Here is a 523,890-nt window from a genome sequence, read left to right on the forward strand (position 1 = left end):
TTGATATGCTAAATTGCGGCTGGCCCCTTCTCCAACCTCTCCAACCATTCCACCTTCAAATCCCACTCACATCTGAGAGATTCATCTGGCGGGGCAGAATGATGGAGCACCTTTTCGACGAGATGATGGCTTGGCAAGAACTTCGAGTGGTTTTGGTCTGTCCAAAAAGGTATTTTGATATGGAGATTGTATAAGAATAGAATGGAATTCGGTTTTATTTTTATTCTTGGCCATTGTGTGGGTTTTACATTTACTCTAACCCCACAGAGGGGGCATAACATCCTGTTGGGCGTCTGGATTTGTAATAAGAATTAGTGAATGGCTTTAAAGTGAATTAAATGAAAATGCTGGCCGGATTTTGTTGTAAACATTTCAAATAGTATGTCGATTGGGGGTGTTGTTCATTCGTTTATTCATTTGTAAATGGCGCATATAAAATATATATGTGTGTATGTGTGCCCCCCTCTTGGTTGCTCTGTATAGTATTCTGCATATTTAATTTATATCTGGCAATCAGCATCATCATCATCATCATTGCGCAGAGCGGCCTCAGTCCTGCCCCATGTCCCGGTGTCCCCATGTGCCGTGCCCCGTGGCCCAGTTGCGAGTTGCGAGTTGTCGGATGTGGAAAACACGGGGCAACTGAATAAACAAGACTCCTCTCTCCCCCCCTCCTTTCCTTCTCTGTTGGGGGCTTCCTAGGTGGTATATGGTATATGGATAAATAAAAAAAAACGAAACAGAAAAATGCCCAAAAATATATCTCCATATAGATGGGGTCTCCGGGCCAGGCCGGACGACAGTCGGAAACCCCAACCTCAGTCCATTCTCAGGCCAAGAATCGCAACGGGGTGCCAAGGATCGTAACCCGTACGGCATATCCGGCCAGTGCCCACTCCCACTCCCACTCCCAGTCCCAATACCAATACCAATCCCACACCCAGTCCCCCGTGGTCCCCCGACCCCCGCATTTAATCATCCAACTGGCAGAGGCAGGCCGTGCCCCTGTTAATCCAATGCATTTGCGTCCGGGAGCACTTCAGCTGCAGGTACATCACGAAATTGGTGGAATGGCCAGTGGTGGACAGGACGCCGCGCCGTTCGCTGGTCTTGTACACGGGACAGTCGTAGATGGAGTCGCCTCCTGCGTCGGCCCCGCCAGTGGTGCGGGGTATATCCTCCAGGGCCTTGAGCACCGGACGCAGGTAGATGACCGGCAGAGTGTCGAACAGTATCTTGGAGAAGGATTCATCTATCTCCTTGGTCTTGCGATTCCAGCGAGCGCCCTCAATGAAGATGCCCTGTTTCGAAGGGAGGGGAGAACAGAACGCGATATTAATGGAGGCAGAAGGGATACTAAGGAATAGGTGCAGTGCAAATGTATCTAAGGATCTAAGGAGTGTGTGCCCAAAGGTGCTACACCCAGAGAAATATAATAGTTAAGCTTAGATTTAAAAATGTAAACTAAAATAAATATATTATTATATATATTTTAAGTATTTTCTACTTAGATTAATAATTCGATTTATGTTTAATTTCATTGTGTATTTAAAAACCCGAATATTTCCATTAAATATGGGTTTGTGTAGTGCATTATACATATCTATGTACATATATCATAAGAAGTGTGTGCCCAAAAGTGGTAGCAGTAGTCTTTCTAGCCTTACTTGTATAAACTTGGTCTCATCATTGACCTCTTTTTGTTCCTGTTGCACGTTGCGTGTTGGCATGTTTCAAAACTCATTTGTAATCAAGTGTTCAATTCGTAGAATTAGAGAAATTAGAGAATTAAAACTTACCCGAATGTAGGCCCCCACCTCGGGGGTCTGGCTGACTTGCACCTCGAACTTTGTGACCGCAAACTCAATGAATATCATATCGATTTGGAAACGATTCTTGCGCGAATAGTTCTGCAAGACTCCGGTGATGAAGGACTGCGTGAAGTAGAAGCCCGAAATCCAGTACACCGTGGGTTCGCCCTTGTCTATCCAGTCCTGAAAGAACGCCAGTCTGCGGGTCAGACGAGTGGGTCGGTCAGAGATGGAGTTATCTTATTTTTCAATTTATTAATAAATATTAAACATGCGATGACAATAATAAAAGGGAATGCACACACACAAGCAGCACCAGTAGCAGCGGCAGTGGCAGCAGCATTGGCAGAGGAGCGCATACAAACAGCAGGAGCAGCAGCGTCCTTTGATGTCAAAAGCAAATAAGATTTTTGCCATGAATGGCAGAAGCAGCAGAAGCAGGAACCACAGAGGCATGGGGCAGGATGCTTGTGTGTGCCGTATACATTTATTATATTTGCACAATTGAGGCAAAGAACGAAAAGAACCCAAGGAAGTGGAGAGGAGAGGAGAGCTCAGCTCTGCTCAGCGCTCCATACAATGCCATTGATGGCTGCCCAAATGGTCTAGGACCCCATACCACATATCCTTCATATAAGTATATATATATATATAAAGAGAGAGAAGGAAATACTCACCGGGCGAGTAGGTCGCTCACGTAGCTGCCCAATGGCTTGAGCGAGGGGTAGCTCTTCTTAAGCCAATCCGCCGGCAGCTTCCCAATGACCATCGAGGCATGGGTGCGCTCCAGTTCGGGTATCATCGCAATCTGCCCCACCACCGCCTTGCTCACGTTCACCAAACTCTTGCGGATGTACGACAGCAGTCGATTGAAGCGTATCAGCTCCTGCCGTAGCACAGTGTTCATTGAATTGCTGTAGATCACGGGATATGTCTTGGACACCTCATCAATATCGTACTCATCCGGCAGCTGACTCAACAGCTGCTTGCAGATGGCTATGGCTGGATCCTCCTTGGCCCCACCCGCAGAGCTGGCCTTCACGGAGGCCATCAGATCGGTCTGGGTGAGCAGAACGCCGCTGATGAGCTGGTAGAGAGGGATAGCAAGGCATAGAGACAAATTGAAGGCATCCCAGTGGGACTCTGGGAGCGTGTGACCTACCGCATTGGTTTCCTTCACATTTCGATTGATGTCCGCATTCTCATGCAATCCGTAGACCTCCGGCTGGGGACTGAGCGGAAAGCTGGATACATACTCAATGGAGTTGAGACGCGTGGGACTCAAAGGCACACGATAGTTGCCAGACTGGGATAGGGCATAGCTGTGGCAGAGGAAATTAGATTAAGAGCTATGGCAAAAGATAATCATGAGTCCCACGCACTTTTCCTCCGCAATGGTTGTGGGATTGTAGATCATATTCAGCAGCGACAAGATCAGGCGTCGATCCTTATCATCTGTGACTCTGCCGCCGTAGTTGCACTCGCCCGTAAGATAGACATGACCACGGAAAGGAATGCTCTGGCTCTGCATGATGAACATCTTCAATTGCAACAAGGAGATCCTAAAAGAAGGGGAAACATTTGGAGATATGTTGGGGATAATCCAGATTCGATTTTCTTACTTCAAATCGGATTCATTGAACTCGTAGGGAATATTCCATCCGAGAGGACCAAACTCTCGTCGCTCCTGCACGACAGCGTGGAAGAAGACCAATGCAAAGACGCCACGGAGCCAGCACTTGTTGGCGGAGTCCGAGAAGAGGAAGGCATTCGTGAAGAACTTGTCACGCATGAGGGGATCCGAGGTGAAGGAGCGATGCATGTTCGCCCGCAGACCCTTGGGCGGTTCGTTTGTCATCTTCACGGAGTTCTGCAGCACCGAAACGGGAAAGACCGAACTGGGATACGATGTGCACCACAGACGGTAGTCGGTGTGGGCGCCTTCCGTTAGGGTCGTGTCATTGCAGATGCGCTCCAAGTCGCCCATCCAGCTGAAGGCGACGTGACAGTTCTGCAGGACGACCCACTGGCCGTGACGGGCCGCGTCTATAATCATCTTTTCAGCCCGCGGTCCCTGGCCCTGACCCAGCGAGATGGTTTTCAATCTGTGCGGGAGAGCAGAGAGCAGGAGCGGATGTGCTTAGCATAAATTTGTCTTTTAAAGTTGGGAGGAGGGCGGAGGGTGGAGCAACAGCCAGAATGGATACTCTGGGATGAAGGGATGGATGGCCGCAGAGGGGCATCCCACATATCGACAAGGCGCACATGTCGCGCTTAATCGAAAACAAGCCACCTCCCAGGGTGACACCCCCACCCAGGCTGTCCCATGGAATCCCTTTCCATGGAGCACGAACATGGAAATATGAGCCACTCTCCACTCCACACCATCTCGTTAATTAACTTACTTGTCGTACATGTTGCGTTGTTTGGCGAACATGAAGAGGCTGGCCATGGGATCCGATCCGGGCGAGAGCAGAAACACCAGCGGTATTTTCGGCGAGCTATCCGCAAACGAGGCACCCAAATCGAAGGGAGGCGGCTCCACGAACGACTTGTCCAGGTTGCGCGTAATAAAAGCCTGTAATAAAGGTATATCAAGGGCTCTGCCTCGAGAGAGAGAGATAGAGAGAGTAGGCTTGCAACATACCCTCACAGCAGGCACCAGCTTATCCGGCCTTAGGGCCTTGAGGACGATCAGATAAAGCATTTCATTGACCGTATTGTGGGGCGCTGGCAGCGGCAGTTGGTCGGGACTCGCAGCATCGTAATACTCCTTCCAGGCATCCTTGCTGCTTTGCAGTTTATCGGGGAGATTCTTGAGGCTGCACCAGAAAAGATTTTTCAGTTGGGGATGCCTTTTCTGAATACCAAGACTTACTCTGCAAGATCTGTGGCACGAACGACGCCGGCCCATGCCTTGTCCGGGAGCCAAGAGCTGAGAGGATTCGGGGGAATACTCTTGAAGCCAATGCCTCCTGTGAGGAAGAACAGCAGATCGTTCTTCTCCACACGACCCTGCGACACTAGGATGCCCAGGCACATGACGAGCGAGATCACGAGCTTGTCCTTCTCAAAAAGAGAGCGACAGACGTTCGTGTAGATGGACTTGGTGAAGTAATCGTTGAGGTTGTTCAGCCGATCCCCCAGATTGTCCGACTTGGGGGCCTTGAGGATGGTGTTCACAAAGAGATTGAGGAACCAGGAGAGCGAGTACTGGTACATGGGATCCACATTCGCCAGTTCGCTGATGCAGAAGAACAGAATGGCCGAGTGCTTGGCCACGGGTATATATTGCTGACGGGCCGCATCTATTTCTATTTCGGTGGCCACGGCAATAACCTGCTTCTCTTGGATATCCTCGGACAGGATTTTACTGGAGGATAGAATGTTGATGGCATTCTCGTCCTCCAGGACATTTCCCTCCGAGGTGGACAGAACCTAGGAGAAAGGAAGAATGTTGACTAAGTTCTAACCGATTTAAGCTGTGGTTTGCTTTCCAGTTAATTGAATTGTCATTGGACAGGCACAAAAGCATAAATTGCGCTCGCCTCGGCCTGGCTCTAATTGAATCTGGGAGCAGGAGTCTGCAGACTGCAGAGCAAACCAAATGGAAAGCAAGCGAAGCGATGGCTCAAAGGAATGAAAATATTTATTATGCCACGAGCAGAAACAGATGCAGGAGAGGAGCAGCAGCAGAAGCAATAGAAACAGTTGGGGATGGAGCCTTACCTCTAATATCTTCGATTCGATGGTGTACAATGCATCACGATTCCTTGCGGATTCAATAATCAATTGTTCCTTCTTCTCTTGCAAATCGGGACGCTCGTGTGCCACCACAATCGCCAGCAATTGTTCGCGTAATCCTTGTTCCGTTATCATGAAATTTAATACTGTTACCTAAACAGAGAACACAAGAGGACACAGGATCAGTGCTAGTGGAGGGTATGGTGTGGCATGGAGTGGAAGCGGCAGAGGCAGCTTCAGCATCGAGTGTGGCACGTAAAATGGAAAGAAAACTCAAAATAAACACACAATGTGACACAAAAAAAAAAAAGGAAAAAAAGAAAAGGGGAAGAGGAAAAGGAAAAGGAAAAGCAGACATAGAGAGAGAGAGAGAATCAGGAAAAGGTTGAGGGAGTGGGAAAATAGAGATGGTTAAAAAGAAAACTGCTGACAACAGTTGCAGCATAAAAAGCGATGGCAAAACGGCAGCGCAAGAGCGAAATGCTGGAAAAATTTTATAAACACCCTCGACAAGCGAGGAGTCGAAGCAGGACTAGGACTAGGACCAGGGATAGATGTCCTCGCTGCCGCAGAGAGTGTGCTAGTTAAGCAGCCATGTCGCACGTACATCAGCGCCCTGTCCCAGTCCCAGTCCCAGTCCTAGTCCTAGTCCACGGTCCTGCCCCCGACATCATCGTCAATGCCAACGAAAATTTGCATATTCCTTGCCGAGTGCCGCTTGCCGCCTGTCGCCTGCTGCACTGCTGCCTGCTGCCTGCTGCATCACATTTTCCAAATATCAATTTAAGTTGGTCGTTTTATTACACAACTAACGTCATCATTGCCCATGGGGCTTACTCGAGTTGGATCTGAAGCTCCGACGACTTACCATAACCATCACTTCCGGCGGATAATGGGGATTGCGTAGACAGGTCGTTATGTATAGACGAAAGTCGGGATTGTATTCAATCATTGTGTCGCCGCTCTTAATGAACAGCCCGCCCTTGTGCTTGATGATGTTCTTCTCCAATATGGGCGTCAGATTCGAGTCGAGTTTCTGGCCTGTTTGGGCCAAACGAATCAGCAAAAGACCAGGATCCATACAGAATCACCCGCCGAACTTACCCACATTCTCGATGAGCACAGGCTGGCCATAGGAGATGGCCAACTCCAGGACCTGCATGTAGTTGGAGTCGCTCTGCTTGACCACCTTTAAGTTGTTGTTCTTTTCCATATTCTTGATCCATTTGTTGGCTTGAACTGGAAAGAACATTGAAAATTATTACAGAAAAGAAAACGCATCCATAAGTAACCTTCTACGCACCCTGGGGATCGATGAGCAGCGAATAGCGACTGGAGTTGGTCACAATGATGCCATTCTCCACGGAAAAGTTATCCGCCGGCAGTCCAGCCAGCGACCAGGCACGTATCGTCATCGGATGGCCCAGTGTGGTGGCCAGCGAGAAGGTTTCGCTGCACGGTATGTGCCGCTTGAGGCACAGGGCATTCCATTCGTTCAGGATATTCACACGGTACTGCAAAATGGGATTTAATTTGAAGGGAGAAGATTTTAGCTAGATTTTGAGCTAAATTTCAGCATGTCAGCATTTGTGCATACGGAATCGTGTATACACAGAGAATATAGAAGATAATATGGCAGACAGAGTGAGAAGGAAATGTCGCGTCAGACATCTGAGAGCGAGGGAAAATTGAAAAAGCAGCGCAAGAAAAAACGAAACGAAACGAGAGAAAAATCAATGCAACGTGCTCATGCATATTAAAAACCTTTATGGGAAAATCACCCGGACAGCTGAGAAGAGCTGAGAAAATGGCCATTAGCGGGGGCACTAGGATGGGAAAGGGAACGGGAATGGAGATGGGGTCCCACATACTCCTCTCGTACTTACCTCCGTGGTAAAGAATCCCAGGTAAGCGGTGCAGCCGCCAGCGAGTAGGACATCGCCCACAATGTTGCTGATGGATTCGTGGAGATTCTTGGCAGCCTCAGACCAGCGAGTCTTCTCACCGCCCAGGCCACCCAACAGCTTCTCCGCTCTGTGAATGGTTAAGAGAATATAGGGATGAGAAGAGAAGAGGATATATATCCGTGGCAGACCAGACCTGTTCAACTTCTTCTCGCAGTTGTCGATCTCATCCTCGAGACGCTTCTTTTCGCGCGACTTTTCTGCGAAGAAATCGTTGAGCTTCTGCAACTTGTCCAGAATGACCTGCAGCTCCGCTCGCTTGGCATTCAGCTTCTCCATTTGCTGCGAGAGTTCGCCCTCGGCCTCGGCCAAAGCGGCCTTCTTGGGCATCACAATCCGGGCCACTTTGTCGTAGACATCCATGGCTCGGACCCAACGACAGATGCCCTCGCAGGCCATCGAAGCGGCCTTGATCTTCTCTGGCACAAAATCACGATCGGCAATGTATCTGAAAGGAAGAGGTGCAGGGCATAAGCCAGGGTATATATTTGAGGATCTGCAGGGATACAAACTTCTCACGAATCTTCTTGATGATCGCCGGGGGAATGTTGTCCTTATCGAATGTCTTCAGCGAATCCAAGAACTTCATGTCGCTGAGCATGCGCATGGACGGACCCCAGTAATCCTCCGTCATGTGTCCACTAGGGTCAGGCTTGCGATCGGGCTTGATGCCCTTGAGCACACAGACCGCTTCCATGGTAAGCTTCACGCCGTACGGAGGATTCTTCATGGATTTGACAATGAAGACGTCGGCGGGCTTGAGGGTGTTCAGCGCCTCGAGGGCCGCTTCCATGGCGGGTATGGCCTCGGCCAGATCCGTTTCGCAGTCATCTTTGATAGCCTGGGCGGCGGCGGCGGCCTCATTGGCCGCTGCCTCATCGGCGCCCACCACCTCCTTCTTTTTCTCGGCCTCCGCCGTCTCCCGCTCAATGTTGACCATGATGCGGTCCGTCTCCTCGGAAAGAACCTTCAGTTTCGGCTGCAGATCGTAGAGATTGGCCTGCATCTCGCCCACCTGGCCGGCGGCAAAGTCGAGCTTCTCCAGACCGGTCGTGTAGCGGTCCCGCAGTTGTGTGATCTCGTCCAGCTTGCGGGCGTAGAAGATGCGGAAGGCCTTGAGCAGCTCCAGATATGCAGAGGGCGTCACATAGTTGCGGCGCCCGAGCTCCAGGTAGCACTTCTCGCTGGCATCCACCACCGACTGGTGGAAGAACATGACACAGTCGACCAGATCGTTCTCGAGCTGCGTCAGCTCCCGATCCTCCTCGACGGTGTCATGGCGCCCTTCTGCGCCCTGAGCGGACTCGTCCGAGGGACGCGGCGGCTGTGCCTGTGCCTGCTCTGCCTCGACCTCGTCGTGGGGACGATGCAGATTCATGGACATGACAAAGTAGATGCCCACCCGGGACAGCGCCTCCTCCGGCCAGGGCATGTACCAGTCGATGGTGCAGCAGTTGATCAGCGAGGGATAAACCCGAATGCGCTCCTTGAAGGAGTCACCGATGGGCGAGAAGGCCAAAGCAATGTGCAGCTGCTCTCGTATGCGGTCGATATAGAAGGCATACACCTCGCTGGGCAGCGTGTCCAGATTCCTGCCCTAAAAGGGAGTTGTGTTCAAATTTTGGGTTTATTTAACACTCAACTGGGGATGGGAATGGGGACAGTGGCCGGCCAGGGGCATGGATTTAGCCAGAAATGTATTTACCACTCTCGGCCGGTATACAGTTTCCATTCCCTGTCCCTGTCCTTGTGCCTGTTTTATCCTGCACTCACCAGTTGCTTGGCAACATTCGCCATGTTCTCCATGATGGTTGCCTTGTCCTCCAGCTGGTAGAGATTTGGCAAATCACCAGTATTAAGTATGCCATTGATATCCTCCACATAGCCCTCATCCGTTGCCTGAAGAGAGAACAGGATAGACAGGAATTCACAACTGTGCAATGCAAATCGAAGTTTTGCATTAGGGATTGGGGATTAGAAGTGGAATCAGATGGAGTAGAGTGGAGTACTAGGGCTTGAGCTGCATCTATAGATGGTGCTAGTGTGTGTGTGTGTGCTCTGGCCAAATGCATTTTTATGTAACCTGTGCCTCCTTTTGGACCTGATACTGTGCCCGTACAAGCATTTTGCATTCAACTAAGTGCCTCTCGGTTCTACCTCATCCTCATGCTCATGCTCATGCTGTCGGACTGTTGTCCTCTCTGGTTGGTCCTTTCAGGGTATAATTTTTAATTAATATCTGCAGGCGGTGGGCTTTGTTTACCCCAAAAACTGGCCGGAGAACAGATAAATCATTGATATTGCGATACACCCGAAAAACAATCCTAATTCCCTGGAAACGATATCTTGCCCAGAGGCCCGAGGCCGGAGCCAATGAGTGCCTACAGTAGTCTTGATTTCCACTTCTCGATTGGGTATTGAGTATTGTCTTGTGCGGAGGCCTGGCAGTGGAAACCACCCATACACACAGTTAAGGCCGTTTTAATCCGCCCCGCTGGCTATGCTCCTCTACGGCTACATACTGTCGGTCACGCTTCATGGTCAAATGGGGCCGCACAGACAAACATAAACCAAACACAAAGGATCCCGATCTGAATCGGAATTCGGACTGATAAAATGTATAACAATAAATTTGTAAGCACCTGCATATTGTTTGCCATATTGGTAGTCGGCCGGTGGTCGGTAGTCGGTAGTCGGTATTTTTGGCTATGCTAATTTATTGACCCAACATTTAATTTGGATTTAAGCCGCCGCTGCTGCTGCTCTTTGATTGATTTGCCATAATTTGGTTTGTCTGTTGGCTGGTATTTGGTGCTGCTGCCTGCCTGCCCAACTGCCTACTTGCCTGCCTATGCAAATTACTGAGCAATAATCAAGTTAGTTGAACAATTAACCTAATTATAAATGCAAATTCTGCCCAAAACAATGAGTGCTGCTCTGCTCTGCACTGATTTTAGGCTTCCGTATTGAAAACGGATTCGAGGCGACAATCAATTGTTGATTTATTCCAACTGCAAGATAGTCCATCTCCCACTCAAGTCCGTCGTTCTGTGTGTGTGTGTTTTATTTCCAAGAATATTCAAATTAATTTCAATTTAATTTATCAATTTACATACACTCGGAGAAAAAAGCTTTGACAATCAAATATTTACACTTAGATTCAAGAATGTGTACCAAAAGACTTGTACCGAGTGGGGAAATTGTAAAAATGGAAGGACTTTTACTTCTATTTTCACAAATTACTCACAAATAAATTTATTTAATATTTAAATTAAATCTATTTAATATTTAAAATAAATATATTTAATATTTTCCTATCTATATTAATATACATATTTATCCTACAAATTTAATATATTATATTTATTTTTAAGCGCTTTATTTTTTTAGATTAAATATGGCCCTTTTAAAAATTGAGTTAAATCATATTCAATTTCACAATTTCCCATACCAAATATTTCATTAAAAATTGTTTGTTTTCATTGTCACTATGCCCCTTTTCTCTGAGTGTACAGTCGGAGGTAGAGCATAGACAGATACGGTGATGGATACGGAGACAAGGACGGGGACGCGGACGGGCGGGCGGTATAGGGTTTATGGGTTTGTTGTTCCCTCTGCCCTGGAGGTTTTGATTAAAGCTGTCTACGATTTACAGCCGTATTAAATAGCCATTCTGGTGGCGGATTAGCATAACACGACGGCGAACACAGAAACCCAGCGGAGAGGGGAGACGCAGATCTCTATCTGTCACTCACCTGAGCATCGGAGAAGAGGAAAACGGTGTGATTCAGATTGAAGCTGGCCGACATCAGTATCTTCTTGAGATCGTCCCGCCAGTCGGAAATCGTATAGCTCTTGGACACCTGCACTGTCATCAGGCGGCAGTCGGCTATGTAGGCCGCCAAGCGACAGGAGCTACGCCTTCCCGAACCGCCCATACCCACCATCAGGATGTTGCCACGCGGCATTTGCAGCACTCGGGAAACCCTGAAACATGACAAAGAGATTTCAAGTGGAGAACACCTCCATCATGGGGTATATTACCTGCTCACATGCTCAATGGCAAAGCGGAACATGACCAGATCCATTCGCGTACTCGAGAAGGAGTTGTACTCCCTCAGATAGTACTTCATCAGCTTCTCAAGCTTCTCGTAGCTCTCGCCCTCGTCGTAGAACTTTGGCTCGGCATCGGGTTCCATGTAGTTGCCGTAGAACAGATTCCGGATATCATTGTCGCTTAGCTTCTCGCCGGGCTCGACGCGTTCCGCAAAGGCCTGCTCCAGGGGGAATCGCAGACAGGTCTTGCAGGCATCAATGGCCATGATAAGCAGCCGATCCCGATCCCGCTGGTCCACCAAACTGCCAGAAGATACCGATTGGAGATATGAGGAATGACAGCCAGACAGACCCACTCACCGGTCATAAAATACGCGATAAGTTTCGTGGGCCCACAGCCGTCCGAGCTTCTCGGGGTCCGGCATCCGCTTGGCGGGGACCATGACGATGCCTTGGAAGACGCGGGTGATGTCACGCAGGGAGAACGAGTAGTGGGACTTGGCCGGTGTGGGCAGGAGGGTGCGTATTGCCTCGCGATATACGCTGACCATTGCCTCGGCCAAACCCTGCAACATTGCCAGAAAAAAAAAGGGTTACACACATCCTCAATAAAAAGAAAAACAACAGCAACAACAGCCACAGATAGAGATACAGAGTCCAGTCCAGACCAGAGTCGGAGTCAGAGTCCAGTGTCCGTAGAACTTTTTTGGGGGGAAATGAAGCTATAAAATACGCCATTTTAATTTTATTATGCGCCCATCACTTGGCTGCGAGCCAAACACGAACTCCATTGACTCCAGTGACCAAACCAGACAATCATCCTCCCGCTACTGCTCCTGCTCCTGCTCCTCCACCGTTTGTCGTCTCCATTTCTGTGTGTGCGGTTGCTGCTGTTTTTTGTGGGATGTCTGTGGGTGGGAAGGGGGGCTGTACGTACACGGGAGAGCAGAGACACCTTGTCGGGATAACCCTTGGCGAAATGCCAATCACCAATTGCCGTGAATATGCGAACGATGGTCGAGTCCTCAAAGGAATCGACGGCCACCACGAACATGTGGCGATAGAGACGCGGAAAAATGAAGTTACTGCCACCCAGAGTGCCCATGGCGCACATCAGAGTCTGTGGAACGTTTCAGCGATAACTTATGGACAGTTTATGGACAGTTCATGGACAGTGGAACACTGCCACTCACCATGTCCACCAGCTCGATTTTGGTGGTATCCACCAGATCCGACCAATAGCCATGGTCCATCCAAGTGCGCAGCAGCTCCAGAGGCGGCTGTGAGCCGTAGGTATCCTTCGAGGGCATGGCCACATCATCGCAAAAAACAGTGCACTAAACATGGAGATTTCGAGAGTTACTATATTGGGGATTGGGGCTCCCATAAGGTCATAGGGGGAGGGATAAGGATACCTTCTTGCCCAGGGATGGCCCATAGACACCCTTGCGCCGTCTGTCCAGCTTGCTCATGATCGTTTCCTGCACCATCTGTGCCGAAGTGCGGGCCGAGAAGTTGATGATGTTCACGAGATTGGCGAATTTGGGAAGAGCCAGCAGGTTGCTGGTGATGATGGCGCTCTTGCCAGTGCCCGTGGGGCCGATGACCATCATGCCGTAGGACTTGGAGATGCAGAAGTCCTGCCAGTAGGATATATAGCCCGTCTCCTTGGTGGGGACGATCAGCTCGCTGATCTGCGCCTCGTCCGGAAAGTTGGTGATGGCCGAGGAGGGATCGTCCGTGGACTTTTGCCACGTCCACCAGTTCTCGGCCTCGTCGAAACGATAATCGAGGAACAACAGCTTCTCGGGGAACATCTGGCCGCGATTCAGTGAGAAGTATTTCGGCCTGGGATAGTCATCGTTCGAGCCATAGATCACCTTGCGAAGCAGCGTGTCAAAGGTCCTCTGACCGGCGCCCGTCAAGGCCGAACAGTAGGCCCAGGCGTAGCAGAAGAGGAACATCTGCTGGAACCACACCTGGGTGAAGACCTTGTGCTTTTCGAGGAAGTGCAGGAAGAACCGCGAGAACGTCTGGTACTGATACAACGGCGACAGTTCCAGCATCTGCTTGCACTGCGGCAGGAATTCCAGGGCGGCCGGGATCAGCCACTCGACCATGTCCTCGAACAGCGTCATGTAGATCTCGCTGAGGCCCACGTTCTTCACGAGGACATTGGTGAAGCTCTTGTGGAAGGCGCGCCAGCCCAGCTGCGAGGGCTCCATGTAGATCATCCCACAACGGGAGACTGTGGCCGGGGAGGCCTGCTCCAGGTCAGCGGGCTCGAACATCATGTTCATCAGCTTCGTCATCTGCATGATCTCGCCGGACATGAGGCAGAGCTTCTTGTTGTCGTCCAGCACCGTGTTGAGATTCTCAATCCACACCGCATCCACGGGGCCATCGAACATGACCCAGGCCCGTTCGCCGCGCGGTCCCTGGACCTGCTCGCGGAACGTCTTCGCGAGCACGCCGTCGGACCACTCGTGGGAGATGGGATCGAAGCGGCCGTACAGCTGGCCCATGGTGATGGCCTTTGGGTTGATGATGCGAAAAACGACCGGATACTCGCGCAGTGTTGCCTCCTCGTCCGCCGACACATTTTTCAGCGTCAGAGCCAACATCTAGAGGGGGCGACCGAGCGGGGGAGAGAGAGAATGAGGTGCAGTAGCCGAGATTGAGTCGTTTGTTGACTCATTAATTCCAGGCCATTTAATTGGCTGCCCGGCGAAATTAATAAACGTACGGCTGAAATATTTCAGCCGTGGTCCACCCGACTCTTACCTGGTAGGCGGTGGTCTTGCCGCCCATCGAGCCGCCCACTATCATAAGGCCGTGCCGCACCAGCAGCATCTCGTATATCTGCAGAATTTTCTCCAAATACCACGGTGTCGCCTGCAGATTCCTCGCCTCCAGGTTGATGTGCAGCCACTTGAGTATATCGTCGCGTTGCGGCTATCCCGCGGACGGGGGAGGATGGACAAAATGGAACATGAGTGCAAATAAAATATGAAAAAATCCAAAATTAAAGTGTTTTCCTTTTCATAAAGGTAGTACATGAGGGATACATATAGAACTTCACTTTTGGTATAGTATTATTGGTTCATAGAGTAGTAAGTTATTGAAAACTCATTCGATTGAGTAGCAGATTTCAATGATACACGATTTTTTCAGCGTTGAAGTGGCTCAGGGACTAAAATCTTCTTAAGTCTGGAAGGGATTGGAAGGGACTCTACCCATTCGTATACCCTTCTTCAATTCTTAAAATGCTAACATTCAAATTTTCTTATTTCTTTTCAGGATCGTTTATGGGTGATGTTCTTTGCTTGCGACACGGACACTCAGAAAACCTCCCACCAACTCTCTCAAGAGTATTTAACCTTCGTACATCGGTATCCGGCTAGACAGGTAAATAGTGCATGCATAGCTACATATATCATGCCTTTCTCTATATAATTAATTACCGTTTATCGCATTAATTGGCATCGCTTGCAGCTCATTAAACCTGAAAAATTGATTCAAGCTGCGCTTACCATGGGCAGATCGACGCCTGGGAAGAGATCCATGTAGATGCCAATGAAGAGGGAGATGTCCTGCTCGAGGAATTTCGGCAAATTGACATCAACAATGGCTCGCAAAACAATCTCCGGCTCCGGCAGGTCCACGTAGAGGCGTCGCAGCGATGCGGAGGCCAGCAGCACGGACTTGACGGCGCGCATACCTGTGTCGATGGATGGATAGATGGATGGATGGAAGGATGGATGTAAGTACCACTACAGGGTACCGGGAGGTGGGAGGGAGGGTCGTGGGCATTAACTTGGCATTTATGCGAGCGCATAACTCAGCTCCGTCTCGGCTTCAGGTATTTGATGGCGTTGATGGCGCTGATGGCGTCGGAGAGCCCGGCTGGCTCCTGGCTCCTGGTCCCTGGACCCTATGGCTGTGGCTGTGGCCGGGGCTTCATTATAGCGCCAGGGAAATGCTAAACTTTTGCAACGTTGCAAAAACAGCTGGACTGGACAGGACAGGACAGGACGGGACGGGATAGGACAGAGCGGAGGCGACTCCCGGGGTGAGTGTACAAATAGTTTTTATTATTACTTGGAAGGAAGGCCAACAAACATGTGTATGTGTCCGTCTGGCTGTCTATATGTGTGCATGCCACATTTGTCTCTCACACACGATGCACAAAAGCGCAGCAGCAAACTTGCAAGAAAGTTTTTCAATTTAAACTCAAAATAAGATACTGATCAAATGTACTTTGCACATAAACTTGCACACAGCTGCACAGCCAGCCTTCCTGCCCGCCCCGCCCCGCCCCGCCCTGCCGTGCCGAGCCCTGCCGTGCCTGCTGCAATTGCGGCAGCCAGCGGCTGGACAAAGATGCACATAGATACGGATACGGATACGGATACGGACGGAGTCGTAGACTCCAGACACAGAGACACACACACACACACACACACACACACACACACACACACAGAGACATAGACGGAGTGGCAAGCACAGACATGTTGTAATGTCATATGACATGTTACGTCGTAAAAGGAGCAATATCTTTGCCTTGAAACAAGCAAAAAGAAAAGTCCGAACCAGAGCCAGAACCAGAGCCAAGAAAAAACACGCACCCAGCAAGACATGAGACAACCGGAAAGCTGTTATAGTCTCCTCCCACGCCAGCACCCCAACCCCCACCCCCACCCCCAGCCACCCTTCGGGGGAAAGGAAACTTATCTACTATGGAGAGAAAAGAACACGTGTTGTTGACTACCTTTGCGCCTTATTAGCCAGATGCATCCCGGATGCATCTCTCAGTACGCTCAGGGCTCAGTTCTCAGCTCTCAGCTCTCAGCTCTCAGATAATTGCTTAGGGTTCGTACTCACCGTAATCGTAGTGGGACTGCGAGGACAACTGTTCCGAGCAGAGCTTGTAGGCCTGCACGATCTTCTGCGAGAGATTGCGGGCCATGTCGAAGCCGTTGGAGTACAAGGTGATCTCTCCGATCATGGCATAGTCGGGCACCATCATGGCCACTGTGCGGAACAGCACTTTCAGATTGTCGGGCAGCTCCGTGCGACCGGCATAGCTGTAGGCAGGAGGAACAGGACAAGGAAGGATTAGAGCGGGCCATTGGGCCAATCAAATTCATCAAAGTGCAAGTGCTAATGGCATAAATACTAAACACAGGACCCAGGCGAGAGCCCTAGGCACCAGTACCAGTACCAGTAACAGTGCCAGCACCCATTGCTATTCCTATTCTCATTCTCATTCCGAGTCCTGCCAATAACCAATATGAGTGATTGCTCTTAAGAACGTCTGGTTGCGTGACAAATTGGCAGGCAGGGCAGAAAAACCAAACCCCTAAGAGAGACCAGAGAGAGGAGCACAAAAAAAACGGGAGCTTCCTGCCAGGCAGGAAGTCTGCCTGCTGGCAGTGGCAATGGCAATGGCAAAAGCAAAGGCAAAAGCGACGTCCAATCGAAATTAAGACCTTCGCTGAATGGCACAATCAGTTATGGATAGAGAGGAAGACAGCCGGACAGCCGGACAGCAGAAGGAACCTGGAACTGGAGCAGGAGCAGGCGTTGGAGCTGGAGCTGGATCGAGGGCTAATATGCATGTTTGTCGCAGCTGTTCTGCATGCATGCCAAAGCAATAAATATCCCGATGGGAAAATCTCCAATAACGCAATAACTACCAATATCGGAACGCACAGAGACAGCCTTCCACCTTCCCACCACCCGCTCCAGTTTCCACCGGGGGCGTCGGAGGGCGTGCCGAGTGGCGGCTGGCGGCCGGCTAATAGCCCTGTCCACATCAGAGAACTGCTACCAGTCCGGCCCTTGCTCCGCCTCCTCCTTGTCCTCCTTCCCCTCCTTCCGTGTTCTGTGTAGGCCGTATACGGGGGCTTACAAAGTAACTAAATGCATTTTCAAATGCACAAACCCAAAACGAAGGAGAGCGTGTGGAAAAAATGCGATGCGTGAAACCGCAGCTGCTGTTCCCTCGACAGACAACATGCCCCATGCCCCATGCCCCACGCCCCCCCATTCGATGTGGCGTGGCACTCACCCGGGATTCATGGTTATGAATATGGAACAAGTCGGATCCAGTTTGAGCATTGTATCCTCGAAAAAGAATTTCACAACCTTGCGTCCGATGGCCCGCTGTATGGTCAGGATCTGTTGCGCCACCACCGACAGCACTTCCAGCTCGATGCGATTGAACTCGTCGAAGCAGGCCCAGGCGCCCGATTGCGCCAGTCCCTGCAAAGAAACAACGCCATAGATGAGGATACAGACCAGAGCAGAGCAGAGCACAGCACAGCAGAACAGTGCTGGGAAAAAATACAAAACACAAATAGAAACAGAAACAGAAATTCCTGGACAAGGATACGGCCACACACACATACACACACACGTACACACGTACACACGGCACACAGAACACTCGTCGAAACACTCGTGGAAAAGCAAACAGCAGCATAAACATTATTTTCCTTTTCTGATGGCTCTCGGTTTCTGGTTTCTCTGGTTCTCTCCGGGTCCGAGGGCCAGAGGTCGATGTGGGTTGGACTGGAATGGACTGGACTGGACTGGACTGGATCGGACCCTTTGATATGCCTTCCTTTTTGCATGTTGCAATAAATATGCTGTTTTATACCCAGCCCCCCTCCCTTTCTTCCCTCCCCCGTCCAGCTCCAGCTCCAGCTCCAGCTCCGGCAAAGAACTGACCTGACTGCAAGTGCCATATGCTGGACCAGAATCGGAATCGAAAACGGCATCGAGAATCGCAAATCGGGAGGATGAAACGGCATGTGATATGTCCCTTTGAGTTGCCTCCGGCCTGGCCACTGGATATTGCATGGTTAATTGAAGAAAAGGTTTGAGTTTCGCTTAATAAGGGAAATCTATAGAGCCCCCCCTCCAACAAGCGGTGGAAGCCGCTGCAGATGCGGATACGGATAAGCACATGCCGGAGAGCACATCTCGTATCAAATGTCCATATTGTACGAGTAATTATTTGGAATATTCTGCAATTTATTGGAATATTCTGCAATTTATTTCTCTTAAAGTAACCAATAGCTTTGACACATGAAAAGGTTAAAAATTGACCAGAAAGTACAGCAGAAGAAGTCACAATTAACCAATAAATTCATTTAAAAATTGATAACCATTGTCGAAATTGTGTTAAGAAACTCTTTTCACATACATCTGATGTATGTACATCTGTATGTGTGCATATGAAATGGAGCCCCCAGGCATTGTGCTAGTTTCTGCTTGTAATAACAGTGCACAATGCTATCGTGTTTGCCATTTGTGATTATTGTTATTTCCCAAAATACGAGCAAAAAACAAGACTTACATTTTACTATTAATTTGAAAATATTTGATGCAAATAAATACAATATTTCATATTTAAATGAGTATAATTTATTTATATTAAATATGGATCGTTCTAAAAATACTACCATGGCCAGAAGACAGATGCCTACAACCCATATACTAGTAAAGCCCGCCTTCAAATATTGGAACTTTGGAGAAACAATAACCTACTCAAACACCTCTACGGCTGTGTGCCCGGAACGGGGGGGGGGGGGACAGGCCTGCTCTATTGGCCTTCCGCCTGCTTGGTAGCCACACAGCTAGTTTACATTCTATTGCGCGTTCGCACGCTTTTTCCAGTCACTGTGTTGTCCCTCCTGCCACCCGTCGTTCGTTGTTCTGGATGCTTGGCATGCGGCTATTGTACAATTAGCGCCTCTGCATTGGTGGTTCTGGCGCTGGCGATGGCGATGGCGATGGCGACGGCTATGGCGATGGTGTTGGAGGAGCTAGTGTTGTGTTAGGACTTTGTTTGTCCAGAGGAAGCGCGAGTGAATGCCGTGGAATGGAGCCCGGCAAAGAGCAAAGAAAAAAAACAACAACAAAAAAGTGGCACAGAGCACACTTTGAACTCCATCCACAGAGTGGTTTGGCGGCGGCATTGCCAGCTAACCCAACGCCCCGTCCTGGCCCCCGTCCTGGCCCCCGTCCTGGCCCCCGTTCTGGCCCCCGTCCTGGCCCATGTCCTGCTCCTGGCTGTGCTTCTACAGCTGCGATAACTTTTTGCCATCCATTGGATGCGCCTTTTGTTTGGTGCGTGGCATTGTGGATGCCGCATGCCACACAGGCGGACGGGCTCCGGACTCCGGACTCCGGACTACAGTTCTCTGCCATTGTTGTGGCCATTTTATTTGCATTTAATTTATTTACGATTACTTCTCTCTCTCCCTCTCTCTATCTCACTCTCTCTCTCTCTGTGTGGCACAAAGATGCAGAAATTGCTTTGGCATATTTCGAATATTCTGTCAATTGCAAATTATTTTATTGTCGCAACATTGTTACCTCCCCCCCCCCCCCCCCCCCCCCCCCCCCCCCCCCCCCCCCCCCCCCCCTCCCCGTCCCCAGAGACATTCCTCCAGCAACAAAGCAAAAGTCTGTCTGTCTGTCTGTTGGCCGGAGGGTGAAAGGAGGAGAGTGGCAGTAATGGTATACGGATATACGGATACTTCCTAGAGATTATTAGAACAGAATAACGACAGTCATCATCATCCAGTTGGTGACACACACCGCACGCCACACGCCACACGCCACACGGCACAGACGGAGAACGACTTTCTAAAACTAGACCAGATGGGGGGCATCATTATCATCGAATGATCATTCGAGTCGTTGCTTGGATGAGCCGCAAACCAAATTAAGCAATAAAAAAGAATAAACAAATGTTAAACACTCCCCTCCCCTCCACTCCACTCCAAGTGGTCGGCAATCGCATAAATTCATTAATTTAAATTGGGAATTGAGAACTGAGAACCCAATTTATGGACCCCATGCGACAAAAACTACACAAAGCTGCCTGCCTGGCTACAAAAGTAGTCGCTCCTCTTTGCTCTCCACTGCGCTCCTCTCTCCTCTCTCCACTCTCCTCTCGATATTAATAGAAATCCCATGCAAATGAGCTTGAAGTTTGCCTGATCTACGGTGTGTATTCCTTCCCCCCCCCCCCTCCGCCAGAGAACGTGGCTTAAAACTATTATGCAATTAGCCGTGTGAGCGTATTAAGCGATTATAGCCTATACATAAATTTTACGACAAGATTTCAGCACCCACTTAAGATGTGCGTGAGGGCATAGGGAGAGAGTGGAGGGTAGTGAATAGGACTCTGCTCTCGGTTAACGACCTGTAAATAAAAATTTGCATAAACCTTAAGTGGGACCTGCACGAAAGTCCGGCAGCGCAGGGCAGCGCAGGGCGGAGAAGAGCAGGGGGCTGCGCGGCCCATTACTTTCACAAACTGGCTAATTAGTCAACGGTCCGGGCAAATGCGATTATCCCGAATGCTGCATAAATTTCAATAAACACACAGATACACCCACACTCGGACGCCGGCTCTGGTGTGCCGGGGGGAAAGGGAAGCAGGAAGGGAAGCCCCGACTCGGCGGCTCCATTGTGTCTGACATGAAGAACTCAGCGTGTGGCAAATTAACCGACTTGCCCACACTCACACTCGCACTCACATTCACATCTATGAGTGCTCAACGATTGTTGCGTGTGTGCCGCCGCATCCAGACGAGTTCTTTGCCTGATTAATGCTCTTGACTCTTGATTCTCTTTTCGGCCATCAATTAGAAAGCCAAGCCGTCGAGCAATAGAGCAGGCCACATCGCAGACAGTGCGACGCTTTTGATAGAGAACCCTGTTGTTGTTGCTGTTGTTGTGTGGGAGCTTCACTCACCTTGAAGAACTTGCCCAGCGCCTTGTAGTCCAGGCCATCGGAACAGTTGAAGACCACACACTTCTTGGCCACGGCCTTGGCCAGATCCTTGCAGGTCTCCGTCTTGCCAGTGCCGGCGGGTCCTTCGGGCGCCCCGCCCAGGCACAGCTTGAGGGCGCCCATCAAAGTGCTGCACAGAGAAAGCGGGGAATTAGAAAATAGTCGAGGTTCTGCAGCAGCAGGAATAACTACATAAATGGGTCGGTGGGGGCACCGGGAGCAGGGTGGGGGCGGAGGCGGAGAATGCCGTGCTGCATGCTTTTAATATCTATTTTACATTTTTTCACATTTCTCACGGGCAGCAGCTTAAAAAATTGTCATTTATGGCTATTTTCTCTGTGCCCTCCTGCCACCATGGCTTTATCCAGCTCTCGGAATCGCTGGGAATTATGCCCTAAAAGGGGTATATGGACTGGGCCATCATCGGGCATGCCAGCCAGGGGGGGGTGAAGCAGTCTCAAAGGGACACCTCTGCCAAAAGCATGCACTACCGATGGATTGATTACTGATTAAAGAATATATATTTATCTCAAGTTTGGGTGTCTTTTCAGATGTGTATTTGTGCTATCCGAAACCCTCTTACCATTAAGCAATGATAAGGCGATAAGTCGTTTACAAATCCATCCACCATTCATTATTTATTCATATATATTTCGCGCCATAAAAGATCTATCTAGTTATAAATTATTGCCAAACATTTCCACTGAATATCAACACTATTCATTCCAAAAAATGAATACTTTTACTCTTTGTATTCTGAATATTAAACTTGAAACCCCCCCTGCCCACCCCTGCCCCTAAAATCTACAAAATGCCTATCCTTTGACACTTTTTCTAGGGCATTGCCCGCCTCGAGACCCATTCCCATGGATTACTACATATATTTTCATAAATTTCTGCCGCTGCTTGTTTTGCTTTCAGTTCATATTTTTATCATATTGGCAGGGCACCCACTTCGTTGGGTGAAGGGGGGAGGGGGGTAGGTTGGTTCAGTGTTGGCCTGTGCGCATATATTTTTTAGCTTTTCCGTTCATAGCCATACGACGAAATATCTATATACTCGGTTTCAATTTTTTGTTTGTCTGTTTCCTCCCCCCCCCCCTGGCCCCTTCCTATTCGTTTTTTAACTATCGATACATGTGTGTGTGTGTGTGTGTGTGCTGTTGTGTTTGTGTGAAAAACTGTCCAACATTGATTTATTTGTTTAATATAAAAGTTTTATCGGAAACCCCATTAAAATGTCCTTTCTGCCAGCTTGCCAGCGACGGCACGGCACGGCCTGCCTACAGCCTGTGTGTCCTGCCAGCCAGCCTGTGTGTCCTGCCGTTGCCCAGATCCTGCCTGGTCTCTCTTCCAGGTCCAGGCCCAGGCCCAGGCCCAGGTCCAGGTCCCCGCCTGGTTATTGTTGGCATTATTTTGTATGCGTGTGTGTTTGTCGTACGGCACGGTAGCAGCTTAAACATCAAAAAGGTTTTCAGCTCCTTTTTTTTTTGCGTATTTTTACGTTTTGTTTGAAAAATGAAAATAAATTTAAAATGCACCGAAATAAAATAAATATTTTTCCAATAAACGTTCCTGACTTTAGGACTCAGGGGGATGGGGGAATAGAGAGGAGTGAAGCACACACACACACACACACACAGACAGCTGCTTTCGCAACGGTTTGTCAATTAATATTTTTGGATATTTCCATAAAAAGAGAGAGAGAGAGGACTAGGAACAGGGAAAGGGAGTAGAAGTGGAAGAGGAGTACCCACCGGTAGCAGCGATCCGTTAGTGGAGTGACCACCAAGCGGGGCAGATTCCCCAGATATTCCATGCCATATTTAACATCTGTGACCACCATACTGACGCACACCCAATCCTCGCTTTCTGTGGAAACGTTGAAATGTAGAACAATGATGATTTATGCGATGGAATGTGGATGCGAATGTGGACGGCCACTCACTGTCATCGACCTTCCAGTAGTAGCGCAGCTGGGAGATCCAATCAAAGTCCTGTATGTTGGCCACCTTCGTATCCGTGAGATACTTGACCACGTCGCGTGCTGCAACAAAAGATTGGCCAGAGATTAAGCTACTGGCAGAGGGTAATCGGTAATCCCGCCGTTCACTAACCGTGAACATCCAGGACAATCAACGCCTCCACGGCAATCCGTACGCCCGCCTGCAGATCCGTTCGCACCAGCTGCACCAGGTCGGCAATCTGGGTATTGGACTTCGCCAAATAGGCCGGCAGCGCCTTCGTCTCGATGGCCTCCTCCACCTGCAGGAAACAAGGGAAATGAAGAGCATAAAGTCTGTGAGAAACTGCAGCAAAGGCAACGAATATGAAGTAAAATATGATTTGCAATTTCGCTGCCGCAAAGGAGCTGAGAGCGAGAAAACTTCTCTCAAAGTCAAAGCCCAAAAGGGAAATGCTCCACAAAGCAAAGAGAGAGACAGAGAGAGAGAGAGAGAGAGGCAGGGAAGGCGTCTGATGAGCTGGGACCTGGGACCATGAGCTAATCTCACTGTCAGAACCACTGAGAGACGGCTCTCTCGTCTGACAGCCAACTGATGGACATTTGTTGGTCCCAGATATGAGACCCTTGCGGCTATCGCGGTTTTTATTGCAAAAAGGAATCGTCCTGCTCACCTCATAGGTCCAGGCCATGCAGGAAATGCCCTGGACCACCTGTCCGGGCCAGGACACCACCCACGAAATGCGCTCCACCATCGAATAGTCCTCCCAGGCCTCGCGCATTTGCTCCTTCACGCTCTCCAGCATCACCATCTCCACCTCCTTCAGCCAGATCTCGACCAGGCCCTGCAAAAACGGGAAATCATCAACGAAACATCCGGCACAGGAGGCAGGGGGCACGGGGCAGGTGGCAGGCACCAGTGTCTTACATTGGCCGCCTGGGGATTGATTTTGCGCACAAGGGCAACGCGCTCGTCCTCGTCGCTAATCATCTCCGTGATCTCCATTTGGTCGTCAAAGGTGAGAGTGCCAATCTAATCAACAGAAAAGAGACCGTAAGGATGGAAAGGGAATATCCCAGCTGGGGGTAGGGCTCACCCCCTCGAAGCACTTTCTCAAGTGCGGCTGGACCCGCATGGGATCCTTCGTCTCGGACAGGATTTCCAGCAGTTCATCGTTGGACAGGAAGAAGAAGCGAGCGAAGAACAAACGCTTCTGCTCGAGGTACGTGTTGAGGCCCTTCTGGACCGTCTCCAGATCCTCGATGGCCTTGGTGAAGATCTCCAGCATTTCCGGGTACTCGGTGGCCGCCATCACATGGCGGTCCTTGATCGTATTCTTCATGATCCGGCGCCAGGTCTTGTCCACGGCCTTGAAGTTGCGTCCCTCGAGCGGCATCTGTCGCATGATGTCCTCAGAGCTGAATATGGGCTCCAGATACATCCACGTGACCTGCACCTGGGTCCAGGCATCGATGATGTTCTGGATGAGCAGCAGCCGGGCCTCCCAGTCGTCCGCCTTGGAGCCCAGGGCCACAATGAAGGGCGATCGCTTCATGGCCTGCGTCCGCATAATGTGGTCGTCCAGCAGTGTCTGTATGTCGTCGATGCTCGCGAGGATGTGCGTGTCCGAGTCGCGGTACTGCAGCACCTCGAACATCACATCCCGCCAGTCCGCCTGCATGGTCTTCAGCCCCAGGTTCAGGTCGTACTCCTTGCCCGCCGCATTCGCAATCTCCTCCAGCTGCGGCAGTATGCTCATGATTTCCACGTCGATCATGTCCTTGAGCGAGGGAAACAGCTTCGGGTTAACCTTGCGTCCCAGTATCTGTGATATCTGGTCCCAGTGCCGCTTCTCCAGTCCGTGGCGACAAATCGAGTCCAGAACGGGCAAGTAGATGCGGAACTTTTCGATTTTCATGCGCATCTGTTCGGCGGCCCGCTTGGCCACCGGATTGTAGGCCAACTGGCGGGACAGCTTGTACATTATCTGCAGGAGGGGGTACCGGCGACAGAACAGGACGATAAGTGGATAATGGAGGATATGCAGGACATGTTTCTCTAGCCATAAGAAAGATATGCTTTTAAACAGGTTTTCAATGAGGGTATTTGAGGCTTCCTTTCTTGTTGTTGTACTCGTTTTTTTTGTTTTTTTTTTCATTTTTAAGGGGTCTCTTGCGTCCCCACTTTGCCGCTTCAGCTGTGCCGAAAAATTCAATTCAACTGACTTTCCTTTTGCGCCTTTGTGGCAGCTTTTTTTCAGCCCTGCTGACCCCAGAGGGACACAGGGACAGCCCCAGCACCAGCCCCAGCCCCAGCCCCAGCCCCAGCCCCAGCCCCAACCCCAACCATGCCAGTCGAGACTGCTGGGACTTGGCTTCCGAAGCAGCCGCCAAATATGTTGGGCATTTTTTCCTTGCATACTTTTCGGCTGCCAAGTGGAACTTTCTTTTTTTGTGCTGCTGGTGATGGCCCGGCTAGTCCGTAGTAGTATTGCTGCTGCTGCTGCTGCTACTGCCGCCCGAGGTGGCTTGAGGTTTTTAGTTGCATTTTAGTTGCTACATTGGCTTACAGACGGACAGACAGACAGACAGACAGACAGACAAAGAGACACACGAGACAGACAGCTGGATGGACATAGGGAGAGACACAAAGAGAGGAGAGCGACAGGATTGGGAACTAAAGCCGGAGAGCCATGCATGGATGGCCAGTGGAGGAGCTATAGAAATCCGACAACAGCTCAAACTTTGTCGGTCGTTGCTGGTTTTTATTTCCGCCAGCTTCTGGCGATGACTCCCTGCCATGGCCATGGCCATGGCATGGCTCGGCATGACAACTTCCGACTTGCAACTACTTACCTTGTGCATATTCTCCACTTGCTCCCGCACGCCATCCGCATTAAGGCATTCGAAGCGCTCGAACATCCTGCAAGGACACCGAGAAGAGATGTAAATAGAAGTACACAAGCAACACACACAAAAAAAAAGTGGGATACAAATGGAAGCGGGAGGAGCTGCAGCTCTGCTCTCCCTGGAGAAGAGAATAGTGGCAAGCATCATAAGCTGGCCCGGCCCTGGCCCTGGCCCTTTGGGCACTCGTCGTAGCTCAAAATCGGACTATTTTTACGCCGCACTTGAACTCAACTTTGTGCTGGCATTTTCGCATGGGGATAGGAATAGGAATCGGAATAGGAATTGGAATAGGAATTGGAGTCGGAATTGGAGTCGGAATCGGCTCTTGGAATTGGTATTGGGATTTACGTGCAGAGCAATGCCAGTGGAAATGATGGCTCGGATGTGGACAAATATTTTGCGCCACACTTGTGTCCTCTGGCACCTGGCGCAGTCCTCCGTTTTGCAGTCCGAAAGTATAATTGCAATGGGCTCAAATGTCGCCAGTCGCTTACCAAATAAGATAATCCTTTTCGAATTCGTAGGATGTCTTCCACAGCTTCTCGATGGGTTCCATTTTCTCAATGATCTCCGCCAGCAGGGGGAAGGCGGATACATCGATTTGCAGCAGGGTCTCCTCCACATTGATGGCCTTTGCCTCGCGGCTTAGATTCTGTTTTTTTTTTTGTTTTGGGGAACAACGATTAAGACTAGTTTGACGATGGTTTGTCGTCCTTTCTGCTCACCTCAATGGTCGTGAAGAGCATATCGACCGTATCCACCCGCTCCTTGAGCTCCTCCAGGGTGAGCACATCGCGGATTTCGCGAATGCGGAACCCGTCCATCGTCCGCTTCTCTTGGGCCAGCAGCTTCTCGAACTCTGCCCGCCGCTCGCTGTAGGCCAATGGCGCGGAATGGAAGGTCGTGTCAGCTTAGCATCAGGGGATCTGTATATAATCTGCATTTCACTTACCGCAAGGCCAACTCCAGATTGTCACGGACCACCGCCAGTCGGGCGGCACTGAGATCCAGGACCTCCTCCAGTTCACCGGGCAGGGTAAATGTGCGTGTATTCAGATGGATTTCGTCGCCTGTTGGTAGCAGGAGCAGCAGCAGTAGCAGTAGAAGGAGGATACAGATGAGACCATGACTAGACTGAAGGATGACTGGAGGAATCTCTCTCCATCCCTCTCCATCTCGCTCTCGCTCTAGCCCTCTTTCGAATTGTTACACATTGCTAATTAACTGCGCTTAACTCTTAATTAATTGGCTGCGCGAGTGCTTCTTTTTCGGAACAAACTAATTAATTAGATGTACGTCACGAGAGTCCTGTAACTGTATGGGCCCCCGACAAGTCCTATCTGTATCTACATCTGCTTACAGCCGTGTAAGCCACACACACACACACACACACACACGCAGACATTGTGGCAGCTATCCGAAAGATACACACAGGACTCGACACTTGACGATAACTCGCAATTGTCTGAGATGAAGAGAGTTCTGCGGGGGCCTGAGCCTGTCTGCATTTGTCGGTTGTCAAAGCAACTTTCACACATTCATGAATTTGTTAAGCTCATTATGTTGCATTTTCGGGGGTTTTAACGGAGCTCAATGTTTGGTGTGTCTCACCGCAAGTAATTATAAAACCAATTAGTAGACTCCTCTCTGCTTGTTAGTTGAGGTTAATTATGTTAAGCGAGAGACTCCTGCTACTGTACTCTGCCCCACTGCCCACCCATGGGCAAACAGTGTCTAAAGCAAACAAAACCCTAACTGGTGAGATGGAGAGATGGAGTGAGAGGTAGACCAGGACCAGACCATTGCAGGTCTGGGCTTGGGCAGCTGCACAAACAGCAGAACCAGAAGCAGAGCCAGAACCAGAGGCTCCAAGGGTTGGGGTTCGGGTTCGAGTTCGGGCTGCATTCATGCACTCACTGGTCAGGTATGTGTGTGTCAGCAGGAAGACGACGCGCTTCAACACGTTCTTGATTTCATCCTTTATGGCAAATATGCGCATCTCCCGACACTCGTTGATGTAGTTCTGCAGGGCCACCACCTCTGGAGTCTCCTCCGGCCTCTCGCCGGCCTTCATGGACATCTCCTCCAGCTCCTCGCAGATGCTGAAGTGGCAGAAACAAAAATAAAAAAAACGATAAGGTGAACAGGTGAGCGGGTGAGCGGGTGAGCGGATGCACACACATATGGAAAAGTTATCTATTAAGTGGCAGTCAGTGGAGGAGTCAGCATAAAAGTTAAGTGAAAGAGCACTTGCACTTCATTTAGCTGATGCAATCGGCAATCTGCCCCTCTGCACCGATTCCAGGGTATGCCGCACGGTACTTACGCTCGGTTCTCGTTCCAATTGAGGGCTTTATAAAAATCAATTATGAAATCGTAGATACTCTGGACATACATCCGCAGCGTTAGCTTCACATGTCGGTTGTCCAGCATGAACAGGTTCATCGGGATGAAATCGCGCAGATAATAGGTCGTATCGCTCACGGCTCGCAGTTTTTTCAATAGCTCTTGGACAACCTGTTGGGAGACAGGAAGAAAGGGACACCCGGACCCAGGGGCGGTGGAGTGGCCAGTTTGGAGAGGGGTTTTAGTATATACACACACACACACACACACACACATGTAAGAGAGGGAGGGAGAGAGTGCTTAGATTAAAAATACATATGTATGTATAGCCTTTATCCAGTTTTATCTCTGATTTGCAATCAATATTGTTCAATGCGTTTCACGGGGGGTTTCGGGCTCTGCCGAAAACTTGTTAATTTTAATTGTAAATGTTACAGTTCCTAACCCCACGGCACAGTCGAATGTCAGCAATCAGTATGCAGCACATGCAACCGCATACCCAAACCCAAACCCAAACCCAAACCCAAACCCAAACCCCTGTTGATGCGTGCACCACTGATCCACTATCCACTATCCACTCCATTCGTGTGTGGACCGAGACGCACTCGCATTACATGCATGAACGGACATGGAAACGGACACGGGCCGGGCCGGGCCGGGCCCGTTGCTGCTGCATTCGCAGTCGGAAGTAATTTTTATTTTATATAAATTGCACAAAAAACCCAAACGCAAACGCAAACCAGAACCAGAACCAGAACCGACGAATCGAGAGAAGAGGAAATTGTCGGTCGTTTCATAAAACTTAATGAATGCGAACAAGCAAACTGTAGTGGCAGAGTGGTGGAGTGGCGGAGTGGCAGAGTGGCAGTGGCAATGGCTGCCTGGGGGCCATCGAACGGAAGGGGTTAATTGGGCGGATGAAGGACGACCGAGCAGAGCAGAGCGGAGCAGAGCCTGTGAGCCTGTGAACCTGTCACTGGCATCATCGTTAATGCACTGATTGTCTAAGTACAGACAGATGCCCAAATTTGTACAGTCAACAGTCGTCGGGCTGGGAGGCAGAGTCGTAATTAAACAATGCATGGTGCCTGCACCATATCCCAGAGAACAAATCAGGAAATCGAGAAATCACAAATCTGATGGACGGCGGATGGTAGGCGGATGGTAGAAGGCCTGCAGACAAGGTGGAACTCTTGTCAAATTACACAAATTGCCAGGCACTTTTGCCACCATCCCACCAGCCTCCCAGCCTCCGAATCCCCCTGCCGCCTGCCCTGTCCTGTCTGTCAGCAGTCTATTAATATTGCATAATGAAATTTTATGTTAATTCTACGCATCATTGCGTATAATCAAATCGAAATAAATAATTAAATCCATTGCTAGACGACAGAGCCCTAAGGGCACGGACCAGGGAGGGGTGTGGAGTGCAGTGGAGGCCTACTGCTACTCACCAACAAATCGGGCAACACATTATCCGTCCAAGTCTTCTCCACCATGGGCAAGATCAGCTTCTGGAACAGTCCGTAGTAGTACTTGTAGATGGGCTTCAGATAGACGTGGACGCCGCGCCAATTCATCTTGACAATGTCCTCGACCTTCTGGCAAAGATCTATGAAATCATCGTGATCCTCGTCGATGAATTGCAGAAAACCCTTGGCTTCGGAATCTATAGAGCAGGAAATCCGTTGAATGCGAGTGAAATTGGTGGCACCACCGCACCGACTCACCTCCGCCGGACATGATGAACTCGAGGCGTGGTATTTCATAGCCCACGGCCAGTATGGACTTGAAGTTTTCCGTAAAGATGCGCGGCAGCTCGTTCATGTACGGATACACGTACAGCTTGTGGTCGTGGTCCATCTCGAACTGGGCCACGTCGTCCACCTCGGGCGACATGTCCACAAAGACATTGATCAACGGCTGCTGGAAGGGGTCGGCGTCGTCGTCATCGAACACATAGATATTCGCATTCGGACGGACGCCGGGACCCATCTCGATGGGATCGTTGTCGAAGTGAGCGCCCACCACGGACACGATCAGCGTCATCATGGGCGTGCGACGGAGGTTGGGATCGAACATGGAGTACTTATCGATGTTGTTGCCATCCTTGTAGGCGCACAGCACCTTGAACAGGTAGTTGATGCTCTTGGTGATCAGGCCGTTCAGGTGCCGCGACATCAGAGCGTGAATGCAGTGGAAGAGGATGGCCGCCTTGCCGCCGTATTTCCCGAACATGGGCACCATATCCCTCCACGTGACACGCATGTCGTTCATCAGATCCGCACAGCGCGGCAGCCAGTCGGTCAGGAGCAACTAGAAAGGGAACTAGGTCAATGTCAGTCTTCGCAGCAAAGTCTTGGTGGTCCACTTACATCCCTGACCTCGGCACAGCTCTTCTGGACGAAGGCACAGACGGTGTCGGCATCCATCGGCTGTTGGGCCAGCAGCAGCTGGGCCAGATCCACCACCACCAGATCATCGTACAGATCGTACCAGAGTCGATTCAGAGCCTGCACGGTCGGATGGGAGATCATGAGCAGCTCGCATATGCGACTCTTGCCCATCAGCAGATTGGAGCGCCAGGGCACCGGCGGAACGATGATGAGCATGGGATAGTCGGGCGGGTCCATTTCCAGCTGCAGGCGTCGTCGCTCCATCGTCGATCTGTGAATCAGGGGAGCATGTGTAATTGGGGAACCTTAGAGCCGATGCCACTCCACTCACTGCAGCAGGTAGCGGAGGAACGTGCGCTTGACGTGGTAGCGAAAGTCCTCCTGCAGATCGATGAGGCACACGATGATGAGAATGGCCACGTCGGGGCGCACGCCGCGGTCTCCCACGAACAGGTAATCCATTAATATAACTTCTGGCGGCAGTTCGGGCCAATGTTGCTGTAAATGAGTTCATTAGACATGGTTCCTGCCTTTGATTCTTCGGGGAAAGCGACAAGGGAAAGGGAAAGGGAAAGGGAAAGGGAAAGGAGAACTAATTCGAAACTTTCCCCCTGGCGCTTGTGGCGTTTTTCTGGGTTAAGGATTAAGTGTGGAATGGGACGAGATACCTTTCGACAGCTGTGTGCTTGTGTGTGCATGTGTGTATCTGGCTAATGCTCATTAAGCCGCCTCGCACTCGGGCACTGATTTGCCGTCGGAGCAGGCAAGTGCTTGACTGCTGCTGGCTGCTGGCTGCTGGGTGCTTATATCCCTGCCAAACTTTGTTTGGCGCTCACGTCAAAACATCAACACGCGCCCCGTCACTTGTCATCTCATCTCATTCCACTCCCTACTCCTCCCGGTGCTCCTCCTCCTCCTCCTCCGCCTGAGAAGGAGCGTGTTTAATATGCTCTCGCAATGCCAGGATGAAACTTTTTCGGCGCAAAAGTTCTCCCGAGCGAGCACCAGTTAAGTTTTGCTAATAATGTTGACGCTGCCAGAGACACTGCCACTTCCGCATCCACTCCGGAACACTCCGGAACACTCTGGGACTCACAGACATGGACTTACCTCTTCGTGGAGTATGAATTTCCAGGCGTCGCGTAGCAACGGGGACTTGTCATCAATGAATCGCAGGGCCTTGCGTATAAGTCTCGATGGATATGTCTCCACCTGCAGTATAGAAATCTGCAAAAATGAAACGAAAGAGGAGTCAGGTTCAGATTCAGAATGTTTAAGGGCCTCTCCATCAAATTGGGTGTGATTCACGCCCCTCCCACTCCCAGTCCCATTCCCACACACACACACGTTATTATGGTTCTTTCTTTGTTTTTTTTTAACAACTAATCACGTTATTCATAACCTCCGACCACCATAATATTTACGAGGTATGAATTATATAATTTTTATAAGCACGTTCCCAGGAAAAAGTGAGGATGGCGCGACAAGGGGGGGGAGGTGGGGCCAGCTTAATTTACTCGCACGCTCACGCACACATATTTACTTTGTATTAAGTTTATTATTATCATTTTTTATGTACGAGGAGGCGCCTCCTCCTCGGACACGGGCATGGACACGGACATGGACATGGATTCGGCCTCCGAGTCACAGTCAAGAGTGTAGTCCACGGAGTCCACGGAGTCAACGATAAAATTTATTTATATCCATGCCTGGTGCTCACTTTTGATGGGTTTTTTATGGGTCTTATGGTCAGGGAGTCTCATTGCGGGCTGGGTATTTGGGCTTTCAATTTTTGTTGCCTCTTTCTTTCTGTCTTTTTTTTTTGGTTTGTTTTTTCGGATGCCTTGCATAATTCAGAATTTGTTTGTACGACACGTGGACACGTTTACACGTATCCCCGGAACTATCATCTACTCGTAGAACCCCCTTTTTACTCACACTCCTCATTAGGCATTTGTAGCGCTTCTGTATCTTCAAGGTGAACTTGGAGTCGGCCTCGTCCAGAGCCTTCTGATATTTGATCATCATGGAGCGCTTCTGATCCTCGGGATCCACCGGCAGCAGTGGCGACATGTAGGAGAAGCGTCTGCAGGGAGTCGAGGAATACAGTACTGCGAAGGGCAGGAGGCAGGGGGACACTCACGTGGCCTCCATTTTCTTGAGGCAAAAGAGAAACTCCTCATTGGTCATGAAATCCTCGCGACAGATAAGCTTCTTGCCCACTTTGCAGGGATACTTTTTCTACAAAAAGGATTATAAGGATTATAAGCGGAAACGAAACGGAAAACCCACTCTGTCTGGATCTTTTTTATGCTTTTTTGCGCAGCTGAGCGGATCGGGATACTGGAGCTGGCCATGGCCAATGTTGTACTCGGCCTCCTTGATCGCGGGCTCAATCAGCTTGTCTATGACCTTGCCCATCCGGATCAGCTCGTTGCGGCACTCTAAAATGTACGGAAACTGTAGCAAAAAGTGGACTGTGTCACAGTGTGGGACTTGCCCTCTGGGGTGCGCAGTGCGTAATGGTCTCCCGGCTTGAACTTTTCCTTCTTGGGCTTCTCCTGGAGCGTCTTGACCCGCATATGTCTGGCGGCTGGCGACCGGTAGGCGGCAATCAATTCCGAGGGAGAGCCGTGCTGCCGTCTCAGCTGATTCGTCCACAGGGAGGACCTGGTCCCACAATCAAAGTAGAAGATCCTTACACGACGCTGGCAGTACAGGTCCAGCAGTTGGCTGGTCATTTCATAGATTTCCTGCTCACTGGGTCGCACTGGGGGGCAGTCGGTGTATAGGTGGACGGGCAGGGGGGGGGGGGGGGACGGGGATGGTGTCAAATTTGAAATAATGCAGCGTTATGTAAATATGAACGATTATTTATTACCGCCAGTCATCCATTTGTCAATCCAGGGAAATTGATTGCAGGCTGCAGCCAGGGGGGAAAACAAACCAGAAAATATTGAGGGAAAAAAATGCAATAAAATGAAATGAAAATTGAAAATGTCATTTAATATTTGACCATCGACTTGATATGTGTGTGCAATATATACGGGAGGATATATTATGTGTGTGCACATACAGAGGAGTCTGTCTGGACTTTTCAAATTTGATTTTTACTCCGCGCTCCGCTTCTTTTTTGTCCGTCGCGGCCCGCCTCAAAGGCAGTGCAAATAAACTTGTTTGTGCAACATGAAAATTGTTTTAAATAAAAGTCACGGCAGCAAAGTTCAATTTTAAAATGATTAAACTGAAATTAATTTCCATTTCGGACACACACACACACACACACACACACACACACACCCACACGCAAACACACACCTACACAGACAAAGAGAATATGCCCCTCCCCCTCTGGGGAGCGGGAGTGCGAGTGGGACCTGGATCCCTGGACAGAGGATGAGCATCCTCCGCGCTGTGGCGGCTATCGGTGCGGCTGTCACATTTTTATGCTAATGTCCTCTCTATCGAAAACACGCTTTTATGGCATTGTGCAACATGCCCTCCTATTAGTCCCCCCGCCGGCTAGGGGAGCATCCATTCCCGGCATTAAATATTAAAAAACTAGACACAAAAATGAAACATTTTTATTACAAACTAGCGACAAAAGTCGCTCCATGACCCAGGGACCGAGACACCGAGCCGGGGGAGATACGAGCGATACGGTTCGAAGGGGATTCTATGCGACTGGGGTATGCCCCTTGCTGGGGTCCCATGACAGAGATATTGGTGGCTCAGGGGGACAATATAGAGGGTTCTATATTCTTATGGAAAGGTTTCTTAGGAAAGGTTTCCAAATCTCCCCCAAGAGAGTGTTCTTTGGACTGATCACCGAATGCTTCGGCAAATCCTATCAAATTCGATCCCAATCTCAAGTTTTATACCGAAACCCATGTCCCTCCACGTCCTGGAAGGGTATTGTCGAACCAAAAAAAGAGAGAGACATAAAAATTGTCCATGTAAATGCTAAATAAAACACTATGATAAACATGTTGTAGAGTCACTCGACCCCGCGCCCTGCCCTGCTCCCACACCTGGAACCCCCGGCACCCCCTGGCACCCCCTGGCACCCCCTGTCACCCATGACACCCCTGACATCCCCGTGGCACTGCCTCAACCGGATGCCGTCGTCCTGCACTCCCAAAGGATATTCAAATAAATGTCATACGCATTTGTTTTTCGGTTTTACCTTTTTTTTCACATTTCGGTTATAAAATTTTATGTTAAAAGGATAATGTTTGGAATTTTTATGTTTACAGGTGAACAATTTTCCAACGAACAGCAGCAGCGCAGCAGCAGGTGGCGGAAATGAGGAAAACGCGAGCGGGGGGAAATGTGGAAAAAGCAGGGGGATACGAGGATAGGAGGCTAGGAGGATGCTGCTGTTTGCCGCTGTTTGCCGCTGCTGCCTGTCGGGGCATGTTTTTCGCATTTAATAAAGTATTAAGTGTTATGCTTTTGCGGTAAAGTTCTCACTCATTGAATAACGCAAAATGTCTGGCAATTTGTCGGTTAAGCCCCCGCGAGCGTGAGCTCTGCCCCTGCCCATGCCCCTGCCCATGCCCCTGTCCGTGCCCCTGCCCCTGCCACAGAAGCGAACCAAACGCCTGAGATAATGCGCAAATGTTGTTCAATTTAATTGGTCCCCATTCTCATTCTCATACCATCCCATCCCAACCCTATTCTGTTGTGCGTGCCACACTCACCCAGCTGATTGAAGTTGTACGTGTGATCCTTGGCATCGCGCAGCGCCTCGAACTGTTCAGGCATGACGATGTCCTCCAGCTGGAGCTCCTGGAGGCTGTCATCGTCGCATTCGTCGTAGGGATCCTTCACAAATTCGAGGTTGTACGAATGAAAGTCGAACTCGCGATTGCAGCGACCCACAATGTTGTCGTTCTGCATGTGCGCTGTGAAGTCGAGAGTGGAACGCCAATTGGTGTACGGATTGGGGATATTTACGCAGCCGATACCTACATATCTTCTCCTTCAGGAACTCCTTCACCGGATCTAGGGGCAGCTCATCGAAGCCGTAGGTCATGCTGTAGAAGGGGCAGTCGTTGAGGGGACGCTTGGCGGACTTCTTCTGAGCCTGCGAGACGTGCACCAGGTGCATGGTGCGCCGCCTCCTCACCCGGTCATCCTGCAGCCGCTTGTCGCAGTACGGCCGCTGTTCGGGGGCAATCTTCTTCTGCATGATGATGCTGGGTGTATGTGCTCGAGGGATCTCTCAGGCTGTCTCCTTAAATGTGAGTGGTGTGGATCCTGCAGCTGGTATTCAAATCAAACACAACGAAACACGATTTCTAGTCTGGCTGGTATTTGTTTTAATTTATAGGAAAGGCAGCAGCACAGCACGGAACAGCAGAGCACACTTTTCTCTGACATTGTTTCGAAAAATATCAAATAAAAATCATCCTTTTCTCTCTGATAGTAAAAGTTTTCGCTGTAGCTGGAGCTGGAGCTGGTGCTGGTGCTGGTGCTGGAGCAGCAGCGGAATATTTGTGGGAACGGACCAAAGCTGAACGTGAAATGTTTATAAACAAAGTTGGTTCACTCCCCGGAGAACCAGGGACCACAGCTATGGTAACGGTGGGCAGGGCAGGAGAGGAGAGGGCAGGGCGGGGCAGGGTCGGTTGTAGAGAGGTTGCTCTGGCAACCGGCAACCTGCCTGCCCGAGCGCTGTTATTGGAGGCCAGGCAGGCGGGAAGGGATGGGGATGAGGATGGGGATGGGATGGTGTCTCTACACTCCGACACTCCATCAATGGTTCACCTTTCACCGAGCTCCGTGCTCCACTCAATAATATTTGATATTTGTGTCTGGCTTCGGCATCGACTGCTCTGGCGGCAGCCCAGGGCCAGCACCAGCACCGGCACCGGCACCAGCACCAGCACCAACATAGCTGCATTTCTCGAATTGTGCACACATTTTTCAATAAAGAGCCACAACTGCATAAAGGCTGCTACAGCTGCCTCTGCTCCCTGCCCCTGCTCCCTGCCCCTGCCCCGGCTCCAGGCATTCACTGTATTTATTATCCCATCTGTCTGGATGGCCAAAGGAGCAACAGGAGCAGGTGAGCACTCGTCATTGAACCTGATTATATGTCGACAATGATGGAAAATAATAATGATAAGCCTGGCGCATGTTCCCTCCTGACTGGCAGTCTGCCTGCTTCCCTGCTAATAGGGTTTGCCCCCGACTCCAAGCGGCGCAAATCCTTAAAGCTCCATCATATTTACGAGCCAAAATCAAATTGCATTTCGCCAGGCAGGCAGCCAGGCAGGCAGGCAGTATCCAGCCAGTTTCCAGCCGGCATTCAGCCGGTATTCAGCCAGTATCGAGTATCCAAGCAAATAGAGATGATGATTTTAAAAGCGTGGCTGATGCTTGGTGGAGGGTAAAGGTAAAGGGAAACCTCAAATTATCACTACAATTAATTGTGGCAAATTAATTGGAGATTTGATTAATGGCTGCAAAATGTGGCTGCCGCCTGGCTTCCCTTTGTGGTATTGGTATTCCACTCGGGCATTCGGGCATTCAAGAGGCATTCAACTTTGACCAACATACACTCTGAGGGGCCACACACCGACTATTGCGGTTGCTGCATGTCACTTTGAGCGTGCGTGTGTGTGTGTGTGTGTGTGCGAGTGTGCGAGAGGTGACAAGTCGTGGGAATAGTCCACATCCTGGCGACCCCAACGAGGTCACCCGGCTCATGGCTGTCACGTGCCTAAGCTGCTATGCCCTGCCTGCCGTGCACTACCGTGCACTAGCGGGCACTGTTCTGCTCAGCTCTGCTCAGCTCTGTCCGGTTCCAATTCCAACGCAATGCAGGTGCCAGAGACAGGTCCTGCCTGCTGCCTGCTGCCTTCTGCCTTCTGCCTGCCGTCTGCCGCCTGCTTGGCGTGGAAGGAGGAGGCCATGTGTCGCTGCACTGCACCCAAAGCCATGCGTGACAAATATTTATTAACTGCCACAACTGCCACTGGGAGCAGCTTAGAGTGCCGCTCAGCCGGGCTGATCCTTGGGGCTCAGCTCTAATAAAAAAATTGATTTCGTTCATCAATTGTCACAAATAATGATTACCACGCATTTTCACCCCCCCGTTTAGGGGGGTGGGTGTGGTGGCATGACACGCATCAAATTGCATTTAGTTTGTCATTCGCTGGGTAAGGGGTGGCGCGGGCGAGGGGTGTCTGTCAAACAAAGGCCCTGTAATGCGACGGGCGTCAGTCACGTGACCTCATTGCTAAAAATACGCCAAAAGCAGCGCGGTGGAGGAGGGTGTCTGAGGAGTGGGGGGTGCAACAGAAACAGCAACATCATTATTAACAAAGTCAACGAGCAGCAACAAAAGCAACAGCAACAGAGGAAGGAGTCCACGAGTCCAGGAGGCGGCAGAAGCATTCCATTCATTCAGGCATCCAGGCAGGCATCAACTTCCGCCTCCGCCTCCGCCTCCGCCTGAGAGTATGCAACACTTTTCTCTCCAACCGGAAATAAGTCGAATCTGATCATACCCTAAGGCGCTTAGCTCGGTTTATGCGCTGAAAGGGTGGAGATTTACATCTGAAATTGGATATTATTCAATAGAAGAAAATATCGTATGAATAAATCAAGTCTAAGTCGGAGAAAGAGCAGAAAGTGTAGTGTCCATAGTTGCAGGTGTGGGCAGTGCAGTTCTATCTTTGCCCCAAACCATTGATAAGGGCTCTAGTCATTTAGGGCCTAATCTATTCATCTGAATGAAGACTGTGGATCTTTGAAACTTCCCTGCCAACCCAGCTACCTTTCCTTGGGGCAGAGTATAATTAAAGAACTGCCTCGTCAAGGCAAAGTTTGCTCTGCTCTCGCTCTTTTTTCTCTCTCACTTTTCTTTATTTTCTCCCCCATTGTTTATTTGCCTTCTTTATTTCGCTTCTTTTTTCCATTTTTGTTTCCTCATCGCTATGGTAGAATCGCATTTTGTCCGCGTGATTAATGGTCCAAGGCTGGAAGACTGTCGCGACTTGAAAAATTACATTCAAAATAAACGACGGAGGCGTCGTGGTCGGCGTTTTAAAACGGCCTGTCAAATGGGAGAACCGCGGGGTGGGGAGATACATACGACCCCCACCTGGTCGGGGTCGTGGTCGGGGTCGGGGGGGTGAGAGTTCCTCGATATCAAGGCATCAGCAGCAGTGGCGCACAGCAAAACCTGACGCACGTAAAAGATGCAACAGGAGAGTGAGAGAGCAAACACCGTGTGATTTACACACAACAAACGAGGGGAGGAGAGCAGAGTATGGCAGAGGGTTGAGTTGGGTTGGATTGGGCTTTGAACGGGATGGGTCATAGTGCAAATTAGGGGTTGAATCCACGGGCAAGTCCCAGACGCACTCTTCTGTTGTCAATTGAAAACGTGCCAACAATTTGCAACGACGATTAATCGTGCGACCAAACTCGGAGTTACAATTGGCAGTGGAACTGTTCATGCTACTCGTCCTCCTCCTCCTCCTCCTCCTGCTGCTGCTGCAAGGAGATCCTCCGACATCCTGCGACTCCTTCCACTTAAGGCCAGAGCCATGTGCATGTTGGGTGCGCATTTCCAGCTCTGTTTACGACGTCACGCCGGGCTTTAGCCGGGTTTTCGACTAATTTGTGTGTTGGCTCTATTATGCAGTGATGGGATTGGAGTCGGGGTGGGCCCTAAGCTCCTGGCCGACACAGACACGACGCACTGATGAGCACTTAATTCCCAGTCGCTAATTGCTGGTCAGAACTGCCGGAGAGCGGTCGAAGCGGTGGGCAAAACTATTCGGTGAACATTTGAGGAGTTTCTGGCCCAAGATTAAAACACGTCTATATTTATGGCTGGGTTAATTATGGATTCCCATTTTAAATTCGCTTAAATTTAATCATCTTTTATCGTTAATAATTCTTCGCTGGCTCTCGCTTTTTGTTTTTTTGTTGTTATCATTAATAATGAATATAATTATGGACTGTCATAATGCGAAAAGAGGAGGAGGAGAAACACAATCCCAATCACCATGTACATAGATACGAATGCAGATACACAGATACACAGACACACGAATACAGACACACCCACAGCTATTTCTGTAGAGCTCCAGAGAGAACCCATCATTAAAGGCTTTTGTATGCAATTACATGCCGCATTGAGCAATCATAAATTAGCTTTTGAAAAGTGCGATAAAAAATAAAATGCAAAATTCAATTAAATTATAAAATGCACAAAAATTTAATGCCCATAATGAAAAGTACGCCCCCGGCTCCGGTGGCCGGTCACCGGCTCGGGGTCCGGCCCCGGCTCCGGTTCGTATTCAGATGAATCATAAAAATTTTCAACTCGTTTTTTTTCCAGGAATTTCCCTACTCTCCGATTTCTCGTTACATGACAAAAAAAATAAAAAATTGAAAAGTGGAAATTGGAAATTGGAAAATGGAAAATGAAAACTGAAATCTGCAAATTGCAAGCGGTAGGTATTATTCATATTTGTTTCAAATGTCAACAATCATCAATGTAAATACCCTTCAAATACGAGTGCAGTCCCTCACTCATTCGGTCATTCACGCATTCATGGACGAACCACCGGGCCCCCTCGAGTGCGAATGAGTGGCATCTGATGGCGGGAATGTCAACCCCAAATGAAAATGTATGCCGCTGATGTGTCAATGGTGTTTGATGTCTGATAACCTGAACTGCATGTTTTTGTAGGAAATCTAATAAAAAGAAAAGCCCATTTGAACTGTGTTTCTAAGGATCAAAGGACCCTAAAGTTTTTTTTTAGTTTCTCTAACATACATCTAATAATTAAAGTCCTTATCATTTTGCCCTCCTTCAGCTGAAACCGTTCGATTTGCATTCCAGAACTTTTAAAAAATCTTCCTTCCCCGAAATCGTTTCAGTTTTGTCCAAATTTTTGACCATAAATTATGCGCAAAAGATACACTTTTGCTGAAAAATAATTTAAAAATCTAAATGGTAAAAGCAACAAAAAATTAATGGTCTGCAAAAGCCCCCAAAAAATGACATCTTTTATAGAAATTGTTAAAGTTTTGGCCACGGAGCGGGGCGATCATTGGGTGGCAGGTACAGAACTGGGATGCAACATGTTGCGTTTAAACATTTAATTGAATTCATATGCTATGTAATTTGCTTCTCCTGTAACTTTTTCACAAATTTGCGCCCAAGTTTCTGGGCTTGAAAAACTTCTAAGCTATGAAGAAATGAATATGTCTTCTTGGTGTTTCCGATTTTTGGATTTTATTCAGATTTAAGAACAGCAGAAGGACAGCAATGGCCGGAGCAGAGGCAACAACATTTGGCTTAGCTAAGCATATTCTGCATATTCAGATAAAATGTTCGACCCGGGTAAATATTTGTGCGAATATCTGCCAGATACACACCCACACGCACACACACACACACACGCAGGGGACCAACATCCCCATCAAGGAGTGGGGCTGTCTGTATAAATTTTGCAATGCGTATCTCGAAAATTTCCAACACTAAATTGTTATGGTTTTTAGTCTTAAAGATAAATGTACTTATCCAAGGAGCAGCAGCAGCAGCAGCAGCAACAGCAGCATCCCAGAGCCAACTTCATTGTAAAGTTTTGCATCTGCTGGATGGCAAAATATGACCGAAAATATTTACTCATGAGAAGATTGTTTAGTTAAACCATAAAAAGCGATGGCATGTCCGGGTCGACAGAGGCAGGTGGCCGTCTCTGTGTCGTTGCCGTTGCCGTTGTCGTTGCCAGAGACAATGTAACATTTAAGAAAATTTAAGCCGCAAGCGACTTAAAAACCGAGACGAGACTGGTGTGTCCTTTTTGTCTGTCTATGTCGCCCCCTTTTTGTTGTTTCTCGGAGCGGAGGCAAGGCATATGATTTAGCCATCTGTTGTTGCTGTTCCAGCTATTGTTAAGGATTTGGCCTGGCCTGGCCTGGCCTGCCTTTGGATTTTTTACTTATTGTCTTGGGCCTGTACAAAGGGGCTCAAAGCACAACCCGAAAACAGCGAAAGAGACAGACCGACCGACCAAAGTGGATGGCCAACTAAGGCCAAAGCCTAGCATGGATAGATGGATGGACAGCAGGCAAACAATTGCTGTTTGTATCCTGGTTAGCTTTGCCCCGAGATGCTCTTCTGATCCTCCGGCACTCCTCCACTCTCCTACTCTACTGTACTGTACTCTACTGTACTGTCGTTGCGGCTGCTTTGGCTGCTGTACAAATTAGTTTCTAATACCTTCAAGTCAAACAGTGGAGCTCCCGGACTCCCGGACTCCCTGTCTCCCGGAGACCTTTGCCCCGTCAGGGCAAACAGACAGCCAAATAAACAGAGAGAATCTCTCTCTGTCTCAGTTTGGGCTTTGGGCTTTGGTCTCTCGTTTTGGGTTTGGGGGCTTCGGGCTTGATGCCTTCGGGTTAGCAATTGGGGCTTGAGCCTGTGGCTGGAGCCACGGGACTACGGGGCCAATCAGGCATAAGTTTGCCAAATCACTTGAGCGTGTTTATGAAATAACGTTGACTCTGTCTCTATATACAGCGACTATAGAGGGTGTTTGTTAGCTCGTAAGTATGCATGCGGTTGTGGCTGCCCCTCTGCCCCTCTGCCACTTTGCCACACTGCCACTCTGTGCTCTGTTTTGTTGGGATGCCTAATTGCAAAACCCATCCATTGTCGATTGATTTGCACTAAATTGTATTTTAAATAGTTTTCGCTTAGTTTCATTGACTTCAAAGCAGATGCTTGCCCCCACAGATTACATAATGATGCCCAGAGTCCGGGTCTCTGGGACTCTGGCAATCGGAAAGTTGCCCCAGACACAACCGCAAGACCATGTGGCGGGTTTAATGAGCTAACTGGATCTCGATCCTTGGGCTGCTGCCTTTCACTCCTTGGTTCCTCCCTGGGCTCCTTCCCCTCATCCTGCATTTATCTTTGGGCAAAGTTTTAAAATTAATTTTTAATTGTTTATGCAGCCAAAAGTTCAGCAGAAGAAAAAGCAGGAAAACAGCAGAAAAGAGCAGAAAAGTGCAGGAAAAATAAAAACAATTCCTGAAGTGCTAAAAGATAATAAAGATACTTTCGTTTCGTTCTTTGTTTGTTCAGAGTTCAGAGCTGCTGCTGCTGCTGCGGAGCAACGATGCGATGCGAGGCGATGGGATGCTGAAAATTCAACGATTTTCATTAGGATAATGAGAGAAAATCAGCTTGGGGAAATGATACATGGGATCCTTTGTTTTATTATTTATTTAGTATTTATTTAAGTGAGGAATCCGAAAGGGTACTCTGAACGAATGTCAGAGCAGGGGGCACACACATATATGTATCTTTCATGCTACAGTCTTTGCAGATATTTTTTGGTCCAAGAAACGTGTCTCATTCAGTAGAGCCTTCTGCCTGGCCTTACTCGGATCCTGGACATATTTACCCATCAAAATCCAACATTTACCGGCAGCTGCTGCCTCTGCGATCTCGGAGACCTTCGCTTGATTTCTCTACATCTGTCGATTGGCAGCAGCTGTGAATGCAAATTTCGAGATGTATTCAGAGATTCAGTGAACGAGCAGCAAAAACAAGCAACAACAATAATCGGGCCACAAAGTGTAGCATTGATAACGATCGAGCATAACCGTAAACTGGGCAGAACTCATGGATATTACGAGGCGACACATTTGCATAACACTGGACCAAAAGAGTTGACGGACGCGGCGCGATGTCAGCATTAAAAGCGAATGGAGAGCGGAGCGGAGCGGAGCAGAGGGCCCGGAACGCGGAGCACGGAGCACGGAGCCCGGAGAGCAGTGGCAATGCTTTATGAAAGAAAATTATGCAAATTGCTAATAAATTATAGTGAACCAGCGAACGACATGTAAAATAATAACCAGCGGACAGAGCCACAGCCAGAGAACCGCTGTAGCCGTGGAGCTGTAGCTAGAGATGGTGGAGTTTTTCGGGTGGATACGGGGGAAGCGGTTGGTCGCGAATTGAATTACAAATGTAAACACAATGCCACAGGACGTAGAGCAGGGCCAGGCCTGGGATATGGCCGGGACAGGGACAGGGACAGACCCCATAGTGCTGACAGGATGGGCCCTCTCTTTCTCTACTTGCAGAATCATTAAAATAATAAAGCGCTGTATGCTTTCAAGACGACGACGACGAGGACGATGACAACGACAAGGACATTAACTGGCAAGCGGATAATGGCGAAACTTTTTGACATTTATTGTGTTTGTGTCGAATGTTTATTTATGATAGCACGCGGCCAGGGCCAGGGACCACAGGACGGGACAGGACGGGACGGGACGGGACAGCGAGCGAGTGCCGTTTCCATATTTACATTACAATGATCAAGAGCATAACTAACGGCCGCATCATGCCACAGATCCCACATTTCAGTAACCATATACCCACACATGCATACACTTATCATGCCATATACCATACACCCCTCCCACTCGCCTATCAATGTGCTTGTTTGCGTATGCGAATGCGTATTAAATTAATGATACTTTCTAGTTCATAAAATTCGTTATGCGAAGAGGAGAGCAGCTTCGGTCGGGCACTGATTCCACCCAGATCTGGACTGTTTTCTAGTCGGTATTCTGTACGGCTGGGTTTATGCCTGTTCTGTTGTGTTCGTATGAATGTCAACGTCAGAACACAAATCAAATAATCACATAAATGAGAGCACAACACAACACAACATATATGGAACCATACCGAGTGTGTCTATTGAATTGTAACAAATTGATTGTCATGAAACATCGTTTATATATATTATAATGTGTCGTAGGATGTTCATGCTCCGGTTCCTTCTCTCATTCCTACTTCGTAGTTCCTCCTGCCGCCCGGCAGTACCAAAAATATACGCATACTCATCTCTCGGCGGTGGCCTGCCATGATTTCACAAGTGGCGATGTGAATGATTGCGATAAAGATGGTGCTGGTTCTTGGATGGTTCTTGGGCATCGGATGGGGGGACGGGACGCCTGGGCCTCAGCCTGGTCCTGGGCCTGGTTGTGGCCCTCTTTATGATGGCGATAGTTCGGCTGGTTCCCCTGGCAGCAACGAAGGAGCTCGCAAAATTTATGGTTGTTTACAGCAGATTGCACACTCCATTTGTTTTGTTTTGCACTTACTGCCACTTGACACACATTGGGGCACGCAACCTTAAGATGAGATGACTCTTAAAGCCCAGGAAAAACTTACCCAATTTTGTCCTTTAATTAGTCCTTGCGCCAAAGTGAAAGTGCCCAAAAAATCATATGCATGATTTGTGAAAAGTTTTAACTGCGAACTGTGACTCCCTACCCTGCTCCTCCCCCCGGTCCTTGTCTGTGTCTGCCTCTCCTGCTTGCTCCGCTCCTTTCGGATGAACAAGCTGCTTGTTTTGCCAAGTTTATGAATTTCATAGCCAAAGTTTTTCGGCAGCGCATAACATGCCCAGAACTTGTAAGCTGTTGTTGATTTCTGCTCCCATCCCCCTGCCGCCGATGCTTGTGCAGCATATTTTCAGAGAAATCTTTGATATCTTTGCTGCTTGGCAGGGTTAACAGGATATACTTTATTACCCGAGCACCAAGTACCGAGCACCAAGCACCGAGCACCAAGCACCAAGCTCTCCTCTGACTTGGCTGTTGTTTTGTTTGACAATTAGCTGATTAAAAGGACACTGCTCCTCCGCGTGGTGTTTGCTTCGATAACATTATCGAGATGTGGCTGTGATCAGATATCGATGTGGCTCTTTTGTTAAGATCAATCCTGAATAAATTCGAATTAAGATTCACAATATAATCTGGTGGTAAGTACATAAGTACAGAGAAAATAAAAACAAAACTGCTGAACAGCAATTCAACACTTCGATTAAATCATCGGGGGCAACATCGATAACATTGAAAGAAGAAAGCAGTCCACAGCATTTAAAAATACACTAAATAAAACTGGATAGACTCTGCCCCGTAAAATTTACATGTCTGAGCACCAAATGTTTCTTATGGCCGTATGGCACTAGACATGACATGAACGGACTGGATGGTTGCTTAGACCAGAAGCATCTAGGAGCATCCGAATCTGGATCCGGACGACTTAGCCTCTGATGAGGAGAAAGGTCTTTTGCCGAAGCTCTCTTAATCGATATCTCCCCAAAAGGCCCTGGTGGAGCTGCCGCCGGAAATAGGACGCCTTCATCATCTCATATCATCTCAGTCTACGTGCAGTATATTTGGTTCGATTTGGCTTCAGAGTAAAGGGTGCAAGCAGTGCACCGCTGAAACATGGAGGTTTCGTTCCATTGGCTTTGAAATTATAAGCACTTCAACAAGAAAGGAAACAAGCCGTACGGTTCTAGCTGGTCAATTTTTCCCTTTATGCATGAGCAATCGATCAAGAAGTGCGTAGATGGTGCATTTTCCCTTTTAGAAGCAATCGATTAAGCAGTTTATTGGTGAAACGCGAATGAATGGTTCGCTTACTCCTGCAGAAGAAAGAGATCAAGCAGTGCGTTTGGATCTTTTTGCTCATGATAAAAATGTATCAAGCAGTGCGTACATGGAAGCTGCAGTTAAATGTCTAAACTTGAAGATCTGGCTCGATTTGCCTTCACAGCCACAACAGTTACGAATAGAACGTGCTACCCGTGCCAGAGCCAGAGCTACAAACAAGCGTGCGAGCGACCTTTTCTCAGCCGTCAATCTTGAGCAGTTCGTTGAACTGCTTGCTGTGCGAGTAGTACGCAAATTACCGATAGCCACACTTGAGAAATTAATGTTCGGAGCTATTAATAAAAGATGTGTGTGTGTGTGTGTGTATGGCTATGGATCGACGCCAAATACTTACGCCTGTCATTAAAATATTCGAATACTATTATTTGTTGTATATTTTTTGCATTAGATCTTGTTAAGAGTGACCGATGCTCACTGCTCGATGCTCGCACTTGACCGTGAAAACATTCGAAGCAACGAACGACAAAAGGTAACCAAAACAATGTGAACGAAACGAAAATGAAAGCGAAACGTGGAGTGGAGCGGAGCGTTTAGTTCCGCACTGGGCAATCATCGAATAGTGGCCCCTCTGCCCAAGCGGCGGAATGCACGGTTGGGCCGAACCACAGCTCCCAGCTGATGCTGAGGCAGAATCCAAGACGAGACGGAGGCTGTTGGGGGAACGCTTGGGCACTTGAAGGCTTGAGTGGCGCATGTTGGAGCTTGGGCTTGCAAATCCATCGAAGCCACACCAAAGCTCTGCTGGGATTGCTGCTTTTGTTACCGTTTTGGTATCGGTTCCATTCGGAGTCGGAGTCGGAGTCGAAATCGGATTCCGATTCGGTTTCCGTTGCTGTTTGCTGGCAAACAAAGTGCCGGTCATTGTTTGGTTTTATGCGAGCGCCGAGCAGAGCCGAGCAGAGCCGCGCCGCGCCACACCGCTTGGCAAACATTAGAGCGTATAAATATGCCGACAAATTGCGACTATTAATCATTCGACCCATAGATTCCATCGATAAAACAATTAGCTTGGAGATCTATACTCAAAATGGTGAATATCCCAACCCCAGGAGAATCTACCAGGACTACTTCCTACCTATCTCCAACCACACACATTTCAATTCCTTACTCATTGCAGAAACTTTTCATTGCGTGCATCTTCATTGCCGCCGCGACGGCTGCAGTGATTCCTGTCGAACAAACCAGGCACCGTCGCGACGTCTCCGAGATCGTGAACGATTACGTCCCGCCAGCAGAGGAAGTTGCCCTCGATGCTCCCCTCGGAGAAATCGCCCAAGAGTCGGCTGTCGTGGGAGAGGATGGATACCGCTACAAGACCGTGCGTCGCCTGAAGTACCGCCAGCGTCGGGATGTCTCCGAGATCGCCAACGACTACCTGCCCCCATCTGAAGAGGTTGCCACTGAGGCTCCTCTTGAGGAAGCTCCCGTCGAAGAAGCCAGCCAGGATTCCGCTGTTCTCGCTGATGATGGATACCAGTATAAGACCGTGCGCCGCCTGAAGTACCGCCAGCGTCGTGATGTCTCCGAAATCGCCAACGACTACCTGCCCCCATCTGAGGAGGTTGTTGCTGATGCTCCAGTCGAGGAGGTTCCCGTTGAGGAAGCCAGCCAGGATTCCGCTGTTCTCGCTGCTGATGGATACCAGTATAAGACCGTGCGCCGCCTGAAGTACCGCCAGCGTCGTGATGTCTCCGAGATCGCCAACGAATATCTGCCCCCATCCGAGGAGGTTGTCACCGAGGCTCCTCTTGAGGAAGCTCCTATCGAAGAAGCCAGCCAGGATTCCGCTGTTCTCGCTGCTGATGGATACCAGTATAAGACCGTGCGACGCCTGAAGTACCGCCAGCGTCGTGATGTCTCCGAGATCGCCAACGAATATCTGCCCCCATCTGAAGAGGTTGCCACTGAGGCTCCTCTTGCGGACGCTCCCGTCGAGGAAGCCAGCCAGGATTCCGCTGTTCTCGCTGCTGATGGATACCAGTATAAGACCGTGCGCCGCCTGAAGTACCGCCAGCGTCGTGATGTCTCCGAAATCGCCAACGACTACCTGCCCCCATCTGAGGAGGTTGTCACCGAGGCTCCTCTTGAGGAAGCTCCCGTCGAAGAAGCCAGCCAGGATTCCGCTGTTCTCGCTGCTGATGGATACCAGTATAAGACCGTGCGCCGCCTGAAGTACCGCCAGCGTCGTGATGTCTCCGAAATCGCCACCGACTACCTGCCCCCATCTGAGGAGGTTGTTGCTGATGCTCCAGTCGAGGAGGTTCCCGTCGAAGAAGCCAGCCAGGATTCCGCTGTTCTCGCTGCTGATGGATACCAGTATAAGACCGTGCGCCGCCTGAAGTACCGCCAGCGACGTGATGTCTCCGAAATCGCCAACGACTACCTGCCCCCATCTGAGGAGGTTGTCACCGAGGCTCCTCTTGAGGAAGCTCCCGTCGAAGAAGCCAGCCAGGATTCCGCTGTTCTCGCTGATGATGGATACCAGTATAAGACCGTGCGCCGCCTGAAGTACCGCCAGCGTCGTGATGTCTCCGAAATCGCCAACGACTACCTGCCCCCATCTGAGGAGGTTGTTGCTGATGCTCCAGTCGAGGAGGTTCCCGTTGAGGAAGCCAGCCAGGATTCCGCTGTTCTCGCTGCTGATGGATACCAGTATAAGACCGTGCGCCGCCTGAAGTACCGCCAGCGTCGTGATGTCTCCGAGATCGCCAACGAATATCTGCCCCCATCCGAGGAGGTTGTCACCGAGGCTCCTCTTGAGGAAGCTCCTATCGAAGAAGCCAGCCAGGATTCCGCTGTTCTCGCTGCTGATGGATACCAGTATAAGACCGTGCGACGCCTGAAGTACCGCCAGCGTCGTGATGTCTCCGAGATCGCCAACGAATATCTGCCCCCATCTGAAGAGGTTGCCACTGAGGCTCCTCTTGCGGACGCTCCCGTCGAGGAAGCCAGCCAGGATTCCGCTGTTCTCGCTGCTGATGGATACCAGTATAAGACCGTGCGCCGCCTGAAGTACCGCCAGCGTCGTGATGTCTCCGAGATCGCCAACGAATATCTGCCCCCATCCGAGGAGGTTGTCACCGAGGCTCCTCTTGAGGAAGCTCCTATCGAAGAAGCCAGCCAGGATTCCGCTGTTCTCGCTGCTGATGGATACCAGTATAAGACCGTGCGACGCCTGAAGTACCGCCAGCGTCGTGATGTCTCCGAGATCGCCAACGAATATCTGCCCCCATCTGAAGAGGTTGCCACTGAGGCTCCTCTTGCGGACGCTCCCGTCGAGGAAGCCAGCCAGGATTCCGCTGTTCTCGCTGCTGATGGATACCAGTATAAGACCGTGCGCCGCCTGAAGTACCGCCAGCGTCGTGATGTCTCCGAAATCGCCAACGACTACCTGCCCCCATCTGAGGAGGTTGTCACCGAGGCTCCTCTTGAGGAAGCTCCCGTCGAAGAAGCCAGCCAGGATTCCGCTGTTCTCGCTGCTGATGGATACCAGTATAAGACCGTGCGCCGCCTGAAGTACCGCCAGCGTCGTGATGTCTCCGAAATCGCCAACGACTACCTGCCCCCCTCTGAGGAGGTTGTTGCTGATGCTCCAGTCGAAGAGGTTCCCGTTGAGGAAGCCAGCCAGGATTCCGCTGTTCTCGCTGCTGATGGATACCAGTATAAGACCGTGCGCCGCCTGAAGTACCGCCAGCGACGTGATGTCTCCGAAATCGCCAACGACTACCTGCCCCCATCTGAGGAGGTTGTTGCTGATGCTCCAGTCGAAGAGGTTCCCGTTGAGGAAGCCAGCCAGGATTCCGCTGTTCTCGCTGCTGATGGATACCAGTATAAGACCGTGCGCCGCCTGAAGTACCGCCAGCGTCGTGATGTCTCCGAGATCGCCAACGAATATCTGCCCCCATCTCAAGAGGTTGCCACTGAGGCTCCTCCTGCGGACGCTCCCGTCGAGGAAGCCAGCCAGGATTCCGCTGTTCTCGCTGCTGATGGATACCAGTATAAGACCGTGCGCCGCCTGAAGTACCGCCAGCGTCGTGATGTCTCCGAGATCGCCAACGAATATTTGCCCCCATCTGAAGAGGTTGCCACTGAGGCTCCTCTTGCGGACGCTCCTGTCGAGGAAGCCAGCCAGGATTCCGCTGTTCTCGCTGCTGATGGATACCAGTATAAGACCGTGCGCCGCCTGAAGTACCGCCAGCGTCGTGATGTCTCCGAGATCGCCAACGAATATCTGCCCCCATCCGAGGAGGTTGTCACCGAGGCTCCTCTTGAGGAAGCTCCTATTGAAGAAGCCAGCCAGGATTCCGCTGTTCTCGCTGCTGATGGATACCAGTATAAGACCGTGCGCCGCCTGAAGTACCGCCAGCGTCGTGATGTCTCCGAGATCGCCAACGAATATTTGCCCCCATCTGAAGAGGTTGCCACTGAGGCTCCTCTTGCGGACGCTCCTGTCGAGGAAGCCAGCCAGGATTCCGCTGTTCTCGCTGCTGATGGATACCAGTATAAGACCGTGCGCCGCCTGAAGTACCGCCAGCGTCGTGATGTCTCCGAGATCGCCAACGAATATCTGCCCCCATCTGAAGAGGTTGCCACTGAGGCTCCTCTTGCGGACGCTCCCGTCGAGGAAGCCAGCCAGGATTCCGCTGTTCTCGCTGCTGATGGATACCAGTATAAGACCGTGCGCCGCCTGAAGTACCGCCAGCGTCGTGATGTCTCCGAGATCGCCAACGAATATCTGCCCCCATCCGAGGAGGTTGTCACCGAGGCTCCTCTTGAGGAAGCTCATATCGAAGAAGCCAGCCAGGATTCCGCTGTTCTCGCTGCTGATGGATACCAGTATAAGACCGTGCGCCGCCTGAAGTACCGCCAGCGTCGTGATGTCTCCGAAATCGCCAACGACTACCTGCCCCCATCTGAGGAGGTTGTTGCTGATGCTCCAGTCGAAGAGGTTCCCGTTGAGGAAGCCAGCCAGGATTCCGCTGTTCTCGCTGCTGATGGATACCAGTATAAGACCTTGCGCCGCCTGAAGTACCGCCAGCGTCGTGATGTCTCCGAGATCGCCAACGAATATCTGCCCCCATCCGAGGAGGTTGTCACCGAGGCTCCTCTTGAGAAAGCTCCTATCGAAGAAGCCAGCCAGGATTCCGCAGTTCTCGCTGCTGATGGATACCAGTATAAGACCGTGCGCCGCCTGAAGTACCGCCAGCGTCGTGATGTCTCCGAGATCGCCAACGAATATCTGCCCCCATCTGAAGAGGTTGCCACTGAGGCTCCTCTTGCGGACGCTCCCGTCGAGGAAGCCAGCCAGGATTCCGCTGTTCTCGCTGCTGATGGATACCAGTATAAGACCGTGCGCCGCCTGAAGTACCGCCAGCGTCGTGATGTCTCCGAGATCGCCAACGAATATCTGCCCCCATCCGAGGAGGTTGTCACCGAGGCTCCTCTTGAGGAAGCTCCTATCGAAGAAGCCAGCCAGGATTCCGCTGTTCTCGCTGCTGATGGATACCAGTATAAGACCGTGCGCCGCCTGAAGTACCGCCAGCGTCGTGATGTCTCCGAGATCGCCAACGAATATTTGCCCCCATCTGAAGAGGTTGCCACTGAGGCTCCTCTTGCGGACGCTCCTGTCGAGGAAGCCAGCCAGGATTCCGCTGTTCTCGCTGCTGATGGATACCAGTATAAGACCGTGCGCCGCCTGAAGTACCGCCAGCGTCGTGATGTCTCCGAAATCGCCAACGACTACCTGCCCCCATCTGAGGAGGTTGTTGCTGATGCTCCAGTCGAAGAGGTTCCCGTTGAGGACGCCAGCCAGGATTCCGCTGTTCTCGCTGCTGATGGATACCAATATAAGACCGTGCGTCGCCTGAAGCTGCGCCACCGCCGTGCCCTGTAAGCACTGAGAAATGTACCTGCGGCTCGTTCACGACTCGAATCATTCACCCCCCTCGCCCCACCAAGAACAACCACTATTAGGCTTTAAGTAAGAACGACTTCTGTTTGCTATTGTTTAACGATTGAAATCAACGAAATAAATCCAACGAAAATTGTTATAGTATACATAGTACATGTGTCGTGGGGCCCTTTCCTTATTTCGCAGGACGCTCCACGTCCACGCCCACGCACCTGTCGCGGGGTGGAGCTTCTACGAATGGGAGCTGGGAGCGGGGACTCGATTCCATAAATTGTATACCTTTTCGCTTAGTTATGACAGCAACAGTTAAGCCCACGGCTCAGCGCACAAGAACGCAATTATCCAAAAACGACGCCCACAGCGAGGACGGTGTCCCGGATGAAGGAAGGGTGAAGGGTCAGCCCGGATCCTGGTCCTGGTTCTGCCACCTTGTTCGGGCGCAACTTCAATGTGCTCTAACAAATACTTTAAGCTATGCTTTTGAAGATGTTAATCTCATGTCAAGTCCACTTTACACACAACGTTAAGGGTTTGCCTTGGCACTGGTCCTGGGACCTGTTCCTGGTCCGGACCAACACCAGCAGCAGCAGGACAAAGTCACCCATTGATTTTTGTGTGTTTGTGTGCGGGGTGTTGGCAGCCGGGGTGATGGGGCTGGGCAGAAAAAAAGTTGTTAAGTTAAAAGGCATTTGAACCGCAACGCCGAGGAGGATTTCGGTCAGCGCTCCTTTTTGGGGATCTAACAACTTCCTTTGCACGCGCCTCCGAACGATACCAAAACGATGGAGGTCGTCAGGAACGGAGGGTGAGTGTGGAGTGTGGGCGTGGACGAGGACGAGGACGAGGACAAGGACTGTTGGACAGCCCCAACTAATAATAATTTATCGATCCCCTAGCCAAAGTAGTCACATACGTGGGTCGCCCTATGATTTATGGCAGCCAGCAGGGACTTGTGTGTGTGGGCCGTGCCCACGCTGAGGTCCTGGGCTGGCTTAGGCCAGGACGCGGGTCCGTGCCCTGGCCAGAGGAAAACGCTATCCAAGGTGCCAGACAGGCGGCCAGCGCAGTGCCAAATTGGTTTAATGTGTGGTTAGACAACTTATTTAACGTTTTCAAGTGGTTAGCGCCCGCACACACAGTCCCGCGCTCCCGCAGTCCCGCAGATGTGGCTGTGGATATATGGATATGTGGATTGGTGGATTGGTTGGATGTGGAGCAGGGACAGCGGCCGGACCGGACGGACCAGACCGGACCGTACCGGAGCAGAGCAGTCAGTCAGCGATTTGGGCACTCAGGTGGCACAGCTCTCATCGCCCGGGGGGATCCGACAAGGCAACAGTCGTTTTGTTGCGCTTTGTTTGGCCACATAAATCATGCAACGCCGTTATTTACTCGTTTGTCGAGAGCGAGGCGAACTGGTTACGTTACGTATGCTATGCCCCTATCTACAGTATCTACAAGTAGGGCCCCAGGCCCACGGGCCCCGTCCCCATACGCTGATGCATCATCCACTTTTGGGCACGAATCATGGAGAGTTTTTTAGGGGGAAAGGAGTGGATACACTTGGGGAAATAGTGATTGAATCGAGCAACGAAATATGAATTGGCAATGGTATCGTTTAAGCAGCCAAAAGCTTTAAATATTACCAAAGACTATAAAATGCGAAGATACTGTCCATCACATTGTCTGTTCGTCGATGCCTTGGGCTACTGAGTCGGTCCCAGAATCAAACAACAAAGTACATAGTCTATGCTATAGTCTAGGCTATTCTTGGGCATGCTACAAAAAATGTACGCTCGATTCCTGTGTGATGATGTGATATTTAGAACCAATCAAGTTTAATCTATTTAATGCCAATTTTATTCCGATTCGAATTTGTGGAAACAATTTATCACAAATATTTGTTATATTTTCAACAGACTTATGACCCGAAAAGTAAACTGACTTCATACAGTAATCAATGGCGAGGGGTGGACATAAATCAGTTGGAACCATTTCGGTAAGTACGATATCAAATGGCAAAGTTATGACATCATTAAAACAATTATCTACGCCGAGTTATACGATCTGATAACTTGAGACAAGGACTGCCTCACCCTTGGAGGAGAGCTAAACTACTTTTTGAGAGGGAAAATCGCATAAAAATTTTATGAATTATTTGAAATATTTTCAATTACCAAGGGCGCAAACAGCCACGCCGCCAGAGACCGCAGAAGGGAACTAGAGACCACATAAATAGATTTATGCTCCTTTCGGCAATGGTCTGGCAGGGCATTAACAGGACATTCCCAAGCAGAAGACGCAGTAATGAAAGTGAAATTATGGCCAATGCCATGACCCACAAGACCCATGCCAGTGCCTCAAATTCAAAGCTTGATTAAAATTCAAAAGTTCTCCCCCGAAAAAAGAACCAACCCCCGTCCCCCGTCACCAGTCCCCAGTCCACATGCTTGGCCATAATTTATCATTTAATGGTGGGTCATTATCGGGGGCGGTTCGGAGTGTGAGGTGAATGTTCTGTTGATCCAATTGTGGCGCCAAATCAATTCCTGCCGCTGATTAGCTTTGAGTGGGAGTGGGGCCCACGCCTGCTTCACATGCAAATAAACCGAGTCCGGAACCAGGACAAGATTTCGAGATACCAATGCATAGCCCATTATGACATAAGCCAGGGACATGTCTCCTTGTTCCCCTTATCTTTCTGTCGGTCGTTCTGTCCCTCTGTCTGTCTGTATGTCTGTCTGTCTGTGTGTGGGGTAAACATGGTGCTGCAACTTTATGACCACAATATAATTTATTCAATGCCATTTGGCCACAAAGAAGGGGCTGGGAAAGGGGAAGAGGGAGGCGTGTGGCACAAGACAAGCAATTGACATTTTTGTGACTTTTGAAAACTATAAAATGTGCAGCTCCGAACATGGCAAATGGCGAAAGGCAAGCACAAGACTCACAGCCGGGGCTGGGGCTGGGTCAGAGCCGGATCGGGCCAGGCCAAGGCAAAAGCATAATGATGACGGGCATAAAGACCACACAACAGACAGATATACGAGTATATGTATAAAGATATACTCGTAGAGACTCGGGGCTCTGAGCTGGGCATAAAAATAACCCACACACACACACAGAGAGAGAGAGAGAGGGAGAAGAATACTCGTACATATAGTTGTTGGTTGGACAAAATAATAAAGTTGCTCTTGATTATGTGTGTCGCTCTCTGTTGGGTGTCCGTCCCCATTCACCGTCCACCATCCACCGTCCACCGTCCCCAGTCACTGTCCTCGTTCCCAAAAGAAGTCCGGGTAAATACTCGTACTCGTACTCGTACTGGTGCTCGTGCAAATACGCCAACAACTAAACTAAAATTGTCAGCGCGTCATGTGTGGCAGGACTTACAGCACATTACACGTCCTGTCCACCCACGAGGATATGATGGTCGCCAGGACAGGACAGGACAGTACAGGACAGGACAGAACAGGACAGGACCTTCGCCATTTGTCCAGCTCCGTCAGTGGACAGCACAGTTGAAGCAACAAGAGAGCGTAGGGCCGTATGCCGTATGCCGGATATCCTTTTTGACATGTCATTAAATTTTATATACACAATAATTTTTCACAATTTGCTTTATGACCATTTTAAGAGCCTTCTTCTGCTTCCCCTCCCCCCCCATGCTGAATATTCGACTACAGAGACACGAGGCACGGATACAAATAGCAAAACCAAAGGCTAAGACAAACAAAAGCAACAGACACATACCAAATAAGGTTCGAGTGTGGAAAATACCTCTAGTGTCGAGTTACAGTGAAAATAATGATGGATGGACAGAGGGTCAACTGTTGTTGAGGTGTTGTTTTGGGTGGAGACGAAATTGGTACACAATTGAGCTGGAATATTCAATCATTTTGCAGGGCTTTAAACTGTTGGGCGGGGCCTGGTCATGGACCATGGTCATTCCCCTTAATGAAGTGTTGTTGTTGCACCAGCAGGAGGAGGATTAAGACTTCATTTGGCATTCCGTAAGGACTGAATGTATAAAAGCAATTTAGATTATTGCTACTCCTGCCTGAGTTACCGATTGGTAGTAATTAAAGATACAGCAGGTAGTCATTTTGGGAATTAAATATTACTCCACTCCTGTTTTGATTGTTTGAGGCAGGACACTCTCTCTATGTCCCCAGAAACCAAACAAATTGCATCAATTTCAACCTGTCATTCCACACCACAACTGTCGTACACTGTATTATTATTTGCAATCATCTTTTGAGTCCAAACATCAAACCGCAGAATGATTATAGCACCCGAAACGGCTGGTCGTAACACACAAAAGGAGCAATCGAAAGGACACTTGACTTTCACTATATCATTTTACGGTCATTAAGTATTATTTCAAAATCGAACGAACACTCTTCCGCTTCCGTCGTCTCCGTCTCCGTCTCTGTCTCTGTCCCTGTATTTATGTGTCCCTGTAGCTGAGCCTCTACCTAAGCCTTTGTTTGCCTGTGTGTCCTGTCCGGCATTGCTAAATTGCTGAAAATTATACGTTTTATTATGATACTCGTAGTCCGTACGGTGGGATGCATGGGTCAAGTGGCTTAAGGTGGACTTATAGCCAAACCAAACCAAACCAAAACGAATCGAATCGAAGCAAATTGAACCGAACCGAATCGATACGAGTAAGGCAGAGTAGAGTCTCCTTTTACAAGTGCCTGGCAATCAGAATGCAAAGCGAGCGAACTTGAAAAGGATTCTCGGGGAGGATGCTCAGGCGATGTCAGAAGTCAGTCCATGATTTTGGGGGAAGCTTCTGACTGCAGTTCTACTCCCCCCACCCCCACCCACCCAGTTGTCTCGTACTCGTTCTCAGCCATATGTAGTTGTGTCAACCAGAGCCAAGCCACTCTCTCTCTCTGGCTCTGTAAAGGAAATCTTCTTACAAAACATTCGCTTAAGTTTATTCAAACAAACTTAGATAGCACATGAAGGAGCAGCATAAGAGGTGGAGATGCCGGGAGACCACTCGAAGACATCCTGATGTGGGGGAGCAGAGACAAAGGAGCTGCCAATCAGTCAGGCGGAATAAGCATCGCCGCACGAGTCCCAACAGCTGAACGAACATCCAGACCCCAGCCCCCAGCCCCCAGCCCTCAGCCCCCAGTCCCCAGCCTCTCTTCCAATTACAACGTCTTTTGTTCTATATTCTGTATTGGTTGGGTGGGGGCCGGGGCAGACCCTAGACCCTAGACCCTAGCTAGACGCTTACTTTCTCTCTCATTTCGTTGGTCGTCGTCGTTTTTTGGCCATTTTGTGTCTGCTACGTTGGCTCGGATTAAATGTATGACCGAGGAGCAGTTCAAAACCATGATTACACTTCAATCTATTTTCTCCTGTCTTCAGTCTCCATTTTGTTTTATGTCTCTTTGTGTGCCTGTGTGTGCGTGGGTGTGCGTGTGTGTTGGTTGTGTCTCTGTGCGTGTTTTTGTGTGTGGGTGGACCAACAACAAAATGGGGATTCGGCTGAAAATAATGCGTTTCAAAGACATATAAAATGTTCAGACAGAAAAAGGAAAGAGGTCGAGTATTGGATATAAACCATTGAATTTAATCAAAAAGGATTTAGGTCTGTGTTCGGTCGCAGGATCTATCTGTGTCTCTGTCTTCCTGTGTGGGTTACTTTGGCTTGACCTTGCGCCTTGAGAAATCGCGCACTCTGCCACGTGCCACCTAACCGCCTTACCACCAGCCCACCCACACATGGAGCCAAGGGCCCAAAGGCACATGAAGCGAACGAAAGTGGTCATAAAGCATGGGAGTAGTAGTAAAAGTAAGTTTTAGATGCCGGGACATAATGCTCTGATAGAGGAAACGATGCACAATTGCTCACCGAAATAGATGTCGTTATTATTATTATTTAAATAAGAGCAAAAGGTAGCCATCTACAACTCCAGGGGAATTAAGGAAAAGTCCATCATCATTTCCAAGGCAGGGAGGAGTCGTTGTTTCTGAAGGAAATGGTTTGTATTTTATGGCTAATTCGCTTCCTGGAGCTCGCTTTTACCCCCCTGAGGCGGCTGCCTTTCACCATCACTTTTTCACCTTGACTTTCACTCGAAATCCATTGCATGCTTTTAGGCTTACCGAAGAATCCCTCTAGACAGAATGGGGGCTTGCATCAGCATCGGCATCCGCATCAGCATCCTGTCCCCCGTCTCACGTCTCCTGTGTCCTTCCCAGCAGCCCCCTGCGGTGGCGACGCCATCTTAAATGCAGCTTATAAAGCAGACATTTCCACAAATTTACAGGCAAATGCATAATCAAGTTATTAGAGCAAGCAACGAAACAACGAAAACATTAAAAGCTAACAGAATTATCTAAACAGAGAGAGAGAGGGGACGGGACTGGGGGCTGGGGGATGGACGATGGACGCACCGGAAGGCTGCAGGGGTGGGAGGACCCGGGGCGGACGGACTGCACACTCCCATCAAAGCCAGTCCGAGGCAAAGAGTCAACCAACCAGCGGCAAGGTCTGACAGTCTGCAGGTCCTGGCCAACCACCAGAAGGCAAGGACCAGGCAGCAGCCACAGGCCAGAGATCCAGCACCAGAACAGGCCTGAGGGCGGACGGCCGGGGACTGAGGGCAATGCGTGCAGCACCAAATTCGTTAGTCGTTTGGCCACCTTCCCCGCTTTGGCAGGCCTTCAGCCCAGACGACCCCGGCGGCGTCATCGTCATCGTCATCGTCGGCACAAGTTGTGGAATTATATTTCCTATGGGCGGCAACCAAAGTCCGCCCCTTCGAGCGCACACACACACACACACACACACACACACAGACACAGAGTTAGAGGCAGGAACATGGACTGCTCAGACGCTATAATTTGTAATCATGCTGAGTGCAGCGGCGTCCCAGCCAAAGGGGGTTGCCCGTGGTACGGACTACGTACTGCGTACTCCGGACAGAGCCTGATGCCACGGACGGATCCAGCAAGTGGTTGTTGACTGCCGGATGCTTAGGAAGGTCTTAGCTGTTATTACGCTCATGTGTCACTTTTACAGGGCCGCAGACCAAATGCGTGTGTGTGTGTGTCTGCAGGTCGGTGTCGCTCTATTCTAACTCTCAGACTCATATATTATTCACCATCGCCATCTGGTGGTCCATCTCCTGGTGCTGCTCCTGGCGCTGTCCTAGTCGTTATCCTGCCACTGTTGCCATCCCGCTTGCTTGCTTTTTTTGATGTCTGCAGACATTTTGCCAAGTTAATCTCCGGTTTGTTTTCCTGATAATGGGTATGTCAACGGTACTTTCTGATGCTCTCTTTCTCTGGATGTGTCTATCTCTGTCTGTCCGTCTGTATACATATTTGCCTGCATATATGTATTTATGCATCTGTATATGTTTATGTAAATGTATATGTGTATGTATATGTATGTGCATGCAGTTGTAGTTGTCTGGGGCTTCCCTTTTTTTCCCGACTGTCTGTGTTTTTGATGGACTCTCCGCTGGCTGTGGGCTCTCGCTTTTCATATTTACCCTCCTGTCAGGACCCCTGAAACAAGTGAGAGCGAGAGTTTAAATGGGTAATCCCTGGGGGGTGGATGCGACTACTACTAGTACCCTTTGGAAAATATATTTTCCAAATACTTGGCTTATAAAATCAGCACTTCAGAAATAGTAGATTGCATTAGATTTTCAAGAGAAATCAAGCTAGATACCCTTCTAGATCAAAGGACAGTATGGCATCCTAAAGATACAAGATATAACTCCCATACTACTGCTAGTTATGTTTTCTTTCGTTGCCAGACAAACGCTTGCCGCATGTCCAGCACACCCGCCCTCATCGAATACCCTACACTCCGCACACGTTATATTGGGCCTCAAAATGGTGTTGTGTCCCAGACACGCCCACATGTTTAAACACGGGCACGCCCCCAAATTAATCAAGCTTCTGTTGCAATTCTGGACCAACTGTCACCGGGAACGGCTCTGGGATGAGGTCTCCGGTCTCTGGCGAATGCGTGGGCGATTCTTCCTGCGGTTCAATCTGCTGCAATCGCATCAGGATCCGGCCGCCAACTGATGATGTTGACGGGTCCAGAACTGCCACTTGTTCCGCTACGGATGCTGCGTGTCCTGTGCTCCGCTATATGGGTGTCACGAGCGAAGCGGGAGCGGGCACGAGCACCTGGCTGGTGGCTGCCTGATTTTGACAAGCTCAATTAGGGCAGCAGCACTCTAACCGGATTGGAATCGGGATTTGGTGTGCGAGTGGGTGCGCAAGTGGGTGTCTGGGATCCGTTGTTATTCCAATGGTTTCGGCAATAATGGAGAAAAGAAAGCGTTTAAATTAATTGCAATTTTAAGCAGATTGAAACTTGTTAAACAGCGAGCCAACTGGCTTACAGCAAAGTGAACGCTTAATACCCCATGGATGCCACACCCACTCCACTCCACTCCACTCCCACTGCCAGTCCGACTCCGACTCCACTCGACTTCGGCTTCTGTTGCACGCACATCCCACACACATCCCGCACACACATTGCACTTAAGATGATAATCATGTTTACGTGGCGCAAGTTAAATTGCTAACGTAATGGACTAACAGCAGGTGAGGCGGACTCCTGCCTCGAGCAGTTGCCATGGCAGCAGCAGCAGGATCCCCATTTGCTCTGGAGCCTTGAGCCAGGAGCCGAAGCTGCTGTTGCCACTGCTGCTACTGCTGCTGGTGGAGCATCTCCTCATGCGTGCCTGGCTGTCAGCGGCACATTTCGGCTGCTTCCAAGTTGGCCAACGAGGATGGCAGGATGGTTGGAAGGCAGGAGAAGAAAAAACCATTTGTTTGCACGTGAGATGAGGTGGGAATGAATGGAGGAGGATGGAGAGAGTGGGTTGAATTGGATTGGATTTGGAGTACGGTGGAGGGTGTTCTGGAAGGCTCTGTTTCTGTTCCCTCCTGTGTGGTGTGCGCTTCATTGGACAACTGAATATGCAAATTGAATTGAGCGTATTATCGACGAGGGGGGCAGGGGGACGGGAGCGGACAATGCAGGTAAGCAGCCTCCGTTTGCCCATCAACATAATCGCTCAAGCCAAGGGCTTTGCACGGGATTGCCATGACGATGGCGATGGCGATGGCGATGGCATCGGTGATGCTCTCTGCTGATGCTGATGGTGCCCAGTGGGCCAAGATGGCGTCAAATGGTGCACAAAATTAAAATTTTAATGGCCGACAGCTGATGCTTGTTTTGGCTTGGCAGTAGCAGCGGCAGGGATTGCAGATTGGTGGAGCTTAACAAAGGCTAAGAGCCGTTTAAGCCAAGAATTTCGAATCGGTGCTCTAAAGATATTGTGGCCTGCGCGTATGAATATGCCGAAAAGTGGTGCAACAGTCTCTGCCCATGCAATATTCCTGGATGGTTGTACCTAAGGAAAATATGAAAGTTAAGCTCTAATAGCAACAGATACAATGACGATCCCCTCACAAGCATACAAACCGTGAAATATCTTCTGAGGAACTGCCTAGAGTTGCAGGAAGTCTTACGGGAAGTAGAGTAAAAACGGATGTGCTTCAGGTATCAAACAAAAGTCTGTCGAAATCTTGCAGTACACTCCCAACGCTCTTCGACATTGGATCTCAAGAAGCTTACTCTCTCGTAGTCCTAAAATGATAAAAATATAATGTCCAAATTCGAATATTCCCGAGCTTGAGGAGACACATTCAATACTATTCACACTACTAAAGCTTCCCGCCTGTAGAGCTTAGAGCTTTCAGCGTTTTTCACACGATCAAAAATCATATTATACTTTCAGACTGTGCGTGTAAACGGAACCGATGAAAAGCTTTGCCACTAACAAACACAAGGTTCGGTTCTCATTCTTTGTTCTCTCTTCTCTCTCGCTAAATGAAAGAAAGAGAGAGAGAGAGAGAGAGAGAGAAGAGTGTATGACTGATTGACGCACGTAAACAAATTGTCTGTCCGTCAAATGGAGAGGCACCACACAACACAACACACACTGGGAGGGCCGCATTCAACGCCGAGCGCTGGGCCAGAGAGGCCGCGGAAAAGCCCCCAAAGCATCTAGAAAACACTCGAAAATAGAACAAAAGCCGCGACGACGAATAAACCCGAAAACGGAAGAAAAAAATAAAACCAAATTGTGGAACAAAAAGAGTTTGAACAAATTAGCGCTATGTAAAAGCTCTCGGTAAACGAACCAAAAATTTGACAAGTGTCGCCAGTGGTCGCCTCCCCCCGCTCCACTATTAAATATTTAACGGGATCACAACGGCAGCTGCTGCCCGCCGGTCGTCGGCCACCGACACCGCCCACAACGAGATGACGTCGCCAATTAGCACGGCGGTGCAGCGTCGCCGGCAGCTGCTGCACAGCGTTGAAAGTTTGCGCGGTCGTGTACGTCAAGTGCTAAAATGTGTTATTAATTTGCATATTGAGTTTTTGGTAATTGAACACTCTCTATCCCTGTCCCTGTCCCTGTCGCTGTCCCTTTCCCCGTCCCTTTTCCGTGCCTGCTGCATTTTGTCCCAGCTCGGATCTTTGACCCCACACACAAACAAGTGTTGTAATCCGCTCGACCACAGAGTGACACTTGTTTGCATTTAATGCTGCCGAATGTTAGCGGGGAGCAGCTGTAAATGTTACCCCTACCTATGTATGTATTTACAATGCCTCTCTCTGGCTGCATTCCGTTCCAATTTCGTTATCTCTCTCGCTCTCGCTCTCGATCCCCATCTGTTGTGCATACACTTGAGTTCGTAGCAACAGGTACACTACAGTACAAATGTATGAGCTAAGTAGTATGTACTTTAAAGCATTATCGCGCGAATAAAAATATCGAAATATTCTGCCATTGGAACTTTGATTATATTTGAGACTGTAAAGACTTGTAAAGGTGTAGCTATTATTTTCACCGCAAGTGTATCTCTCACACCCGCTGTTATCTAGCGTAACATTCCCTCTAGCAGCCCGCTGTTAACAGTTGCGACACAGTTTTGGGACCTGTTAATGCAATTATAGCCCCTCTATTGGGAACGAAATGTTAGAATGTCTGGGCTATAATGAGGAGGGGGAGGGGGTTGTCGATAGGGGGTGCAGTGATTACTTGGACCGCTAATTAGAGAAAACCGTTAGGGCCATAGGCTAACATGAGGATGGAGGGGCCCTCGAGCCTCCCCCTAACATGCATCGAACATGAGCTTAGTTTCCCGGGTTCAGAGACTTTGCTAATTTGGACCCGACATTGACGCGGCCCGTGACAAGATTTTGTAGCTGAAATCCGAGCCGCAGACAACGCCGAATGCGGCAAAATAACAGACGATGGACGGACAGAATGGGCAGTGGCCCTCGCGAAGCAGCTATCAATGACCGTAACGCCGTCGTAGTTACTGTCAATGTAATCCGACACCACTGCACGGGTACTGCCTTCACGAACCCCACCCCACCACACCACACCCCGCCCGACCCCGTTCATTCACACATTGCTCAAAGCAAATCGAGCAAAATAAGCGATTTTTCAGCTAATCTAATTTCTAGTCACACTCTCCAGGTGCTCGAATCCAATGTGGCCGCTTTGCTGGACGAGGTGAGGGCCCTCAACGATGACCACGAGGAGATGCTGCGGCTGGATAGGCTGATCGAGACACTGCGCGACTATAGCGGTCCCACGATATGCCACGAATGGCCATATCCTTTGATATTCAAAGGCACAATCGACGAGGCGCACGTAGCACAAATACTCAACGGAAGCGAGCTGGAAGTGGCTTCCAGCGGGAAGGACTACATCCAGCTGGAGTCTGGCACGGGTGCGAGCGGGACCACTAGCAAGCGATCCCGGTTTCTACGATTTCCAAGGGGAAGCAGCAGAAAACTGCAGTCAGCTGACTGATTGCCTTCCCTGTAATGAAAACTGAACAAAATACGATTAAATACTAGGCATACTGTATACCTTAAGCTGTACAAAATCGTTTACATCTGCGTCTGGTGTCTGGTATGTTGGGTGACGTTTCCAAATGTTTCAATTACTGCGGTCGTCTGGGTCGGCAGCATTTTGATATTAGCATCACCGCAGACGGAGCAGCACATAGTGCATCGTACATGATAGTGCATTGCTTTTGCGGTGGCGGCTTACATTGATTATTCTGACGCATTGAAGGGAGGAGTGTGGGAGACAGGGGAATCTCCAGAACTTGACCTTTAACCCCTGCCACCGAATCTAATACGTCCGAATGCCTGGGCGCAGTCTTTTCACGTTTCCTTTCTTCATTCTTAAGGGACTTTTTCCATTTCCCACTTTAATGTTTTATCAAAGTTTTCCTTTGCCTGCCGCACTGGTGCTCCTCTGCTGCTCTTGCTGCTCCTCCTGCTGTTGCACTTGCAGCATTGTTGTAGCATTGGCGGTCCGTTTGTCCTGCTGCGATGGATGTAAACTTAACCCAGGAGCCTGGTTAGCGCTATTTACCGTTGTAGCTCTCTCTGTGGTTGTTGCCGCTGCTGTTGACATCCTTGTTGGCCATTAATTTTGCAGGCTTTTGCGTGAGGAGCATGTCCCCGCCGCTGCTCTAGATAACGAGTGCAGCAGAGTCGGAATCAGACGGCAGGCGGATGGGTGGCCGACTGGGTGGACTAAGGGGAGCCACGATAGCGTTCAACCTTTGGTCTTTCCTTTGTCTGCTCTCCAACCTTTTGCAACATTTTCACTTTCGCTTTCCGCTCGAAAGCCCCCCTCCCATCCCCTGTGGTGTGTTGTTCTTGGGCTCATTATCTCGATTGTTGTTGCTGTTGTTATATACTTTTTAATAATTACAGCTCGCTGCTGCAATTGTCCCTGACCACACACTGAATGGGTTGGATCAGAGGAGAGGACAGTAACGGGGACATGCGAGTCGGCCGGAGTTGATAAATAGCGCGCACAGCGGAGAGCACGAGAATGTCAGCTCAAGGTATATTAACCAGAAGGTGGGGCAGATCGCAACAGGGGCAGCTGTATTTCAGGTGCCTTTCAGGCCACAAGGGGGTCGATGGAGGGTGAAGCGTGGGGGCAAAAAAAACGTAGTTACTATACCTCCTGTTTAACATGCCATGAGCTGACACCCCACCCAGAGGTCACACCCAAACACACTTAGTATGTGTGTGTGTGTGTGAGTATCATCATTAGCTTTTGGCGCCCTCTGTCGAAGTGCTTTGCTCCGCTCTCCCCCGTTTTTGCCTTGGCTTGGCCCCCGACGTGCGATGGCCAATTTAATCAGTCTGGCAGCGCGCAGAAAAGCTGATAATACCGTTATGAATAATTTACACATGCACACCCCTCCTCCTCACACCCACACACAAACACAAACACAACAACCCACACAATCATACATTAAGACTGAAACGCGCTTTATTATTGTTAATTTTTGCTGTTGCTGTTGTCTTTTCTGCTGGGTTTATTTATAATTAATCAAGTAGGAAGAGCAGCGAAGAGCGCACGGACCAAAAAACAAATAAGGGAATTAATCAGTTTGACCCCAGTGGTAGCTAGTAGCTACCAGTAGCTGGGGAATTCACAGGTTCCACAGAAGTGGGGAAGGCTAGAGACTATATCGAGGACATCTCCTTCCAATCGTTCCTTGAAATAGATTTGTGAATATATGTAAAGATTTCCCAGAAGCTTCAAGCTCTTGCCACTTGTTGCAACACGAGGCAAGTTCATTGAACGCAGAGACAAGACTGATTGCACCAATCAGGAGCAGTCTGGAAGAGGCGAAAAGTGAGACTTTAATAGGAGACACCGCTCGCACCTGGCCTGCCTGCCAATCAACGGCTTAGTTATTGTCCTGTCTGGCAGGCACAAACGACCCGAAAGGAGCCTCGACAGCTTTCTTTCTCCACGGCCAGAGCGAGCAGCACTGGGGCCTCATAAATGCCAACGCACGCACACTCCTCCGAGCTTTGGCACATTCGATTTTTGTTGCTGTTGCTGTTGCCGTTGCCGTTGCTGTGGCAGTGGCACTGGCATCAATTAAACTCGAATTGTTGCAGTGTCTTCGATGGATCTATCAGGCAACGCCCCCCCCCCCCCCCCCCCATTTCCTTTTGTGGGGCACTCTTCGCTCCCAGCTGTAGACTTGGCTAATTGTTTAGGTGTGTGGCGGACAACACCACCGCTGCGCATTCCCTGCAGGTCTGCAGGTCTGCCGTCGCGTCTCCCTCTCCACCCGCCTGTGGTTGTCGCTTAACTTTTGCATATTTCGCACGAGCGGAGAGGAGCGGAGCGGAGCAGAGCAAAGCAACCAAAAACCACTCACTTGGCTGGCACGTGAACCATTACGATGGCAGGCAATTATGTAGTATATGTATGTGCGTGTTCCCTTCGCTGCTTTCTGGATAGTCGACGGCAGCGACAGAGACAGCGGCAGCGACAGCGGCAGCGGTGGCGGGCCATACGCAAATCAGAAATGTTTCCACAAGCAACAACAACAGCAATGAAAAGCCGCGAAATGGGTTTTTAATGCAAACGACTTTTCCCCTCAAAGTGCACACGGCCAAGGTGAATGAAGAGAACACTACAAAACAAAGAACAAAATCAAATTTTCTGCGAGAGACCACGTACTACACCACAATTGATCAGCGGAGTGGTGGGAAAGTGTGTACACATTGCCGCAGTTTGTCTTTTTCTTTTGTTATTTGGTGTAAAATCAAGATTGAAAAGGAGACTTTTTTGGCTTACAATTGCAACATCCTGATCGTGTTTCCATGCAAATTCAATACTTAAGCTGTAATTCACTTTTCTCGCCGATAGTGTGTACTTCAACCTTCGACTTTTGTTTTCAGAAGAATTTAAGCCAATTCCTCATCTGTATGTAGGTGCAACTGCATTTCTATTGCCTTCATTCCTGGGATGATTTCCCATGGACTCTAGCAATTGCGGTGTACCGCCTGCAGCCCAGTAAATCCAATGTTTTGGTATGTTTAGAAGCGAAAGCAGTGGCACCAGCAACAAGCCCCATAGACATGTGCGCTGGATGTGGATGTGGATGTGGATGTGAATGTGGATGTGAATGTGGATATGTGTGTCTGTCTAGCTGTCAGTCGTCCTGGTGATGCGGTAGTAGGACGCCTTTACCGTGTGCCTCAACCTCAACCTCAACCAGGTACGAGTATATTGCCTCCAAAAGAGCTTTAAATAAACAAACTAATAACAGAAATCACGAAGCAATAGGCAATAGGCAATAGGTAAATGTGAATGCGGAGCAGGAGCGCGATGCGGGACGCGGGAGTCGGGAGGGAGAACGGTGTGTAGAATAAGGACAACGAGGCGACGCGACGCGACTGTCTCCTAACTGCACCAGGTACATAGTACAAGTCTATGGCAACCGCGCCAATATGTATATGTATAACCCGAATAAACAAACTAATAAAACATGCCCAGAGACCCAGGCACAGGCCCAGGCCCAGGCCCAGGGCGAGGGCTTAGGCTTGAGCCCCAGCCAGACCAGACCAGACCAGACCCGTTGCCAGTGCCAGTGCCAGTGGCAGTGCCAGAGCCAGAGACGCGACTCGAAAAAACATTCGAGTAGGAATACCCCAAAAGACTGAAAAAATAAAAACACCAACAACAAAAAAAACAACAAAAAGTCAACTAAAACTGAACCAAAATTTGGGCGGAAGAGAGAAAAACCACGAGCAGAGTGGATAGTAGAGAGAGAGAAGCGCCAGGAAGCAGCCACTGCAACGGAACGGAACGGAACGGAACCAGAGCGCCCGCCTCAAGTGGAGAGTCAAAAGTGGAAAGTGGAGCGAAAAGGAGGAGAGGAGAGCTTCTCCAAAAGTTACAGTATCTATGCACTGTATCTGTGTAATCCATAATCCGAATGCAATCGCAAATTAGATAACCGAACCAGGTGCGCGGCATACATATCTGGGCTCCTCTCCACTGGAATTGGAATTGGACTTGGACGGCACTTGCATCTCTTTTCGGTGAGTACTTGGCTAGAGGCTAGAGGGTCCATGGTTTCGACTTAAGGATTTTGCATCTGCAGTCTCCATACTCCCATATTATGCAACGCTAGGAAGCGCACGCTCGGGAGAGAGGAGGAAATCGGGAAAGCACTTTGAACCATGTCGGAAGCTCTCGCGGAGTCGCTCGCTCGGATAGAACTATTATGAAACTCGAAGGTGGAAGTCGCACGCACGGCAACGGCCCAGGGTGTGGTGCAGGGGCAGAGCCAGGGCCAGGGACAGGCGCTGGTGCAGGTGCAAGGACAAGGGCAGCCAAGGACAACGACGGCGACGGCGGCGGCAACACATGCCAGGCGTCGCACGCTGATCTCCATGGCCAAATGCCGCAGCAGGCAGTACTCCACACTCCATGATGAGGCGCCGGAGTCGCCGTCCCCGTCGCCAGCACCTACACCTACACCTACACCAGCTCCCGTCCCAGCCACAGTTCTCCCCACAACATCCGTTGCAACAACAGCCGCCGTCAATGGTGCAACAACCACGTCGCCACAACTTCAACAACAACAACAACAACAACAGAACTACTTACCTCAAACATCTTTGCTGAAAATCGAACCGTTCGTTCCTAGTTTTAATCAACGACTTCGCCGGCGTCCTATTGGTCGCTCCCATAGCACCCTAAGCCACAATGTCATCCAGAAGCGGCATCCAGTGCCCTCCACCGCCGCCGCCGCAGCAGCCCAATACCAACAGCAGCAGCAGCAGCAGCATCACCATCACCATCATCAACAGCAATCGGAACAGCTCCAAGTGGGTCATCCCCAGCAGCAGCAGCAACAGTTGAAGCGCAGCTATGGGACCGCCGCTCAGCTGCGCAATCATCAGCGGAATCTGCACCGTGGGGTGGGCATCACCCGTCAACGCTCCAAGTCCACCTCCTCCTCGGCGGCCTCGAACAACTGCCGCCCGGCCACTTCCGCTGCCACGCCCAACACGCTGGTGGGCAGCACGGGAGGGACGCTGGTGAGCGGAGCAATTGTCACGCCGCAGCCGAATGGCATCTGTCGGATTCAGCGGCTGGCCAAGGAGCGCGAGGAACTGCCCGATCGCATCAACTACGATCGCCGCGGCCTCACGGCCATTCCCATCTTCGAGCAGGAGCCCAATCTCCGGCTGCTGTCGCTGCAGCACAATCTAATCAACACCTTCCACATACCCAAGGAGCTGCCCCCGCCGCCACCGCCAGTACCTCCTCCTCCACCACCAGCAGTGTCCACGCCAAGGGATGGTAAGTATTCGTCTCTAAACGAATCTTCCTCTAAAGCGCGATCTCCCGTTCCCTCAGAATACAACAGCCACAACCACACCAACGGGAGTACCAAGGAGGGATCCGATCTGGGCGTGCACAAACGCCGCTCTGGCCTGCGGGGACATCAGCAGGGGCCACGATTGACGCGTGCCATGACCAATGCCGGGAATCCGCAGAACCATCATCTGTCGCCCAAGTCCGGCGGGAGTCCGAATTCGGGCAGTCCTCTGACCACCCAAGCTCTGGCCATCAACGGAGGAGGAGCCGGACGCTCGAAGCTGCCCAAGCGAGGCTACAACTATGGGCAGGCGCAGCTCACGCCACCGCCCGCTCTGAGAATGCGCTATGGCATGGAGAAGTCCAAGAGCTTCATGTCCAGCAGCCTGCAGGCGATGAAGCACCAACAGCAGCTCATGCAGCGAAGGGCCTTGTTGAAGGCCACAGGAGGCGGAGGGGGAGCATTGGCTGGGAGCATTCTGCAGAGCTGCGACGAGAGCAGCGCCCTGAATGGCAGCACTCTCTCGCTGTGTGGGGGACTGGGCGAAGAGGAGGAGCCCAGTGCTGCCTCCAGCTGCCCCCTGGAGCAGCTGAGCATCAAGAACAAGCAGCTGAGTCTCAGTGCCAGCTACGGCAGCATCTTCCAGCAGTTGGTCTTCCTCGATCTCTACGACAACCAAATCGAGCGGATAGCCAACCTGGACGGACTCCCAGTGCTCTCAGTGCTGCTGTTGGGCAAGAACCGCATCACGGACATTGGCGGACTGGCCTCCCTGAAGGACTCGCTCCGCGTGCTGGACCTGCACGGCAACAAGCTGACGACGCTGGGCAGCCGCATCAACTGTCTACAGCAGCTGAAGTCCCTTAATCTCGCGGGGAATCAGATCCGTCAGATTAACCAGCAGGACTTCCTGGGCCTCCGCTGCCTGCGGGAGCTGAACCTCAAGCGGAACAAGCTGCGGCGCATCAATGGCTTCCAGCATTTGGTGGCTCTGGAGCGCCTGTGGCTGTGCCACAACGAGCTGCACAAAGTGGACGATATGGCGAGCATAGCACGCGCCTCGCGACTCCTCGAGGTAACGATCGAGAACAATCCCGTGTCCCTGGCCGGCGATTGTGTGTCCTTCCTGGTGTCATATCTGCCCCTGCTGCAGTCCCTCAGCCAGATGCCCATCACAGAGCAGGTGCGTCGCGCGGCGCTCGCCTGGCGCCAGCACAAGGAGCAGGCCCAGTCAACGCACGGCAGCTCGGAGGCGTACCACACCATCCGCAGGGAGGAGGTGATTTCGAATGCGCGCACCAACTGGGAGCTGCTGCGATCCCAGCAGACCATGGGTCGCCCCAAGAGCCGCCTCACCAGCGAGCTGGCCAAGATCAACGAGTCCAACGAGGGCACTGCCAACGAGGAGCCGGAAACAGAGTCCGAGGAGTCACAGCAGCAGCAGCCCAAGGAGCTGTTGGACGAGCTGCAGGCGCTGACCAAACTGCCGCCCATTTCTAAGAAACTGCCAGAGGAGGATGGCGTCTCATCTGAGGCCTCCAGCCTGGGACCCAACGTGGACTCTTGCTCCAGCTGCTACAGCACCGACAACGAGGAGGGAGGAGCAGGCAGGAACAAGCCCACCACACCGCAGATCGATGAGAACTGCAACAGGGTGGTGGGGGGAGGAGTCGATGCCGCCTGCTCTTCGCCTGCCCCTCCGACACAAGACGGAGCAAAGACTGCGACGACTCTTGCAGCTGCCACGCCTTCGCCTTCACCACCAGCTCTCACCCTGACGCCCCCCGCTGCCCATGGCACTTCTGTGCCGTGCTGCACGCCCAATCCGCCGCCACCATCGACCACGGCCACGCTGCCCGTGCCCCCATCCACCGCCACAGGGAGCTCCAGCGGCAGCCGTCCGGCCAGCAGTAAGCAGCGTCCCCGCCACGCGCCCATCACGCAGCTGGGTCTGCAGATAAATCGCGGCGGAGCCTCCAAGCGGTACATGGCAGGGAGTTTGGTGAGGGCTCAGACCGTGAGCAGCAGCACGAGCAACAGCAGCAGCTCCAACAGCACAGGTCGCGCCAAAGTCACTCCCAATGCGCTCTCTGTGGTGCCGTCCCAGAGCAAGGCGTCGACTCCGACAAGCGGGAGTGCTGGAGGGCGGGAGTCAGCGACAGCGGCGGCGACAGGCGGAGGACCCGCAGCTGGAGGAGGAGCCACACCTGCAGCAGCCATCACCGTGTCGAAGCCGAGTGCAGCGGAGCGAGAGAGGGAGCAGGGAGGCGACTACCTGATCGAGATCTGCGGCCGATACCTGAACATTTACGGCCAGGGAGCGCTGCGGTTCATCGACAAGCAGTGGAACCCGGCCAAGGCCAACGACGTGCATACCCTCAACTTCAGCTACATCAACTTCAACAGCATTGTGTCTGTTCTGGGCAGGATCAAGTTGCGCTTCCCCCACGCCGAGCACTTTGTCTTCCGGGAAACGAACATCAGTTGTCTCGGCCAGCTGAACGGGCTGGCGGAGCTGCAGGGACTGGGCAGCCTGCTCATCGATGCGGAGGGCAACAGCATAACCGCGAAGGCGTCCTGGAGAGCGTACGCCATCTACAGACTATCCCACTGGGGCCTGAAGCAACTAAACGGCCAGGAGGTGACCGAAGCAGAGGTGGAGGCAGCCAATGCCATGTATGCAGGACTCTCGGATCTCGTTCTCTGGTCCATGCCCGAGGTGATGCTCCAGCCGCTGCTGGCCCGCCTCCGCCTGGACGAGACGTGCACGGCTAGCAAGCTGTCGCCCAAGGAGTGGCTCCTGCGGCCAGACAATAAATCCCTGCGCCTCGTCGTGGGCAAGGAGGCCCTGCAGTGGAAGAAGAATGCTGCAACTGCGGCCCCTGCTAGTGCCGCACCAACGACAGCGGCAGGGGCCAGTGAGGGTGGCGCGAATGCAATGGCGCCCAGTGCCAGGGATCGGGGAAGGCAGCACTTTGCCCTGCTGCTGGAGAACACCTGCAATGCGGTGGAGAAGCTGCACAAGCTGGAGACGCTCTGGCCGAGCATGCTGCTGGACATTGTGCGCAATACGCTGCTGGACTACGCCCAGCTGGACGTCTACCTGCGGAATCTCATGTGCGAGCTGATGAAGTGATGGAGGACAGGGAGGCAGGAAGGAGAGGCCCCCGAGGGGGCGCGTGGAGTTCGTAGACTTATTTGCTTTTAGTTAGAAGAGCACCCCGCAACATGCGACATGCAAACGTTATATATTCCAATGATCCTAGGCATTTACATCCGATCCGAGACTCGCGAGAGACCAATCTTGTAAAGCGCAGGCATACATCTAGTCCAATTTTTATAAATATTTAACATTAAACATGATTAAAGAGTACCAATCTAACGGAAATGCATTTCCACGGGTCCCAACCGATGCAACCGGTCCAACCAGTTCCGCATAATCCATAACTGCGCCAATCCACTTAATAATATAGTAATCATAGTCTCGGACGCAGCTACTCTGCCAGCACTTTGTCCGTATCGCTGCTGCTTGCCGGTTTCGCCTTCTTCTGCACTTTGTCCACGTAGATGTTGAGGATGGCCTCGATGCCCGGATACAGCACGAAATTGGTGGTCCTTATCTTCTTGTCGATGAGGTACGAGGTCACCGACTCCGTGTTGAAGGCTATGTCCATGGCATCGCTGTGCGTCACCTTGTCCAGGAGCGTGCGCTGTACCTTGATCACACAGTTCTCGAAGCCGTTCACCTTGATGCTCAGGTCCAGGTTGTATGCGGCATCGATGTCCGGCCACCGCTGCGACAGCACATCCTCTCCCCACTGCAGCTCCAGGCTGGCGTCGTTCAGTCGACCCTTAACGGACACAAACTTGGACCACAGCTCGGAGGCAAAGTGAGGCGCCATGGGGGCCAGCATGATGATTTGGGCAGCCAGGGCGCGTTCAAACTGCTTGCCATGGCGCTGAATGTGCTTGGGCGTGCGCTGTGAGAAGACATGATTAGCAATGATTGCTAGCAGGCAGACTGGCGGAGACTCACCCTCAAGGAGTTGGTTAATCCCTGCATCTTGGAGATGGCCACGCTCAGCTGATGCGCATGGCGATAGTTGAATGTGGCGCCCTTGACGTAGAAGTTGCGGGCGTCAAAGAGCTTGGCATCCTCCGCCAGAAACTGCTCGCTACTGACATCCACCTCTGTGGAAGCCTCCTCGCGTGCTGCCTGGAACTCCTGCAGCGTCAGCCAGAGTCGTTTCTGCCAGTTGAGTATACCAGGAAAGGCTGAAAGAAATCGCAATTAAATCCGCCCTAAACATCTAATAATCCTTGGGCCTTACTTGCACTCGACCAATTCCGATGAGAGGTGGGCGCCACATCGGCGAGAATAATCAGGCGAGTGGTGTCCGTGCCGTACTGGTCGAACATTTCGCCTGGCTCCACGCCATTCTGCTTGGACTTGGACATCTTCTCCCAGGTCATCACCACGGGCTCTTTGGTCTCCTTGAGCAGCGCCTGGTTCTTCTTGGCGTTCACTACCTCCACCTCGTCCTCGCGCACGTAGCGTCCGCTGCCCTTGACGCGATAGGAGCGGCCCATGACCATGCCTTGGACCAGCAGGCGGGAGAAGGGTTCGCTGGTGGGCGAGAGGCCGCAGTTGTTCAGGAAGTGGTTCATGAATCGCGCATAGTACAAATGCAGCACGGCATGCTCCTTGCCTCCGATGTACAGGTCCACGGGCATGAACTGGCTCGCGAGGGTGGGATCAAAGATGCGCTCCGAGTTGTGGGCATCCAAAAAGCGCAGGTAGTACCAGGAACTATCGACAAACGTATCCATGGTGTCAGTCTCGCGTTTCGCTTTTGGATCCCCGCACTTTGGACACTCGCAGAGCAGGGCATCCTGCCCAGAGGATGAGGACTCCCGTTTGGGCAGCGTCACTGGCAGCTGTTCCTCGGGCACGGGCACGGCTCCGCACTTTGGGCAGTGCACAATGGGAATGGGAGTGCCCCAGTAGCGCTGTCGTGAGATCAGCCAGTCCTGCAGCTTGGAGGACACTCGATAGCCACCGACATTCAGTCGGGTGGCTGCCTGGAGCACCTCCTTCCTGAGCAGCTCCCAGTTTCCTGGATTGAGGCGTGTCTCTTCCGATCCAGATGCGCAGATAGCCAGACCAAATGAGTCCCACAGCTCCCTGTCCTCGGCTCGAAAGCTGGGAGCCGCCAGATAGACATCGCAGTCTGCTGGAAAGGCGGCCTCGTCGCTGAAGACCACGGGAATGGTGGTGCTAGCAAATGGATTCTCCACACTGAGGCCCCCTGCACCCGACAGTTTAGCGAGATAGTGCTTGCTGCGCAGCACGAGAAAGGCATTCGGATCCTTGAGATGCTCCGGATTGGCAGTCCACACCCTCAACAGGTTGCAGGCGGAGGTGAGCAGCGTGAAGGCGTAGCCATTGCACTCTCCTATCCAGTGCCGCTGCAGATTGATAATGTCCCTCCAGTCGCGCAACGTGGGATCGTCCAAGCCGTCTAGGAGCTGCTTGGCATACGCACTGGTCCGGATGAACCACTGCTTGAGCAGTTTCTTCTCCACCTTGGCGCCCGATCGCCAGGAGCAGCCGTTTGCATCCACCTGCTCATCGGCCAGCACCGTTTTGTCCACCGGATCCCAGTTGACCAGAGCCTCGTTCTGGTAGGCCAGTCCGTGCTTGTGCAGCATCAGAAAGAGGTGCTGCGTCCACCCGTAGTACTGAGGACTGCACGTGGACAGCTCGTGCGCCCAGTCAAAGGAGCAGCCCAGTCGCTGCAGCTGCTGCTTCATCTGTGCTATGTTCTGCTGCGTCCACGCGGCCGGCTCCACTCCCCGCTGGTTGGCGGCATTCTCGGCGGGCAGACCGAAGGAGTCCCAGCCAATGGGCTGAAACACGTTCTTGCCGCACATTCGCTGGAAACGGGCCACGGCATCGCTGATCGTGTAGACGCGCACGTGCCCCATGTGCAGATTGCCCGAGGGATAGGGAAACATGGAGAGCACGTAGTACTTGTCTGCCGGTTGCTTGGCATTAAACTGTCCGCCGCTGAGCTGGTCCCGCCAGTGGGTCTCTATGCGATGCTTTACATCGCTACTCAGCTCCAAATACTGCCGTGAAAAATACATTTTAGTTGTGGCCCCTTTGTATTGGAATTCTCACCTCGTTGCCAGTGCAGCTTTGCGTTAGAAAGCGCTTCCAGCAGCTCCAGTGAAGGCCGCGCAAGGTCCACGCGTGGCGTAGCGCCTGCATTTTGTTTGTTTTAATTGATTGAACTGCACATTTGAGCTGCCAGCCGGACTTATTGAATAACAAAATTAAAAAAACCGAAACGATCAGCTGTTTTGAAAATGGCGTTGCCACTTCGTTCAACGTGCTAATATTTGCCTTGATACATTGTTGGCAATACTAATTCTAACGATGCGGCAGCGCCTCGGCCAGGGTTGCATGTGAAGTTCTCAGATTTTAGCACATTTTTTCAGCAGTCTGGCAGAACCATATCGCCATTTCAGCAGGAAAACAAGGGCACACGTAATTTTCACTGGGCGAGGCAGTTGTGAAAAATTCTTATTGTGCACATTAAATCGTGAATTTTGTATTTAAAACCATTGGTGGACATGGGTGATTCCCTGGAAAACACCGACACATCGGTGGATCCCGGCGTGAATGTGTCAATAGCCAACTACGATGCATTTGCAAACTATCTGCGAAAGGCAGTCACTATCTTGCTGCCCGATGACGAAGTAGTGCCGCAATCTCTGAATAAAGCCCTGGACGACCCGGTCAACCAGGAGACTATCAGAAAGTTTCTCTCGGACCCCCAGGTGCAGGCGCTGTATGTGCAGCGGAACTGCATTAAAGGTGAGCACGCTTTTTTCTGCAGGGCTGGCACCTGGGACGCCCCTGCAAAATAAAATTGCACAATATGGCGTTCCCTGGGCCAGGAGAAAGTCTATAAACTGCATGTAAAGTACTCAGTTCGGAAAGGCCATGTCCAAGAGTCTATTCATTCAACCCAAATGAGTCATTCTTCATGTCTTTTTCAAATGCACGGAGTTTTTGTTAAACATCAATGCAGCTGTTGTTTTTGTTAACCTTTTTTCGTAAAACTGGTTCTGCGCATATCGTCAGCGCATGACGTCATCAGCTGAACAATGCTGCCACCTGTGGCATCGATTGCCGGCCGGCTTTCGGTTGTTTACAAACAGAGAATCAACAAGTTTGTTTGCGGAAGCAACACGAAGCGGAGTGGCGCGACCTTGGGGCTGCGTACGTACCTATTCCCTTGACTTGCGGCATTGAGCGTTGTCATTGACATTGGCACCGGGGCCAACAAATGTGGGAGCAATGACAGCGCCAAGGTCCAGCCTTGGCTGTTCGAATTTTGAAGGTTTTTCCCTTGGCCGCTGAATATTTTGAAGGTGACGCCTTGGTAATGAAATAATGTCAGTGCCACGCCATTGAGCTCATGGCCAGATAGGCGGCGAGGCCGTGCAATGTGGGTGAATGAAACAGTGCGATAGCAGCCACATTAGTGATTTATTTCCTTGATTCTTGCAGAGGACGATAGCGAACAGCCGGCGGAGGGGGAGGAGGAGAAGGAGCAGGTGTCGTACCAAATCAGCAATGACGTACACTTCACCAACAGCCGCATGGCCTCGCTGGCATGCATCAAGCGGGGCGTTGTGGTGGAGGCGGACAAGTCGATTCACTCCCAGCTGCGACTGATCAACTTCTCCGATGGCTCCCCGTACGAGACGCTCCACGCGTTCATCAGCAAGTCCCTGGCCCCCTACTTCAAGTCGTACGTCAAGGAGTCGGGTCGTGCGGACCGGGATGGCGACAAGATGGCCCCGTCGGTGGAGAAGAAGCTGGCGGAGCTGGAGATGGGTCTGCTGCACCTGCAGCAGAACATTGATATACCGGAGATTACCCTGACGGCTCACCAGACCGTCAACGCAGTGATCCGCAAGTGCGCGGATGAGGGACGCAAGGCCAAGGTGGTGGACTTTGGCGACAAGGTGGAGGACTCTTCGTTCCTCAACCAGCTGCAGAACGGCGTCAATCGCTGGATCACCGAAATCAAGAAGGTCACCAAGCTGAACCGTGACCCCGGATCGGGTACAGCGCTGCAGGTGAGAACGATCGGAAACGTTGGCAACTTTTACACCCGGTACTCAATCAGCTTTTCTGATTATACTGATAAGTCTATACAATACATATTATACGTAAGCGCCGGAATCGGTATCGGAGCCGATGACTACCGTATGCTCTCCCTCTCTCTCTCTCGCTGTCTTGTTTATGACTACAAAACAGAGATAGCCATATCGGGAAGTGCGAGCACACACTCTACGATTAAGAGTGAGATAGCGAGAGAAAGGGAGAATGAGTAAGCGCGTGGAAGGGGTAGAGTAGCCAGCCTTTGGAAATGGATTTGTTCATTCTGGCTATGATAATGATTCAAACTGATCGACATCCGGCAGTGAAAGGGGGCGGGCCGAAATTTTAACTCACAGAAGTTTCGACATCAAATTTGGTTGTTCCACCCCTTAGATCAGGGCAGATCATCAATACGAAAGGACAGACAGACAGACCTGGCTTTATGGTGTTACACACAGCTAATATATCCCTAAATTCTGCGAGTTTCGGGTATAAAAATTATTTATGGAAAACAAATTTGTTATTCTTATATCGCATTTTTGTAGGAAATCTCTTTCTGGCTGAATCTGGAGCGTGCCCTGTATCGCATCCAAGAGAAGGGCGAGTCCCCGGAGGTGGCTCTGACTTTGGACATACTGAAGCATGGCAAGCGCTTCCATGCCACCGTCTCGTTCGATACGGACACGGAGCTGAAGCAGGCTCTGGCCACTGTGGCCGACTACAATCCCCTGATGAAGGACTTCCCCATCAACGATCTGCTGTCTGCCACGGAGCTGGAGAAGATCCGTCCGGCTGTGCAGCAGATCTTCTCGCATCTGCGGAAGGTGCGCAACACCAAGTATCCCATCCAGCGCTGCCTCAAGCTGATCGAGGCCATCTCGCGGGATCTGTCGCAGCAGCTGCTTAAGGTGCTGGGCACTCGGCGACTCATGCACATTCCCTTCGACGAGTTCGAGCGCGTGATGAACCAGTGCTTCGAGATCTTCAGCTGCTGGGACGACGAGTACGACAAGCTGCAGGGCCTGCTCCGCGACATTGTGAAGAAGAAGCGGGATGAGCACCTGAAGATGGTGTGGCGCGTGTCGCCCGCCCACAAGAAGCTGCAGACCCGCATGGAGCACATGCGCAAGTTCCGGCGCCAGCACGAACAGCTGCGCACTGTTATCCTGCGCGTCCTGCGTCCCACCAAGCAGGCCGTTGGCGATGACGGCAGCACCGTGGAGACCAAGCAGCCCTACAGCCTGGATGCCGCCGATGCCAATGCCATCGAAGAGGTGAATCTTGCTTACGAAAATGTCAAGGAAGTGGATTGCTTGGACATAACCAAGGAGGGCTCCGAGGCCTGGGAGGCAGCAGTGAAGCGCTACGAGGAGAAGATTGGTAAGTGAACCGTGTTCTGTACGGTTCACTAAACTTGAAAATCACTAAAACTGATTCCTTTCGCTCACAGATCGCGTGGAGACTCGCATCACGGCTCATTTGCGCGACCAACTGGGAACGGCTAAGAACGCCAACGAGATGTTCCGCATCTTCTCGCGCTTCAATGCGCTGTTTGTGCGCCCGCACATACGCGGCGCCATACGGGAGTACCAGACGCAGCTGATACAGCGTGTGAAGGATGACATCGAGGCCCTGCACGAGAAGTTCAAGGTGCAGTATCCGCAGAGCAAGAGCTGCCGCCTCTCCTCGGTGCGAGACCTGCCCCCGGTGGCGGGCTCCATAATTTGGGCCCGTCAGATCGACAACCAGCTGACGATGTACTTGAAGCGCGTGGAGGATGTGCTGGGCAAGGGCTGGGAGACCCACATCGATGGCCAGAGGCTGAAGGAAGACGGCGTTAGCTTCCGCGCCAAGCTCTCCACCGTTGAGGTGTTCAACGAGTGGGCCCGCAAGGTGCAGGAGCGCAACTTTGGCAGCACTGGTCGCATTTTCACAATTGAGTCGACGCGCTCTCGCACTGGACGTGGCAATGTTCTGCGACTGAGGGTCAACTTTCTGCCAGAGATCATCACGCTGGCCAAGGAGGTGCGGAATATCAAGAATCTGGGATTCAGGTATGTAAACGAGCGCTCTATCTTGCATAGAGCTTGGATTTCATGGCTTGTCTTTCTGCAGAGTTCCGCTCACCATTGTGAACAAGGCGCATCAGGCAAACCAGATCTATCCGTATGCTATATCGCTGATTGAGAGTGTTCGCACCTACGAACGCACCCTGGAGAAGGTGAGCTTCCGTTGAGGGGTCTCTTCACTCGAAGAAGGGCTGTAATCAAAAGAATCTCAGGAGAGCATCTAGAGATTCACTTGATATCAGTCAGGCATTTTTCTCAACACTCTTTATACACTCCACTGTGCCACAATCACACCCACACCCACACGATGTCACCGTGCTGGAGTCAACCACTGGCTCCACTTTGTTCTCTTTGCATTGCTTTGTTCCTGGCGTGCAGCTTGAATTTTGTTACCCACCACCAGACACTAGACACCAGACACTAGTACACACGTCACATAGAGACCATAAACCAATAGATCCACCACAAGAACCCCTCTCTCTCTCTCTCTCTCTGAATCTCTACCGAACCTACAACAACCTTTCTTTCATGCAGCTTAATAATAGGAGTCTAGCACAAAATTCCGTATTCAAGGTAGTGTTGTTGCGTTGTTGTACCTCCCCCAAAAGCGTTTGTTAATTCCCCCCAAATATTCCCTGTACCTGTACCTGTACCTGCAACCACCATTTGATTTCCTAGTTCCAGCTCTTTGTTCAACTCCCGCATGCAAATGAAGAATCACTTTCTATACTTTACACGAATCGCACAACTAACCAAATGATTTCCATCTAGATCGAGGATCGGGCCAGCATTGTGCCGCTGGTAGCAGGACTGCGCAAAGATGTCTTGAACTTGGTCTCCGAGGGAATAGGACTCGTTTGGGAATCGTACAAGCTGGATCCTTATGTTCTCCGTCTCTCCGAATGCGTTACGCAGTTCCAGGAGAAGGTAAACCCACATTAAGGGAGTGCAAACCTGAATGAAACTGAATGTTTCCCTCTTTTTATAGGTGGATGACTTGTTGGTGGTTGAGGAGCAACTGGATGTGGATGTGCGCTCGCTGGAGACGTGTCCCTATAGTGCTGCCACCTTTGTGGAGATTCTCTCGAAGATTCAACATGCTGTCGATGACCTTTCGCTGCGTCAGTATTCCAATTTGAGTGTTTGGGTCACGCGTCTGGATGAGGAGGTGGAGAAGAAGCTGGCGCTGCGCCTGCAGGCGGGTATCCAGGCCTGGACCGAGGCCTTGACTGGCAACAAGAAGGAGGTGGACACCTCCATGGACACTGATGCCCCGGCCCAGCCCACGCACAAGCTCGGAGGAGAGCCGCAGATCCCGAACGCCGTGCACGAGATCCGCATCACCAATCAGCAGATGTATCTGTATCCCTCCATTGAGGAGGCCCGCTTCCAGATCATGCAGCAGTTCTTCGCCTGGCAGGCGATCGTCACCTCGCAGATGCGCCTCCAGAGCACCCGCTACCAGGTGGGCCTGGAGAAACCCGTCTCGGAGACGTACCGCAATCTGCTGACGAAGCTGCCCGAGGGCAAGATCCTGGAAAGTGCCTACGGGGCCATCAACAACAAGGTGGGCGAGGTGCGCAACTATGTGGACGAGTGGCTGCGCTACCAGAGCCTGTGGGATCTGCAGGCAGACATGTTGTACGGCCGCCTGGGCGAGGATGTAAACTTGTGGATCAAGTGCCTCAACGACATTAAGCAGTCGCGCACCACCTTCGACACGTCGGACACCCGGCGCGCCTATGGCCCCATCATCATCGATTACGCCAAGGTGCAGGCCAAGGTCACTCTGAAGTACGACTCGTGGCACAAGGAGGCGCTGGGTAAATTTGGAACGCTGCTGGGCACCGAGATGACCAGCTTCCACGGCAAGGTGTCCAAGTCGCGCACTGACCTCGAGATGCAGAGCATTGAGGCGGCCAGCACCTCGGATGCCGTCAGTTTCATCACCTACGTGCAATCGCTGAAGAAGGACATGATATCCTGGGACAAGCAGGTGGAGGTGTTCAGGGAGGCGCAGCGCATACTCGAGCGCCAGCGCTTCCAGTTCCCCAACAACTGGCTGCACGTGGACAACATCGAAGGCGAGTGGTCGGCCTTCAATGAGATCATCAAGCGCAAGGACACGGCCATCCAGACGCAGGTTGCGAGCCTGCAGGCCAAGATCGTGGCCGAGGACAAGGCCGTGGAGACGCGCACCGTCGATTTCCTCAACGACTGGGAGAAGACCAAGCCCACGGGCGGCAAGATCCGTCCGGACGACGCTCTCCAGCAGCTGCAGATCTTCGAGAGCAAGTACTCGCGCCTTAAGGAGGAGCGCGACAATGTGGCCAAGGCCAAGGAAGCCCTGGAGCTGCAGGAGTCGGCGGTGCCCAACAACAGTGCCGAGCGCATGAATGTGGCCCTCGAGGAGCTGCAGGACCTGCGCGGAGTATGGGGAGAGCTCTCGAAGGTGTGGACCCAGATCGACGAGACGCGCGAGAAGCCCTGGCTCTCGGTGCAGCCGCGCAAGCTGCGCCAGCAGCTGGAGGCCATGATGGCACAGCTGAAGGAGCTGCCCGCCCGCCTCCGCATGTACGAGTCGTACGAGTACGTGAAGAAGCTCATCCAGAGCTACATCAAGGTGAACATGCTGATCGTGGAGCTCAAGTCGGACGCCCTCAAGGAGCGCCACTGGAAGCAGCTGACAAAGCAGCTGCGCGTCAACTGGGTCATCTCCGACCTCACGCTCGGACAGGTGTGGGATGTCAATCTGCAGAAGAACGAGGGCATCGTCAAAGACATTATTCTGGTGGCCCAGGGCGAGATGGCCCTCGAGGAGTTCCTCAAGCAGGTGCGCGAGTCGTGGCAGAACTACGAGCTGGATCTGATCAACTACCAGAACAAGTGCCGCATCATCCGCGGCTGGGACGACCTCTTCAACAAGGTCAAGGAGCACATCAACTCGGTGGCCGCCATGAAGCTGTCGCCCTACTACAAGGTCTTCGAGGAGGAGGCCCTCACCTGGGAGGAGAAGCTGAACCGCATCAACGCCCTCTTCGACGTGTGGATCGATGTGCAGCGCCGCTGGGTGTACCTCGAGGGCATCTTCTCGGGCAGTGCCGACATCAAGACCCTGCTCCCAGTGGAGACATCCCGTTTCCAGAGCATCAGCTCCGAGTTCCTCGGTCTGATGAAGAAGGTCACGAAGTCACCGAAAGTGATGGATGTTCTGAACATTCCCGCCGTGCAGCGTTCGCTGGAGCGTCTGGCCGATCTGCTAGGCAAGATCCAGAAGGCCCTGGGCGAGTACCTGGAGAGGGAGCGCACCTCCTTCCCCCGATTCTACTTCGTGGGCGATGAGGATCTGCTGGAGATCATCGGCAACAGCAAGAACATTGCTCGCCTCCAGAAGCACTTCAAGAAGATGTTCGCCGGCGTGGCTGCCATCCTGCTGAACGAGGAGAGCAACGTCATTCTGGGCATATCGTCGCGCGAGGGCGAAGAGGTGCACTTCATCAATCCCGTTTCCACCGTGGAGCACCCCAAGATCAACGAGTGGCTGTCGCTGGTGGAGAAGCAGATGCGCTTCACCCTGGCCTCCCTGTTGGCTCAGGCCGTGCAGGACATCAAGCAGTTCCGCGATGGCAAGATCGATCCCCAGGCCTACATGGAATGGTGCGACAAGTACCAGGCCCAGATTGTGGTCCTCGCGGCCCAAATCCTCTGGTCCGAGGATGTGGAGGCGGCTCTGCAGCAGGCCTCAGAGACAAACAACGCCAAGCCCATGCAGCGCGTCCTGGGCAACGTGGAGAACACCCTGAATGTCCTGGCCGACTCTGTGCTGCAGGAGCAGCCGCCGCTGCGGCGCCGCAAACTGGAGCATCTCATCAACGAGTTCGTGCACAAGCGTACAGTCACCCGGCGCCTCATCACCAACGGCGTGACGTCGCCCAAGTCCTTCCAGTGGCTGTGCGAGATGCGCTTCTACTTCGATCCTCGCCAGACGGAGGTGCTGCAGCAGCTGACCATCCACATGGCCAACGCGCGCTTCTTCTACGGCTTCGAGTATCTGGGAGTGCAGGATCGCCTGGTGCAGACGCCGCTCACGGATCGGTGCTATCTGACAATGACCCAAGCCCTGGAATCGCGCCTCGGAGGCTCTCCGTTCGGGCCCGCTGGCACGGGCAAAACGGAGTCGGTGAAGGCGCTGGGCAATCAGCTGGGTCGCTTCGTGCTGGTCTTTAACTGCGACGAGACGTTCGACTTCCAGGCCATGGGCCGCATCTTTGTGGGCCTGTGCCAGGTGGGGGCCTGGGGCTGCTTCGACGAGTTCAACCGTTTGGAGGAGCGGATGCTGTCCGCCTGCTCGCAGCAGATCCAGACCATCCAGGAGGCGCTCAAGTACGACATGGACAGCAACAAGGAGAGCATCACCGTGGAGCTGGTGGGCAAGCAGGTGCGCGTCTCCGCCGACATGGCCATATTCATCACCATGAATCCGGGCTACGCCGGCCGCTCCAATCTGCCGGACAATCTGAAGAAGCTCTTCCGCTCGCTGGCCATGACCACACCCGATCGCCAGCTCATCGCCGAGGTGATGCTCTTCTCGCAGGGCTTCCGCACTGCCGAGAAGCTGGCCTGCAAGATCGTTCCATTCTTCAAGCTCTGCGACGAGCAGCTCTCCAACCAGAGCCACTACGACTTCGGTCTGCGTGCCCTCAAGTCGGTGCTGATCTCCGCGGGCAACGTAAAGCGCGATCGCATCATGAAGATCAAAGAACAGATGCGCCAGCGCGGCGACGAGAACATCGACGAGGCCTCGGTGGCCGAGAACCTGCCCGAGCAGGAGATCCTCATCCAGTCGGTGTGCGAGACCATGGTCCCCAAACTGGTGGCCGAGGACATTCCCCTGCTCTTCTCGCTGCTCAGCGACGTGTTCCCCAATGTGGGCTACACGCGCGCAGAGATGAAGGGCCTCAAGGAGGAGATTCGCAAGGTGTGCCAGGAGGACTATCTGGTCTGTGGCGAGGGAGACGAGCAGGGCGCTGCCTGGATGGAAAAGGTAAGCATCAGTGGGGATCGGGACTGGGCGTATGGACGGGGGGATTCATTGAATAATCATTCGATTCACACACACATGCTTACTAAATCTTCAGGGACTCGGCTCCACGTGGGTGGACAAAGTAACTAAGAGACCCCTACCTCCCCTCAATCTGTGTCCATGCTAATATTCCGTGTCCTTTCCCAGGTGCTGCAACTCTACCAGATCTCCAACCTCAACCACGGGCTGATGATGGTGGGTCCCTCGGGCTCCGGCAAGTCCACTGCTTGGAGAACTCTGCTGAAGGCCCTGGAACGCTTCGAGGGCGTTGAGGGAGTGGCCCACGTGATCGATCCCAAGGCCATCTCCAAGGAGGCCCTCTACGGCGTCCTCGATCCCAACACCCGCGAGTGGACCGACGGTCTCTTCACCCACATTCTCCGCAAGATCATCGACAATGTGCGCGGCGAGATCAACAAGCGCCAGTGGATCATCTTCGACGGCGACGTGGATCCCGAATGGGTGGAGAACCTCAACTCCGTGCTGGACGACAACAAGCTGCTGACCCTGCCCAACGGCGAGCGTCTCTCGCTGCCTCCGAATGTGCGGGTGATGTTCGAGGTGCAGGACCTGAAGTTTGCCACGCTGGCCACCGTTTCGCGGTGCGGCATGGTCTGGTTCTCGGAGGATGTGCTCTCCACGGAAATGATATTCGAGAACTATCTGTCGCGGCTGCGCAGCATTCCCCTGGAGGATGGCGACGAAGACTTTGTGGGCGTGATGAAGCCCACCAAGGACAAGGAGGAGGAGGTCTCCCCCTCGCTGCAGGTGCAGCGCGACATTGCGCTCCTGCTGCAGCCGTTCTTCTCCGCCGATGGCATCGTGGTGCGCACCCTTGAGTACGCCATGGACCAGGAGCACATCATGGACTTCACACGACTGCGGGCCCTCAGCTCGCTCTTCTCGATGCTCAACCAGGCGGCCCGCAACGTGCTCACTTTCAATTCGCAGCACCCGGACTTCCCCTGCTCCGCTGACCAGCTGGAGCACTACATACCCAAGGCTTTGGTGTACTCAGTCCTGTGGTCCTTTGCCGGCGATGCCAAGCTCAAGGTGCGCACCGATCTGGGTGACTTTGTGCGCAGTGTGACCACCGTTCCGCTGCCAGGAGCCGCTGGGGCTCCCATCATTGACTTCGAGGTGAGCATGAGCGGGGACTGGGTGCCGTGGAGCAACAAGGTGCCGGTCATCGAGGTGGAGACCCACAAGGTGGCCTCTCCGGACATTGTGGTGCCCACTCTGGACACCGTACGTCACGAGTCGCTGCTGTACACTTGGCTGGCGGAGCACAAACCCTTGGGTAAGTGGAATCCTTCTTCATCTTCTTTATACCCGGCACTCGAAGAGTTTAGGGATGCCTTCGTGAGGGTAACACCCAGAAGGAATGAACAAATTAAAGTGCAAGACTTAACATTAGAACATAGCTAGAAGTCGTGGTTCCTCTCTTTCTCTCTATGCTTTTCCCATCTCTAATGAGAATTGCGAGCAAAAATTGAACGTCCCCAAAAAGAGAGAGAAGGAGAAAGAGTGAGAGAATTTACATATGTGCATATGTGTATATTGCCTGAGTACCGGGTGTAAAAGTAGAGCCGTGGCAATGGCCAACGTTCCCGCTCGTTTGAAGTTCAGATTGAGAAAGATCTTTCCTTTCAGTGCTCTGCGGTCCACCTGGATCTGGCAAGACGATGACCCTCTTCTCGGCACTGCGCGCCCTGCCCGACATGGAGGTGGTGGGCCTCAATTTCTCATCGGCCACTACCCCGGAGCTGCTCCTGAAGACGTTCGATCACTACTGCGAGTACCGCAAGACACCCAATGGCGTGGTGCTGTCGCCCGTGCAAATTGGCAAGTGGCTGGTCCTCTTCTGTGACGAGATCAATCTCCCGGACATGGACAGCTATGGCACGCAGCGAGTCATCTCGTTCCTGCGCCAGCTGGTGGAGCACAAGGGCTTCTATCGGGCCAGTGACCAGGCTTGGGTGTCGCTGGAGCGCATACAATTCGTAGGCGCCTGTAATCCACCCACGGATCCGGGTCGCAAGCCGCTGTCGCATCGCTTCCTGCGGCATGTGCCCATCATCTATGTGGACTACCCAGGAGAGACGTCGCTCAAGCAGATCTACGGCACCTTCTCGCGTGCCATGTTGCGCCTGATGCCCGCCCTGCGCGGGTACGCGGAGCCGCTAACCAACGCCATGGTAGAGTTCTACCTGGCCTCGCAGGATCGCTTCACGCAGGACATGCAGCCGCATTACGTCTACTCGCCCCGTGAGATGACGCGTTGGGTGCGGGGCATCTGCGAGGCCATCCGCCCGCTGGACTCCCTCCCAGTGGAGGGTCTGGTGCGACTGTGGGCCCACGAGGCACTGCGTCTGTTCCAGGATCGTCTGGTGGATGACCCCGAGCGGCGCTGGACCAACGAGAACATTGATATTGTGGGACACAAGCATTTCCCCGGCATCAACCAGGAGGAGGCGCTGCAGCGTCCGATCCTATACAGCAACTGGCTGTCCAAGGACTACATGCCCGTGAACCGCGAGGAGCTGCGCGACTATGTGCGCGCCCGCCTCAAGGTCTTCTACGAGGAGGAGCTGGATGTGCCGCTAGTGCTGTTCGATGAGGTGCTGGACCATGTGCTCCGCATCGACCGAATCTTCCGCCAGCCGCAGGGCCATCTGTTGCTCATTGGAGTCTCTGGTGCCGGCAAGACCACGCTCTCGCGCTTCGTTGCTTGGATGAACGGCCTGTCCATCTTCCAGATCAAGGTCCACAACAAGTACACGAGCGAGGACTTTGACGAGGATCTGCGCTGCGTGCTGCGACGCTCCGGCTGCAAGGACGAGAAGATTGCCTTCATTCTGGACGAGTCGAACGTGCTGGACTCTGGCTTTCTGGAGCGCATGAACACGCTGCTGGCCAACGGCGAGGTTCCGGGTCTCTTCGAGGGCGACGAGTACACCACCCTGATGACGCAGTGCAAGGAGGGCGCTCAGCGCGAGGGCCTCATGCTGGACTCCAGCGACGAGCTCTACAAGTGGTTCACGCAGCAGGTGATGCGCAATCTGCACGTGGTCTTCACCATGAACCCATCGACGGATGGCCTCAAGGATCGTGCCGCCACCTCGCCGGCCCTGTTCAATCGCTGCGTCCTGAATTGGTTCGGCGACTGGTCGGACTCGGCCCTGTTCCAGGTGGGCAAGGAGTTCACCACTCGCGTCGATCTGGAGCGTCCCAACTGGCATGCTCCCGACTTCTTCCCCTCCGTGTGTCCCCTGGTGCCGGCCAATCCTACCCATCGGGATGCGGTGATTAACTCATGCGTGTACGTCCACCAGACGCTCCACCAGGCCAACGCTCGTCTGGCCAAGCGTGGAGGCCGCACTATGGCGGTGACTCCGCGCCACTACCTCGACTTTATCCATCATTTCGTGAAGCTGTACAACGAGAAGCGCAGCGACCTCGAGGAGCAGCAGCTCCATCTGAACGTGGGTCTCAACAAGATCGCCGAGACCGTGGAGCAGGTGGAGGAGATGCAGAAGTCGCTGGCTGTCAAGAAGCAGGAGCTGCAGGCCAAGAACGAGGCGGCCAACGCCAAGCTCAAGCAGATGTTCCAGGACCAGCAGGAGGCCGAGAAGAAGAAGATCCAGTCGCAGGAGATCCAGATCCGTCTGGCCGATCAAACGATCAAGATCGAGGAGAAGCGCAAATACGTGATGGCCGATCTGGCCCAGGTGGAGCCGGCAGTGATCGATGCCCAAGCAGGTAGGTCCTTCGGGCGCCACATTCACGCATATGTGTGGGCGGGCGAACCCTAAGTTAGATCTAAGATTATGTCTCTCCCTTTCTGGATATATGATTATGTACGATTATGATTAATTCTGTCGTGTATTCAATTCTGACCCTCACCGAACAATCCGCACACGAACCACCCTGCAATCCGCAATCCGCAATCCGCAATCCGCAAACCCACCATCCACCATCCACAGCCGTTAGCTCTATTAAAAAGAAACACCTGGCCGAGGTCCGGTCGATGGCCAATCCCCCGGCTGTGGTCAAGCTGGCCCTGGAATCGGTCTGCGAGCTGCTCAATGAGAGTGCCACCGATTGGAAGGCCATACGCGGCATCCTCGTGAAAGATAGTTTCATCTCCTCGATCGTTAACTTGGAGACTGACAAGATCACGTACGCAACTCTTTCTCTTTACCACATCACCAAAGACTACTACTACAGCCATCATATACAGCCCACCCAGCACTCACCCCCCCATTGTCTTCTTGTGGCGTCCCCTGTTCACTAATTGGCCCGAAAACCAATAATACCCAAGCGATCATACATATAATCTACATTCTACATTCCACAATCATTTCAACCCATAATTACAACATACACCAACGAACACACACCAAAGCATACGCAATGCACAGGCCAAGCCAAGCCTCTACTCAACTTAAACCCTAAACACACCTCATAACCCTCCTAGAAGTACTCTCTGTCTCTCTGATATCTCCCAGATATCCCTAATGTGTATCCCCAATAGCTGTGTATAATAGTTATGTCCTCTCATTTGTGTGTGTGTGTGTGTGTGTGTGTGTGGGTGTGTGAAACTAAGGATAGAAGAACTCTCCCTAACTTAAGAAGGTTTCAAGTGGGTTCGGCCAACCGAATCCGTTGCACAAGGACATCCAACAGCGGTGGGCAACAGGCCTTACCAGCGCGCCTCTCGACTCGTTTGCCGATGTGTAAATATCAGAGCAGTGGGGCGTGCGGCCCACCGCTGATATAAAATAATCTTACAACAGCCAGTGCTCTATCCAGGTGCAAGGTTCATCCGATCATCCGATCCGTTCATCGATTCGTGCTCGATTCTTATTAGTAATTAACTCTAGATGGTAATCCTATAGCCTAATCTTACGAATAGCATAACCTCTTGGATAAGTGTTATATCTGATCCTTCATGTTAACCAACCAACCAATCAATCAATCAATCAGCCGTCAAATCGATACGCAAGCAACAGCTCGTTGAAGTGCGAACCATGGCCAATCCACCGTCGGTGGTCAAATTGGCCCTCGAGTCGATCTGCCTGCTGCTGGGCGAGAATGCGACCGACTGGAAGTCGATCCGTGCCGTGATAATGCGTGAAAATTTCATTAATTCAATTGTATCTAACTTCGGTACCGAGAACATAACGTAAGCATGAAACAAATTCAATTATTACCCAAAACACACACATTTTGTTCTCAAATTACGAGTGTATTTCTTTAGTTCCTGTTCCTGTTCCTGTTCTTGTTCTTCTGTTGTTCAAGTTTTGTGCTTTGGCTCTTTGGAGCGTAGAAAAACTGAATTGGATTTCATTTGAGTTGACTTTTGATTTTACCCGTTTACGTTGTTTTTTTTGTTTGTTTTTTCGTAGTTTTCTATTGAATTGAATTAAGCGAGCTGTAAATATGTACCCTACATCCTTCTGTAACTGTAACTTTAACTTTCACTTTAACCCAGCCCGTTACCGCTACCGTTACCGTTAACTTAAACTTCTTTCGGTTTATTGGCTTTAGTTATTTTCTGGTTTTGGTCAAATTTATCGTTGATTCCATAAAGAACTTACTGCTTTGCTTGCTTCAAATCATTCAAATAATAATCCCCAAATGACAATTGATCTCCATTCCCGGTGGAAATACTAATCTCGAATCTCTAACCCCCAAAGCGATGATGTGCGCGAGAAGATGAAGTCCAAGTATCTGAGCAACCCCGACTACAACTTCGAGAAGGTGAACCGTGCCAGTATGGCGTGCGGACCCATGGTTAAGTGGGCCATTGCACAGGTAAGAACGACCCAAGCTAGCTAGAAGCACTATGAAGACTAGAGAGAAACTCAACTCATTTGTTCACTTCCCTTCCAGATCGAATACGCCGACATGCTGAAGCGCGTGGAGCCCCTGCGCGAGGAACTGCGCTCGCTGGAGGAGCAGGCCGATGTGAACCTGGCCAGTGCCAAGGAGACCAAGGATCTTGTGGAGCAGCTGGAGCGCAGCATTGCTGCCTACAAGGAGGAGTATGCCCAGCTGATTTCGCAGGCTCAGGCCATCAAGACGGATCTGGAGAACGTGCAGGCCAAGGTGGATCGATCCATTGCTCTGCTCAAGAGCTTGAACATTGAGCGCGAGCGCTGGGAGTCGACCAGCGAGACATTCAAGAGCCAAATGTCCACCATTGTGGGCGACGTGCTGCTGTCTGCGGCCTTCATTGCCTACGGCGGCTACTTCGATCAGCACTATCGGCTGAATCTCTTTACCACCTGGTCGCAGCACCTGCAGTCGGCCAGCATCCAGTACCGCTCGGACATGGCGCGCACCGAGTATCTGTCGAATCCGGACGAGCGGCTGCGCTGGCAGGCGAATGCTCTGCCCACGGACGACCTCTGCACGGAGAACGCCATCATGCTGAAGCGCTTCAACCGCTACCCGCTGATCATCGATCCCTCGGGACAGGCCACCACCTTCCTGCTCAACGAGTATGCGGGCAAGAAGATCACGAAGACCTCCTTCCTGGACGATTCGTTCCGCAAGAACCTGGAGTCGGCTCTGCGCTTCGGTAATCCCCTGCTGGTGCAGGATGTCGAGAACTACGATCCCATTTTGAACCCCGTGCTGAACCGCGAGCTTCGTCGCACTGGCGGGCGAGTTTTGATCACTCTTGGAGACCAGGACATTGATTTGTCGCCATCCTTTGTCATATTCCTGTCCACGCGTGATCCCACCGTGGAGTTCCCGCCAGACATCTGCTCGAGGGTGACGTTCGTGAACTTCACTGTGACCCGCAGTTCGCTGCAGTCGCAGTGCCTCAACCAGGTGCTCAAGGCAGAGCGTCCGGACATCGACGAGAAGCGTTCCGATCTGCTGAAGCTGCAGGGCGAGTTCCGGCTGCGTCTGCGCCAGCTGGAGAAGAGTCTGCTGCAGGCCCTCAACGACGCCAAGGGGAAGATTCTCGACGACGACTCGGTGATCACCACGCTGGAGACCCTCAAGAAGGAGGCATACGACATCAACCAGAAGGTGGACGAGACGGACAAGGTGATAGCCGAGATCGAGACCGTGTCGCAGCAGTATCTGCCGCTGTCCGTGGCCTGCAGCAACATCTACTTCACCATGGACAGCCTCAACCAGGTGCACTTCCTCTACCAGTACTCGCTGAAGATGTTCCTCGACATCTTCTCCACGGTGCTGTACAACAATCCCCGACTCGATGGCCGCACCGATCACTCGGAGCGACTGGGCATCGTGACCAAGGATCTGTTCCAGGTGTGCTACGAGCGCGTTGCGCGCGGCATGATCCACAACGATCGCCTCACGTTCGCCCTGCTCATGTGCAAGATCCACCTGAAGAGCACGTCGGAGTCGAACCTGGACGCGGAGTTCAACTTCTTCCTGCGCAGCCGCGAGGGCCTGCTGGCCAATCCCACTCCCGTGGAGGGACTGAGCGGAGAGCAGATCGAGGGCGTCAATCGCTTGGCCACGCGCCTTCCCATCTTCCGCAAGCTGCTCGAAAAGGTGAAATCCATCCCCGAACTGGGTGCCTGGCTGCAGCAGAGCTCCCCCGAGCAGGTCGTGCCCCAGCTGTGGGACGAGTCGAAGGCTCTCAGTCCCGTGGCCAGTTCCGTGCATCAGTTGCTGCTGATCCAGGCCTTCAGGCCGGATCGCGTCATCGCCGCCGCCCACAATGTGGTGAACACGGTCCTCGGAGAGGACTTTATGCCCAACGCCGAGCAGGAGCTTGACTTTACTGCCGTCGTCGAGAAGCAGCTGAACTGCAATACGCCCGCCCTGCTGTGCTCAGTGCCCGGCTTCGATGCCTCCGGCCGTGTGGATGACTTGGCCGCGGAGCTGAACAAGCAGATCTCCAGCATTGCCATTGGCTCTGCAGAGGGCTTCAATCAGGCGGAGCGCGCCATCAACATGGCCTGCAAAACTGGTCGCTGGGTGCTCCTCAAGAACGTGCACCTGGCGCCCCAGTGGCTAGTGCAGCTTGAAAAGAAGATGCACTCGCTGCAGCCCCACTCCGGCTTCCGCCTCTTCCTCACCATGGAGATCAATCCGAAGGTGCCCGTCAACTTGCTGCGTGCCGGTCGTATATTCGTGTTTGAACCGCCGCCGGGCATCCGGGCCAATCTGCTGCGCACCTTCTCCACGGTGCCGGCGGCCCGCATGATGAAGACGCCCAGCGAGCGGGCGAGACTCTACTTCCTGCTGGCCTGGTTCCACGCCATAGTCCAGGAGCGCCTGCGCTACGTGCCCCTCGGCTGGGCCAAGAAGTACGAGTTCAACGAGTCTGATCTGCGCGTGGCCTGCGACACCCTGGACACCTGGATCGACACCACGGCCATGGGCCGCACCAACCTTCCCCCAGAGAAGGTGCCGTGGGATGCTCTCGTCACGCTGCTCTCCCAGTCCATCTATGGCGGCAAGATCGACAACGACTTTGACCAGCGTCTGCTGCAATCGTTCCTCAAGAAGCTCTTCACCGCCCGCAGCTTTGAGGCTGACTTTGCCCTGGTGGCGAATGTCGACGGAGCTTCAGGCGGATTGCGACACATCACCATGCCGGACGGCACACGTCGTGACCACTTCCTGAAGTGGATTGAGAACTTGACGGATCGCCAGACGCCCTCCTGGCTGGGCCTGCCCAACAATGCCGAGAAGGTGCTGCTGACCACGCGCGGCACAGATCTAGTGAGCAAGCTGCTCAAGATGCAGCAACTGGAGGATGATGACGAGCTGGCTTACAGCGTGGAGGAACAGTCTGCCGAGTCCGCTCTGGCTGTGGGCCGCAGCGAGGATGGCCGTCCGTCATGGATGAAGACGCTTCACAACTCGGCCACCGCCTGGCTGGAGCTGCTGCCCAAGAGTCTGCAGGTGCTCAAGCGCACGGTGGAGAACATCAAGGATCCGCTGTACCGCTACTTCGAGCGCGAGGTGACCAGCGGGGCCCGGCTGCTGCAGACGGTAATCCTGGACCTGCAGGACGTCGTGCTCATCTGCCAGGGTGAGAAGAAGCAGACGAACCACCATCGTTCCATGCTCTCAGAGCTGGTGCGTGGAATCATCCCGAAGGGGTGGAAGCGCTACACAGTCCCTGCCGGCTGCACCGTCATCCAGTGGATCACCGACTTCAGCAATCGCGTGCAGCAGCTGCAGAAGGTGTCGCAGCTGGTCTCGCAGGCGGGCGCCAAGGAGCTGCAGGGCTTCCCCGTCTGGCTGGGCGGCCTTCTCAATCCCGAGGCGTACATCACGGCCACCAGGCAGTGCGTGGCCCAGGCCAACAGCTGGTCGTTGGAGGAGCTGGCCCTGGAGGTGACCATCACTGATGCAGGCCTCAAGACCGACCAGAAGGACTGCTGCTTCGGCGTGACCGGACTCAAGCTCCAGGGCGCTCAGTGCAAGAACAACGAGCTGCTTCTGGCCTCCACCATCATGATGGATCTGCCAGTGACCATCCTGAAGTGGGTCAAGTGAGTATACGACTTGGTTTACCCCTAATTTGCATTCACTAACATTCGATTTCTATCAGGATATCCTCGGAGCCGCGCATCAGCAAGCTCACGCTGCCTGTCTACCTGAATTCCACTCGCACAGAGCTGCTCTTCACCGTGGACTTGGCCGTGGCGGCTGGACAGGATTCGCACAGCTTCTACGAGCGTGGCGTGGCCGTTCTCACGTCGACCGCCTTGAACTAATTATCGTATGCTACCCCCAATATTTAATCACAATTAACACAGTAATCAATCAATGGAATATAATGGAATATCTAACAAACGACTAGGTCTCCCCTTAGTTCTCACAATATTCGTAGACATAACAACCCGTAAGCAACCCAAGGTAGATTTATCAATTTGATGAAAATTATTCACTTACAATGTTTTGGCTCCGCCGGTCAACACATTGGATGGGGCGACACATGCGCATGAGCACCTTCCGCAAGCCTATGGCGGTTCCTAAGCTGGGGGACTACTCGCTGGTGCATGTGGAGGAAGCGCGTCGCTTTATTCGGGACTGCTTGAAGAGGATTGGCGTGCCCGAATTAAAGCTGCGATGCGTCAGCGAATTTCTAGTGGCCGCCGACTATCGTGGCATATATGGCAGCGGCCTCTGCCAGCTCGATATCTACCTAAACGACCTGCGCCATCGTCGTGCCAATATGGACGCGGAGCCGGAGATCATCCGTGAGACAGTGGCCACTGCTCATGTGAATGGGAACGATGCCTTGGGCGTAATTGTGGGCAACTTCTGCATGAGCCTGGCATTGGAAAAGGCGAAAACTGTCGGAGTCGGCTTTGTGGTTGCCAATCGGTCGAATAACCTTGGAATTGCCAGCTGGTATGCCCTACAGGCGCTCGACCACGGCTATGCGGGATTAGTGATGTCCAATGGGGCTCCGACAATGGTGCCGCCGCGTTCTAGCGTGTCCAGCATCGGTGCCAACTGCCTGGCCTTTGGCGTCAAAGGACGGAACTCGTATTTTATGCTGGACATGGTCACCAGTATGAAGGACATTGGTTCAATTGAATGGGCCTTGACCAAACACGAATACATTCCGCACATCTGGGCGGCTGATGAGAGGGGCTATTCCACGTGCTTTCCCATGCTGGCCTTGCGAAATCCGCGCCTATCCTGTGCGGGTGCAAACAAGGGCTATTGCCTCGCCGCCATGATTGATCTGCTGTGTGGGGTCCTGTCTGGGGCAAACTACTCCACGCAGATTCCCCCCTGGAGGTCAAACGTTAAGCGCCTATGTCCCAACCTTGGCCAGATCTTTATCGTTATCGATCCCGACTTCTTCATCCCGGATTTTATGGATCGACTTGATGACTTCACCGAGTGCATCAAGAACAGTTCCCCCGCCAGCTTGGCGAAACCCATCCAAATGCCAGGGGAGCGAGAGATACGCCATATGCAACTCGTGGAGAAGTTGGGGGCTCTGCCCTATCACAACGCCCTGCTGAAAAAGTACAATTCCATTGCGGATCTTTTCTGCATCAAGCCCATTCAGTTGTTCAATAACGACGATTAGCGGAAACCGGAACACTAGACGAAAAATTTTGATTTATTTTGGAAGAAAATAATAAATAAACCGTTTTTTTAGGTATTTTTCTGACATCATGAAAAAGGACTCTTGCTGCAGCAGCATTTGTTTTGTTTTTGTTAAAGGACTTTAACTGTAAAAGGCCTTTTATTACTGGGAACAGTTGGGCTTTTCGTAAAAGGACTTTCACTTCAGCGCCATCTAAATGTTGTGTCTCAAAAAAGGCCTTTTATTACTGGGAACAGTTGGGCTTTTTGTAAAAGGACTTCTACTGCAGCGTCATCTATATGTTGTTTTTCATAAAAAGGACTTTTATTACTGGGAATAGTTGTTTATTTCGTAACAGGAATTTATTCCAGCGCCATCTGTTGACTTTTATCTAAGAAGGACTTTTATTATTGGGAACAGGACACGCAAGTATAAATAAAATAGAGTTGCCATACGGTACATAAGTTAATTTGGCTTAAAATATTATACTGAAATGAATATACAAAATAAAATGAACTTCAAAACTAAATAAATTATATTTTTTTATAGCTATAGCTTACTTTCAGTGGGGTTGGGCAAGGATATATGTTATGGCATACTTTCAGGCTGAGAAATAGCGGAGAAAACTACATGTATGATGTCCTTGGTATCCTTGATCCTTCATAAGGACTCGATAAAATCAAGGATGTTCCCCCGATCACTGGAAGCCATAGCACGCCCAGATAGACTCACAACGAGTGCAGAAAGCTACAAATGTATGGCTGAGGAGGTTAGGGTCCTTACGGAAGGACCAAGGATCTTTTTTCGATCACAGGAAGCCATCGCCCGCCCTGAATGGCCCACAAACAACGGAGAAACAAGATACATATACATATGTATATGACAGGACGAAATATCCTTGATCCTTGAATCTATAAATTCAGGGATATTCCCCTGATTACAGGAAGCCGTTGCACGTCCCTATACGTCTACAAATAACGGAGAAAAGAAGAAAACAAAACTGTTGTCAGTTGTTGTACAACAAAAAACCTCAATGTGTAGTCAAATGATCGAAAACGAGAAAATTTCAGACCGAGGTACCAGGCGAACAGAAATCAGTAGTAAGCAATTCTATCAAATTAAATTTTTTGGTGCATACTTTTGGGGGTGCACTAAACGAAGTTGCTTTCTGCTGATTTCTGTTCGCCTGGTACATCGGTCTGAAATTTGTCAACTTCGGCCATTTGACGTCAAATTTATTTTGGAATTTTTAATTGGCTATATCTCGGCTATTTATGGGCCGATCGGGGCGTGGCATGTCATTTCGTGATCGGGAGAGTCCTGCCAACCGATTGGCACCAGAAAAAAGGACATCCATTCCTTCACGATTTTCGCCAAAAATCGACAGGCTGGGTCCACACGATCCTGGGAGAGTTGGTCCTTCACCAATCGGCCCATAAAAAGCCGAGATATGGCCAACGAAAATTTTAATTGAGTCTGACGTAAACTGGCAGAAAATTAGAAATTCTGAGTTGGGATACCAGGCAAACAGAAATCAGTAGAAAGCAACTTTGCTTTCGTTCAACCCCAAAAGTATGCTATGCTTTAAAATTGACCTTTTCGTTGTAACTAAAAGTATGCAACAAAAATGTAATTTGCGGAAGGTCTAAACCAGACATTGGCAACCACAAACCAGTTTTGTTTTCTTCTTTTCGCCGTTATTTGCAGGCCGATCCTGGCGTGCGACGGCTTTCTGTGATCGGAAGGAACTCCTTGGACCTTAAGCAAGGACCCTTAAATCCCCAGCAGTTGTCTGTTTTCTTTGTGGGCCAATCTGGGCGTGCTCTTGCCTCATGTAATCGGGGAAACATCCTTCATTTTATGGTGTCCTTACAAAGGATGAAGAACATTTTCGCCGGAAAACAGATTAAGCTTTATCCGTTATTTGTGGAATGTCCCCGATCGTGTGGAGACCTTTAAGGACAATAAGACAATAGTCGGTATAACTCCGCTATATCTAGTCTAATTTGGGAGTGCCACGGCTGCTTTTGATCGGGGGAGCACGGATCAAGGATATTTTTCCACTTTCCCCAAAGTCCTCCATCATTTGGCAAAGCCCATTTATTTTATTTTTATTTGTATTTAAGTTAATAAATAATATAATTATGGAGATAATAATATATAATAATAATATAAAGTTATTGCAAATGGGCTATTCCCTCTATCATAGGACATCGCACTGAAAAATAGGGGAATTTTAGTTATTGGCACAGGTAAAAGTAGGCTCGGCGAAGGACTTACTTTTGCAGGATCGTGATGATCAGACTGTCGAGACTACATTCATCCATCAGCACTGAAATTGCCGGTTCCAACCTCGGATACAAAGACAAAAAGCAAAGTGTTTGGTTAATCACAACACAGCATATGAGAGGCGTCAATCTAAGACGAGAATCTTCTCTCCGAGCTCTCAAGCTGGTATTCCCATTGCGGGGACTGACTGCAGATGCCTCCATTGATGGTTCAGCGTTCAAACATGCATAATTGGATCACGCAGAGGCTTTCAGTTTCTTACCGGCTTCGGGTCCGCCGCAATACTCTATCCGGTGCAGCTTCAGCGACCGTAAGATACGCTGCAGCTTGGTGGCCCCCATGTGGCGCTCTGGACTACTTAAGGTAATTGCTGTAAATGGAAATTTTCGTAAATGATGCAAATTATGTGCGAAATGAAGTGGACTATAAATAGGGCCGCCAATCGGTGCAATCGCCCCACAACGCTGCGAGTACCCGTTAACGGCATGTCGCTGGCAGTCCTGGAATTAGTGAGCATCATCCTATTGCTGTGCACGGCTGAAGTGCTACCCGGTCAGCCGCAGAGTAGGGATCCGCCCACCCAGAGCCTGGATGAGTTCCGGCAGAGGTATCTGCTGCCGCTGATCTCCTCCGACACCCGGAACTGCACGCTTAACGCCTGCGAGTCGCTGGGTATTGTCTCCCAGCTGCTGATGCTCATCAACTCCATGCCCAATGGCACCCAATCTCCGGCCAGAGATCAGAAGCCGCCAAAGCCGAAGATGGATGTCCATGGCAATGGGGACGCGAACAGCGACGAGATCAACGCCATGACCCACCTGGCAAACTTTGACCTGGTGAAGCGGGTGCGCCAGATCGAGAGTCGTCTGCGGTCCGTGGAGCAGCCCATCTGGCACCTGTCCAGCGGCAGCCAGATCGAGTGGAACCACTGCACCTCCGGCGTGTGTCGCTGCAATCCGGATACGAAGAGTTTCACCTGCTGGAACACGAACCTGAAGTCGGTGCCCGTCACCCAGGTTATTCCCATGAATATGGTGTCCATGTAGGTAGAATTCGGATACTTTGCGGCTATATTGATTGCTGATTCTCTACTCACCAGTGATCTGTCTCGGAACATCCTCTCCACCCTGCACAAGGACACATTTCGAGGACTGACGTTGCTGAAGGAGTTGGATATATCGAACAACGTGCTGGACTTTTTACCCTTTGACTTGTTCCAGGATCTGGATAGTCTGCTGCATTTGTAAGTGAACTGTGGCTCCTCTCTGTTCCCGTACCCGTACCCGTTGTCTATCCGCTTCATAGGCGCATTCAGAACAACCAACTGGAGGACATTGATCCGCGCACCTTTTGGAAGCTGCGCAATCTGAATATTCTCGATCTGAGCAAGAACGAGATAGGGCTGCTGCCCGAGTCGATCTTCTTCCACGCCCAACGGCTCACCGTGATCAATATGTGCGACAATCAAATCAAGAACTTTCCCCCCAACCTGCTGCGCGACCAACTGGAGCTGGAGGAGCTGGATATGTCGCGGAACAAGATCGAAAGGCTTGGCTCCGGCAGTGTTCGCTCTTTGGACAAGTTGAAAACTCTGGATTTTGGCTGGAATCAAATTGGTAAGACAGCCAAATCAGAGTGGTATCCATTGTCCAATGTGATTTCATCTACAGCCAAGATAGACGATGACTTCTTTGCTGGCTTAAAGAGCCTGCGCATCCTGATGCTGCACAACAATCGCATCTCGTCGATTTCGGGCACCATATTCAATAATCTTGTCAATCTGGTGACCCTGGACCTAACAATGAACCGGATAAGTCATGTAACTCAGATCAGATCCATTCAATGTTCGAGCAGAGAATTATTGCTCAACTGTTCCATAGATCGATGGTCAGGCATTTGTGGGGCTGAAACATCTGAATGAATTGCTCCTGGGCCAGAACTCAATGTCCAGCATCCCCGCAGATCTCTTCCTGCATGTCAGTGCTCTCACCAGGCTGACGCTCTTCTCCAACAACCTCACCACCCTGGAGGAAGACGATTTCCGGGGACTCGGCAGCCTGAAGATTCTCATGCTGAACAATAACATCCTGAAGTACTTCGACGCCAGGGCCTTTGAGCCGCTCACACAGCTGGAAAAGCTGTGAGTTCCTCCATCTCATACATGCTTACATGCATCAAATGTTAACAGACATCCCTCTGCCGTTGTCCCTCCCCCAGGCGCATTGACTCCAACAAGCTGATGTTCCTGCCCTCGGGTGCCCTCCATGGTCTGGACAAGCTGGTGGCCGTCAAATTGGATAAGAATCCGTGGCACTGCGACTGCCGTGCCCTGTACCTGGCCCGCTGGATACGCGAGTTCGTGCTGAAACTCTGGGACGGACAGCAGCCCATGTGTCGCGGCCCCGGCGATTTGGGGGGCCACGAGGTGGGTCTGCTGCGCTACGACGATCTCTGCGACGGACAGTGGGCCAGCATGCTGTCCCTGTCGCCACGTCTGCCGGTCCGCAAGCATCGCATCTCCACTCCGATGAACTATACTGACTATTTCAATCTGTACTTGAAGCACATCTACAACAAGACCACCGACGAGGAGCTCAAAGAGGCAGAGATTACCAGTGTGGCCATCAAAAAGGTGCATCACGACTGATCATTGCCTCAGAGGGGATTCTAAAGTACATAGTTATTGAATGCTAAAGCTTAAAGGATTTTGTGGAGGATTGCTGGTAGAAAGTAGGAGTCGCAAATAAAGGCACGCCGGTTCCTCCTACATATCCGTATCCTACTCAGACGAGACTGAGTACTTCCTCCTTTCCAAAAATGATTTCCTTATAAATTTCGCCCCTCCCACTCTGACAAAACAAATTTAAAGTCAATTATGGATTTGCATTGCCGCCATTTACTATTAATTCCCAACCTCATGCGCAAATAAACCATCCCTAGGCTCCCCGAAGCACCCACCATCCGTTATCTCCTACAGGAACTCCTGTCCTGTCCTTGTCCTGGCTAGTCGTGCACAAATTACGGCCCTGTCTCGGTCTCGCGTGCCGCTTTTTACCGGTGTCTGCGTTTGCGACAAGCTTTTTACCTAACCAATTTATTGCTTCCGCTCAGCCCTAGCCCCAACCCAAGTCGCAGCCCCAGCCCCCGCCCCAGCTCCAAGTCTCGTGCAGTCGTCCCTCCCAGGTCTGGCTGGAATCACTGGAACTCCTCCTGGGGTTCCTCCCGCTGCCTGCCATGTAGTTTTCGTTGGCAATATCATTCCGCTTTTATACGAGTAGTTGTTCCTATTCCCCTCTTTTTGCCGCTGTCCTTGCCATTTCCATGTGTTGACATTGCCATGCTCCATTCACTTTTCCACTTTTCCCCGGCGCTGGCTGCTGGCTGCTTCCTGTTGCCAGTTTTGGGCTCTGTTGCTCCACCCACTCTACTCGTGCTGCTGCTTCTGCCCGATAGTGTGCCTGTCATCGGTGTCGGCTCCCATCCGTGGGAATGAATGGCCATCCCCATCCCCATACCCATAGATAGATAGCCAGGGGGAAAGTGGCGTAGAGGGTGGCATGTAGACTACAACTGCATTTTATAGAAAATTTGCAAGGCAAATATTAAAAATTGAATGCCGCCATTTCAGCGGCTGTTGTTGCTGCCTGCCCCATCGGTTCGGTTGTTTGCCTTGCTTGCCACTGTTGTTGCTTGTTTGTGCGATGTCTGGGGACCGGCGCTGATTGCCTCAAAGTGGTGCGGCTCTGCTTTTGCGGCACACGGCGTCGGCGGCATCGGCGGCATGGGCGGCGCCGGCGACAAAAAGTGTCAACCCTTTTCCATTCCCCATACAATACAGAACAATATGTAATCATATTTTTCTTTATACGCTACGCACGCGTCACCGTTAAATACACAGGGGGTGTGGTGGGGAGCTTTTTTTGGGGGGTCGTGTGAATGGGAATCCAGCTATCAGCCACATCTGTCCTTCCCCTCCCCTCCCCTTCCCACTGCCGCTGCCGCTGCTGTTGCTGCCTAAAGCGGAAGTAAAAGGATTTGAATTGCCTTTCGCCAACAAAACAACAAAACACCCCTAATGTATGCAAATTCCCTTAAGTTTAAAGTCTTTCGCCAGCTAAGCAAACATCTTAGCAGCGTCTCGCTGGAGGCCTAGCAAGGCGTTCTCCAGAATTGAGACAGAGGGCCCAGGAGCCCAGGGGCCAATGACCAATTGCCGCTAAAGTGTCGTTTTTTGGTATGAGAGAAGGTCAGCCTGAACAGCTATATATTTTAATTGAATTAAGATAATTCAGGCCAAAGCAGCTTAAATCAAGCTTCGATAATACAAGCTGTTAGTTTAAGCAGTCTCCCAGAATAGGTTTTAGTTCTTACATCTTTTCCAAATGCTGGATACTCTCCTAACTGAACCTGGCGGCCCGAAACAAGTGATTTTTTTCTCCAAATGGGAATAATGGGATCTTAAGCTGACATCAGCGAATGAACAGTCAAACGCCAGCTCTACGTTTTGTCCCTGCTGTGGCTTTTTTGGGCCTACCGGCCCCTATTATTGTACGGCCGGTTGTAAGGCGATCATAGGTATCCTTGAGCTGCTTTTATATAGCAACTGGTTTCCAGCAAATAAGTATTCAGCTGGGAGTTCTCTGAGTACTGATTGTATTCATAAAATGAACCACCTGATATACTAACAATTTGGTCTCTTAAGGGTAGAAGACCCGAAGACCCCCCCCCATTAATATTCTATGCAAAGGATCATTTTTCTTCGTTAATTTACTAGTTTATGACCTGCGCTCTTTCTGTGATCGCACAGGAATGGGATTTCTACGAGTATGTTTCTATAGAAAGGGCCATCCATCGATGCTCCCCATGTTCATGAGGAGAACTAATCGTACCCCTGTACATGTGTGAATGCACTTGCACGGCAATTCTCTGGCTCTACATTTTGTCATTTCTCCCCGATATCTACATAGCTTTCTCTACATAAAAAGCATTATTTGCTGGTGCTTTGCTCCGCTGTTGAGCTTTTGAATTCACCTCGATGGAGCTTTCCTTTTATCCGCTGCATGTTAGAATGCCGCTGCCGCTGTCACAGCCCACCCACCCACTCGAGCCGGCTTTCCGTGTTCTCTCGAATTCCGCTGAGTGCTTTTCAGTGCTCAAGCGCGCTCTTTACTCAGCAGAATTCTCACTCAAGCGCGCTCTTTAGTCAGCAAAACTCTCTTCACCCAAAACCCGAAGACGCTTGACACACTGAACTCGGTCGTGATTCGGTGATTCGGTTATTCGGGGATTCGGGACACGGTTCGGCAGGATTGCGCGACGGTCACCGGCATCTGCTGCCGTGCCTCGTGTCTTCCCTCTTGCCCATCCACTGCCACATGCTGCAAGTTGGTCAAATTTGTGATTTATTTGAAATTTTTAATAATTCGGCATTGGGGTTTTATTGTGTGCCGGAGTTAAATTGTTTGAATGAGCCGGCCACGCAAATTAATGCAAATTTCATGCAGCTCGCACGCAGCCCCCACCGGCTCGGGCATATTGGGGGGGGTACTATCGCACTTCTGCCCCGGGATCCCGGATGGAGTGGCAGAGTGGGATCCGTGCCTGACCTAAGGCAATGCCAAGGCAGCCGCACCAAAATTTGACTATGGCAAATTCACTTAGACGTTGGCCTTTCCACGGCGTGCGCACAAACTTTCAGCCACACTCTCCTTTTGCTACTTTTGCGCCTTTCATTTTTTTCTTTTTACTTTTCATACATATTTAGCACATGCTGCATGAGGAGCCACCGACGGGGTGTGTGTGCGGGTGTGTGTTTGCTTGCCACTTTCGAGCGGGCTACAACGCATAAAGATGCGACTTGGTGTAAGTGTGTTTATGTGCGGACGGACGGACGGGCAGGATCGGGTGCGGGTGCGGGTGCGGGCGTGTGGCTGTGTGGCTGGTTTTTGCGGCTATGCGTCCACTGCGGACTCTAACACCAGCACCGACTTTGCCAGATTCGGCTATGTTTCTGGATATGCCACTGCTACTGCCACTGCCACTGCCACGGGCTAGCAGTGCTTTTGACTCTGCCGACTGGCTGGCAAATGCGGCGTATACTTAATTCGGTTTATGCTCGAACGTGTCGCACATTATTCTTATGGGCCCATGCTCGCTCGCTGGCTCTCCCTTTCGCTCGGCTACGATGTGTGAAATATGCTGAATGTGTGTGCACAGCAATTTTGATTAGACTCCAACCCACACAGAAGAACCCACCACCCACTGGCACCGACTGGCGCACACACACACGCACACAATTGACACCAAGGACGCGAAACAATTAAAATTTCTTCATTCTTTTTTATTGTATTTTTTGTTGTTTTTTTTTGGTTTTGCTGTACAACAATCTGTTTGATTTGCACTAAACGCGGAATAATGAAAATTATGGAAATGAAATGCCTGCCCATTGACCTCATTGGGCAGTCAGCTGGCGAGGATACCCAACGGGAAGGAGTAGGGGCAGAGGCAAAGGCAGAGGCAGGTGAGCGGCAGAGAGTGGGCCAAGTTTACACAAGACCCCGGCGGAATCAGTGATGCAAAGAGTCGGAGATCTCAAAGGAACTGACTCCGAAATGGATAAGTAAACGGAGATTATGATAAAGAAAACCTTTTGAAATGGTATCATAACTATTTAGAGATGACATAAATAATGTTCAAACAAATTCCCGGCCATTCAGAATCACTTACCCCAATAAGAGACTCAAACGGTGGGTGGGCATCTCTGGCGGCACTGGGAACTGGGAACTGGGTGTCGCTTCGGTGTTGGTTTCGGTGTCCTCAAACTGCGGATTTGCTCATAATTTTAACGACCTATTTCGTGTGAAAACTGTGTCGCCATTTGCCATCCCCCATCCGCTGCCCACCATTGCCATTGCCACCGCCATTGCCACCGCCATCGCCAGAGACATCCGACAGAAGCATTCGCCAGTCGCCAGTCGCCATTCGCCATTCGCGGTGGCCGGCCAAGTGGGCAACTGAAGTGGAACTTTTAATTTCAATTTTTTATTACTTCAAATCTGTTTGCGCTGTTTGGGCCAGGGCGAGCCGTAGCTGGTGCCTGGTGCCTGGTGCCTGGTGCCTCGCGCCTGGAGCCTGGAGTCGCCCCGAGTCAACCTGTGGTGTCACCTGTTTTTCGACTGTTTCCGTTCCTCCATTTTTTGCAGCAAGTTTTGCGGCATTTTAAATACGGCAATGAAAATGCTTTTTCGGTTAGTTTTTCCGCGCTGGGTCGGCAGTGGTGGTGGTGCTGCTGCTTCCGAGATGGCTTCTTGGCTTTGGTAAGCCACTCGGCTACATTTATTGGCCTGGCGACAAATTTTTATTGCCCAGTTGTAGTTTTTGGCCTGGGGCTGCATATGCCGCACTTGTGCTGTCAGTCTCTCACCTCTCAACTCTCAACCCCGCCATCCCCTTGCCCCGGACAGGAGGCACCAGGCAGCATCTTGTCTGTTGGCGGTGCCCTCAGTTTTGTGGGTTTCCTCCCTTGCTGCTGGGTTGCGGGGGTGCTGGTGGGGAGGCGGTGGCGGTGGCGGTGGCGTTGGCGGAAAAGTTTGTGCACTCGCACTCGGCGCTTGGGGTCTAATCACATTGCCAGGAATCAGGCAGCAGACGCCAACCTTCGCAGTACGTGATGCATTTTTTACAAGGCGCTCAGCCATACGGAAGGACCCACGGACCGCAGGACATACGGTCCTCAGATAGTTCGACTCCGACTTAGACTTCGACTTGCTCCACTGCTCACAATTTGACTTTTGATGTGGGTATCTCCATCCATCTGTGTGTGGCTGTGGCTGTGGCTGGGTTTGGGTTTGGGTCTGGGTCTGGCACGCCCTCGAGCACCATGGGTGAAATGCGAAAGTTTCCCTGCGAAAATTGTTCGAGTTGCCTCAAGTTTTCCAATAATATTGATAGTTGTGTGGGTGCCATTTTAATTCGATACCGAAAACTATCGAGAGCGAAACGCCGTAGGCGGATTATGGGTAGCATATGGCTGTTAAGCTCTTAATGACGAAGACCAGCCCAATCATATTGATCATTTATTCAAATTCATATTTTGCAGCCGTAGAGCCGGCACTGCAGGAGAAGAGAGCAGAAAAGGGGTTGGACTCTATGGTGCCCCATGGTGCATGACGCAGCGTACATTCGGCATGTCAGAATTTGTGGATATTCTGTTTAAATACCGTAATGAAGTCTGCTTATACAATATAATGTACCGTGTTTGTGCTACGTGCCTTGGTTATGTTATTGCACGCCGATCCGTACTTCCGCCTCGCTTCCGCCGTTTGCTGCCGCCAACAATGCCACTCTCTGCCACACTGGAGATAGGGGGAAACTGTTTGAGGTGGTGGTAGTGGCAGGGAGACTCCACTTGCCCCCACTCCAGCTACAGCTTCGACTCCTCCTTTGACTCTGTTTTTATTTGCGTCGGCAAATCTTAAGCTTGTTTAACTGCTCGTTAGTGTTAGTCGCTAGCTAGTCGGCTGTAGTCGATGTCGCTCTCCTGGCAGCCATTTCCCAGTCCCAGTCCCAGGCCCAGGCCAGGCCCCACCACCACCGTGACACCCTATTGTTATAACACGTTCACGACCTAGTCAACATCTCCAGCTTGTACTGGGGCTGGGGCTGGAGCTGGAGCAGGGGCTGCTGCTGGGGGCCGGGGCCTCCTCGGATGAGTCTCAGTCTGTGTTTGGCAAGCATCGAAGTATACACCGAAAGTAGTGCCATCAGTACACTACTCGCACACAGAGAGGCAGAGCGAGTAGTCGTGGTGTGTGCCAAGGTGCATGCTAAGTACCGACCTCCAAGCCGTAGCCGAAGCCGAAGCTGAAGCTGAAGCTCCTCCTCATCCTGATGGCAGTATGGTAACTGCTGCCTGACTGGTAAATGTTTGTCCAGCATAATTGCGCTCAGCATGCAGTTTCCTCTTAACGTTGTTGTTGTTGGTGTTGGTGTTGTTTTTGCTATTGCTGTTGCTGTTGATGTTGCCTCTGCCTCTGCCTCGGCTTCAGCCTTCCCTTTGCTACAATATTTTCCTTCGTTTTGTTGCCTTTGCCGGGGGTTTTTCAATTTTCCCTATTTTTGCCTTCTTGCCGCTGCTGCCGCTGCCGCTGCCGCTGCCGCTGCTGCTGCTGCTGCTGCTGCCTCTGTGGCTGGGGCAGCTTTAAAGGATTTGGAACTTGTTTACGTGGCGTATTAGTATAATTTACAACGGAAGCCATCAAAAGCTTTGATGCGCCGCAGGCAAGAAGGAGAATTATTTTCACATTGCCGTAGCCGAACTAATTTCAACCTGTCCGCAATTTTGTTGTTGTTGCTGTTGCTGTTGCTGTTGCTCCCTCGTCCTTTACTCACTCACTCACTCACTCATCCAGGTCTATGTGTGTGTGAAGGATACAGCTGAGAGGCAGTGCACACTCTGTCCATACGAGAGGTAGTATGCCTGAAATTGGATCCAGATAGGCGGCAGTACGAAACCAAATGGAACTCGAATGATGCCCCATAAACTAATAAACAGAAAAGTTAATAGAGAACTCTTTGGCTCTTTGGCTAGCCCCAAAACTATGTGTGTGTGTGGGCCATGAAAATATGTGAAGTCCATTAGCAAAATACTGCCTGGGATTAGATATATGTATGTATGTATGTATAAACTCGATGGAACCACAGTTATGGCCATTGCTTTAAACCAAACAGAAGACCCTTCCTCCAGGGCACTCCTGCTGGGCACTCGATTTTGTTTGTGTGTGTTTTTGCCCATTACAATTGTCGCAGCAATTGCTGGCCATAACAATTACCGTTTCGTGTTTAACCATAATAATCTGCTCAGTTGTTTGTGTAATTAAACAAACAATAAAGCCAAGGGCCTAGGCCCTGGCCCTCTTACCACTTGAGTGTTTTTATTGTTGACCAAATATGAGTTCTGGGGATTTAAAATGGTTTAATCAACTCGTCCAGTCGCACTCACAGACACACACATGTATGTATGTACATATGTATGCATGTATTATATTATATTCCGCAAATATTTACGGCTGGCAAGGCTGGGGACGAGCTCTCCTCCCCTCCTCACCACTCGCAAAAACCGGAGACGTGCGTGCGCGATTCTCCATCTAATTTCCCTTTCGGGTCATAAATCTTGGGGCCAAATTTAAAAATAATACAGCGTCATAAGATTTATTGGTGAATTTCTGAGCCAAAGACTGTTTTCAGGTCTCAGCCTTGGTCCGTGGGCCGTGGGCCGTGGGCCATGGGCCATGTTCCAGGTGAAATCAATGGACAGCCAGAGGTAGGATTTATGGGATAAGCGGGATGGGCTGGCCATCCTTTGGCCATTCAGCCAGCCAGCCAGGCTCTCAATTATTATGCAATTTCAAGTGTTTAATTAATGTATTCTATTTTATTGCATTGTATTTAGGGTATTGGTATTGGTATTGTGTGTGTGTGTATCTGTGTGTGTGTGTATAGGTATAAGTATAAGTATACGTTTACGTATAGCCATAGATATGTAGATATATGTATATGTATGTAGATATAGGTGTAGGCATATGTAGGCATAGGTATTATGTAGACACTAACTAGCGTTATGCGTGCTCGATTCAATTGTTTATCACTTAAAAAATAATTACGAAATTGCTTGTTGGTTAATAGCGCATAAATACATTATTAAATGCATAACCAATTGTTCAGATTTATTGTTATGCCATTGTTATTGTTATTGTTCGTAATCGTAATCGTACTCGTACGTATATGTATGTGTGTGTGTATGTGTATGTGTATGTTATCCATCATCATCTGTCGCACCGGCAGAATGTGGTTTCACTCGTGTGTGCTGTGCTGTGCTGTGCTGCGGTTTGCTGTGGGATGGGTCCTGACCGGACGGGATGGACTCCTGCTAGCTGCGGGCCAGCATTCCGTTGATCATGATGTTGGCCAGGGCGTTTCTTCGCTTGCGCCACGCCCCCATGCCCTGGGCATGGTACTGCATCTGAGTGTACCACTGCTTGGTCCGTACCCCATCCTCGGCCTGTTAAACAAAACAAAAAAAAACAACAACAAAATGAAGAAAGCAGAGAGTGTAAACCCGTTAGGGTAGGCGTATTTGATTGACTGGGCCGCAGAGCGCGCTCCTACTCTGGCTCCTACTCCCAGCTTCCCCCCTACCAGCTTCGTGGTTGTCATTTTGACAGCCCCCGTGTTGAGAAGTGCGTATGTGTCTGTCTGTGTGTGTTTCTGCCTGTCAGCTGTTCAGTTGGCCGGAACTAAACGTTTCAATTTATGCGCCGCCGGGCTCCGGCTTCGGCTCCGGCTCTGGCCCTCTGTGTCCCCCCCCCGGAGTCTTTCGCATCAAACATCTCCTGTATACCGTGTATCCTGGCCTTTCACGCAGCCATTTGGTTGCGCTTCTGTGCGTTGCGTTCCGTTCCGTTCCTTCTTTCATTCTTTATATAACGTATTTCAATAAATGTCATTCATTTTGGCAGCCGCTCTCTACGTGCGCTGCCTGAGCGCGCTTGAAAGGGCCGCAGCGCGCGCCTGCGGGGGCAGCAGCCAGAGAACTCAGGACTCACGGATTCGGATTCGGGACATGGGACACGGGACACGGATCTCAGGACTAGGGCTTAGCCCCGTTTGAATCACGAAAATTTGCATGTCTAAAATCTGGCTGGCTGGCTGGCTGGCTGGCGGAATGGCTGGTTGTCGGGATGGCCTGCCCCATGTCTGCCCCCCAGCCTGCGTCCCCCCTGCCAGCCTGCTACAGGCATTGGACAAGAAGTTATTTGAAATGGATTTTTGCATACGCTTCTGGTGCTTTTGTCTGTTATTAAAATTACTTTGCTTTCCCTAGCAGCCAGCCAGGCGGGCAGGCAGGCAGGTATACACAAAGAAGGTAAACTCTTCATTGTATGGCCAGGACGTCCCCAGCTGCCCGCTCTCCACCTCTCCCCAAGAAAATCTGCATCAGAATTCTGTTCTGCTCGAAGGGAAAAGGTTATGTGTGTGCGTGTGTGTGTGAATGAGTTTTCTGTGAATGATTTTTATTACATTCTAGCAGGATGCTTGCGAGATTTACCCCGCCCCCCCCCCTGCTCGAGATTCCAGCCCAAGTTGGCTGGGCCTGGATTTATGCCAAATTGTTTGTTGGTTAATTGTCCTGTTGCCGCTCTATTAACCGCACTCCTTGTGGGCCCAGCCACAGCCCAGGAGACATGTGCAAGCTCCAATTTTCCCACCAGCACCACTTGAATCAGATATTCAGGTATTCCTCCTCCCAAAGCCGAATCCAATACTGAGCTGGCAAACGGCAGAACGAAACTAACGAAGCCCAAACATTGCCGTTGTGCAGTCAAAAGGCAAACGCTTACTAATTCAAAAGCCAACTCGACTGGCACAGCACACGGAGCAGGCCAGAAGCCAACCGAACAGAACAGAACAGAACATAACAGAAAAGAGCGGAACGGAACAGAACAGAACGGGACACCAGACCAGACCAATCCAATCCACAGCCGCCTGGCCATCCATCTATCTATCTATCTATCTATCTATCTATCCATGGCCAGTTCAAGTGGAAAACAAAGGACTAGCGCCAGGGCCAGAGCCAGAGACAGGATACTAGTAGTGGGGGCATTGCTCGTTCAGATTGGCAGAACAGAAACAGGATCTGGCGATGGGGCCAGGAGCTGGTAACGGGTAACGGCTAACGGGTAACTGGTAACTGGTAACTGGAAACTACTACTCACTTTGAATATGAATGTGTCCTTCGATGAAATTTCCTGCACTTCGAAATAATCATCCCAATCCGCTTCGCTGCACACCACACATCTGTCCAGATAGAGGGGCTCCCGGATCAGCGTGTAGCGTCCGCACTTCTCCTTCACCAGCAGCAGGGAGGCCTCTCGTATGCCCGTGTGCTTCGGGAAATTCAGTTTATCCGACATGGCCTTCTCTGCCCTATAATTGGCACTTGGCTGTTTTTGTTTTCGTTTTTGTTTTTGTAGTAGTTGTCGTCGGTGTGGCACACAAAAAAGAACGGGCACAAACGGGAAGAGGCAGCAGCAGCAGCGGCAGCAACAATGAAAAACGAAAAAAAAAAGGGGAAACAAAAATACGTAAAAAATAGAAAATTGTGTAAAACGAAACTAAACAAAATTACAGCTGAAAAATAAGTGGAGGCAAGCGAGGGGGCTTCGAGGGAGAGGATGGGTCCACAAGTAGGGTCCCCCCGCTAGATAAGGCTGGCAAGCGCACAAAGCGTGTCAGGCCAAGCAACTGCCGCAGGAAGCAGAAGCACAGACAGAGGGAGAGGCAGAGGCAGGGCCTGTGGCAGTGGCAGTACCAGCCAGAAATCTCAAATCAGGAGCGGCACACAAAAAAAAAACGAGAAGGGAATATGGACAAAAACGAACGAAACGTTGACCGTTCTAGAATTGAGCAATTGTCGGAGGCGTAGCGGGAAAACTGGCCAGAAATTTAGAGCAGGATACAGACAGACGGACACACGGACAGAGAGAAAAAAAAAACTAAACAAAACATGTGACATACGCACTGCGTCCATGTCGATTGCGGGCCCTCGATCCCTAACCATAACCATTGGAGCACACACAGGAAGGCCGGCAGGATACTTCTGGTGTCACCTCTTCTCCGGCTATGGCCATGGCTATGGCTATGGCTATGGCTATGGCTATGGCTATGGCTATGGCTATGGCTACGGGTTCTCCTACTCTTGCTCTCTGTCTTGATTTTCTGGTGTTCAAATGGTTTTGTTTTTAGGCAGAACGAAAAAGGCACGAAAGAGATTGTTGCTGGGATAAGCACTTTTCATTAGAAGAAAAAACGAATGAGAACGAGAGACCGAGAGAGGCTAGAAGCCGGCGAGGATGCGGTCTCGGTTCAATGGGCCCCGGCACTGATTTGTTGAAATCTTTTATCGCACGGAAAAGTGTTGCCATGGCAGGCCTGACAGCTCTGCTCCGATTTGCACCGACTGCGAAATGGGACCGGGAAATGGGCTTGGGAATGCCAGAGTCCCATTCTCCTCCGCAAGGCTTTGGGTGCAGATGCCGCTCGCTAATTGCCCCGCCATCCTCATGGCCAGCCATGGACTCATGTCAAACGCCAAACTGCCAGGCAGCCGAGCCATCTCTTCTCGCCTGTCAAACGTGACCCGCCGAAGGAGGGACAGGGGAGAAACGGCCTCCATGGGAGGCGCTAAGCGAAGTGTATATGGGGTTATCCCGGGGGGGTAAGGTCTCTCGAGGGAGGGAAGGGAGTGGGAGGCGGGACGCACCTTGCCATTGGTCACGAGCAGAGCGTTGACCGGCGTGAGCTTGATGGTGCGCGCCTTCTTCCAGTTGCTGTCCGTCGGCTGTGTGTAGAGGAGCTTGCCCTCCATGGCGAAGCGGACCTCATCGTGATTCCACTCGAGCACGTCGATGGCCATTTTGCGCAGCTTGATGTTTATCATATCAATTTCGCAGGAGGCCCGCCGGTTGGGGCTGGAGGAGCTGATGCGGCGCCAGAGCTTGGTGGGCACATCCTTGGCCTCCTGGTTGATGTGGTTCAAGTGCAGCTCGATTTTCTCCTGGGCCTGCTTCAGCAGCTCACGTCCGTCGATTTGCGAGGGCGTCACCTTGTAGAGACGCGCCAGCAGCAGGGGGTACTTGGTCACGCGCTGGACGGGCACCTGTTGGATGGTTGAATGGTTGGATGGTTAGATGGTTAGAGTGAATCGATTAGGGGATTTGCCACCACGGTGGCCATGAATATCAAAAGGGCACACTCACCATCAGGAAGGAGTTGAGATTCATGCGCCGCAGTACGGCGTTCTCCATCTGGGAGACCTTCAGGAAGATGCGCAACAGCTCCTTCTCCTTCTCGAGGTTGGCCAGCAGCAGGCTGGCACCCGCCTGCCGGACGCAGTAGCTCTCGAAGGCGTGCAGCATCTGCGTGAAGTCGAGGAAGATGCGTCCGATGTTGACCGTCAGCAGGTCGTCGTCGCCCTGCTCCAGGGACATGTCCAGGGCGTCGCGCATCCGCTCCGCCAGCGTCTGATTGTTCTCGAGCAAGTCTTCCGTGTTGAGGAAGATTGCGGAGAGCTGCTCCTGGGTGAGCAGGCCGGCCACCAGCATCGGGTGGCAGAACTCCTCGAGGATGATCTGCAGGTCGCGGCCGTACTTCTCCTCCGTCTCCACAATCTCCGTGATGATCTCCTTGCGCTCCACCCGCTTCTTGCCGCACTTGCGGCACACGAGCGGCGCGTACAGCACGCCCGCCTCCCCCACCTGCATCTCCACCGCTCCGTCGCAGTCCTCGCACAGGTGCAGCACGGTGGGCGTGGCCTGGTACTTGCTGCGCGACGATTTGCTCGTCTCCGAGCCGACCCCGGAGTCCTGCCGCTCCACGTCGCTGCCGCACTTGCCTCCGCCGCCCAGGCCGCCGCCGCCGCCGCCGCCGCCGCAGATGAAGCTGTGCGGTGGCGGCGACAGGGAGTTCATGTTGCTCTGGCCACTGTCCCGGTCCTCCACGCGCTTGTCCAGCTCGCTGAGCGTGTCCGTGGCCTCCTCCTCGATGATCTTCGGGTTGTTGCTGTAGTCGAAGCTCTCCTCGCGGGCCAGGCCCCGCTCCTTGGCGTCCACCAGGTACGAGAGGATGTCGTACTTGGAGGCCCCCTCGAAGATGGACCGGGCCGCCTTCTTCTCCAGCTCGGCATCGTTCAGGGGCGGTGCGGAGAGCGGCAGTGGCGGCGGCTTCTCGTTGATCTCCTCGTAGATGGGATCCCCATTGAGCCGGATGGACTCGTAGTGGTGCTCGGCCTCCACCCCCGGCTCCGTGTGCGTCGAGTGCTCGATCTCGGCGAGAGTGGCATCCACCAGCAGCTGATAGAACTTGGCCCTTGTGGCTGCATCCAGCTCGGGCTCGGCCTCCAGCTCGGGTTCCTTTTGAGGCTGAGGCTGAGGCTGCTGCTGCTGCTGCTGCTGCTGCTGCTGCTGCTGCTGCTGCTGCTGCTGCTGCTGCTGCTGCTCCTCCTCGAGGATTCCGGATGCGGTGAGCACGCTGGAGCAGCTCTGGTAGCAGTCGGACTCGTTGCCGCCGGCAAAGTCAAACAGCTCGTAGTTGTGGGCGGAGGCGAAGCTGTTGGCGGAGCTGATGCTGCCCCGATTGGAGAGGCGATCCTCCTCTTTGGTAGTCCGCTCGGAGCGGATCCGCTGCAGCGAGGCGCTGATCAGGCGATTCATGTCGTCGTGGTCTTTGGTGCCGCTCATGTCGATGGCCTGGCGCGCCTGCTGCAGCCGCTGCAGCGAGTTCTCGATCAGCTCGGCCACCGTCTCCGTCTCCAGGCCCTCGGCCACCTGGCCCAGCATCGGGTCCTGCAGCAGCTTGGCTATGAAGCTGCCCTCCTTGGGGCAGCTGCGCGGCACAATCGTCGTCACGGCATCCTGCATCTTCTTGGCGCGACTGGTGTCGCCACCCGCCGAGCGCAGGCCGCACACGTGGGGCACCAGGTTGCGCTTCACTGCCTCCACGGGATTCCGCAGGATCTTCAGCAGCTCCGTCTCGTGCTGCACGAGAGGACTTGGACTCGAGCTGTCGGTCGGCGACGGCGGCGGCGGCGTGGCTGGCGTCGAGCTGATGGCCGGCGGCGTATTGATGGGCGTTGTGCTGGTGCCCGCCCCAGTCCTCTCCCTCTCGTAGTCCAGGCGGATGAGGGTGCGCCCCCTGCCGCTGGAGCTGCCACTGCTGGACGTGGAGCTGTTCGAGGTGGAGGAGATGCACGACACGGATCGCTGCAGGTTGATCTCGCTGCTGCGGATGGGTATGATGGCGATGCCCGTGCCCGTGCCCAGGCCCGTGCCCATCATCTGCTGACTCCGCATCGTATTCAGGTGATTCAGCTGCTGCTCCTCCTCCTCGGCGCTGCTCACGTTGATGCACACCCCGCCGGTGCTCACCGCCTGGCTGTTGACCACCACCGAGGACTGGTACAGAGGCTGGGCCGCGTCCGCACTGAGATTCATTGTCGAGTAGCAGTCATCGCCGCTAATCAGTATCGACGTCTTCTTGGGGGTCGCCTCCTCCTCGGGCGAGAGGTGCAGCCTGGTGCTCGGCCTGCGGCGCAGTTGCACGCCCAGATCCGTGTGCGGATAGGTGTCATCATCCTCCTCGCTGTGGGAGATTTTCAGGCGATGCACTTCGTGGGCTCCCTCCCCGCTCTGGTTAAAGGGCGCCACCCTCACGACAGTCCTCTGCTGCTGCTGCTGCTGCGGCTGCTGTTGCTTCTGCCGAAGCTGTGCCGGAGTCGATGTCAGAATCGGGGCCGGAGCCGGAGTCGGAGTCGGAGTCATAGTCGGTACTGACTTATTGATTCCGTGTGGCGGAAGCTCTAATCCTTTTGCGGTCTCCGTCAGTGGCTCCGTCAGTGCCTTGGGGGGCGATGCTGGTGGCGGCGGAGGCGGCTCTGTCGGACGCCTTTGAAATAAATCTCTCGAGTCGCTGCGGTTGCTTTTTATGCGCAGCGCCATTGTGTCCTTAAAATTTAAAATGACATTCTGTGGCCCACTCGCTGGGGCCGAGGAGCGAGGATGCGGCGATGTTGTCGTCTTCGAAATGGAGCTGGTGCTGGTGCTGGCGCTGGCGATGGAGTTCCTGGCGGCCGTGGCCGTGGCGGTGGCGGTGTTGGTGGCGGCGGTGGAGGCGGTGATGGGCGCGGTCGACAAATGCCGTTCGCTGTGCGCCCGTCTGATGGGATTTCGCGATTGTGTCGTTTGTGCCGCACGCTTTTGACTTGCCGCAGGCCTGGCAGGCGCATCCTTCTGCCTTGCCACCCTCTTCTCTTCGCCCTTGTCCTCCATCCCATGGCCATTCATGTCGTTGTTGTCGTTGCTGTTGCTGTTGTTGCTGTTGCTGTTGCTGTAGCTGCTTCTTCTGGTGCTGCTGCTGCTGCTGTGGCTGTTGTCGTTGCTCTCGTCCTTGTCGTTGTGCTCGTCATCATCGTCATAATCGCGATTTGCTGCTGTCGTCTTTTGGTTTGCCGTTGCTGCTCCTTGGGCCACTCCTGCTGCTTTTGCTGCTTTTGCTGCTGTTGCTGCTGTCGTGGCGGTGCCTGCAAAGGAGTAGATGGTGACACTGGTGAGTGGCGTGTCGCAGCTAGGAAAATGTTGCTTTTGTAAAGTAAATCTAAGACAGGACGAGAGCCAGAGCAGAGCCCCAGCCAGGCAGGAGAGACCTGCCTGATCATGGGAGACCGACCCCCCAGGGGCATTCCAAGGCAGCCATTCAGTGGTGCAGCCATTCTAGCTGTATTTGGCTCTGGCCAGGTCTTTTGGCTACAGCTAGAACTGGTGGTCCAATCCGTTCGGTTTGGTTAAATATTTATGGGGTGTGATTGGGGACGGGGGACGGGGGACGGGACACATCGAGTGTTTAGCTATTTATTCATCCATCTCTTTTGGCAGCACTTGGCACTAAATCGTTTCACTCCATGCAGATTTATGTGCCCCCGAAAATGGTATAGTTGCCCCACCACTATCCCTTGTCTCTCTCTGCCTCTCTCTGGGTCTTTGGTTCCCCCTTCCGCGTGGCATGCCCCACGTTGACAGCCACTTAAAGATGTGCTTTGCCCCGATAAGGTGTTTTGTTTTGCGACTCCTTCGGTTTCTGGCTTTTGGGCTGTGGCTGCGGCTGTGGCCGTGGCTCTGGTTGCGGCTGTGTGGCCACCAATTGCTGCCCCCCCCTCCTCGCCCCACCTCCTTTTGGGCTGACAATATGTACGTATCTTTATTTATGGTAAATTGGGTGATTTACGTTGCGGCCGATAAGCTTTGCTTTTCAGCGGGTGCCGTGGCTCTCGTGGCTCTCGTGGATCCTTGTCCTTGTCTTGGCATTTGAATTGCCAGGCAGCTCAAGTCCTTGACTGGAACTGAAACCGTGCCACAAGTCAGGGCTTGTAAATGGGCTTTTATTTTCGTTAGCCGGGTTAAGCGCACGAGCACGAGCACGAGGACAAGGGCGAAAGCGAGGCACGTGGATGGGGCGCGAGGCGCGAGGACACGGGCGGGGATGTGGCTTTGGTGGACGACGCCGAGAAGAAAAGGAAGACGAAGAAGAACGCGGCTGTGTCTCAGTGCGGCAAACAATTTGTGTTGGAATTAAGATAATAGATTACATTTAAATGTTTTCGGCGGCGGCTGCGAAAAGGGTTTACTGCTGTCGCCGAAATTTGAGTGCCGCTCTGCTGACGTCAGCGCCAGGGTCGACCCAGGAGACAGCTCTCCCTTCTCCCTCCTCCCTACTCCCCAGAGATAAGATTTTTTGGACACCCACAGTCCACAGGGAGAACGGTTGTCCTGTCCTTGGAAAGCCCCTATCATCCTTCTGCTGCGGCAGCCTTTTAATGAGTGTGAAAAGTGAGCTGGTTTTATGGGTTGCGGCCACCTTTGCGTTTTATGTTAATGAGTGTCATCAACGGGTAGATTTGAGCTCCTCAGCCAGTGCACTTTGAACCCCATTGAGGCTCGAATGTCTCTCCATGCCAGGCCCCCAAAGGCACATCGTCATCATCAACGGCAACGACAACGGCAACGGCAACATCATCAGATACGGAACAGAACGGAACCCCAAAAGACTGTGGCAGCAGATGCTTACCCAACAATGAAATTAATTAATTGCTAGAGCCACTTGAATTTCAATCGACAACACTTCGATTTGCTAATCGCATTAGCAAGCCCCTCTGCCCCATGCAAAACAGCGACAATTGGAGAGAGGCAGAGGGAGAGAGGGACAGGGAGGGGGGACGAACAGAATCCGAGAACTGCAGAGATACCCTCGCAGGAGCATTGGATTGGTGCTGCTATGGCAATGACTTCAGCAGCATCTTGAATCTTATGATGGGATTTCTTTATGAACTGAAGAGCTGTTCAGATTTATGGCACTGAACAGCTCAGAGCTCAGAGTACAAATCGGTTTGAATCTGCGTCAAGTTTCCATCGGAAATGCAGACTGTCGGCAGACTGTCGTCGTTCTGGAGGACAGACCTATGTATACAAGCCCGAAGGTAAAGCCCAATACCCTCTGGAAGACTACATTTCTCTCGAGGGACTCTGGGAAAAAGGTAGCTCGCTTTTCATCTAGCACAGAATCCCCTCTCCTATCACCCGCTCTCTTCCTGACGTTGCCGTTGCCGTTGCTGCTGTTTCTCTATTTCCACTTAACGAGATTTTTGTTTTGGGGCCATTGTCGCCGGGCGAATAGTAGTTGCCTCTCCTCTACCCCCCTCTCTATATCTCTTTCGCTCTCTCCATCAACTATTGTAATTGGCTGTCGACTTGTCTTTGTGCGAAAATATTTAATTAACGCCCTTTGTAGTTGCCCCTCCGCTGCTCCCGTTTTCGGGGAAAATAACAACAAATAAACCTGAAATTTGACAAAAGCCTTTGGTTACACTCGCATCTAATTGTCTTGGGCCGCAGATACATATAGTATAGTCGTATCTCGAGAAAATCCCCCAAAACAAAAGCAAACAAATGTAACTCAACTTCAAAAAACAAAGGCAAATACTATATTTTTAAGGCAAAAACTTTGTAAATGGTAAATATTTTGAAGGCAAAAACTTATTGAACAAAGAAAACAGATGGCTATATCCTATGTGCAGGCATATATGCGTATATATCTGCTATATTTTGGTAGGAAAACTGTTTGAACAACGATTTACATGTAATTGCGGAGGCAGAGGCAGGGGCAGAGGCAGGAACAGAACTTGCCACACTGCTGTGGCAAGTTTCAATCAGGAATCTTGTTAAATGCGAAACCAATGCCTCCAAATGTGTGTGGATTCTATTTCTTGGGAAATACTTGTAGTTTTTTGGGTACTTTTTGTTGTTCGATTCGAACAAAGCAAATGGGGAAAATGTAAATAAAATGGAAATAAAGATGAAATGTGCAGGAGGCTGCCTGCTGCCAGCAGAGGTGTGTCCCTCCCCCTCCCCCCCCCCACCTCCTCCTCCTCCTTCTGACACTCCTTTGGCGATTTGCCGCTTTGCTGGCCAAATGCGGCTTTGTTCATTTGAGAAGAAAAAGTAATTAAAAGTGTAACTTGTCGGGATTAGTAAAAACATTTTAATTTAGTTGCGATCCATAGAAGGAGGTGGAGGAGGAGCAGCAGGGCCATGGCCATGACCAGGGTTGTGTGGAGGGGTTACACGAAGTGGCAGCAAAGTCAAACTGAAATGGGTCAATAAATCCGAGCTTAATTTTATTGCTCTGCTAGCCATCTCCTTCTCTGCGTCTGTCTGTGCAGCTCTCTCCCTCTCTCGCTCTCACTCTCTATCTCTCTCCTTTGAGCTATTCTGCTGAGCGAGACGAAGAAATATAAATCGCAATGGTAAACAAATCAAAATAAATGAGTAACAAAAGCAGAGCCATGAAAGGAGGAGCACACCCCCCCCATCCGACAACCAATGTGCTGACAAGCTGACAAACTGACTCGAGACTCCACTCGAAACGGGGGCAGCGACGTGGAGGCGTCTCTGGCACGCTGCCGAGCAAAAGGGCAGGGCGAGCGAAGCAAAGGAGCAAAGCGTCGCAAAGGAAGCAGCGAGAAAGAAATTATAGTGGCTGAGCAGGGATTGAGATACGTAAACGTATACGGGATTCAGATACAGATTGCAATTCGCCCTCTCTCCCCGCTCCGCGCCGCTCCGCTCCCACACGGGACGGAGAGCAAGGGAGAGGGAGTAAAGTCCACTGCTTACATTGTGTACATTCTGGCTCATTTCAATAAGGGCCAACAGAGAACAGAGTACAGCCAACAGCCAACAGCATTTTTACAAGCAGGACATGTCAGAAAGCAGTCGAGGAGTTTGATGGGCATTCCTTTGGGACAAAAAACATATAAATTCGCATTAGAAATGCACGAGTTGATTTGAGTTTCATGTTGGCTGTGAAATAAGCAAACAATGCCCATTGCAACAATTGCAACAGCTGCAACAACTGCAACAACAAGTGCAGCGTAAGGTGGCTGCTGCAACAACAATGCACCAGCTTTTTACTGCCTTTCGGTGGTGTTGTTGTTGTTGTTGTTGTTGTTGCTGTTGCTATTGTGGCACGTTCCGCTAGCCTGCGCAACATTCATTTCCTTGTCTTGGTCCTGGTCCTGGTCCCTTGGCTCCTTTGTCTTGGCCATCGCTTGGCCCTTCCACAGATTTTGCCCCCGCCCCCCCCCACCATCCTACTGGCAGTGTCCTTGCCTTGCCCCACTGCCTCCTCCTGGCAGTGGCCGTTGTTTTTCCTTCATTTTTCGTACTGCTGCAGCTACAGCCTTTCCATCTTTTTAAATGCGCGTAAACTACTTACAGGCGCATCCGCCGACTGCCGACTGCCGACTCCTTCGTCCATAGGTATCTTGTTTATATATATCTTCAGAGAGGGAGAGAGAGAGGGCAGAGCAGAGCAGAGCATATTATATATATTTCTGCGGAGGAGGAGGAGCAGTAGCGAGGTCGGACAGCGTGAACAAAAACAAACTGCCGGCAAACATATTGCAAAAGTGCAAACAGCGGGCATAAGATGCGTTGAAAATCCTTTATCAGTGAAATTATTTGCACAAGGACAACAGGAGGAGCAGTGGCAGGAGGTGGAGGTGGAGGTGGAGGAGCTGCAGGAGCTGCAGGATTGCTTTCCAACAACAGCGAAGGCAAAATGAAAACGAAATGAAAATGACTCTGGCAAAAGGGCGTACTGGAACAGAAACTGGCCAAAACAAACCGTTTCCCCAGCTGCCCCGCGCCCCCGCCGTCCCCGCTCCCCGTGAACCATGCCCCGCAGTGCGGGGCTCTGGCTTGCTTGCCAAATGTGTTGGAAAATTTCTCGCCAAGAAAAAAAAAAGAGAATCTCCGTTAGCCCCCGCACCAGCTCATGCCCATTCCCATTCCCATTCCATTCAGCAGCCATCCTTCGCGGCGCGCCGTTTCACTCCATTCCGGCGCGGAGAAGTATGCTACACTTTTTTCTTTAATGGCAGTCTCGGCGCTTTTATGTCATAAAAATTGAGCAAAAGCGAAGGAATTCGTACGTACGTACATCTACGATGGGGATGCAGCAGCAGCAGCAGCAGCATCAGTGCCGGGAACTCTTTTATGGCCAAGCGTTTTAGAGAGGCGTGGCTCCACCAAATCTCCCAGCGCCCAGCTCCCAGCTCCCGGCTCCAGGTCGTGCTCCGACTGCTGCTCCAGGTCCAGCTCTCCCCACCCCGCACACCTGCTGCAGTGTGCGCAGACAAAGCGCTGCATTATTTAAAGGAACCCAACCGTAGAGAGGCAGAGGGAAACTGTGGAGGCGAGTGAGAGCTCCTGCCGTAAAGGCAACGCGGCAAAATGCAATTAAAGCGCCGCTTCGAAGCTCGCAACCTTTCAAAAATCTACTTGCCAAGTTTTCGCATGCATTGCCAGACAACAGCGAGTGCAACACCAACAAGGGGGCAACAACAAGAGGCAGCAGAGAGCAGAGCAGAGAGCAGAGCAGAGCAGAGCGGAGCACAGCAGAGCACACAACTGGCAGACAAGTTCTAGAAATACTAAAAATACTTAATTTAGCTGAAAATGTCGCTGGCTTTTGTTTTTTCAGTGCTGGCGCGTAGCAAGTTTACAGTTCCTGCCACATCCCCACACACACAGGCGGCCTGGTACGTGCCCCCGTCAAAATACTGGGCCATGTGTGTGTGTGTGTGTGTGTGTGTGTTTGGGGGCCAGGCTAAGTGCAGGACGAGTACGAGTATGTGTGTGTGTGTGTGTGTGGCTGAGCATTAGAAACGCTTATGACAAACGGATATTAAGTTCAGCAGTCACGTACCTCAGGTAAAATTCTTTTACGATAATTTTTGCTTAAAAAAAAAAACAAGCCAAAAACCGAAAAGACCAGAAACAGGAGCAGCATTCGAGAGGAGCAGCAGGATACAAACAACAACAACGAAAAAAGATTGCAGTGCAAAATGCAAGCCGAGGAGTAGCTCCTGAAGGAAATAAAGGGGAATAAAACATTTTTGTGGCAAGCAGGAAACTCAGGAATCACTCAAGTGGGGTGCGGGAGGGGAGGGAAGGGGAGGCTTCATTACGCACTTTAAGGTTGAAAGTGGAGCGGGGGAACGGGGGAGCGGGGGAGGCACATTTCTGTGGCAGATTTAAGCCTTGAATGCACAGAAAATAAGCAATTTTTGGGGCAAAAAATGCAGCAAAGAAAAGAAGGAAAAAAGAAAATGCAGACAAGGAAACATTTTAGTGGTGGAAAAGTACTGCAAGGATTGCCAGAGCATTAGCTGGAAAGTATTCGGAGAGAGAGCGAGCGAGCGAGAGTACATGTACACAATCCTCAATCCTCAATCAATCAATTACCATCAATCATCAGATTAAATCTGCCTTTTTCTTAGCCACAGTTATAGCCGAGAGCGATACATGCCACAGTCCAGTGCTGCGGGAGACCCTCTGGGATTTGGGTTCTGAATCGACAACGATCAGGAGAGATTCTAAGCAAAAGTTAAGGTCGATTTAACTAATTAAATTCGAAGCATAATTTATTCGTTGCACGGCGCTAAATGGTGCTGCAACCAGGCAACGTTTATCGTTTCACGTTTTTCGTTTTTCCAGTTTCGTGTTCATTTGCAATTTGTGGCAGCACAATAGCAACAACAATTAAAGGAGTTCCCCCCCCAAACGTTGCACATCCTCCACTCTGTCTCTCTTCCTGCAGCAGCTAACAATTAAGTTAACAGCTTCGGATCTGGTCTGGTCTGCTGTAGTCTAGTCCTGTATTCTTCTTGAGTGTGATGTTAGTGGGATTTAGCCAGGATAACCCTGGATCTAATCCGTTCCGTACAACTTTCACACCTTGTTGGCTACACAGAACGCACTAGCACTGGCACTTGTACTCCTTCCTGTGCTTAATAAATTCTTACAACAAATAAATATTATTTAATTAATTTTCTAGCTTCCCCCAGAAACGGGGGGAGGGGGCAGACAACTTTTGGTTTTTGCCAACGAGTGGCAGGCGGGCAGCTGCAATGGCTGTTTGAGAGTTTTGCAACTGCATTTTGTTGCTCGGTTTTTGCACTGTTTTGCGGTTCAGCCGCTCCTCCGCTCCGCCGCTCCAGGGGAGTACGCAGTGGTCCGCCGTGAGCCAGCCCCCGGCAGAGAGAGTTCCCTGACCAGTCCCCATTGGGGTTTTTGGTTTTGGTTGGGCTCTGCTCTTCGGCCATGCGGATTTGCCACTAAGGTGGCCCCACTCAAGGGAGGGGGCATGTGTGTGTGTGGTTTCCTCTCGTTGCCCGTTAACTTTATTATGATTATTTCGATGTGTGCGTGTGTGTGTGCGGGCCTGGCTAACACGCTTATTGCTGGCAGTACGCCTCCCCATGCCCCCCATGCTCCTCTCCAACTCTCAATCTATTTATTAAACGAGAGTTGATGTTGCTTTTAAAGTTCTTTGACCACTCCGATGACCGTCTCTCTCCCCACTGCCATGCCCCAAATTGCCTGCAATTAGATGCCTTTAATAAAAAGAAACCAGAGAGCGCAGAACGACGAGGGGGCGGAGGGGGGCGGGCCGGAGCGGCAGAACACACAGAAATGTTGTTGCTTCTTGAATGGCCAGCAATTATTTAATGGTCCTCTAATAGCCAACATCCGAACGGGGCCATAACAACAGGCAGTCAGTCAGTCGACGTTAACTTAACATTAGGGCCGCCTCAGCCGAGAGTCGAGAGTCGAGAGTCGAGAGCCAGAGCCACAGCCACAGCCAAGTGGGTGGCTTTTGCCGGGGGGAGCTGGGAGCCACAACGACTGGGCGATGCTCTACGAAGGAAGGGTGACTGTAAACTGTGAACTGTGACTGTGCCTGTGCCTGTGAACTGTGACTGTTCTCCGTGTAAGACTCTCAAAGTTAAGTGCAAGTTCTTTGTTCCTCCGGCTTGGAGGTGGCTTTCATGGAATGCGGGTGCGGGTGCCTGCTCTTCCAAGAAAAGGAATCAAAAATTCGCTTAAAACAAAAAATAAAACCCCCAAAAGTCGGTAAAGAGTTGGCTTCCTGGAAAGTCACCCACAAGTCAGGGTATTTTTAGGGTATACTTGGGATGTCCAAAGTACAAATAAAAAAGCCCACAAATTATTACGAAACGCCCCTGCCTACGCCCCCCGCCCTCTGACAACGGGGCTGGGGCCCCTCTCCCACCCACTGCCTCGGTACGCCCAGGAGGGGAGAGCTTCCCACCTCCTGCTGGGCCTCCTGCTCCCGCCTCCTGCTGGGCCTCCTGCTCCTCCTCCTGCTGGGCCTACTGCTCCTCCTCCTCCGTCTCTAATTGCCAAGTGCCATAAAAATGCGTTTGTTGTTTGTCTCCGCCTTGGCCTGCTCCTCCGTCCAGGCCAATATGCTTTGTGTGCTTTATGCGGCTTCCCCACCCCTGCCCCCCTGTCCCCCTGCCCCACGCAGTGGCCTTGTCTGTTTATACTTTTTAATTTGCTGGGGGCAACAATAACGCGTGGCAAATACATAAATTCGCGTCAATTAATAAGAAATTGTGGAGCGTGGAGCGTGGCAATGCGAAACAAAATGGCAAAAGCGCAAGGCACTGATTATTACACGTGTGTGTGTGTGTGTGGCAGTCACGGATGGGGCAGGAATGGGGAAGCACTTCGAATCGGTCTGCGTACTTCCCCTTAATTGCACACTAAAGAGCGACGACGACGACGACGACGACGGCTGCCACCGTGCCACCCTGCCTCTCACCGAAAGTGAAGGAGTGGTGTGCTGTGGCATGGGAGAGTAGTCCTGGTCCGGGGCTAAATTACGATGCATTTAATTGCTCGGATTTGGTGCACAGATTTATGTCCGCGCCACTAAGTGGCCTGCTTAAGGCTTAAATGGCCCCGACGACGTGAGGCAGCGCCAGCGCGCCAAGGACACACCACCATATCGGCCAGGATATGAGCCATGTGGCCCGTGGCTCGTGGCCCGTGTCCGTGCCTTGTTCCCTTCCCTCGCGCACCTGTCTACGTGCTTGGGTCGAGGGTCTCGGCTCTCGGCTCTCAGCTCTCAGTTCTCGGATCGCTGTTCTCGTTCCTCGTCTCTAGTCTCTCCGTTCTGGCGGCACCACGCACAAGTCCGCTCTTAACCCGTTCCTGGTTAGTGTCATGAAAACTTGTGCTTCTTGCACAAAGAATCTGTCCCTCCTTCGAGTGGAGTCCTGGATTAAGTGCTATTCACGTTATTCAAATCAAGAAACAAACACTAGTCCCCAATCTCCGGCATCGGCCCGCTCCAGCGATCCATCAAATGGAATCTTTCGGCCACAGAGACGCCACTCCTCCGGGTGCTGCCCCTGGGACTGCCAGTGGGTTAATAGGCAGACCAGAAAGTATGCAATTGCCACGTGGGGGCCAAGGGACTCTCGGGTCTCCGGTCTCCGGTCTCCGGTCTCCGGTCTCGGGCTCTAATTGAAGGAGGAAGCGCTGCGAACGACTGTGTGGGGCGACAACATAATTTTAATTTAATCATTTCCCTGCCACACACGGTGGCACGCTGCCACGCTAGCACGCTGGCATGAGGGCTCTTGGAAATCAGTTTAGGAATGTAAATTGATTTTGCGGTAATATGCAATTTGCTAACCGCCAGACCGTCGTCTGTGCGATGTCCGAAGTCCGATGCCAGTTATGCAGCGGCCAACGATGCGTATGCGCAACACTCCACGGTGGTCAGCAGAAGGGTCCTGCTGCGGACGGAAAGTGTCCGTTTGCGGGTCCCAAAACTTAAACAATTTAAGATGTTGCCCCATCAAAAATAAAATCTTCAACTATGAGAAGATGCGGGAAGGACTGTGGCCGTAAAAACTTGCCCAAAAATAAACAGAAATTACGGGGGGGAAAAAAACATGGAAGGAAAGCTCGGCGAAAGGCCGCAAGTAAATGAAAATAAAAAAAAAATAAAATAAAAAAAAAAATGTTCAAGCAGAAAAGCTGCTCAAAAGCAAGACCCAAAGGAAGAGCCAGAGTGGGAGGGGGGAGTGGCGGGGTGGGCCTGTTAAGAGGTGTGTGGTGCGCAGCTCAAGGACCTCCTGCTCCTGCCACCCTGCAGCAGGATGCCTTGTCGCATTACGCATGAGAAATTTTTGCTTTTTAAATTCTTTAAGTAATGCAAATTAAATTTAAATAGCAAATAGGCGAGAGGCAAACAAAATGGCAGCAGAGGCGCACGGTGGCACGGTGGCACGGTGGCACGGAGGCACACGGAGGAATGGCCAGGACATTCATTCTCTGGGACCGAATCCGGGTCCAGTTTTCGGGCAAACGAAACAAATTTCAAAGACAAATAAGCGCCGAAAACAGCAGCAATTAATTTGCTCTCCCTCCGTGTGAGGGCGGGCAAAGGACTTTGTGCGGAGATCGGAGACGGGCAAGGACAGGCGAGAAAGGACTTTCGCCGGCAAGACAATTGCTGGGGCAGGGCATTGCGTGGAAAGTTTCCCAGGCAGCACCGCAGCAACTTTTCGGCGCAGTTAGCAAACCGCACGGCTAACTGTGAAGCAGAAGCGGCAGCAGCGGCAGCAACAGCCGAAACAAGCGACAGCCACAACAGCTACAAGCAACTTAAGGCCCAACAATTTCAAGTTGTTTCCATAAGCAAACAAACGCACCCACACGGCCACTACAGCTACAACTACGAGAAGGAGCCGAAGGACTAGCAGCAGCTAAGGCAGGACTAGCCGCCATAGAAAGCGGCAACAGCAAACTGGAACACAAGACACAGAGAGGCAGAGACAGAGACAGAGACAGAGACCAAGAGAGAGATGCTGAGGCTGAGGCTGATGCGGGTGGTGTGGCAGAAGCAGAAGCAGAAGCAGAACCAGAACCGTTTCCCTCTGCTTGGCTGCCGCTTACATTTCACACATTTCTCGTATTGCTTTTGGTCCTGTTCCTGCTCCTGCTCCAGCTCCAGCTCTTGGTCCTGTGCTCTTCCCGAGTGCCTTGCCTTGCATGCGGTTTAAATTCAAATTTGTTGGCAACAAACAGACAATTAATTTCGCATATACCATGGGATGTGCTGAAGGCGCTTTTTGTTTTGTCCTGCGACAACGACGACAAGAAGCGCTCCGCCATGGCAGCCAGCACTCTCTTCCACACCCAGTCCCAGGCCTGGTCCTTCTGGTCCTTCCTCTCCGTTTTGCTGTCTGCGGCCTGGAGGCATAATGGGCATCTAAGTGCCGGCACAGACAGACAGACAGACAACGCGGTTGCTTGGCAGCACTCCCTCTCCTCTGCATATGTGCCATGTCTCAAGGTTTTGCCTACGACCACCGCCACGCCCACTTTTATTAGCTCAATTTTTGTGCCCTCTTTGCCACCTCTCTGTCCCGTTCCCGTTCCCATTCCCTTTCCACATTCTGGTTTTGCATTTGAATTTTAAATGTTATTACTTCTTTTAAATTGATCAGCATCTCTGGGAGGAGCAGCTCTCGCCCGCTAAGAGTCCTGCTAATTTATTCATGGCAAATAATTGTTTGCTAAAAGGGCGCAAAAATGTAGGCCCCGCAAATGGTTCCTAATCTGCATATGCTCTGGCTGCGACCAAATTGAAATTGCTTCCCGAGAATCCCAGAATTAGTGTCTTTAATGTTGTGTCGTGGCGTGTTGTGTGTTCGAAGGAGACACATTGGAGGGCAGCGTATCCCCCGGGCAACCTAATTGGATTTGTACTTGAGGCTATCCCGCATTAATCTCAGCTGTTTGCACTCGCCTTCGGGACTGGGACTGGGACTGAGGCTGGGTCTGGGACTGGAACTCAATCTGGGATGGGGGCTCTGGCTCGTCCATTGTTTGACGAGGGAGCAGGATAACTATTTCCCGGTTTCCATGGGTGGATTTCCATTACCAAGTACATAACTTAAAGCCAAATGCTGCTGCAAGTCCCTGATCCTGATCCTGGCCGTGCCCTGTTCTTTGTCCGCCTTCTGTCCGCGTTAAATTCCAGGGTAAACAGACCTAAGGACATGTCAAGCGCAGCACACGAACAAACAAACACATCTACACACACACACGCGTACTCCAAGGATATGCTTGGGAGGGGGGGCGCTAGAATGCTGCATGGAGGTGTCGTTGGCCGTGTCGGAGTCATAGACAATGATTAAATGCTGCTCATCATTCATATGCAAGACATGAGCAAAGTGGGGATTGCTCCTGCTCCCGAGTCCCGAGTCCCGAGTCCTGTAATGTAGTGCCATAATCCTTGGCGCAATTTTTGTGTGCACACAAACCGTACCCGAGCAATATGTCGTAATATCCGCCCGCTGCCACGGCCGCTGCCCGCCTCTCTATTTGCGAGACACACATTTGTATGGCCTACGCACCAGGATATGGCCATGGTCATGGCCAACAGGACATATGAGCTAACTGACAGCAATCTTCCCGGTTGCTCATTCGTTTTGGCGGGGCACAGGGATTCCCAGGCAGTGGCAGAGCCAGTGGCAGTGCCAGGGGCAGGGGCAGTGGCAGGGGCAGTGGCAGGGGCAGTGGCAGTGGCAGGGGCAGAGGCAGGAGCAGTTGAAAGTACTAAGCGTGGCTATGATTTAGCGCTTTATTATTTGCCAGGTCCTGGCTGTGGCTCCACTCTGCCAAGCCGCTTTTCCAACCTGGCCAAGAACTTGCCTCGACGTGACCGTGTGACCCTACCCCCCCCCTCCCCCCTGTTGTAGCTTGTGCCTTGTTTTTGGCGTGTGTTGCTTTCGCCGGGGCACATAACATTCTCTGACGCCGCTTTGCAGCCACTTCATCAATTATTCTTAAGCATAAAATATTTGTCACTTTTACTAAATTTATTGTGACAAGGCTCCTGCACACCTATCACGCACACACACACACACACACACACACACACACCATGGCCCAGCTGAAAGGACACTTTATAAAGAGCTCTGCATATGAATCACGTGCGTAATGGCAAAGGGAAGCAAAGTGAAGCACAAGGGAACGGGCAGAGAGAGAGAGAGAGAGAGAGTCCTGGTTTGCTGCTGCTTTTGCTGCCATTTGCCTCAAGTGGACAACATTTTGTTCTGCACACCCTACGGGAAGAGGTGCTTCTATTTCTTGGACAAAGAAGTGAATTCCTGCAGCAGAAGAAGCGAGAGGATCAGCGGTTAGAGCAGGGTCTGAATTGATGGGGAACCCCCCACGCGAAGGGAGTTCTAGTTTCTGGGAGAAACAAGGCCATGGATCTCCTCTTTGTTCCTTTAAGATTCGATAAGAGAATCGGTTTTAGCGGGGCTTATGGGCTTTGGGAATCGATGAACGAGGATCACCCTCCACCGGCCCTCCGGCACAGCCGATAGATGATCTATAATTTCGCTCAAATGGGGTTTTCTTTTCCTTCAGGGCATAGCCACTTCGTTGGGGGCCACCCCTCGATAGCAGCCGAAATTTTCTTAGTTGTACTTTCATTTCCAGGTTTGTTTTTGCTGGCACTTCCGCCCACGTTTTGTAAGCCATATATTTTAACGTCCTGCGTATTTGCCTTTATTTATGCCTCTGCCCCGGCGATGTGGCGGAGGAGAGTTCTTCGCTTGCTGCCGTTCTTTGGCTCTGATTCTAACCCCCATCCGCACCACCCGCTCCACCCGCTCCACATGGCTGGCGCATGTGTTATTCGAGTGTCGGGCCCAACTCGAAGCGCATTGAATTGAAAGTGCTGGGACGGAAGTCGGTGTCAAGTGTCGCGGAAGCTTTCTGGCACTTCATCAACTTTGAAGTAAGCGTCCGCCCCGAGTCCTGCCCCCAGCACCGCCAGCAGAGGCGGCAAAATCATGGGGGGGGTGGGGGGAGGGGGGACCTCCTGGCCACCTGCCGGAATGGCACCACAAATCAGATAAGCGCGCACGCGATTAATATTTCTCTGCGAGTCCTGCGAGTCCTTTTGTGGACCGGAGAATCAAAGTGACTTCTGCTTGAAGTTGCCGACAACTTTTCTGTAATTTTCGTCAGACTGAAAAGCGAGCGGGGAAAGGGGTGCTGGGGGCATGCCCCCTGAGTCAAAGAGGGGGTCAAAAGCAGCAGCACAAAAAACCCATTTAAAATCCACGCGGAAAATGGGCGCAGAGTAAACTGTTGACATTTCAGCCTCGTCCACATGACACCACCACGTGGTGTGGGGGGTGGGGGGTGAAGGGGCGGTAGGGCGGAAGGAAGAAGGTGCATGCACGTGCTACTGCTGTTGTTGTTGCTGTGGCTGTTGCAAGTGAAGTGCGCTCTTGCCTCTAAACAGCCATGCAGGATGCTCTCTCCTTTCTCCCTCTCCCTCACGGGTCGTGTGTTTGCTAAACACCTACACAAATGGCATCCCAGTCCCTGTCCCCGTCCCCGTCCCCGTCCCTTTCCCTGCCCCTGTCCCCATCCCCCGCATAGAGCTTGACAAATATTGTTGAGCCCTGTGGAAAGCGAGCATCTAAATGAGAATCACAATGGGACAAGCTCCAGTTGAGAGATGGAGGACCACAAACAGGATCGACATTGGAGTCTGGCTCCCACTCTGACTTTTGCGAGAGCAGGTCCAGGGATTAAGAGACAGAGGTTTGGGATTTGGGGCAGGAACAGGAAAACGAGACTGTGGCGGGACAGAGGGACAGGCAGAGGCCGCAATCAGGTGGCAACATGCAGGTGAAATGCAAATAATTTTTGTTTTATCTGTAACGCGGGAGGTTTCCCACTCTGTCCCCCTTTTTTTTCTTACTTTTTGTAGGACCTACCTCCCCCCACCCACTCGCTAGACTGTTTGCAGAGCTTCCCCCCCCCCCCATTTGTTGCTGTTGTTAAGTGTGCAAGCCCCACACACACCCACACACACACACACAGAGAGAGAGAGAGAGAGAGAGAGAGAGGGGGAAAGAGAGCCACTAGAGAACTAGCTAAACAGGCAAATATGAGACAAGTGACTGGAAATGGAATAGAATGTTGCGGATGGGAGAGCAAAAAAGGAAAAGTCACAGTCGCAGGAAAATGTTTTTGGTTGAGTTTTTGCACTGCTGAAAATACATATTTATAAATAGCGGTACATCTGTACATTCCAGAGTATTGTAGGTATTACTCCCAGAACGCCAGAGGATGGTGTTCCAACTAAATAGCCTCCTCTTTGGAGGACACAAGACCGGCAGGGAAAGGAGGTGCAATGCACCGTCGAGTGGGCCATGAGCGGGTCCCAGGCAGAGAGAGAGTCAACCGACCGTGGTGCGCTGCCGCATGACGCGCTACGCGACATGCAGGAAAGTGCCAATCATGGAATCAAAAAACAAAAACTAATACCAATTACGCGAAAGTCTAGCATACATGTGGGGATCCTCATTGGGCTCCCTAGAAGTGAGCAGTAATCCGCTCCAGAAACTCCAGAAATTGCGGGTTGAATATTTATTCTTAGTTTCTTTCCATATCCTCTTACGCCCGTCTTCTCGCTTCTCGCTTCCACATTCGAACTCTTACTCCACTATCGATATATAATCCATAACGATAGATGGATAATCATTAGCTGGTTCAAGGGCTGCCAGCCATGCATTGTACATCTATCTTCATTCCAGAATCTAAATCTTGTACCAATCCTTTTCTGAATGGCAATTTAGCAAAATTGAATTGAAGAGCCAAATGGATTTGAAATTATATCAAAAAACAGAAAATTACGAGGTCTGCCCTTGAAGGCCGTAGCCTTGACTATTTCTGTTATGACCAGGACACAATCGCCAAATCCATTTAAAAGTTTGGCATTTCTTGTGCAGAACTCTTTCTTCTACGGATATATACATTTCCGTGTCTCGATTTTCTACGATTTTCAAGACAAAAATCCTTCGATTAAGTTGAAGTTTTGCTGATGCATTGCCACTGCGAAAGACTGGCTAAACGTGTACATTCCTCGGTGCAGAACGTCCCAAAACGGTTGTTGTATCTGTAAAAATGGATGCTGTGCAGGATTGGCCATTAAAATATTGTCATATGCATACGACATACCACGAGATAAAGGCATCTTTGGGCATTCAAGGGAGCCAAGCTGCATTCAACGTTGGCCGTCAACGGAGTGGTGTGTCTCGTGAGACACTCGTTTCAGAGGAGTGCAAAAATTGCTTTGAAGATGACTTTCAGTCGTTGCAAAAGTGTCTCCCATTTTGAAAAGCAATGAAAATCATTTTCAATGATATTTTGTTGGTCCATAGAATGGGGAAAATTTTGGAAAATTTCTACCTGCCTGCCACATACAGTACGTCCTTATCTGCTACGATTTCCAGTGATCAAAATAAATATTAATACAAACAAAACCACCTCCTCTTCATCGTCAACAGAGATTGTAGAATTTCTTTTGAAAATACTGATTTTTCATTAGTTGCTTGGGCAGGGCCTGTCCGCGTTGTACTCTCTGCTTGTGGTTGCACCTACAGCATGTACAGCCACTCCTTGCAACAGCTACTCCCGACTCCGACTCCGACTCCGACTCCTACGAATAGTTGACATTGAGTGGGAGATGAATGCGGCACAATGAAATCTGTCAAAGGAATTGATTTGATTTGAATTGGAATGGAATGCCTGTTACAGGCTGGCTTTGCCTCCTCCGTTCGTCCTTCCTTCCCTAGCCGTCCCTGCCCACCCTTCGCCCCTTTTGGATCCCATTGAGTGAACGCTAAGCTCGAGCTTTTGTGGATGCCTCCTCTGTTGGCTCTGTTGCAAGTATTGCTCTCCATTTTAGTTCATTTCTTTCTGGCTCTCTCGCTGTTGCATATTTCTGCGGATAGCTGTGTAAAGTAAGGCAAATGAAAATTCATTTTCTTCGTTGTCTCATCGCCGCACAGTGGCTGCCAAAAGTCACCTTCTGAGTGGGCGCTTCTGATGGACAATTTTCCAAAGAAATCGGAAACTTTTCAGCCTTCAAGGTTGAGAATTATTTCAGTGAGTAGAAATGCATCTTTTGGGTCGTATACAAAATAAACTATTTATGGTTTGATTATTATTTTGGTCTCTTTCTTTGGGTGTATTTATTTTTAACATTGTTCAAGGCCAAAAATAAATTTTCTTGTTGGAAAGGCAAGGTATTTTCTACCTCGATTTGACTTTCAAAAATACTATTCTGAGCTTTGAATATTCTTTAAGTATTTCCTTATCTATATATGCGTATTGATAGGTTCCTATTTGCGTCTAAAGCGATATGTGTCGACATCTCCCACAAAAGCCCTGCCGCAGGTGTAAGAAATATGATATAATAGATATAATAAATATAATAGAAATAAAAATAATACACAATTATTATTTATAGTGAAACTAACCATCAAAACTTCTTTAACAACCCCAAAAAAAAAAAACAAAAAATTAAAAAATACAAAAAAAAAATAAATAAAACCAATAAATACAATAAATAAAATAAAATAAAAACCAATAAATAAAAAAATTTTACAAATATAGTTTTACATGGTAAAATATTAATATGAAAAGTTCAATTTTTCACTTTGATTTTGAAGAGCTTCTGGTGGTGCTCCTGCGGGAAAGATTTTCGTCTCGTTTTTGGAAGCATCAAATGGCCGAAAGACCCCACTGTGCGGCGAGGCTTTCCCGTGTACTTTCCTTTACCCCCCAGCCCATTCTCCCTGCCGCCACACCTCCCCAGTTGTTTTCATAACTTTTTCGCTTGTTCGCACGCAATACAAAAAAAAAAAAAAAGGGAAAAGGAAAAAAAAAGGATAGAAAAGGGAAGCCACCTCTAACGCAGGGCCTGGCTTTTGTGGTTGTCTCTCTCCCGCTCTCGCTCTGTGTGTGCTGGCTGCTTCATGTGGAGCATCCACATCCACATCCGCAGGAGGTCCCCCAGAGTCCCAGTGCCACAGCCTCGGCCTCGGCCTCAGTCAGTCAGCCATCTCGTGGACTTTTATGCCGGGAAACTAGTTGCATTTTTATAAACGCACTGCCGCACTCTTTTTTGTCCACATCCCCATCGTCCCCCATCCCTATCCCCCTCTACCACCCCCTGGTTGCATGTCTGCCGCGGTAATATTTACTGACGCCGTCGCTCCTGCCACGCCCATCTGGCCCTCTGGAGTGCCCTGTCAAGTGCACTTGTCTGCGTCATGGCTATTTTGGCCCGCAAAAACAAAAATGAAGGGGGGGTGGAGGTAGAGAGGGGGGCTCCTCTCAGTACAGAGGGTGGGGAGGGGCTTGCTGGAAGCACTCTTTTGCACTGACTATTGACTGAGCCGATTTCACTAAATATTTACCTTGCAGCTGCGTCACAAACCCTGCTCCCCCCACCCCCTCCACCGAAACGCAGCCGGAATTTCAATATTAGTTGCAAAAATATACAATATGCAATATGCAATATATTGTATATACAAACGTAGCTATATGCAGGATATATGCGATATATATATATACGATATATATACGATATATATGTATATATGCAACAGCTTAAAATACCACAAGAGTGTGTGGGCACCGCTCCCCGAGTCACGTAACATTTCAAAGTGTAGTTAATTGATTTTTCAGCACAATGCCAAGCGCAGCATCAGCAGACTGCAGACTGCAGCCCGCCGGCCCCCATCCTCGTGAGGGTGCAGCACCACCCACAGCACTCCCACCCAGCATTTGACGAGGCAAGTTGACAGGAGGTTCCAGGAGGGGCAGCACCAGCACCGCTTTGTATGCAACACAAAAATTGCTTCACTTGTTTGTTCGCTTTTTACATAAATGCCATAAATTGCGTGTTGTTGTCAGTTGATTTTCTGAGGGGTGCGCGGGTGCTGCCACACTGCCGCAGTGCCGCAGTGCAACGAGTGCGAAAAGTGTCACAGAGGGAGCGGGGGCGGCGGCGGGGGCGGGGGTTTCCTCCACTCCACTCGAATCCTCCAAGCGAGGCGCGATAAATAAACAAAAATTGTGTTTGCTCCTATGAATATGAATAAATATTTGTCGCAGCAGCAGCTGCAGCTTGCCACAGGAGGAGTAGGAGGCAGGAGGCAGGCACAGCATGTGCCAGCAAAAATGAAAGTGTCAACATTTAGGCCAGGCCCCTGGACTAGCTAACTGATTGCTTGACTGAATGACTGCATGACTGACTAACTGACTGACTGACTGACTGATGTCGTTGGCAACAACAGAAGTTGCAACAGAAGTATTCCGAGACATTTTCGGGCAAATTGCTGCAACAAAATGTCGTCGTTCCGTTTGCTGGGCCATAAGTTAGTTGTTATTTACAGCTGATTGATTGACTGATTGATTGATTGACTGACTGACTGAACGACAGTTGTGCCGTTGCCAGAACTGAGCAACGAGTGAGTGAGTGACAGCCCCGAGCAGAGTTTTCTTACAGGCAAACGAGGGAAGATGCTTTCCCGATAATAATTACCGTAATGACAGCCTGGGAAATTGCCCAAAAATTGAACGAAAATTCCACAGACAGCAAATCCTACTGGACTGTGGACTGGGAGCTTCCATTCAATTTTCATTTGATTGGCAAATTAAAGTACAACAAAATCAAAAACTATTTGCACTCTCCGGCCGGAAAGTTTCTGCCGCTCGTTGGCCAATGAAAGAAGTTAAGAGTCTGGTTTGGGGTCCAGGGTCCAGGGTCTGGGGTCCAGGGTCTGGGATCTGGGCTATGCCATTGGCCTGGTCAACAATTTTCACAAAATAATAAATACTGGCCTAGGGTCGCTTCCTGTGACCCCCACACGTACCAGGCAGGGGGGGAGGCAGGGGAAGCCAATCAATAGGAAAAATAAACCGCAAAGAGCTGAAGAACTGAAGAGAGAGACAAAGTTGAGGAAAAGATCCCAAAGAAATACAAGTAATATGCAAGCATTTGATATACACTTCGACGGAGTGCCAGACAAACGACCCTCGACGGGGGGTGGGGTGGGGATGGGCAAGGGATGGAGGATGGTGGGTCTCTCTTGTTCATGTATTTTATAATTTCCAATGCAGGAAGCAGAAGAGGTGCCACAGCAGCAGTCAGCAGGCCCTGGACTCGTGGTGGCTCAGCAGAGCCACTCACGTGCCGCATGGCTTTGATTTGTTTCGTTACGTTTCATTACAACAATCATGGCAGCAGCCATAAGCCCCATCTATGTATATCTTTCTCTTTCGTTTAGAGTGGCATTTCATGTTCCACACACACACACACACAAACACGGACAGACAGACAGACAGACAGACACGGACAGATACACCGGACAACGTTACGGTCTTTGATGCGCCTCTGTCGTACTACAATATTCTCAAGAGATCTGGGGGGGGAAAATTTGCAATTTTGTTTAAAACCCCAGAAAACAAAAAGGCAACAACTTGAACTTGCACATCCAGAGTGCCACAGTGCCACATGCCACATCATCATCTGCCAGAGGAACGTAACGTACAGGGGGGTGGAGGGGAGGGAACTGTCCCTTTTGGTAATCGGAAAATTGTAACCTGACCATCGACCATCGACCATCGACCATTGACTATTGTTTGGGGATGCTTCTGCCTCTGGAGCCGTAGCATGCATCATGCACTTTTATTATTATGCCAAATATTTTGTTACCTCAGAGACACACGGCCACACACAGACACATCCCCTGATGGATTTTCCCTTTTGGGTTTCGCCCTCGCATCACATGCACTGTGAGAAATCGATAGTGACACTCGATATATATTTTAACGCCAAAAGGAACAGAGAGGGAGAGAGGGAGAGTGGGCCAGTGGCACCATCAGAGTGGGAGATGGACACGGAGAGAGCATTCTCGATGGCAGTTCATTTGTCTTTTCCTGTCTATGTCTTCGGCTTTGGGAAACTTTGTGGCTTTGCACTTTGTGTGTGCCACACACACACACACATGGGCTACGGGGATACACGATGCGAGGGGAAAATTTAATTTATTTTGCAACTAAATCGATTGCAGACACAACATCAGCATTAGCCATGGCCACGGCCACGGCCACACACACACACACACACACACACCAGGAAGAGACAGGGAGCTCCTCCTCGTGCTACCCCTCCAGAGATCTCCCTCCCTCTCTCTCTCTCGTTCGAGTAAACTTTGGCTCCGGTTATGGCTTTGGCTAATTTCTTATTTAAGTTCGGATCGGGGCCATTCCGCAAATCCGTTTCGCTTAGCAAAAACTTCTTTTGCCACCACGGAATGCGGCTGAAAGTTTGAGCACTTCGGATTTCCGGATTTCATTGCAGATTGCAGCGTGGAAGGTGCTGCAATTATTCGAGTCGATTGAAGGTGAATCAGAGTCAGAGATTCTCAAGCGAGACTGAGAGTGGAGATTGATGGAGAAGGTGGCTTTTATTTCTGATTTCATTAAAGAACTTGTTTGTTCATTCAATTAATTGGGGGAGGGCTTTCTATGTCCCACAGGCCATGAGAGGCACTGCCATGAGGGGCACTGCCTTGTTTCTGGCTATCTCGTTCCGCTTTTCAGGCCTCTCTCCAGAGAGTGCACCCACTGGCTGCCCCTCTCGTCTTCTTCCAGGGTCTGGGTCTGGTCTTCCAGTTTCGTTTTGATCTTGTTTAATGGGTATTCCTCCCATATTTCGTATGGGCCACCCAAGAATTAGTCTCTTATCTATCTGTCCCTATCCCTTGTGATATCTCTCTCTGTATCTCTCTGCCTCTCACTTTCACTCTCCTGTTGAATCCTTCTCGCAATTTCAAAGGTACTATCCCACATAGTGTTGAGGCCTTTTTGGCTTATTGCTTTTTGGCCAAACCAATTCGAAGGGACTTCATTTTTTTGCCAAGTGGAAAGTGAATGTCCCATGTCTCGCACACACACACACACAAGCACACACACGCATACACACACCCTTCGATTCTCCTTGTTGTTTGGTTGCTTCTTCTTCTTCTCCTTTTTTTTCTCTTTCTGCTCTCTTTCTCACTGATTTTGTTGTTCTTTTTGTAATGCAAAAAGCGCATCAGGCATTTGTATGCATTAGCTGGCAAAACGAACATTTTATGGCCAAGAGAGTGGCTAAAACGGAGGGAGTGGGAAATGGTAGGAAGAGTGGTTTAGAGAGAGAGGGAGAGACCGAGGATAGTGGGTAGGATACTGCACCCAGTAGAATGGCTGGGGAATGGCTTTAGCACAAATATGCATGTCGGCACATTCTTGCATAGAATTGCACTTAAATGCAGAAAATGGCACACAGCATAAGCGTCGTTGTCCTTCAAGGGGCAGGGAAGGGAGTGGGGGGGGGGAACAAGCACCAAGAAATTGTGGCCAGAACTGGACAGCAGGGAAAGCGAGAGAGAGAGAGAGAGAGAGCACTTCTAGGGCCATCCCAAAGTACGTCATGAAAATCAGGAAACAGGATATATTAAGTTTGAGGAATGGACGACACTGGACACACACACACACACAGATAAAGCACACACACACACACACACACACACAGACAAATGCAGCAGCACTACTGCTGTTGTCGCAACAATAAAATAGCCGCAGCAGCAATGCTAGCAGGCGGAGGAGGCAGCAACAAGAGCCGTAAAAACTGCCCCATGGCCCACTGGCAGTGGCACTGCCCCTGCCCCTGGCCCCGCCCCCAGAGCCTGCGACACTTTTTATTGCCACACATAAAACAGGAACAGCAGCAGCAACAGCAACAGCAACAGCAACAGCAACAGCAATGGCTGCCCCGTCTCTGTGTGGCAAAAGTTTTGTGTGGCGCTGCGCTGGGGCTCCGTTTTTCAATTGCCTGCCACAATTTCTATTAGTGTAAATATGCAAAGTACATGAAGACATGAGGCTCAACTTCCGCTGAGCATGGGAATATAAAACATGCAAATGCAGAAACTGTAACAATGTTGCTGCCACGAAATGTTGCTGCTCCCATAGATGTTGCCACTCGGCTTCAGACTCTAGCTCTGCCACTGTCTCTCTCTCTGTCTCTCTCTGGTATTGGCATTTCTGGAATTATTCGTACAATTGCTGGTCATATTTAAAAATCTCATTTGAAAGCGGCAAACGCTTTTCTCGTTCACACTTCATTTGAGAGGAGCAGCCAAAGGAATGGACCAGAAGACCAGCGAGAGAGAGTGAAAGAGAGACAGAGAGAGAGAGAGAGAGAGAGAGCTGTAAGAGTAAGAAAGGAATTTAAAGCAGACGCCCATTAAATGAATGGAGAGACGTTTGAAAACAGAGAAGAAACATTAGTGAAGCAAATTGCAATGAGCAATGAGCAATGAGAGCAGAGGGGCCAAAGGAGCCAAAGGAGCCAGCGAAGCCAGCGGGGCCAACGGAGGAAGGAAAGCGAAAATTTCCCTGAATGGACCAAAGAGCACGGCCAACAGAAAGAGAGTGGGTGTAAACAGATAGAGAGAGGGAGAGCGAGAGGGAGAGGGATAGAGTGGGCGAAAAATGCTAATGACTTAATATCCCATACCTCCAGCTACTGGATAGAAGATATTCCTTTGAAATACTACTGCCGGCCAGCAACGTGTTAATTGGAAATGTTTCACTCGCTTTTCCTGGCCCGCCGCCTGCGCTCCCCTACCCCTCCCCACCCCTGTTTTTCCGTTGCTGGCGAAAATTCATGCTAAATTATTTCATTCCACAATTTTCACAATTTAATGTTGCTGCTGCAATTTATTATTAATTTTCCCAAAAAAAGAAAAAGAGGCAGGGAAGAGAGGAGAATCATTGATTATGGGGCATGATTCGAATTTAAAACATATATTAAATATAGTCAAACAAAGTCGAAATAGAAGATTCCAAATTGATTTCACAGCAAATAATAAACCATTTAAACGATACGATGCGATACATATTGTATCGATGTGGGCAACGATGTTTTTTTTTTTACCTTTAAAGCAACAAAGTAATTTTATATTTATAAATAATTTTTTTGGATTAAAAGAGTGTGCATTTCCTCTCCAAAAGAGCCTCAAAGAACTAATATTTGTGATATTTAATTCTATAAGCACCCGACTCAATCGCTCTATGCGATACATATTGTAAGCAAGAAAGTAATTTTGTATTTTTAAATACTTTTTATGGATTAAAAGAGTGTCAATTTCTCCCTGAAAAGAGACGCAAAGGGACGCCAACCCACGGCTCACTCGCTCCCCGAAAGTCACAGAAAATCCAATTATTTAATCGTATAAATATGGGTAGTATATTAAGGCTTGCGGCCCCTGGCGCTCTCCCAATCCCACTTCGTATCCATTTCAGGATTTTCTAAATTTAAATCAACAAAATTCCAAATAATTTCATCGCGTGGGTAAAGGTCTCTCCCCCCCCCCCCCCCGCACACACCCTCCTGCAAAGCTTTCTACATGCCTAATTCCGAACCCAATTCCAATCCCAATCCGAACTGCGAATCGAATCCATTTTCAGCATTTGCCACGACTCTCATTCATGCAACAGAAGTCTGTGTCTGTGTCTGTGTCTGCAGCATGGCTCGTGTGTGTGTGTGTGTGTGTGTGTGTCGCTTGCGCACTTTTCGCTTATCAAAGACAAATATGAAATATTAATAATCCACAAAAACGCGGGCCGGCCCAGGCCATGGCCATGACTCAAAACCCAGGACCTCGGACCCGGGGGCCGTCTGCCATGGTGGGGCGGTGGGGTGGGCTTTGGTGGCATTAAAAATGCAAATTTCACCGTCGACCAGACTCTATCACTTTAATGCCTTTCACTGTGATTTGGCCCGGCTGTCTCTGTCTCTGTCTCTGGCGCTGTCTCTGTCTCTGTCTCTGGCTGTGTCTGGGCCTAACCTGGCGACCCACTCTCTGAAAAGCTTTGGCTGTGCGGCAGCAGCGGTGAATGCAACACGTGCGCCATAAATCATCACGGGAGGCGCATGGGGCGGGGCGGGGAATGCGAGTGGTCTCTGCTGGTGGGTAGGTGGGTAGGTGGGGGCGTCGTCCATGCGCCTGCAACGCCAACTTACGCTAAGCGCCCAAAGCGAGCCAATTTCAAAAATCAAATCAAAAATAGTTTGCCAACTTTCAAGTGCTTAAACCCCTGGCCAGGGCCAGAGCAGGGCCAGAGCAGGGCCAGAGAAGTCGCTGTCGTTGCACCCACCGACAAACAATGCAACAAATTGCAGGCGGCAGGCGGCAGGCGGCAGACACACGAAGCCGCAGAGAGCGAAAGCCACGCAAAGGAGGAACTTTTGTAATTGTCTTCGCGGAGAGCGACACGTGGGCGCCCATTGCCACGACCATGTCACCTTTATGACGCTCCCAATGGGGCCTCCCCCCGCACACTCCACCCCCCCACCCTCTGCAGCTGCAGCTGCAGCTCTAATAGACAGCCATAAGCACTGTCGTTGCCATTGTGGCGGCATGGCGGCATGAATCGTCATTGTCTGGGGCCCCAAAGCAGATAGCAGCCACATTCCAGAAGGCAGTCTTTTGGCTGACGGGCGAAAATTAATCAGAACGGTAGGGCACACATCTTTCTTGATCTTTAATCGAACGGAACTCTCGAACTAAATGTCCTGACGGACCCAAGTTGTTCCACGTAGGAATCCCCCCTCTCTCCCCCCTCCATTTAAAAGGCTTAATTGAATGAAAAGTTTCCCTTATACTCCCGCACTCCCCCTCTACCGCTCTCTCTGTGTGTGTGTGTGTGTGTGTGAGTCTTTGTGTCGACTGTTAATTTGCTTTGAATGAAGTCGAACATGTGCGACACGCCTCCACCCAGTCCCTGTGTCCCCTCCGCCCCTCCGCCCCTCCTGCGCCTGCAGTCCCTGTGTCCCCTCCGCCCCTCCTGCGCCAGCATCCCGTAGAGAAGGGAAAGGAAAGGCCCCATGCATATGAGAAGTACATAGTTCTGGTGGCATATCGCTGTGGGTTTTGCTGCCATTTGTGGGTGCAAATGTCACGTTGACTATCTGCCTCCTAGTCGTCGTCGCAGTCGTCGTAGTCCTCGTAGTCCTCGTTCTGTTTGCCGCGTAACTACGTGCCGTGGGAGGTTGTGGTGCTGGTGGCATGACACCTTTCGATGGATGTGGAAAGCTGGTTTCAGTCGCTTAAAGCATATAGAGAGGTGCCAGCATGTGAGAGGAGACGACTGTGCCTCTGACTGTGTGTCAATAGGGTCTGTGTGGGTCTGAGAGGGTCTCTGATGCTTGATTATGGTGTTAACCCTTCCGTGAACTTGCAGCAGCAGCAGAGGCAAAAGCAGGTGTGACCCCATCGTTCTCATTCAAATGTCACCATTTCAATTGGCTCTGGCAGTGCCACAACCATTTCCTCTGCTATTTTCATTCCACTCCACCCTCCCCCTCTTGTGCTTGTGCGAAAGGGGTAGGCGGGCGGGGGGACATTTTGTATAATGCATAAAGTGTCGTCGTCAACTTTGCGTATACGTAATATAATGCAGTGCGGTGCGGTGCGGTGCGGTGCGGTGCGGCGCGTTGCGGTGATGAGCAATTAGCAAACAATTGCTGCATTTTCACTCAAAAATAAACAGTGTCCATCCATGAATGAATGAATGACAGACAGACTAGTTGTTGCTGGGAGAATGTGGCAAAAGAATAGACCTGGACATGTGGCATGTGGCCTGCCCTCTTTGGACGGGGGTTCGGTTTCCCTTTCGAGTGTTCGTGTGGCACTTGGTAACGGAAAAACTGCTTACTTCGCACATTCATTCTTCTACTCTTTTTGCCGTCATAATTAAAAGCCAACAAAAGGCCATGGCCAAAAGGGCAAACGGGCAAATGGCAACCAGGGGACAGTTTGAATGGTGGTAGAGTGGCAGCTTCTAGATTCTATGGTCTGGTACTTACCGTCTGGCAAAACGCTGCTGACAGCATTTGCAGTCACATGCGGGGACCCCATGCCCGAGTGGCATGCCGCTGTTGCTGCTGGATCCTCCTCCGCTGGCAATAATAATTTTGGCAGCATTTCAGTTGCTGGTTCGCTGCTCCTGTCGCTGTTGCTCTTGTCAAATATTTGATGCCCGGACAGCAGCGGCGGCAGCACATCTTCATAATGCAAACTATCCGGCTTAATGTGCAACGCTGTTGCTGCTGCTGCTGTTGCTGTTGCCACTGTCACTGCTGTTGCTGCTGTTGCTGTTGGTTCAGCGGAAGTTGTAAAGTTATGCTCATCATCAACGTCAGCCGCAAATGTCTCCTGCTGTGCCGCCGCCGCTGCTGCTGCTGCTGCTGCTGCCGCTCTCCCTACTGCCGCTGTCGCCGCCGCTGCTGCTGCTGTTGCATTTCTCTTGCGATTGTAGTACTCATAGTTTGTCCTGGTTGTTGTTGCTTCGTCAGCAGCAGATCCCGCCCCAGTGGCTGGGCCAACAAAGGCATTGCTGGCATTGCTGGCATCGCTGCTGTCATCAGTTGTCGCCGCCGTATCCGTTGTCGTGGCTATGATTTTATCCTCGACCATAAATTGCACTTTTTTGCGTGAACTCGATGTGGATGTTGGCGTCATCGTCGCACCATTCGCTCCTGGTGTGCCACTGGACGTGGGTGTGGGTGTAGGTGTTGATGTTGCCGTTGCCATCGCCATCGCCATCGCTGTTGCTGTTGCAGCTGTGGCCGTGGGCGTGGCAGCTGTCGCCTTCGTTGGCGTCGGAATGTAGAACTGTGACTTGCCCGAAGGCGTCAGCACTGGCGCCACTCCACCGTCGGGCAGGAGGACGGCGGGAGGCGGCGGAGACTGGACTGAAGGCAACTCCAGTGTGGACGGACGGCGCTTCAGTATGGACTTGATGGCCGGCATTGTGGGCGTCACAGTGAGCACTGTAAAGGCCATCGCGGAGCCATCGTTACCATCATCGTTCTCTTCATCATTCTCATCGTCAGTTGGTGTCGCCCTTGAAGGAGTTACAGGCATTATTGCAGTTAAAGGCGCTTCCGGGTGGATGGCTGCCGTCTCATCAGCTTTTTTATTGCGGGGCGGACGTCGCGGCCCCACCACAGGCGGCGGAGTAGACTGCGCCACCGCTTCCGCCGAAGAACAGGAGTAGGAGGTGGCGGTGGCGGAGGCGGAGGCGGAGGCGATAATGATCCGCTCATAGCTGTCACTCGAATCGGACGGATCGATTGCTATGGGCTTCTCCTTGCCCAGGCTAATCCTCTGGCCGGCAATGGCCGCCACATTGTTCCCATAGAACTTCTTGCGCTTCCCCTTCTCCCGCTGCTCGCTCCGCTGGCGCTCCAGCTCGTCGTCGTGCAGCTGGGCGTCGGCCACATCGAAATCATCCGCATAGATGGAGTTGGCCGACTGCTTCTTCTTCTGCTGCTGCTGCTGATGGCTCTGCTGCTGGTTCTGCTGCTGGTTCTGCTTCCCATTTTCAATTGAGATCAGGTCGTAGGGATTGACGTTGCAGCGAAGGATGGAGCGGCGACTGCTGCCGGCGCTGGAGGCTCTGCCTTGGAGACCGCTGCTCTGCAGCAGTGCATCGTTGTCCTCCATTAGCCAGCAGTCGGCGGGCTCTGGTGCCGCAGAGGTTGCTGCTGCTGCTGCTGCTGCCTTTGCCGGGGGCAGCGGTGCCCTGGTCCGGGTGCGACCCCTCGTTGTGGACACCGTGGCCGTTTCGCGGCTACGTGACTTTCCCTCCTTGCTGGGGGAGTCCTTGCTGGTAACACTGGCACTCGGCTCCGGCGATAGGAGTCGCGTGCGTCGCATCAGGTCGTAGGGATCCTTCTGTGGATCCAGAATGGAGGGACGTGATTTCTTTGTGGCACTAACCACACGCATTGTGGCAGCCATGGGGCGGCTGCCCCTGCCGTTGACGTTGCAGCTGCTGCTGCTGCTGCTGACAGCTGGCAGTCTGACAGTGCCCCCGCCAGTGCCGCCCCCGATGGTGGCAAGCGGCAGGCGCGAACCTTTGCACTTCTTGCATACGCTCGCCTTCTTCACGTCACGTTTCGTGCCGTTCAGATACTCGGCGCACGAACAGATCACCACTGCCAGGGCCCCCCTCAGGGGCGAGTCGCCGCCCCCGTCCGTGGCAAAGATGGCCGCCGCATGGGGATGCTGGTGATGGTGATGGTAGCCGTAGGAGGGCCGCGCGGGTATGCCCCGCACAGTGCCATAGATCCAGGGCTCGGCGTACTTCATGGAGCGCGACAGGGCGCTGGGCAGGAACTCGGCGGCAACGGGCGGCGGCAGCTGGTAGGCGGCCAAGTGGTGTACATGGTGTCCATGGTGCTGTTGCATCTGTTGTTGCTGCTGTTGCATCTGTTGTTGTTGCTGCTGCTGCTGGTGCTGCTGGTGCTGCATATGCAACTGCAGCTGCTGCATGGCCTGCATACCGCTGACGGTGCCTAGAGAGGCGTCTCCTCCACTGTGGCTGCTGCCGAGTGTCTTGAGCCGTTGACCCCACGATTTCTTGGTTTTGTCATACATGAGCTAAGGGTCCAAGAGAGAGGGAGAGAGACAGAGAGAGAGAGAGAGGGAGGGGTTAAGGGATCTTCTCATTATTCAAATTTCAGCTCTCTTACCTCTCAGTGGTTGTGGCTTGTGTCGTTCCTGCTGCCGTTGCGCACATAATATCCAATTTAAATTAATGCCTTTGATGCACTTTGACCCTTACTGCTTCCTCTAAGCCTGCTGCCCGCTCTGTTGATCCTTTGTTTCTCTGCGGAACAAAAAAAAAAAAACGAAAGATAAAACAACAGAAATTATTAAAGCGCAACCGTCCAGCGGGAAATCCGTTTAGAAAAGTTTTATTATTGAAAAAGTTCAAAATGCGATTATGTGTTTGTGGGGCAAAGGGGTGTATGTGTATTTGTATGTGTGTGTGTGTGTGTGTGTTTGGGGGGGGAGGGTTGGGGGTTCACTTTCATCAGTGGAGGAGCGGGGAGCAGCTGCTGGCAAAAAGAGTTGATGGAAGAGTTCCGGATTAAACCCCATGAAGCCCCATAGAAAATTGATTAAAATTTGGTTCTTAATTCTGCATGTTTTTCTTAATTAAATAATCTCGGCTTCACTTTAGATAATTGCCAGGCTTCGTCCTACCCACTTTTAGCCCCAAAATTAATTGCTCTCCTCTCTCCTCTCTCCCTCACTCCTCTCTCCCTCTCTCTCTGGGTTTTCCCAGTGAAAATCTCAATCAGCAGACATAATTCAAGCATTCTTTGGGTCCAATCAAAAAAGAATATAAACACCGCATTCATGGTCTCCCTCTCTCTGTGTCGTTCTCCTGCTGGCTTTCACTAGAGCAGAGAATGGAGAGAGTGGAGTGTGGAGTGGATTGGAGAGACTGGTGGCCAGCAGCAACACCTACACTACACTCTCTATGCTCCTCCACTACACTCTATGCTCCTCCACTGACAGGCAAAAGCGTTCCTTCCTTCGTTCGTTTTCATTTCGCCAGTGAATTTGTTGTCATCATCTCGTGACCACTTTTCACAATCAACGGCTCTCGGCTCTCGGCTCTCGGCTCTCGGCTCTCGGCTCTCGAACGGGCGCTCTTGCGTGTGGCAATTGTTGTTGTTGCAACTTTCGAGAGAGCGGCCATGGCTTGACGTTGCGGATATTAATCAAAATGCAGTGCGGTGCAGCACGCTCCCACGCGGCCAAAAAAAAAAAAAAAAAAAGCTAAAAACGAGACCCAGCGCCAGCTTCCCGTTGGCCAGAGGTGTTGGCATACTTTGGACTTGGCTTAGCCTTGGCAACACAGAGAGTTTTCCTTTTGCATTGCCTTTTGTTGCTGTTGATGTAGTTTTCTTGAGGTGCTGCTGCTGCTGGCGCTGTTGCTGCCCCCGTTGAAAAATGTTGATAAATGTTGACAATTTTTCCGGCAACCGCTCGTGATAAATCTAATTTTTCTCTTTCTGAAGCTCTCAAACTCTGGAGGTTTCTGGGTTCTGGTTCCAAGGGTCGTCGGTCGTCGCTCGTCGCTCGTCTGTGGTCTGTCGTCTCTACTGCCTGCCCGCCTGCCCGCCTGGCCCCCATTTTGTCTTGCGTTCTTTCTCCAGTTAGTTGCATTGTTGTCACCTTTCAGTTGTTGCTGTTGCCACCTTCAGTTTTTCTTGTTGCAAGTTGCCACTCCCACCCGCTTATTGTTGCTGTTGTGACTGTTGCTCTCTTGCAGTTTTGATTACAGCTCCTTGTCTCTCTCCCACTCCCTCTGCCACTCCTTGTTGTGGCTGTTGCCTTTTGTGTAGGTGTAAAGTAAAATTAAAAACGTGTCATTTTTTGCTTTATCGCCCTGACGCGGTGGCGCCCCAGCAGCAGCCCATAGCCCTGCAACAACAACAACAACAACAGAGAGAAAAGGCGTTGGGCAGTGAAATTTAAGCCAGTTTTGTGGCTCTGCTGTTGGCCTGACTGATATGGTGGCTGGTAGATTGTTTGTTACAGCAAAAGGTCCTTTCTTCAGACTTCAGGTTTCACTGGTTTTTACATTTCTCAAACGCAGAGTGGGTCCCTGTCCCTTTGCCGACTGATGGATGGAATGTGGCCATATCCTTGCGGGAAATTCAATCAATCTGGTAGCCCGAGGATTAAATTATCAGTTTATGCAGCACATTCAGTGGCTCAAACAATATTTCAAGCCTTTTACTTTATTCCAAACACAAAAATTTAATTATATTTTGTGTGGTATTTTTGTTTTGTGTTTTGTTTGTGGATAAATTTTCTTTGATAATTATTAAATTTCCTTTGTTATACTTGAGGGAAAGTTTTCATTCTTGTTTCATTTCATCTTTCACCTCCACTTGGGAGCATCTATTACACTGTCATTTGAGGGGCATTTCCGCTCTCATTCGAGCCATCTTTTGGCCATCGTTTGGCTTTTATTTCAGTAAATATTTTAGTACTTTTTGTGCCATCTTGTCAGGCCATCTTCTGGCCATCTTTTGGCTTTTATTTAAGTAATTATTTCAGTGTTATTCCTCTTGCTACAGCCTTCATATACCTTTTATTTAAACCATCTTTTACCCCTAACTAAAGCCACCTATTTGGTCTTATGTGAGGCATAGTTTAATCACACTACGGACATCTTTTTGGCCTTCCTTTTATTTTTATTTGATGCATCTTTGCACTGTTTTTGAGAGCCATCTTTTTACACTTTTCTGAGCCATCTTTTTGCTCCTATTTGAGGCATCTTTTGCTCCTATTTGAGGCATCTTTTTGGTCTTTTTCTAGCCATCATTTTACTCTTATTTGAGCAATCCTTTAATTCCAATTCGAGCCAGCTTTTAATTCCCATTCGAGCCATCTTTTAATTCCTATTTGAGCCCTATTTTTAATGCATCTTTGGACTCCTTTTTGAGCCTACTTTTCCCTCTTTTTGGGACATGTGTTGACTCTTTTTTTGGCCCAGCTATCGTTTACGTCTGGATCGAGCCATCCTGCAGTTGACTGGCAACTTGTCTTCTCTGTCAATTCATTATTCACTTGCTTCCGCAATCAACAATCAACAATCAAACCCAATATGCAAAAATCAAATTGGGGCATTTGCATTTAAGCGGATTTAAACTGTAATTAAGCATTCCCCCTCCCCCCTGCCCCTGCCCCTGCCCCTCTCTCTCTTTGTCTCTGTTCGGTTTTCCTGGCTCAAGTTTAATCCATTTTCTTTCTAGCTTCATAATTTTTCACGCTCAATTGGCCGCAACTCCAGGAGAGAGTTCCCGTTCCCCCTCCCCCTCCCCCTCTCCCTCTCCCCCCCTTCGATTTCCCTCTGTCTCTGTGCTTTTTTTCGCCGCATTTGCTCCAAATGCAATTTGTCATTATAAATTTACGTCAGTTTAAGCAAAGGCTAAGGCACAGAGCAGAGCATTCTATGAGGGGGGGGCAGGGGGGAGACAGCAGGACACCGAAAGGGAAGAACTTGCACAAAAGTTTCCACAGAGAGAAATCGCAGGAAAAAAAAAGTAAGAACGGGGCGGGGGCGGGGGTGGGTTCTCTGGTGGGAAAACTACTGCATTTTTCAATATATTTTCAAGTTGACTCTCTCGCGCTCTCTCTCTCGCCCTCTCTCTCGCCCGCTCTCTCTCTCTTTCGTTGCACAAAAGTTCTTCCGTTTCTTTCGTTTCTTTCGCCATTTCCCATTTTTGTTATTGTCTTGGCCCTATTTGGGGCAGTTGCACAGCCACCCACAGGCAACTTGCAACCGCCACAGATTGATGGCCATATGAAAAAGTAGTTAACGCCAAATCGAAATCCAAGCTGAAGTTCCACGAGAGCTAATTAAGTGGCCGAGGGTTAAAGTTTAATATAAATTCAAGCAATCATTTGCCAATTTACGGCCAAACATTTAAATTGCAATTACAGAGGGAACGCGGAGGGACGGAGGGGGAGGGGAGGGGGCACTGGCAGTGAGTCAAAGGCTGGGATCAAATGGTGATACAAAGAGGTAACAGTTGCCGCACTGTGGCACAAAGACTGCAGACGAGGGCACCGTCCACTGGCACACAAAAGCAGAACAAGAATCTCCTCCTGCTCCTCCTCCTCCTCCTCCTCTGGGAAGCACTTCCATTGATGTCCAGCATATGGCTCTGTGCTCACTGGGATTGAGATCATGCCATAAGCGGCTTAGCGGCCAGCAGGTCTCCACAGACCATCCGCAGTTCGTGCAACTCCTCTCAGGTGTAACTCCACTCCACTCCGCTGTGCAGCTTCAAATTAACAATTTCATTTAGCTGTTTGCCTGCAACTTAATTTATTCAACTGATGACGTCGGCGCCGCTCCAGTCAGGAGCAAAAAACAACACAAAAAAAATAATGAAGAAAAATTGGCCAAGAAAATGAGAGAGAGAGAGAGAGAGAGAGAGCAGCAGCAGACGACGACATAATCACTGCTTTGAAGCGCCAAATTTACGCGTTCGCCAACGCCCGACTAAGCGCGGCTCAAGCTGAGAAATAGAGAATATATCTAGAGAATGCACAGGGGGGGAGAGAGTATGCTGGAGCAGGAGATGCTGCAGAAGGAAACACTGAGAGAAATATTTCAGAGGTACGGATTCTCTTCGATTATCATCCTCAAAGTCCAAGGAGGAGGAGAAGGAGTACCCCCACCCCTCTCTCCACTCCCCAGCACATAGAACTATCATCCCATATAGGGTTTACCTTTTAAACTAGAATTATTGATTGCCTTAGCCCGTAATCTGCCCTGAAAATGCCCTAAAAATCTCTCTAAATCTCATTTGTTTCAGTGTATAAGCCCAGACATCCCAGCACACGGCAAGCGTTGTAGTGGAAACAGACCAAGCAGGAAGAAGAGCAGCCCCAGTCTCAGTCCCAGTCTCCGTCTCCATCTCAGGCAGGAGGAGCAGCCAGAGGAGTGACAGGAGGCAGAGTTGCAACAGAAGCAGCAGCAGCAGCAGCAGGAGGAATACTCGTTGCATCATCAGCTGCTCTAAGTCCTCGCTGACGGCGACGTGTGCAACTTTGACGCTTCCTGCAATGCTGCTGCTGCTGCTGCTGCTGCTGCCGCTGCCTCTGTCTGCAGCAACCAAAAAGGGACACAAAAGGAGGAGCCTCAGGGCATTCCACAGGAAGACCCAAGGAGACGAAGATGAAGTGCCTGACTGCTGACTGGCAGACACGAGACGAGACACACGGAAGAGACGGGGGAGACGGGAGGGACGGAAGATGGGAGACTCCACTCTAGCCGGCACTCTATTTATATTGAATTAAATTTATTGAAAAACCTAATGAGGTTTTTTTCTTTCTTCTACCCCTGCTTCTACCCCTGCTGCTCCTACCCCTGCTGTAGTTGCTGCCACTCCCTCCCTGCTGTTGCTGCTGCCACTCCCCCCCCACCCCCCCCCTACCTGCTGCTGCTGTTGCCATCAATTGCAGCCTCGTTTCGGCCGCATGGAAAACAGGAAAACAGTCAACGGATTTATGTTTAGACAAATTAATTTATGTGTGGCAGAGACATTCCACAAAATAGTTGAGTAAATTACGGCCGGAATTAATGTGTGGCAACTTGTGGGGGGCATTAAAGTAATTTGCTAAAATTTTCTCCAAGACGGGGGTGCAGAGAGGGGAGGGGGAGGGGCAGCAGCTGCTGCTGCTGAGAGATGACAACAAACTAATTGAATTTGCTACTTGGTGAAATGTGAAATGTTAACAAGTTTTGTGTTGCATTTGCGGCTGAAGGCTGCTTGTAGGCAGAAGGAAACTTTTCCCTGCCACACGCACACTCACACGCACACGCACACGCACACAGTGCCACATGCACATTAAAGTGAAATGACAGTTGCAGGGACACAGGGAGGACGCCTGCAACAGCAGCAGCAGCAGCAGAAGACATTAAATTTGCGCAATTAACCAGACCAGAAGACGTCGACGACTCCTCGTCCTCCTCCTCCGCCTCCGCCCACGCCTCCTCCGCCGGTGTCTGCGAGTTGCAGTTGCAACTTTGCTAAACTAATTAAAATGCATATTCTTCTCTGGCCCAGCCACACCGTCGCTCTGTCTCTCTGTCCCTCTGTCTCTCTGTCCCTCTGTCTTTTGTCTTTCTCTGTTGCTGCAACATAAATGCGAAAACTTTCGCTTGCTTAGTCGCCAAGTAACCAGGCAACAATGCAACTTGCCGGCAAATGGGATAGGTAAACAAATGGGGGGCGACTCCAGCCCCAGAAAGCCACATGCACGTCCTGCAACTGCCACACCAGTCAGAGAGGGAGGTGGAGAGGGGCAGCGCCAGAGAGGGAGACACGTTGATGACAGTTTTGGTCCAGGGTCCCCCTTGCAATTTGTATAACATGCTGGGCAGTTCCTGCCACACTCCCCACTAGCCCTGCCCCTGCCCCCTGACGCTAAACTCCTGATTCCAGTGCTGCTCCAGCTACTGCCTCTGCTTGGCATTTTGTTAAAGCAAAACTTTTTGTAAACTCATTAGGGCAGTTGGCCAAGCAGGCAGCCAAGCGACTCGGCTCTGGTCTAACCAAACACCGGCCAACAACAGCAACAACAGCAACAACAACAAGCAGGGCAGCAACTTTTTGAAAGAAAACAGCCAGCCAGTGACAGGGAGCAGGCAGGCAGGCAGGCAGGCAGGCCCAAGCATCCAGCATCCAGCGTCCTGGACTGGAAACCCCATTCCCCAAGACCAGGATAAACAAAAGGAGAGCGAGAGAGTGGGAGAGAGATTGAGGACCTCCAAGATAAACAGGCGGCAACTTCTTATGCAGGCCCCCGGCCCCCCTCCCCACCCGTCACCGTCACCGTAACCGTCTCTGGATTACTGTCGCTTTTCATGCGGCTAAACATGCCCCATGGTGCAGTTGGAATTTTATTTATTGCATTAACTCGAGACGTTGGCTCCCCCTTTCTGGGGTGGGGGGCTGCGTGCAGGAGTCCTTAGTTCTATCTGCCATAATAAACATAATGAAAATGATGCACATAATGAAGCTCACTAATCGACTCGACAAGTCGTCCATGTCGTCGTCTGAGAGGCTGCCCAATGTGGCAGCTGCCGCTGCTGCTGTTGTTGTCCTTAAAGGACATTCACATATAAATTTGCATGCAGCAGGAAGTCTGAACGATTAAATGTCGATGCATATATGTACGTAAATAAATCAATTTTATAGAAAATTAACATATGGCTTTCACTCTCTCTCTCCCTCTCCCTCTCTCTGTCTCTGTCTCTCTCTGGTGCACTCCTTTTGGCAAGAAAATTGATTGTGTGGAAAATTTAATGCGTGTATGTTGGACATTTTTCATAGCATACTTTTGAGCGTTGGCAAATTGCAACCACCCACACACAGGCACGCACACACACGCACACACATATATACATCACAAATACATATACATTTTAATTGTTAACACTCACACATGCACTTTGACGTCGCCCCAGCCTGAGGTTTTTGTTTGAACATCGCACAACTCATTTCAATAATAAAATTGACTTACTGGCCGGCATTATGTGCGCCATTTATTTATTATGGCCGAAAAGGGGGCCGGCCAAGGGGAATGGTGGAAACTCCATTTATTAATATTATTTTGAGTGAAAATAATTATGTTCGGTGTTAAGTTAAGTGTAAAGCGCTTTGGGCAAAATGATTTTCCAATTAAACGGACGCTGCCACCGATGCTGCCGCTGCTGCCGCTGCTGCCGCTGCTGCCGTCGCTGGGACGATCGATCGTTCAATCGAACCGAAATGAACCCAAAAACCGAGGCGACTCTCAATGTCTGCGTCTGGCTCTACATGGCATCCATTCATATGTCTAACAAAATCGATGACAAGTTCAAAGTCCTCTTCAAAAGGAGAGCACACACACACAAACACACACACACAGTAATAAATTTCTGATGAATTTGAGGTCAAAGGAAGGGACACGTAATGGAGCAGGAGCCAAAAGATGATTTGTCCTGACACATGTCAAGGCGCTACAAACACACAGAACTCAATTAGTTGATGCCACAAATTGCCCACAGACGATAGTTGGATTTTGGCTTTGCCCCCCCAACCCTCTCCCCACCCCTCTCCCTTTGTCTCTTCGACAAATTATGACAGCGTCTCCATTTAGTTGTAGATTTATTGGTATGTTTTTTCGTAATCTTAAAATAATTAAAGAACTAATGAGATTTAAATATAGATTAATGCAGTGCCCGCCACTTAAGCTATGTTTTGTTTTTTTTTTGACAGGTCATGACCCTGTTCTGTGACCAAGGGAATGATCGTCCTCCTCTGAAAGGGGAGCTCCTCTCACTCCTGGCTAAGCTCAAGTCGTAGCCAGGGCTGCTCTTTCCGCTGATCCTGCTCCTCCTCACAGCTCTGTGCTCTCCATCTGTGGATTGGCGTTCTTAATGCCCAGAAACTGCAGCTTGCGCAGGCGACGGATCTGATGCTTGAGCTTGTGCCGGAACACAATCTGATTGTTGACCGTCTTCAGCTCGTCGACGCTGCAGGCCTTCAGGTTGCGCACCGTCTTGGCCAGCAGGGTGTCCGTGATGCAGTACTTGGCCTTGGACAGGCGCATGTACTCCACGTTGCGGCGCGCCAGCTGCTGCCGATACAGATACAGATGGTAGCCCACGTTCGGGGGCTGTTGCTGGTACTGATGGCGATGCTGCAGCTGGTGCTCCACCTGCGGCTGCTTGGAGTGCTTCTGTTGGGGCAGCGTAGACGTCTCCATGGTGCTGTCCTCGTTGATGAGTTTCTGGTAGCGTGGCATCTTCGATTTTGTCGATCTTTGGTTTGTGGCTTGCTCCTTTTGTTTGCTGCTGTTGCAATGTCACTGCTTCAACGCTCTCGGCTCGTTTGATGTCCTTTCCAGCACTGCCTCTGCTTTTTATACCACTCACCAGCCTCAATATCTACCTGCCACACCCACCCGCACATCCCTAATGTTTTTTCGTGCATCAGCGGTGGGCGATGCTCTACCTGTGGGGCTACCTGTGGCACTTTTGACTTATGCCCTGCCCTGTCCTGCAAGGTCCTGCTCTGCTGGCCGCAATAAAAAACATTCATTCTTAATCTGCCGACCGGACCATAAACTTTTCATATTTTGCAAACATTTTCATTCTTAATCCGTTGCACTAATCCGCCCACGCGGCCACTAAAATCATTTGCCAAATGCACCGAAAATGCAACAAAAAATACACTACACTCCCGGCGACGAGTGCTCCTGTTCTCTAGATTGCGCTCCTGTATAAAAAGATTAAAAGACATTAAACAACGTAATTTCCCACAGCAGCTGGACATATGCTCGACTGCTGGACGAGGACATGCACAATCCTGAGGCACTGTGCCACAGCCACAGCAAAAGGGTGAACGGGAGAGGGGAGGAAGGCGGATTAGGCCAGTCGAAGAGCAGCTGCCGTTTCCTTCCACGATTCATTAATGATCTCCCGAATGGCGACCACAGGACTGCTCTCCGGCGTTCTTCCTGCCAAACGCAATCTTTCGGCATTCCATAATAATAAAATTCTTCGTTTTTTTGTTGCAAACTTAATCCCCCTAATCCTCTACTGATACTTATACTTTTTTTTTTTTCCTCCAGTTAATCTCCAACTTCCAGTCTCTGATGGCCGGATTCTTTTTTTTTAGCCGTAAAATGACTTTCATAACTGCCCCCGGGGAAAAGTGCATTTTCTCTGGGCTGGGAAAAAGGGGGGGGGGGGGGGGGGGGGTAAAAGTGTCGCTGGGCAGATTTCAGTGTCGTAAGTTTTTCTTGGCCTTCTTTTGCATAAGCCAGCCATCATGTCAGATTCCTGATCAAATAAAACAAAGTTCAAGCCACTTTTTGCTCGGGTTAAAATAAATACCAGGAGGCCAGAAGAGAGCAGAAATAAAAGCAATCAAAGCGAGAGAGAGACAGAGAGAGAGAGGGAAAGATGGAGGGCAAGTGGAAGGCGAAGAAAGTGATAGACCTCTTGGCAAAAATTATGGCAAACTTTTCCTTTTATTTTGTGTGTTTTTTTTTATTTTTTAAAAAACGTAACGAGACGCAACGAAACTTTTTCTCAAGTTGAATGTTGAAATAAGCAATTTTCGCGTTGAAACTATAGAACAAAAATACACACGCACACACACACACACACACACACAGACACAGACAGATAGACAGTGTGAAGAGGGGTCGGTCTCGTCGCCGAGTGAGGCATAAGGCAAAAATACAAAAAAAAAAAATAAAAAAAAGATTGAAAAGTAATTGCATTCAAGAGCTTGTTGTAGTTAAAAATTTATGGCCATAGTGCACAAGAATCTAGGCGAGAAAAGGGGACAAAAAAAGGGGTGGGGAAGGGGGTGGGGGGGGGGGCCTCGAACAATGACAAGAAGGGCAAGAGCCTCGCAGCGCCAATGGAGAAGAGAGCGAATAAAAAAATGATGATGCTGCCTGCTGCCTGCTGCTGAGAAAATATTGAAAATGTAATCCCAACTGCTGTTGTCGGTCTCCGCTACATCCATACCCCCCTCCCCCTCCCCCTCCCCTTCCCTCACACAACTCTACGCCACTCCGCTCCTGTTCAGGGGAGCCCAGGGTGTGGGTCCACGTTCCATTCGATGGTAATTGCAAAAACCGGGAGCTGCAGCTCCGGCTCCATCTCTGGCTACGGCTCCACTCTTCTTCATTGCTCGAAATAAAAGTAAGTTAAATTGAAAATGAAATGCAATCAGAGCTTGAGCTCTTTGGCTCTATTCCGGTATCTGTTAGATGGGTTGCTGCCATAGCATTTGTATCTGTATCTGTATCTGTATCTATATCTTCAATTGCAACGGCAACGGCAACGCCTGCTGGTTGCTGGTTGCTGGCTGCTGGCTGCTGCTACCTTCATTTGCATTTCGCATTTGCATTATTAACGAAAGGTGTGAACATTTTAGCCATGTAATTGACACAACAAGCTCCCAGAACGGCATCGGGCATTGGGCATCGATTCCCCAGAGATAAGAGAGTGCCTCGTGCCATCCCTCGTCCTGGCGTGTCCTGTTTCAACAAAATATGATTGGCAAACACACACACACACACACACACACACACACACACACACTCCTCAAATGTACACTTTTTGGCTATCTCTCGTTTAATGGCTTATTTTCGCAAGGAAATTTTGTTTGAAAATCTTCCTTCCGTTTCTATATGCATAGAGAAGCAGCACTTTTGCGAGTAATTGAAACATTTTTAAGGTGTACGTACTCGGGTATCCCCCCTCCCCCCTCGTTTAAATTGCCATCGAAATTGTGGCATATTCATGAGGCAAATGCTTGTCATTTAGCTGGACATGCCCCAACCCAGAGAGAGAGGGAGAGAGAGAGAGATACTAATGCAGCTTTGACACTTATCGCCTAATCAAAATGTCATAAATCTGCACAAGTCCCGGGAAGTTTGATTTGACAGCTTCACTCCCTACCACCACCGACCGCCGACCGCCGACCTCCCAGAGAGACATCGCACCATATCTGAAGCGTTAATTTGCTCGACCAACGGAAGACAAGATAAACCCAGCGAGTGGAGGAGGCCTTGGGTTGGGGTTTGGGTTGGGGTTGGTGTTTGAGCTTAAGTTTGGGGGATAAATCAAATCAAATGACAATTAAAGTGACATTCAAAGTCCAAGGGGAATGCTTCAAAATGCCAGGCACGAAATTCACAGCAGGGAAAAATGCATTCAAAAAGGGGCAACGGAAGGCAGGAAGGGCGGACGGAAGGAAGGAAGTGATGCGGTGTGGAGCTTGAGCTGTGGCAATTAATTAAGGCAAAACCTCAGCGACATCGCGCTCAAAAGTATGCAACACACGAACCGCAAAGGCAATGAAATATTGCAATCACTAAGAGAATGAAAAGCCAGAGGAAGACAGCGACAGAGAAAGAGAGAGAGAGAGAGAGATTGCAGTTGGAGCTGATTCTTTGGTTGTTTTTTTTTTTTTGGGGGGGGGGGGTGCTTCCGTTTCCGCTTCTGTCCCACTCACTCTCCCGTTCGCTTTGGCATCTCGGTTGACTGGTTGACGCCCGCTTGCCAAAATTAGTTTCTGTGTCAAAAGTTTGAAATGAGCAAGCTCTCCTCTCGCCAGCCAGCCAGCGAGCCAAAAGAAAAACTACTCCAAGAGCAGAGCTCCACAGAAAGTGTCAGAAAGACAGAGCGAGAGCGAGAGCGAGAGAGAGCGAGAGCGCACGGAAAGAGGACAAAGTTTGGCTCGGGCGCTGATGTAGTTAAGAATTGGCAGCAAATGCTGCTTAATTTCAAAAGAAACTTTACGTATTTGTCATGCGGCGCACATTCATTGCGGTGTTCATTTGAGCGCTCATTCAGCCACCAGGAACCAGGAGCCAGGAGCCAGGGAGTGGAGTCGAGTCGAAGTCAGAGTCGCCACAGAACCGCGGAAGCCAACGACGTTGACAAACGTTGCCTTGGTCACTTTTTGGCCAACAACAAAGAGATGGCAATGGAAAATGGTGGTGGTGGTGGTGGTGCTGCTGCTGATGCTGATTCCGAGATGCTACTGCATTCGAGTGGCACTCGTTTAATAATTCATCAGAATATCACTATCTCGCTACGGGAATGCCCGGCCTCAGGAATGTTGATGGTGGGCTCTCTCGGTGTGGGATTGGCGTTAATTTGCGGTCGCTGTGTAGTAACCGCACTTCGGCCACCTCTTTCACACTCTTCTTCTCTGTCTTGGCCACTTGTGCGCCTCATTTCCTGTGGCCGACTGCCATTTGACTTGCAGTTTCCGTTTCCGTTTCAATGACGCTTTGATTGGCCTTGCGGTATCCGCTCCACTGTGACCCCTAACCCCTGCCCCGCCCCACCCCGCACCGCACCGCCCTGCCCAACGCCATAGAGTTGCCTATTAAACGATAATTATTATGTGGCCAGAGAAGCCACTTCTTCGCTGACCGCATCGCAAACTTTGGCGGTTCTGCCACACTCAAACGAATCTTCTCCTCATCATGAAAGAGGCACTGCACAGCACTGCACTGCCATGGTTACCGCGCCGACTGTTAATGACTCAACTTTGACTTGAGACTTGAGAAATTAAAGGGGGTATTGATTACATTTCTACATAGTTTCTTTAAGAGATTTCAAGTCAATGCACTGAAGGGCCGGCATATTATTTTCAAATGCCATTGAACTAGTTCTCTTAGTCCGCTTTGACTCTATTTAGCGGAAGATATCAAATGTTTTATGCAAATTACAAAACTCTTTAATGGCCGACCACTAAATCTTGAGATGCCAAAGAGACCAAACTGATTAAATCAGTGCCAAAACAATGAAAATACGTGATTTATTCGTCTCTACTTTAGATTGGGGGGGCACCCGAAAACAGACCATGAAAACCGACAATTCTTAATCGGATCTTAGTTTCGGTACAAGAGATTCTACAAATCATATTTATATTTCGCTGAAATTCATCAAATATGTGGTTTATATGGGATTTTGAATGCTTTGCAAACCATTTCAAAGCCTTCAATCCTTCAATCCGTCTGCCCTTGTGAAATTTTTAATCTACTTTATGCTCAAAGGCTACCGTTTTTCCCCACACACATAATCATGCATGCACAAACGTGTCGAATTTGTATATCAAGCATTCTGTCTTTGTCTTACCTTCTTAATCGCTGACCCTCGCACCTTTTTCGCAGGCAGTTTTTGTTCCCAGATCGATTTGCGCTTGCAGTTTCTGCTCTCTTTCTTGCTTGCAGTTTCCAATCTCTCTCTCTCTCAGCAAATCGTTAAATCTCCCTCTCTCGAGCTTGCAGTTGTTGCTGTACCACCGTTCAACGGCCTGTTACGGTTTTTGCAGTTGCTTTTGCTATCTATCTTGTTGGTGGTGCTGTTGCCGTTGATTTTATTGCTTTTTTTGGCTGGAAGTAAACATAAATAAATTGTTATCTTATTAGTGCTGTTGAGTGCTCTGTATCTCTGTCTCTTCCCCCTCTCTCCTGCTCGACTGAAAGTCGATATTTGAATTTTTGGCGTTATTTAGTGAACATTGAAAATGCAATCTTTACATTTAATTTGGCCGCTGAAAGTTGCACGCAATTAAGCAGCAGCCGATGCACATGCCACGCACAACGCCAGCAACAGCAACAACCAGAAATGAGTGCCGGCCTCGGTGACCGAAGCGTTACATGCCCTTTAAAGGCATCATTTCTATGGTGGTATTTTAGGAGCCGAAAAACACAACTTGATTGCTCTGCCCAGAATGCACGTCTCTTGGCTTCGGTTTTTTTCGGTAGGCATTTGCGCAGCTCGCAAGCAGCGCAGGCGAGACCCTGAGCAAAGCTTGAGAGAGTAAATAATGCGCGCTCTCAGAGAGCGGCTTGTGCGTAAAGCTAGAGGGGAGCTTTAGAGCTGTGAAACCATTGGAGAAAAGTTCTGAAGCCCTTTCCTCTCTCGTGTGGTCAACATCTGATCAAAATCATGGTACCCTGGTTCATAGGATATACTAAATACCGACCAAAATGGATTTATTTTATTTCTATTTGGATTTGAATTTGCTTTTGTTGCAGTTGTTGCTTTGCAGATAAACAAACATGATGGCCATGCCGCGAGAGGGGAGCATCTGCTCTGCGCTGGACTGCACTGCACTGCACTGCGCTTCGTGCTTATCGGCTCAATTGGGCGGGGAAACGGTAAACTGAGCAGTGCCGGCAGAGGTATGCGAAATCGGTGCGGGGTAGGGGGTAGGGCGACATCGCTTACTTCATTATCAGCGTGCTGCGGGTGCGCGGGTGAAGGGCTCTGGCGGGGGAGGGGGGGCGGGTGTGGTTGAAGCGTTGATTTCTTTGGCCAAAAACATTTCCGGCCCTCTCCCCCCACCCCCTGCCCACACGCTCTTTCTCTATCTGCTCTCTCCAGATGCATTCGTGTGTGAAAATGATTTTAAAATTGGCGCTGAATTGTGCAAAGACAATCAAAAGGCATTTCGGGATGGCCATTACGATGTTCATTCGATGTCGATGATGATGACGATGATAATGCCGGAAAACAAAGCAAAAGGTAAAAGGAGCGAGAGGGGAAGGGGCCAGAAGCGAGCCGGGCAGCGGGCAAAGTGAAATTTTGACAGCTTTTAATTGTGCAGCGGCGCGAACAGAAAGCAAAAGAGGATACAGTGAAGCCCCCCTCGAACAGAATCACTTGGTGTGTCCTCAAACGGAAAGTGTTCTACAAGTGTCTCGGAGGCTCTGTTTTTCGGGATAATCCATCAGAAACCCCATGTAATCACGATTTGCGCGCCACGGGAGCTTTCACCGTAGACATTTATCTTTGCGGCACTTGTACGATTATACGAGTGTATGTACATACATATATGATAATATTTAACTAACTTTGGCCACAGTCCCCAGTGCAATTATCAAAACGCATCACGCGTCAGGGCCAGGCCGCCTAGGGCGATAAGCAAAGGTAGGCAGGGACGCAGGGACGCAGGGACGGGGAGGGGGCCAGTGGCAGTGGCAGTTGCAGTGCGGCAGAGCACCTGGCGACTGTCAGTTTAACGCCTCAACGAGCAAAGTGAAGGCAAAATTGCATTTCGCCTTGGAGGCCGCAGCCGCAATTAACGCGGCATCATTTCTATCCAACTTGATGATATTTCAACTTGGGGTTTGGGTCTCAGCCAGGGGCCGGGAAGGGGTACGGGTAACGGGTAACGGGGGCCTGAGCGAATCATCATTAATAGACCAAAGTGAGAGTTTTCTAGCGATGCTGGTGCTGGTGCTGCCTGCCTAATGGCAAAATGAGTGCGCACTTTATGCCACTGCGGCATCAGTGGCAGAGGGCCACGAGAGGGAGCAGCCTCATCCAAGACGGATGAGGAGACGACGACGGGAATCAGAGCCATCATCAAGGCCTTTGAGCTATTTATAACACTCTTTTCTCACACACAAGCACACACACACACACTGACACACACACACACACACACACACACTCAAACACTCACACGACTGTCAGCAATCATTCAGCGGGTTTAATTAAAAATTTGTGAAGCCTTATGCAAATGCTCCTCCTCATCCCAGTGCCAGCGCCAAAGCCATAGCCATAGCCACATCCCGGGCTCCCAGTTTTTCCCTCCCTCTCCCTCTCTCTCTCTGTCTGTCTCTGTCTCTCTCTCTTTTTCGCTACAATTGCACTAAAAAGTTAACGAAGCATAAATCTCTGTGCCTTGGCTCCCTCTCTGATAAGCTACAATCAAATGCAATCAAACTAAATTCAATTTAATGGCCCAAGTCAGCATCAGGAACTAAAGAGCAGCCGCCAAAGCCATGCTTCTCTCCGCTCCTCTCCGCTCTGTTCGGTTCGATTCGGCTCTGCTCTGCTCTGCTCAGGATCTCAATTCAAGTGAAGTGAGCTGGAAAGGAGCGGGGAAGCGGGGGAGCGGGGAAGCGCCAGGGAGCTAAACAGCTAGAGAACGAAGGAGCTAGCAGCTGCGACTAAATACAAATTACAAGCTCCAGCTCGGGCTCAATCTCAATCTCAGCCTCAATCTCGGTTCTCCAGGTGGAGCGCAACGGCTGGCCAAATATTGTTCGAAATTGATTAGATGCGCTCCAAAGTCGATATCGGTGATGGCGGTAACAAAAAGAATCCGTTGACAGGCAAATCTCCCATGAGCGAACATTCACGCTTCAGTGGAACTTAATCCAACGCAAACTTCCTTAAGTGGAATACCCGTACTCGTACTCCCGCTGTCGTATCGAACAAAAGATAGTTTCCAGCAGAACTCGAGTTTCTGTAGATGGTTCTCCTATGGTGTTGTTCGGGAATTACTTCCCGAATTGTATTCTTTGAATAATTTTCCATTGAAAATCTTTGCTTTGCTTTAATTAGAAGGATATTGAGATAAAAAGTTTGTCCTTTTCAGCGACCCTTCACTGTATGCTCAAAGTCTTGGAAATGAAAACAGATAAAATCTCTGTGAAAAATCGCAGAAAAATCACGCAAAATCTAAGCTGCTGGCTGCACGGTCGGGTCGGGCCGTCGTTCTCGTTCCTGGAAGTCACTCAAGGATGTGGAGCATAATCTGCCTTTCAGTTAGCTTTATAAATATTTATAAACGACAGATTCTGGTCCGGGAGTTATGCATGGAGGGATACCTAATGTTGGATGTATTCTGTGCTCCCCCCTACTTCTCCGCCGCTGAGTGGGAGATGCGTTGAAAGCGGTAGAATCGCGAGGCACGGCACACTGCTTGTTGCACTGAGTTTCGGTGGCCTCTCACAGTCGCCCCCATCCACTCTCTTTGCTGACAATTCAAGCGTTGCGAAAGCGTTTGCACTCTCCCTTTCGCTCTATCTTTCGGTGTGTATTTTTTTTTCTCGCGGCAGCTTCCGTAGGGATCCCCCGAACCTCTTCTATTGACAGCACCAATTGCACTCTTCTCCCTCTACTCTGGACAGCGTTTCCTTTACCTTCAGTGCTGCACTCCTCTCCCTCACTCCTAAGCCAAGCAGCGCTTCTGCCTTTCCATCTTCCCACTCTTCGCCCGTTTTTATTGGCTTCGACGGCGGCGTCGACAGGCACGGACCGCAGTACTGAGAAGAGCCGAGACGAGACGAGACGAGCCGAGCCGCCTCTGCCTACGCCGCTCTGCCGCCGCCAGACGTTTCGTCTGTTTGATCTGCCTTCCCTAACACACCCGCTACTCACTGCTCGCTGTTTCTGTTTCTTTTTTTTTTCGCCTTTGCCTTGCACTCTCGCACTCCCACAAACACAAACACACACACACACACAACCTGTCAGTGTGTCTGTTTGAGTGAGTGTTTGCTCAACATTGTTCGATATTTGCTTCCGCGGTTGGCCTCTCTCCTCCTCCTCTCGCCCTTTCCGCCCGGCTGTCTCCTCCTGTTAGCCCATCTTTTGGCTCGCCCTCCCTAGCCCTCTCTAGCCGTACTCCCCTCTTGGCTTCTGTTCATTTCTTGACTTCTGGATGTTTATCTTCAATGATTTGCGATTTTCCGGCAATTTACGCAAAAATATGTGACGAAATTTCAGAGCTCCTCCAGTCCCCCCCCCCAGCCCACCCACACTGTGTCTACTGAACTGCAACAGTTTTGTGCTCTCTTTTTTTGGGTACCCTTGCTTTAAAGAGGGTACCATGATTGCCACAAGACACTTGTCTGAACAGACTTGAAGACTTGCTAAACTGAACAGAAGATTACTGTATCCTCTATTACCATATCCTTGAGATAATAAACATTTGATTTCGAAATATAGTCCTATCTCAATCGAATCACTATATCTCCACTCCATTAATTTCGAAATTTCGATTTCCCCCACGTTTCATCGGCAAGGGTATCTCCTCATTCGATCCCTGTATTCCCTCAAGTCCTTTCTTATTTTTATTACAATTTGAAATATCTATCTTTCTCTCCCCCCATCATTCGCCCCCCCCCTCCACTAATCTTTATGCGTTGCGCGCGTGATGTCAGAGCCCCCGAAAATTTGCCGAGGAAATTAGCGTGCAAAAATGTTGATGGCAAATATTTGCCGTCGCAGCGGGTGGGGAAGGGGGGGGATCAGGGTAACAGCATCTCCCACGCTTTTCAATTTGCTTAACGAATTTTTGTGTTTGGGCAGATTGTCTCTGTGCCATTTGGCGCTGCAGTTAATTGAATCCGAAAGGTGAAAGGAAGCTCGAGCGGAAACCATTTGGATTTCAGGATGGATTGGGGTTGGGGTTGGGGTTGGGGTTGGCGCGCTTCACCGCGATAACAATGAAATACTTTATTGCCTGATTTATCGACCTAAAGGGCTGCCACGATTCGGATTGGAGCCCCAAAAAAAAAACAAAAGTCTTCTGCGGAACAGGAAACAAGAAAAATCATAGAAAATCAATTTGGTAAGAGAAATTGTTGTATCCCTTTCGAGAGGAACAGAAATTAATTTATATTGAATACACTTTTCCCCACAAAATAAAACACACACAAAACTCTAGCAAACAATATGTATTTTCGTACAAAATGAATCACAAACAAGAACAAAAATGCTCTTCACAAAATTGCACTCCTTTAAGAGGCTGCTTTCAATAATAAACAATGGATATTTGGTTGTTTGTATATTTTGTTGTTTACTCTTGTCGAAAAGTCGAGAAATGCTTTGTAAATATGCAAAAATGCGTACAAATAAATTGTGAAATTAAATGGCCCCCAGGAAGCATCATAATAATTATGGCAATGATTGTTCCATTGTCGGCATTGTAATGATCATGTGATGATTTGATAATTAAAAGCAAACATTAGGCCACGCGATGCCATGGGGGAAACCCACCATCAAAATGTACCTAAATGAAGCAGAAACAGAAGAGGGGAAAAAAAACACAAAATAAAAACAGTCTCAAACGCCCCTGGGGACGGGAACGGGGACGGGGACGGGGGGACAACCACTGACCGATAGAGAGACACTTCCCTCCCTCCGCCTCTGTCAACAATTTCTTGAACGTACTGCCCCTGGTCCTACACGGGGGGAAAAGAGGGGGAGAATCCTGATAGTTTTCATTGCCTTGGGTTGGGAAATACTACTTAAACAAAGTTTTTTTTTTCCAAGTGTAGCACAACTCAGTCAGTGGTAACAGTAGCCAGACACGGACTTGTGCCCCTAACTGTGGCAGCGATAACAACTTTCGTGCGTGGCCAAAAGAAGAGTGTACGAGAGGAGTTCAGCGAGGGAGGGGGGGGGAGGAATCTTCTCTCTGGAGTAGACTAGTTCCCCCCCGCCCAGCTGCAGGACTGGAACACGTTTCGTTGTGGCGACAAGGTTTTTCTCCTCAGTTGATGAACTCCGTTGGGGGCTCCGTTGGGGCTCCGTTGGGGCTCCGTTGGGGCTCCGTCGCTGTCTCTTGCAGACTCCTCAAGCCTCTCTCCATGACATGTCTGACACCTCCACCTCCTCCAACTGGTGGCTCTGTTGCTGTCACCGTTTCTGCCTTCGGGCCAACGCATTTTTCATTAACACGCCAGCGCGCAAAAGTAGTTGATCCGCTTTTGGCCGTTACACTTTTGTACGCATGTGTTTGTGCGTTATAAGATACATCCGATTGTAAATGTATCTGTATCTGGCAGATATACGGGCATGCAATAACCGACAAAACCCGAAAAAAAAAAAACGAAAAACCAGACCTTGTGCCACTTTTACGATCTGTGTCCGAGAATATGAAGCAACAACACCAGACGGAGGCAGGGGCAGAAACGCAGACGGAGACGGGGCGATGCGGCGATCCGGCATTGGGGAGACAACGGACTTGGCAAATTGATTAACGCTAATCGACGCCATTTTGTGTGCAAATTTTCATAAAGCTGCAAGGAGGATGAGAAGAAGGAGCGGGCCGTAGGCGGGGCGGGGTGCGGCGGTGCGGCGGTGCGGCGGTGCAGTGAGAGCTGAGCGGTCACTGTGCGTTACCTGAGCCGGCTTTTAGCTTTTAGCTTGTTTTTCTTTTTATTGATTGTTTTTTTTTCTGCTTTTTTTTTGGCCAAGTTATGATGTTGTTGTTTTTGGTAGTTGACGTCGTTCATTGGCTTTCGGCAATCAATGAGTCGGGGTGGGCAGGGGCAGGGCCAGGGGCAGGGGTAATGGATCACGGGGGGGCTGTTGGAGTTGTCGAACAACTGTAAATTGCAGCAGCAACCAGTCCCAAAAAAATCTCGTTTGCCTAATAGCCGAGTTCAAGTTGAATGCCTCTGTCAATCTCTCAATCTATCAATCGGAGGCATCAGGCGGCGGCTGACGGCCGACGGCTGACGACAGGCGTCATCGGGCATCATGATCGTTGATTTTTAATTAACAGCCAAATAAATTAGCAGCGTCTCAAGAAATGACAACAACAAAAGCCACAGCCACACCGAAAAAAAGGAGGAAAAAAAAAACATTAACAACAATGAAGTCGCCAGCCAAAAATAGCAGGAGAACACAGCAGAGGGAGGCAGCCCCCCTCCCCCTCCCCCACCGCTTTATCGATTAAGTACTGTAACTTACGGTTTAAGCCTTAAAATCAAACGGGTTTGGAGAAAACTCACTCGAGCACAGAACCAAAGATGGAATGGAATTTCGGCATTTGGAGATTAAAGATGCACGATAAATTCCCATTGGAAATCGATTTTAATTATGATTTTGATTCAATTTCAGTTATTTTTGCCTTGAAATTGATTTAAATAAAGACCATTCTTGGGGAGAGATAATCAATGCGAAGGAAAAACCTTGTGCGTGTGTGCCTGGAGGGCAGGGCAGTCACGAATTGTCTTATCTGTGGATCTTCATTCAAATGAATTTATCTACTACCAGCTTTACTCCTCCTCCTCCGCCTCCTCCACCTCCTCCTCCACTCACGCACTACGAACACACGCTCTCGCAATTTAAAATTGCATTCCATTGCACTCTCTCGGAGCAATTCCTTTAATGCTTCCTTTTATCGCTCGCTCTCTTTCCCTCTCTCTCTCTGGCAGCAGCAACTTTAATGCCCTCTCGCTCTCACCAAGGGAATAACGAACGCGATGGGACTCTACTTTGCTGCGTAGTTTATGTCTTGATTTGGATTCTTCTTGGCCTACAGATACCCTGTATTCCACTCTATTCTAAAATACTTTCTATAGGCTCTCGATTTTCCAGGATTCAGGATTTCTGCACCTTTCGATTTCAAAATGATATACACCCATCGATTTGCACCGAGAGAGTGGAAATTGAAAAAAGAAAATGCTTTCACTTACATTTTTAGCACTAATATGAAAGTATTTGATCTAAATATATCTCATATTGTAAATAAAATATGACTCCTATTTTTAATCAAATATTTGTTATTTTAAATAACATATTTTTTATTTAAAATAAAATATTTTGTATTTAAATGAAATATATTTCATATTTTAAATAAATACATTACATATTTAAAAAAATATATACTCAATTCTTAAATAAAATATATTTCATATTCAAATGTATTTCATATATAGATTAAACGTATTTCCCACAAGTTTAAGATATTATATTTATTTTTTTGAGTGTTTTAAATTTATATGAATATATAAAAACAAAAACGCATCAATAACGCATGTTTTTAAAACATTCACAAGTCATTTCAAATTTTTCTAAATTTAAAAACCGAATATTTAATTTAAATATGGCTGTGTTTTTATTTTTACCATGCCATTTTATTCCGAGTGTTTTACCAAATTAGAATACCCTCGAATGGGTGTATGAAACACAAAAAGAATTAAGCAAATTTTGATTAAACAAATTCAACAATTAATCAAATGATCTAATCTTTGGAACACTCGTATCACTTATAATTAAAATCCCACCGATTCCTAGTACATATAGAAATACTCGCTCTTCCAGTTTTCGTTCCGTGTATTTTCGTTGCCTAATTAATCTTTAGATCTATGTGGCGTCCCCCCTATTAAAACATAAAATTTAAATCCAAAATAAAAATAAATCTTGATCTTCTTCGGCTTTAATTCACATAAATGTTTTCGGCTACCGAAAAAGAAACACTTAAAGTCGAGCGCACAAAAGTGAGAGAACATTTAAGAACAAAAAAAAATATATATATATAAAAAAAGAGGCAAAGTTCATGAACTCAAGAAAACGAGAGGAAGAACAATTTTCTCACACACAGCCACACAAGAAAAAGAAGATGGAGAAGGAGAAGCGCCTTGGCAACGGTGGCGTCAATTACATGGCAATGGAAACGCTGATGGAAATGGAGATGAAGAGAGATGGTGCCAGAGATGGGGCCATGGCTGCTAAGAAGCGGAGTCGCGGAGTCGGAACCATAGCCGCAGCCGGACAGGGACGGAGACGGGGCTTAACTTTTAACCGCATGGAGCCCCATCCGTCGACCAAAAGTCGACATCGATGTCGATGTGCCACGGATGGTGGCGGCCACTCGAGGCGCCAGACCAGACCAGAGGCCTCTACGCGGGAGATAGAGATAGAGAGAGAGAGAGAGAGAGACCAAGTAATTAAAACGAAGCGAAGTCCGAGTCTTGGCCCCCAAAGAAAATGGAAAAACCTAACACTGAAATCCCAGCAGCAGCAGCAGCGGCAGCGGCAGCGCTCGGACATTGCTCATTTCGTCGTTTCGTAATTAATTAGTCTTAAAAGTTAAATAGCCCAAATGATTTTGGACAGGCTACAAAGAGAGCGCTGGCTAATAGAAAACGTCAGGAATGCCAACGAAGGAGAGCAGAGAACAGAGAACGGAGAACGGAGAACAGCCTGGGATAGAGGAGGCTGGGATGCGGCTGCGGATGCTGCAACAACTGGGAATTCTCTCGGCAAATGAAGATAAGATACGTTCTTTGACAGGGGGCCGCGAGACTGCAACAGCGTCTGGGCCGAAGGAGGAGGGGGAGAGGCCTCGTATTTGTGTAAATTTTTGCTGGGAATTCCACACAGCACACAGCGCAAAAAAAAAAAAGCCAGTTTATCTGTCAGTTTGCGTATCCATTGAAAATAGTTGGAAGAATTTATCTAATGCACAGCGTGTATCTGCTTTTGCTGCTGCAAGCTCTCCTGCTCTCCTCGCCTTCTCTTTCGTGTGCCACTCCTGCCACTCTTGCCACTCTATGCCGTATATTGATTGAGACAGAATTTATTGGCCAAGAGGCAGCAGCAGCAGCAACGTCTGACTTTTTGACATTAAAAATGGTGTGCATACATATGTATCTACGTATCTTACAATATGTATCTATTATGCGAGTACATGAATAGCTGCTGCCCTAAAGGTATTTCTCACACACCTACACATACCTGTCGATATGGGATACCGTTCCCTGACCTCCCCTGCCTCCCCTGCCACCCCTGCAACCCCCTCGTTAGCAGAGAGAAGACTCTTGTCCTTCCCAGTTTTGGCATATTTAAATATTGTGTTGCAACATTCTCAGCTGCCGCACAGCACAGCACACATAGCACACAATTTGGAAAAAATCAACTCCCAAAATTCTACTCAACCCCCACCTGCCTCCAGCTCCCTCTTTGGGCTCTTTTGCTGCTGCCGCCCCCATCAATAGCATATCAATTTCATTTGGCTTTTCATACCCGATATTCCCGCATATATTTGCCAATTTATTTTACACTTTTGGCCGGGTTTTTCATGTTGAAATTACCATCCTGTGCAGCACACTTAAAGTGCTCCTGCTGCTCCTCCTGCACCTGCAATCCACAGAAGGAATTTAAATAGAGTAGGAAACCCCCACCCTCCCCCTAAAAGTAACTCCCAACTTTCACCCGCTTCGAGAATCGAGTGTGGATCGAAAGTGTGGATACCCTTGTGGATGGCCCAAAGCCATTAACTTGTCCAACAAGCTAAAAATCGAATTTAGCAGCAGAATGACCAAAAGTTGCACTTGATTCAAAGTTCATCCTTATACCTCTCTCGCTCTCCCCCCCTCTCTCACTCTCTCTCTCGCTCTCTCTCTCGAGAAGGCCAGAGAATTATTATGGATCCAATGGCCAACTCTTAACGCATTTTCCTGGGCGCCAACTGGGCCAAGTGGCAGGGGCGGTGTCCTGCCTCCGCCACATGCAAATTGCAACTGATTCAACATTCAAGTGGCCCCCAGGAGCAGGATGAGGCACACACACACACACACACACACACACAGAGAGAGAACTTTCAGAGAGGAGAAAAATTGCTGCCTAAGAGCGTTGGCCTGGTCCAGAGAGCAGAGTACAGTGCAAGCTGTTGCTTTTGCTTTTGCTGGCTGGCTGGCTGGCCTGCATAATTTATGGCCAAGTCTAGACCAAAGTGACGGCCAGACCAATTCCTAATTGTTCCGAAAAAAAAAAACCGAGAGCGAAAAGGGAGGCATTTTTAGATGATTTCTTCTGGCATTTCATATATTTTCTGTTTTTCTACAAATATTTTCATCTCTGCCGCGCGTGTGTGTGTGTGTGTGTTGGCTGCAAATATTTGGCCAAGACAAATTGCAGTAAACAATTTGCAACAAAAATTGTATGCGGTTCGTGCAGCATTCGAGTGGGGGGGTCCTGGTCGTGGTCGTGGTCCTTCCCAGAGCAGCAATTACGGGTAAGAGCCAAGCCAAGCCAAGCCAGGGTCCAGGAGAAATTCAAAAGTTTATGATAAAATTATCAACTTAATTGCTGCATTGGGATATGTACCCTTAAGTGCCTTGCCCTCCCCCCCTTGCGCCATCCAACCAGTGGACTCTAACCATATGAGGATCGGTGCCTCTCTCTCTCTCTCTCTCTCTGTGGATGCTGCAATCGGCTCTTAAATGTTAGCAAACTTTTGAACTGGTTTCCTTTCAAGCGAAAGCAAAAGTTGTTGTCGCCGCGCGCTGGCATTGCATTTGCATTTGCATGACGACAGCAGCGTCGTCGTCGTCGTCGTCGTCGTCTCCTGGCCAAATGCTTTCAAATTGGGTTAACGACACTTCAAGCCGAAAGGCGAAAAACTGCTGCACTTTCCACAGCAGCAGCAGCAACAGTAGCAAGTGTCGCGCCGTCATAGAAAGTGAAACTGCAACAAAGTTACAGATACACAGATACAACACACCGCAACACACCGCAACAATTACACCGAGTCTCAGTTTGGTTTTTGGCTTGATTTGGTTTTGGCCAAAAGAAAGTGTAGCCAAATTGGGTCTGGCCTGGGAGTACATCCAGAGATCCATGTCAATTAGAGCTGAAAATGTAACCATTATCATCGTCATTACGTATGCAAGATCCTATAGAGATCGGTTAGATGGATGGCTGGCTGGATGGATGGATGACTGGATGACTGGAACGGATTATGCAAACGTTTGCTGGACACGAATGAATGGATATTTGGAATGAGGAAGATCTCTGACTCCATTTGGCATGCATTTCGATTGAAAAGTGATTGCAAAATCTACAGAAATCAATCAAGATATGGTTGAAAGGAATGGGGAAACCGCTGGCAGATCATTGAGAGTGTTTTTTCTTCTTCAAAGTCTTTGAAAGGCGGCACTCGGCTGTACTTTTACTCTAACCCGCTTTGCGGCTTTGTTCCCCATTTATAAGTGCATTTTTCTCCTTCTTTGGATCCTGCGCCAACTAAACCCGTTCCAAAATCCATGCTTTATCCCCGTTAAAGACACACATCTTTGCCGCCACAGAATTACCTTGAATTTTCCATTTGAAATCCTCTTGGAATCCTCTTAGAATACCTTCCCTGCCTCTTAATACGATTTGCCATTTGGTGAGCCATGCCGCTTGTTTGGCGCTAATTTGAGGCATTAGCAATTACCATTTGCCTTTTGCGCTAAGAAGTTTCATTGGAACCCTCTTTCTCTCTGTTTTTCTTTCCCCGAATCTCTTTGTGTCTCTTAAAAATCGCATAATTAAGCTGCAAAACTGAGAAACGGAATTCAAATGCAAAGATGCGTTCAGTTGAGTTGAAGGAACCATAAAGCACTCCACACAGATACTTTACCGTTCTGTCTATTGCCCCGAGATGATGATTGCATATTTCTTGCAGCAGATACTCGTTAGGGTAGGGGAGGGGGAGGGGGGAGAGGTTACAGAACACACGCCAGTTGCACGCACGTAGGCAACACTGGGAATCACTGGGAAAAGGCAAATGGAAATCAAATGAACTCAAACCGTAAGTTGCAAGGTGACTAAGTCGCGAGTCAAGGAACCCATAAGCGTTGACAATATGCTGCACACACACACACACACACACACCATCAAACGAGAGCTGCTGGAGTCAAGAAGAGAGCTCAAAAGCCAGCGACATGCTAATTATGGTTATATTTATGTAGAAAGCACACAGCCCCGGAACTGTCTTCCACTCCAGTGTCTATGGCTCTGTCTCTATGTCTCTGTGTGCTCCATGTGCAGTGAAGTGGTAGAGAGAGAGATACCCAACTCCGACTCCGGTTGCAGTTTGTGGATGCCGTTGGTTCATGCCTCAGCGTTGCTTTTGCCCCGTTCACGACTTTGACAAGAACGCGGCCATCATAGGCCATTATCATGCGCCTCATCAGGCAGCAGCGGCAGCAGCAGCAGCAGCAGCAGCAGCAACCGATACGATGCGATGGCTCCGACATCGTCTCCGTCTAACGCCAAAGTCATTAAACTCGCGTTGAGCCCCTCTCCAGGCCCCATCTGTGGGCCCCAAACCTCGACTAACGACTAATTTGCGCATATGACAGGGCGACATGCGAGTCGTTCTATGGCCCTGGCCCTGTCGCAATGTCAAACATTGGCTGGCTGGCTGGCAGGCTGGCTCTCTGGCTGGCAGGCAGCTATGGGATCGCTATGTGCCTGTGCTTCCCAGCTCCCAGCTCTTTCTGCACTTTAAGCGGCAATAAACGCTCTCGACTAGGCCCATCACAGCCATCAGAGGAGCAGCCATCGGACGTTTATGGACTTTAGATGATAAGAAATGTGCAATCGCTGCAGGGCCATTCCCGGCCACAACCAGAGACGTTGGCCAGAATAAACAAAATGAAACAAAAAACGAAAACAATTGCACTTTAAAGTTGGCGAAAATGCACAGCCCCCCGGCCCCCAGGGGAGGGCGTATGAGCAACAAACGAGGCGTTTGGCCAAACAAATCGCCCAATTTGTTGTTCAGTTTTCCATTTCCATTTTCCATATTTTCCATATTTAATATATGCACTCCCCCAACAGCCATCTAGCCATCAGCCATCCAGCCATCCAGCCATCCAGCGGTTATGCGCTCTTGTGGGCTGTGTTTCAACTAAATAATAATGCGGCACGCAATGCGCGGGGAAAAATTGTTAAATCATTTAGTGAAGAGGGTAGAACCAGCCGGCAGGCAGGCAGGCAGGCAGGAAAAGGAGGGACTTTAAAGAAGTTTGTGACAGGAGCGGCACTCGTTTAATTGCTAGGTACGAAAAAAAAACATCACGTGTCCAGGGTGCAGGCTATGGGCGGCCCCAAGGATATGTTAATAAATGGTGACCCCGACAGCGAACAGTGGGTGACCCCGATGTGGGCAAGAAGTGGTTAAGAAAGCGTTAGAAAAAGAAGATTTGATGAGTTTACCAAGATATAGAATTTGTGTGATAATTAGCCACTGAATAGAGGCATTCAAGTGGTTGGCAAGATCCAGAAAAGAATTGGAAAGACTAGACATAATCCTCAATTAACTGAGCAGAAGTACAGAGCATATTTTGGAGTACATAATCGTATAATTATCATTTATTTTGGATTGGATAATATTGGATAAGGAAATGAAGAGTACAGCTCATGAAGAAACTCTCAATGAAGCAGAAACGTAAGTATTTAGTCTATAAATATCCATTATTATGGATTATAGTATCCCAAAGAGTGATACTCTGGATTCCAGCCATTTCTGGCATTCGTTCTACAATTGCCATTACTTTTATCTACCAATTCCCTTTACCTGCATAGTATATGGCCACCCATTGATTCCATCTTTCATATGCTTCCCATGAATATTACGCAACATTCAATAGAAACCAATTTTCCTTCCTTAAAGCATTTTCAAAAAGCAAAACCCCATTCCATCCACTTCCATTACAGTCTCCTGTTCCGGAAAACAGTTAAGCTTGAAGCGGACAGCGGACAGCGGACAGCGGACTTCGGGCATTACGATGGTTAGTGAAGGGGTTTCCAAGGGCTAGAATAGATGGGGGAAGAGGTGGGACAGGTGGTTGGAGGGCCGGCAGGCAGGCAGGCAGGACCGGGCCTCCGATGATGACGACGATGCCAATGCACCTTCAGGGCTTCGAGTCTAATTAAACACGACAGTGAAAATGTGCTCGCTCTCCACTGCCATTGACACGTGTGCGGCAACAATGGCAATGGGGCCGCCAACGCGAATGGGGCATGGGAATGGGGCACGAATGGGGAGGGAGAAACGGGAGAAGCAACGGGCGAACAATAACCAGAGCTAGCCCCATGTCCAAGCGGATGCAGTGCAGCCGATAGGCCGTTAACTCATATACGGTAGTACGTGGCAGCAACAACGCGAAAAATAACACCAACAAAAATCTGCTTCTGCTGATTTCCCGTTTGCCGACGAGGCCTTCCACTTTCTCTCCTCTCGTTTTCCCTCCGTTTCACGCACGTGATTTATGTGCGTGGGTGCGCATTTTAACGCCAAGGATCCTGGTGCCTGGTGCCTGCCGCCTGTTCCACACAATGGAGGAGGGGGTGCTGGACAGAGGCTCTTCGTTGGTTGAATGCCACACAGCACCGCACAGCACAGCACAAATTCTGATGGCAACTTTATTGAAAATCGCATATTTTATGTGTGTGCGGGGGAGGCAGGATCCTGGCACTGGGTGCTTGGGCAATTCAATCAGGATATAATTTTATGCGTAACTTAAACACGCAGGATATGTTAATATGGCGGGGCAGCAGGACATGACACACACACACACGCACATGGGACATGGGCAAAAATGGTCGCACTTTACGCTCGAAATAACAAATGTAGTGTATGTGTAAATACCGTTTGGGGGCATATGGTGGGTGTATCTGTGCGTGTGTATCCTGCTTGCTGCATGCATGTGTTTGTTTGCGTGATTAATTAATTGTATTTAAAGGATAATTGCCTCTAGCTTTCATTTGATTAAATTTTCCATGGTAGACAAACAGAGAAAGAGACAGAGAGAGAGTGCTAGAGGGAGAGCGAGAGAGAGAGAGGGAGATAGTGAGCGGCATAATAAACCTCAGGTCAGTGCTCAGGACAGGTGGCTTCCTGGCAGCAGATTAAATGCACAGATCCACGCCCAGCACATGCATTCTCCTCTTAAATATTAAATTGCATTTAAAATTTAACGAGCTGAAAACTGTTTAAGCGCTCAAAAGTAGGCAAACAGCCGATGGAAAACATCTCATGTGCGAATATCCCTCTGAATGTCGATTGTCCATTATCTATCCTTCTATCCATCGTATACTGCGATACTACAAAAATCAAGAGAAATTTCTGAACACTCCCCACATCTTCGGGGAAATCATGCCATCAGGGATCGTACAAACTTAACTTTTTAGAATACAATTTATGAACTAAATTCTGATTTTTATAATCTGAAATAAATACCTTTTTTGATTTTTATAGTACAAACATAAAACAAACTAAAACTATTACTTTTCATTTTAAATTTCAAAAATAATATCACAACTCTTAGTTTTAATTATAAACCAATTAAATCCATTTTTTTAATTGTTATAAAAAAAAATTTTAGTCATAAACAAATTAAAACCCTTTTTAAATTGTTATTATGCAAAAATTAAAACTCTTACTTTAAATTTTAGTCATAAAAATATTAAAAACCCATTTTTTAAATTGTTATTATACAAAAATTAAAACTCTTATTTTAAGTCTCTATTACAAAAAAAAAACTATCATTTTTAATTTTAATTATACAAAAATTAAAACGTATTTTTTAATAAAAAGTCATATTTTTTTATTTTAATTCTATAAAAAATTAAAACTCCTTTTTAATCTTTATTGCTGCCTAAGAAAAATTAAAAATAAGAAATCTAAGAATTTATGATAAAAACTAAAAACTAGATATAAAAAAATTTTAAAAAATAATTTATGTACCAAAAACTCATTGCATTACGTGATACCTGATAAACAAAATAGTGAAGCTCTATTTATGGCACCGCATTTTTCGACATTGATTTTTTTTTTTGTAGCTTTTAAATTTTTATTTGTGATATCGCTATCGCAGTATCGCACTCTTTGACATATGTATAAACGAATGTATGTAATTATGCATACGTGATCCACAATTAATAAACGCTTTCCTTTTTTGTGTGGCACAAAGCAAGGCGTAATCCGTTTGGTTGGCTTTTAACAAGCTTTTTAGCTGTTGTTGATTAATTGCATTCACACACAGTGGATATTCCATCAATTGTTGGCCACAATTCGAGTAGAAGTTTTTTCGTGACGTGTTTGCTTTTTGCTGGTGCTTTTCTTCTTTTTTGAATAATATTAATTTTTGCCACATTAATGCCAACAGGGCTAATAAGCGCAAATTAAATGTTGTTGCTATTTCTGTTACGTGACTGTCGGCTGGGTGACTGTGTGGCATGTGATGCTTTAATTATGGCCAGCTTTTTTCTATGACCACAAGATAGATTTGTTCGTTAACACGCCGAGAAGTTGACGTGTCAACTGTCTACCCCTGCCCCCTGCGCCCTGCCCCCTGCCCCCCTGTTGGCGCTGCGTGCCATTTCCTGTTCCTGCATAATCGATGGCAGACGGGCAAACATTTTTTCCCTCTGGCCAACACGCACAAAAACAGGCAACAGAGCGTTGGAGGATGGAGGATGGGCCAGACCGGGCCGAAAACTTTTATGAAACAATATACGTAAATCTCTTTAGTTGGCTCATAATTATGACATTAAGCGGCGATGTGGCTTGCATTTTAATTGGCATTCCACTGACTTTTGTATTTGTTATGGCAGCCATAATCGTTGTTGTTCCTGTTCCAGATGCTATTTTTATGTATATTAATAAATAATTTACAAATTGTTTTCTGGCAAAGACAATGCCCTCTCCACAGGGGGGTGGGGGGCGGGTGTCTTGGCCGAGTGTTTTTTGGGAGGGTTGATTGTGGGTTGACAGCGGTCTAGCATTCGTCTACAAAAGGTTAAATGTCCAGGTTCTTCGTATCCATCTATCCAAAACGAATGCCCAACGAGAGCTATGAGACTTTCCTGTTCGAATTTCCCATCAAGCCATGCCTTGACCCAAATCGATGGGGTCTTGCTTGCATAAGGTCTGGCCCATTAACCATCTCGAAACGGACATGTGCAAGTGTGTATGTAAATTAAGGTTAACACTAATTCACATTTCGATTTGCACTTTTCAAGTGCCGTAACGCCCATAAAAATTACGATATGGCGATGTCTATGGGTCGCCACAAACACAGCAGAAAAAGCACAAATTGCCCGCAATCTGTTTTTGGCCTAAAACATGTCTCTCCGCTGGATCGCTCTTCGCAACACTTGGGGCTACCCCCCTCCACAACAGATCTCCACGCTGTTTTTTTTTTTATAGCCACATGAAAATTAAATTAAAACTCTGTGAAAATAAAGGTTTTTTTTTTTGTTGGCCATCTTTCCGTCGGTGTCTTAGATAAGCGATACGCTTTGTTTGCCCTTCACACGCATGGGTCCGGCCAGGGGGGGGGAAGAAAGGGTATCTTCAGAGGGCGAAGCCTCAGATACCCTTTCAGATCGATAAAGTTCATTTTTTTTATGGCAAACCCAAAAACCAAATTAATCATGATACCCCCACCCTTAAAGGGTATCCATCTGGCAGTCACAACAATTCAGAGCAGCACTGAAGAAACAACGAAATTGGTAACAACATCATTTGCCATTTCCGTGCCTATTGTCTCTCCGCTACTGCTACTGCTGATAACCATCTAAGCCAAAATGTTGCAATGCCAGCAGTTACAGCAGCAGCAGCAGCAGCAACAACAGGAGGAGCACGAGGAGGAACAGCATTAACAACATTAACAACAAAAGCAACAACTGAATAAAGTTATTAGCGCATTTATCCGAGGCAACGGACGTGGCACACTCCGCAACCCTACCCTACCCCACCCTCCCCCTCCGCCACCCCTTCTCATACCCCTGCTGGTGTCAGGCAACAACAACAGCAACTGCTGTGAATGCAATTTCCATTTTAATTACCTTCAAAAGGCAGCAGCGGCGGCAGCAGCAGCAGCGGCAGCGGCGGCAGGCTAGCGAGGCAGACGCTCGGCAGACATTTGGCCAAATGACAACCCCGCCGCCGCCAGTGGTGGTGGCGCATGCGTCGTGATGCATAGTAACAACGGCAGAGGCAACACCAGCGACAACAGTAGCTGCCTCAGTCAGCCCAACAATGCCAGCAAAACAACAGAAAAAAATCTGCAAAATTAGTCACACATTTCGTGCATCGTTTAAAATACAAATGCACCTGGCGAGGGGCGAAACGTAACTTCTCGACATCTCAGCCATTTCTCGGGAATTTCTTTGTAGCCCAAATTGAAGTATTCAAGGCTAAGAATCATTCAAGCTGGTTCCATTTCCCCCAAGGATGCCATAAAACAGAGGGATCACAAATCAGAGTTGAGTTGAAAAAATCAAAGTCGAAAAAAATGTCTTAGATGTAAAAAAATCAGAAAAAAGTTGTATTAACAATTTAAAAAATAAGCATAAAAATAAAAAACCTTTTTTTTCTGTCGAACAGGATGATCTAAGTGGACCTCTACCGTAGAGACCTGGACAGATAATTGAGCCAAATAATATTTTATAATCAATAATAATACAAGAAAAAAAAAAGTTTCTAGAATATAAATTTTAAAATAATAATCAAAAAATGAACGTTGAGTTTAAATGTCTTCCTTTTTTCTATCGCAAAGTGATGCCTTTTCCCAACAACTGGCTCAACCCACCCTCGCTCGTGCACACACACACACACACGCACACAAGGCATGCTCGCGTACTCGTGAAATCGCACTACAACTTGTCGTCGGTCGTCGTCCGTCGTCGGTCGGCCGTCGTGCTATTAAAAATTCGAATTAAAATTCGACTTTGCTTTTGCTTTCGTTGTCTGTTTTTGTTGTTTTTTGCTTGGCTTATCTCTACTCTCTTTTTGTTGTTTTTGCTTTACTCCACCTCGTTATTTTTGCTGTTGTTGTTGTTGCTATTATTATTACTGGGAGACACTTGTCGTTTGCTACCTTTTGCCGCTGCGTCTCTGTCGCTCACGTGTTTGTTGGTCTGCCAACGTCACTGCTTTACCACTGCTTTACCCCTGCTTTACCTCTGCTTTTGCTCACTTTTTCTGTGCATTTTCTGCATAAATATTTCAACACTTTCGCTTTTGTTTTATGTCACACACACACAAACGGATAAAATTGTTTTAATTATTCCCAACGTGAGTGCTGAGCGAGCGACCTCTTCATCACCGCTCCCCCCCTCCATTCCCCCCCTCCACCATGCACTAGTTGTTGTGCATTTTAATTGCATTTTTATTTAATTTTTGCCCCCATCCATTTTCTGCATCTAATTTGTCGTCATCTTTTGCATTGTCTCTCATTCGCATTGTTGTAAGTTTTGTAATATTTTTTGCACTCACAAATTCCCACGCACATTTTTGCAGATATTGTTGCTATTTTTTTTTCTTTTACGTTTATTTTTGTTATTTTTTTTTCGTTTGTTTGCGTAATTAGCAAAAGAGCACACTAGCAAAGCCAGCAAAAATAAAGCAAAAAAACCAAAACAAATAATAAACATAATTTCGTCATTGTGATTGCAATTGTCTTTGAATTACAGTTACCCATAGACGGAGACTCGTTGTTGTTATCTTTTGTCAGAATGAATTCATGCAAATTATAACAGTTCATTGAACGAACGAGTGACAGAGACAGAGAGAAGTTGCATAATTTGCAGAGAGATACTCGTATTACATCATTACCGTTACGAAGTACATATATACAATATGTAAAATGGAATATGCTCCTAATGATAATTGCATGTCGAGCGGATACCAAGAATTTGGCTTAAATTCCTGGGAAATCATCAGAAAACAAATGGGAATAGAAACTGGGAAAAAAGAATGGTACATAATACAGTAGGAGTCAATCATTTTTTTAATTACTAGATAGATTTGGTATAGGGTTTCTGTGGGTGGACCTAGGGGGAGCATAGTCCCCTGTGAAGGGGCAATACTCGAACCTAAAGAGACTCCAAAGCCTATCCTAGGGAAATAATAGAAATTTAGATGTTATCCAAGACTAAATTGATGGGAAAAGTACAACAAGAAAGCCATATACTCTGCAGGGGGGACTGGAAAAAAGCCTCCTTCAAGATATATTTAGATAAACCTGGAGTTAAAAAAGTATAACTATTTTTTTGTAAGGGCACAAAAACTCGGACTCGAAGAAATTAACTGAACAAAATTAAACAATCTTCAAAAAAATATTCCCTAATCTATTTGAAGTTCTTCTTTGAAACGATAGGTAGAAGCTCTTAAAAAAAACCCCAAAACTACTTGTATCTTCCGCTCCACATGTACATATGTATTTATCTTTATGGAGTACACGCTCATCCGCTCTTCTTCTTCTTGTTCGGTTCCAGCCCGACCTCCGGCCGCCAGTCAAACGGACAAGCAATCGCTATGCGGCTTCCGTTGCGTCTGCGCAATTCTACGAGTAGGTGACCCAATTTCGAATTGATTTCCAAATCCATTCATTGTTCGCCTGTTGCCGATTGTGTCTGCTAATTTATGGACGCCAAACGCCAGACTCCAGACCATACAGTGGGCGGTAGAGCTTTCGATTTACATACAATACCTATATACACCGATTCGTACATATTTCACATTATTTTGATAGGTTTCTTGGTCACCGACTTCTTTTGTGAGGTTTTTTTTTTTTTTTTTTTTTTGGCTCTACCCTGATCTCTAAGCGGCTTAAATTTACATTTTGGCAATTATCGAAAACGTTTAGTTTGCCATTTCAGAGTCCGCGATGAAAGATCAATCGGAGGCACAAACAATTTCATCATAAATATTGACTGACGGCTGACGACACCCACAATGGTGTCTGATTACACAACAATATGCACACACACACACACACACACACACACAAACATGTAATTAATAAGAGATCAAAAAAAAAACCAACAGCAGAAACCGCAACAGAAGCGAGAGAAAAAAAAGGCCAGTGCCAGGCGATATAATAAATTAATTAAGGCGATATCAAAAGGGGAATTCGCCCGAAAGGAACGGAACGAAATGGTGGAGAATCATCAGCGAAATCCCGCGAATGTTCAACAGTCCCAACACTCCCCCTCCCCCTACCCCTCCCTCACACTCTTTAGCATATTTCTGTTCGTCTGCCCCCACGATTCTCTTTTTCCAATGGCCCGCCAAGTAACAGTAACAAATAATTAGCTTGTAAACTAAAAGTCATCATTAATAATGATTACCGCTGGGGATCATTTGGGTTCTAGAGCTAGAGAGGGTCATCGGCAGCGCTGCACAGTTCGTGCGTGACTCGTTTCGTTGGGAGAGCGTTGGGCATTGAGCCTTCGGTTTTGTGGATTCCATCGTGCCTTGGCACGAGCACATCTCTTCGTTAGGTGCTCGCTCTCTCCGCAACAGCCTCTCCTCTCTCATTCTATTCTTCCGCTCTCGTTCACGTTCTCATTCTTCTGTTTTGTTCTTGTTGTGTGTGTGGGTGCCTAGCAGATGCCGGCATAAACGTCAACATAATTAAGTGAGCGACTTCTTCTTCAGCTTCTTCTCCCCCTCCTCACCTCCTTCTTCTAGTATTGCTTTCTCTCAACCGCTCCTCCCACCAATTTTTCCTCAGTCATCGACTTTTTGTACGCTTCTGCGATTTATTTCGCATTAACGTTAAATATTGCTTCCTAATTAACCACAGCCAGCGGGTTCGGGTGCGGGTTCGGGTGCGGGGGCGGGTTCGGTTGCCGGTTCGGTTGCCGGTTCGGGTGCGGGTGTGGGTTTGGAGGAGAACTTCTCTAAACGAGGCGCTATAACGACGACCGATACAGTATATGGGGCGGTATATTGGCGGGGGGGCCCATGCTCTTGCTGATGATGATGATGGTACGACACAGGATGATGATGCGTCAATTTTGCGGCTGCTAATTAGTAGCCGGCGGGGAGAAGAACAACAAAAAAAAACGTACCCCCCGCCAGGCATTTACAGTTACTGTCAAAAGTATTCGACTGTCGAATATTCGGCACATGGCCCTTGAATCTAGAACTGGAACTCCTCTTCTAACTGCGATTTGGCGTGACGCATTACCGTTAAACTGATTTTCGGGTTTGTTTCACTTACAGTTACAGTCTGTTTCCGTGTATAGGTTTTTGTGTGTAGGTTCTGCGGTCATCAGAGGCCGTGGCAGGTGGGCGGGGGAGGGGGGGTTCGGGCCGGAATTGATTGTGGCGTGTCTAGCTGCCTCTTTCCCCGTACGAGTATCTCTGATTAGCTGGTAATGAGTGCAAATGGGATTGCGGTTAATTTAGTTTTTAATAGAGGGCGGATGCCGAATTAACGGGCCGAACGGGCCTACAGTCCCATCAGGATGGGGGATTCGTTAGGTTAGTCACAGGAAAAGATCTGTACTAAACATGGATTTCGTTTGCACCTTTTCGCTCTATCAAGGACAATCAGAGTTCTCCAGGGGTGGTCAAGTCTCCAAGAAGTCGGAATTTCTACGGTTTGGATCACAGGAATTTCTTTTGGGATTTTCAGAGTTCTCAAGGGGTGGTCAAGTCTCAAAGAAGTCGGATTTTCTACGGTTTGGATTACAGGAAATCTCTTAAGATTTCTCTTAAAAAAACCATGATAATAAATTCAAGAATCCATGAGTAATACATGAATATGTTCGAATTTATAATTTGAACTCGTTTTTATTTTATTACTATTTTTGTATTTATTTGTATTATTTTATTTATTTATTATTTATATTAATTTTTACTAATTACTATTTATTAATTTATTATTTATTTTAATTATATTTCATTGCTATTTTTGTATGATTTCTTTTATATTTTATATTTTTGTTTTATTTGTATAATTTTTGTATTTTATTTTAATTTTTTATTTTATAATTTTTGCATTTTATTACTATTTATTCCCTAATCTTTCGAATCGAATCTTTCGTTCAAAGCCATTGAGATCAATCATTCCATTCCTCTTCTAATCCTTATTCCATGCATCTATTTGTAACCTTCCTTCCATGGCAAGAGTACTTCCTACTCTCTACCTGTCCCCCTGTAAGCTATATATATCTCCATTAATCCATACTGAATCAGAATTAAGCTTCTTCCGTGCAGGTTGAATGCAGCGGAAAAACATTATTCTCGCACTTTTCCTTTCGGCCTCTCAAGTGGACCTCCTGTCAAGGCCATAAATGATACCCCGCACGACAAAGCTCTTAGTCCTTTCTCCTTTCTTCGAGTGCGATAAAAATTGATATATAATGGATTATCGTTTATTACACGCACGATTACGTCCCTGAAACACCCACCAGCTCCACTCCACTCCACTCCACTCCACTCCACTCCACACCACACAATGTCCTTGCCAGGGATATGCATATTGTTTTCTTTCGCTTTCTTTGCTCCGTTTTTTTTTTTTCGGTGTGGCATACATTTTAATGAGCCTTGGCATCACCGCCGCGGCGCGACGCCTGCTCGTTCTTTCGCATAATTTTGCATGTGCATGAAGGAGACGGAATGGGGATCGGGGAGGATCGGGTGTAAGAGTCCCTTCGCCTCATATGGATGACAAACAAACGAAACGAAACGAAACGAAAAGAGGGCATAAATAATCGCACAAAGTATTGCTGGCCATAAATATCGTAGCCCAGGGAGTGGAACGGAACGTGGAACGAGCGGGGGGGCTGGTGGAATGTCGGTGGTGTTTGTGGGCGAAGATGCAGCGCGTCCTTACAGTTCACACAATTTCCCTGCAGCATGGGTCGACAATAAAGAGCCATAATAAAGGCAACATCATGGGGCAGGCAGAAAAGCCAGAGAGAGAGAGCCAAGGCAACATCACGGGGCAGCAGGAGGACCATGAGGACCGGGCCAACACCAACAATAAACAAGGCGCGCAATTTCACCGACTACTGAGAACTTTACGTACTGTGACGTGTGGATGCCACACGTAGCAGTACTCCTTCTTCTTTTCCTCCACTCCTTGCACTCCTTCTCCGTCTCCCTTGCAGCCTTAACCTGCTGCACTCCTACACTGAGCGAAAATTGAGACCGACCCCTCTCTGCCCATCGCTAATGGGGCGTATGCGTAATGGAGCAAGCGGCTAGGGGACGGGGGGGGGGGGGGGGAGACGCGCACGCTTATTAAAACTTAAAGAGGCATGGCCCCGGACTCATTAGCAACGGAATGGACTTGCTTACCGGGAAAAGCGGCGGTGGCGGCGACGGCGACGGGGGGGCTGGGGGGAAATTGCCTCCGGGAGTGAGTGCGTGCTGCAATCGTTTTGTTCCACTTTTTTGTGTCTGCAAAAAGAGTGAAAGAGAAAGACCTGAAGGTGAGATTTACGGCGAAAACAGAGACTTTTAAGCGGGGGATTTGCATATTTAAATGGATATTTAATCATTATTTATATACTGCCAGGGCATATTTAATCGGTAAAACAATGTCAGATATATTGTTTTCCCTTCAAATGTAACAAAAACAGAAAGAAATCCCTGAAGAGCCTGAAGTGCCCTTCTATAGCCTTGGATCTTGCGTCTTTTTTCTCTACTCTACTCTTCTCCGTTTCTAGAGTTCTTCCGATTTCCTAGAAAACTATCCCGCTGATAAATTCATTGCCATAAACATCCAATAATAATATTTCTAATTAATGTTGATCTTGTAATCTTCGCATAAAAAAAAAATACTAATAAAAAACACTCCATGCAATTTCCTGTGCGTGGATTTTCTGTTGATAATTTTCCTGTAATAAAATTCCCACTGTCTTTTTGTTAATAATTACCCCTCTTTTGAAGGAGGGATTGGGGGGGCTTTTGGGTTTCTTTCACGTTTCGGTGTGCCCTTGTCTGCCGTCTGCTGTGGCTGCTGCCCGCCTGCCTGCCTGCTGGGTTATTATTGTTGCTGGTGCTCTTTGGGGCTTGCCCCTTGTTGCTTTCATTTATATTACACAGGAGCCACTGCCACCAGCCTGGCAACCCTTCGCTCTCTCCCTCTCTCTTGGTGGTTGGCCTTCTTTCTGGGCGCTTTCATTCATGCCGCATGCTGCGCACTCATTTACCCTTTAACCAAAACGTTCAACTGCCTCTGCCGCCCCCTCTGACTCTTGCCTCATTTTTGCATATCATTTGCGCGCATCTTGTCCCCCCCCGCCCCCCTCCCCTCCATCGTATTTTCTAGGAGCTTCCTACACCGCACCCCAACCCCAACCCGACCCCCACCCCCTTAAGTGCATTACAATGAACTACGTTGGGAGCCATGGACGCAGTCCCGTGCCCCGTCGTGACTCGTAAATAAGTTTTATTGTATTTGTGTGTGTGTGTGCCACACGCCCACGCCTCCAAAACAAAACAAAAACACTAGCCCCAACCCAGGTCCGTTGCAAGTTATCGCTTCCTTTTGCCTTGTTTCGGGATTTTCCTCCCTATTTTTTTTGTATTTTTATTTTCTATTTTATTTTTTGATAATTTAGCCTGCGCTGCTTGCTCGCCAACGAAGTTGTCTAAATTGTTGGCATACATTCTGCTGTGTTGCATGCCACTGTTGCTCCTGCCACTGCCACTGGCACTGGCACTGGGTCCCAGGCAAATGACTACAAGAGTGGAGAGGCTTAGCAGGAGGACTGCGGACTGCGGACTCTGTAGCTCTGTGTGGAGTGCCTCTCTGTCGTCTCAGCTGAATTATGGCATTCCCTAATATGGGGGATAGTAGCTGTTGCTGTTGCTGTTCCCTCCCCTAGTGGCTGCTACTCTTCTCCCCCCCTTTTTGTTGCATATTTAAGACCAAATGGTCGCAATTGTTGCGCGTTTTATTGTTTTGGGCATAAGTGCGGATTTATAGAAATCTTTTTTTTTTCTCTCCCTGTATTTTCACGCTGCCTCCGGAGCTAAGCTTGCCCCCAAGAGGATGATATTCCGCGTTGTTTTGGGGGGGCCGGAGAGGGAGGAGGAGCTTAATGCAACATTATTTTAAGTGCAACGCTCAGCAAAGTTTTCACGGGAGAGTAAAAGAGAGAGAGGGAGGTAGAGCGGCGCCCACCCATCGACAGGCACATGACGTGAACTCAATTACGGAATGACTCCCACAGAATGGGGCACAGCCATGAGGCAGGCAGGCACAAGAGGAGTCCACAAATTACAAATGCCGCTTTGCATGTAAATGTGCAGCATCAGAATTAATATACACAACTGCAAAACGAGGCACAAGTGCCAGAAGAGGGGCAGATGCAGGGGCAGGGGCAGCGGCAGGGGCAGGGGCAGCGGCAGGGGCAGCGGCAGGAAGTGCAAGAAAGATAGCAGTAGCCACAGCAAGAGACAGGGAATGGGGCAAGGAAAGAGATAGAGGGCAAGAGTCAAGGCAGGAGACTGGCAATGGGACAGAGCGAGAGCCAGGGACAGGCGCAATAATAACAATGAAAATGCACAGAATGCGCCTTATATAAACGACAACAAATTGCCCATTTGCCACAGAAGAAGGAGATGATCGGGAGATGGGGGGGAGCAGAAGGAGCTGGGGCAGGGGTAGGGGCTGCCACCGAGGTGCCACAGACTGTGCGGCACCCAGGAAGCACACAACAGTGCAAACCCATGACATGGTCGGACATTAATTGGCTGCCATGTCATTCTGTTTATGCTCTTCGACCAGAGGCATAACGAGGCCTTGGCCCCGTTCCCGTTCCCGTTGCCCCCCCCCCCCCCCCACCCCCTTCTGACAGCGGCAGACCATTAAGATCGCAACATTAGCGTCGCGCCGTGGAGGCGTCCGGCCAGAAGCATATCATTTTGAAAGCAATATTGATTAATCATCCCACAGAATGGAGTGGGTGCGAGAGAGGGGCAGCAGGAGCGGCAAGAAGTGATGACTGGCGCCCAGGACATCATACAAAAACGAATAAAACCTCACTCTCACTCTCTGATTCTGATTCTGTGGGTTAATTATATACAGTAATTCAATGGACTTCCAAATGATACTTTGGACACTTATGATATCCTTATAAAAAATCACTCGATAGATTATACAAACTTTAAAAAAACATGTCTTCCATTAAATTAAATAATAAATAATAATAATAAACAATGCACATAAATAAAAATTCTTCCATAAAATCTAGTTTTTTTAAATAAAATGGAAATTTATCATTAGAAATAATTTTTGCCTTAGCATTAATTGATGTTTACCTTGGCTTGCTATTTTTTGAACAGTTTAATAGTTCGACTAATAGCTATCTACATTTTAATAGGATGAAAATCATCACTTTTTATTATTTAGTAAATATTTTCTATTTTAAATACTTTTGAGGTTTACTCGTCTGAGTCTTCGTGGGACTTGAGCATGCTAATAAATCCCATTTAAATAAAATAATAAAGAAAAATAAATAAATAATAAAAATAATAAATTAAAAAAATCAATAAAAATATTTAAGAAAATAATAATAAATTTAAAAAATCAATAAAAATATTTAAGAAAATAAAAATAGATAATAAAAAAAAAAAAAAAAATAAGTAATAAAAAAAATAAGAAAAATCCCATAAATTCAGAATATATATTCTTTTTCCAAAGATAATCCAAGCCAAAATTCTGAAAATTCTATGTGCCTTCATGTGCCTTGACAAAAAGGACTGGTAAGGCCTAATTACATGTGCACGCCATAAGATACTCTACAAATATACGTGCTATCCATTATTATTTATCCATTCATTATTTTCCGACTTAAAAAAACATATTTCCATCTTTGAAAGCGAAAGAATGCCTGAAAATTCCTCAAACTGAAAGTGAAACTGAAGTGTATCCGAACTTCGTGGCTCAGGCGTTAGTTCTTCCTTATTCCCCAGCCCATCTTCGAGTACACTTTCATAATATTCTCAAAGATCTCCTAAGCTTCGCTTAAGCCCTCTTTGGAAAACATGTCTTTAGCGCCGCCTTTAAAGTCCTCAAAATCCAACTGAAAACTCATTGAAAATATCCCCCCCCCGACACCCGGCACCCACCCATTCTGCACTCAATTCCATGATTGCTTTGCCATCAATCAAAAATCAATGAATGCTCAGGAGAGGGTCCTTTCTGGCTGCGGCCCTGACCCGAAAGAAGAGCTTAATATTCCAGTGGATCTAACAGTAGGGGGGCGCCATGTCACATGTCTGGGCAGCATTACGCATACGCCACATGGGACAGGGGCAGGGACAGAGGCAAGGGCAGGGACAGGGGCAGAGACAGGGCGAAGCTGCAGTCCAGAACAGACAAAAGCCAAGAGCTCTATGGTTCTGGCTCCTACCTCTAGACAGGCGTATTATTAACGCTGCTGCTGCTGCTGTAGCTGCTGCTTCTGGCATTTGCAATTTTAACGCCGCGCATGTGCCACTTACGTGTTTGGCTGCCACTTGGCTGCCGCCGCCATCAGTGACTTCTTGGCCAAGCGCTCCTATCATGTTCAAGTGCCTGGCCCCAAAAAAAAAAAATACAAAATAAAACCAAAGCAAGAAAAGCGAGTGGCACAAAATGCATAGGGCTTCTGCTGTTGCATTTCCACTTGAGCTAGTCCGCTCCACTCTGCTCCGCTGTGCCGCGTGGCGTGGCGTGGCGTGGCATGGTGTGGTGTGGGGTGTCACATTCGTCGCCGCCAGTCAGTCAGAGGAGACTCACAGTCACAGTCAGAGTCACATTCAGTGGCAAGCAGCAGAGCGCTCTCGGTGTTGCAATTCTTGTGGTATTTTTGTGGCATAAAATAAAACGTAAATGAGTAGCAGTAGCAGCAGCAGCAGCAACCGTGGCAGCCGTGGCACGATGCAATCTCATTTTTGCCCGTCTGTCGTATTGAATTCAATGCAGTTGCTGTTGCAGTCGCCGATTTTCCGAAAGAAACACTGCAACACCTTGAGGTGTTCATTTTCATGCCACTGGCAGAAAATGCGCTTAATTATGCGTCGGGCTTTTTGGAGGCCACAAGATGTCTTTGTGCAACTGCGGAGCGTGCAACCAATGCAAACGTTGCCCTGCAAAATGGTTTGGAAAAGTTTTACGAAAAATGCCATCATCGATGATAGCTCGAAAGAGTTATGGCCGGCAGACAGTCGGCAGCAGGGCGACAGGGCGGCAGTGGGCAGGGAATATGAATAAATACTTTATTGAATATTTTTGTGTGTGCAACGTATGCAACTTCTGGTGGTAGTGGTGCCAGTGGTGGTGCCGCTGCTGCTGCTGTTGCCCCGTTTTCTGGTAAACCAAAGACCACAACTGACAGGAAACCATTTAAAACTGACCTCAAATGACAACGACAGCGACAGGCAGAAGCCCCAGAGTCCCCCTACCCAATCCAGGAGCCAGAGCCCTGGAACAGCCAGCAGCAGCATCCCATCCTGTACGAGTGCTCGTACAAAATGCATTGGGCATTGGGCAATGGGCATAAAAAACTGAAACCCCTAGATGGACAGTGCCACAGAATGTGGCAAAGAAACGACCCAAAATGGGTAGCAGCAGCCACAAACAAATTGGCAGCAATTTGAGGACAGACCGGACCGGACCCTTGCCCGGACCCCAACAAAAGGCGACAAAAGCTACAGCGACAGGCGCAGGACTTTCGCGGATTGTTCGGTATGAATCATCATGTGCAGCATGCAACAACAGAAACGGGACAAACGTGGATACGGAGGAACAAACCCATAGACTTTACAAGAAAATGTTGACGGAATGAAATGAAATATAGAATACAATTCCAACATTTTTGCGATTGATTTATATGTACGTGACCCACCCATCTCCATCTGCCGCATGGTGCAACCTTCTGCTGTCTCTTGTCCCTTCCAGTGCCTCTCTATGCAAATTGCATGGCTCCAGTTATAATGGCATTCTCCTACAGCAGCAGAAGGCCAGCCAGCCACACAAAACCGGGGGGTAACTCAATACGAAACCCAGAAAGCAGCAGCCGCCAGCCGCCACTGGAGATGCCACAGAAGCACAGCAAAGCCCCACCTATGGGTAACGTGAAATCTCTGCTCAACGGACACGTACCCCACCAAAGATGCCCCACATACATAGCATATATCCAATATCCAATATCCGATCAACTCTGATCAGTGGGAGATCTTTTATGGGTAGTGTTGCTGCGATTAACGATCATTGATCGGTGGAGAGCTTCCGGGATAAACATTACCCCTATTTAGTGGGTTCTAAAAGTAAAAACTCATTCCTGTGGCTTTCATAATCATTCTTTGAGGGTCTTCTTCATCGTCTGAGCAATTATCCTCCCTTTGGGTGTCCGTCCGCCTGCGGGTGTTTTTACTGTATTCAGAGAGCAGCTTCTTAAGGCTGTCCCCCGTCTCCTCCTTGGCTGCTGCAGTCACAAAATGCAATTTTAGCTTTCAATTGCCCGTGGAAACGGGCAACAACATCTCTTGCTTGCTGCCTGCCGCTTTTTGTTGCACTCTGGCTGTGTTTTCTTGGCTTCGACTTCGGTTTCGACTTCGACTTCGCTGTTTTTTTTTTCTTTTTTTTCGTTGGTCGAGTTTTTTTCCGTTTGGGTCATTTTCGTTTGTTGCACTGCATTCGTTTTGCCTTTGCCGCCGCCACAGCACACAATGGCCACGATAATTTTGCATTACATTAGTATAGAGGTCTGCCCCTGCCACTTGGCGGCAGCCTGGCACCCCCGACCGTTACTGAAAGCCTGGGATCTGCTGCTGTGGCGGACACAAAGGCAAACTGGTTTCAGTTTCGCTCCTTTTAGCTGTGGCATTTGCAACAATTGCAACATTGCATATTGGAGCTGTGCTGCTGCTGCTGCTGCTGTTGTTGTGCAGCTATTTGTGGTACCCTTTTTTGGGGGCAAGGAGGCAGGGTAGATCGTAGATCTAGCCAAAAAGGTAAGAGGATTTCTTCAGACGCTGCAAAAGGTGTTCCCAGGCGTCTGGCCATTGGATATGTCGATGTCGATATCTAGCCTGACAATCGATAAAGACATCGCCATATCCCAGGCTTAGCGATAAACATTGGCATCGCCACCAAAAGCTCTGAAGTTTTTGCTGTATGGATCCCATGATCATTTTTTACCTGAATAAGATCCTCTGGAAGTCCCCCCTGTACATCTTTTTCCTCTTTCAAAGGGTATTTGAATATTCGGTAATAGTTTTCTGGAATCTTTTTATTGTTCAAACCACCCCACCCCCTCCATCTCTGGTAATTTATTATTTTTATGGCCAAAAGACAATATCAATATCTGGGAAAAGCGCACATTGGCATTACGGGGGTCACATATGTGCGGAACGAACCAAAAAGCGTTGCACATTTCGTTTCGTTGTCAGCGAAACGGGAATGCACTCTGAACTAGTGTGTGTGTGGCATTCCAAGGATGTTGCAAGTGCAACAACAGCAGCTTTCATGTTCAGGAAGAGCCCAGAACAGCTGACAGCTTTATTATCAAATTGTCATGAGCCAGACATTTGGCTCAATTTACGTCATGGATCTTTCGGTTGCCACCGAGGGAGGTGGGCGAGCGGGTGGGGTAGGGGTAGGGGTAGGGGTAGGGGAAGGGAGCGAGCGAGGGAGTGAAGGCCAGGCCAGTCTATAAATCACTTTCGCCGCAAGTATCAATCTCTGGCATGTGGCAAAAGTTGAACTGAAAACTGAACGAGAGCGAGCGAGAGAGCGGCAGCAGCGGCGGCAGCAGCGGCAAAAGAGAAAGACAAGACGCGCACAAAAGAAAGGAAAGGCAAAGCGAAAGAAAAGCAAAATGTCGTCGGATGTCGTCGTGTGACACTGAAATGCGGATACAATAAAAGTTTATTTTGTGTGTGTGTGCGGGTGTGTGTGTGGGTGTGCACTTCTGATGCCCTGCGAAAGCTCTTCTGCTCTCATGGTACTCATTCCCGCTCTCGCGCTCGCCTCCACCGCGCTCCTTCGCTCTCCTGCTCTGCGGTACTCCTGCCCAAGGCGGATGTGTGTGTAAGGTGAGGCACTCTCTTTCTGGGTCACCCATAGCCGATCTCTCGCTCGCTCGATCGCAAAAAAAACAAGCGAAAAAGCAACTATCGGCAGAGCAATCCTTTTGAATGCCTCACCTCACCGGCACACACCTTGGCCCCGTCGTCACGTTCTTCTGCTCCGCTGACTCTTTACCACTCACCCACTCCTTTCTCTACTGTTCACTTGATTTTGGTTTCGGGTTTTTTTTTTTGTCATGGCTGGCAACGCCAAAGTGCACCCCATGGAGCAATCACTCGATGCCGAGGCAGCAGTCAGCAGGGCAACAACAATATTGGTTAGGGGCAACAAGGACTCTCGCACACACACACACACACGCATTAACGGCAGCTGCTGCTCCACAGCATCCTTCCCCCTTGCCCCCTGCCCCTCTCCACACACACAAACACATCTATAAAAGTTTATTAAATTTACAAGGAACTTTTATGCAGTTACTTTTTGACATGCTTCCTTGTTCACTTTCTTTTCTCTTCGTTTCGTTTCGTTCTACTCGTTTCTTCCCTTTTTTGTTGTCCTTTTTCCCCCGGTCATAAAATTGACAACGACAATGTAAATATGTGGGTGGAGGAGACCCCCTGCCACCCCTCACTTTTTTTTGGCCTTGCCTTTCTACTGTGGAGGATTTCAATTGAAATGAACCTCCAGATGAGCTTTTTATTCGCCTACACATTCAATAATTTTTGGGCAGGTCATATGGATGGAAAATTACGGTTACAGCAGCAATCTCATGTTGAATGGCATGCAAAAATATGTACGGTGAAACAAAACAACAAAAAGAAGGCTCAACGACATTGAAATACAGCCAACAACTTGTCACATGTCACATTTTGTGGCTGATTTTGAGGGGTAGCAGTGGGGGGGGATTGGGACCAGAGACAGAGGGTAGCGTGGAGTAAGGGCATCGCAGGAGATCCTCAACAGACATACATATGTATGTTTTCCAGGTCTGTGGACTATGCTGTTCGGACGAGTGCAGATGGCCAGAAGGGTATTATTTCATTAAAGGGTATCTCAATGGTCGCCAAGCCTTGCGCTGTTCTAGGTCCCTCCCTTGAACGGATGAACGGCATGAACGGAGATGAAAACAGAGACTGGAGACGTGTCTGAGGCCGTTATCTCGCGAGCTCGCGCTGCTCTGCCAACGACACGTCGTCGTTGCCGTCGTCGTCGCCGTCGCCAGTGAAAGGAAGTTGACCTCTAAAGTTTAATGCATTTAAATAAATCTTAACCAACAACAACAATGACGCCAGAAAACACATTAAGCGAAACAAAGCTGAAAGCGAAAACAACAAATGCAAACACACAGAGACACACGGACACGGGAAGGTGGGAGGGGAGGGGAGGAGGGGTAGAGAGAGCGAGGAGAGGGAAGTGATGGGAAGGGAGTAATGTAAATTTTAAATTTTTTTTTGCATTTTTTGTTGTTTCTTTAGTTGGCGGCAATTAAATTGAGCGACGCGTGCAGCCTAGCCATAAAAATATTTGCCAAAAGCCGGTTGGATGACTCAGAACTGGTTCAAACCGATTCGAACTGAATCGAAAAATGCGAAAAATAACGACACGACTCTGACTCTGACTCTGACTCTGACTCTGATCTTTGAGCAGACGCAGAGAAGGAGGTGGCATAGCCTTGTCCTGCTCACAGTATTCCGCTATGGAGTCCCACTCGAAAGTAGTGCCGGGGGAAAGAGAGTGCGTAGACAAGACTAGAGCTGTCCTACTCCCACATTGGCAAGAGAGTGCGTGGGAGGCAGAGTTCAAGGAAGAATGCTGACAAGAGAATCTAAAAGAGAGCGTAAGCTGATCAGGTGACGTCTTCACTGCAACTGCTCTCCTTCGAGGGTCCATCCGTCTGTCCGTGTAACGCTTGCTATCTCCTTCTAGCGCTTGCCTCTCTGAGGGCCGAGAAGGCGAGTTGTTAGAGTGGATGGACCCTCACCACATCGGACGACGTCGCCTTCCTCTTACTGAAAGCTAATCCATTGGCAAGAGTGAGCCTTGACGGGAGAGTTCCTTGAAGAATGGTGGCATGGAATGAATAGTTACTTTTAGAAGAGCCAGAGAGTGAGAAAGGGACATCCAAAAGAAGAGTTGATCGAATGCAAAGACAGAGAGAGAGAGAGAGAGAGAATTGTATTAAAGTGCATGCATAATTGAGTTCCGGCTGTTAAGCTACTGCCTTGCCTCCTCTCACTTTCCTCCCACTATTTTCCAGTACCCTGAAGCGATTGAGTGACTGGAGTGACTAATCTAATGATTGCCTATGCGCTTATAATTACATTAACCTTATTTCCTGCCTTTACAAATACAGTATTGATTGAGTTCTCTTATTGTCGTGTCTCTCTCTCTCTCGTACGCACCATTTCGAGGCCTGAGCTACATATTTCAAAAACTGAAAGTGATTTGCATTACAAAACTCTATTATAGGCGTCACACATAGCCTTGTCCCCCACTCCACTCCACTCTACTCCACTCGAACGCCCACTCGACACAACACACACACACACACACACAGAAAACTCGCTCAAATGGAGGCTCATTGATCAAATTTGTGATTGACAAGTCGATTGTGGGTCTGGGTCTGGTCTCTTTCTGGGTTATATCTATCGTTTTTTTTTTTTGTCTGCCCGCTCTATTTGGCACTTTATTGATCTCATTGTTGGCTATCTGGAATCCCGTAATTTCATCATTAACGACAATTAGTGCGAAAAAGAGATAGACGGAGGGATAGAGGGGAGTAGGAGCACCAGTGACGTGACGGACAAACACAAATCCATATTGACAGGCAGGCACAGAGTGTACGAGTATTTGTCTCTTTCCCCACTGCTCTGATTCCTGTGGCTGCTATTGAAAATCATCGCTAATTGTGCGCAAAAATGACAGAAACGATTACGATTACGACTGCGACTGCGAGTTTGCATATGGATTGAGAGACAGTCGAACGGATGGATATATGGCATCGATTATGAAATATGATATCAAAAAAAAATTGTAATTCGAGTCGTTTGGCAGGTGTTGGCCGTTCGTCATTCGATAGCTTTGTTTTCGCTGCTGTTTGCTGTTTGCTGTTTGCTGTTTGAGATACGAATATCCGAAACTTTGGCACTTTTTGACAGCGGAGAGGTACAGCAAACGGAAGTGCAAAAACGCTTTTTATGGCCACACAACTCGGATGCTCCCGCCCCGATAAGCGCTTGATATACGAGCATTCGCATTCGTCTTCCTCTGCAGATGTATCTCTGTATCTGTATATGTGTGTGTGTGTGTGTATGAGTGTGTATCTCTGGTTGAGCAGCACAAGGTCACTTGGCAGCTTGTTGGCCCCAAAAGTTTTCCCTTTCTGCACATTTTGACGTGTAACAGGAAGAAGCCTCAAATTGAATTTTAACAATTGCCTCAACATGCTGCTGCCACTGCCGCTGCGGCTGCTGCCGTGTCTAAGTGTGCGTGTGGCTGAAATCTGTTGGCCCACTCTCTGGCTCTTCCTCTGACAGCCGCTTGAGTGGAATAATTCTCGGCTCAAGTGGTTCGAAGGCCCTTCCACAGTTTCATCGTTTCACCGTTTCATCGTTTCGCTGCTTGTTAGGTTTCTCTCTCTTATTATCCTCCGTTATTCTGCCCACATACTCGGCAGGAGACGGGCCCATACAGACAGGCTTTTGCTTGCGGCATTTAACACCAATTGACTTCCAGGGAAAGCACTTTATTGGATGCTTTTCGAGATAGAAAGTCCCCTCTATGATGATGATTTTGTATGCAATTTTAGTCCAAATCCAAAATTCTATTCAAAATTATCCTTATTGCTGATTGGAATTTAAACACATGGAGGGTTCATCTGTTGTGGATTCTAAGCTGTGTATTCCAATCATCTAATAGTACCTCCATATTCTTTCCACCTTTTAATTATTTTTTAGCCAGAAATAGTCCTGATTTACTTTTAAAGTTGTCTCCAGTATAGGCATTGGTGCTTTGCGAGTGATTTGGGGTCCTCAAAGATCGTTTTTGTGGAACTTAAGCTTTTTTGAAAGATTAATTCTGAAGATTCTTTCCCTCTTTTTCTTCTGCTGGAACTATTTAAAAGGTTCCTTTTCGATTAGCTATTTTGTGGACTCATTGGAGGCATTGGTGCTTTGCGAGTGATTTGGGGTCCCTAAAGGTATTTTTTGTGGAACTTAAGCTTTTGTGGCAGATTCTTCTAGAGAGATTCTTTCAGAAATGAGCCCCCTAACCCTCTTTTTCTTCTGCTGAAAATATTTGAAAGGTTCCTCTTCGATTAGCTATTTTGTGGACTCTGAAACTCTCCCCTTTCGCCATTCCCCTCCATATCCTTTTCCCTTTGTTTTTTTAGAGGTCTTAGTGTACTGTGACAATATAATGCCACAATTGTTCTATAAATTTATAACACTTTTAGCAGTTTTTGTTCAATAACCCTGCGGGGCTTAGGCTCCCTTCCACATTTATTATACATTTTTAAAAATCATTTTCCATTGTTTGACCAGCAATTTTGTAAGCCCAAAACGTTTAAAAATTGTTGTTTGGATTTATTTTAACTAGTTTTTTGCCTGCCACTTTGTCATTAGTTTCACGCACACAAAAATAAAACACAAAGTACACAAAAACAAACACAAACACACGCAAAAAAATTGGTGAAAAAAAAGGTGAAAACAACGTAGCTATTGCTAATTTTTCATACACATATTTGCATAAATTAAAATGTAATTATAATAGTGTTTGACGACAAAAAAATGCATCCAGGATATGATTTATGCATGATATAAAGCGCAAAAGCCAGAAGCAGCCCCCGAAAAGATTCGATGCACAATAAACGAAATTTTCGCTTTCTATATATACTACATATACACACACACACACATACATTTAGGGAAAATATGAAATATACGTATATAAATATTTTCACTTGGTTTTTTTGTGTCCGTGCTTGCATTAATAATTGCTACAAATAAATTAACGAGTTATTACAATAAAAAAAAAGTATGATATATATATTCGGGCGAGAGAAAAAAAATGCATAAATTTGTATGGGCAGAGTTTTTTTTACCAGCGTTTGACATTCGCTTTTTAATTTGCAATATTTAACTTTTAATTGTTGGCAATCAATTTTGATAGAGCGGCAGAGATGCCCCTCCCCCTCCCGCTCCCGCATCCCGCTGGGCGGAGACTCCAATGTAAAATATATCAAATGATTGGCAACATTCGGAGTCGACACCAAAAGCACCCAGTACTCGGTTTACACAGATGAAAGCTCGATGCTGTGGCACTCGAAGGCCAGGTGTTCAAGCAGCCAAGCTGTGGGTTTGTTTTGGTCAATTCTGGCCATAATAATGGTCCAATCGGAGCCAGATTCTGGCATCAAGGATATCTAATCATTCCTTATAGTTCTGCATTTTCTTATACCCCAATGTGCTCTTTAGGGGGTATCAAAATGCGTATGTTTGCGCCACAACATCATTTATCAAAAGCCGAAAATATTTTCCATCTGTCAAGCGGCGAAAAAAATTTGTTATTGAACTGAAATTTGTTCATTTTTAGAAAGTGAAGTGAAGCCCGAAGTTGGTCTGCTCTGGCGCACTTTTCAGGGGAGTCATCGATTATGACTTTGAACATAAATATATTTGCATACGCACAGAGATACATATCTGTATCTGTATCTGTATCTCTATCTGTATCTGTATCTGTGGCAGTACTGTTTTCTTTTTTTCTTCTTTTTTTTGTTATTGGGCTACTGTGCAAAATCGACAATTCACTGAATTGAAATTTCAAGAACGCTCTCGAAATGCTCTTAAAATGTTGCCCCCTCTCTGTCTCGGACACTGATTTGTTTATTTATATTTTTAACATTTTTGTTTGCTCGCTGGCTTGCTATTTTTTTTTGCTCAATCATGGCCAATCCATGGAGTGCTCTGCGTGGATTGTGGACTGTGGATTGTGGATTGGGGCCCGTGGAGTGCTCTGCCTTTGTGCCTGGTCATGGCCCCACGCACAGAGACACAACACAATTTTACTTTCATTTCTAATTATCATAATGCGAGTATTTCCCCAAAAAGAAACACACAAAAAAAATGTGATCTCTCAGATAGGGAAGGGAATGCCCCGTGCTGTTGTATCTCAATATTGCATCTTCAAGAGAAAGGGAGACCTTTTTTTGGGGGGGCGATCTTTAAATTATAGTTCAATTATTAAATAAAATATAAACAAGGTGTAAAAAACCAAAGACTGAAGAAATTGTTAAAAATGAGGTTCCTTTTTGGGTAAAAGTCTATAAGGAAATATAGAGCTTTTTGGAGGTTTATTTGTGACCTAAAACCGAACTTATTTTGTCTCCAATCTATGCTCCCAAAGACTTAAGAAAGTGCTTAAAAGGAGGCTCCTTTTTAGGTACAAATCTAGCTCTTTGGAGGTTTATTTGTGACCTAAAACGGAACTAATTTTATCCCCAAACTATACTCCCAAAGGCTTGAAAAACTGCATAAAAAGAAGCTCCCTTTTGGGTCAAAATCTACTGGGAAATATAAAGCTCTTCGGAGGTTTATTTGTGACCTAAAACCGAACTAATTTTATCCCCAAACTATGCTGCCAAAGACTTGAAAAACTGCTTTAAAAAAGGCTCCCTTTTGGCTACAAATCTACTAGGCAAAAGCTCTATTCTTGTTTATTTGTGCCACAAAACCGAACTAGATCTTTTTGAAGTCTTAGTGCCAGCAAATATTTCATATGGGAATCTTTGAAAACATTCCACAAATATCTCATTAATTTTTCAGGCCTAAAACGTGGGCCTTTCGTACGTGGGAATACTCGTGCTACCATTTGAAAGCGTTAAATCTGCTGTAGTTCTTCGGTTGACCTCGCAATCTATAGCCTAGAGCTGAGATCTCAAGCTATTTTGATGGGAAAATGAGGTGGTGGCTGGTGGCTGGTGGCTGGTGGCTGGCTCGACTCGTGGACAGGAACATTGAAAGCGACTCTCATTTAGTTGTTAGTCGGTCTCTAACCGCCACCACCCGTCCCCCGCCCCCGCCTCCCCTTTGTAGCTTGTTTTATGCGCAAAGTTCAAACTACTTAAGACAATTATTTCCGGCACTTTTTCTTTAGACCATAAAAACTAGCACAGCATTTGTCTCGTTCTCGTTCTCGTTGTTGCTGTTGTTGTGCGGTTCTGGTGGTAATTTGCTTGTCTTTTAAACTGAAAAACTGAACTAAATTTCACAGTAAATCGCTCGCTATATAATTCCAATTATAAACAATTACCTCTCAACGTGAACTTAAGTCAAAGTTTGTGTGCCCGTGCCAGAGCCAGAGCCAGAGCCGTGCCAGAGCCGTGCCTGTAGCCTACTAACCTGAAAAGAAACCAAGAGAGAGAAAGAGAGAAATTGTTTATAGATTGAATGCAAAGTCAAAAGTTTTTTTTAGCACTCGGGTGCGAAAAGTAAGTCTGAGTGGTGGGGTGGTGGTGATTCATGGCGGCGACCCACTCACGTGGTGGTTGAATGACACCCAAGTGGAACAGTCAGCATTAAGCGTTAATATATGTATATGTATTAATGATTTGCAATCTGTGTGTGTGGTGTGCAAGACTTTTCTCGTCGTGGTGGACATTGGCCAACTTGGGCGACAATTGGCCGCTTTTAATTGCCAAGCAAGTCTCTCCAATTCCGTTCCCATCCGGTAAGCGGGCACGGCTCGGCACGGCACGGCACACGGCACCCTAATGTGGCCACTTACACCACACATGCCCCACTGCATCGGACTCAAGCTTCAGCTTCTGCTGCCAGAGCTATTGGCTATGGCAATTCATTAACGCTCCACAAATGAAAGAAACGGTTACAAGTCCGGACTCAGAGTCGGACTCAGAGTCCGATCTCGAACTGTGGAGTCAAAGAAAAAGTTGCTGTGCCAGTTTCGGGTTTGTGCAACACACAGCAAAACCACACACTGCTGCAGTGGCATGCCAGCCAGCCAGCCAGCCAGCCAGCCTGTCCGTTGTCCGATGTCCGATGTCCGCTGTCTGCTGGTCGTTTTGTTTGCCCTGGCGTTGGTTTAATTATTTAATTTTGCGCTCATTTGCATGAGGCAAGCCTCCCGCTTATGTCCGCCACCCCACCCCCCCTCGCTCTCTCCCTCTCTCTCTCGTGAGGCCTTTCGCAAGCCATTTGCATCGGAACATGGCTAAAACTGTTTGCAGATCTCTGCTGTGTGCATTGGAGCGCATTCCACCGGTTTGCACTCTCTGGTTATACGATATACCCACACTCACAACCCCCAACCCCAAACCCCAACCCCCACCCCCCACCCACACCCAAGAGCCAGCGATCTATGAGACTGAATGTGGCTGCCACGTTTTGTCTCCCGCGGGGGCTTGGGGGGGTCTAGGGGGATATACAATAAATTCAAGCCAAGAAAAAGCTACAGGGCAAACACTTTAAAAGCGGAAACTGTTGGTTGCTCCCCCAACCGACAACCGCCAACCCCCCCCCCCCCCCCAGCCACCCCGCCCCCCCTGCAAACACTTAAGTAACTGTAAATTGTGGTATATTGCTCGTAAATGCCACACAAAAAGTACAAGAAAAGGGAAATTCAATTGAAAACTTAAGCATAAACCATTGCCCCAACTTTTGGGGAGGATTTTCGAACTACTTTAAAATCGTACATTTATCAGGAATTATTCAAACCAAAAAATAAACCCCATTCTGGCACATTTCAACTATTTTCTTGCCCAAAAGTCACTCCAAAAAATTAATACCTTAATTCTCTGAAAATTCTGTACAGGAAAAGAAGAAACATTAAACCTCTGACATTATCCCGCATTATCCAGAGTTTCAATTTGATTTTTTTCAAAAATGTTTGCCCCCTTGCCACAAATATCGAATTCATTGTCACAACATTTTCAGTAGCCCCCCTGAACAATATGCAAATTTCCATCCAACAGCAAAAGCAAAACACGAGACTTACAAAAAAAAAAAAAACCACAAAACAAAAATGTAAAACCCGAAAATAAATTCAAATTTGTTTTTTTATGAATCAGAGGATAGATGTGTGTGAGAGAGAGAGAGGGGGGGAGACAATTGTGACGTAGACCCACACGCCCCGCCTGGTCATCGTCGGTCCAAAAAGTCTTTCAATATTTAGATGCGTGGGCGCTGTGGGGCAAGGCAAGACGCATCGACACACTGACACACACACAGATAGACAGATGGACAGACAGATGGACAGACAGACGATAGGTAGGTTGAAAAATTAATGAAAATGCTGTACAAAATTGAAAACAATCAAGACACGGAGGCAACGACACACTGGGAGGACAGCAGACAGCAGACAGAGACAGAGGCAGAGGCAGAGACCGATGGTTGCAGAGGCCGAGGCCGAGGAGGAGGTGAAGGAGGAGGAGACACTGCCGCCTGCAGTTGACCAAAGAGTATCCGCAAATGTTGTGGTTTGCTTTGAGAAAAAAAAAAAAAGAAATGAAAAAGAGAAAAAGGGGCAGAGAGAAATAAAGCGTAGCATCCGATGAGGATGATGCCGATGATGGCGATAAAGATGATGATGAACATTGACGGCGAAGAAGCTTCGACTACAAAAAAAGAAAGACGATGAGGAAGAAGAGGACAGCAGCCAGAAGAAGCTAAAGAAGAGACGACAAAACAAGCAGCAACTTGAAAACTTGATGTAGGTCAAATATTTTTTGTATTCCCATTCAGCGCCTGCCAAAGAGGAGGGGCAGAGCGGTTACAGCTCTTCTCACATGTGCTTGATGATGCGTGTGTGTGTGTGTGTGTGTGTGTGTGTGGCGTGGCGATGTGTGCATCATTCTGTTGCATGGAGTGCCTGCTGCTGCTGTTGTTGTTGCAATGTCAGTTGTTTGTCTTACTTTCAGTTTATAGGCCAAAGCGGCAGCGAGAGAGCGTGCCTCCGTCTCCGCCTCCGCCTCCTCCCCCACTTGGTAGAACAACACGTGAAAGGACGCCCCACAGCCATGGATGAAGTTTCAGACATTGATGAGGCTCCAGATGTTGCTTGTTGCTTGTTGCTCCCTTTAAGCCCTTTTAATTGCTGAGGCCAACACACACACACACACACACAAAAGAGTGAGCGAGAGAGAGAGAGAGAGAGAGAGAGACATGAACAAAAGCGGCTGTCAAAGTTCTGCTGGACCGCTCCTTGAGGCCTTCTCGAAAACTTATTTACCCGCAAAAATGTTGCCATTCTGCAACCCTGAAAACAGGCACCCCCTCCCCCTCCCAACCCGGCCACCTACCTCCCCCCCCCCCGCCCCCTGACCCATGCCTGCCCCCTGGCTAAATTGGACCATGAACGTGATCAATTATTTCACATTGTTGCGCATTTCGTTGTTGTTTTTGCTGTTGTTCAAAATCAATAACCAAACAAAAGCCAGAGAGAGACAAAAAACCGACAGCTCCAAGAGTCAAGGCTGAAACCGAGATACAGATACAATTTTGTATCGGAGATCGGTATTATTTGTCTTCTATGGAATATCTACAGCCACAAACAAAGTCCAAGCAAGCACTTCGCTGCGACCAAAGGCTTAAATAATAACTGCCACAAAATACACAATTATGAGGCAAACACAATCCACACAGAAAAATGCATAGAAAATCTCACAGTGGAATATCAATGTCAGATCTTTAATTGTTATGGAGAGACCGACCCCAGAGCTAAGAGCCAAGACCCAATCAAATGGTGGCTATAAAAAGATGACGACGACGACAGCAGCAGCTTGTTGACTTCTCTCATTGTCTCTCCATCGACTGGCCGTTTCGAGTCTCCAGGGGGGGGAGGGGGGACCACTGTGTGACCCCACGAGGTAATTTCGGACAAGAGGTGTTATACGAGTATGTTACGGCTACGGTTACGGCTTTTGCGGGCTTCCTCCTAAATATAGATCGGTTCGTTTCGGTTCGTTTCGGTTCGTTTCGAGTGAGGCGATTGGAAATACTTGAAAAATGAGACATTTTTTGTGTTCCGTTTTCTTGGCATTTCCGCTTTAAGTGTTCCCCCCCTCCCCCTCCACACAGTTGATTTTTTTTCTTTCTCTTTTCATTCAATTATTTTTGTGCAAACTTATTTTTTTATGCTGGTTTTTTATTTCTTTCTTTCTTTCAATTTTGCTGACCTTTAAAAGTGTTTTTATTGTTTCTGTTTTTTTGGTAAGTAAAATGTATCGAATGGGGCCATCGATTACATAAACGATAGTAAAAAACCGATAGGCCCAAGCAACGAAAGAGAGAGGCGGCCGATATTGGCCTAAAGATAGGGAAAAGGCTTAAAAGGTCAGATTAATGGTAAAGACTATAAAATTACACACCACAATGGGCATGGGAATGGGAAGGGGAAGGGGTATTGTTTAAAATTCAATGGAAAGAGGGTTCGAACTTTTAACTTTTTGGTACATCAAAGATTTTTTAATCTTATTGCTTTTGTTGTATTTTCAAACATTACTGTGTACCACCTTCAATACAAATTATTAAACTTAAAAAATAAACAACAAAAATATTAAATTTAAAAAAAAATTGTTAAATTATTAATATATGAAAGTTTTTTCATGAATTTATTGCATAAAATACTGCAAGCCAATGATGAAAAAAAAATTGTTGGTAAATCAAAGATTTTTTAACCTTATTGTTTTTGTTATATTTTCAAACATTATTTTATTCAAAAATTTGAAACTTAAAAAAAAACAAACAAAAAATATAATTATATTATTTTTGTTATATTTTTTCATGCACTTATTTCAACAAATATTGCAAGCAAACCACATCAAAGATTTTTAAATCTAATTTTTTTGTTATATTTTCAAAAATTACTGTACATTCATTAAAAATTTTGAAACTTAAAAAAAAAGAAAAAATATTATATTATAAAAATGTTTTTGTATTATTATATTAGTTTTTTCCCAAGAATTTATTCCAACAAACATTTTAAGCAAACGATAAAAACTATGAAAAATAAATCTTTGGTACATAAAAAATTTTTGAATCTTTTCTTTTTGTTATATTTTCAAAAAATACTATAAAATCAATCAAAATTTTCAAATTAAAAATTAAAAACAAAAAAATATTTTTAAATTTACAAATTTAACAAATATTGCAAGCACTATTTTTAAGGGCGCCGTCACCTCTTCCTCTCCTATATTCTCACTTTCCATTTCCTATCGATGTCCCTCCAACTCTCCCTCTCTTTTAGCAGCTTAAGCCCCCTCTTTGTGGTAATCGATACGTTTTCTGCTCCACCTGTTAATCCCACAAGGAACACAGGCATTATTATTGTAATGTATTCCATTCCTGGCTCCAGGATTAAGTTTTTTTCTTCACCGAGCATTGGAAGGGATTCCCATCCATTCATCCATCCATCCATCCATCCTTTTGTTCTTCTTCCGCTGAGCAGCAGCAGCGTCGCGTATTTGTATTCCATTTTCTGTACGCTTTTCAATTTGTCGCTGGCATTTGTCTAATTTCCTTTTTGCGTAATGCAAAGAATTGCAAATGTCGGGAGCAGCACACGCAAACCCAAACCCAAACCCAAACGCAAATGAAAGCCAATTGCCATGCATTATAACTGGCGGGGGTGGTGGGGGGTCGGAGGGGAATTAAATGTTTTAATATGCTGCGTTTTGTTGAGCCATTTGCAACACATTCTTGTAGGGGCACAGGCAAAGGCCCTGCCCACAGCACACAGCCCACAGCCCACAGCCCACGGCCCACTCTGGCATTCACTCACTCGTTCATTCATTCATTCATTCGTTGGCAGCCAGGCCACGTTCAAACACTCGTGCAACTTTCATTCATACAAAAACGCTATATATGCCGCCCCGCCGCCGCCGCCGCCGCATGCAGCAGTGGCATGAAATGCATGAAGAAAAAAGAGAAGAAAAAAAAGATTGTAAATAAAAAGCGCAAAGGCTGAAAAATAAAACACACTCTTCAGACAGCGCACAGTAGAGGGAGATACGCCTTTGGTAGACACAGACCTCGAACCAGACGCAGATGCAGATACGGCTACACACAGGCCATAGATACAGATACAGATACAGATACAGCAACAGACATTCTTTTGCACTGAAGGAGCGGAGCATTTTTCTGCACAATTTATGTCTTTTAATGAAAATTGTAGAGCACAAATAAAAAAAAAACATACATACTCGTAAAACGAATGTTAAATCAAAAAGAAAACCCATGAGAGGGCAGGGGGGGGGATATAAAAAATGGCGCTCAACACGCTAATAACTTTTCAAAAGGAAATGTGCAATGTGTGTGTGTGTCTGTGTGTGTGCAAGTGTTGGAGGCCCCTCCAACAAATTAGTCTGCAATTTTGCTCACAACATTTATGGTACGGGATGGAGCCCCCTCTGAGCCCTCTTTGGTCATTGGTCAGCCAATTAGGCTTCCCCTCCCCCCCCCCCCCCCCCCCTTCGTGGCTAATTATATATCATTCGATGCCGATGTTGATGCCACACGCGTTGCAAAGAAATAGCCCTCGAATTAGGCCAAGCTTCAAAGACACTTTAGTGGCTCCAACTAGAGTCAACCGCAAATACAAAGAGTTATAAGTACAGTCACGAATATTATTTCTATTATTTAAACGCATTTCACTTTAGAGCCGAACAACAACAACAACAGAGGCAGAGGCAACAAATCCATTAACGAAATTAAAAAGAATGAAGATGGAAGTGGCAGCAGAAGAGGCGGCACAAACCGAACAAAAGCCGATAATGCTTTTGGGCTCTTTTCCAAAGCGGCAGTTGCTCCAGTGCCTCGATGCCTCGATGCCTCAATGCCTCAATGCCTCATTGTCTCGGCATTTTGCTAGATGATGTCTGCCATTTCCTTTAGAAATTAGTTTCTTGTGTTGCTTAAATTCACATTAAATTAATTCAATTGCGTTTGCCTCGGCGAGAAAGGCTGGCATTTTAAGAGCCGGCCAGAGTTTAGCTTCGGATAATTATAAATTTAATTATGGCTCAAATTTGTTGGCAGAACGCAGGCCATTCGACTTTCTATTTGAACTTGTTTTTTTTCCCCTGGTGTTTGCTTCTTCTGTGGGAAATGAAGATTCGATTGTGATTCTTTCTATTTGGGGGGTTATTTCAAAGATCTTTCGACTGCTTTGGCGGTGAAGCTTTTCTCCTCTCTCGATGTCGAAACGAAGCTTTCGTTCTGTTCCGCTCTTTTTTCTATCAGCGGCGCTGCTGCGCTCCTTGTGAGGAACAGAAGAGTCCTCTCTCCCAAAGCTGCTCTCCTCTAAAGCTGCTCTCCTGAGCCTGAGGGAGATAGACGATCCCCTAAGAATACTGTAAAACTTGCACACTTCCCTTCCGAAGCGATTAACGATATTTCCTTAAGATTAAAGCATAAAAATCATGCATGAAAGATTATATAAAAAGAAAGTACAAGTAGAAAAACACTTTACTTTGAAAGTTCTCTGTGTTTCTCTCTCTCTCTCTCTCTCTCTCTCTCTGCCCACTTAAATCCCACACGAAACAACTTTTGAGCGCACCGCTTAAAGAATTCTTTCAAGCCCGCACCCACTTAGGGTTTTCACTTTTTTTTCTTCTGCCATTTCGCTTTTCTATTTCCAAGGTAATAGCAACAACAAAAGCAACAGTGAAACAACTACAATGTGGCAAACAATTGTTGCCATTTTGTTTATTCGCCGTCGCGACGGTCATAAACTTTCATGTGCCGCCGTCGCCGCCGCCGCCGACGATGGGGCCACCTTTGGTGCCAACTTTTTGGTCGTGATCTTTCATTCTTCCACTCACGCACACGCACACGCACACGCACTCGCACGCTCTCCCACACACTCACAGGTAACGCCAATGATGACACCGTCGCCCTCGCCCTAGGAGTGCTTGCTTCTCGCTTGTACGCTCTGCTCTCCGGCTGCCGCACGCTCCTCCATGAGGTGGAGATCTTAAAGTAAGACTACAACTTTTCTGCCGTCACTTTTTTTAGTGTTTTTCGTTTATTTTTCACTGTAAATCGATTTGGTTTTCGCAGAAGAAAAAAACAGAAGAAAGGAAACATCTCTAGAAGGCGTTGATACCCTTGGAAGGGTTTAGGTATCAGAGATTCCGCCATATATATTTGGGAATCGAAGAAACGACTATGGAATATGCAACCCATTGGACCCAGCCCACCCTCTCACGATTCCCTTCTACACAAAAAATAATACTTTTTTTCATTAGAATTCATCGAGTTTTCCAATAAATTTTGTTGGGTTTTTTTTCTTTTCTGAAAAAACTCTTGCAAAAAATTACACAAAAATTATCAAAAAATATTAAAAAATTAGCGATTGAATAGATCTACATAATTCATCGTATTCTTATAGGCCAGGAGCAGTATCTCAAAAAGCGTCGGTGGAAAGCGTCGGTGGAAAGAGCGTCGATTTCGTTGGGTGGCCCGCAAGCCCTCCGCCCCCCACACTCCCCCCCACCATCCCTCTCTCCCTCTCCTGGAGAGTGCCCAGCGATGCGTCGCCCTGTCTGGCCTGATCACACTCACGTCGCGGCGGCATTCAAATTAGTTGCGAGGGAGGGGGGTCGCTGTCTTCGTTGTTGGACATTTCTCTTCTTTTCCTTTTTTTCTAATTGCTGGCAACGCACACGTTTCATAGGGCCCAAGCCCAAGCCCAAACCCAAACCGAAGCCCAAACCCAAACCCATATCCCATAAGCCCCACCCTCACGCCTCCCGTGGCAGGCATTCGCCGTGGAACACGCATAAATCTCGCCACTATGTCAATCGCATCAAAGTCACGTAATCTATGTGACATTTTCACTGAATCGTTAAAATTGGAAAAGCGTTTATACGCTGCTTGCCGGCAGGGAGTACTTACGGACCCAAATCCTCTGCCCCCCCCTGTGGCACCTCTCCTGTGCCTCGGCCGTTGAATAATTCAGGGTGCATTCAGCAAACGCAGTTAGTTGCACATTTGCTGGGTAAATAGTTTTCAAATCTGTTTGCTAGTCGCGGACGGACGCTAATGTCCGTTAGTGGCTGCCTGGCTCATCCATCAGGCGGCCAAGGGGGGGGGGGGGGGGGGGGGGGGGGGGGGGAAGGGCACCCTGCAGAAAGATGATTAATGTCAAAGTCGCTGCCACGACGGACACGCTGATGGGAGTCACAACAACAGCAAAAAAAATAGTAATTAAATTTTTGCTAAATCTGAATCATTATGTAAAAAAAACAAAAAAAAAAAGTATAAGCAGAGAAACAAAAACAAATTGAGGTTCTGCAAGCAAACAGCGAAGGTTTAATCAAATTTTTCACACGAAAAATACAGCGATAAAGGCTAAACACACACAAGCGCCACAAACAGCTGATTGCAACACCCACAAAACGGTTGAGCGGACACCGCGTGAAGCACATGCCACACAATGTTACCAAAATAAAGATGGATAATAATAAAAAGTAGAGATTTCCCAAAATGTACCCTAAGCGAAAGGATACCAGTCACAAAGGGAGGCCCTTCGAGAGATCTGAGACTTCAGAGTCTGCTTGGACTACCCGCAGTCCCTAGTCCTATTTATACTCTCCACTGATTGATCTTTTTCGCTGGGAGGAGGCATGCATCGGCAGACAGAGCACGAAACTGCAACACAAGCAATCGTCATCATCTTGCCGCAAAGGCATCGCTCAAGGTCAACACTTTCCATTCCCAGCTGCCACCCACACTCCACAGTCCACAGTCCACCGTCCATCCGGGACCTCCAACAGACGGAACGTCGTTGTTTATATCATCATCGATAAGATCTGGCAGGGCATATGCTCCACTCCACTCCACTCCACTCCACTCCCAGGCCTCCAGAACGAAACGGGGGCCAAAATGATTTGTGCGCCGAGGCCAAGAGCACCCGCGCACGCCTTTCTCTTTTCGCGCCAAGACGCCTGGCCTGTGCAAACAGAGTTTTCAGAGTTGCGCGAAACTGGAAATTAAAAACGCTTAATGTGCACTTCCGGTAACAGAAAGGGAGAGCGGGTGAGGGGGCAGATAGGGTTAAGAAGAACGACTCCGACTCCAAAGGCAGAGGGAGAGCCAGAGCCAGAGTCAACCACTTATCGGAGCCATCAGAAGAAGGGGCAACAACAACGATAACAACACCCATAGAAGGGGCAACAACATTTCACGTTAATATGTTTGTTTGTTTGTTTGTTGGCCTTTTGTTTTTGGCTTTAACCCTTTTTTGGCACGTTTTCTGTACTGTGTTTTTTCTTTTTCTTTCTTTCACGTTTTTGTTGTTGTTGTGTTCGCTAAATGTTGTTTACTTTTTTTGTCATTGTTCGTGTTTTTTGTTGCCATTTTTCTTTTGTTTTTTCCCCCCCAACGTTGTTGCTGGCCGACTGCTTAACATTCACCTACTTTTCACCTTGTTAGCCGCCGCTGCTGCTGCTGCTGCTGCCACTGCCACTGCTGTTGCCTCTTCGCCTGCTTTTGGCCACGTTTTGAAAAGCTGCATCTGTACGCTTGGCCCTGGCTTCAAAGCACGGACAGCAGACAGCAGACAGGCTTCAAATGAAATTAGAAGTTGACGCAGTGCGAGATGAGAAAGAGGAGCACAAGGAGATGGAATAGAAGGCAGAGGGGGAGGCGAGTAGAGGAAGCAGCAGCAGGAAAATAAGAAGAAACAACAACAGCAGAAGGCAGTAAAGTCAGCAAAGAAAAAGGCCAAGACAATAAGGTAGAACCCCAAGGAACGACCAGAGTGATACCCACAGACCCAAAGTTCATAGACTTTCCCTGTTTCCTGTTCCCCAGGGAACCCGACAATGCTTGGCATCTACAGCATACCCTTCCACCATACGTCTACTACAGGGTATAACAAAACAATGCAAAATGCACACAAGAAGCCCAGAGAAAAAGAAGCTGCTGCTGCTGCTGCTGCTGCTGGAAGCCAAGGCTGAAGCAGGCACTAGACGTAGATCCACTCTCGACAGCGGCAACAGCAACAACAGCAGCAACAAAAGTGGGCTCTAAGTAGAAAGTTAATTAGGCTTAAATGTGCGAGAAGTCGACGATGACGATGACGACGACGGGCGGGCGGGCGGAAGGACGGACGGCATTGAGTAGGAAATACTACAACAACAAAAGCAGCAACAAAAGCCAATTAAAAATTCTTATGCTTTATTTTTTGTTGTTTTTTTTTTTGCTACTGGCTGCTTTAGCTTTTGACTAATAATTATTTCTGGCCAAAAGCTCGGTTCGGCATCTGCTTGTTAATTAATTTTTATGCATTTCTACAAATGTTCAATCCGAAAAAGTTTTCGCGTGCAGCGAAGCGGACCCAATCAATGGCCGGCAGCGAAAACTTTCGTTTCAAGTAAATTTCACTCTTGGCCCAAAGGCAGTGGCAGTGGCAGAGGCGGCAGCATCAGAGGCCATCACCAACTTGGGTTGACATTAATTGGAGCCATTAAACTGTGTTCGCTAATAAGTTGGCGGCGTGCAGCATTCCAGCAAAGTTTCGAAGGGCAGACCCCCCCCAACTCCTGTTTCGCTTGTTCTCGACTTTGTCCTTTCCTGGCATCAGCCTCTGTCGGCCACATCTGGGTGGGAAAATCAAGCCGATTAACACTTGCCGATTGTTTGCGGGGTGATATGTGGCCTTAACGACATCACAATCTGTGCCCCCAGGCCACACACACTGACAGGGCAGACATGGGGCATACCTTTTGGCTGGACGGCAAGACCTACAGAGCGATATTTGTATGGGGCTCGTAGGGCTCCTTCAATGGGGGACCTTAATGGAAAGTTTCATTAGTATTAGACCATCAATAATCCTTGGTCTTCGGCCAAAAATTACACACTATAATAGTGTGAAAGAACTCCCTGGCATGTGTCTTTTTTATGTGTAATTTTATTGTATTTAATTTATATTTTATTTAATATTTTTGGAACCTTCTTTATTACGTATTCGTAATCGTATTATTTGTGGTTTTAAACCCCTCTTAAACCCGGAAAACCATCGTGTTACCAGCCAGATGAGATCACCCATGGAGCCCAGGCCCACTCCCAAATTCAGACCAAACGCGGCCCAAAGGTCGCCAACGAGCCCAGGGCCAACGGCGGCAACTAATTTAGGGCTTAACTCTAATCAAAGTTGAACAGAGACTAAAACACAAGCCGCACACACAGAGATTCGTGTCTGAGCGCCTCAATTGAATTGTGTGGGGGAGGGGGAGTGGGAGGGGGGAGAGGGGGGGGGCTTTGGGTCTGGGGCTGCTGCAGCATCATCAAAGCATCGAGTGGGTGCGGTGTGGTCAGTGCTAATCTACTGTGGAGCCGAGCATAACCACAATAGGGACACACTCTGTGGCTCTGTGAAAGAGAAGCTGCCCTACATGCCACATGCAACTGCAACTGTTGCATAGTTAAAATTTCAAAATTAATTTCATAATTTCTGTGTGCTGCAGCTTTGTATTATTAACAGTTTTCCAAAGAGAAAGAGAGAGAGATAGGAGTTGTCGTCCGAAATACAACAAAAGCTCTTTTATGTTTTTGGCCAACATTTTCCGCCTTCTCCCCAGTTTTCTCAGTTCTGAATTTTCCATTCCACCAACTCGATTCGCTTTTCTCTCTCTCTCTCTCTCTCTCTCTCTCTCTCTGTGTGTGTGTAACCGAGGTTCCTGTTCCATTTATTATTTATGTGCATTTTGATGTGGAAAGCATTTTCATGTTTTTTTCTTTATTTTCCTTTCCCTTTTTTGTTCATTTGTTTTGTTATATATTTGTGCTTCTCTTCTCTTTTTTTTTGTTTTTGTTTTCTGTGGCATGTTGCATGTAGTTTTGCTAGTTGCAAATTTGTCTCTTTTTATACCCCAGTGGCAAGGGGTATATTAGCCGGAATGAAGCGAAATACCAGGCGAACTTCTGTGGCAAAAACCCTCGTCCTTGGGCTGCTTGAACACCTGGCCTCTGAGCACTGGTCAGTGCTAGAGCAATGAGCTTTTGACTGCCGATATGCTGGGTATCCTGCTGTCGATTCACAAGCTCCAAAACGGCTTCAACTGATACTTCTATTTTTGTTTCGTTTTGTTTTGGGGCAAAGAAAAGTTTCATGTAAAAAAGGGGGTGGGGGGGGGGGGGGTAGGGGGAGGGCTGGTAGGGTGTTTTGCGTATTGTCATTTTGGATAACATTGTAATGCAGCTGCAACGAAAAGTTGTTTCTCTTTCTGTGTTTTTTTTTTTTTTGTTAGAGAGCTGCAAAACAGAGTTTCCACTTCACACCATTTTCCATGTGGGTTAATTAGCAACAGTTTTTCCAACCACTTCCACTTGCCCCACCCTCTCTGGCGCTTTCAGCTGAAGGGAAATCACTTGCGTACTTGCAGATACATTTGTATCCACAGCATACGCATATGATGAGAGATACTACGTGTGCAACAGCATTTGAATTTCCGCACTGCCTTGGAAAATCCAGTTCCGATTTAGCCTGCCTTAATGAGAGGCAGTGGCTGGGGCAGGGGCAGGGGCTGGGGCTGGGGCCGGGGGCATAGATATGGCCAGACTCTTGGCCAAATGCTGATGTAATGCCACGCACTGGGCCCCCAGGCATTGCCCCCTTCCTAACGGCCCATTGTGTGTAAATTTGTTACCATTTTTTCGTCTTCTTCTGTTTTTTTTTTTGTTATTTTGTATTGCACATAAAAGTAATTTCTAATTTGCTGGTGTTTTATTGTTTCTTTTTTTTATGGCACCGGCAGGCTTATGCAACATCTGAGTGCGGCCAGCCAGCGGCGCATGCGTACAGATGGCCGGGGCCCCTCGCATCGAATCGTAAAAGCATAACGGCGTTCATTAATCATGCAGGCCAGGCCGGGCCATGAGGCGGATGGAAGAACCAAACACACACACACACACATGAACGCGGAAAATTGAAGCAGGGGCATACATAAGTGGCAGAGTGGCAAAAGAACCCATCGACAACTGTTGCCAATTAGCAGGCAACATGCAAAGCGCATTTGCATCTGCATCTGCAGTACCGGCAGCATGCCACAGCAGGCAGTGTCACAACGGAAGAGAAGCAGCAGCAGCGCAACGCAACGCTGGAAAATTTAATCAGTTCAAGTCGCAATGGGAGATTAGCTACAGGTAGGAGCATCGATCGACCCATCCGGCTAATTGAGCTCTCGAGTTACTTTCACTGAAGCGCCTGCCTTCGGGTTGCGTCAATAAATTCGCCAACGGAGAAGCTCTACCTGGAGACGTGCGTGGATCAATCTGCTACCTGCCACCGTGCCTTGCGCCTTGTGCCTTAAAAGTCCCCTGCACACGCACTGATTGCATCATTTGGCCTCTGACAAGAGACGGAAGACGAGAGAGCATTAGAACAGCGTTTCGATTTGAATAGCAACGAGCAGAGCAACGAGCAGAGCAACCCAGCATCTCAGCATCCAATCCAATCGCACGGCCAGGAGACAATGTCAGAAAATACGAGAAACAACCCAACCCGAAAAGGGGAGGAGACCGTGAGCTATGCCCTGTACTTGCACCGCCAGGAACTGGGGCGCCCCAAGCGGCGTCTGATGCGCATTGCCGGCACCAAGCTGCATCTGACAAACGAGCTCATCCTCCTGCAGCAGCGGCGTCAGTGGGCGGCCGATAGTCCCGCGGAGCTCGTCTACCAGCAGAGGAGTGCCCTCAATCGGGAGAGCATGTACCGCGACCGGCTCTGGCGCAACATGCAGCGGCAGCTCGAGAAGCAGCAGCACCGCCAGCGGGTGAATCTCCAGCAAATGGGAAAGCTATAGAATATATACATATCCGCCAGATATGTGCATAGGTTTAGGGTTAGTCCAAGGGACTTTAAGGCAATTTTAGTGATAAGCAATAAAGCGGCATAAATCATCAAAAGAACTCGTGTCGGAAGGCGAAAGGAAAAACGGATGCAAGGGAAAAGCCTGGCTAAAGTGTTTGACTTTTGACACTCTCTCCCCAAGGAGAGACGGTCTCCACTTTGGCAACAGTCAGGCAGGATGCCCTGCTTGTTTTGACTAAAAGATACCCTGGGAGAGAAAGAGGTTCATATTTGAAAAACCATCAAAATCGGGGACAATCTTGGGGGCGCAGCTTACGAAACCCCCCCCTTCTTGCCCTACACACTACAGGGTATTCAAAGAGTGCCAGCACGCCACAGAACCAGCAAAAGGAAGTGCAACAGCAGCCGTGCAGCGCAGCGCAGCGCAGCGGCAGCGGCAGCCCAAAGGTAAGCGCGCGGCAAGTTTTTTTTTTTTCAATTTCCTGCTGCCATTACGCGTAGCATCTCGCAGCTGTTTCCCCCACTCCACGCTCTTTCACTTGTCCATTGACGTTTTGCGCGCACTGTTCTAGCACCGGGGAGAAGGAGGAGGAGGAGAAGCCGAGAGGAGCTTGTTGTTGTGTGTCTTCGCTCTCGCTTCTCGCTTGATTTGTCACACAGTCCCAACGGGAAAATAAACCTGTCCCCCCTCTGGGCCATGGAAAACCGGTATCACTCGGTGTACGCTTTCTTTTTGTGTCCACTGTGGGTAGAGAGGGGGAGGGGAGGGGGGGGGGGGATGACACAGCGTTGCATCTCTTCTTAGAACAGAGAAGCGCGCTCTCGTATTTAGTTGCAATTCCTTTGCACACACGCATAGACTGGATCACACACAGCATCTAACACACACACACGCAGTTATTCGTCTCCCACACACACATACACTTTGGTTATTTCTCTCCACTCCACCAGAGGTTTCCCTCTCGCTCTCGCACTCTCTCACACTCCTTTGCTGGTTTTTCTTCTTTACTATTCTAAGTGCAGTATCTTGCCGCGTTTCGCTTAGTTTTTTGTTGTTTTTGTTGTGGCATGTCGGTTATTTATGCGCCTTGTTGTCCCAATTCTTGAAAAATGCTACAACAAGCCTCGGTCTCGTTTCTCTCCCTGTCTCGCTCTCTCTCTCTCACTGTCGGCCAGCCTGCCTGTGTGTCCGTGCGGTTTAGTTTCTGCACTTTAAGCGGGCTTGCCAGCTATTTTTAATAAGCACAACAGCAAAAACAAACAAAAATAAAAACAGCCTCCTTTTGCTTTTTGTTGGGACCTACCTTACACTATCCATCAGCCACGAAACGCTCCACTGGAAGAGACAGAGAGGGACAAAAAAAAAACGAAGAGTTTTTTATTATTTGTAAGCAAAATCAATATGGAGCCTCCACTGCACACAACATTTTATAGCCACCGGTGACGGCGGGCGAGAACTGACATCAATTTTATACCTTTTCAAATTGTTTTTCATAACCCATTTTCGTATAAACGTTGCCGCACTCTGTTGGGCACCAGATAGAGCACATTTTGTTTATTGTTCTTTATATTCAACTATTTTTTTTGTACACTTTTTGTTCTCGCCAAAAAAAAAATGATGAAAATGACTGTTCTGCTTCTACGCATCTTTTTTTCTCTACTTGAACGAGGGCTGACACGCTGGCTGATCGTTTTCAGGGCTGCGCAATGAAAGTTTTGAGGGTTTTTAAGCCTGTGACGTCATTAATCTGGGCTAAGAAGTTGATAGGTACGACATGGCTAGTCAGTAGCTAAGGTTGTTCTAGTTAATCTAGAAGAGTAAAAAAAAAAACAGTGCAAGGAGCAAAAGAAGCCCCTCGACACCTCACACCTTGCCAAGTGCCATCGTAGTCCACCCCATCTTCGAACACATCATCCATGGCTGCGCTCTCTATTTTCGATGCTCCGTCTCCTTCACCCACAATTCACTAATAGGATCCCGCTACTTGTGCTCTCCCGCGCTCTTTTGCACTCCGTCTCCTTTACACTCATGCAGTTCCGCCGCTCATTTACTTGCGCTCTCCAACTCTTCTGCTTGCATTCAAGGCAAACTTTGCGCTCTCTATGATTTTTGCTAGAGCTGCCGCTGTCGCTGCCGCTGCTGGCGCTGCTGCTGCTGATGTATTTGCTTTTGTTTTGCACTTGGACAACCGTTAAATTTTGCTCCTGCTTCTGTTTTGTTGCATTGAATTCTGCGTGTCAGCAGCGGGCGGGCGGGCGTACAACAGCAGCTGTGTTGGCCACTAAACAAAAACAACTGTAATAATAGCAACAATAATAGCAAACAAAACACACAAACACAGAGAGAGAGAGAGAGAGGGAGAAACAAACAACATTGTACAAATAACAACACTTTTTATTGCTGCCAATGGTAGATGGAGAGCCCAAGAAGAAGAGCGGTAAAAGGGTGGCAGCCAGGGCATAGAAAATATAGGGTGAGGTCCCCTAAACACCGCCAGTGAGTGACAAAAGCCTTTTAACTGATTAACTGGAGCAACAGAGATAGCATGCAGTGAGAGCGGGAGAGTCCAATTGAGCTGGAAGCAGCGTTGCGGCAGAAATGATCACAAAAAGCGCCTCAGTTCTTCGACTGATGGCCAGAAGACGTGTCTCTCTCTCTCATAGGGCTTTTAGGAGACCTTGGTCCTTTCCTTGTATGGAATATACTTTGGGCAAGTGGTCTAGGGATAGGAAGAAGTGGCAGAGCAGTTAACACAAATAAACAATTGCACTTGTGTGTGTTTGTGTGTGTGTGCGTGTGTGTGCGATGGCTGTTCTACCCGTAATTCTCTGAGCTGCTAAATCGTCTGTAAATACTTTTGTACAAGTTAACAGTTATAAATGGGCTTTTTATGAGTTGTGTTTCTATCAGTGCTTGTGTGTGTGTGTGTGTGTGTGCGACAATATTTGTGCGAGCACTACACAACACTGGCCATGGTCATGGTCGCCAAAGGAGTGGGGGGGGTGCTGGTCTGGTCTGCCCCATATCAAATAAATGGGTATTTGATGCCACTGCCGCTGATAGTGGAATCGAGTTGCTGCTTGTGTTACTGTTACTGTTACTGCCACAGCCACTGCATCACTGCTTGAGCTCCACATTTTTCATGTTGCCAGCATTCAGACAACGCTTAGAAAGTCACTTGAGGGATATGGACAACAGCTACAAACCAACACAAACACTTTGCTTATGTCTGTCTCTCTGTCCGTCAGTCCGTCAGTCAAGTGAAATCGTATGCCGTATGCCGCCTGCTGCAGCCAGCTCTGGCCCCCTGCCACAGCTCCAACTTCCAATCGCAATACCAAACTCCAGCTACAACTCGATGTCTGCTCGTTGTCTGGCCAAGTGGCAAGTAGTTATTGTTACGATTTATGGCATACGCACAACAGATGAACAGACCCGACCAGCCCCAGTCCCAGTCCCAGTCCCCCCCCCCCCCCAACCACAGCACAACGCCATTCCAGAGACAACACAGTGGCGAAGCTCTAAAACTGGTGCCAGATTAGGATTAGAATAAGGATCGAATGGAGAGATTTGAGGCCAGTGAAAGCAGCAAAAAAAGGCGATACTTGTGGAAGGGCTAAAGGCTGAAGAAGATCTACTTCGAGAAAGGGGATGCCTGATGTAGAGCTATTCAAATAATGGCCTTTTCTTTCCTTTTTCCTTTTTCCCATTCAATTCAGTTCAGTTTTTCTTGGGAAAGTACCACTGTGTCCAGCCATTTTCATCCGTTTTCAGTTTGTTCATTGGGGGATTTTCTATTGATTTTCTTGCTGCTGCTGCTGGTGCTGGTGGTGTTTTCTATTTGCTGTTGTTGATTTGCCACACGTCCATAATAATGCTAAGAAATGGAAATCATAAAAGTCAACAATCATCCACGTTGGCCATGACCAGATTACAGCCAACAGCGGGCGGTGGATGGTGATGGGGCGGGGGGGTGCGCACTGAACAGTTAGTTGCAGCTTGAATTTGCACCGGCATCATTAGGAAAATTTGTGCGCTTTCGTCAAAAGAAATCAACCTGCTACGTTGGGGCAACCGACAACAGAAACACCATAATAATGATGTTGATGCTGCATTTTGTGGCAGCGCGCGCGGTATCGTTAGGCCAGGTGAAAGATGTGCCAGGAGTTGCCCCTTGGAGACCATGGGCTGCCCACCTACAGTGTGACATTCGGCTAAATGCTCGACATTAATCTTAGTTGGGGGGGTGGTGCGGGGGGGTTGATTATTCCTCCCATGTTGCACTTTGGTGAGCAATTTTCGCGTTTTGTTGTTGTTTTGTGTTCGACAGTGAAAGTAAAAACTGCCAACACAAAACTCTATGCATGCATAAACATGTTCAGACATGATGACAGCCACACGACGCCACGCCACGCCACGCCATGCCATGACACGCCCTTAGCCCATTTGCATGACAGAAATCAAAGCTGAAACAAAAGTAATGCAAGATTAAATGCCAAAAAACAATCAACAGCAGGGGACACACAGAGAGAGACGGACAGCGAGAGAGAGAGAGAGAGAGACACTGCCCTACAAACAAACAAAAACAAAAGTCAAAACCAATATTTATTATTACACAGCAATGCAATGCGAATTTTCATTTTTGTGTTAATATTCTCTTACGTGTGTGTGTGTGTGTGTGTCTGTGTGCATCCGTATACCCTTACACCATAACGGTTATAAACCGATAAACCCATGAGCTTTGTGCTCAAGTCATAAATATCACATGGTGGGGGGCATTAAACCATAAATTTGGACACGAATGAGGGGAAGGGGGGGGGGGGGGGGGGTATCGAGGCTTTCGAGGACATTCTCGAAGATCATCTAAACATATTTTGGTCAAGAGATGGAGATTTTGCGTCATATTTTGGGCTTCTATTCGTGTTGAGAAAAGCTTCTAAAACTAAGGTTGATTCCCATTTAAAATACATTTTAAATATGCTTTTTGGGGATCCATCGATAGAGCATCAAATGCATTGCTCTGCCCCCAAATGGACCGTTTTTGGGTGGTAAATTTTTGCTCTTATTTTCCAGCGAATTGTTGGCTTTTCAATTTGTTTTAAAATACAATAAAAGTGCATTTTGCATTTTGCATTTACATTTTGTCTGCCATGCATTGATTGAATGCATCGCATAGTGTCGGTTTTTTTTTGTTTTTTATTTTTATTTGTATTTTTGTTGCACCCCAACAATCCAACGCTTTTGCGTATTGACATGAACATTTTTAATTATATTTTACGTCAATTGTACAACACTCGGAGCACAACGGAGCGGTGCAGGAGTAGACAGGACGGGACAGGACAGGACAGGATGGAGAGGAACGAAACGGCAACAGGCGAGAAAACAAGAAAAATATTTTTGGTTTAATTAATTGTTGTGTGTGTGTGTGGAAATGACTCTGCCACACAGTGAAAGAGCATGATTTTGTGCATCGTTAAATGTTAAATCGAATGTGAAAGGGATAATGATTGAGGGGTGGGGGTGGAGTGAGCGACTAACAAAGGCAATTGCCGGGTTTCCCTTTCGTATTTCCACTGTTTGCCAGTTGTTGGTGGTTTTTTTTCTTTTTGCAAAAGGTTCATTAAGCCTATTCGCGGCAGTCACATTAATTGTTTCGTAGACCTTTCAACATTTGGTGGTGCCTGGCGACGCCCACTTTTCTTGATGGCAAAGACAGGAGGGGGGGGGGGGGGGGGGGGGGGGGGGGGGGGGGGGCGCGAGTCATTTGGCGTGGGGATTTCGCAAAAAGATTGCCGCGATGCAAATGAGCCTGAGGCAACACACAGCCAACGATTGTGTGTGCCACCATTGTTGCCACCAGTGGAAAATTTATTGAACTTACATCATAGCCGGCGGCACATCGGGAATGCTCCTACAGAGCACTGCCCAACAGCCACTGACACTTTGGCCACTCTTCCATGACATTCTTGAGTGCATCTCTAGAAGAATGGCTGTGGGGAGGGGAGGGTACGGAACGGAACAAGCGTTACAAGTTAATAAAAGAAGCTTGAACATGGCCCTACTCTGATCGGGGTGGGGGAAGGGGGGGATCGAAGGCGTATGGGAGGGGCACGAAGTGGTCGTTAGCTTTGGAGTCTTCATAAATTTGTACTTGAGCGGCCAAGTGTGACGAACGAGATTACTGAAATCTTCTGGAGCAGATCCATTTTTCATAGCCGACAACTTTGCGAGATGGAAAGAGAGACAGAGAGAGACAGAGAGAGAGAACAGCGCATTGAGTTGTCTCTCACATAGATACAATTCTATCTGCTGGTTATATTATCTGTGTCTGTGTCTGTGTGTGTGTGTCTGTCTGAGTGAGTGCAACAAATTGCTTTTGCCATAGCCACTTGCTGTCATAATAGTTGTTGCTGCCTCTGCCGCTGCCTCTGCCACTGCTGCTGCCTTTGTACCTTTTTCTATTGTTGCTGTGCTCTAGTTATGGCTGCTGCTGCTGCTTTTGCCCCGGTAATCGGACATCAAAATGCGAAAATGATATGCCCCCTCCCCAGGGGCGGGGGCACGGCACTCATTGTTGACCAATAATGAACAGTAGAATCTATTGTATTATGATACCTCCGGTACTAGTGGCATGGAGGGATATATTGTATTCTTGTGGAATGTGTTTTACACATCCAAGGATACAATTTATCATAAAGCAAAGTTCAGCAAAGTTTTCTCTGTTGTAAGCATTCCGATCTAAACGATTCGATCTAGGAGTCAGCTCGGGATAGAGGGGTACCAAATGTACACTAAATATGTAGCTGTGAGGCCTTTATTTGGTAGAATGGTTTCTATAAGTATTATCTTTTTATATACGAAAAATCATCTTGATTGGTCAACTATAACTCTAAGATTTCGATAAATATTTGTTACTCTTTCCTATATATTCCTCTTTCCGAAAACCCAACGAGGGCACACCCAATAAACTTTGTAATTATTATCGCAAAATCAACTTTAGAAGCAACTTTCGCTTAAAGACCCGCGAGAATTAATTCACTCGATGGCGATAGCCTGAAAGGCTTCCCTGAGAGAGGGAACGCTCTTGTTCGCTCGCTCGCTCGCTCGTTCGGTGCCATCGAATGTCTGCACAATTCTTGCACAATCGAAGAAACATAAATTATCAGGCTACAACAAAAAATTATAACAAAAACCAGGAGGGGGGTGGGGAGAAAAAAAAAACAAATAAATATTTATGCCAAAAACCGAACGAACTGTGAAACAAAGAGCAATTGTCGCATGAAACAAAGTCTCACGTAACTGCCATAAATATGGCAGAGAGAGAGAGGGAGACAGAGACAGAGGGAGACAGCAAAGAGCGAGGTGAACATTGCGTATGAGTTATATTTTGTGCTCCCTCCACACCACACAATCGAACTGTTTATCATTTGAGGGCGAAACAATGCAAATGCACGAGCAGGAAAGAGCGAGGTTAAGACTCCTGCTCACACATCAGACATCACACCCTCGCCATTCCAATACTTCAGCACTCCAGCAATCCGCACGCTCTCTCCCTTCGTTTGTTGGTGTGTTGTAATGCAATGCGCGCGAATAAAAGAGCGAGACAGCAACAAGCAGGAGCATCGGCAGCAGCAGCAGCAGCAGCGGCAAACAACCGCAACAATAAATAAACTGTAACATATGCAAATGATGATGAGAAGCATTTCGATATAGTCGCTGGCTGTCTCTGCCGTTGTCGCTGCTTCTGTTTCTGCTTAAGCTCTTTAGCTCTGCCTCTGCCTCTGCCCTACCGCTGCTGCTGCGCCTGCCTCTGTCCTACCGCTGCTGCTGTGCCTGCCTCTGCCCTACCGCTGCTGCTGTGCCTGCCTCTGCCCTACCGCTGCTGCTGCATTTACTCTCTCAGCTCTGCTCTTATCTGCTCTGCTCTCCTCTGCTTTAGCTCTGCTGTTGCTGTCCTCTGCTGCGTCGACTGCTGCTTTAACAATGTTGCTGAGTTTTGCTCTCCTCTGCTGCTGCGGCTGCTGCTCTGCCTCTGCCCAACATGCGATGCGGCTTCTGACTCTGCTGATGACTGCTGTCTTTGGGCGTCAAATGAATATGCAAAAGCGAACAGGTGATACACACCGATACATATGTATGTATGTGTGTACGCATGGATGTGTAAAGGTGAAGTTGGAGTGCTACAAAGAATTGGTAAAAATCCTGGACGGTGGCTGTTGCCGACAGCAGATAACCCACAAAAGCCGCCACAGCAACAGAAGCATCGGGAAAGTGCAAGGAGTAAAGTACATACCCGTATAGTGGCACCTGCCTAAAAGAAACCTTCGGTGATTCTAGAAATTTTCAAAACTCGAATCTCCACCCAAGTGGAACTCAAAGCCTAATCAATGGCACTTTTCAATCCCTATTGATGGTGCCTCTTACACAAATACCACTGTACACGCACACGCACACGCACACGCACACGTAACTGTTACAATTTCAATCTCGTTGGGTTTATCGTGCCGCTGGTCCCCCCCCGCATCCGCCCAACACACAAACACGGCCGCAGCAGCAGCCATAAAACAAAAAGTGTGTGGGGCAGGGGGGGAAGTTCAGGGAACGACAAACAGCAGCTACAAGCACGTCAACAACATGCGGCGACAACAGCGGCGGCAACAGCTTCAACTGCAGCAAACGGCAGAGGCAGCAGGCAGCAGGCGGAAGGCGGCAGGCGGCAAGTCAATTGTACAATTCCCAGGCAGCACCCACACACACACACACACACACACACCGAAAGAGAGAGAGAGGGAGGAAAAGACACATGAAAAGCAAACAAAAAAAAAAGTTTTTTTTAATAAAATTAAATTTAATGCTGGCAAATGCTCGACGCCCGACTCTCGACATTCGTTCAGTTTCATTTTTGCAGCAAATTGCATTACAGACAACCAACCACCCACCCACCCATCCAGCCGATCCACCCAGAGGCCAAAGCGGAGGCAGGGAGCGGGGGAGCGAGGGAGAGATGCAGGCAGCACCAGCAACAAAAACCACAAATGCAAATGAGCCACAAATGCAATGCACATGCATAAAAAATGAAAACGGTTAAATTGCTCCCAGCAATGCACCGAAAGAGAGTCCAGGCAGAGCAGAGGGCAAAGACAGAAGAGGCCAGGCCAAGAAGAGAGGGTGGAGAATATGGGATTCTGTGGACTCTTCCATTTCTGTTCTCAAAAAATACCCTTCAGTCTTCAAGTCTTCAGGCAGCTACGCGAAGGGTATCCCAGGCTTCGGCTATGCCTTCCATTGTATCTTTTTGTTGCGGGGGCACCCCAAAAGTATCCATAAGTTACGCTCGCTCCGAACGACATTTCTCGTTGTTGCGGTCCTCACGAAAAATATGATTAAATATTGTAAATGCCAAAAGTTATAAAAGGCGGCGCACTGGGGCCACTAGCTCCCCCCGCCCCGCCCCACTAGAAACATGCAGACAATTCCAATTCCAGTTTCAGTTCCAGTTCAGGCCACGTCAACGGGCAACGCGGCAAGCGCTTACGCCCACAGCACAGCACAGCACAACACGGAAAAGTGCAATGGCCACACCTTGCCACAGCCACAGCCACACTAGGAGTCACAGGGGGGCATCAGGTTGCAGCCGAGCAGAGTTCGAAAGGAAACAGCAACTAGAGAAGGATAATTGGCAACAGGCACAGGCACAGGCACACATCTCTGGTTCGATAGCCTTCTTTCCGTTTCCCCATGAGGGATCAATAGAGCTTTTCCCACTAAGAACATTGCTATGACAGCTCTATGGTGTTGCGGCCCGTTCCAGGTCGTTCCAGCGCCTGGTCCTGGCCACTTTCCGACGCCTGTTGCACCCACTATTATGATCTACTTTCTAAAAATAGCCCTACTTTTGGTTGGACAACCAATCACTGATTCTGTCACCTGTTTTCCGCGACTGGTGGCGGGCGGGGGGAGGTGGCTAAAAAGAGTGTGCATATTTTAATTATAACAAGTTTCGCGCTATGGAAATTCAAAGGGGGGAGATACAAAGATCCAAACGAACGAGTCATACCAAATATAAGCAACGACGAAAGACACGGCTTAAAAAAAAAAAAGTAATTGTGGCTAAATGTCAAAAGCGACAATTGTTGCTATAGTTGTGGTCGGTTGGTCGTGTTATGGCCGGGCAAAGTGAACGGTACAAGCTGAACACAGCCCCAACAGCCAGTAGATGGAGGAGGAGGCTGGGTCTCAGTGGGTTGGAGGCACAGCCACGGAATGACCACGAGATGGTGTGTGTCATGGGTATCCGAGCAGGTCTAAGCATGCTAATTATGCGTTAATAAGCACTCGCACTGGCACTCGCACTCGTATCTAACGGGGCGTACTCCATGGGGGATTGACTGTGCTTCTGTGCTGCCGTGTTGCTGTATCTGAGATAATTTCTCGGCTACAATTTGCCCCATTCTTAGTCGTTGACGTCGTCTCGTGTCACCTCGAGACTGGCGACGCCAAGAATTATTGCGAAATTCTGTGGGGTGGGCAGGGGGGGGACTGCCTCGGGGTCTCTTTTTGGCTTTAATTATGAACAATCAGACAGACAGTGTTCTTCGGAGCTTTTTGTTGCTCCTTTTTGTGCATGTCAATCAAAAGAGCTCAAAGTCGTGATTTGATGATTTTCCTATGCGCCACATTTGTGTTGTAGTAGGCTTTTGTTGTAGTCTTTTGTTGTTGCTGTGGGTCAGGCCACACACAAAAACCATTTGTCAAGTAGAACAGTAACCTCAGGTCCGTCCGTCTGTCCGTCCGTCCGTCCGTCTGTCTGCTGTCTACGGCTCTAAGCCTGCCTGTCCTTCAAAGCATGGCACGGCGGCAAAAACAATGAATTATTGAAGCCAAAAGATTGAGATTCGACGAGAGAAACAGAATTCCAATCAAAACATCAAGAGTGAGAGAGAGGGTGGCGGCTTTTCCAGGGGTTAAACAAGTTTAAGAGCTTGGATCTTTTATTTTTAGGGGATTTATTGATTTAGAAAATATTGAAAATGTTTGGTTGGAATAGTTTTAAGTGCCTCCTGTATCCAGCACTGCAAAGCCAGGTGTTCAAACAGCCAAACGACAAATGTCAATGATGGGCATAATAATGAAACGATTGGAAACGGATTCAGTACCCAAATAGCTTAGATCTTGCTTTATCCTTCTGCATTTTCGGCTTCCTTTATTTAAGGGGAAGGTGTGGCATAATTCCTGATGAAAACGCCAGTTTTTATAAATAATAAGAACTCTCATTAAATGGAACAAACGATACGATTACCGATTAAACCCAACCCCATAAAGCATATCCCTTTTGTTGTGGGGCTTCATATATGGGCATATGCACATGATATATGTATGGAAGTAAGACTGAAAAACATGAATGATCGTCGGGGCAATTATTTCGACAGCTGGCGCCAAACGACATCCAAAGTGTATCTACGGATATAGGTGGGTGGGTTGGGGTTTGGGGGTGGGCTGTGTTTTATTACAACCTTCTTGGAGTCACATAAATCGAACAGTGTCACGAAATAAATTTCAGACCCAGAGCCAGAGCCGGAGCCCCCCCCCCCCCCTCCCCCCCTCAAGCGGTTTTCAAGCTGTTGGCTGGCTGATTTTTATTTATTTCGTTTGAGTTTTTAGCCAAAGTTGCTAACTTTTTTTTCGCTCCCCCGCACAGAGCCAAACCACCCCTCGCCGCCTCCTCCGTCTGAGCGGAGCTTTTGGATCTGGCCTGGTCTTTGGTTTCTTGGCTCTTTCGACTGGCTTTTTGGCTAATTTATGCAGCGAACCAGTTTCGTTTGGCTTTCAGTGTCAGAGGGAAGCAGTGGCAACAACAACAGCAACAAAATGTATACAACAAATTAAATTTTTATTAAAACATTGGCATTTTGAGTAGCGCTTTTTTCTGTTGTTGTTGCCTTTTGTTAATTGCATTTGCAATTTCTAATTAAGTTGGTGGCCGAAAAAAAAAAAGCCAAACACACAACTGGTTGACGTCCCTGTCCGGGTAGAGGTTCAGAGGTCTCTACGATCGGGTAACCCTCTTTATAGAGCGCTCTGTGTGCCGTTAGCCAATGCAAAAACGACAAGCTCTGGTCTGAATCAGCTACCAGTTTTTGTTTTCGAACAAGTTTCCAAGGCGGTTTCAATGCAAACATAAAACTTATCAAATATATCTTTATTTACACACACACACACATATGTACATACATATATACAATAAATCAATCGAGTGGATGGAATGGCTTCTATTTCTAATGCTGCGCCGCGGACTGTGGCTGCTGCTGTCTCTGCCGCTTGGCCTCTTTGCTCATTTTGGAGACATTGTGGCGCAGTTTCCGCTTGAACAGCAGCTCTCGATTGACCGCCTTCAGGTCATCCATGCTGCAGGTCTTCAGATTGCGGACCGTCTTCGAGATGAGCTCGTCGGTGATCTCGATCTTGGTGCGGGACAGCCTCAGCTGGCGGGCATTGCGACGCGCCAGCTCGGCCCGATACAGGAACAGATGATAGCTGACGGTGGGCCTGTACAGTCTGTCGTGGTCCATTGCGTTCTGGCCGAGTTTGCTGTTTGCTCAGAGTCAAGTGAAAGTGGGGTAACCGCTCGCCTGGGCTGCCCTGGGCCGACTGATGGCTGTGTGGCAGGGGACACGGGCTTATATCTGGGGCAGGGCTACCTGTTATCAAGGGAAGGGGCTGCGGTTTACCTGTGGCACTGTCTCTCTCTCTCTCTCTGTCAATATTTGTGCAAAAATATTTCATGTCCTAATCCCCCGGCCTAATCCCCCATATTGGATGTTTAAAGGCTTAACCTTTGGTTTACCATACCATTATTATGCATTAGTTACGGAGACCCAAAGTCTTGCCTCTGAGGCAGGAACGTGCATGTCGGTGGGAAAGTTCTGGAACCGCATTTCGATGGAAGTAAATGATGAACATCTTCAAGTAATTGCACAACAACAGAACCAATAGAAAGCCCGGACGAGTGTTGAGGGGGAAAACCTACAAGAACTCACATTTGCATCACATTTCCCTAACAACCTTGCGACTATTCCACAGAATTCTCTCATGTTCTAGGGGGTACACATCTCCTCTGCTCATCCAGCAGCACCTGAGTGACATCTCCATCCACGTAAAGTTTCCATGGGAACCGAAGAGATGAAGAGATAGAGAGAGAGAGAGAGAGAGAGAGAGATAAATATGTATGACATATCTTCCATGGTAGCTGCATCATTAGCATAAACGCAGAGGGTAGTGGCAAGACAGTGGGAGGATAGAGGCCAGAGAGCCAGCCACTTCCAGGTAATTCATTAAAAATATGTGTCATAATGAAATACACATATGGAAGGGAGAGTTCTCCCGGGGCCAGGTCACAGAGTGTCGCATAATCCTTTTATAATTACACTTAGTAGCTGCAAATGTAGCGAAAACAAAAGGATCTCGAAGCCGGATTAAGAACCTTTGGGAAAGACCACACGCCGGGATTAAGCGAATGCGGTGCATCACCATTTTATGGCGCTCCTCAAGGGTCTGCGGCTGAGCCTATTACAAACTGAAGGGTCTCCTACTCGTACTCCTCGAGGGCCCGATGGGTCAGGTAGCTAAGGTCAAAGCTGTGTAGCCCAGAGGCTACCGGCCATGCGGGTTGTTAGCCATTTGCTGGTTTTGACAGCCCGTCGACAGCTTCCAATTCAACGCGCTCAATGAACAGAAGAGAGATGTGGTCATTGGAATCTGGAAAATGGAAATGGAGATGGAAATGGAAATGGAGCTGCGGCTGCAACTGGGATTGGTATTGTGGTGGGGGCCAGAGGCCCTTGGGCCTTGAGTCGGCATATGTATGTTCCACGTCAAGACCCAAGCAGACAGCTTTAATGATGGCATCAGCAGCATCGTGGCATCTGGGCAGGCCTTGCATTTAGCACCGAAACAGAGCATTGAATCATCCGAAGAATTACCATAAACGAGAGACACCGAATGAAACTTTCACTGGTCATTGTTATTATTGCTATCAACATTATGGATAGCATTATTATTATTGCCACTTATTATCATTCTTTTTGTGCAGCAGCCAGGCAAAAGATTCATAAATTTCCATTTACTTAAAACCCTCCCGCTTTTCACTTTCCTTTTGGCCCACAAATGTATATATATTTAGGCCATAATTAAGTAGAAATTAACTCGATTCGGTCCCGGGCCCGGCCGCGTGTCAATTACATTAAGTGAAATTACAATTACATGAAAAGCATTTTTAAAACCCACTTCTAACCCACATTAAAATGGGGGTTTTTCTTTTCTCTGGGGCGGGCGGGGGTTGGTCACAAGGTCACAATTTGTGAGTCGGGGTCCGGCCCAGACATTCGTTTCATAAATAAATATTTAACACGCAGTCAGAGAGTCCTTCTGGGTTTATATATTTATCACTTGAAGGAAATTCATTACGGAAAAGTGTTTCTCAAACGGAATTTATTTGCACAATTTTGTGGCAAAAACTGGTACAGGTTTAAGGGGAAATGTACTAGAAATACCAATGGCCTACAAATCCACAAAAATATTAGGCTGGAAGGAAGAGAGAAGCTGGCTGGTCTGGCTGTTTGAACACCTGGCCCTTGAACACTATTGAGTCCCACAGCAAACAGCTTTTGAGTGACACCTAAACTTCTTCTTTTTTTTTGTAAATAAAAATCATGTAATTAATGTGTTTTAATAAAGAAATATTACATCAGTTCATGTATGGAATGATGTAAGAAACAGATTTACATATTTATGGAGTACTGCCAAATTTGTAGACACCATTTAGTAGTCTTTGTTTCAATTGTCAAGTGTATTTTTCCCTTTACGGGCATTCGATTTCAAATCAATCGATTTTGTGAAACATTATAGAAACAAATTCGTTATTTATTTTCCAACATCTGCGTATAAGGAAATCGGCATAGTTATTTAAAAACAGCCCAAAATTCATTGATAAATTTCGTATGTCCATGCGGTGTTTGGTGGCTAGTTAATCTGTGCGATAGAAAATTTCCGTTTGGGTATAGAAATCGTTGGCCACTTAGTCGCCGTTTAAGCCAAGTCTTAAGTCTAGTGGGCTTAGCCGGTACCCTTGCAACATAGTGAGGCGAAAGGTCAAGACATAAATGCTGGAAAAGGGAAAGAAGGAAACATTGAGGTAAGGCAACATTTGCCAGAGACGTCAAACATTTGATAACTTTATTACGGATCCGGATCAACAACTGGCAACACAAAGCGACAGAGAGAACGAGAGTGGTTTTACCCGTGCGAACAGATTTCAGGTAATCACGCAGGTCAGCAGGTCAAAGGACATGTGCCAGGTCAACAGGTAGGCTAAGCGCCCCAGATATAAATAATCTTGGTAAAGTACAACAGGACATCATTCACAGCTCAAACTGCCTAGCAGACACAGCACCAGAAGCCGAGGCAGAACCAGCCCAAGCCACAGTCACAGCCACGGCAGAACCAGAGCCAGAGCCAGTACCGCCACCAGAGCCAGAACCAGTACAACATCCACATCGTCGTCGCGCCCTGAACCGTACCGCGGATTCCCACAGCTTCAAACAATTTAAACAGAAACTCCTTGAAATGGAGAGCCAACAGCAGCGCAACCATCGTCGTTTCGCCCGTCCCAGTGTGGGATATCTGCTGTTCCAGTACCAGAGCGAGCTGACCCGCCGCCATGCGGAGCCCACGCGGCTCTCCCGCACCAAGATCCACATCATTGATGGCCTGGTGTCCCGCACCATACGCCACCTGAAGAACTGCAGCGTGGAGGAGCTGCAGGCCTGCAAGCGGGAGCTGGTCTACAAGGAGCAGCTCCGGGATGAGCTCAAGTGCAGCATGAAGAGGCGCCGCATCGCCAGCTGCAGAAGCTGCGGAAGCAGGGACAGCTCCCCATCTCCGATGGCAAAGCCTCCAAGGACACCGCCCAAGCCGCGTCCCCAAGGCGAGGACCAGACCTCAAAGGTGTCCCTCTTTGGACCCGAGATCTTTGTCTAGAGATCTTTTTGGAGTTCCTTAATTTTTTTTTTTTTAGTACTTAAGTTTCCTTAGTTCAATAGTTCAATTAATGTTTGACCTTAATTGTTGACGATTAAAAATCAAAGAAAATGATGTTGAATAAAATCACAAAAAACAAACAAAAACAAAATCAAACGAAAAAACCAAAAAACCAAAAAAAAAAAAGATACTCTTTCAATAACTCTTTTGGCAATTACACAAAAATGTCAATTGTCGGTTGGTTTGTTGTAGGAGTGGAAATTCCTGTTCTGTAAGCCTGTTTTTTTGGCCAGGGCTAAAATTTGTGCCGAACCGCGATTCGGATGGCTAGCAAAATGCCACAGTCGCCCCGAAAGAGTCAAGAGTTCCCACGAAGTTGGCTGGCTGGCTGGCTGCTGCTGCGATCCATTGAAAATTGGCCAGCACCACAGCACCAGCACCAGGGCTCCCTCCACTCTCCACTCTCCTGCCGATCTCTGATAGATGCGTCCAAGGCAAAAAGAGACAGCCAAGAATGCGGTTTAAAGTTCAATCGTGCAGCAAGTGCTATTTAAGATCGATAGATCATTCACAAAAAAACAAAAAAAAACGTGATGATATTCTCCCTAGGAGATGATCTAACAAAAAGCTTTCTTCTCGCTTCAACCGTTATGCAAATCGTCATCCGTGCCTCAGAGAAATGCCTACTAATGAATATATTAACGAATATCAAGTTCAGAATCAGTTCGGTTCTGACGGTTTTCACAATTTGGCTCATTAGCAGGTTGTTTCGTGCCGTGGTTTTGTGTCCCCCCCCAAGGTTCATTCTTTATGACTTCTTCTTCTTTTTTTTTGGAGGTCTTTCGTCTTTGTTCGAAATGCATTGGTTTGGTTTTTTATATTTTTATTTTATTTTTACCTTTTCTTAAGCTTTGAAATATTCCACTTGCTGTACAAATTTGTTGCTTTCTATTTGCATATTTGTTGTACAATAAATTATGAGCACAATGTTAACAGATGGAACAAATAGAAGACGCTGCTGGCAGAAGATTTTCTTCTTTTCTTCAAACACTATTTTTTTTTGTATTTCTTTTTTCGGCCATACACTTTTGAGTAAAATTTCTGATTTCTGCTTTCTTTTGGTGCAGCTGTAACTGTAACTTGTTCAAAAAAAAAAAAAACACGTTTTTTTGCGCCCAGTAATTACTGTAAAAGGCTATTTTTAAGGCTCCGAAAACCGTACCGTACGGAGCTATGCAATCCACAGTGCAATGCAATGCGGCGTCAATTTGGATTCGGAGTTCGGAAAACACAGCGAAATGGAACGAAAAAAAAAAATAAACTGAAATGCAAATGGTAACACGCACACACGGATCCACACGCTTGAAGGTGGGTGGCGGGGGTTGGGAAGCGAGAGCTACCGGGACCGGGAGATACTGCAACTGCGGCTGCGGCCTGGGAAAACGTTCATTCTTCGGCAAAGAAGAAGACGCTTGGCTGCTCTCTTTCTTGCTACAACTCTATTCTGCACAACGACGCGAACGATCGCGCCCGACGAATGAAAGACGAATGACGGCTGCAAGTTTCGGCGTCGGCTCTGAGCCGCGCTTCGGCAGCAGCTTCAAGTTCGAAAAGCTTGGTGTTCGAAAATCGAGCAGCTGCATGAGAGCGGCCACAACGGCGAGAGAGGCGCTAGAGCGAGAGAGGGAGAGCGCACGCAAGAGAGTAATGATCGCAAGTTTGTTGCTTTTAGGTCTTTCGTTTTGCTGTTGGGCTTAGAATTTTGTGGGCATTGATTTATTGTCTAACAATAACTGTGTTTTTGCATTGTGCGTTGACTTTGTCTGCGACAGAGCGAGAAAGATGATCTTTTCGGACACCAGACGCGATCGGATGACACACATCTTCTAGAAACTTGTGTTTACTCGAGGTTTTTCAGTCTCATTTAAATTCCCTTATCTGTTAATTGGTAATCTTTTTCGGATCTTTACCCGCTCTCTGATCTGCATTAACTTTCGCTGCCGCTCTCGCTGGCTCAAGAAGACTTTTACTCTCAAGCTTAGAGCAATTACGAATGCCGCTCTCACTGAATCGCTAAACTCTGTATCTCGCTCTGGCTCTAGCTTTAGATCTGTCTGCAGCTCCCGCTCTGACTCCCTCTAGCTCTATTTCTTTTGCTTTTGCTCTTGCTCTGCTCTGCTCTGATCTGGTCTGCTTTGGTTTCGTTTCTCTGTTTCTGTTTCGTTTGCTCTTGCTCTGTTTACTCCACAAATTACCGCACATAATGCTTGTTCACTCACTCTCAGGGCGCTGAATGGGCCAGGTTTCAGGTTTTGTTTTTTTTTTAGTCTATCCCAACTTCGAATGACTTCTTAACGGTTCGCCACTTAATGCCTCGTTTTTGTTGTTGTTTCGTGTAGTTACCTTTTTTGTCGTTCGCTTCGGCTCTCACAGAGGGCCATCACATCAGCCACCCTCCCCCCGGCAACCCCCTTGAAATTGCAGCTGTTATTGTCATTTTGCTTTTAGCCAGAAGCTTCACCTCAGCGCTCGAGTTCGAGCTGGGGTTCGGGTTCGTCTGAGCGTAAATTTTCTGCGGTTTTCATGCGATTCTTTGCGGCTCTCTCTCTCTTGCTCGCTTTTATACTCTGTCTCGCCATCCCTTCCTTCTTCGGGCTTTGCTCCTTTTGGCTGTCTTCCTTGCCGAACCTTCCCCTTTTGGGCTGTCTTCCGTTCCGTTCCTTCCCCTTCCCCCTCCCCGTTCCCTTCGTAGCTTTTCTTCTTTGCTATCTTCATTGTCATCGACTTGGTCGTTCTCCTTATTGTTATCGTTGTTGCTTTTAACTTTTTGCGTTTTTCTTTCGGCTAGTTTTCCGATGCCGCTCTTCCACGCTCGTAGGGCCTCGCTCTGCTCAGCTACTGCCGCCAAGGTGTGATAATAAAAGGTGAGGCATTCCATAAAACACGCACGAGAGCAGAAGCGTATTTTTTTTTGTGTTTGTGCTCCCATTTTTCTCTCTCTCTCCCTCGTTGTTTCTTCCCAATAGGCCACCATCTGACAGTGCCCCACCTTGTCGGAAACACACACCTTGGTTTTCCATGCCTTTCACGCTTTTAGGGCCTCCCTCTTTATTCTGCTGATGCCTCCTTTCTGATGCTGCCTCTACTTTACGCTGCTGATGCCACAATTCTGCTACACCCTCCTGCCCTGGTGCTGCATCAAACCGCAAACAGAGACCGCACCGCAGCAGTCGGCAGCCGATATGATCTGATTTATTGTAGTTTTCCGACTTGTTGTTGCTACTGCTATTGCTATTGTTGTCGTCGTCGTCTGTTAAAATATTTATTTACAATTTTCACAATTGGCATTTCAGTTCAGCGAGCTTGTCTCTCTGATTGTTTGATTGCATTGTTGCTGCTGCTGTTTCTGTTGCTGTCTCTGTTGCTGCAGCAGCAGTGGCAGCTCTCGACTGTTTGGCCCACTTTTACTTATGCACATAAATAATTAGGCGACTGTTTATGTTGCCCCGCCGACTGTCTGATAACAGCATTTGCATCGTTAGCCAAGTTTGTCAAAGGTTTAGTGTGCCACCCCCAAATCTGCCTAGCATCTTATGGAAGGAGGTTCTTTTTCTACAAACAGAAAAAAAATCCTCTGAAGTTTTTATATTTTCACTGAGATTTAAATATGTACATATGCCCTTAATTTGCAGATATTCAAATTTAAAGTAGTTAATAGAAAAATATTTGTTTAAAATATATTTAATACATATTTAATTAATATAAATATTTCCTACAAATTGAACATAATATATATATTTATTTTTAAGTGTATAAGAACAACATTCTAATAGATTTGTATTAAAATCATATTAAATTCCTTTTAATTTTTCGTATTTTTGTATTAAATTGATTTATAGGTTTATTTCTTTGAACTGTGCAATTTTTCTCTCAGTGTAGGATTTTCCCTTTAAGTGTGGCGTGTGTGTGGCGCTCTGGTGTACAGGGCGGCCAATTAACGAACTACTTAGTGCACATTTAATGCTGCATACTTTCCGGCATGTACATATTTCTCTATTTGAAAGGGCAACTTTTTTTATAGGATGCCACACAGTGGTGGCTGAAATATTGAAAGGAGTTGAGGAGTTTTGTAAAATATAATTTATAATAGCTCGTTCATATATCTGAGCCTTAAAAGTCAAAGAAGCTGTCACTAGAGTCTGACAGCTCGTGCAGAAGTGTGGGTTTTCGCTTTCACAAGCCAGACAAACTGTTCAAACTTTACAAATTCTCGTCTAAGAAAGCTCTTCATAATCCTCTCAAGTGTCATAAACATTGTCACCAAAAAAAATGGAAGATCGGCACGGCATTCGAAGCTTTGCTCCGCAACCTCAGTGCTCCCTGTATCCTTCATCGAGCAGCGTAAATATATCCCTGTGCTGGTTGATTTTTCCCGCTTTCCTTTCGTACATTCTCATGGTTTTCTTAACCACACGAGTTCCTAATTAGCCAGCCATGAGTTGCCAATACGGCATTTGCGAGTACATGAATTCTAGGTTCCAGCCCCAGCCCCTGCCCCTGCCCCTGCAACAGCCCAGCCCTCTCTCCTGACACAACAATTTTGGCTTGTCTAATTACGGGGGGGCCTCGTCTCTCTATACCCCTACACACTCTGGAAAGTGTTCTTTCGGTTTGAGTTTCTGTCTCTAATTGCATTTCAAGCGATGCCAAACAATTTTGTGTGTACTCATCTAACGATGACAGGGGCTGCCTGCCGATGTACTGCAGGGCTTTGGTTCGGTTTGGTTCTGTGCAGATAATAAGCCGCTTGCCAGGGTGTCGTTAATTTGTGGGTGGCCCAAAAGTTGCACAAATTATCTGGCATGTGAGGAAAATTATAGAGGGCCGTTAATTGGCGCTGTAGGTGTTGGCCTGTTAACTGCCACAATTAAAATCAATGCCACGATGACCCAAATCCGTGTTGCCCTGAGTTGCCTTCGATATCGATATCAATTCGATGCGGTGCGATAGACAGGACTAAGCAAGTCTTTGGTAATCATTCCATTGGGCACTGTTTCGGAAACTACAATAAGACAAAAATTCCAAATTCAAAATTAAAATCGAAAGATCTTTTTGGTTATTTCCTTGCAGAATCCTCAGTTTAAACAGCCGCCATCATGGTCGTCATTTACGGTGTGGAGGAGAAGAAGACCATCCCCAATTACATGAAGTACGTCATTGGGGGCACTGCCGGCATGTTGGGCACTTGCATTGTCCAGCCGTTGGATCTGGTGAAGACGAGAATGCAGATATCGGGGGCCAGTGGTAAGCGCGAATTCAAGAACTCCTTCGACTGCATTGCCAAAGTGTTCAAGGCCGAGGGCATACTGGCCTTCTACAATGGCTTGAGCGCCGGGCTGATGCGTCAGGCCACCTATACAACGGCCCGCATGGGATTCTATCAGATGGAGGTGGAGGCATATCGCAATAGCTACAACCAGGCGCCCCCTGTCTTTGCCAGCATGGGAATGGGCATCCTGGCGGGCGCTTTCGGTGCGATGTTTGGCAATCCCGCCGAGGTCTCACTTATCCGGATGATGTCGGACAAATCGGTGCCCGAGGCGCAGAGGCGCAACTACAAGAACGTCATCGATGCCTTTGTGCGCATCACCAAGGAGGAGGGAATCTTCGCCCTGTGGCGCGGCTGTCTGCCAACCGTGGGCCGTGCCATGGTGGTCAACATGGTGCAACTGGCCTCGTACTCCCAGCTAAAGGGCTACTTCCATCAGTATATCAATGAGGGCTTTCTACTCCATCTGACCGCAAGCATGATGTCCGGCTTTATGACGACCGTGGCCTCCATGCCGCTCGACATGGCCAAGACGCGCATCCAGAACCAAAAAGTGGTAGACGGCAAGGGCGAATATCGCGGCACCATGGATGTCCTGTTCAAGGTGACCCGCAACGAGGGCTTCTTCTCCATGTGGAAGGGCTTCACCCCCTATCTGTGCCGCATTGGTCCGCACACGGTCTTTGCCTTTGTCTTCCTTGAGCAACTGAACAAGGCCTACTACAAGTTTGTGCTCGGCCAATCCAGCTACGGCCCGGGAATCTGATCGAAGTTCTGGACACTGACGATTCGTTGGTTAATTTATCAAAAAGTTCACGACTACTGTAAATCAGTAAATCTACTACTTCAGTAAATATATACTCAGAGCATAAACAAAATAAGTTTCATTAACAGTATCAATTCAATCTTTGTGGTCTACAATCCTCTGGAAGCTGTCCAGAAAAGACCCATACGCCTCACTCTTTGTGGAAAAAACTGCATAGATATGCCTTGGTTTTGCAATCATTTTCCACCTTCAAAGTTCCCCAATTTTTAGCATTGCACGATCCGTATTTCTCTCTCAGCTTTGTGCCGGCGCTCAGCTGAAGCTTTGTGGATCGTCGGGGGCTGCGGCTGCGGCTGCGGCTGGGGCTGTGGCTGGGAGGCCGCTTATCAAATTGGCTCCATCAGACGGTCCAGTACACGATCCGATTCGATGCGATCCGAGTCAGTTGCGTTCCTACGTTACGATCGAGCGGTTCGTTTGGCGGTTGCGGCTACGATTTGCTGTTGTGGTTGCGGTTGTGGTTACGGCTACGGTTGATACCCGGGCTTGTCTAGGGATTGGGATTCCTCAAAGTGTGTGTGTGTGGATTCTGAAGTGAGGTTGAGGCTGAGGCGGCGTCTCTAAATTGAAGCCACTTAAGTAAGCCGCAAAGGGGATCTCTGAAAGAAATCTCGCACAAAAACACACAGAACACAACAACGGCTCCGGGCATGAATCAACCTAGCGGCCGCGGAAGTGTTAATTTAAAGTCCAAAGACGACATTTAGATACGGTCTTCCAACTACTATCTGAGAGTGTTCCATTGTCCGCCCAATAAATCGTGGGTCTCTGTTTTTTTTTTGTTTTTTTTTTTTGTGTCACTGAATTATGTGTTTGCTGATGTCCGATGAGATATATACATAAATCAATAATTAAGTGATAATTATTTATAGTGTGAATTAGACGGAGGGCATTGAAAAAATCTCCTCGGACGTGTTGTAAATCGCTGGAAATCGCTACCCGAAAGAGCTCCGCTAGAGCTCACCCAGGTGAGTTCTTCAGATAAGAATCAATCTGTCTCCGGGCATGCATTCTTTATGACAATACCTTCCCCTGGAGCCACAGGCACAGGGCCTAGGCACAGGCGCAGGCCCCTGCCATTGTTTTTATGGTGGCACAGTGGGCCACTTCTACAGATTATTTTGATAAGAGACTATCGCTGACGCCGCTGATCGATTGATCGATCGCTTGACTCTCATAAGTAATTTACAAGCGTTTCATTGATTGACAAGTGGAGGCGGGCACCGAACACAACGAAATTTGTCATAAAGTTTATAAAGATTGAATGTTGGAAACCCCGCGGTAAAGTTTATTTCGATCACCTCATAAATTTCTATATGCAGATGAATCGGCGAATTATCTGATTGCATGTCTAATTATGGTTCAGAGTTCACAGTAAACTGTGATCTCCACAATTCCCCATTTTGACACTTCGATTACGGCTCTGCTCCAGTTAATTGTAGGGACTGTCGCTGGTTAGAGCTGTTGCTGTGGGATGTTATTTATCGTTGCATTACCTCACCCCCTCCCCCACTGATAATACAGGAAAAACTCTCCCTGATATTTGCCTTTAGATAAGAGAGATCATAATAAGCGCACAAAGCTCTTTTTGCTCTAGTTTCTATTTAATTATTTTCTGTTGATTCCTCTTAGGGCAATTAAAAGTAGTCTTATTGTTTGCTCCGTTAAATTTTTGGTATTGTTATCTCTCTTCACGGCTTGATTAAAGTAAAGCCCAAAGCAAATAGAGGCACGGCACAGGTTTTTTTCCCGCGTATTTGCTGGGAGATTTTCAACATTTTGTATTTTTTTTTTTAGACAGAACCAGTTCGAATGAGAGGAGATTTCCCAGCCCAGAGCACAGAATAATTCAAATTCAAATTAAATTAAAATTTAATTAAAATGCCTGAATGCTTGAATGTAATTGCTTTTTTCGCGTTTGAAGTTTGATTTTCATTTGTATTTGCATTTTTTTTTTCCGTCCAAAGACATTTTCACAAACGTTTTGTCGGGTTATTTGAACTAGAAATTCTAATTAGTTCCCATGTTGAACAATATTTTGTCAACGAATGAGTGAAAATAAACAATGACTTCCCCAATACTAACACGCATCGCTTGGCTTTTGATTGTTGAAATTTTAATTGGAAATCAAGCGGCAAAAATCAAATTAAAATACCATTTCTCCCAACTCTCATCAACCATCTCCCAATGGCAGCTCAATAATGTAGTTAATGTTTGGTTAGAGCGATTAATGAGCGGACAATTGGTAAGGCAAACCGAGATGTGTGTCAACAAAAACTGAACGCGGTCGGACAATGTGACAATATATTTACGCAAATATAACGAATAAATAGTAAAAAATTTAATTATGCAAAAAGTCAAATAAGATGAGGCGGACAGAGAGAGACATAGAGAGAGAGATGATGGGTTAGCCGAAGTGTTTGATACTCTAAGATGTTGGAAATTGATTTTACCAGTTGATTGGTAAGGATAGAAAGATGCATCTCTACCTGACTTTAAAAGCTTATTCTCTAAATGATTTTATTTTGGAATCATTGTAGGGCCTTTGGCAAGATCTCTTTCCATTCACATCTCTTCTTTATAAGCTAAAAGCTCAAAATTTGGTTGCTCGAATGTTAGGTTAGGTAGGTTGAAAAATATATGTATGTGCCTGCTTATCGAACCAGTTCTGAGAAAAACCACCTTAATTTGAATGTTATGCGCTGTGCTATGTGAAACCTAGAGAACCTTCCTATCTCTGTAAAAGGGGAATACCCGATGATGCCACTGTTTATAGGGCCTACCCGTCTGTTCAAGATTAAATGAATTGGTTGAATCAGCTCGAATATGTTCCACATTAGAATTCACATAATTAATTAATTAATTAATCTAATAATTATCTAATTAAGTGGAACTGATTCCATGTTTATCCAAAGCTTCGATGACCCCTCCCCCCATGCATGCCTTATGCCCTGTCAAAGTAATTGTACTCAAATTTACACTTATCATTTATAAGTTTTGTTGTTTTTTTTTTTGTTTCTGTATTGCAAATTGAAATAACAAATGTCGGAGTGTCATTACCATAGCCATGTCATAGCCTCCTAACCGGCAGACAAAACCGCACGTGATCTAACACCCACACACCCATACAATTGCACCCATAACTGGTTTAATAAGCTCCGATCTCTGATGTCTGTCGCCTGTCGCCTGTCGTCACCGCAGACGTCGACGCCAGCGCTTTGATCACATGACAGCAGCAGAATTGTTGGTATTTTTTTGTATGCTTTGTGTGTGTTTTTTTGTGGAACATTAAATGCAATTAACTAATAAGCAAATGACCAAATGCTCCAGTCGAATTAATAATAATAAAAAATTCCATCTTAAAGAACGCACGCAAAGGCAAGGGTCAAAGTTCAAGCGCCAATATGCTTTATTTTCCTCGGTGAACCGGCGCGCCGCCAATTTCACATGTCATCGGGTCTGACAGAAGAGCGAGAAAGGTTTGCTGTTGGTTGGGAGAACAGAGACGAGCGGTGTCCCAACGATAGGATACCCTATAAAAATTATAAGGATAGTGGAACATGTACAGCGGCTTATTCTACTTTGGAATACCCTTTGATTATATATAACAAAGATCTATCAAAAACGCAGGCCTCGCGTTTATCTTATCCTCCACCAGTTTCCAGGGTAACAGACAGACAGACAGACACTGGCTCTCCGCTCTCTTGATCAGCACCCATTCCCTACAGCCCATAAATGTACCCTTGTATACCCTAACCATTACCGCATTATAACAGCATTTCTGTTGTCATGTGATGCGAGATCTTAAAGCTCAATCATTATCATGATGCCCCGGATCTCAGATGGATGCGTACACTCTCGTGCATGGCCACAATTTGTCTACGGCGAGCCGGCGAGAGTTGCAATTTTCGAATTAAGACAATTGCCACACGAATTACAGAGCAAAAGATGCCACCGACTAGATGCGGCGACCCAAGACATTTGCCTCCACATCTTCTTTTGTTCCTTTTTGGCGCGCCAAAATCAATGCCAAAAGTAATGCAAATTTGTGGACTCACTTTTCTTCGTTGTCTTTTGTGTCCTGTCCTCCGCTGCGGCTGTCCCAAAAATAAATTGAATTTTAAATGAGGCACACAAGCCACAGCAAAATTCATCAAATATTTAGACATCACACTTGCAAGATGCTCTTCAAAAAAGAAATTTTTATTAAATCACACAATTTTTGGAGGCAACAGATGGCGAGCAGATCAGTGAGTGGGAGTCAAATATCGATCAAGGTGCTATTTAGATATCGATGTGGGCTAACTATCGACTAAATGGGGAAATGTAATTAAAATAGAACCGAGCGAGCGATTAGCTGTGCAAAAATAAGCCTGATTTTTTGGGTGGGAGAAGAAGCAACATATTCGCTTTTATTCCGAATTATTTTCAAAAAACAAACCATCGATCACTGCGACTTGAACATCGATTAGCGAAAGTCTTTGATATCGATGGGGTAAAGCAGCGTAGCCGCCATTGCAGCAAAACTCGCGCAAAAAAGAGAAAAATCGTGCAATAATGGGATTCAACAAGTTTACACGCTTTAATTGTTAAAGAACCACCATTACTTGACGTAAACAAGAGAGTATGACCGCAAGAACAAGGAAAAATCGTGGACAAAGGCAGTGTCAGGGCCCCTGTTGTTTTCCAACGCAAAACGACGCGCACACGGGCACACAGGAACACCCGCCACACAGCCACAGGGGAGAAATGCCGGCCGGCCCGTCGTCCGTCCGACTTGTGGCTGGCAGCACATCAACGGTAATTTTCCAATTGACGCCTATTACGGTTAATCGTAGCAGTGACCCAAGTCCAGACTAAACTTAAACTAATAATGTGCACAGTTTAATGGCTAAGCCGCAACAAATCGCACCCTCCCCGCAGCCCTACACAAGCCCTCTTCTAACCTGCAGTCTCCCTCCCGCCCCTCCACCGCATCTATGGCCACTACAAAGCCTCTCTGCCGAGCACCCACTACAAAACCGCTACAAGACCGCACGACATGTCCGTTCTTGTCTCGGATGCCGCCAGCGCTCCCTCTCACTTGCTTCTGCACTGTGCTCTGTGTGTGTGTGTGTGTGTTTTTCTCCATAAACAAAGTATATTAATTGAAGGGTAAGGCAGTCTGCAGGTACCACATGCATCTGCACGAACCATTTATTTGCGCTTATCAAAGTCTCGACTGAAAGTGAAATAGTTAGACGATGTTCGCTTGCAGTGCCTTACCTGTAATTAAATATACCCTGTCGCCAACTGCATGCGTGTGTGTGTGCGTGCGTGTTTATGTGCGTCTGTTTTCTTCTTATTCTTATTAGCACGCTAACGAACAGCGAACGGGAGTGCTAGGAGGTGGCTTTAGTATTTCGTCGGTGGAATTAGTCGCACCGCGTAGGTCAAAGCAAGTGGATTAAATGGCAACGGTAGAACGGTTCACCCACTCCCGCTCCTCCTCGTAGGATTCCTGCTGTCCGGCCACGGCCAATGAAGTATTCATTATCCTGGGACAAGCAATTAGCACGTCACCGAAAAAGGGTCAATGCCGTCTCAAAGGATTCCCGCTTTGACTGCTCATACGATTCGTTGACCCCACTCGCACGCCGCCGCGCCCCGGAGGATTCTCGTTTAATCAAGCCGTTTACGGGTTTCGTTCGGTACGGCTCGGGCTGCGGGTCCGGTATCCGGTATCCGGTGTCCGGTGTCCTGTTTTGTGGGTGTCATCGGCCTCCTGCCTGCCAGTCGATACATTGGTCGTGTGTTCAATTGTCTCTGATTTTCACGCAAATGTAATCCTGGACACCGGCTCCTGCTGCTTCTTGATTTCGGTCCTGCTTCCCGGCCTCGCCCCGTCCCCCCGATTTTCGTCCCGGACCTTGGTTGCTCCTTGATTTGGGTACCGTTTGTCGTACATTTCGGTGCGATTCTGTTTCGGTTTGTGTTTCGTGACTTGAGTAAAGGCAAAAGTTGATTCATCAGGCCGCAGGATATAAACAAACAAATACTCGTACCCGCACACTCATCCAAACGCTCATACACTGAAAGAAATTTATCGTTCCTCCAGAGGTTCTCTGATGTATGCATACATATTTTTTTGGGTTGTCCAAATACTGATATATTCACGATCCGATCCGAATACCATGTAGAATCTCGAGATAATTTTGAGCTTTCTTTTTTCTGTGCATGGATGGAGAGCTATCGTACGACTGTGGAGCTGTTTTTCGTATGCGTCAGCACAAAATAAAATAGTGAAAAAATAAAGCACAATACCAATGCAGCGACATATCCTTGAAGCTCTCTCACACATACGCGCTCAGTCACGCAAAACACCAACGCGAGCGCACTTTGACCTCATTTTGGGCAACGGCAACGGTTTTACGCTCGAGTGTGTCTCCTCCCACACACAGCTCGTTCCCTCTCCCTCTCTCTCTCCCCTACCCCTCCCAAGTTATGCACGTCCCAATGTTCGACGTGTGTTTGCTCGAGAGTTTTTCTCGTCTTTTTTTTTTGCCCATAATGATTTCAGCGTGTTAGTGCCACAAACATGAACAAACATGCATGGAACAGGAAGCAAATGAAATCAATAAGTTGGTATCTCTTTCTCTCTCTCTCTCACTCTCTCTCTCTCATCGCTTCAAATCGGTTTAGTGCTGCAGCTTGCATGCACGCCCCCTGGGGGGGGCGAGTTTTTTTTCTCCTCCAAAATCCCCTGCCAAATCCGCGAATCCCTCCAAACCGCAGGATCGAAATCTATTGAAATTGCTCCGCCATTCTCGTTAGCCACTTAATTTTCGTATAAATTGCAAGTAATTAAGCCATTTTTGGATAGTTCATAAAAATGCTGCATAACTGAAAGCGTATTTAATTCAATTAATGCGGTTATTGGAGAGTGCTACAAAATACAAAGATACAAAAAAAAAAGGTGCAAAATGTGGGAGATTTTTAAGCGGAATACGATAATAATATAATTAACATGCTCATTTTAGCTAATAAATGTGATAAACCCAGATGCGGAAATTCATTTAAATAAATATTATTAAATATATGCAATAAAAACCCCCGGCCGGCACAATAACGCCATAAGAAGTGCAGGGAAAATGTGTAAATGAAGCCAATTTGTGGCTATGTTTCGTGGGTAATCTACCTTTTTTCCGATCAATGAAATTAAAGGTTGACATTTTTTTTTTCTGTGGTGCTGGAAAAATGTAAATGTAACCCGTTTAAGGGTTCAGTGAAAGTCGATTTTTTTTTCAATAAAAAAAATTCGGAAGTCCAACCCTTTAAAGTGAGAAATTTTCTTGAAGGATTGGTAATAAATATTTAAAATAATAAAATAAACTTAAAATTAAAAATAAAATACGAAAATCCCAAAGAAAACTGGAAAATACAACAAATTATAAAATTAACCAAACTTTAACAGCCGGAAGTGAAGGAAAACCAATTGCACATTTCACGGAAATCCATAAATATTGAAACGATATCGAAGGCGATCAAAAGATTTGGCCATGTCCAGTTTATGACATGCCGCCGGGGTAAGGTGCTCCATACATGTGTGTATTTATATATGTATACGTATCAAAGGCTTATGTGTAACACGAGTCTCGACTTACCAATTAAAATGCCTGGCACGCTCAATGGGTCATTAAAAAGCGCCTCGGTATCGTATTCGGAAATTTGCATAATTCTTTGGCGGTGACGTTTGAGGGCCAATGCACTCCGCTCCTCTGCTCCGTCTGTCAGACAAAGAAACAACTAACAAACAATTTGATTGCTGCCACACCAAGTGCAAGCAAATTAAATAATAATTATTTATACAATGGCCAAATAACAGACAATTACAATGCATATGTAGCAAGCCACATGTCCGTCCGACAGGCGACGCACCCGTCTCTGTCTCCGCCCCCGCCCCCGACACCGTCATCTCAAAGCCAACGAGGCGTGTAAATTTCGTTTAATATTCTAAGCCCAAGAACAACTGCAATGTTGTTGGGGAATTATGTTACGGATTCGAGTGCGTTTTTGGTAGTGTTACATAAACTCTGGCTAAATGCAAACATTTATAGTTTCATTTAATGGCATCGTGTTTCGGTTAGCGACGGACGGGACGGACGGGACAGGCATTAAATCATTTTTAAAGTGCTTCCAAAACTAATTGAATTTGCTAGTGCGAAAATGCCAGCACAATTCTGGTCTTTAGCTTTTGTCTACAGTGTACAGGGAATGTTGGCTACAGTGGAAGCTGGAGGACCTTACAATTGAGAACCTTACAATTTTGAGGCCCACAAACGTATGCCAGGCAAAAACCTCTTGCTCAAAAGACCGAGGAGTGCTGCCGCATGGCGCGAGACCGTTCTTACGACACTTACATCCCATCGTTTCGATTCTAATTTAAGTAATTCCTGCACTTAAACTATACTCATGTGTGCAATTTCATTTAAATATTCAATAATTTTCGAAATTAGTTCTCAAAGATTTATGCGAATTGGGCAAATTTACGCATATTCCCCCTTTTGATGATTCTATTTTGAGAAGAACTATAAACTTTACAGGGTACTAAAAGCTAGGTTCTGTCTGCCTCTAAAACTTCTGCTGGGATATCAAAAAGTTGATCCTTCGTTAAAGCTCGTGCAGTATTTCTGTTTTAGCTAATCCCGACTGTGGAGCTGCTTTGGTGTCTAGTGAAGCAGAAGACAACAGTAAAATGTCTGCAGCCTTCGCAAACTTCTACTCTCTCTCTCTCGCTCTCTTCCTCTCAGTCTCCGTTGATTCAGCACCCCAGGCCCCCTGGCCGCCCACGCAGTTAGCAGCGTTGCTGAGCGCTCATTCATGCATCCTGATTTCTATTATATCACACATGTACACGAGGCGTCTATGTTGGTATAAGTTCGCACTTGTAAGTGTAGGCGACCGTGACGGCAACGCAACGGCATTGCCAACAGCATCAAACACTAAAACAACAAATGACAAAGGCGAATGCCATTGTTGTTGTGCGGAGCCCTCTGCCATTGTCGTCGTCGCCACTTAATATACAAATTTCAGTAAATATTTTTACACATACACACACACACACAAACACAAAGAGAGAAAGAGTGTGAGTGTGAGAGGAACCCATAGGGGGGACTGCAATTTCCGCGCATTGCACTCGCTTCGAGCTGTCGCGCTCATGTCATGGCAGCACGACTTTCCTTCCTTCCCGCCCCCCGCCCCCACATCCCACATCCCGTTCCCCCTGCACCATTTCCCCATTTCACAGCAATGGTTGTTCCTTCAGTGCCGCCTCTGCCGCCGCCTCCTTCGGCAACAATTCGTTCAATTTCATGCAATCAAGTTATTTTAATTCATTACCCTTACGCGACCAACACTTGGGAGACATGCACAAACACGACACTGCACTGCACGCACACACACACGGGCATATGTATGTTTGCCAGAACAGTTACTCCTCTCAGGCAATCGCCCCACCAGCAGGCAGAAAAACGTATGTTATGGAGACATACGAGATTTACGATAGCTTTAGTTTATTTGGTTTATGTTGATTTGAATATTGAAATATTGTAGTTAACCGTCAATCATTCCATCACTACAGTAGTAATTACGATGTATACACTGTCATCTATCGACCAAAGCTCGAAAGAATCCGTTCATAGTTTTCTTAAACCTTAATTATATCCGTTTTAAAACTTTTTAGATCAATTCTCGTAGAAGAATAACATACGGGGCAGGCTCCGGCTATAACTTTCGCAAAAACTTTCCCATTTACTTTTGAAAACGAGAAATGTGTGTTTTTTCGGGAGCTTTTAGCAACGAAAACGGAAAGTTTTAACTGAAAAGTGAAAACCGGAGCCGCCTTCCTGATAATACATTTTAAATCATTTAAACCCAAGTATTACTATACTTTCTGGGTGACACTTTCTCGATAGAGTGCAACGAGAAATCTTCGAGAACGAATGCAGTCTCGTTTCTGTTTGTGGGGTGTGTCTTAATGGCTGTCCTTCTGCATGTGCATTTTGCCTTGCGACACTTGACATTACAAAAACTCTGCCCCGTGTGTGTGTGTGATATAAACACATGCAAATAACTACACACACACACAGAGAGAGCCATATCTGTAGAAAGACACACGCACGACTATCAAAATGTCAGACATCTGTCATTTAATTTAATTTGACTTCACTTTGCTTTCATTTGCCCTCCCCCTACCCTTGCACTCCTCCACACCGCCTTGTGCCAGTGCCAGTGCCTTGCCTTGGCATTCTTTTTTTCTGCGCTTTCTTTCACTTGTTCTCCGTCTCTTTCCCTTTTTTTCCACTATAGCGCGAGAGGCGTCGACGCCTGAGCACAAAACGTGTAATTTAGAGGGTGGTGCGATAGGGAGAGAGAGACGAGAGAGAGGAAGAGAGACGGGAGGGAGTATTCCTTCAGGCTGCTGTTATTACTTAGTTGGTTGTTGTTTCTCTCGTTGTTGTTCCCCCTTCTCGTGCTCGTGCTCGTGCTCGTACTCGTTGTTGTTGCTGTTGTAGCGCAACGTACGCGAGCTCAATTTAAAACGTTTTGCGTTTGCTGTGAAAACGGTAAAAGGAGAAGGAACTAGAAAGGAGACCGAGTGAGAGAGAGCGAGTGCATCGATCAATGAATACCCTTGAAAGGGGAATTGGAATAAACTTTTTCGGGGGAAATTGAAGTGCTTGAATGGTTGAATGGGAATGGGCGGAAATGCATGTGGGAATTGCTATGGACATATACGAGTATGAATGAATGAATGAATGTGAGTGTGAATCTGTGTACGATTAATTTGAATGGATGCATTCGTGTATGAATGAATTAATGCATCACGAATGAACGGAACATTAATCAAAAATCCATGAATTAATGAATGCTTAAGGGGTTACTTGCTTATAGGGTTTTTTTTTGGGGGGGTGCTCTAAGAACCCATATACCCGTTACCCTTGCCCTTTTAGAGGGCATCCCGAAAGACAACATGACTTGATTTGCATAGGAAATTTTATTTCTTTGAGCTCTAAGCTAAGTTAAACTATGGAAAAGCACACATCATTTACGTTAAGCTAAAACTAATTAAACTTGTGCTCCCCAGGAGGGGGTAACGGTAAAACTACAGTGGAAAAAAGAGGGGGGTTTGCCCTCCCTCTAGTCAGCTTTGTCGTCTCTCCTGTTGCCTGGCAATGGCTTTGAGCTGCTTGTTGCGATGCTTGAGCTTCTGCTGGAGCGTTCGCTTGAACTGCGTCTCTCTGTTGAGGATCTCCAGATCCTCGTTGGTGCAGGAGCCCAGCCGTTGCTTCTGCTTGGCTATCAGCTCCTTTGTCAGCTGGATTTTGGTCCTCGAAACCTTGGTGTATAGCATCTGGCGGCGTTGCAACTCCTGGCGGTGCAAGAACAGGGCGTAGGCGGTACCGCTGGATGATTCCATGCTGCTGGCTGACTGTTGAATGTCTGCCATGTCCGGAGTGGCTTGAGTTTTTAAAGGACCATGTCCTGGCCTGGCCTGTCCTGTCCTGGGCTTTCTTGGGCTTAGGACATCCCATGTGTTATGCATGGCCCACTGGCTGTGATTTTTCCTTGCTGGCCAATCCTTTGGGGTGTCGTTACCTGAGTGCTGCCTGTCTGCCGCCTGCCTGTCCGCCGACTTAGCGTCCCACGCAGGTAACGGATGGTTTATGTGTTTCCGCGTTTCAGGCCAAACTTTTCCACAAACAGACACACACACACGCATACCCACACGCACACACACACGTGTTGTTCCATTAATGCACTTTGGGCCAAAGTCTTCGGTGTATGGCGAGGAGGATTTGCTGCGCCATGCCACAGAAAAGTTAGGTCAACTTTGCCGCTCGACTGACCCCGTAAAGAGAAAGAGAAGACGACACTCTGTGGCACACACACACACACACAGGAAAACACACACACAGAAGAGGGAGAAGGCGGAAACATCTAGGCAACTTCTCGGCCAAAAATCCAATGCAATTTTGGGGGCCATCCATCCATCCATGCAGCACCCTTCGACCCCATCCACCCCCCCGCCCCACCCAACCACTCAACGACAGGATAGCACGCACGTCCTGCCCAGGCCCCTGGCATATGCATCAATAATTTTGTGCCAGCATGCGACTTGACCTGGACCCCAGAACCCCCCTCGACCACACCCACACGCCACACGCCACACGCCACACTCCACTCTCCACTATCTCTCTCGCTCTCTCTGTCTCTGTTTCTCTGAGGTTTATTAATTTGCATGAACTCTGGCTCCGGGGCTATGGCGCTCATTTTTCATGCTGCCAGGGCAACCGAAAGCCACAATTAAAAATTGCTTATGAACGGAAATGGCAGACAAAACATAAAGGAGAGGAGCATATGATGGCTGCCTCGTCCACTGATGATGGAAGCGAGCCAAAAACTTCTGGACGAGGCAGTGGTGGCCGCAGTCCCTGACTAAGCCATAAGCCCGAAACCTCGCAAAGTTTTCTCTGGGCGAAAACTTAATTTCCTATTTCCCTTTTAGTTTCCGCTTGGCTATATCCACCTCCATCGTATCCCCATTCCATACTATTTTCTTTTGGCCATTTAGTGTAAACTGTGCGCATCATTATTTTGAAATTTTTGACACTTTTTTCGCCTGATGGCTGGGTGCTAAGCTACTTGTAAATCAACTTTGCAGCTCATGCGTCTCACCAGAGAGAGCAAGTTTTCTTCTACTCATACACAAACTTCTAGTGTGTGTGTGTGTCACATTTCCGGCGGAAGTGTAAGCAGAAAAGTTCGTTTCGTTTCATTCTCGTTTACGCTAAATGCCATCAAGAAATGCAGCGTCGTCGCTTCATTCTCAGAGCCCCAGCCCAAAGAAGGAGAGACACAGCCAGCAGCCAGAGTGAAGCTGAAGCTGTAGCTGAAGGAGCAGAGACATTGACTGATGATGATGAGGCACGATGATGTAAATGGGATTTTAGTGCGGAGCGCCGCCACATGACAATAGTAAAGTTCTTCTCCTTCTTTGTCGCTCCCAATGATAAGGCTGTGATAGCTCTGTTCCGGTTCTCTCACTCGCTTCTGTCTTCTGGCTTCTCACTTCTCGCTTCGGGTTTTTTTTTGCTCTTCAGCGACAAGCACGTAAATTGCCTGACTGAATTTATTGTGCAATTACAAGGAAATCTAATGAATAGCCCAAGGAACGCCATGGAAATGGCAGGCACACAGACAGATGAATGGGGCAGGAGGCACAGCCACTAAATTCTGGAGTTGTCTGCTGCTATCTTTGGGTAGAATTAAGAGCTTTAGCTACACCCACTAACTGTCTATCTTTTCCTCTCTTTCTCGTGCAGTTTCCAACAACAATAACACATACTCATGATGGGACACCGACAGCCCCTAGTGGTAGCACTGCTCTGCTACCTCGGCGCCTGCACGTCGGCCCTGAGCCTGCCCAATATGACGGCGTCCGATGGGGCCGCTAGTGGAGGCCTGATATTGCCCCCGCTCGTTGTGGGGCCCAGCGGCAGCAGCATCGGTGGCAGCAACGGCAGCCTGATCAGCGGCGGCGGCGGCCTGGCAGTGGGCATTCCCGGCGGACAGTCCACAGCTGAGGCGGGCGGAGGAGGAGGAGCCACCAGCCTGGGCGGCAACCAAATGGGTGGCAGCAGCGGCGGGAGCGGCAGCAGCAGTGGCGGCGGCCTCAGCGGCAGTGGCAACAACTCGGCCATGGTCCAGGCGCCCAAGGAGAAGCTGTACGAGAAGTGTACGGGTCCCGGGGACCCGGGCCCGTGCAAGCAGTACATCTACAAGTGGCGCTACGAGCCGACGACCAACGAGTGCACCAACTTCATTTGGGGCGGCTGCGATGGCAATCCCCAGAATCGTTTCAGCACCGAGGCGGAGTGTCTGTTCCACTGCATTGGAGGGCCACGTAAGGCAGAGCTAACGATTCAGGGCAGCAGGAGGCGACAGAGAAACATTGTATTATATAGATTCGATAAGAAATCTGATGTTTGTAATCCCTGTTATCGAGATTTATGTATTCCCCTCAGTCCAGTCTGCAATTCTCTCTGCTCCCGCGCTCCCTGCCTCTCCCGCCACATGTGTTCGCCCTATTGACAAGCCTGACAATCTCTTTTGCAGACACATTGCCGCCATTCCTGCAGTCAACCACTCGCGAGCCCAGCACCACAGAGAGCTCGCAGCTCATTGGATCGGCGTACACCCAGAGTCCGGCCCAGGCCGCACAGGATGAGGACGGCAGGACGGGCGATGGCACCACCCCAGTGCCCATCGAGCAGCGCGGCCCTGAGCTGACGTTTGCGGAGACGGGCCAAGGCAAAACTTTCGTTTTTGCCAAGAACAACACGTTCATCCAAATGGACGGCGACATCATACAGACATTTCAATTAAGGTGAGTGGGTACCCGCGACCTGCGACCTGCGACCTGCGACCCACGACCCCTGTTCGGGACATCCCGTAACTCCTTTGCATATTTCACTCTTTGCCACGTTGCATGCACCATCAGCGCGCGTCATTTGGCGGCTTGTTGGACTTTTGGCTCAAATTTGGATATGATTTTGCTTAACCCTAGGAGGGCTGTGAGGAAAGATTGAAAGATATAAATTCTAAGAATTGAGAGGATTATTATTTAAGGAAAAGTCTGTTAAGGATTTAAGGACCTATTGTAGGAATTTCTGATACAATTCACTGAGATCTGAGTATCAGAGAGTTCTTAAATTACAGATCCAATGATATCTAAGAAGCAGGAAGATCTATGGTTCAAAAGATAAGATCCAAAGATCAATCTTCCAAGTGAACTTTACAAAAGATGAATTACCATTGTTTTCCATCCCAAAAGAAGAATTTTCCAGCCCATTAAATGATGTGCCTCCCACAATTACCTGCAAAAAAGTAATAAATCTCCGCTCTGTGGGGTTAAAACGTAGTCCCAAAGCTGTTGCAAGTGCAATTAGCCAAAAACTGACATAGTTTCTCAAATTGATTTTCTACTTGAGGGACAAGTAGTCGCCTTATCGATGGGGCCAAACAAAAACACTCACGAAACATTTTGAGAGGGTCAAAGAGAGTGCCCAAAACGGGGACAAATGCGGGCCGGACCGGACCGGACCGGGCCGGGTCGGGCCGAAAGTTAATTTTCTGCTCAATTGCAGAGAGACCTCTGCTCTTGGCCAAGAAAATGACTTTCTGGCTTCGCTTCGAATTTAAAATTCAATTTGGGCCAAAAACATTTGGACATTTGCATATTAAATTAAGATAAAAAATATTATTTAAATGTGGCACATAGAATGGAGAGAGCTAGGCCACATGCCACATGCCACGTTGGACAAACATGCAGACAGGAGGCAAATAAAATTAAACATGACTTGGGCCAAAATAGCACTGGCTTTTGTTATCGTTGTTGTTAGTGCTGCTGCTGCTGCTGCTGCTACTGCTGCTGGCCAGTGGCTACCACAAGCACTTGGCCAAGTTGGCAATTTGTGCTGTAGTTTTAATTGTAACTCATGTTGCTCCCAGCAGACATGCAGCACCAGCAGCAGCACCAGGAGGAGAAGCAAAAGCATTCAAGAGCAAAGAACAAATAAATTTAAAACTCTGGCAGGCGTACAGACCATCATCATCCTGTTCCCTCTTTCCCTCACACACACATATGCTAATGCAACAATTCCCTACTCTCTCTCTCTCTCTCTCTCTCTCTCTCTCTCTCTCTCTCTTTCTCTCTCTCTCTGTCCGTATTTCTCCACAGACTTTGCCGTGAGATTTCATTTCAATTCCGTACTCGACTGCCGCACGGCCTGCTCGTCTATCACAACGTTAAGAATCCGGATCGCATTAATTTGGACCCCTATGCACTCTATGTGATTGTGGAGAAGGGCCAACTGAAGGTGGTCCATGTCTTTGGCAAGCATTCAACGAGTGTCACTGTGGGCGAGAGCCTGAATCGAGATGAATGGCACAGTGTGATGGTGAGTGTCCCTGCCGCCTCCACCGAAAAACCAGGTCAAGTCTAGAGGGAGCATATCATTTGCCTGGCAGAAGTATGAATGCAGTTCCTGTTGCACGCGTCGTGCCCCCTGCCCTGCCCTGCCCTGCACTGCCTCCCCTATGACCAGATGAGCGGTTGAGCTCTTTATGAGAGTGTCAGGGTATCCAGGATTCGTGTGGCTGCTGATGCTGCCTGTTGGCCAACATTAGCATGGCCATGCGTTCAGCAAGCAATTAGCAAGATTGCAATGCGGAATGTGTGTTTCCTCCGTCTATCCCCCACCCCCCCTGCATGCTGCACTCTCCCCCTCTCCGTAGTCTGTGTGTAGTCTCTATGTGCGTGCGTGCGTGTGTGTAAAACGCTTTATCAAACTTTTATAACAAAGCGAGCAAGTTGATTTATGTACGCTCCCAACTTTGTTAACTCACCTCGGACATGGGGTGGATGAGGGGCACACCACACGCACACACACACACACACACACATACACACAAAAAACCCTCAAGCATCGTCAGCATCATCATCATCAATAACAGTGGCAGGAGGCAGGAGGAGCAGGCGGCGGCACAGTCCCCGTTTTAGTGCGCTTGTATGTATGTTCCATATTTAAAACAAACAGATCCCCACTACTAATCACACCCTTACAAATGCCCAGGACTATGCACAGGGATACACGGGACCACACAGATATACACACGAATGCATACAGATACGATATCCCCACAGACAGGGGGCACTCATAAATAACACGCAAATTCCTAATGAATTTCAGCTGATCCCAACAGCAGCAGCAGTTGCAGCATTCATTTTTGTAGCATGCAGCAGCAGCAGCAGCAACAATTTATCGCTGGCAAAAACTTGCAACTTCAACTCGTTGGCCGAAACGCATAAATTCATAAATTTTTATCATTTGTCTGTGTGTGTGTGTGTGTGGGGGGGATGCCATGCCACCATCCTGCTTTAGCGAGCTTTGGGTTTATTGGTTTCGCTCTCTGCCCTCCCCTTCTCTAACCGATCTCTCTGTCTCTCCCGTCTGCTGCACAGGTGCGCATCGATGTCCATGGGGCAAGATTAATTGCACGCGTCGACAATAGTCAGGAGGAGGTCTATCTGAAAGGACTGAATCACGAGTACAACTATGGCGTCTCCACGAATCTGCCGTCGGTTGTGCTGGTTGGAGGTGAGTGCCCAAATCAATTCTATGTGTGTGTGTGTGTATGTGCAACCCCCCTGTCCTCCTTCAAACACACACACACACACACAAAAACACCTGTGTGTACAATCAATCATATTAAAGGCAACGCCCGAATGTATGCAATGATTTTTGTACGAAAATTCACACACATACATAAAGCAACGCGCGCGCATCCAAACATCGGAGGAACATCGGTGGAAAATATATATATGTATGTGCATATATAGAAATGGAAAAATCGCTGGAAAATGTGCAACTGAAAATGGAAAATCGAATTTGCAGCAGCATCAACCGGCACACACTTGCTCATTTCCCATTGAATCCGGGGGCTTTAGTATGTGTGTTTGTGTGTGTGTGTGTGTGTGTGTGTGTTGGCGGTACGCCTCTCTCTATGACTTTGAAAAGGTGCCTTTGCTGCGTTATTTGGAAATTTAATTATTTCACATTGCCAGCAACCAACCAACAAAAAAAAAAAAACAAGAAAGAAAGGAAATCTGAAACCCCAGGAAAAAACTGAGCACCTGTATGAAGAGGGCAATAGAATGGGCCATTGATTGCGATGCCAGGCTGTTCTAGTTTTCGATATAGTACCCACCCACTGCGTGAGTTTAAAGTCGAATCGAGGCCACAAAACGAACGCCATGATTCCCATAAGAACGGACTCCTGATGGAGCGTCAAAAGGAAAGACATTGCAAGTATTTGTATTGCCGGCTCCAATCAATAATCGATAAACACAATTTGTACACAATAAATGTGCCTTAAAATCAGTTTAAAGATAATAGCAGTACCCAAAGAGTACAGGGGTATATTAAACTCGTGTCAAAAATCGTGTAAAAACCAAACGAGGGTGGAAATTGTAAAAAAATTGGTTTTCACTTACATTTTGACAATAATATGAAAATATTGGATTGAAACATATGTATTTTATATTTAAAATAAATACATTTCATATTTAAATTAATTATTTTCCTATTTAGAATGAATCTACTACGAAAAATTGTTTTTAGATTAAATTGGAAATATATTTTAGATAAATATATTTTTTATTTAAATTAATTATTTTCCTATTTAGATTGAATATAATACCCAAAAATGTTTTTAGATTAAATTTATTTCCTTAAATTTTTTTTCTTTATTTTAAAGTATTTTTTATTTCGATTTGGACTTAATATATTTAAATCCAAATAAATTTTTGTAATTGTCGAGGCACTTGTGTCGTCTCTGGAGACCTTTTCCCTTGGTTCTATTTATATCAAATCAACTTTTACAAGCAATTTTCATTTCCTGAATCCAAAAATCTACACTAATTTCTGTAATATGAGTTTTTAAAGTTAAATGAATCAAAATTTGTGGCCACAATTAAGCAACTATTTCTCATTTCCTGAAGGTAAAAAGCAATGTTTTAAGAGTGCATAAAAATTAAATGAAATTCTTTTGGCTTGGAACGCAGGCGCCCGTTCCCTCGTTCGACGGAATTTCTGAACCAGAACCACAAATGTGTGTGTTTTTCGCTCCGAAATTATAAAATCCCTTAGCCCATGGCCGAAAATGAAACTAAAGTTGTGCTCTTTTTTGTTGAGAAAGGCTGTCGGCTTTCGGCTTTCACTGTATTTATTTAGAGCGTTCCTTGCTGGTGGAACTGGAAACCAAACAACCGAATGGAGACAACTTTTTTAATTAAGCAATATTTAAATCTCCGAGCAAAAGCAGCGCCCGGCCAAAAATCCCATCAAAACTTTCAACTGTAAACAAGAGAATTATGTTATGGGTCTGTCCAGAAATGGCCACATCCCCTCCTTAATATCTAAACCCAGCCATGCCCCAGCAAACACGCACACACACACACACACACACACACACACACACACACACACAAACAAGACCCCTGCAACCCGTGCCAACCGCTTTAACCCCTGATGGATATTGCCACAAAATCCATTGCCAAATATTCTGCATGTTAATTAATCTGAAGACAATCTCAATTTCTCTCGCTTCTCTCTCTCTGTCTCTCCCCTACCTAATTGTTAGGCCTTTCGTCAGAGGAGAAGCTGCACGGCGTGAAGTACATTACGGAATCCTTTGTGGGCTGCATACGCAACGTGGTCCTGAGCTCTGGCAAGGCTGCCTCCGATCTGCTGTCCATTGCCCCGCTGGTGGCCACCAAGCATGAGAACGTCAACGAGGGATGCTTTGATATGTGCGACTCTCGGCACAATCTGTGCTTCGTGGGCTCCCGTTGCATCAACCACTATGGGGGCATCTCCTGCGACTGCTTTGGCACCCACTACGAGGGCGAACACTGTGACATCTACAGTGAGTATTCCTCCCATTCCATTCCATTCCATCCCATGCCATGCCATCCATCTCCAGCCCCGTATCTGTATCTGAACATTGCCCCTAGGGGCGACATTTTGTTTTAATTATAAACTATGTTTGTTTGCCTTGCGGTTAGCCACTGGCCCTGCCCATGGCTGCCCCTCCACTCTTTGTCGCTCTCTCTCTTCTCTCCGTACAGCTACAGTTTTAAACACGCTAATGACCTGACCATAAATTATGCAAAATAGTGTTTGACTTTTTGACTGGCCGGCCTCCTCCTGGTCCTCAGACCCAGCAGCCGGCTATGACCAGGACAGGGCAGAATGTGCGCCAAATTAGTTTGTTAAGCTCCGATATATACTACCCCCCCTCCCCCCATACCAGAACTCTTTCAACCCACTTCGAAGCCTTCAACAACATCCGACATTTAGTTAATGACATAAAGCCAATTCCAGGCCGCCATAATCCCAATTAAGTCACGCGAGACCATTATATAGGCATTGCCCATTAAAAATTGAGCAGCTCGTTTATGTTTTTTGACATTGTAAAATGGGCGGAAATCACGATAGGCAGGGGGTCAACTGTTGTGCATTCGGTACAGGCACGTAATTGGGAGTTGAATTTCTGGTTTTGAACTCAAACCGAAGTTTGTTTACCCTTTTGCGAGGGGCTTACAAAACTTCTCCTTTATCGGTCTCCCAAGAGACCAAGAACTCAATTGAGTAGCTATATAACCTGGAATAAACCTGAATTGTTGCTCTATGTTGACTCCTTTATGATGCCATTCCTCCCAATTATAATCACTCCCAAAGATCAAAGATCATCTCATACCATAATCCGATCAATCTACCAATTATACAATTATACACACCGTTCAACTGCTTGCATCGCTTGCAATCTTTTTTGTGCTAGGATCACTTCCAAAGATCATCCGGCATTACCCAATGATCCTTCTTAGTGTTCAACTAATTGGATTTTTCTTCATGGATCGCGGATGAGTTGGTATAATGAAAAACCTTTTGAATGATCCCCTCCAATGGTAAATCTATCCAAAGATCGAGAACTTTCCACGATCACTCTCTGTAATGACTGTCTTAGAATCCCAAACACTTCATTATAGCACAATGAAGCCACTCGGCAAATCCCAATTTCCAGTTAGAGGGCATAATGGGACATGCATTCTCTACAGATTTCGAGTACGATTGCATTCGCAATGTTTGCTAAAAATTTGCATGCAAATGATGGCCAGCACACACACACATACACAGTAAAAAAAACCCAACAAAATCCCGACTTTGCGGGTGGAAGCGGATTGAAATGAAGTGGATGTACGAAGGGAAGGGAGTGTGGCTAGAAGTGGAGTCCCGGGGAAGGACTCCAGCTATTGATGCAATCGACAGCTGCAAATTGCACGGTAAAAAAAAAGCAGAGCTAACTGGCAGCCATGACAGCGATGGCCATTTTGCCCCTCTCTCTCCCTCCCTCTTTCTCTGTCTGTCTGTCTAAATGGCGTCTGTCAAGGACAACGAGCTACCGCCGTGACGTGCCAGTTTGTCGAGCATTTACAGCCCCGACTGGTGCTAGTGCTGCTGCTGCTGCTGCACTTGCAACCGATCACAATTATGTAACGAACGCCGAACGGCAAGTGCAAGCAAATTACACAGATGTAGTTGACGACGACCCCTGCAGTTCCTGTAGGGTGTGCGCTGCATGTTGCACGGCTTCTGCGAACGGAAACAGTGTCAGGCCATTAAAAGCGCACAAACACACCCACACCCACACCCACAGAGAGAGGAAAGAAGTAGAGTCGTCCTAGCGGAGGCACATACAACACGAATTGGGGACATAATCAAACGCAGGCGCTTTTGTAATGCAATAACTAAAATGACAACTGCCAGTACAAGGACAAGAGCGCCTGTACCATGTAGCCCTACACCCGAACCCGAACCCACACCCGCAGCGGCAACGGCAACGGCAACGGCGACGGCGACGGCACCGGCACTTTCCCTCATTTCCATTGTACATTTTCCGTGCGAAAAGTCTCAGCGAAATGCATTCCCATTTTTGGGTGACAGGGAAATCATTAGCCCCACAAAAGCTGGGGGCAGGGGGCAGAAGGGGTGCAGCAAAATTTTGTGAAAAGAGGCTACAAGATATTTCGGCTTCCGGCATGAACGAAATGAAATCCCAACCATGAAAAGGACAGCAAACAGACAGGGCCGGAGAGGAGAGGAGATCAGAGCATGTCCTGTCCTGTACTGTACTGTCCTGTCCTGTACTTTACTGTACTGTCCTGTCAGATGTGATGCGGCCTCGAGCTTAGTTCAACTTGGGTTCAGATGGGAGTTGTCAGATGAACGGACAGCAGAAAGAAGTGCAGTTTTGGTGTCAGAAAATGCTAGATTTGATTAGGAACAGAACAGCCTAACTATGGATGGGTTGAAAATCTCCTAAGTATCACCAAAGCTGGAAAAATATCATATCGGTTCTATGACAAGTGCTAGAAAATTGAGAGAGATCGCGGTCTGCGTTTTATGACATTTCCCATTTACATTCGACTCTTTTTATAGATTAAAAGGCATAAGAACAGTAGTCTATGTATTCCCAGTTGTTCTAAAGAATATTTTTGACATCCTAGTAGTCGTCACATATTCAATCCCTCTCTAAGACACTTTAAATCGTAGTTGTATCGTAGCTGAAGCAAAAGTTTTCACACAGTTTAAATTTGCTAGAATTCTGAAATTTGCGAGTAATCCAAAAGAAAGATCACGATGGAACGTGCCGTCTCCTTTTCGGAGTACCAGATGTCGCCCCCCACAAATATTAAGACCCGCATGCAGTCCCAGATCGTGGCCAAGAAGCTGCTCTACAGCAGGCAGGCGCGCAAGTTGTTGCCAGCTCGACGGATGCCCACCTACGCGGAGTTTCGGCGTCTGATGAAGGAAGTGTATTCAGATCGCAGCCAGTTCAGAGACTGCAAGGGCAAGCCGTTGGGCAATATAGTGAGCATCTACAACAAGCTGGTGGAGATGCGGCAGGCGCAATTGGATCGCAAGCATCTGAGGGGCATCAAGTCTGTGGTCAATACGCGGCTACCGAATCCGCATAGTGGTCTCATACTGGAGAGGACGTCGCTGTTGGAGAATCTGCAGAAGAAGCAGATAATCTTTCGCGATAATCTGGCACTTTTGAGGCGCATCAATAGGACCCAACGGCTGCACGGCACAGTCGACTGCTTCAACACAACGTTTCAGATATACTCATCGCTTAGGCACAGTAAACTCAAGCAGGCGGAACGCTTGAGTCGGGACAACAGGGATCTGGGCTGCCGCCTGGCGATGGTAAAGTCAAAGGTGGACACCCACAATCCGTGGGTGCCGCCGTTGCCGCCCATCGAGCGGAAGGCCTCCCAGCAGACGTTGGTCAAGTACACGCCATTTCTACCCACACCACAGGCGGGTCAAATCGATCCCCATACGCTGCTGAGACCCGTTCTCTACTACGACCTGGTGGTGGGCAACAATCAGCCGCTGGGCCGGATCGCCATTCAGCTGTACACGGAGGTCAGTCCGGAAGTGGTGCTGGAATTGGTGCGCCTTGCCACCTACAACGATGTGCGGGGCCACCGATTCCTGCGCATCTTCGCTGAACTTTGGATGGAGGGTGAGCTGGTCCTCAGCTCGAGCGATGCCCTGCGCCACCATCACAGCATCAGGCAGTCGCAGCTGGACCACACTCGACTGACGGGATTTCTCTCCTATCCGTGGGACTATCACCATCATTTCCCGCAGGGACTGCTCAACTACACCATTAGCTTCAAGCCCCTTGCTGTGGTGACGCTGCGGCGTGTCGTCTTTGGCCGCGTGTTTGGCGGTCACAGAGTGCTTCAACTCTGCCGGGCGTATGGCACCAAAAACGGCAAGCCCAAGAGTCGTGTGACCATCGCACAGTGTGGGTTGCTCTAATGGGAGTCCCCTGTCCCAGTTCCCTGCTGCTTGCCCACTGCCGACTGCCGCCTGCCGCCTGTCTCATTATCCTTATGCACCTCTATTAGCATAAAGAGAAGTGGTGCAGACAAAAAAAACTGTAGCACACTTTTGTGGGCCAATGCTGCAGAAAATCTCTCGCTCTACAACAAAATGCAAATAAAAATTATGAAGTGTATGTGCATTTATCTCATCTGCGTGTTAGTGTGTGTGTGTGTGTGTGTGTGTGTGTTTGTGGGTGTGTGCGAGGCGGTTGTGTGATACGTTATCACGTGGTCGTGGGCGTGGGCGTAGGTGTGGTCCACGTGTGCCGTGTCAGATAAGCCGGCCAACACGCGGCTGCTGTCGCTTTCCACCAGAATCAGCAGCAGCAAAAAAACCCGCGCCAGAATGAATGAAAATTGCGAGTAACACGATTTGCACATTTTGGTCCGTGCAACATGGACCAGGACGAGGACGAGGACCAGGAACCCGGACAAGAGCATCAGGCGAACGCGCAAAGGCCGCTACCATAGACCAAACAATATAATCTATTTTTGTGGGGGGCCTCGGACGCTATTTTTTTCGCTCGTTCATTCGTTCATTCTGTGTGTGGCAGGCAGATAATGCACCAGTGGCACGGGGGATCAAAAAAACATGAGAAAGAAAGGATACCATACAGGCCGTAGCAGGAAGTACTCTTCGATAAATGTTTGGGGATATGTAAGATTGAGGGAAATACATCTATCGTTACCTTTAAATCTACAGATTGGTATAATAATTCGATTCTAGAGCTTCGTTTTCTTCGGAAAAAGAATGGTCTGTGCGAGAATAGAACTCAATATGTGTCTTTATGGATAAAGAGAACATCCAAATATTAAGTAGTTGATCTTCCATGAAATGTAGACCATAGTCTGCATAGTCCTTCCCCTACAATAAATGTATAACTCCTTTTGAAGGGTATTCAAAAGACAGAACGTTGTTTAAATTTGCTCGTTCTTTTATGGTAAGCTGCACACAAAATGGAAGCCGAACGCAAATATGCTAAAGGTTGAATTAAGCCTGGCTCGCTCGCGCTCTCTGCAAAGAGAGAGTGGGGATTTACAATTCCTTATGCAATCGATACCCTTTGACTTTCAGCGGCCACCATAATCACGCTGCGCGGTGCCAGTTATGTGTCGTACAGGATCTACGACTGGAAGGATCGCGTACACTCATCGACGATGCGGATTAGCCTGATGTTCCGGACGAACTTTGACGATTCGGCCCTGTTCTACGCCAGCGGGGAGTCGCTTAAGCATCAGTACATAGCGGCGGCCATCAAGAACCAGTCAATTCATGTGGAGATGGACTTTGGCGACCATGTGATGGCCACAGTGCTCACCGATGACCTGACCCGCGGCTACTGGCACAATCTGACCATCCTGCATGAGCAGCGTACGGTGAGCATTATCCTGGATCAACAGCAGAAGGTACTCGAGCTGCCGGCCACGACCAGCGGTAACCTGCTCTTCGATCCGGAGATCTACTTCGGTGGCGGCCCCGAGCTGCACAAGAAGAAGGGCTTGGCCTCGCACAACAACTTCGTGGGCAGCATGAAGTACGTCTACTACAACGACATCTCCATTCTGTACGAGCTGCAACGCGGCAATCCGAAGATGCACTATCATGGTGAGTCCCAGGATCGCTGTTGGCTAGTGACTTATCTGGTGTGTGTTTGCAGGTGTCCTGGAGGCAGAGTTTCTGGAGAACGAAGTGAACGTCATACCCATAACCTATCCCTTTGCGACGTCACACATTTGGTGGCCCATAAATCACGCCGAAGAATTTAATATTAAATTCGATTTCCGCAGCAGTCGGCCAGGCGCTGTCCTGGCCTACAGTGACGTAACGACCAGTGCCGGAAATGGCTTCTGGGAGGTAAGTGTTCGTTCAAGCATTCAACCATATATGGTGCACACAAACACACACATATGCCGTACATACGTGCAACATTGCTCGAGCTTATGAACTGCTCAGGACTGCCTGGACAGACGAGCGCTGACGCTGACATGCTGCTTAAGACGGGACTTAGCAAAAGGCAAGAGAAATGGCAGAGAAATGGGGCATATCGTTCGAAAGGTGAGGCCCTGCCAGAGAGAGAGAGACGTGCTACTTAAGACGGACTTAGCAGTAAAGTATTGCTGATGGGAAAAATCCTTAAGTTCCTTTACAGGGAATGCCTTACCTCAATAGAATTACTACTTGGACGGAGGTCGAGCTGCCACAGAGGAGGCATCCACCGAAGCAATGGCAAATGAAATGCAAATCAAATGTGTGCATGTCTGTGGGTGTGTGTGTGTGTGTGTGTGGGCTTGCTGGCTCGTGTATATGGAACTTGCATCGCATGCCTGTTCAAAATTTAACCTCTCTCCTTACCCCCGCTCCGCATTACGGTGGCAAATCCCTGGCTATACAAGGCACACGCACACAAGAAGGTAACCAAAAATTCTAAGGCATGTGGAGAATGCAATTAAATTTAAGCGTGGCTGAGTGAAATTTGACTCTCTGAATGAAATGCAATGAAAAGTAAAATGTGGCTTAGTCGTAATGTAATCGTTTTTATTATTGTTTCCCCTTGAGTCCGACACCAAGCCAATAATTTGAAGCGTTTCAAGGCAGAATCAACATCAGAATAACCAATCAGCCAATTGAGTATATCAATGTCTATGCTATATATGCTGTTGGCCTGATTGCAATGGTCTTCAGTTTCGAAGAACTCTTGAAGCTGGGGAAAGCCATCGAAAGAACGGTCAAGAAAGGGACGCTTGTAGATCAGTAATGTGCCCTCGTAGTCGATCGTATAGCGTACTCTGTCCAGTCTTTCGAATATACTGTAGATATTCGTGTAGCCAAATCTAGTACCAATGTCTTCCCAGTTACGAGCCAGAGTCGATGCTTTGGAATCAACCCGGTGATTACTCGAAGTATTTGATCATCAATTAGTAAATTATATTAAACATCATGTAGAGCAAACACTGGATAAATCCATGCGGCCATTGCTCCAAAGCTGTGAAGATATGAATATGTATAGTCGAATGCACTAAAATGATGTTTACTTACATTTGCTGCAGCAATGGGGTTTCCTCTCAATCCTTACAGAAGGCAATGTTAACGTTTCGAATTTGATAGCAGGAAACTTGGGAAAATCAACTAGATGAAATATTTTGCCCTACATCCGTGAAGCCTAGGCTTAGAAAGCAGAAGGTGGTGCTTATAGCAGCCAAAGTGGTAGAAAAACGCCTGGATTATGTGGCCTTAATGGCAAAGTGAAATTGCCGCCTGAGCCATTGCCCTTCCAGTACCACGTTGTGGAACGAATCAGATGAATCGAAGCATTTTTTGGCAAATATCCAATCATACAATCAATGAGAAATAGACTCATCATCCCAGGGTACAGCAGCAACAGAGAAGGATCGACAAGACGGCCTTCCAAAGAACGGACATCCGTAGGATTGAGAAACAAGAGGGGTAGTGGGAGACGGATATGGTTGGAATTCGGCAACGGCGAGAACGGGAAAAGATCAATTGAAGATGGGGGTAGCCATGTGTTCCCCATTTCTTATCCGTGCAACCACACTGTGCATGTGGCATGGCCCGCTAGTATATTCAATTTATTTTAAAGATTTTGTTGTCTGTGTTTGGTGTTTTTTTCTTTTTACTGTGCCAGATTTCTCTGAGTGTAGGCTTTGTTTGTACTTTTTGCTATCAGCAAGATCTCTCTGCTTATATGTATGTATTTCCTGATTCCCTTTGGGGTCTTATCTGCTTTGCTCTTTGCTTTGCACACACAGAAATTGCAGATGGGATGCAGAGAGCACACACACACCACTTACGACTCAGACGACACTGCAGCTTCTTTATCTCACTCTTTTCGTATGTGCAGCTATTCTCTGTGGTTCCCTCTGCCCCCCCCAGCCCCGCTTCCTCTCTGATTTTCTCTTTTTATAGATCTAAGTGATTGCGCCACAAAAAAGAAATACGCACAGAATGAACGAAAGAACGTCCATCAGGATATTAACCAGAATAGCCTCAAAATTGTTTCTGTCCTCTGAATGTCGACCATCCGGGCAATTTATTTGAAATAACAATTTTTGTAGATTTATGTCATTGCCGCCGCATAACAATTGAAAGCAAGTTAAATGTTGCCATGAAATGACAATTTATAACCAGAGAGCAATTCCAAAAAGAGAACCAGCATACAGAATGGGTGGGCCCAGTGGGAGGGGGAATAAAACAGATTGGGGTCCAGCATAAAAGTGCGTGCAATCGATCACAAAAACAATTCAACAGTTTAAGGCCTGTTAGGGCACCAGAGTCCAGAGTCCATTCCCTGGCAGCTCTCCTCTGCATCCCGTTCCACTCTTGCATTTGACTTCAATGCCATCATGTGTGGACGGACATACACTGAGCGAAATGGTACATACATATAACCAAAATATACATAGCTCCCATGCAACTGATGGCACTTTTCTTCAGTGCACTTTGCCCGCATCTCTTCTGTGTGCGTGCGTGCGTGTGTGTGTGTGTGGGTTGATGTTTCTATGAATGTCCGTAGCATTTATCTGTATTTAAACAAATAAACCTCGTCTTGGCCTGGCCGAAAACGTTTATTTGGTTACTTGGCATTTTGGAAATGTACTAAAAGGGAATATGCACACACACTCAAATGCATGCATGCATACACAGATGGAGATGTGTGCTTGTGTGTGTGTGTGTAGCGTATATTTATTTGCATTTTATTGTTGATTTTGTTCCATTTGATTGCAAGACTCTCTCCTCCTCCCTCCCTCTCTCTCTCTCTCTCTCTCTCTCTGTGTGTGTCCAAAAATAAACTGATGCAGAACCTGACTTATTGGCATTGCAATAAAATGCTGCTGTAATGCCCAATGAATATTTATGCCGATAGCTATTTCATTTTGCATCGAGAGCCCTATAGGGCTTTTTTGGCACCGGCCAGGCCCACGATTTATGCGCACCCAAATTAATACTAAATTGATTGTGTCAGGTTTTATAATATGACTGCTGAATTTTGTACCTTTTTTCGGTAAATAAGTCAAAACAATAGCGCAGTCTGTCGTACGTACTATCTATCTATTTGTTAACTACATATCCTATCTGCATTTTTGGGCGCGCACTTCAAAAACGCATCAGTTACGAGGGATTTTATTTATTTACTGTTTGCCCGACACTGGCCACAAAATTGCCACCTGCGTGCAGCGTTTTGCCGCTCAACAAACTAATAAATTGCCAGCAGGCGATATCTAGCTCTGTCTCTGTCTATCTCTAGTGCAAAAAAAGCATAGAGGATTGCTTTAAGAGTTGAGTGGTTTCCATCTATTGAATACCCTATAGTTTCGATCCTTGCTGACCGCTAATACAAAAAGAAGTAGAGGGAACCCACAGAGAAAAGCTGTGCATACGATTTCTCTCGATAAAGTCCTGGCAGTCCATCTCTTTCTTATGCACAGCAGAGAGCGAATAATAGATCCCAAAGGGAATGAGGAAATCTACAAGAAGAGAGAGGTAGCTCTCCCACAAAAGTGGGACTTTGGCAGAGAATCGCCTACAATCTATAGAGTAAATGAAGTAGGAATCGCTTTCACCCAAGTGGGCTCTTGTCTACCCTCAAACAATATACCTTTCTCGCACGTACATGTACCCTGTAGCCTGGTACAGAAAGAACAGCACAAACAAGTGTATGCAACACAGCATGGAATGTCATGTCACATGCGTGACATGGGGGTAGCCAGAGGGGCTGGGTTGGGACATAAAAACTATGCGCCCGCATAAATCGCGAATCACAAATCGAAAATCGAATTTATTGACAGCGCGCAAATGGGCGAAATAGGCTAACAACACTCGTGGCGGCAGCACCAGCACCAGCACCATCACCAACACCAACACCAGCCGCAGCAGAGAAGGAATAAAAATCATTTGAAATATTGTCACAGTATGCAATATGTAGATGTATGTAGCTGTGCATGTGTATGCGTGTGCGTGGGTGATGGTTTTTGTGTGAAAACTGTTTGCCTTTAAACATAACGCTCTGTGACAAAAATCTAATGAAATATGCAATAAAATTTGAGTGTTTGCCATTTCACATAAGCGACGCAAAAGCGCAATTCACAATGAGCATAGATAAATATGCTACACACACAAATACGCACACACAGATACATGACCATATTTACCACCACATATGTATATATCTATGTCTGTTCCATTAAAATCTGAATCCATATTGAAAACTGTTCTGCGTTGAGCTGAAAATCCCAGAGAAAGTTCATGAAATTTCCATAAATTTGAGCATTTTATTTTTTTGTTCGATTGGCAAGAATAATAGACTGGTGCGAACAAAAAACGGAAAAAACTAATATACGGATGTCAAATTAGTTGGATTATGACAGACAAGGGCACTGCTGTTAGTACATAAATAAATGTACGAGTACCTACTATATTTACGGTGTACATCTATCATGTGAATGTGGTTACACCGATTTCTGTACTTAGATTGATGATATTTTGGAACTGGGAACACTAAAAATGATCTGCAATTCCACTCAATGGGTGAACAAGTTCCTTAAGAGTGGATCTTTGTATTTAAGGAGGATAAGATTAGATGTTGTAGATACATTCCCACATATTTTGTTGATTTAAATATCTTTTTAAGATTTAAATATCTAAATTCTCATTAAACTAAAAATAAAATAAAATAAAAATGCCTCTTATCTATATTAATGGATAAACTCGAGCCCTATTCAAAGAGCTAGTTTCCTGCAGCTCAGCATCAAAGCTATATCCGCCTATGTACTTATATTTCAACATGGTTCCAATAATAATTATTGCTCCATATGACAACAAGCTTAGAGCACAGCAAAATGGATGAAAAGACAGGCAGGCAGACAGACAGATACAGGACAAATAAATATCAGAAAGAGACAGAGAGAGAGAGTGAGGGATATAATACCCACACCCACACCCACACACACACACACACAGAGGCACACCACCCACAACCCCCTTTTATAGCTGCAACGATTTGCTGCAAATTAATGGGCAGCAATTTCAACAGAGTCGAGAGACCCGGACGCACGGGGCTGCCTCTCTGGCAGATTGATTCGGCAGATGGCTGGCACCGAACGTGGCCACGTGGCGTATGCGTAATATGATTTAAGCGAAGCTAATGCACAAAGGCATTTAAATTGAAATGTGTGTGGGTGTGGGTGGGCAATGGCGGTGTGGCACTGTGGCAGTGGATGAGTGTTTGCCTTAGTGGCGGTTGGGAATGCTGCATTTTAGGCATTTTCCCAATTTTGATTTATTTTCCCGCCCCGCACGCACGCTCATGCACACACAAATACGACACAGATAGGAAACCCCAAAGCGCTGTTGAAACTCCCAAATGCTAACAGAATTTACTATTTTTCTATGCTTTTTTCCACTCTTTTTACATGTGCGCCGCCGATTGCCGAACGACGACGACGACGATGACAAAAACTAATATTTGGAAACACGCTAATGCGGGGGCTTGGATTCTGGTTCTGGAACGTGCAACGACGACAATGACCTGATAAAACGGCCCATACTCCGAATCACGCCTAACAAACGATAACTCAATGGCTACCGGAAATGTAAAACTAACGGAAATTACAAAATGGCTGGGCTCCCCCCATACACACGCACACACACACGAACACCCACACAGATACGTCTCACATCGGACAAACTAAGCTTCGATCTGGTGCCCGATGTGAACAACAATGTGACACACTCGACGACCATCAAAATCAATCGTGCCACCTCCTGGCACAGCGTCGAGGTAGACTATAAGCTGGGCGAGATCCGGTTCACTGTCGACTACCGTCACACCCTCAGCCAGATGTACGGCCTGACCTTTAACATTGGCGACAAGCTCATCATCGGCAGCAGCCTAAAGTCAGCGGCCATGGGCCTGGTGGGCTGCATCCGTGACATTGAGATCAATGGCCATTTGATTGAGCCACGGCATGTGGTCAAGACGGAGCGAGTGGTGGGCGAGGTGGCGCTGGATAACTGCAACTACATTGATCCCTGCAAGCGGCCCAACACCTGCGAGCATGGCGGCAAGTGTTTCGTCAAGGACGATCGCGTCACATGCGACTGCAAGCACACGGGCTACATCGGGAAGAACTGTCACTTTACCAAGTACCGCAAGACCTGCGAGGAGCTGGCGCTTCTGGGCTTCACCAAATCCGATGTCTACCTCATCGACATCGATGGCAATGGGGTGTTCCCGCCGGCCCATGTCAAGTGTGATTTTCAGAGTCTGGAGAATGCCACCAAGACGATTGTCGAGCACAATCTGCCCAGCCAGGTGGATGTGCGGTCGGCGCGGGAGTCGGACTTTAGCTTTAATATACGCTACCGCGAATTCTCCCCCCACATGCTGCAGGAGCTCATCTCGCACTCGCTCTACTGCACGCAGTACATCAAGTACGACTGCTATCGGGCCCAGCTGGAGCTGCATTCGTCCACTTGGTTCACGTCCTCGGCCAAGAATCTCACCGTTGACTTTCTGGGCAATGTCAAGAGGTAAGTGCATGGATGGATGGATGGATGGATGGGTAGATCGGGTCGCTCTTGGGGTCTTTAGGGGGTATTTGTGATTTACGTGCCGCCACGACACCGCAAACAACGCAAAATTGGATGACAAGACCAGGAATCGCAGGCGGCACAGTGGTAGAAGAGGGAGGAGAATGGAATTTAATGGATGGGCTTTTGAGGTAGAAGTTTCGGTAATGTAAATAGGCCTTAATTACATTCATTAACTCCTAATGGACTAGAGATATTTCCTAGAATTCCCACTGAATGTGGTGTAGACTTGGTGCGGCTTTAAGGCTTTAAGATGGAGTCTGTAGTGATACCAGAAATATAAAGATTCCTAAAGGAATGTTCTTTGACAAAAACTTCTTTCATTAAGGGTTTAGTCAGGCTTAAATTTCAAACACCAAATCGTATGTCTAGAGCTCTGAGGAGAGGATGAATACAATTCCAAATTGTAATACATATTTGCTCTATTAATTTCATTCATCGAAGATAAGAGCTAATGCATGTGCTATAGGCATGTTTATTGAATACATATGCATTAATGTGTGTAATTATCTTTGAATTTTGCCTGATTTGAGACCACTGTCCTCGGCTTAGTCCTATGCACATGCTGGCGGGTGATTTCGGTCCACCGCTGGCCACACAATTAATGTTGCAGTCTATTTGCTTAACTTGTTGTTGCCCCCAGCCAGTCAGCCAGCATCCTTTCCGTGTCCTCCCACTGCACCAGGATGTGTGTGTGTGTGTGTTCTGCTTCAGTGGACTCTGTACGTGCGGTAATCCAACAATGCTCGTATAAATCCAGAAATTGCTATGCCCGTAGAGAGAGAAAGAGAACAACTCTTGCTGGCGGTTGGTGTTTTGGTGTGTTGCTGTGTTGTCTTGGTGCTGGCATTTCAATTGTAAACGAAACTTAAATTAATTGCTCGAACATGCATAATATAAATGCCAGGCAGGAACCTGCGCTTAATGCTAACTGACATATTTGCCCACACTGGCATATAGCCGCCGCCATCATCCACAGATGCACACACACATACACACAAGCCCACTGTGATGTTCATTGAGGCTCTGCCTCTTCCTGTTGCTGCAACTGCAACTGCAACGTTCACTTTCATAAAGCATAACGCATCGATTTCCCTGCCACTGGAGCACTGGACTTGCTCAGACCACCACCACCACCACCACCATGTCCAGCTGTCGGTCTCTACTTAGGAGCCATCTGTCCGGCTATCTGCTCGATTCTGTGTCTTGTCCGGAGGAGGAGACTATTGCATAATTTGTCATGGAGTTGGGCCATCTCTCTTGTTGGTCAACTGGGCCAACATCTAGTGTTGGTTTAGCTCTTCAAATTTGATTTTTCACATGTGTGTCTGTGCGTGTGTGTGGGACTTGTGCCTCCCAGCCAGCATCTGCCTATCTGCTTTGTTTTGTGCCCTTTTAGCCAAGTTATATTTGCGGCATTTGTTGGCCAGGCATTGGAGCATGAAATTTTATGGTGCCGAAAGGCACAACCCAAAGCAAAGCCCGCCCCCCCCCCCTACACAAATGCTCTTTTCGGGAGCCTAAATCGTGTCAAACGGCTTGGGGCAGCGCAGCTACCCCGAGCGGATGGCGGATGCTGTGTGGAGAGTGGAGAGTGGAAAACATATGAGGCACAAATACGGCTGGAAAATTGCAAAAGTGCAAAACAAAAAGAGCCTCCTACGAGTTTTTGGGTATTTATGTGTCAGGCAAATATGTTTCCGGTTCAGCGCTAATAAGGTTTATGAGCGAAGACCCCATGCATATCTCTTCTTCAGTGCCGCCAGATTGTCGAACAACTCTTTCTCGTTGCTTTCTTTTGGGCTGTTGCAAGTTTTTTCCTTTTGGGTAATTTTTCTTCTTATGGCAGGCCCTTTTTTTGGTTTTATTTTTTTTATTTTTAAAATGAATGGCTCTGAGAGCACACAAATTTAGTCTTTACGCCTAATTTCTTTGCCGCTTGAAAAACTCATTCACATGACTTGGGTTCCGCATAGGTTGTGTTTTCTTTTTGTTGTTGTTGTTTTTTGGGGGAATGGACTGGAGTGGGGGCTTGGGTGTGGGTGTGGGTGGATGAACCCTTTGACAATACATCATGCGCAGCAAAGTAGGCAACATCTGGTGGCAAGCAATTTCCAGTCGCTTGTTGCTGTTGTTGTTTCGTTGGCTTTGCCTCTTTTGGTTTTGCAGCCTGCGTCACTAATTTCCGCTTTCACTAAATCAATTCCAAAAACCTTAACAGCGCTCGACTTTGGTTTTTCCTTCTTTTTTGTTGCTGTTGTTTTTTCTTTTTCCCTGAAATGAATGGCGTTCTGGTTGGCTACTGCCAAAAATTCACAAAACCAGAGAGAGAGAGAGAGAGAGAGAAATGTGAGTGTGGGGGGTGGGGGTGCGGGTCTGGGGCAAGAAAAAACGAGTTAACTTCTCCTGGCCAGACCAGAACCATTGAGCTATCCATCATTGGGTCGTAGTTTGGTCTTTACTCATTCAAAATTTGACAGCATCGTTTGTTTGTTTGTTTGTTTGCTGCTCCTGTTGCGGCTGCTGCGGATTCAGTTCGTTTCGTTTCGTTTCGGATCTTGCAACGCTGAGGCGGAAACGGATGCGGCACATGCATAGCAAAACCGCAGCCAAACACAAACATAAGCCCGGGAAAAAGTGTACACAGAAGGTCCTTTATAGAGAATATAGGACATTTCTCCTTCTGGAAATGAAATTCATGGCACAAAATCAAGTAATAACATTTACTTACGTACCTCCTCTACATAAACACTGATAGGAGGGGGTCTTTCACTGCCATAATAATTGAATTCGTTGCGCCACCAATTGCCTGTCACAGATACAGCCCTGAAATTGTTGGGATACCCAATGTAAATTTTGCATAAATGGGGTAACAAAAAGCCAAAGCGAAACGGATGGAATGTGGGGAGGGCCAGTCAGTCGGTCACTCAACGGGTTCGTCAAATTGCCGGCAGGAGTTCCGGATACAACTGCGGCTCTGGCTCTGGCTATGGCTACGGCTACGGCTCCGGCTCCGTTTGAAATGTATGCAAATGTATGCGAACTTTTTCTAATACCTTTCACCTTTTTTTGGTTTCGTTTCGTTTCGTTTCGTTTCCTTTCATTTTTTGTAGAGGCGCCTGCCCGTGCTCGGTTAACAAGACGTGCGTGGACCCGAATCAATCATGCAACTGCGATGTGAAAGAGAACAAATGGAATTCGGATGAGGGATACTACCAGGATCCGCCCAGTTTGGGCATCACCAATATGTACTTCCTGCAGCAAAAGGATCTGGACGACGAGGCCCAGGGTCGCATCACGCTCGGACCCCTGGAATGTGTAGAGACAAGTGAGTGGAGTAGCAAAAAACTACCTATTAATAACTACCAATTAATGATCCCATCCCCCATCGCCGTGACAACACAGATACACAGAAATACGTGGTCACCTTCACCACATCGCAGTCGTATATCGAGGTGCCCGGCTGGCGGAAGGGCGACATTGCCTTCTCGTTCCGCACCACCGGCGAGAAGGCCATCCTGCTGTTCCAGCCACCGATACGTGCCCACTATCCATCGTTCATGGTGGCCCTCACCGGCGACGACCAGCTCACGTTCACCTTCACATTGAGCACGGGGACCACCCGCGAGCTGGTCATTAACTCGCACCGCCGGCTGAATGGCGGCGAATGGCATAAAATATGGATCGACTACAACCAGTATCATGTGCGCTTCATGATAAACACCGATTACCAGATGCTCGATTTGCTGCCCGAGGAGGAGTTTGGTCCATTTGAGGGCAGCATGTACATTGGCGGCGCCACATTGTGAGTATTCCTTCGAGTGTGGGTATGGGCATGGCATGGCATGGCATGGCATAGCGGCTGGAATGGTGGTAATCAGACATTGGTTTTTATGGCTGCCTGCAACGTGTGGCAACAGCAGTAGCAGCAGCAACAGCAATAGCTGTAATAATAATCGCTGTGGAAAAACGCGTATGGGGGTATTGGGGGGTAATGGTGCAGTCGCTTGTTGCTGATCCTGCTCCTGCTCCTCGCTCTATTGATGCTCCTGCTACTGCTCCGTGCCTCTGCCACTGCCTCTTGTTGCGCTGCTACTACCCCTCCCCCTGGACCATTTGGTCAGTATCCACTGGCAGTTTGCGGTTTGTGCAATTTATTGCGGCAATTACGTTTTAATTATAAACGCCCGACTAGCTGCCAAGCATCCCTAACAATGACACTTTCCGTCCGTCCCTTCGTTCGTCCGTCCGTCCGCGTGCAGCCAAAGGAATCCAATCGCGTGTTGTATTGTGCGCTGAGGAGGGGGGAGGGGCAGGAGGCCACGCATCAATGACTGACACAGTTCGATTGATAATTGGAGCTCCTCTTATGAGATAATTACAGATTGATGGCATTCATTCGTTGTGTCATTGCGAAATGCGATAACACGCACACGCGCATAACCTGAAGCGAAACAAACTTAAATTTCTGGTTTATTCTATATTGTCTTTAAAACGTAATGATATCCGTTTTATCGATTAGAATCAAGTACTAGGTTGAAGTTGTAGGTTAAAGCAGAGAACTCCTTCCACTGCTTAGACTCTTCAGACACTGCTTACGAGCAAGAGAAGACCATGTGTTTGTATTAATTATATTTCTGTTACGCCCCTTGATGGTTATTCCACATCTTCTGTAAAGTAAAATGCTATCCTTGCTACAGAACTGCTTGCACTGCTTACACTTTCCCATTTCAGCCACTGCTGAAAAAAAAATGCCATTTATTTCATTTCAAATACTTTTATTTACCGCAAACTTACATCTATTTTTTAACATCTATATACTCGTAACTTTTATTAAATAATTGAAGGCTATTTGAACAGTTATTTCTGATGGTTTCCGCAAAAGTTTTCGCTTAATCAAAAGTATAATTTGTATGCCCAAGCGTCAGGCCAGCAGCTCCCACCACATTGCCTTTAATATTTATGGGGAAAACACAATCCTTTGGCCCCCGCAAGGGCACAAAAAGAATTGCCATAATTAAATTAACTTCCCCGCTGGAAAATTCATTTCAAAGTCATTATCAATAATCAAGCCAAAGCGTCAGAAGAGCGACTGTGGGCGGTGGGCGGTGGGGGGGGGAAGCACTCTCTCTGGTTCTGGCTCTGGAATTCCCCCTCTGGACTTTTTCCTGTGTGTGTACGACACTCGCCCTCTGGAAATTCTGGCGCACTTAAAACGCGCTTATTCTTGATTGGCATAATTTATAAAGTTTTTTTCGTGTTTCGCTCGCTAACACACGAAGGAGGAGGTGGACGATGGGAGGTGGGAGGTAAGCGGCGGTTGAAGTGCTCCGGATGCTCATTTCGAGTTAGATAGGATAATGTAGGAAAAGCTTTTAAGGGGGTTATGAGTGCACATATCCGTATGTGTGTGTGTGTGTGCGGGGGTACGCCACTTGAGTTATTTTCGTTTTTTTTTTTAATTATTGACATTGTCAAAAAATCAAATTGAAATATGTTGAAATGTGTGGGTAGTTTGCACTTAACCCAGAAAAAAAAAATAATGAAACCTGTACGCGACCAAACCATTCATAAAATTTCGATGAGCGGTAAACACGCAGGGTAATTAACGGTAAAGTGCTGTGCTTTATAAAGACCAAGCTTCAGCCCCAGCCCGAATCCCATTTCCGAACCGCTCCCTCAATGCGCCAATTTTTGCAATTTATTTATCGGCAAAAGCAGAGGCAAAAGCAATCGCTGTAAAGCATACAAGTAATATGAAGAAAAATGCAATATTGATGCACCTGGGAACCCCAACCCAACCCCCCCCCTCCCCGCCTGCAAAGGATGGAGACGTACTGGAGCGATCCTGGTGTACTGTTACTCGTATAAAGATATGCAGCGTAAGCCAATAAGCAGGAATCAGTGGCACTGGCAGAGGAATCATAAATAAACGAGTTAATCAACATATTGACACAGACACGACGAGACGTGGCCGAGACACAGGACCCAGAGAGAACACGACAGAAATGAATTAACCCATAAAGGGACTGTTGGATTAATGCCACTTGAATGCTTTGCTTTTCGGAATGTTATTAATTTATGTTAACGAAGAAACAAACAAAAAGTGGATGGATGGATGGAAGGGTGGCTAGATAGCTGATTGACAAAAATGGAGGTAGCCTCAAAAGTGCTCTGTGGAAAAGTTGGAAGAAGCCTCGGTAAAGGATTATTTTCCCTTTAAAAGTATTTTCAAAATCGCAAACATTTCTTCCAACGATTGTAGGGCCCTGGCTCTAAATCAATATCTATTCCTCCCTTTAAACGGGAGCTCGAATAGCCCGAAAACCCTTTCAGAGGATGCTCTGTGAAAATGTAGGCAAAGTCGGTGGAAAATTACAATGGCTGATGCGGCTAATGATTGTTGTAATCGGTTTTTGCATGTGGTAGGCCCATGGTCGTGCCATGTCATGTTGTTTAGAAGCAGCAACAGCATGAGCATGAGCATCAGCATCTGCTGGTGTCACCACCTCCTGCTGCTGGTCGTGCGCCTGCTCCTGCGTCCTGCTTCTGCTCTGATGTCCTGTCTGATCATCGATTGCCACCAGCAGAGAGATACTGCACCGCATGCACGATGGGGAAAAACACGGGCAACTGGCGTGCCAAATATGCGAATTATTTTCCACGCTGCAGGAAACAGGACAACGTCATTGAGCAATGCCAATGGGTGACGCCTACAGGACACCGAATGGGTGGACAGTGGACAGTGGGCAGTGGGCAGGGTGCCATTTTGGGGGGTAAAATGTGTTGCTGTGTCGCCTGTCTGGCAGCGGCGTCCATGAATGAATGAAAAGTGCTTAATTGCTTGTGACGGCGTTAAATAAATTCTTAATTGCTTCGCACTTTGCGCGTTTGCAACGTTAATAGGATTTCCGCCGGCCCGCCCGTCGCCCGCCGCCTGCAGGATATGCACATCGCGGGCGCTCCCGCTGGCGCTTCGGCTACCAGTTCCTGTCCTGACATCACCCGAAAAACTTCTTTCCTTTCGTGTGTTTTATTGCCGTTAATTTCCGTGGAATATTCTCCTTTTTTTCCTTTTTTTTTATAAATCCTTTTAGCCAAGTGTCAGCCTCGGGGGCCAGACCATCCTGCGGCACATCATTTGCAAGGCAAAGCGCTAAATTTCATTTTGCATACGACCCGGTGTCCCATGTCCCGGCCTCGTTACAGCGTCGCAGCGTGGCAGCGGCGTGTCCCCGTCTGCGGCTGTTGACGTATCACAGAAAAAAAAAATTAAAAATGCATTTGTGACATGCTCGGGCGAAAAGAAATGCAGCGCACGTTGCAAAAACTAATGACTTAATAGCTTCGCCAGGCTTGCGGCAAGGACACACACTCAGACACACACACACACGCCCCGTGGATGCCCCACAGGAGTGGCAGTGGCGCTAGAATGGGAGTGTGCCGTGTCCGCAAAGTGGCGGGCCGGAGCTGCTGGATGTGGGTGAAGCAGTCTGAAGCAAATGCAAATCGACCTCCTCACCCGATTATGGCCAATTCGTTTGACAGCATTCAATAACTTTTGCGCTTAAATAACAATTACGCAACTCCTGGCAAACAATTACCAAGCAGAAACGAAAGAAAAGCGAAAGAAAATCGTAATAAATTCGGGTAAGGGACAGTGCACACAGAAACCCCAAAAGTGAGCGGATCTTTTTTTGTTTTAAGAAGAATTTTAATTTTCCGTCAGACAACACTTGGGGACCAGGAGCCGGGTCTTTGCGGTGGCCTAAAGGAAGGGGGAGTGGCAAGGAAATGGGGAAATGTCTCTGGTAATGAAATTTGCATAATTTAGAAAGACATTTGGAGGAACTTTCTTTGGCCGCCGCCTGCACGCGTATAAACAAGACATTTCCGCCACTTTAATTTTCAAAAGCTTACACTTGAGATTTTATTGGCCAATTCATTGTTGGCCATTGGAATGAAGGGGAAAGGCGAAAGGGAAAACGGGAAAATGGCCATTGAAGAGAGCCAGGGCCAGGACTGCAGTTTTCGAGAAAAAAACTTACTGAATGCTGTGCAAAAGAAAAAAAAAGTTGAATCGGTGAAAAAGGAGTTGGCAGAAAAAGTTAATCCACGCTAAAGCGACATCCTGATGCTCTCAAGTATTCGATGGAATTGGGATTGGCTGCATTTTTTTGGTTAAAGGTGTATCCTTCTTTTTTTTTCTTTGAATATTTAAACTAATAATTGTCTAAATAATTGCGGATACTAGTGCTGTTGGGGATTCTTTGTTAAAGCCAACTGGCGGCTTGTACTCATATACCCGGCATTCCTTAACGTAGAAAGAAAATCAAGAAATTCAATTAAAGTTTGCCACCTGGAAGCTAATAATATTCTCATAATTTAGTTTGAACTATTCCTACAATCCGAACAAGTTAATTAACGCACTTATTATAAACCCAACAAAGGGAATTTCCTACCCTTACAATGGGTCATGGTTCTATAACATTATAGGGCATGTAAGAATCATCTTTAAATTTAAATGCAGAATCACTCTGGTAATCAAACAATGCCAAAGGAGGTATATTTGGAACCAGAAATCGGTTCAGTTTGGTATATAGAAGATTAATTATGGAAGGCCATGTTAGAAACTCTAGTTCCCAACGTAGAACAAATATATATTGTCCGGAGGAGTTATTCGGAGGAGTAACGAAATAGGTATAGTACTGGAAAACCAACCCCCGCTCACTTGCTTTGCTCACTCGCTCCGATATTAGTAAAATATCGGACGACGACGACCCAAAACTTTTTTAAATAATTGAGATATGACTTTCTTTAAGACATTACAAACCCATAGCCAACACAGATGTACCCTTGAAGAAAGGTATCAAATAACTAAAAAAAAAGTGGAAAAGTAAGTGGGTGTAAAAAGAAAACGCAGCAAAGGAAAACTTTTCCCACAGCTGTCCGCTTGAGGCTCTATCCCCAGCATCCCTTTGCCAGGGGTGTCGCTTCGATTTTCAGCTTGGCAACTTTAAAGCTCAAAAGCGCCAGGGTCGCGATTTATTTGAATAAAGTCAGTGATGGACTCGGGGAAATACGAAGAATCTGAGAAGGGATGCCATGGGTTGCGATTTCCTGATGCTATTTTCTGTTTGTCCAAGTGGAGCGGAGTAAAGGGAGTCTCATGGTGCAGCTGCAGATGAAGCTGCAGCTGCAGCTTAAGTCGAGAGTGGCCAACTTATTGAATAGTTATGACAAGTAATAATATAAAGTAATCCCCAACCGGTTTCCTGCTCTCCTCTCTCCTAGCGACCTGCTCAAGAAGCTGTCCGTTAAGGCTGGCCTTATTGGCTGCTTCCGTGGCCTGGTGGTCAATGGTGAGATACTCGACATCTACAGCTACATGTCAGTGCATCTGTCGGAGATTATCAAGGACTGCAAGCCATCTTGTGTGCCCTCGCCCTGCCGCAACGGTGCCCAGTGCAAGGAGCTGTGGAGCAGTTTTAAGTGCGTCTGCAACAACCCGTGGGCCCACATCGGGGAGTTCTGTGAGACAAGTGAGTGGTGTGGCCGTGACTTTTTCTTCATCATTTCTCGCAGCTAATCCAACCTCTCTCTCCCCGAGCAGACATCAACGAGAAGGCTTTGACCTTCATCAACCGTGAGTCCTTCCTAATGCGCAACTACCTCAGTGTGGGTGCCACGCCTGCCATCCTAATGCATGGCCTGGAAGGCGAACGGGATGTCCTGAAGGGCATCCTACACCAGAATCTGCTCATCAACCTACGCACCTACGACTCCAATGCCCTGGTTGTCTATGCCAACGATCACTACAACAACTTTGTGCATCTGTACATCAGCCAGAACCGGGAGATAGTCTTTCTCTACAACTACGGCGATGAGATTGTCAATCTCACATTGCTGGACGATACACTGATGGCCTCGAAGAGCCTGAAGAGCATCCAGGTGGCCATTATCCGGGGAGAGCAGGAGACTCGCATGCATGTGAACCAGCGGAGTGTGAGCATCGACAGGGGCACCCTACTCCTGGATGAGTATGCCAATAAGCCCTGGAGCAATCCGGAAAAGGGTGAGTGTGTGCAATATTCCACAAGATGAGAACAGTCGATGGATTATCTCTAATTTGTGATTAGTTTTTGTTTAGTTTTATATTTCGATTGACTTTCGAGTACTAATTGTCTTGGGGTTGCCGTTCAATATCCTTGTCTAGATTAGTTCTACTTTTCTACTTTACAATTTCCATATAATAGCATGATTCAATTCAATTTTACAACAATTTCTGAATATACTAAACAAAGATAATTTCGTTTCGTATGCGGAAAATTACCTGGTCTTTGCCCAGGTCTACCTTCGTCACTTCCAGCGGCTGCCCATCTTCGAGGCCTTGGCATGTGTCGTTGTGGTGCTGTTCTGTGCCTCATCCTGGGCCGCCAGCTCCTCGTCGATGAGCAGATCAAAATTGCCCAGGGCATCGGCACTCGGTACTTTGTTCCAGCGCACATCCGGCACCCCATCGGGGGGCAGGACCACAGAGAGTATGTTGTCAATCAGCTTGTATTTGAGAATGCGATCGTTCACCGTCGTGGAGGTGAGCGATGGCGAGGCATTGACCTCCACCAGCCAGGGCTTCAGGGCGTTGTCGATGATGATGTCGTAGCCATAGCACTCGAAGCAATGCCTATCGCTGGCCATCACCGGTGCCACGGCGCGCAGTGAGTGGACAATCAGCCAGGAGATGGCCCCAAAGAGGCGATCCGTCACCTCCTTGCCACGCGTTCCCTCCAGGAAAAGGGCCAGATTCTGGACGGACCATTTGCCGCCGTGCAGGGTGTTGTACTCGCCGCCGTGCTTCTGGACACTCACATTGGTCAGGTGGACATACATGTTGTCCAGCTCGGTGACACTCGTGTCGTACTTGACAGTGCAGAAGCGGCAGAAGCCCTGCTTGAAGAGGTACGCCTTGAGGGGACGGAATGAGGCCACCAGCACATACAGCCGCAGGTCGAACTTCTTGCCGCCAATCAGCAGGGGATTGTCGATGTATCTGGATATGACGTACGACTCCTTGGCAATCTGCGGATGAAACGGTCCCTTGGCCTCGCGCGACCACTTCTTGAGCTTCGACAGTTTGTTGATGAGAAAGATGCCCGCACCCTGGGACTTGCCGCAGGGCTTCATAATCCAGGTGCTCAGCGGAAACTTGCGATACTCCTCCACGAACATGTTGTAGTCGGCCGGCAGGACGAAGGTGGTGGGCACAAAGTCCAGGTAGAGGTAACGATTGCCACTCGAATTATTCGACTCTGTTTTCTCCGCCAGCGGATTGCCGTCGCGCTCGAGGTCCTTCCGATACCGCTTGATGTTCTTTACGAGCAAATCCTTGCGCGACAGCTCGTAGTGATTGGGAAAGTGATTGATCATCTGGTTGTCGTGCATCCGATAGCCGCTGTCCACGCTAAAGATGTTGCGACAGGTCTGCACCCCCGCCCAGTAGAAGTGCCAATCATCATCGCCGTTCACCTGATGCCAGCCGCGCTTCTCAAAGTTGTTCACCAGCACCGACTTGTCCAGGTCCGTGCAAAAGCCAATTTTGAGCTTGTCATGGCCCTGACCGCCGCCTCCACCGTTGGCCCCACCGCTGCCAATACCAGCGCCGCCGCCACCCCCGGCAGCATTATTGGAACCCGGCAAACGACCGTACATTGTGGCTGTGCTCTGGCCGAGCGTTGGCTGTAGACTGGTGACCCGCCACGCCTGCGTCCAGTCGCCGAGTAATGACTCCCCAGCCATGTACATATTGGGTGCTGTATTTTGACGTTGCCACGACGTTGGCCCCCCTGGCAGTTATTGAACCAACAAATCCTGTCGTCGTTTGTGTCGGGGTTGTTGCCCAAAAAAATACTCCACACAACTCTTTCGCTTTCGGTTTGGCGGTGGCCCCTTTTGTCATCGGCGGTGGGTTGTGCTGGTTTCTGGTTGCCTGGCAGCGGCTTCAGTCTTTTTCCTGGAAGCTTTTTCCGGTTTGTGGGGGTCCTTCTACGGCTCTCTGCTGTCGTTGTCGTTGTCGTTGCTGTTGTTGTTGTTGTTGTTGCTCGTTCGTTCGTTCTGCCTCGCCGAGCCTTGCACAGAAATTTCAGCAAATAGTTTAGCAAGTTAAGCTGCAAAAATGCCAAAAATTTCCCTCAAAAACAGGGACAGCAGCCGACAGCGGGGAAAAATCTGTGCACACTGTGATGGCCAAATTATGTGCACTTGAAATTTTTTCTTTGTTGCCTTTTCAGCGAACCAATGTCTATGTGTTTGTGTGTGTGTGTGTGCGCGAGTGTGTATTAGCCAGAATGTCTGTCTGTCTGTTAAAGTCGGTAGAAAACTGTTGGAAAATGAAACGAAACGCCATGCGAATGGATAAAGTTTTGCTTGCCCTCTATATGGCAGAAAAAACAACGAGTTGCTTTTGTAGAATATGTATTTGAAAATGTGTTCAAAAGTGTTTGCTGTGCCGTGCTGTTTTTTCTCTCCCTCCCTCTCTATTCACGCTACCATCACGCTCTTTGCTCGCTTAATATGTAAATGGAACTGCATTTCGATAAAGATAGTAGCTGCTGGGTGAAAATTGTTGATAAAACGGGAAAACGTACATACGCCGAGCATATTTGATTTCCATCTGAACAGATTCTTTTACAAATTGTTTGTTTAGCGCGTTATTTGAAATGAACATTAAACTGAAATACAATTTTTTTTGTATGGTAATTTATTCATTTTAAACAGAATGTATGGCAAATTCTTTAAAAATTGTATAGAGTAGATTGAGTTGTTTGTCCAACATTTTTAGCATTCCTTTGGATTTTCTTGCAACTAGAATATATGCACATATTTCCTTTATTTGAAAGGGTTTTCCACATCTTAGGTACACCTCTTAATTGACTTTTAGATATTTTTAGACACTCGTCTGTACGTTTGCGAAAGGGAATGTTAAGGATATTCCACAACAGTTCTTCGCCTGTCAATAAATCTATCAATCAAGTGTTTTTCAAATACCAATTGAAACTTAAATGTTAGCTACCATTCATGCGCCACAAAAACACGTATTATATTACTCCAAAAAGCCACAGATCGAAAACAGTTAAGTTCGTCATTCAATTGCCATAAATCACCATCAGTACATTTCCAGACAATTTTCGAGAGCCTTTCAGTCTCAAATGCTCTGCAATTAAACGTGGCCTGGCTGCAGACTGGGTTGCAGATTACGTTTGGGCAACACTGCTATTTCGTGGCGAATTGCACTTCAGAGCCGACCCAACTCGTCATAACTCACCTTGCAATTGAATTTGATCGAAAAGTTCCCCATTCATAGACGTTGGGCGCTTGCCAATTGGCAGGTCGTAGGGGGGGTGGGAGGGGACTGTGTGTGTGTGTGTGTGTGTTGGTTGGAAAATCAAACGAATTGCCCGTAACTCAATGCCAAAGCGATTTGCCAGCCAAATCAATCATAATTACTCCTCGTTTTTGGGTGAAATTTCAGCGCTGAAACATGTTCCAGTACGTTACACAGAATAACGCATAAGCACTTTTGTAATTAAATGCGTTAATCAGGACCCTATCCGAACGCAGATTCAGTGACTGTGGCAGTGCAGATAGCATCGGATTTTCGTTGTGCAGCCTGGCCAAACATTTCAATTAGACAAACTTAAACTCGAAATTGATGGGCCTAAACCTCAAACGGAGGGGGGTGTGGGGCGGTGCGGTGCGGTGCGGTGCTTAGCTGGCTGGCAGAAATGCAATGGCAATGAAGGCTCATTTCCGCACACAAACGGCCTGGAAGGCCGGCAGGCCGGCAGGCAGACAGGAGGCAGTCGAGCAGGGAGCTAAGCCAAAATGAAGCCATACCCATGGCACCCAGCCCCCAGCCCCCAGCCCCCAGCCCCAACCATACTCCAACCCACTCTACTACACCCAATCTCTCATTTGATTTTGTTTATTTGCAGAGGTTCTGTCGCCGCATCGTCCGCCCGCACCGCCCACCGAATACTTTCAGTTCCATGTCGGCGGCTACGATCCGGCGAATTTGCTGCGCCCCACCAATGTGGATGCACCCGCTCTGGAGGGTTACATTGGCTGTGTGCGGGGGCTGAAAATCGGTACGCAGTTGATCGACTTGGCGGAAATCAATGAAAGGAATATAGCGCCCAGTAAGTACGGCCGTATAAATCAATTTTCACAGAGTGCAATTTTCGGTTTGGGCCTAATGCCATTTGCTGTTGCTGTTGCTGTTGCTGTTGCCGTTGCTGCTGCCGTTGCTGCTCCTACTTTTGACTCTCTCTACGATTCATGCGCCTCCACCTCCACTGCCGCCTCTGCCCGCCTGCGGTTCTGTGGCTATGACTCTGTGGTTGCATCTGTGGCTAGGTCGGTCCCGGGCCTGGCTAACTTAATATGCATGCAATTTCCGTTAAGTGCTGGGGACGACGGTACTCGTACGAAAATGGAGATGGCGTTGCCGATGCAGAGAGGAGGCCACTTTGGGGGCGCCAAGATTAATGCCAATGCGATAAGGCCGGCCGGGCGCCCACATGGCGTATGATTTATGCGGCCACGCATCGCGGAAATTGCAACCTGACTTTGATGCGATTAAGCCATCAGAGAGTCCTGCAGCTGAAGGAATTGCACTTAACACTGATTTAGGCATTAATTAATCCTCTGCCTCTTACTTTGCCTCTTACTTTGCCTCTTACTTTGCCACTTACTCTGCCTCTCTCACTCTTAATCTTTCTCTTTCTGTTCTGTTGCAGTCCAGGAAGGTGTTCTGCCCAATTGCCAGATCAAATGCGATGCGGAGCCCTGCAAGAATGGAGGGATTTGCCAGGAACACTTTGCCGAACAGCTCTCCACCTGCGATTGTGAGAATACCAGCTTCCTGGGCGAGTTCTGTTCGGAGGAGAAGGGCGCCGACTTTAGCGGCGAGTCCACGCTGCAGCGCAAGTTCGAGCTGTCGGGCCGGGTCAACTATGTGCGCCTGCAGCTGGCCTTCTCCTCGTTCGACCTGCGGCGGGCCAACCGCATCATGCTGCTGCTGCAGACGGCAGCGGAGCGCAGCTACTACCTTCTGCTGGCCATCACCTCGGACGGGTACCTGCAGCTGGAGGAGGATCGCGAGCAGGGCCAGACGGTGGGCGCTCGCATCGATCGGAGTTTCCTGAACAGTGCCAGGCACTCGGTCTACTACGTGCGCAACGGCACCCAGGCGCAGCTCTTTATCGACCGCGAGCAGGTGCCGCTGACGGAGTTTGCCGCCCGAGTGCTTACCACCAGCGGGGAGGCCGGGGCGAATCGCGTCCAGATTGGTGGCATCAACAGCACGGACTCGCGGTTTGCCGTCTTCAAGAGCTACAGCGGTTGCCTGTCGAGTGAGTCGTAAATTTCGTCTTGTCCCGCCATTAATTTCTTTTCGGTCTCATCAAGTGGCGCCCCTCGTCCTGTGGCTGCTGCTGCTGCTGGTGTTTCTGTTGCTGTTGTGCAGCATCGTGTTGCTGCTGCAACTTTATGAACTGAAGCACAAGCTCTCCAAGGGGTGGCCTTTGGGTGGGTTGGGCGCTAGCGTAAATGCTTCACATTGTTGACCAAAAAATTAAATTTATTCTCCGCCATAAAAAGTCATTTCCGTTGGCCGTGGCTGCCGCCGTTGCTGCCGCCGTTGCTGCCATAAATTGTGTCAGTTTTTGCTCTCAAGATTTACAGTGGCTCATATTTAAATTGCTGCTTTGCCCCTCATCCGAAACCGCAGCACAGTGGCCAACACTTTGATTAAAAATTCACTCAGCTCTGCCACCACCCATCCCCTACGATAGCGCCACAGCTGACAGAACAGCTGTTGGGGCACTGAGCGCCACGCCCAGGCCACATGTGGGAAAGCTGTAAAACTACTCCGCCACTTGATCATCCCATTAAAGAGCCATCGAAATGCGATAGTTTTCGGCCATAAACATGTTGGCGCAAGCCGTGCCACAGTGGCTCAAGGCATAGCGAAAAGTGGCTGAAATATTACGAATTTCTTTAAAGTTTAGATACAAATGTGATCTCTCGCGATCTGTTTGAGTGCAAAGCGTATGCAAAATGAAACTGTAGGATGAATACAGCATAAATGAGAGATAAACAGCTCAATTTTATTGTATCTTAAAGCTGTTTTTTCCTCTTAAGGGCCTTAATTGACTATTTTTCAATCCAAAAAACTTTAAACCGCTCAAATTATTTCAAATATACTCTGACCACACTTTTGTCTCCAACTCAAGTACTTAAAAGTGCTTAGTCCTTATTCCTTTGTGTGCTATATCATATGGTAGCCAATTACATCGTTTCCCTGCCTCTGGTGCACTCCCCAGGGAACTAAGGAGATGTACTGTACTACACCCCCGCACATGTTTCATTAATTTGGCAACACTGTAGGCACAGCCACGCCCCTAAAACACAATCACAGCATAGAAGTAGAAGTAGAAGTAGCAGCAGCATCATCGGAAGGCGTTTACCGTTGGGCATTAAAATTTTTATTGCTAATTTTGGGGAAGAGCATAAAATACGCACGAACGACTTGCGTTTGCCTAGGCGAAACCTCGAAGTTCAGTGAAGCCAAACGGCAGGCCCGAAACCCGAGACCCTCCCCACCCCTCACCACTAACCACTCACCCCAACCAAGGCTCGATAGAGAAACGCAATTCCAATTTCCACTCGAACTCGAACACACACATTTGCATTTCAATTTGAATTAATGACCAATACTAATGAAAACTTCAACCACCCACGACCACCCCCCACATAATACTCCCCGACCGCAAATTGGGTAAACCAACCTGGAACCGTACACACTGCCCCTCCGGCCAGACATCTACATACAGGTGAACGGGCATGTTATGAAGCCACTCGAGGAGTATATGCTGTTCACCAAGTCGGGGGCCGACAACATAACCGTCATCAATCCGCAGGGCGTACGCAGTGCCCAATGCAATGCCAAATTCGATGTGAGCGAACAGCCCACCCAGGAGCCTATGGTCAATGTGAGCATGGTGAGTACACTCGAGGGAACAGCGAACTGGGAACTGGGAACTAGGAACTGGAAATAGGGTTATCTGAATCAACCAGGCGACAAATTGAGCTAATGAATGCAACCACCACCCACATACTCGTACTAGATACCCGAGCCTTGGGTGGAGGAGCCGCCGCAACGAGTGCCCTATATTCCCAGATTTGTGTACGATGAGAACAAGAAGGAGGACTCCACACAGGTCGTCTTCCTCACGCTGACCAGCGTGTTTGTCATCATTGTCGTGTGCTGCCTGCTTGAGGTGTATCGCAGTCATTTGGCCTACAAGAAGCGCATCGAGCGCGAGACGGACGAGGACATTATTTGGTCGAAGGAGCAGGCAACCAAAATGCACGAGTCGCCAGGTGTTAAGGCCGGCCTGCTGGGCGGTGTTACGGCTGGCTCGGGCAACGGCCTGCCGCCCTATACCTACAAGGCGGTAAGTAATGGCCTCAAGATGAATTAACGTTGCATTAACTGTCGGTCTCTCTCTCTCTCTGTCTGCTTGCGCCCCGCAGCTGCCGCAAGAGGACAAGAAGCCAGGCAATGGAGCCCCCTTGGTGGGCATCTTGAAGAATGGCAGTGCGACGGCCTCGCAGCCAGACATGCCCACCACAGTCCTGACCAAAAATGGTGACATTGCCACGCGCATCGATGAGGTGCGTGAGGAGGAAGAGGAGGACGAGGAGGACTCCTCGCAGCCGCCGAAAGAGGAGGCACAGAAGGATGCTCTTATAAACGAAGGACCCTCCACAGAGCATCCAACTCCGGCAATATCGGAGGACACTGCGGATGCCTCTGGGCCAAATGGTGCGTCCATATAAATCACTGAAAAATCCCACAAAATATGAACAAATTGTACTTTCTTTTGGCCCTTAACAGAGTCAGTGGCCGAGGCTCCATCCGTGCCGCCTGCTGCTGCCACACCGAATGGACAGCTGGAGGGAGAGGTGGATGCCCCATTACCGGTAAGCAGAGGCCACGAACCCCCACAGAATCTTATCAAAATGGCGCCGCTTGTCACAATCAGTGAGACCAATCTGCATGAGGCATGTGGCAGCGGCCTTGGCATTGGCATGTAAATAACACGCACACCCCCAAGCACACCCCCCACATGGCATACTAAAACAAGAAGATGAGCCAAGCCGCCTGTCATTGCATAACGCAAGACAGAGTAAACGGCCAGCAAAATACATAAGCATATTTTACAACTGTAAGGCATGAAACTGCATCCAGCCCCATACAGACACCCAAATATTTGGACAGTCAACAGAAGAAGCATATAAGGTATACATACAAACATTGTACATATGTACAGTCATTATAGATTGGGGCCATAGAAGTGGATAAACACGGGCTATAATATGAATTGTAGTTAGGGGCACACATGACTGAAGAAGCCTTCAAAATATATCCTCAGAACCTTATTATACATACATATATACATTATTTGTAATTTCTGGAAATAAGATTTGTCTACCACAGTAAGCACCCGCTCCGTTATTTAGTTGTAATGTGTCCTCTTGCATGACCCTAATGCTTGAAGTGTTTCCTCTCTTTAGTAAAACATTTAAACTCTGTTTATTTTCCGTGTGAGGCATACATGACCATGATATGTATGCCTGTGTGCGTCTCTTTCACTCTCTATCCCCATCTCTCTCACTTTCTGTCTCGCTTCATCAACTTGCGAGAACTGTTCCGTTTAATTAAATTGCATTTAATTGAATTTAACTAAATAAACAAAATATGAGGAAAAATACATACAATATATATACATAAATGTTTGTAAATATTTTCTTCAGCTACGGTTTTTGCATATTTGAATATGCATCAAACAATTTCCGTTTTGTTATTATAAAAATATAATCGTATTTTAATGGTAATACATATATAAAACACACACTGAATGGATCCAGTGTGCGCCGCGTGCTGTTTTAATTGTTGATATTGAAAGCGCTTATTGGTGTGACTGTTTAATTAAATTTAACACAAACCAAAACCAGCACCCAAAAAATACAAATAACTATTAATACCGCAACAAAAGACGAAATCTACTGACAATTGCCTTAATTCATTGCCAGACGAAATTGGCCCGGTTGTGTGTGCGGCAACACAATGCTTTTGCCCCAACAAGCCAATTCAATTATTTCTCAATAATTGTATAAGCCGATTAACGGGCTGCACGGCACTATCAAGTCGAGTGCATTAATTACACCACAAGGTGTATGGATACCCCAGAATGTAGGCCATAAATTTGTGGGTTTTATTGTTTGATTTCGAAAAAAAAAAACCCAAAGAGCGGACCTAGTCGAATGGAATGAAGTGAAACAAAGCAAGGCTGTTTTTCAAAAGAGTCTCCTTTGATTTTTGGTATATCTGAAGCATAATATATCTGTTATATCTTGTTTATTCAATAAACTTAACAATGGCTTTATGAATACTTATTAATGTGACAGTGCAGAGGGTATGAGGAGAGGGGTTTCTTTGCTACTAATTGTAGTTTTTAAGTCCTCAATCTTGGCAAATATTGGAGGCCATCCGAACAATATAAGAACATAAACAGCAAGCCCTATCATATTTGTATACAATCGACAATAAACAATAAGATATAAACAAAATCATACTGCTCCAATAACATAAAGCTGCCATTGGAACAATTGCTTAGAGCTATCGTCAGATCTCTCCTTCGTTGAACAATATTCGCTATGATCCACACAGCCCTTGCTCAAAGTAAGCGGCTTACAGTTCTTCGTTTGGTTACAGTTCTCCTTGAAAGTATATTGGATGATGGTTTTTTTTCTTCCTCGGTATCCTTTCAGAACTTTCCAAACGACTTTTGTGTGTGGTTCTTCTGGGTCCTGCTCCTGCCCTCCGTTTTTCTATTTATTTTGTATATTGGCCAATTCATTTCCCTTTTGTTAAAAAACATTCAAACTGGAACATTTGGCTTGGCTTTGCTGTTGTGGCCAGAACAATTTCTTAAGCAATTTCTTCTGCCAGCAGCCAGCAGTGGCTGCTCTCTCTCTCTCTCTCTCTCTCTCTCCCTCTCGTTTTTAGCAGCCAAGCCAATTGTCTAAAATGTTATTTAATAGAAAAAGTGCTCAGTGCAGCACAAAAGTTAAAATACCTCACAAATAAATTGAACTGCATTCTGAACTGGGTGGCTTATTGCGACGGGCTCTCCCCTTTGTTAGGGCCCAAAGACATTTGCCAAATGAATCTGCGTTGGGCTCCAAACGGGCAAAAAAATAAGAAGGAAAGAAGGTCTAGGCTGTGCAACCGAAGATGTAGATACCCTCGAAGGTGAATAGAAGAAGATATATATATATATGTACTTCCTTAAGTTTTTCTCAAAGAAAGAACAGACAAACTAGAACTGTATCGTCTCTTACTCGTAAGAGTCTTAAAAGTCATGGAAATTGAACATGTACGGCGAAGAACTCCCTGCCAAAGGAGATGAACTTTTGGAGCCCTGGAATAGAATAACAATTGTTGCAGGCCACAATTTATGGGGACAATGGGCTGCTTCAGTCTGCTTTTTGCTTATCAAGTGCTGTCCATGATTTATATTTTATAAATACAGTATAGAATGGGGGTATAGGTATGGTTACGTGGCATGGGGTATGGGGTATGGGGTATGGAGTGACTATGACCAGCAACTCTTTTTGGCCAAAAAACTTAAGACAAAACCTCCAACTAAGCAACAAACGTAGCAGGAACTTTCAACTTTTGCATCGACTTTTCGGCACGCCCAAAACAAACTTTCAACTGAAGACGGGCCGGCCCCCCGGCCCCATTCCCCCGTGAAAATTGGGGAAAAGCAAAATATTGAACTTATTGGCTTTTATGTAGTTTTAGCTGGGTAAAAGTGTCTATCGAGGCGCTGGCACGGACTGGGGAAGCTGGGGGGCCGGATCCGGGGGGCATGTTACTTTTGAGCTTACTTAGCATGTACTTTGTCAGGGGCTTAAGCTGCAACCAAATTGAATTTCCCGGGATCTCCTTGAGGCCAATCGGGGAAATCTTTCCCGCTGTCGCTGTCGCTGCTGCTGCTGCTGCTGCCACACTGATGCACATTCAAATCTTGCAACGAAATTTCTTAGTTTTTCCGAACAGGCGACACCCGAAAAATGGCAAAAGTTGCGCTGTTCAAAGTGCGTGCGGCATTGTCTAGCCCCGCTGCTATCCCTCCTCCTCTCCATCCACTGTCACCGCACCATCGTTCACGTTTCCACATGACTGGCGGCGTTCTAGCTCCCCCCCCTCCGCCCGCCCCAGCCGCCCCACAGCCTGATTGCAAAGCAACCGAAATTGAAGCGCACTCAAAAACTTTTTTCCTGCCTCAAAATCAAAAAGTTTCGCTTACAAAAGGGGAAGGGGGGTAAGTCGTGGGTGAGTGAAAGTTGTAGGTGGAAGCTGAGGCTTTTGTTTAAGGAGCAGCAAAAAGTGCAAGTGCCCCAGCTGCTGCCGCTGCCAAGGCACCTCCCACTGGCTGAGGTTGAGGTTACTCCTGTCATGCATGCCAAGTTTTCTTTTTATTCCGAAATGTTTGTGGGCGTCTTACCGCTTTTCTTTCATCTTTTGCTGCAGCAGCAGCAGCCTTCACCCTGATGCACAGTACTGCAGTACGCTCGCTCCTCCCCCCCCTTTGTTGCTGGCTGTTCATTTGGGCCTCGCCGCAAACGCAGCACGCACTTAACTTTGCCAGCCGCCACAATGCTGCGGTGAAACTCATTACGAGCTTAGAATGCAAAAACGAAACCCCAACAAACCAACAACAAACTCTGACGCTCTGGCGCTGCCCTTGCCTCCTCCTCAACCTCGCTCTCAAAAGCACACAGAGGGAGCTTGCTCTCCTCTCTCTCTCCCGCTCTCTGTCTGTGTGTGTGTGTCTGTGTGTGTGTGGTGGGGGGCTGCTGTTTACCCAAGTTTTCTATAAATCTTAATGAAGGCAAAGAAGTCGAGTCGAGTCGAGGCTTGAGCTAATGATGTGTAAATTAAAACGCAAGCCACAATTTAATAAACAGAAACGAAAACGGAAGCGGAACGGGAACGGGAAGGGGAAGGGGGGACGGGCGGTAAGCAAACAATTTTAATTTGTCTCAAAGAACGAAATCAATTTCAATTTTGTTTGTTTATGAGCGAAAACTATTTCGATTTGATTTGCCATGGCAAAGAGAGAGAGAGAGAGGTTGTTTTAACCCATTAAGAGCCAGTGGGTATTTCACTATATAGCCATGAAAATGATGAAACTTGAAAACTTGCTGAAAGATATCGCAATAATTATCTTTTGTTGAATATAGAAAAAAGATGGATCTGCAAGGAAAACTTTCAAGCATGATCATTTTTCGGGGTTTACCCCCTGTGAAAATAGAGCGAACAATCGTTGGAGGGTGTCCTTTATTAAAAAGCAAAGAATTTACAACTGTTTTGAGGAAAATTGTTGTTTTTTTTGAGTAAGAATCCATCAATTTTTGTAAATAACCGCAAGGCATTCATATGTCGAGTGAAAAATATTTCGTGGATATATTGTGATGGGTATTTTGTGATCTTCTCATCCAGGCCTACAGGCCTAATATTTGTCTAGTGGAAAGTACATACAAAAGTCTTCCCTTTTTGTCAAAAAAAAAGTAAAATGTTTCCAAAAAAAGAGTATTTTGGTATTTAAATACCCATGCTATATCTCAGATATTCCCAGAGATAAAAGCATATAAAAATCGTGCAAAATTCTCTTTCTTGTGCCTGATTACAGAATGAAAGAGAAAATTCTTTAACCGTCCTTTTAAAAGGCTCTCTTTGCTCCTCTTTCTGTTGGATAAGAGCATACATACATTTGTATGTTTTTGTGTGCTCTCTCTTTAGTACTGGCTTTGCTTATCTTTATTAGGAGCCCTAATTGAAGTGTTGTCCCATGCTAATGCTCTCTCTCATACTGATTATGCTTACCCGATTGGTGTTCCCTTTTGGACCAGCCAGCCAGCCTTTGGCGGGGCTTGCCACAAAAGGAGACTGTGGCGCAACAAAGAAAGTGACCGGGAGAACAATCGCCCGCAGAGAGAACAATGGGCACAGGACACAATGAGAGCCTGGGCTCCGGGTATCCATATCAATGGGCTCTGGTCCCTTAATTCCGTGAATTTCAAGGCGTGCACAGGGAGCGGTATGGTTAACCTTGACTCACATTGATTTAAATGCTGGTAGTACTAATATCTTACAAATATCGCGTTCTTGAAACACTAACAAGTGAAAACTCGTTCGGGGCACGTTAATTAAATATTACTCTGCATGAAACTCCACTAATATGCATGCATGCCACAGAGACGACATTCCATGCAACAACAGCACGAAGAGCATGCAGGAATGAAGTAAAACTAATTAAATAATATCCTGAAAAACTAAAAACGAACACACACAAACGAATATCTTTCAAAAGAGAATGTCGCCGCCAAAAAAGAGAATGTTTTAAGACAAAGAATATGAAACGAAAAAGTTTTTAATAAAAAGCAATACGAAACATTTCTGCAGCAGCAGCAACATGAAAGTCAAAAGCAGCAGCCGCTGCCGCCACAACAGCAACAGCAGCAGCATCAGCAGCAACGACAACTGCCACAAAGAGCGGCAACACTTCAGCAGCAGAGCAGCAAACGACGCAAGCAAGGCGGAGTAGGAGGTGGAGCTGGAGCTGGAGCCGGAACCGGTGGAAGCGGAAGCGGAACAGGAGGAGGTGCAGCAGGCCTGGGAGGAGCGAGCACAGGATCAGGCCCACCAACTGTGCGGCGACAAGTGTCTTGGGGTCCGCCAATCGTTGCCGAAACGGATGTAGATTTGGCCGCTGCCACAGCCAGTGGCACAGGCAGCAACAGCAACAGCAACAGCAATGGGAGTCGCAAAACGGGGGGCAAGCAGAATGGATACCATGGCGTCAATAGACGCGCGACAACTACCAGGAACTGACGAACCGCAGAGAACCGACGGAGCAGCAGCAGAGGGGGAGCGAATGCAAAAAAACATGCCAGAAAAGATGTATAAAAGCATAAATATTTAGGCGAATGGATGGCAAGACAACAAGGCAGAATAAATAAAGCACGGAGAGAGGGGAGAGCCAGAGGGGAGCTGAGCAGATGAGGAGATGAGGATGAACCGAAAAAACAAAAGCAATTTGTATAAATAAAAACAGACACAGACCCAGAACCAGAACCAGAGCCGGAGACAGAGACAGAAACCGAGACAAAGGCAAAACAAATAATACAAATTGCAAGCGAAAGAAGTCCTTGAAGTCTCATGTATAAAGAAAACTGTCTGGCAATTGACATGAATATTTCTAAAAAAAAATCTACAAAAACTTAGCCAAACAAGCGAAATCAACTAAATGGAAACTTTAAAGTCAATAAATGTTGTCAAAAGTGGCTAAAAATTTAATTTAGGAAAGTAATTAAAGACTTTGAAAAGGATACTCTTGAAAGCAGTGAAAAACGAAACGATTGCTTACTGCGAATAAGTGATAGACAGACGAAACGCATTGAAGGTTCTCCATAAAGTTTCAAGAGCCTTAGGAATTTCATTTAAAATATAAAATTTAATACTAAAGCGAATTTTACCATTTTTTTTTTTTTATTATTAAGCTACTTTCCGCCGTGTTTAGTGGATAGATTTATTTGGAGCTAAAGTCAATTTAAAGCATTAAGACTTTAAGATTTTCAAAACTCAATCAAAGTGCTAAAATGTTCTTTAAAGTAAGCTTGGTTCATTGTTTCATGAACTAAAGTAATCTAAGGATATAAATGGGTAAAACTGAAGACAATAACAATTATTGAGCTATTTAATTAGCCCCCGTTGTACTCGAAACTCAAAAACTGTAATTAAGATTTCTGATATATCTGATAGCTTAAGAGTTAAGTTCCGAAATTGCTTTCTGCATAATTTGTATTGTGAAAAACTGCAAGAGCAGAGTGAAAGCAAAGTTGCATCTATTAAGTTTTAAGAATTGCACAACTTTTCCCCCTTTCCTTTCCTTTCCTTTCCCTTATATATTTTTTTTTGTTCGTTCTCTTGTAATTTTTCTCGCTGTGTGATATACGAAGGTAATAAAAGTAAAAGTTCTTTGGCAAGGAAGAGACTGGGAGTGGGAATGGGAGTGGGAGGGGGGTGGGGTCTTAACTTGTTTCATATTAAATGATGAGAAATTACGCAAGACAACTCTTGCATACACACATCAATTCATTTAAATGCGTTTATTAAAAAAGTTTCGAACGAAAAATGCTGACAACGTGATGAATAACAAGGAAAAGATTGCCACTGCGGACATGACACGTTGGATACTCTTGCAGATTGATCGTTTCTATGGACTTGTCCAACGATCGATCTGAAGATCCACTTCTGTCTCGGCAGCATACAAATATTAGTAGCACCTTCTGCTCGGCGTTGCAAATCGTTGTGCAATTTAATTATACCCCAGGGAAGGGTATAGCCAGGATAGCCATCAGCCAGATTGACAACAGCCAGAAGATGAAAGAAAAGGGGGAGAAGCAGCAGCAGCAGCAGCAGGAAAATATGGCAAGAGTAAAGCACACATAATGGCACTTCAATATGCGAGTGTGTGGGGGAGAGCAGGACCGACCTAGTGTGGGGGAGAGCAGCATGAGCATGCCATGTGTGGAGGGTCTGGGTGTGGGTTGGGGACTAAACAGGAGAGGCAACCAACAGCTTGTTAGTGGCTTTGCTGGTCAGTACTTTTAACTAATGTGTTTTGTGCGACCATAGAAAATCTCAAGTACTCACACAGACACACGCACACCAGCCATGGACACCGGGGCGCTCCTTAGCATTCGCTGCTCCTGCCCCTCTCAATTTTTAGGGTGCCAGACAGACCGCAAAGTGTGCATGTGTGAGGGGAAAAGAGCAAAAAGGGGCAGCAGCAGCTCCTTCAGCTTGCCCCCGTTATGCTGCTGTTGCCTGCTGCCTGCATAAAATAACCGCATAAAATGTCGTTAAGTATAACGAAATTGAGTCTGCACATAAATTCAGATTATGAGATTAAAATGTTGTGATTTTCGCACATCGGAGCGGAGTAGACCGGAGCGGAGAGCGTATACCCGAAAAACCCTTTTCGTAATGAAATCCAGTGTGGCAGGAGGGTCCGGTTATCCCTACTCACACACACACACACAAACACGTGCGCACACATAGTGAAGCTTATTGAAAAATGCGATGGAATCAGCAATAGCCAGAGAGAGAGCCAACAGAGCAGCCGGATAGCAGCAGTCAAGCCAATTTAATGAGTTTACAGCGCCCTTTTTGCCTTTAAGCGGAATTTTATGAAAAAAAAAAAAAAAACACAGTCGGTGGCACAGTGGAATGAAAATGTGATAAGTTGATTGTTGAAAGCAGACAGCTATCCGTCCGTAGAAGCAGAGAAGCACTGTCAGATCTTTCTTTGGATCTCTGAAGCAAGGAGAAACTGAATCACAGAGTTATTTCATAGCAAAGAAACCAATGCAGAGGACACAACTATGGATCCACATGATGCCCAACCACGAATCACACACCACTGTGGCCCCGTTGTAGAATAATAAAGAAGTTGCGGTTGTATCCGGCGATCAAAGTCAAATATTTGGCTTGAATGTTTACAAATTTTGGGTCAGCTGGTAATTTGACCAAACTCATACCGAATTTTCATGTGAAATTCCCAAAATATGGTTGGACCCTCGAGGAATGCCATCAGCTGTCGCTTCATTATGACGCTAATTGTGAGGCCAGAGAGCGTGCACTGCCAAAGGATTAACATCATAGAGGACGAGCAACGTGTCCATAGAACGTTGGCAAGAACAAACAGGAGACCTTGTGCCTTGTGCTACCGACGGCGATGGTTGCATGACCCATAAACAGTTTAGTTTGACTTAATCCGGTTATGTATCCGGATTAGCGAAGCGTAACAGAGAGAGGGGTAATTTTTTGGCTCGATTCGTTTGGCTGCTGCTCCCGGGACTTTACGACACTTTTTAGGTAATGAATGGGATTACAGTTTTTTTTTAATCCACTCTCCCAGTGGCTGGGTCCAGCTGTAAAAAATCTAATGACTCGTAAAAAGTGCACCGCAGGTCATCCGGCGATTGCATGACCTGCTCCGCGCCGCACCGCGCCGCCCCGCCCCGCACCGGTCATGAATGGGCGGCAGGTCAGAAAAAGTACCTCTCAGTGCGTATAAATTCTGGTGTCGGCACTGACGTAACCAGCAAACGCACTCAAGCCATCCAGCAACCAAGATGTGTCTCGTACAGCAGAAAAACAGCGCACAGCCCGCGGCCCAGCAGCTGCCACAGAAGCAGGAGACGACGAGTCCGAGTCCGAGTCCGAGTCCGAGTCCGACGCCGCAGCCTCCATCTCCCACCGCCGCCTATGTGATGTTCAAGCACCGCGAGGAGCTGCGCCGACGCAATGGGCGGACGGCCCGCGCCTCCCTCACCAAGATTCATCTGACCACCGAACTGATAGCCCGCACCAAGCAGAACATTCGACAGTGCAGCTTCGAGGATCTGGCCATCCTGGCCAGGGAGACGATCTTCCGCAAGAGTCTGCAGCGTCGCCTGCACTACAGACGCATGGAAATGGGACTGAAGATCAAACAGAAACGCATGGGCCACAAGTGAGGGAAAAGTCTGATATAGAACAGCACAAGTGATAACCCAAGAGCCCCTATTATAGTAAGATTATACATTTTGGCCATAGTTTAATTTAAGTTCAAGCTTCAAGCACATGTAGAAATATTTCCAAAAACCTAAATTAAACTTCAATCATTTAGAAAAACCCCATTTTCCGTATATTTTGCACATCTTATCCGCTTGGATCTTCCAGTGTGGCAATTTTCCATTTAAATATTTGATAACCTTCCCAACACACTGACAAAGCAGTTTTCGGGGGGGTCCAGGTCCTGCACTTGTAATGGGTGTAAAAACAAATTTACACATGATTACCAGCCCAAGCTGCAGAACAGAACAGAACAGAACAGAACACTGCGAACATTTAATACAACTCAAACAGAATGGTGCGTTGCATAAATTTGAACAGGCTGGGTCCCCCTCCAACGCAGCTCCAGCTGCAGCTGCAGCTCCAGCTCCAGCGTCTGCTTCTGCTTCATCGTCGTTCGCTGTGGTGTAGAAAAATTTTTGCCTTTTTAGACTACATAAATTTTAATTAAATGTCACTCATACGCCATGTATGCCAAGCACAATGTACGTAACGTAGAGTTGTCGTCCCCGTGACTGGTAGTGAGTGTGTGTGCGTGCATTTGAGCGCTACAGAGCGAGAGTGTCGGAGCGAAGAGAGTGCCACAAATGAATGCACGGAGAAGTGGCGCACGAATTACAGTTTATTGAACAGCAAGGAGCAACGAGGGGAGTGAAAGCAAAGCGAAGTGGAGCATCTAAAGCGATGCATAAAAACAAAGGGGAGCATCGTGGAAAGTAAAGAGAACTCTTGATGGCAAAACCAAACTGCTGGCTGGCTGGCTGCCTGATGTTTCCACTAGTCTGCTGTTGGGAATAATTCTGAAGAACATCTATCTTCCATCTAAAAATATTTTAAAGTTTCTCGCGTGTCTCACTCTCTCAAGAACTGAGATCCTCTAGAAACTTCTGATCCCTTATTTGTGATCTTTTCTCTCTACTATAACCACTAGGAGACCACATCTTCGTTGCTGCAAAACGATGAATAAACCTAAAAACAAAATGCTGGAGACGAACACGAAGCCAATTGCCCTTCCGTTGGTTAGCAGCTTGCTCTAATTATTATTTTTTGCTTATTTTTCCAACTTTTTCTCCTCTTTCTCCATCATTTTGTTTGTTTCCCCAAAAGGGAATGGGATCGGGGATGGAAGACGGGTGGACTTCAAATCTGTGGCGTTTCCTGGTTTTTCGTGCATTTTCATAAAACTTTCCCAGCATGCATTATTCATGTGCTCTCTACAGCAATTACTATGGTCCAGCAGGCAGGAAGGCAGGCAGTGGGGTGGTGGGGTGGTTGGGTGGTGGGTCCTTAATGAAAAACCATCATGGCCAAACAATATCTTTCGTTGCCATTTGCCACTTGAAACTTTTTCAATAATTTTTAACATGTATGCGTTCGCTCGCTCGTTCTTTCTTTCTTGACAAATTAACTCAAGAGCGCAATGAAGTGTTTATTGTGCCTGGCAAAAGTTTTTCCACGCTCTTTCTCCACTCAAGGCGTTGCCTGGGAAACACATACACACATACAGCCAAACACATGCACAAGGATACTCGTAGATTAACAATCGGCGCTAAACTACTAGCGACGCACGTTTATTATTCAATTAAAATTGATTAAATTTGTGTTGGTTTCTTTATTTGTAGTTTATTTAGCATTCAAGCCACGTTCATCAAAACAATTTTGTGGAAAAATTAAATGTTGAAGGTATAGAATATAATTTAAATTATGCCCAAAATCAAATATTTAGAGTGGACTGAATAGGCAGGTAATTATCACGAACAACCGGAAGGCTTTGTTTTAGTATGCATTATACGAAATATCAAAAATATTGTCACGAATTTTGATTTGAGAATGAAAACATTTAATTGTGCGGACAGCTCGAAAAGCCTCAACAAGAGAACCTCATTAGAGAAATAGACTACTTCCTATCCCATGACCCAATGGGCTTTGGCTCCTCGCCACAAAATATAGTCGCAGGGACTCTCTTAAATCTCTTTATGGGGCTCCGCTTCAATGTACATAATAATAATAATAATAGCATTGTAAGAACTTAATGTCTTCTTCATGTGTCCCCGAGTGTATTGAGTTGCCATGGCCATTGAGCGGAGCGAAGGCCAGGGAGCGTAATCGTCATGGTGGCTTACAGCAATTTGTTATTAATTTCCGCGTTGAAAAGTTGAAAAAAACAAAAAAAAAAAAAATGAAAGAAAGAAAACATCACCAGGAACAACAAAGTTTTTTGCTCTCTTTTGTTTGTCCGGTCCAGGCTCTCCCCCTCCGGCTGCTTCCATCTCGCTCTGTCTCGATGCCACTTGGCATTCATTTAATGCGAAAAGTTATTGTTGTTTTTGCTGTTGCCTGTTGCCTTTTGGTTGTTGGTTGTTGTTTGTGTTTGTCGTTTGTGTGTTGCCACATTAAAACATGGCCCATAATGGTTAACAAGGCATTTGCTTGTTGACCATCGGAGAGGGACCAAATGAGCATCAGAACTTGTGTGCTTACGATGTCCAACATGTGTAATAAATATATTCCACTGACGCTTGCTCTTGCGTGGCCCTGCCACAATGCGTGTCCTGTCTGTATTTCTGTATGTTGGTGGTGGGGGGGAGCAAAGAGTTGGGGGAACAGATTTATTAAATGGGAGGTAAGGTAGTACTGCTCTTGGCCTCATACAATACTCTGATTGCCTTACCTTCTCTTGAATATACCTCTCGTTGGGCTATTGGAGTCTGGGGTATGCGTGTGTTTGTGTTTGCCTGAAAGTTTTGTTTGTTTGGCAGGTAATAAATTGGAATATGCCTCTGCAACTGCTCTCTCCACTCTCCCCCTCTCTCTCTCTCGCTGCGCGATCTGCACGATGACGCGGCCAAAGTATTACAATATTTGAAATGCACTGTGCCCCGCGCAGTATGCAATGAAAAATGTCGGAACAACAATGTTAATATGGCTGCCAAAGGACACGGCGGAGCACGGGGGGATTACAGAAGTGTGTCAGTGCGTTGTTGTTGCTGTTGTTTTTGTTGTTGGTGCTGCATGAAAGTGCAAGTTTTTGCTTATTGTTGGCAACGCTCTTCGGGTGCTGCTGCTCCTCCAGTAACCTTCAGCCAAGAACAATAAAATTGCACAGAAATGAAACTGAAATGGGTCTCTCACACAAATGGAAAACTATGAAAAGCAAAGGCAGCGGCACCAGCGTGGAAAAAATAACATTTTAAATGCGTTCTTTATACCCTCAACGTGGCAGAGGGTTGCTCTGTTTTGGCAGTCCATGGAGGCGTTGAATATCTATTTGTTTACGGAAGATCTTTTCTTGTCCTTCTTGTCTCGCCGTATCTTAGGATATACCACTAGTCGGTAGTTCCCCTGCAGCGTCTGTGTGCAGCGTCTTTGGCTGGGAAATATGTAAATGCGTTGGCTGTCGCCCTGGCCAACACATTTGCACTTGACTGAAACGCGTTAGCCGCTTTCCTTGTAGTGGATTTTCGGGGCCTGCCATCCTGCAGCTGTCTTGAGCTCCAAAGGGGGTGTTAGAGTGAGTGCGACAGGGGGATGGGGATGTGTGGGCTGTGAAGTGACTGGCGGGTTTCATGTAACCAAGACACCATCTAGCAGCAGCGACTGATGTGGCGCCATTGTTGGGGCAGGTTTAGAGTGCAGCCAAATGGATGCTGAACCAGCTGTAGAATGCAGCACACACATACACACACACACACGTGCACAATTTTCCTGGCATTTATATTAACAACATAAAGTGCCGAATCACGACAGGTGCCAAAATCCAGAAGCATCAACTATTTTCCCTATTTTCCACCAGCAGCAGCTTGAGCACCCAAACCTCCCCCACCCCGCCTCGCAGCCTTTTTGGAAAGCTTTGAATAATTATAAAACTTTATCTCTTCTTTGGACACACACACACACAATCACATCTACGATGTCCTCCGTTTCCGTTTCCATGTCAACGTCCATTGAACGTCACTTTGACTAAAGCCAAATAGAATTAAACCCTGAAAAATATTTGATCTAACCTCTCCCTTCGTCAACCCGCCTACCCTATCAACGAAACCCCAACCCGCCCGCATTTGTATCTGTCCCACCACCACGCCCCGTCGTGACCATTTTCATGCCCAATCTCTCGCAGTCAGCGCAGGCGAAGCAGCAAGGCCAAGAGGATGAGAAGCAGCATGAAGACCCGCAAGAGGAGCAGCATCAGGAGCAGCCGCCGCAACGAGGAAAATCCCGCCACAAAGCACCCGACGACACAGGGCATCCCTTTGATGTCGGCGCCGCAAATGCCAATGCGACAACACAGTCCATAGGGTCCACAGCGCCCCCAGCTACAGCACAAGCACCAACACCAGCAGCAGCACCAGCACCAGCACCAGTACCAGTACCAGCCCCACCGCCACGCCATCGTTCGAAAGCGGCGGCTTTGGGTGCCCCGCCGTTGCCGCTGCTCTATCTGGTGGGTGGGGCGCTGCAGCAGCGACAGTTCGCGAATCCAATTAGTTACTTGGGTGGACCGCGACTGCAGCCGCGCAGTAATCGCAACAGCATCGACTCGATATTATCACTGGATTAACGCCACCCCACGGCGGACCCTGCTAGTCCGGAACCAAGCTAGTCGCACACCTTCGTCGATGGGGCAAGTGCATCCTCGTTCATGGTGCTGGTTGCCTGGCAACAAACTCAAGTTGCAGCAGGATTAGCCTTTTTTTCTTTTTTTTTTTTTTACATGGACGTTGATATGCGTACCATTTGAAGTGTGAACTCTAGTACTAGTTAGTTAGTTTACCAATTTTTTAGTTAGCGAATGTTGATCAAATTGTTGCTAAAAATTAAAGGAATTGTTATTGATAATAATTATTGATTTGGCTATTGCTAATTTCAGAGTGGTAATAAAGCAGAAAAAAGGATTTGATTCACGTAAGTATGTAATAAAGTTTTTCTAAATAAGGCAATGCGCGCGGAAACGCTGTGAGGGGCGTCAAGGGCCGCAGCTCTACTTTTATAGCCGATACTCAGTCAATATATACATATACATATATGTGAGCTTATGATTTTGTATTAGCTATACCATATATTTTATACGTAATTATATGAAAAGCTATAACTGACTAGCTGAAAAAACAGACCGCCCTACGGGAAAAGCATGCAGTGAGAGCAAGAGAGGCAGAGAAAGCGTACCCTGCACGAGGCAGAGTATGTGAGAGAGGAAGAATGAGTAAGCGCGTGGAAGGGGTACCAGTACTGTAGCCTCTGCTAATGGATTCGGTTCATCTGGGTATACAAATTATCCCATCTGATCCAATCTGATCTGGAAATCTGGTAGATATTGCCATTCTTAAAAATTGTGAAGGACAACGGACGAACGGACGGACAGTCATGTATGTACAAAGCGACATCAACTCGGCTATTTATGCTGATCAATAATACTTTATGGAGTCGGAAACGCGTCCTTCTGGGTGTTAACCACATCCACCACAACACTAATATCTCCCTACACTCTTCGAGTACCGGGTATAAAGAATCAATACTATAGAAAGTTAATTTATTTATTGTATACAATTATTTCTTTTTTAAAAATCGCAATCAAACGAAAAACTGAAAAATATTTACTTGATAATAAAATCAACGAATTTCTTCTGAAATCTATATATATTTTAGTTCTTAATCTAGATCGAGAAATGGTACACAATAGTTATCAATCTACTACACGACTGAATCGCTAGACCCAGGGTGTTGTCAAAAAAAAAAAAAAATCTTATATTTGAGAGAGAATTTTGCGATGCTGTACCATTGAAAAGCTGACAAATATTGTCAGATCAGCAAATTGTATATCTCCGTGTAGACTCGGGCCATCGATCGAAAAGATTCCTCCTCCTCCTTCCGTAACCTTTTTGCAACACTCCAAATTCTGCCCCACAATTTTGAACCAGCCCAACACAGTTTTGTTTCTTATAGCTATATTTAAACATTAATTAAAAGTATACACGTATACGGTAGAACTTATTTATAAATATTTATTGAATTACTCGAGTGCGCTTAGTCGGTAAATACTATGTGCTCATTTTAGGTTTAGCTTATATATTTTGATCCACGAAGAAGCTGAATCGATTTCCTTACAATAAATTGTATTTTAGCCTACGATAAGAGGGGGAGAGCCCTCTAGGGTCCACGACTGCCACCCGATGGCAGGACAGGAGTGGACCAGGACAATGCAATGGGCGCAATGCAGGGGACACGACATGCTTCGTACTTAGATTGACGTTAAGCAGATAATCAGTGATGAGTAGAGTGAAGTGGAGTGGGGTCACAGAGTGGTATCAGACGATAAAAGGATACAGCTAGGGGGAGGACTGGGAGGACAGACGGTGCTAGGTGAAGTCCGGCGGCTTGTACTTCGGCGGTCGCTTAATTGGCTTCTATAACCAATTGCGGCCGCCACGTCATATGTTGTTCTCCTTGGCGACCTTGGCCCCCGAACCGGAGCCGGAACCCGATCCTGAGCCGCCCCCAGTCGTTGCCCCGCTGGCTGGCGCACTCGAATCGTTATCGCTCTTGTTGTTGCTGCTGCTGTTGTTGTTACTGTTGCTGTTGGCATTGGATGCCGTCGATTCTTCGCCATCAGCGCCGTCTACTGCAAAAGATACAAAGGATTTAAGTTTGATTGAACAACTACTGGGTGACTTTGTGCCCCACTCACCCTTCTCCTTCTCATCCTTAATCTCGCTGGACGCCTCTGAGGATGCCTTGTTACTGTTGTTATCCTTGTCGAGGCGCGGACGCTTGCGCTGTCCCTTGTATGCGCGGTTGTCCCGCCGTCCGCCCTCGCCCTCATCCTCCGAGTCCGAGTACTCGTTCTCGGGCACAATGCGCTTATCCTTGTCGCTCTGCGGCAGGCGATCATCCTTATCCACCTTGTCCTCATCGTCGGATTCATCGTTGATCGCGTCCTCGGGTATGGCCTGGATCTGGACGCCCGGTGCGTGTGGCAGCATGCGCAGGTTCTCGAACAACCGGTTCTTGATCTTCTCCAGATACTCGGACGTGTTCTGGTTAGTCATGTTGCTGGGGCTGATGTGCAATTTGAAGTCGGGGCCAAAGTACTCGAAGTAGTCGTTGTAGGGCAGTTCGTTGGCAATGTCCACGGCCAGCGCCACGGACGTCTCGTACGTCCAACACCGGGAGACGTTGCGGATGGTGTAGCCACCGCCGCCGACCATCAGGAAGGGCAGGTTGTACTTCTTTACGAAATCGACGCACTTACCGTGCCCCTTCACCGTCAGGTTAAAGCAGCCGAGCCGGTCGCCGGTAAGGGAGTCCGCGCCGCATTGCAGGACCACCGCCGCCGGCTGGAATGTCTCCATTACCTTCGAAATTATGGGCACGAAGATGCTCTCGTACGCGTCATCGTCCATGCCATCGCGCAGGGGGATATTGACGGCATAGTACTTGCCCTTGCCGGCGCCAATGTCGCGCAGGTCGCCAGTGCCCGGGAAGTACTCGCCGTACTTGTGGAAGCTGACGGTCATCACGCGGTCGGTGGTGTAAAAGGCCTCCTCGACACCATCGCCGTGGTGCACATCGATGTCGATGTAGAGAACACGCTGGTGGTACTTGAGCAGCTCCAAGATGCCCAGAACAATATCATTCACATAGCAGAATCCAGAGGCTTCTGATTTTTTCGCATGATGCAGACCACCGCCCCAGTTGATGCAGATCTCGGAGGCCTGTTTGTTCAGCTTGACGGCTGCGGCCACGGAGCCACCCGCCGACAGCTGACAGAACTCGTAGAGACCGTCGAACACGGGGCAATCTTCGCCTACATTGAAGCGCTGCATCTGCTTGTTATATTCGGTCATGTTGTCCGGCCTGATGGATCGCAGAAATCGGACGTACTCGTCCGAATGGAACTTGGTCATCTCATCGGCAGTGGCTTTGTGCGGTCGCTACGGGCGTTGTCACATTACTAAATCTCTGTCTAATTAGCGGCTATAAATTAGTAGACTTACGTAAATCTCCATTTTCCGGTATAGACCGTAGTTCAGGAGCAGATTGTGGGTCATGCGTATGCGGTGGGGCTTCATGGGGTGCCCCTGGCCATAGTAGTAGTTGCCAATGTCACCTGGAGAGCAGAAATATCAAGGGTTAGATTGGCGAAAAAATAAGCAATTGCCACGCTATGCAGAAAATAAATTTTACCGCCACGGTCGCTGAAGCGTCCATGCGCAGAGCGCACTTTTCGACAACAACCCTTCAGAGTACACTTTCGCCGAACAAAGCAGACATACAGGTACATACGCGCACACTTAAGCATACACACACACCACCAAAATCCGCTCAGCGGTTGTAACTGAAAAGTGTGCTCTGACGAAACGCGCTTGTACAGTCGCCGTAAAACTAGAAATTCGCAAAATGCTATCATCCGCCGCCGAATGGACCCGAAAAAAATTTGCCTCCGGCTCCGAAAAACACTGCGGGGGCAGGTAAATCATAAATATCTGCTGGAAAGCGTACAATTTTTAGTTATTTTATGCAAAAACTTACTGTCGTAGTAGTAGCAGACGCGTTTCTTGCTGTGAGATTGCATCTTTAGGATGCGGTTTCTCTGGTGCGGTGCTGGAGAGTTCCTCGGTTTTGAAGCGGTACGGGTTAAAACTTGGTTTAGCCCAAATGCGGTTTAATATCTGACGGAACGATCGCCTCGCCCGCTTTTGTCGGCGCCTTTATTTTAAATGTATCCTTGTAGCAAAAAAAAAAGACTCGCGCGCACCGCACTGTAGGACGGTGATGGGCAGCGGACTTATCGATAAGGTATACCGATAAGGTCCGACCCTCAGAAGTATACCAAAATATACCGTCTCATTTTAAAAATATACCGTAAATATACTGACGACTTCAACTTATATTTTACATATTCCGCCGAATATTACTAGCTAGATAGATCTCAAAGCCCTGAACACATAATTTTACCCGATTGATGAATATATATTGTACATGTGGGGTTAACTTTAGATACTCCATTTGTTAGAATGTTTATAAAATAAGGTTTAAACAAAAAAGACCAGCACTAAATGCGGGCATAAGACGGAATTTATGTTGCTGAGCAACAAGTTTCAGCAATGAGTATGGACATTTGTATACCCTAACGGTAAATTCGGTTTTACAAGCTAGTTTGAAACGTAATTAACTTTGACTTTTTCTCAGTTTGGCATGTTTTTTACCTATTCATACAATTTATTTGTTTTCTGTAAATCTAGATACCAATACCTATTGGTCTCCGTAAGCTGCACCACCAGATAGCTTTAAAACAGAGGCTGACTTGTTTCTGCATTCATTAGAGCGTGGAATGACAAACATTTCGTCAACTCTATAATACTATTTCGCAAGGGTATCAGAATGTTGCGGCCTATGCAAATGGAATGTTGACAACGGTAAAGATGCTTACAAGTTTGTGAATGTTGCCAAAGTATGTGCGGTAAAATGTATTTTTAGGCTCGATACGATTTATCGCATATAATATAAAAGCGCGCGGTTTTTTCAATTAAACTGAACGAGAGTAAAGAAAAAATACAGAAAGATAGTGTCATTAATGCCAAAGTAAAATAAAAAAATAATACTGATCCAGAAAGCAAGTGCAAGCAAGCTATGTGCTGTTTTTCTTCCGCGAACTGTCGATGTAGTTCGCGATGTCGATGGATCGCCAACGAATGCGATCCGTTCATTTTCATTTGGTTTCTTGTCTACAGAGGCCATTAGTCCGATTGTGAAACGCGGGTCGGATTCTTCGATGAGGACGAAATGCTGGCGACCTTTGAAATCTCAGTAGCTGCCGGTGGAGAGTAAGGCAGTGCCCATATCCTGGATACCTGCAGAAATGCCTCCTGAGAGAGGAAATGAAAACAAAATTATTATTATTATATAGCCCTTCCAGCTCCGTTAGCTGCGGATGACATATTTAAGCGAGTTTATATATCGATATTTAGAAGTGCGATAACTTAATATGTTTTTCATCAATTTTTTTGCGCGGCTCACGAAGTATGAAAATATGGCAATGCTGTAGTCCGCTTGTGGGGCGTGTTAGGCGACGAGGTGGTGCCAACATGATAACAGATTACTTTTGATGCATTCAAATACCCATTTAAAATAGATAACATAAAATTGGTAAAGGTGTTGGACCATTATAGCCTTTTTTAATACCCGTCTAGGTAAAACTGATTTAAAAATGTCTATGTCAATAAATAACATTTGTTTAGAATCAGATTGGAGAACAGGATTTTAAGTTTATGTGGATAGAAGAGGGTAGAAAAGCGAAGAAACACGGAATTCATCAATTTAATCAATTAATTAAATATAATTTTTAATGGCTTATTAAAGAAAAAAGGGCATATAAAGTTCCATACGCATCATAATGGATTGCATTTTAATCCTTGTCGCTCATTCTTTAAAAACAATTTCTATTTGGCGCTCAAATTTGATGGGACTTGCTCCTTTGTTTTTGGGACTTGCTCTCTTTTTTTTGATGGGATATCGTCTCTTCGTTGAGGGTCTTTTCCTCGCCACAATTCCAACCTCTTTTGTTTAAACCTTGTTTTAGATACAATACAACAACAGCAAGTATTTGAAATAAGCCAGAAAAAATAGAAAATTGATTCAGTTATCGGATAAAAATATGTGGGCAGGGTTGAGGGTTCTATTTAGCTAGTAATATTCGACGGATTATCAAAAACGAGGAATATTGTTCCAATCCTTGACTGAGAGCGATTAGCCCATTGTAGACCAAGGGGGTATGATGTTGATATTGCTCCGAAAATAATGAAAATGTGATCACTTTAGCGCTGTTCAGGTTAAACATTTTGTGTTTTTTTTTAAGTTCAAAGGAAAGATGACATGGATCTTCAAGAAGAATTTACAATCAGTAATATTTTCCGATATTTACCTCAAGTCGTTGAATTGTTTAAATAGAGGGGGCTTAAGTGGACTGAGCTCGTTTTTTCTATGGGTCTTGCCACCATGTCTAGCTCACACACCTTGGAAATTTTATACTTTTAATAGTATTTTCTAGTATTTTACATTAAATTTTAAGACGCGGTTTTGTCGAATGTACCAATGTAGAAACCCTGTACATTTAGATCCATGTCCCAGGCCACATCGAGTACAAATGAGTGATCAACATCGAATTTCTGATCTATATTTGTTCAAAAATGTCGGAAAAGGCATTTAAAAAGTGGATAACGGAGGTTATTCACACTGGCGCTTCCATGGGGCTTACATGAAAAAAAACGGCCAAGCTTGTCAACAAACAAACACATTTTCCCCTCAGGTGGCGGTTTCGGTATTTACATGGAAATGTAGATATTATGTAGCAATTGTGTCGTTAGCGTGTAGTTACCTCGTAAGGAAATGAATTTAGTGGAATTTGTTCTTGACTGTTTTCGCATAAATCTCAATTTATAAGCAATGCAAAAAAGATATAAGCTCAAATTAAACCAGTCTTGTATGAAATTGATTTAATAATTGGATAAAACTATAAATTCAGAGCAGAGGATCGTAGCTATCTAGTAATAACCAACCGAATATCAAAAACGTGGAATATGATGGAACTTGAATACAAATAGCTCGTCAGTATATTTAAGGTATATTTTTAAATTTGTGACGTAGATTCGGTATTTTTCTGAGGGTCAGACGGTATATCTTATCGTTAAGTCCGCGGTCACACTGCACTGATTCCGTCTTTCGGATCTTCGTATGGTTCACTATTGAATAGTTCTATTTTCGTTCGTTCATGAACGGACGAGACAACGGAATCCAACTCAGTTGGCGGTTGGCGCTTTTAACCGAATTTTCCGAGATTATCCAAAGGCGTGGGTGGCTTTTTGTGGTCCTTTTTTTTTGTGATTTCCTGGTCGGATAAAAACAAAGATACCAAGTGCAAAATAGTTGAATGAAAACGCTGTGAAAATTGCAATTTAATAGACGGAGTGAGACGCGTAAGTTTCCAACTGTGTTTCGTGTGCGTGTGTGTGTGTGTGTGTGTATGAAAAAGAGAAAGAAGTTTCCAAGCGGCAGCGGAGTTGCAGTGGAAACACAAACAGCAACACTCACTCACACATGCACACTCACACTTGAAAACGAGCTAAAGAAGAATTGGAAAATGGAAATGAAGTGACAAAGCGGAGTAACAAAAAGAAAAGAACGCGGCTCCGTTGATGAAATTTAATTAAAATAAATCAGAATTAAAAGACGGCATTAACAGAGTCGGGGAAATATCCTGCGCGCAGCTCTCTCCCTCTCTCACTCCTCTCTTCTATCAGTCTTTATTTTATGTTCTCTCTCATTCCCCCCGCGCGATAGACCAACGCCTCGCCCAGCAACTTCTGTTACTTCTTTTGCTCCATCGCGAAGATATTCTTCGTTTTTTTTGTTTTTTTGTGAATTTCCTTGTGCCGACGATTCCTTGTCCCACTCCATTCATTCATTCTGTTCTTGTTGTTTTCGTGCTTTCCCCTCCCTTTCTTCAGTCCTTTTTTTGTGAATTCCCTACGCGCTGCGCCCGCAGGATATATCTCCTGTTCATTTTTTTGGTGTTCCCTCCCCCCCACTCGTACGTGTTTAATTATAGTTTCGCTGCGCCGTTCTCTCTCTTTACTACTCTCCCGCATTCATACATATCTCTTCCAATTAGCGGCCCGTGTGCCTCGAATTTCGGTGCAAAGCAGAACTTCAATAGTGTCTGTGTGAGAGAGAGAGAGAGAGAGAGAGAGGGAGAGAAAACTCTATTTGATTTAGTTTGATCATAGTTGTATTTGTTGCTTTTAGTCCCCCTAACGACCGTGAAAATAAGCAACAACATAAAGCTGAAAGCAGAATCAGCATCAACAGAGCGACGCGTCGACGGCGACTGCGACTGCGACTGCGTTTATGGCCGTAACTGTAAATACTCGCGGAGTTTTGCGGCTAAGCCGTTGCTGCTTTTAATAGTTGCTGCCAGCAGCAGTAAAACGCCCGAAGATTGCCATTTTGATTTATTCTAATTAAAAGAAAAAGAAAGAAAAAAAAAGGTAAGTGTGAGCACTTTTTTTTGCTGTTGTTTTTCTCTTTCGGTCACGAAACTGGTTTTAGCTCCTTTTCATTCGCACCTCCTTAGTGGCATTATGCTGTGCCTCCTGCTCTTTCGTTTGGTTTGCCTGCATTACAAAGTACCGTTAAAGAGCCAATGAACGCATCAAAAAAGCAAATAAGTAAACAACATGGCAGGCAGAGCTAATACAACAACAAGTAGAAAGGACGGCAATATTCGGGTCCCGAATTTATTGATACCCTTGCAGATCGAGCAATTCGATGTTGATTAAATTTGGTAGTAATCGGTTTGGTTTAGAGACAACACGGGCACGTGAACTGATACAAAATGCTTAGATGATCTCTGCCTTGCAAACATCTGGTGTATTATATTAGTACCCACATCAAGGGTATAAAGAGATCGAGCCTGTCAAAGAGAAAGAGAGAGAGAAAGATATCTGCTCTCCCGCTGCAGTTTCTATTTATGCTGCGCTGCTGGCTGCTGGCTGCTCGCTGCAGTCTGCGGCTCTGCTCTGCTGATAAAAGCAAATCCATTTTTATTGCTCGGCTGCTGCGCGGTCGCCACAGGCTGCTGTAAAAGTCAAAGAGCATTTTGTTATTGGGATTGCTGCTTTTGTAATTGTCTGTAATTTAGTCTTCGAGCAGGAGAGGGAGGCTGCTCTACAGTTAGCCAGCAGAAGCAGCAGCAGCTGGCATCAGCGTCGGCGTCGGCGCAGCAGCTGCTGCTCTCTTTCTCACTCTCTCTTCATTGCCTGCCTGCCTGCTTGCCGCCGGCTCGCTATTTTCGGCATTTTTGTGTCGGCTGCTGCTCCGCCGCCCCGCACTCCAACCCATGCCGCATGTATTTATTTACCTTTTGGTGTCTTGTTTATTATTCCCTCCCCCACCCCGTTGTCAAGTTCTCTCTTAATCCCCGTTGTGCTTTGAAGTTCAAGCCACAATTTTGTTTGGATTTTTCAGCTATTTTTGTAGCCTTTCTGCGCTCCACTGAAGCTTGCCCTGCCCTGCCCTGCCGCTGGGAGGGAGGCTGGGAGTTGCTTCCAGTTCCTCTTCCCTCTGTGGCTAGCCGCTGACGCTGATAAAGCCCGCAAATAGTTTGCGTTCGTTTTTCATACCCTTTCAGAGTTTATTCTTCTGCTTCTGATGCTGTGAAATGGGAGGCAATTATGCTTTTTGGCCTGCGCCCTCCTCTTGCTCTTTGACTTCACTCTCGCTCCTCCTCTGTCTCTGGTAATCATTGAAAAATGGCAATCGTAAATGCTTGAAACGAGTAAATCTGCTCAACTCGACCAACGGCTTGTTGAGATCTTTTCATTTCTCTATTTCGCTTGCTGTGTTTCTCTTCTGTTTTTTTTTTGCACACAAAGCGTTTTCAAAGGCAATCAAAAGCAGGAGAGGCGGGGGAGAGAGGAGTAGCCAAACAACAACTGTAAAAGTAGTCAAAGCACAAGTGGAAAGGAGGGGCGGCAGCGGCAGTGGAAGAAGCACAAGTAGAAAATTCAATTGTTCGCAGCTCTCTTTTGCTCTTCCTTTGTGCTCGCTGTGTGCAGTGTGTGGAAGTGCAGTGGTGTGCGTGTGTCGTCCACTTAGCCCGCAAACAATGCGCGTTTTATTGATAACGAAAAACGAAGAAACGGAAAGAAAGACGAGGGAAAAAAAAACTGAAAGTGCGTGGCAAGTGGAAAATGCAGATAGTGGTGGGAGTAGGTAGCAGCGAGCGGGAGAGCGTGGGTCTAGAGGTGGTAGTGTGCGTGTGTGTGTGTGTGTGTGTGAGAGATATATTTGGGTGGGGTGTGCCCGGGCGATCCTTCGTCGTCCTGCACGATGCTGGGCAATGTTTGATCCCTCATTCTTGCATTCCAGAGTCCATTCTTTGACGTGTCTTCCATTGCGTTCCTCATGTTGTCCCCCATTCCCATTATCAAATTGTTGTTCCAGCCGTTCCAAGCAGTTCCAGCCACTCCAAGCAGTTCCAGCTGTTTCCTAATAATTTTCTGCAGTCGTGTCTGATAGCAGATCGGCTGCTTTTTGCCATAGACTGCCACACCTAGCTGCAGCATTAGAGGTATTACAAATGACAGCAGACCCAGCAGAGTGAGTAAAACAGGAAAAATAAGTGGGAAAATAACCACTGCAGCGTGTAGCTCTGATTTAAAAGCATGTCCTTTGCCTCCTTGGATGCCTAGAAATTGTCATGCATTTGATGAACTTATTTTCTATTTGTTTGCCCCGTTATAATGTCTCCATTGACATAGTTCTCTAATGCCAAATGGAATGGACATCAATCTGCTTAATGGATGCAGTCGCAGCTCCGGCCCTCTGACCCAGGCTGCTGCTCTGCAGTTGACCTCAGACTCAGGTCCATTGTCTCTCTCTCTCTCTCTCTCTCTCTCTCTCTCTCTCTCCCTCCTGCTCCCCCCCCCCCCCCCCCAACTATCTCCCTCTCTCTCTATCTCGCTCTCGTTTAAAGTTGAAAGTTTTTTATTCCAATTTAAAAGTTTCCTCTTCGAGATACCCTTACAGAAGGTATTTGGTATTAGATCACAAAAGAGCTCCTCACTCTTTCTCTCTCTTTAGTCCCTTGTTCTCCCCTTGACCATCCTCCCCCAAAAACTCTCCAAAATCGTATTATCATAGTAGTTTTCTTAGTTCTAAATGCTTTCAATCTTTTCACCCAAATCGAACCCAAATCGAATCCTAGTTTTAGCCTTTGATCCCAAAGAATCGCAGAGAATCCACAGGAGTTGGATGGTTTTTTGGCCTGCTATGCTCTCCGTTCACCTGGAAGTGTATGTGATATTCGTTTAGCTCTTCTTTCTAGTTTTTGTGTCGTGGGGAAAATGTTGCATTTCATTCCTGCGCTGTACAGGTGACTGACTGGCGGTTGCTGGTGTCCAGCTGTGGAGCCAAAGTTTATTTGCCGCTGCAGGGCGCAACATTGCATTTTGCAATTGTTTTTATTCGGTCACTTTTTATGGGTATCCACTGTTCTACCTGTGGGCGAGGGGGTGGCTGCTGCCTGCTGCCTGCGGTGGGGAAAAAGTTCTAATTTATGTCGTCAAGTTTTACGCCTGGAAAGAAGAAAAGTTTGTAGTCAGTTTTAATGGTCAAGCGGTGTTGGCAAGAGAAGCGGGGGGTAAATGGAAATGAAAACGGACACGGGCCCGGGCACGGACACGGACACGGGCACGGACATGAGGATGAGGATGTTGCTCTATGACCGGCTAACCCAAAAGCCCCACACTGGACACGACTCGGTTGGTGGGACGGGGTCAGGCGGCATGCCGGGGGCCAATTAGATTTATGGCATTAGCACAGGTCGTTGGCTATAAAGCACTCGAACGCTTACGGCGGGAAAAATCAACGTGAAAATGGAAACCAGTGGCAGGGCAGAGGCTGAGGAGGAGGAGGAGGATCCCCACACACACACGCACGCACACACACATCCCCATACATTCTCAAAAACAGGCAGAGCAGAAGGCCCCAGGAACATTGTTTGTTCCGCTCTCTTCCGCTCTTGCTTCCCTTCATGCACTCCCACTCTCCACTTCTCCCGCTCTCCCACTCTCCCGCTCTCCACTTGCTGTACTGTGCTCCCCTCTACCTCATACTCCCCACTTTAGCCGGCACTCGAGTGCACATCCGCTGGGCAGCAAAACATTGTTTCATTCCATAAACCGCGCCGACTACTTTAGCCCCAAGGTAGATGGAAAACAAGGTGGGGCATTGCAGTGCACGCACAGATCGTGAGAGAGATGCGGCAATCGAGAGAGGGAGAGCGAGAGATCGGGATGGGGGATGGGCGTACCCTGCTATAAATCTACCTTGCTTTTGCACTTCATGCACTCGCTGCTGGCTTCGCCGTCGATGGTGGTGTTGTTTCCGACCCCCAGCCGCCGCTCTCACACTCGAAAGCTTTGTTCGGCAACGTGTTCCGGTTTGCCATTCATTCTTTTGCATTGGCCCTTCCTTACCCACCTCTCGCCTGGCGCTCTCTCTCTCACTCTTACTGCTCTCGTGGCTCTCCTGCCTCTCGCTTTCCGCCTTCCCTCCTTCCTCTTCCATGGGCTACATTGACGCGTGTGCTCCTGGGCCGCCGCACACATTTCCGGACTCTCAACCGGACTTCTTCCCCCCCTCCGCCTGTGTTTCTGTGGGGTGGTTGTTGTTGCTTTGGTCGCTGGTTTTTCTTTTTTTTTTTTTTTGGCTAGTTTTCGATTTTATCGATTTTCATAAAGCAGCTTTTATGGGCAGCGGCACATTTCAGCGACAAAAGGCTTTGCCGCCTCCTGTTACTCCAATTAGAGAGAGAAAGAGCCAGAGCGCGGGCATGTAAAAGAGAGCACATACATATTTGGCATTCCAATTTGCAGCTGCAGCTGCAGCTGGGGGTGGGGGTGGGGGTAAGGGGCTATTTGTGTTTGGCTTCCAAAAATTGGGCTTCAACTTTTACTCAATCAGGCTTTTCCAGGGTGTCCTTGCACATCCCTTTTTTTTTAAGGGTATTCTGCCATCCAACTAATCAACAAAGTAAAGCTTCAATGACCAATTAGCAAGCAGTGCAGAAAGCAGTGAGTAGCAAAGCCTGTATGGCACTCAATTGGCAAGCAGTTCAAGCGGCAAGCAGTGCGTAACTACGGTTTCTTTCGTGCACATAAAAAGTACTCCACCGAATGGAGCAGTGCCCCCACACTGTCCCATCCCCCCCCTCCCCGTCGGTCAGCAGGAACTTGAAGTAAACATCATACAGGCTTACTGCAGCTGCAGCAAGTCTGCAACCAGCGACCCAGTTCGTGCCCCAACTTATAGAAAGACGACCAAGCCCCAAAGTAGAATATATATCTCTTCTTTTTTGCTTTTTGCCGACTTAATGAAAACTTTTTAATTACAAGGATCAGGGACAATAAAAGTTTATGAGGCGAAAAGCTCTCTCCCTGCTCTGCGCTGCGCTGCGCTGCTCTGCTGTAATTTTCTTGCAAATAAATACGAAAAGCGTGGCAAAAACTAATAAAACTAGTAGATCCAACTCTCAGCTGCTGGAACTATCATCCCATCCATGAGGAAAAACGCCCGCAGAAACAACAAGAAAATCGAGTTGAAGTTTCGCCTTTTAATGGTAAAGTAAAGTTTGGCTAATCCCTGCCAAAAAACAACAAAAAATGAGAGAAATATTTATAGAGAAAAAGTGGAAAAAGAGGGCCAATAAACACAGACAGTGGGATGTGCTGTGCGGACTGTTGCGCTGATATTGGATTTTGGCAGAAAGTTTTGGCTCAAACGGTGGGGGGTAGTGGTGGAGGGGAAGGGAGAAAGAGAGGTGGAGGGTGAAGGTGGAGAAATCTGGTTATGGCCTGTGACAGTGGCAACAAAATGGCAAATCGATTTCCAAATGCAATCTCTGCAAAGGATATTCAGGCTAATATTCAAATGAAATTTCCGTACATTGAACCCCAGAGAGAGAGAGAGAGAGAGATGTGTAGATACAGCCCTTGCCTCCCCGCCCTCCGACAAGGTGTGAATGTGCCGCAGGAGGATGTGAAAATGGTTAGAGGCAGGATGAGAGAGGGTGAGCTGCCAAGAGATGGGGGGCTCTATGAGGAAACCAGATAAATATAAACACGAAAGTGGAGCACACAAACCCCGGAGCCGCAATAGCTGTCATGGGAGGGATTTCCCAGGACCCAGAACCAGGAAGATGGAGTTGAAACCGATGTAAAGGAATTTCCTACCCTTTCTGCTGCCTGGCTCTAGTTTTTCTCTCTTTGGGTAATTCCCCCAACGCTTGAGGAACTTGACAAAACTTCACATTTTCCATGGAGGGGGAAGGGGGAGGAAGGGAGAGATGAAAGTCATAGACAAACAGGCACTCGAAACCTTCAAATGAAATTAAAAAGTTAAGCCCGAAGTGTGTGTTGGTGTGTGCAACCCTTAAATGCTCTCGCTCCATCCCTAAGATGTGCTTCTGTAACTTCTTCTTCCGCATCTGTTAAGACATTAGAAGGCCACTCTGTTGCCAGCAACAGAAACTTAGTCAGAGATGCCCCTTGTCGGCGGCACTAACATTTATAATTAGCGCCAACTGCTAGGAATTTTCAAGTTCTAAATGTGATGAATGGCTGTGGAAAAGTAGGGTTTATTTTCTACTGAAAAACCCATACAAAAATCACTTAATGTTGAACTTTTGTGGCAACTTTGTGACATTTAATAATAGCCAAATGATTATCGTGCCGAAAACCTTCATTCCTTTCCCACCCATTCATAAAGTTTGTCGTTTATTCTCGGTTCTATATCCAACACGTGAATTCCTCGTGACAAATACGTGATAAATTGGTTGTATATCATCGCCCCCAGAGAACCTGAGATGCCATCAGAGCCTCAGAGCCTCAGGGCCCCAGAGCCTCAGACATGCAATGCTCATCGTTCACATGTAGGTCTCTCTGGACGGGTCTTGAGTTATACGAATGCGCTTTGTGGGGGAGAAAGGGAGCTCCCCATGAGGGCCACACAGACTGAAAAAGGGGGGAGCTCCGCAGTAGTTTCCATGGGAATTTCGGGGAATATTATGTGTAGTTTTCTCTTCCTTTATAGTTCTGCCTTTGGTGTGGGGGATTTGTATCTTAAACGTACATCTTCTTTAGCCACAATCTATCTTACTGCCACCAGTCGGTGTCCCCGCCCCCTAGAGAGGGAGGGGGAGGGGGAGCTTTGTCTGCTGTGTAATTTGTCGCAAAAAGAGTTGTCTTTTTTTTGCAGTAGCGCTTCAATTGACTGTGTCCGTCCGTCCGTCCAGCTCTTGTGAGTAAATGTCACGCTGTGATTGCTCCGATAGCGAAATCTCAGTCCCAGAAGTGCACTCCCGTCTCCCGTCTCCATTTGCTGCATTGCTGCGTTGCATGCTTTTGTCTCGAGTGGCATTGCAGTGGGGACTCCACTTGAGGCAGTTGAACACACAGCAGAAGCCGAAACTAAATCGAATTGAAGACAAGCGCCTCCCCCCCTCCCCCCTCCACTTCCTGGGGCTCATTGCACTTTGCTGATTATTGTTGTTCCAATTTGTTGGCCGTCCATTCAGGCGGGGTGGGGGAGCTCTCTGTAATCAATTTGACATAGATTTTCCAAATCAATATATGCTTTTGTCACGACCAGAGGCGGCTAATGGGGCGGGGCGGGGCAGTGTGGGGCATTTTGTGTGCCATTTTCCTGGAGGGAAAAGCCTAAACAGATAATTGTTTGACAAACAACAAACAGGAAAAGCACCTCTTGCATTTCTCTCTCTCTCTTGTTTTTCCTATGGAATGAATCAATCTTCAATTTTGTGGCATTTCCTCAAATAGTTTCCGTAAATTGCAATTTATTTTGTGGCAAAGATAATTTTCGAATATTTTCAAGCAAATATTTTCCCACATTTGCATCGATTGTGTGGCAGTGGCAGGAGGCAGGAGGTAGGAGGCAGCTGTACAACCAGAAAACTATTCACATTGCATGTCTGCCTCGTCCGCTTCTGCCTCGTGTCTGCCACTGTGCCACATAAATTGCTAAACATGCTGCACATTTGTTGTTGTTTATGGTTTATGGGGCTGGAGATTCGTTTCGGGGGTTGGGTGGGGCGCAAGGATCGACGGACAAGAGCGCTGAATAGTTGGTATTTTATTAGTAGTTTTTTTTTCCTGTTCTTGTTGCCGCCTTGTAACGGGGCTCTTGAGACCCCGCCGCCGACTGGGGGCGACAGCGGCCGCGTCTCTTTATCTGGACAGCACTTGAGATCTGTTTGGGTTCCATTTGTGTGGAGGAGTGTTTGCTCTGGAAATGATATGATGCCACGACAGGAAAACTGAACAAATGGTAATTGGAATGGCAGTATCTCTAGAGGAAATTGCGTTTTAAAGATTTAAAATTTTTGTGTGTTTATTTGAAAAAAATAAAAAAATACCAAATTATATTCTTCAGATATCATTGGTTCTTAAAGATTCGCAGCTTTGCTTTGAATTTCGGTACAAATTAATTTACTAAAAGCCTATCCAACACTATATTTGGTAAGTGTTGGGCAATATTCATTCGATCTAGAGGTGTTTCACGCAAGCCATCCCTGAGTCATGATTGGGAAAAATAACTTTTCTTTAAAGTTGGATAAACTTTATACAAACGGACTGCTCTTTCTATCCGCTCTTTCAATCTTTCAATCTGTTTGCACTCGATGATATTTTCCCATCAAACATTCTCGACATTCAGTCGCCAAATATTTGTCTCCGCAGCCGTGGCCATATGACGCCTGCTCTCTCTCTTTTGCTATCTAAAAGTACTCGATCTAAAATAAACACGAGAGGAGCGCAGAGAAACCCTTCAAAATTGTTATGTGGGGCGTACACTCTTCAAAAGAGCGAAGGGGGGGGGGTGGGGGGCGCGACTGAAGAGAGAGCAGCGGGCCAGCTGACGGAAACCGAAAGTGATGCATCTGCTCTATGGACTTAGGGTCATGCTGTCCCACTCCTCACTCTCTCCTCCTCTCCTTCACACACACACACGCACACATCCTGAGACGTTCCCTGTGACTTTGTAAGCAGGTCACGTGAAGAAAAAAAATAAAAAAGGCTGAAAGCCGAGGGGAGAGAGCCTGACAAAAGGAAGCTTGGAAGCGGCAGCGGCAGAGGGCAGCGGCAGCGGCAGAACGTAGGGGTCGCGGCCAGTAAATGCGATTGCTCTCTGCCTCTCCCCCTACCCCTGCTCCTGCCTTTTGCATATAATTTGCTTGATTCCTTTTCTCTCTGCTTTGCTTTGCTTTGTCTTGTGTCGTGTCTTGTTTTAACGCGTCGTCTTCTTTATTGTCGCTTGTCGCTCTGGCTCTGGCCTGGCAATTGTTTCAACGTGTTTGAAATACTTATCTTAAGCGTGGTCTAGGCACAAACAGAGCTCCAGGGTCTGGGTCGGTCGGCCTGCTCTCCCTTTGCATCTGTCGCTGCCTCTATCCCTGTCTCCCGCTCCCGCGCCCGCTCTCGCTCTATCTCTCTCGCTTTGATGCTCTCTTTGGGCGGTTTGTTTTGGTTTATGCTTCGTCTGCTGATGTCGCTAACGCATACATATATACATACATACGTACATATCCAAATGAAGTTGCTGCTGGCTCTTGCTCTCTCTCTCTCTCTCACACACATTCACACATAAAAATCAATATTTGCGCCGCGTCGCCGTCAGCGTCATTTGCCCCTTGATTTTGTTGTTGCTATTATTATTACATTTTATTGCTCCTCTTTTGGCTTCTATTTGCTCTCTTTGTTTGCGCTTTAAGCGGTCTATCCCTCCGTTTGTCCGGTTGTCCGTCAGTCCATCAGTCAGTCAGACAGCAGCTTCAGCTGATAAGCGACAGAGGAGAGCCCCTCTGATGCGGATGTGAAAATGTGCCTGGGCTGGGGCAGGGGAAGGGGTGGAGGCCTCTCTACCAAGAGTCATAAATGTACATATGCGAGTATTTTATCTAAATATGGAGATACTCGTACAGGAGGCCACTCAGGGAAGTTCTGGCTACTAGAATCAGCCATTACCATGCAGCCCCACAGTGGAGACCCAATGAAAGATCGAGGCTGGGTCTTTGCCCTAAACAAGAGCTAAAAAGCCCCAAGAGAGTGGCTAACACATCGCCAAAAAATCTAGAAAATATCCACTAAAATCGATTGCCTGGAAATTGATCCAGAAATCTAGAAAGCAGAAGTTTCCCAATTCCAAAGCCGTACAGGTCTGGAAACTGTTTAGTTTTATATCCTTCACCACGTAATGTCCATATCCGTATCCACTAATTGCATTTTCAAGTAGTTCTTTCTGTAAGCGAAATCATATAATTGACAAATTTGTCGCTTTGTCTCTTTATCTCGTTGCAGGTGACGGCGATAACCAGCTCTAAACGAATCAAAGGTGAGAGGGAGGACACACACAACACACACACACACATACAAGCACAAATGAAAATGGGGACTAATGGAAATGGAAATGGGAATATTTCCCAATTTCAGTTTTGCGTTTTTTTTTCCCTTTTTGCACTGGGTTTTTCCTCTTTTTTGGGGATACTCTTTGATACTGCCAACTTTTTGTCATATGTCGCCTGGCTGTGTGTCCGCTGCAGGCGTTTTTGAACTTGCTCCACTTTTTTTTCTGTTTTTTTTGGGTAGAAAGGGTTCCTGTGGGGGGGAGGGGGTGGAGCAGGGGCAGAGGTAGGTGGCATCTGCTGGTGTCCGTTAGCCTTTATCTTTTTGCATTCATCGTTGCGTCTCTTTCTCTGCCAAAAAAAGTCTATTTCTTCGTTCTTCGTTCTTTGTCTTGTTTCCTTTTCTTCCCTCCACCCCCTGCCGGCAGCAATCTATGCCCACTGTTCCCCTGTTCTTCCTTCTCTCAGGAGATATCTTTTGCTTCCCTCTCTCTCCCTCTCTCCCTCGCTCCCTCGCTCCCTCTCTGTCTCCTCTCCACAGCCATCGCTTGCACTCAAAGATAAAACGCGAAAATGTGCTGCTTGTTCTTTCTTTTTTTTTTTTTTTGTTCGTCCAACATCTGTGCTCAATTCCAACAAAAAAATAAACCTGCCCACAGCACAAGAGATGCTGGGCGGCGGGAGGGGGGGGGGTTTCTGGGGGAGAGTGGCCCCAGGAGAGGGACAGCAACAGCAGCGGTAGCGGACACCACTCGAGCAGCAGCAGCAGCAGCGGCAGCAGCCGTTTGCTCCAGTTCTTGAAGTGGAGTCCAAAACGAGTTTTTCGGCACTTGCCCAATCGCCGCCCCAAGCCCCTCTGGACAGCCCCCCTCGGCCCATCTCACTCCGTCGAGAGTTGAGTTAGGTCCAGTTTCTAAAACGCGCAAAAGTTGGTTGTGCTTTTTGGGCCAGAAAATGAAAACCGTAGGCCTACTATTGAGGTCTTGGAGCCACACGAGAGTCCAAAGTATTAGCCGCTTTGCATGATAACTTTTGACATGTTGCTAAATGGTTGTAAAAAGATACAACAGGAAACATTAAGAAAAACACAGACCCCGAATCGATTAACAGATATTGAGTTTTTATTGTAGAAAAATCACTGGAAATCATTGAGAAGTACATAATCTCCAGCTTTTAAACTAAAAATCACTTAAAATATGGAATATTTGTTAACAAATAAATGTTCATTAGTTTTTTGTTTGATTTATACAAAATATAGACACAATCTTAGGTTTTCCTTTGTAAAACTCCCAACTAAGAAAATAGGGGTTGTGTTCTTTGAAAGAAAACCAATTTCTGTGTCCTTTTTCCATCATCTAGGGGTTGCCTTCCTATAGTTTTGCCTTCAAACCAATTGGAATGGTTAAAAACCCCCGCCGTTGTCTTCTCCCTCGCCTGGTGGTCTGCCATTTATGGACAATCCTTCAACTAATAGAAACAGACACACTTTTTATTGCCCAATCCTCGAAAATCCACTTTTGTTGGGTCTTGGACGCTGACGGATTTCTCTGAGATGAATTGAATTGCCATGCCAAGTCCGGCTTTGCGGGGAAGGAGGAGGAAGGGGGGCAGGGGCAAAGCCAAGCCAAGCCAGTGATGCATTGCCAGAGGCCAAGACGCGCGAGCCGCATCGATGCATTCCTCTCTCGCGCGCAACTCTTTTGTTGTCTCATGTCGGAACGTGTTCGAATCACCTGGTGCCCCCTGCTGCCCCTGCTGCTGCTGCCAGGAGGAGGGAGTACGAGTGGGGAGTGGGGAGTGGATGTGACACACACGCGACATGTTGTGAAGGTGTGGATGTGGGCTGTGGGGGCCAGTGGAGAGGCAACCCTTCAATGCCGCCTAGACCAAACCCTCGGCACGTCTGGCGTCTCCGATTTCATGACTAATTACACGGGAACGAACGAACGAACGAACGAACGAACGAACGCATGGGGCATGAGCCATGAGGCATGCGGCATGAGGCATGAGGCGCAAGGGCCAAGAGCGCCGACGGGTAAGGCGAGAAGGTTAAGCGGCTGTTCCCATGAAATTATGGGGATTATATTTTTTGTTTTTTGTTTTTGTTCCTCTCAGTACGGGCTTCACTGTACTGTACCAGTGGGGCGTGGCCGGCAGCCAATTTGTCGTTGTTTTTTCTGCCTTTTTGGCCATTAATGAAGTAATGGAGCTGCCACTGCCACTGCCGCTGCTGTTGGCTCCCCTCCAGGGGGAAGCCCCCAGAATGCTGCTGCTGCAAGGAGTTGGCGGTGGGGAGGGGGGAGCATCGTTATTTGGTTTCATGCATAAAATAGCTGCACATAAGTGCAACGTAACGGCTGCAAGCTGCAGCATGAAATGTTGATGAAAATTTAATGAAATTGCAACGGCTGTGGCAGTGGCAGCGGCACAGAGAGAGGATCGGTCCGGTCCGGTCCGGCATGGCATCGCATCGCATCGCATCGCATCTTCCTCGTTTGACCTCGTTGTGGGATAAAATGCAATTTTGCGCTGCTAGTTTTTTGAGTGGCACGAGCACACACACAGACACACCTATACCCATACCTATAGCCATGTGGCACACAGTCTTTCATTTTAATAGGTGTAAAAGCCTTAAGTTTATAAAATTACGCTCCTCGGGGGAAAAACTGTGGCATGAGCACTGAGAGATAAAAAAGTAGCGGATATTTTGGGACAGGATGCCACAAAGAGAGGTAGGAGAGGACCTTCCGAACGATAGGATAAAGGTTTAACCGGATTAGGAACTCCAACTCGAAGGCTAAAGAGCCAGAAGAACCGCTAGTTCTCTCTCTCTCTCCCAGTGAGACGCCTCTTTTGACAGTTTTCTTAGTGTGAAAAAAGTCTGGTATCCTGATGTTGCGGCACGTGTTCCGCGACTCTCAAGGTTTCGTCTGTTTTCGGCTGAAAATCCCTTTAGGAGAGCTTTTATTTCCATGAAATTGTTCAAAATTTGAATGGGGAATTTCTTGCAGTGCACAAATCGGTTGCCCTGTTGCAAGCTGTTGCATAAATCAACTTCACCTGCACCCGTGTGTCCTCTCCTGGTCTGCCGTGTGCGTCTGTTTGTGTTTCAGATAACTGCAGAGCTAAGCGCCCCGCTTGAAACTATGTCAAGCCTGCCCCAGACGCCTCTTGCCACACCCGCACCCGCACCCGCACATACGCCAGCATTCGTGCCCCAGCGGAGGAGGTGGAGCCTCTCTGATGCTGCCGCTGCAACAGCCATCATGTATGCTCTATAAAATATTTGTTTAAACTTGCACTCTGGCCGCACGCTCTCCCCTTGCGATGCCCCGCCCCGCCCACCCTGCCGCCCCTCGCTTGTGGTGTTGATAAGCACACTTTGGCTGGCTGCCACTTGAGGCAACGCAACGGGTAATCACAACTTAAATGAGTAGTTTAATTTCGTTCAAGTGCAGCGGCAGGCGGGAGGGGGCGGGGGGCAGGGGCAGGGGCAGAGACATCATCTGAGAAGCTAAACATAGACGATAGATACAGGCGGTGGCAAGTTGCATTCCCGGATTGCTGCTGCACGGAATCGTTGTTTATTGTTTTCCCTTAAATTGTTGTTTATGTCTGCACTCGGGACCGAGGAGATGCAACTGCAACATCATCATCAGAGAGAGCTGCCTGCCTCGTCAAGAACCTGACAATTTGCACCCGTCTCGAGCCTCTGCGTTGGGTGTTGGGGCAAGAGTTGTGGCAGGCAGCAGCAACTGCAATAAAAGTGCTAAAAAGTTTCATGCCCCCAGACTGCATCCTGTCATAGGGTCCTGCCGCATGCCGCATGCCGCTTGCCGCTTGCCGCTTGCCTCCTGCTGGTGCCGCCGCCTCATCATACAATTTTTTAATCTTTTAAAACTGAGCTGCATTGTTTTTGTTGCCGTTCCTGCCCCTTGCTGCATTTCAAGTTGTCAAGCCAGAAGGAGAAAGAGAGAGAAAAAGAGAAAAGAGACTGCCGCACAGTCCACCCCTAAGACCCGGGCTCTCAATCCCTGTCCTTGCATATTCCTCGGGCCTAATGAGAGCATTATAACTTTGTGGCAAACTTTGTTGCGGCCTCCATCCCCCCTCTACAGAAAACTAAGAACTAAAAGCGGCAGCTACAGTTGCTAATGAGAGAAAGAGTTTCAAAGCCAGACTTGTGTCTGTATAAAACATGCGAGAGGCTACGTACAGTCAGTGCTCTCAAGTGCGGGCACAGTCGGGGAAAGTAGATATAATTAGAGAACTGGAGGATCTGCAAACGTTGCTATTGTCCAACGATCCCCACAAAATGGTAGCAATGGGAAGAGCCAGCTTGAAGAAATGAACAATTCTTCTACAATAGAACTCTGAGAATTGGGGGACTGGTGGACAGTGCTTTTATCTAGCGAACCACAAAAAATACCACCGATTGGACGAGTATTTCCAGCCGTAATGAAGAAATCAAGAATTTTATACAGGACTTTTTAGAAGGAAAAACTTTCTTAAGTCGGGTTTTTAGAAACCTTTTGGAGCAACCTTTAATAGAATTTTGAGGATATATGGTTTGGGATGCTAGCAGCAAAGCAGGAGGCAGGATCCTCCTAGGATATTTGGTGTATTTTGAAAGACATTTGTGGTATTCTCGATGGGTATTTTACAGTCGAATTATCGTCCAAGGCTTTCGCCACCCACTTGTTTTCTTTTGCCCCTTTTCTCTTCTCCCTTTTGCCTGCTTTCTTGCTGTTCTTCTTTCTTTCTCGTCTTCTGGTGGCTATCTCTCGTTTCATTCATAATTTCTGTCGCATATGCAAATGCGGGGGTTGTTGCTGCTCTTGGAGTGTTGCAGGATGTGCCCACCCCCCACCCCCCAACCCCCCACCCCACCCTGATGTGCACATACCTGTGTGGTGGGTGGGTGGCTGGTGGGTGGGTGGCACTTTGTCGCGTTGTCAACCTTTTGTGGGCGATGTTTCTCTATTTCTGTTATGTTGTGTTACCGTTACTCGAATGGGAGTCCCGAGTGTCCCCCCCACCTCCACCCCCCCAAGTGTCTGCTGTCTGTCTCCAGCTCCTGGCACTGATGTGCCGTGCCTCCTTCTGTTGTGTCTGCCACTGTCGCCGCACGTACACAGAAATGACATCAGTCTCCCATGGGGGCAGGGTGGTGCTCCTGCTCCAGCTCCAGCTCCGACTCCGGCTCCGTCTGCATCCCTGAAGTAAGGAAATTAAATACTCAAAGTCGGATGTTGGTGAAATTTCCGTTTGGAAAATGTGTTAAAATTTGCCAACTGTTGGAAAGTATTCCATTTATTCAAATCAGAAATTGTTGTTGCTTTCGCCTCCCCCTTAATGGTTGTTGTTGCTTGCCCGCTCTTCCCCTCCCCCTCCCCTTCGCCCTCTGTTGTGCTCTCAATGGAAGAGAATTCCAGGGGAATTTGTGTATAATTTTTATGGCCATTTAATTGCATATTTAGGCCAATTTCAAATTATAATCAATTCTCTTCACTACCCCCCTCTCCCCACTCTCCTACCTCAACTCTTGCCCCTCTGTTCTCCCCCCCTTTCAATTAGTGGGGCTTTAATGACATTTGGCCTCTGCTTGCTCCCCTGATAATGCCTCCCCCCCCGTCGTTTTTGTCGGTGCACTTTTGCCCCAATTTCCTACTGCTGCAGTCCCCCCTTCCCTCCTCCCCTGCCACTGCGCCAAAAATGCAATGGAAGGCGATATAAAAGGCAAAAAAGGCTTTGCAGCCTCATTTCGTTTCTCTTTAGCCTACGCCTCTGCTTTGCTCCGCTCTGTTCTGTTCTGTATTTTTTTTTTTTTGGACACCCTTTGTTGCAGTTGCGGCTGTGTGTTGCATGTAACACTTTTACTTGGTGGGGGGCACCACCACACACCCCTCCCCCCCCCTGAGCCGACTTGGTCACAAATGTCACGCAAATGTGGAGCATGTCATGTGTTTTTGCATGCAAATGCAATTCACACGAGGAGGAGCAACGGCAGCAGAAGCAGAAGAAGCAGGGGGGAGGCAAGAAGAGTGTGGCATGCTCTCTCTCTCTCTCTCTGTCTCTCTTTCCCCGGGTTGATCGTGTCTACTCTTGCATGCTGGCCACATGGCGAGCACTGCGAGAGGTCGGAGGAGAGGCGAGGGAGGGGAAAGAGGTTCAGTTACATTACTTTTTTGTCGATAATACGCCTTGGTTGATATAATGGACGATATCTTACGGGGGGAGTGGGGGGGAACTAGAGATGGAAGAACCAGATAGGGAGAGGCAAAAACAACAGGCAATACTGAAATACTGGAGGACAGGTCGAAGTGGCAGAGAGCATTAATGATGGAACTTCAGCCAAGCTTTGGGTCAGACCCAGGAGGTTTCCGCCAGGAGCTCTCTTTCGGGGCCTTATTTTGGGCTGTGGGTGAGTTCGGAGGAAGAGTCTAGATCTAGAGAGAGAGAGAGAGAGTGCCAGTAATGCCTCACCCTCTATTCGCCCCTCACTCTTTTGCTCTCCTGCAAAAAAGAAGCAAAAGCCCAGAAGGATAACGATGACGAGAGGCTCAAGCAGTCCTTTCTATCGCGCTCTTTCACATCGCCCATCTCGGACTCCCATCTCCAATTCCCATTGGAAGCCATTTCTAGTCCCCGAGCTGGAGGCAAACCATGATAAGCGGCCACCTCCACCCCCCTCTCCCCCTCTCCACATCTTCCATGCCCCTTCCACCACTACCCACCATCTACACCACTTACACGCTGCTCCGCCCTATCGATATTCATTTGTACATTTCTGTTTTTTTCTTTGGTTTTTTGGGTTTTGGGTTTTGGGGTCACCTAATGACTCGCCAGCGTTTAAATTTTATTTTGTCCGATAAGCTGTCGACGTTACTGCCACGGCCGATGCCGATGCCGATGCCGATGCCGATGCCTTTGCTGCTGCTTCTGTTGTGCGTGGAGTCTTAATGGCTTATCAGGCAGTGTGCTGGAGTGCACCCTCCTCCGCTCCCCCGCTCCACCGCTCCTCCGCTCATCCGCTACTCCGCTCCTCCGCTCCCCCGCTCCTCCGCTCCTCCGCTCCCCTATTCCCACACACCTCGAGTGTTGAAATCCCCACTCTGGTGCGGTAGGCCGCGCTTGACCCAATTGGAGGGCGTGCGACAGAGGGAGAGAGAGGGAGACGGAGAGACACAAGAGAAATGGCCTGCCGGTGGCCACAAGATTTCGATTCGGTTACGTTTTGAGTAATTGCTGCACTCCAGCTACAGTTCCAGGTTCCCGGTTCCACACACACACATACACACACACACACATACACACACACACACACACACACACAGATAATACGGGAACCGCATTCCATTCAGATCCATAAATAGTTTCCATTTTGGAAAGCAAACACGAATACGAACACGAATGAAGCTTCCAGATGAGCTCATCCGCTTCCAGAGGAGAGAGAGGGAGCGGAGGGAGCGAAAGAGGGAGTGGACTGTGTGTGTGGATTCAACAGGATCAACCGGAACAGGATATCCATTCAGCTTATAGATTATTTCCACAAACATTTCTGCCGCTAATTTATGAGCTCTTTGTTGGGGTTTGTTTTTTCATTCCGCTCCCATACATCCCCTGGAATTGCGTGTGGCTGTAATACAACCGTTAATGCCCCCATTGTGCTGCCATGTGGCTCCTCTGCTCGTCGCGACTTGACTGCCTTTTCGGTTCCACTTAACTGGTCACTGGCGGCCTTTTAGCCCGGCCAGCAACTGCTGACGTCGTCGGTCTCTCCTCCAGCACAAAGGCGTGTAAATGTTGCCACCTCATGTCGGCTGTCGGCTGTCGCCCGTCGGCCGTCGTCCTGGCGCCCCGTCTATTGCCATTTCCCGGACATTTTCCCGTCGCGTTGTAATTTTCTGCCCGCTTCTGTTCCTCCTCAGGGCAGGGGCGGGGGCGGTGGCGGGGGCGGAGGCATCTAATCGCGTACAAATATTGTTTTAATAATTCACGCTTTCTTTAGTCAGCCCCCCCGCCCCCTCTACCCCTCTGTGTTGCCTGCTTAGCCTACAATTAAGTTTCTTCTTGGCTAAAGAGAGAGTCATTGTTGACGAAAATTACGGTTGTTTGTGTGCCCCAAAAGAGGGCTGGGCGGGCCGGCTCTGGGGTGTTGCAAGTAGCAAGGACGCGAGCAATTGAGGGTTCTGTTACTTGCACGCTTTAGTGTTCTCCTCAGCATCAAAATGCACACCAAGGGGGGAGTTGCTACTCCTCTCCCTGTCTCTCCCTGTCTGTCGCTGGCAGAGCACTGCAGGGAGAGAGGAACAGAGGGAGAGTGGCAACTGAAGTGGCGTTCGTTTGAGCACTTCTTAAACATTACAGCAGCTCCAGTTTCGAATTCATGTGGGTGTTGATTAATGGGGAGCTTCCACTGGAGAGCATAATCGCATCGCCAGCACATCGATGGATGGATGGCCCTATTGAAAATCACAGCCACTCGTAATGCAGCCAGGGCTTAATTTGCCCAGCGGAGAGAGAGAGAGGGAGAGCATTGGATCGCGGGAGATCGCCTTCGCTGTTCAAGTGGATCTCGTTTTTGATTTTTGTCGAGAAACCTTAATTATTTATTTTCGTGTTTTGTGCTGCCCCAAGGGGCAGGCTAGCAACGTCATCCTCTGTGGCGTGCGGTGGCTCCACCCCCCCCTTGGAGCTCGATTTCGTCATCGTTCAACACAGTCGACGCCCCCTTTTGTTCTTTTTTTTTTTGCGCTGCCTTTGCGCTGTAATTTGTTGTTGTTTTTCTTTTGCGTGTGTGTTGGTGGCAGTCCTGGGCACGCAACGGACTCTAGTTCCTGCTTCCTTCTTCCTTGTTTTTCTTTCGCCTCCATTTTGATGTCTCCCCCTCTTTCTCTCTCTCTCTCCCTCCGTGTGCTGTTGTTTCTCTCACACGGTAATTAGATTTCTGGGTTACTTTTAATGTTTCTTGTGCCGTTTTTTTTCGCGAGAGACTCCTTTGCGTTGCTTGATTGTTTGTTTAACGGGCTAATTAAATTTCTTGGCTTTGGCTTTGGCTTCGGCTTTACCGTTGACCCTGCCATTTGGCTCTATCTTTCAGTCTCTGCAAATAAAAATGATAACCCTTAACCCACACACACACACACGCACACACAGACGGAGGGCAATCCAAATATTTCATTAGAATAAACTCAAATAAGCCACAGGATATCTGGCTGTCTGTCTGACTGTCTGACAGGCCACAACGCATCTCGCGACCGCATAAGGGCGGGTAGGGGGCGCGAATGCTGAGGGGGGTTGGTGGGAAACCCATTAAAGTAATGAGCTCATCTCGTGATGTTGTAACACGCCCCCTGCCTGCCTGCCTGCCTGCCTGCCGCTCCTCTTCGCTGTTTGCCTTTGGCTTGTTCATTCTCCCCGCGGAGGTTGACAAACCCAGCCGCATCATCCTCCATCATGATTCTGTGGCACCATCAGTGGCAACACCATTGGCAACGGCGCCGGCACAGTCGCCCAGCAAGTGTTATGTCCTCTGATCACGCAGCATTTCCATGTCCTTGTGGGCGGCCCCCCCCCTGTCCCACCGACACCTCTCCGAGGCAGCAGACTCTGCTGGCCCCTCTTCCTGCCTCTCTCTGTGCTCTGTACTCCGTACTCCATAACGGAACCGCAGGAACAGCACGAAAGAAAGGCGTCAAATTGTGCGTCACAAACGTGTCACGCCCCCAAACCAGAAGCAATCTCGCCCCACCGCTGGGTCACGTTCCTTGGACCAAAGAGAGGCAGAGGGAGATAGAGGGAGAGTAACGGCATTCCTTAACCCCTTGAAGCAGCAGGGGCATCAAAGAACCAAAATTTGCAACCCATTGGGGATGCCCTACTATAAGTCCCGTTCCCGATTCGAGCAGGACGAAGGATAGTCCGAAGAATAGTTAAAGCGTTCAGCCTTTCCCCATTGAAAGATCTGTGGAGTCCCCACCGAAAGTGGGAGTCTCCGCCACCTGCAGGAGGCCGGAGGGCACACAACAATTGCCATGCCATGCAGGTGCAAAGGTTATATTTTGATTATTTTCCCTGGCCCGCTGTGTGACTACGTGACTATTTTTTAATTGTACGCCCCGGTACACCCTCCTCGTGCACCCTCGCCACTCCCCCCCTGCACGTTCCTCTGTATATAGTAGCTTTAATCTCCATATGGCGGCGGCTGCTGCTCCACACACGCCATCCCGGAGATTGATTTTTGTCAAACTGTCCCTGAAGTCGGTCAATACTTGTCCGTAGACAAGTCGTAGCACCAGGGGAGGAAGGGGGCTGCTTTTGGCTATTATGATTATTGCTTTTGGTTCATTTGTTTAATGGTCTCTGAGGCAGAGATCTCCCCCCGCCCCCCGCCCCACCACCTGCTTCTGTCAGCTTTCAATTTGCTTATGGAATGAATACATTAGCTTGGCTTTTAATCTCATTAAGGAGGCTCTCGTCAATTATTTCGGAACGGCGCGCCGTCCATGGATGGAATTTCCTGCCACCGACTAATTATGTTGCAAGAATATGATATTTTGTGGTATTTCTTGTCGGAATTTCAGCTCATTTCGTGTCACAATTGTATCTGCTGTTGGAATTCCATTCGAAGTGCAATTATTTAATTTTAAATGTGATACAAAAGAATGCCACTCTCTCGCTCTCTCTCTCTCTCGCTCTCTCTCTCTATCTGGCAATAAAAACTACGTTTCCAATTGAAAACCCATAAATTCCATCAAATATTATTTAACTGCAAAAGGAATTTAATATTTTTAATGTATTTTTATTTGGATTTTTGTTGCTTTTTGGTCTGCCCCTTGATGGATAATTTACGAGTTTTTCCCGTTGATATTTATATATTTATTTACATTGCTTTGAACAGAACTTTTTTCAGAACCTGTGCAAATAAATATATTTGATGTATTTATGTGTTCATTTATTTATTGCACTTTTATTCATCTCCGTGGAATATTTAAGCAAGGATTGCAATGTTTTATGCAACAAATTCAATTCAAAGAGCTGCTTGTCATGTCAGCGTCCACCCGAGTGCCGGGAGGGGGCGGTGGGGGGATGTTTTATTTAATCTTTGTGGAGGGAGGGGGGGGGGCCTTCTTTGAGAGCAGAAGCTGCCATTGGGGCATAAATAAATTGAGAATTTATTGTGTGTTTAATACCCTGTACTTGGAGGGTATGTAGAAGGGTGTATTCGAAGGATGGGGAATCACAAATGTATGGAAATTGAGCACTATTTGTGCTTTAGCAACCAATTACCGGGTATCTGAGGGTCGAGCCACGATCCAGCCAGTGTTCCGAGTGGTTTTCATTACAGTCAAGAGAGAAGTATACGCACATTGGCACACATTTATTATTTCCGCACCAACAGATGTCCGTTGTTGTATATTTTTCTGTCTTTCTGTCTTTCTGTCTGTCTGTGGCCGTAGTTCCTGGCCGTGTTTATCCGTGTCTCTTTCTGTTTGCGGCCTAATCGATAGCACGTGAGGCTTAAAGGTGAACGACTGTGTCACTGCGGGTTGAACGCACAGCTAAGACAATGGGAAAGTGGAGAATGTGGAGAGTGGAGAATGTGGAGAGGGGAGTGTGCGGGGCAGTGGGTGCCGCACGGCAACAGGACGACAAAGCAGACGTCACACACAAATTGACTTTTTAAGGAGGCAACAATGTGGCTACAGCTGACGACGTCTGGGTGGTATGTGGCCTGCGGGGGGAACCAACCCCCCTCCCCCTCACAGTATAATAATAATGGAGGCGCAATAAAAAAAATGTGGGCGAAACAGAACCATTTCTAGAACAGAACCTCCCCAAAGACGACCCCTCCACGGAATCCCACCCAATGACTGCCAAAGACGTTCAGCGTTCAACGTTCTACATTTTCATATCATTTTGTATCTGTGTGTGTGGTGGGAAGGGGGGGGGGGACCCTGTCATCAGGAAATGACGGCATTACAGCATTTACAGTTAATGCCTTTATGTCCTCGAGGATTTGCCTTGACATGCGGTTGCCCAGAGAGAGAGGGGGAGGGAGATGCGGTGGAACCCCCTGGGGGAATCACATTCTTTAGCATAAAATTTGATTTTATTCGGGTGGAAGAAGGCTTTGGCCAAAACTATTTAGGGACAGACGACGACTGTCTGTTAATCTGCCAAAAGTAGTTCATATGCCAAGTGGGGAAAGAGACAGAGAGAGAGAGAGAGAGAGAGAGGGAGAGAGGGTGTTGTTTAAAATGTGTGTGTGTGCTGCTGGGGGATTGTGAAATGAACGAAAAAGTTTGTTTTGATTGGACATTTTGTCTCTCTCTGCTGTTGATTTAAATTTATTGTATAGTATTATTCTTTGTTGGATTTGCATCTTTAGTTATCTGGTAAGAGAAATTCCCACACCCCCGCTTTCATAATATTCGAGGGGTGCTCGACGCTCGTCTCTTGTCGCTCGTCGCTCGGTTGTTGTCGTCCTTCAGGCGCATTCAAAGCCACAATTTCCAATTAGGTATTCATTTCGTTTTGTCAACTTCAACAATGGAAATTCATTGCTTGTGTGTGCCAAAACAACAACAAAAACCACGACAATAGCCATAACTATAGCCTAGAATAACAACAATCCATCCACACACCCACACACGGACAAAAAGTGAAATAGAAAATTACAATTTCATGTTACACACACACACACACACAGAGACATCCGAATATGAACCATATCTGTCACACACACACACAAACACACAGCGATAAACCCACTCAATGTACCGCTTGCCTGTCAGCAGGAGAGAGAATCCGAGAATTGTTAACACTGGCAGCAACGTTTTACTGTTACTACTCTCTCCCCTTCACCCCTCTCCCCTTCCCCCCTTCTCCATTCACACCACACATCAACTATGAAATATTCGTATCGTATTTTTGGTGTGTCTCTCCCGTCCCACACGTCATCCTCCATTTAAATTGAGCTTTTGATACGCTACATTTTCCGTGCGTGTGTGTGAGTGAGTGGAAGGGTTATAAATCGTTCTCTAGGCACACTGCGCCACCTGTCGGCCATTGGCAGAGACTGTGGACCGCACAGGTGACCAGGGGTCGCCCCACGGAGGAGGGGGCGTAGCAAAGTAACAAAACAGCTGCCAAGCGGCAATCCCCAAGAACATTACTCAAGAGCTGGGATTAGGGCCAGAGGAGAGCGTACTGTGAATACCCTTTCGATCTAAACTGTGACAAGCAGTTTAGCGTCGACCCAAAGCAGTTAAAAAAGTCCAACAAGCAGTCGATAATGTCTAAACACTACTCGAGGCTGATTCCCAGACATCCTCCAGTGTGATGTGGGGCAACTTTCCAGCTTCCATTCTTTGTAATGAGTGGACATTAGTTGTGAAAATTGTGGCAAGCAGTTGATTGCACGAGTTCCCAAGCAGTAGACACGACACTATCAACAAGCAGGGCTTAATGCTCTCAAAAGACTATCTATTATTAGTGCTCCTCTTCTCTCTAATCCAGTCAGTGACATTTTATGTTTAAACGAGTCCAAGCACCAGTACCGAGTACCATAAAGATATAATGATATAGAATTTCCCAACAAACAGTACAGCTTCTCTTTTTGGCTGCTCTCCATTCGGTACCTCTCTGTCTGTCTGACGTTCGGTTCGCCGTGTAGAAGGTTGCTTGACCTCCGTGAAACTTTTCTCGGTGTTGTTGTGGCTGGGTTCATGAACTCGCCGAAAAAATAAACTTTGACTTTTTTATGTGCAAATCCGTACAAAACTTTTATTGCTGTTGTTGTTACGGTGGATTTTAAAGCGTTGCACGTTGTGTTTATCAAGTTGTGAGCGAGCGAGAGAGAGAGAGGACAATAAAGGCAGACGTCGCGACAGGACATTAGTCCCGTTCTGCTTAAGGGCAGGACATTTACGTGTATCAATGCTAAGCAGTGAACTGCTTAAACACAATCAAGCCCTGCCTGTGGTTGGGCGATGAACTTCGTGACTGATTTTCAGATGAATCCTATCAAATGTTCGATGAAATGTTTATTTTAGAATGACCGACAAAGAGAGTTTTTGTTGATCTACCACTTCTAAAATAAAGTCCCTGCTCGTCTCTGTTTTTACAGAACTGCTTGTGGTAGTATTTTCAGTAAATGTCATACGGGATCCACCCACTGCTTGTCCCTTGTGCTGTGAACTGCTTTTAGTAAATGTCATACGGGTATCTCAAGACAAAGTGGTCCGTCCCCCTGCCCGGGGGCACTGTTGCCGCTCTTCACTGGCCGTGCCACCGGCACTGCCTCGTCAGCAAACAGCACTTTCCTACCATTTTCATTTCGATTGGCATTTTATGGCTTTTCTTGGCCATTCTCGTTGCGTTCGGCTTTCGGAATGACAGTTGTTTGAGCCCCACTTGAGTCTCTGGCTAAAGCATGGCTTTAATAATTGATGCCCTGCCATGCGGAGCGACACAATGACTGGATATTAGCTAATGCCACAAAATGCATCCTTCCCCGCTGTCGCAACTGCCAGCAGCAGAGGGACAATTTCATGGCAGCTGCACACACACACACACACACACACAGACCAAGCGACCGACAGACACACAACAAATGCGCAACAATAACAATTAAAATGTGAAACTGCATCAGAAGCAACAACAATCGAAATTGCCCGGGGAGTGGTGTGTCCAGTCCGATGAGTGGGAAAGAGATGTGCAGCTATAATCGCACTCCTCTGCTACTTTGTGGTGGTGTGGCTCAACCTTGGCCTCGCCACACGCCGCCCGCCGCACTCCTCTCTGCAGCTCTATCTCGCTCTCGTATCTCTCATCTGCTCTCCACTGCAGTCTCCACACTCCACACTCCGCCCATTGGAGACCATAATTATCCAATTGAACAATAAACAGATGCCTGCCAGGCTTGAGTCAATAGACAAAAGCAATGCGAAGCGGAGGAGGAGGAGGAGTGGACAAGGAGAGGGAGAGGACAGTGCCATGCCTGCCTGAGCCGCCTCTCCAGCTGGCAGCATTTCCAACTGCAGTTGTTGTTGTCTGCTGCCTGCCTGCCTGCTGGTGCATTTGCTGTTTTGTGGCTATTGTGGGATCGTCGAGAGCGAGCCGCTGCTGCTGGTCTGCAACTGTTGTTGCCTTCTGGCTGATGAGATCCGAGCCGAGCAGAGCAGAGCCGAGCCGAGCCGAGCAGAGCAGAGCAGAGCCGCGCCGAACAACCGGTGATAGCTGTGATTTTTGTAACCGAGTGCTGGGCTCTCTTTATATTTGGATCTACTTTATTCTCTCTCCGCTCTTCGCTCTTCCTTTTCTTCGCTAAAAGTGTACTTGCTGTCCCACTTGCACGCACGCTTCAGGGCTGCAGGCTGCAACGATCGGTCCCAGGGCTGAACAATGAACAGTAAAAACCAGTAATTTGTAGATTAACGCATAAAAAAGAATCAGTATTATTTTAAATGTTAAAGTGTTCCAAAAATCACTTGGCATCTCTATTCCAATGCTCTGGCAGCAGCTGACAAGGGTCCAGGGGTGGGCGGGGGAGAGTTGCCCTGCGATGGATGTCCTCTGGGACCAAGTCAAGTGCAATAATGTGCCAAAAACGTTTAGACAGCGCCGGATGCAGGACAATTGCAAGACTCCTCCACTGCCACTGCCACTGCGGCTGCGGCTGCGGCTGGTCTGGCTGAATGGACATGGGTCAGTGACTGGCGACTGGCAAGTGCCAGCGGAAATGGGGGGGAGGGAGGGAGGGAGAGAGTCCTTTGTCTGGCAAATGCACATTTAATGAATATTTATTAACGTCAACTAATTTTGGCTCTTGGTTTTGTTTAACTTCACTTTGCAGGTGCAGCAATGTGCAGACAGTCGCTGTCCCAAACCGCAAGGACTAACGAGCAGCAGGAGCAGCAACAGCAGCAGATGTCCGACGAGGAGCTGCAGCGGCAGTAGGCGGAGAGCAACAACATTTTTGTATCTACCCGAGATGCGTTTTTGCGGACCGGACACTCAGATAGCGACACACACAGCGGATAGACAGAACCCCTGCTGCAGTCCTGCAATCCTGCGATCCTGCGAAAATCCACACACACTCAAGGCAATGCCCTCCAACTGCAACTTTTGATGCGAACCTTGCGGCACCTGCAGAGAGGCCCCCGGGAACACCCACTTGACTGATAGTTTAAACCACTACTAAAGTAAACACCCACACAGCAGCAGCACACACGGCAGCAACCAGCTTTTAATTATTGTTAAGAACAACAGCAACACCAACAGAAACACCAACAACAACACCAGACCCGTAAATGCCAAATATGTGTTGTTCAATCTGAAAAGCTGAAGGCTGAAGGCTGAGAATACACCACGAAACCGAGAGAGACAGCAATACTGAGAATCGTACCAGTAACAGGCTCAAAAGTTGGGAACAGGAATCACATCCACATCCGACATCCGACCTCTGACATCCACTTGCATCGCCATCATCATGGGCAACCATTGCTGCAGCAAGCGCCAGGATCAGGAGCTGGCTCTGGCCTATCCCACGGGCGGGTACAAGAAGTCCGACTACACCTTCGGCCAGACGCACATCAACAGCGGCAGTGGCGTTGGCGCCGGCGGCCTTGTCCAGAAGCACAACAACGGCGGCTCCCTGGACTCGCGCTACACCCCGGATCCCAACCATCGCGGGCCACTGAAAATTGGCGGCAAGGCCGGCGTTGACATCATCAGGACCCGCACCACACCAAGTGAGTGGACGGGCGAGACCTTTTCCCGATCTAATATTCGTATTATCATGCATTCGTAATTAGTTTGGGGTCTAATTCCCCGATGGGGTTACACGGTTGGGGTCGGGGGATGTTGGGCGATGGCAGCGGTAATTTCTGCTTTTAATTAGCAATTTGACTTTTTGCCTGCCACAGAGATTGGCTTTAACCTTTGGCGGCCTTGGGCTTGTATACATATTTATTCGTAATGTGCTGGCAGCGAAACGAAGCAACAGCAACAGCAACCTACTTGCAACAGCCATAATTAGAGTCAGTCTCCCTCTGCCTCTTCCTGACTCCCTGGAGGCCCCCCAAGGAAACTCATTTGTGGCAGGTGGCTCGTTGCTGGTGGCATGCCGGAGTAAGCAACGCAATTCCCATATTTGCACGGGTAATACGATGACAGTCGTTAACCTTGACCAGCTTCTAGGGTGCGTGCCACCGCCACGAAGGGGTTACGGAACGATATGATGTGGCGGCGGGGGGGTTGGATGGGGGAGTTGAATTAATTTCGCCACTGCGGTGTGGGATATTGCATAAACTATGACGACATTGTGTGTGTGTGTCTGTGGACAATTTAATATGGAAAACTCCGATCCTTCCTTGCCACCACTGTAGTACGAGGATGTCTGACCTTATGACTGCTGCAGCAAGCGGAAAACTTGTGTGAAAACTGCAAGAACTAAAAGGGAATCCTTCTCTGCACTGACATCTTTGGGGGGGAAAATAACTAGTACACATTCGTTTTATTTCTGAATGGCATATTATTTTGATGTGACCTGTCACGGGGCTCTTCCCCCGCTCCACTCCCGCTTAGACCTCGCATGCAAACGATTAGCTCTGACAGCAGTTCTATCCCTGGCGTGGGGCCCCATGGGGCTGGGGTTGCTGCTCGATGCCCCGTTAAAGCCGCTTAGGTCGTGTAAACCCATCAAAATCGCCGAGAGAGGTTGAGTGCTTGGCCAGGCCAGTGATTTGTGCCGCTGTGTCTCTGGCTTTGTCAGCACGAACATTGAACATTCGAATGGATGAAAAAACATAATACACATACGAACGAGGAGGAGACGACGGCCCCATGGCCCCCTCCAGCGATGCGGCCAAGGCAACAAAAGTACGAGCATGTACAGTCTGCAGGGCACTGCGACTGCAGTTTATTTATGCGTTCGCCTTGCTGTGGGGCCTAAATCAATTAGCCAAATGCAAGTCAGTGCCAAAAATTGTGGCTTGGCAGCACCAAAATGCGATTGTTTTTGTTTCGTGGAGGATCCCGCCAACGGGGGGCGGTTTGTTCGGCGGCCCCAGAAAGTATGCTATCCAATTTGCATTTGGCACCCTGTCTGCCACCCAAAACGAACCCCTACTTGAACTCATTAAATTCTAATTAACTTTTGATGGGCTGCGACAGGTTCGGTCGTGGCAGGGCACAAAAAAAAAATAAGAGAAAAAAGCGTAACATGAAATTTCCCAATTTGTTGCCATAAATTGCAATTTTACGGCTGCAAATCAAATTTACAGACCCCCGACGCCAGCCAGACACCAGAAAATTGCCACTAACTCTCGCTCCACTCTCTGTCTCTCTCTCTCTCTCTCCGTCTCCGTCTCCGTCTCGTTTCCCTGCCCACAGCTGGCGTTCCTGGTGTCGTCCTCAAGCGCGTTGTGGTGGCGCTCTACGACTACAAGTCCCGCGATGAATCCGACCTGAGCTTCATGAAGGGCGACCGCATGGAGGTCATCGACGACACCGAATCCGATTGGTGGCGCGTCGTCAATTTGAGTACGCGCCAGGAGGGACTCATCCCGCTGAACTTTGTGGCCGAGGAGCGCAGCGTCAACAGTGAAGAGTAAGCATCGGAGTGAAAAGCCCCCCTGAAGAATCGTCCTCTAATCGTTCTCCTCTTTTCCCCGATAGCTGGTTCTTTGAGAACGTGCTGCGCAAGGAGGCGGACAAACTGCTGCTGGCGGAGGAGAATCCGCGTGGCACCTTCCTTGTCCGCCCCTCGGAACACAATCCCAATGGCTACTCGTTGTCGGTGAAGGACTGGGAGGATGGACGCGGCTACCACGTGAAGCACTATCGTATCAAGCCGCTGGACAATGGCGGCTACTACATAGCCACCAATCAGACGTTTCCCTCGCTCCAGGCTCTGGTCATGGCGTACAGCAGTGAGTATTGAGATCTCTTATCGATCTTAAGAGTGCACATCATTAATGATTGTGTGTGTTCCTTTCTTGAGAAGAAAATGCCCTTGGCCTGTGCCACATACTGTCGCGTCCCTGCCCCAAGCCCCAGCCACAGATGTGGGATCTGGGACCAGAGCTGCGTGATAAGTACGAGATACCCCGTTCGGAGATTCAGCTACTGCGGAAACTGGGACGCGGCAACTTTGGTGAGGTCTTCTACGGCAAGTGGCGCAACAGCATCGATGTGGCGGTCAAGACGCTGCGCGAGGGGACCATGTCCACGGCTGCCTTCCTCCAAGAGGCGGCCATCATGAAGAAGTTTCGTCACAATCGCCTGGTGGCACTCTACGCGGTCTGCTCACAGGTTAGAACTCCTTTCGAACTCCTTTTCCCCCACCAAAACATCTTTCTAAATCTTGAACTACGTTGCAGGAGGAGCCCATCTACATTGTGCAGGAGTACATGTCCAAGGGCAGTCTTCTTGACTTTCTACGCGAGGGCGATGGCCGCTACTTGCATTTTGAGGATCTCATCTATATAGCCACCCAGGTGGCCAGCGGCATGGAGTATCTGGAGTCCAAGCTGCTCATCCACCGCGACTTGGCGGCCCGCAATGTTCTCATTGGCGAGAATAATGTGGCGAAGATTTGTGATTTCGGACTGGCGCGTGTCATAGCCGACGACGAGTACTGTCCCAAGCAGGGCTCCCGCTTCCCAGTCAAGTGGACGGCGCCCGAGGCCATCATCTACGGCAAGTTCTCGATCAAGTCGGATGTCTGGTCGTACGGCATACTGCTGATGGAGCTGTTCACGTACGGACAGGTGCCCTATCCGGGCATGCATAGTCGCGAGGTGATCGAGAATATCGAGCGCGGCTTCCGCATGCCAAAGCCTACCAATCACTACTTCCCCGACAACATCTACCAGCTGCTGCTGCAGTGCTGGGATGCGGTGCCCGAGAAGCGGCCGACCTTTGAGTTCTTGAATCATTACTTTGAGTCGTTCTCGGTCACGTCCGAGGTGCCGTATCGAGAGGTGCAAGACTAAGAGGAGTCCCAGCAAGTCCCAGGAGTCACACACACACACTGACCCTTCACATACACACGCAAACATACAACACATATATAGTACATAAAGTTATACATATATTATACATTTATATGCATATTTACTATAATTCGTAAGACTTTTTAAAATGGCATCGTTGCATACCAACCAGCCGCGCAGCAGCCGCAGCAGCAGCAGCAGCAGCAGCAGATATGCATCTACATGAACTCTACTCTAAATGTATGTGTTTAAGCGTATTCAACAACATTTGAAAAAACCAACAGCAAACAAAGAAAAAGAAAAACAAAAACAAAAAAAAGAAAACCACAAAATTTTATATTTTACACGCAAAACTATTTTATAATTTATATACCTAAATGTATGTACTATGGAAATAGCAAGTATTTAACTAGTTTTGTAAGCTTAACAAGAAGCGGAAGCAGAAGCAGAATAGGGCCGAAGAAAATTGAAGAATTTCTAATCGAATAGAGCCTCTAACGATTTAACGCTAATGCTACTTTAAACGGTCCTTAGGTGCATTTTATGTATAGAGAAAACAAACCAATCTACAACTCAAACTCTTTGGAACTACTCCTACTCCTAATCCGCCCTCTGCTGAATAGTTTTTCCCTCTACTTTCCATGTGTACACGCGACTTTATATCGACTAAGCCAAGTATTATTTAACTCAATCAATCAATCAATCAATCACGACACTTGTGTATTTTCAAATTGTTGCTAAATGATGAAACTCCAATGATGGCATTTACTTATAAGGCGGTCCCCGCCCCGTCTCCTACTTCCATGTCAACCAGATCTTATCTATCAAACCAGACAACAATATGAATACTATTTTGCTGCTTCCTTCGAGTAGTTGAGAGGCTATGAAAAATTGCATTTTGTACAGATCATTAAAATGGAAAACAAAAAAATGCATTTCAGATTCGTTGCTAGCGATTAAACCAATGAATGTTTATAGTACATTTAAGTTTATGCCAAAATTATTGAATATTTACTTTTCGTTTTTGTATATTTAAGCACAAGGCAAACACACACACCAACACCAACAACACCCAATGACACACAACAATTGGGCACTGTCCATGTAGCATAGATCCTGCATAACCTGCAGAGCTGGCCCGCATTTAGTTCCTCTCTCTCTGTCTCTCTCCAGAACCCGCTGTTCCTTGCGTGTGCAGCAAACCGATCGATCAATAGCCATATGGATAAACTGCTATCTCAAGGGTTTCAAAAAAAATGCAAAATATCAGACGATAGCGTTACGATATCGATATCTATCAATCAATCAATCACTTAGCTACACAATACACACGCTCACACAGAGATGGATGCACTTGAATTGAGGATGCACTTGATCTAATTTATTTGAATTTTTGTTGTAATTTTTTTTTTAGTTTACCGACTACCGTCTATGGATATAGTATCTATCATATATATTGTGTTGGCCATTGTGTGCACATTCTGTAGCATAAAACCAAAGTTTAGCATTTCGTATTGAAAGTATACATATATGTATTTGTAAAGAACTCGAGGCATTTCACAAACGACAGCAAAATCAAGAACAAGAACAAAAACCAGATAAAGAAAAAGAAAAAGGAACAACCAACAACCAATCATTGTATGAAATGGCATTCAACGTAAAAACCACAACCACAACGGAATCATTGCAGATAATTTACGAGTAATTAATCTATTGTTATAATTCAAAGCAAAACTGAAATTGTTTAGAGTAGTTGATGAATTTTTTTTGTATATAAACTTGACATAAACTGTAGAATTAACGCAAAATCAATTGCATAATAATACAATATTGTAATAGCAACTGCAGCAACAACGGCAGGTGGCAGGCGTTGGTACAGGTGGCACGCAAGGCATCAAACAAGAACTAAAATTTCACAAAATTTTTTTTTATACAAAATACAGCGGCAATCAAATTGAAAGATTTTCAAAATCGTTCAGCCTCTGCCTGGGTAGGCGTGCCGCCTGCAACCCCGTCTACGTCCCGCAGAAATTGCATCATAATATTATATACAACACGTAACAAAGGACGGGCGGATGGATAAATATAGTCGAACAACAGGTCGAAATTATCGTATATTTTGCATAATGGATAAACGAGAAGAGTTCCCGATACGAATATGCGAGTATGATTAAAAACTGAAGAATTTAGTTGATGTAAAATGATGATAGAAATGTGTCCGTTAAGTCGGTTTGGTGTGTAATGCATAATAATAAAAATACAATTAACAATGATAATAAATAATAAAATGGAAAAATATGTAATAACTAAAAGATCTTGATGGTTTTATTCAGAAATGGCGGAGTTGTCGGGATTTTAAATAAATACAAAATCTAATACAAAATAAAGTTCAAATTAAACGATTTGGTATAATCTCGGGTCTACGAGAATCCGTGGTACTCCCATATCAGATAAGAAATAGCGAAGAAAACGACAGGAAAATATCCATTAAATCAAGGATTTAATCCGATCACAAGAACGCCCAGATTGGACCACAAACAACGGAGAAAACAAGATATATATGACTGGAGGAAATATCCTTGATCCTTGGTCCTTCATAATCACTTCATCAAATCAAGGATTTTCTTCCGATCACAGAAAGCCGTCGCACGCCAGGATCGGCCTACAAATAACGGAGAAAAGAAGAAAACATAGCTGCCTTGTTGTAAGTTGTACAACAACAACAACAAACCCTCATCTTGTGGTCGCTTAAGTGGCCGAAAACGAGCAAACTTCAGACCGAGGTACCAGGCGAACAGAAAGCAGCAGAAGGCAACTTTAACATATTACAATTTGTGTTGCATACTTTTGGGGCGCACAAAACGAAGTTGCTTTCTTCCGATTTCTGTTCGCCTGGTATCCAGATTAAAAATTTGTCATTTTCGGCCATTTTGCGTCGGGTTTATTTGGCCATATCTCAGCTATACGGCAGCCGATCGAGGCGTGGCATGTCATTTGACCGGGAGAGTCCTGCCAACCGATTGGCACCAGAAAAAAGGACATCCATTCCTTCACGATTTTCGCCAAAAATCATGATGGTTACATCATTAAATTTGCAAAAAATCGGCCTCAGTTTCGTGGTCGAGATTTTGGTGCCAATCGACAGGCTGGAACCCCATGATCCTGGGAGACTAGGTCCTTCGCCGATCTGGCCCCATTTAGCTGAGATATAGCCTTCCGAAGATTTGGATTTGCACACCATGCAAATACTGGTTTTTTCTGTAAGCTATATCTCTGTTAACCGGCAGCCGATCGAGGCGTGGCATGTCATTTCGTGATCGGGAGAGTCCTGCCAACCGATTGGCACCAGAAAAAAGGACATCCATTCCTTCACGATTTTCGCCAAAAATCATGATGGTTACATCATTAAATTTGCAAAAAATCGGCCTCAGTTTCGTGGTTGAGATTTTGGTGCCAATCGACAGGCTGGAACCCCATGATCCTGGGAGACTAGGTCCTTCGCCGATCTGGCCCCGTTTAGCTAAGATATAGCCTTCCGAAGATTTGGATTTGCACACCATGCAAATACTGGTTTTTTCTGTAAGCTATATCTCTGTCATACTGCATCCGATCGAGGCGTGGCATGTCATTTCGTGATTGGGAGAGTCCTGCCAATCGACTGCCATCGGAAAATAGGACATCCATTTGATGTGCAAAGATTTAACAGAGGTGTGTTGTTATAATGAGAAAACATCATACAAGATTTTGGGGTTTTTTGCTTTTTTGGATACCAAAAAAGTTGAAATTTTTTATTGTACGGTTTCTTTGTTTATTATTATATGTATAGTTGTATATATTATCATGAAATCGTTCCGTTTAAAAATTGTTCAAAGGCAAAATTGTACATAATATGTACGTAAGACATGTGCCATAAATTTATTGTTATATTAGGTGTTCGTTTTGTTTCATTAATAAGAATAGTAATGAGTCGATAACAATGCAAATATAATATGCACCACCTTTACTTTCTTAAATGTGTGTACCTCTACCACTTCGTTTGGGATCTTTTATTTGTTTTGGGGATGTTTTTCAGAATAAAATGTCTATTTTTGTGCGATACAATATAGTATTTCAATATTCAACTACTAATATGTATTTAGTACTCGTATGTATTTATGGAGTATGAATTAGCTATTTAGCAACGATATTTGACTGTCCAATATGTAGAGTTAGTTCCGTTCCCTATGTATGTATAGTGGGTGAACAGTTTGGGTGTATTGTTTATTGTATGTACAATAAATTCGTATTACTTTTATTTATTGTGTTGTCGATCGTCTCTCCATAATGGATACCACATCTGACCTATGCTCGATTCATGCCGAATCAGATCCGGCATCCGAAATGGACATCAAATCGTATACCTTTCGGTGGGGCTAATCCCAAATGCATTTAGGATTATCCCAGGCCTCCATTCCTTTCGCACACACGAGAATTATCACGTTGTGTACTTTCCAAATACAAGTATTCAAGTATTACGATTGGTTATTGGAATAATTTTAAATATTTAATAGATGCCAGCCAGCGGTCACTTAAAGCTGGCAAATATTGAAAGGGCCTGCCTGGGCCAGCCACTCCTTGCTGTGAAAATACAAAACCAAACCAACCATTTCTAACTATCCGGAAATTTGTTGCAGCAAATTCTCCGTATTCTCAGAACTGGTTGGTTTTAGAATTTTCACGAGAGACGGCGACAGGTCCACTACATCCTAGACGCTCGTTAGGGCTATGACCCAACGTTAGAATACTACTGTTAATCTAATCTAATGAAATATCCAGCTCAGAGAATAACATTTTGCCCATTCTGAGGATAGCCTTAAACAATTAAAATATATGAATAATCTACTTCAAAAAAATTTGATTCCCCCAAGGCCAGTGTCCTTCGCTGGTGTTAAATGGTCGGGGGGAGATCTGCGTATCCCTGCTGCTAGCACAGCTGGTACTTGTGGTACTTGTTGTTGCATTTGCTGCTGCTTGATGTTGCAACTACATCTGCTGTTCGTGGGGGCTGCTGCTGCTGTTGGTACAGCCCCTAAACGCACTTATGGGTCTTACAAACTAGATTTCGATTCCATGGGGACCCATGTATATCCACTGTACAGTTTGCAGTGGTCTTACATGGCCGAGGATATCTGCTGCTGCTCCTGCTGCTGTTGATACGCCTGGGGCTGCATTTGCTGCTGCTGTATTGGCTGCTGCTGCTGCTGCTGCGGGGGTTGTTGCTGCTGCGGCGGCTGTTGCTGTTGCTGCTGCTGCATCTGCTGGTCCTGAGGCTGCTGTTGGTACTGCTGCTGCTGCGGTGGCTGCTGCTGGTATGGCGGCTGCTGCTGGTACTGCTGCACCTGAGGCGGCAGTTGCAGGGGAGGCGGCGTATAGCCGAGGGCATCCCTGGCATTGGCCGCTTTCCGCTGGGTGGAGGCTTCATTGGTCTTCAGGAAATACGTTATCAAATCGATGGGCAGGGGGAACACAATCGTCGAGTTCTTTTCCGCGGATATGGTGTTGAGTGTCTGTCAAAGGAAAGAACAACGGATGGAGTCGGTCTCTGCACTGGCGAGTGGGGAGATATGTCAGTGACTTACCTGCAGATACCGGAGTTGAAGGGCGGCCGGCGAATCGCCAATCACCTCTGATGCCTCACGCAGGGCCCGTGATGCCTTCTGCTCGCCCTCGGCGGCAATGACTTTGGCGCGTGCCTCACGGGCAGCCTCAGCCTCGGCGGCCATGGCACGTTGCAGTTGCACGGGTAGACGCACATCCTTGCTGTTTTGTTCGAGTCGAGAAAGGAAACAAGATTAGCAGACAAGCTCCAAGAAGGCCGAAATAGCTAAGTGAGCACAATTTATATCTAGTATAATGCCAGCAAGCTTGTCTAATGACACATTTTCAGCTGCAGCCAACAGTCCTCAGAAGATGCCATCAAATTTATATGAAAATCTTGAATATTGGCCGAGATACGCCTCTTTATTTGGTTATTAATGACTGCTTGATTGGCGCTCCCATAAATCGATTGATCTAACGCATAACCACATATCCCATTTCACTCACATTTTATTTGCCATTTGGGAAAGTTATGGGCCAGCAGCTGATCTAATGTCACAACACATTTGGCCCGATGCCCAAGAGGGTACATATAATAATGAAAAATTTACCAACTGTCATAAAATAAAACCATTTTCGTAGAAACAACAACGAAGTTTGGTCTTGGGGGGGGGGACGGGGACAGCAAGGTGGAAGCCGCAACATGGCCACACAACAACAGCAACCGTCAACGCGTCAAGTTGTTGCAGCTGTTTTAACATGGCCAACACCAGGACATGGCATTGTTGCTGCTGTTACTGCTGCTGCTATATTGTTGTTCGGGCCATGTACGAGACATTTGACGGGCCCCACACTTGTCACGCTTGCCGCCACGAAACTGAAGCTGACAAAGTAGCCACTTGGCCCCCGCGCGGCAAATAATAAATTGCCACAACAGGGCATCTGTGACAGCAGACAAAGGGCAGCCAGGCAGGCCTCCCCACTCCCACACTCTATGCTCCTCCATCATTACTGCGATAAAGGACCAGAAAAAGTGCCTGGAAAATGGGAGTGTTGTGGCCTTGCCGAGGCTATGACAATGCTAATGGAACCGAAACTGGAATAAGGCAGTGCCTGGATGCCTTAAAAGCAGAGTGGAATTTGGAATTCCCGGGCGAGTCCAGGAACTTTGATTGGTAAGCAGAAAAAAGTTAGAGCCTGAGGTGAAAATGTGATAGCTTTGCACCTCACATATAATCCCTTTGGACGTCTTTGTAGGATGTACTTTTTGAACAATTAAATATGTAAAATGATTGCATAAATTCCTTTAAATTGTATTTTCAAAGAGTAATCGACAGTCGTCTACAACAAGACGACCCCAAAATGGTAGATTTATTTTTTTGAAAGCACCTCAAATGCTTGAGCTATGGACATATCACATATCCTGTGGCTATAGGCTAGTGGAATGGAACCAGAACAAACACGGCAGCGAGTCTTCCACTTGTGGGACATAAACACGAATCCCTTGTAGGACCAAGCGCTGCTCCTAAGCCAACTCTTATCATGGAATAACATCAAAATATACCTGCATGTGACAACAAATCCCCTTAGAGTATGAAAACATTCGGCTTTGGCCGAATGTGGCAAACGTTTATAAAACTTTATTTATATTTTCCAAGCTTGACATAGAAATAGAAACCTTTTCAGGCTGCTCGGTGGGGCAGAAGAGAGCTGTGCTACTTACATTTCAACACGTTCAACTTTGATGCCCCAGGCATCGGTGGCTTCGTCGAGTTGAACCTGTTTATGATTGGACCAGGACGGTGGACCAGGTAGTTGGTTGGGTGGTGGGTGGTTGGTTGCAGGTTGGTTGTTGGTTGTTGGTGGTGGCAGTGGTGGATGAGCCGTGTGAGAAATAGCAGTAAAAATACATTAGTTTTTGTTTACACGCGTTTTTCAGGTCGTTAACAGTTTCGTTTCGTTTTAGTTTTAGTTTGCTTTTATTTTCACCCCCTAGCCGCCTAGACGCCTCATAACATTTTTCAGGCACATTGTTTGTGGGTTGTTGCAGCAGCTGCAGCAGCAGCGGCAGCAGCAGCACATCCTTGAAATGGAAAATGGAAAAAGCTGAAAATGCAGCAGCACTTGGCAGCAGCCAAACGGAGTGAAAGGAGTCGGCAGGGTTTGAGGGTTGAGAGCCCAACTTGGCATTTTGCACATGTTCGACGTGGCAACGGCAACAGCAACGGCAACGGCTGCTCCTCGAGATGTTGCCTGATTTTGAACTATTTTTCATATGGCATGGAAAATAAATAAATAAAGAGAGAGAAACCCCCATGCCCGGGCATGCCATGGAATTTGGGTTAAGTTGGCATCTGTGCTCGCTGGCTGGCGGCTAAGATATGCGGATCCCCTGCAGCTCTCCTTGTTCCCTGTTCCCTGTTCCCTGTTCCGCGTACGCTGCCTCACTTTTCAATTTTCAGCTATGAAAAAGCGCTTTAGAGCCAGATTATTTCATGCCAGGCACGAAAACCGAAAGACACAGAGAGGGAGCCGAGAGAAGGATAGACGTGGCATGGCCTTTGGCACATGATGAATTTTGCAATTAATATTTCGCTGGGAAGGAAGGAAAACTTTAACTTTTATATCTCCCCGGGATGCTGCAGAATAATTAGGATCCAGCGGGTGGAATGTCATCTGTCAGGAATCACTGCACTGCGAGTGCAGCTGCCAGTCTGTCCTTCTGTCCATCCGTCCTTCTGCCTTTCTGACTGTATTTATCCTGCTCGGATTTCCCTGTTTGTTTGTTTGTTTGTTTGTTTGTGCGGAGGCCACTAAGTAAATTAGAGGAAGGCTGCTGCTGCTGCTGCTGCTACTGCTGTTGCTGCTACTACTTCTACTGCTGCTACTGCTGCTACTGCTGCTCGTTCGAGGGTCTGTTGAGGAGGAGAGTCTGGTTCTGGTGGTTATGTTGTGATGGACGCGTGCACTGCACTCCAGGCCAAACTGTGGATTGTGAAGACTGTGTGCCGACTGTGGGTTTGAACTCACCTGCATTGTGCCGGAAATCGTCATACGCTCGCTGAGTATCTCATGCAAATGCCGAGTTCCCATTGTGTTTCGTAGAGTAGTCTGTGCCAGTAGTCTGGTCGAATGGTGAGCATTCTCCACGTTCGCTATAGAGACCGTTGCATTTGATACGCGATAGTAAACCACTGCATCCACCGAAACCGTAACGCTATCCTTTGTGAGAACCTACAAGATGCAGTGGGGGACAAGTTGGGGGACATTTGCTTTTTCTCTATTGTTCCTTCTTTTGTTGTACTTGTACTTGTAGTTATTTTTATTATTTGCTTGTTATTGTTGTTGCCAACATATACATAAAGATACGTGTTGTATCTTTGCATATACATACATATACAGATACGAGTACGAGTAGGACTACGAGTAGCTTTGAGAAGAGATTCGTATATACACAAACGCACACATGTGGCTAAGCTATGGTGAAAAGTATCTGTATCTGGTATCTGGTATCTTTTATCTGGTATCTGGTTACTGTATCTGTGCGGGGCCAGTAGTATCTGATGTGCAGATGTGCACTTCTTGGCCCGAGAGTGGTATAATGTGCGAATGCACTTGACTTGAACGTCTGTCTGCTTGGGCCGCTTTTCTCTAATAGAACTAAGTGCAAGGAGTGCAAAACTTTTGCCATTTGGACCAGGACAATGCCAAAAGAGACACACACAAAAGCGTGGCAGGGGGTGGGGCGGGAATCAGGGAGGTTGGTGGGTCTTCCATTTTGATTATTGCATCTATGTGACAGTGCATCCGTGTATTTTTGCATTTGCATTTGCATCTGTATCTGTATCTACAGCTTTGTGCGCAAAGTCTTTTCGCATCGTTTTGCATTCAGCGAACTTTATCCACCAGATAGAAGTCGTGCCCCAGACTTATCCTAGCAGTTTGCAATTTGCGATATGCGATATGCGATGTGCGATATGCGATATGCGGTATAGCGGAGACGTGGAACAAACTCAAGAGCTTTGAGGTTACAGTGTATAAGCTAAGTTATTGTACAGATGTATATGTGCCTGCCGTACAGTGGGGCACATATTATGCATGTGTGTGGAGGAGAAGGCGCAAATCATAAGCCGAAAAGAAGTAAAACTCAAAAGCGAATCGAACTCAAACATCGAAAGGAAGGTCTTAAATTGTTTGCAGAAAATGTCTTACATTCCATCAGGGCTGTGGGGTAGTAGGGTGGGTCGTGGTGAAGGGCGGTGGGTGGCTGGGTGACTGGGTTTATGTACACTTCCGGATGTCTGGAGGGTTACACCATCCACACGGCAAGGCAATGTTTACTCGCCCTGTCCTCCCATTGTGTCAGCTTCGGTCCATGAAGCCCAAATCGAATTTCAACATTTCTTTTTTGTGTTACTTTTGCCTGCGCCACAGGCATCTTGCCCCTCCCGTCTCATAAGTTGGCTAAACTTATGCCAAAACTATTTACACACTCACACACTCAGATATATAGTGTGTATATGTACGAGCAGTATATATACACTGGGAAAAAGTTTCCCTCCACTGACAAAGCGTTTGACGTTTTACGACCTGCCCAAACATTGTTCGGCGTAGTCTAGACCGCTTTTTACGGCTCCACAAAGCCCCTAGCTGTGGTGTCAATGTTGTTTAGTGTCATCGTTTGTGCTCGAGCAGCTACGAGGGTAGTTCTGCTCTGGCTTTGCTCCTCAAACTTTTGGCATCACAAATTTCCAGCATTTTGCCCATAAAAATCAAGCGAAATGTGAGCAGCAGCAATAGAAGTTGAAGACTTGTTGGGCAACAGTGCGAATGCTTGATGTGAGCAGCATGGCTTAACGCTTAATGCAGATTGTTGTGCGTATCAGGGATGGGAATCGAGCAGGGCGAGAAGCACTGTATAAGTTTTTGAGGAGAACACGAATAACTTCAAAAGAGCAGCAGAAATATAAGTGACAATGCCCAGGTAGCACGGCGTATACGTGTTGTGATCTGAATCCTGGGGTAATAATTACAAACAAGTCAACATTAAATTGAACATCCACTGCAGGAGCTTAAACAACTGCGAATAGTGCACTGTTCTCCATTCTTTGAACTAGAAGCTACTAAACTGATTCAATTTCCGAAAATATAAGCCTCTGCAAAGGAGAATATAAGTTTGTGACACCAGTGCGTATGTTTATGAATAGAAAAAGTCAAACTCCGGGGCTTAAAGTTGATTGAACAACCTATGCACTGTTTTATTGAGCCACACGTACGACTAGCGTTCCCCTATCAATATTCTATGAGAAATATCCTTTGCTGGTCGCCCATTTCCTTTGGATTTCTTCATTAGGCTTAAGGAAAATGCACCTTAAATCTGACAAAACAAATCATCGACAAATTCAATCTTCCCATTGTATTGTGCATAGCAGTTCTATTGAACGGCCCCTCGCTCTGCATACCTGCACATAATCATGGACAATCCACTCCATTATGAACGCACACGAACACGAACATGAACACCAACACCAACACGAACACCAAACAGGAACGAATAAGCAAAGCCTCTGCCTTCTATGCACAAACTCTAAATCAATTTGGCTAGAACAATGCAATGGCTTATTATTTCAAACAATAGTCAGTGGATGGTTGGCTGTTTGGGGGGTTGGCTTTGTGATTAGAGTGTGTGGGTTTGTGTGTGTGTGTGTGTGTGAGTGGGTGTGTGGGTGTGGGTGGGTGGGATAAGGCGCTTATTCAATGCAATTTAAAGTCTGTACCGAGAAATAGAATTGTGTTTGTGTGTGTGGGTGTGCATGCCCAGAGGGTGAGCAAGAAAAAACAACACAGGAATTCATGGTAAAATCATAGAAATGAGAGCAGAAATAGAAGTAGAGAGAGATAGAGACATGATATAGTATATAGAGAAAGAGGTAGAGATAGATGAAATGAAAATTCCATAAACGATGGAACGTTTTTATACACTGTAACGCCTGAACTAATGAGTTTTCAATAAACATAATTAAGTTATTTATTACAATTTGCACAGTTTCTTGTCTGCCTTTTGACTAGTTTTTTTTTATTTTTTACAAATGAAATCAACTGAAAATATCTTTGATTCCTGTTTAGAATATACCTTTTGTTGAGTATTTGATTACCTTCTACCGATGCACGGACTACGACAGAGATTCAGAGAGTGAGAGTTAGTTAGAAAGAGAGAGGTAGAGGTAGAGGTAGAGACAGAGACAGCGACAGTGGGGGGCAGAGCCTTTCGCTTGTTCTAACTATTTCTTAGTCTAGGGACAACTACAGATGCTGTTTCTAGATGATGCTGGGGGGCTCTAGACTCTGTTCTGTGGTACATTCACGATTCTAACGCGTTGGCGGGGCATCTACGGCGGCGGATCTAATTCGGTTCTGGCTCTTGATTCTGCTCTCCAGTCAGGAGGAGCCTTCATGCGGAGCTGCTTACGGGCATTTCATTTTTTTTTTCCATTTCACAACAGCCTAAACCACGCAAAACACACATAGATGAACTCGACATGGGTTGCTTGCTTGCTCGATAGTTTGCCCCTCTTTTTGTTCAGATGTGCCTATACATATATATATGTGGATATACCATCGCTCAGCAGATATATTCAGATATATATAGGTATACTCTGTTTCTGTATTTTTTTTTTTCATTTTTGGTTCTTTGGTTCTGTACTCGTTTTTTTGGGGTGCGCGTCCTCTTTCGCTTTCGCTTGGGCTCAAACAAATCAAATTGTAACGATTTAATTAGTTAGTTGTACAATACATTACAATTACTGTTGTTGTTCTTTTTATCGGGTGGGGGGGGGGGGGGGGGGGGGGTGGGGTTTGTGGTGGGTCAAAACTAAAAGCTGTTCATGTGTTTCCATGTCTGTGAGCGTGTTAATGTTGATGTTGATGTTAATGTTAATGTCAATGTGAGTGTTAACTAAACTGAAGACCATGTGAACATGTCTTTGTGTGTTTTGTGAGTGTTTCGTTTTGTTATTTTATTGAATGGTGGTTTATTCTGTGGTTTCTTGGTCGTACTTTTAAACAGTTTTAACCTTAAGTTAAGGCCAGCATTAATTGGGACTTTGTTCTGTTTTTGGGTCTGTACTTGTTTATTTTTGGTTTTTGTTAGACAGTTAGAAAGCTTTTTAGAATAGACATTTATGAAAATATATATTTAGCATGCTCTCAAAAATATTCCAACACTTAACCGAACACGGGCGTGGGTTGGGGTGGGGGTGGCGGTGAGGGTTGGAGTGGAGTGGGGGCGTATCAAATAAGTGCATTTTGTTTGATATATTGTTCTGTTCTGTTCTGTTTTTTTTTGGTTTTTTGGTTGTTCTGAGGGATTGTTGGCTCTGTTCCGGTTTTAAATATGGAAAAACAATCTGTTTTGCTACCAACAAAACTTACAAATAGCTCAAAAACAAAATCAGTATATATGTATATATATATATATATATATATAGAAATAGAGGTAGAGGTAGAGACAGGTATATATAGAGTTATATATAAAGAGAGATAGAGAGAGAGAGAGAGAGAGAGGGAGAGAGTGGGGGTACGCAGAGAGGCATATGTATTTTAGATAGAGAAATAGAGAGAGAGATCAGTTTTGTGGCTGCTTAGTGGCAGGAGAGTGAGCAAGACAGACATTTAGATAGACAGAGAGAGAGATACACATAGATAGATAGATAGATTGATAGATAGATAGTTTGATAGGTGGGTGGGTTGCTGGGGGTGGGTGGGCTGGTTGTGCAAATTAACGTTTAATTTTGTGGAGTACTCTTTGGTTTTTGTTCTGGGTTCAGCAAGACCTAAAGATATGATTTGTGTATCTGCATCTGTATCTGCTCTATGCGTGTGCGTGTTTGTGGTTGTGTTTGTGTGTGCGTGTTTGAAGTGACACTCTGTGAGTGCGTGTGTGAGTGCTGCACCCTGTGTTCAGTGAACAAACATTTGACATTCATTTCTTCATCAACTTTTCGTTGCACAAGCCGAGAGTGAGATAGATTGACAGACAGTTTGACAGATACATAGAAAGATAGATAGATGGATAGAGCGAGAGAGAGAGAGAGAGAGAGAGAGAGAGAAAGAGTGTGTGTGTAGTTTTCTGTGTTGGAGAGAGATAGAGCCAATGCCTTCTTTAGAGTTTTTCGAATTCCGCCCCCGCCCCGCCAATTCGTTTTGCATTTTGCATATGTATGTATATGTGTGCTGCTCCGCTGAACACAGAGAGTGACAGAGAGAGAGAGAGAGAGATTTAGAGAATTTTCAGTTGCTATGCATTCCGGCGATTTGATTTTTTGGTTTTTTGCTTTTTGGATTTTGGTTAGACATTGATTTAGCCATATTTTTTGTTGGTTGTTGGGTTTTTTCATTTCTAATTGCAAAAAACAATCAGAGCTTTAACAGAGCTATGCAAATTGTAATAACTTGAAGGTAATGGTTCAAAAGACATCAAAAACTAAATACATTTACGGATTACCATACGATTCAAATGAGGATTCCAAAGAAAAATCATCGAATGGACAAATAAAATCGTTATGAAATGACACTTTAAAGGAGGATTTTGGTTGAGTGTTTTACGGGTTGTATGAGTGTTTCGAGTGGTTTGAGTGGTTTGAGTGTGTGTGTGTGTGTGTGTGTGTGTGTTGATGGATTTTCCAGTTTTTTTTGGGGGGTTGTGGGTGGATGCGTAAGTATACCATCGAGGGCATTGCCGCAGTGGCCTTCATGCGAACAGAAACTGAAACTGAAACTCAAATTGCAAAACCGAGGAACAAGCAGACAAGAGAATCCTGTCCGGAATCGCAAATATGCATAAAGAACGGAAAAATAAAAAAAAAAAAACTAAAGAAATAAGGGAATAAAAAATGAAGGCGAAACTGCAATGTAATATTTGACTTTTGTGTTTGTGTGTGTGACTGTGTGCGTGTGTGTGAGGGAGTTTGCTCCGCGTGACGTCAGCAAGAGATGTTGAAATCCAACCAGTAGTTACCACTATAACGTACATCGCAGCATCGCAGCATCGCGGCATTTACTCGTATCTTAAATTCAGTTGCCATTTCGCTGAATACTGCTTCTCTTTTGTTAATATTTCATATTGGGTTCGGTCTTCCACTTTATACAACAATGAAATATGTACAGGTAGAAAAATGAAAAATGGATGGGCTGGCTGTGTAGGGGGGGGGCGTGGTTTTTGGGTGGCGGGATGGTTCAGTGGTCTGCGATAAAAGATCAAATAAGTGAAGCTAAAGGGAGCCTTTCGCTGGCCGCAAAAATTCCCAAAAATAAATGGAGCGAGCCGCGTATCTTGATGGGGCTTTTGTGTGAGGATGTGGTTGTATGGGTAGTGTATCTGTGGGGTGTAAGTGGTGCTGGTGTGTTGGTAGGTGGTAGGTGGTGGGTGGTGGGTGGTGGGTGGTGGTTTGGTGGTGGTCATGTGGTTGAGTGCACCGTTACCATGGCAATAATAATAAAAATCTGCAACATTGTACAACTTCAATACGACAACAAGTAAGGGGTACCATACAAAAGTATTTAAAATATATATGTATATATATATATGCTATATAGGATATACAAGGATACAGCAAAGACTACCAACAACAACAACAAGAACAACAACAACGAGAGTCGAGAGAGAGAGAGAGAGAGAGAGAGAGAGAGCAATTGCTTGAGTTGTGTGTGTGTGAGTGAGTGTGTGAGCTGGTGCTGTGGTGTTCTGGTGTGCCCCCAATGCAGTGGTCCATTAGAACCGCTTGCCCGGACGGACACACCCCCGACCACAAAAATGAACCCAATTCTAAGCAAAAAAAGTGGATAGCAAAAAAAAAAGTTAAATAAAGTATACGAAAGATGAGCGGGGAATAAGATATAGATATAGCTATAGATATAGATGTTGTGGGGAAACGCATTTGCTTCTGTTGTTGATGGGGCTGTTGTTTGGGGTTTTTTTTTGTGTGGATAGAATAGTTTCTTTTTGGCTGGGGATAGATACATTAATAGATACAGATAAAGATAGACATAGATATAGATGTAGAGAGAGATACGTATACATAGACAGGAAGACACATACACACAGGGAGAGAGAGAGAGAGAGAGAGAGACTGCAGCAGGCAGAACAGTTACACAGTTAGTCAGAAGGGAGAAAACGAAAAAAGGAAAAGAAATGCCAAAATGGATGAAAACCCAAAAAAAGTAAACGCCGTGACATGCGACGACAACAACAACAACAACAACAACAACAATGAGTACAACAACCAGAAAGAGAGGGAAAGGAGAACGTCAAAAATAAAAGGGAGAAAAAAAGTCAAAGAAAGACGGAAAGAAAGACACAGTCACAGACACAGAAAACAACGTTGCGTATGCGTAATTCACGCTCCAGTTGCGTGTACTGTTTGCGTGTATATGTGTGTGGATCTATCTCTGTGTGTGTGTGTGTGTGCTGTGTTGTGCTGTCAGCAGAATCCACACAACAATTCGGATTCCGACCATGTTCCGTCGTGTGGATCCCTCCAACATATTCAGGTCTTTGTCTGCAAGTCCTGTCTGTGTCCTGTGTGTCCTGTATCTGTGTGTCTGGTGTGTGTGTGTGTGGGTGTCGAGAGTCTTTTTCTTTGCAGGAAAAGCCAAAACGAAAAATGTTGCTGTTAACAAAAGTGTTTGCTGGAATAACTTGTGGCTAAAGCTAAAAGTTTAATTGGTTTCTGCTTTACTTGGCATCGTTTTAGCTTGTCATGTGTGTGTGTGTGTGTGTGTGTGTGTGTGTGGTTATGTGTGTTCGGGGCGTGTTTTTAGGGGTGGCGGGGGCATTTAAAATAAATAAAATTTGCATCGTTATTGCTTGGACAACACAAGAACAACGACAACAACATCAACATCAAAGAGAGCAGCGGTGGCTGCTAAATGGTTGCTGCTGCATCTGCCAAACCGGCAGGCCAGGACTTACCTCCTGTGGGGGCACATCGTAGGTGCGGGTACGCAGATCCACACGGGCGTACGAGTCGATGCAGGGCAGGATGAAGAAGATACCTGCAATTGTGGCCAAGATGCATTATACGCTCGTTACGGGGGACACGGCAGGGGGCGTGTGATGATGGAGGAAAAGTTATTAGTCGGGGGGTGAGGGAGTGGGCACTGGTGTAACGGGAAACTTTGCATAATCTCTTCCTGCCGTCCACCCACACGGAATGGGAGCAGCATCTGCAACAGAGCAGAGCTGTCACGGCAAGAGTCACCCCAGAGTCGCGCTAATTTGGAGCAAGTGCAGCAATTAACACAAATTCGTCGGCACTAAAAATTTGCATAGCATCGTTACCCGGTTACCCCCTTACCCACTCACCTGACTGCCTTCCTGCCGCCCACTTGCCCCCTTGCCCTCTTGCCCCTTGCCTTTTGCCTTTTGCCACCTGCAACGTGGTGTACTCACCTGGGCCTTTGGCACCACCTTGCATGAGACGGCCCAAACGGAAGATAACCGCTCGCTCGTACTCCTGCACCACCTGAAAAATGCAAAATGCAAAATGCCAAATGTATGTGTGTGTGCGTGTGTGTGTGTGTGTGTGTGTGGCACGTAAGTGAGAAATACACAAATGCAAATGGGAATGGAAAATGTCAGAGTATTTGGAGAAGGTCGCAGAGTGAGCAAGAACTAAATATAGAAATTTACAGATCTAAATCTGAATCGGGATTGGCATGCCATTTGGGGGGGGGGGGGGACCTGTGGCCTGGGTACTGGGACCTGGGACCTGGGACCTGGGACCTGGTACTTACCTTGAAACAGACGAAGAGACTGAAGGGCAGAGTCAGTATCACTAATGCCACGGATAGAAAGATGAGAAGTTTGCCGCATGTTGAGGCCTTGTCGCTGATTTCCTCGTCCGCTGCGAGAGAACGTGGCAAGAAAACGAAAGAAATTACACTTATATACGGGATACACACAGATGGGGCGGCAAGATGGAATCAAGTGCTCAAAGCAAATGGCTGCAAATTAAGGCTTAAGTTACAAATTCGTTCACAATTTTTCATTCGTTTTTTTTTTTTTTTTTTCGTTTTTCGTTTTTCGTTTCGTTTCGTTTTTCTTTGTTTGCTGTTGCTGTTGCTGTTTGCATGAATAATGCGCCGAGCGTTTGGGCTGTGGGGCACAACAAAAATGTTTTTAAAAAAGAGACAAGCGTCCGCGGGGCGCATACAAAAATCGCAGACTGAATGTCGGAAAAAATAGAGAGTGGGGAGGGGGGGAAAACGATTCGATTTTCGGCTGACTTAAAGTTGAGGCCGAACAAAATAGTAGTTTGTGTCCAGATGTGAGATGTGATGTGGCAACAAGTCGCCCATTCTGCTTATTGATACTTGAGACGCGCCCCCAGAGGGGCACTCGCCTCCTCGTAAAAGTCAAAAATGTTGTACGCTCGAGGCGCTTGGAAAAATATCTATAGCATACTTAGGTGGGCGCCCCTTAAGACCAGGAGGATACCCCGCGATAGAGGGAAAAAACATTGAAAACATTGAAGCACAAACAAACAAGGAGTATACGGAGTATTATTATAAATAGTATATAATAAAATGAAATACATATTCTATCAAATAGTAGTCATAGATAGTTTAGTTATAGATAGAATAGTAGTAGTTATAGAAGTTGGAACAATTGCTGTGTGTGTATTGTATGTATGTGTGGTTGGTTGTTGGTTGTTGATTCGTGTTTGGGAATGTGGGAATCTTTTTTCTGTTGTTTTTCTGATCGTTTCTTTTTGGGTTTTTGCTTGGGGACTTGGTTCTTGTTCTGTCCAAATTGTGCGACTTACAATAGAGAAATCCGTGGGAATGTTTTGCTTGTGTATCTGCAAGAATACGATAAATCGAATAACAAGAGTAATTAATCGGGAGTTGGTTGGCTGGATCGCAGCTCCTCAGCTCCGAGCTCCAATTCGAGTGGGATTGCTGTCGCTGGGAGCTGGTTCTTGGTTGCTTGATTGATTGGTTGATTGGTTGGTGGTTCTTGGTGGTTCTTGGTGTCGCTCCCCTTCAGTGTCGAGAGTGTTCTGTGATCCTGCGATCTACATAGCCATAGGTTACAGACATGCCAGCGGTACGGTACATGCAGCGGTGGGGTTTGGATGGGGCATGCACAAAGAACGCAACTCAAAAACTCAAACTACAACCGAAGGCAAATCATAAATTATTCATGCCACACATTTAAATGGTATTTACTCGCTGTCACTGCTGCCACTACTGCCACTGCAGTGGTGGTGGGGCATGCCTCTCAATACTGAATTCTGAATGCTGCTGCTGTTGCTGCTGCTGTTTCTGGTCTCTGTGTCTGTCTTCTGTCTTCTGGTTTGTGCTGCAACGCTGCCAGCTGCTGGCAATTAGCGGCACAGTTTGCATTTCAGTTTCAATTACAGTTCATTGAAAAGTTGCCACAATGCCAACACCCAGCCACGACGACTACGACGACGTCAGCAAAGTGTTTTTAACGAGCTCTCCCCCCCACACACACACACACATACACATGCATACACACACGAACACACACACACACACACAGACACAAAACATGAAAAGCGACACTGGTAAAAGGAAAAACTTTGAGCCAGAACCTGGCTAAGCCAACAAGCTGGCAAACACCCTCTTAGCCACAGCAGAACTTTTATATTGAAATTGATTTCGAAATAATTGCGATGGAACGATGTGCCTGCGGAGGAGGAGCTGCCATTCTGGATTTGTGTGCCGCAGGAGCCTTCAGGCGCCATGTCGACCACGGGGACCTAATAGATTTATAGCTAAATTGCTTCTATTAAAAGAGAGATGGAGCTCAAGATGGTGATGGAGGAGGAGAAGGAAGCCAGCCACTCAGTGAGGCTGAAGATAGCTAGGATTCTTCCTGCTGCTGCTGCAATTAGGTGAATGGAATGGCTATGGAAGTGGAATTAATTATTTCACCTGATGCCTGATGCCTGGGCCCGGCTCTGACCTGATTCCTGGGGATTGAATCAACCATTAATAATTGACGGGAGTTGTTTTCCCCCCAGCAGTTGTTACGTGCAGTATTTGCTTGCCATTTTCCTGAGGCTGATTTCCTTTATTTAATGAGAATGTTGTTCCTCGGACAGAACAGAAAGAGTGCTAAATATATACAACATCAACATCAGTGGAGGATGGAGGCTGGAAGCTGGAATCTGGGGGAACAATGTGTGGTCATAATTTTTTAATGACCTGCCAACGGCTGTTGGACAGTTCTCTACCTCTACTCCCCCACTCCTACTCGCACACCCACTCCCCCTACCACAGCTCTCTCTCTCTCTCTCTGTCCATCTCTCCCCGTCTCTCCCTTTCTCCTCGACCCCTTTTCCATCCCCTTCCCGTACAATATCAACGCATACGTCAGCACCAGCCCCTGGCAAAAGCTTTGCTCGGAAAATGGGTCAAACTGCTGCTGTTGCTGGGGGGATGGCATGGCTCTGTGCGTCCTGGTCCTGGTCCTGGTCCTGGTCCTGGATCTGGTTGTAGGACTGCTCCTGCTTATGTTCCTGCTGCTGTACGAGTACTTCTTATATATGTTTAAGTAAGTTTTGATTGAATTTTGCATGCGAAATGCGATCTGCGAAAGGGAAAAACGGCAAAAGGAAGAGAACCTAACGCTTTTTTAAGCTGGGAGATTATTTGTGGGGCAGCATGGAGCCTCCTTTGAGCAGGACTAATGAAGAGATTACCAACGTCAGCGTATATATATACCCGTATACCCGACCTGCCTGAAAGAAAGCTGCAGATATATACATATGTATACCGATGTGACCTGATGGGCAGCCAAATGCCAGATACACACACAATCACTCGCATTCTCATTGGCATTCTCATTCTTTCATTCGCATTCTCATTTTCCGAATTTTGTCAAACAAAAGAGCTGGAAATCAGTTTTGATCATTTTGGGTTGAAATAAAAGGATGTAAAATAGATGTAACATTCACAAGCGATGAGCCTGCAGAGCGATGCAAAGCACAGATTGGAGGCGGCTCTAATGAAATATTTGGCCATAAAAAATATATATATTTTTTTTTGTATAATGAAAATGTGGCCTGGATCGGCGGTGACGCGACGGCCCCGCGGGGGACCGTGCAACAAGTTCAGCCAACGTTCAGTTCAGTTCAGTTCAGCTCTCTAACGGTTTTCAGGCTATGTACAACACCAAGTTCCTATGCGAACTGTGCTCCCAGATGCTCACCTCGTCGCGCCTCGGCCCGGTGGATGGCCTGCTGCTGCTGCGATTGCTGCATCAGAGCATGGTGTCCGACGGGCAGTTGCAACTGCTGCTGTTGCACCTGCAGTTGCTGCTGTTGCTGCTGTTGCTGCTGCTGCTGCTGCTGTTGCTGCTGTTGTTGTTGTTGTTGTTGTTGTTGCTGCTGCTGCTGCTGCGGTGGTGCCTGCTGCTGTTGGTGGTTCTCCCGCTCACGGATCTGGGGCTGCTGCTGCTGAATATTGGACTGCTGCTGCGGCTGCGATGGGTGTTGCATCATCGGGCCCGTGGATGGGGACGAGGCCTGATGGTGGTTGTGCTGCTGGATGTGCTGGTCCCGATCCCTCTGGTCTGTGGGCGGTGGAGCTGCGGCGCCTGGCGGTGCCGGCGGGGCAAAGGTGCTAGTGCTGGCCGTCATCGTCATACGCGGCGGCTGCTGGTGGCGCTGCTGCTGATGATGGTCCCCCCGATGCTCCATGTCCATCATCGAGTCGGGCATCAGTCCACGTTCGCAAAACGACGCCAGTGCGGCGGCTGGTTCGGACTGCTGTGCGTCAATCAGTGCGATTTGTTGCCTCTTCCCTCCTGCTCCTCCTCCTACGGCTCCTGCTGCTCCTACTGCTTCCTCTGGGGTCAGTCTTCCATTTGAATACACTAAATGAGTCTGGTAGTCGCGGCCATTATCATCATCATCAACGCCATCCCGGCGATGCTTTTCCTTTGGAGCAACCACAACTATATGTACACACAGCACACAGGACACTCACTGGCACTGGTACTGATACTAGTACTGGCACTGGCACTAACACAGATACATAAATTCACACACCACTGCGAGGAGCTAGTTTCCCTAGCACTTTCTTTCCACTCTCTACTGCTGCTGGGTCCATTTCCCTTCTGCCTTTCCGATCCGCCTCTGCTTCTGCTTCTGCTGCTTTGGTTCTCGGGTCCTGGTTTTGCTGCTGCTGCTGTTGCTGCTGCTTTTCGAAGAGGTGCTGCCGCCTGGGCCTCGCTCAGAATCCAACTGAAAGTGCGCCGCCAGCGAGCATCCTTTTATATACATCGCAGCCAGCAGGAGGCCTGCTCTGGCCAAAGCTCTCCTCACGCAGGAGAGGACGGACCAACCAGGAACTTTCTTATCAGGCGGGTGTCGATGCCCATTACTCTACGTGCGAATCCGAAACGATCAAAGAGCTTTCCTCGGCTGCAGCTCCTCGGCAGTCGGCAGCCAGCCGCCAACAGCCAGCATCCACTCTCGCAGGGAAACCCCAGATGCAGTTCGTGTCCTCGTGGTTTCCCCTCCAGCTTTCAGCTTTTTCCGCCACTGCTTTTTCCTTCAGCTTGCACTGACCTTGCGCACTGTGCCACACATTGGGTCCTGTCCCGGCAGGAACTTCAGGAACGAAGCTTTCCCGCCGCGTGGGAAAGCTTTTCACGCAGGGGAAATGTGCGAAAGAGCGGGCACTGAGAGAGTTTTAGCTCCTGTGAGAGCAACTGTACTAAATGTACTAAAGTGGAAGCCATTCGTGCCGAGGACCCTAACGACTGCCGATAATGTTGGTGCTGCCCTGCTGCCTGACCCCCTCCCGCACAGGAGGTGGAGGCACGTGTGTACAGGTGACAAACCAAATGTATGACACCCTCAGCGAGCAACAGTCGTGCCGTGCCACACACAACCCCAAGCCCCAAGCCCCAAGCCCCAAGCCCCAAACCCCACACCGCTTTTTGTAGTCAGACAAGAGACTCTTCCACTTTTGGTGTTTTTTTGTGTTTGCCAACTGGCGTGGAATGATATGAGCCATCTATTCATACACATCCTGGCGTCCTGTGTGTGCATGTGTGTGTGTGTGTGTGTGGCAGGCACGCTTGGATGCGAATTTCTAATGAACTTTCCTTCGGAGCCTGTCGAACTGTCGAGCATTTCAGGTCACCTGCAGCTCCTGAGCTTTGCTTTGAGCTGTCAATTACCATTTATGCTTCATTAGGCAGCCAGGCGAAGGAACAGAGCGCGAGAGAGAGAGGGAGGGGCAGGGAGAGGGAGAGGGAGAGAGAAGTGCCTCTCCGTTCCCCAGAGGGGTAGGCAGGAAAAGTGGCATGGGCATCCGTTGCCCCGTGTTAACTGTCGCACCGCACTGCGTACACTCGGATGAGTGTGTCATTATGTTTGACATTCATTCAGGCCACTCCACAATGGATCGGATCGGATGGATCGGAGCAGAGCGGAGCGGAGCGGGCTGGCACTCCACTCTCTTGTGTGTGCCCCTCCAGTTAATTAATCTTTCTGGCAGCTGATTAATGTGCGAATTGATTTGGGTATTGCCATATTCCCGTTAGCATAAGCCTGCCCCAATCCAAGACAAATAGCACCACTCGAAGAGCCCTGCCCGGGGCTCTGCTCGTACTTTATTATGGGGCAATCAGTGCGGTCTGGGACTATGGCCGTGTGCCTGTGTGGCACACGTGCAAACAAACCCATTAGGGCCTAGATTGTAATCGCATTCTGGTAAGGGAATACATGCCTCGTACTTAGCGTGTGTGTGTGTGTGTGTGTGAGTACCATCAAAGGTTAAATATGCTATCAGAGAGGGAGACAGTGGGTGGGAGATCTGGAACGTGGCAACGGCTGGCCGAAGAGAGTTCTTTTTGCCGCAGAGCCAAATGACTGAAGTTTAAGTGAGTCCCGCCCCCTACGCAATTTTTATAGACAAGCATAAAAACAGAGCGGAGGACACCCTCCCCATCGAAGGACTGACCGGACTCCTCGTCGAGGGCCTAAGCTGTTGTATGGCAAAGCCAGAAACAAAGCCGCAAAAACCATAAGCACAATTTGTCCTTGCGAAACGGGGCGTAAAGGATTGCTGGCAGAAGTGGGAGTAGGTGGAGTGCCAGAGGAAAACGATGACTAGCAAATGATGTCACTGGGAAATTTCGAGTTCCAGTTTCTGTATGTGTGTCCAGGACTATGAACCGTGAGTCCTGCGGCACTGCTCGTATGTGTGTGCGAAATTAGCCAGGCAAATATGTCGCACTTAACTGCAAACGGAAGTGTAGCAGCACGTCCAGAGCGAGGAAGGTGGAACGGAACGGGGGGGGAGGGGCACAACTGCTCGCACAATGGTCCATGTCCATGCAATTGTCGAGGCCCCCGGCACGGGGTCAGAGGGGTCAGGCAGAGAGCGAGATATGAGATCCCTGTCTCCCATCTCCCATCTGCCATCTGCCATCTCCCATCCTCTGCAGCTCTTTCCTCTTTCCTGCCTCGCACTCACTCTCAATTGTTGACGTTTGCCCTTTTCCCGGGGGGGTGGGGAGGGGCTGGGGCGGAGCGGTTTCCCTTTATCTCTTGTGTGTGTGTGTGTGTGTGCGTCGAATTATTGTCATATGTGTATGAGGTCACTGTCCCTGTCGCCCCGACAGCTCTCGCAGTGAAAGTTTTTGAGCCGGCTTTCGCTCGAGACAACACTCGGGCAAACAAACACATTGGGTCTTTGTTTGTTTGCGCCCCACCAGTGCCGCCTGCCACATGTCCTCTCTTTTGCCACCATTACGGGGGGGGGAGAAAGTTAAGCAAAGTTTTCTTGAACATTGCCACAAGTACGACTAGGAACTAGGATGTAGCTCTGCGGCTTGTTGCAACATTGTTGAATGAGCCTGGCAATTGAGTAACACTTGAGGAAGCGGACAAACACGATGAGTGCTTCGGATGGTGCGTTCTTTGAGCCCCACGCCGAATCAATTTACCAGCTCTTGCTGGAAAGAGAATTCCGGATGGACTCGCAAAAAGGCAGTCAGAGAGATTCACAGACGGACAGACAGACGTAGTCGTACTCGTATTTTCGTTAGTATTATGGCCCCGCTGCTCCTTTCGCACTCATAAAATATGAATGGCCATGGCAAAAAAAATTTATTCGACATGAATGAATGAAATATGGACATTCAGTTTATGAAGCTGATTGGCCCCCAGGCCCCAGCCTTCCTCACTCACTCACTCTCTCTCTGTCTCTCTTTCAGTGACAGTGGCAGTGGGAGTGGGAGTGGGTGTGGGTGTGGATTGGGCCCTAGTTAAAGTTGCATGTGGCTTGGAAAGGCCACTGTTTTACTGGTGGTACCTCTGTATCTGTGGCTTGGTCTGTGCTGGTAGCTGTAATTGCAGGTCACTTTTAGCCGCCAATCAATGGCCCCTTATTAGTTGGGGAATATGTATTCCGTCTAGTCGAGTCTCAGAGCCGACTATCGGCCAATCAATAATTCATAATCACACACCGAGGCACGACAGTCGAGAAACGACCGACCGACGCATTCCTTGGCCATAAAATGAAAAGCGAAATGAAAATCCTGACCAAATGCTTGCCAATAATTCAACGTTCAGGGTCCTTCCACTGTCTCTGGCTTTGGCTCTGGCTCCGGCTGTGATACTGTTTCTGGTGCTGCTACTCGTCGGACTTTATCAATGGATGAATCGCACTTTTGCTCTTGGGATCCCCGTCCTCTTGGCCGCACAATGAATGAATGGCAAGCGGCGCCAGTCGTCGGTGTCGCCTCCGCCGCCGCCTGTCCAAATGTCGAACATTGTGTCCTTTTCCCTTTTTTTGTCCTCTGTCTTTTTGCTCATTTTTCCCTTCGGCCTTTCCTCCTCTTTCGTTTTTTTTTTGCGACTATCTTTTGCCACGTTTTCCCGATAATGTCGCTTTGCTGCTGCTTGCTGCTCTGTTCCAGCGAGCCATGAAATATTGATGTCTCTTTCTCTGTGTGTATTACTCTCTCTTTCTCTGTCCCTCGCGCGGCAGCGGCAGCGGCCTCTGTCTCTTTTTTTTTTTGGTGCTGCGATGGGGATATGCGAGTATAAAGCGCGTCACATACTCGTAAAGTTTATTATACAGACATATGCCTGGCATGACCAATGTCATCCGAGCACTCCAATTTAATTGATTTTCTTTCTCTTTTTTTTTCAATTTACTCGGAGAAAGTTCCAGTGAAACTTGAATAATGTTTGTTTTCAAATGTATTTCCATGGTCAACAATTTGTTGAACTTCCGGTTATATGTTTAACTTGAGTTTCCTTTTAGCAACAGTTTTCCAAGAGGTTTGGCTTCTGCTTCAATGTGGAAAAGTTTTCCCAACTTGAGCTCCGTTTTGTCTCCCGCAGGAAAGATTTTGCCAACTTTCCGCTATCCCGTTATCCCCTTTAGATTAGTTTTCTTTCAGTGTAGATTAATCAGCCTAGTTTCTATGCACTTCAATTGATTTTTGATTACTTTTTAAATATAATTTTGAATTTGAATCGTGTAAGGTTTCCTTGAGTTCCCTTCGGTTTGCATAAGAAACATTTGTTCCATTTTACAGGCCATTGAATATATACAAATGACTTTTTCTGTGGTTAAAATTTCATGAAACAACTTACAGCCCTTCGTGTTAGCCACAAAACATGTGCTTAACTCTCGGTTATAAATTTTTCACCCACTATTCTTTCGCTTTAATTTCACTTGAATTTAATTGGATTTTGTCGAGGGTTCAACTTTCAATTTAATGATTAAAAGTTTCCCCCCAACTTTAATGATGTTTTTTTCCCCATCGTTTAACTTCAGTTTGTACGTTTTTTTTTTCCCCTGGCAGTGCAGTGAATTTTTTGCCCTCTCCTCTCTTCATTGTGCGGTCATTACTCCTGTTTACATGTTGATTTCGATAAGCGTACCCTTTGGAGCCATAATTAATAACTTTTGTGGCTCAAAGCGGGGCTTTGGCTGAGGTCAGCTTCTGGTCTGGCCACAGATGAGAATTAATTACAGCCGGCCATTGTGTGTGGCCAAAGCGCGATCAAAGCCGGGTCCGTGCGGAGGAGCGACAGCTGCAAACAGTTCAAATGCTGATAACGCTGGAATTCCGCTTCGAAATCAATTAAAGTGCAACTGGGTGGCACAGAGCTGGAGGCAGGGGCTAAGGGTAAGAGTAAGGGAATATGGCTTCAGCATGGGGTTAAAACTTAATTATGGCGGACGGATGTGGCTCTGCATGTGGCGGAAGCCACGCCCAGCCACTGCACTGCACACCAGTTCCAGTTCCATTCCAATTCCATTTCCCCGCCATTTCCACTTGTCGCTGGCGAACACACGCCTCGGCAATTTCCAAACCTACATATTTCAGTTGAATGCGCTTTTCCCTTTTCCCCCGCACTCCGCCCCTTCCCACTCGAGCCCCGTGGAGCCACCTCTCTTTGCGGGTGGGTCGTTTGTCGTTTAAGGAGATTTAATTAAAAGCCAAGCAATTTAAAGACGCCGCTCACAGAGATAGAGGATTGGGGGATTGGGATTATAAATTATTGTTGGGGGATTGCGGGCAGATCGGATCGGATAATTCTGCATGGAAGGACGGCTGCTTACCTCGACTGAAACCAAAGCCGCTGGTGGAGCCCGATGCGGTGGTGTCGAGTGCCACCCGCCGCGGCGACACGCTCGCCTCGCGCTGGCTGCTGTGGTTGCTGCCACCCAGCATTATGTGGCGTCCGTTGGTGCGTGGTGCATGGTGGTGCGGGGATTGGTGCTGGTGCTGGTGCTGGGACTGCGACTGCGACTGGGACTGGGACTGGTGGTGCAGTGGCAGCTGATTGTGGTGCTGGTACTGGGGTGCAGGTCGTGCATGCCGCTGCGGTGGCTGCTGTTGCATGCTGCTGGCAGTCGTCTGCCAGAGGCTGTCCGTGCGGTCCGATATGGTGGGGCCTTTGGCACTGCTGCCACAGAACACAGAGATAGATAGTGAAAGAGAGAGAGAGTAACCACTTGCTAATTGCCACAAGTTGCATTCACGCTCACGCACAACTTTTGTTGCACAACTTTTTGGTGCACAAAGTTTTGTCCTCTCTTTCGGTTTTGGTTTTTGGGTTTTCGCTTTTCGGTTTTATTTAATTTGCGCTTTAAATCCCGCCTCACCGCACAGCCCCAGCTAAGAAAACTCTATTAAAAAGTTTATCGGGCACAAAACTTTGGCTCTGCCTCTGCCACAAAGAAGGGCATCAGGCATCAACGAGTCCACTCCACACTCCTCACTTAAGCTACCACAACAACAAAGACGGAGTCAGGGGCACTCCGGACTCCGGACTCCGGACTCAGTCATAAATACCACATCAACAATAAGCAGAACTACGACGACTGTCGGGTCTGTCGGGGGAGAACCGTACGTAAGATGGCGTTCCGGCTGCCGTTGCTGTTGCTGTCGACGGGGCTCATTTTGGGGCGCGGGGGCACACACTGAACACGCAAAACACGGAAAACTAATTTAATAGCCACACGCCTGGGGCATGCAACGTCCTGGTTCTGTTTGCTGCCAGCTCCTTTGCGCTAGTCCGCTATCCGCTCCTCTGGCACTGTGTCCGGCGTTGTTTATAGACCAACTTGTACTGAACGATGGCCCAGCGAATGTTTTTTAATTTATTTATGTATTTATCGAGTGTCCTGCTTGCCTGCCTGCCTGCCTGCTCATGGGCTATGGGTGGCCACTGTGTACACACAATGACAGAGGGTCGACCGACCCAAGGAATGGCCGGGGCAGAGGGAGAGGAGGAGCCGAGAGACAAGTAAATTTATGCTAATTGCCATTGACAGTGGACAAGTTAATAGTTCGAGAATTGCTGTTCGCTTTCCGCTTTCCGCTCAGGTTTTCAGCACAAGGATGCAGGATGTGCACTGCCGCCGGATGGCCAGAGACAGATGTTCTCTCAGCGCTGCGCTGTTCTGTGCTGCTTCCATTGTTGTAAAGGACAGCCTCGAACTAGTTTACGATAGATGAAAGAGCCAGCCCCCAAAAATATATACATATTATGCAATATATTATATGTATCCATTAGCCCCCACACCAGAACCCTCTCTACTTATATCTGTGGCTTGTTCCTTGCTTGTTCCAACCAACAGCGGCTTCTGCTTCATTATGCCACTGTTCATTTGGCTGCCGCTGTAGCCTGCTGCCACAGGCCGCTCCTGTGCATCAGTGGCAAGTCAAGTCAAGTCGACTCAAGCCAACTCGACCGCGTTGTCAACTGTCGCATCTGTCTGTCCGTCTGTCTGTCTATCTGTCTGTCTGTCTGTCTCTGCCTCTGTGGGCGTCTCTTTCTATTTCTTGCTATGTTTGGGCCAAGCTATATTGAATATAGGGTGAGCTAATCCTACACCCAGAGAAAACCCTACATCCTGAGAATCAAATATATACTTAAATTAAAAAATGTGTTACAAAATATTCTTACCAGGAGAGGAAAATATACATATCTTATATTTAAATTAAATATCTTCATATTTATATTTATGGTAAGGACTTTCCAATATATTTTGTGTTTAAGTCAAAGTGAATTCTATATAATTTCACTATGCTTTGCATTAAAAAACGGAATATTTGATTTAAATATGTTTGTGTTTGCTATGCCATTTTTCTCTGAGTGTAGATAGGGCCACTATTTGTCAGCAAGAGCCCTTTTTCTATTGTGTTCTACGATTTCTATGCAGTCCTATGTGTGGTACTGCCTCGCCTTTCATTCAATATACCTTGCGCTTGGCCAGCAAGTAGGCCATTTTTGCATGTTCTTAGAAGGCAGTCACAACAACACCAAAGCAACTGTGTTGACGACGTCGACGTCGACGACGACGACAACTTTCAACCGGTTGCTCCCGTGGGCTGCAGCCATCAGGCAGTGAAAGTCACGCAAGGACTCCTCTCGGCTCCTTCTCATTTTGGCATTTACATGCTTGCATAAGCCTGAATATTTAATATGGTCCTCAGTTCCTGAGCAGTTCCCTCGTCCCTCGTCTCTCGTCCTTCGTCCTGCCTGCCTTTTGGCTCGTTATCGTTGTGCTTGTAAAATTGAATTGTAAATATTTGAAAGGCGATAGGCAGTTCATACTCATTGGTATCGCTATAAGCCCCCCGATGGGGTTAAACTTTCGCCAGAACTTTCAGCTTCAACAAAGGGCCTCCTCAAATATGTAAATCTATATGGGGTATTGCTTAAACAATGCATTAATGAATGCTTAAGCAACGGCTGATATTACGGGAAAAAACTTGTGTTCTAATTGATATTAAATTACGCCAATTAGTGCTGGGCTTGTACCGTGACCCCATTTGTTGGCTGCACTTTTCCCATAAAGAAAGCCAGCCAGGCCAGAGCGTCGCTGTATTGCAACAAGTTGTCCAAAGTCCAAAGTTGCACACCCCAGAAGACTGCCTTGGAGCCGCAGTCTAGAGCTTTCGACGAGCTAAAGCGCCTAATGGCCGCCAGTCATGGTTGTAATTACGGCAATACGTGTTCGTCCTGTTGCACCCAGGCCATGCCTCCTCTTGCTGCTGCTGCTGTTGCTGCTGCTGCTGCTGCTGCTGCTGACGGCACTTGTGCCCGTTTTGGCCATAGCCATCGCCATTTGCCTTTTGTGCGTCAAATTAACAACTTCCGCATGAGGCCACACGAGGCACTTGCACCCCAAATGCGTCATTTTCTGGGCTGCGTTGCCTTTGTGCCCTGCAGCCCAGACAGCGACACAGAGACACGTAGAGATAGAGCCAGTGACTGGGAGAAGGAGAAGCCACTTTGGCCATATTGTCATTGCTTGGCCAGATGCCAGAGACTAACAGCAGACAGACTAACAGCAGACAGACAGACAGACAGACAGAGAGAGGCAGAGCGAGGTAGAGAGAGAGGGAGAGAGTGAGACTCTGACAGGGCCTATTATTGTGCTTTAATGGCAGCTAAACTGGCGAGCAGTTAAACAAAAGAACACGACTCTGATGTTGTCCTAATTAATGGGATTTTTAGGTTTTTTTTTAAGCTTCTAATCGGATTAAAACCCCGACTCTAAGACAAACAATGGCAATGGTAAGTTGGCCAGCAAATCGCTTGAATGGCCTGAATACTCAATTTCCAGCATTTAAATGCCTTGTTTCCGGCCCCAAAGAGACCTGGATCTGATCGATATGCAATATCCATACACTTGAAGCAACTTGAAGCTAAAATGGCAACTTTCGAGCGGCATTCGCATCGCATCCGTTGGAAAAGTTGTGGAAAAATCTCTGTGCGGTGCGCATCGGAGGATGGTGCTTCAAAACGTATCATTTGAATCCGAAGGCGAACGGGGGGAACGGAAGAAATTGCTCAGACATTTATTTTATTATTTCTTCCGGGACAGGGCAGGGCAGGGTATGGTAGGGGTAGGGGTAGGAGCGAGGGGAAAAAACTCATAACTAAAGTTTTTGGTATCCTCCTCTAAGTTGCTCTCTAAAGGACATAATAGATTTGCCATGTGTCTTTCGAGTCTGAGGGCGATTTTCTTAACTTTTGCTGCAGCAGCCAGTGCATTGAACCGAGAGCTCTCAAGTATTCCTAGTGGATCTCTGGTCTGGCTGCTGAGGCTGCTGTTGCTGTTGCGGCTGCTGCTGCTGCTGCTGCTGCTGCATTTGTTGGCAAGCAATGCCCCACGGGGCATGGCATTCCTTCGCCGAGGACAGGGTTTCCATGGGGACAGACTCTGCGCTCAGCCAGGCATTTTTAATTTCTTTTAGTTGGCCTTTCTTTTCTTTTGTCATTGAGCTTCGCTCAGGCCCTGCAAATGATTTGTTTCTTACTTTTGTTTTCGCTGTCGGATGTCGGCCGCTGCTAAATGCCAAGTTTATGCTAAATTTGTGGCACGAACATTAGAAAGGAGCGAAACGAAGGAAAGGAGAGGAAAGGAAAGGAGACAGACCCAAATTAACTAATGATAAAATATGCTGTCCCTTTCGTTGGGTTTCCCGGGGTTTCCTTTGCCCGTCTGTAATTTACAGGGCAGGTCAGCATTATGGTTAATGAGGTTCTGGGTCGGCCGGGGGGCACAAATGAAGCTGTCAGACAGTACGGAGAGCCTTTGGCAGGATGAGCATCAGCCACAGAGGCAGACACAGGATATGCTCACTGGCCCGCGCCCATGCATATATAACAAATATTAAGTATACGCCCCGAGAGACCATTTCCTTTTGGTTGCGGCACACTCTCTGTCCATGAATGCGAGTGTGTGTATCCGTATGAATGTAATGCTAATGCGTTTTACACAGCCATGCACATGCACAGCTGCATGGATACACAGATACACACACATACGCACACACACACACACACACACACAGAGAGGGAGAGAGAGATTGCACGCACATTGCCAGCCCACAAGCCATGGCTGGAGTGGCACACTGGAGAGCAATCCGTGCTCTTGTAAATATTTCATTTTGTGCACTCAAAACTTAATTTTCGGCCAAATTATCTCAATTGCAAATGAAATAATACTTACACTCGACAAATGCAATTAGATAAAGCTATGATATATGTACATTTTGGAAGTTAAAAGCAAAAATTCATATGCAAATGCAGTTTATTTAAAATATTAATACTATTTTTTGACTCACCAAGTCTACGTACTACAGATGGAGGAGATGTGAGAGAGAAGCGTTCATTTTTGGTTAGTTGATTTTTGGTTGATTTTCGGTTGATTTTTGGTTGATTTTTGGTTGAATATTATTGCGATTTTTCGATTTTCGATTCGATTTGTATTTGATATGCAAATTTGTACAGAGAGCGGTTCCAAATTCGTCGAATTTGTTGGGCAACAAGCATCATGAATGATATATACGTTTGTTTGTTTGTTTGTTTGTTATTATATATACATATATTGTATACATAAATTAAAGGAAGAAAAACTGGTTAGTCATGACAGATTTACAAATTACAGACTAATGCTCATATATGTATGTATATTCTAGGTGGATATGGAGGTGGATATGTGTATTTAGAAATGTTTGTGGAAATTGCGGTTGCATCTACGCTTGGCTTAAATCTAGGCTAAGAGTAAGGCGCACAGCCATGCCGCAGCGTGTGTGAGTGTGTGAGTGTGTGGCATGCAAAGACGGGACGCTGGAGGCGCTGAAGGGGGATGCAAAAACGGTTAAGCGAAATGTGAAACGCTATTTATTTGCCCCAGCTGGAGGTAGGCAGCAGGCTTCTGGAAACTGGCGATGACGGTGGTTGAAATGCGGGGGGGGGGGGGAGGGAAATGAGGGGAAATGGTGGAAATGGTGGTTGGGATTTAACTAAGTATGTCAACTGCAAAGCCAGTGGGTCAGGGATAGTCGTCGTTCCTCTCTATAAGATTCGGCCGTGTAACGGGGGGCAAATGGAAATGGAATGGGATTTGCGGTAATATGTCGTTCGGACTATGTGTGTGTGTGTGTGTGTGTGTGTGTGGGGGTGGGGCAGGAGGTGGGGGCGCTGTGTGACACACTTACTTTTCATGATGCGGTTTCGGTATTCATCGTCGCGCTGCATGGTCACGCTGCCGCCGCCGTTGGAGACCATCGAGCTCACTTGTTCCATCGGCACAATATCCTGCAAAAGGCAACATCAAACACAAACACAAACACAGAGGAACGCAAAAGCAAAAACAAAAACAACACACAAAAAACAACGAGAACTGTCATCAATCATGCTCATGCTGGCAGCTCGGCGGCAATATGTTTGCCGCCTGCTTATCGGAAGAGTTTTATGGGGTTTTTCACTTCAACATACAACCCAACGATACCATCCCCATATAGATACCCATCCCCGTACCCATCTCACATATCCCCCAAAACAATCCCCGAATTTATAACGAAACAAGAAGGAAGGAAGGAAAAAGCATGCAGCGATTGCTGTGTGGAAACTTAATTAGGAAAACGGCAGCCAAATTGCATTTATACGTATGTATGTATTCCCAAAACCCTGGGATGTCCTGCACCCAAAGTGAGGGGAGAAAAACATTTCATATTTTTTTCGCCCACTTTTAATTGTCTGCTTCGGTTTTGACACAATCGTGTTGGCCTTTTTGTTGGTCCCTCACTTGATATTCTCTGTGTTGCGGTTTTTCCCCGAAAAATGAAGTGGATAAATTGGGGGGCACGGAACTCCCACCCCACTCCCACCCCTCTCTGGGCCCCGTTGAAGTGCTAACAAAAGCATTTTCTGTATGCGGTTTTTCTTTGATCGTTTTTTTTTTGGCCTGGCCTGGCACTTTGTTTGGTTTCCCAGCTGCAGGGAGCAGCGGAAGAGCAGCAGCAGGACCAGAATCAGGAGCCGGAAGAGCAGCAGCAGCTGAGGCTAGAGCCGGAACAGATGTTGCTGCTGATGCTGCTGCCCAGCCAGCCGTGATATATTCTTTTGGATATACATACTCGGGTATTGTGTGCAGTCAGCGGAGTGTTTCCCAGAGCACAGGACCAGGACCGAACCAGGGCCGGCTCCGGCTCCGGCTCCGGGCCAGTGGTTTTCTGATGGAAATGGATTATGCTCGCCGCTCGCGTAGACATTTATTAATGAATTTACAGGATTAGCTGGGTAATAAACGCATTTGAGCCGCTGGTTAGCCATTGGCCAAGGGGGGAAACAGTGCGGTATTACCCGACGAATTGCTCTGGAATGCACTCCCAGCATCTCAACAGATGGGCCAAGACATACGGCCATACAACGGATGGAACGAGCGAAATGTATGGCATAATCTTTCAATTTCCCAAAGAGAAATTCAACAGACAGAGATGGAGAGAGTGGAGCAGAAGAAACAAACAAAAGAGAAAAAAGAAATACAATAAATTCGAGCTATATAAATATTAATTTTCATTTATCCGGATGACCTGCAATCGCTCTTTAATAATTTATTTCGGCAATAATACGCGTAGTTTGATTGATGATCATTTGCTGGCGCCAGCCGCAGTGCAAATCACAGTAATATTTACTGTGAAAATCTCTGCAGAGAGGCAGGGGAAAATCTGTTTGAAATGTTGCCCCGTCATCGTCATTGGCACAAACAAAACATCAGGAAAAATCACGAATCATTTGGACAATGCAGCAAAATTGTTCAAAAGCAAAAGCAAAACCCAAATAGGGGAAGCCACGGCTGAGCACATCACGTATTTATATTCGTATTCGTATTCGACATGTAGAATGCGCAATTCAATTTTGATCTAAACACGCATTATGCAGCAAATTACGCATACGCCACGTGCTCGAGACAGAGATATAGAGTGAGTGTCTGTCTCTCCCATTCGAATCCCATAAAACAGTAGCAATTTTAAATGCATGAGTCCTATGCGGAGAGGACTCCCCTCTGCTGCCTGCTGCCTGCTGCTTCCCTTTTTGGCTGTCATATTAACGGCCTTTGCATATTGAAAATGTTTTCCTGCCGAAATGTGACAAACTTTCAACGATGTCGTCGGGCACACTGTTTGCTGGCACTTTGCCAGATAGTAACTGCCGCTTGTACATACAAATACGAGCAGTAGCAGTGGCAGTGGCACTGCCAGATATCCATCCGATGAGTACTCGGATAGCACACTGAGGGAAGCTGCCTCTGGGCAGGTAAAGGAGCATACACAGGTGCAGGTGAAGGTGCAGCTGCAGTTGCAGGTTCAGCAGCTGTGCCTGTGTCTGTGTCTGTGGCACACTCTGGGTTGGGCTTCAATTAAAATGTTGCCAAAATTGCTTTTTGTTTGCAAATAAACAAACTTTAATTAAATATAAATTGCGACACAGTGGAACACCAGTATAAATTAATAATAAACATTCCGAATGGAATGATTTTACTATACATATGTACATATGTACGGGCAACTGCTAGTCTGTGAAATTTTTGATTAAAGCCAATATAAAACAAATAACAAAACCAAATAGCATTGTACTTTTAGTTGAGCTTTAATTGAAGTTCCGTCTTTTGTTGTCTCTTCGTAGCCTCGAGCCCTTCCTCTCCTTCCTCTCCTTCCGCCCAAAATACCCTGCATAAATTCGAGGATTTGCCCGTTTGGGCCACAGTTAAAACTGCTACGAAAGCATACATATGTAAATGCGGAATGAATATGAGAAAATACACGGCAAGTGCTGTATATCTGTATAAATGTAATCAAATATTCGGAATTAAAATAAACTGCAACTTTCAACTACAGCAGGGCAAGCCCTTCAATAAAAATCATTGCAAATTAATACATAAATTCCAAATAAAAATGAGAAAAAAAACCTATAAAAATTAACATTTAAATTAAGCTACAAAGAAAATTCTACAAAAAGTAATCACAAAAATATGTTAATTGAAGCACATAGAAATATGTATATATACATAAATAAACGACAAATTATGAGAGAAAGATATGTGTTCAATTGAGAATAAAATGTATTAATGGTTCGGAATAAATATTCAATGTACATTTGTACAGTGAAAATTGCCCTAAATAAATCTCTCGAAAGAGACATTGACAAAGCTCTTGGAAGACAAATTAATTCGAAAATCATTCAAGGATAATAGAATTCGTTTATTATCAGGAATCAACTACTGCCAGGCAAACCGCCAATGGAATATTCAGGGATATGGAACATCTCTAACTATGCTTTCCACTTCTCTTTGTATGATTTTGAGCAAATATTTGCCCGTTCCGCCAACTGTTTCGAATGCAGGCCATGCGGGCTATGCGCCTCCCACTGTTGCCACTGTGGCTTGTTTGCAATTTGCATAAATCCGAGCTGCAAATTCTTGGCAAAGTTTTGATAAGAGGATGTCAGCACATTGCAATCACTACTCCTCGGTCTCCTCCTTTGACTGCTTCGAATCCACTTGATTGCTGCTGCTGCCACTCTGCCACTCTGCCACAGCCTCTGCTGATGCTCTTGCCGCTGCTGCTGCTGCTGATGATGATGATGAGGTCTGTCAAAAAGTTTTTGCTGTCAATTTGATTTCATTTTGGCTTCGTCCCCGAACTCCGATTTAATTAAATGCCATTGCAATGACGAGGGCAAATACACGGGAATAAATGTCCCATGTCCACCTGGAATTGAGGTTTTTTTCGCACGCTGTCTACATACGAGTACCTCCTTCTGTCCCCTCTCTGTTTTATTTTTCTTTCTTTTTTTTCGGTTTGAATTGCCTGTGTAAATGTAAACATTTTCATTTACTTGTCTGTCCGTGGCCCTCTTACCATTGGCCCCATCTTTGCTGCCTGCCCGCGCGTTGCTTTTCCTGGATATCCCTGGGTTCTGGTTTCTGGTTTCTGGCTGATGTCTGCTGGCTGCTGGCTGTTGACTTCTGGCTTATAGGCTGCTGAGTTCCTGGCGTTGGACTGTTCGGGTCTACTTTGTCATGCAAATTAACGGATGTATACTGTTGCGAGAACACGGCCACGACCACGACCACGACGAGGACAACTGACAACCGCAACTGGAAGTCGCACACAAAAGGATAGGCCTATGCCACAGGATGTGCCGCCGCACACGCAACCGCACCACATATGGGATGGGGCAGATGGGGCCATAAATAAGCCATTGGGTGAGATTAGTGTGAAGGAAACGCGGATGGCATGTAGCCCTATACTACGAGAATGTACAAGTAAAAGTATATTGAATAATTAATTTTTATTGATCGCAATGGCGATGGCGAATAGCGTTGACGGTGACGGTGACGGTGACGGTCGTGTCCTATGCATGTGTGATGTCTCAGTTCTTGTTTATTAGTTTTTCCTCGAGCCATTGTCTGCGGCTTGTTTTGTGGGGCATAAAGGACTATTGTTCGCACTGTGTGTGCCGCATAATTATCTACACAAACACACAGACCCACACATACTGTGTTGACTCCTCAGCGAGGGTTAGTGTGTGTTTACCCACCCAATTGTATCGCGCTAATAAAGTTAATGTGCTCGCTAAACTGTTGGCCATGAACCCCCGAACCCAATCCCGAAGCCCAAAGCCCAAAGCCCAGAGCCATGCCCCACTAAGCCAGGCCAAGCCCAGCCCCGAGTACTAGAGAGACAGCGGGGAAAAGTGCGCTAATTGCCTTTCAAGTTGTTGGCCAGAACAAGAACCAGAACCCTCTTGGGTGTATGCGTGTGTGCACGCTCTTGGCCCGGCCCGGAACAACAAGTGTAATGGGAAACTTGTCTAGCATGAGTGGCAGAAGATTAGCCGAAGGATTGGCCCATCCGAGGACATAATTAGAACCCTTCCCTATCCTATCCTATCCTATCCTATCCTTGATGTGAATCCATCTGTAATACCTTTTAAACATATCTTTATATCACAGTTTATTGAGGATTCTCTAGCCCACAGATCTGGCTGTTGACCCCGTCCTGGACTTAAGCTCGGAATCCGTAGCCAAGTCAACGGTAAAACAAATATTTGGAGAAAAAGCTTAGGGACAAAGGATTCTGTGTGTGTGTGTGCGCCTCAGGTGGGTCTCCACTGGGGAAAACGAGTGCCGTCCAAGTGCAGCATGTTGCAGCAACAGACAGACAGATAGACAGCAGAACTGATTAAATATCCGGCATCTCCCGCTGCTGTCTCTGCTCGGCATAATGCGAATTCGTGTGTAGGGAAATGTAATTTGAACACAAGAACAAACAGCAGGAAGGCTGCCTTGCCTGCTTGCCAGGATGTTGGCCAGGTGCTTGGGCTAAAAACAAAAGCCGCCGTTGGTTATTTGCTTTGGCAGCCAAAGGGAGGCAAAGAGGCAGCAGCAGCAGCAGGTGGATGTTGCAGCAATGGGGGACACAACAAAGCCCTGGCAATGTGATTAAAAAATAAACGAGAGCACAGAGCACACACACACACACACACACACACACAGAGCCTTGTTATGGTACGAGGAGTATTACAATGGGAAATGGACCATATTGCTATTGTAGCGAGGCTATAGGGTAAAGGTGTATAAGCTGTAGAGGGACGGTTCTGTAGAGGGGAAAGGGAAGGGGGGGCGGGCACTCACCTCGTATCGTGTGTCGATTTCGGGCAACTTCTCCAGGAATTCCTCGACCATCTTCGCTGCACGTGCGCTCGAGAGCACACCAATTACACACAGTGAAACATACACCTACACACACAAACGCACACACACACTACTATTACTCACACTATCAAGGAGCTACACGCATACACATACTAATCGAAAGAGACTCTTTGGCACGCATGAACTTCTCTTGCAATGTTTTTTTTTTTCACTAATTCGTTTTCGAAAATTCTCAAAAAATATTTCCTCCTTTTGTCCCCAAAAATGTTAAAGCCAGAACACCTGTTGTTTTAGTAGTTTTTCTCTTCTTTTTTGTTTGCTTGTTGTGTCGTAAAATTCGTTTGTTTCGTTTCCGTTTCCGGTTTGGGAGTACCAGCCACCGGCGATCGCCCCTTAATCTTAATTAGTTTTTTGCACTTTCCGTTTGTTGTCTTTGGTGATTGTCCGGCCCTTAAGGGGGGCATACGGGGGAGGTGTTTCTGGTCACTTGGCACTTGATTTGACGGCTCTCACACTTTCACACATACACAAGAACACAGCAAAAAACACACAAAAACCCACACACAGTCTGAATTGGCTAAGATAAGGACCAAGACCAAGACCAAGACCAAAGTGAATAGAAATGGAGTGCTGAAGATGAAGCTGAAGCTGAAGCCACAGTATTCTTGTCGTGGGCTTGTGGCCAAAATGACGATGTCTCCTTCGCTGCTGTTGCTGCCACCGCTACTGCTGCTGTGTGTCGTCTCTCAGAGTCTCCGGCAACCAAACGCTGCCCGTTCGCCGTTCAGCACTAACAACAAACTGCAGAAAAACAAAACATTTATAGCCAGGCCAACAGCACCAGGGCCCGAACGAGCGACGAGGATGATGTTCTAAAAACTAGCCACAGGAGGTTCGACAGCTGCCGAGGAGCCGAGAGCCAAAACATAGAGGCAGAGGCAGAGACAGAGGCAGTGGCAGGGGCAACGGCAACAGTGGCTGTGGCTGTGGCAGCATCCATTCCATCAATGGGCGACGACCGATAAAAAAAGGAAGCCTGGCCTCCTCAAATGTGTGGCACATTTTGGTGAAGCGCCGGCGCGCTCCTCGCAGGGGCAGGCGACTCGACTCCTCTTCGCATCACTCGGGCTTTCGCTCTCTCCCGCTGTATGTACCCCCTCGACTTGACACAGATTTGAAGTTGCTTTTGGAGCTTGGAGCCAACACAACACTGAAAACAGCATCCAATCGCCGCTGCTGTCTGTGGATGCCATTTTCTGACTGGAGTTGTGCGCCTGAGTGGGGGAGGCACAACAAGCGGGGGCGGAGTAGAATGGAGAGTACGAATGCGAGTACGATTGCGATTCCGAGTGCGAGTGCGAGTGCGAGTGCCTGTTGTGTGCGTTGCATGTTGTTTTGTTGTTTTGTTGTTTTGCATGCACTTGTAAATAATTTGCAGCTAACGAAGGCGGCGCCACTCAAAAGAAGAGCTGGAGAGCTCTCCGCCGGCTCTTCTACTGGCAGTTCCCTTTGGCTGCTTCCTCTGCTGGCTGCTGGAGGATATGTTTCTGGTTGACTCAATTGTTTTTCAAAAGTCACCGAAAGGGTACTTGCTGCCGATCTTTGGATTCCAAAGAATCAAAGGAATAGTGCACAGATCTATGTAGAATGCTCTTCCAACGATTGCTGCCAGTCAATTAGTAATTATCACGGGGAAACCTTCCCCGCAAAAAAATAAAACCAACAAAAAACTCACAAACAACGGCTTTACATCGATTCAGTTCCCCAAAGAATTTACAAGGGCTTTCATTTGTTGACTTACCGAGCCCATTTCGATTTCTGCCATCGATGGAGGAGTTTGGTAGCAAGGCTTCTCAAGTTGAACTATGACCGCACGCTTTGGCCAGTCGGGACACACTAATCATCGAATGCCGGGACAGCCAAGTGCTAGGTTGTGGCCTTAATGCAACAATTGGCTGGCAATTGGCTGCTCCCACGACACACGTCATCGTGGGGCCCTTTTTACCACCCAGCCACACGCAGAGGCTCCTTCTGGCCCCGCATATGTTCCTTCTGCCACTGATCACCCCACCCAATGTCAAAGCCAATAGTCGACGTGGGAACAGAACAAAAAAAAATTCTTTGTCATTTGCACACTTATCATTCCCATACACTCCCCTCTGACCTGCCCTGCCCTGCCCTGCCCTGCCCTGCCGTTCGCTGCCTTCTGCAATGATTATTAGGGCCACGAGCTGGAACTTTAAATTGAAATTCAGCGTAATTTTATGTTTGTTCAACGTGTGGCAACGTGGCCGTATAGAAAATTTGTTTAAATATCCTTGAGCGCAGCTGCTGAAATGTGGTTTTGGTTCCAGGACCCGCATTGAATTATTTACGGGGCCGCCATTTAGCGACGGACAATCAGTAAAATTATTAAAGGTACGTACGTCATGCGGTATCGTGTGCAAAAATATATGACAAAGGTGTGTAGAAACGGCTTCAAATATTAACAGAATTTTGTTTATGCATTAAATTGGCCATCATCGATATTCTAGCCAAATATTTTAATTTCTGTGGCCCGCCCAAAGCTGCCTGCTATGCCATTTCGTTTGGTATGTGTACAGTTGTCCCTGCTCTCGCACTTTACACTGCTTTCTTGCTGTTAAAGTGCTTTTACTCGCACTGCTTTCCGGCGGTTACAAAGCTTTTACTTGTACTGCTTTCTGGCGGTTACATTCAAGCAGTGAACACTTAATTCTTGGTTTTACAGTGAAATCAGTGAAGTTTAATTCTAAGCCACCGTACGACAGTTCACTCACACTTCTTGCTGGCTGTTAAAGTGAAAGCCGTGCATTAAGCATAATCGCGTACGGCCTGCGACTTCTGCTGCTTGCTGGCTGTTACAGTGCAAGCAGTGCATTCAAATTTGAAATTAAGAATATAAAAAAACAGCCAGCGATTTATACTGCTTTGTTTGATGGCAGTTATTTCAAACAGTGCATTCTTAATGGTTTCTGGGTGTTACAGTAAAAGCAGTGCATTTAAATTCAAAGAAAGAAAAAATTAGCCGCGGCATGCCTGCTTGCTGGCGGTTGCATTCAAGCAGTGCATTTAAATGGGAAATTCAAATATAGAAAACAACGAACTTTCCGACTTTATGTATTATTTTGTATTTTGTAATGATTTTTCAATATAATTTCTGACAAACTTGAACATTTAATTAATTTTCACATTACACATTTATAAATTTCATTTGTTACATTTTTCGTTCGTTCATTCTGTGTTTGCTTTTGCTTTTGATATTCGTACGTACATGTTCCCTCTTATGTTGTTTATACTGCGTTTTGTTGTTTATTCTATTTTATTTACGGTGTATATTTATCAGATCGTATCGATACATTTATAGAGAGAGAGCGAAAGAGATGATGGGCTATAAAAATGTTTACACAATAGAAAAAATAGTTGAAGCATCGCATCACTCCTCGTTCTCCCCTCCCCCCGTATCGAGAGTATTCTGTACGTCCTTTCTCTTCACACACTGCTCATTATTTGGTTTGGGATTCATCGTTCACCTTCGAAGCACTCCCAGCATCTCTTCTGTTCTGTTCTGTTCTGTTCTTTTCTGTTTTGTATGGTTCGTTAAGTACTATGGTGTTTTGTGTTGCATTTGCATTCGTCTTCTTACGACTTAAAAATAGTTGTGCTTAAGGTAATCGCATTTTGTGGCTGCTATTATCTGTTGCTATTTCGACTTGTCCGAGAGTGGCTTCTTCTTATCACCAGGAGGCGGCACGGCACAGCACGGCACTCCCTTGCGTATGACTATATCTGTATAATCGCTTATCTTATACTCGTATGATACGAATGATTGTAGGCAGGTGGTTGGGTGGTGGTTTCACTTGACTTTGTTCGGCTTCTGTTTCCGTTTCCGTTCTCCTCCAAATCCTCCTCTGCTTCTCATGTTCCATGACAAAATGCTACCTAAACATTAACTATATAACTAATCGACTAATAATTATAATAGCTAAACAAAAAAATCAAACTTCAAACTTAGAGAGACTTACAAGGGAAACCCTAAGAACTGAACAGCCACAACGAAATTAAACGCGAATCGAGACTAAGCCGAGATTAAAACTAACTAAGGCCCGTGCTCATGGCGGAGGTATTCGCACTGAGCGCAGGGGAGGAGGAAGCAGCTGAAGAGGCCGATGGAGACGTCTCCAACGTGTAATTGGTCTCCACGGTGAGATCCCACAGGCTGTTGCACATGTGCGGCTGGATGCCATGGAAGGCAAAGAGGAACTCCTTGTAGTCGAAGCCAATCTGTCCGGCAATCAGCTGCATGGTGTCCGTTTTGCCAATCACATGCTGCAGGCTGGTGATCTTTGTGTGCGTCTCCTTGGCCAGGACGCCAGTGATGAGGGCATCGTCCACCCAAAAGTATTTGGCCTTTTGCGCGGCCTTGAACAGCCGCCGCGCCACATCTGGGGCGTAGACGATGGCGAATCCTGGACAATAGTCCGGGTAATATCGATACGGGAACTCTTTGTACGTCACCCGCCATTTGGACTGGAAAAATAACATAACAAAAAATGAACATTAGTTCTGGAATCGCTCTCAAAGAAAGACAAGGGCATCTCCTCCCCTACTCACGCGATAGGATCGCTTAACCCTTGGGGCCTTGACGGGCCTGCAGAGCAGCAGGTTGGGGTCTAGCAGCAGGTCGTGCTCTGCCCGCGTGGGATCCTTCAGGTATTTGACCAACTGCGGCGTATTCATGTACACATCGTCGTCCACTTTGACCAGCAGCTGGGCCTGGGGGCAGTTCTCGTTGAACCACTTGAGGGCCATCACATGTTTGTAGGTCATGTTCCGGTAGTCGTCCTTGAAGTTCCCCTGCACCATGTCCCCGTTCTTGGCGTTCTCCTGGTTCAAGAAGTGCTGCCAGCTGGGCCGCTCGTGCCACACGTCCGCCAGCAGGAAGAGTACCCTTAGGGGTGTCCTCTCGATGTACTTTTTCTCGGCCCACGTCTGTCGGATGAGCGCCCGCTTCTGGTGGTTGTAAGGCGAGGTGTGCACGAGAATCAAGGCCTGGACACGGGCATCGCAGGGCGGCTGATTCATCAGATACGCGAAATTGTGCAGATCCATCAGATTGGTGAAGACCTGGGGCGCAGGTGTTCGCGGTGCCGCCGCCTGGGATGTCAGACTTAGATCTAAACTATCGTTATAACTAGGGATGCGACTAGGGGTGTCGTGTATTTGGTTTGGTTTGCTGCTCCAGCTCCTGCTCCAGCTCCTGCTCCAGCTCCTGCTCTCTCTCCCGACTCTCTCTTTGCCACATGGTGGCGGCGGCGGCGTCGGCGGCGACTCCTCTGTTTCGCTGCTCACATCCACATCCTTCTCTGCTGTCAGGGCTGCTGCTGAGGCTGGGGCCTCTGTCTCCAGCATCTGTGGCTGTTGCACGCTCACCAGCCAGATCACGAGACAGAGATTCACGCAGATGACCAGCAGGCAGAGGGATCGTTTATCCATCATGCTGTGGCTCCAATGGCTGTTGCTGTTGCTGCTGCTATTTGCGGAACGTTGCTGATGATGCTGCTGTGACTTTTGCTTATTTTGTGGCATGGATCTTGTGCTTGCTGTAACGTGGACGTCGACACAGACTCAAACGGAAGCGTTTTCTGCGTGGCTTTGCCATTTAATTGGTACTCCAAGTGGCGACTGCAATGGCATAGGTAAATGGCAGAAAGGTTTAGGGTTAATACAGCAACAAAAATTAAAGTAACCCCCAAAGGAAGCACCCAATCAGCTGCGATAGCAGCAAATGCGATATCAAAATCAGCAATTAGTATAATTGATTGGACACTCGCCACTACAAAGCAGTTCAATTTCCTAAATTGCTTTCGGCTGCGATGCGGTGTACGATGTCCGATGTACGATATGGTGTCAACAGGTCGGATGACCTCTGTCAGCGGATGACCACCCCCATTTGGTGGGTCGGGTCGTGTCATCCCTTAGAGCCAATATTTGACAACGTCATGGAATCGATGCACGGAATCCCCTCGAACAAACGCACCTGGGACATAATTAATTCAGGAGGAAGGCACACGGAAGGAGACCGCACACCTGATGGGTTCCCCAGCGGGTCACAAGCTCAACTGAAAAGCCATCACGAAAGGCCACCTATTTTGGCCACAATAATCGTTAATTTCAACGAGAATTCTGCACAGTCTACGTTCCGCAGATAACTTGAAATGTTTGACTTTTTTTCCAGCAGCAAAAACAAAAACACAAACAGAAACAACAAATATTCGCTTTGCCATCGGTCACTGAGCCGTTGTCGATATCGATGTCGATGACGTCGGATTCGGAGAACACCCTGATTAGAAAGTGTTTCCTTATCGGTAAGGCAGTGCCATAAATCTATTTGCCAGCACAAATCAACTGTAAATTACCTTTAAGTACTCTCTACTGATTTTAAGTGCATTCGAAGCTTTTAATTGAGTTCCGAAGCCTCGCAGATAGTTTGAACAGGAAAAGCACCGGACCTGCACTACCGGTAGATATAGAGGGTGTCATATAGAGGGGATGGAAGCACAAGCCCAGGTAATTGATCGGACAAAACATTAATAGATTCTAGATACTAAATGTCATCGAGAACGTACATTTCGTAGATCTCTGACACATGGATGATAGATGGATACACAATATTGATCAGCAGCTTGACGATGAAAATAAGAATGAGATTGAGATTGAAATTCAAGAGCGACCGAAGTTCGTAGAACATAGCTCGGGAACGTCCTACTGCGGGAGAGCAAGCAGATTGCACAATTAATCGCTGTGCAGTCGATAATAGGAGCTAAAAACATCGAATTATCGTCGTAACTTGCCAGGCATTCTCCCTTTCTGTAAACGCAGAACGATAATTTATATTATCTTGGATGCAGCCATTCCATTAATAAGCGACAAAACATTACAGCAATATACAATCGCTTGTGCGTACACGGGAACCTCCCGTTGACATCCGTTTTGTCATTAAATATCAAGCGAAAACATGGCTGGACTTTGTTTGCAGTGCACTTTGAGGGTTTTTGTGGCGGAAACCCTTGTGCAAATAAATCTTATTTCAGACAGAAGCTAAAACAGTGAGCAAATATACACTCAATCAATATTGCATATCAAATATAGCGTATATTCAGAGTCCATTGAACCGCCACCGGTCATAATTTAATTCATTTTTTTTTTAAGGTTTTCTTTATCCACTTTTAATGGTGCACGTACGATACGTATATATGTATATGTATATATCTTTAAAAGGCAGCCGGAAGAGGCACTCGTGCACATGTCCGTCGATAGATGGACTGCTCCACAAGGTCTTCGTGCCACCGCCACTGCACTCCACTCCATAGTCAGAGCCAGAGCCAGAGGAGGCTTCCCTTTCTTCCAGTCACGTAGTTGCAGCACCTTGGTGCTCGCTGCTCGCTGCTTGCTGCTTGCAACATAATTGAAATGTTCAAAGCCCATGGGCAGGCAGCACGTGGTGCCACCACATTTTCTTGCCCCAGAAAAGGGCAACCTTCTATTGATAAATGTCGAATGCCTCTCCAACGATAAGATAGCCTCTTGATAAGCGGATGCGACGGAGGGGTGATCGATTGCTCCTTATCAACAGGGGAATTAGATAAGCCTTCCGTAAAATCATCCCCATCATCATCATCAGCAGAGCGCTCAACACACCATAAACCATAAACCATGAGGCTTGGAGGCCACTGAAATGCGGGCATAAAAAAGAAAAAAAAAAAAAAAAAATGGAAGAAGAAAAAACGGAAAAAAAAACGAGCGAAACCGTCTACGGTCTTAAACACGAAATGTTAATAAACATTTTATATTCATGTAAATTCGTTCGGTGTTCGCCAGAGTCCAATAATAATTTCATATAGACATGGTTAATAATGCAAAAGGGTTGTTACCGGAGTACTACCCTGCCCCTGCCCCTGCCCCTGCCCCTGCCCCTTCCACCCTACCCTTGTACGGTCCCTTCGGACACAGTTCTGCTGTTCCTCCGCTGTTGCTTCCGTGCCTCCTCTTTCTGCTTCTGGTCGTGCAACTTCTGTTGGAGGGTTGCCCCTAAGGCAGGACCAGGCACGCAATGGTTCAACAGCAGCAGCAGAAGCAGCAGCAGCAGGGCTCAGGGATCAGAGCTCCTTTATCGAACAGAGTACGGCCATAGAGTGGAGTGTGGCAGGGCGCAGTGGCATGGTGTGTGGGGTGATGGATGAGACCTGCCTCAAGATATGCGAAAAGAAAAAAAAAGAAACTAATTACAAGTGAACCTTTGACCTTTGCCAGCGCTCGCTCGCTGGCTCGTTCCCCCAGGGCCATGCCATGGCTTCAAAAATAACTCAAAAGCAAAACTGCAACTTCCAAGGGCGGCGGTGGGGCAAATGCAACAAAATATACTTCTGCCGTAGGCTCCTGGGGCTGAGACGAGCGGTGGTTGCCACAACGGTTGGTTTATAGCAAAAGAAAGCTACGAAGATCTTTAACTCCTTAAAAGAGCAAAATAGATACATTTTTTCGACTGATTGTGTGCTTAGAAACCAGGAAATATCCTTGGAAATCTTTGGCTTTGTCCTTCAAAATGGATCGGTTTTCATATTTTATCGTGTGACAATTGTTTTTCTAGGCGTCTCTCATATAAATCTCCCTCAAGCTGCTTCGAATGTCCCTAATTTTCCTGCCAACTCTCTCGCAAAAGTGCACTAGAGGCCCCACTAAACGAGACCAAAACACAGACAGTGCCCAAGGAGGGGGTCTGCGGCGCCGAGGGGCATCCGAATGGTGTGTCAGCCGGGGGGGGGGGGGGGGGGGGGGGGGGGGGGGGGGGGGGGGGGGCCTGTGGTACGTCCGCCATTTGCTGGCATTTTGCAGTCGATAAAATGCCAACAGCCAACAGGCCCGAAAACAACGTTTTTCAAGTCGAAGGTTAAATTTTATCGCGGTCGAGAAGGCAGAAGCCGGCAGCCTGTAGCCGGCAACAAAGGAATCGCCTGCTTGTTTGCCTGCCTGCAGTCGTCTTCTATTGTTTATCGAGGCTTTTGATTAGTTACAGACACTGCACACACCAGACAGCAGCACCAGCAGACGACGTGCCCCTGCCCCTGCCCCATGTGGCTTTCGATTGAATGGCAGGCAGTAGGCAGTAGGCAGCAGGCAGCAGGCAGCGCGAAAACTTTTGGCTGCTGCCCAAAAACACTTTTGAATGCTTGTCAGGTTGTCTCTCACTTTAGATACAATGCAATGTCTCTCCTGCTTCGCTCTTACCCGCCACTAAAGCAGAGGTATAGTATATATATTCGTATAACTGAATGGCAGGGGCAGGCAGACTTTCACATGGGGAATGGGTGGAGTAATGATACTTCAAGTGGCTTTTTCATATGGTAATTGCTATCAATTGCAGCCACGAAAACTGCCAGATACTGACCCCGAACATATACAGTTACAGATTTGTAGTAGTTGCAAATATTAAGTACTAAGGGGTAAACACACATATCTATATTATCTGTATTTAGGGGAGGGATACTACGTTCGAGTGGCTCTGAAAGGCACTTTACAAGCGTCTCCGTCAATTAGCAAACAGCGAATCGGAACACAAACAGAAACAGAAAACAGTGTGCAAAAATCTCACACACAAAAAAAAAACAAACTACTAAATACAATGACAAGAAATTGTAACCCCCCGCCCCCCTGCCCGCCAATACACATATCCCATTGATAATGATGTGTGCGTGTGTGTGTGTGTGTGTGTGTGTGTGTGGTGTCTGGTCTGGCATTAAGATGGCTTTTCTAAGCTCTTGCGCTCTTAAGCTACTGCCAGCTTTGGCTGGAATGACTGTGAAACCGGTTGATGGGAATTGGTAATTGTTAATTGGTAATATGTAATTTTCCATTACATTTGTTGATGTAATCCAACTATTTTTCTTTATACTGCACAGCTGTTTAGTTTTATAAATAATATATTAAGTAGAAATATATACAAAATTCATGGCAAAACATACATTACATGGAAAAAAGACGAAACCGAGTGTTGATGTGTTCGACGGTTTCTCAGAATTACTGTTTCTGAATTACATATATCCACTGCTTCTTGGGATATTACACTGCTTTTTACTTATGTTAATTAACTGCTTATCACGTATCACCAAAAGTGTTGCACTGCTTGTTAAATGGAGTAGAGCATATATGTTAGTAAAGAATTTTGTCTCAATTGAATTAAAAGCCCGTGTGGATGTGCATTTTCACGTTATCTAATTCTAAATTGTACCATTTCTGAACTGTAAACTTGTACTGCTTGCTTAATATATATATTATTCTCAATCGAATTGGAAAGCCTATAGGGTATGCGAAAACATCTTTTATGATACGAGTGTGAAAACGGGACTGCCTCTAGGACTAATACACTGCTTATACTTCTTTTGCACTGTACTGCTTGCTGAATGGAGGACATGCAATTTTATTCAATTGATGGGTAAATCCATGGTGGTTAAATAAATATCCAAGAGCCAAGATCGTGGAAAAAAAACAGCAAGCAGTTCATTAAAAATCGCAAGCACTGCATTCATTCAATTGAAAAGGTCAAGCAACTGAGAACTACGGAGAGCAGCCACCTTTATTGGAGATCGGGGAGCTGGAATTTCATTTAAATGTCATATGGAACCATAACCAGAATCTAGAATCTAAAATCTAGTATAAGCTATCTAGCCCTAACTATCTTTAAGCATTACACTTCCCAAAGCTACCCATTTATTCCCAGACAGATTATCATATTCTTCTATGAATAATCGCCACCCGCACCCTTGAAACGCTTTAAAATCAAACAATTACAATTCATTTGAATGCATCACAGGACGGGGAGGCAACAACGATTTGTTATTGATATGATGCGGGGGTATTGTTTGTGGTTCTATAAACAATCGCTGAACAAATGGTCGGCAGCGTTGAAATGAATGCTATATCCATGAAGCAAAGGAATGCGAGTATATGTGTCAGAAGCTCAAGATCTCAAGTGAGGGCCGCATTCAAAGGCCCACTTAACATCCTGTCACTTCCCCCGTCCGCCGAATGGGAAACAAGAGTGTGCAACCATTAGGCCGAGGAACGGCGACGGCGAGACAAATGTCTCTCTCATGCTTGCCACACATATCCCATCGTGCATGCCACAAATATATGCATTCACCAACATACATACATATGTACATACATATATAAATATCCAGACATGTCCCAGATGTCGGGTTGTGGGTGTGTACTCTCGAGAAATGTGAGTCAGCAGAGTCGGCAGTTTTGGCAGCGGTTTAAAGGAGTCCTCTTTCGCAGATTAAGAGGGAAGTCGGGGGAAAAATGAAGGAGAACCCAGACACGAGGCCCAGGATGCCAACAGCATGCTGTGAAAAATGTCAGACAGAATAGGGAAACACGGAAATCCCCCACGATTCCCATTCCGTTGGGAGGGAAATACTACATAAATAACGATGCCAGACAGACCAGATATTTAGCGAGGGTATCTGTGTATCTGTGCGCGTGGATGGCAATGCAATAAGATGCAAACTTGTTAAACATCCCACAACACAGATCCCCCCACAACAAACAACCGACAACAACGGATGCAATCTGCCCCACAAGCCTACGACTGCTTCCGTTCTGGTCTGGCCACACACTGGGAGAAATTCAGCGAACTGAATAAGCAGTCAAAGGAACCAGGAAAGATATTCGGTGGATGGTGTGATGCCAGCTCCTTCGAGATTCTCCGCCCTTGAGATATTTCAATCATCAACCTGTTTGGAGGTGCTTTTTCTCTCAGTGTACACCCCACAAAAACCATAATTAACTCTTGCTCTGTAGATTCCTGATGGGTTTTTTTGTTTCTGTGTATTTCAGTTTCCATAAAGAACATTACTCATAAGGCCCCCCCCACCACAAAACGGATGCCCCAAGGCTCAGGCCAGGCGGTGTCCTGTCTGGAAATATGAGGAAAAGGCAGCAGGAGAGGCAGCGGGGACAGGCAGCAGCAGGAGAAGGAGGCATTAGAGAGAGTGAAGAAAATACAAATGCATTGCACTTGATTGACGGGAGAGGAGAGAGAAGAGCAAAAGATTGACAGACTGGCGGACTGACCGACTGACGGACTGACGGACTTACTCAGTGACAAAACCCCGACTGGTGGCGCCACAATAAATTGCCAATTAAAAGGCACTGGGAAAATAGGGGGGGAAAATGCAAAAAAATATACAACGAAAGTCAACAAAAGTGGGGGATGATGATGATCATGAAAGTGGATGATAATGATGATGAAGGAAGGAAGGCCACACCCAAGTGGAAAAGTTTATCCAGGGTACGTCCAGGGTTGGTCGCTCGGCTCGGCCGGTCGCTCCCTGCCACACGCTTAATATTTTATGAATAATACCTTTAACTTTTCCTTTTCCTTGAGCTGCGAATGAAAATTTAATTACGAGTTTTTTCACGGGTCTATTCCAACAGTCGCAAGCCAATGACCAGTCTGCCGCTGAACCCGTGGCCAAAACGAGTTCCATGCACGCACCATCCAGATGGGTAGCAGGGGAGGGAAGTGGCGACACGGGACTGGGGACTCTTATACTTGTCTATCTCCTCCATAAAGAAAGGAAAATTAAATACAAAAAAAAGCAATATGGAAATAATTGGCAGGCGGAAGGCGTCAGGCGGCAGAGAAGTGATTGCGGAATAAAAATTTGAGCCGAAGGCTATGGATGACTCACAATCGCCTCCAGATATGCAAATGTTCAGATATCAGAATATGCATGTATGTATTTTTATGCTGATATGCTCATTCCTTTTGATTAACAATTATTCAGAATTGAAGAATTTGATTGGGTCAGTGTTTTTTTTGTATTTATTTTTTTTGTGCATGGAAGTTGAGGCTTTCTTGAGGGAATTGCCGAGAAGTGTAAACAAAATGAACAGAAAGAAGAAAATGCCAGCGTTCCGACATTCTATAAATATGTTAAAACAATTATGGAATTTGCATAGTTATAATAAGAAATAATAGGAAAGCAATGAGGAATTTGTTTTATTTATCTGTGCTTTTCTACTTAATAAATTGTAATCTGGGGCACTGTGGCAACCAGCCATTGATCTAGCACTTCATTAAGTGTTTTAAAATTAAAATTTCTCAAGACCTAGGGCTTTAGGGCTATCACCAATCGCAATCGTGCATATGGAGAGTGTGTTTCCGTTGGCTGTCAGTCGTCTAGTCGTCTAGCGCTAATTGCTGATTAAGCTTTATTTACTATTAAAAATCGCAGCAACGTTCCCATTTCAAAAGAAAAATGCAAATAAAAGCAAGCGTTGCTGAATTTTGAATGCCCTAGCATTCCTAGAAATAGGAATTGGAATAGAAAGAGAGCTTTGAGAGTATTTGCTAATCGAATGTTCCGTTTTTTTAGTCATCATGAGAGCACTGCCATTTGTAGCCTAGGATCATGCTGTCTTGTTCTGCCCTGCAGGCCCTATTACCTATGAGTCGCTCTCTTTTCAGAGAACGCTCTTAAGTGATCGTGTTAAGTTTAAAGAGTGAAAGAGTGTCGGCAGGGTATCTAAGTGTACGTTTGAGATGTCGCCCGCATGCCCGCTGCAGTATAAGGCGGCAAAAGAGAAAGCCAAAGCCAAAGCCAAAGCTTAGGCCTGTGACGTAGGCAGACGTGCTGTCGAGCGGCTGGTACGCGCAGGGGTCACTGTACGCGCTAATAAAACTGCCGCCGTCCGGTGGTCCCACCGTTTGGCCATATATCAGTGGGGTGGGCCAGAAGAGCATAAGCAGTCGAAGAAGAGCAGAGGCAGAGGTAGTGGCAGAAGAAGAGCAGTAGCCAAAGCAGAGGCAAAAGCAAAAGCAAAAGCAGGGGATTAAGTGAAAAAATTCCAAAATATATTTGAAGAGAGCGAGTGTGAGTGTGAGTGCGAGTGCGAGAGATAGCGAGCGAGAGAGGGAGTGAGAGCCTAACACGGAAGCTGCTGTTAGCCAGAAAAAAGCAAAGCTTTAGGTGCCAGAGACCATGTGATAGAAAATTATAGCGTTTTTGGTGCGAATATATACAATATAACACACACGCACACACACAAATTGATTGAAATTGTGACATATTGAGGAGTGAATGATAAATACACACGAAAACGCATACGCATATGTGGGAGCCAAGCAAACACACTCCACGCCGCCGCCATTTGCCGCCTGTTTAAGTAAGTGATCGAGAGAGGGGTTTACAGTGGGTATTACAGTGGAGCCAGGCCGTGCAGGCAGGCAGCTGCAGCCAAGGCCAAGGAACAGTCACAGCGCGCAGAGACAACAAGAATAAGCATGCGTGCCACTGTGCCTGAACTTGTTCAAGGTCAATCCATGCGACGCCTGTGACGACGGCGACGACAGCCACATGCAAAAAAAAACACAAAAAAAGAAGAAAAGAGCAAACGAGAGGGAGAGGGAGCGCGAGCCGGTGCCAAAGTTAAAAGTACGGGAAAGAGCAAGAGAACAAATTCCACCAAGGAAGCGCAGCAGCAGCAACAACAATAAACGATGGGGCCAAAAAAGAGAGAGAGTAAAAGCAAAGAGACGCGACCGCGGGGGCGGACACACAACAACAATGGGCCCTCGATGATGCTCGACAGGCGGCGGGGTCGTGATAAGAAACTTGAGGCGTTTAAGTACTAGTCGGAACGTGAATAAACAAAAGGTGTTGCTCAATTTTGGTCAAAGAGCGAGGGCAGACGCAGAAGCAGAATGCCGATTGCTTAGTTCTAATCAGACCCTTACCTGTGTTGCTGTTGTTGTAAACGGCTGTTCTTTTCTCTCTTGTTGTTGGCACATCAAATTCAGTTGTAATCCTCTCAGTTTCACACAAATACACACACCCGTATGAGGGCAAGGACACGCCAGACACAAGAAAGGAATTCAAATTGAGAGCACAGGGGTGCTGTTTTTGTTGTGTCGTTGCTGTGCCCTAGGCTGTTTGCATTTTTAATTAATTGTGAAAATTCACACGACACGCACACACAGAAGTCAGCCTCAGCGCGGGTTTGTGGGGAGAGAGTTACAGTTACAGTAAGCGTAACAGTTAACCGAAACACCGTTGCGCGCGAGCTCCGCTTAGATTTTGGCATCAATTTATTGGCAGCACTAAAATAATTTACGATTTCTTGAGGCTGGATAGGGTGAGGGTAGGCGGGAGCATGCCCACATCCAAGCTGGAGGACACGCACACACGCAAACGCAGGCGAAAAGGAATGCACAAGATGAGAAGTAGAAGAAGCAGCAGCTAAAAGGATGCTGTACGAGGAATTTTTTGCACCTTCGCACTGTTCTTTTGCACTTTTTTAATTTGTTGCTAATTTTCACTTAACGTATCTCAATACGAGTTTGTTAATGCACTAAAATATCGTTTATTGTTTCTTCATTTTGAATATTCTAACAAAAACAAAAAACGCCCGCGGCACGACTGCAGCAACCGCGCGGACCAATAAATTCAACCTCTCTTTTCCGCTCTCTCTTTCGTTTGCGTCAAGTAAAAAGAGAGCAGGCTAGGGATGGCAGGGAAACATCGATGAGTGTTCGTTTGGCGGGTACATCGATATATTTTACACAATATATGAATTGAATTGGAAAAATCATCGCTCTCTCTTGCGTTATTTGTGTCGAGAAAATTTATGATGTCAATTCATAGTATTCCAGCGTAAGCTTTTCAAGCTTTTTGCGGCAGCAATCGCGGTAAGCGCGATGCCCTTACCTATATACCACGCTAGGGATGGCAAACAAATATCGATATCTGCTGCAGCAGCTGTTTTGCAATAAATGCACGAGAATGAAAGAAACTAATGTGAAACAACACAGAAATGAGCAGGAAGGCTGAAAAACTGAATCTCGCCGCCCGGTAAATGCACCTGGTATTTGCAGATATCTGTGGAATTCGTTTGGGAGCACAGTAAGCTAATTCCGTCCACTTAGTACCTTCAGGTAATTACAGCAATGGCCACAGTCTTTTTCTTCGCTGTTTGTCTATCCATCTGGTTTTCCGCTGCCGTCGCTGCGTTGGTAATAACATATTTACATTGAAGCTTCTTCAAATTTGTCCTATATTCTTAATATTCTTTCTTCAGCCGCCATTAAAGAAGAGAACAGTGGCATGAGGGACTTTAGCATGATCTATAAGGATGAAAGTAGCTTCTATGATGACACCTTAACACCGTAAGGAGCCACGTACAGTAAGGGAAAGCCATGCAAACTCGAACGTTAATAACATGATTTTTGCAGGAGCATCTTTCTCAAGATCTTCGTGGAGGTCAATTGCATTAAGGCGGACGCCGTATTGAACCTCATACTCAGCCAAAGAAGTGCGCACAAATCTGCTGCAGCTGCGTTCAATCAACTTCCAAGACTCAAGAGAGGAGTTGTGGCTGCTGTCACTGCCAGTGGAAAAACTTAAGTATATCTTAAGATATGTATACCTGATATCATATAATATATTGTATTTTTAGATGTTGATATAATACGTATAACGTTCTGGATGTATTATAAAACTAATGCGTTAGTAATCGTACAATATTTATTAAGTATGGTGGCCACCCATGCACGCCGTACGATGAACGATATATTTATAGTACCTATATGGTATAAATACTATAAAAAAAAAAAAAACTAAGACAAGAGACTAAGACTAAGGTTTCGATAATGATGAGTAGTTTAGTTGTACATGAAAGCGATCACAATTGTCAGATGTTGGAGGCGTGTACGTTGACCTTAACGATCTAACTTAAGGGCTAGCTTCTATTAGGCGTCCTTCGGCTTGCTGCTGCTGCTTGTTCTGTCTCGGCGCAGCAGGTGGCTGGAGAGATTACTGTACGGCAGCTCGAAGGCCAGCGAAAAGAGAATCGAAGCCAGGTAGCAGATGACAGCAAAGCCACAGGTGACAACGCACTAGAAACGATATCATTGATAGGAAATTATGGGCAATCCATTAAAGAATTGGATTTAACACTTACCAGCATAAAGGGATCCGCATGCGTGCTGGAGCTAGTGAGACTGTAGAAGAGGGCTATGACCAATGGATTGAGCAGGTAAATGGCGTACGACAGCCTACTGACATGCTGGAAGCCCTTAGCCTCCAGCAGACGTGACCACCAAACGCCTCGACCACCGGCACTGCCCGCTATCATCCAACAGACGCTCAGCGAGAAGAACAGGCGGCCCATGACAAACAGCGTGATGGCCATAAGGGGGCCCAGATCCCGCCTCACCGTCGAGTAAATGCACCCGAAGAAGACCAGGAGCGCGAAATGCCAGTACAAACGCTCGCGGGACTCGCTCAACTCCACCTGAAGGCATCGCTCCATCAGGCACCAGGCTGTGATGGCGCCCAAAATGTATGGGAGGACCCGCACAAAGGGCGAGGTGTAGATCTCTGTGCCAGTGGCAAAGGCTGCATCGAAGGAGAGCTGAAACTTGATGCTTAAGCCGATGCCATACGACCACACAATGGTCGAGACAAGGGCGGAGGCTACCAGAGCCTTGGTTACCTTGGGATGCCTGCCATAGAGAAGTTATAGCAACTCATTTAGTCAAAAAGGAACTTCGAGTGATCACTTACTTCACATAGAGGAATAGCAATCCATTGGCCAGGATGAAGAACTGCATCTCGCAGGCTAGGGACCAGCTCCAGTTGGCGCACATATCCCTGTGATCGAAGAGGTTCTGGATAAACAGAAGATTCCGCCACCAGTGCCTGGAGCACATCTCATCGAAGCGCTCGTTGATGTGGTAGATGGAGACATCTCCGATGTAGGCGTACACCAGATCCACGGTGGCCATCACCACCAGATAGAGCGGTCCCAGGCGCAGGTAGCGGTGGAACAGTAGCTTGCCAAAGAGCTTCAGATTCTGCCGCAGTCTATTATGACGAACTGTCTCAATCTGCTGGGAGTTGCGCAGAAAGTTAAAGGTTTGCAGGAAGCCACTAAAACGGGAAATGAATCAGAATTTTAGAATTAACAGTCTCTATAGGATGTAGGACCTCACCTGATGGTAAAGAAGACATCCACCAGCAGTGGGGCTGAAGACACGTATTGGAAGAAGGCCTGTTCCGCGTACGATACAAGAACGGTCTTGTTGTGGACCGTAAAGTACATGAACCACACGACATGGAAGACCATGATCCAGATGGCGCACACCGACCGCAGCCCGTTCATCAGCGGTATCTCATTGGGGCTGTTCTCGCGCACCGCGAAGATCTTGGCCCAGTTTGTGGGTACATCGAAGCACTCGACAAACTTCTGCAGTCGCCGCCACTGCAGCAGGGAGTGGAGTGCCCGCCACACTTCGGACTCTGCCGGCGCCAGGAGCCCAGCATCATCGACAGTTGACGGAGGCGCCTTTATGGCGGCCGTCAGCTGCTGGGCGCAGAGCATCAAAGCGCCTGTGGCCAGGACACAGGCCACCAGCAAGCGAAAACTGGGGCGCTCAAAAAACACCTCCTTCAGCTGCAGATCCTTCATGTACACCACCTGTGGGCGAATGTCGAAGATTTCGCTCTCGGTAAACATCCCTCCGGTCACGTACTCCTGGGCCAGATGCTTCACCTCCTGCGAGCTGCATGCCCTGGGCAGGCACAGCCCAATGTGGATGATCTGCTCGGACATCAGCTTGATCTCCACCTGCCAGGGCGAGCTGTGACTCAGGTAAATCACGCGGTAGTCCATATCGAAGGGCGCCTGCTGCGTGATGATCCCATAGTGCATCACCCGTTCGAAGTTCTTCGAGAGGGTAATGCCCACAGGTCGTTGCACCCCGCTACAGGCCTCACGACTGCCCAGCCAGTAGTTCTGGCCGTACACAAAGCCAGAGGGTTTCGTTCCAGAAGCATCGAGAACTGCAATACAAGGGGATCAAGTTTTGATTTATGGGAAAACTAGAGGTCACAGATTTGCCAATTTTAGTTAATGCTAATACAGTGATTGTAGATCATAAAAGTGTCACCCTTTTAAACCTTGTCTTTACACAAGTACAGAAAGGAAACCCAATCTTAAGGGGAAAATCATGGTTTTCCAAGGAATCTAAACTAATTTATGCTAGAAATATGTTCTTGGACAATATTATACAAGGAAACTCATATGTCTCCCTCATTACACTCACCTTTCATGGCCCACGGCTGTTTGGTGAGTATCCCTCGCTGCACCTGACGCAGCTGTCCCTGGCATCTGGCACTCACTTGGCTCTCGTTGGCGGGCACCTTGGTCAGTCCAAAGATGAGGGAGGTGCGTGTCAAATGCATCTCATGGGGAGAGCTCACAATCGATATCGTTGGTGGGGGTTCCTCTGGCACAGCATGCGATTCATTCAGATGACTTTGATATCTCTGCTGTGGCTGCTGCTGTTGCTGCTGTTGCCAATGTGTATTTTGTGTTGAGCTCTGATTGCTGATGTCGCCCTTGGCAGTGCCTGTTCCAAGACACAGGCAGAGCAAGAGCATCAGTGCCAGCCATGGCAAAGAGGTGCGCCGCCTGATCTCCATGATTTGCTCTGCTGCTAAGGTACTTATTGTAGGTTTTTTACCTTGGGTTATTACTTGGCTTATTTGATGCTTTTTGGTTGGTTTTGGCTGATATTTGGGCCACGTTTGTTTATTTGGCTATTTGATTGCTATTTGAAGGTCACTTCACTTCACTTCACTTCACCTCTCACCCCGTCCTCCCTCTGCGGGGCTAACTGTTATTGATATTTGTTAATTGATTTGCCAATTGAATATTTTTTGGGGGGGAAACTTTCGTTAAAAAAAAAGCCATTCAAAAGCGGTAAGCACGTTTTCGTGGTAGTATTTTCCCACTGACACACATTGCACCTCTACCTTTCCTCTCTCTCTCTCTCTCTCTCTCTCTCTCTGTTTCTCCGTCTCTGTGCCCTTCCGCTCCCTCTCTCCTCCTCTTCGCTATATCGTTCCACTCCTCTGTTGCCTTAGAATATTACGCATACGCCTGGTAGGCCTTCACACCTCTGTTTTCATAGAATATTACGCATACCGCCTGGAGGTTCGTTTACCGGTTAAATAGTCGTAAACCCCGTTTCGGGGTTACACACATCTGCTGCTGGCGCTAACCAAAGAGTCAAAGAAAGAGAGAAAGAGAGGGAGCGAGACATGGCTGCTTATGCAATAATTAACATTTAACACATGCGTTAATAATTTTGCATTTTATTGTTATTGTATATTGGCTCCCAGCAGAGTAAAAGTTTTTTTTTTTTTTGTTTTTTTTCGAAATGCCACAAAAGAAGATAAACAAAACTCAACCCAATTCCGCCTGGCAGTGCGACGGGACTGACAGAGGCCCGAGACCCGAGAGAGACCCCGGGCACGGGACTAAGGTTCAATTGATTGGTTGCCCAGCGACGCCGTGCCGTTTGAGTTGTTTGCCTTTGAGTGGTTATGATTGAGTGATTGAGTGATTGAGTGAGTGGAACACAGCGCCTGCGCGCATGTGTAAAAGGGAGCACAAGCAGCGACGCAGCGCGTGCTCTGGCAGAGGCAGTTCCATTTATTTGGACAGCGCCGCCGCCGCCGCCGCCTGACCACACACAATCTGAAGCGTGTTGTTGCTGGCCTTTCGTTGTGTATACCCTTTGCAGGAGGGTATGGTTGGAATTATGCTAAGGAAGAGAAGATGGCATTTGGGACTCTACCGAGCACAACTGTTTAGAAAATGCAGTCCTTACACCCGATTCTACGCACTGATCTGGAAGAAGCTTGTAATTCAAAGGAGCATGCTAATATCGGAGCACAGTACATCATAAGAATAGTCTATTGAAAATCAAGTCATTGAGAGTTGATAATCTCTGGTTTCTAAAGACATTCAAACCAAAGCATCTCTTATCATAGAAAAAGGGTGAAATCTCGAATCAATAATGTTTCTTTTAGGGTATCAAAGACTTCGACTTTTCTTTGTTTCTCGTTCAATTTTGGCTTTGACAGACGCCCTCACTCACTCACTCTTACACTCATTCATTCACACTCTTACAAGTACGTAATAATGCCCAAATGCTTATTGTTTATTATTATGACTAAATAATGCGCGTAATCAAAAAAAAATACGGTTCAAGAATTATGCGAACAGAGCAGAGGTCCGGCTTTGGCCCCGGACCACGTACACGGGTATGGGTATGGGTACGGGTACGGGTACGGTATTCGGTTACGGTTTCAATTGGGATCTTTTGAACGAATTTGCATAGTTAGCGCTTTCCTCAGAGGCGCTCTTTTAAGTCGGGTTTTGCATAATCTGAGACGCCCATCGATGGACTTTGTCTAGTTGTTGGGACGGGGGGTATTTCGAAATATGTATGTTTGATCTGCATTTTACATAACGAAATGGTTTGTGAAGAGTGTAGCAAACTAGAGAGAGAGAGAGAGAGAGAGAGATAGAGCGAGCGAGAGAGAGAGAGAGAGGTGTTTAAGGGGGAGAGTCTGGTGGAGATGCTGCCTTCCAATAGAATCCATCAATTAACATATTGTATTTGCACAGAGCACTGTTTCGTATTAGAACCTCCGGCACTCAAGACACTTACTTTTTTAACAGTATTTGATTATTTTTGTTGCTTGTGGGTTTGGGTATCTCTTAAGAGCACTTTGTGTCTCTGATTTATTTTCACTTTTTCCCTACATTCCGGCTGTAGTTGAGATGATTTTAATTTTTTTTTATTGAGACATTACGAGAGCAGAGATCCGCGTGTTTCGACTTTCGTTTTCGTTTCTGTTGCTGCTGATAAAACGCACTGCACAACAGATTAGCTCTTTTGCCTCTGCCTCTGTGTCTTTGCCTCTTTCTCCGCTTCTGTTTCTTCTGGCTTTTGCTTCTTCTTTTTGTGGCCCTGCAACTCGTTTTTCGTTGACGTTAACCGAATTTCATTTTCGCTTTAATTTCGATGAGGGCCATCGGGCAGACGACAACAACGCGTGCAACGGGCGTTTTGGAATCAACTGTGCGAGGCTGCATTTTGGCTCAAAGTTTTATAAACTTGGTCGCCCGCTGGTCAATTGTGAGTGGACTGCGCAGCCGACGCGCAGTCGCAGCAACCAGCCCCCGAGATCTGGAGACCCGAGAGATAAATCAACAATTTGGTATTCCGAATTCCATCTCAAGATCAACAAAAGGTGCAGACAGAGCGACAAACAGAGAGAGAGAGAGAGAGAGAGAGAGACTCCCTTACGCGCTCGTCTGAACTTTCGTTGCCGAATGTCGAATTCGACTTCGGCACACGCACATCATACCCTTGCCTTGCTCTGTCTCTCTCTCTTTTTGGCTTTGGGATCGCGCGGGGCCCTTCCATTAATCAAAAGCTTTAATCAAACGGTAGATTTTTGAGTGGTTTCTTAAGAGGGTGCCTCTTAAAATGGGATCATGGTTTATTTTAAGACTTTGTGGAACATTTGCGCAAGTATGGATTCAATTCATTTGATTGCGTTTCTTAATTACAGATTACAGGATTCCGTAGGTTAACTTGTACATTTTGTACGCTCTTAAAATATATACTTTTAATTGGATTTATATAATGTATTTTATTTTAGTGCTGTCTTTAAGGTCGGAGGCCATCAGGTTTTCAGGTGTAAACCAATATTTCGAGCCTTTCGAGTTTCAGCATAGCGACGAGAGCACGCAAAGCAAAAGGAAGGGAAAATTAATAGGCCGGAAGTGGGCTATCGTAAAAAAGGATAAGTATTATACATACATATGTAGTTACAGTACTCATTTTAAGCAAAAAAAAAATTCATTTTGATCGCACCTTCGAAATTTTACGCGTCAAGGAGATTATTCCGTTCACATGAAGGCGTAGCACGCCCATATGGTACCAAAAGTAGGAGAAAAAACTTAAAAAAAACTAGTTAGTTATTTTATACCTATTGACCTTATTGTATTTATGCTGAGTTTCCTTTTCTGTCGGTAAATTAAACTCCATTGTACTTCATACGACTACAGCAACTTGAATTGAGGGATAATAAGAAATTTAGTATATTTAAAGGGAAGCCATAACTGGGATCCTCTCTGCAGAAGTCGCTACTATTGCAGTCATAGGGCTACTCATACTTGACAATGACCTCAGACCCATTCTTGTATTGATTTAATGCCTCGACATAAATGTAGCGAGCGAAAGCCTTCTTAATATTAATATCCCTCCTGACGTTGGGTTTCATATCATAGGTTCCCACAAAATACAAGCGCTCCATGTTGTGTGCTATATCTACTCTCCATTTCCCTCCAACAGAAACAGTCAGACTAATACAGTTGATTAAGGACACCTTGCTGATCTCGAAAATCGTATAATCACGCTGACAACTACCTTTAACTTTGTACACATTCTCCCCCCGCAACACGACGCTCCGGTGTGGCAGATTTTCTCCAGTCTCTCTTTGATCCATGGCGTCCATTATTTGGTCCAGATCTAAAATGCCAGTGGGACGCACCACACGTAGCAGCTGTTTAACAGACATTAGAGGGAGACGTATGTGCGAGATCACGGTCTTGATGTCCGCGCTCGGGTTGAGGGCCCTCCATTTGCATACAGTTTAAAAGGAAGCCAGAACGGGAATCCTCACTGTAAGAGTCGCTGCTGTTACAGTCACAGCGCTACACATTGTACTTGGGAATAACCTTTATAATATAATTTTCAATCTTTTTTTGATTTAATATCTGTATAGAAATGTAGCAAACGCAACGCTCCGTGAAGTGGATATCCTTCGGGACGTTGGATTCCAAAGCGCAGACTCCCACATCATCCCAGACTTCAAAGTCGTTTGAGACATACACTCCCAATTCCGTTCCACCAGAAACAGTCACGTTAATACAGTTGATAAGGGAAAACTTGGGGATCGTTGTCAGGTGTTCATAAGAATATATTGTAAGCGATTTTAATGGCCACTTCTCCCCAGGTAACTTGACGCAACGGTAGTGCAGATTCTTTCTGGTATGCACTTGATCAATGGCGTCCAGTATTTGGTCCAGCTCGAAAATGCCAGTGGGACGCACCACATGCAGAAGCTCAGAAACAGACATAAGCGGTAGACGTATGTGCGAGATCACGGTCTTGATGTCCGCGCTGGGATTGAGCTGATTCCATTTGCATACAGTCTGAAAGATTTCAACTTCGGGGGCAACGAAGGTGTCCCGTCGCAAAACTTCCTCAAGTGATTCCTTACACAGCATTGCGAAGGATGCATGCTTAAGCACATCCGACGCCTTGCAGTCCATAAAGTTTAGGCATTTTTTGCGCAGGTCGTTCATACTGTATCGGTGCGCTGCATTCAGGATCTTGCAGATGTTGCTGAGGGAAGCATTCTGCTGCAGATTTTTCTCTATGGCCGCCTCGACGTTCTGCAATCCGAAAAAGTGGACCAAATTTAGCAGATCTAGAATTTGATCCACGTCCAGTTTGGAAAGAGGCAGCGTGCCTGTGTAAATATAGCCCAGAATTTTTTTAAATGCATCCACCGGCACATTCAGCCGAATTTCCCGCTGCTTAGACTCAGCCATGTCACCGTACAGCATGGCGCTGAAGTACTCACTGCGGACCGCTAGAATGTTTCGGTGGGCCGGGAGCCGATGTTCCTCTACCAAAAACTCCACGTCCGAATAGAGGTCGTTCATGCAGAGGCGGCCCATGTCCAGCTCCACGCGATCGACCACATCGATGTCGTCGGTATTGGTACCCTTCGTGGTACCGGGGGAAGATGCTTCGTTTACCTGGGTGCACATTTTCGTTTCTAGATTTCTGTGTATGGAATGGATAGTATCTATAATTGTGTTATTTATGTTTCATAAACTCACTTTATTTCCTTTTCACCAGAAAGCGGCGTCAGCATAAACTTGGTCCAGTGGCCGGCTTGTCGATGTGTGCTTCCTCGATCTAACGAATTGGATGAGAACGAATGAGAATGTGTGCACATTTTTGTTTGCTCTTGTCCAGGGTACACTCATAACAAGGTATGGTCACTCGAGTCAGTGCCCTTCATGCATATGTATGTATGTATTTGAACCGCATAGCCCCGCTTGACATGCCAGCATCGTATTATGATCATACCTTCTGATTTGTGTACCCTTCTCTCGCCTTTTTATACCCGATACTCAAAATGAGTATTGGGGTATATTAGATTTGTGGTGAAAATGGATGTGTGTAACGTCCAGAAGGAATCGTTTCCGACCCCATAAAGTATATACATATATTCTTGATCAGCATCAATAGCCGAGTCGATTGAGCCCTGTCTGTCTGTCCGTCTGTCCGTCCGTCCGTCTGTCCGTCTATCCGTCCCCTTCAGCGCCTAGTGCTCAAAGACTATAAGAGCTAGAGCAACGATGTTTTGGATCCAGACTTCTGTGATATGTCACTGCTACAAAAATATTTCAAAACTTCGCCCCGCCGACTTCCGCCCCCACAAAGGACGAAAATCTGTGGCATCCACAATTTTAAAGATATGAGAAAACCAAAAACGTAGAATTGTAGAGAATGACCATATCTTTCAGACTGCGGAATCTGAATTGGATCGTATCATTATTACAGCCAGCATCAAGAAAACAATTTCATTTTTTCTCGCCCTGTCTCTCTCTAACACACACGTAGCATAGGCGGCTTTGCTTAGAGTAAAACATTAGCGCCTAGATCTCAGAGACTACAAAAGCTAGAGCAACCAAATTTGGTATCCACACTCCTAATATATCGGACCGAGACGAGTTTGTTTCAAAATTTCGCCACACCCCTTCCGCCCCCGCAAAGGACGAAAATCTGGGTATATTCAAAAATCTCAGAGACTATTAAGGCTAGAGTAACCAAATTTGGTATCCGCACTCCTGTTAGATCTTACTATAAAACGTGTATCTCAAAATTTCGCCCCACCCCCTTCCGCCCACACAAAGGACGAAAATCTGTTGCATCCACAATATTGCACATTCGAGAAAACTAAAAACGCAGAATCATAGATAATGACCATATCTATCAGATTGCTGAATCTGGATCAGATCAGATCATTTTTATAGCCAATAGGAACAAATCAATTTGCAGTGGCTACGCAGCGCCCGACGTCACGCTCAGACTGATTTTCTGTCTCTCTCGCACGCACTCTTTGTCGTGACTTAGTATCGGGTATAACCGTAGAGTTGCGGTGTCCGCAGCAACTCACAACGTTCCCCCTCGTTTTTTGTTTTATTTTTTGTGCGATTCTGCTGTGCGTTTTGAGCTTGATTTGTATGTGTGGTATGTGTGTGGTATTGTACTGTATGAAAATATGCATGTAGTATGCATATGTAGTATATGTTGGTTATTTTTGAATACCATCATATTTATTTGAGATGATTGGGTTGGACTTTTAATTAAATTTAAATTCAATTTGCAACTGCTAAAAGCTTAGCTTTTCGTTTCCAATGAATTCCGCTAGAGACCGCTTCCCCGAAAGCCCAGTGATCACCGTTACTCAACACTAAATGATCGATCATATCAAAAGAGCTTTAAGAGTGTGTTACTTTGCTCTTAGCAACATTCACGCATCTGTGAGCAACATTTGAATACCCTAGAAAACAAAGGATATTATTAAGATTGTGAGTTGTTCGTAACGCACAAAAGTTTCGGGCCTCATAAGATGTCTATTCATCTGTCTGTCTCCCAGTTTGAAAGCTATCACAACGAAACTGAATAAACAAAAAAAAAAACCAATCAAACTGATAAAGACCTATTGGTGAAGTAAGCTTTCAATGCCAATTATCGATAATCAGCTTGGAGCAGAGAATTTTAACATTAATTCGAGCAACAGGGTATCGAAACTTCTATACTCACAACAGTAGTTTGGACTAGAAACCGGTTTCCTAGCAACATGAGTACGGATTAACAGCAACATGCTTAACATGACGTATCCGTCGGGTGGTACAGTGGGAATAATGGAAGCACTGTGGAACTCAATCTTTTAGCGGGCCGCGGACAAGTAACAACAGAAATAGTGCCGAATTTTGCTCCGAATTCAGAAAAGTAGTTCCGTTGAATACGAAAATATCTATATATGTTTTACATAGATATTTCCGCCGTGAGAGAGAAACCAACAAATTTCGTGGGTTCTGAAAGAGCGCGGGCGCAACCGAATAATTTCACGAAATTCACGAAAATATTTTAGCCAAGAGCTGGGCCTGGTCCGTGCGTATCAGTGTGTTTGTGTGTGTTGATGGTGGTTGTTTATGTGTCCGTGCCAGAATATCAACCGAAAGCAAGTGCAAAAGAAAAATCATAAACAAAACAGGCAACAAGTTTTTTTTTTGCGTAGAATCGAAATTCCAAGAAAACAACAGCGCGACAGCAGCCGTGTTTTTCGAATCGTATTGTTGCAACTCGTTTCGGTTTGTTTCGGTTGTTTTGTCAAAGCCACAAAGCGGGTCAAATGCATAAATAAGCCAGCCCGATTTCGCTGTGAATGAAACGAAGCGAAATGAAATGCGAAATTTGTTATTATTTGGCCTGAAGCGAAATTAATTACAGCCAGCATTGTCATTGCAGTGCATCATCTGTACTCGTTTTTGTATCTGTGCCGCAGAAATCGGTAAAGTTTATGTAAAGCAACGTTGCGGAGTCTTCTTTTTTCGGCTCTCGGGGAGTACCTATTGTCGTCTCGCTCCGACGCTTTCATAGAGCGGCGCGAAAGCTCGGCTTAGGCCGAGAGCGTGAGAGAGGGATAGAGAAAGAGGTGGAGAGTAAACAAATGACTAACTGTCCGCACTAAATGCGTGTGCACGGACAGGCCCCTGCACTTGGCGGACACCTGAGCGGACACCACTCGCGCATCCACAAATGGCAGCTAAAGTGAGTTTCAAATATTTCTAAGGACTGACCATCTGCACAGGTAGCCAAATCCAACGATTGGTTCTCACGACACACAAACAAAAACATAGCACAGCAATCCCCACAGACTCCGGGCACCTTTGAACTTTACAGCGGGAGAGTGCAAGCGTGTAACGGTGCCAGAGCCGAAACTAAAACCAAAAGCAAACAGACATCAATGAGCAATTGGCAAAAACAAAAAAAAAAAACGTGGAAAAATACATAAAACAGCAGTAAAAAGGCATCACAAACCACAGACCAAAACCGGGCCCACAAAAAAAGGTTCCAGGCAAAAACAACTGTTGCAGATGGCACAGTGGAACAAAGAATTTCTGGAATGTATTTAGAGTTTTACAAGTGTTTTCTGAGAGTGGGGAGATGAGTGTCAAAGGGGAGTGGAGAGTGGAGAGTCGAGAGTAAAGAGATTACAGCAGATGATTAAACTCTGTTTATTTCAACTTACTTGCTTACGCTCTCTGTTTTTCTTGCTTATTTACCAATTGAGGGAGGAAGACAGTAAGAAGGGCACTTAAGTCTGAATCTTCCTAGATTACTCCTCTTTCTTCTCTTCCCTCCGTTTGTTCTCATTAACAAGCATCGAACATTTCTAAGACAGTTATCGTATTTCTATTCCAAATGTGGGTCCCACCTTTCATACAAAAATGTGACCCACTGTGCCCTGGTCGAGTGCATTCTGTGGCCATGTCTCTAACTGTAATGGACATGGACAGTCGCGTACCCAAGGCGCACTTGTCGCAGAACAGGTTTAATCTTGTCGCCAGTCCCTGGTGGTGCTGATGCTGCTGCTGCTGTTGTTGTTGTTATTATTTGTTCTGTACGTGTTACTGTGTTTCTGGGGTTTTATGAGAGCCGAGCCGCCAATAAACTTATTAATGGCCAATGCATTTTTTTCATATTTTCCTGCTGACCTCCGAGAGTCTGCCAGCCAGAGCTTGCAACTGGAACCGGAGTATGGCTATGGCTATGACTCTGGCTCTGGCTCTTGCTCTGGGTCTGGGTCTGTCTTTGGCTTTAAGCAAATTGAATCACCTTGCCGCCGTTCTAATTTGCCAACTGCCACCGATCGTTGCAATAATTGGAGCGTGGCTAATGTGTCTGCCAAGAGCCGTAGGGAAAACAAAGGCCAGAGGTCGAGCTCATTAGCCCGGATCAGAGAGCTTGGGTCGCTGGGGAGTTGGGTCTGTGGATGGCCACGCCTCCACTCCGCGAAGCTAGAGCTAGAACTTTGCACTGCATTGTTGGCAGCTTGTTTAACATTTAAAAATAAACTTATCATAAATCGTGTAAACTTATGGAAAAACACGAACAGAAAGAGGTAGAGAGAGAGAGACAGAGAGAGAGAGAGTGATAGAGACAGAGACAGTGAATGCAAAATGAAAACTGTGTGAACATTTTGCTGAAATTGAAAAGTTGTTTGGCCAGCCGCGTCGTTGACCATAACCATAACACAGTGGCAATTGGCAACGGACAGATGGGACAGCCGGACACAGAGACGAGACCGAGACCAATCCGATCCAAACCGAACCGGTAAATGGAAAACGGATCAACTGTTTGTTGCTGGTAACCGGACGCCGGAGCCATAGCCGGAGACGGAGCCGCACGCCGATCGCCGCTGCATCGGAGAGGAGCAGCGCAGCAGCATTAATTGCATTGGAAATGGATGCTAACGGAGCTGATAATGTGACGCCAATGGAGCATTAAGTCGCTAGTTAGCCGCCAGTTGTGGGTCTTCGTTATGCAACAGTGATTGTTGTGGCTGCTGCTGCTGCTGCTGCTGCTGCTGCTTTGTGACTCACTGCAGTGGCATGAAAGCCATTTGCCTAGGTAAACGATAAGGGTACTGTTAGGAGCCGGGGCGCGGCACGTGCACTTTGCACTAATTAAGCGTGTTGGTAGGCCACTGCACACCGCACCGCACCGCACCGCGACTGACGCTGTTAACGGGCGTGTTTATGGCTATTTTAGCTTAAGTATCTTTTTATCTGGGCGGATGACTCATGGGCGCGTCTAGAGATTCCTAATAAATCGGTCAATATAGCAAAATGAACACCCCCAACATCTCTTAAATCCACCCACGCGACTCTTCGGGCGGCACCTTAAATGCAAAAAGCGAGAGACACAAAGAGTCGGATGGATGGATGGATGGATGGAGAGGAGATGGAGAGCCTTGAGCTTGACAAAAGAAAACGCAAATTGCAGCAGAGTGGGAGAGAGAGAGAGAGAGAGAGAGGGGCAAGTGCATGCAGAGCACTCCCTGTCCCACTTCCACCCACACGAGATGGTCTTAGATCATTGCAAAGACTACATATGGATGGGAGAGGGAGAGGGAGAGGAAGAGTCTGACTGCTGCCATATGACACTTGAAGTGAGAGATCGATTTTTCTCCAGTTAATTTACCAAGTAATCGAATATTTTATCGTATTGTGTTTCAGTTTTCCTGCCCATGCGTGATATCGGCAGCCGATAATTATCTCGATTGTAGGGAGTGTACACACACACTCCCTCTCCCTCTCCCTCTACCTCACCCTGTCGCTCGTTCTCCCTTTCCTTCAGCCTTTACATAACTCACACGCAAATTGCCCATCATCATCCACATCCACATCCACTTTCCACACACTCCACACACATTGCCTGACCGCAAACTGCAAATTTGCCTTGATGACTGCCCCGGCACGTTAACTGTCATTTTCAATCAAATCCGTATGCCTCTCTGTATCCCCCCAACCCCCCCACCGCCTATTAAACACTTTTGAGTGCTGCCCATTAATTTTCAGCGCCTTTTAAACTCTTGCACAAACAGGAGATGTGGATGTGGCCCCTGGGGGGGTAATATTAAATCCAACCATGTGGGAGAGTCCCAACTTCTTGACGTTTGCCAAAGTTATTAGCAGAAATCCACTTATAAAAAGCCCGAAAAATCTAGCCAAATATTTGCTCACTTTACACACAAGCCAGAGAGAATTCCCCGATTGTTCCAAGAATCAAACGTGTAAAAATTCGCCAGTCAAACGATTATACATAGGAGAGTGGGCCAACAACAATGGGCCAGGCAAAGTACCAGTATATTCTCATAAGAATACGTGAGTAGTGCCCCGTCAGTGCCGTGCCGCCTGGGTTCAGGGTTAATTATTCTAATGCACGCTTGGACTCGGTCTCGGATTCAGATTCAGACCCGACTCGACTCGACTCGAACGCTGCTCTAGTGCGACGAGTGTATGACTAAATTATGCACTATTTGTATTATTAAATATGTCGGCTGTTTGCAGTGCCACACACAAACACTCAAAAGTTACTTAATATTTATTCTACATAATTATTTTATTACTCGCAGAAGGAAGTTGACGACATCTTCTGTCGATTTTGGGTGTCATGCAAGGCTTGGAATTAACAAACAAACAAAAAAAACCATTCAGAGAGGGCTCACCTTCATGGCTGACAAAATACTCGAAATAGTCGAATTTTTTGACTAATTTTTAATGAGTTTATAAGTTTAATGTCTATATTTTGCAAAAGGAAGTTGCATGGAAATTTTTAATTGCATTTTCCAGCACTAATAAGCGGCAGATCTTAACTGGTTAAGCCTGACCTTTGGCGGTGTACATGGCTATAATTAGCCAACTGTTGTCGTGTGCTTTCTAATCAATAATGGATGGGATGCAGCGCCACATGCCAGACATTCTCGGGAGAGACTGCGGCGCCTGCCGCCCAATTAGCATGCCAAACAAACATTGAGGAATGCCAGCGATTGACTATACTAAAACAGAATCCATCAGCAAGTCTTAGTTTAATATGGCACTACGCCTCCGCTAGGCGTCTTCTCCCACTAAGCGGTGCGCTATTTGTGATCTTATGCACTCCCAGCTGAGGGATTGCCTCAGAAACTGGCAATAAAATTTGCATTTGTTTTGCCTTATGTGTGTTTTTTGTTTTGCTGCGATCCGCTGCGATCTCTCCCGACTGATAAAATCGCTCGTTTGATAAAAACATTTTTAACCGGCGGCCGTGTCGTGTCTCTGCTCGTCCACGATTTCCCAAGCGCCAATTTGCATGTTTAATCAGCTGTGGCCAAGTTTAACCCATTGTTTAGCACAATGGCGGAGAGCTAGAGCCCGAGGGCCCAACACCTCCCTCCCCACCTCCAACAAAAGCCCCATCTCCCCATCGGACGAGCAGTTGTGTGGGCGGTTCCGAGATGGAATAGAATTCTATCCGTGGCCCACCTCGACCAAACCGACCGAAAATTCTTTCGCACGCCTCGGCTCTCAAGTGTGGCCAAATGGATTTCTAGATTTTGATTTTGATTTTGATTTTGATTTTGGGCTCCTCCATTTTGTCACTTTATCAATCATCGTAAGAGCCCGAAACAAACAGCCAGAGAACCACTTCGGAACTCATCCAATTGTAGGGCCACTCGAAAAGTATTTTTCTGACAAACAAAATTGATTCTAAGCTGGGGCTTGGGGCATTTCGAGTTGGCATAAGCCCCTGCTGTCCGGCTATCTATAGAGATAGAACCATCAATGGGTATCTCGCAGTCCATACACACACACACACACAGACTCAACAACCCATCAGGCTTTACTTATTTGTAATCTTATTGCGCGCTTTGTGGTTGTTAAGTTTAGAACGCTGATGTTATAACAAATTAACAAAAAAATCAAATATAATCATATAAAGAGAGAAACCGAGAGGCGAGCGAGCGAGTCAATGGCATTTCTTACGTTCTTATAATTATAATGAAACTGGGAGCGAACTTAATGAGCCGCCAGGCAAAATCTTTTTTCGTTTTTTTTTTCCCCCTCTCAAATTATTGCTAGAATTACGAGAAACATATAATTTAAAAAATGGTTATCGTGTCTTTTTGCGACTGTTCTTTGATCATCATCTCTCCCCCCCCGCCCCCATCATCAACGCTCATGCAAATTTCTTTCTATTCGGCTTTTCTTACACAGCCACAGCCATAGCATCCTGTTTGCCTCAATTAATCATGGGAACTGCCGAAGGCGGCAAAGAGCTGCCAAGACATTCGGCTATGGCTAAAACGTGCATTGAACTTTGGTTTCTACGCTTTGCTCATCTGCGAGAAAGGTTCTTTAAGATGTAAAAATAGAAAGAGCCACAGCTACGACTTGGGGCTTTGTCTGTGCTGGTGGTGCTGCCTACTGCTCATCAGCATGACAAAGAATAGAACAGAAAAATGCTGACCCTGGTTTTCTTTCTTTCAAAAATTACGCAAAACCCCAGGCCGCACCCACTGAATGGGCGGAGTGGAGGCTTCTCGCCTTCTCGCCTTCTCTTGGGGGGGGGGGCGGCCAGTAGCCAGTAACCATTTATGCCGCATACCAAATCGAGTGAAATTGTCAACGTAATTTTGCGCAAGCCGCAAGCAAGCCAAAAAGGCCCCCAAAAACACTTGGGCTTCTCCTATGCAACGATGTGTGTGTATTAATTGATTCCCCAACAGGCAATGACACACATTGCCATAAAAAATTCATAGTTGCTTATGTTTTAATGGCCTAACGATGCAGCGAAATAACAAAAAGCTGAAAATACTGTCAAACCCATCGTGTATCGTGTATGTACAACAGGGCGTATGCGTGCCGCCTGGTCTATGGCTTTGGGCTTTGGGCTTTCGGCTTTTGGATTTTATTGAACCCCGCATACAGGCAGGCGGCTGTTAGTTTGGATCTGGCATGGATCGGGTCGGATCGGATCGGATCGGCGACCTCAGTTATCACTCTTACTTACCGCGAATTATAATTGATGGCTGGCTGCCCCTGTGATGGCCGTCAGTCAGTCCGCCCCAAGCGGCTTATAGAGCTCTGCGATCCGTGGAGGGACCTTCCGTTAGTGCTGGCCGGCTGTGGGTTATCTCTACGAACATGTGTGTACATCTAGCCAACATGAGTCTGACCCTAAGTAGCCAATCTTCGAAGGTGCAGTTCAATACCATAAGGCTAATGAACGGGGGAAAACACACACACAATTGATTCACGGAAATGTGGAGATTAAAGTTAGCAGCGTGCAAATTACACAATTGGATAGCTTATCTAACGCTGGTAATTGATTGAATAATGTTATTCCATTGAAAAGATAATCGAATTTTTACGATAATTCTATTGTCTTTCGAAGACTGATGTTTGCAATTGGGCGATGGGTGTTCGATAATTTGATTCCTCAGATAGTTCTAGATTTTGAGACAAATAAGAAAACATATATATTGTAGGGAAATAAGTCAGAAATCTGTTCATTTATATACAATAGTTAGGATCTATTTTGTTCATTTGAAAAGCGTTCATTGCAGCACTGATACAATTCAATATCTACCTAATTTGTTTGTGAGTTTAAAACCCATTCTTACAGTTCTGTAACGTACTGTATGTTGCCGTTCAGCTTCCACCATGACAATTCAGTTTCTATTCCAATGATTTTGGTCTCTTTCCTATTTGTGTACCAATCAGCGACATTTCACTAATGCACTCCGATCTCTCTCTCTCTTTCTCTTCCGACATTTTGCAGCAGCAACGGCCAGGCGTACGATTTCCCAAAGCAGCAGCACAGATAAGTCGACAGCACGACTTGAATTATTGCACGCAACAGCAGCAGCAGCAGCAGCATCGGCAACATCGGCCACATCAGCAACTGCAACATCCACGGCAGCAACAGCAGAGAAAGGGGAGAAGCTGAGCAGCGGAGCAGCGGAGGAGGAGGACGACACGCAGACGAGACGAGACGCAGCTCCATTCTACAAGACAATTGTGGAAAATTGGAAAACCCGCGTGTGTGTTTGTGTGCAAAGCGAACAATAGAAAACCAGATAGAAAATCAGCAGCAGAGAAAACAATCAACGAAACAGCAAAGCAGAGCAAAAGCCAAACTATAATTTTGGGATATTTATTTGTATGCTTGGCTTACGATGAAAATTCATCGAAGCAATGAATCATTTTGCTGTTGCTGGTTGTTGTTTTTGGTGGCATTGTTGGTGGCAGCAGCAGCAACATCGACGACGACAGTAAGTGAAACGCAGACGAATGCAACAAATGGTGCAATTAGACAGCCAGCAGCGGCAGCGGCAGTGCCGGCAGAGAGGGAGGGCAGGGAGCCCCGGCAACTTCAACTGGGAGTGCAACAAAATGCGACAGCAGCAACAGCAGCCGCCGCCAGCGACGGGGAAAGCCGAACTTCAGCGGAAATTTTAGGCCCCAGCGATGTGGGTAAGTTTTCCAGCCATACAGCACATATTACATTACCCGTACCCATACATACGGGCCACCCAACCCCCGGTGCCAATTCACTCACGGGAAAAAATTGCCAACTAGCCAAAATAAATCTATGCCAATTATTGACCAACTGCCAGCAGACGAAGCAACAATCGCCGGTGCAACGGCAACACAAGAAACATTCAGGTTGCTGGCCAACAAAAAACAAAAAACAATTGGCCATCCAGCCAGCCAGACAGCCAGCCGGTCGGTCGGCCGGGCCAGGCCAGGCCAGGCCAAATGTGGCCCGAAGAAGAGGCGCAACCACATCAGCATTGGGCAATCTTTTGCATTTCAAGTGGGGCCAGAAATTGTTTGTCATCTGCGGTAGAGAAAGGAAATGGGTTTATGGGATTGTCTAGAATGGTTTATGGCATGAATGTAAGAGCTAATGGTGTATAAATGGGTTGGCTATACGTGTAGATAGGCGAAAGGACGATAGAAGAGTGACAGAAAAGGCTGTGGGGGAATTTTTCATCTCCATTGAATGAATATTATAGTAGTAACGGGTATGAAATGGTTTGAATATTCCTAGCTGATCCGGCAAACCATTTTCAGCAGTATTGTGAACCTTTTGCTGTTGCTTCGAACGATGTCAATTGACTTCAGGAACATGCCGATGATCAAGCCCTTCAATAGTTCTGGCTGTGTTTCAATTCCTAGTAGTTGCAAATTTCCTGATGCGCAACACATGCCATTTTATTCATGTTTCAATTCAATATATAGTACCAATCAGCACTTTCGGATGAGCGGATGACTCGTACTCGAATGCGGGATGAAGAAACGAAGCGGATGTACTTGTTGGCTTTGTCGGCAAATTTCTTTGTGAGTGTCAGTTGAAGGAAAAGTTTTCCATTTTTAAGATCTCTGAGATGGAAAGTATTTCGTTTGCAACCATCAAACCAGGAGATACTCGTTTTAAAAGAAAAGATTGTTGATCAGGCGGAAAGGAACAGGTTTTAAGGGTTATTTCTTTCAGCAGAACCAATACAATAAATGGGTATCTAATTGATTGATACCTTTGATTATTTCTACCAAGTTTTCAGGAATAGCAGCCCAACAAATAGCAGTACTTTCGAAACACCTAGGAGACAAGTTAATTATGTTTAACCTTCCCTCAACCTCAAAATTCGAGTATATATTGAATTAAGATACAACTTTGGAGATAAGCCCACCACAGAGCGTACCCATCCGCAGGTTGCAACCGATCGAAAAATATGAAACTGTTCTGCAAGGGCAAATGTCGAGGTGAAGATAGCCTTCCTTTCATATACGACTGGTACTCGGGCTCTCAAACAAAATGGTGTGTTGCAAGTGTGTGTGGAGACTGATTAGACCAACGACTGTGGCTGGCTCTTTTGTCCGTGGCTGCCTCACACTTGTGAATGCTTAAAGCAATTGTTATTTCAATTAAGTATTTTCATAAGCAATTAAGTTCAAAAATGGTCTCGTGGGCGTCGCATCGTCGATCTTTTGCATTTGAAATGGAAATTGAGTTTTTACCAATTGGAATACCCTCGAGTGTTGGGCCTAGACTGAAGTGCAAGAGTACAAAGACGAGTACGAGTTCGGGGTCCAAGGGTAGGCTCTAATCCCCATTCCAGATCACAGATCACAGGTTTTGTTGGTGGCAAAGTGTTGACACGAAAATTGCCGCCATCTGCCCCCCATCTTTATTCATGAACCTTTTTTTTATGACTATATTTTTTGGTTAGTTTTCTTCCTCGGTTTTCTGTTGATGGCCTGAACCCCAGACCTCGCGAGAGTGCAAAGGGATTACATAAACACTTTGGGGCCTCTCTGCGATGGGCATGGGCATGGGGTCTTGGCCAGGCCCAGAGCTAACTAAACAAATGTTAATGCATTTTGATTATTTTTAATTTATGCACATTAAAAATGTGCGATGAATGGGCATATTTTTGGTTGTATCTTTTTCTGTTTTCGGTTTTTTTTTTGTCTTTTGGCTCTTACGAAATGCAATTTTCGGATCGCCTGGCGGGTTGTAGGTGTCGTTGCCGGACACTCGATAGTCGCCCCGAATACTTGAGACTTTTAAGCAGAGAAAAAAAATAAAGAAATCCTCAGCTGAAAAATATCAATATTGGTGTGGTTTCGGCTGGTGCTGGCACTGGTACTGGTGTGCTCATTACGTTTACCTGTTTCTTTTTTTTCGGTTTTTTTCATTTTTTTTGGAGAGACCCCTCATGTGCGTCCATTGCGTAATCCCACTCATTTAGCAGGCGGTTTTCGAGCCACAAGCTCCGACCGAGAAGAAGAGCGCAAAGAGCAAATCTAAAAAGTCAACAAAGAGTCGGCCAAGTCAGGTAACCGCACAAAGCCAACCAAGCCAGCAACCAGCCAGCCAGCCAGCCAGCCAGCCAGCCAAGTGCATTCAGGCAGCGTCTTCTGCAGCTGCCACAGAGCCACTGAGACTGCCACAGCCAGGGCGTATACGCAATATGGGGGCGTGTGCATTCGATGTGGGAAATGGTAAGATGGATGGAGATGAAGGAGGCATGAAAAGAAAAGCAGTTGAATCATTCATTGTTGTTGCCAGGGGGAAACACATCAGCCTGAAACTGTTTAAATATTTGGCCCTACCGTATTACGTACTTTGATTTGGGATTTTGCTCTGCTCTGCTCTGCTCTGGCCTGCTCTCGATATGTAATAACAAATATTCAATCAAAATATTTGCCTTGTTCATTATTTGATGGGGCCTCACACATGTGTAAACATAGCTCTACACGGCTTACGGCTGTAGGTTCATTTTTCATAATAGATCTTCATCACGGAACTAATCGTTGGAGTCGATTCAAGTCAGAGTCAGAGCCAGAGCCAGAGTCGGTGATCGGATGGCAAGGCCAAGAATTATTTACATATAATTATGTAAAGCATTTGAGAAAGATAAATGGAAAAAATATGAATTGGAAGAACAAATAACAAAATACATAGAAAAATAAATCGATTTTTGAGTACAAGAGATTGGAATACCGGGTGGAAGGTACTCGTACACAATTCTAGAGATATGAATGGGCAAACCGATGGCTCAGAATCATAAGGAATGATCTCATTTAACAGATTGCAATCGGAACAATGTTATGGACACAATAAAGAACTCTCTCCCAGTGTGGCTTAGCAGTCAAGGGCGAGTTTTCATCTCTCTCTTTAGCTTTATTCCAGTGCGAATCGTTGGGTTCTATTTTCTAAAGGCCAAAGGGAATCCCCCAATGATGGATTTTTTCATGCTCTAAAAACCTCAAATTTCATTTGAATCTAATTTGTTTTTGGCCAAATATCACATATATACGTAATAGGTATTATATATTAAAAACTAAATTATTCATATTATAATCGACCACTTTTCGCTTTATTTCCTTCACATTTACGTTCCTTTTTTTTTTTTTTTTTTTGTTTTTTGCTTGCAGTTTTCGCTTTTCAATTTTATTTTATTTGAAGACCCCATTCCCATTTCCATTCCATTCCATTCCCATTCCTAGCTTGTGGTTTGAGTTTTTAAGTTTTTTAGTGTTGTTTTTGGCGCTGCCTAGGAAAAGGAAATAAAATGCGCAATTTGTGTGTTTCGCGGTGATCGCGGCGAATTTCAATTTTTTGCTTTAGGTTTTTTGTTTTTGTTTTTTTGTTTTTTTGTTTCTTTTATATAAAATGTTTATAATTTCTTTTTCATTAACTTTCGTTGCGAAAAAGTTTGTGTTGTGTTGTTTTTGTTTTTTGTTTGCGGTTAGTCCGGAGAGGTTTAATGAACCCTTTTTGGCTAGAGGGGTTCCAGCAGGTCCATCATTTGGCTAATTTCCCCCCATTTTGTTGTTGTTGGTTTTCTTGCGTGATTAATAATCCAAATGCTGACCCACAACTGTGTGTGTGTGTGTGTGTGTGTGTGTGCGGGGGGGAGTGGGGAAGTTTTACGGGCTTACACGGGTTACGCAACGAAGATGATTTAGTGGGGGACTTAATTAAAAATCCGCTGGGACAAAAGAAAGTGGCCGAAACTAATGATGGACGGGGGTGCGCAGCGAGAGGCAAGGGGAGATCGCATTGCATTGCGTAAAAAAACAAAACCTGGGGCTGATGAGAGACTTTGATGGGATCTGGGAGCTGCCTCTGCCTCCGATGATGTTGATGAACATGTGCCACGCCCCATAGCCATTTGCAACGCCTCAATGCACACAGCTACTCGACGTGGGGGTACGACGAGTATTGAAAACTTTTCCAGGCGGAGAGGCACAAAAAAACGGAAGCCGCACAATGGCAGCAAAAAAAAAAAAAAAAAAAGCGCAGGAGGAAAAACAAACTAACGAAACGAAAACGAAAATCATGAACAAAAAAAAAAAAGAAACAAAACTTAGCAATTATCCAACATTTAACATATGTGCGCGATTGGGGAGGGGTATATATAATATGTATATTGTACACATATATCTTTTGTGAGGGCCTGCCACAAGGTGGAAATCGGTCTACGTAATTGCGCCATTAAAAGGTCAGGCTAGGAGCCGGCGCTGCTGAGTGCTGTTTTATCTGCTTTTTTGGGGCGTCAGCAGTCTGTCAGCCAAGGGTTAACAGCACCATCAGGAAACTGAAACTAAAACGAAAAGTAAGGCTCCGTCTGAAATTCAAACTTCAAACCCAGAGCCAAAAGCAAAACGATTCATTTAGAGGCATTTCACGACAACTTCAGCTTTTAACTGCATTTCCGCATTGACATCCGCGATGGCTGTTGCCTTGCTTTCAGCGACGGCCTGGCTTTTCCTTGACTTTTCCTTTTCCTTTGGCTGTTTGGCAGTACCTTTGCCATTTCTTTTGGCTTTCTCACGTCGTCGCAATGCACTTCCTGCATTCGTCTCCGGCACCCACAAGAGCTGGGGAGCTGCATTTGGAGTTGCCCCGAAGCATTGGCTCCTTCTATGGACAAATGTCGCCTGCTTGAACCGGACTCCTGGGACCTCTTTGAGGGGAGATTTAGCTGGCTGGTTGGTTGGTTGGTTGGAAAGCCACTCCCTTGTATCCCATACACCCCCGCTAGACGGCGGAATCTCTCTCTCTCGTTATGGTTGCGGGAATCGTAGGCATTTCGATGTTTGGCATTTTCCGTTTTTCATGGCGTTTTTCCGTTGCATGCTTCGATTTCACATTAGAAATGCTTTCGATTGGCTCTCGGACTGGCCAAGACATGTCTTGTTGCATGTCTGTGCCGCTATGCCTATCTGCGAACAAACACAATGACCAAAAACACGTTTTAGCCATGAACGTGGGCCAGTGGGGGATGTCAGCTATGGCATGGGGGATAGGATGCGATCCGATCAGATAGGGTGCAGCACTGCAAACGAAAGCGAGAAAACAACAACAACAGCAACGAAAAAAGAGCAGCCAAGAAATATTGCAACGAAAGCGGAGAAAGTTTTTGTTGCTGCCAAGGCGGCATTTAAAAATTGTATTTATGAACTGTGTCTGCAACAGTATATGCCTCTCTCTGTCTGTGTGTGTGTGTGTGTGTGTGTGTGTGTGTGTGTATGCATCTGTTTGTGTGGCTGTGTGAGTGCAAACCAGAAAGCAAAAGTGAGGCTGTGCCGCGTGAATTAGTGCCAACGAATTAATGAAAGTTTTTCAGCGACTGGATTTGCATTTTTGAGTGCTTGGATTACTTTCTTTCGTTGGCCAGGAAATAAACCAAAAGAGAGTGAGAGGAAGAGTGGGAGAGAAAGAGATGCTTCAAGGTCGCCAAAACAAAAAAACACAGTGCGTTTCGAAACTATAAGACATGTGCTAGAGGCTGACTCTTTCCTTTTGTGACTCGATTAATTGATAGTTAACCTATTCGATTGGTAAACGACTGCTTCGATAACACATATTTAAGTGCATATTTTTTGTTGTCTGGGGAAACCATTCGATAGTTGGCTCAGATCCATAACAGTTTTTATTTGCTTGAGTTTTGTTAACTGAAAACCAATTGATTTTCGGGATCTTTATTCGATTTTATTTATAGCTTCATAAAAAGCCATAGACACTGAGTGAATTTTCATACCGATTTCCATTAGATAACTGCCCGACTTCCTGACCCATAACTGCCTGCTGCCGTTTGATAACAGTGGGCCATAATCAAAACCGACTCTAATAAGTAGATACTGGACTTAGCGTTTTGTTCACTAATTGGATGCCATAACAGGCTGTCAATTAAGCCACTTGTCTGTCTTTGAAACGGAAGTTTGTTCCACGCAATGATCCATGCCTGCATCTACAAGCGATTTAATGTTCTCTTATTCGAATAATTGCCCGTAAGACATTTAATCAGGGACCACAATTAAGAATTAAGATTTTAGGCACAGATCATATGCCAAACGAAGGCGTAGATCACAACCTCCGATAGGCACTGCTTAAATTCAATTTTACTTTTTAATTTTTCTAATTTAATTTTCATAATCAACATTAGAAATAATTTTTATTTGAAATTTGATATTTTTATTTTTTTTTAAGTTTGCAAAATAATTTTTATTTCAAATTTGTATTAAAATTTAAAGCAAGAGATTTTTCTAATGTTTATAATAAAAATTTTTTTTTTTTAAACAAGAATAAACAAAAATAATTTTACAATAGAAAAATAAATAAAAATATCTATATAATAAATAAAATAATAAAAAAGGTTTCTGAATAAAATCAGAAATTAATTTGTATTTCCAAATTTGAATTATAAAAATCCGAATTCTACCGATCACTTTGTTTAATGATTTTCATTCTTCATATTTGAACGGAAATTTCGAAATTTTCGCTGTCAATTTGCTATGTTTTTTTGGCGGCCTGTGCATCGTTGCGTATGATTGACATTTGTGTCACAAAGTCAGAGCTAGAGCCAGAGCCAGAGCCCATGTTGCCTGCCTGCTATATGATTATTATGTTATGTGTTTTCCGCTCATTGAATGATATTTCATAACAGCGAGTGTGTGACACCATTAAATAAGTTTAGACAATCGAATCAAACACAGCTGTCAGCGCACACACACACACTATCAAACGATCAAACTGCAGTGTATCTATGAGGGTGTATCTGCGCGCGTGTGTGTGTGTGTGTGCTTGTCAATTAGCAATGAAACAAACTGCAAAGTCAGCTGCGACTGCTGCCCACTCGTGTCAGTAATTTATTTTTAATTAAAAGTTCTAAACAAAAGCCCAAGACATGCGATTCATTCAAGCGCTAATACCCATGCACGGGTACGGGCATACCATACCCGAACATACCCAAACATACCCTACTCGTACCCATCCATCGTACTTTTAGTTTTGTTTGTCGATCCATTCGGACATTATCTATGGCTTTGTGCAATTAAGGGGAGGAGGAGCAGACGCTGCTGTTGCTGCTGCTCTGGCGGCTGCTACCTTGATGGGGCATTGTGCGGTGATGCCTCATTAGCTGCCAAATAAACTTGGCTTTTTGGTCAGAATCGCCGCCAGTCCGTCCCAGTCTGGGGTGGGGTCTCTCCGCCATTGTCTCTGCCTCTGCCTCTGCCTCCGGCTGTGGCTGTGGCTGGGGCCAGAGTTCGATACCGAATTTCACAGAACACAACAAAATGTAGAAGCAACTGCTGGGCATTAGTCATGCCGTCGCATCCGTTTGCTGCTTTTTTAGCCACCGATTAATCACCTGCCCAAAAAGCTGCACAATTTTCGGGCATTATGTAAGCACTTTTAAACAGAAAGATTAGAATTCTCCCCACTGGTAGATGCTATTTGGAAGATCGCAATGCCACCCCAAAACTGTCGGTGGAGTAGGAGTAGGAGGAGGAGAACGAACTGTTTCTGTTGGCCATTTGGCTTTGGTTCGGTTCGGTTCGGTTCGCTCAGCTTGGCCTGAACTAAGGCTGTGTCGCTGTCTCTGTGCCGCAGCCGACAAAAGTCGTGGTGTATATATGACCAAAATCAAATTAAAATTCCACAACGCATGCCAAAGCGGCTGGGGCATGGAGAGACCGATGGCCACAGCAGCAACAGCAACAGCAACAGCAGCAGCAACAGCAGCAGCATGGCTAATGCCAAGAAGTCGCACAGGCCACGGTATGGCTAGGCCATAATTCCCAATACGATAATCAGGCAAAGCCAAAAAGAAACACATCGAATGGGAAGATACCCTGTACACTGCAGGGACAATGGCAGAATAGCTGGTGGGTGGGACTTTTTAGCTGAAGTTTCCAACTTTCAGTGGCTTCCTTTAGTTGAGCTACCCTTTAGAGAAAGAGAAAGAGAAAGAGAGAGAGAGATAGGGTACAACGCCATAGCCTAGGCAGCGCCAGTGTCTGTGGACTGTGGCTGAAAATGGCAGCCGACGCGTCCGACGGGCTGCCTGTCGTTTCATTGAAGGCAGGCAACGTGACGAGACGCCCAAATGGGGCGCACAGTGTTGTACAATATGGAAAATAAACGAATACGAAAATCACAAAGATAGAAACAGAAACACAAACACACACACACACACACAGCCACAGCCACGACTTGGCCAAAACAAAGACAAATCGCTCAATGGCTCAGTGGAGTAGTGGCGTAGTGGTGGGAGAAGTCAGTTAGTTATTCAGTCAAAAAGCTATACAAGTGGCCAAAATGCGGCAGTGGCAACAGCGGAGGCATCTCTGCAACTTGTTCTAGCCGCCGTCGTGTTGCGTGGCTGCCGCGCTTGAGATGCCAGACCAGACCTAACCTTGGCCCAAACTGCAAGCCAATGAACTAAATGTTTGTGAAAAGCAGCAGCACCAGCAGCAGCAGCAGCGGCAGCAGCAGCCAACGTCAGCGACAGCCGTGTTTTGTTTGCAATTGTTTTTGGCAACGTGAAAATTAAACAATTGTGCAAGCCTCCAGTTTGAGAGTCTCAGCCGCCTTGTAATTGTTTTAACTGATTCATGGGTCAGGCAGTTAGCCAGTTAGCCAGTTAGGCAGCACAGCAGTCAATGGAATTAGGCCCATTGCTCAATCCAGCGAGAATGGCCAGCTGCCTGCCCGGAGGCGCTTAGAACACAAATTGTGCCTGCCCGCCCGCCTGCCCACCCACCCGCCCCCGGCCAGCCAGCACGACTAATTAGTGGGCCAGCATTAGGCTGCATCTAAAGTTGGGGGGCTTGGACCAGTTTGTAGCTATTTTCTAGGCTAAGAAACATTTGAAACAAGCTGATTAATGGCCCCAAAAGAGTGGCCTGCAAGATGTTCACGATGCTGTTGATGATTCCAACCAGATGCCGAGATACTCAGATGCTGAGATGCTAAGATGTTGTGGATGATGACGAGGCCTTTACCCAAAGGCAAAGTTCGCTCCGCATTCCAAACGAGTTTCGTGCTGCTGCTTCGTTGTTGGTTTAGTCGCAATCCGAGAGATTGTTTTTCCAATATTTTGTCACGATCTGGCGTCGAGAATGGAAATTTATTCATACATCGCACTCGTACTCATATCTCGCCTCTCTCTCCCTCCACCGTTCCAGATGCCGTCGGGGATAAGCCCACCACCTATCGACCCTCGGGTGCTAATCGGCCATCGATTGCGCCGCCCCTCAACTCTGCGCAGGACAGAGAGCGCAAGCTGATGAACGTCTTGGCCGCCCGGCGTACGGCCCTGCATCGCGGTGGCTTCCGCACCCGCATCGGCGGCACCACAGGACGCAGTGGCATATCCCAAGCGGCGGCGGCGGCCGCGGCAGTGGAGAGCACCTCCAAGTCGCCGAGCGATCCGCGGTCCGTGTGCATCAGGAACTGCACCAAGAACTTCACGCGCCGCACCACCGCCAGCTGCATGCGGCAGTGCGCCAACTTCACCCGCATGGCCATGGCGGGAACCATGGAGCGGGGGGGACAGCCGGGGGCGAACAGTTCCTCTGCGGTGCCGAAGGGATCCATGAAGGTGGGTGGCGGCGGAGCGGCGGCTGGTGGCGCCGCGGATCGCGACACCAACGAGATCCTCTTCAGCGATGAGTCCTCCCACGGCCTCTTTGTGGTGGCCAAGGAGCAGAACGACACGCTTAACCACATTGCAGACGGGACCAAGCCCCCGGTGGTGGGCAAGGCTGTGCGTGGCAAGGTCACTTCCGTGGAGCACGAACAGGAGCAGGAGCAGGACGATGATGAGGAAGACGACGAGCTGAAGCCGTACGTTTATTTTGGAGCCAAACTCCCGCCGATTAGGCCCGGAGGCCTGACCATCAAGGCAGCCGAAGGCGACGACGAGCATCCACGTGTGCTGGAAGTATCGGTGGCTCAGAGCACCACCCCTACACCCAGTCAGACTCTGACGACCAGCACCAGCACCACATCCAGACCCACAGCCTCCACGCGACGTCCCCTGACCGCCGTGGAGCGCAGTCGCAGCCGCTACAAGTACCACATGCGGGAACGAGGCATAGCCGCAGCGGCTGACCCACCGCCACCCCCCGCTGTGATCGCCCCACCAGTAAGCCGCACGCGATATGTGGGCTCGGGGCGATCCACAGCGGGACTGCAGTCCGAAACGGAGGTGGCCAAGCCCGTGGTGGTGCGTAGGGTGGTGGCCCCCAAGGCAGCACAGCCTTCTTCCTCGACGCCGCTCATCATCACGGTGCTGAGTGCCGAGGAGGATACGACGTTGGGGCAGGCAGAAGTGCAGCAGCCAGAGGCAACCACAACCACCAGTACAAGCACCACCACAACGGCGAAACCTACAACAACAAGCACAACAACCACCCAAGCACCACCACCACCTAGCACCACCACCACCAAGAGAACCACCACGAAAGCACCAACCACAACCACAACAACAACAACAGCAAAGACTACAACCAGCACAACGCCGGGCACCACCTCGAGCACCACCACCATCCATTCCGTCGTTCCAACCACACCGAAGCGAAAGAGCATCATCGAGAAGGACACAGAGCTGATTCGGGCGTTGGGGCCAGCCCTAACGCAAGAGATCAACATCGAGGATCAGAACAATCTCATCATCTTCTGCAACAACACCTCCGACTGTGGCGCCACGCCGCGCACACCCCACACGCAGCTGTCGCACACCACCGACTCGAGTCCGAAGATACTGCGCACCACAGTGCTGACCTCAGTGCGATCCACAGTGCACCCGCGCACCACCACCAGCAGCAGCAGCAGCAGCACCAGCACCACACAGGCAGCACCACCCGCTGATGTCTACATTGGGGTGGTGGAATCCTCCTCGTCGGCCAGCGCCACGCCGCTGGACATTAGCTCCACGATTGTGATTGCCAACGAGCGGGATGTGGATCTGGAGATGCGGCGAATGAATCTCGTGACCCTGGTGCTGGTGGCCGTGGGCGTGATACCGCTGGCCGCCATCATCCTCTATCTGGTGCGCAACTATGTGGTGCGTCGCAGGGCCAAGAAGCACGGCGAGGTCTTTGACGTGTGCATCACGGACCAGCAGCCCATCAGTCCCGTGAAGAAGGTGGACTCCAAGTACCAGTTGGATGAGGAGGAGGACGAGGTGGATCACCATCAGCACCATCACCAACAACAACAGCAACAGCAACACCATCATGCGCAACACCAGGCCATGCCCATGTCGCAGGCGTCGCGGGATGCCAACCACAATCGGTATACGATGGACGACAAGACGTCGCTGGCCAGCGAGTACCAGGACTTTGATCGCAGCAACATTCGCCTGAAGAGCCTCCTGGGCGAGGGCAACTTCGGGCAGGTGTGGAAGGCGGAGGCGGACGACCTCAGCGGCCACTTTGGGGCCACGCGCATTGTGGCCGTCAAGACGATACGCGCCTGCAGTGCGCAGGTGAGCCTCAAGGACGAGGCCAACATCATGAGGAAGCTGGGCTCCCATCAGAATGTGGTCACCCTCCTCGGAGCCTGCGTCGAGAGTGGTAAGAATGATCATTGGCATTGATGGTTTGATATTAAAGTCGTGTGTTCCGTTCCTTTGCAGAGCCCCACATGCTGATCATGGAGTATGCGATGCGTGGTCGCCTTCTATCGCTCTTGAGGGCAGCTCGGAGTGCCACGAACATCCTGCCCGCCTCAGTGCCAGGTGGACGTAGTCTGGCTCCACTCTCTCCGCGAACCCTGGCGGGCTTTGCCCTGGACATTGCCTGCGGCATGGAGTACATAGCAGGGCGAAGGGTAAGACCAATCAATCAATCGTCAAGTGGCCAAGTCCAAGCCAATGCTAATACCCTCCCTCATTCCACAGATTGTTCATCGAGATCTGGCCGCTCGAAATGTGCTCCTCGATCACAATGGCATGTGCAAGATTTGTGATTTTGGCATGTCCATTGACCTGGATGCGGAGCGCATGCGCAAGGAGCAGGAGAAGAATGCGGCCAACGATATACTGCGCAGCAATGCTCTGAAGTTCAAGTTTGACTTTGGCAGTCGCTACATCCTGCAGCACTGGCAGCACACCTTCGGCCAGGGACAGAGTAACGGACACTGCTCGAAGGAGCATCATCACTCCCATGGCGGCCACGACACGATTGGCAAGCGCCACGCTCTGCCCATTAGATGGATGGCGCCCGAGAGCCTGCAGTATCACATGTTCACCACAGAAACGGACATCTGGGCCTTTGGCATTGTCCTTTGGGAGATTGCCACATTGGGTATGTGTAACGCGAACGGAAATATCTTTAAGGGAAGTTTTGTAATGCTTAACCTTTACATTTGTACAGGCTCCACGCCGTACTCCCAGCAGACGGGCCGCGAAGTGATACGCCGGGTGCCGCAGGGTCTGCGTCCCGAGCTGCCCAAGGAGAGCCGCCATGAGTTCTACAACCTGATGTCCCGCTGCTGGCACAAGGATCCGCACATGCGCCCATCGTTCGCCCAGTCCCGGCTGGAAATCACCCGATCGCTGCACAAATGGGTCGACGACGACTCGGCCGCCTCCGACTACATGGACGTGAGCGGCTTCAGCGAGGATCTCGAGCATGGTGTGGTGTACTTCAACCATCGCATCTCGGAGTTTGAATGCGAAATATGACGCTGACTGAATCACCCCATCCTCCAGCATTCCCAAAAGTACATCCCCCCCCCACCAGCATCTCATCTCATCCCACAACTCGTCCACCGGCACCACCACATCTCTATCTCTCTGTCCCTTAATCGATTCGAAATTCTCTTAATTTTTGGCGTGCTTGTCCGAGCAGTATTATTTGTATTTTACGAGTACCTATATATATTTGATCACCCATTTCCTTTCCATTTCCGGAGAGTTTTTTTCATTGTAAATATATATGTATATTTTTTGTTTGAAAAGTTTAAGATTTATGATTAATGAATGGCGCTGCTACCTATGCCTAGTTTAATGCGAGAGTATTCGTCACTTAGTTCTTCTAGTCTGTATCTAAAAAATCCCATCTTCAAGTTGAGCTATTACCGTTATCGTTAGACTGCACCCCAAGAGAGGAAAGAACCTTAGAACTCCCATCAGTTGTGTAATATGTTTCGTTATTAGGCGTCCATCGCATAGGAACTGTGTAGTTTTTTTTTAAAATAAAATTATATATTATAGCTATAGAATTGTACAAATAAATTAATAAAACACGAAATATAATTATGATTATTACACCAGTTGTTGTATTTTGTTTTCTTAAAATTCAATTCAAATGATCACCTGCCTATTGGAGCCCTGATTAGAGCCCTGCTTGAAGCCAAAGTGTTCATAAAATCATGGCTATACTCATGCTTCTTTAATGGTTTCGTTCGTTACGAATTCTGCCTTCAGGACTTACAGGCAGATGGAAAAGCAAAACACCAGCATGTTGTGTTTCTATCAGAAAATCAAATGGAGAGTGAGCGCGAAAAAAAAAACGAAATTTTTGCTCCTGAGAGGGAAAAAAAGGCGAGTTCCTTTTGGGCGAGCGAGACGCTGATTCTAATTGACCAAACGAAGAGAATACCGAATCGATTCGGTTGTCTGCAGGGCATTTAACGCCATTTTTAACGGTACTCTCAGAAGCTTTATATTCCCAAAACCAGCTTGAAAGACAAATCTCTGTAAACATTGAGTTGCCTTTAAAATCTGCACATAATAAATGATAAGCCAATGATCCTATAACCTATAATACAGTATATAGAATTACTAAACATTCTTTATTATTAAAAATTCCACATTTTTAAGCGCTTTCCGCTTCGAGTGCAAAAAATAAATGCACGTCGCACGTCGTACGTTGAATACCCCTCATGGATAATTATTCTAGTGTAAAGAAGATTATGAAATATATTATGGTTGTTTACATATATATTAGTATATTCTACATTTAACATTTAATAAGTATCTAAATGTTATACAAAATAAGTTATTTTAAATAACACTTTTTTGTTAGTGTGGGGCAAGCGTCTTCAAAAAGTGTCATAATACTAAAGAAAAGGGTATATTTCGACGGCAGCCAGGCAATGCCAAAAAGGCGTGTAAGCTCGTTGCTCGTCTATCACAGAAATGTATGGGCGTCTCTTACTATTTACATTGTCTTTGGTCGAACTGGGAACTCCCAGAGCCGAACCTTGGGTTTGAATCTATATATACTGTATGGTTGGATTGTTTTATATTTATAAAAAAATCTGGCAACATTGGTCTGTTAAGTTTTCTACTGTTTCCATACATCCGGCAACTCTGCTGCAAGTTTTTGTTCGGTTCACTCAAAAGATTTCAATGGAGTGCGCGGTTTATTTAAAGTTGTATCAATGCAAAGAGATGCTTAAGTAGCCAGAAGTATTCCAAAATAGGTAGGGTAGGAAAATATACAAACTGAATGCCTAACTGCGATGATCATTTGGGGTGTAAATTTGAAAAATCGTAAGCACTATTCAGTATTGGACTTCAAAGATATAGAGTGATGCATAGCTTGGTATATTTTTCAAGTATTTTTCAGCATAAAGCCTTGTTCAGCATCTTTAACATATCTCATCCACATCGAACGTATTCAAATTCGAGTATCTAAAAGAAAACCTTGATGAGCTGGGAAAACTGGAGTGGGTTTTTATGGGCTCCAGTTTAAAACGTGTATTTACGCATAAACACCTCCGTATTAGTCCATATTTGGAATACTGGTGTCATACTAAACTGCATAATGTGGTGGGAAAACAATGCCCATCTTTTTCAATGTCAAAGTTCTTTTGCTTACCCAATCAAATGGGATGGACAAAAGGTCAACCACTCCGCGGTGGTCAGTGTGTCCACTCCTCAACCGGAACACCAACAGCGCAGAGGAAATAAAAATAAAAAATTTAATGTGCAAATTAGCCAAATGCATGCGGTCGGAGCCGATGGCGGAAAGATCTATGCTCGTATGCAAAAACGGTGAGTGGAGAGAAGTGGAGGCTGGCTGATGGCTGATGGCTGATGGCTGCTGGGTGCAGCTGGAAGCGACAGTTTGGACGCGGACCGGCCCCCCCCAGTCGACTGATTGATGACGCTGCAATAAAGCACACGGCCAACGATGCGGTAATGCCTCCAAATGGACATTAAGATAAAATGCGTTTAAGACTGGAACGCATTGCGTGTGAAATGAAAATCCGAGCCAAAGCCAAAGCCGTTTTGGCGCTGTGATTACCAACGAAAGTGTGAAGAAAATGCTCTCCACAAAGTGGCAATTGAAAGTGCCACAGTTGGAACCTGCCTGCCCTGCAGCACGTTGCTGCTGGATGGTTAATAACTTTAAGCCAATGATGAAGAAATAACAATAAAGCGCACAGCAGCGAAACGACAATGGCCATTACTAGACGCAGAGGCACTGGCCGCAGTGGCAGTGGCAGTGCCAGAAAGGACAGTGGCATACAATTTCCGTAGGAAATGTTTGCCCAGTTTTCTTTTGTTTTCACATTCTCCTTTAATGTTTCGTGTGTGCTTGTGCCACTGTGCAAGCTGTGGCGCCTCTGACCAAAAGGCGGAGGCGCTAACAGCCTGCCCAAAGCTGCCATCGAGGGCCGAGAGCTTTTGGAAAACGAAAGTGCCTGCCTGCCTGCCTGCCTGCCGTTGGCTGTGAAATTAATTTTCCTTGACCCCCGGACGGTTTAGTGGGCTCCTCCGTGAAGTGGCCAAAATGTTTTGGCCACGGCTAATGAAGCCAATAGAAAGCCGTTTAAATACATAAATTTTTGCCTGCTTCCGTTTACGGCCATTTGCTTCCTGACCCACTCCGAATGGTTTGCCAAAAATAAAACAAATGACTTAAGACACGAACTTGGCGAGTGAGTATTTGGCTACCTGATGGATCGGTTTAGTTTCCGCATAATACCCGCACCTATGCCAGAGAAATGCAAATCGAAGCCAGCTAACGGTTCAATGAACTGCTGCGAACCTGCAGAAAGAAAAGCAATTAGCCGAAAGACATTTTCAATGCACAAAACACGTCCCTGTCCCGGTCCAGAACGTTCACAGAGCTGGCAGCATGGCCAGCAGCAGCAGAAGCGAGGCAGCAGCACAGCAGAAGCAGCAGCAGCAGCAGAAAGCCGCAGCAGCAGCAGAAAGCCGCAGCTGAGGCAGGCAGCAGGCAGCAGTCAGCAATATCAGTCTGCGGCGAGTGTTGAAAGCGCTAAGACATAGCAAGCGGAAGAAGCAGGCCAGGCCGTAAACCAGCCCAAGCGAAGAAGGTGAATGCCGAGCAGCCATCAGACATCAGACATCAGCCGTCAAGAAGTGTGGCAAAGTAGAAAATCTGTTAATTAAGGCGCCTGTGAAAAGTGTGAAAAAATCAGCAGCATTCGAACAGAAAATCAGCGAAACGGAAGAGCAAATCCATAGAAAAGTGAAAATTATTTTTTTTAAGTGGAGTAAAAACAGTGGTTCTGCCGCTTGCAACAGGAAATAGCAGCAGGAGAATCGGAGGCGATCAGAGCAGTGTGAGGCGGCAGAGAGTGGACCAGAACAGGAGTGGACCCAATCTGAGGTGATTTCTTGAGGCTCAGTCTCTTGCTTTATAAATTAATCATAAAATCGAAAAGAGAAGAAAACGGAACAAAATCGAAATTCGAATTTTAAAATACGTTTATTTCTTTTTTTTTTATTTTCTTTTTGTGCGTATGTGTGTGTGTGTTTTAGCCAAATATGTGAAATGGAAACAACTTTCTAAATGGTAAAAATACAAAAAACACTCCACAGACCGACCGACCAGCGACGCACAAAAATTTGAATTCTTTTTATTCTTTACGCCCGAGGAAATTGTGTCAGTCCGACCGAGCTGTTTAAGGCGTAAGGTGTGTGTGCGTGTGTGTTTATTAATGGGAGTGACTGTGTGCGTGTGCGTGTGCGTGTGCGTGTACGTGTGCCTGCAGCCCGGTCCCAAAGCGCTGAGGTTTGTGTCTTAAGTCTTTCGTTTAGGGCCCCGCCAAATCGGTTTCGATTGTGATGACAGATCAGAGCGCAGTAGATATTGATTCTTGATTGGCTTCGTTGGCGGTGTTCGGTTGGCGGTGGCCCGACGCGTCTCTGGTTAGTGGTTCAGCGGGTTCGCTTACTAGGTTAGTCGGTTAGCACCTAGTTCTGCTTAGAGTCTGCTTAGTGTAGGATTCTCTTGGAGATTGTCAGTGCGACGACTTTCTTGCGTTGCTTCTGCCTGCCATTTGCTGCGCTTTAATTCGTTTTCTTCAATTTTTGTTGTGGCTTACTCTATCTGTGGCTGGTTTCTGGCCCCGTTTCGTTTGTCTGAGCAAACGCACGCAAATTACAGCCTAATTAATGTGGCCCAAAGAATTCGCAGAAGAGAAATGGCATGCAACGTACGAGTTGCAGCTGCACCAGCCGCAGCAGCCGCAGCAGCATCTTCATCTGCAACTCCCACTCTTAGCTAATTCCCATTGAAGCTGCCATTCCATTGGCATTTACAATTTGTACTTACTTTCTTGGCGAAGAAGCACCCACGCCAAATTGCTGGGATGCGATGCCTGGGAACGGCGAAATAATGGCCGCCATTTGTTCGTACACATCGTACATATATGGGAACAAAGCGGCGACTTATTGGCTTAATTTGATTTATCGCATCGCTGCACTTTCCCAGCCATGGGCCGTATGCAAAGGCTGTACACCGAAAACCAGAAGCACTCGCTCGCCTCCTCGCGCGCGCCTCCTCCATTAGCAGAGCGCCCGATGATGGGTCTTCTCTGTGCAGGTGTGCGAAATAAATTAAACGGCAGCATCCTCACGTTCGTGCCACAAGTTTTGCTCATCATTTCATTCAATTATTTGTTTGGCTTGACTGCTTGAAGGCCCGACTGCCTCCTGGCTGCTTGGGTGCTTGGGTGCTTGGGTGCCTGCATCTTGGGCCCAGACAAAGCCTGAAAAAAACAAACGAATCTCTCGCCAATCTTTTAACCCACGTCTGCCGTCACAAGTTTCCAAATGCTGGCTGCCTTTGGCCTGGCTGCGGTCTGGCCTTGGCTGCCTTTTCTAAACTGTCAACTGCTGCGGTTGTGGCAGTGGCAGTGGCAGTGCCGAATTTTCACTTTTCATCTGCACAAAAGGTCACAGCACCTCCAGCATCTATCCAGCAGCCATCGATGCAGCTGCAGGAGCTGGGAGACCGTTTTTCCGCTTGGGAGTAGTTAGCTATGGGCTATGGAAAGAAGAAAGACTTTCCATCGTAGATATTTGCATTGAGACAAGAAGAGAAAACTAAAGCAAAAGCTCAAGCTTACATGTTAAGGGAAATGTCTTTATTCAAATGATGAAGCCCCCCCCCCCCCCCCCCCCCCACCACAACATATCAATCACACGACCTTTTAGCGTGGCTTATTACCGCAAAAGACGAGTCATAAACCGCCCCCTGCCCTCTGCCGTCTGAAAACATCAGTGGCAACAACCGGAGCAACAGTTATAGAGGTGGTTCCAGGTGCTTCACGCCTTGTTGGGCAGTCAGCAAATGTGTCTCGAAGTGAGCGATGAGATGATGATGACTGAGTGTGTGCGATTACCTAAAAGCCATGGCCATAGCTAAAGAGTCAGAGAGTCAGGCTGCTGTAATAGCCAGGCCAAGACGATGATGGCTCCCCTCCCCCTCCATCCATAATAGTCTTTTATGCTCATGTTAATGACTTTTACTTTCAAAGGAAAGCCAAACAACAACAACAAAAAGCCAACATTTCTAACAAAACAAAAACACAAAAACACAAAACTCTAAGAATAACTTGAGGTGGATTTTGAAAGCGTGTGAGTGGCGTTGGAGCTGGGCGTTCATAAATAAACAATTAACCAACTGTCATTTGTTGTTGTTGTTGTTTTTGTTTTTGGGAAATTAAATGTGCCTTAATAACAGCAACTGACCGCCGCCCCGGCATTAACTTTCGTTTGCTTTTCAGTTTGGCATTTGAGTGAAACAAAAGCCGCATAGCCGCAGAGCCACAGAGCCACAGAGACACGAAAAAACATAAATAAATAAAAATGAAAGCTGGCCGCGCCTTTGGCTGCCTCTTCTGGGCCCTGCTCTATTGTGTGCTCTACCTGGACCTCGTCCACAGCGATGACGAGCTGCTGGACTTTGACTTTGCGGATGCCAAGGACCCCACCATCACGGACGACTGGCAGCTGGACGACTTGGAGGAGCAGCAGGCCGAACAGAAGCTAGAGTCGAATATGCTGGACTTCAGTGTGGATCTGGACGAGCCGGAGCCAGAGAGGCAGATCCCACAGTTCGACTGGCGCGAAAAGGTGCTGCGGAATGCCCTGTCGAAAGCCCTCACCGACGAGGGTCTGCGCCAGAAGTTCGTCGAGGTGATGCCCATTCTCCGGGTGCTCTCCTCCCAGCAGCGATTGGCTCTCTCGGCTCTCATCTCGGCCCAGATGAATGCCAAACAGGGACACGATCTGAGATTAGAACAGGTTGGTAAACGCCTTCCCCATTCCCCATGAAAGTCCCCCTCTACCATCTCTCCTTTCGTTTACCTTTGAAGGTCCGCATGATGTTTGGCAATGACAAGAAGCTCATTCTGCCCATTGTCTACGATCTGGCCAATCTGGTGAAGAGCTCCACCCGCAAGTATCTCAATCTGGGCTCCGACCTGGCTTCGGCAGCACTCCTTCATACGGCTCCAGTGAAGCGCAAGCAGGATCAGCTGACTGTGGAGGAGTCCCCGCTGAAACGCAGGCAGGATCAGCTGACTGTGGAGGAGTCCGAGCAGGATGATCATGTGGGCACCATCGATGTCAGTGCCGCACCCACAGAGGATGCCGCCTCTTTGGAGGATTTCTTCGAAGAGATGCAATCCGATGTGCTCGATCCGCAGATGATCAATGAGGCCCTGCAGTCGGCGGATATGAAGAGGAACTCCTCGAGCAAGGATGCAAGGAGCAGGGTGCGACGATCGGCCAATGAGTTTGTCCACAAACTGACCCGCTCCGTGCCCGTTTCGGTGACAGAGCAACAGCTCCTGGGGGGCATAGCAGGACGCACCATCCGCCTGAACACGACCTCTTTTCAGCAGCCCAGCAGCGGCGCCAATAATCAGTCCTATGTGGAGATCGAGGATCTCGCGTTTGCCGGTCTCAATGGCACGGATGTGATTCCCCTGAACGCCGATGAGCGCTTGGATCTGCAGCGAAACAGCGCCGAGGAGCCGTTGCCGGAGGAGCCACTGCCGAGTCCAGAAGAACTGATTGCCGGTCCGCGGTACCGTCTGGGCAAGCGGCCACATCCTGGCCAGAAGTCGGCGGCGCCCGTCAAACGAAAGAGGGTACAGAGCGGGTCTCGGGGCAGGCCCAAGACCTCGGCCAGCTCCCACAAGCCACTGGTGGTGCCGCCGGCGGTGGCGCAACGAAAATGCGAACGCTTCACCAGCAACATGTGCATCCGCACCGATGACTATCCGCTGTAAGATCCGATCCCTGTAGCTAGTTGGTGCTCGGTGCCGATCCTGGTCAAGGTCCTACTCTTAGTCTTTAGTTTAGTGAATATATTAGTCTAAAACAAAATAAAAACAATAATTTATGGAACTCCCCCCACGCCTGAATATGATCCCTTATGCACTTATGCTTACGTTTACGTTTACGGTTACGGTTCGGTTCGGTTCGGTTCGGTGGTATCTGCAGATAAATTCTTATAAAAAACCCAAAATTCCAACAGCGAACAGATCATGGGCAGCATACGGCGGCACAAGAACGCCATGTCCGCTCTTCTGGCCGAGTTCTACGACAAACCCAACAACAATCTGGAGTTAAGCGAGGATTTCGATGACTTCAGCCTCACGAAGAAGCGGTAAGTGGCGTCTCCGAGAGCTCTCTAATGGTATTAATCTCTTTCTGGTCTCCGAACAGGCGAGAGGACGAGGGCAACAGTGCCGGTGGCATGTGCCTGAGCGTGGTGCGTTACGCCCGACCGCAGAAGGCCAAGTCCGCTTCCGGGGAGTGGAAGTACATCGTGAACACGGGCCAGCACACCCAAACTCTGAGACTGGAGAAGTGCAGGTAAGCTGGAAGGAACTGTGTATGTATCAGTGGAGACTACCATCTCAACACTCTTCTCCCTGCAGCAATCCTGGGGAGAGCTGCTCGTACTTGGCGCAGACATACCGCTCGCACTGTTCGCAGGTCTACAACTACCATCGTCTGCTCAGCTGGGACAAGGTGCGGGGCCTGCATGTGGACATCTTTAAGGTGCCCACCTGCTGCTCCTGCCAGGTGGATGGCTATCGCCAGCAGTTCCCGCCTCTGTCCTCCATCCAGGCCAAGGACTACTCGCCGCTGGCCAACTTTAAGCCGGAGAGTGTCGGCTCGAATGGCTACAGCACCATCAATGAGGAGGACCTGGACTATGCCGAGGACAGCGAAGAGGATGAGCTGGGTCTGGGCCTGCGCTATCCGACCTTCAACGGGCGCGACACCAACGAACTGTATGCCGGCAGCAAGAAGATGCGCGCCTCGACCAGCGTGGGCCCGTATCTGAGTCCGCCCGATGACGATGTCGAGGAGGATCCACGGTACGGTGGCATTGGCAGTGGCTACAAGAGTAGCCACCACAACCACAAGGGTGGAGCCGGTGCTAGCTCGAAGAAATATTACAGCCAGGCGAGCCGACGCCGGCCGCATCAGCAGCAGCAGCAGAATGAGGCGCGAGTGGACTTGGATTTGGCGCCAAGTGAGATGCACACCGACCAAGAGGTAAACGTAAACCCATTTGCTGGCCCAGTGCTCAGTGCTGGGGAGAAGCCCATCCAGCGTCTGCCCATCAATCGCAAGCGTATTTATACCTCCACCCACCCCAACACAGCAGCCGCCGCAACCGCCGCAACTTCAGCAGCAGCATCATCATCTGCATCATCTGCATCGTCCGCTGGAGGAGTCCGGCTTCGCTTACCACAGACCACAAGCCTACCAGCCCGAACAGGAACCGCTGCCATCATCAGCTCCCATTCCAGTGGCTCCAGTGCCCATCATGCCACCCATGCCCATCAAGCAGCCGCAGCAGCCGCCGCAGCATTCCCTGCTGCATCCTCAACAGCTGCGACATCTCAGCCTGCCTTCAACCAGCGCAACCACCACCTCGGTGGGGGCGGGGGCGGGGGCAGTGGTGGGAAGTCGCGACCCCGCTTCTATGCACCCCCAGCGACCACGCCCCTGGCAGTCGCACCAATCCCAATCTCAGTGGCAGCCAGCCAGCCAGCGTCGCCTCTTCCGACCGAGCGCACCACACAGCATCAGCAACAGCAACAGCAACAGCAACGGCAACAGCAGGGCCACCAGCAGCAGCATCAGTCGACGCCACTACCACAGCCGCCGGCCTCCGTCTACCATGTGAACTCCATTTACACGAGCAGCGGCGGGAGTAGCAGCAGCGTCGATGGTGCCTCGGCTGGGCCAAGTAACGGCACCAAGCGCATCAACTACAACTACCATCCCATCATAGACTTCTTCGAGAAGAGCAGCAGGAGGGCAGAGCAGACATTGGCAGTGACTCCCGGAGGATTAGGATTAGGACTAGGAGACTACGATATGGAGGAGTCACGTCTGATGGAGCAGCGTGTCCGTCCAGCTGCGGGCATGGGCATGGGCATTGGCATCGGCATGGGCACAGGCACAGGCACTGGCACTGGCATGGCCACTGGAGTCTTTCAGCATCCCATTCCGATTCCCACAACCTCCCATGAGCGTCGCATGGGCTTTGGTGCTGGTGGTGCTGGTGGTGCTGGTGGCGTGGTGGGTGGTCTCGGTGGTGCTGGTGCTGGTTTGGGTGGCGGCCGGCAGGGCTTTGCCAATGACAATGCCTGGCAGCCCATGGTTGTGGCGCCCTAGTATACATAAGTCGCATGATTCCGCCCCTGCCTCCAACTCGAAATCCCACTACCCCTCCTCTAACGTATTAACAGCGCCGAACCGTGTGCTCGTCTGCCGCTCTCTTGCCCCTCTCCTAGGCTCCAGGAAGAGCATAATCAAGTAGTTGTCTAATCTCCACTCCCCCCATGCCACCCCCCCTTCTAATGTTTAACCATCTATGTTTATCTATTTATTTATTTATTTTGTAGTGTGTAGTGAAAAAAAAGGAGGAAGAAAGACCTATTTTCGGGGATCGTCGCAAGAGTTTTAGCAATAAAATATAATTTATTGAATTTTTGGGAATGTTTTTTTGTGTTTGTGTGGGATGTGGAAAAAGCAAAAGAAAAAATGTAAATACCCTTTAAATATATTAAATTCTTTGAATACCGATTCTGCCTGCGATTCGCCGTTTATCGTTCGATTCCGCTTTTCTCCTCCCCTTTTTATACGGTGGCGCCTCTAGCAGTTAGTAGCGGTTGCTTTTTGAACTAACGATTTGGAGCTTGCGCTTAAAGGCTAGCTGCTATGGAACTCTTTCGGAAAATAAAAGACTTGGAAAAAGCAAGAACTAAGTTCTAGATTAATAATAATTTAAATTGGAGATTTAAATCAAATTAAGGGTGATTTTTTGATCGATGAAACACTTGGCAAAATCTCAAAACGAGCATTCCCTAAAGTATTATAAAATAGTATTGATTTAGTAAAAAACACGTAACTTTCTCAATATTTCAACAATTTTAATGATTAGTAACTTATTTTCTTGGAAAAAAAATTTCACTAAAGAACTGAAGTCTAAAAATAGGACCATAAAATACAAAAAAAATAAATGTTAAAAAGCCCCAACTTGAAATTAAAAACGGTAGAAAACTTCAACTTTGTCTCGATTTTTCTTCAGGTATAGCCATTTTATCGACACCAATAAAAAATCACATTAAAAGATTGGAATATTATCTAATCAATCTATTAATTGCTTTGTGTGTTGGCTTTGCAAAGGCCGAGGAAAATTTATGAAAGTAGACAACTCACCAGATCGGGTTTTTTTTTAATGTTAGGGGTATATTTCAAATTCTAAGAATGAGGATTACAAACTAATTTTGGTCCAAAATCACTTTAGCACACAAATATTAGTCATAAATAATAATAGGTAATACAAGTATTTAATAAAGAAAAGTCTAGGGGGTCTCCAAACTTTCGACACGTAAAAGTCTGAGAGTAGCTTAGGCTTAAGTTTAATTTCATAGGATTTGAAATGTTTCAAATGTTCAATTATCTATCAGATAAGTTGACCAATAGAGGAAAGTCTTAGCAAAACAATTTCATGAACCCAGACTGTTTATTAAGCAACCTTTCTCAGCTCTTTTTGCCACAGATATTCATGTTTTATCATCTCTAACATTTAAGTCTTCTCCAAGATGATATATTTCATTTTCTCTGCGAACTATTTATATGATATTAACCCTAATAAATGTATCCCAAATGGCTATTTATTTCATTCGGTTTCGCCGTTCGCCTAGGCTGACACAAATACTTGTCTATTTATGGGGCTCTGGCGAAGTTCAAGTTGAGGGTCAAGCGGCGACCGCTAATGAGATACGAGCTCCGAGAAAATAAAATCACTTGCAGATGCGATACGAAACTAGTTTGTGTGTCGCATAGCGTGTGGAGTCAGAAAGTTGCAAACCCCAGAAAGACAACCGGAAGGGGGGAGGACAGGGAGGTTGGGGCGGCTGGGGGGGCGGGAGACCTGGTGGCTGAAATGTGCCAAACCGAACCACCGCCGAGATCGGTGCGGTGCGGAGCGGTGCGCATATGCAAAGTGGGTTTCTAAAGCGAAACGAACTGGCTCCAGGCTCCAGACTTCGATTCGATTGTGACTTCGACTTTGACCAGTTATAACATTGAACGTTGCAACTTGCAGCTTGCAACTCGCGATTGTGTGTTGCGGGTTTCAACGTCACTTCGGTCGTGTTGCCAGTTTCGCTTTCATTTGCAGCAGCCGAGCCGAGCGATGACGAAGACGATGGCGATGACGATGACGACTTCAAAGACATCTCGTCATGCTGCCGCCTGCTGCCTGGCCTCGGCCACTGCCACTGCCACTGTCTCTGCTGGGGGAGAGTAGGAGAAACGAGAAGAAAGGCTTCGGACCAATCAAACTGGAAAATTGGAAAAACGCCGAGGAGGAAATTTTATAAAGGCCCAATGATAGCACAATTTATGCACAGTTGTGGAGCAGCCGCCGTTCGGGAAAAGTGAAAAGTTTGCCAGTGGTAAAAATCGCGCTTCGCTTTGGCCTTGAGAGAGTGAGAGTAAAAGTGGCAAGCAACAAGTGGCAACCAGCTAGTGACAAGGTCAGGCTCCATGGGGAAAATACTGTTGCTGCTGTTGGCTCTAGAGCTCAGTCATGGCATTAAGGTGGAGACCATCCCCGTGCTCAGGGAAGTACTCGTCCCCAGCAACAATACCTCGAGTCCACCCGTGTATCGTGTGTCCAAGCCAGAGCCCAAGCAGCCGGAGAAGCGGGTCCCCCCTCACCTGCAGGACATCGGCCGACATCCAGGCTATGTGGATGACGATGCGGGAGATGTGATCAGGATCATTGAGCCGCCGCAGCACTTCCAGCAGTTGAAGCGTCTCCGCCAGCGGCAGCCCCTGGGTCCCGCTGTCGTCTGGGAGCAGCCACGCAAACTTAGCACCAATCGAACGCCTCCCCAGCCACAGCTCCAGCCACGCCCAGGCGACCTCCTCACCCAGGAGACCCAGAACATGCCCCTGGCCGGCAACAGCAATAACCTACAACTTCCCATGGAGATACTGGCCTCAGTGAGGAAGACCGAACGTCTGCTGCATCGCCAGCGACAGAAGCTGCCGCTGGTCCGACAGCGCCACATCCAGCGGCAGTCGCACACTCTGATCGCCCAGAAATCCCTGGAGCAGCAGCTCTACCAGCGGGGCCAGCAGCAGCGCCTGCGAGCGGTACTCAGTCGGAACCAGCAGGAGCACAAGCGGCAGAAGCGCATGAAGCGGGAGACCAACACAAGGAGCAAGGCCGACGGCGCCTACGGTGTGCAGCAGGGTCTGAAGTTGGTGGCGCACATTGGGGATCTGCTGAGGAATGCCACGCTGTACCTGCCCGACGACGAGGGGCAGGCGAAGCCGGAGGCGGAGGCGCCCAATGAGGTGAAGAAGTCACCGGCGTGCAACGGTAATGCCACAAACAGCTGCGACAGTCGACGACGTCGCCAAAGGCTGTTCAAGCCACCCAAAGCAGTGGAGAGGCAGAGGGAGAGACTTAGGGAGAGGCGTCGCAACTTCCGCAATGAGGCAACATCAACAACGACAACAACCACAACAACAACAACAACAGCGCAACCACCAACAGCAACAACAACAACAACAACACAAGTAATACCCACTACAAAAACTACAGGCAAATCAGTATCAGCAGCGGCAGCAGCAGCAGCATTGAGTGGCACTGCCACTTCAACGACTTCCGCAACTCCGTTGGCCAGTCGCCTGCGAAATTCACGTTAATCACCAAATAACAACCGCAATGATGGTGGATCGGTGGCCCGCAGCGATGATTCCATACTTTATGCGGATGTCATGACAAATATACGTCATCTGTGGCAGGAGCAAGATCTCCTTGGGGCAGCACCACCCCAGTTCATCGCCCCCCACGAGGTGCAGAACAACACGGACTATCGCGCTTTGGATGTGTACCTCAAGGACCTGGACGAGTTGTCCAAGAGACTGCCCACAGTGGCGCCCATAACGGGTCTGAATCGAGAGGAGCTGGAGTGGGCCACGCCCACGCCCAGCTGGTATCTGATCAACCAGGAGGGTAAGATCTATGAGACGCGGCTGGACAGCGAAACGAAGCCCTCATCGACGCTCTTCCACCGCTTTCCCGACATGCCCAAGGCCGATGGCAGTGTGTCCACCCTGGATCTGGACTAATGTGATCCCTGTGTCCCCATTTTTTTTATATGTAATTTATTTATCTATTTGTAAGTTAGATGAAATAAAGAGAGAACCTTTCCCCAGACCTTTGGCTCCGCAGCTCTTTCAATGCCACGATCTCTGTGATCGCTGGGATCGCTGGGATCTCTGGGCTATGGGATTCTTGCTGGCCAGCCAAGCATTTAATTCAACTAATTACATTGAGGGCCCAGCCGGCAGTCACAAGTTCTTGGCTAATGCGGCAATTTAGATAAGGCCCAAACTGGCAATTAGCCAGCCCCGCGGGGGCCACCCCGCTTAAGACCCGCCAACGTGCGAAACGCATTGTCTAAAACCCTGACCCCGCCTAACATGCAAACTTGTGTGAGAAAAACTCTACGTATTTTCGGCCACCACGAGAAATATATGTATACATATACACATCTACCCGATAATTGAGGAAGGGGAAGAGCCGTATGAACACTCGGAGAAACATGACATAGTAAAAAGAAACACACCCATTTTTAAAACAAATATTCGGGTTTTAAATACAAAAATATTAAAATTAAATAGAGTTCACTTGTACTAGGTAGTATTTTTGAACGAAATATATTCAATGTATAGGAAATATATATATAATCAAAATATAAAACTTTTTAAGTTAAATATGAAATATATTTCATTTAAATCGGAAAATATTTATTTTAAATATAAACAAATATTTATTTTAAACATATAAAAATATTTATTTTAAATATGAAACATATTTGATTAAAATATGAAATATATTTAATTTAACTATGACAAATATTTAACTTAAATATATAAAACAATATTTATTTAAAATATTTAAAAATGAAAAACATTTAAATCAAATATTTCAAATTGTTGAAAGGACTCACCTTTCAAAAGCCCATTTATTTTTATTAATATTTAAAACTAAGCATAGGTTTATTTCTCTGGGTGTACTTTTGGCCCCCAAGTCGTCGAGAATTACCACAAAAATACATGCATATGTACCCCAATTGAGGAAGGAAGTGCGACGCGACAGAGGGGAAGGGGAAGGGCGTCATATGGTAATCCCGCCTGACCTTTCTTGCACGAGCTCCACTAGAAATGGATCTCTGCTGGAAATTGGTTCTAGCAGATACTCGTACGAGTCTCTCCATTTAAGTACGTGCCTCATTTTATGGGAATCTCTGGGTTGCTTGCTCTCAGTATTTGGGTTGCTGGCAGTTCTTGGGTTTAAATTTTCATTTCCACCTTCGTTTTTGGCTAGACATTTTTTTGGGGCTTGTGTTTTTTTTTATGGTTTTAGAATGTTGTCCAGCCACTTTGACAGAAGATGCTTAATTTATAGAGAGCGTTCGTTTGTTTTTTGTATCGTTTGCTGTATTTTTTATGATTATTATTGCTGTGTGTTGGCGGGGCGAACAGATAAATTAGAGTGGAAAGAAATCGCTCCGCTCGACATTATGTAAGCAAATGCTCGCTCGTTCCCTCCTTTCGATTTGGGGGAACTTTAAGCCGAAAGAAAAGAAGGTTATGCTCTGCCCCATTGCGACATTGACCCCACTGAGCACAGGGTGGGAGGGGGGGCTGGCTGGCCGGCCAAGAGGGGGGCGGGGGAGAGTAAGAAAAACAAGCAAACATAAGTTGGCCCAAAGCATTGTAATTAGTAGTCGGTCATGCAAGAAATAGAAGCCGCCTCCCTCTGGGTGCTCCCCGCTTCATTGATACTCGGATGGCGCGGGCATACGCTGCGGCAGGTGGGGGTGGGTGGTGCATTGTTAGAAGCACACGCAGCTGGAGTCGCCCAAAATCGGTGGGGTAGGGACGGGGAGGGGGGGAACCGTTTTTGCGTTCAGACAATTGTTTTGTCGCTGCGCATTGATGGCAGCCGCCGCGTTGCAAGAATCGCGTTTTTTGGCCATTATAAAAGCCCGTTGTAAGCTCCCAGCGTCAGTCATTCAGTTGCTGTAAGCGCCCCAAGTGGCATTTCCACCAAATCCGACAAAGAAAACACCAGAGAAAACCCCACCACCCATCAAGATGTTCCAGCTGAGATCCGTTTGCCTGCTGCTTGCCTTTGCCCTCATTGCCCTGTTCCTGGGCGGCTCGGAGGCCCTGCCACGGCCCCAGGAGGAGCGCGAGCAGGGCGGAGACCTGGAGGCCGGAGCCGCTGCTGTCGAAGCGGAGGAGAAGGACCTGGAGGGAGCCTCCTCGTTCGGCTACGGCTACTACTCGTCGCCCTATCTGGGGGGATACTACGGCGGTGGCTACTGGCCCCACTACAGCGGTGGCTACTACGGACTAGGTGGGTACGGCGGTGGGTTGGGTAAGTGACTACAGGAAGAGAGCATCACGACTACACTCTTTACGCGTGTTCTCCCCATCCGCAGGCTATCCCTACTACGGCGGCTACTATGGACTGCATCATCATCATGGCCACTACGGACACTACTACTAACCGAGTGGAGGAGTTCTGTTCAAGCCTCAATAGAGATATAGCAGCACTGCATAGACACCATCCACCAGGCACTAGCTTCAATAGCCAGAGAGACAGAGAGAGAAAAAGAGATATAGAGATACATGTATAGAAAGAGATAGCACTAGCCTCAATAGCCACTCAGATGCGTTCTTGACCGCAAAGCCAACCCGATTAATTGCAAGGATAATTGCTTCAATTAAGCAACAAAATCACAAAAAAAATAACAAATAAAACACATACAAAATATTACGTAGATTTTTTTTTTTTTTTTTTGTTAAATGAGTGCATTTTATTTATTATAAGAAATCAGTTTTGTTACAAAAATAAAAGTTATACATTGTACGCAATGAATGCCTGCCACGTTTGTTCAAGCCAAACCGAGAACCCAATCCGACGACTACCGTTGATGGTTTACACTTTTTGGTTCGTTATTTCGTTATTTTATGCCCCATCGTTAACAAATGCCGGGAGTATCGCATTCGATCGCATAAAAGCCCAGAGAGTAATTTGCAATTCAAATTGTTACCATCCAAACATAAGTTTTATATCGTTCGGTTAATCTAATTAAGGTTTTATTTTCAGCATCCACATTAGCTGTACAAATTGCTAAGAATTTGGTTAAAGTCTGGCCATAAACGGCAGCGAATTACAACAGGCAAATGTCGGTGGTTTCAGTGACTTCTGTGGCTCCACGCTGCGTATGCGTAATTTATGAGGAATGGTCCGGGGGGGCTCCGAGCGGATCTCTCAGAAGACTTCCATTGTGTAAGCCAATTGTCTCAATTGTCTAAGACACACACCGAGAGACTTGCTGCCAGGCGTCGAAAACAATTTGTCTTGATCGGATTTTGACAGGCAACAATCGGATATTGGAAGTCAGCGTCAGCTGCTCATCGCCTCGGAAAGGTCACGGAAGTGATGGACAATGGACATCAAAGATTAACGGCTGTCGGAGGGGGCTAAGGTGCGACAATAATCGTTTGAATTCACAGACGATTTCTGCATAAATTTAAGTGTAAGGTTAAGCCAGTAGCCGAGAATTGACCTCTTCATCGATTGAGTTCTTCTCTCTTTGGCTTATAAATGTCAAAATCAAGAACGTTTTTGGCCCCATTCATTGCTAGCCATCGCTTTGTGCCCGCCGATCTTCTGCCGATGGCCAGAGATATGATATTTTTGTGTGGACAATAATGGCATTAAATTGGCTATTAAATTATCGTTTAGCATTTCATTGTGGGGCTCCGAAGCGTGACCGAGCTCAAAATATTGCCTCCAAGAGATTATTATTTATTCATCAATTTTTGTGATTTAGCCATCTCACTGGCCTGCCTCCTCTGTCTCCCCCCTCGGTGTGGGGTGAGTCACTTGAGGTCGAAAATTAATTAAATCGTTAGCCAAATAGACACGAAAACTTGTTTTAATTAGAGTTTTGGGCGACTTCTGTTTCGGTTTTTTTTTGGCAAATAAATTAAGCCCGAATGTGTCGTCGATTCCGGTCCCGTCCCGACATTCATTGCACTTTCTCACAGACGACCCATAAATTGCTGGATTTCTAGATCATTTCGCTTTCATCAGCAGCGGATGAATTAACCGAATGATTGATAAATCTTTCATTGTCTCTTTTTGAAGATTGGCTTTTAAATTCGTGAAAGAATTATTATAAACTTCACCTGAAATTCACTTTTCAATAGTATTTTTTTCTTCTTTGTTGTGGCTGCCGCCTGCCGCTGATTATGTTGAGATATTTATTGTACGAGTATTTTTTGGTTGGTTGTCTTTCATTCAATTTTGGAGGCAGTGGATACTCGAGTTCAAGTGCACGAAATGTCAGAAGCGCTGAACAGTGAGGCCAGTAAATATATATTTGGTTGAATTTCATGAATACGTATAAGCAGAGCAGAAATTGAATCCATGGGCCATCGTGCACTTGATAACATTTTCTTTAATTATACAAAACTGAAAACTGATCGAGTTATTTCGATTTATTTGTTCAGCCATGCGTGGGTCGCTTTATATCTCAATTAGATGCTAAGACGATCATCATTAGTGAGTGAGTGTGGCAATTGCATTCAAAACGCACTCAGCACTCCCTCAGATGCGGGGAATAATTTAAATCGTCGTAAATTATCAATCTATATGCCAGTGGCAATAACAGACACAGACAGAGACAGACAGGGCTTAAAGGTGTCGCAAGCTGCTGGCTTAAGCGCTGCTGAGAAGTTCCTGCTGCGACAGGTTCGTGTCTTAAGTCTTTCGTCTTTCGCTGGAATTATCATGTCAGTCACGTATGCGGTCGAGCAACAATCGAGGCTCACAGTCCCGGAATCTCTCTCTGCCGTAGGGTGGGGCTGGCTCCTTGCTTGCCACCAAGGACGCTGCGGCTTGGACGCACTTGAACCCCAATCCCCGATCCTGGCAGCTGACCCTCAAAATTGGCCATTGAACTGGCAGCAAAACTCGTTTTCAGTTATCTCTCTTCTCTCGCTTTTGTGGCAGCTGCTGCTGCTGGTTGCGGGTTGCTGGTTCTGCGGCTTTTGTGGTTGAGGCAAGCTTTGGTCTGATTGTAATGGTGAGGCATTTTGCATACCAAAGGCATTAAATCTTTTTGGCTTTGACCTTGCACAATCTGATCTTCATGTAGGTGAATAGAGCCCCGCCACAGGGAGCTGCTGCTCTTAGCTGTGCCTTAATGTGTGTGTGTGGCATGCTCGACTTGGCAGCCACGGAGAGCGGCAAGGGCAATCAATTGTGGGCACTCGGAGAACTCCACTCTGCTCCACTCCGCTCCAAATGCATCCGACCAGAAACGTGCCCAAATAAAAAAGAATACATATATGTATCTTGGTTTCTATTTAGAGTTTTTGGAGACTGCTCTGCTCGTTATTTAATTTCCAGCCATCTCGGAGAGTCAAGCTCTTTAATTAGCTGTTAACTTCCGCAACATTTGCGCCAAAAGAATGCCATGACGTTTCGGCTTGTACATCCACCTATCCATGTACGAGTACGTGTATCTATCCGAGCAAGGTATCCGTATCCGTATCTGTATCCATTGTGGGTGCGTTCGAAAAAGCTGAAAGTGATTTATGAACTCATGCTGCGAGAAGGAACTCCTATAAGATCCCACAAATATTTATGGCAATTGTTTCCATTTCGATTTCGATTTGCTATGCTAGTTTAGGCTTTAATTAAAGCGCTTAGCAGCCGCTCCGCTCCAGTACTGGGAACTAGGAAGCCGGACCGCACAATAGACCCCAAATCCAAGTCAGATAAATTTCCATTAGTTGCAGCCAGAAGTGCTGACAGGAAGTTCTCATCTCATCTCGGTTCTAGCCATGAATTATGGCCAGGTTTTCGTGTAGAGCAAGACCAAGCGAAGTGGAAACTCCGTTTTAGAAAGGCATAAATCCTGTGCCTGTGCCTGTGACTGTGCCTGTGCCCCTAAGGTCACGCATTCTCGATTCGATCGGTTGCAGAACCAGTTCTCGTTCACTTCCTCCTTTTGTAACAGGATCAGGGTCCAGACACAGTTGCCATGTGTTGGCCATTAAGCTGCTGATTCCTGTTCTCAGAGCAGCGATGCCGCAGCGACCTTGAGGCTCGAGTGCAAAAAATCTTTTCAGATGTTTCAGAGTCAGAGTCAGAGTCAGACTCGGACTCGGACGCGGACTCTGTGTGTAGGTTGTAATTAACTTGAACTTGTTATGGTCGCCGGTTTCACTGCTGCGATGTGCCGCCCCGTTGTTCGGCGAGCGGCCTGTCTTTATGACCGAAAAAAATGTGTGTTTAATGAAAATCAACCAACGCCCCGATCCATCTCTCCGTGCTCGATCTCCCTTCACAGCTAATCGCTCCGAAAGTTGTTATAAATTAGTCAGTTAAATTCATTACATCGTTGGGATCCCATTGTCACAAAACGCAATTAGATATTGATGAATGCTGCCTTTTGTGGGAGGGAGCTTTTCACTCACCGACAGAGAGAGAGTACTTTGATTTTATTGCAGAGTTTATGAACAGAAAATACAAATCCCAAGAGAGAAGTATTTATTTCTAAAAAAGATTTACATATATTTAAGGACTAGTGCTTTAAAAAATTATTATTTTAATTTACATATATGTATGTACTTATATATTTTTTACATAAATAAATTGTAATTTATTTCTTTTATTACAAATTTTAATATAAATATTTTCATTTTATTTTATAAATTTTGTTCTTTTATTTATTTTAATATATATTTAAAAAAATCTTACCAAGAGCCTGTGAAATATTATCAATATATTTTCTGGCCAAAATATATCTCTGACTTGGCGGCTGACTATCTCTGTCCCCCATTTAAGAGTATAACAAAGTTGCGGCATGTGTCAAATCTCGGTTGCTTTCATTTTTCATATTTAATTATTTATTTATTTGCGAATATTTTGTATCAGTTCGATTTACACAAGTGCTAAGGCGCTCGCTCTGAGGTTTAATGAACTGCTGTTGGCTGTTGGATTTTTGCTGTTTTCGGTGAAAACCATTGAGGGCTGAATCACCTGCTGATTTCTGTTGTTGCTGTGGCTGCTGCTGCTGCTGGTATTATGAGTGTTTACCTTGCGGTTGTCGTTGTCGTTGTCGTTGTCGCTGACGAATCATTTGTATGCCATGGGCGAGAAATGCATAAAAACTTCACCCGAACTATATTATTTATGGATCAAGTGGTGTGCGCATATATTCCAGCCAGGTTCTAGGCCTCAGCACATCCTAGTTGCACGATGCCATGCCATGCCCTGCCCATGCAAATCGGTGCGGACTAGCCCCCCAAACGCGAGGCACAACTTAAAATTGTGCAATCATAAGCTTAACGTTCTCAAGTGTTTTCCACCCCCCCACATTCGTGTGTGTTATTATTAGATTTCAGTGCTAAGCCCAGCTTAGACGAACAGAATTTCCAGTTCTCTATGAAACAGAACTCCAGCGGAAACTCGGATCATCTCTGATCTGTTGATCTGTTGATCTGCTGCCCAGCTTTTAATTATCGGCTGGCAATAACGATTTTTGTTCGAGTTGTTAATGGAATTTCATTATGATTGTTGCTGTGGCGGCAAACATAGTTTTTGAAAGTTGAAATACTTGACGCGAATCAAACAGCACACCAAATGGATGTACAACACCGCATCTTGTACGAGCAGTTTCTTCCGGTTTTTGTTCGATTTATGATTATTATTCATAATTGAATTTCTATTTGTTGACGAGCAGCGAACACCGACCCCGGACCCCAAACCCCAAACCCCAAACCCCAGACCCGACCCGCATCTTTTTTTGTTGAATTTGCCTTTGCCTTTGTTTCACGTTTGCTTGCAGGGTCTATTTTATAGAGTTCACTTTAATGGAAACTGTTAGTTGATCGATTGCCTAATTTGTCAGCCCAAAGGATAAGTTTGTGGAGTTCCAACATTAATTAGCCATTAAAAGCGGCACGAACAAGGTTTACCCCCTCCTCCTGCACTCTATAAAAAATCATGAAAGGGTGCAGTGCCAGTTGATTGATGAAACGCTTTTCACACTTTGTGGCCCAGCCTCAGCTGCGATTGTTCTTTTCCCCTGACACCCTGACACCCCAACCCCCCGCCACCCGCCACCCGCCACCAATCGAGCGGCAGCGGAAGGTCATTCGAGCCACCTAAATGAAATCGAAAACAAAATCGCTTCAAGCTTTGATTTGGGTGTTCTTTTTGCACTCTTCGTTCGATATTCGTTCGATATCAGGGTCGTCTCAAAAACTCACTTCAAACAGTAGCCAAAACTACAAAACAAATCAATGCTAAGGGTATCTTGCTTGAATCAAGGGGCATATATGTAGTTATATTAAATATATATAGTATTCCCTTTGTCCCAGCGGATTCACTAACTTTTTCCATCTCCATTACCCCAGAAAAACTCCACAGCACACCACTCTATATATGTATATATTCCAGCGTATGCTATGTAACTGCCTCAAGGTCATTTCCAGTGCTAATTTTGGCACATAATTATGGCAATTCGGAGCTGCTTCTGCAGATCATAAAACACAAAGTTTGCTCAGCTCTTGGGCCAAACGCCAACGCAGCAATTACGTTAGGAGGCGGAGTAGTTTTAATATCGATTAGCCGCCTAGGGCCCGGCTAAGTGCTAACAGACACGAAACAGATCCCGAACTCTAGTTCCATCTACAGGTGGTCTCTGCACACACAGCCCCCGGGCGGGCTGGGCTCTCGGCGCGCGCTCCGACTGCTGCTGCTGCTGCACTGCGCATGCGTAGACGTCGGACGTCGGACGTCGAGCCGAGCGTCGGCAGGCGTCTTGGTGTCGTTGTCGTCGGTCGACGGTCGTCTTCTGCGTCGGCGCAGGCGCAGAGGCTGCTCTTATAAATACTCTGTGCGTCGGCGCAGCTTTTGTTATTTGAACTTCAAATTTGCTCGAGTTCGCATCGTTGTCGTTCGAGTCGCTAGCGAAACGCGCGCGTTTTCTTAGCGTTTTCTGCAGCCTATACGCCCTATACGTGTTTGTGTGTGATTTTGCTTACAAGTGGGTAGCCGTTGGCCATAAACAGAGTGAACAGTCAGACACTTCTATATAGAACATTATACGCTGATGGAGCCGTTGTAAACGTTAAGAAATATATATATTTTTTTTAGGTGCTGACGCAAGTGCCTGAGCGATTTGTGGATCCGATCCGTTCGCGTTGTTGCATCACGAATCGAGAATGAAGACGGTGAGTGTTCAATCCACAAAAAGTGTACACCATATGCACGATATGAACAATCAAGACATAACCATAAAAGATGTCAAGATGCCAAGATGCCAGGGGGCTAGAATCCATCCCAGAAATATTCCACACTTTTTTTTTTTTTGAGGTGCAGTTGCAGTGGCAGTGGCTGTGGCTGTGGCAGCTGCTGGCCTGCCTGCCTGGCGGCACTGGCATCCCATGAGGGTTGTCTGTCAAACAAAATTGCCCAACTCTAGAGACGCGAATGGAGTTTTCTAAGAGCGACAGCGTAAAACAAACAACGCCAAAACAGCAAGTCAAGTGGAGGAGTCGTCGCATGGTAAATTTGCATAAATGGCGCTACAATTGAAGAAAATCGGTACAAGTACAAATACAAATAACAGAAAAACAGCAAAACAGAAAACAGCTGGCAGCCCTCCATCAGAGACTGAGACCTGCCGCAACGGCGAATGCATTGACTGCGACTCCAACTCCAGCTCGAACTCCGAATCCGATTCCGCTGGCTGACTCACTCGAGGGCGACTCCGACTCTGAATCGGACTCCAAAACTGTGACCGGAAACGCTCATAACTGTGCCCCAGCCCAGCCCCATCATCAGCCACCCTTTCGTGCTCTTCACGCATGCGCGTGTTCGTTCTGGACAAGAGATTTGGCAATCGGTGGGCCGCGAATGCGCAACCGCTTTAAGGCTAAGGCTGAACGTCGCGCATTAAGCGCTTGAATGAGTCAAAGCGCGCCCAGAACCACAGCCAGAGGCTGAGCCAGTGTTGGGCAACTCCAATTAACGCCAGCCGCACAAGGTCGTCCCGCACAGACCACATACTCGTAGTCATATCTGTGTATACTATGTCTTTTTTATGGGATTTCACACGCTTCAATTGTGACAATTAACGCCGTGCTCCACCCCGTTCCATGGAGGCATTTGTCGCCCCAAAAGTTTTCCGCCTTTTGGGGGCCTAATGCTTTGTGTGTGACTTGACAAGATTCGAGGGAGATTCTCTGGCGGCATGCTCCAATTGCGGGCCCAAACCCCACCCACTTTACACGCGGCACTTGCCACTTGAGATGACGCGGCAACATTTTGTAATGGTTGCTTTAATTACGGGTTTTATTGTTATGAAATTATCAATTAAGGTCAAGCAGGAAAACGGATATATAGATAAATCCATGTTTCATTTGGATTACCGAAAAAGATTCGGTGAGATTCCGCACTGCCTTTTGTAGATACGCCCCTGCCTTGGCTCCAAGAAAGAATTATTCATGTTATGCGACACCTGAGTCACATGCCATAAAAAAAACATCTCGCGCACAAAACTTAATTAGGTTCTGACTTTAATGGACATGCACAGACATCACACAGTTGTCAACTAATAGCAAAACAAACCCCAAATAGATATGTATGCGTATTAGATTCGGTTTTAGCAAGAACTAGTTTGATTCTGATTCTTGCCACTCGGGGGTTGGCCTGGCCGTCTGTTGCAAGTCTCAAGAAGATTGGCAAATCCGCTGGAAATTAAGGCCCGACAGCTGACAAGCGGCTTGAGTGAGTCGAGTTGAATGGAGTGCCTGTCGAGTGGCATTTTTCCATAACGATTTATCAAAAAACAACACGCAAAAAAAAAAAATCAAATCAAAATGTGTAAAAAAATATTGCGTGGGAGGCTAGAAACTATTTCCATTTTGATTGAGTTTGAGTTTGAGATGAGCTGTTGGCTCTCAGCTTTCAGCTCTCAGTTCTCGGCTCTCGGCTCTCGGCTTCTTTTTGATGAATTTTTTGTCTGGTGTCTGCTGCCATTGTTTCTATTCAATTAAAGTTTGGCTTTTATTTTAATGGGCACGGACTTTAACGACTTTGACTTGAAGCGCACTCGGCGAAAAACCTTAAATGCCGCTTAAGAATGCTGCTGCTATTTTGTGTGTAGTTTTTATTTCGCCCAGATTTATGTGTTTCAATTTGAGAAATGGAATTCCGGGTTCCAGTTCCAAAGATTGACGATTGCAAAGGTTCTCTCTGTATCTCTTGGCCGTGGCTCAATTAGTTCGCAGCGAATTGATAGTCGCACATTTACATAATTCCAAATGGATGTAGAAACTATTTCTAATTTTATTTTAGCATCTCTTGGGGTTTATCGAACCGGTCGCCGTGACTTTCCCATCAAGCTCCAGTATTTCATTCGGAGCCGGAGGCCATTAACACTTGCCTACTACTACGCGTATCTAGAACTTTTCTCGCAGCGGCTCGATCAAGTAACCAATGTCGTGTGGCAGATGCGTTGACCTTGACTCTGTGTGCGTGGTCGCAGTGGGCAGCGGTGGTCGGGGGGCAGGGGCAGCTAATAGTTGGCGTAGATCTCACCATGCGGGTTGGGTCTTGGCTCTGCCCATAATTAATAAACTAATCGCCATCGGGGTCGACAATTATCGTAGAAAAATGCGTTTAAACGCTTTCAGCTTGTTCAATCAATAAATAGTAAAGAGCCTTGCCTTCGTAGAGCGTGACCCAATTGGCAGCCGTCGCCGTAGTCGCAGTCGCAGTCGCAGTCACAGTCACAGTCACAGTCGCACCAAAGCCAAGCCAATTGATTCGCCAAAAACCGCACTGCTGGTGTCAAAAGAGCTGACGTTGGTGGCGTCTCACACAGCCAAATAGCAAATTGTCGAGGGCCTTAATTATATGCGGAAATTTTCGACGCTACCACCGACACCGAAACACTGAAACACTGAAACACCGAAACACCGCTAAATTGCCATAAACGGCCAAGAGGCCCACGTAAATGTCAGTCACACGGCTAAATATAAATGTCCAAGATTTGATTTAAGATCATTAAGGTTTTCGACAACCAATTGATTTGTGTGTCTCATCTCCATCTCCTTCATCTTTGCAGCAACACCGACTACTCTGCTTGGCTCTGATCGCCCTCAGTTCCTCTGCCCTGGCACAGGTGAGTAGATGGCGCCGCATCGAATCCACAAGATACTCAAGGTACATTCGCAGGAATACGGAGGATACGACTATCCAGTACCGAAGGTTTCCTTTTCGGACGGCTACTCCTATCCGAAGCCGGCCATACCGTTCCCACCGCCAGCGCCCACAGTGAGCAGCGGATACTCGTATCCAAAGCCATTGGTGCCATTCGTGCCGGAACAGCCCAAGTACAGGCCGCCGGTGCAGCAGATCATTCCACAGGAGCCGAAGCTGGTTCAGGGATACTCCTACCCGAAACCAGCGCTGCCATTCCCACCGCCGACGCAGCCCCAGCAGATCAGAGTGACCGCGCCGCCGGCGCCATCAGCAGGATACGCTTATCCCACGCCCTCGATTCCCTTCCCACCACCACCACCCAGGACTCCTCCCCCACAGCCGAAGCAGCAGGGCTACGACTATCCCAAACCCAGAATCCCATTCCCAGCTCCCACTCTCCCACCCCAGAAATACCTGCCTCCTGTGACGACTGCGAGCCCACCAGTGCCCAAGTACCTGCCCCCAGTGCAACCACAGCCCACGTATCTGCCACCACCTCAGCAGAAGCAGCAGGGATACGACTATCCCAAGCCAGCCATTCCGTTCCCACCTCCGACGAATCCACCACAGAAATTCTTGCCCCCCGTGACGCCTACGAAGCCGCCACAGCCGAAATACTTGCCACCAGTCATCAAACCAACACTCCCACCCCAGCCAAAGTACCTGCCGCCACCACCTCAACCCAAACAGGGCTATGAGTATCCCAAGCCAATCGTTCCATTCCCACCAGCAACGAATCCACCACCACAGCCCAAGCAGGGCTACGACTATCCCAAGCCAGCCATCCCATTCCCACCACCCACCAATCCCCCACAGAATTACCTTCCTCCCGTTGTCCCAACCAAACCACCGCAACCCAAGTACTTGCCTCCTGTAAAGCCCACTAGCCCACCACAGCCGAAATACCTGCCTCCTCCTCCCCAACCCAAACAGGGTTATGAGTATCCCAAGCCCGCCGTTCCATTCCCACCACCACAGAAATATTTACCACCAGCAACCACCCAGGCACCACAGCCCAAATACCTACCTCCCGTCCAAGCCACTTTGCCGCCACAGCCCAAGTATCTGCCACCTCCTCAACCCAAACAGGGTTATGAGTATCCCAAGCCCGCCATTCCATTCCCACCACCGACCAATCCACCACAGAAATATTTACCTCCTCCCGTAAGCACAACTGCACAGCCGGCGCCAAGGTACTTGCCCCCAACAAACCCACCGCAGCCCAAGTACCTGCCACCTGTGCAACCAACCAGCCCACCGCAGCCGAAGTACCTCCCACCACCGCAGCCCAAACAGGGCTATGAGTATCCCAAGCCAGCCATCCCATTCCCACCCCCCACTAATCCTCCTCAGAAGTACTTGCCTCCCGTTAGGGTAACCATCCCCCCACAACCCAAGTACCTGCCTCCTCCCGTAAAGGCAACCCTCCCACCACAGCCTAAATATCTGCCGCCCCCGCAACCAAAGCAGGGCTACGAGTACCCCAAACCCGCAATTCCCTTCCCACCACCAACGAATCCACCTCAGAAATACTTGCCACCCATCACCACCACCACACCTGCGCCACAACCACCCAAGTACCTGCCACCCCCGCAACCCAAACAGGGCTATGAGTATCCCAAGCCAATTGTTCCATTCCCACCAGCAACGAATCCACCACCACAGCCCAAACAGGGCTACGACTATCCCAAGCCAGCCATCCCATTCCCACCACCCACCAATCCCCCACAGAAATACCTTCCTCCCGTTGTGCCCACCAGCCCACCACAGCCCAAGTACCTCCCCCCACCACAGCCTAAGCAGGGATACGAGTATCCCACGCCAGTCATTCCATTCCCACCTCCCTCGCCCAAGACCGAGGGCTACTCATATCCGAAGCCAGCGATCGCCTTTGATTTCTGATCCCTCATCCGTCGCCCCTCCACCCCTGCACCGATCACTGATCAAATGACACGATTGCCTCTGTGTGCGCATAGTGATCCTTAGGAACGTACGAAATTGAATATTTGTAATTAACTGTAATAATTTAATTTAATACTTAATTTTAATGATATACCAGGGTCCTGCCTGCGAACTCTACGATCGAACTTAGTCATTAAAATATGTTTATTAATTTTTTTTTAAAGATTACGCAGCGCTGCCGAAATTAAACGACCTATGTGAATGTTAATCGTGTGTTTGTTAATCTATCAATTAGTTCAACTTTGGGCTTAGTCGATTTGGGATACTCTATTAAATATTGTTGGGGTTAAATCTTTACATTTTACCAGGAATGCCTTTCCCATCAGAAGAGATCCCATCTTAGTCTCTAAGAAGTAGAGGTTAAACGGGATGGACACACGGTCGGACGGACACGCATGTCGATATAGACTCGGCATTGAAACACATCAAGTGGCGTCACGCACCGGCATGGCTAGAGTTGAACAATAACAAGGAAACAATAAATAAAACTAACCTTTCCATCCATATTTCTCCACCCTTTTTTGCAATCTTTTTACCGCGCGCGAATTTCCCGTTTTTGTCGTTTTTTAAGCACCGAAGTCAGCTCCGCACACGCATGCACGTAAATCGATTTGGTAAGAGTAATTCCAATGGGAGGACATTAGGCGAGGTTACCCTCTCACGATATGCGCATACTATGTAAAAGAAGAGAGAGGGACATATGCCAAGACTTGAAATGTCGCACCTTATACTATTGACACACTTGCATGGAGAGCGCTCGCACATTCGTTCAGCTTCCTTCTCTTCTTCCTTGCACCCTCTACATCAATGAGAGAGAAAAAACTTCGCTTTTTTGCATATTTTTCACATTCGGACATCTACTACAACGCGAGATCACGTGACCAAACAAATGTCATGTGCACATTTTGCAAATGAAAAAAACAAAACACTTGTTGCACTTCACTTCCACATACACTTATACATATGTATGTATTTCCGTTGATTTTACTCAGCAATTTTGCAGCGGGGTTCGCCCCCACGCTTGTTTAATGACTTTCTCGTGCTCTTATTTAAATTTTGGGATATATTTGTTGTTTATTTAGTTCTACAAAGCTGCGCGACCTTTTTCCAGTTTGATTTTTCACTATTTTTCCGCTTTTCACGGATCTCAAACGCGGAGCTGACTTGGAAACGCGCGCTTAGGCCGGGTGAAAAAATGAAAGTGTGAGAGAGCTGAAGAGATGCGTAGGTGGATTAGTGCCCGCTCATTTTTTGTTGTCCTTCCGTATTCACGCAACTGCAAAAGCAGAGAGAAGATGAGAGCATATTGGAAGTTCGCATCGTTTCTGTTCTTCTCCTTCCCTCTCTCACCGCATGACAAAGCCAATGCATAACACTTTAACCCTCTCCCCCTCACACAGTCGGCCAACTGGCAAAATACAAAATACAGAGCGGCGAAGGAAAACTAAAGTGAAAGTAAAGTGTAAAAAGTGTAGCATTTAATTTACAATGTATAAACATACTATTTTATGCACAACCCCTTTTTTTTCCTTCGGTCGGAAATGTGCGTGTGTTTGTTTGTTCAAAAAATGCAAAACAAGCACCTAGTTGTGTCCCTTTCCCACTCCATCATGTAATTCACGCAGTGAGGAAGAGCAGTGAAGCAATAAGAAAAGAGCGAGCTCTTAGAATCGACGCTCTCTCTTACCAAGTGCTTCATTATGAGGTGGGGTGGGGCATTCAAAATATTGGTGATCTGACTCTCTCTCGTTGGTGTTTCCACACGAAACTTCAATCCTGTTGGCTCACCTTATATAAATATATACCGTGCTCTTATTGAAATTTCTATGGAATTTGTTTTGTCGTTCGTGTGTGTGTTTGCGCTTTCGTTTCGTAAATCGTTCGTTTGGAATAGTCGCGCTGTTTCGTAGTCTAACGGTCCACGTTCTTTTTCCGATGTAGAAGGGGGAATGGAGCAAAAAGCAAGTGAGAAACGAGAGTGTATCTTTACTATTTTTCTGTCCTCTTTGCATACTGTTTTTCCTTAAACTCAAGCGAATGCCGTTATGTACGTCTTGTGCCATTTTTTGGACGTCAAATGGAGAAATTTCAATGGCGAACTGAAATCTGTTTTTCCATCTTTACTTTTATCGGATAGGGTGGTTTTAAAGCGATTTTTTTAACAAAAAGATCCAAAATTTCTAATTTTTCTTCACTTTTCGTGGGAAAATTTGGAATCAGCAGTGTCAAAAGCCTCCGTTATCCCTAATATCAGAGCCCCAAAAGTATGCTATGCTCAAACAATTTTCATTTGCTCTTTTTCATGTAAAATTCACGTAGAAGTTGCTTCAAAGCAGCTCACAAGCCAAAATGAACCTGTATAAATTATAATGAACTTGTGATTCATGAAACAAGTTTCCGCTTCGCTGCCGGTGATATTCTCTGTTCGTGCTTGACGACAGAAATCGATTGTTTTATGTATCCTAGTTCGTAATTAATACAAATCTTCACTTTTAATAGATTTTACTTTTTATTTGTTTCCTGTTCTCGGTTTTCATAGTTTAGAAAGTGATCAACTTTGGGAATATATATTTCAAGATTGCAACTTCTGAAGAACCCGAAAATCGAAACTGGATTTGCTGGTTGGGTTCGTTAGGGGCACCTCAAAATCTGTGGCTTCAGACGACGCGGCGCGGCCAGAGCCTCTGACGGCATTTCGACCATCTTCGGATCATGACTCTGGTGTTTTGATGCTGTTGCACTGAACTGGCGATGACCGTCCCCTATGATCGAGCTCTAAGTGGAATGCGTTATCTCCGGCCGAATACGGTTTAAAAATGCTTTTTAATTATTTAAATAAATTGAATTTATTTCATAATAAGATGCCGATCGCCCATACATATAGACAATAGAATTTTGAATTTGGTTATTCAGGGTTTCATTTTCGATCTCCGAATTCCATCCCATCTTAAAGAGTGGCTTTACATTGAACAAGTCGAACACTTTAAAAAAGTGAAAAGTGGTCGCTTCTTTGGTGCCCTTGATGCCAAAATAAGCTTTTAAAGTAGCATTGTCTTGCATTGCTTTCCTGTACAAAGTAATGAGAAATCCCACATGGACCATCGTCACTCAAGTCTGGGAATGTGCAATAAAAATGCATCTTAAAAAAAAAAGAATTATGCAAACGAAGACCCTAAGGCGATCAGAGGCTCCTCGGTTTGTTCGGACCTTAATGGTCAAAAGAGATCTCCACATGCCTTAAATTGAGGATCAAGTAAACCATCATAGTAGTCGATATAATTTTTTAACAATCCAACTGAAGCAGCTACAGGATTACTGACTAGTGTTTCAGTGTGCGATGGCACTAGATTGTTATAACATCTATTTTTCACTATATTTAAAAGTTAAATAATAGTGATTGTGAAATAAAAAAAAAGCTGAATAAATGTATTTAGAAAGTGAACACCAATGGGTTATATTTTGTAACTGTTTTATTTTTGAATTTATCAATTTCGTTCCCTAACAATTTTTCGGTACAAGTGACCAAAGAACCCGAAACCAAAGCAGTGTTTGGCTGGGTTTGTTGGGGGAGCCTCAACTGCTAAACCGTTCAATATCTGTGGCGGCGGATGACGCGACGACGCTGGGTCTTGTAGCGGTATCCATCGGTGGCCGAGAAGCTGTGTGCTGGCTCGGAAGCAGCGGTCTCGTACTCAGCAGGAGCAGAGTAGGATGCAGCTGGGGCGGAGTAGGATTCAGCTGGGGCCGAGTAGGACACAGCTGGTGCGGAGGCAGCGGCCTGGTAGACTGGAGCTGGCGCAGAGTAGGATGCAGCAGGGGCAGAGTAAGTCTGAGCTGGGGCCGAGTAGGACACAGCTGGAGCAGAGGCAGCAGCCGAGTAGGACACAGCTGGAGCGGGAGCCGAGTAGGACACAGCTTGAGATGGGGCAGAGTAGGACACAGCTGGAGCCGAAGCAGCGGCGGTGTAGGATGGTGCAGGAGCGGCCTGGTAGACTGGAGCTGGGGCAGAGGCTGCTGGGGGCAGGTACTCGTTGGATGGCAGATGGCTCACATCACGACGGTGGCGACGGAGGACGCGACGACGCTGGGTCTTGTAGCGGTAGCCATCGGTGGCCGAGAAGCTGTGTGCTGGCTCGGAAGCAGCGGTCTCGTACTCAGCAGGAGCAGAGTAGGATGCAGCTGGGGCGGAGTAGGATTCAGCTGGGGCCGAGTAGGACACAGCTGGTGCGGAGGCAGCGGCCTGGTAGACTGGAGCTGGCGCAGAGTAGGATGCAGCAGGGGCAGAGTAAGTCTGAGCTGGGGCCGAGTAGGACACAGCTGGAGCAGAGGCAGCAGCCGAGTAGGACACAGCTTGAGCTGGGGCAGAGTAGGACACAGCTGGAGCCGAAGCAGCGGCGGTGTAGGATGGTGCAGGAGCGGCCTGGTAGACTGGAGCTGGGGCAGAGGCTGCTGGGGGCAGGTACTCGTTGGATGGCAGATGGCTCACATCACGACGGTGGCGACGGAGGACGCGACGACGCTGGGTCTTGTAGCGGTATCCATCGTTGGCCGAGAAGCTGTGTGCAGGCTCGGAAGCAGCGGTCTCGTACTCAGCAGGAGCGGAGTAGGATGCAGCAGGGGCCGAAGCAGCAACAGAGTAGGAGGCAGCAGGGGCAGAGTAGGACACAGCTGGAGCCGAAGCAGCGGAGGTGTAGGATGGTGCAGGAGCGGCCTGGTAGACTGGAGCTGGGGCAGACGCTGCTGGGGGCAGGTACTCAGAGGTTGGTGCGGAAGCAGCTCCCTGGAAGGGGGGCAGGTAATCGTTGGAGGGCAGATGGCTCACATCACGACGGTGGCGACGGATGACGCGACGACGCTGGGTCTTGTAGCGGTATCCATCGTTAGCCGAGAAGGTGTGTGCGGGCTCGGAAGCAGCGGTCTCGTACTCAGCAGGAGCGGAGTAGGATGCAGCTGGGGCCGAAGCAGCAGCGGTGTAAGATGGAGCTGGAGCAGAGTAAGATGCAGCCGGGGCCGAAGCAGCAGCCGAGTAGGACACAGCTGGAGCGGGAGCCGAGTAGGACACAGCCTGAGCGGGAGCCGAGTAGGACACAGCTGGGGCAGAAGCGGCAGCGGTGTAGGTAGCCTGAGCGGGAGCCGAGTATGAGGCAGCTGGAGCCGAGTAAGATTGTGCTGGAGCGGAAGCGGCAGCGGTGTAGCTGGCCTGGGCTGGGGCAGAGTAGGACTCAACTGGAGCCGAAGCCTCTGCGGCGTAGGAAGCAACTGGAGCCGAGGCGGCACCGTATGCGGGGGGCAAGTACTCGCTGCTAGGGGAAGTAGCTGCCACGGCGGCAACAAATGCGCAGATCAACAACAGTTTCTGCGAAAAAAAAAATAAAAAAAAAAAATTCGGAGAACGGTTAGGAGTTAGTTATCCTGTAGCGGCTGTGTGGGTAATCCTTTCGAGAAGGACGGTAGTAGTACCATTTTGCTGGCTTGGTCGGCTGTCCAGTTGATTCTAGAATGCAAATGGAAGTGATGCCTTAGCCAAAGTTCTGCTGCTTATTTATATGATTCTAATCATCGGCCACTGCTATACCTAATTAGCATTTGTCTTCTTAATTTATGAATTTCGTATTTAGTGACACCGCCAAAACATATCCATTATAGTTTTTGCAATCAGGTTTTGCAACGGGTTTCGGGCAGTCGAGTTCCCGCCGCGTGTGCTATTGCTTTTGCCGGCCCACTGGGGGTCCCCCTTTCTCCCCGCGCGGATCCGGCAATGAACCATCCATTTAATAACCAATAATGCCCAATTCCCCATATCAAAGATCAGGTTCCATTGTTACGTCCATCCGCACTCGTGAAATTTCTCTCAGATGAACGCGTGCCGCTGCTGATCCACGAACTCCATTTGCTTAATTACTTATAATTATATTTCGGTTTAATCAACTTTGAATTAATCGAGTTCTATGACTCCTCAATAAAACATGATGAGTAGTCGGATGTAGCCGAGAAAAGGCCGAAACAAAAAAAGGCCACTCGGTCCGTTTAAGATACTCAACATATTGATACAAAAAGAGCAGCACCTCTTACGTAGGTACGGAAATAAATCACGATCTCAATGTCGAAAGAGGAGCTCTGCTCTGACTGTCTAAGACGATTGCTTGAATGAAATCTGTGGACTAGCACCGATGCCTACACAATCTCGAAATACTTAAAATAGACACGAAACAGTTGATATCAAACTAGATCACATAGATATACATATGTGGGTTGGCTATTGCCAATTACGATCCCTAGACAAAGCAAAAACGAGCGATTCGCTACGAGGCGAATTCCCAGCCACAAAAGCAGAGCGAACAGAAGATCGGCGAGAGACACAATCCAGATTGATGAAATTGATTCGAAATAATCGAAGATCTATTATATTGATATAACAGATATAATTAACTAAGGTTCCCAAAAAGTAATGCCTTGAATATTATTTTTTATCGATTCTCAGACATTTTCAAAAATAAAACAACAAACAAATTTATGGAATCTTTATCGTATTATTATATTTCTTCAATGAAAAGGAAAGGAATGCAAAAAAAAATTCTTATTATAAAGTTTGCACTCCAAAATGAGTACAACTCGATCACTTAGTAGAACAGATCTGGCATGGTTTAATGACGACGGATCACAACACGCTTGTGGGTTTTGTACCGGTAGCCATCATCGGCCAAGATGTGAGCGGGAGCGGCCTCAACGTCGTTGGCAACGGGAGCCAAGTACTCGTTGGAGGGAGCGACGGCCTCCTGGACAGGGGGCAGGTACTCGTTGGAGAGCTCGTTGACATCACGACGATGACGACGGATCACCACACGCTTGTTGGTCTTGTAACGGTAGCCATCATCAGCCAGGACGGTATCGACAGCGGGAGCCAGGTACTCGTTGGAAGGAGCAACAGCCTCCTGGACAGGGGGCAGGTACTCGTTGGAGAGCTCGTTGACATCACGACGATGACGACGGATCACCACACGCTTGTTGGTCTTGTAACGGTAGCCATCATCAGCCAGGACGGTATCGACAGCGGGAGCCAAGTACTCGTTGGAAGGAGCAACGGCCTCCTGGACAGGGGGCAGGTACTCGTTGGAGAGCTCGTTGACATCACGACGATGACGACGGATCACCACACGCTTGTTGGTCTTGTAACGGTAGCCATCATCAGCCAGGACGGTATCGACAGCGGGAGCCAGGTACTCGTTGGAAGGAGCAACAGCCTCCTGGACAGGGGGCAGGTACTCGTTGGAGAGCTCGTTGACATCACGACGATGACGACGGATCACCACACGCTTGTTGGTCTTGTAACGGTAGCCATCATCAGCCAGGACGGTATCGACAGCGGGAGCCAAGTACTCGTTGGAAGGAGCAACGGCCTCCTGGACAGGGGGCAGGTACTCGTTGGAGAGCTCGTTGACATCACGACGATGACGACGGATCACCACACGCTTGTTGGTCTTGTAACGGTAGCCATCATCAGCCAGGACGGTATCGACAGCGGGAGCCAGGTACTCGTTGGAAGGAGCAACAGCCTCCTGGACAGGGGGCAGGTACTCGTTGGAGAGCTCGTTGACATCACGACGGTGACGACGGATCACCACACGCTTGTTGGTCTTGTAACGGTAGCCATCATCAGCCAGGACGGTGTCGACGGCGGGAGCCAAGTACTCGTTGGAAGGGGCGACGGCCTCCTGGACTGGGGGCAGGTACTCGTTGGAGGGCAGCTCGTTGACATCACGACGGTGGCGACGGTAGACAACGCGACGGTGGGTCTTGTAGCGGTAACCATCATCGGCGAGCTCATGAGCTGGGGCAGCCTCAATCTCAACTGGAGCTGGAGCGGCAACCTGGATGGGAGCAGCAATCTCGACTGGGATGGGAGCAGGGGCGGCAACCTGTGCGGGAGGCAGGTACTCGTTGGAAGGAGCGGCAACGGGAGGCAGGTACTCGTTGGAGGGCAGGTGGCTCACATCACGACGGTGACGGCGGAGTACCACACGCTTGTGGGTCTTGTAACGGTAGCCATCATCAGCCAGGACGGTATCGACAGCAGGAGCCAAGTACTCGTTGGAAGGAGCAACGGCCTCCTGGACGGGGGGCAGGTACTCGTTTGAAGGCAGCTCGTTGACATCACGACGGTGACGGCGGAGGACCACACGCTTGTGGGTCTTGTAACGGTAGCCATCATCAGCAAGCTCATGGGCGGGTGCTGCCTCAGCCTGGACGGGAGGCAGATATTCGTTGCTGGGAGCAGCGATGATCTGGGACTCCTGCACCACTGGGGGCAAGTACTCGTTGGAGGGCAGGTGGCTGACATCAGCAGCCACGGCTGCGATCACGGCAAAAGCGATCAGGAAGAATTTCTGTAAAAACACAGGAAACGATATGCCAATCAGTTTCAGTTTCAGGCAGAAAAAAAATAGTCCTTTAAAGCCGCGTTTGGCTTGTCTCCAAATGTTTGGGAGCCTATATATCTATAGACCGATTCGCCCTAAGGCTTACACTGCGTACCATCTTGTCCGTTGAGCTGCTTGTTCACACCAGTAAAACCGAAACTCTAATGATGAATACGCAGAACCTTTTGGTATTTATACAAATTCTCTGCTCTTCGCCACCGCCGCACATTACAGAGCTCGCATATTTCGCTCTGACCGCCGTCCACGTCGGCGCAGACGGCGAAGCCGACGCCGCAGCCCACGATCGGACCATCTTCGGACGCCCTGTAAATTCGCACGGCTTTTGGCTCTGCAGAGGTTCTAAGCCTCACTTGGGGCTCAACTAACACGCTCAGAGGCAGCGACAGCGACGGCAACGGCGACGCTTACATTCGCACAAAAAGCTCGAGAGAAGCTGAAAATGGAATAAAATCTTTAATGGCCAAAATCGTTCGCACGGATTCTCTTAATTGTTTTATTTAAGCATATGCAAAAGATTTTGATGGACATCAACGTTTTGGACAAGTCGAGCGCTCACAGATCCACACACATACGCACACACTCATTCGAGCCCAAAACAACTTTGCTCTCTCATGTTGTTTACACCTCTTTGTGCCTGATTGCTGTTTTTGGGGCTGCTTTGTTCCATTCAAGCCGCCGCAAAAATTGCGCTCGATTTAGATTCAAATGATGAGTTATTCGATTCAATAAAATTCGCTCACTTCGATAGTATCCGTACACAGGCCGAGGCAGCATCAGCTCATTGTTTGTCATGTCTGTCGTCGCTGTTCATTAATCAACAAATAGGAACTGCCAAAGCGCGCCATTCGGTTTATGAAAAAAGATTATATAATTGTGCTGTTTGCCTAAGAATTAGGCAATTTTTTGTAAACTGACTGCCGGATATCGAATTTTCGCCTATTGTGATTATTTTCAAGAATGCCAACAACAAAGAGTGAAAAATCTGTTGTAAATCCTATATCGAAGGTGGATAGGAGATTAATTTCTTAGGAACAAAGATGATTTTCTGTAATTTTAGAAACTCAAATACAACACAATTAGCAAGCTGTGTATATTGTTGTTGGATTCTGGGACCGACACAGCCGCCCGAGGCATGAACGAAGGATAACCCAGAAGAGAATTTAGGTATCAATACACCGCCCGCCAATACCACGAAACATCGAACGAAAATTAAAATGGACTTTGTTCCTGATTTTTTCTTGGTATTTTATAGTCATTTCTTACATCGACTCGTCTGTTGATCCTGGGCAGGAATATTCAAAGCTTATTGGTGCCGAAACGTTTTATGCTTCCCCAAAAAACATCTTCTCTAAATAAAATACACCCCTACGCTCTATCAATTAGCACTATACCACCGATCGACTTGTTAAAAGATAAAGCAAACATAGCAATTGTTTTATGCAGCAGTAGCCATAACCATGATTAATGATCCTCTTCAAAGTAGGAGAAAGATTTGGCAATGTTAAAGTTGATATGCAACGGATAGATAGCCGAAAACACACAGCCATGAGAAGCAGGGCTCGTTAGAGGGGCTAAGAACTAATCGGTTCCGTAAAATTGAAGGGTAAACAATGACTAACAGATGCTGATTGATTCTTCTAAATACACAGCATAAACCATGTATGTTTTTTATTATAGATGGGTCTATGTACACTTCTGAAAGTCGAGGTCATGGAAACACTCGACAATATCTATCGGGGTACCCCAAATGGAAGCAGAGCTATTGACGGACGTCTATTGGCTCTGACGAGGAGGATGGGGATGGTTGATGGATGGTTGTCACGCGCCACTGTTCGACGCCTCAAGACGAAAGTTGAACCATAGAGAAGATATCTATTGTTCTGTTTATAGCACCAGTTTCTGCTAATTAACTTGGGCCATAAAAAAGAGTTCGGCAACACCAAGTATCAAATAACAATTGTATAATTTATCCTATCTCCAAATGCATTAAGATTAAGAGTCTTACATTTCTAGTTTTGGCTAAGAATCGGCTGAAACAATGAAGTAGATCATTTCATTTCCTGTGTGTTGTGTGCAGCACTAAAACTAGAGTCGCTAACTATTAACGAGCACAATTTATGGCTTTGCTAATTTACATTTCAATCTCCCGCCAAATCTGAGAAACTGCTCTATTCTAGCATATTCTATTGTGGTCTATTCTGGTCCAGTTCTACAGCCCATAAACGTTCTACACGCACATGCTGCTGCCAGTCAATAGATCACGATCAGTCGACCAACGCATTATTGTCATCAGCATTATTATTATCCATCAGCAGCAGGCAGCATCGAAATCAGCATCGGATGCCCGGCAAGCCGGTCTGAACACACTTAAAAGTGCCATTTCGGAATTGATGTTTATGCTGAAATCGCAAAAATATGCAAATTAGTGAATGGCAGCCCCCAGACTGTGTCCCATCTCCAATCTCCATAGAATGGCAGCGGCAGCCCAGACAAAAAAAGTCTCATAATGGTCAAACACAATATAAATATTGTCAAACGCTGTTTTAATAAGTCAACGTGGGCCCCGAAATTAACGTATCGTATCCCACAAATAGAAACTAGGAGAGCGGAACAGCGAAAGGAGATCTGTGATTGTACTATCGGATAATGGATGAGATTGGTCAGAGACCGTCCCCATGTAGAGCTCCCCTTTTCTTGTTTCAGCCTTAAGTGTGGGCCTTGTTTTTTTATTTTTGCATAATCCCAGGGGCCGCGTCGCTCTGTCTAACAAAAACCATTTCGCTCGGGCTTAATTTATGCAAATTCTATTCTAATTAATATTAAAACCATTTGTTTTTTGCGCTGTCTATGAGCTTAGGAGGCGGCAAACTTCTTTCTCGTGGCAGCAGCCTTTCCTTTGCTGTGGCCCCCTAATACTCACACGAGCTAGATCATTTTGCATTTAAGGGTAGCTTAAGGAGGGAAATTTTGATTGGTTTAGTGATCAACTTTGGCGTGAGAAATTTTTATAAAATTAATTAATAAAAACATAAGTTTGAATTGAATTTATTAATTATTATTGGTTGTTTTATTTTTTAATTATGTATATTAATTATACGTAATAAAAATATTATTATCCAATGTTATAAATTTTTGTTAATTAATTGTATTCATATATAAATAAAATGAATTTTTTTTTTTATTACAATAAAATATGTTGATAAGATTTTAACTTTTTTTTATAATTTTAGTTTATTATGAAATATAACAAAATAATTTTGCCATCGGAATATTATCGGATTGAATAAATAACAATTGTATTAAAGCTCTATATTTTTATATAATTATTTCATAAACTAATAATTAAATTTACATTTTTTTAAGCACAGTTTAAAGATTATACAAATTAAAATGAGATCCTATCTTTGAGATACTCTACCTTCTACCTAACAACAATACTCCTTAAATTGAAAGAGCATACACTTTTCGTTATGTTAAGCGCATAATTGGCACTTGCCAAGTACACGTTTTAGTCTTTTATGATAAATTCAGCTTTTGTTTTAGCTATTTTACATGCTCTTTTTTCCACCAAAAACTTAAATGTATGATAAATCATTCTGGAAACCAGTTCTCATCTTCCGAGCGTCCGAGTCGGCGACTAGAAAGTGCCCCCATCGCCATGCAGCGCATCTCCACCGTCACGAAGAAGACAAAACGAAAACCAAAGATTTCTTAAAAAAAAAAAACATAAAGCCAAGAAGAGTGGAAGAACAAAAAAAACTTGCGCACACTTTTAACGCACGGCTTGGGGCCCCCATAAATAATTTACATATACGCGTGGCAGCCGAAATTTGGCAATTTCCTTTCAAATCGCTTGGCAATGTAATGATGCTCTGGCTGATTCCCAATTTGAATTCTGATTCTTTGTAGCCAGGCAGCGGCTCTTCGAGTGGTTAGCGGATCGAATGATGGGAATTGAAGTACGATTGAGGCTTGAAATTATATTTTTAGTTGTCGGCTGTCTAAAATTAATTATGTTGCTGCCAAGTGTCTGAGAATTAATCATCTTGTGGGCCCCCATTCGGCTATGTTTAACATATGACGCAAGGCGGAATTACATGAGATCGGATCGGATCAGAGCAGCAGATCTTATCGCCCGACAAATTCTTTACAATCATAGAACGTAAATATCACGCTGTAACTCTCAGCTTGAGGAACATTAAAGCCAATAAAAATGGTTCCCAAAAGAAGCGGGCGGGCATGCGGATCATTGAACTCCATCTCCACATCTCTACGATAAGCCCCCACTCACTCGCTTTGCATAGCTACAATATAAGCGGACCGAAATTCGCACAGATTGTTCCCAAAATTTATATCTCTGTAATGAGCCGCCGCTGAGCCACGAGCCGGGGCTCCTAGCTGGGTCAGGTTTTGGCCCTCTCGCAGTTCCCTCTTTGTTCAATTTATGCAAAGCCCCACCGCTCCACACGCTCATGCCTCCAGAGAGTTTTGTTTGATCTCTGAAAGTTTGCCATTAATTATTTTAATTTAATGCTACTTGTACCCCCCTTTTTTTGTGGACATTGTGGCTCACTTAACTGAGTTAATTTCGGGAGGTAGGCGAACTGTGCTGATTTATGGGCCAAAACTAAGAGCTTTCTATTAGCCCCGCTATTGCTGCAGCTGCAGGAGGATCGGGTCAAGCCCGTAGTGTAGTGACCTACAGGCTAAGATAGATGCTATCGCCTACATTTGATTAAGGAGATGGCAGTCAAATATTGACATTGATTGGCGAATATAACCATTGAGTGGGCCCCCGCCCTCGTTGCCAAAAATACGTGTGTATTCATATACCGAAAAATATCAAAAATCGTTTGATCGTCCATGTCTTGCATACTCAAAAGGTGGTTTGTTTAGCCAGGTCAATACATACTGAAAGAGGGCTGTCCCATTGAAACTGTTTGTCGGTTCAGTTTCAGTTTCTGCTTCTTTATCTCTATGCAGTCCGATGTGTCTTCTCTTCCGATGAAACAATAGATTTTGTTTTATTTGTGTTTTGTGTTTTTATTTTTATTTTGATTTTAGTTTTTAGTTTATTGGATTTGCATGAGAATCGAATCTAAATTATCGCATAAATTTATGTCGACAATTCATTTTGCCCATGTGTGTGATTTTCAATATTTGCCTTCCTCTCCCTCTTTCTCACTATATGAATCTTTTATACTTTTCTGAGTGTCTGAGTGTCTGAGTGCACTAGTATGGGTTTGCTATTGACGCGCTGAACTAGTTTCCTTTCCTTATGGATTTATTGATATTTTTCCATCAAAATAAAAGCAGCTAAAGTCATTGTCAAAAGGCAAATGTTTAAAATGGTCTACACGTGTATCATAATCATAAGTGATTTTTATGCGAGAACTTGAAGACAGAACTCTTAAGGTTAAGTGCTTATAAGCAAAGAATAAGGAAATCGAAATCAACCCAATGTGGTGATCGAAATGGCCGCCAAAAAGAATACAACCAGAACATCTTGTACTCCTATTAACTTTGAAAGAATTTTAGTGTTAACCTGTGTTAAGCGCACAGAAAAAGCTATATTTAAAGCTTTAAAAAGCATAGCCCCAACCGGAAATGGGAGCTTTAGAGAGATTGAGCGCCCATGAGTATGCTATTGTTTGACTGCTCTTGTAGCCGAATGCTGCTAAGTATAATTCATTTTTGAGTATTTATAAGATTATTTTGTACACAAAATTCAATACTCAAACGAGTGTTTGGGCTTCGTGTAGTGATAGCCATCCTCACGGTAGTCCGTATCGTGCTCTGAGGCGGCTGTTCCTAAGTCAAAGTCATCATCCTTTGAGCTGCTGTGCCTGTTCAAACTGGATTTCCTGCCTTTTTTGGGGGCAGCCGCATAGGCAGCCTGTGGGCTACTGGCTGCGAAACCCAGTGGGAAAGTGGGATCGGTATCGTCATCCGCATCATCAAGATCCGCGTCCGTCACTAGAACCGACCGTTGATTGCCATTGACAGAGACCAGAGCATGATGATGGCCATGGCCATGGTGCACGCTAGGATCGCTGTAGAAGTTGCCATCGATGATGTTAGTGTCCTGCTGGTTGCCCAGAGCATTCGTTGGTCCCTGCAGATGCGGCTGCCCGAACACATTGCCATTGAGAACGTTTAGACCTTGGTAGTTGGAACGGTTGCGTGGACGTCCAGAGCGCAAACGTGGCACCACTTGACCCGCTGCCAGTTGGGCGCCCAAAGATGGATCAAATTGATTCTGAAGAGGCGCCTGTCCAGCACCAAGCTGAGCACCGAACGGAGGAGGACTCGGCTGATTCGGCCTCTGTCCAAGAGGAGCCTGGCCAACTCCCAGCTGAGCGCCCAGAGCGGGATTTCCGAGTTGATTTGGCTGTTGGGCAGCGGGCAGTTGACCTCCGAATTGTGCATTGGGGTCATACTGATTCTGGAGCGGTGCTTGTCCACCCGCCGGCCGTTGAGCGGCTGCACTAAATGATGGATCGAAAGGGCCGCCAGCAGCAGGAGCTTGACCCGCGGCGGGTAACTGGGCACCGAAAGAGGGGTCAAACTGATTCTGGTTGGGAAATGCTTGACCTGCAGCCAACTGAGCACCGCCAACAGGCACGGGGAAGCCTGCAGTGCCCAGCTGAGCAGACAGCGATGGATCGAAGAAGAAGTTGTTTCTACCATAGCCGCCGCCGTATCCGCCTGGACGAGAGGGTTTCTGTGGACGCTGGCCATTGCCCTGAACAGCCAACTGTCCACCGGCTGGAATCGGAGCTCCTTGATTGGCAGGCAGCCCAGCACCTGGAACCAAAGCGCTTGCAGGTAATTGAGCTCCAAGTGGATCCGACGGACCACAGCCCGGAGGAGCATTGCCAGGTCCTGTAATCTGGCAGTTGGGCAGGAAACCTGCTCCTGTTGGCGCCTGTGCTCCAGTGGGTGCCTGGGCTCCGGCTGGCAATTGCTGTCCTCCTGGGAGATCTGGGCGGGTGAGCGAGTTGAGTTCCGAGTCCTGCGACTGGACGTTGATCTGGGTGTGCGTGTGAAACACAGAGTTGGGGGCACTGGCGTACGTTATGCGGTGGGGACGGCGACGTCTATATACGACTTGGCTGGCCGCCGGAGTGAACAGGTCCCCACTATTATCCGTTCGGACATGCGGCTTGTCGTGTTTGTAATGGATATGTTCGGTCTTCACCTCCGGCTTCTTGTCGTAGTGATGGTAGTGATCCACGCGCTGTTTCTTGGGTTCCTCGTGGTGGTAGTGCTGCTCCTTGTGGTGATGCTGATGGCGGGGTGGTTCGTCGTGTTCCTCCTCCTTGTGGTAGACCACGCGCTCACTGGTGTGCTTCTCCTTTTTGTAGAAGGGCTGCTCCAGGTCATCCTTTTCCTCCGACGGTGGCAGATAATTATAATGCTCGTCATCATCATGGTGGCGATGATGCTTATGGTGTTTCACATGGGAAACATCTGCCAGGCAGACAGCCACCAGGATGCACAACAGCAGGGCACAGAGGAATTTCTGTGGAATGAAAGTTACCTAAGAATTAGTCAAGCTTAGCCGTACTTAAGTTCCTCATTGATCTCTCACCATTGTGCAAATGCCAGTGAAGCTTATCCGTTCTAGATGCAACTTTTATACAATCTTTGGGGATCCAATTGAAGTGCATTCGAGCCCCCAAAACCCCAACGAAACCGAAACTAAAGGCCAGAAACCTGTTGGCGGTAGCGTGAGAAATTCATTTGATGCTTTATGTGACCCATTTGTTCTCATTGAATGTTCGCAATTTAAATACAAATGAATATTCCAGCAAAGCACAGCGAAAGTACGCCGTAAATTTGTCACAGATCAAAGCGCTAGAATTTATCGATCCCACCCCTCAGTGATAAGTGGGGTTTTTGATCCTATTCTCAAGCCAGAGACACTCTTCGATAACTGTATCTGCAATTAATTTTGCAAAAAAGTTTGGCCAAACAAACATAAATGTTCCCATCAACAAATTGGTGTTTCGATTGATATATGTATATATTATTATTATAATATGTTATATTCGCGCACAAAAGATGAACATCTGTTGAAAAAACAAGAAAACCGAAAACGGATAATCATAGAATATTAGCATATCTACAAGATTGCCGAATCTGGTTTGGCCTGGCCATTATAGCCAAAATAAACAAATAAAATGGCTGTGGTTACCCTACCCCTTCTACGGGTTTAATCATTCTCATTCTCTCTCTCCCTCTCTTTCACTCTCTCACTCTACCTCGTGCAGTGTGTGCCTTTGGCGGAGGGAAACCGCTGAGGCTGGTGTGAGCAGCGAAAAAGAGGGAGACAGATGTAGCAGAAAAATAGTAGTAAATAGTAGTAGTAAAATGGAAACAGATAAACAGAAACAAAACAGGTCATTAGTTAGAAAGGGGATAACCGAAGATCAAGAATTAACATTAGAACATAACTAGCGGTCGTGGGTACTCTCTTTGTCTGTATATTTTGCCTGTATCTCATGGGAGTGCTATACAAATTCCGAGAGATCCCCCTCGCCGCATTAGCCAAAAAATCAATTCGAACAGCCATACAAAAAGACAGAGCGAGGGGGAGCATTCGGCAGTTAAATCTGGCGCTTACGTATAATTACACTGAGAGAAAAATTAATTAGTAAAAAGAAAGAGACCCATTTTCAAATTAAATATTCGGTTTTCGAATACTAACATAGAAAAATAACATATAATTCACCTTGATTACATACATATATGATCTATTGATTTATTAAACTTATACGATATATTTTTTACAAATTTAGCTTGCAGTTGTCTTTAGAAAGGGGAAAAACAGAGGTTCCACGTTAGTCATGTTCTATTGTTATTTCTTTAACTTCGTTCATCCTCTCTCCAGCTATTGATCTACTCGATTAGAATTTTAGAGTATTTTAACTCTTTTCATTTTACCGCTACCGCCCATTATTTCGCCTCTCTCTCGCTCTTCTCACACACGCACACTGCACGAAGAAGGTGGTGTGAGAGAGAGAGAGAGAGAGAGAGAATGAGTAAGCGGGTGTAAGGTGTACCATTGCAAATGGATTTGGTTATTTCCTCTATAATAGTGATCCGATATGATCTAGATTCGACAGTCTAGTATATATGGTAAATTCTTTACGATTCTGCGTTTTCTCATATTTTCAAAATTGTGGATGCCACAGATTCTCGTCTTTTGAGGGCGTGGAAAGGGGTGGTCCGAAACTGGTAAATACCCTTGATTCAGTATGATATCACAGCTCTAGCTACTATAGTCTGTGGGATCCAGGCGCTCATGGGGATTCGGCTATTGATTCTGATCTAGTATATACTTTTTGTGGTTGAAAACGCTTCCTTCTTTAGATTAGCTGAATTTATCATTTCACACCCAAAAAAAGTAAGAGTTCTACAGAAATGAGGTACATAATCGTTTATTTCGGTGTCGTTTTTCTGGGGTTTCCCACCTTAAGCACGGTGCCTCAGGACGCGACGACGCACGGTCCTGTATCTGTAGCCCTGGCTGGACTGGGGCTGGCTGTAGTCGTAGCCGGAGCGGGCTGGAGCCGGGGCAGAGGCGGCAGCCTCGAAGGCTGGGGCTGCCTCCGGAGCCTGGAAGGAGGGGGCTGGGGCGAAGGACTGTACTGGAGCGGGAGCTGGTGCAGGGGCAGCGAAGGACTGGACGGGAGCGGAGGCTGCAGCAACGGGTGCAGGGGGCACATAGGAACGGACAGGAGCCGGGGCAGAGGCAGCAGGCTGGAAGACTGGAGCGGGAGCCGGAGCAGGAGCAGCAACTGGAGCCGGAGCGGAGGCAGCAAAATGATGCTGCCGCACTGGTGCTGGTGGCACATAGGAACGGACTGGAGCCGGGGCAGAGGCAGCAGGCTGGACGACTGGAGCTGGTGCAGGAGCAGGGGCGAAGGACTGGACGGGTGCGGAGGCAGCAGGTGCTGGGGGCACGTAGCTTCTAGATGGGGCTGGGGCTGATTCAGCAGCCTGGAACACTGGTGCTGGAGCTGGCGCTGGAGCCGGGGCAGCCACTGGAGCCGGAGCGGAGGCCGCAAAATTATGCTGTACCTGAGGGGCGGGCTGATAAGACCTCACTGGAGCGGGTGCTCCGTAGTTGTAGCCACCATCGGCGGCCACGCAACCAACCAAAGCCAGAGCCAAGACGAGGAATTTCTGTGGGAAGTGGAACGGTAATCCGCAGGCCAGATAGGATAGGGAACAGCTGCTAGATCCTTACCATTTTTGATGATCTGTGTGCTGATGGGGCAACGAATCGAATAATATCTCTATGCTGGGGCTCCTGTACTTTTATACGAGTCGCCGATTCTGCGGACTTAAACGGAAGTGCTGCCATATCATAAATCAATAGAACCCCCAAAACGTTTTTCTCCGCATTTTGTCTCGAAAAATTTGTTTAATTAGCCAAATACCTTCGACCGCGCCACTAGATGTGTGGCTCGTCTCCATCCATTCCACTCCACTCCACTCGGTCGGGTCGGGTGTACCGGAGTGTATGGATTATAAAAACTCTCATTTTTTGGCTGTCAATCGTCAGAGAACCGCGACTCTATTCGATTATAAATATTCATAAGGATACCATGCTATACCATATTGCAGCATTATTTTTTTGTTGCCAAAAATCGAATTATCACAAACCTGATATTTCGCTTTTGCTTTTTGTTTGAGAAAATGTATATTTAACTCGATTAGGCTCCACCGTCTACAACTATACACCGAGATACTTTTAATGACGGTGATCAGTGGCCCAAACAGTAGCTGGCTCTCTTCAGGGAGTTATTGATACACGACACACACGATTCCAGGCCACGATATTTGGATAGTTATCAGGTCATAAACTATCCGAGTCAACCATTAGCTTCAGCCGCTTATTGAAACAATATCTAATGCCAAAAGTTAATGACTTAATGTGCCACTTGATAGGTTGAATGATACGTTGATTGATTATCTGAAAGATGGATAGATCATAGGGAAGTCTCAAGAGCAAACAGACAGTTCAAAGCGAAGAGTCTTCCCCCCAAAAGGTTAACGTCTTCTGTGGCCGTTCTTTACGCAATAACTTAGGCTTTTTGTGGGATTTGGGACACCAAATGACTGACCCTAATGGCCCTATAATATGATTTTCGTTGATGTTGTTCTGCGCTTTCTTTATTGTCTAAATACTAATTCTGGAATATGCAAATCCATTGAGGATCGAATCGCGTCAGACATGCAAATAAACGTATCAAAATGTATTTTTGCATTTCTCTGTTCGTTTCTGTTCTGCTCCATCGGGAATTAGCATTAGAATATAGTTTGCGGTGTGTGGGTTAAACCACAAACCAGTCGTCGAGTTGCCCTGACGGAATTTTTTTAATAGATCTCTTCGGGCTGCTCGTACTGCTCGCTCAGCGATGATGCAGCTCCCTGGGGGGGCAGGTAGGTGCGCCTGGGGGCAGCAATCGCGATCACCTGGGGAGCTGGACGAACAACTGACAGCACCCTTGGGGCTGGTGGCAGATAAGTACGCTGTGGCAACACCACAGGACGCTGCTGAACCACCACAGGAAGCTGCTGAACCACCACAGGACGCTGCTGCACCACCTGCACCTGGGGACGGGAGATGATTTGATGCTGGACTGCCCTCGGAATGGAGACCACCTGAACAGGAGCCGGCCTGTAAACCGATACCACTCTCGGGGCAGGAGGGAGATAAGTGCGCTGTGGCACCACAACAGATTGAATCACAGGGCGCTGCTGCACCACCTGCACCACCTGCGGACGGGAAACGATTTGTTGCACTTGAACTTGGGGCGGCAGGTAAGTCCTCGACAGAGAAGTTGCATCAACGTGGCCCAGGAGGAGCAGGACGGCCGCTCCAAAAGTCACAAATAAAACGCGCTGAAAGGAAAAGAGAACTTCAGTTTCGAAAAATTATAAGAGTACAAGCTCCAGAATGCCCACCACCATGTTGATCAGTCGAAGTCGAACAATTGAACTGTTTTTTTGAAAGCTGGATCATTTGGTATTTATAAGGTCTCTTAAAAATTACTTAGTATAGATATAGATTTGCATATGTATGGGATTGTAAGCATTTGGAAGATGCGACTGCGCCTCATTTAAAATAAGCAGGTTAGGAGATATTGGGTTCAGAGATCTGCAATAAAACAATTTTTTGGGGGGAATCAATACAAAATGGAAGCAGCGAAACAAGACAATAAAATCCATTAAATCTTATTTCAGACAGAATCTTTCACTTTTTGAAAGTACTGCGGAAAATATGTGTAGATTGAAGTAAAGCCAACGAGGGCATACTCTACCTAATGTTTATAGATATGAGAGAAACATAAATATACTCTACCTGTCAACAGCTAAGGAATGGTTGCTTAAACTATACGAAAACGGGTTGACGGCTTGTGGCTGGGGATGGGGCTCTCTCCAAAAGCTGTAACCTGTCCATGACCATAATTCTAGAGAACTTGTAGCCAAGATCTTAAAAGAAATCTTTGTTCAAGGTTCCCTTAAAAACAAGATCAAAGAAATGTACATCACACTCAAGCATGAAGAGATTTTATCTTAATTTTTAAATTATTTCTAGGGTGAGGGTTTCTTTTTGAATTTAAATTAAGGTTTTTTTAAACCTAATTCTACTCATATGAATAATATTTGTGAATTAAAGTTGTTGTTTTGTCTGAGATGCTCCAAAAAGGCATTTCTACGTGAGTTTTACACGAAGTCTACACCCTGCAGACTATATATTACGCATACTTTCAGGCTGTACTGCGAATATCTGGCAAAATGTATTTTTAACGAGCGGCAAGTATGGAGGTGAATCAAGTACAGTGCGAACTAAGGCCAGACAAGCCTGGCCCCTAGCCCTTAAAGCCGCAGTGAGACCCCCGTTGGAATAGAGGATTGTCCTGGAACGCCTGGAGTAGAGTTAGCCTGAGAGAGCGGAGCTTAAGGCTTTATTCACGGTGTAACCTCGACTTAAGTTCCGCAAGATGTACGACTCGTGTAAATAAAACCAACTAGCATTCTTATTTGCCACTGAGGAAAAATTATCAATTTGTTTCAGAGATTCCACAATCCGCAAGACGAGCAAAATTGTTGCCCAATGTATGTGCTCTTTATGCTGATTTATACAGCTTGAAAGCTGATATCATCACATTCCTAAAAGAAACAAATGTTTTTAAATAAATAAAAGTAGTAATAAAAAAAAAAATAAGTACGCCAGTGATACTGTAAGTTGGTTTAATAACTTTAGCCGTAATCTAGCTTTAAATAAATACATAAATAAATGATAAAACAGCTTGACATAAATTGTTGTTGTATTTTGAATGAACTTTAACTTTTTGTTTGCTGTTCTCGGTTTCTTTCAAGAATTGCAAGAAGGCTGCCAAATATTCAGTGAGTATTTTTACTTGGCTTCCGTGGCCAGCAGCTAATTGATGTACACAACTCTCCGGACTCGTCTGCCCCCCTGCCTGAAGATTAATGTATAGCATTAGATGGTGGGTCTATGCTGGGGGATTGATAAGCAGTTTAAGAAATTATTTGCATTAAGCGAGGCAGGAATTTGTGGTTTTAGCAGGAGAAGAAATATGAATAGAACAAAACTTGTTCTTAATTATGCCTAATATGAGAATTTATATGTATACACTAAATTCTAAAGCATTCACTAAACTAATTGAACAGGTTTCTGGATGGTACGAGTGGCTTATGGCTAACTAACGAAAATCGGTTCGGTTTTACGATTCTACGGGGAGTTGTGCAATTTCCGATCTGCGTCATGTTGTTCCTACGCGTGGGATACACATTTGGTATTTCCAACAAAAATACCTTCCATCTAAAAGATACATTTATTATGATATATATTTATGTGTATGTATATTCGGAATTTAAACCAGTTTACCGTTGTCTGGCATTTACCCAAGATCCATCTAATTAAACCGCAAACAAAAATGATTTCGGATGAAGTAATCAGAGCTGAATTTATATACACACGTATACTTAGCGAACGAATGATGGCTGAGAACTCATTTAAATGCCGGAAACATTGAGGTAACACATGGGTAGATCAGGTCAATACACACATCGAACAACCCCGGACAAATTGGCCTGAAAGATGAGTCCGCTAACAGCCATTTAGCGTGAGTAAACGGCATAGCATCGCATCTCGAATTTCCAGTGAGCTATAGCATAACGCTTTATGATCACTCAAGTGACGAAGACTGTATCTAAGGCATGACGTATGCGTTTGATATTAATAAAACCAGATTTTATCGATGGCTGCGCGATTTTATGAAGCTCGTGTTTGTTTGGCTCAAAGATACGCCCTAAAGATTGCGTAATAAATTAAGAAAAAACCCCCCCAAAAAAAAAACTATAAAAAGAACAGCATAAAATTATAAATTACGCTTAGTTCAACGATCGACCTAGCAGTTGTTTGGGGAGGGTTCTGTTCTGTTCCGTTCGATTCCGTCCTGGGAAGCTGTCATTATCAAAGTTTGAACTTTGTTGGAAAGAAATATAATGATGCATTGATGACAAGAGACAATTAATTTTGGTAATCAATTCGCATAACGGAATTAACTGTAGACTTTGAAGAATTCCGTATGCGATAAAAGTTGCAGTTTCGTATTAATTAAATCTAAACTTAATTAAAAACAAAGCATGCAAATGGCTCAAAATCGATTTAAGAGCAAGTTTTGGCTTGTGGATCGAGATCCATTAGTTGTGCTTGCAGAAATAACAGGAATCCGGGCGAACAGTGGGTCAGGAGCATGAGGGAAAGTGGGTCTCGCCTCTGTCCTTGCCACAAACCGCAAGCCAAGGCAAAGGTCAGTGTAAAGAAGGGAACTGCATCACCAACCGGTTGCCAACTGGAGGCTGTTTCCCCATCTGTGGTTGATCCACAGATCTCTGGATGATGCTGATATTGCGTGAAGGGCGACCTTGGTCATTACAGCTGCAGTGAGTAATTGCGATAATGTGGAGTCTGATAAAGAGAGAGAGAGAGAGAAGGAGAGAGCGCCTGACTTTGTTTCAAGCGGAACTTTTTGGGAATTTATGCAAATCTCTGAATGCTCTTATAAATAAAACATTCCACAAACAGTTTCACATAAATGCGAAATTAATTTATGCTAAGATTTATGTCTTTTGTGGCAAGAGGAAGAAGAAAGAGTGCCATTGTGTATGTCGTTAAGTGCCAAGTGGCTCCATCAACATCGCGATAGGCGCGACACATGGTGGGCTGTCCGTCTGAGCCCCCTACTGGTTATCGATTTGTTCTACAAATATTTGCCAAAAATTATCGAGCATGATTGGCTATGCGCACGCATGCGGGACACTCTACTCTCTCTATCTATGATCACTCCCGATCCCCCATATACATATATAGCTCGTGCATATTTCACCGGTTTTTCTTGAATTTAAATTATACATTTTTTTCACGACCCGCAGACCGCAGACAGTTGTCTCTGGTTCTAAGTTATTATATAGATATTTTTGGGCTACGCTTTGTGTTTTGTTCTTTCTTTTGGCTATGATTTTTATTAAAAACCATCCCGATTCGTATTAAATACAAGCTCATTTACGTCTTTTGCATATGGTTTGGTCGGGCTCATTTCTTTATTTTTTTTTGTCAAAACTACTACTAAATTTGTCGTCTGTTTCGTGGTGCTAAAATGTATAACGCCTGGAATCTGACAGAAGATGAGATGGGGTTTTATGGGTGTCGTTCTCGGGCAGAAGCAGAAGCCGAAGCAGCGCCCCAGCCAGAGGAAGAGCGTCAGCAGCAGCCGGTTAGCCAGCCCAAGCAGGTTCTGTTGAGTTTTCGGTGCGGCTCTGTCGAGAATCTTCTGCCGTAAAACATTTTGGCCCATCCTGAGGCGCTGAACTATAAATAATGTCGTTGTGCGGTGCTTCGGCACAGTCACATTTCTGCATTCGTCGTGTGGATTTGATTCTGAGCAAAAATGGTAAGCAGTGGAGTAGTGCGAATGGATACCAAGGATATACCCAAAAAAAAAACCGAGTGAACAGCCGTGAAACAGTTGTGGAATATTTTTATTTTTTTTTTGTATGATTATTGCCGGGATAGTCACGGATATTTGCCGAGTGTGGATTACAATCTTACTGATACTGATCATGTGGTTTCTGGTGGTTTCATTTGCAGAAACTTCTCATCGCTCTCGCCCTGGTGGCCGTCGCCAGTGCAGATGTCTCGCATCTGTTCTCGTACAGCAACAATCTGCAGGAGGATGGTTACGTCTACGATCCCCCGTCGAATCCCGTCGTGATCGATGTGCCATACGTGCCGAAGGAGTCCGCTCCACCCACCGTCATCTACCAGGCCCCCAAGCCCACGCCTCCTCGCCCCGTCTACACCGCTCCCCCAGCTAAGGTCTACACTCCCGCTCCACCAGCCAAGGTGTACACCCCTGCTGTTCCAGCCGGAGCCCTCAAGGAGGATGGCTACCACTATGGCCAGCCTTCGGTCAAGTTCGAAACCTACGAAAAGCCCGTGGAGACTGCCCCCGCACCAGTGTACGTTAAGCCCGCCCCTCCCAAGGTCGAGTACCTGCCTCCCGCACCCGTGAAGAAGGTGGTCTACACTCCTCCTCCACCCCCACCAGCGCCTGTTAAGAAGGTAGTGTACACTCCTCCTCCACCACCAGTCTACGTGAAGCCCGCCCCTCCCAAGGTCGAGTACCTGCCCCCCGCACCCGTGCAGAAGGTCGTCTACACTCCACCTCCACCACCCCCACCAGCACCCGTGAAGAAGGTCGTCTACACTCCTCCTCCACCACCCCCACCGGCACCCGTTAAGAAGGTCGTGTACACCCCTCCTCCACCGCCACCAGCTCCAGCTGGCATCCTGAAGGAGGACGGTTACCACTACGGTCAGCCCTCGGTCAAATTCGAAACCTACGAGAAGCCCGCTCCTCCGGCTGTTATCAAGAAGGTTGTGACTCCCGCACCACCAGTCTACGTTAAGCCCGCCCCTCCCAAGGTCGAGTACTTGCCTCCCGCACCCGAGAAGAAGGTGGTCTACACTCCTCCTCCACCACCACCTGCACCCGTGAAGAAGGTCGTGTACACTCCTCCTCCACCACCCGTCTACGTGAAGCCCGCACCACCAAAGGTCGAGTATCTGCCCCCCGCACCCGTTAAGAAGGTCGTATACACTCCTCCTCCACCACCCCCACCGGCACCCGTGCAGAAGGTCGTCTACACTCCTCCTCCACCACCCCCACCGGCACCCGTGAAGAAGGTCGTGTACACTCCTCCTCCACCACCCCCACCGGCACCCGTTAAGAAGGTCGTGTACACCCCACCTCCACCACCACCAGCGCCAGCTGGCATCCTGAAGGAGGACGGTTACCACTACGGTCAGCCCTCAGTCAAATTCGAAGCCTACGAGAAGCCCGCTCCTCCGGCTGTTATCAAGAAGGTTGTGACTCCCGCACCACCAGTCTACGTTAAGCCCGCCCCTCCCAAGGTCGAGTACTTGCCTCCCGCACCCGTGAAGAAGGTGGTCTACAGTCCTCCTCCACCACCACCTGCACCCGTGAAGAAGGTCGTGTACACTCCTCCTCCACCACCCGTCTACGTGAAGCCCGCACCACCAAAGGTCGAGTATCTGCCCCCCGCACCCGTTAAGAAGGTCGTATACACTCCTCCTCCACCACCCCCACCGGCACCCGTGCAGAAGGTCGTCTACACTCCTCCTCCACCACCCCCACCGGCACCCGTGAAGAAGGTCGTCTACACTCCTCCTCCACCACCCCCACCAGCGCCAGTGCAGAAAGTGGTGTACACTCCTCCACCACCAGTGTACGTCCAGCCGCAGGGTCCCAAGGGCTACAGCTACCCCAACGATCCCCAGCCATCGTTCGACTATTAGGCTACATAGGCTTCTTGTAAATATAAAGAATCTTCATTAAGTATTAGAAGTATTTTTGAACGAATGGTGAATGCAGTGGTTTGGGCTTTCGCAGGAAAGACGAATACACTTGGAATAACTGTCAAAATAAACTAAAATCAATCGAATTGAAATGCATGTGTTGTCTCGCTTACTTGTATAGTATTAAATCCCGATTTTCGTAGCTGTATGCGTAGGTGGCTTAGTGGCTCTCTTATTACATGCTCGGCCTCTTCTCCGCTCTCCCTCCACATTCCAACGCAGATGCAAGACATTTTAACCCTCACGCACTCACGCCCTCACACCAATGTATTAACATGTGATCACTCAGCAAACGCTCAGATTTTCGCTCTCTTAGGGTGGGAGAGGGAGAAGACAAATGGCAGAAACAAATGTCAATTTTCAAAAAGAGAGCAATTAGGAAGCGCATCAAAGGGAGAGCATGGATGGTGACAGAGCATGATAAAATTATGCAAGTTGGTCCGCTACTCTCTTTCGGACTTTCTTTTACGCTCAGCACTGCTAAGAGCGCTTTGACGCTTTGTACTGAGCAAAATATGACTCGAAAATAGAGCGCGTTGCGTGAGCGAGCCACCTTGTCTATTTTCCTCATGGAGGAGAGCATGGAATGAGCGAGCCGCAAATCCACCTACGCATAGAAATCGGCGCCGCTCTCACACTGTTTTTCACACCGGTCCAAGCGCGCATTTCCAAGTCGGCTCCGCGTTTCAGGCCCGTGAAAATCGGGAAAATGGTTAAATATCAAACGGTAAAAGTGTCGCACAGCTGTGTAGTGTAGTGGTGCAGGAACTTGAATTAAAAATGTACAAAAACTGTTTGTTTATGAAAGAAAATGTGTTTGATCAAGTGGGGCAAAATGGCAAAATATATAAAAAATGCAGAGCTGCGAAGGAAAGCAAAAGAAAGAAGTGAAAGTGAAGTGTAAAAATTGAAGCATTTGATATACAATATACATATAAACAAACTATTTTATGCACAGCCCTTTTTATTCCTTCGGTCGGCAATGTGCGTATGTTTGTTTGTTCGAAAAATGCAAAACACGCCCCGAGTTGTGTCCCTTTCCCAATCCATCATGTAATTCACGCAGTGAGGAAGAGGAGTAAAGCAATAAGGAAAGAGCGAGCTCTTAGAATCGACGCTCTCTCGTACCAAGTGCTTCATTATGAGGTGGGGTGGGGCATTCAAAATATTGGTGATCTGACTCTCTCTCGTTGTTGTTTCCACACGAAACTTCAATCCTGTTGGCTCACCTTATATGAATATACCGTAAATATGTGCTCTTATTGAAAATTCTATGGAATTTCTTTTATCGTTCGTGTGCGTGTTTGCGTTTTCGTTTCGTAAATCGTTCGTTCGGAATAGTCGCGCGGTTTCGTAGTCTAACGGTCAACGTTCCACAGAATTGCCGGCTTTTCTTGTGTGAGAGAAAGGAGCAGCAAATGCAGCAAAGAAAACGTAACCGCCCAAGAATATGGGCCAAAAGGTAAGTGAGAGACGAGAGTGTATCTTTACTGTTTTTCTGTCCTCTTTGCATACTGTTTTTCATTAATCTCAGGAGCATGCTCCTTACGTGATTTCGATTTCGGGAGGGTCCTGCAAATCGCTTGGCAGCTTAAAAGAGGAAGTCAATGAATCTATTTTCGCACATCAAGTATGCCATAATTTTTTTTTTTTCAAAAATCTAAATATATTTAAAGCCTAAAAGTAGTCTTTTACTAATCACCAAATGGTTGTGTATTTTGTATACCAGTAATTCATGTAGTGCTCAGTAAAAAATAAAAATATTTTTTTTTATATCACCAAAAGCGAGGGGGTACGTTGTTAGGCGTGGCAAGGGCCATTATATATGTACATACATATATACATTATTTGTATGCACGATACTCAAAAAGAGTATAGAAGGAAGCGTTTCCGACCCCATAAGGACAATATATTTTCTTGATCAGCATCAATAGCCGAGTCGATATAGCCATGTCTGTATGTCCGTCTGGCCGTCTTGTTTCACGCTTAGTTCTCAGAGACTTTAGGAAAAAGAGCAGCCAAATTTTTGATCCAGACTCTTATGATATCACAGTGATTCAAGCTTGGACGAAAATCTGTGGCAAGCAGATTGTCGAATCTGGATCAGATCGGATAAATATTATGGCCAGAAGGAACAGATGAAATTTCAGTGGCTTCGCTTACTCATTCCTCTCTTTCACACACTCTTCCCGGGGCAGCGTGCGCCCTCTGACGGAGGGGAGCCATACTGAATGAGTATAAGGTATAAATGTAGAGTCGCGGCCGTATCTGCGACTCACAGCGTTCCCCCTTCGTTTTAAAGTAGTTAAAACGATGACTGCAGTATGCTCACTCTCTCTCTCTCTCTGTCTTTTGGTATTGCTGTTCGCGAAAGGGATGCATTTATCTGATGGATAATGTGGGGAGTATTGCTCGCACTGGCCTAAACTCTTCGAGTAGCCGGTATAAAAGTGGTCTTCAACTTCCATGTGACAGCTAGACGATATTGGATATTCAAGAGTATATTTCGCAGGCAGCAAAAAAAAATATGAAGAAAGACCAGTCGATCAGAATCAGCTTTGCTTCGTGGGTGTGTCGTGTGTGCTGGGTATTCAAGTGGAATACGGATGCCCCCAGACCAATCGAGTCTGCGCAATGATCCAGCTTAAAATTCAATCAATCTTGTCCAAGTTGTCCACTCAGATGCTATGCATACCGTTGGAGGTTGGCATAGATAAATTGTGCGAGAATCTGCGGATCTGCATTTGCCCAGCCGTAAAGCACTGATGAAACGGAAACGTATGGAGGCGCTTTATATGCTCGGGGATCGGGGCTCGGCTGCATAATTATTGATTTGCATGGGGGGGATTCGATACGGCTCACGTGGCTGGGGGCAGAGACAAATCCGTCAGCGGCTCTCAGCGCATAGAATCATTAATTCAGATACAAATCAATGCGAGAGTCTCTAACAAATGCGACTAAGACAAAAGGCTTGTGTATGGGTCTGCGGCAACGCACTGACACTTGACCCCACAAAACAAGTCTTGGCCTTGGCAATGAGATGGAGATGTTGTAGCATTTTATTTGTAGTGCTCGCTCGTTGTATCTTTGGTTGTTTATCTAGGGCCTCCGTTCTCTGCTGCTGCCAGCATCGGCAGCATCGTCATCGTGATCGGCTTTGGCTTTGGCTGTGGCTTTGGCGTAATTAATAAAGTGAGGCAAAGCCTGGCCAAATGAGGCGAACATATAGAAGTATAAATAGTTGGGGTCTCAGCGCCGGCGCTTGCATTCGCTCGAGCAACGTTTGGCTGGAAGCGACCGAGATCCAACTCCATTCTAAGAGCCATTCCATTCCCCCAGTCAAGATCACACACGATACCATGGTAAGCGCCTCGTCATTAGCCTCTTGCCACACATTCGCCTCACGCTCTTCCCTGCAGCGTCTCTCAATTTTTGGCCTGCTGCTGCTGCTGTTGACGGTTTGTCTGCATTCCGCCACCTCGGATGTCTCTCAGCTGGTACGCTCTGGTAATGGCTTCGTCTACGACGTGCCCAAGGTCACCCAGCTGGAGCTGGAGGTCAGCAATGAGTTCCCCACGGGCGAGGAGTTCCCCCAGGACGCCATACCTGTGGCCCCATCCGACGCAGAGCTGGGCCAGGCCGAAGAGCCAGCAGAGGAATCCCAGCCAATATCCGCCTCCAGTAGTAAAAGTGCCAGCAGCATTCACGGCTACAAGTACCAGGTGCCCAGCAGGCGATTCAAGAGCTGAGCGATACCCTACCTTGTTTCCCCTCGAATTTGTACCAAAGTTTTCTGTATAAAGATAATAAAATTGAAATCCCCCCTAAGATCTAGCGGCGTTCCTTTCACCAGAAGCCCTTGGGCAGGGCTTACGGCTAAGACTTGCCTTGGACTCGGCTTAGAACGAGATTCCATCTAGTCATATCTCTGTGGATTTTAGTAGACTTAGCGTCTTGCTAAAATAAATGTTCATGCTTGACAAAATATGCCTTTAATCCCAAACCGGTTACGAATTTGCACAGGTCTCGGGTCTATGAAGAGAGACACAGGCCTAGCCATTGAAGACGATGAGACAAATGGCCATAAAGAACGACAATTTATTTCATAATCGGCATAAATTACGCCGATATTTGGCAAATGGCGAGCACAGCACACGCCGTCCAGTTTCCGTCCGGCACTTGACAATCGATCAGCCGGATCGGATCGATCCACCGCCGTTTGGGGCGGTTCAACAACCCGCATAAATTATCCGCCGAAGAATGAAACAAAAAGTGATAGTTGAGCCACGGCTCTGTCACTGTTTGTTTACTAAATCGCGATTAGCGACGCTCTAATCCAACTAATTAGTTGTTTAAACGCAGCCGTTAAAGAGATGGGAAATTTGTCAAATATATTCCAGTCTCCCCATCTGCAGCCACCCAGCACCCACCTTTGCCTCCGATTCTTGTATTGATTTGTAAGATTCGGAATTGCTTCCGCAAGCTCATGTCCCAGAGACAGCTTCATTGTCCGTCATTGTCCATGAAACGCTGGCCGCCACTCCACTCCACGCCACTCTACTCCACTGGAGACTTCTTGAGCTGCTGCAAAAGGCAGCGCGCGCCATAATTATTATAAATGAAGTCTAAATGATTTATGACAGCTAGCGGATCGCTCTTACAACGCTGCCCGATGCGGCGGAACTAACGCAGCGGCAGCAGCTCCTCTCCTCTCTATCACTGTGGGTCAGCCGGCAGTGGGTCGGAAGCAGAGGCTCACTTTGACACCACAGACAATGCCACAGAAACTGAAGCGCTGCTTGAGCCAACGCTGGAGTGACGACGCTGATGAAAAGCCCCACCATGGAGGCTCATAAAAAAAGATAATGGCTCTGAAGCGGAGATTTTGGACTGAAGCCAGAAACAATGATGAAGACAGAGGCAGCAGCAACAGCAACAGCAACAGCATTGTGGCGCTAATAATTCATACAAACATGGACACCGATACAGAGGCAGAGGCAGATACTGCGCTACAGATACTGAAAGCGAAACTGAGACAGATACATTTTTACCGATACAAAGAATGCTTGCCGATGCCGATGCTGGTGCTGGTGCTGCCATGAATCGCGCTTAAGCCCGATATCGATTTAAATGATAATAATTGGCCTTTGGAGAGCCCATGGACTAGGTCTTAGAATTTTCGACTATAAATAAACAGCTACCCGTGGTATTGGTCAATCATTTGTGGTCTACGAGCTCAAGGTGTAACATACGATAACAGTCATGGTGAGTCTTCAAAATCCTTATACCCTATCCCGCGACACGATAACGGTCTTCAATTGGGGCATTTCATGCAGAAATTCTTCATTTTGGCCACCTTTGGCATGCTGCTGTCTCTGGCTGCCGGGGATGTCTCGCATCTGCCGCTGGAACTCCTGGAGAAGCATCAGCAGGAGCATCAGGGCTATGGCTATGACTATCCCAAGCCGGTGGTGCCCTTTGTGGTAGTGACAACCACAACAGAACCACCCACACCACCGCCAACGTACCTGCCGCCAAAGCCAGTGCCCACGTATCTGCCGCCGCCGCCGCCAACAACAACCACAACCACGACTACAACAACGACACCGGCACCCACACCTGCCCCAACCTATCTGCCACCTCCACCACCGACCACAACGACGACCACACCGCCACCCACGCCCGCCCCTACCTATCTGCCACCTCCCCCACCGAGAACGACCACCACAACAACGACCACAACGCCTGCCCCGACGCCAGCACCCACCTACCTGCCGCCCCCTCAGCCAGAGCCACAGCCGGAGCCGGAGCCAGAGGAGGAGCACGGATACCACTACGAGGCGCCCGCCAAGGCGTTTGTGTTCTAGGAACCACTCAACACACCACTGCACTGAACTGAACCCCGAACCCTGAAGTATCGCCCCGTCCTGGACTGTTGTTTTTTTTTGAATCGTTTAGGCCTAGGATTATATAATTTAGAGACAAAGTATAATAAATGCTGTTTTGTTAACCCCATTAATCCCCCCGTTGATCCACTTTGGATATCTCTTGCATTATGCGCCGGGATAAGGCCGAGTGGCTGTCGAGTCAATCACCGCCAATTGTCTCACGTTTCACGATTTATATTTCGACGACGCATCCGCTGCATATTCATGAGGCGCCTCTGACGGATGACCGGTGGCTGCCGGACGAAGCTTTTGTTGTGCGGCTAATTAAAGCCAAAATAGCATTAATGTTTGGGGGGGAAAGGAAACCACACGCCGATAATTGCCACCGGGCGAGTGGATCGGATCACAAGTTCATGAAAAGCAAGAAAAGTGTGAAGAAAACCGAACCGAAAATTATGCACCGCTGGCCTTTGTTTTGGGCATAAACTAATGCTGCTGATTGCTGCCCAAAGATCGAACCTCAAGATGGAGATTCGAGATCGAGTTGGAGTCGGAGTCGGAGTTGGAGTTGAGGAAGCTGCGACTGCGATCGGAGTATAAAAGAGGGGGCCATCAACGATAGTGACATTACTTGAAGCCGTCAGCAAACGGCAGCAACATCACCATCATCCACCGTCGGAACCGCAGGAATATATCCCAACGGAATGGTAAATAGATGGCCGCATCCTCGATCCCAAATGGAGTAGCTATAATCATTCCCGTCTCCTGCAGAAACCCATGCTGATCTTGTTGGCCCTGGCAGGCCTTGCTGCTGTCTGTGTCCGGGCGGATGTGTCCCATCTGTTCGGCGGCGGTGGCCACGGGCAGCATCACGAGCACGATCATCACGATCATCACGATCATCATGACCATCACGACTATCACTATGATGCCCATGCCCACTCCTCGCACGCCAGTCACCAAGATGGCCACCACGATCTGCACATAGATCTGCACTACCAGCCAGAGCCCCACCACCACCACCATCATGTGGAGCAGGAGCCCAAGTTCAACATTCCCAGCGGCTACAGCTATGGTGGACCACCGCCGGCTCCGAAGAGCAGCTACCTGCCGCCAGCGGAGAAGCCCCGCCAGAAGTATCTGCCACCTAAGGCGTCGCTGCCGCCACCACCACCGCCGCCAGCCCCCAAGACCAGCTACTTGCCCCCTTCCAAGCCGGAAGTGAAGTATCTGCCTCCTGCACCTGCACCCGCGCCTGCACCCAAGTACCTGCCTCCTGCACCTGCGCCTGTACCCAAGTACCTGCCTCCTGCACCCGCACCCAAGTACCTGCCTCCTGCACCTGCACCCGCACCCAAGTATCTGCCCCCTAAGGTCGCCCCCAGTCTGCCGCCACCACCTCCGCCACCAGCCGTTGCACCAAAGCCCAGCTACTTGCCTCCTGCCAAGCCGGAGAAGAGCTATCTGCCACCAGCACCGGCCAGCAACTACCTGCCCGCAGAGGAGCCCGTGGCCAGATATCTGCCTCCCAAGGTGGCTCCCAGTCTGCCGCCTCCACCACCGCCACCGGCAGTGGCGCCCAAGGCCAGCTACCTGCCACCCGCCCTCCGGCCAGAGTCGAGCTACCTTCCGCCCAATGCGGAGCATCACCACCAGCAGCACCAGCACCAGCCAGAGATCGACTTCCACATCCCCATACCATCGTACGCCCTGCCCCTGCAGTCGGAGAACCACGTCCACGTCCCCGAGCAGGGCTACCAGTACAAGCCACCACTGCGTCGCTTCAGGCAATAGGCCGCCACACCCATCGAACACACACCCCCCTCCGATACACCCAACCTCATAAATACTGCATCTATTTTTAAGCTTTGCAAATTTTTTTTTTTTATTTTTTTTCTCTCTATTAAAATCATTTTAAAACAAAACCAAAACAGCAAACGAAATGAAATTTAAACTCCGACACTCCAGCCTGAGATATTTCACCAATCCATTGTTTGAGTGACTCTTTCGACAGCAGCCTCAAGGTCGAACCTATTAAAGACATTTAACGAGAGGTTCGATCCGTCCAAAAAGGGACACAGACACAGACACAGGCTCCACGGCTTGGAAATTGGATCTCGCCATGCGCGACCCCCAAAAGCGGATTGCGGCCAATCAACCGAAGTAGCTGAAGCCTTAGCTATGGGTCTTTTGGTCTGGCCTCATCATCACCTGCAGCTGTCTATAATTATTGTCTTTAGGAATGAAAAATGATGTTAAAAGATATATATATAGATACACAGATATTGATTGTTCACTGGGGTCGGTGTCTGTTACAGAAACACTCGCTAATCGCCAATTGCAGCCGCCAGCTATCAAACGACAGCCTCTGACCTCTTTCAATGCTGGTCCAGAGATGGGGCAAGCGTGAACTAGGCCAGATTGAACTCTAAAACGAATCAAATATACGCTATACTACTAATCGTTACTAGTTCTGCTGGTCTACTATACTACACCTTGAATATGTGGTTCTTAAAGACAAAAATAGTGAAATTGAAAGACGCTTAGATTTAAATGTATTTAATTGAAACAGAAAGCTTTTTAATAGAAATATCTCTCTATTGTATAAAAAAGTTGTGTGTCATTGTCGACTCGTTACATATCGGCGAGAGCGTGTGAACCGAGTGAGCCGGGGGTTGGCGAGCGAGCGAAGCGAGTATTCAGGGGTGCAGGAAATATATTTGCACTCTCGTTGCAAATCTATGAAAATATTCAATTCCCAAGGCTTTTTTCTCTTGGTGTACCTCAACAAAACAGGAAGTTAATGTTACATGACAATCATGGGGTTATTCTACAGCAAAGAAGTCTTTACCCTCCTCCAACAATTTTAGTGACTCCTAAATATCTTGGTATTTTTTTGCGGGGCTCTGGCACAAAAAAGTATCTCAAATAGTTGGCTATAGTTGGCTATCATAAAACCCAACAAGTTTAATGACTCTTGGCCATACAGAGAGATCTCTGAAACAAAAGCCAACGCAACGCGGACGACTGCGAATTAAGAGATTCGATTCAATAAGCCATTGAAATACGAATAGCGAACATTCCGAATAGCGAATACCGGCTGCTGCCAAAGTGTCTTGATGCTAAACGCCGCTTGGCTGACAGGCCGCGCCATCATCTGGATAGTAGTCTGATGCCATATCGTCTCTGTTCGACTACGCAGCGTCGGCGTAGACAGCTTTATGGCTGCCATCTCTCGCGCTGTTCTCGCGCCAGAGCTCTAACTGTATAAATAAAGAAGCACTTGCCGGAAACTGTATCATTTCGGGAGTAGCAGTCGTCGCAGCGAGAACGTATCATCCACTGAAGAAGAAGAACGCTTGGATAGCAAAATGGTTTGTCCAACCCATCTGAAAGATGCCCAAAGAGTGTCCTATAACAGCTACATCTATCTCTTGCCATTCAGAAACTCCTGGTCCTTGCTGTATGCGGTCTCGCGCTGGTGTCCGGCGATGTCTCGCATCTGTTCGATCATCATGATCACGATGATCATCCCGGCTACAACTACGATCCACCGAGTGTTCCCTTCGAACTGCCAACCCCTGGGCCTGAATATCTGCCACCGGAACCCGTGACAGCTCGTGTAATTGCTCCAGTTCCGTCTTACTTGCCACCGGTGAAGCCTGTGACCAAGCCGACTCCGGTTTACTTGCCGCCCCAGCCGTCAGTCAAGCCCGAGATTCCGGTCGTCAGGACACCCAAGCCCTCGCACCTGCCACCCCCACTGCCAACTGTGAAGGTCGTGACACCCAAGCCCTCTTACCTGCCACCCCCACCGCCAGTGGTGACGCCTAAGCCCTCTTACCTGCCACCCCCGCCGCCAGTTGTGAAGGTTGTGCCTCCTCCTAAGCCGGCATATCTGCCACCTGCTGCTCCCATCGTCAAGGTTGTGCCACCTAAGCCTGCTTACCTGCCACCGCCCGTGGCACCCGTCGCACCCGTGGTGGAGCAGCCCCAGCCGGAGTATCTGCCGCCCTCGAAGCCGACGTTCAAGATTCCGATCCCCTCCTATGCCGCGCCGCTGGAGGAGCCCGTGAACAGCTACCTGCCGCCCCAGGAGATCGTGGAGCCGCACAGCGAGGATGGCTATCACTACGATGCCCCCGCCCAGCCATTCCTCTTCTGAGAGGCAAGACCCTTCCATCCTTAGCCATTTTATTGTTGTCTGCCAATGTCACGTGTATATACTATAGTTATTTATTAAGTTTTGAGAACGAATAAACCCCAACAAGATGAAAACCCACATCCTGCTCTTGAACTTGAACTCGAGTTTGGGGGGGAAATCCTATCAGAAGTGCGACCCAGACCGCGACCACTACCACGACCACCACCACGACCACGAACTCTCGGCTCAAGTGCCAAGAGAGACAGCATAATTACACTTGAGGCGTCTAAAAATATACGCAAATGTGGCAGAACAGTTTCATTCACGGCAGACCGATCCAGTGGCGGCTATTTCGAGACGTCCGATTATGCGACTGAGTAATGCTCTGAGGCCAATTCCGGCTTGATTTATGGGCAAACAGCGGGCGAGAGTGAGTAATTGACGCTGGCACCCGAAACGGCCATAAGCTCTAATTTTATGGCCCGAATTGTGGCTGAGCTTCAATAAACGACATCTTATAATTTATGGCAATACTCCGTACCTTGATTGCGCCCCGCAGACAATCGCTGGCATTGTTCGAAGGTGTGAAGATACGCCCTCGGCCCCCGTACTACTCTCAGAACCCTCCCACGCTGATGGGGATAGAAAGTGAAACTAATGCGATCAGGAAGCTCGGAAGAACACTCTGGGAGTCGGAATGTGTGTGCGTGTGTGTGTTGACAAAATGAATTGCCTTTATGCAAATCGAATCGATGGCATGATCTAATAGCTGGGGATGGCTGGAGGATGGGAACCCGTTTCCACTTCTGCAAATTAATTAGATTATTACGCTTATCTCTGTTTAAGTGCCTCAAAAATGATTTACTTAAGAGCTCCGTACGTATACGCGTATACGGTTGTTGCTCTTAGTAGCGCCGTTTAAATAAACATGCCCCATAAATAATCGCGCTCATCGTTGATTTTAGAAAGCCAAGCTGATGACCCGAGGCAGGTTCACTCGTCTAGCCTGTTTAAGATCTGCCACTAATGAAACAAACTATTTGTTTCCTCGTTTTCGTTTTTGGTATGATAATTTCATTGATGCGTTTGTGTTCGTTTAGTATTCTAGAAAGAGAAGATAAGCGCTAAGCAGCTGATAATATATGCATTCACTAGTGATGGATACTTCCTGAAGAAAGCATAAATAATAATTTAATCTATGCAACTATTTTTTAATAATGTTTTATTTTATTTTTTATTTTTCTAATACTTTTTTAATTAAATTGAACCTTTTTCATCACTTTTAATTCGTAAAAAAATTCAACCTTTTAGTACTATTAACAAATTAGTTAATTAGACAGGTTAACTTAATAAAATACAATTCATAAATAATTTTATTCTTAATTTATTATGCAATATGTATTTGATTAGAAAATTTGATCACAGATAAAATTATGCTGTGTGCTCTTACTGTTAGAGCCACATATTTATAAATAATAAAATGATTTTATTCATACATTTATTATTAATAAGATTTTGATCATTTTCTTTCAATGATTTTAACTTTTTTTGGAATTATTAAAAAATTACTTATTACTCAGGGGAAATACTATCAGATTTATCTTAATATTATTTTTTAGTTAGCTATATTTTTTCATTTGGGTACTTAAATATTTAATTATTTTTAATATATTATTAATTGCAGAGAAATATTTAAACATATATGTATGTCAGAAAATCTTCTCGTGCAGTCGTCTTGTATTTTCATTATTTTGCAACAGTGTAGAGAACGACAAGTGTAACGATCGTCTCTCGAACTGTGACCATCTGTCAGACGGACCAGGGTTGCCACCTTTCCACCTGGCACCACACTGTTTATATACTCGGTTGGGTGCACTCAATTCGCTCTCACGCCACAACATGGACTTAAAAAATACACCAAAACTTCTTCTGTTTCATTCTCGTTCCGCTTTATTTGATAGACGACACAAATTTTTAATTTCTTATTCAAACTGTCGAAAATTGTATTATTGATTAAATATTGTTATGGCTTTTGGCTTACATATTTAATATTAATATGATTTATGTGTACACTTTTGTAACAACTATGAGAAATAATCATTCAATACTTGCATTCTGTTATCTATAACTTTATCTTTCAAGTTTTTATTTATTTTCACGTAGCCACTTCCTTGGATTGTTTCAGTTGGTCAGCTCTCGTCGTTTAGTTCCAGAATTAATGGCCAACTTTTGGGAGAATATAATAGTTAAAAATATCTGCCCAAAAGTATGGCTTGAAAAGTATCAGTATAACAGTTTCGGTCATGCCCCAATTTTTGTTAGCCAAATTAGCTTTAGGCACATCTAAATTTTATTAAAATAATTATAAATGACAGTCAACTATAATGCTCAGAAGTAGTAGATGGCCAAAAATAATGGTCAATAATTTATTCCGCCACAGATTTATCGAAGCCAGAGATATCATTTTTCATAATCCATTGCCTTGACAATGCCACGGGGAAAGAGAAGTGGCGGGGGAAGTGGCAACACAGACTGATGTAACAACTTGTGTAATTAATAACAAAGTGGCAAGGCCGCCAATTATAATTGCCACTTGACTGATAGAGGAGTCCAGTCGCAGACGAGACGGAAGCGTCATCGCCAACGCCGCTGCTGTCATCGATATTCGATGGCACACAAAGGAGTGGACGACAGCGGCGAGCGAGAGACCCAGTTTGTCATAGTTCATAGAGAAAAAAAAAATAGAGTCGAGTCTGTTAATGCCCCTGAATTGAAGCCGCGGCAGCAAGGCAATCAAATTGACAATCAATCCATCAATCAAATGCGTATTGTCTCTTTGGCCACCCGTGCGGATTGAACCTCTTAAAAATGGAGTGTTTACACTTCAGATTCCTGTCCAGTCGATCTTTTGTGGGTTTTATTTTTGGAGACAATTTAGCAGGTTTAGCAGAAGCTTAAACCGGTTCTATTTAATGTATTTTGAAAGTATTTTCAGTAGATTTATGTATTTCTATTTATTTCTGTTAATTTTTATTTTTGTTTTTGGCTAGAGTTTCGGTTTACGAGCCGTCAAGACTCATGCAAGAACCTGCATAAATAATTATTTCTAATTAGCCCGAAGAAGACGCCACACACCACTTAAGTTCCACAAATCTGCCACGCAACACAGACACAAAAAAAAGAAAAATATTATTTCCCATCACATCCAACGAATGGAAGGGTAATAAGGCGACCTCAGTGCGCAGAAAGGTACCAGCTTCCGTATGCAAATGTCCATCATATCATCTCTGAAATACCATCGCATTCCCATGATTAATGATGGATGGTCCCAGGCGGTGGGTGATGGGTGATGGGTGCTCGTGCTCGTGCCCCATCAAATTGAGAACGAAACTTTGTACAATCTTTCGACACACTTAATCGTGCGTTGATGAGCTGTGAATATTATAATTAAATTCCATCCCCTGCCCCCGCCACCGCCACCGTCCCCCTTCCCCCTTTTGATTGGCCTTGCGGGGCTCTGGTGAATGAAATATAGCAAGATTTTGTTTATCATTTTTACAAATAATTTACGTTTATTTACTCGTACGTAATTTACTTGGAAATTCAACAATAACTGAATACTTGGGTTTTCTCGATCTTTGTCTTTAGAACATCATTTGTCTCTTTGTACTTTGCTTTTTATTATGCTTTAGCTTTACGCTTTATGCTTTAGCTTTGTGCTTTTTGATCTTGGCTGCCGCTGCTGCTGCTGATTGGTCGGTGTTCTTTGACGTTTCGTTTTCATTTTCATTTTCGTTCTAGGATTAGGATTGGTTAGATAGTTCGATATGGTTCGATAGTTGGATAGATTTGTAGAGGGGTTTTCAGTGCGTGGTAATGTGGCGTGAGCGTGGTATTTTTTTGGATATATGTTAATGCTTAATTCGAGCAGTGGATTGGAGTTTGGATTGGAGTTTGGTGCAGATAGATAGTCGTTTCGGGCAGGAGTGAGGTGTGGGGTGCGGGTGCGGGCAGAAGAAAAAAAACAGCAAAATATAGAGGGGAACATTATTAGGATATTATCGAACATGTATTAAAAATATAGTAGATATATGAATATATCGCTGCTCCATCTTAGTAGCGGCGCAGGCGGTAGAAGCGTCTTACATAGACTGGACGACGGTACTGGTAGCCGCTCCTGCTGTTGAACGAGTGTCCCGCCAGCTGCTGCTGCTGCTGTGGCACCACCTGCTGCTGGACCAGAGGGGGCAGGTACTGGGCACGCTGGGCAATGGGCTGCTGCTGGAAGAAGGTCTGCTGGGCCACGGCCACGGGACGGGCAATGGGACGGGCGATCGGAGCGGCAATCACTGGCCTGGGGGCAGCGGCAGCAGCGAACACTGGCCGCGGGGCAGGGGCAGGGGCGGCGGCAGCGGGTAGAGGCTCCTCGATGTCAATGTATTCCGGTTCGGGGGTGGCAATGTCCTGGGGATTGGGTCCCTGTGTGGCCGAGTCCGGCAGTTGGGCACCAGCAACAACGCCCACAAGGGCCAAGGCCAACAGCACGAAGAATTTCTGGTGGTGGAAGAGGGGAAGAGAGGGGAAATCACTTGTGAGTTGTCGGGCATTCTATTTATGGCAGCACGGGGTGTGTGAAACAAAACAAGTCCCGCGAGACACTCCAGCCCCGGACTTGAGCGGCACTTGAGTTGAGGTTGGGCAGGCGATATTTTTGGGTTATAAAAAAAAAGTAAATAAAAAAAATAAAACGCTCTTGTTTTCCATTTCACACATCATCGGTTTCACTTTTCGATTCTTTGGGGTTTCATTCTATATCCTTCTTAGAACTAAAGCACTTGAAAGGATTTATTATCCTTTCCGTTATTTTTTTGTTTTTTTTTTTTGGATGAGGATCACATACCATTTTTATTTGGATTTTGGTTTATTTTGTTTTTACGAAATTTTCTCGAGCTGATGAGCGGACGAGCAATTTACACTTAAGAAGTTCAAAGCACAAATGATGATGAGCTGGTCAGTTGGTAGGAAATTTATACTATATCTGGTCTGGACGGTGGTCCGTTCGGTTCGGTTCACTTCGGTACGTGGGTCTTAGAGAGGCTGGCCAAAGATACGACGACGACGGCGACGGCGACGACCGCCAAAAACCCGATGAGACACGTTAGAAATAAGGCAGCAACAAAAATATTAACAGGCAGAAGCAGCAGCTCGCACCCTCCCCCTCCCCCTCCCCACAAAACCAAAAAAACAACAACGACAACAACGAATCAAATCAAAATTTAAATTAAATGAAACGAAACGAAACGAAATGGAATCAAATGAAGAGACTGCGGCAGCTAGAAGAGTGGTTGGTGGTGGTGCTTGAACCCTTTAGACAATCACTTGGTTGTCGTCACGAGCCGCATGACGCACAGACAGCCAGACTGGCAGACAGACAAACAGACAGACAGTTAACAAAGCATTTAAAGAGCAGAGCAATCCACATACTCCGCCCCACCTCTCTCTAGCGCTCTGTATCTCTGTATCAAACGACGCGTGGCTCAGGCAAAAAGTTCGTTGCCTAAGTCTTTTGTTTTGTGAAATGATTTGCATAACATTTTTGCTAGAATAATATTGTTCCACCGAAGAGAGCACTCAACTAATTATGCGAAATTCTACCTCGGGTTCTAGCGGACACAAAAATGTCCAGCAATTTGATCTGCAACAGATTTGTGTCGGGAGGAGATTGTCGGGGCTGGTAGCCCTTCCATTCATTCATTTGATCGCTCCATCATTTGTCTGTCCGGCTGTCTGCTTGTTTGTATCTTCACTTGACCTCAGCAGGGGCAACAATAAGCAAATTTAACGGCTTTCGGGGGCATACATCATTTCCGTTTCTCGTGCATGTGCGTGTGCGTGCGCTGTGTGTGTGGGGAAATACATTCACCTGCCACAGTCGAGTCAAGTGAATGAAGCTGAAGCCACTCGAGACCAAAAAGATGCAGTGCCAATAAAAATGATTTGTTCGATATCAAGGCTGTGTGCCACGGAGATTAAGTGGCACACACACACACACACACACACACACAGGAAATGGTAAAGCTATTTTCGACTATCCGGCCACCAACGAAACATTGTAAAGATTTTATTTGATGAGCAAATAAATGTATATCAAAAACCCACTTAAAAATAGTTCTAGCCACCACAGGGATGGCCTGTGACATCATTTTGCGGCTGCCTTTCACCTGCATTGATTGATGGAATGTTTGTCAACGGGCCACACAGATGAGACACCTGCGAATTCTATGCAGCATTTTTCATAAGCCAAAAACAAAAAAGACAACAAAAAAAAAACAAACAATTTATTGTGTATTTTTACGGTTATTAGAAAATTTAAAATGTAATTAATAATGCTTTTGGTCTTTGGTCGACTGGCGTATTAGGTTTCGATTCCCGACAAAGCAGCCATTATTGCCAGGTTTTGTTTCTGTTTTTGTGTGGTTTTTTTTTTGGCCATTGTCTATTGCGTCAACAATGGATTTGACTTGCAAAATGTGTCATTCGAAAAGCAGGGTTCTATCTACGAGTAGCTGCTGCATAAATCAATCAAGGGCGTGGCAGATTTATGGGGCCACAATCACAATCGCAATCCCACACTGCAAAATATACGTATGTATATGCATGCCGTATATAGTTCAGTGATAATGATAGCATTCTTATTTATGCTAATGCCAATATCGAAATTAATATCGCCAGTTAAATATGTTTTTTGATCTTTCCATCACCGTTTCGGTGTGTCTGTGGCCGGAACCAAAGCGACGACGACGACGACGGCGACTTTTGGCCCGGATTTGCATACAAGTGAATCAAAAGCCATGAGCCGCCATCGCCGGAGACTGTTAACTAAATGCCGGCAATCGAAAATTGTGTTTATTTATGGCACTGCCCGCTATCGAGAATCGATTAGACTTCACGTGCCAACCCGGGGCCTGGGGTTCAGTGGTATCTGGTTTTCGCTCTAGGCATGCCCATATATTACGCATGCGACCTGTTGTCCGGGCGGGGCCCAAGCACGAGTCTCTGCCTTTTTACAAGCGATGCTTACCACCTGATAACCAGAACCACAAAAGGTCTTCATTTCTTTAGCGAAGTTTTTGTCACCCAAAGATTTGTGGTGTTGGGGTGAGACACTCCCCGTTTTCTCGCTGCCGGTTTTTGCTTGACATTTAAATAAACAGGCAAAGAAATTAAACATTTTGAGAGCTTTCAGCTATTGTTGGGAATTCGTTTTAAGACCCCAATAGAATACAATCCCAAGTCAAGGTTCAATCTGAGTTCGCTTTAGATACTTTTCAGCAGAAAATATCTAACGATTCTCAGGCCAGCCACATGTCTGTCTCTTTTTTTCATGAAGATTCGCAAATACAATACATCGTAAGTATTTTTGAGGAATTTATTTGTACAAGCTTCCGCACATTCACCGCGAAACAGGCCAAAGCCAGAGCCACAGCCAGAGAGCGTCCACATTATGAATATTCAATAAATTACGCAAAAAATGTATAACAAAAAAAACCAAAAAGCTAAACAAATATATCATCTGCAGCAGCAACAGCAGCAGACGCAGACAAAGGCGAACTGTGGCATACTCTTGTCGAAATATGTATTTCAAAATGATTGCCAAAGCTGTTGGACCCTCGTAAGCGGGCTGGAGGCATGATCTAGGCACAGAAATATTTATTGCAACACCTCGACATGTTTTGGGGCACTTGAGAGATTTATAACTGCCTCAATAAATTGTCTTTAAATAGCCAACAAATGGCCGATGCTCAGTCTCGTTTCCGGGGGAGTCAAAATAAATTATTAAACAATTATCGTCCATCAGAAACTTGACCTACACGGGACAGACACTCCGTGGACAGTCTCTCTCTCTCCCTCTGGAAGAACAAAAAGTAGTTTGTCTTGACTTGTTTGACATTGGGTCCGATTTCTTTATAGATTAATTCTGGTTCCAATCAATCCTGTGACTGGCACAGACAAACCGGCGGGACGGGCACACGCGCCCAGTGAAAGCCGCCGCCGCCGTCGCCGCCGCAGAAGAACGAACGTTAACATTTAATGGGAAGCATAAATTAATTATTGAAATTAGCCAGAATCAAAATAAAATAAAGCGAAATGGGGAATTGGGAATGAGAATGGCAACACCAACAGAGCCTCTCATCTAATCATTGTTTAACTTAATAATTAGTTTTTAATTCTGCCTTCTTATAAGTTTTTTTGGCAGCAACAACAGCAAACAATAAAATCGATGGCCGCCTGAGGGCAAAGCGCGCGACGTCGGTGGCTGCTTTTGACTGCTTTTGGCACCTTTTTGGCCCGGCTCGTGCCACCGTTAAAACCATGTGTGTCTGGCACTTTGAACTTTGTCTTGGACACTATAATCAATAAGATTTGATTTGGGTAAGTTTTCTGGTCTCACGTTTCACTGACACTGAAAAAAGAGCTCTGGGATTATTCTCCCTAATAGTGAATGCAAAAATATAAAACCACTTTTATACGACCCATAAAAACCTAATGGATGTTTTTCAAAAGTCTTTAAGTCGCATCTTTAAGTGGTAAACCATTTAAGAATCGTATCACATTTATGATGGGGATATAGAAGGTTCCAAAGAAGAATTTGCTGGCTTTATTTTGGTGACCAAAAATCTGAAAGTCTTGGAGATTGTTTGAAGTTTGTTTATTGCTGATTTATGACCAGTTGCTTCTCGAACATACCCAAAAATACCCTATGAGATGCTGTAACCGATTAGAAGTGGGTTTAATTCCGACAAATTGCTGCCATAAAAGTGTAAATGAAGGTATTCCACTGAGACCACAATCTGGTGAGGCATCATCCCCAACAGCTCGATTTCATTCATGCTAGATCTAGATCGATCGGTGATGAACCGCGCCAACCCTGACACTGGAGGTAGCGGCGGCTATACCCGTTCTAGCCGTCTTCTAGCTGGCAAGACGATTTAAATGTTTATGTCTATATATACTATATAATATATATAAGCCATTCGATGCCAATTTGCACAAATGAAAATGCTGATTATTATGTGACTCTGAATCTCTGCCTAATGGCCATTAAGGGAACCTGTTTATTTGGCTTTTTTTTGTTAGTTTTATTTGGATTTTGGCAAAACGATAATGACGATGATGAGGGTTCTTGTTGCGGCCCGCCGCTCTGTCTGCCAACGCGATGGTTGTAAGATTCTTGGCCTGTTCATCTGCAGTGAGTCAATGTCTGTGGCATCGGCGCCCCATCCACTAGATACATTTGTATCTCTTGTTTGTCGATTGTGTGTCCCTTGTGTGTGTGTGTTGAACTAACTGCTATGACATTGTTTTCGATGTGGAGATGCCGTTTGCTGCGCTTTGTTTGCTCGCCAGCGTGTAAGGCCAAGGTCAAAATTTGTAAAGAGATTGTAAGCATTGGATTAACCAGTGGAGATCTACGTATCTGCTGTGTGTGTATTTTGCCTTTTCAATCGGATTGGATTGCCTTTTTGTGTTGACTCTGCGATTCTGCATTTGCATTTTGTCCAAACTGAAGATCCATTGTCACTGCGTTCGGCTACATTCGATTCGACGATGTTGCTGCTGATGTTTTGACATCTATTATGGATTGGTTTGACAAGTGCTGTCAGTGCTCAAGACACAACGACCCACATCGAGGGACGACGACTATTTGCCGTTAATAGCTTCACACCAGCAGCAGCCACACAGGCCACAGGCCACAAGACACCAGCCACCAGCCACCAGTCCGTCAGTCAGTCAGTCAGAAGCGGACAAAAATTTGCGTGACAAAGCCGCCTTCTGGGGGCTGCTTTTTGTCTGTGAATGAATCGATCGAACTGGACCGGATTGGATCGCTCGAGTGTCTTCATATTTGTCGCCTCTATGGATAGTATTTGCCATGCATCTATGCTGTGCTGTGCTGTGCGTGTCGCCTGCCTCTGATTAATGTTGGCGTTTTTGTTCGATTTTGTAATTAAATTTTAATTTTAATAGAGCATGCGAATGCCTTGGTATTATGCTAATCACTGGCGCCCACAGCCATCTGCAAATCTGCAAAGGCAATCATCCTACCTACCCCTGTGACTCCTTATCGTTGCTTTCATCCACGCACGTTTGGGCCAAACGGCTAAGCGGTATTGTTGTCTGGGCATTCATTATGGCCACGAGTGGCTGTGGCTGTGCGGCAGCGAGTAATTGCCAATTTTGGCAGCTAAACGATTTTGTTCACGCTCAAGAATCGCAACGTTTAATCAAAATATTCGCTGCTGCTGCCAATCGCCAGCAAATCGTGGTGATTGTTGTTGCTCTCAGAGATTTATTTGATTTATCTGCAACCACTTCGAATGCTCGCCAGGAAGGTTAACAGTTGTTAAACATCTATTAAGCAATTGATTAATTTATTGTTAATGCGATGCGAGCATGCGACGCCTGAATCATAGCCTGAACCTGAACCTGAACCTAGACTGCGCCCAGGGTAGGGGAGGGCTTATGTAGGGGCTAGGGGCAATGTCGGTCAATCGCATGAGGAAGTGGTGCGAGTATCAGCAAATGAATTATGCAGAAACCTATTTATTTTGCATGCAGAGCCATTAATTGAGACATCAGTTGGATTGAATCGAATTGCTTTGATTTTGTACGGAGATTCATGGGAATTTTTTTAAAAATAGATGGCGAAGGCAAAGAAGCGGTTAACCTTAAGAGGCAGAGATTTGGGAATTACAGAAACAATAGGCGGCACCTTTTCCACTAAATGATCTGTAAGGCATCACAATTATTATTTATTAAAGAGTCTCCCAATCGGTATGCTATGGAAAGCAGAGATCCCGAATAAAAGTTACGGGGCTAAAAAAATATCAAAGTCGAAAAAGGTTACCTACTTTTTTTGGAATAAGAACAGCTACACAATTTTTAAACTCAACAAACTTTTATAACCAATTTTTTTGAAATAATTGGTTTTGTACAGTTCTTTATAATTTTATAATAAAAATCATTATTCTATTTATTATGGACTTATACAAAATTATGAACAATTTTAATATAATTATAAAAAATATATCATACATTAATTGATTGGGGGCTGCTTATTATTTTTTTGATAGCATAAACCCTGCTACTTAATAAAACATAATATTATAATAAAAATAAAAAATACAAATTTAATTTATATATATTTTAAAGGAAGAGGATTCTGGGAAAAGTTACAGCTACAAATTAATGGGTTTGGTATAAAATCTTCAATTTTTATAAAAAAAAAAAATTAAGAAACATTTTTTTCAAAGTTTTGTTTGTTACTAATCAAAAATAAAAATTATTTCTGATTTTAATTATTAAAAAAAAATCAAAAATAAATTTGTATTATACAGATTATAATCCTAACGATGCCTGATGGAAAGCGAATAAATATATTTACTTAAATATAATATAACAAAATATGAATTTTGTAGAAGCTTTTTCATCCATGTATTTTGTTGAGAACCAATAAACACGACTCAAAGCTTTATCCGACTTAAAAGCTCAACTTTAAGTCTAAATCAAAGCTCCATCATAATGGCTTTCGCTTGGCTTAAAATTCAACCAAAGTACGAAATTCTCTAAAAGTATGCCTTTAATATTGTCTAAATTTTTGGCTTAATCCAAACCAAAGGCATACGTTTCTGCTGGCCACTCGTGGCTGGCTTGTGCAAGCCCACAGCCAACCAGTTGCATGCGTGAATGATTTCTGTAGTTTTTTGCCGCTCTGTACAGGCTTAACGGCTGCTCCACTTGAACATTTCATATTTCTTTGGGCCTGGGCCCCGTCTACACAAATCATCGTACGCAATGTTTGCTGGAAACCGTTTAAATGCGTTGCGAGTGCTGGCTTTTTTTTTGTACCAGACAGACAAAGACAGCAGACAAAAAAACACTACAAATATGAGAGAAGAATAGAAAGAAAAAAACCGAACAGACGAAACGATGCCAAGGGCAATTTCGCCTGTGATTGATTTACAAGAGAGTCAAGTGAAGTGGCCCGGCAAAAGGCAATGCACAAACCCATTTTGACGTGGATCACATTGCGTATGCGTAATGTGCTTTGAGTGGAGTGGAGTGGAAACAGGTGTTCGTTCTCTCCCTGCGGTCGTATGGCGTCGGCATAAATCACTCTCTGTGACTTTATTGAATGTCTATTAAGTCATAATTATAATTTGTCCATTAATAATTTCGATTAGCTGCTGTCGGAATTATTTTTGAAGAATTAATTAGAAATTTGAGATGATCGACGACGACGACGAAGAAGGTGGATGGGATGGGATGGGAATGGGAATTTCGCCCTCGGGTAAGAATTATTTTATTTGTTGGCTTGTTTTCGTATATAGAATGATTTAATATTTAATACTCGCATTTACATTTGCGTGTTGTTTGATTCGTTTGGCGGCGCGCCAATGACTACAGAACCGACAGAATATTAATAACTTGTTTGGGAAATTTACACCCGGATGGGCTCTCACAGAAACAGAAACAACGTTTGTCATCTCCCAGCGCTAGCGGGGAAGCATCTGTGAAATAAGCTAAGGTCAGCAGGTTAGGTTGATTACCTGCAAAATGAACTTGTTCTTGTTATTGATTTTCAGCTTCTATATCTAAAACTATTTCACAGATGGGGTCACCATCGAATATACATATGCATGAATCTATCTGAAAAACATCTCACTTAATTATCGAAGCACAAAGCAAACAATGCGTGGCGAATCTTTTGTCAGGCCCGAAATCTTTTCAAGTGCCACAAGTACGCGACTGCGATATGCTGTAATCATAAATCACGCAAAAAGGCAAAGAGTCTGAGTGCAGCTGCTGCAGAGAGCCGCAGCCGCGTTAACAACATAAATCACACCCAAGCCACTCGTTAAGACGTTAATCAAATGGCAATCCGTTGGGTCGGTCGGTCGGTCGGACAGCGCTAGGGCGCTAGGAGTCCGAGTTCGAGTACGAGTCCGATTCCGAGTCCAGCAATATTGAAGGCCGTTTTCGTGTAGTATGCTTATGTAATTAGTAGCATGCCCCCACGGACTGGGCAGCCCGAGCCCTATGCAACCAAGAGTGGAAAATTGTTGCACAATGCCTGCTGCTGCTGCTGCAGTTTTTCTTATTTATTTTTATATTTTTGGGCAGCCTAATGAAGTTGCCATGGCTACCAGACAATTTATTGACTAAGCGACTGACATATTGAGTAAATGACTGATGAACCCGATGACTGACTGACCGACTGACTGACAGATTGACTGACTGACTGTCTGCCGGGCGACAGCTTGTGGGAATAGAGTCGTTTGATCGGCGATCAGCGTTGATCGCTCTGCGTTGAGCGATCGATCCGCTCGTTCATATTTATTTTTTGGCTCAAACTGGGGGCACACAGACGGCTGGCACCTTGAAGGCTGCCATGTACGGAGAGCCGACTTAATGTTGCCATTGCAGTTACCGGCTATGGCTATACTTATAGCTATGGCTCTCTGGCAATTGCAGTCGTTATGGGCTTTCATATATATGTACTTATAAAAGTGCATATAGTCATAATAGGTTTATAGATTCGACATAGCATAAAGTAAACATTGGCTAACCTGAGAGAACGTTCACGGCAGCTTGAAGCTCTCGGAATTTCCGCCTGTGGAACGACGACGACGACGACGACAACTCGTCTGATTTATGGCGCCCCCGGTTTGATTGATTTGACCTACCAGCTGGACAGACCGATCGACCGACCGACCGACCATTGGAGAGATTCAGGCGGTGGTGGCCTGCGATTGCGATTGCACTTGAACCGCTGATATTTGGCCGGTGCCATCTCCCCGGCTCTAATGACCGTCGCCCGTGAATCTCCTCCTCGCCGGCGCCTGTCAGACGTAACGCCACAGAAGGCCGACAGCATCGCTTGGACATTGACCGACGAATCCCCCGAGTGAGTGATATTTATCCAACAAGTGGCTTTGGCTTTGGTTTTGGTTTTTGGTGTAGATTTGTGTCTTTTATTTGGAAATTGATCTCTTCGCGGGGAGTTTGGGGTGGGGTCCAATTTGTGGCTAAACATACGAGTACGCGTACAGAATTATACGAAAAAAAAAATCATTATAGGCCTAGAAGGTGAACGGCTTGGCAGGTTTGTTGTAGTTGTAGCCATCGGGTCCCAGGGAGCCCGCCTCCTCCTCTCCGGGGCTGGTTGGCGGTGGTCCGTACTCCTGAGTGGGTGGTGCGGGCGGTGCTGGAGGACGGGGCTGATATGTGGGTGCTGGCGGGGCGGGTGGTGCGGGTGGTGCAGGTGGGCGTGGCTGATATGTGGGTGCAGGTGGTGCGGGCGGTGCAGGTGGGCGTGGCTGGTAAGTAGGGCCGGGTGGTGGGTTATAGTCCGGAACTGGAGCCGTTGGCTGGGGCTGTGAAGGCGTCACCTCATTCTCTCCCTGTGGGGGTAGATACTCAGATCCAGGCTGTGGCTGAGGCTGAGGAGGTTGTGGGCGTGGCGGCTGTGGGCGTGGTGGTTGTGGACGAGGTGGCTGCGTTTGTGGTGGCCCATAAGATGGAGCTGGAGCTGTGGGAGCTGGTCCCGGCGGGGATGGTGGCGGCCCGTATCCGGGAGTGGGCTGTGGCTGAGGCTGAGGCTGTGGCTGCGGCCTTGGTGGTGGTCCGTATCCGGGAGTGGGTTGCGGCTGAGGCTGTGGCTGCGGCTGCGGCCTTGGTGGTGGTCCGTATCCGGGAGTGGGTTGCGGCTGAGGCTGTGGCTGCGGCTGCGGCCTTGGTGGTGGTCCATATCCGGGAGTGGGCTGTGGCTGCGGCTGCGGCCTTGATGGGGGCCCATATTCAGGTTTGGGCTGGGGCTGTGGTCTTGGCGGTGGTGGCTGTGGGCGCGGTGGTGTGGGACGAGGCTTGGGCTGATCAGGAGGCAGGTACTCCGGTCCAGGCTGTGGGGATGGGGGCTGTGGGCGTGGTGGTGGTGGCGGCTGCGTCTGGGGAGGTCCGTAAGACGGCGCTGGCTGAGTGGGCTGCGGCTGCGGTTGAGGCTGGGGCTGTGGGCGTGGCGGCTGTTTCTGTGGAGGACCATAGGATGGAGCTGGTTGTGTGGGCTGAGGACGCGGTGGTGGAGGTGGAGGTGGCTGCGTCTGGGGAGGCCCATACGAGGGCGCTGGCTGTGTGGGCTGCGGCTGAGGGCGTGGCGGCTGGGTCTGAGGCGGGCCGTACGAAGGAGCCGGTGCTGTGGGCTGAGGACGAGGTGGCGGCGGTGGCTGCGTCTGAGGCGGTCCATAGGAGGGTCCTGGCGCCGAAGGAGCTGGACCCGGTCCTATGCCCGAATCGTCGATCTCATTGCCGGAGCCAGGCGGTGGGAAGGGCACCGATGGCTGCTTGTAGTGGTAGCCGTCCTCTTGCAGATCCGTGTCCAGGTGGGAGACATCCGCGTGGACGCCGGCCGCGACGAGCAGCGCGGCCACCAGGGGCAGGAGACAGCGCTGCAACAGAGATCAGATCGGGAGGGGGGCATCAGTCAACACTTCCCGGTTCGGGCGGGTAGCTCAAGCGGACTCACCATTTCTGCTGGGTTTCCAACTGAGCTCGGATTTTCCGAGTTTTCCGAAAAAAAATATCACACACACACACTCACACGAATCGAAACGAAGCCGAAATATTACCGGTTTCGCCTGACGAGCCGTCTAGACGAGCAACAGAAAAAAAAAGAAAAGCTGGAGCTGGGACGATGCCGATGCCGATGTCGATGTCGAAGGCGGGATGCCAGCGACGTCTTCGTTGCAAAATCAGAAAATCGAATGATGCCCAAATGTTCTCCCTTGGCGCATTTATACCAAAGCCGGAGCCAGAGCCAGAGCAGCCCCTAAGCGTTGCGGCGCGGCGTTTCGGTCGGACACATGCCGAGGCTTTGAGTCAGCCAAGACGAGACTAGTTTTGGCCCAGTCGTCGTCGACACCGTCGTCGTCGTCGTCATCGTCATCGTCGTGATGCTGCAACCTTTGATGTAGCCATAGGTGAAGCTGTACATAGCCACAGCAGATATTCAGATAGATATTGTATCTGAACACGTACTGGTACTCGCGTATCTTCTGTGGTTGCTGTTGCTGTTGTTGTTGCTTGGTAATCAGCGGCGATTGTAAGTCAATAACAGCGCGTACTAGTTAGTTTTTTAGTTTTTTTAGTTTTTTAAGCTGCCTTCTGCCTTAGCCTAGGCTTTTTGTTGGTTTTTGTGTGTGATTTAATTATGAAGCCCCAGCCCCTGGCCCCCAACAACCAGGAACCTCGGGGCAACAGGGAATTCCTGGCTGTGTGTTTAGTTCATTAGTCTTACCCCTGGGCTATCTCCGGCCTCCGATTGGAGATGACAGAATTCACACACCAGCCTGTACGTGGGCGGATGATTAATGTGCGAATTTTTATGATTTTACAGTAACGCCAAAGCGGACAGCCACATATGGCCAAGATGTTTTCAGAATCGTGCTTACATAATTGGCTTCCCATTCCATAAATATCTCCCTGCATCAGCCACAACTGATTCCCATTTGAATCGACATTCCCGCAAATGGTCAATAAAATCATAGGCACTCATATACGATTTTCCGAGCGCGTAACACGCGGCGTATGCTTGATGGCAACTCAACATTTTTCTCTCTATTAATTAACTTTGCATTTTTATTGGCTTTTCGTTTGGTTTTTTTTTGTTTGTTTTGGGGTGAGGGGGGCTCTCCTTATGGTAGCTGGAGCTGTGATCGATTGTGAAGCATTTACAAATTGTGAAATTCTGTGTGATTTTCCTTTTGCTTAAATGTAAAATTGTTTTACTTAAGTTTAGGGTGACTTCAACATAACAAAGTTCTCGAAAAAAAAAACAACACATCCACTCCACCCTTGCGTGTATTATTGCACTTAAACTTAAACTCTCCGTCTAGATTTTAGTATATATGTATATTAGCTAATTTTCGTTATTAAAATTATAAAGTTACGCACAATTCCACTAGGTTGTTGTTTTGATTTAATTGTTAAACATTTGTTCTTGCTGGTTGAATAACTATTTGCATTTAGTTTTAGTTTTAGTTTTAGTTTTTAGTTAGTGTACGCGTACTCCCTCCCCTCCCCACAGAGTGCCACTTCGTCTGTGTGTGTTTGTGTGGGTGTGTGTGTGTGTTCTTTAACGCTTACGTTTACGTTAGTTAGTTGTATTAGTGTGTAATTTTGCTCAAGCCATTATTCGTTTAGTTTTCGTTTTCGTTTAATTAGTAAATTCTAAAAATCCGCTTTAATTGTTGCAATTTTCTCATTGTTTTTCTCTTCTCTTGTCTTGTCTTTTGCTTATTATTGTTGCGTTTGCAATGCTGTTAACCATTTTCAATTTGGCCCGTCCCCGAGCCGAGCTAAATGCCTCCTTACTTTCCCCTGTAGATCTCGATGATGCGATCCTGATCGACGTACTCGAAGATATGTGGGGCATCCATGAGAATGCCAACCGTGCCGGCCGTTGTCACAATAAAGAAGATGTACAACTGCAGGCGATCGATCACCATGGCCACGTACTTCCAATCCTCGCGGGTCTACACCATAGGTAGAAGATATTAAATGTACACCGATGCTGCACACACTCTGGCTGGCTCACACTCACCTGTATGTAGAGATCCTCGTTGCGCAAATGTTCGGCTATGAACTCAACCGCCTCGGTGGCCTTGCTCGCCTCGGGCGAGAGCAGAATGGAGTCGGAGGACTCGCTCTCGCGACGGCAGCCGTCGCCTAGGCCCAGCTCGGCACCGCTGTTGACCTTCCGGTTGATCTTGCAGTTCGGATGATGCAAGTCGGACAGCTCCATGACCTCCATTTTGGACTGCTTGCCACCGATGGCGCTGATATGCTTGGGCAGCTCTGCCGGCGAGCCGTACGAGGGATGCGGGTGTGCGGGCATGCTCATGCCCGGCATTTCCATCATCCAGCGGAGGCGGGTCTTCCTCGGACGCTTCATGAACAGCAGCGCCGGCAGATAGTGCAGAAACACCGAGCGTATGTACATGGGCATGCGGTGGGTGCGCGGACCGCGGAAGTTCCAGTTGATGATGATCACCGTCACCAGAATGGAGACCGTGTTCATGATGAAGGTGAACAGCAGATACTTGGCGATCAGTGGCAGCACCAGCGATGTGGGCGGCAGAATTTTCGACACGAGCAACAGGAACACAACCAGTGACAGGAGAATACTAATGCCAAGGGTTACCTGGGAAGGGAAGGAAAGGAATGGGGAAGTATCCAGATCAATATCCAGCACAGAGGGACTTTTCGCCCGTGAACCAACCTTTTCGCCCGCCTCGGCTGGCAGATAGAAGACCAGCACACAGAGGAAGGAAATCAGCACCGTGGGCAGGATCAAATTGACCGTGTAGAAGAGGGTCTTGCGCCGAATGATGATATAGAAGGTGATGTCCGTCTCGGTGGGATGGGTGCTGTCCCCGTCGTAGACATTGAGGTACGCGGGCACCTCGATGATGTCCCAGGTGCCCGACTTCCAGTAATCGGATAGATCGACAAAGTTCTTGTTGTTGTAGAGGGCCAGCGACACCTGGTCGCCGTTGAAGGTCCACGAGCCGAACTTCATGATGCAGGTCTGCTGGTCGAAGGGGAAGTAGGTGACATCGATGGTGCAGGAGCTCTGGTAGATGGCCGGCGGCACCCACAGCACCTCGCCAGTGGGATAGATGAGCACGTTGGACTTGTAGCGGACCTCGTAGTTGCCATCGGCGCTGTCGTGGGGTAGGGAATAAATGTAAATGTTAGTCTTCGGTTATATGGAAGTACGAGAAAGGTCGCCGCAAAGCTGTGGATTACTTTCGCCTACTACTTTTTTTTCTTTTCTTTTCTCATTTTTTTTTTTTCTTTTCTTTATTTGGTTGGTTAGTGTACAGAGTTGAGCGAGAGAGAGACAGAGAGAGAGAGAGAGTCTGGAGTACTAGTAACATACGTTTTATAATGGCCATTTACTCACTTATTGAAGAGCACAATGTCCGGCTTCCAAACCTTGTCGGGGGGCAGACGGAGCACCCCGATGCCGCCGTAGTCGGCCTCATCCCACTGCAGCTGGTAGTCGTACCAAACCAAACGTAACCAAACGTTTGATTTCATAATTTGATTTTTCTCATTCTTGATTCGGTTCGGTACGGTTCGGTTCGGGAATTCGTTTGTATTTTCGGTTTTTGATTGTGGTGATATCATGGTTGATGGTGGTTTTTGGTGGTTTTTGGTGGTTTTTGGTTGAGTGGTGGTTACGTGAGAGATAACGGTACGAGGACGAGTACGAGTACGAGTACGATTACGATAACGATTTGTATTGGAGATTCGAAACGAATCGAAATCGAATCGAGTTTTTGGTTGGTTTTGAGAGAGAGAGAGAGTGGGCGGGAAGGGATAGTTAAGACAATTATTTCGCATTTGGTTAACTCTTAGTTTTGTTAGTTAGTTGGTTAGTTTTGTTTGCTTGTTTAATCTTAGTTCTTTAGGGTTAGTATTCGTATTAGTATTTGGCTTGTAACTGTATTTCTTCAGCACTACGAAACATACACAAAGACAATGTCAAAGTCAAGGCAACGGTGTACGTAATTATTTACAAAGCATAAAATAAATTTTCAAAAAACAAAACTCATAAACTTTGGGATGCTTCCACGACGGCCATACCATGCCAGGCCCATTAACTTAAACATGGGCGTGGCTGGGCGGGTTGTTTGCTTGTGTTGGTGTTTGTGTGTGGGTGTGTGTCGGTGTGTGTGTGGCGTTAACGAAACTAAAGAACTTCTTGTTTAAAATACATTTACACTCTACTAATGTTAGTTTTTTTTTGTTATTTTTTTTTTATAGATATATTCTTATTATTTTATGGTTTTTTTGTTTTGTTTTTTGTTTTTGGCAAATTTGATTTTTGTGAACACTTACGACATTGATTAGCTGTACGAACGCCAAACCAAATCTTACTCCAACTTTTTGTGTCATATTCTGTACGGGTCGTATGAGTTTATTGTAGCCTCGAAAGAGGTCACGCACCAGGCGCTCTTCATCTTCGGATGCACTGACTAAAAAAACACAAAAACAAAAGAGAACCGAGGGGAATCCAAAACAAATAGTCAACGAAAGGCGGTTAACGAAACAGATTTGCCAGAAATCGGGGGAGAGAAAGATATAGACAGAGAATAAATAATAAATCAAAAATGAAATCAAAGATTTAACGAAAATCAGGAGAGTACAGAGAAACGAAAGAAACGGAACGGATGAGCAAAGTTGTTGTATTTTTTGTTTTTAGTTTTCTTGGTTTTTTTTTTGTTTAAATTTAATTTTTCATTTTTGAAAGGGGCTTAGGATGATTATAGCTTAGACAGAGATAGAGTTAGGCAGAGAGACAGAGAGAGAGAGAGACAATGTGAGAAGGAGAGAGCGAGAGAGACTGAGAGAGCGAGAGAGAGACAGATAGTACAGAGACAGAGAGACAGAGAGACAGAGAGAGAGAGAGAGACATTTCACCGATTCTTCATCATCTTCTTCTTTAGCAACTTGGAATTTTTGGAATTTTGATTTTGGAAAAAGTTAAACAAAAATGGACGAGACATGAGTACCGCTTATTTTTTGTTTGGTTTTTGGTGGTGGTTGGGTGGTGGTGCTGCAAGTGTGGCATGTTGCTGTTGCTGTTGTTGTGGCTGTGGTTGTTGTTGTGATGGTTCTTGGCCTACGTTGCATATACGCCGCATTCGGAGGCACTTCCATTAAACAAGAACTATGCGAGGGTGTCCTCCCCCACATAGTGGCTGCTTTAATGCAAATGCCTCTCGCTTTTGGTGGTTCTTACAGTCCTAGAGTCCTAAATTGTACTACGATAACAGGATAACACGATAACACAGCTAGCGATAACGATATCAACAAGGTGCTTAACGATGTGCAACACTTATACTTGGGTCCCCGCCCCCTTTAGAGACTTAAGAGATCCTAAGGACCTAGCAGGGGATTCCCTTTCTAACTAAAGTGGGAAAGAGACGTCTATATTCCGGTAATCCGTTGTTTTCCTTCTTCTTTTTTTTGTCTTCGCCGACAGCTGAGTAAAGTTTATCCTCAAACTTTATCCGAAAGCTTTGTGTCCTTGAGATAGAGAGAGAGAGAGCGGAAAGCTCTTTTTGGGATGCTGGCTGCTGGCTGCTGGCTGGCTCTCACACTTCTCGCCTGCGTGTGTGTGTGACCGGGTTATCCTTGCCGCCTGCCTGTGTGCGTGAGCGTGTGCGTGTATATATGTGGAGCACACGTGTGTCTACTGCCGTGTGAGTGAGTGGAGTTGTTTTTTTTCTTGCTGTTGTTGTTGAAACTCCTTTCTGGAGTTGCACTTTACGGCTAGGTGAATGGGTGGGGGGGGGGGGGGGGGGGGGGTAGGGCGGTCTGATGGGGGTGGCTGGATGTTCATACCGATACTATGTATATGATTTTATGTGGGTGCGTAGTGTGTGTGTGCGTATGTGTGTGTGTTGAGTGGGTGTTTGTGTGTATATGTACTATATTCATTATATACCAAAAAGAGAGCTCTAGACACTAAGTACGCCTCGTTTTCAGGGTTCTATTGCGAGTTCTACTTCTTTTTTAGCCTAACGAGTAGTATACCTTTTTTCTTGGACTGCTCAGAAGAGAAGGAGTATGAATTAAGATTCGGCAGTTGATACAGAAATCTTCATATATATATATATATATATACATATATAGATAGTATATATATTGTTTGTTGTATATATGCATTTCATTAACTGAAATCAGTAATTTTTTCTTGGTTAATATCGGTTAAGTTTTTGTTTTGTGGTTGATCTTTTTTTGGTTGTTGTTCATTTCAGTTGCGATTTCATCCTGCGGCTGTGGCTGTGTCCCTCAAGGACCTTGTGGTAGCCCTTAATACGGTGAATAGTCAGGGGGGTGGGATTAAGGGGGGACTTAGATGGATGGGCTTGGAGAAATGTATAATTACAAAAGGCAGAAATAGCTAAGGAGGATATAGTACTTATATATAGACAGAGACAGAGAGAGAGAGAGGCAGAGAGAGGCAGAGAGAGACAGAGAGAGAGAGAGGCAGAGGGAGTACGGATATATAGGTGTACTGAAAGTGAATAGTTTTTTATAGTCTTGGCTATATATAGTAGGGTACAGAAGTTTACAGTTGTCGAGCATTATACGGAGAGAGAGAGAGAAAGGGAGAGCAAGAGCAAGAGCAGGAGAGACAAAGACAGAGAGAGAGCAGAGATATGCAGTTCTATAGAAGAAGATCTATTCTTAAGGGGCAGCACTCAACTGCTTTCTTGTGCGGGTGGTGGTGGTGGGTGTGCTACTAAGGAGAGTTCTACGATAGATTATATGGAATATATATATACTATATAGTTTGATATAGAGTTAGTTAATGACTAGCGCAGTTTTGTGAGTTTGTTTATAATTTTCTCGTATTTTTTTTTCGTAGGCAGCGCTGCAGCAGCGTCGCTTTGGCAGTTTCTCCAAGTCTCATTTGTATTCATTTTGTCGGGGATCTATTCTCAGGCATTCTCAGGCGTTCGATGGTTCGTGTGGCGGTTTCTGTTATTCTTTTTTCTGTTTTCTGGTCTCTGGCTGTTGTTTCTGGTGGTTCTGGTTCTGGTTCTTGGTTGGTTGTGGGGTTGTGGTGTTGAGAGGCTGAGATGTACAATAAGGGAGCAGCGGTCCGCGGCATGAGGCTGGCGGTGGCAGTGGCGGTGGTGGTGGTGGTTGGTTGTTGGCCAAAATGAGAGCTTGGAGAACTTGTTAAGGCGGCGCTGCCAGCGCAAGTTTGTTAAATTTAAGAAAAAAATCAAATCATTGCTGTAAAAATTTGTTAGCTAGCTAAGAGAGAGAGAGAGAGAGAGAGAAAGAGAGATAGTTTTTCTTTTGTTTTTTTGCGGAAGGGGTTGGATTTTATAGAAACGGTTAGCAGAGTTTTAACAGAGTTTTTCCTTTGGCCTTTTTCGCGAGTTTTTCATTACATAACAGGGCCCCAGCCCGGAAATTGGGGCAGAGTTGGCGCCGCCCCCTCTCGGCCCCGCAACGTACGTACCTGCGGCAATGGCCAGGAGCCCCAGGATGCCGTAGAGCAGCCATGATCTGCTTTTGCTGGTGCAATCCATGGTAATCCGCTTTTCCGCTTTTCCTGCACTTACAACTGCAACCAGGACATGACTGATGCTGGATGGATGAATGGAGTCCACGCCCCGAACTGCAGACACACAAAGAACAGCAGCCTTAGAGCTGGTGGAACTCTTCTTTGAAAAGGTTATGCACTTCACCTTTAGGCCAGAGCTGAGCGCTTTGATTATCTATTAATTAATGGACCAATTTTCACAAGGCTTTTCCGAATTTTCCTCAAGAGCTCTGCGCTGCTCTGACTGGAGCAGGTCCGGTTGGGTGCGGATTAAGAACTCTACTTCGGGATTCTGGATAAAAATCAATGGGCCTGCGACTGTGAGGCGCGCAGCAGCCGAATGGCAGGGCCACGGCGCAGGCGTCGACTCGGATGCTGAAATTCCGGATAAAAGAGAGCACCCAAAATCAAAATCAGCACCCTCTCCCTTATCCAAGGGGTGGCTGCTCTCTCTCTCTCTCTCGCTGGCTATCTCCGTCCCGTCCTCTCCCTTTGTTAGTTTGTAAACAAAGGCCGCAACAGCTGTTGGATGCTGACATGTGCTCTGACCCGACAGGGATGCCACCCGCCCTCAAAAAAGAAGTTCCGCCACAGTGCCTGCGAAAAGTACACTGTACTTTGTATGGCTTCCGCCATCGGATCTGTGTGTTCCTAATTGTGTTATAAACTTGGATATTAAATTAATTATGGCACAACACTTGAGCCTATAAATTAAGCAAACAACAAAAACACACACACACACACAAGCAACGCCTCAAAAGGTCATGTGGGCGTGGCGCTTAATTTGTTATTTCATAGTTGTTGTTGTAGTTGTTTTTTCTATGATATGTTGCGCCTAATTACTGACGAATATCATTAGCAGGCCGCAGTTCCTCATGGCGCCTGAATGATTCAAATAGAATGCACAAAAGGTTAAGGGAATTACATCATTAACAAGCTTAAGGTTTACTCTGGGATTCAGGGAGGAAGCCAAACAGTTCATGTTCGATGGCATTGGTCACAGTTTGGAAACTTTGGCTATTCTTTCGTGACTCTGGAACTGTCAGCACTTGTCCGTCCGGCAGCCTTAATTACACAAATTACAATATTACGCAGTCCGTTTGAAGGCAGCACTTCCGTGTAACGATTTGAATAGTTTTCATGGATAGAGGAGGCGGCGGAGACCCAAAGCAAACGCTTAAAGATTCTTGCCACAATGGTAAAGGCAGTGGAAAAAGATATAGATACAGCCAAAAGGAAAACATTATGCATGCCATATAAAGCTTCGCGCTAGACGTTTGGTAATGAAAGCATATTTTTGCATTGCTGATGCAAAAGTTACCTTTTGCCTGCCTGATGATGGTGACGACGACGATGGCGATGGCGATGGCGATGGTGATGATGATGATGATGATGTTGATGATTTTCATGTGCGCATGACAGCGCAATACAATGCAAGCGAAAGACCCAGGCCACGAACGTGCAAAAGTTATGAGACATCATGTGGCAGTGCGACTGGCGTCAGCAAAAAAACACTGTAAGGTCGCTGCCTCACAGCGCATAAAAAGCAGCATTTTGAAGCCTTTGTGTCGGTGTCGGAGTCGGAGTCGGAGTCGTCGCAAGCCGGGGCTGCCGCAATTTGGGTGCCATTTTGGTGTCACCAAAGCGGCATCCACATGCAGCCAGCAGCCAGCAGCCACCTCATCATCGCCAGCTCCTACAGCTGTAAGTATTTCTCCTATTTTTTGCAGTTCGGCTAGCGATAAAATCAATGGCAAACGCCAACGCAAATTACATCAAATTAATTTCTGTATTTTCATAAATTATTTTGGCTGCATTCAATTGAAACACTTTTGGCCGGGTCGCCGTCGCAGCCGCCGCCCTCAAGGTCGCCTCTCAGCCGCGAAACGTGCCCGAGATGGACCCTCAGCGATGGCCTAGATGCCTGGTAGTTGAGCGGAGAAATCTCTTTTCATAACTATTGCCCCACTGGGCGGGGCATGTTGAGGCATTTTAATATTTTGGGGATGTTTTGGAATGTGAATTTTCTGCGATTCAATTAGTTGTGTGTTTGTGTTTTGCTTAGCAGCGTTTTTAAACTGCAATTAATCATAAATGAGCAAAGGCGGAATCCATAAAGGCGTCACGGCACATTGTATGCAAAATTGTGTGCGAAAAATATAATTTAATATCATAAACATTTGGATTGTCTGCTCTGGCGAGTTCTTTTGTTTCTGGTGTTTGCATGTTTGTTTTCTCAGGTGTACGCCATAGCCAAATAAATTAATTAGTCAAAGCAATTTTTGACACCAGCTACTGGCTGGTGGCTTCTGGCTGGTGGTTCCGTGTTAATTTTTACACTCAAGAACCACCGAGAAGCGCTGGCCAAACGCCCAAAATGAGGCGTCAGCCCATCGAGAAAATTTCACAATTAGCAGAGTGGCTGTGCGGCTGTTGTTGTGGCTGTGGCAGTTGCACTGACTGGCAGTTGGGTAATATTAAAAGTCCTCAACCATATTAACACTTTGGGCAATGTTTTGCGGCACGCCGCAGTCGAAAATTTGTGTCAGCAGCAGCATCAGCAGCAGCAGCAGCAGCAGCCCCATGGCAGAAGCGGCCAACAGCGGCAGCAACCAACAAATGAAAATCATGCGGCAAAGCGCACGACCGACAAAAAACCGTCACAATAAATAAATCTCCAGCAAATCCATGACAAGCACAGCACACAAAAAACTGAACGGGCATGTCAATGGCTGGGGCATGGCATGCCATATCCATGGCCCATGAGGAAGTGCCCCGACAAGTGGCACAAGCCAAGATGGCGTTTCCTTATGCCCCCCACATGGGGCAGCATAAAATGAGACAGACGACAGCCAGACGCACGCCTCCCGCATCCCCTGCTAAACGGCACACAGTGGCACATCAGCCGAAAAGAGGTGGCAAAACTCATTTTCTGAGTGAGCAGCTGATAGAGGATTTTTAAGGCTTTCGAAAATGGAAACATTGAGACAATCGGACATCACTCTGCATCTTTCAGATCGAAAAAAAAGTAAACTATCTATCGTATGATTCATGTTTGGTCTCTGTTTTAAGGTGTACTTATTGTTAACATTTTTCAATAAAGAAATTGGCTTTTTGGAAAGACTTCTAGAGAAATCTTGATTCCTCAAACTATGAATTTTTTGTGTATATTTCAAAAATAATCCCCAGAGCCCACCTCGAAATTTTTTTTAATACTCTTCGAATATTTATTAGCCTTTATCTGTGCAACTACCGCAACAGAGCTATGGAGAGCGATCTGTGTGACGACCTCAAGAAGATACAAACAATAGACCAACATTTAAAATAAAAAAAAATTTTTAGTTGATATCATATTTATAAAATCAAATTAAGTTACAAATTAAATATAAAATTATTATCTATAGGTAAATTGACCACGAACAAATTTGTATCTAAGCAAATTAAGCATGCACTGGCAACAGAGTTCAACTTTGACAATGCATTGTACAGCTTATAGACATCGTAGCACTGAGTTTTCGTGCAGACTGAATTTCGAAAGATTTTCCTTTCAAGTGCGGTTTATTGTATGAAGATGTCTTCATTTGTTCAGAAGTTATTAATTTAGCAAGCTGAAAGGCCGAAGGCCGAATGTGGCATTCCTTGCATTTCGTAGAATGTAGATGTAAGAGTAATGTAGCAGTTTGAAGAATGTACGTAGAATGGATGTACGATTCATGTAGCTGTATGTAAAATGCATGTCGAAGCTGAAATTGTTGCGTACTTTTGGGAGGCCGGGCAGAATTCATTAGGGGCGTTACTTTGAAACCAATTTTGGGGACAACCGTTTGTTTATTTTACCATTTTTATTATCGAAATGATGCTTTTGCATTGGCGAAATCGAAACTTAAAATTATAACGAAAAACCTAAGAAAATACTACAAAAAAAACTTAATTTAATCTACAATCTAAGAGCGAACAGAACATGGTTGGACATAAACTATATACACAATCTTACGCTCAAAGCGAAAGCCAAGCAAATCAATCGATTTGACCTTTGTGCGCTATGTAGGAGTCGTAGAGCGTCGACTCCTTGCGCCGCTTCAGCCGCGAGCAGGCAATGAATAGCGTCACCGTCAGCACACAAAGCAGGGCTGAGCCAGCGGCGGTCAGCGCTGAGAAGGTCGAGGTCTTCAGGCAGGTCTGGTGCGGCCCTGGGGGCTTTGTCTGGCGATGGGCATAGACATCATCGCCATCGTTTTCACCCTCCTGCAGCACGCGCAGCGACTGGAACAGGTTCACGTTCTCCGAGAGCGAAGTCTGCGTGGAGGGACTCTCCGTGGTGGCGGTGGCGGCGTCTCCATCGACGGACAATGGAGGGAGAGAGAGATTCGTGGCCGTCATGTTGGAGGTGTCGCGCTTAGTGACCGCCTTCAGGTTGCGCCAATGACAGGGCTGACTCTGCAAGGGATCAGATCAGCAATGAGCCATCTTCTGGATATAGTCTGACATCCAACTTACCGGACAACGTCCGTGGCACATGCGGACGTCACACTCAATGTAGAGGGCTGGGGAGCCAGTGAACCGAAAGGTTTTCATGTACGCATACACCTGTGTCTCGTAGACGCCCGCATCGGACCAGGAGCCCCTGAAGCGTGAGATGAGCTTGTCATCTACCGGACAGCCATGCTGATCGATGAGCTGTATCCGCTTGTTGGCGCCATTGTGTGCGTAGCAATCGTTGACCACAATGTCAAAGCCATCTGTGGATCGATCGCACGATAACCATTGAGCCATGATATATTCGCACTTGATATGGACTCTAAATACTCACCGTACTTGCTCCTCATGTAGATGATCAGGGTCAGGGGATCGCCCACTCGCACCGGCCCCGTCACGCGGGGTCCACCAATGCCGTAGCCATTCTGGATTTCCATATAGCATTCGGGTGGACTCAGTGTGAAGACCACAGGATTGCCAGTGGCCACCCTGGGGGAGCGGAGAAAATCAGTTTAGAATTTCACGGAGGGTGAATGGATCTACGTACTCCACATCTAGAAAGGGAAACGTCACCGTCTTCCAGAAGTCGTAGCCATACTCGCACGTGACCTTAAAGTGCTCATCGTACTCCTCCTCAATCAGTGGATTATATTGTACCGTCACCGTGTTCCACATAAAGTTCTAATTGGAAAATAAAGAATGTGATTTATAAATGGTTTTCCTTTCAAGTAAAGGTGCGTACTGTTGGATTCTTGCGACTCTCCTCCTGCAGGGAGTTCTTGCCCAGTGTGCCACAACGATTCAATTGAATGTAGAACTCGTAATAGTCCCGACCCGAGCCATTGATGTACATGCAGTCCGGATCGTAGGCATAGCCCGCAGAGTAGAGCAGTCCACTGAAGGAGCCATTAAAGCCAATGCGTATTTTCATGTAGTCGTCCTGGCACTCCGCTTCAATGTCTATTTGGAGGAAGAGCAGAAACTAAGGGAGGATCTTAACCACTAAAAGGAGGGCGACTTCAACTTACGTTGCACTCTAGTGCTGTTGTGGAGAAACTGATGACCCGCGTATTCCTGATCCCAGTACTCCTCGTGCCATTTGTTGCCCTCATAGGGCGGCGCATGATAGCCGGCACTTCCTGTCGGAGCTCCACTAGAATCTACGCCCGTGGACCCATAGTCCAGGTGAACAGGATGTCCAATGCGATGCGGTATATAGCCAGAGGAGTCCGGTACATGGTCGGGCACATCATGATGCAGCTTGTTGCGCTCCACGGCGACGCTGCTGCGGTTGCGGACGTCCTTGGGGAACTTTTTGGGGCCGGCCAGGCCGGCGCGCTTGGACAGCTTCGAGGCCTGTGTGGTGGGTCCCGAAATATACGATTTGGAGGAGATGCCCACCAGCTCCTGCTGCGCCTCCGCTCCAGTGGCCAGAGGGCGAGTCCCAGTCGCTGTTCTGGACGTTGGAGTCGTGGTCTGAATGCGGCCCTTGAAGCTGCGTAGAGGTGGCGCCACCGTGTGTGGAGGAGCCGATGTGGTGGTGGCCACTGCAGCCGTTTTGCTCACCACCGAGTAGTCTGTACTCTGTTCCAGGCCGCTGATGGGTTGCTGCAAGAAAGAAGTGCCCAAGAGAGAGAAGTGCGTCAGGCCGGGCACGTGGGGCGTATACGCAATGCGATAAATCACTCGGCTCGAGTTTGTGTCCCAAGTCTTTGGTTTTTATGAGCCCCGCACAACGAAAAGTGCTGCATCAGCAGAAGAGGCTAGGCAACAGCCACAAAGCCACATAATTTTTGGCCAGGCAGACAAAGCCTCTCTTCCGCTCGCAGTCGGTCGATACGCAATCTGCATTAGAGCAGAGAGCATATCCGTTAGACAGGCGGGCCAGCGATTGGCCAACGATTGGTTACGGTTCATGTGGCCTAATCAGGAAGTTCATTCTAAGAACTGTTAAATAGATTAGATTCCCCATCTAGGCTTGGGCAATGCCCCTCCGACTTGGGCAACAAACCGAGCGAACAGGTGAAAGGTTCCTTACCTGCACTTCAATCAGCAGCAGCAGCCAGAGCCCCAACAGCAGCGGTTGCATCGGCAATCTGCACATCTTCATGTCCGTTGATCAACTGCAAAATCAGAATCGGAAAAGAAATAGGAATAGGAATCGGAATAGAAATAGAAATAGGAATCATAATCATAATCATCGTCATGGTTGCTGCATGGTTGATGCTGACCTTGCTAGTGGTCACTCAAGTGTTGTGTGTTGTGTGTGTCTTGCCGGTGTTACACCAAATGCGTAGAGGCAGGAAGGAAGTTTGTGGTTCATAAATTAATTGTGGCCAATGTTTCAGATGAGTGTTGCACGAGCAAGAAAATCTTACAGAACGCCCATACTCAAATGCTCTTTTTATGGCCTTTTGAATTGAATCTTTGGATTGTCTAAGATGGCAAGAAGCGCTGCCCTTCTGTATACACTGTGGATTCGTTTCTATTTAGATTGCCTTTTATCTGTGCCTTGGCTTCTGTCTGAAAAGAGCCCGGACTTGCTGCTGTGTTAGGGTATAGCTTTGCTATCAATGTCGCTGGAACTATAGTTCCACCAGAACAATGACATCTCCTCTGTCTCTTTTCCCCTCCATCTCCCGCCTGTGAGGTGTATCTGCGTATCTGTATCTGCGTTCTCTGTCTGTCAGGCGTTAAGGTCAAAGGCATAAAACTGTCATCCGTTTAATTATGAAGAAGAACCCCCGACTAGAAGACTTTGCTTAAACTTGGATTACATTTTAATGAATGATGTACATTGTACATTGTACATTGTACATTGACGCCCCCTTCCTCCCACTGTTGTGGCTGTACCCTTCACCCACCAAAATGCTTGGCTGCGCTTTACGCTTAGCTGTAAAAACGCACGCCGTTTGCTTAATTGTTGTTATAATTACTCCAACTTCTTCTTGTTTTTTTGTTGGATTTATGGTTTTTTATTGTTTTTTTCTCTTTGCCTCTCTGTTATGCAATAGTTGGATGGTGCTTCTTCGTCTTGTTGGGTTTTTTGGTTTCGGTTTTTGGCTTTCATTATTTATTGTAGCTGTTGTTGTGTTTTGTGGGTGTCCGTCTTTGTGGTGGTTTTCTGCTTGCTCCTACACTTGGCTTTTATAATTATAGTTAATCGCATTGGTCTGACCTTGAGCCGTTTTCTTGCCACCACTTTGCCTCCGCCTTTTGCTGGTTAACTGCATTAAAAGCACCTGCCTAACGGTACCCAAATAAACGTTATCGACTCGTGCTGAAGCCGGCTTAAGGCGTTTGACATTTGGTTTATCGAAAGAGATAAGGTTGCCCCTTGAAGGTGATAGGAGTATAGCAAAGTTCTCAAAATGTTATACTCTTTTGATTGAAAGGATTGTGGGACTTGATAGACTCTAGTTTTAATCCGATTTTGGTGTAGTTTTGTACAGAAACTATCATTTTATATGAAATCCAAGATATGTATGTAAGCTGAGAACTATATTTGTTGAACACTGATAGAAAAATAGCATTGTAAATAGAAGCATGCCCATATGTAAATTTAATATTCAGTTTTTGAATACAAAAATATTTTTTAAATATAAATATATTAAACGACCCATATTTAATAAAAATACAAGACACTTTAAAATAAATATACGTAAGATATATATATAATAATATATATACCCAATAACAAATATATTTAATTTAAAGGTTAAGTTTATAAGAAATATATATAATTTAAATGAGAAATATATTTGATTGAAATGTGAAATATATTTATATTAATTATGAAATATATTTAAAATATTTTCATATCTATTTTAAAATGTAAGGAAATAAAATAACATTAATATTTGAATGTAGGTGTAACTATTCGAGGCTTGAGGCTCTTTTGTCTGGGTGAAGATTATAAATAATATAATTCTTAGCTCTTGTGAATTTAATGGAGAAGATCCCTGTAGATCAAACCTCTGAATAATATTCTATCTTTTATGAGTAGTCTTTAATTATTTAAAGACTTCTAAATAATCCCAAACATATAGTAAACCAATCTTTAACTTAACCATACTCACATTTCTTATATAAGCTCTTTGTTTCCTGTTGCCACAGTCGAGACTCAGCACTGACCTGCTCAAGTTTTCTTTGCTTTTCCAACGCCTCGGCTTTCCTTCTTTACACCCACAACTGCTGGCTGTCTGGCTGGCTGGTTCACTGGTTCACAGCTCGGCGGCACGCACTTTGACCAACTGACACCGAATGACTTGGCCCATTTCGTGGGTTAACAAATCCTCGCGACGTTAGCCATAAAACTTGACGATCCGTGCCAAAAAAAAAACAAACAAACAAACAAAAAAAAACCACCGAATGACTCAAAGCGGTACAAAACGGTTGGCGTTTTGTCTTTTTGACTTTTTCAGGGGGGAAGGGGGGGGGTTTCACTTTCGATAATGGTCGTTGGCTATTGCGCGATTTTTTTCGTTTTGGTTTTTCTTGTCTACGTCATTTGTGGCGTTTATCTGGTTCGCTTTACATGTTGCACGTCTGTTCAAAGTTTTGTTGGTTTTCGGTTTTCGGTTTCCAGTTTCCAGTTTTTCGGTATTAGGTTTTCCGTTTTTTGGAAGCCCGAAAAATCACTCAAGTGCAACTTGCCAAATAGAATCACCGACCGCCTACACGAGTTGCTGGATATGTAGATGTGTGTTGCAGATTGCCTAATCTTACATAATAGTCGAGCCTCTGCCACCCTCTATGTCTGTGTGTGTGTGTGTGTATCGAGAGTTCCGAATGCCTTGGCTGGACGATGGTTTGCAGCTCTTCGCGTCGCGAGCAGGTGTGAAGCCAAGCGCGGCTGCAGCGGATCTTTATAAAGTTTTTCCCAGCCACACATCCATCCACTCTTCTATCCAGCCAGCCATCCATTCATCCATCCATCCATCCGAGGGCCTAGAAGTGGAGCCAGCCAACCGCATTCTCTCTGTGGGCTCTGCGCCTCTCAGAGGCGGGTTGTGAAAGAATCTCAGGCTCTCGGTCCCGTGATCTAACCATTTTCTGATTTACTTTCGCTGTGATTCGCCGTTAGATTCGTTTTGCATCGCGGAAGTCGCAACAGCAGCTGGCAAAAGAAGCAATAACCAAATCCAGCCAGCCCCATACCCATACCCATACCCATACCCGTACCGATACCTTACCTTTAACCAAGGTCAACGGCACCTAACTGTAGACAT

The 523,890-nt window shown here is 47.4% G+C and overlaps 44 protein-coding genes and 1 long non-coding RNA gene across 86 annotated transcripts; 24 read left to right on the forward strand and 21 right to left on the reverse strand.

The window, feature by feature from the left end:
- Positions 1-592: 592 nt before the first annotated feature.
- On the reverse strand, positions 593-36,372 carry LOC108153309 (dynein heavy chain 3, axonemal). The gene is made up of 52 exons (XM_017283220.2): positions 35,982-36,372; positions 35,711-35,914; positions 33,889-33,930; positions 33,508-33,777; positions 33,300-33,451; positions 33,151-33,248; positions 32,946-33,093; positions 32,118-32,234; positions 31,339-31,505; positions 30,987-31,278; positions 30,342-30,927; positions 30,066-30,280; positions 28,595-28,785; positions 28,186-28,370; positions 27,221-27,338; positions 26,994-27,141; positions 26,763-26,920; positions 26,215-26,281; positions 24,456-25,346; positions 24,287-24,391; positions 24,033-24,203; positions 23,513-23,660; positions 23,344-23,442; positions 23,153-23,267; positions 21,357-21,525; positions 17,652-17,845; positions 16,463-16,665; positions 15,109-15,296; positions 14,360-14,530; positions 12,991-14,199; positions 12,769-12,912; positions 12,513-12,695; positions 11,936-12,141; positions 11,564-11,878; positions 11,275-11,506; positions 9,293-9,418; positions 8,032-9,116; positions 7,656-7,967; positions 7,442-7,589; positions 6,859-7,069; positions 6,660-6,794; positions 6,424-6,596; positions 5,541-5,708; positions 4,690-5,249; positions 4,459-4,633; positions 4,217-4,389; positions 3,434-3,916; positions 3,194-3,373; positions 2,974-3,133; positions 2,489-2,898; positions 1,800-2,010; positions 593-1,301 (listed from the first exon to the last, which is right to left on the reverse strand). The coding sequence occupies exons 1-52, from the start codon at positions 36,199-36,201 to the stop codon at positions 972-974; spliced, it is 13,161 nt and encodes a 4,386-aa protein (XP_017138709.1). The 5' UTR covers positions 36,202-36,372; the 3' UTR covers positions 593-971.
- Positions 36,373-41,552: 5,180 nt separating this feature from the next.
- Positions 41,553-52,422, forward strand: LOC117186597. The gene is made up of 2 exons (XM_033387576.1): positions 41,553-41,618; positions 47,647-52,422. Exons 1-2 carry the CDS (start codon positions 41,553-41,555, stop codon positions 52,420-52,422), a joined length of 4,842 nt encoding a protein of 1,613 aa, XP_033243467.1.
- A 10,029-nt stretch (positions 52,423-62,451) lies between these two features.
- Positions 62,452-64,408, forward strand: LOC108153606. 2 transcript variants are annotated; one of them, XM_017283701.2, is made up of 2 exons: positions 62,452-62,893; positions 63,999-64,408. In XM_017283701.2, exons 1-2 carry the CDS (start codon positions 62,771-62,773, stop codon positions 64,335-64,337), a joined length of 462 nt encoding a protein of 153 aa, XP_017139190.1. In that variant the 5' UTR covers positions 62,452-62,770; the 3' UTR covers positions 64,338-64,408. The 2 variants fall into 2 exon arrangements, with proteins under 2 accessions (XP_017139190.1, XP_017139191.1); XM_017283702.2 differs by having other exon boundaries at positions 62,452-62,845.
- A 2,167-nt stretch (positions 64,409-66,575) lies between these two features.
- LOC108152921 lies at positions 66,576-72,895 on the forward strand. Its single transcript, XM_017282601.2, has 3 exons — positions 66,576-68,407; positions 68,470-69,677; positions 69,735-72,895. Exons 2-3 carry the CDS (start codon positions 68,762-68,764, stop codon positions 72,830-72,832), a joined length of 4,014 nt encoding a protein of 1,337 aa, XP_017138090.1. The 5' UTR covers positions 66,576-68,407; positions 68,470-68,761; the 3' UTR covers positions 72,833-72,895.
- A 30-nt stretch (positions 72,896-72,925) lies between these two features.
- On the reverse strand, positions 72,926-76,056 carry LOC108152922 (probable leucine--tRNA ligase, mitochondrial). Its single transcript, XM_017282602.2, has 4 exons — positions 75,881-76,056; positions 74,028-75,828; positions 73,733-73,971; positions 72,926-73,676 (listed from the first exon to the last, which is right to left on the reverse strand). Exons 1-4 carry the CDS (start codon positions 75,968-75,970, stop codon positions 73,191-73,193), a joined length of 2,616 nt encoding a protein of 871 aa, XP_017138091.1. The 5' UTR covers positions 75,971-76,056; the 3' UTR covers positions 72,926-73,190.
- A 165-nt stretch (positions 76,057-76,221) lies between these two features.
- Positions 76,222-94,837, forward strand: LOC108151815 (dynein heavy chain, cytoplasmic). 8 transcript variants are annotated; one of them, XM_033387686.1, is made up of 15 exons: positions 76,222-76,579; positions 77,279-77,853; positions 78,424-79,258; positions 79,329-79,932; positions 79,994-80,099; positions 80,482-80,520; positions 80,719-80,874; positions 80,936-84,991; positions 85,086-85,112; positions 85,178-86,330; positions 86,684-88,792; positions 89,017-89,212; positions 90,733-90,850; positions 90,929-94,533; positions 94,593-94,837. In XM_033387686.1, the coding sequence occupies exons 1-15, from the start codon at positions 76,336-76,338 to the stop codon at positions 94,756-94,758; spliced, it is 13,989 nt and encodes a 4,662-aa protein (XP_033243577.1). In that variant the 5' UTR covers positions 76,222-76,335; the 3' UTR covers positions 94,759-94,837. The 8 variants fall into 8 exon arrangements, with proteins under 8 accessions (XP_033243577.1, XP_033243576.1, XP_033243579.1 ...); XM_033387685.1 differs by lacking the exon at positions 89,017-89,212 and adding an exon at positions 90,020-90,218; XM_033387688.1 differs by lacking the exon at positions 85,086-85,112.
- Positions 94,838-94,917: 80 nt separating this feature from the next.
- Positions 94,918-96,188, forward strand: LOC108151816 (uncharacterized oxidoreductase YjmC). The gene has a single exon (XM_017280674.2). It carries the CDS (start codon positions 94,938-94,940, stop codon positions 96,090-96,092), a length of 1,155 nt encoding a protein of 384 aa, XP_017136163.1. The 5' UTR covers positions 94,918-94,937; the 3' UTR covers positions 96,093-96,188.
- Positions 96,189-98,844: 2,656 nt separating this feature from the next.
- Positions 98,845-101,259, forward strand: LOC108153759 (platelet glycoprotein V). 2 transcript variants are annotated; one of them, XM_017283895.2, is made up of 7 exons: positions 98,845-99,423; positions 99,481-99,624; positions 99,687-99,997; positions 100,052-100,200; positions 100,262-100,521; positions 100,599-100,881; positions 100,945-101,259. In XM_017283895.2, the coding sequence occupies exons 1-7, from the start codon at positions 98,867-98,869 to the stop codon at positions 101,026-101,028; spliced, it is 1,788 nt and encodes a 595-aa protein (XP_017139384.1). In that variant the 5' UTR covers positions 98,845-98,866; the 3' UTR covers positions 101,029-101,259. The 2 variants fall into 2 exon arrangements, with proteins under 2 accessions (XP_017139384.1, XP_017139383.1); XM_017283894.2 differs by having other exon boundaries at positions 100,599-101,259.
- Positions 101,260-108,793: 7,534 nt separating this feature from the next.
- LOC108152338 (pneumococcal serine-rich repeat protein) lies at positions 108,794-231,784 on the reverse strand. 8 transcript variants are annotated; one of them, XM_033386569.1, is made up of 12 exons: positions 231,129-231,784; positions 215,499-215,530; positions 199,675-199,763; positions 184,641-184,742; positions 159,362-159,618; positions 145,854-145,990; positions 143,181-145,761; positions 114,436-116,514; positions 113,198-114,396; positions 112,702-113,097; positions 111,155-111,382; positions 108,794-109,440 (listed from the first exon to the last, which is right to left on the reverse strand). In XM_033386569.1, the coding sequence occupies exons 7-12, from the start codon at positions 145,756-145,758 to the stop codon at positions 109,309-109,311; spliced, it is 6,612 nt and encodes a 2,203-aa protein (XP_033242460.1). In that variant the 5' UTR covers positions 145,759-145,761; positions 145,854-145,990; positions 159,362-159,618; positions 184,641-184,742; positions 199,675-199,763; positions 215,499-215,530; positions 231,129-231,784; the 3' UTR covers positions 108,794-109,308. The 8 variants fall into 8 exon arrangements, with proteins under 8 accessions (XP_033242460.1, XP_017137089.1, XP_017137090.1 ...); XM_017281600.2 differs by having other exon boundaries at positions 113,198-116,514; XM_017281601.2 differs by lacking the exon at positions 231,129-231,784 and adding an exon at positions 215,670-215,846 and having other exon boundaries at positions 113,198-116,514.
- Positions 153,835-154,606, reverse strand: LOC108152341. The gene has a single exon (XM_017281604.2). The coding sequence runs from the start codon at positions 154,489-154,491 to the stop codon at positions 154,084-154,086; it is 408 nt and encodes a 135-aa protein (XP_017137093.1). The 5' UTR covers positions 154,492-154,606; the 3' UTR covers positions 153,835-154,083.
- LOC108152342 lies at positions 213,553-214,186 on the forward strand. Its single transcript, XM_017281606.2, has one exon. The coding sequence runs from the start codon at positions 213,857-213,859 to the stop codon at positions 214,184-214,186; it is 330 nt and encodes a 109-aa protein (XP_017137095.1). The 5' UTR covers positions 213,553-213,856.
- On the reverse strand, positions 226,376-226,870 carry LOC108152343. Its single transcript, XM_017281607.2, has one exon. The coding sequence runs from the start codon at positions 226,762-226,764 to the stop codon at positions 226,471-226,473; it is 294 nt and encodes a 97-aa protein (XP_017137096.1). The 5' UTR covers positions 226,765-226,870; the 3' UTR covers positions 226,376-226,470.
- LOC108152340 lies at positions 229,048-230,336 on the forward strand. The gene is made up of 3 exons (XM_017281603.2): positions 229,048-229,385; positions 229,464-229,556; positions 229,618-230,336. The coding sequence occupies exons 1-3, from the start codon at positions 229,354-229,356 to the stop codon at positions 230,228-230,230; spliced, it is 738 nt and encodes a 245-aa protein (XP_017137092.1). The 5' UTR covers positions 229,048-229,353; the 3' UTR covers positions 230,231-230,336.
- Positions 231,785-235,229: 3,445 nt separating the features above from the next.
- LOC108153778 (mitochondrial 2-oxoglutarate/malate carrier protein-like) lies at positions 235,230-236,455 on the forward strand. The gene has a single exon (XM_033388019.1). The coding sequence runs from the start codon at positions 235,387-235,389 to the stop codon at positions 236,323-236,325; it is 939 nt and encodes a 312-aa protein (XP_033243910.1). The 5' UTR covers positions 235,230-235,386; the 3' UTR covers positions 236,326-236,455.
- Positions 236,456-236,763: 308 nt separating this feature from the next.
- On the forward strand, positions 236,764-301,216 carry LOC108152614 (contactin-associated protein-like 2). Of its 7 annotated transcripts, XM_017282080.2 has the most exons (21): positions 236,764-236,964; positions 237,258-237,353; positions 249,750-250,330; positions 250,543-250,813; positions 252,167-252,386; positions 253,451-253,586; positions 255,631-255,915; positions 261,024-261,554; positions 261,607-261,803; positions 267,631-268,496; positions 271,670-271,884; positions 271,962-272,361; positions 277,851-278,098; positions 278,170-278,631; positions 282,548-282,751; positions 283,352-283,966; positions 285,435-285,616; positions 285,743-286,072; positions 286,152-286,443; positions 286,516-286,601; positions 300,494-301,216. In XM_017282080.2, the coding sequence occupies exons 3-21, from the start codon at positions 249,775-249,777 to the stop codon at positions 300,932-300,934; spliced, it is 6,537 nt and encodes a 2,178-aa protein (XP_017137569.1). In that variant the 5' UTR covers positions 236,764-236,964; positions 237,258-237,353; positions 249,750-249,774; the 3' UTR covers positions 300,935-301,216. The 7 variants fall into 7 exon arrangements, with proteins under 7 accessions (XP_017137569.1, XP_033242578.1, XP_033242582.1 ...); XM_033386687.1 differs by having other exon boundaries at positions 236,764-237,353; XM_033386691.1 differs by having other exon boundaries at positions 236,764-237,353; positions 300,343-300,587.
- On the reverse strand, positions 247,568-247,858 carry LOC108152617. The gene has a single exon (XM_017282088.2). It carries the CDS (start codon positions 247,841-247,843, stop codon positions 247,568-247,570), a length of 276 nt encoding a protein of 91 aa, XP_017137577.2. The 5' UTR covers positions 247,844-247,858.
- On the reverse strand, positions 278,690-281,004 carry LOC108152615 (probable tubulin polyglutamylase TTLL1). Its single transcript, XM_017282086.2, has one exon. It carries the CDS (start codon positions 280,356-280,358, stop codon positions 278,916-278,918), a length of 1,443 nt encoding a protein of 480 aa, XP_017137575.1. The 5' UTR covers positions 280,359-281,004; the 3' UTR covers positions 278,690-278,915.
- LOC108152618 (CASP-like protein 4U1) lies at positions 293,824-296,441 on the forward strand. Its single transcript, XM_017282089.2, has one exon. The coding sequence runs from the start codon at positions 295,896-295,898 to the stop codon at positions 296,277-296,279; it is 384 nt and encodes a 127-aa protein (XP_017137578.1). The 5' UTR covers positions 293,824-295,895; the 3' UTR covers positions 296,280-296,441.
- A 1,085-nt stretch (positions 301,217-302,301) lies between the features above and the next one.
- Positions 302,302-305,165, reverse strand: LOC108152855 (histone deacetylase HDAC1). 2 transcript variants are annotated; one of them, XM_017282475.2, is made up of 4 exons: positions 304,903-305,165; positions 304,368-304,480; positions 303,059-304,304; positions 302,302-302,989 (listed from the first exon to the last, which is right to left on the reverse strand). In XM_017282475.2, exons 1-4 carry the CDS (start codon positions 304,943-304,945, stop codon positions 302,802-302,804), a joined length of 1,590 nt encoding a protein of 529 aa, XP_017137964.1. In that variant the 5' UTR covers positions 304,946-305,165; the 3' UTR covers positions 302,302-302,801. The 2 variants fall into 2 exon arrangements, with proteins under 2 accessions (XP_017137964.1, XP_017137963.1); XM_017282474.2 differs by having other exon boundaries at positions 302,302-302,992; positions 304,903-305,164.
- Positions 305,166-308,103: 2,938 nt separating this feature from the next.
- On the forward strand, positions 308,104-341,162 carry LOC108152166 (tyrosine-protein kinase Src64B). 3 transcript variants are annotated; one of them, XM_017281286.2, is made up of 8 exons: positions 308,104-308,345; positions 309,175-309,416; positions 319,305-319,338; positions 335,211-336,108; positions 337,751-337,967; positions 338,036-338,289; positions 338,361-338,671; positions 338,740-341,162. In XM_017281286.2, exons 4-8 carry the CDS (start codon positions 335,847-335,849, stop codon positions 339,352-339,354), a joined length of 1,659 nt encoding a protein of 552 aa, XP_017136775.1. In that variant the 5' UTR covers positions 308,104-308,345; positions 309,175-309,416; positions 319,305-319,338; positions 335,211-335,846; the 3' UTR covers positions 339,355-341,162. The 3 variants fall into 3 exon arrangements, with proteins under 3 accessions (XP_017136775.1, XP_017136776.1, XP_033242437.1); XM_017281287.2 differs by having other exon boundaries at positions 308,105-308,345; positions 338,364-338,671; XM_033386546.1 differs by having other exon boundaries at positions 308,105-308,219.
- A 1,966-nt stretch (positions 341,163-343,128) lies between these two features.
- Positions 343,129-379,792, reverse strand: LOC108153442 (band 7 protein AGAP004871). 8 transcript variants are annotated; one of them, XM_033387149.1, is made up of 10 exons: positions 377,947-378,759; positions 372,460-372,563; positions 366,562-366,905; positions 356,725-356,834; positions 356,381-356,453; positions 355,901-355,983; positions 347,962-348,165; positions 346,655-346,710; positions 344,973-345,153; positions 343,129-344,900 (listed from the first exon to the last, which is right to left on the reverse strand). In XM_033387149.1, the coding sequence occupies exons 1-10, from the start codon at positions 377,995-377,997 to the stop codon at positions 344,505-344,507; spliced, it is 1,602 nt and encodes a 533-aa protein (XP_033243040.1). In that variant the 5' UTR covers positions 377,998-378,759; the 3' UTR covers positions 343,129-344,504. The 8 variants fall into 8 exon arrangements, with proteins under 8 accessions (XP_033243040.1, XP_033243036.1, XP_033243034.1 ...); XM_033387145.1 differs by lacking the exons at positions 366,562-366,905; positions 377,947-378,759 and adding exons at positions 357,756-357,791; positions 379,769-379,792 and having other exon boundaries at positions 343,131-344,900; positions 372,464-372,563; XM_033387143.1 differs by lacking the exon at positions 366,562-366,905 and adding an exon at positions 357,756-357,791 and having other exon boundaries at positions 343,131-344,900; positions 372,464-372,563; positions 377,947-378,756.
- Positions 379,793-381,108: 1,316 nt separating this feature from the next.
- On the reverse strand, positions 381,109-393,539 carry LOC108152602 (beta-1,3-galactosyltransferase 5). The gene is made up of 3 exons (XM_017282060.2): positions 392,792-393,539; positions 382,600-383,670; positions 381,109-382,515 (listed from the first exon to the last, which is right to left on the reverse strand). Exons 2-3 carry the CDS (start codon positions 383,572-383,574, stop codon positions 382,081-382,083), a joined length of 1,410 nt encoding a protein of 469 aa, XP_017137549.1. The 5' UTR covers positions 383,575-383,670; positions 392,792-393,539; the 3' UTR covers positions 381,109-382,080.
- On the forward strand, positions 389,434-390,772 carry LOC117186270. Its single transcript, XR_004471382.1, has 3 exons — positions 389,434-389,793; positions 389,887-390,340; positions 390,487-390,772. It is a non-coding gene; the product is annotated as an uncharacterized LOC117186270 (long non-coding RNA).
- Positions 393,540-393,805: 266 nt separating the features above from the next.
- On the forward strand, positions 393,806-394,566 carry LOC108152603. 5 transcript variants are annotated; one of them, XM_017282062.1, is made up of 5 exons: positions 393,811-393,956; positions 394,011-394,066; positions 394,132-394,219; positions 394,286-394,457; positions 394,510-394,566. In XM_017282062.1, exons 1-4 carry the CDS (start codon positions 393,910-393,912, stop codon positions 394,455-394,457), a joined length of 363 nt encoding a protein of 120 aa, XP_017137551.1. In that variant the 5' UTR covers positions 393,811-393,909; the 3' UTR covers positions 394,510-394,566. The 5 variants fall into 5 exon arrangements, 2 of the variants coding, with proteins under 2 accessions (XP_017137552.1, XP_017137551.1); XR_001774837.2 differs by having other exon boundaries at positions 393,808-393,905; positions 393,980-394,066; positions 394,132-394,236; positions 394,286-394,566; XR_004471381.1 differs by having other exon boundaries at positions 393,817-393,905; positions 393,989-394,066; positions 394,132-394,236; positions 394,286-394,566.
- LOC108152601 (nose resistant to fluoxetine protein 6) lies at positions 394,564-400,119 on the reverse strand. 2 transcript variants are annotated; one of them, XM_017282058.2, is made up of 6 exons: positions 399,578-400,119; positions 397,160-397,732; positions 396,047-396,896; positions 395,619-395,984; positions 395,014-395,557; positions 394,564-394,948 (listed from the first exon to the last, which is right to left on the reverse strand). In XM_017282058.2, the coding sequence occupies exons 2-6, from the start codon at positions 397,536-397,538 to the stop codon at positions 394,802-394,804; spliced, it is 2,286 nt and encodes a 761-aa protein (XP_017137547.1). In that variant the 5' UTR covers positions 397,539-397,732; positions 399,578-400,119; the 3' UTR covers positions 394,564-394,801. The 2 variants fall into 2 exon arrangements, with proteins under 2 accessions (XP_017137547.1, XP_017137546.1); XM_017282057.2 differs by having other exon boundaries at positions 397,160-397,787.
- A 192-nt stretch (positions 400,120-400,311) lies between these two features.
- LOC108165391 (BTB/POZ domain-containing protein 9-like) lies at positions 400,312-402,909 on the reverse strand. Its single transcript, XM_033386799.1, has 2 exons — positions 402,832-402,909; positions 400,312-402,775 (listed from the first exon to the last, which is right to left on the reverse strand). The coding sequence occupies exons 1-2, from the start codon at positions 402,864-402,866 to the stop codon at positions 401,635-401,637; spliced, it is 1,176 nt and encodes a 391-aa protein (XP_033242690.1). The 5' UTR covers positions 402,867-402,909; the 3' UTR covers positions 400,312-401,634.
- A 9,760-nt stretch (positions 402,910-412,669) lies between these two features.
- Positions 412,670-426,616, forward strand: LOC108153441 (mucin-19). The gene is made up of 5 exons (XM_017283449.2): positions 412,670-413,091; positions 422,605-424,998; positions 425,061-425,254; positions 425,325-425,730; positions 425,800-426,616. The coding sequence occupies exons 1-5, from the start codon at positions 412,794-412,796 to the stop codon at positions 426,108-426,110; spliced, it is 3,603 nt and encodes a 1,200-aa protein (XP_017138938.2). The 5' UTR covers positions 412,670-412,793; the 3' UTR covers positions 426,111-426,616.
- Positions 426,617-429,654: 3,038 nt separating this feature from the next.
- On the forward strand, positions 429,655-436,636 carry LOC108153684 (neurotrophin 1). Its single transcript, XM_017283802.2, has 6 exons — positions 429,655-430,017; positions 432,422-432,941; positions 433,013-433,929; positions 434,182-434,313; positions 434,373-434,522; positions 434,588-436,636. Exons 2-6 carry the CDS (start codon positions 432,504-432,506, stop codon positions 436,344-436,346), a joined length of 3,396 nt encoding a protein of 1,131 aa, XP_017139291.1. The 5' UTR covers positions 429,655-430,017; positions 432,422-432,503; the 3' UTR covers positions 436,347-436,636.
- A 1,941-nt stretch (positions 436,637-438,577) lies between these two features.
- LOC108165390 lies at positions 438,578-440,334 on the forward strand. Its single transcript, XM_017301427.2, is given in 1 exon segment — positions 438,578-440,334. A coding segment is annotated over 1 exon segment (1,599 nt). The 5' UTR covers positions 438,578-438,728; the 3' UTR covers positions 440,328-440,334.
- Positions 440,335-442,300: 1,966 nt separating this feature from the next.
- On the forward strand, positions 442,301-443,016 carry LOC108150934 (glycine and tyrosine-rich protein). Its single transcript, XM_017279264.2, has 2 exons — positions 442,301-442,626; positions 442,712-443,016. The coding sequence occupies exons 1-2, from the start codon at positions 442,362-442,364 to the stop codon at positions 442,777-442,779; spliced, it is 333 nt and encodes a 110-aa protein (XP_017134753.1). The 5' UTR covers positions 442,301-442,361; the 3' UTR covers positions 442,780-443,016.
- Positions 443,017-449,211: 6,195 nt separating this feature from the next.
- LOC108153506 (extensin-3) lies at positions 449,212-454,738 on the forward strand. Its single transcript, XM_017283558.2, has 4 exons — positions 449,212-449,344; positions 449,455-449,531; positions 452,432-452,488; positions 452,542-454,738. The coding sequence occupies exons 2-4, from the start codon at positions 449,523-449,525 to the stop codon at positions 454,468-454,470; spliced, it is 1,995 nt and encodes a 664-aa protein (XP_017139047.1). The 5' UTR covers positions 449,212-449,344; positions 449,455-449,522; the 3' UTR covers positions 454,471-454,738.
- A 3,244-nt stretch (positions 454,739-457,982) lies between these two features.
- LOC108153715 (extensin-2) lies at positions 457,983-460,057 on the reverse strand. Its single transcript, XM_017283842.2, has 2 exons — positions 459,991-460,057; positions 457,983-459,886 (listed from the first exon to the last, which is right to left on the reverse strand). Exons 1-2 carry the CDS (start codon positions 459,991-459,993, stop codon positions 458,120-458,122), a joined length of 1,770 nt encoding a protein of 589 aa, XP_017139331.2. The 5' UTR covers positions 459,994-460,057; the 3' UTR covers positions 457,983-458,119.
- Positions 460,058-461,067: 1,010 nt separating this feature from the next.
- LOC108165389 lies at positions 461,068-463,112 on the reverse strand. The gene is made up of 2 exons (XM_033387779.1): positions 463,063-463,112; positions 461,068-462,914 (listed from the first exon to the last, which is right to left on the reverse strand). Exons 1-2 carry the CDS (start codon positions 463,063-463,065, stop codon positions 461,175-461,177), a joined length of 1,743 nt encoding a protein of 580 aa, XP_033243670.1. The 5' UTR covers positions 463,066-463,112; the 3' UTR covers positions 461,068-461,174.
- Positions 463,113-468,615: 5,503 nt separating this feature from the next.
- Positions 468,616-470,638, reverse strand: LOC108153782. Of its 2 annotated transcripts, none has more exons than XM_017283925.2 (2): positions 470,563-470,638; positions 468,616-470,493 (listed from the first exon to the last, which is right to left on the reverse strand). In XM_017283925.2, exons 1-2 carry the CDS (start codon positions 470,563-470,565, stop codon positions 468,697-468,699), a joined length of 1,800 nt encoding a protein of 599 aa, XP_017139414.1. In that variant the 5' UTR covers positions 470,566-470,638; the 3' UTR covers positions 468,616-468,696. The 2 variants fall into 2 exon arrangements, with proteins under 2 accessions (XP_017139414.1, XP_017139413.1); XM_017283924.2 differs by having other exon boundaries at positions 468,616-470,511; positions 470,563-470,568.
- Positions 470,639-472,405: 1,767 nt separating this feature from the next.
- LOC108153709 (skin secretory protein xP2) lies at positions 472,406-474,045 on the reverse strand. Of its 2 annotated transcripts, XM_033387582.1 has the most exons (3): positions 473,646-474,045; positions 473,227-473,556; positions 472,406-473,162 (listed from the first exon to the last, which is right to left on the reverse strand). In XM_033387582.1, exons 2-3 carry the CDS (start codon positions 473,341-473,343, stop codon positions 472,449-472,451), a joined length of 831 nt encoding a protein of 276 aa, XP_033243473.1. In that variant the 5' UTR covers positions 473,344-473,556; positions 473,646-474,045; the 3' UTR covers positions 472,406-472,448. The 2 variants fall into 2 exon arrangements, with proteins under 2 accessions (XP_033243473.1, XP_017139325.1); XM_017283836.2 differs by having other exon boundaries at positions 473,227-474,045.
- A 92-nt stretch (positions 474,046-474,137) lies between these two features.
- Positions 474,138-475,056, reverse strand: LOC108153710. Of its 2 annotated transcripts, none has more exons than XM_017283837.2 (2): positions 474,951-475,056; positions 474,138-474,887 (listed from the first exon to the last, which is right to left on the reverse strand). In XM_017283837.2, the coding sequence occupies exons 1-2, from the start codon at positions 474,954-474,956 to the stop codon at positions 474,360-474,362; spliced, it is 534 nt and encodes a 177-aa protein (XP_017139326.1). In that variant the 5' UTR covers positions 474,957-475,056; the 3' UTR covers positions 474,138-474,359. The 2 variants fall into 2 exon arrangements, with proteins under 2 accessions (XP_017139326.1, XP_017139327.1); XM_017283838.1 differs by having other exon boundaries at positions 474,954-474,973.
- A 3,825-nt stretch (positions 475,057-478,881) lies between these two features.
- On the forward strand, positions 478,882-481,050 carry LOC108153708 (extensin-2). The gene is made up of 2 exons (XM_017283835.2): positions 478,882-478,969; positions 479,167-481,050. Exons 1-2 carry the CDS (start codon positions 478,967-478,969, stop codon positions 480,895-480,897), a joined length of 1,734 nt encoding a protein of 577 aa, XP_017139324.2. The 5' UTR covers positions 478,882-478,966; the 3' UTR covers positions 480,898-481,050.
- Positions 481,051-484,232: 3,182 nt separating this feature from the next.
- LOC108165388 lies at positions 484,233-484,774 on the forward strand. Its single transcript, XM_017301425.2, has 2 exons — positions 484,233-484,319; positions 484,377-484,774. The coding sequence occupies exons 1-2, from the start codon at positions 484,317-484,319 to the stop codon at positions 484,704-484,706; spliced, it is 333 nt and encodes a 110-aa protein (XP_017156914.2). The 5' UTR covers positions 484,233-484,316; the 3' UTR covers positions 484,707-484,774.
- Positions 484,775-486,287: 1,513 nt separating this feature from the next.
- LOC108165386 (extensin) lies at positions 486,288-486,830 on the forward strand. The gene has a single exon (XM_017301424.2). The coding sequence runs from the start codon at positions 486,288-486,290 to the stop codon at positions 486,822-486,824; it is 537 nt and encodes a 178-aa protein (XP_017156913.1). The 3' UTR covers positions 486,825-486,830.
- A 182-nt stretch (positions 486,831-487,012) lies between these two features.
- LOC108165385 (early nodulin-75) lies at positions 487,013-488,639 on the forward strand. The gene is made up of 4 exons (XM_033387580.1): positions 487,013-487,134; positions 487,483-487,552; positions 487,617-488,102; positions 488,205-488,639. The coding sequence occupies exons 1-4, from the start codon at positions 487,013-487,015 to the stop codon at positions 488,637-488,639; spliced, it is 1,113 nt and encodes a 370-aa protein (XP_033243471.1).
- A 1,507-nt stretch (positions 488,640-490,146) lies between these two features.
- On the forward strand, positions 490,147-491,121 carry LOC108150863 (extensin). Its single transcript, XM_017279165.2, has 2 exons — positions 490,147-490,219; positions 490,291-491,121. Exons 1-2 carry the CDS (start codon positions 490,217-490,219, stop codon positions 491,008-491,010), a joined length of 723 nt encoding a protein of 240 aa, XP_017134654.1. The 5' UTR covers positions 490,147-490,216; the 3' UTR covers positions 491,011-491,121.
- Positions 491,122-494,529: 3,408 nt separating this feature from the next.
- On the reverse strand, positions 494,530-495,982 carry LOC108150860 (cyclin-dependent kinase inhibitor 1C). Its single transcript, XM_017279163.2, has 2 exons — positions 495,890-495,982; positions 494,530-495,543 (listed from the first exon to the last, which is right to left on the reverse strand). Exons 1-2 carry the CDS (start codon positions 495,890-495,892, stop codon positions 495,103-495,105), a joined length of 444 nt encoding a protein of 147 aa, XP_017134652.1. The 5' UTR covers positions 495,893-495,982; the 3' UTR covers positions 494,530-495,102.
- Positions 495,983-504,997: 9,015 nt separating this feature from the next.
- LOC108153750 (extensin) lies at positions 504,998-506,818 on the reverse strand. The gene is made up of 2 exons (XM_017283880.2): positions 506,573-506,818; positions 504,998-506,495 (listed from the first exon to the last, which is right to left on the reverse strand). Exons 1-2 carry the CDS (start codon positions 506,573-506,575, stop codon positions 505,134-505,136), a joined length of 1,365 nt encoding a protein of 454 aa, XP_017139369.1. The 5' UTR covers positions 506,576-506,818; the 3' UTR covers positions 504,998-505,133.
- Positions 506,819-507,660: 842 nt separating this feature from the next.
- LOC108153367 (acetylcholine receptor subunit beta-like 1) lies at positions 507,661-514,468 on the reverse strand. Of its 2 annotated transcripts, XM_017283337.2 has the most exons (7): positions 514,329-514,468; positions 514,100-514,258; positions 510,955-511,091; positions 510,014-510,168; positions 509,327-509,771; positions 508,649-509,248; positions 507,661-508,580 (listed from the first exon to the last, which is right to left on the reverse strand). In XM_017283337.2, exons 2-7 carry the CDS (start codon positions 514,167-514,169, stop codon positions 508,416-508,418), a joined length of 1,572 nt encoding a protein of 523 aa, XP_017138826.1. In that variant the 5' UTR covers positions 514,170-514,258; positions 514,329-514,468; the 3' UTR covers positions 507,661-508,415. The 2 variants fall into 2 exon arrangements, with proteins under 2 accessions (XP_017138826.1, XP_017138825.1); XM_017283336.2 differs by lacking the exons at positions 510,955-511,091; positions 514,100-514,258; positions 514,329-514,468 and having other exon boundaries at positions 510,014-510,923.
- A 3,508-nt stretch (positions 514,469-517,976) lies between these two features.
- LOC108152771 lies at positions 517,977-520,769 on the reverse strand. The gene is made up of 7 exons (XM_017282349.2): positions 520,698-520,769; positions 519,688-520,267; positions 519,402-519,619; positions 519,207-519,340; positions 518,994-519,148; positions 518,681-518,922; positions 517,977-518,620 (listed from the first exon to the last, which is right to left on the reverse strand). The coding sequence occupies exons 1-7, from the start codon at positions 520,767-520,769 to the stop codon at positions 518,201-518,203; spliced, it is 1,821 nt and encodes a 606-aa protein (XP_017137838.1). The 3' UTR covers positions 517,977-518,200.
- Between the last annotated feature and the right edge of the window lie 3,121 nt (positions 520,770-523,890).

The sequence above is a fragment of the Drosophila miranda genome, chromosome XR (assembly GCF_003369915.1).
Source record: "Drosophila miranda strain MSH22 chromosome XR, D.miranda_PacBio2.1, whole genome shotgun sequence".
NCBI classification, from domain to species: domain Eukaryota; kingdom Metazoa; phylum Arthropoda; class Insecta; order Diptera; family Drosophilidae; genus Drosophila; species Drosophila miranda.

Coding starts and splice junctions, on each gene's coding strand:
- LOC117186597 (XM_033387576.1), top strand. CDS start 41,553: ATGTACTTATCCAAGGAGCAGCAGCAGCAGCAGCAGCAACAGCAGCAT. Junction 41,619..47,646: donor ATCCCAGAGCCAACTTCATT/GTAAAGTTTTGC, acceptor TACTCATTGCAG/AAACTTTTCATTGCGTGCAT.
- LOC108152615 (XM_017282086.2), bottom strand. CDS start 280,358: ATGTACATGGCTGGGGAGTCATTACTCGGCGACTGGACGCAGGCGTGG.
- LOC108152343 (XM_017281607.2), bottom strand. CDS start 226,764: ATGGACCACGACAGACTGTACAGGCCCACCGTCAGCTATCATCTGTTC.
- LOC108153309 (XM_017283220.2), bottom strand. CDS start 36,201: ATGCAGAAGAAGATTGCCCCCGAACAGCGGCCGTACTGCGACAAGCGG. Junction 14,200..14,359: donor GCAAGACCACCGCCTACCAG/GTAAGAGTCGGG, acceptor CGCCCCCTCTAG/ATGTTGGCTCTGACGCTGAA. Junction 11,507..11,563: donor GCCATTGAGCATGTGAGCAG/GTAATATACCCC, acceptor GTCATGTTTCAG/GGTTTCCCGAGTGCTGCAAA.
- LOC108165385 (XM_033387580.1), top strand. CDS start 487,013: ATGCGCCGGGATAAGGCCGAGTGGCTGTCGAGTCAATCACCGCCAATT. Junction 487,135..487,482: donor GCGCCTCTGACGGATGACCG/GTGGCTGCCGGA, acceptor CATTACTTGAAG/CCGTCAGCAAACGGCAGCAA. Junction 488,103..488,204: donor CTGCACCTGCACCCGCGCCT/GCACCCAAGTAC, acceptor CCCGCACCCAAG/TATCTGCCCCCTAAGGTCGC.
- LOC108152342 (XM_017281606.2), top strand. CDS start 213,857: ATGTCAGAAAATACGAGAAACAACCCAACCCGAAAAGGGGAGGAGACC.
- LOC108153506 (XM_017283558.2), top strand. Junction 452,489..452,541: donor GTTCCTCTGCCCTGGCACAG/GTGAGTAGATGG, acceptor GTACATTCGCAG/GAATACGGAGGATACGACTA.
- LOC108153442 (XM_033387149.1), bottom strand. CDS start 377,997: ATGGTCGAGGAATTCCTGGAGAAGTTGCCCGAAATCGACACACGATAC. Junction 356,835..366,561: donor CGGCTTTGGTTTCAGTCGAG/GTAAGCAGCCGT, acceptor GTTCTCTCGCAG/CGGACGAGGAAATCAGCGAC. Junction 346,711..347,961: donor CGATTTCCGGCACAATGCAG/GTGAGTTCAAAC, acceptor AATCATAAACAG/GTTCAACTCGACGAAGCCAC.
- LOC108153759 (XM_017283894.2), top strand. CDS start 98,867: ATGTCGCTGGCAGTCCTGGAATTAGTGAGCATCATCCTATTGCTGTGC. Junction 99,424..99,480: donor CCCATGAATATGGTGTCCAT/GTAGGTAGAATT, acceptor TCTACTCACCAG/TGATCTGTCTCGGAACATCC. Junction 99,998..100,051: donor TTTTGGCTGGAATCAAATTG/GTAAGACAGCCA, acceptor TTTCATCTACAG/CCAAGATAGACGATGACTTC.
- LOC108150934 (XM_017279264.2), top strand. CDS start 442,362: ATGTTCCAGCTGAGATCCGTTTGCCTGCTGCTTGCCTTTGCCCTCATT. Junction 442,627..442,711: donor CGGTGGCTACTACGGACTAG/GTGGGTACGGCG, acceptor CCCCATCCGCAG/GCTATCCCTACTACGGCGGC.
- LOC108153441 (XM_017283449.2), top strand. CDS start 412,794: ATGAAAATTCATCGAAGCAATGAATCATTTTGCTGTTGCTGGTTGTTG. Junction 424,999..425,060: donor CGGAGCCTGCGTCGAGAGTG/GTAAGAATGATC, acceptor GTTCCTTTGCAG/AGCCCCACATGCTGATCATG. Junction 425,731..425,799: donor TTGGGAGATTGCCACATTGG/GTATGTGTAACG, acceptor ACATTTGTACAG/GCTCCACGCCGTACTCCCAG.
- LOC108153684 (XM_017283802.2), top strand. CDS start 432,504: ATGAAAGCTGGCCGCGCCTTTGGCTGCCTCTTCTGGGCCCTGCTCTAT. Junction 433,930..434,181: donor CGCACCGATGACTATCCGCT/GTAAGATCCGAT, acceptor AAATTCCAACAG/CGAACAGATCATGGGCAGCA. Junction 434,523..434,587: donor CTGAGACTGGAGAAGTGCAG/GTAAGCTGGAAG, acceptor TTCTCCCTGCAG/CAATCCTGGGGAGAGCTGCT.
- LOC108153778 (XM_033388019.1), top strand. CDS start 235,387: ATGGTCGTCATTTACGGTGTGGAGGAGAAGAAGACCATCCCCAATTAC.
- LOC108152922 (XM_017282602.2), bottom strand. CDS start 75,970: ATGCAGGCGCTACGCCACGCGTGGACCTTGCGCGGCCTTCACTGGAGC. Junction 75,829..75,880: donor AAAGCTGCACTGGCAACGAG/GTGAGAATTCCA, acceptor TTTTCACGGCAG/TATTTGGAGCTGAGTAGCGA. Junction 73,972..74,027: donor TCGGAATTGGTCGAGTGCAA/GTAAGGCCCAAG, acceptor GATTTCTTTCAG/CCTTTCCTGGTATACTCAAC.
- LOC108165391 (XM_033386799.1), bottom strand. CDS start 402,866: ATGCTGACGCCGCTTTCTGGTGAAAAGGAAATAAA. Junction 402,776..402,831: donor TCTGGTGAAAAGGAAATAAA/GTGAGTTTATGA, acceptor TTCCATACACAG/AAATCTAGAAACGAAAATGT.
- LOC108151815 (XM_033387685.1), top strand. CDS start 76,336: ATGGGTGATTCCCTGGAAAACACCGACACATCGGTGGATCCCGGCGTG. Junction 80,100..80,481: donor ACGAACGCACCCTGGAGAAG/GTGAGCTTCCGT, acceptor TCTTTCATGCAG/CTTAATAATAGGAGTCTAGC. Junction 80,521..80,718: donor CACAAAATTCCGTATTCAAG/GTAGTGTTGTTG, acceptor ATTTCCATCTAG/ATCGAGGATCGGGCCAGCAT.
- LOC108153709 (XM_033387582.1), bottom strand. CDS start 473,343: ATGGCAGCACTTCCGTTTAAGTCCGCAGAATCGGCGACTCGTATAAAA. Junction 473,163..473,226: donor CACACAGATCATCAAAAATG/GTAAGGATCTAG, acceptor CACTTCCCACAG/AAATTCCTCGTCTTGGCTCT.
- LOC108152921 (XM_017282601.2), top strand. CDS start 68,762: ATGGCCAAATGCCGCAGCAGGCAGTACTCCACACTCCATGATGAGGCG. Junction 69,678..69,734: donor AGTGTCCACGCCAAGGGATG/GTAAGTATTCGT, acceptor CCGTTCCCTCAG/AATACAACAGCCACAACCAC.
- LOC108152614 (XM_033386687.1), top strand. CDS start 249,775: ATGATGGGACACCGACAGCCCCTAGTGGTAGCACTGCTCTGCTACCTC. Junction 252,387..253,450: donor ATGAATGGCACAGTGTGATG/GTGAGTGTCCCT, acceptor TCTGCTGCACAG/GTGCGCATCGATGTCCATGG. Junction 261,555..261,606: donor TCCGAAGATGCACTATCATG/GTGAGTCCCAGG, acceptor GTGTGTTTGCAG/GTGTCCTGGAGGCAGAGTTT.
- LOC108165386 (XM_017301424.2), top strand. CDS start 486,288: ATGCAGAAATTCTTCATTTTGGCCACCTTTGGCATGCTGCTGTCTCTG.
- LOC108152855 (XM_017282474.2), bottom strand. CDS start 304,945: ATGCAATCTCACAGCAAGAAACGCGTCTGCTACTACTACGACA. Junction 304,481..304,902: donor CGTCTGCTACTACTACGACA/GTAAGTTTTTGC, acceptor TCTGCTCTCCAG/GTGACATTGGCAACTACTAC. Junction 302,993..303,058: donor TAAGGATGAGAAGGAGAAGG/GTGAGTGGGGCA, acceptor TATCTTTTGCAG/TAGACGGCGCTGATGGCGAA.
- LOC108153606 (XM_017283701.2), top strand. CDS start 62,771: ATGACGTCGCCAATTAGCACGGCGGTGCAGCGTCGCCGGCAGCTGCTG. Junction 62,894..63,998: donor ATTTGCATATTGAGTTTTTG/GTAATTGAACAC, acceptor CACACTCTCCAG/GTGCTCGAATCCAATGTGGC.
- LOC108152618 (XM_017282089.2), top strand. CDS start 295,896: ATGTGTCTCGTACAGCAGAAAAACAGCGCACAGCCCGCGGCCCAGCAG.
- LOC108152771 (XM_017282349.2), bottom strand. CDS start 520,769: ATGAAGATGTGCAGATTGCCGATGCAACCGCTGCTGTTGGGGCTCTGG. Junction 520,268..520,697: donor TGCTGCTGATTGAAGTGCAG/GTAAGGAACCTT, acceptor TCTTTCTTGCAG/CAACCCATCAGCGGCCTGGA. Junction 518,923..518,993: donor CTACATGAGGAGCAAGTACG/GTGAGTATTTAG, acceptor ATCGATCCACAG/ATGGCTTTGACATTGTGGTC.
- LOC108152603 (XM_017282062.1), top strand. CDS start 393,910: ATGCACCTGGTATTTGCAGATATCTGTGGAATTCGTTTGGGAGCACA. Junction 393,957..394,010: donor GGAATTCGTTTGGGAGCACA/GTAAGCTAATTC, acceptor CAATGGCCACAG/TCTTTTTCTTCGCTGTTTGT. Junction 394,220..394,285: donor TATGATGACACCTTAACACC/GTAAGGAGCCAC, acceptor TGATTTTTGCAG/GAGCATCTTTCTCAAGATCT.
- LOC108152338 (XM_033386567.1), bottom strand. CDS start 145,758: ATGTATGACAAAACCAAGAAATCGTGGGGTCAACGGCTCAAGACACTC. Junction 116,515..143,180: donor CAGCAGCGTTTTGCCAGACG/GTAAGTACCAGA, acceptor ACTCCTTTGCAG/GCACCGCCACGACAGCAGCA. Junction 113,098..113,197: donor ATCTCAACTCCTTCCTGATG/GTGAGTGTGCCC, acceptor ACCATCCAACAG/GTGCCCGTCCAGCGCGTGAC.
- LOC108152340 (XM_017281603.2), top strand. CDS start 229,354: ATGCTGGAAAAGGGAAAGAAGGAAACATTGAG. Junction 229,386..229,463: donor GGAAAGAAGGAAACATTGAG/GTAAGGCAACAT, acceptor GGCAACACAAAG/CGACAGAGAGAACGAGAGTG. Junction 229,557..229,617: donor GACATGTGCCAGGTCAACAG/GTAGGCTAAGCG, acceptor CATCATTCACAG/CTCAAACTGCCTAGCAGACA.
- LOC108152602 (XM_017282060.2), bottom strand. CDS start 383,574: ATGCCACAAAATAAGCAAAAGTCACAGCAGCATCATCAGCAACGTTCC. Junction 382,516..382,599: donor GGGTTAAGCGATCCTATCGC/GTGAGTAGGGGA, acceptor TTATTTTTCCAG/TCCAAATGGCGGGTGACGTA.
- LOC108152166 (XM_017281286.2), top strand. CDS start 335,847: ATGGGCAACCATTGCTGCAGCAAGCGCCAGGATCAGGAGCTGGCTCTG. Junction 336,109..337,750: donor CAGGACCCGCACCACACCAA/GTGAGTGGACGG, acceptor CCCTGCCCACAG/CTGGCGTTCCTGGTGTCGTC. Junction 338,672..338,739: donor TCTACGCGGTCTGCTCACAG/GTTAGAACTCCT, acceptor ACTACGTTGCAG/GAGGAGCCCATCTACATTGT.
- LOC108151816 (XM_017280674.2), top strand. CDS start 94,938: ATGTTTTGGCTCCGCCGGTCAACACATTGGATGGGGCGACACATGCGC.
- LOC108152601 (XM_017282058.2), bottom strand. CDS start 397,538: ATGGAGATCAGGCGGCGCACCTCTTTGCCATGGCTGGCACTGATGCTC. Junction 395,985..396,046: donor GATGTCTTCTTTACCATCAG/GTGAGGTCCTAC, acceptor TTCCCGTTTTAG/TGGCTTCCTGCAAACCTTTA. Junction 394,949..395,013: donor ATGCGGATCCCTTTATGCTG/GTAAGTGTTAAA, acceptor TATCGTTTCTAG/TGCGTTGTCACCTGTGGCTT.
- LOC108152341 (XM_017281604.2), bottom strand. CDS start 154,491: ATGCCACGCTACCAGAAACTCATCAACGAGGACAGCACCATGGAGACG.
- LOC108152617 (XM_017282088.2), bottom strand. CDS start 247,843: ATGGAATCATCCAGCGGTACCGCCTACGCCCTGTTCTTGCACCGCCAG.
- LOC108153367 (XM_017283336.2), bottom strand. CDS start 510,456: ATGCGAAATAATTGTCTTAACTATCCCTTCCCGCCCACTCTCTCTCTC. Junction 509,772..510,013: donor GACATTGTGCTCTTCAATAA/GTGAGTAAATGG, acceptor ACCCCACGACAG/CGCCGATGGCAACTACGAGG. Junction 508,581..508,648: donor ACGAGGATCTCTACATACAG/GTGAGTGTGAGC, acceptor CCTATGGTGTAG/ACCCGCGAGGATTGGAAGTA.